General features: G+C 40.0%; 43 protein-coding genes, 1 long non-coding RNA gene, 1 pseudogene and 13 gene segments (V, D, J or C); 27 read left to right on the top strand and 31 right to left on the bottom strand.

The window, feature by feature from the left end:
* Window positions 1-8,126: 8,126 nt before the first annotated feature.
* Window positions 8,127-22,143, bottom strand: keap1a (kelch-like ECH-associated protein 1a). Its single transcript, XM_026317247.2, has 12 exons — window positions 21,844-22,143; window positions 16,087-16,976; window positions 15,709-15,908; window positions 15,324-15,480; window positions 14,721-14,813; window positions 14,343-14,489; window positions 14,090-14,196; window positions 13,250-13,379; window positions 12,748-12,944; window positions 10,662-10,867; window positions 9,911-10,087; window positions 8,127-8,827 (listed from the first exon to the last, which is right to left on the bottom strand). The coding sequence occupies exons 2-12, from the start codon at window positions 16,297-16,299 to the stop codon at window positions 8,649-8,651; spliced, it is 1,806 nt and encodes a 601-aa protein (XP_026173032.1). The 5' UTR covers window positions 16,300-16,976; window positions 21,844-22,143; the 3' UTR covers window positions 8,127-8,648.
* Window positions 9,974-47,199, top strand: crlf1a (cytokine receptor-like factor 1a). 2 transcript variants are annotated; one of them, XM_033325002.1, is made up of 10 exons: window positions 9,974-10,064; window positions 30,954-31,100; window positions 34,468-34,746; window positions 36,689-36,818; window positions 38,374-38,543; window positions 43,387-43,544; window positions 44,665-44,739; window positions 44,827-44,920; window positions 46,145-46,329; window positions 46,497-47,199. In XM_033325002.1, the coding sequence occupies exons 2-10, from the start codon at window positions 31,028-31,030 to the stop codon at window positions 46,518-46,520; spliced, it is 1,188 nt and encodes a 395-aa protein (XP_033180893.1). In that variant the 5' UTR covers window positions 9,974-10,064; window positions 30,954-31,027; the 3' UTR covers window positions 46,521-47,199. The 2 variants fall into 2 exon arrangements, with proteins under 2 accessions (XP_033180893.1, XP_033180894.1); XM_033325003.1 differs by having other exon boundaries at window positions 46,145-46,333.
* Window positions 47,200-50,140: 2,941 nt separating this feature from the next.
* Window positions 50,141-51,580, top strand: LOC113129450 (outer dense fiber protein 3-like protein 2). Its single transcript, XM_074933666.1, is given in 5 exon segments — window positions 50,141-50,247; window positions 50,249-50,361; window positions 50,521-50,643; window positions 50,842-50,983; window positions 51,235-51,580. Coding segments are annotated over 5 exon segments (831 nt in total).
* On the bottom strand, window positions 51,185-54,089 carry ebi3 (Epstein-Barr virus induced 3). Its single transcript, XM_026321148.2, has 6 exons — window positions 53,852-54,089; window positions 53,432-53,546; window positions 53,203-53,302; window positions 52,764-52,881; window positions 52,487-52,650; window positions 51,185-51,979 (listed from the first exon to the last, which is right to left on the bottom strand). Exons 1-6 carry the CDS (start codon window positions 53,943-53,945, stop codon window positions 51,824-51,826), a joined length of 747 nt encoding a protein of 248 aa, XP_026176933.1. The 5' UTR covers window positions 53,946-54,089; the 3' UTR covers window positions 51,185-51,823.
* Window positions 54,090-54,282: 193 nt separating this feature from the next.
* On the bottom strand, window positions 54,283-57,936 carry LOC113137801 (rab GTPase-activating protein 1-like). 2 transcript variants are annotated; one of them, XM_026319761.1, is made up of 9 exons: window positions 57,752-57,936; window positions 57,441-57,645; window positions 56,847-56,930; window positions 56,542-56,652; window positions 56,052-56,156; window positions 55,865-55,948; window positions 55,657-55,728; window positions 55,158-55,421; window positions 54,283-54,739 (listed from the first exon to the last, which is right to left on the bottom strand). In XM_026319761.1, the coding sequence occupies exons 2-9, from the start codon at window positions 57,549-57,551 to the stop codon at window positions 54,509-54,511; spliced, it is 1,062 nt and encodes a 353-aa protein (XP_026175546.1). In that variant the 5' UTR covers window positions 57,552-57,645; window positions 57,752-57,936; the 3' UTR covers window positions 54,283-54,508. The 2 variants fall into 2 exon arrangements, with proteins under 2 accessions (XP_026175546.1, XP_026175453.1); XM_026319668.1 differs by having other exon boundaries at window positions 57,441-57,936.
* Window positions 57,937-61,660: 3,724 nt separating this feature from the next.
* LOC113139717 (protein FAM163A-like) lies at window positions 61,661-62,335 on the bottom strand. Its single transcript, XM_026323193.1, has 2 exons — window positions 62,243-62,335; window positions 61,661-62,038 (listed from the first exon to the last, which is right to left on the bottom strand). The coding sequence occupies exons 1-2, from the start codon at window positions 62,333-62,335 to the stop codon at window positions 61,661-61,663; spliced, it is 471 nt and encodes a 156-aa protein (XP_026178978.1).
* Window positions 62,336-74,666: 12,331 nt separating this feature from the next.
* LOC113135723 (nardilysin) lies at window positions 74,667-94,536 on the bottom strand. 2 transcript variants are annotated; one of them, XM_026315991.1, is made up of 32 exons: window positions 94,483-94,536; window positions 93,700-93,937; window positions 92,928-93,174; window positions 92,517-92,598; window positions 91,334-91,487; window positions 90,148-90,221; window positions 89,868-89,963; window positions 89,531-89,653; window positions 88,255-88,312; window positions 87,557-87,630; window positions 87,069-87,138; window positions 86,712-86,789; window positions 85,369-85,489; window positions 83,509-83,567; window positions 83,255-83,309; window positions 83,052-83,156; window positions 82,524-82,647; window positions 82,071-82,157; window positions 80,325-80,444; window positions 80,164-80,215; window positions 79,657-79,807; window positions 78,967-79,094; window positions 78,630-78,792; window positions 78,401-78,432; window positions 78,009-78,147; window positions 77,817-77,864; window positions 77,660-77,712; window positions 76,796-76,879; window positions 76,454-76,544; window positions 76,117-76,233; window positions 75,855-75,944; window positions 74,667-75,524 (listed from the first exon to the last, which is right to left on the bottom strand). In XM_026315991.1, the coding sequence occupies exons 2-32, from the start codon at window positions 93,900-93,902 to the stop codon at window positions 75,297-75,299; spliced, it is 3,306 nt and encodes a 1,101-aa protein (XP_026171776.1). In that variant the 5' UTR covers window positions 93,903-93,937; window positions 94,483-94,536; the 3' UTR covers window positions 74,667-75,296. The 2 variants fall into 2 exon arrangements, with proteins under 2 accessions (XP_026171776.1, XP_026171862.1); XM_026316077.1 differs by lacking the exon at window positions 94,483-94,536 and having other exon boundaries at window positions 93,700-94,475.
* Window positions 94,537-103,805: 9,269 nt separating this feature from the next.
* LOC113135846 (SLIT and NTRK-like protein 3) lies at window positions 103,806-114,423 on the top strand. The gene is made up of 6 exons (XM_026316195.1): window positions 103,806-104,021; window positions 104,190-104,441; window positions 104,704-104,819; window positions 105,098-106,027; window positions 107,281-107,500; window positions 113,296-114,423. The coding sequence occupies exons 1-6, from the start codon at window positions 103,806-103,808 to the stop codon at window positions 114,421-114,423; spliced, it is 2,862 nt and encodes a 953-aa protein (XP_026171980.1).
* A 41,313-nt stretch (window positions 114,424-155,736) lies between these two features.
* On the bottom strand, window positions 155,737-163,162 carry LOC113138877 (programmed cell death protein 10). Of its 3 annotated transcripts, none has more exons than XM_026321744.1 (8): window positions 163,019-163,162; window positions 161,211-161,428; window positions 160,428-160,481; window positions 158,792-158,909; window positions 158,478-158,604; window positions 157,601-157,679; window positions 157,415-157,497; window positions 156,487-156,568 (listed from the first exon to the last, which is right to left on the bottom strand). In XM_026321744.1, the coding sequence occupies exons 2-8, from the start codon at window positions 161,298-161,300 to the stop codon at window positions 156,487-156,489; spliced, it is 633 nt and encodes a 210-aa protein (XP_026177529.1). In that variant the 5' UTR covers window positions 161,301-161,428; window positions 163,019-163,162. The 3 variants fall into 3 exon arrangements, with proteins under 3 accessions (XP_026177617.1, XP_026177529.1, XP_026177700.1); XM_026321915.1 differs by having other exon boundaries at window positions 163,031-163,151; XM_026321832.1 differs by lacking the exon at window positions 163,019-163,162 and having other exon boundaries at window positions 155,737-156,568; window positions 161,211-161,300.
* An 853-nt stretch (window positions 163,163-164,015) lies between these two features.
* Window positions 164,016-170,769, top strand: LOC113136545 (inositol-3-phosphate synthase 1-A). The gene is made up of 11 exons (XM_026317494.2): window positions 164,016-164,294; window positions 164,557-164,679; window positions 164,770-164,931; window positions 165,642-165,771; window positions 167,320-167,513; window positions 167,597-167,746; window positions 168,357-168,572; window positions 168,805-168,969; window positions 169,052-169,165; window positions 169,576-169,793; window positions 169,967-170,769. Exons 2-11 carry the CDS (start codon window positions 164,566-164,568, stop codon window positions 170,115-170,117), a joined length of 1,614 nt encoding a protein of 537 aa, XP_026173279.1. The 5' UTR covers window positions 164,016-164,294; window positions 164,557-164,565; the 3' UTR covers window positions 170,118-170,769.
* Window positions 170,770-171,187: 418 nt separating this feature from the next.
* Window positions 171,188-173,500, top strand: tpgs1 (tubulin polyglutamylase complex subunit 1). Its single transcript, XM_026320418.2, has 2 exons — window positions 171,188-171,718; window positions 172,037-173,500. The coding sequence occupies exons 1-2, from the start codon at window positions 171,384-171,386 to the stop codon at window positions 172,695-172,697; spliced, it is 996 nt and encodes a 331-aa protein (XP_026176203.1). The 5' UTR covers window positions 171,188-171,383; the 3' UTR covers window positions 172,698-173,500.
* Window positions 173,501-173,995: 495 nt separating this feature from the next.
* On the top strand, window positions 173,996-176,666 carry LOC113137052 (protein ALP1-like). The gene is made up of 4 exons (XM_026318419.1): window positions 173,996-174,286; window positions 174,765-175,313; window positions 175,405-175,565; window positions 176,206-176,666. Exons 1-4 carry the CDS (start codon window positions 174,122-174,124, stop codon window positions 176,633-176,635), a joined length of 1,305 nt encoding a protein of 434 aa, XP_026174204.1. The 5' UTR covers window positions 173,996-174,121; the 3' UTR covers window positions 176,636-176,666.
* Window positions 176,667-177,738: 1,072 nt separating this feature from the next.
* Window positions 177,739-200,517, top strand: gna11b (guanine nucleotide binding protein (G protein), alpha 11b (Gq class)). 2 transcript variants are annotated; one of them, XM_026319566.1, is made up of 8 exons: window positions 177,739-178,869; window positions 188,832-189,016; window positions 190,226-190,380; window positions 190,995-191,123; window positions 192,010-192,138; window positions 194,364-194,493; window positions 194,719-194,872; window positions 195,569-200,517. In XM_026319566.1, exons 1-8 carry the CDS (start codon window positions 178,734-178,736, stop codon window positions 195,757-195,759), a joined length of 1,209 nt encoding a protein of 402 aa, XP_026175351.1. In that variant the 5' UTR covers window positions 177,739-178,733; the 3' UTR covers window positions 195,760-200,517. The 2 variants fall into 2 exon arrangements, with proteins under 2 accessions (XP_026175351.1, XP_026175295.1); XM_026319510.1 differs by lacking the exon at window positions 190,995-191,123 and having other exon boundaries at window positions 178,734-178,869.
* A 647-nt stretch (window positions 200,518-201,164) lies between these two features.
* Window positions 201,165-209,161, top strand: LOC113139047 (TLE family member 5-like). 2 transcript variants are annotated; one of them, XR_003296523.2, is made up of 8 exons: window positions 201,165-201,558; window positions 204,537-204,634; window positions 204,997-205,060; window positions 205,243-205,287; window positions 205,397-205,459; window positions 205,607-205,681; window positions 205,829-206,119; window positions 207,103-209,161. XR_003296523.2 is itself a non-coding variant. In XM_026322034.2 (7 exons), the coding sequence occupies exons 1-7, from the start codon at window positions 201,532-201,534 to the stop codon at window positions 206,066-206,068; spliced, it is 612 nt and encodes a 203-aa protein (XP_026177819.1). In that variant the 5' UTR covers window positions 201,166-201,531; the 3' UTR covers window positions 206,069-207,067. The 2 variants fall into 2 exon arrangements, 1 of the variants encoding a protein (XP_026177819.1); XM_026322034.2 differs by lacking the exon at window positions 207,103-209,161 and having other exon boundaries at window positions 201,166-201,558; window positions 205,829-207,067.
* Window positions 209,162-210,473: 1,312 nt separating this feature from the next.
* Window positions 210,474-223,022, bottom strand: plpp2a (phospholipid phosphatase 2a). The gene is made up of 6 exons (XM_026320548.1): window positions 222,642-223,022; window positions 214,284-214,435; window positions 213,892-214,154; window positions 213,224-213,281; window positions 212,503-212,679; window positions 210,474-211,315 (listed from the first exon to the last, which is right to left on the bottom strand). The coding sequence occupies exons 1-6, from the start codon at window positions 222,700-222,702 to the stop codon at window positions 211,166-211,168; spliced, it is 861 nt and encodes a 286-aa protein (XP_026176333.1). The 5' UTR covers window positions 222,703-223,022; the 3' UTR covers window positions 210,474-211,165.
* Window positions 223,023-223,475: 453 nt separating this feature from the next.
* LOC113135989 (interleukin-31 receptor subunit alpha) lies at window positions 223,476-234,707 on the bottom strand. 2 transcript variants are annotated; one of them, XM_026316510.2, is made up of 15 exons: window positions 234,578-234,707; window positions 233,162-233,309; window positions 231,849-232,008; window positions 230,366-230,559; window positions 230,118-230,281; window positions 229,829-229,994; window positions 229,511-229,593; window positions 228,906-229,080; window positions 228,158-228,346; window positions 227,895-227,999; window positions 226,765-226,911; window positions 226,388-226,519; window positions 226,205-226,301; window positions 225,940-226,021; window positions 223,476-224,908 (listed from the first exon to the last, which is right to left on the bottom strand). In XM_026316510.2, exons 2-15 carry the CDS (start codon window positions 233,217-233,219, stop codon window positions 224,210-224,212), a joined length of 2,451 nt encoding a protein of 816 aa, XP_026172295.1. In that variant the 5' UTR covers window positions 233,220-233,309; window positions 234,578-234,707; the 3' UTR covers window positions 223,476-224,209. The 2 variants fall into 2 exon arrangements, with proteins under 2 accessions (XP_026172295.1, XP_033180892.1); XM_033325001.1 differs by having other exon boundaries at window positions 223,477-224,908; window positions 228,906-229,137.
* Window positions 234,708-235,994: 1,287 nt separating this feature from the next.
* On the bottom strand, window positions 235,995-239,636 carry spmap2 (sperm microtubule associated protein 2). 3 transcript variants are annotated; one of them, XM_026320951.1, is made up of 7 exons: window positions 238,837-239,636; window positions 237,887-237,983; window positions 237,742-237,803; window positions 237,583-237,640; window positions 236,862-236,988; window positions 236,543-236,690; window positions 235,995-236,258 (listed from the first exon to the last, which is right to left on the bottom strand). In XM_026320951.1, exons 2-7 carry the CDS (start codon window positions 237,946-237,948, stop codon window positions 236,017-236,019), a joined length of 699 nt encoding a protein of 232 aa, XP_026176736.1. In that variant the 5' UTR covers window positions 237,949-237,983; window positions 238,837-239,636; the 3' UTR covers window positions 235,995-236,016. The 3 variants fall into 3 exon arrangements, with proteins under 3 accessions (XP_026176736.1, XP_026176818.1, XP_026176651.1); XM_026321033.1 differs by having other exon boundaries at window positions 237,887-237,962; XM_026320866.1 differs by lacking the exon at window positions 238,837-239,636 and having other exon boundaries at window positions 237,887-238,457.
* A 124-nt stretch (window positions 239,637-239,760) lies between these two features.
* shda (Src homology 2 domain containing transforming protein D, a) lies at window positions 239,761-244,556 on the bottom strand. Its single transcript, XM_026318553.1, has 8 exons — window positions 244,389-244,556; window positions 243,443-243,692; window positions 243,141-243,242; window positions 242,841-243,003; window positions 242,287-242,538; window positions 242,023-242,197; window positions 241,759-241,878; window positions 239,761-240,998 (listed from the first exon to the last, which is right to left on the bottom strand). Exons 2-8 carry the CDS (start codon window positions 243,686-243,688, stop codon window positions 240,812-240,814), a joined length of 1,245 nt encoding a protein of 414 aa, XP_026174338.1. The 5' UTR covers window positions 243,689-243,692; window positions 244,389-244,556; the 3' UTR covers window positions 239,761-240,811.
* Window positions 244,557-245,000: 444 nt separating this feature from the next.
* Window positions 245,001-248,381, bottom strand: yju2 (YJU2 splicing factor homolog). The gene is made up of 8 exons (XM_026320284.1): window positions 248,221-248,381; window positions 247,869-247,969; window positions 247,542-247,686; window positions 247,240-247,374; window positions 246,972-247,153; window positions 246,643-246,790; window positions 245,846-246,014; window positions 245,001-245,577 (listed from the first exon to the last, which is right to left on the bottom strand). The coding sequence occupies exons 1-8, from the start codon at window positions 248,242-248,244 to the stop codon at window positions 245,456-245,458; spliced, it is 1,026 nt and encodes a 341-aa protein (XP_026176069.1). The 5' UTR covers window positions 248,245-248,381; the 3' UTR covers window positions 245,001-245,455.
* A 1,738-nt stretch (window positions 248,382-250,119) lies between these two features.
* LOC113140863 (cocaine- and amphetamine-regulated transcript protein-like) lies at window positions 250,120-251,028 on the top strand. Its single transcript, XM_026324978.1, has 3 exons — window positions 250,120-250,294; window positions 250,581-250,661; window positions 250,891-251,028. The coding sequence occupies exons 1-3, from the start codon at window positions 250,145-250,147 to the stop codon at window positions 250,996-250,998; spliced, it is 339 nt and encodes a 112-aa protein (XP_026180763.1). The 5' UTR covers window positions 250,120-250,144; the 3' UTR covers window positions 250,999-251,028.
* On the bottom strand, window positions 250,156-254,775 carry LOC117152623 (uncharacterized). Its single transcript, XR_004463020.1, has 3 exons — window positions 254,665-254,775; window positions 253,927-254,060; window positions 250,156-250,267 (listed from the first exon to the last, which is right to left on the bottom strand). It is a non-coding gene; the product is annotated as an uncharacterized LOC117152623 (long non-coding RNA).
* LOC113135640 (microtubule-associated protein 1S-like) lies at window positions 251,496-262,017 on the top strand. Of its 2 annotated transcripts, XM_026315874.1 has the most exons (10): window positions 251,496-251,756; window positions 252,684-252,779; window positions 253,534-253,616; window positions 253,935-254,072; window positions 254,432-254,930; window positions 255,044-255,130; window positions 255,589-258,062; window positions 258,684-258,825; window positions 258,954-259,171; window positions 259,632-262,017. In XM_026315874.1, exons 1-10 carry the CDS (start codon window positions 251,594-251,596, stop codon window positions 259,785-259,787), a joined length of 4,056 nt encoding a protein of 1,351 aa, XP_026171659.1. In that variant the 5' UTR covers window positions 251,496-251,593; the 3' UTR covers window positions 259,788-262,017. The 2 variants fall into 2 exon arrangements, with proteins under 2 accessions (XP_026171659.1, XP_033180891.1); XM_033325000.1 differs by lacking the exon at window positions 253,534-253,616 and having other exon boundaries at window positions 251,712-251,756; window positions 253,935-254,930.
* A 334-nt stretch (window positions 262,018-262,351) lies between these two features.
* Window positions 262,352-267,074, top strand: LOC113136936 (interferon-induced protein 44-like). Its single transcript, XM_026318154.1, has 8 exons — window positions 262,352-262,687; window positions 263,377-263,868; window positions 264,066-264,117; window positions 264,710-264,905; window positions 265,107-265,259; window positions 265,363-265,534; window positions 266,145-266,245; window positions 266,330-267,074. Exons 2-8 carry the CDS (start codon window positions 263,391-263,393, stop codon window positions 266,582-266,584), a joined length of 1,407 nt encoding a protein of 468 aa, XP_026173939.1. The 5' UTR covers window positions 262,352-262,687; window positions 263,377-263,390; the 3' UTR covers window positions 266,585-267,074.
* Window positions 267,075-267,169: 95 nt separating this feature from the next.
* On the top strand, window positions 267,170-269,726 carry LOC113139664 (growth arrest and DNA damage-inducible protein GADD45 beta-like). The gene is made up of 4 exons (XM_026323055.1): window positions 267,170-267,323; window positions 268,002-268,103; window positions 268,229-268,445; window positions 268,681-269,726. Exons 1-4 carry the CDS (start codon window positions 267,277-267,279, stop codon window positions 268,783-268,785), a joined length of 471 nt encoding a protein of 156 aa, XP_026178840.1. The 5' UTR covers window positions 267,170-267,276; the 3' UTR covers window positions 268,786-269,726.
* A 2,019-nt stretch (window positions 269,727-271,745) lies between these two features.
* Window positions 271,746-280,777, bottom strand: gng7 (guanine nucleotide binding protein (G protein), gamma 7). 5 transcript variants are annotated; one of them, XM_026324143.1, is made up of 4 exons: window positions 280,681-280,777; window positions 277,735-277,874; window positions 276,582-276,696; window positions 271,746-276,316 (listed from the first exon to the last, which is right to left on the bottom strand). In XM_026324143.1, the coding sequence occupies exons 3-4, from the start codon at window positions 276,660-276,662 to the stop codon at window positions 276,191-276,193; spliced, it is 207 nt and encodes a 68-aa protein (XP_026179928.1). In that variant the 5' UTR covers window positions 276,663-276,696; window positions 277,735-277,874; window positions 280,681-280,777; the 3' UTR covers window positions 271,746-276,190. The 5 variants fall into 5 exon arrangements, with proteins under 5 accessions (XP_026179928.1, XP_026180017.1, XP_026179936.1 ...); XM_026324232.1 differs by lacking the exon at window positions 280,681-280,777 and adding an exon at window positions 280,499-280,670; XM_026324151.1 differs by lacking the exon at window positions 280,681-280,777 and adding an exon at window positions 280,412-280,494.
* A 7,940-nt stretch (window positions 280,778-288,717) lies between these two features.
* Window positions 288,718-301,037, bottom strand: diras1b (DIRAS family, GTP-binding RAS-like 1b). 4 transcript variants are annotated; one of them, XM_026322197.1, is made up of 5 exons: window positions 300,127-301,037; window positions 299,943-300,009; window positions 299,127-299,182; window positions 289,301-289,640; window positions 288,718-289,013 (listed from the first exon to the last, which is right to left on the bottom strand). In XM_026322197.1, the coding sequence occupies exons 4-5, from the start codon at window positions 289,607-289,609 to the stop codon at window positions 288,726-288,728; spliced, it is 597 nt and encodes a 198-aa protein (XP_026177982.1). In that variant the 5' UTR covers window positions 289,610-289,640; window positions 299,127-299,182; window positions 299,943-300,009; window positions 300,127-301,037; the 3' UTR covers window positions 288,718-288,725. The 4 variants fall into 4 exon arrangements, with proteins under 4 accessions (XP_026177982.1, XP_026178065.1, XP_026178148.1 ...); XM_026322280.1 differs by having other exon boundaries at window positions 300,245-301,037; XM_026322363.1 differs by lacking the exon at window positions 299,943-300,009 and having other exon boundaries at window positions 300,245-301,037.
* An 83-nt stretch (window positions 301,038-301,120) lies between these two features.
* LOC113139371 (receptor expression-enhancing protein 5) lies at window positions 301,121-306,421 on the bottom strand. Of its 3 annotated transcripts, none has more exons than XM_026322661.1 (6): window positions 306,330-306,421; window positions 306,102-306,234; window positions 303,673-303,766; window positions 303,161-303,299; window positions 301,957-302,147; window positions 301,121-301,777 (listed from the first exon to the last, which is right to left on the bottom strand). In XM_026322661.1, the coding sequence occupies exons 2-6, from the start codon at window positions 306,214-306,216 to the stop codon at window positions 301,771-301,773; spliced, it is 546 nt and encodes a 181-aa protein (XP_026178446.1). In that variant the 5' UTR covers window positions 306,217-306,234; window positions 306,330-306,421; the 3' UTR covers window positions 301,121-301,770. The 3 variants fall into 3 exon arrangements, with proteins under 3 accessions (XP_026178446.1, XP_026178360.1, XP_026178537.1); XM_026322575.1 differs by having other exon boundaries at window positions 301,979-302,147; XM_026322752.1 differs by having other exon boundaries at window positions 301,979-302,051.
* A 620-nt stretch (window positions 306,422-307,041) lies between these two features.
* On the top strand, window positions 307,042-334,306 carry LOC113138805 (Ig kappa chain V region Mem5-like; annotated as a pseudogene).
* On the top strand, window positions 308,825-337,158 carry LOC113138703 (Ig kappa chain V-III region MOPC 63-like). The segment is given in 4 exon segments: window positions 308,825-309,112; window positions 309,205-309,517; window positions 335,638-335,675; window positions 336,579-337,158. Coding segments are annotated over 4 exon segments (723 nt in total).
* slc1a8b (solute carrier family 1 member 8b) lies at window positions 311,077-318,059 on the top strand. Its single transcript, XM_026324730.2, has 11 exons — window positions 311,077-311,246; window positions 312,144-312,223; window positions 312,436-312,651; window positions 313,904-313,946; window positions 314,053-314,266; window positions 315,142-315,241; window positions 316,172-316,405; window positions 316,490-316,684; window positions 316,758-316,892; window positions 316,995-317,145; window positions 317,255-318,059. Exons 1-11 carry the CDS (start codon window positions 311,082-311,084, stop codon window positions 317,399-317,401), a joined length of 1,680 nt encoding a protein of 559 aa, XP_026180515.1. The 5' UTR covers window positions 311,077-311,081; the 3' UTR covers window positions 317,402-318,059.
* On the bottom strand, window positions 319,337-326,809 carry elavl1a (ELAV like RNA binding protein 1a). 4 transcript variants are annotated; one of them, XM_026320163.2, is made up of 7 exons: window positions 326,328-326,809; window positions 325,106-325,165; window positions 322,995-323,175; window positions 322,351-322,454; window positions 321,587-321,740; window positions 321,200-321,425; window positions 319,337-320,871 (listed from the first exon to the last, which is right to left on the bottom strand). In XM_026320163.2, the coding sequence occupies exons 2-7, from the start codon at window positions 325,139-325,141 to the stop codon at window positions 320,547-320,549; spliced, it is 1,026 nt and encodes a 341-aa protein (XP_026175948.1). In that variant the 5' UTR covers window positions 325,142-325,165; window positions 326,328-326,809; the 3' UTR covers window positions 319,337-320,546. The 4 variants fall into 4 exon arrangements, with proteins under 4 accessions (XP_026175948.1, XP_026175769.1, XP_026175860.1 ...); XM_026319984.2 differs by having other exon boundaries at window positions 322,995-323,187; window positions 326,328-326,808; XM_026320075.2 differs by having other exon boundaries at window positions 321,578-321,740; window positions 326,328-326,806.
* tspan37 (tetraspanin 37) lies at window positions 326,839-331,257 on the bottom strand. The gene is made up of 8 exons (XM_026321274.2): window positions 331,082-331,257; window positions 330,714-330,876; window positions 328,681-328,872; window positions 328,523-328,597; window positions 328,329-328,427; window positions 327,742-327,894; window positions 327,547-327,630; window positions 326,839-327,254 (listed from the first exon to the last, which is right to left on the bottom strand). The coding sequence occupies exons 2-8, from the start codon at window positions 330,774-330,776 to the stop codon at window positions 327,177-327,179; spliced, it is 744 nt and encodes a 247-aa protein (XP_026177059.1). The 5' UTR covers window positions 330,777-330,876; window positions 331,082-331,257; the 3' UTR covers window positions 326,839-327,176.
* Window positions 331,400-332,466, bottom strand: LOC113140048 (immunoglobulin kappa variable 4-1-like). The segment is given in 2 exon segments: window positions 331,400-332,091; window positions 332,184-332,466. Coding segments are annotated over 2 exon segments (387 nt in total).
* On the bottom strand, window positions 337,156-338,154 carry LOC113140214 (immunoglobulin kappa variable 4-1-like). The segment is given in 2 exon segments: window positions 337,156-337,913; window positions 338,006-338,154. Coding segments are annotated over 2 exon segments (378 nt in total).
* Window positions 338,056-340,156, top strand: LOC113129421 (immunoglobulin lambda constant 1-like). The segment is given in 3 exon segments: window positions 338,056-338,061; window positions 338,138-338,279; window positions 339,608-340,156. Coding segments are annotated over 3 exon segments (471 nt in total).
* A 457-nt stretch (window positions 340,157-340,613) lies between these two features.
* LOC113139832 (Ig kappa chain V region 3547-like) lies at window positions 340,614-341,205 on the bottom strand. The segment is given in 2 exon segments: window positions 340,614-340,939; window positions 341,100-341,205. Coding segments are annotated over 2 exon segments (411 nt in total).
* Window positions 341,206-344,655: 3,450 nt separating this feature from the next.
* On the top strand, window positions 344,656-346,241 carry LOC113140662 (Ig lambda-2 chain C region-like; the record flags this gene model as incomplete). The annotated part of the segment is given in 2 exon segments: window positions 344,656-344,749; window positions 345,657-346,241. Coding segments are annotated over 2 exon segments (414 nt in total), but the record flags the coding sequence as incomplete, so codon positions are not given.
* Window positions 346,242-347,718: 1,477 nt separating this feature from the next.
* LOC117152622 (immunoglobulin lambda constant 1-like) lies at window positions 347,719-349,206 on the top strand (the record flags this gene model as incomplete). The annotated part of the segment is given in 2 exon segments: window positions 347,719-347,842; window positions 348,658-349,206. Coding segments are annotated over 2 exon segments (447 nt in total), but the record flags the coding sequence as incomplete, so codon positions are not given.
* Window positions 349,207-349,663: 457 nt separating this feature from the next.
* Window positions 349,664-350,284, bottom strand: LOC113139905 (Ig kappa chain V region 3381-like). The segment is given in 2 exon segments: window positions 349,664-349,989; window positions 350,150-350,284. Coding segments are annotated over 2 exon segments (411 nt in total).
* Window positions 350,285-350,571: 287 nt separating this feature from the next.
* LOC113129416 (probable non-functional immunoglobulin kappa variable 6D-41) lies at window positions 350,572-351,654 on the bottom strand. The segment is given in 2 exon segments: window positions 350,572-351,281; window positions 351,396-351,654. Coding segments are annotated over 2 exon segments (387 nt in total).
* Window positions 351,655-352,029: 375 nt separating this feature from the next.
* On the top strand, window positions 352,030-353,547 carry LOC113140574 (immunoglobulin lambda constant 1-like; the record flags this gene model as incomplete). The annotated part of the segment is given in 2 exon segments: window positions 352,030-352,153; window positions 352,999-353,547. Coding segments are annotated over 2 exon segments (447 nt in total), but the record flags the coding sequence as incomplete, so codon positions are not given.
* A 472-nt stretch (window positions 353,548-354,019) lies between these two features.
* Window positions 354,020-356,275, bottom strand: LOC113129410 (uncharacterized). Its single transcript, XM_026305386.2, has 4 exons — window positions 356,091-356,275; window positions 355,677-355,998; window positions 354,491-354,597; window positions 354,020-354,330 (listed from the first exon to the last, which is right to left on the bottom strand). The coding sequence occupies exons 1-4, from the start codon at window positions 356,140-356,142 to the stop codon at window positions 354,020-354,022; spliced, it is 792 nt and encodes a 263-aa protein (XP_026161171.1). The 5' UTR covers window positions 356,143-356,275.
* Window positions 356,276-356,302: 27 nt separating this feature from the next.
* On the top strand, window positions 356,303-358,344 carry LOC113139978 (Ig lambda-2 chain C region-like). The segment is given in 3 exon segments: window positions 356,303-356,431; window positions 356,774-356,852; window positions 357,760-358,344. Coding segments are annotated over 3 exon segments (402 nt in total).
* A 238-nt stretch (window positions 358,345-358,582) lies between these two features.
* On the bottom strand, window positions 358,583-359,329 carry LOC113140142 (immunoglobulin kappa variable 4-1-like). The segment is given in 2 exon segments: window positions 358,583-359,088; window positions 359,181-359,329. Coding segments are annotated over 2 exon segments (378 nt in total).
* Window positions 359,330-361,022: 1,693 nt separating this feature from the next.
* LOC113139770 (immunoglobulin kappa variable 1-6-like) lies at window positions 361,023-361,989 on the bottom strand. The segment is given in 2 exon segments: window positions 361,023-361,665; window positions 361,849-361,989. Coding segments are annotated over 2 exon segments (441 nt in total).
* A 1,897-nt stretch (window positions 361,990-363,886) lies between these two features.
* On the bottom strand, window positions 363,887-376,384 carry LOC113136692 (serine/threonine-protein kinase PAK 2-like). Of its 2 annotated transcripts, XM_026317817.2 has the most exons (16): window positions 376,088-376,384; window positions 372,378-372,597; window positions 370,559-370,752; window positions 370,345-370,451; window positions 370,114-370,261; window positions 370,001-370,017; window positions 369,787-369,897; window positions 369,481-369,604; window positions 369,311-369,374; window positions 369,070-369,118; window positions 368,373-368,485; window positions 368,147-368,264; window positions 367,784-367,883; window positions 367,408-367,604; window positions 366,948-367,085; window positions 363,887-366,776 (listed from the first exon to the last, which is right to left on the bottom strand). In XM_026317817.2, exons 3-16 carry the CDS (start codon window positions 370,734-370,736, stop codon window positions 366,690-366,692), a joined length of 1,551 nt encoding a protein of 516 aa, XP_026173602.1. In that variant the 5' UTR covers window positions 370,737-370,752; window positions 372,378-372,597; window positions 376,088-376,384; the 3' UTR covers window positions 363,887-366,689. The 2 variants fall into 2 exon arrangements, with proteins under 2 accessions (XP_026173602.1, XP_026173529.1); XM_026317744.2 differs by lacking the exon at window positions 372,378-372,597.
* A 629-nt stretch (window positions 376,385-377,013) lies between these two features.
* hltf (helicase-like transcription factor) lies at window positions 377,014-385,171 on the top strand. Of its 4 annotated transcripts, none has more exons than XM_026302279.2 (25): window positions 377,014-377,135; window positions 377,521-377,723; window positions 377,811-377,977; window positions 378,250-378,392; window positions 378,534-378,619; window positions 378,708-378,779; window positions 378,918-379,109; window positions 379,364-379,438; window positions 379,534-379,597; window positions 379,700-379,754; window positions 379,909-379,976; window positions 380,089-380,136; window positions 380,563-380,673; window positions 380,828-380,919; window positions 381,185-381,328; window positions 381,546-381,678; window positions 381,792-381,927; window positions 382,155-382,334; window positions 382,528-382,643; window positions 382,927-383,108; window positions 383,183-383,305; window positions 383,803-383,915; window positions 384,344-384,524; window positions 384,720-384,800; window positions 384,989-385,171. In XM_026302279.2, the coding sequence occupies exons 2-25, from the start codon at window positions 377,526-377,528 to the stop codon at window positions 385,130-385,132; spliced, it is 2,904 nt and encodes a 967-aa protein (XP_026158064.1). In that variant the 5' UTR covers window positions 377,014-377,135; window positions 377,521-377,525; the 3' UTR covers window positions 385,133-385,171. The 4 variants fall into 4 exon arrangements, with proteins under 4 accessions (XP_026158064.1, XP_026157815.1, XP_026157901.1 ...); XM_026302030.2 differs by having other exon boundaries at window positions 377,025-377,172; XM_026302116.2 differs by having other exon boundaries at window positions 377,055-377,210.
* A 676-nt stretch (window positions 385,172-385,847) lies between these two features.
* On the bottom strand, window positions 385,848-394,622 carry LOC113127726 (glycogenin-1-like). Of its 2 annotated transcripts, none has more exons than XM_026302497.1 (7): window positions 394,481-394,622; window positions 391,610-391,748; window positions 391,295-391,469; window positions 390,775-390,937; window positions 389,988-390,114; window positions 388,858-389,095; window positions 385,848-387,771 (listed from the first exon to the last, which is right to left on the bottom strand). In XM_026302497.1, exons 1-7 carry the CDS (start codon window positions 394,620-394,622, stop codon window positions 387,592-387,594), a joined length of 1,164 nt encoding a protein of 387 aa, XP_026158282.1. In that variant the 3' UTR covers window positions 385,848-387,591. The 2 variants fall into 2 exon arrangements, with proteins under 2 accessions (XP_026158282.1, XP_026158369.1); XM_026302584.1 differs by having other exon boundaries at window positions 391,610-391,745.
* A 2,556-nt stretch (window positions 394,623-397,178) lies between these two features.
* On the top strand, window positions 397,179-403,811 carry LOC113127657 (plastin-1-like). Its single transcript, XM_026302366.1, has 16 exons — window positions 397,179-397,319; window positions 397,581-397,687; window positions 398,279-398,439; window positions 398,524-398,653; window positions 399,013-399,145; window positions 399,570-399,651; window positions 400,241-400,406; window positions 400,852-400,994; window positions 401,073-401,168; window positions 401,345-401,546; window positions 401,816-401,894; window positions 402,130-402,244; window positions 402,349-402,482; window positions 402,602-402,725; window positions 402,817-402,950; window positions 403,046-403,811. The coding sequence occupies exons 2-16, from the start codon at window positions 397,588-397,590 to the stop codon at window positions 403,182-403,184; spliced, it is 1,938 nt and encodes a 645-aa protein (XP_026158151.1). The 5' UTR covers window positions 397,179-397,319; window positions 397,581-397,587; the 3' UTR covers window positions 403,185-403,811.
* Window positions 403,812-404,119: 308 nt separating this feature from the next.
* atr (ATR checkpoint kinase) lies at window positions 404,120-422,045 on the top strand. 2 transcript variants are annotated; one of them, XM_026302593.1, is made up of 48 exons: window positions 404,120-404,172; window positions 404,342-404,433; window positions 404,991-405,143; window positions 405,267-406,171; window positions 406,289-406,428; window positions 406,932-407,108; window positions 407,196-407,359; window positions 407,567-407,719; window positions 407,925-408,123; window positions 408,221-408,477; window positions 408,740-408,933; window positions 409,252-409,352; window positions 409,507-409,678; window positions 409,912-410,067; window positions 410,218-410,412; window positions 410,931-411,026; window positions 411,174-411,263; window positions 411,724-411,819; window positions 412,029-412,159; window positions 412,570-412,713; window positions 412,881-412,974; window positions 413,094-413,219; window positions 413,321-413,527; window positions 413,766-413,879; window positions 414,007-414,122; window positions 414,333-414,453; window positions 414,537-414,674; window positions 414,752-414,923; window positions 415,327-415,493; window positions 415,774-415,938; window positions 416,085-416,176; window positions 416,377-416,468; window positions 416,594-416,771; window positions 416,860-417,045; window positions 417,214-417,373; window positions 417,480-417,659; window positions 417,989-418,131; window positions 418,251-418,348; window positions 418,489-418,718; window positions 418,937-419,071; window positions 419,254-419,454; window positions 419,636-419,779; window positions 420,209-420,359; window positions 420,450-420,606; window positions 420,830-420,983; window positions 421,127-421,278; window positions 421,468-421,573; window positions 421,697-422,045. In XM_026302593.1, exons 1-48 carry the CDS (start codon window positions 404,120-404,122, stop codon window positions 421,868-421,870), a joined length of 7,821 nt encoding a protein of 2,606 aa, XP_026158378.1. In that variant the 3' UTR covers window positions 421,871-422,045. The 2 variants fall into 2 exon arrangements, with proteins under 2 accessions (XP_026158378.1, XP_026158386.1); XM_026302601.1 differs by lacking the exons at window positions 404,120-404,172; window positions 404,342-404,433; window positions 404,991-405,143; window positions 405,267-406,171 and having other exon boundaries at window positions 406,299-406,421.
* Window positions 422,046-422,840: 795 nt separating this feature from the next.
* On the top strand, window positions 422,841-429,015 carry LOC113121307 (endophilin-B1-like). The gene is made up of 10 exons (XM_026292058.1): window positions 422,841-423,275; window positions 423,376-423,517; window positions 424,190-424,318; window positions 424,550-424,683; window positions 424,866-424,958; window positions 425,121-425,204; window positions 425,312-425,335; window positions 425,465-425,554; window positions 425,906-426,006; window positions 426,362-429,015. Exons 1-10 carry the CDS (start codon window positions 423,219-423,221, stop codon window positions 427,062-427,064), a joined length of 1,557 nt encoding a protein of 518 aa, XP_026147843.1. The 5' UTR covers window positions 422,841-423,218; the 3' UTR covers window positions 427,065-429,015.
* A 1,706-nt stretch (window positions 429,016-430,721) lies between these two features.
* LOC113128828 (uncharacterized) lies at window positions 430,722-433,079 on the top strand. Its single transcript, XM_026304422.2, has 2 exons — window positions 430,722-430,957; window positions 431,439-433,079. The coding sequence occupies exons 1-2, from the start codon at window positions 430,822-430,824 to the stop codon at window positions 432,068-432,070; spliced, it is 768 nt and encodes a 255-aa protein (XP_026160207.1). The 5' UTR covers window positions 430,722-430,821; the 3' UTR covers window positions 432,071-433,079.
* A 1,150-nt stretch (window positions 433,080-434,229) lies between these two features.
* On the bottom strand, window positions 434,230-438,871 carry slc35g2a (solute carrier family 35 member G2a). 2 transcript variants are annotated; one of them, XM_026304916.1, is made up of 2 exons: window positions 438,549-438,871; window positions 434,230-435,677 (listed from the first exon to the last, which is right to left on the bottom strand). In XM_026304916.1, exon 2 carries the CDS (start codon window positions 435,649-435,651, stop codon window positions 434,290-434,292), a length of 1,362 nt encoding a protein of 453 aa, XP_026160701.1. In that variant the 5' UTR covers window positions 435,652-435,677; window positions 438,549-438,871; the 3' UTR covers window positions 434,230-434,289. The 2 variants fall into 2 exon arrangements, with proteins under 2 accessions (XP_026160701.1, XP_026160691.1); XM_026304906.1 differs by having other exon boundaries at window positions 438,564-438,871.
* A 6,880-nt stretch (window positions 438,872-445,751) lies between these two features.
* On the top strand, window positions 445,752-479,288 carry stag1a (STAG1 cohesin complex component a). Its single transcript, XM_026305590.1, has 32 exons — window positions 445,752-445,906; window positions 466,548-466,742; window positions 467,240-467,360; window positions 467,577-467,732; window positions 467,887-467,983; window positions 468,107-468,183; window positions 468,950-469,154; window positions 469,570-469,721; window positions 470,030-470,103; window positions 470,379-470,502; window positions 470,701-470,799; window positions 470,937-471,016; window positions 471,303-471,410; window positions 471,617-471,731; window positions 472,021-472,138; window positions 472,368-472,471; window positions 472,683-472,775; window positions 473,054-473,347; window positions 473,747-473,817; window positions 474,032-474,200; window positions 474,877-474,969; window positions 475,233-475,407; window positions 475,561-475,700; window positions 475,967-476,068; window positions 476,172-476,320; window positions 476,735-476,863; window positions 477,003-477,205; window positions 477,344-477,512; window positions 477,646-477,762; window positions 477,967-478,081; window positions 478,238-478,318; window positions 478,444-479,288. The coding sequence occupies exons 2-32, from the start codon at window positions 466,714-466,716 to the stop codon at window positions 478,465-478,467; spliced, it is 3,783 nt and encodes a 1,260-aa protein (XP_026161375.1). The 5' UTR covers window positions 445,752-445,906; window positions 466,548-466,713; the 3' UTR covers window positions 478,468-479,288.
* An 849-nt stretch (window positions 479,289-480,137) lies between these two features.
* Window positions 480,138-485,335, bottom strand: pccb (propionyl-CoA carboxylase subunit beta). Its single transcript, XM_026310224.2, has 15 exons — window positions 485,070-485,335; window positions 484,400-484,519; window positions 484,229-484,297; window positions 484,074-484,130; window positions 483,785-483,898; window positions 483,476-483,586; window positions 483,228-483,336; window positions 482,801-482,921; window positions 482,637-482,718; window positions 482,419-482,542; window positions 482,146-482,253; window positions 481,930-482,030; window positions 481,311-481,409; window positions 481,116-481,215; window positions 480,138-481,037 (listed from the first exon to the last, which is right to left on the bottom strand). Exons 1-15 carry the CDS (start codon window positions 485,313-485,315, stop codon window positions 480,916-480,918), a joined length of 1,683 nt encoding a protein of 560 aa, XP_026166009.1. The 5' UTR covers window positions 485,316-485,335; the 3' UTR covers window positions 480,138-480,915.
* An 867-nt stretch (window positions 485,336-486,202) lies between these two features.
* msl2a (MSL complex subunit 2a) lies at window positions 486,203-491,835 on the top strand. Its single transcript, XM_026307665.1, has 3 exons — window positions 486,203-487,220; window positions 488,164-489,569; window positions 489,891-491,835. Exons 1-3 carry the CDS (start codon window positions 487,079-487,081, stop codon window positions 490,191-490,193), a joined length of 1,851 nt encoding a protein of 616 aa, XP_026163450.1. The 5' UTR covers window positions 486,203-487,078; the 3' UTR covers window positions 490,194-491,835.
* Window positions 491,836-492,315: 480 nt separating this feature from the next.
* On the bottom strand, window positions 492,316-497,101 carry LOC113127609 (tumor necrosis factor ligand superfamily member 10-like). The gene is made up of 6 exons (XM_026302313.2): window positions 496,634-497,101; window positions 495,310-495,453; window positions 494,883-494,928; window positions 494,652-494,768; window positions 493,763-494,016; window positions 492,316-493,319 (listed from the first exon to the last, which is right to left on the bottom strand). The coding sequence occupies exons 1-6, from the start codon at window positions 496,745-496,747 to the stop codon at window positions 493,110-493,112; spliced, it is 885 nt and encodes a 294-aa protein (XP_026158098.1). The 5' UTR covers window positions 496,748-497,101; the 3' UTR covers window positions 492,316-493,109.
* A 132-nt stretch (window positions 497,102-497,233) lies between these two features.
* On the bottom strand, window positions 497,234-505,341 carry nceh1a (neutral cholesterol ester hydrolase 1a). The gene is made up of 5 exons (XM_026302304.1): window positions 505,076-505,341; window positions 501,942-502,197; window positions 501,563-501,632; window positions 501,091-501,262; window positions 497,234-500,988 (listed from the first exon to the last, which is right to left on the bottom strand). Exons 1-5 carry the CDS (start codon window positions 505,214-505,216, stop codon window positions 500,368-500,370), a joined length of 1,260 nt encoding a protein of 419 aa, XP_026158089.1. The 5' UTR covers window positions 505,217-505,341; the 3' UTR covers window positions 497,234-500,367.
* Window positions 505,342-515,160: the final 9,819 nt, after the last annotated feature.

The raw sequence follows: 515,160 nt of genomic DNA, 5'->3' as shown, positions 1-515,160 counted from the left end.
TTCTTGATTGGATATGTGACAATAGTGGAAGAGAAATGAAATGTGGTAAGGATCAGGGTCAGGTTTAGGGCCTGTCCAATCAGATTCTTCATGGGCATAACAAAGCAACAATTCTGCTGGGAAAACGATGTCCTTTCAGATTGCAAGTGGGAGAAAATGGCTGCAATGATTGTCGAAATTGTTCTGTAAATAGGCTAAATTGGGCAATGATTGTAGTTCTGTACTAATTCTATACTATCTCAATTTGTTTTACTTTATAAACATTTCACTTATCACAATTGATGTATTTGTACAGCATTGTAATCATATTATTTTCTAGTAACATAGCAATGTAATTCATTATTATTTACTTTGAAGTGATTACATTGCAGTATTGATTACAAGGAAAATGTCAACAAAATAATCCTACCACACAATTAAATTGGTGTCAGAGTGTCACACCCTCTCATTATTTTGAATCTATGTCATGTAAATGTAAAAACAGCAGTAATAAAATGTAAGTTGTATTTAGACCATAACTATCCACAGCAACAAATTCAACATGTTGGATCACCTTATCACATAAGGTACACATCCATAATAAACCAATGGAAAAATAAACTAAACGATGATGACAACACCTCAAGGTCTGCTAAGCTAACATCAGTTTCTTTTTCAATATACAGCAAGTAGCTTGTAATAGAGACTTTAAAAACTTGTAATAGAGACGCACTGCCCAAGTCAGTAGAATCACTTTTAATAATAGTCTCTTGTGCCATTCTGACCATGCACTTTGGTTATGCCTTGTTCAATGCCAACAATAACTTGCTTAGAACTTTCCTTATTGAGTAGAGTCATCTCATTATAATTTAAAATGATCCTCCTTAAGATTTTCATGAAACAAGACCCTACTTTTTTATACTGTAAATATAGACAGCATGTTTTCAACAACTTGGTGACCTGACCAGGGTGTACCCCTGCCTGGCACCCAAAGAGAGCTGGGATAGGCTCCAGCAGATCCCCCTGACCCTTAAATAGGAATAAGTGGAAATAGATAATGGATGATGGATGGATGGATGTTTTCAACAACTCAGTGCATTTATCCACAATGTATCTTATTATCTGTATAGTCAATTTGATTCCAAGTGGCGTAGTCTGTCATTATTGCATCAATTATTTTTTTCATACACACAAAGGATTCAAAATAAACATTTTAGAATAAACAATGTGAGTCTTACTGTTTACTATCCACTCTCCTAACTGGGCCTGTGTTAAGTTTCTGTAATGCAACTGACATTTCTAACTGAAGCCGCTTCACAATAAAAGTGTTCAACTGTCAAAACATTGAGAGCTTTTATTGTGAAGCATTAACAGGAGACACTGAATTTACCACTAATGTTTGTGCCGGCCATAAAAAGACACATTCACACATCCTCCTGTGTTGTATTTCTGACAAAGAAGCCACTAGCTGTAGCTGCAGTTTGAAACCAAGTGAAACTTGTTGTAACTCTCAGTGACCACTGGTGTCACCAAATCAACTCACACATATATATATATATATATATATATATATATATATATATATATATATATATATATATATATATATATATATATTTAATATATATATATATATTGACTGTAAGGAAAAAATTATAGATTAACATTAAATAAATAAATAAAATCACTTTTCTGCAGTATCTAATTACATATAACTTTGCTGATTCACAGGTAAGTGCTGCTATATATAGACTTTCCTGTTACATAACTGTCAACCCAATGGAACTATGGTCCAGTTTTTAAAATGGTTCCACTGGTTCTGGTCCAGCACTGGCACCACAGTCAGCTCCACGTAGGTGTTTTTCCTTGGAAAAACAATGATAAGCAATGACATATCCAAAAAAACAGACAGTTAGCTCGAAGTGGCAGCCAAGTGGCAGCTGGAAGTTTAAATCAAAGGCATAAATAACCATGCAAACTTGGATTTAGCTTACAATATTTCATATAGTTTATTCTGCAATATGCAGAACATTCAAATCCGATTCATATCTGCTGATAAAACTACAGAGTTGAAATTCTATCTTACATGTTACAGACATTGTTAAATAGATTCACTACTCAGAGCACAGCAGTGTGCAGATTTGGCCATTTTTAGGCTACAAAAAAAAGCAAACAAAAAAAAAACACACACGCACACACGCGCGCGCGCACACACACACACACACACACACACACACACACACACACACGCACAAACACACACACAAATGTATCAGTATCCAATTCTGTGGTAAAACCAAGCATACAGTCTTGGTAGTTAAGCAGAGCATATCCACCACTATATGCCAAAGACACTGTTACCCTGTTGACTTGGTGTGCTGCTGTTTGGCTGCCATTACTTCCTCTAACATTAATTTTATAGCATCTCTACATCACTGAGTTGTATACAATGAAGAGTAACAAACTGGTTAGGAGGGAGGGACAGAGACTGAGCAGCTAATTTGATTTTCTGAAAGTCAGATCCACACCCAAAGCATTAAGACTACCTAGTATGTGACTTCATTTACATATTGTTATTGTCATTACTTTTGAAAACCCAGTGATGCTCACTTTATAAAACTACAGCTATTCCTCTGCCCTGACATGTGTGGGAGTAAAAAAAACGGCTGGATCATTTAATTTGTTTCACTGGTTCCAAGCCTCATAAATCCTAAGAAGATTATAGAGGTTATAAAGATCATGTGGGGTCATAAAAAAGAAAACAACCACTGTATTCAGAACAATGCACTACTTAACATAAAAAATATAAAAATGTGTCACATAAACTGATATATGTAATGTATTTAAGGAACGTGGCACCTTGAATGAACTCCACCTACATATCTTTAGGCTTTAAATGAGACAAATGACTAGTGAGCCGAAATGTTTTCTCTGTAAAAGACATTGTGGTGGTTCTGGACTGAAGCACACTAGTTAATATGCAGTTGGCACCAAAATAATTTTGTAATATACAGCATCAAAATCAGTAGTGGAATCAGAATTAGAGTCGCAACAACTGGAGCACAGAAATATTGACCTGGTTAATTGTAGTGACACATTGCACAAAGTAGTGGAGTGAAACACTGGGTCTCAGGGAAGCCATAACAGGAGCTTACATATTATAGTGTAGAGAAGACAGGGTGCATGACAGCAGACTAAACATAAACACTGCAGCTATACATTCAGAGCTGAGGAATCTTTCCACTGCAGCAGAACGGCAAAGTTGGTAACAGCTAATGTTCAAAGTGGAGCTGGCCTTATTCTCAGCAAAAGATTCAACACAGATGGAAAAAATACAACCACGCCGCTTCTCAATAGCTAACACCTGCCTCACTGCTATGTACAGCGTACAGATTTTCATATACTGTGCAGTATTAACCATATACCATGAACACACAGACCACACAGACCAAAAACAAAGGCAGCATGAGAGATAATCAGTCTTAAGTCCTCATCTAAACTACACCCAGTCTGTCCAATGTCTGCTGGCTCTGGGGATTTTGCTGGAGTTTTAATCCACTTAAAAGCAGAAGACCTCTGCTGCTGTATCCAAGGGGCTTGACCTACGTTGCATGTGTACACACACACACACACACACACACACACACGCACACACTCACAAAAACAATCATCATGTATGCCGCACTAGGAGCAAATTCAGTCACAAACACACAAGCAATATTGGATGCATGTTTTACACACATGTATGCACAAATTTATAAACTGTTCAACAGTCTGAGATGCATTGATCAGGAATTTTTATAATACCCATGTTGAGAAGGTAAGTCTGGTCAGTCTGCTTTGTAACAGGCCCTGAGTGAAAAGTGTAATTTAAACCTATGTAGAAGGCTGATGGATCACCCAGGTACAACCTAACATTGACTGGATTCATTGAAGACGGGTCAACAGTCATTCCACCATTGTTCAACTTTACTTTCTACTGTAGGGCTGTAACTGTGTGTATGAGAGAAAGAAGTTCTCAACCTCTAATATCACAAGAATTTAAAAAGGAATTTGCTCTACTAGCTCATTACGCTGCACTAATTCAACCGCAAAATATAAACAACAACAGAAAAAAAAAACCATGGAATATTTATGTGTTGAAAATTAACTGTGGTAAAAAAAACGTATTTGTTTAGCAATAAAAATATTTTTTGTTCAAGTTTAAATGGTTCAGTTTGTGCAATGGACACATTGTCATACTTTTTCTCTTCTTGCACCAGCGTTTGTCGTTATCTAATTTGAAATGTACTAATTCCTTATTCTTGCGGAGGGAGGGTGAACCACTGACTTGAACAGCTGCTTCATGACCCAAAAAACTGTCAGTCTTTCCCTGGAATAAATTGTGGAATATACCATATTTGGGTACAGGGGGGAGTGGAAACGTGCATTTCCAGGGAAGAGGGTGAGACTAGAAAGGCTGCACATTTCAACGGCAACACAAACTGCATGAAGACTTTATACTCATGAATTTGTTGTAGGCGACTTATTTAAAATGCCACAAAGGCAACAAATTCGCAGTAGGTTGAAACTCACCTCCCCTGTGTTTCAGCGCCGTGTTTCTAGAGGACCCATAGTAGAATCAATTCAGCGAGAGGGGAGCTTGAAACCGTCCACTCATGCTTTCCTCCGAGTCTGAGAGAAACACAGTTGAAGTGAACACACAGACCAGTCGGCTGCACTACATGCTCACAACAGGCAGGCTCCCAGCACTAACGAAAAACAACAGCACTCTCTCTGCATGTAATTACAATAAAACTCTACAAAACACTATGCAAAGATCTATATGCCACTGCAGTCATGATGGAGAAATTTTATAGTGGTACTAGATAATCTGGAAGTATAAGGTCACTGTATGAACTCAGTATAGTGTGTCACATACACGCTGTAAAGCCAAAGAATATCAGTACTATCAAAATATAGTTTCAAATTTAGTTTACGTGTTTGTTCTGTCCATAAATATTCCCAAATATTATGTCACTGTGAAAAAATATGTATCAACTATAGATAGTTTCATTTTAGGGTTTGGTATTTGTGGACTCCAGATATTGTTTTACCTCTTGCAGTTCTTATGAATGCAGATACCACTTTAACCCTTTTAGGTAATGCAATTTCCTCAAAGCTATAAAGGTGTCATACTCAAATGACACATTAATACTTTGAATCCATCATATACACATGCAAAACAGACAAATACACTAAATAGCTCTAAATTAATTCAGAGGAAGATACACAGTCAGTGCCAGTCCAAGAACAGTTTGTCCTTTAGTCTTAAATAGTGTGTACAAGTGCTTATAAAACTTATGCAATGCTACAGTGGCTGAGCACATATGCACATATGCTCAGCTTCCCACTCATTTTGCTCACATTCATCAGCGTCACCAGGCTGTCTTCTGCCACTCTTCACTGAGAAGCTCCGCCGCGTTAGCTGGACTTGCTTTGATCGAAGGTATGGGCTGAAAAAGAAGAGTGCCAAGATACCCGCGCAAACAGCATAGCTCTGTTAAAGTTAAAGTATCTCTGCGATTGACGAAAAAACTCTTGAGCAAGGCATTTAACCCACCACTTCAACTGAACTGCTCTTGAACAAAGTGGTGTGTAGCCAGGTATCTGCCAAATATGAGTAGGCTACAACTACCGCATATGAATGAGAAAGTTGTTAAGTTCAACATTAAGTTTCATGTTTTGGCCGTAGAGCAGAAAATCTGCATTATTTGGGGTCAGATTAGAGAAAACAGTCTGACCTTTTAACCACAATCATGCTGCAACACCTGCTGCAGGCATCTGGGTGATCAGCTGATGTAAGCCAAGGGATATTACATCACGAGTTTCACATAGTTACAGTGGTTTAATCATGACATTGTGCATAAATCATGTTGACAATGACTCAAATTGGTAGTTTTTGCAAATATTTTCTGTACGCACACGCATCTGTGAGCATGTAATCCACATGTATTTGCGTGTACCTTGTTGAGAAGAGAGTGTTTCTCATACCACCAGCCCATTCACCAAAGTCACCTTCATGGGTGGCTCCATCATAGGAGCATCATTCTGAATGTAACAGATTAGCTTTGCAGGTAGGGATGTTGATGAGGTCATTACTTCCCAAGGTCACACCTACACACATCTAGCTACAGGCCTACTGGCATTAAAGCCCCCCACCTCTTCAGCTCCTATAGAGATTCAATTCAAACTCCTGCCTGCCTGAATAAGGCAGAATAAGCCATATCCAACAGATAAGCCTTATTGTAATATTCATTGATGGAACAGGCTGCTTCAACCCCTTTAGGCTTCCTTTACTCTGCGAACAGAGTTGAAAAAGGCTGGGTAGCTTCATGCGGCAACATTCTGGACATTACTTCTAGTATTTAGCTCTTATAGACTTTTTAATCCCTGCATACATATTTCAAAATCCTGCATAGTTGCAAGCTCTGTTATGCAATGATGATCCAATCAGCTTTCTCCATTTTCATACAAGAGTATGAAAACTTAAAAAAAAATATGCAAGCTGCCACAATGCTGTCATTTCTCAGGCCCCGTTTCTGCTATCTGTATTTGTGTTACACTATCCATCAATTACTTTATTTACATGATAAAGTCACTGTTTTCAATCTGTGATCCAACCAACAATTTAAGCAAAAATTATTGCTACAGTTGTTATAGGACGCAGCAGCCCTTCCCAGTCCCTGCATCTTATCTGCTCTCAAGGGAAGATCGTTGCCTCTAACACTTCCTCTAGGGCTGTGCAACTGTTCAGCATTAGTACAGCAAGCAAGCAAAAGATGGACTTGTACAACAGCTACATCTGTATCTGTATTAATTTACCTTCACTGATTCTCTACGGAAGGCAAACCTCCCTGTTGTACAGTGCTACATCTTTTTCTGTATTCCTCTCCCGTCATGAAACAATGAACACATTGAGGCAAATCTGTTTCCACAGCCTGTGAATAAGAGAGACAGCCAGCTTTGTTTTGCATGTGCACACACACATATTTGCATGTGTTTGTGTGTGACAGATAGAGAACAAATGTATTTGTGTATGGAAGCACACGTACTTGTGCATCCATGTGCAAATGTGTGTGAGGTGCCTGCGTCATACATTCGCCATGTGAGTCACTCACTCTTGTGTAGGGCTTTAAGTAGTGAGTAAGAGTCGTCTGCTCCCTCATCTGTCGTCGCTCTCGCTCTCTGGGGCCCGAACACACAACCAGAGCTCTGCTGCTTCCTCCTCTGCCTCTGCTCATTGCCCAACAGGTTGTTCTGTCAATAATGAATGCTCACAATGCACCATAATATCCACGAGTCTGAAATCTGAGATAGAGTCAAAGGGAGACAATCATGTGACCACAATCACCTGCCACTCTATTATACCAGAAAAGCAATAAAACAAATATGAACTTTTATTTTCTCCTTCATTGGTGGCTCTTCTCTGTCGGACACATAAACATGATGACAGTGAGGCGACTGAGGATGTATTTGAATAATACCTCTGTCCAGAACTGTCTTCTTTGGGGGCCTGCTGGGATAATTGCAGGTGAGCCATGGAGGAGATAGAGAACAGCAGTGCAGAGAGAGAGAGAGATAAGTAAACACATGAGCTGCATCTGCAGTTGATGACTAATGCTGTGGAGACTCCAGTACACTTTGTCTTTCTTTAAAGCTGCTGGAATAAAGGTTGCTGTAAGCTCTACTGGTTAGCTCTAATTACTGTCACCGAACCATAAAACATATTCTTTATTCAAGCAGGATCTCGCTTCTTATCATGTGCACAATCAATGTTTATTTTATTTTGGAAATGTGTCATCTGTTGTCAAGATGAGAACAAATCTATAGCTCCTTATTGTTTTGCTTTGTTATTTTTAAATGGGAGTTCTGTTACATGGTAAACTAACAACACATAAAACATTTTTGTTGCAGTGCCCAGCTGTTTTTGGACATATTCCACCATCTAGTGGTAGTGCATGTGCTGTTACATACTGGAATTACACACTTTGTGAACGTATCCGGATCACAAGAGGTCAGTAAAACACATTTGTCTTGATTAACATAAATGCATATAAGAAAAATGTTAATTAAAATGGTTAAACAAATGGCATGGAAATAAAATATTTACCATTTGACTATCTTTATTTTCGCAAAATAAAATATACCGAATGCACAAAAAGGAAATCAAAATTTAGAAATGGCAGTGAAACTATATTGGCATAATGAAGAAAACAAAAAGTGCTCATTTGGACAGAAATGGAGGTAGAGACGTATCACAGATAGTAATCAGAAATGAGGGTATTGAAAGTTCACTGTGAAATTTTAAAATGAAATTAAGGAGAGAGATAAAAACAGCAGAGGAATAACCACGCTTAATTAAATAGTACTGATAGTTAAGATTACATCTGTAGCACCTTGTTACTTCGAGGTCACTCTCAATGTTTTTCAGTTTTATTTGTTCCCCCAGCAGAAGTAGAGATATATTTTCCATTCAAATTCCAGGGTGCAATATAAATGAGATCCATAAGGGCAGAGATGTATCAGGAGTTTTTCGTATTGCAATGTTTTTTTAATGCACGTAACCCTCAGCAGCACAGCTTAGAACCTCATTCAGCACTTAGAACTTCAACACACTTTGTCCCATCCTATGTGGCTATGTCCTCGTCCTCCTCTGGTTCAGGCAGGCTGCCAGGACAGGGCTCCATGGTAACTGCGACACCCATGCCGCTGCGTCCAACAGGCATGTCAGTGACGTACGTCCATTCATTTCTTTCGGGACAGTAACATTCAATGCTGGCCAAGAAGCCGTGTTGGTTAAAACCTCCTGAACAGACACACAAGACAAGTTGAATGAAGCTGTTAATACACCGATTATGGAGTTGTTCAACAAATGTCAATGAATAATTAAATTAAATGAATCTGTCTTCAAGTAATTTATTTAATTTTCAGCTCATAAATGGATTATTAAAATGATTCTTTAAAAAGGCAAAATTTTTCTTTTATTTTCCATTGATTTAATCCAATGATTGTGGTTTCTTATTACTTCCAGATTTGACAACTAATTTGTCTCCTACATGTCTGTTTACTAATTAATATCCAATATCTGGATCATACTTCATTTAATGACAAAACACTTGGTCACCCAGCCACATTAGACTATAAACAGTGTGGCCTACATTATAGTAACAGTGGCTTTTAAAGCCAATCACCTGACCTTTTCTACTAAATCTGATTTCTTTACTTTCATTACTTCAAGATTATTATCCCTCTAAAAGCATAATTTCCCCCCCTCAAAGGACTATTTCTTTTTCAGCATCAGGAAAAGCACAAGTATAAGTCCTGTGCTTAGTGTTATTAACAGATCTTCTAATATAGACAGATTGAAACTACTCAAAAATAAAAGCGGTTTTTGTGGTTGTGATTGCACGTTCACCCTAAAATAACATTTTACATTTATATTTAACACTGATAAGAATATTGTGATTTACTTAGTGCGTCATCAGCCTGATGAAAAAGTACAATGGGCTTATTTATGGCACACAAAACAGGCTTGACCTCAGACAAGCAGCAGTAATTGATAAAAGCATCATAGAAAGATTTTCTACAAAAACAGAGAAAATGAGATAATAAAATAAAATTGAATAATAATAACTAAAAACATAGGAATAATAAATAAAAGCATCGCTAAATGTGTTGCGTTCATCAGTGTAAATAAATTCTTGATCATATCTTTTTATAGCGTGCATTTATTACCACAAACGTGTTTTTTTCCCCCCTGTGGTTTCATTTCCATCTTGCAGTTGTGAGCACTTCTTGCTCTGCAGTACATATTGTGTGCAAAGCTTCTTTTCAATGAACTCAAATTAAACTTTTAGTATCCTATCATTTGATTAGTGACGTAACTCACCAAGGACAAAGATGCGTCCCTGGTGGACAGTGACTCCGTGTGCACTGCGGCAATACTGCATAGACGCTCTGGGCTCCCAAATATTCCTGGCTATATTGTATCGCTCCACAGAGGCCAGCTGGCTTCTCCCATCATAGCCACCTACAGCATACAGGTAAGAGTTCACACACACCAACCCTGCAAAAACAGAGAGGGATGCAAAGGAATAGTTTGGTGTTTTCAACAGGCTTATTTGCTTTTAACTCAGAACTTAGATCTTGATGTCACACTCAAGTTTGTATATTACACATTATGATAAATATGTCACTGGAAACATTAGCCAGGTAGTTTATTCTGTACAATATCATAAGTGTAAACAGACAATTTCTTGGCTGGGCACAGTGAGCTTTGTTGAGCTTCAGAGGTGGAGGATTTAATTACCTTGGGACAGCTCAAGACCAGCTCTTTCCCCTCTTATCTAGACTTTAGAGTAAGCTAAGCCAACAAGCTCTTTACTGAATGTACAGATGTAAGAGAGGTACCAATCTTCTCATCAGAGCCAGGCAAAAATGGCAATTAGGATATTGTGTGCAATGTCAAATGGTTGCTTTAAAGACCAGAACACACACAAGATGTTAAGCAAGACTTCTGGCAAACACAAGCACATAAAAAAACAAAAAACAAAATGCATGTGACACAGCCACACCATGTAAAACAGTTTGTCTAAGTCTCAAACCGGCCCTCATAAAGACAGGAGTAAAGACAAACTCACCCAGTCCACTGCGGACAGAGCTCATGGGAGCCAGTTGGTACCAGGTGTTTGTGTCAGGCTGGTATTTTTCAGCAGTGCTCCAGCGGTTCTGTCCATCATATCCCCCCACCACATACAGAACCCCCCTGCACGCTGTCACTCCAGCCCCTAGACGAGCCACCGACATCGGGCAAACAAAGGACCAGCGATTAGACTCTGGATCCCACCTGCACAGTTGAGACACACAGTTGTACAGTGTTTGCAGCCTATGTTGGTAATCTGTTCACAATTCCTAATAACATTACATACTAGTCACTGAAAATATTTAATTAAAATGATCGTATCAGTGCTGCAAAACTTTAAATGATTCAGTGAAAAGGGAGCAGCTGTGTGTAGCAACCTTCTCAATCTACAAGAGCCAGTCAACTTTAAGTGGATTAGGTTAAGCTGGCAACCATGTTTGGCAACTATTGACAAGCTTGACTCGAAGCCAAAGAGGTTGTAGCCTTGCACAGCAGTCAGAGACAAGAAGGTCCATATAGTGTTGTAGTCCAACACAACATTTTTACCAAAATGTCTTTCGAAAAATGTGATTAAAAGTTTAACATTAATTCATCTTATCACACTGTAAGATACATGTTTATTTAACATATTTTTAAAAGGCTTTTCCAAATGAGTCTATTTGTTTTCTTGCTGACAGTTATGGGGGGAAATTCACTACTATAACAGCTACAGTTAGCTTAGCTTAGCATAAAGCCTGGAGGCAGAGTTAACAGAGGTGCCTGTGCAGCTCACTAATTAACCTGTTAGTGTAAAAAGGTGTGGTTTACCAGGCATTATGAGCCAGACTATTTCTTCGCCTGATGCAGCGGCATTGTTTACTTTTAGAAACAGCCAAGTATCAGCAATGCTAAATTAGCTATCTCTGGCTGTAGCAGACAGAGAGGACAGCAACACTGATCTCTGGGCAAGAAAGCAAATTAGCTTATTTCAAAAAATGGCCGTCTAATTGTTTAAAGTAAAAATGCCAAAAAAAAAAAAAAAAAAACACATTTAACAACAATAGCATAAACATGAATCATGATAAGGCTGAATGATTATTCAGTAAAAGCATTTTGGCTCAATCACTGACAGCTAATAAGAGGGTGTCTAATATTCTGTTACCTGCCATCAAATACTAGTGAAGTTCCCTTCAGTAAAACACTGAAGCCAAGTCCCTTGGCTCATCCTCCTGCCAATGACACTGTGAAATGCCTGAATCTAAAATGACTTCATATGCATCTGCAGCTAGGCAGGCAATGACAAATAATAAGACATCATCTATATTTAGCAGCAAGGAACAGTGTGACTCCCTGTTGAATCTCTTGCATGTTGCTTAGATTCATTTGGGAAGCATCCGCAAGAGCAGAGCCTTTCCTGCCAACTATTGTTACTATAAACGCTCTACTCGCCTTTGATGTGTTTCACATTGAATTTTCATTTCAATAGTTTTATCAGCTTTCATTCTACTTAGCAGCTTCCCACAAGAAGCCTTCCAAAGTGACGTCTGATGAGTTCTAATAATTCTCCTGTGACTAGCATCTTTTAGAAATCCACACCCCTCAATTAAAAAAGGTATAAAGGTTATATTTGAAGCACACTTCTTTAGTTATGGAGGAAAAGGCAGCAAAAATATAGCATCAAAAGAAACTGTCATTTTCTCAGACTCAAGGTTTTTTGTTAGTAATTGAACTGATGCAAACTGATTCATAAACTGAGCCAATTCATAACACTCCTCCCTGCTCAGCAGTGGTAGCAACAAGGTGTAAAGCATTCCTGAGGAGATTTACATTCCTGGGAAGTGTGTCTCAACTTGTTTTGAAAGAGCCTGTGTCTAATTAGGTTAAGAGGAATACCTGAGAACTTTGTGAATGCTCTTTAGGTTGAATGGCAGCTGTTCATTTAATCTCTCTCCTCCCATTATCCATGTTTAATCTGAGAACGTTATTACTCACTACGTTCATTCTAGCAAAGAGATAAATTACAAATCAAATGACTTCTTAAGGGCCTAGTTAAAAAAACAATAAATCTTTACATACACTGAGTGAATATGTCAGGAATGTCTCACCTCTCCACTGTGTTATGATGTGTTGAGCCCTGTGAACCACCAACAGCATAGATGCAGCCGTCCACCACACCCACCCCGACCCTGTTCCTGGGGATGTTGAGGGAGGCTCGCTGGCTCCACTGGTTGGTCATCGGATTGTAGCAGCACAGGGCGCTGGACTCTGTGTTGTTTTGAAGCGACAGGTTTCTGCCTCCGACCTGAAAAAAGGGATTCAAGATTAAACTGATCTCTCAAACATCTGAAACCAAATATTAATCCACTCAAGACTGACAAGTAGAAGTAGAAAAGAGAGAAAATGAATAAGACGTTTTAACCTATCAAATCCATACAGTATGTTAGCACAATGGCAAAGTGTGTTTCCAACTTTTGTATATTTGATATAATATATATAATTATGTTTAGTGTATTGCATTTTATCACATTTTCAAGTGCCATTGACAGTATAAAATCTCTGCAATATAATTTATTGCTGGCACGGCATAATGTAACTGATGCAACCTACAGTGTAAAACAGTCCAAACAGTGTACAGGCTCCCAGTCCACTGCATGGAGTGCCCATGTCAGTCAATTTTACCCAGACATTTTTCCTGGGATCATAAGCCTCCATGGAGGCCAGTGACTGGTGCTGGTATCTGGTAACAGAGAAAAACAAACAGTGAGTGGGTGTTTTTTTTTTTTTTTTTTTTTTTTTACTGGGAATATGTTCTATGATCTAGAACTTAAACAAGAAACTTGTCTCCTGATTTTAGATGCATTCTTTAAAAAAGTATTTTTTTTTGTGAGAGTGAGACAGTGCCAGTGATGTAATATGCTCATTAATGTAAGCCTGCATGGAGGAGCCTGAGACTTAGTGGCGCAAAATAATTCATGTGCAAATAAAAAAAATCTGTTATTATTTATTTATTCTCCCTGTTGTCAATCAGAAACATACTACATCTGCACCACTATAGAAGAATTATACCTACAATAACAAAACATTTTCTTTTCAGTGTAGAATTAAAGAAAATGCAGGAACAAAGTGACAGTGATGTGGGAATGTCCCTAAAAAAAAAAAAAAAACCAGGGCATCAGTGTTAACAAAAACATTGTATAACCCTCTAATAGCCACTAGGTGGCAGACTGAGACACTGTGTGGCTCTATGAAGTGTTTTGCGTCTAACATGATAAAAAAAAAAAAAAAAAAAGCAAGTGGCGAGCTGCTGTCAATTTTCCAAGTCACTTTGAGAAAAAAAAAAACAGACACACAGAAGTTGTGCATCTACTGGAGTTATAAATATCAGAATTTGGTCCCAGAATGTTTGTCATAGCATGAAAGAGGCAGGAAACAGAGTGAGATAAACACCCGCCGGCCACATAGATGAGTTGGGTTCCACGAATAGGTGCAGGAGACAGCTTCCTCAGTGTCATATCCTGGAAGATTTTAGAAAGAAAGTCCTTACAGGAATTGGCCTGAAAGAAAGGACACAAAATTATAAACTGACAAGAGTCATTATCTAATTGAATGTATATTAAAAAAAAAAATATATATATATATATATATATATATATATATATATATATATATATATATTTTACATGTTAAAAATAAGACTTACCTTACTGAGGATGGGGCAGGACAGGAGCTGGTTCTTTAGGAACTTAGGGGGCAGAGCATAGATATGAACCGCATTCAGGAGGGCATGAAGGTACTGGGCTCTACCCTCCATATCCCAGCCGACCCAGTCTGTACAGGCCTTATACACCTGCCATGGACGTATTACGACATATCACTATGTAGTCTGTTACTTGCAACTAGATACATATAAGATAATGATAGAAATGCAAACTTATATTAAAGACACACCACATTTCCAGTGGTAAAGTAAAATAGTTTGACTATCACACAGATATACACAACAGAATAATCATAATAAATAAAAAAATGACATTCTTGTTAGTCAATTTTCAATTAGTTATTTTAACGGCACACACACCTCGGACTCACAGAGCACCTTAAGACTGTCCTGACTGATGAGCTCCAGCAGTTGGCAGTGAGACAGACTGAAGAACTCATCTTCTTTGATCACCTAGGACAGAGGAACAAAACAGCATAGTCAGATAAATGGAGGCTTAAATGGGCTCAAAACATATGAAGTTACAAAAGAGTTGTCAAAATGGAAAAACGAAGAAAATCAGCCAATGAATTATTGACCATAGAGGTTACAATAGCCTTGAATTCAATCTTTCATTTTTCTTAAGGTTTCTCTATGACATGCAGGAGAGATTACTATAACATGATGATGATTGGCAGCAGACACAAAACTTCTTAACTATGCTGGAAATCAATGAGATGACCACAAGCATGTTTCTAATGACAGTCCTGGAGCTGTCTCAGGTTACTGTAGTGCACACATGTCTTCCCTCACGATAGAATCACTGATTTTGCTGAATATCACCCCAACATATTTAGGTTTCCATCTTTTTACCATGTGAGAATAATGAGTGTTTGAGAGGCTCTATCTAAGAACTAACAAAGAATTAAGAATTGCATTTGTACGCCGGCGAATACACTTGTACTCGGTGCCCTTGCATCTTACCTCTCTAAAGTGTGTATTGATATACTCTCGGCTCTGCTGGTGCAGCTCTGTGCAGCCGATCTCCTCAGCAAAGCGAGAAATGCCGATGACATTCGCTGGCTCCAGGTGCTTAATGAGGAAATCGCAGCATGCTTTAGCCACATCCTCCATCTGAAACCTTGCAGAACAGAAGAGAAAAATGAAAAGAAAAATGGAGGTGGAAACATTACTGCTTATATGTTTACCTAAAAGTATATACTGTCATTTAATATTTAACTTTTAAATGCTGAAAGATTAATGAAGTAAGGGTATAGATTTCAAGTCCGTGTGTATTCTGATTTCAGATCTTTTCAATTACTCAGGACTATCTTTCCAACACAAAGCGTTACTGTTTATGTGTGTTTACCTCATAGCACCCAAAAGAACATGCAGCACACACTTCTCTCCTACTGTGATGTGGGACGTGTATGCAAAGTCGATAAGCCTTCCCACCACTTGGGGGCAGACGTCGCGCAAGGTGACCTCTGAGGCACAACACTCTTTGAAGCTGCTGGTGAACATGGCCCTGAAGTACGGGCTACAGGAGGCCAGGACCAACCTGTGCACCTGAAAAATGTTATTATAAATGACACAGTTAACTGGGAATAAATCTGACTTCTCTGATTTATTACATTTTGTGAGGTCCAAAGCTCTGCACTCTGACAATATTTCAAAACCGTGAAACAAACCTTCCAAAAAATGGCATGAACACAGTTTTAATCATTTCATTTCAAGGATGTCTCACCTTAAAATCCACTGTTCTTTCCTTGTATGTGACATGTAGCACCAGGTCACACAACATCTCCTGATGTCTGAGCTCATCCATGGCTGCCAGGGACCTGGAAGCATGGGTCTCTACAGTGTAGTCAAGATACCCAGACCCGTGCATTGAAGGAACTACGATGGCTGAGAAATCAGAATCACGTGTGGGACGTTTCTTCCTCATAGGGCAATGCATAACGAGAAGGTGGATGCCAGATTTTTCTTTTGGAGTAATACGTTTTTCAGTCTTAAAGTCTAATATAGTTTAGCTTATTGTAGTTGTGAGTTCTTATCCTCTACTGAAGGTTAGTCCTTTGGTCTTCAAATCATGAGCATAAAGGCTCCGGTGAGCAGATGTCTTTAGTTCCCCCATTTTTCTGCAAATTTGAAAATCTGTTCAGCAACTGAGCATTTCCCACAAAACTCAGGATGTGAAGAGCTTAATGGGACTACCCATAGGTGATCCCAGCCACAATCTGCAGGCAATGTACGCAGTCCACATGAAGCACCAGCTGTGGCATAAAAAAGTATGTTTCTCTGCACAAATTTAAAGTCTTAACAAACTTGCAGAGTGATGGTGAACCACATAATACTCCGAAACTCAATGATCCAGATCCAGGCTCCAACATGACTGACATTAGTGTCAAGATCAGAGAGTTCCCAAAGCAGGAGTCAAAGCATGATCATTAAATTGCTGCTGCTGATTTTACAGGTCGTAAAGTTTTCAAATGAATCCATTCAGACATTTTAGAAAGTTGTCTGCAATTTAGGGATCCACAGCTGAAGGGGAAGTTATTGGCAACCGAATGTGACTGAACAATCAGATATATCCTGGCAGGGTTTTCTTTAACTTCATCTGCTGCAATGCTTATCCTGCAAAGAAGATAAGAAAAACAGCACATGTCATGAAAGATGAGTGAATTTTAGCCATTTGAAAAGAATTGAATGGAATCAAAATGCCATATGAATGTGATCTTTTCTCCTTTGTGTGTGTGTGTGTGTGTGTAGGAGTAAGTTATAAAGTTTCACTTCCTTGCAGCTGAAACAAAAAAACTGTTTCATGAAGTGTTTAAGCTTTCTCCTACGGAAATGGCCACAGGATTTTAAATTTGGTTCCTTCAGGGAAAATGAGTTTTTCTTCTTCAAAACCAAAGTAAAAGATTTTCAGTCTGTAAATTAATAATTGACAATAAAAGCTTTGCCATGTCTATATTATTTTTAATCATCTGCTTCAATTACTGAATTCATTTATTTTGGTCTGGAGTCTCAGTATGGAGACACGACAAGGCAGCGTTATTTGTGTAGCAGATTCAAACAGAGGTAATTTAAAATGCTTTACAGAAACAAAGAAACACAATAACAGGATTATAAAACAGAACGAAATGAATGAAGACAAAATAAAGAAAACGCGAAGCACAGCTATAACGTAGGTGTAAGTTATATGTTCCCCTGAACGCAACAGAGGAACCAAAATGCAGCAAAGAAACCACTCAGTCAAAGTCACAAGGTATCAGCAGAGTTTTCCGTTTAGATTTGAAAGTGATTAGAGCTGGGGCGCATTTAAGGCAGTCAGGAAGCTGGTTCCATCTGTGTGCAGCACCGTGTTTGATTCTGGCCTGTGGTTCCTCCATCTGACTACTTCCTAAAGATCTAAGAGCCTGCAGAGCTTCTAACCTCCACAGACATTAGAAATATATTTTAGCAAAATAATATTGATTGATTTATAAGCCAGCAATAGTGCTTAAAAATCTACTCTGTAGGCTACTGGTAGCCAAAGTAAAGGTGTAAAAACAGTAGTGTTTAGGTCTCCAGGTTCTTGTTGGCAGCAGTGTGCATGAGCTGAAGTTGTCCTTCTGTTACAATAATCCACCATGCTGGAGATGAATGAGTTTCTGTATCTGAGTCCTCAGTTATGCTATTTGTCTGAGATGAAAAAAATGCTGCTTTAGTTAATGTCTTGATGTGACTGCTGACGCTCTAATCTGATCCAATTATGACACAGGATTTCTAATTTGACCTCTGGAATAAAGTTGAACAATAACTTTTATTGTTCTTTTTGCAAAAAACAACAATTGTTGTTTCATCTTCTTTAACTGAAGGAGATTTGATTGCATCTAGCTATTTACTTGGCGCACTGACAGAATGAGTCTAATGAACCATAGTTGCGTGGTAAAACGGCAGAATCGTGACTCTAGTCTGGATAACTGTGATAAGCAGCACGATTTGACACAGAGAGGGTTTGCTTTTACATTACAGGCTGAATTCTGTCAATACACTAACCTCATACAACAATTTAAAACTTGAAAATTTTGTTTAAATGCATTCAGACATATTTTCCTGGTATATCTGTTTATCAGTGCAAAACCAACCTAAGCTCAAACATCCTGTTTTTTCTTTCATTTGTCCAGTGAAATCTTTAAAATGTTCAGACAGACTGTTAACAGTCACAGCATGTGAGTCACTGGAGTGACTGAGGTCGTGCAGACAGCTGATTAGCTTACCCAGAACACATCCTCACTATTTAAAGAAACAGAATTAATGAATTCCTACCAGCCACATAGATGCTGTCACTGTTTCTCTAAAGTCACTTCTTTGTTCGTTGCTACTTATTTTCCAAGTAAGTAGGAAAACCACTGCAGGTCGGTGTGATCCTAAAGCTCATCTCTTTAAGGACCGAAACATGTTTCATATTAGATCAATTAGATACATGTAGAGGGTATTTTCAAACACCCTATATCTTGACAGGTCTGATCCAGTAAAATCCCAAATGATATTTTTACACAGTCAGTAAAATCAAAAAATTTTGAAGTCTTCATCATTCCATGCAGGTAGCTGAGGCTGACATAAAGAAAGCACTGGGAGTATGTTTAACATAATTATGGGTTATGGGTTTAAATGGTGCACCTGTCTCTGAAAAAGCACTAATTAAGAGTCTCATCATGTTCTTTTTGATTAATAACCCCCCGTGGAACGCTCTCAGCAGTTGGCATTATGGAAAATGTCATGTAATACCTAGAGCCTGACTGATTCAGGATTTTTTTTAGGCTGGCGCTCATATGTCTGAGACAAAAGTTAGGTCTACATTAGCTTGATTTTTCTAAGGAATAGTTCGACACTGTAGGAAATCTGTTTATAGATGAGAAGACTGAAACAAGTTAGGTTAGCTTATAATCACTCCTCAGTTCACTTACATGCCCATACACCTAATTCTTATTTACATTTTCTAAGGCTTCTACATTGCTGTAATACGAGGCACAGGAATCCCACCACAGCTGCATATCCACTGATTATGAAATAGCTCCAGTCAACTGAGTGTGACTTGATTCTACAGCGTGAAGCAAACAACAAATCAGCTCTGGTGCTGGGGAACAAAAATGTCTGCAGTGCTGCCTGTTAGCTGCAGTGTATTGACCCCTTAAATGAACAGCAGCAGGTCCATTTTTAGCATGAACTGGACAAATACCTGGTGACCCAACTCCAGTGGATCTCAGAATCAAAGGGATGCACCAACAGTTTGGTGTCAATTATACAACTGACATTTTTTAGACCTCCTATTTTGATCTAAATGTCTTGTGAATTTTACTGAGCAAAGTACATAAATGCTATTGCTCAGCTTGCTCGGCTTTGCAGAGTTGCACAATCAAATCAGTTTAGCCTCCAGCTCCCTTACTTCTGACCCTACAATCAGCCAGCCTGTTTTCTGGTCATATGACCAAAAGTATGATACAGAAAGGGAGAGAGAGCAATCCAGAGAAAGAGGAATTTTAAGAGCAACATACAGTGAGCAAGAAAGAATAACAATGTGAGATGAGAGAGGTTGCAGGAGTAAAAGAACCCTGGATTTAACTGAGAGGTCAGATCAAGGAGTGAGTGTCATCAATGCAGAGAGTTACCTAGTTTTCCATAACAGGCAACTGTGTCAGCCTGTCCTATCATCCTGCTCAGGATTAAGAGAGCCAACAGTGAAGTACTGTGTAAACACAGTAGGAACAGCTTGCCTACTATAAATCAAGCATTGCTCAAACCTGCAGGAACAACGTGACACTAGTTTTGAGCAGTTAATTTCATCGAGTTTTGAAATGCCTGTTTGACCAGTAATGCCACAGGCAGTAGCACTGTTTAATCACATTTGCTTCTCAAATGCTTGTTACAAGTGAGACCAAGAGCATGCAGATGATTGGAGATTCAGTCTTTGATTCGGTTTTTTATTTCAAATTAGAGATCTGGTGTATTTATCTGAGGAAAATGAATCCCTCTAGGTTGCTGATTTTGGCACCAAGATATTGTTTTGTCATAAAACACAAGCATAGTTTAGTGCAACCGTTATAAGAAGAAACAAGAGAGACAGACAAGGAGGGTAAAACATTTACACACAGTTTCCTCTGGCACAGGGGTTGGCTGACTAACCTGTGCAGTCAGCTTTGACCTGCTGCGCTTCAGCATGTTTGATTCCTCTCACTTAGCTTTTGAAAATATATTGTCCAACACTGCTGAGCTGTAATGACCACACATGTTTTCAAATGTGTTGTAACAGCAGAGACAAATGCTCTTTTGTCATGTCATCATTAAGCTGCCCTGGCAGCTGAAGGCAGTTAGAGGTTGCTGATAAGAAGAACAGCAGAATGAAGGATCCCAACAGCTCACGACTAAACCTTAAGAGCCGAACTGAAGGATCCAGAGATTTTAAAACAGTGAATGATATTTTGGAAATGAAAGAGTTTAAAAGCCTCTTCTGGGCGTGTTTGCATCTGGTGCTCAGAAACTCCAGTCAAGTGCTGTACATTACTTAGCCTGACATAACGCACGTTAAAGAAGATACAACTGCCCAGTGATCACACACTAAACCATATCAGAAACACTAAATACAAAACATGCTGTTTCATCAGTAAACAAAGAAAATACTTCCTAGACTGCAGTAAAAAGATATGTGGATAACATCTGGGGACATAATGAAATGATCCATTTGATAAAAGAATATTCTTCCAGAGGTGTATTTATCGCAGGGCTGCAGCTAATGATTATTTTCACTATTGATAATCAATCACACTCACATAATCAATCAATCTTGGTATGTTAAAGACCAAACTACAGCTCTGACAGACAGTTGATTAATCAGTTAGTTGATTAACAGAATTAAACAATTAGAACAGAAACATTTTGATCACTGTGCGTTTTCTAAAGAAAACAAACTGCTTGTTGCAAGACCCCAGAGTGTGTGTTTCCGCACGCAAATCACAAAAACACGATATACAGTGAATGTTCACAGGCAGATTACATTAACAAGTCATCAGTCAATAGAGCTGCTGCAAATGAAATATCTGCGATTGACTAATCAGACACCTAAACGCCTCATCTCTGCGTACTGTTTATTGGGATTCTTTATGAGAGTGTTTACGACGCACAACAAACAACTGGAAACATCTCCCGAGTGCCAAGCAGGTCACATATCACAGACGCGCACCTCTGAGCAAATGAATGACACGGACTGTGAGCAAAAGTTTCAATTCCCGTTTCGGAGTCGGCGCAGTGATGAGGAAATGAACTGAATGGCCGACAACAATATTATAAACTAATGGATATATTCGAGTAGACACCGACTGTAAACAAACGCTGCCATTGTCGCTGCGCTGCTGTAAAATCACATAAACTCGACAACTGCGTTTGAATCCTGCAGTGATTTTACTAAAGGGCGCGTCCACTGAGTGAAACACTTTTACATCTTAACTACAGGTTTACTCACCTACTGTGAAGCCTCCACGGGAGCTGGTTAAACTCACGGCGCACAACAGTCGCACAACAGTCGCACAACTTTACGCAAGAGTTGTTGAACCACGGGAGGTCCCGGCAGGTCGCTGGGTCGAGCTGTGTGTCCAATCAGAAGAGCAGCAGATCTGTCAGGCTGCACTTTCCGGCGCTGCTGCTCTGCGTCGCCGCTGGCTGACGTCCAGAGACTGAGACTGAGACTGAGGTGGAGGTGGAGGGGAGGATTGTCTGCATCAACATGACTCTGCAACTCTCGGCTACAGCGCAAACACTGTGCGCGTAATACACATAGGCAGGGACAGCATTCCTCAAACTGAAAGTGCACCGAAGCCATGACCAGGACGGCGCAGACAATTATATAACACTGACAAAGCTGAAACATTAAGTTTTTAAGAAGAGACTGATAAGTCACGGGAAAAATAAAACAGGCTCCGCCTATTTCATTCTCTATTATGCTCTAACGAATTGTCTTTTGTTTTTCAGCTAAGACTAAAACACACAACATGTAGAGGCTTGTAGTTTGTTACTGATATTAGAGCTGCTAACACATTGGTGAACTGTTATCTGTTATAAGTCTAAATCGCTCCAAACGATCCTTAACTGTAAGTAAAGTTCATTCTTATTGCAGCTTCCACAGATAAAATCACAAAGTAAAATGCACATGTGTTTAAAAGAAACACACATGCAGATAAACACATAGAATCACATAAAACAGACAACCATAAAGCCCCTGGTCTAACTAGCCAGTTTATTTCACAATGTACACACAGAACTGCCTTATAATTACAGGAATTTAAAGAGTTTACTCAGACAACAAACCAAAACATACAAAGCTTAAGCACTTATTCCCATTGTGCCCCTGGGTAAGAGCCTTTTGCCCCTAAGGTACCTAAACCCATCTGCAATAAGGAACAGGTATCCTCCCCTTCACCTGGAACCTCCTTCCCAAAAGGGACCATGAGCTTAGACATGTTTGTGCTGAGCCAGCACAGCCAGACCTCAGATACACCCTCATGTCCTTTCCATGGATGTTTCAGGCAGCAGAGGTGACAGATCACACCATTGGCAGGTGACCACACTGAATATGCTGAACTTAAACTCTTAAGAAAATAAACACAAGCCACACTCACAGCTCCATTTTCCAGGATATTTCACAAAACAAATGTTCAGGAATGAATTGTAACTGTTATTTGCACTTCATACACTTCTAACCACAGGCACGTTAAGCCGGTTTGACAAGTTATGATAGTGAGGAGGTCTGGGTTCTGTTTCAGTTCATGCCAAATAGAAACTTCACTAAATGTGTTTCTGTGGAGCTGTGGATCCTGATCACCTAAGTTAATAACTTTGTGACATCTATATTTCACTTAATTAATGACAACTACTTTATTCTAGTGGGACTTCATTCAAATTCTCACCTGAACTTTCTAAAAGTCTACGTGTTCTTACAGTAACATTATTTTTCAGGCTTCTCACACTACACCCAGCAACATGAAAAACACGAAAGCAAAAATGATTTGCAGATCCGGTATGGGTTGTCTCATATTAAGATACAATCAGTCAGCTGCTTTGCAGGGATACTCTGTATGGTTTAATGGCTGCAGATTGCTGATGGTTCTCATTAAAGACACTAGAACAAATCCACAAATGATGGGAACGATTTTGGTGATCATGCTACAGAGTACATGCAATGTGGAATCATTGGATCAACTATTCAGGCTATATTTCATTTAGTATTTTCATAGTACTCTTTAGATTTGATTCCTTTTCATTTCAAGCTCAAATGACTGGAATATGTGTCTCCGATTTGTATTTCTACATTGTTTTTAAAGATGTTTTTTTAATGTAGGTTACAAGGAATTTCTTTTTTTTATCGTCTTGGAAAATACAATTCACAAAGCTAAATCTAAGCCCTTTCTCTACTTTCCTGGTGCATTAACGGTATAAATGACTCATCTCAAGTTACAGACAATAGACAACTTTCACAGTATTATGATTTAGTTGCTTTTATATACACACATGATTGATGATTGTTGATGATTCATTTTTCTGTGTAAGATACTGTAAGTGTAGGTGTGGTAAGGTGTGCCTATTAATGTTTTAGATATTTGATATAGAGTGGTGCATAAATAGAAAACAATACTGGAAATTCTGTGTGAAGTGTGAAGACAATAGAACCACAGCTGTTTGTTTTTGCATCTGACTTTGCTGACATTGGTGAAATCGTCAGACACTCAATATCAGTAACAATATCAGGGTGTATAATTCTACATTACAAGCACAATAAAAGTATGCAACTATTTTTCAAAGTATCAAAGTAAAAGCACTTAATTTAAAAAAGGTACATTTGAGTGTTATAGTATGATTTTCTTAAATTTTCTGTAGTTTCCTCACTGGTTTGAAGTGGACAGGGCTCAGATGGAACAATGTGGCATTAAGTGCTTCCATGCATCAATCAGGATTTATCAACATATGAATCAAATCATATGAGATTCGTTCTGCACGGTCACTATGAGACAGTAAACTGCATCAAAACATTTCCACTGAAGCAGATTAGCTGTTGTCTTAGAAATGGGTGTGTTTCTGCAAGGCACCGTATTTTCTTCAGTGTCAGCTAAGGTGTGAGGACGTCTGGGTGGTTTATAGTTAGATTATTATCCAGGCTTCTCACACCACACCCACTAACACCAAAAACAGCGAAACAAAAATGATTTGCATATATGGTGCCAGGACCGGTTGTATCGTATCATAACAGCCAGTCAGTTGATTTGAATATATGTTCCATAAAGTGCAATGGATAGATGATTGAATAATGTTAACTGGCCATTTGGGGCCTGTACTTGGGTTGATTTTTATTTTTAAAGCTGATATTAAATGGTGTTTGAAGATGAACACCCGTCTCTTCACATCAGGTCTATTTGTCAATCTAACTTTGTGGTTAACTCCATTTACTGCTATAAGGAAGCAATAAAACAAACTACAAAAGCACAATGACACAGCACAGCATGTGCCAAGTTCTGTTCTGTCAACGTGATCACTCCTGTTTCCCTTTTTTCCACCTTCCCTCAACTCATTCTCTGCTGAATCAAAACTCTCCTCCTTTTCTTTACGTCTTTACATATTTCTTATTCTCAGAATTTCACCCTTTTCCTTCTACTGAATACTAATGTGTGTAAACAATGGCTTATATTATTGTTGGCATCAGACTTTATGTCTCTGCATAAAACAACTTGTGTGTGTTTTACTCCAAAACAAACACCTTGCTTGTTTGTGAGCACACGTTTTGAATTTGGAGCCGATGTGAAAATGCTGCTGGACTCCTGTCAAGGCTGTTTGTGTTTGGTGGAGGAACCACAGAATTTTATTGACCTTTGAGTTAGTGTGAGGAGAGAGGGAACTTGACATCATGCACTGGGAGCAGGATGCCCTCTGCTGTTTGAACATAGAAACTCAAGCAAATGTGAGAGTATACATTTGCAGTTCCGTACTTAAAGGATCAATCTACCAATTTTACATAAGTAGTTTAGCTTTTTTTTTTTTTTTTTACAAAAAATACATTTTATCACCAGGCTTACAGAAGCTTTGTGACTGGGAGGGAAGATCTAATGAAAGCTGCTATTTGGCTGCATTATTGGTTATTTAAGACTGATCATGTTAGCTTAACACATATTAAGGAGTCAAATTTGGACATTGCATCCTCTGCCGAAACAACCAATATGAAATAATACAGAAATAATTATGCATTTTGATACAATGCATATGAGTCATGTTTGACTATGTTGACTACTTATGTACAGGTGAGGTAATGATACAAATGTATTTCGTGAAAAAGTAAAGGAACCAGTAAATATTTAGCAGAGGATATGAAAAACAAGACTTTTGAGAATATCAGAGAAAAACTATCCTAAAAAAAACAAACTCTCTGTATTAGATAGAATGATCATTCAAAATTAAATGTTTTATCAAATGCATCATTAATCACACTGTCAAATTAAAAAAACATAATTTCCTTTTAATAAAAGTTGAACTTCTTTTGACCTCAGTACATTTATACAGATATTCTCACTTACAGTTGGACACTGTAATTTATCCAGCAATTTCCACTGAGAATGACCAAATTTTCAATGAAAATCTGAATGCATGAAAATATGCAGTCAGGATACCAAAATGCAGAGAAACACTATGTATCAGAAGACAGTGAAAAACATCTGTAACTAAGCATCCATTAATCAAGCTGGTACACTTAATCAAGATTTTCCATGTGCATGATTAATTTTGCCGCTGCATGCTCGATCTTTTCTGTCAGCCTACACAATCTGCAGGGTGAGAAAAAGCAGAGTCGGTGCCCACATCATCGCCACGCCAGCTCTAATACACAGTCACTGCCCTTCCAGTTAGTATTCAACCAGTAAAACTAGAAGGCTCTGTAAACAAGCCCATAATCCTGTCTTTCTTAATTTTATAGCAGTATATGCCTTGATGCATGATGCCCATCACCAACAACACATTGGGTCCAGATGGGAGGAGGCAAAAAAGAATGAGAGAGAGAGAAAGAGAGAGAGAGCGATAGAGAAAATGGTTGATGTACATCTGTCATGCATTATTGCGGCGAATGCCAGCGCTGCTATCCTGGCTTTAGAAACTATGTGAGGAGGGGGTTGATGGGTCCTCCTTAAATCACAGTCTGAGTCCTCCTCCTCTCCGCTGCTCCTTTTCAACACACAAACACACACAGGCAATCACAAGTTCTCTCTTTAATACAGATTAAAATAACATCTCTCTTTCTCTAGCATGAGTGCTTTCTTTCTGTCTCCTCCAAACACGCACACTTACACACATGCACTTACACACCACACACTATCCCCTATGAATTCCTCAGGAAGGAGTCAGCCTTCTTCATTCCTCTGGACACAACTTTTCCTTAACAAGGTACTGATGGTCTTGACCTCTTCAAACAAACCCTTCCCTCCAATCAGCGAGGATTTCTGGAGCTCGGGCTCAGCCGAGGCCTGTGGGTATTACAGAGGAAACGTCCTGATTCTCCTTGATTACTCTCTCTCTCTCTCTCTCGTTCTGCGTCTGACTCGCTCTGCCTTTATTCCCCCTCTTTCTGCCCCCGCGCTTTCTCTCCAAATATCTTCGTCTCAGTGGCTGCTGGCTCTCCTGTTGTCGCTAACCTGATCTCGAACTTTGCTTTCCTGTCTTTATCTGTCTACATACTATATTTTCTTTCCCGTCTCATCGGCACTGATTTTCTGATTATTCCCTGGTTTGCTATCCAGAGTTTTTGTTCCTGTTTTCTAAGCAGAAATTCAACAAAATTGTTCAATTAAGAATTTAAAGACACTGACAGGACATACTGCTCATTTTTCACAGTTGTTCAGGGGCAGATGCACAAATACAATTTTTTATTGAAATAATTACACTGAAATTTAACTTAAGTTTCACAAAAGGTTGAAATTGAAAAATACTTTTTCTCTAATCTAATTTTTCGATTCTTTCTAATGAGGCCTTCTGTTTAAATTTGAATTACTCTACAGACGACATATGTGAAAACATGTATTATAAGGTACACATTCCTGTCTTAGTCGTAATACTGATAACATGATATCATTTCGAAAAACGGACTGCACAGAGAATTGCAGGCAAGCTGATCTTAACAACTAAAACTGTTCAAATTTTACCTCAGCAACCAATGATCTAATCAATATCGTTTATCCACATATAAAAATTCAGTAGCAAGAGAAAAGCTGCAGCTCATAGAAATTCTTACAGTTAACGCCACTGAACTGGTCTTTCTTTCCTATGGGATTTTCTAGATTTTCCTGTTGCTCCATTCTCAAAGACAATACCTGCTCTGAATCAAGTTTGTGAAAGAGGTCCCACAATATAGAAATACACAGTATAATTCAAACTCATAACAACAATATTGTTATTGTATGCCTTGTCGGAAGAGCAGAGACATACCTGTAGGCCATGAGTTTAAAACAAGCCACTGAAACAGATTTGTGCTTGTTTAATGTGGTATTTTCTTTCTTCTGAGAAACCAAACACAGCGAGTTCAGACCAATGCAGGCCGCAGTGCAAATCCATTTGCTGAACTAAGCATGGTGCACTGCAGAAAGTGTGTTTTAATTAAGGTGGAATTTTCAGTGTAATACAATAAAACTAAAAGTCAACAGCCATGCTAGTGGCTCCATGAGGCTGCACGGGAGTGACTGAACTAAGGGCTAATGCCATCATGCTCATATGCTCACTGTGACAATGCTAACAGGCTGTTGTTCATTATCTTAGCATGCTAACACTTGCTAATTAGCACCAAAATCACAGTACCTGATAAATGTACATTTTGACCTGATGATGGCGCTAGACTAAAAGTTAATGAACTTAATAGGAATATCAAAGTCTGTAACACATTTCAAATCAATCTGTGGAATACATGTTGAGATATGTTACTCAAAGCCAAAAGCCAAAATTTTGAGCCTTTTGATGGTACTACAAAAAATCCAGAGGATGACCAAAGTCATCAGAATCATCCTCTGGTGAGAATGAATGTCAGTACAAATATTCATGGTAGTCCATCCGATAGTTGTTGAGATATTTCAGTCTGGACCAAGGGGAGTGTGGATCAACTGATCAAAATGGAAAAACACCTTCCTGATATCTTAAAAAAAAAAAAAAAAAAAAAAAAAAAAAATTGCATTTGAGTTGGAGTCGCATCAGCTCTGCACAGAGAGCCAGCCTGTCGGACATGTGCTGTTAGTTTACACCAAGCCTGTGTTCTCATATTGTCAAAGAGATTTAAAGCCTATTGTCCTCACATGCCATTATCACAGAGCAGCCTCCTTCATCTAACTTCACTACTGCTTTAAATGCTCTCTTGATCTTTCTGTCTCTTACGGTATCACTCTTTGTCACCATCTTTACTGCATTTCACTGCCTCTCAACACTTTGTCCCCTGCTCTGTCTGTGGTGTTTTGGATTAAGGACTGTCTGGTTGGAAGATGTGGTATTTAAATGTCCCTGTGTGTGTATGTGTGTGTGTTTGTGATTGCATGGCATGCATGTGTCTGTGCAATTGTTAGTCTTTGTATTCACATGTGAGCAGGGTCGTTTTCTATTTCTGCAAAAAATCTTCGAGAGAAAAGACAGAGTATATGTACGGTAATGTGGGAGATTTATGTGGGTGCACATGAAATGGAAGACAATAGCAGCATAAAACACACAGGCTGAGACAGTGACACAACACTTTCGCTGCCAGGGTGAAGACGTTGACGGCAGCCCATCATAAATCAACTATTCTAACTGTGACACTGTGAATAGGTGTCAGAACAAAATGACCGGAAAGTGACACAACAACCACAACAGTGTCACGAAATTCTTTTCACATTTCCTGGACAGTAATTACGGGGCACGAGCGGGAACTGCTCCTCGAACAAGAGTCCCCTCTGACTGAGGAGAAAGGGGGACATTGTAGGCCGGGACCCAAAGGTCATCATGGCTGTTAGGCTCACAGTCTGCCTGGACTCCTGCTGACTCAATGCTGGTCCAACCACAGGAGGATGATCAGGACTAACTTGTGTATGCCTTGGACCACCATTAGTCAAACATTAGTCAGAGCGCCCATTTAGGTGATGAGCATGAACAGTGTTTCTGTTCTCCAGACACACTCTGGGGCCCAAATGTGGATTTCTCAATCCCACTGTGACCTGATGTGATTGCACTGCCAAACCCTGCTGTGCCTCCCTGCTCTCTGCTTGTCTCAAGTGCCTGTTAGAGCCACTGATGACAGATTTGGTAGATTCCTGCGTCAGAGGACTCCCACAGAGATCCAGACTGGTTTCCACTCACCCGATAAAACCATACCAGAGGGCAATTCTTCCTCTATGGAAAAAAAAAGCTGCTCTTCCTGCTTTCTTCTTCTGAAGAATTTAATCTTAAGCTTTATTGAATGTTCAGTACTGATTTATCTGACATTTCTGAGAAAAGGTGCACGTTTTATATGTAATTACTCCTCAAACAGGAAGTCTTGTCTGATTTCTGTTTTTGATCAGTCAAACAGGAAAAGGTAGTGTCAGTTTAAAAGGTGTATGTTTTTTACCCTAAACACGGTTTATTACATTTAGATAGCATTTTTTCTCATTGCTGTTTGGAGACCAGTGACTTAATTTGGGGACAGTTTGTCATATTTCAGCTTCAATTGGGTTTTAACTCTTTAAAATGTAAAAGTTCACAGAATATTGTTTTGATGAAAAAAAGCACATCATTATTATAATGATAAATATGGGTATTTCTGCCTTCATTTACCTTATGTGGTCTTATGTAAAGATGCATGAATTGTAAATCTTTGGGCAGAGATCAGTAAAGATATGACAAAGGATGTTTGTGAGTAGTTTTTCAATTATGGATCATTTAATTTGTTAAAAAAAAATGAAACTATATAATAAATATGTAATAGATGTGTGAGGAGAAAAGTGAAATCTGGGGTCAGCAGAGGCCCACTGGGTTCTTTGAGTTTTAACATACTAGTGTTGGATGTAAATAGATCTTATGGCTAATCGGATACTGGGGCAAATTCAAATAAAGACACTGGGATGTCTTTATTCTAAGTCAGTGACTCAACATCCTCCTATATTGGAAAAATTGTAAAGCAGACCTGAGGCATGGAAAGTCACAGAAACTGAGTGATTCAGTGAAAGTGAATGGTTCTGCCTCTCCTACCCATCACTGAAGGGGGAGAGGTTGAAAAAAAGGGAAAGGACTGAAAGAGGGGGAAATGACTGGCGACTGTGTGGGAAGAGAGAGAGAGAGGAGGGGCTTAAAAAGTATGAACTTGTGCATGATTTAGCTGCAGGAAGCATTAAGAAGGGAAAAGACTGCAAACAGGACGTGGTTTCCTCACTCTTTTAAGCTTTACTGGGGACCGAGTTGCCTTATGATTTCTCAGATGGTGACTTTTTCCACCGGGTCACACTTTTTCTAGTGCGCTCCTTCCCTCCCGAGACTTGTCTTCTTATCAAAATCCGGAGCATTCAGTTTGAACCCGTGCTGTTTTTCCTCTTCCCACTGTGCGTAATTTCTATCCAGGATCGAAAAAAGGCGACATCACAACAAGACGAGGAACGAGGGATCAAGGCAGATATAAAACGAAGTGGGTGAAAATGAGAGCCGTCTTGGGTTTCTGCTTGATTTTCCTCATGCTGCACACTCCCGGCGTACTGTCCTTGTCCACACGTAAGTTGCACACAGATGTCCATCGATGCTCAAAGTCATGGTCTTGCTGGTGGAGGGATCTGGTTTAAGTAGCTTTTCTCTTCCAGTGGGATCAGATGGATCCATGTGTCACCCAGAGATCTTGTGTAAACAGCTCTGTGTGACACTGTCTTGCTCTGGTATGCATGGCATTAAAGATGAAACTGGTGCAAGAGAGATTTTAAAAATAGTACAGTGCGTTTTGGAAGGTTATTAGTCAATGCAAAGAGCAAAGCAGAAAAACTACAAGCAATGATAAAATATTATAGGGTGAAAACACTTAAAGGCACTTTACTCCATCAAAAAGGATGATGAAAAAGCAAAAGGCTGTATAAACCTACATAAGACTGAGCTGCATTTAAAATATGCTTGCAATGCAGGATAACTTCACTGATTATTTCCTAGTTGGCTTACATAATAAGGGTTCACTTGCTGAGGACACATGGGACCCAGTCTGCATCATTTCTGGAAAGGACAATAAAAAAGGGCAAATGCCACTTTATCCACTTGACAGATCCTTTTATTAATGTGACCTGCTGAAGTATATTGGTTGTGTCCCTGAGAGAGAACTCATCTCCCAGGGGGCTGGATTTCAACAAGTGGGGCCGTAATTCGTTTAACACATGGAGAGCAAGGGGACTTTACAAACCGCAACAAAACAGTGACATCATTTGCTCAGGTTTTGGAGAATGTTAACCGGCAGCTTAATGCACAGTAACATAAATAAATCAAAGTTATGTTCGCTTTCCCCGTTAAGTGGCTGGATTAGTTTTTATGGTGAGCTCACTGGCAAAGAATAGCTCCTCAGAGAGGATCTCCTGTTATTCATCCAGTTTGAAAGGCGCTAATAAAAGAGAGTATAGTTGTAGAGGTTTAAAGGAGAGAATGGGCCTTGATCATAAGCCACACTGCTGTTTATTATAGAGCTTAATTGGTCATTAGTGTTTTATTCACTGTAATAATGGATGGTGCTTTCCCTTCACTCATTGTACTGTGGTTTTACAGATGCCACTGAAATGAAACAGTTTATCTGTGAACTTTCTTACAAACACATTACTTTTTAGTGCGGCTCACAATCCCATAAAGTTTTCATTCAAGTGTGTCCTGTTAGCATATAAAGAGGTACTTAAAGTAGTACATAATATTTAATACCACATACTTCCCTCCAAAATACATAGCCTGAAAAAAAGAAACAGCCTTTTAACCTGAAATTAACTTTTTATGTGCTACATTTCCCATTGCTATTGCCTGTACTTGCCCAAATTTGACTCGACATTAGACAAGATAATCTTTCCTCTCTTCAGATCATCAGTTAAATAAATAAAATGTGGATCTATTTAAAAAAAAAAAAACAAAAAAAAAAAAACATCCGCTGCTGTCTCCTCGATCTCTTTTCAGATGGCGTTGCACGGCTCATTGTCACTAAATGTTGCGTGACTTCTTCCACTTGGCTCGTCCACACTGGCCCCTCAAAATGTTCCACATGTACATCTATTGTACAGCAGACAGAGGAAAGTATTGGCTTTCTTTGAACTGTTGCATGGATGAGTGGAGAATAAATAGTTCTTTAGAAACAGGAGGGGATGTCATGTACCTTTTGAAAACTGACAGCATAAAGAAAAGTGTTTTCAGTTTGCGATAGGCTTAAAATCAGTCACTGGAGACCTCCTATTCTTGCTGAAACAAAAATTAACCTTTTTCTTGCTGTCAGTTCAACATGTTAAAAAACTCCGCTAGCGCAGGGTTGACCTCATCCTCTGCCCTGATCAGAGATGTGTTTCAAACAGCCTCAGCCTCTCCAAACAAATAATATTTTACGAGCCATTTCCTCCAGTGAGTGTTTCGAGTATAGACAATAAACAACAGTAATTATGTCTATCACTGTAAGGTTTAAGTTGTGAAGCAAGGGGTGTTAGAGGGATTCACACCCTGCTCTAGGGCAATGTCCCGTGCTCAGCGCCTGGAATACATAAACACTGCTTGTTATTCAGCTGGATCAGCATGTTATTGGCTAATCACAGCCCCTTTAGTTCACCGTATTCAATGACAAAGGCAACCAGCCTCCGTGCATGTGTTTGTTTGCGTTTGTGTGTGTGCATAAATGTGTCAAAGCTCAAGATGGGGTTATGATATTAATATCGGTGTGGTGTTGCAGTTGAATTAACGTCTTCAAAGGCGGTTCCTCCATAAAAGACTACACAATGTCTGTCAGCATAAGGTGGCTGGCAGCTGAACACATGTGGCCCCGGGCGCAGATTTGTAGTGGCCTGACAAAGTGTTGATGTTCTCACTCACGCAGCCATGTCTTCATAGAAATCATCTTACATACTTGTTTTGGTAGTCCCGTCTACTTTGGTGGGCAAATTTTTTTCTTTAAATCCTGAGATCTGAAGAAAATAAACTTGCCCCTTCATTCTTTGTCTTTCTGCAGCTTTGTTCTCTGCTATTCACTCATCAGTTTTGTTAAGATGCATTTATGCAAAAAGATTTCAATCAAGATGTGCTTTGCAGAAGTGAAACCAAATTACATAAAAAAACATCACAAGACAATTTAACCGCACACATAGTTATTAAAACAGATATCATTAAAATATCAGCAAGAAGTCCTTCATTGAAATGATGATCAGTTTGTTTTGAAATTTGCCACATGTGCGGCTGTTATTTAATACTCAATTTGATATTGTTGTAACTGTAACTGATATATAGTCACAGCATTTATCCATGTGGCAAATTTAATTTGGAGTTTACCAACTGTTTTATAGGATTAAAAACTGAAATCCAGAGAAAAATAAGCAAGCGGCTGTACATAATTACTGCAGGACGAGGAAAGACAAATTTAGACAAGATGTGATGAAAAACAAAGTGGAAAAATGAAAACGATCAACAAATAAAAAGTATAAAAATTAAATCTACAACAGCACATTTAACTGCAGTACAGCATGGAAATCAACCTGCACAAACCTGCTTGAGATGGGTAACCCATCATATTGAACATTTCATGGCCTGTCTGTTTTGAAACTCTTGTTGGTGTATTTAAAGTTGTCTATTGAGATTTCAGTTACCGTAATTTCAGAAATGAGTTGTCTTCACTTCTCCTAGTTTAGGTAAAGCCTACATTTCCCACAGTGCAATGTTTTTACAAGCCCTGTACCTGGTAAATAGTCTATCCAACTCCATTCCTCCAGTCTGTAAAGGCTTTCCAACATTTCTGTTCAAAACCACTCAAGCCTAACGCTAGATAACCCTGGTGACATCACTATGACATCATCTACTTTTCACCAGTCATCATGTGAAGATATTCACGTCACCATTTGTCCTCTTCTAATAGTATCTCTCTGCCTTTTTTCAGATGTAGCAGTAATCTACCCTCAGGACCCTGTCCTACGCATGGGGTCCAACCTGACTGCCAGCTGCTGGATCCACCCTGACCTCGGCATTCATGCCAGCTCTCTGTTCTGGACACTCAACGGTCAACAGCTGCCCAACTCCCTCTACAGAGTGCTCAGCCCGACCAACCTCAGTGTGACACTGGCAGGACTCAACGCCTCAAGGCAAACATCTGGAGACAACCTGGTCTGTCACAACCACAAGGGACATATTTTGGCTGGCTCCTGCCTCTACGTTGGGAGTAAGTTAAAGTTCGTCAGTAGTTGCAGTGCTAAGTATTTTATTTTGGTGTCCAAGATGCCTTTTAAGCAGATTTTTCTGGGGTTGAGGATGTGCAACACACTGCCTGTGTGCTTCACTGTGAGATGCTGAAGTAAAGGCTTCAGCAGAGAGCAGTGACAGGCCAGTGAGTGAAGAGGAAGGAAGAGGATCAGCGAGGAAATAGTGGGCAGATTTTTACACAGTTGTGGATGTATTTTATGTTTAGTGTTCCTGCCCTCAGGCCCAGTGAGGCCTCCAAGAGTGTGTGTCACTGTGTCACGCTTTGACCAGCTGTGCTGTCCATTATTCGCACTATCACTCACAGGGCACGGGTCTGACATTTTAGAATAACCTTATTTTCCCCAGGGGGAATCTTAACCTTCAAGAAATAGTTTAATATTTTGAGAAATATGCTTGCATGCTTTCCTGCTGAAAACTTGATGTGAAGTTTGATCCCACTTTCATGTCTGTACAGTAAATATGTAGCTTGAGTCAGCAGCAAGATAACTTAGCTTAGCATGAAAAATAGAAGACACCCACTTCCTGCAGCCTCCTCATGACTAACCAGTAGTAGGCGGGTACATAAGCCTTCTGTAAAACCACAACCTGTTACTGTCACACTGATTTTGGTTTAGTCTGGAATCTGGGAACCCAGGGACACAACCAAGTCTTAACAAGGAAAGATAGCGCAACGTCAGTTAATCATCCCAACCCATCCATCCATCTATTATCTACTGCTTATCCTTCAGGAAACAGGCTATTACAGCGCTGACAGACAAACATTCACACCTACAGGTAGTTTAGAATCATCAATTACCCTAACTCCTACCTGCACGTCTTTGGACTGTGGGAGGAAGCCAGGGAAACCTGAGAAATAGAGTCAGAGAAAGAGTCAGATCATCATGCAGGTTATAAAGCAGCCAGATTAAAACTTATGTAAACACACTGGAAATGTTGGTAACGCTGTCACATTGTACAGCAAATGCAGCAGGTCAAAGTTAAAGCCAACAGGCAGTTTGGGTAATATTAGTTTAGCTGTGTCTTGTTTTCTCATTTAACTAATGTGGGGCTTTGTTTAAAACATCTATGATTATCTTCTCATGTTTTTCGCTCAATCTTATTTTATTTTTAGCGATGTCAAGTACCCAAGTTGGAAAGAGCTGGTGTTATACTATAACCTTCAAACAGTCCTTTGAAAAAGCAAGAACCACCCAAAATGCCCTCACTTCTTAAAAATGTCCTCACTCTCAAGATCTAAAACTAACAAAGATGGAAGTACACGACCGCAGACAGAACACATACACACACTTTCTGCTGTCTTTGTTGTCCAGTGTCTTCTAGTTCCAGAAAAACACATGACATTTTCAAAGACTGTGCGAGGGGTTGAGATGAAAAATGACTTTTGAGGAGTCACATGAAAATTAACCATGAACTATGCTTGCATTTTCTCAGACACACACACACACACACACACACACACACACACACGGGGAGATGGGGCTCCTAATCCCTGTGTGACTCTGGTGTTGAGCACCCTGTGTTCTGAGAGATGAGGAATGTTGGCAGGGATCCTAAGTCTGACCGAGTCAGAAACACACACACATATACATGTGCACACAGACACACACAGACACAGACACACACACACACACACACACCAATTAAGAAAAAAAAAAACACACCTATTTCTGAGGAACATCACTAGTGTGTGAATTACACGCAGGAGGAAAGGGCTGAAGTAATGACTGGAGGTAACTTCCTACCTTGACTGATGCTTCATCTTTCCCACACCTTCGTTCCATCTGTACATCTTTCTCCACCTTGTCTCTGTCCTCCTCTCATCCCTCCTCACCTATTTCTCTCACCCTCTCATCTTTCCTCCTTTGCCCCTCTCTTTTCATCCCTCTGCTTTTCTGTCCCAGTGCCTCCAGCGAAGTCGGTCAATCTGACCTGCTGGTCCAGGAACACCAAAGACCTGACTTGCAGCTGGGCTCCAGGAGGAAAAGGAGAGACCAACATAAGCACACAGTACACGCTGAAGTACAAACTCCGGTATATACACACACACACACACACACACACACACTCACAGTACAGCAGAAAATCCACATTGGACAAAATCAGACAAAATTTCCTTTCTTTAGTTTTCCCACACAAATCAGAGCATTTTAAAATCAGTATCACCTGAAGCTCACTGCTGCTCCTTCTGGTTTCATTGCTTTCTCGCAAAAATTAAATCTAATCTAAATGTTTGTTGTGTGGTTGTACAAACACATTTTTGATAACCAGTTTTGATCAGCACTAACCTTTGTTTTCTGCGAGTGGTCACCAAATGTTCTGAGAATTGAATACTTTTAATATGAGGTAAGCAGGAAGAAAAGTTCAGTTTGCAATAGCAGTTGAATACAGCTCTGATTCAGTTGAAGGACTGTGAATAATGAATGTGTTAACAGTTATGTGGATATCAATCAGATGAAATTACAAACAGTAACACTGGATTACATGCTTTCATCGTTTCCAGTGTGAACATGTGGAGGTAGTGAACATGTGGAGGTAGCTGGTGACTAACAGTTTGTCAGCTGAAACGACGATTATTGCTGGCAGATTTTATCAGATGGAACCAGCTACCTAAGTAAGTTAAAGTTTGCTTCATGGCCGGTTTGAAAATGCTCAGTCTGTCTGACTTCACTGTTTTAGTCGAGCTAGTTTTATAAGAAGAGGGTCTCGATTAACTAGATCTGTAATATGAAACAAAAAGAGGAAAAAAGTAAATTTTGACAGTTGTCACCTGCTAATTTGACTCAGTATCATCATGTATTATTAGTACGTGGAGAAACCCAAAGGCTGACAAGTCCGACATGCCTGGTTTTGGTTGCTAAGCTATGATTGGATGATCAGAGTAAAAAGGGTTTATTGAATGGTTAATTGAAACATTTCCGAGTAGCCTAAGTTATTCTGAAAATTAAAACATGTAGAGACAAGCAGTGGCTATGTCATAAGCCTCTAAGTGAAGGGAGTGTAAAGAAAAATTACTCTGGTTTTCAGATGGGTTAAACTTTGAACTCGGTGAGCCCATGGCAAAAGTTTCCATTCAAATTCAACATAGTTTAGCAGATTGGCTCAAAAAATCCCCAGAAACAGGTTTTAGTGGAGCTGGAAACAAGACAAAATACCTAATCTGTTTGGCAGACTTTATTTTATGAAAATTTAACATCAGTGGTAGCCAGAGGGTGAAAGCCTTTCAACAGTAAAAAAGTCAAATTTCATGAGAATTAAGAAGACGGTTTTTCATCTGGGAATGATAGATTTTGTGAAAATTAGTTTCAGATGTGGTGTAAGCGCTATTCAGGTTTTTTTAAATTATTAAATCAGGAATTTAAAAACACGAAAGGGAAATTACTTGACATGTAGTGCCCATAGGCTTTCCAACTGCATGGAGATCAAATTCCAGCCAGATTTGTGTAAAAAAAGGGCTAAATAAAGCCACTACTGCCAGATAAACTGTTAACTGCTAACACATTATCACACAAATTCTATGCCACATAGATTATTCAAGGATATTGACTGCTGTCCAGAGTTATTTCAGTACTTTCTGTTTTCCTCCCAGGTGGTATGGTAAGGAGAAGGAATGTGAGGATTACACTCATACACAGCCTTACTCCTGCAGCATCACCAGGGACCTGCACCTTTTCACACCCTACGAGATCTGGGTGGAGGCCTCCAACCAGCTGGGTCAGGCTACCTCTGATGTCATCACCCTCGACATCCTAGACGTGGGTGAGTGTGAGAAGTAGTGAACTTTGACCTTCTTTCTTTAAATGCCATTGTAGATCTTAGATCTTGGTGTCAATGAGCCCACAGGCTGTAATCTAAAAGAGCAGGCACTAACCTTTAAGTCCAGCGAGCCTTAAAAATGAAGCAGTGTCAACCTGCAACCCCACATCAGTGAGATATTTTGCGATTCTACCCTCTCCGATTCTTCACTCAGATCCTCATTGGTGTCTTTAGCTGTGAAAACAATGAAATTTATACAGTAATTAAAATATATTTAAAAAAAGAAACACAAGAAAAGCTGCAATTAAAGATCACTTAAACAAATAAACCACATCTATATGAAAGTCATCATTTTTGTTTGAGTTACTCTCTAAAATCAAATAGTTGTTTCGAATTGGAAGAAGCTCTTTGCCCCAAAGATTCTAATTTTGCTGTTGAAGTTTATGTAATTCAGATGAACATGATGTTAACTGGCTAAAATGATCCATGTTGGGTCTCATCCCGCTAACGCTGCTCTCGGAACGCATCTGAAGGATTGAAGTGTTTATCTTAGTGGTAGATTATTTCAGGGAATAGTTGGAACATCTGGGAAATTAAATTCTTTGCTTTCTTGCCGAGACTTAGATGAGAAGATCTATACCATTTATGTCTCTGTGTTAACTTTGGAGCTAGGGCAGGAAGGCAAATAGCTTAGCGTAGCATTAAGTCTGTAAAAGCAGCGGCAGACAAAATGAGACAAGTGGCCCAGACAAAACATCAAAATGTCTTCCAGCAGCTCTACAGCTTTAAATTAATTAACACGTTGTATCTTGTTAGTTTAATCCGTACAAAATCCTCTGTAACATGAACAATTAGTGGTTGGATAGGTGGTTATGTGCCAGACTTTTTCTTGGCTGGAAGCAGCAACTTCAAGTTTGCACAGAGCCAGTTTCCATTGTTTTTGCTAAACAAAGCAATCTATCTTTGGTCCCCAGCTTCGTATTGAATCGACAGATTTGAGAGCGGCAAACGTTTTCTACCTTAGCTCTAACAATGGTTGAAGTTTTGGTTTCAGTGCATTAACGTAATGCAAACAACATTAATATCCATAGAGGTGGGCACGGTGACATTCTGAAATCACCAAAGGTTCACCAGGCCAACAGCAGAACAGTTAGAGCTGATAAAACTCAATAAATTAATTGAACTTACATCAAATCTAAGAGGACTCAGTGTTTTTTAAAATAATTTACACCTTGCAAATAACTGAACTTCACTAACAGTGGAGGCCCACCATTTCCTAAAACACCAAAAATGAGAAGTTCGGGGTAACGTGTATAAAATAATGCACCTGATGATGGGACCACATCTTATGAGACTTGGGTTTGACTATAACACAGATTGAATGAGAGCTGATACAGAATAGATATATGAGAGGAATGATTTATCAACCTTAAGCCACTAAAGTGGTTCATGTCTTTTTGATCATCTCAGATGAACCTTGTGATCCACAGCTTAGGAACGATGAATGACTTCAGCTTTAGCCTCAGATTGATGTTGAAGAGTATCACTTCACTTTACATCTTTCACTCTTTTATTCCCACTGACAGGACGTTGGCGTGAGTTCTGTGGGTTTGGCTTTTAGAGAAAGTTGTTCACAACTACTCATCCGGCTTCATGCTGATAGCAACTGAGCAGTGTTCCCTTATAAAGCTTTATTATGTGCTTCATCACTTAGCTTACTGTGGTTTAAGCAAACAGAGCATGCAACAAGACCAAATTCTTCTCTTCTCTCACTATGCACAAAATAAACCCACACTCACACACGTAGCCTACATGCGTGCACCTGGACAGGCATAGGTGCATGACGAATGGAAACGCCCTCTCTTTTGATGAGCTCATTTTCTCTTTAGTCATGCTCACTGGACACACACACACACACACACACACACACACACACACACACACACACACACACACACACACACACACACACACACACACACACACACACACACACACACACACACACACACACAGAAAACACTCGCTCACCCTCTTTTATGTAATGTTGGAATGTTCCACTCTGATCCTCGATCCTAATCCTGTCTCCGAGCTGGCTCCAGACCATGAGGGCCGAGGAGTTTGCGCTTTGAGGCTTTAGGATTTGGATTGAAATAATACAACCTGATTAGCTTGGAACTCTTTATTCGGTTCATGGCTAAAACGATGACAGAAAAGTGTACAGAGAGAGCACCATATAGGGTTTCAGAGGTGAACACGTCACAGACGAAGAAACAAACTTCCTTCCTTCAAACTGTAATCCCTTTCGTTCCCTAATGTATGCACGCATGCACACACCTGTTTACACACCCCAAGGGCAGGGCAAGGCCTGGTAACAGTATAGAAACAGAGGCAGTCACGGTGTAGGCGGTTTCTGGACTGTGCGTGTGTGTTTTGTTTCACTCAGGTTGCCTTTTTCAGTCAAGCAGTTTCCACAACAAGCAGCAGGTCATACAACACAGCAACCACACCTGCGCGCTCGAGCTGCTGTGAGTCACGCGTCTACGGTCATGTCCAAGCCATGTTATGAAGGCGAGGCGGAAACACCTACAATTTTCCCTTCATTCCTCAGTCACGGGGGAGCTCTCTAAACCAAGAGACTAGAGGCAACTTGCATTTTGTGTCTCGCGCCGGAGATTATGATATGTTGACGAATGACACAACATATGTTAACAATGATTCATCTGTAATTTGTCATGTCTCATTGACTTTTATTAGCAAGCGCATGTAAGTATAGGTAGAATGCATTTGCTCTTGTCGAAAGACAAATAACTTTATTTAAAGTACTAATTTAAACAAGTAAGGATCAGCTGCGGTTGCATTAAGTGCATCCATTAACTCTGAAGGTTAATTATCTAATTTTATTGTGGTTTTAAAGAAAAAAAACCAAGAATGATATTAAATATTTTGCTTTCTCCAAATAATGAAACTGAAACTATCTGAATGCTGTTTATACAGATGAAGCAGATAACGCATTTTTATGATAACTGGTATTGGGTATACCAAATAGTAGTCAAAAATTTAGAAATGCTAAGCATGATATGAGACCTTATGCTTTGGTATGTATGTGTGCAGTAGGCGATACACATATTTACTACAACCAGTGTCCTTTAGTGTCTTGGATGTAAACAAATAGAAATATTCAGTGATTTTAAATTAGATGTGTGTGAGATGTTCTTGAGTCCTGCTCTTAGGCTTTTGTAGCCTGGGAGACAAAACACTGGGCAAAGAAAGTCTATAAAACATTTATAAAGCTTAATTGCCCTGAGCACATAAATAACAGGAATAGAACTAGATCAGCATTTTTAATCAGCTCTGTCTGGATCAGCTGCACATTTGGTTTGTAAATCAAACTGGAACTAGAAATATATAGACAACTAAAACATCATTTTGAGTACATTGATTATTTAAATTAATCTTCAGTATCTTTAGTTTTTTCTAACTGCATATGTCCTAAACTTGGTCCATGGCATAAACACAATAGTGTAGCCATAGTACACTTTATACTAAAGTTTAAAACATTAATATTCTGAGTTGTTCTCTCCACTATCATGTTAAAAATAAGTACTGTTTTAAGAGGGATGACCGCCATGATTACGTTTATATTTATAGTCCCAAGTTCCAATAACAACAAGAAACAAACTAAAACTCTCGTGTCAACTCCTATTTTTTTCACTCCACTGAATCTTTCCCATCTTTGTCTTTCCCCTGGGTCATCTTGTTTGTTTACTGGTAGGGGATGACATTATGAAAAGGAACTGAAGTAGATATTGAAACGATCTCAAAAGCCTAAAACAAAATGTGAGGAAAGTTAAAATAATGGTCTGTCACCACATGTTTGTTTGTCGAAAGGAAAATCGTTGTCAGATGAAAAACCCTCCTCCAGTCTTCTGAAACCTGAAGCAACTCTGAGACTGCAAAGCTCCGCCAGCGCTGAACAATCCTCCACTGTGTTGTTGAACATAAAGACATCACTCCTAATAGATGAAATTTGAATTGAACTGACTTCTTGACCCTGTAAACATAACCTTAGAATGTAGAAAGAATCCCCTAAGCTACAAATTTTTGCAGCCATGGCTAGAAATGATAATCTGGGCCATCTGTCCACCAGAAGTTCATCATTAAGGTCTTAGGATAGAAGTAAACTTGTTAATGGATGTAATAAATTAAAAAATACCCCAGTTTGTGCCTCATGAAATCATCGTACATTTGAGTGTTTGCACCAACGATTGCATTACAATCCTTGATACAAGCAACTGTTTTTCTCATTCTTTTATGTTTTATTAATGATGGATCAAATAACGGTGTTAAATGTGAAACTGATTAGTTACAGGGACAAACCCACAGAGAATAATCAGCCGATTATACAGCTCGTCTCAGCTGTCTTCTGTCTTTGCATTTTAGCACCTTTTAGCTCATTGTTTTGTTTTGATTTTACAAATTTTCTGCTTTTGGTTTAATCTTACCTCTCTCACTATTTAACTTATACATTTAATATTTTCTGTTCTTCTTCTTAGTATTATTTTACATAACAAAGCAGTTCCATTTTCTTCCACTTTACAAGAGGCTTTTGATGTAGGCAGCAGCTTGCAGCCGTCAAATGCAATCAGTAAAAATAGTGTCAACACTAACATGGAAGGAGAACACAATCAGAACATAATTAATGCGAGTGAATGTTCAGCATTAGCACTGCAGATAATTATTATTTTCATCATCTAATAATTTCTCAGGTAATTGCTTAAGCATGTGTGCAGCTCTTGATCAGATCCTCCTACTTAATAACTGCCTCTGTCACCTCTTCCTGCAGTGACCACGGACCCTCCATCAGGTGTGACTGTGGGTCGCGTCGGGCAGTTGGAAGACCAGCTGAGTGTTCGCTGGGAAGCCCCGCCAGCTCTTAAAGACTTTCTGTTTCAGGCCAAATACCAGATCCGCTACAGACTGGAGGACAGCCAAGACTGGAAGGTAAAGGACAAGGACACACACTTGTAAGGACACACATTTGTTCTCTGTCTTTGTCTCTCACACTCAAACAAATATATGTATAACTTCAGTGCTTTCCCAGCTGTTTCCCATCCTATTACTGTAATCACCACTAATCTTGTTTGATTGAAGCCTCCACACCCAGATGAGTGAATAGCTGGGCCATACTAAAACTTTCATCAGTCTCAAGTCAGGTTTCGATCAGGATTAAAACACAGGCCAGAGCCACTGTGTATACCTCTCCTCAAGCTGTTAATGAATAAAAAATACAGTGTAAAACCTTCAGCCATGCACATGGTGCTTCCCTGAATTCACTTGACTCCTCTGGGAAAGAGTGAAGATTCCCCAGTAATTACATGGGAATTACATACATGTAATGTAAGCAAGTCTTTGCTCGCTAAGTGGAAAAAGAAAAGATGGGGAGTGGAGAGGCGGTGGACTCATGGATCCGTTTTGAAGGAGGACAGGGGAGACTTAAATCCAAGTGGCTTTAAGGGTTTGGTGGTGAAAACAAAAGGCTGTTTCCCTCTGAACCGGCCCTAATCATGAGGTCATGCTGAGGAATGGAGGGATACATCTCAGCTGTTAATGTCTTCAATATGGCTGTAAAAACGCTCAGCGGTAACGTCTGCTGATTTGGCCTCCCCACATCACATCATTAGACCTCTGATGCCTGTAATTTTCTGTTTTCTGTTGGATGTGCTCTTAACAAGTGTTTACAGACTGAATGCCAGAGAGAAAGTGGAGACTATTAGGCAAGATTGTGTGTTTCTTTGCCTATTTGCCATTTTTCTGCCGTCTGTATGTTTGTATGTGTACCTGTGCGCACTCATATGTGTCCCAGGATAGCCAGCACTGTAATAAGTAATAGAGAGCAGATTTTCCCCAGCAGGGACAATTACATTAAAATATTTTCATAAACATGCCGATCAGGAGCCGCCAAACAATGTGGTGTGCATGCATGTTGTGGTCTGCACATGGTTTACAGTTGTGTTTTCTTGATTCTGCCCTGTGTTTTAGTTTATGCCCATTGGTATTTAATACTGCGGTCAGACCTCCAGCGCTCAGCTCTTCTTTGTTTGTGTCTTTTTTCGTCGTGTAGGTGATGGATGATGTTGGGAACCAGACTTCTTGTAGATTGGCTGGACTTAGACCTGGAACTGTGTATTTTGTCCAGGTATGCATATACATGTGTCCCAGTGCATAATGATGTACTTCAGAGTTGGTCTGTGTTTCTGAGTTTACAATGTTGTATTTTCTTCAGGTCCGCTGCAATCCTGTGGGCATCTACGGTTCTCGCAAAGCTGGGATCTGGAGCGAATGGAGCCATCCCACTGCTGCATCCACACCCCACAGCGGTGAGCACACACTCATACACACACACTGCATGTACAAAAATCTTTTTGCTCTCTGTCTCATTTTTTTTACAGTCTTTTGGTCTGTTTTAAAAGCCAATTTGTACCACTAAAATTTGTTTCATATCATGGTGTACCACATATCCCGCAGTTCTCTTCCCCTGCTGGAAACTGGCAGCCTCATAGGAGAAGAAGATAGCGCTGGTTTACCTTTCTTGGTCAGTTAAGCAGCCTGTATTGTATTGGAGCAGACGCATTGCTTAAATCGAATCCAATCAAATTAAATCAAATGAAAAATAATTTACAAACCAAATCGAATTATTGTAAAACATTTCCAAATCAAACCAGTCTTTGATTATGGCATTATGTTGTACTAGGTAGTAATACACACACGAGGATTGAACTTACCAATAAAGGGGACTGTACAAAATTTGATTAATTAAAAACTTGTTTGTCTGAATGCTTCTGCTGCTTGTCCTACTGGATGGTGTAAAGCTGTGGCTGCCTGTGCTTGTTGTCTCATAAGTAAAACATTATTATAATGAGCATTATAAAACACATTTTGGAAAAAAAAGGATTTATTGCCTGAAGGTTTAACCAGATCTTTCCTGAATGAATTTTGGCAAACATTTTTAGACTGATCACAGTTGTAGTATTCTTTTTCCATTAATGTATCCAAAAGTGGCACACACATCCAGTACACTATATATCTTTCAATTTGTGTCTGCCTTTAAACCACTTGTCACATTTCAGATGTCTACAAGCTGTTAGCAGTGTCACCAAACTGAGATTTGCTGACAGATGGTTTCATTTATATAACTGAAGCACAAAGAGATAAAATTATCCAGTATTTTTTAACACTACTTTTTACAAATGAGTGTAGCACAACTTTGTTTTCTTTTTTCCTACTATATTAATTATCTTATAACACTTCACATTTATCTTGTGATCTGTGGAAGGAACCACTGGTCTAAACTACTTAACTGTTTATAAAGATGTTGAAAGCATCTCCACCAACTCCTTCATAACAGGCAAAAACAGTTAAATGCTACTTTCAGAACAGAGTCACTATCAGTCTAACAATGTAATAGATGTCTTACACATGGAGCATTTTTGTGCTAGACCAGTGCTTTTACTTTTGATATTTTAATTACATTTTGCTGAAGACTTAAAATTTTCTTACACATTCACTGCCTTTTCTTCTCTCCCTGTCTTTTGTTCCTGCAGAACGGTTGATGTCGGGCTCCTGTGACTCCAAGTCCAGCGGGGACTCTAACTCCACCCTGCGCAGGGAGCTGAAGCAGTTCTTTGGCTGGGTGCGGAAACACGCCTACGGCTGTAGCAGCATGTCCATGAAGATGTACGACCAGTGGAGAGTGCTGATGCAGAAATCCCACAAAGCTCGCAACCAGGTAGGTAAGCATCACTAAGTCAGGGATGAAACAAATGCAGACATACACATGCATTCAAACCTAAACACAGACACGCACGCAGACATGTGCTGCACACACCGATACACAAAGTAAAGCAGTGTGTTTTATAAAAGCTGGTTGTTAACAGATTTTGTCTTTTAATTTAGGTTCTCCAAGGGGATAAATCCTAGCGCACGCTGCATTTACAAGCAGAAAACAAGAAGAGAAGTGAGTTCGTGTGTTATGTGGTTTTGTCTTTGTGTATGAAAATCAGAATGAGAGATTGTATTCGTATATGGGAATTATAAAGCCAATTTGTTTTGGACATTTTGTGCGGATACCAGCAATGAGCGTGAGGGGACATCCAAAGGAAAACAGGGGGATTTTCTTCCTTTATACAACCTTTCCAGTCAACGGGAGCACGTTTTTTTCCCTGGGAAGGACTGAGAAGCTAAACTCATCACGGACATCTTGGTATCATGTGGACTACTCTGCTTTCACAAAGGACATTGTAGCATGAATAACTAGGACATCAGTTAAGGCATCTGAAGCGGTGTCTGCTATAAATGTGCACACATATGGTCAAAACACATTCAAACAAACCAGAAGTGTTGCTGAAGGCATCTCGAGGTATTCTGCCAGTATGGAGCCAAAGCACCATCTAGTGGCTGTTCGATGTGCATGGATACTCCATTCACTGTCAATGTGGTCCTGATGTAAAAAGAAAAAAAGTAACAATTATCTTACAGTATTTGTAATTCATGCTTCGTTATGTAAGTGGATAATGTGCCAAACTGGTTCACTCAGGACTCCTCTGTTTCTGAGTGACACTATGTGACTGATGATGGTGTTTGTGTATGGAGACATTTCACTGCCTTTATTTTTGTATTGAATTGTACCAGCATATTTAAAACTGTATAAAGTTATGTTTTATTTCTTAAGTTATGTTTAGTTAGTAAAGAATACCATTGACTGAAGTTTTTATCGATTTCTAATGTTGATCTATAAAAATGTTGTCAGAAACTGAGTTTGACAGAGTCCTTGTGTACCTTTTATAAAGCAGACAGGATCCTGATCAGATTGTCAGACCTGTAATAAGTGTGTATAGACAAATAGGATGCATGTGTTAATATTTAATATTTAACTTAATTCTGCCTCCATGTCACCCCCAAAGTAAGCTGCTTGTATAAGATCATCTGTGTGATCCCACAAACACTCTGAATCTCCTCAGAAATTAGCTGTGCTGAATAGTCTGTATTAGGTTTTCATTCAGTGTCACCCATCAGAACAAAGTTAGAGTTAAAGCCAAAGGTTTAAACCCTGAAGTGTCTAGAAACTAAACAACCAGTCTGGAGCCTGTAGACAAACATGGCTCACCCCAACAAGTGTTTTACCTTAACATGTCTTATTATATGGTTGGCTAAAGTTTTCAAGATATTTCATGATAAAGATTTATAATTATCTACACACAGGTGAGTATATTTTTCTACAAGGGACGGGGTGTCTGATGATCATGATGCCTTCACAAAGTACAGTGGAACAATGAAAATGGTACCACATGGAAGTTAAGGCTGGTCATTTTACATATTAACACAACACTGTCGTCACCAACAACCATACAGAAACTAAACGCAACAATGAACTGCTACTCACAGTAACCTGGAAGAGCTTTGTCTGTGCTCTAGATAGAACGTGAGACAAAGCCAAGACACCCCATTGCTGTTCATGGACGACACTGACACCGGGTGAGAGGAGGAGCGTAGGTCACCTGGACAGGTCACCAGCTAATCACATTGCTGACACACAGACTCAAAGTCACATCCACACCTACAGAAGTATGGCAATATATGAAAGATGGCACAAACCTACAATATTTTATCCAATATAATGAACAACCACAGAACAAATGAGCCATTTAAACAATGTTAAATTGTCCAAAATCTCGATGAGAGAAAACGTACAGTGTATATGGTCCATGTTGAACCTGGGAATCCCTCTGCTCCACAAAGGTCAAGGTACATGAGCAAAAACATAAATGGCAAGTGCTGCCCACGTGGTGGCACTATCTGCTTCATAAATCTAATTATAAAATAAATCATAAATCTAATCTTCCTTGTCTCACTTTCCATCTAAGAAGAGGATTAAATCTGTGAGCGAGCTGCTGACAGACAAAACATAGACAGTCAGGAAAGAAAAAAATGACATACTTTGTTGATGAATCTAGGCTGCATTTAAATATCAACAATTATATCAACAGGTTACATATCTAACGCTGTTTGCTGCATCAGGGAACCTTAAGAGACTGGCTGTGTTTCCTGTCAGTGCCCTGCTGTGCTGCAAGTTCACTCCAGAGTCTTGTTACTGACTCTGTGACCACTGAGTCACTGATATTTAATATTTAACCACTGTGGGTTTTTCTTGGACATGGCTCTGCTCTAAAGGCTTTAGTTACCTCTGAGTTGTGAGAGTGGGAATGCAAGAGGGCAACAACAATAATAATAATAGTAATTTGATTAATTTAACAGACACATAAATGAATTTTGTAGCAATGATGTGTTTTGCTGTAGTTGCTGGTTGGGGTACAGCTAATATTCACTTTACGAATGGGGTTCCCTTAGTTGGAGCTGGGGTCTTTCTAAAGATTCTTTTTTTGAGTATTTTTCACTCTAAGTTTTTTTTTTTTCTGAAATAATCAGTATATTAGGCGTATATTTGTGCTTTTTTGGGCATCAAACAAATTAAAATCTCACTTACCATTTAAATACAAGGTAGTATAACACACTATAAAAGAGAAATACTTAAGTACATGTAAAGTGTGTGCCTGAAAATTGGATTTAACAACGGTACTAACAGAATAAATGTAGCTACAACTGTTAATTTGCTCCACTGGGCTGGTGATGGTTAATACATATAAATTCATGGTTTTCTTTACAGCAAATTTCATCTTGTCACATGTCTCCCTGCAACAGAAGATTAGTTTAAGTCTATTCATTTTTAATAGCATGTCTACTGAGATGCTATTAGTTACAGCATGCATACTGTAGTTGAGAGGCTCACCTCATATACAGCAGCTCAGTAACCTAATGCCTTGTAATAAGATGCCAAATTAATTTCATTACATGTTCCTGACATGGTTAATGTTGCAGTGGTTTAATATCTTTTGAAAGTATATGTCCAGGATTAGTTACAGAACCAGCTTCAGTGATTTTGTTTTTTTATTCATGTCTAAAAAGCATATCTAACCTGTCTCATTCCTAAACAATCCCGGTGACTCTCCTCTTTTGAGTTGGATTTTTGGTCACAGTTATGAAAATCTGTTGTTCTGAGGGAACCCTGGAGAAAGGGAGGTGGAGAACAGGATGGAGGTGTACCCAGGGCCTTGGTCAAGATAGGGTTTCTTCACCTCATAGTCATGTATAATTCAGCTTGCATGGCCAGGACTCACCTGGAGAGAGGCACATAAGTAAAGGATGTGTCTGTGACAGAGGAACCAAAGAGGAAGAGAAAAGGTGAAAGAAGGTGGAAGAAAGAGGTTGGCAGAGTATGGAAGAGGTAGTGAAGAAACGGCCAATAATCTCAGCTAGAGAAAGAGGTCAGTAAAGAAATCTGTACGGCTGTGTGTGTGTGTGTGCACATCCACATGGATGATATTATAGCTGAAAGGGGTTTGCTATGAAACCTCTCACAGCATTATACAGTCACTGCTCCACACTTGTTTGAGATCTGGACTTTGTTTAGAATCCATTCCCAAACAAACAGAGGAAGGACATTAAAATGCATAACCATAAAAAAATAAGTCAAAGAGCTCCACATGGAAATCATCAGAGACAACACAGAGCAGTGGGTGTGCTATACCACTGCTTGGAGCTAAATCTGTTGCATCATTTTCATCACTGTCCTCCTCCTCTTTCTCACTGTCAGGCCCAGGCCCTGGACGCTACATCCTGCCCCCTACAGTTGGATACATCAATCATGACTTCACCAAGTCCAGCAGCCCGGCATACTCCTTCCACAGCCGCATGAGCAGCACCAGTGAGTATTTCAATGTTAATCTGTAAAACAGTTTTATCCGTCATCCTGGTGGGCAGTAGCCTAGTTTATGTTTCATGTGATTTTTTTTTTTATTGCTAAATATCTGGCAACATTTGCTTACTTGTCTTACTGATTGTTTGTGCATTGTGTTTTCTGTAGTGGTCTCTGTGGACTCCAGTCCAGGACCAAGGTACTACATTGATGCCAAGGTTACCAGATTTGGCCGGATGGAGACACCATCCTACTCTATTTTGGGAAGAGGAAGGCACACAGGGAATAAAGGTGATAAAAATGATAAGGTGATAAAAATAAGTCCTGCACACTGTCCAGAGAGACAGTTTGATTTTTTTTCATTGTTGCCCAAGTTGTTATTTTCTTGGCTACAGCCACTTTCACGCGTGCAGAGATTTTTAAAATTTAATAAAGAAACAACAACAAAAAAAAAAACCTTTGCGAGCCAACTTCTGCTTATGTTCATAGGTGAGTTATTTCAGACTCCAGGGCCCGGAGCCTACAGCCCAGAAAAGGCACCTCCTCTCAATGCTCACCGCAAACCCCCATCCTACACCATTGGTGCCCGCACCAGATACCGCTCTGTGGATGCTGTACCAGCACCCAACAGGTGAAGGCAGGAGGACAGATAGATTATATGATAAGGATGATAGAATTCTATACTTCTAAAAGCCCAAGAAAAGTCCAAAAGCTTCTTTGTCTTGCTGCAGAGCACATACTGTATATTTTTGAATGGTCCTAAAACTGTCCAGTGTCCAGGAATCAACAGTATTATTCTCTAATGTAGAGACAATGTTTCTGTGGATTCTGAAATGAGAACTCAAAAGCTTAACCTAAGTATGATTTCTGTCTTGCTATCAGCTACAGTCTTCCTAATCTCCTGGGCTGTCAGGTTCCCAACAAACTCTCCAGTGCCAGCTACAGCTTCTCAGGCCGAAGGAAGGTTGGTGCTCCCTCTGAAGATCTTTCCATGAGTCCAGGACCAGGAAAATACAACAGCACCAACCCAGACATTTACCACCTGCGTCAGCCGTCCTTCTCTATGCAGAGCCGGACTAAAAGGCCCAGTTTTTCAGCGGCTAGTCCCGGCCCAGCAACTTACAGCCCAGAGAAATTTCATGTGCATCTTCCCAAATCCCCATCTTTCTCTCTGGGTATCAGACACTCTGAGTTTGTCACTCCACTTGTGGTAGATGTAGTTGACTGACCTTTCTGTGAATTCATTTCAAATGCCTCATTTTTTATAAAAACTTTCACATAATGTTACTTTAATATCAGTGCAACAAACAGTACAGACTAAGAGTTTAAAATTTCCAATAGCCATCATTCTTTATAAATTAAAAAATAAATAGTAACGTAGTAGCAACAGCTCTTGCCTGCATCATGTGTGCAGTTAAAACAACGAATATGCAGCCTGTTCACACTCCTTCGGTTTGATAAATCACGGCGTCTATGAATTGGTCCGGGGTATGGTGATTTTTACAGGTGAACTCCAATTACTGGACTCGCCCAGACCCAGAAGCTCCTTAGCAGACACCTGGAACAGGTACTCCCTCCCAGGGGTCAGCCTCTTCAGTTCAACTTTAGTACTCTCGAGAGGACCCAACTGCATAATATAGTTTTTAAAAATCAACATCTTGTGTTTAAAAATCACAAACTAAAATCTGTATATGATGATTTAATACAAAATATATCAGACTCTCAAAGCAAAAGCTGCTCCTATTGGTCAGTTTTAACTACACATGGACCATTAATACTGTCATTAGGTATAAACTATGGCATAAAGGACTTTTTAAAAAGTGGTATAATAATTTAATTCTTCTAAATACTTTAATATTTGTTAAGGCCTATATTCATATTTAATAGCAAAGAGAAAATATGTTGACCCATAACTTTAAAAAAATATTAGATAGCTTCCATAAAACAGTAATAAATAAACAAATAAAGTTTACAAATGAAGGGATTTATTTTTGTACTTTCTGGAAACAACCTAGAAATCTTTAGGGTAAAAGATTTAGGTAATTTTGAACTTCCACATATATTAGTGCATGGGTCACATGTATAGTTTTGAAATCACGTTGCTCAAGTATGTTTTGGTAAAGATTATACTTACACTGACAGATTTTAGGGAACCTCTGTGTTCCCACTGGTACAGTATCTGGTATTTTAGGGGGAAAATCTTCAGGTCAGACCAAGAAGGAGGAGGAGACCACTCCACCAGCAGGTTTCTGGTATCATAAGGGGAAACCCTGATATCTACGGGAGGATCCGGTTTCACTAGAGAATGAAAGAGAAACCGAGAAAAGGAGATTAAAGGAAATTTTAGATCTGCTTTCAGCAACTCTTTCTCTATCATTTTAAACAGCATTTTGAATCATTTCAGTTCTTACCAATATCCTCTAACATAAAACTTGATAGATAGGAGCTGCTCCCACCAGAATAAACTGCAGTCACATTGATGACGTAGTCGGTAAGAAGCTTCAGATTGGGCAACTGACAGTGCCAGAGCTAAAACAGACACAGGATAATTTATGCATATCTCATGTAAAGTAAATGAAAATAATGGATACTCCTAGTTTATTTTTTATTTATGTGAAAAAATTCTAACATAAAAAAATATATCCAATAAAATATGATACATGCAGTGGGGGCTTAATCACAATATAAGGGGAATTCCCACTATAATCAGTAGACAAGCACAATGTTACTTGAAACTATTCCATTATCTATTACAACTTCATGTAGACAAAAGTCAAAATTCTATAAACCTCTTCTTCAGCTGGAGATGGTTTATGCAAATAGCAGCTGCAAAAGTAGATAAACTTATACCCGTTCAGAAGCAGGTGATAGTGATGACATCAGAGCGGAGGCTGAAGAGCGGGGTGGGATGAGCTGGCACTCCTTCATTATTGACTGTCTGTGTCTCTCACTGACAAACACACATTTTTGCACAAAACAAATGAGCTTCTTAATGGCATATGACAACTGGGGTCTGTTTTAATAAACAGAGTCCATGGTTCAGGTCAGCACACACAGGTGCGTTCACTGTCTGATGTACCTGTAGGTGACAACGTAGTGTGTTGGTGGGAAGTGGGAAGGCTCAGGCCAGGAGCAAAGCGTTATGTTCGGATAGCTTGCACACCAGCAATGCACTGTGGGAGTGGAGGGAGAAGCTGGTAGGGGGAAAACAAAAAAAAATGCATTTAGTTACAAAATGTGACACACGAGCAAATACACAAAATACTTTTCAAACAGAAAGATAAACAAAATGACAAGACACAAAGGGCTCTAAACAACAACATGATATAAATAAAACATATTAGAAAAAATTACTACAGAATAATACTCTGTTTTGACATTCAAGCTTAAAAGTCATGCATGTAGAAACACACACACACACACACATGCTCGCACACATACACACACACAACCTATACCACAAACAAGAAACTCAATTTTCGTTCAGATTGTTACTTACACCCTGAGGTTGCAGTTGTGCTCAGTGGGTCCAGTGCTTGGCTTCCAAGTACAAACATTAGGAGAGTCACACTAAAGCACACATGGCTAAACATTGCAGCTTCCAGTCGTTTAATTATTATAGTGCCTAAATGTAGATACACCTCGCTTCTGTTGCTTCTTTGTTCTTTGCGCTTCCCTGTGCCACAGATCTGAGAGTCAAAGTTCAGAGATAATAAACAGCCGACTCTTAACTCTTCTGGTTAAAATACCTGTGGTCACAATGAAAGAGGAACATATGATGTAAAAGCGGAAAGGTCCCTTAGAAAGAACCTACTTCTCTGCTGAGGCATCAAGTTTCAACACTTTTACTGCTGATTTAACACTGGTGTTTTTTTGAGTCATAAAACGTTGGTATCACACTGGCTTTAATATTATATTTAAATAGTTTACAATTAACACAATTTATAATTAAAAGAATTATAGACAAACCTCAACGGCACATGGAATAGGTTTGCATACAGTATATAGAATCAGCTTAATCAGCAAATGTAGCTAGTGAATGTAGCTGTTGAAATATAATAAATAAAGAGAGATCTCATCATTGTATCATATCCAGTTTTGTGTGTGTCCTTCCTGCAGTGACTACATAAGATCTGTACATTCACAGCTCCAGCTATCAGATGTTTTCTTGATTGTCTTTGTGAGGCCATGACAGCTTCATGGTGCTCCATCTAGAGAGGGGGCCACTGTGGAGCTTCCAGCCAACTGCAGGAGCTTCATCTCTGTTTACACTAATACTGTGAAGACCCCCACTGGAGGTTCTCAGGGAGGTGAAGGCCTTGTTAATCCAGCTGTTCTTTGCTTCATGAAGACTGTTGGCCAGAAGCCCCTTCTGGTGCTCCAGCTCCTGTAGGAGGATAATAGAGACATGTGAGAAATGTAGTGGAACATTTTACATTGAAACAGTCCAGAACTGTGCAGCCATACTTCTATTTTTTTTTTTTTTTTTGTATTCTTATTCTAGCAAGGACTTACCACAAAGCTCTTGCACACTGAAAATCCTGTTGACAGGTGTGTTATATCATAAACTCTATAGTCTAGCAAGGCTCCAAAAGTGAAGACATATTTCTAGTCATTGCCTTTGTTTATGGGACTGATTTAGGGTTACAGCTTAGATTTAAGGTTTGAATAAGATTGTAAATTATTCCAAATATTTTGCTCTGTAGATATGGGCAAATTATTAGCTGTTACCTGGATGCTGAATGCTCAGTGTATTTGTTGTCCTGTAGAGTAGTAAATTATAGTTGATAGTTTGTTTGTGTTACCTGGATTTTGCAGTTAGCTTCCACCATCTCAAGTTTAGTCTGGGCCAACTCCCGTTCCAGCTCCTTGATCTGAGCCCTGAGTGACTCCTCCGGGTCCTCGCTCCTCTGCTCATCCTGTCTGGCACCTTTATTTTCCTCGTGTTGGCCTTGTAGAGTCATCTCATGGCCTTCTGTCAGAGCTGCTTTTGGAGAGCTCTGACCTGCAGTTGATGGTTCATCTATTTCTACAGTGTGTCGACAGTGAGAGCAAGCCTTCACTGCGCCCTGCAAAAATGGAGAAGGGAAGTAACAGGCCACATATTAGCTACAATGGCTTTTCTGCCCTAAATATGACATCCAGCAGCTGAAAACCACAGATTCATGCTGTTATAAATGTTCGCTGGGAACTGTGGTGTTTGCAAATTTTTCAAAGGCTGAAAATGAACTTTTACTACAATGTGATGAGAGTATGAAAGCAAAGGATGACAGTGGAGCTCCACTGAATGAACTCTCCTCTTACCTTGAGTGAATTTAAGTCTTCTCTGTGGGCGGCCTGCTGCCTCTCCAGACGGTCTGTCAGCTGAGAGCAGATCTAAGAGAAAGAGCATCTGAATTTAATATTATTATGTAAAACATCACTGAATTCCTTAACAGATCTACCTACTAATTCCCAGCAGTCTGTTTTTCAATTTTCTGGTTCCAATTGCAAAGCCATTGATTTGCTGTACCTGTTTGTAATCTGCAATGATGCCTAATGACCTTTTGACTTCCTGCTCAGCTTTCTCCAGCTCTCTCCGAAGTACTTTCTTTAGCTATAAGAGGAAAAGAAATCCTTGACCCACCACATGCCCTCAATTTACACCTCAACAGATATGTCTGTAAATTCTCCAGACATGTGAAAATCTTTATTGTTACCATTGCAGTTTCCTCTTCCTTCTCTTTCATCTCCTCTTCTGTGGCCTCCAGTCGTTGTCTGGTCTGTAGAAGTTCTTTGGTGAGTTCGTCTACTCTGTCCTCTGCCTGTCAACAGAACACAAACAGCTCAATACATCCTTCTAGCCGGCTGAAATCAGAATATAAACAACTTTCATAATCCATCTTGCCTTCCTTTTCAGGGCAATGCTACCACATTATTAAATTTAAACACAACCAAAATTTATAATTTGTCATTTATAATTTTGTTTTTCTGATTGTTCAGTACTGCAGATCTTGCTTGAGCTTTTTTAATTCAAAAACTAAGTGATATTTTTTGCTCCAGTGCTGAAGTTTTACTGAGGTTACAGTCTTCCACAGTGACTCCTGTGGATCTGACAGTTTCTGAATAACAACCTGATTTTGCCTTTTAAAATTAAACTTTTTTTTTTTTTTTTTTACCCTTTTTGTGTAGGGCAGTAGGTAATCATACCTTGTCCAGAGCTTTCCTCAGGGCGACCTTGCTGGTGATGAGTCTGTGGGCTAAATTATCATTTTCCTGCTCCAGACGAAGGCTGGCCTCCTGAAGCTGATGGTTTTCCTTCTGCAAGACACATAAAAATCTATTGCAATATCAAACTCCAGCATCTACAAAGCTAGGACTAAAAATTTGGACATTGTGCAAAAAATAGTGTACTGAAATTGAAAAGAAATTAGTGTTATAGGTTTGAGATAGTGTTTGTTATCAGCAGAATTACTTCCTGCAGTTATTTCTGGAGAAATTTAAAGATTTCTGACCATGCATTTGTCCAGAGGGTCTTCTTCTTCATCATCCATTATTTGAAGCCGGCTTTCTCTCACTTTATCATTTTCCGTTGAAACCTGTGAAGAAAGAACAAAGGATAATTAAATACAAATACATGTAATATGGAAAAATGTCATATTTGACTCAGCTGAAGAAAGCTATCTCCTCCAAACAGGTCGAATGCTGGATCCAGGATGAGCATAACAAATAAAGAACAGGCCCATAGAAGAGATCCAGATAGGGATAATACTGAGATAAGATAGCACTGAACACATGGGGGAGATGATCATTTAGAATTCATGAAGGAATAGTAGTGGAGGGGAGGACTTTTTTTTTAAATGTATAAAATGACAATTATTATATATTTTAAAACCCAAAATGAGCCATTGGTCTGCTCATGCTTGTAGTTGCCAGTCACTGTGGAAAAGATTATACAAAGAAGCTTCTAAGTTTAATTTTGTTTCTGTCATTTAGATCTGTTTATGTAGGAAAACACTGCAAATTAGCTACTGCCTTTAGTTGTTGAGCATTAAAAACAAAATCTAATCTTGTATAATTGATGTAACTCATGCAACAGTGAGTCTTACTGTAAACGTAGGTTCTGTTTCAGCCACCAGACAAGCCAGGATCTCCTGCTCACTCATCTGTTCCATCATTTGGGAATCATACGCCATCATTGTGGACACCTCCTCCATCATACTGCCCAAACAGGCAGCCCCAGGAACTGCTCCCACTCACAAAGACACAAACACTCAGTCTGTGCAGGTGAAGCCTCCAATTTCGATCAGCAAACTGAAGAAATTCCACCAGGAGTATCAGACACGCCGTCAGGTAATGATAACTTAAAGTCAGTCAGTTGTAAAGTGTGTTCAGAAAGATAAAGTCATCTCGTTTTTACCTGCAGTAATGCAGGCGAGCAGTCAACAGGAAATCTCAGAAAGTCCAGGTCATCCAGACACAAGGAAACTCTGCTTATAGTCCAAAGGTGAAGAACAAAGAAAGATAGTCCAATTGCTAAAGTGTAGCTAAGCTTAAAAACACTACCCAACAAATAAGTAGTAGTCAGAGCTACTTATACACAGTGGCAGGTGAAGGAGTGCGTGTTATAGCTAAATAGTAAATAACAGGTTTAGCAGGGTTTATATTAGACTTGAGAATATGGGCATGAAAGAATGATAACCTTAGACACACCCACTGTCCTTACCTTTCTTATGTCACATGTTGTCTCTCTCATACACAAACACCTGTTTATGATCCCTAAGTGAAATGAATCAAGTGATAATGAGCTCCCATAATAAATGTTTTTGTCCTAAATTTTTTTTTCACATTTTCCTGTATATTTCATTCGTTCACACTCTTTCTAACTGACACAGATGTGTGAACCTGCCAGACTGCCAGCTTAACACTGCTGAGGAGTGAAAGACTAAATGATGTGTTGCTTGTGATATTTCACCCCAGGGTGTGGTAGTGTGACACAAGGCCGTCGCTCTAGTGTCATGGTCTGAGCAGCCTGATAGGACAGCAAACAGGTCGAGCAGGTAAAGTGACGAGAGCACAATAACAAAATAGCACCTCCACCTGTAAATGACACCCTCCACACATATTCTCATTTTCTGTTGCAGTTTCTCCTCATTTCTCCCCTTTTCATAAAAGCTCTTATTTTTTTATCTTGTACTTTTTGACATATTAGATTAGTTTTTTTTTTTTCTTTTTTAACCAAGTTTCACTTCTCTTTCTCTTAGGTACTACACTTCCCTTTTTTTTCACTTTTTTCATCAGCTTATGTTTCTACAGTCTGAGTCATTGTATGAGAAGACAAACAAACAAAAAAAAAAGTCCAGGCAGATATAAATATTTATTTCTCAAAAAAAAAAAAAAAAACTTTGTGAAATATGGTGAATTTTTCCCTTTTGTACACTGTATCAGGGTTTTCCAAAACTTATTCCAGTTTCATACAGTAAGAAAAAAAAATTTAAGATACCATTCCTAACAATCAGAACAAGAAACATAAATGTGAAAATGAAAAGGCCCAAGGCCAGTTCAGCTTTTTGTGGTACAATAAAGTGGTCAACACAGACCTAAACCTAAATCAACTCAAATCAAACCTCTTTCACCAAATCATATTTGTTGAAAGTGAGAGTATATTAGAAATGTCGCAGTGAACAGCAGTGCTTAGTGGACATCTAAATGAACGGAAGAAAAGCTGTTATATATATATATATATATATATATATACATGAATTATCACATACTTCTTGATAGCAAGGGGATGCGAGGTGAGGAAAGTTAAGAGATGTGATAATGAAGCTCACACAGTGGAAACAATGTGATGTGAGAATACACTGAATAAATATCTTTATATGTCTTAGTGATAATGGTTACCATTGCAGTTTTCTCTTCCTTCTCTCACTTGAATAAAGGTATTATTTAATAAATTAAATAATCTTTAAGATTATTTAAGATAATAGATTATTTCATATTTGATTCAGTTTAACAATGTTGAATAAAGTGAATTTCCATTTCCCAAAGGACCATTTCCATTCTCATCTTATTATATTATAAGCTGTTCTATTATAACAGAAACACACAGGAACACATAATAAATCAATATGGAAGAAAGATTGTGTGCAAAAAGTCCAAATTGGTACAAACTCACTAAAATACACCTAAACCCTGACGCTCTTCACAAAAACTACAATACTCCTTAAAAATATATAGATTCAGGCATATACTGTGGAATAACACTGCATTTGTTACTGTACTGTAAAGTAGATATCATGGCTTATAAATACAAAACTTATGCTTCAGGATCAACAAAATATGGTATGTGATCCTAATACATTATTTCTGCCTAAACCATGTCTAATGCTGTTTTTTCTTTTCATCCATCTCAGTCTGTATAAATATGAAAAAGTTAATTACATCAACTTACATGGAAGACACCGCAGAACTAACTTTTTAAACAGTCTAGTTTCATTACATGTGCCCAGAAGTTGAAATACAAGCAGAAAAAAATTCACACACTTCTGTAGCAGCCTTTTTTTTTTTCTAGACTGAAACTAGACTCCTTCAAATAACCGCAAGATGCACAAAAATGTTTAAGAAGTGGAAATATATCCTTCCTTTATCGAGTCTTTCCTCTTGGAAAAAACAATTATGCTATATTTCTATGGCAAACAACTACACCTAATAAAAAACTGTTAGCCCTCATGTACATTAGCTGAAGGGTGTGGGGTGGGAGGGGAGCGAGTATTTAAATGTTTCGTTAACACCAGCAACAACATTGGAGGACATAGGAGATAATAACCGAAACTACAAAGTGTTAATGGTCCAGGTTTTATACAAAGAGCGTGAAGACCAAGCTACGATGGCTCCTTGTGATCTGGTTTCATTGAACAGGTTCAGAAGGAGCTAAACGGAAAAAATACAGTTATGTTTACAGAGTGGAAAAAGAGGATTTTTGTGGCTTTTTAAAACCTCCTGTGTGTCTACAGACTTATATTCTTCTAATGTGCTATTATTCTATTGTAGTAGTTTCTAATAAACCCACACTAAACCCACTAATAATCTATCAATGCAGATAACTGTACTCGAGGCATTGTAGGCTTCATTCAGACAATGAGTGGAACTTAATTATAAAAATATTGCCTTAGCTTCAGAATTTTGTTGTGTCAGTTGTAGATAACAGCAAGTGGAGCAAGCGCAGCAAATTATTTACTTTATGAGTCTGTAATTTCCAACTAATTTCTGTTTCCACTTCCCCATTTGATGCTAATTACAGGAGAGATTACGCCACTAATTGATAGAGTGTTTTCAGTCAGCAAAGGCAAATAAGCTGAACATGCTAAAAAAAACAAAACAAAAAAGTGAACAGGGAAGCATATTGTACAATTCAATATGCTGGGTGACAAAGTTTAATAAAATAATAATCAGTAAATATTTACTTCAATTTGAGTTTTGTCATTCAAGGGATTTTTTTATGATTAGTACTACATAGAAAAATCTTAGCAGGAAATTATTCTGAAAACACAAACCAAAAGAGCAACTAAAGTGATTCCATTTTATTTTTACTTGATTAAAAAAAAATGTTGCTTTGTGTTTTTTTTTTTTTTTTTTAAAAGGTATATTTGTGCTGTGGTGCAAAAAGAGGACATCCACTGTTTAAAACTAATGTTCATGAGAAAAAATTGTTTCATGCGCTTTTCATGATTAACCTGCAATTAATCAATTGATATTTGCTTAAAACATGTATCCCTAGCACCTAAATAGGAAAACTGACTTGGCTCTCTTGTGTTCACACTATATATCACTTATCACCATGTGTTCCTGACCACCGTCATATGTGGCTTGAGTGACTGGATCAATTCACCTAAATTTAGATTGTATCACATCATGATACAATTACCAAAATGCATTTTTGTACCACATGTGATCTGGCCATGAGTAAAATAAACTGAGGCTTCACTGGAGTAATGTACTACATCCCTGCTAGTCTAATACTGTTTTTTTGCTGCTGCCTGAAGCTCCATAGAGGAGGCTCTGTGGACTTACCGCCCACACAGAGGCTCTGTGCATGGGCTCAGTTTACTGCTTACTCCCCTGGATGAATGAGTCTGGGTAATAATGTGACTAAAGTGGCCATTTGCAGTAATCTGGGCATGTGAGTGTAATTGTGCTGTAATCCATCACCTGAAATTAGTCCCAATGAAAAAGGCATGTGCTAGATGTTTGAAGGTCAGGTGTGTGTAAGTCTGTAAAGTGTAAGGTCTTCTGTATGTTTGTGTGTGTCCTCATGGTGCAGCAGAGGTCAGACCTGGGTGCTGTAGGGGCGTGGTGGGGGATGAAACATGTCCTTGGGACTGTAGTAACTCAAAGGGGAGGAGCCCTGCGGATTGGCAGACAGGGGAAGAGAGACAGATGGGTTCTCATAGTAGGTGTGGAAGCCCAGCCGCTCCCCTCCATTACGCATGTCGTCTGTGAGTCCAGAACGGCGGGGGTATGGTGAACAGGTGGGGCAGTGGTTGTGGTGAGAACCCGTGTCCAGCTGATCCAGAGAGACAGGAGTGATGGCTGCACCGTCCATGGCAAGGGCGTTGCAGGTATTGCAGGGAAAGTGAGAGAGGGGATCTGCTCCCACCCGAGAGCCAATGTCCACCTCAGAACCATTCTTCTTACAGCAGTAATACTGGAAAGAGTGGACAAGGAAGAGACAAGGAAGGACGGAGCTTGAGAAAAGGACTTAAGGGTTCAGTATATCAAAACAGACTATATTTCAATAGAACAGCGTATCCATTTGAGTTTACAGGTGTTTGCTAAATTTCAGTTTTGCTTAAAGTTTTGTTAAAATTTCCTGTCAAAAGGCCAAATTCATGCACAGCGACTCTAATACCTGGAGTCTACAGTAACAGAGCACTGCTACGATGCACAGCAGTATCACTGCGGCCAGAATTCCTCCGGTTATAACAATAGTTCCCGCTGACATTCGCCCAGCTCTCCATCAAACCCTTCAGGAGTGCGACACAGAGACAAAAGCAGAAGAGAGAAGATAAAGATTGACAGAGAAGTGAGAGGAAGAAAACAGAAGCTCTAATTGTGCCTATAAAACACCTGGATTTCAGAATGGACAGTATACTTATGTCCAACAAATGTTTCTATAATGCCTGCAATAATAACTGATGTATGCCTAATTAGTATATCCATCTACCACCATGATGTAACTGCAACTGATGAAATATATTGTAACTAGCTGGTTATCCTGCAGCTGTTGGGGTTATTTCAGGCGTCACAGATACAGATAAGAAAGACAAAACACAATCAGTTTGTGTCAGCAAGGTGCTGGGCCACTGTGAACTTACCTAATACCTTCAGTGGCTACACTTGTTTCTCCTCTTAATCACTTTCATTCTGAGTGAGATGAGACTGATACTAATTTGTCTTTGTGGTAATGCCGTGTTTACGTCATTTCAGACCGAGAACCAAAGTCAGAGATTTGGGGAATTTCTCTGGGAAATATCTCTGACTTGATTAAAGAACTACAGAAATGTTGGCAAATTTTCTGCAAAAGAAAGTTTTACAAACATTTTGGAAGTTTGGACAAAGCCAAATTAACCAGTCTCCATGTTAAACCAAGACCCCACACCACTTCAGCTTTGACACTCAAATATGGGAACAATATTATTCTTCACATTGAACTTAACAACAAATACCATTTCCAAGAATATTTAAGTTACTTTAATTTTTCAGCTTCTTGTATATCATTGTGGCTAAATTGCATGATGTTTTAAGAGGTCACAAGCTTCAAAGGAACCCTCCTATGATGGATCCTTACATTAGAAAACAGCAGGAGATGCAGAGATGGATGAGTGTGTGAAGGTAGGAAAACATGACAGGCCTGTGGAGTGTTTCTCTCAAATCCACCTCTTAATGGAACTCCTGTGGGAGATGAAATTGATATTTGTCAAAGAGGAAATGGTTAGCATAAAACAAATACAGGGCTGGATCAAATTAGTTTCATTAGTGACTGAACTATTTTACCAGGCCCTAGAGAACTTCAAAGTGCTTATTTAGTTTGATGAACAGTCATAAAATCCATAAGCATTCAATTTACAATGACATAAAACAGAGACAAGTAGCAAATCCTAACAATCAAGACAAATAGGAACCTGCTACACAATAATACTTTAAATTTATTAGCAAATATATTTTTAAATGAATTAAAGATTTCCTTTGTTGACCAGTTGTTTTAGCGCTATAGTAACATCACACTTTTCACAGCGTGATGTTACTATATCTCACAATAAAATCCATAAAGTGCACATTACAAGACATGCTACAGGGATTATAAAGCAACGGATGTCAGGTGTGACTGAATTTCCAAAAGATGGCTTCAAATGAGGAACAAGCAGTCAGGATGGTGCTGAATTAGCATGCTAAATTTAGCTCTATCTACTGTGCACACTAGCCATAAGGCTGCTATGTTATGGGCATATGTGGTGCAACAGTTTCTGCATACTAAATATGACCTGCACATTCAGCTTCCATCATTTAGATTCATTGTGACAGATTCATAACGCCATCTGAAAGCTGCACGGATAACTACTGCATCGTTATGTGATCTCCTGAATCTGCCGCATAATGAATTAATAAAGACGCATAAGTAAAGATGTAATTACTGCTCCATTCAAAAAAAAAAAAAAAATACAAGCAACTAAATGAATTTCTGAGAAACCCAGGTACCTGACAGGCATAGTTCAGCCAAGAAGGTGTGTATATATATGTATATATATATATATATATATATATATATATATATTCAAATATATATATATATATATATATATATATATATATATATATATATATTCACAAACGCTCACTGCCAAATAACAGTCAAGTTCTGTGATTTTGAAAAGCTTTTGCTCTGCATTGCAGATAAATAATCTTCAACAAATAACTCTGATTGGCAGTCACACAGTAGCAAAAAGGGTGTGAATGAAAAGAAATCAAGAAATCCACAAATAGAATTATCTTCCCTGCACACAGCAAATGCCCTGTCTGGCCTCAAACACAAACGTCTCAAACTGAGCTCTCTGACAGAAAGCCATGAATTAGCTGTGTGTAAGATGTGTGAGGATGCCTTGATTTCTTTTTCCTGGCAGTCACATCAACACAGCAAAACAACATGTAATCCAAATATTAACGCACTCAGCGAGAATGACCTTTGAAAGCAGCATATAAAACGTAGAACAATTCTGACATTAATTCAGACTAATTTACATGGTTGAGTTGAGGCAGAATTATTCATTTTAAGCACTGCTATTATAGTAATTACAACACCAGAGGACTTTGTTTATCTACTGTTCAAGTTGATTAACTAAATCATTCAGCTCTTTCTCAGTGGAAGAACAACATTTAATTATCCCAATTAAATTGTATTGAAAAAAAATTGAGTTTCTTTCTCATTACTGCCATATTAATGTAATTTTCTAAAAGCTGTGAGCATCCCAAGGCTGTAATCTGCTGTGAATTTTAGACTTATTGCCTAATAAAATGGTTTAAATGTTCTGGCACTTGTTGTGCTGTCATAACTGACTAATCTCAACCAGAAGGTTAAAACAAATGTGACTTTAGGCTTGGTTGGCTCGGTCTGCTGCCTGGTTGTAAGAGCCACATGTTCGCCATCTTCTCTACAACACAGCCAGATACAGAAAAATGTCATCTGTCACCTGTCATCTGTCTGAACTGTCTGGGTGTTTCTCCTGATCATCAGACAGGGATAAGATCAAAAGTCTTAACATTTAACACTAAATGCAACTGAATCTCAGGCTGTTTTAAATAGACACCAAAATCACAGGGAGAAATGTGGCTCTGTGACTGTGTGTGTTGAAATGAGCATATGAGCCTCTCTCCCAGACAGCTCACTCAGTGCAGTATCTTCCATTGCGTCATCATACTAAATTATATACACCATGGGCCATGATAATGTTGTTAAAAGCCATGTGAAGTCTCTCTTGCTCCACATTTCTCCATCTCTTCCCTCACTATCTTCCTTCTCTGTCATCTTTGTGCTTCTTGTCCCTTCTTTACAGTCTTTGTCTCGCATCCACTCTTGCAACATCATCCTCCTCTCTTACCACACTGTACATCAGTCCCGTCCTGGTCTATCAATTCAACTTAAGACTCGAGTTAGGTTGCTAAAGATACTGGTATATGCAGAAATTAAGGCCTTCTCTGATGTATATCAGCACAGACAAAGCAAAGGAATCTTTTTAGAGCCAAAAATAAGTTATTCTGACTAACATGCAACCAAATTATGCTAGAAAGGGAGCACTGAGGTAAAGCCTCAGATTAGAGTGTTTCCAACAGACTGGAGAGACAAAGACACCAAGTGACAGAGTATCTTAACCAATGCAGTTCATGTATGACTCTCAGTGAGTTCAGAGCCATCTAATTCGACCAGGAAATGCACACAAACACGAATCCCAGCAAGCACACGCACACAACAAGCCTTAGATTTAAGTGTGGTCTGAGAGGATCTGCTAGGAGTCAGTTCTTGACTTGGACAAGTGACAGGGATGAAGGAGGATGAGACAGTATCCCAGGAGCCAGCAAGTATCGGATTTCCACAACAAAAAAACTTAAGTCATTAGGTTTACGTGTCCCAGGCGACCAGCAGACCATGTCATGCTGCATGTATCTGTCAGATGGGCTTCAGTGACATTAAGTAAAGGGTTCACTTATTCGCTATACAAGAAAAGACCTGAAGAAAATATCTACCCCTGAGATCTGCAGGGATTTTCAAGGAAGCCAAGAGATGATGGAAACTGGCAACCTGGTTTGTTTGCGAGTGTGTAAGAAAGGGAAAGAATTTATTAACTTTGAATTGAATTTTATAATGATGGTTTGAGCATATTGTATTGTTCTGTTAGAAAAATCTGTTGTCTGAAATAATAAAATGGTCAAAGGCTCACACCATCTCTGTTTTTGTTTGGAGGGTGTGGGGAGATAGTACCTGGCTTATTTTTCATCCATCCATCATCTACTGCTTATCCTCAAACATCCAGGGTCACGGTGGGCTGGAGCCAATCCCAGCTGACACTGGGCAAGAGGCAGGGCAAACCTTGGACAGACCACCAGTCTATCACAGGGCTGACACAGAGACAAACACTCAACATTCAGGCAATTTAGAGTCACCAAGAGTCACTACACTTGCAATTTAGAGTCAGTGTGTTGCAGGAGACCAGAGCAAGTGAGAGGAGTTAGAGCATCTGCTAGAAAACCCACATTGGGAGAAGATGCAAACTCCACACAGGAAGACCACAGGGTTGAACAGGTTTCAAACCTAGAACCTTTTTATTATGAGGCGACAGTGCTCATCACACCACCATGGTTCATTCTCTTCAGTACAAAATAAAGGTCTCCTCTATAATCAGATATTTGGTACTGACTTCTGCACATGACAAAACTTAAAAATGACACAGAGCAAAAGCTAAAGAGTAAACATTGTTGAAACTGGAGTAAAAAAAATTCAGCAGACTGAATCAGTTCACTTTTGCATTCTGTGGTAATAGATGAAAAATTTGATGCTTTTGGAAAAAAAAAAGTAACTTCTTAAAACAATTAAGAGGCACATAAATCTACAGTAGTGACTTTTCCACTGCAGTGTTTCTATGTTGATGAACAATAAACAGTTTAGTTTAGCGTTGTTTTACATGTGAAACTGTGTTTGCTGGATTGGGTATTTGTCACGATCAGAACATATTCTTATTAATATCAGTTAGAATTGTTTTAAACCACATCCCCCCGTCACAGTCCACAGATTGATACATTTTTCTAGTCCTTCCTCTCATCTCTCTCTCATTCTTTCAACACACAAAACTGTCTTTTATTGGTGAGATGATAAAAGCTTTGTTCAAGCTACCACAGCATCATCTAATTTCAGCCTTCACAGAAATGTTGAAAGAGGTGAAGAGGTTTCACACTTCACTTACAGAACTATATTTAGTCATTTTGTCATCTCTTGACACAGTGAAAAGCAGGAGATGAGAGGCAGCTGAGTGAAGTGTCAAATTTTAATTTGTTTTCTCTGTGGGAAATGAAATGATCCTAAGAGTCGGCTAAATGCCAACGCGGAACTATCAGCTGCAGCTGGCTGAAACACACACATTCAGCACACACACATTTACCACCAAACATTTCTGTGATCGAAAACTGCAGAGGTAAAAACACCTCCTCCCTATGAGTGCTTCAAGTGGGAAGATGTGGTGATGATTTGTGTTTTGAAACCATGAGCATTTCATCCCATGTGATGCCTGACTGAACCACGAAAATTAGAGAAGCAATTGAAAGGAAAATTTAATTAGGAAACCCAACTCCTTATCTCCAAGTTCTAGGAATAGTTTTGGGAAATATTATTATTTCCTTTCTTGACAAGCGCTAGATGAGAAGCTATACTTTATCTCTCTGTTCAATATGAAGCTACAGCCACCAGGTAATTAGTTTAGAACTGCACAATGACTGGAAATAGAAGGGAACATCTAGCACAGCTCTGTGCAAGGGTAACAGAATCTGCCTGCCAGCACATCTAAAGCTCACTAATTAACATATTACATCTACAACCCCTGTAAAAACCATGTGCTGGACCAGCCACACACTTCCTGAAGTTATTTTCATTGCCATGAGGTTGTCTGGCAATCAGTGGAGACTACAGGACGTCTTTGAGCTGCCCAAGAAATAAACCTTAGATCTTCTCAGCTTTGGAGAGTAAAGACCAGCTGTTTTCTCTAGTTTACAGTCTTTAGACCAAACTGGCCAAGTCCAGGTTAAAAAAAAAAAAAACACTGAAAATATTCAAACAGGAAGTATGTGATCTGTAATTTCAAATTTTAGTGTTTTGAATGAATCCTTGACATACAATACGTAAAATAGAGCATGTGGACAAAAATATGGAGAGCTAGATGTGGAACAGAGACCAATGATAGTGGGTGAGGACGGGAGAAGGAGAGGGTGGCTGTACCTGAGTGGCTCTTTCAGATCTCCATTCTCAAATAATAATATGAATATTTTGTTGAGGTGTCCTCCAACATTGTGCAGGAAATCACAGCAAGTCTCTGCAATTTTAAAGCCCTGGGGTTTCAATTATTCAGGTATCATTCCTTTAACATTATTTTTCCATCATGGAGCAATTTAGCCAGGTAGTAAAATCGAGACTTTTTTGCCTCGTCCACCTCTGAAAGCACTCACCCCAGCGTGCGAGGAGAGGAACACATCCACATGTAGGACAGAGACTGCCAGAGCAGGAGGGAGCCAGATGAGGAGTGAAAAAAGGAGGAGAAAAAGTGGATTTCATGTTTCAAATAGTTTAAACGAGTCAGTCATCTGCTTTTTCCATATCAATAAGAATAAACTTACCCTGGTCTCTTTAATGTTTGCTGTTGTTGTCAGGAGTCACAGTTACCTCAGGGTTAATTACTTTGCATCTTTTACGGTGGCAAACGTACGTAAGAGCTGGACTGTTAAACTGAACAAGGGTTGAATTCTGTGCAGAAGCTAAAAATATGAAAACCACTGAAATCCAAATCCCAGTCGAAGATATAAGAACTGAAACACAGGTGAACTATGTTTGCTCAGAGCAGGAGCAGGAGCAGAGCAGAGATCAGAGACACCACACAAACAACCTTGTAGCAAAAGGTTTCTAGTTGGCTCCCTTCTGACCTGTAGAACACAGTGTGTGTGTGGCTAGGATAGACTGATAGTAAATGTACTTAAACACACACCTTACCTACAGAAGTCACCATTTGGGGAAGAGCATCTTGGACTGTGCTGCAAAGCCCCCTGGGAAACCAAAAAAAAAAAAACAAAAGTCATAACATTGGTAATAACAGTGATGTGAGGAGAAGCTTCAGGCCCCAGTGGTGATGTGGTCAGCACTACAGCTGCAGCAAAGGAACCTGTTTGTTTGCAGGAAGGGCAGAAAGTCAGTCGGATGTGTCTGCCTCATAAATCCATTCAATCATTACTCTCATGTCATTACTAGCTCCTGCATTATTCAGCCTCACTTTCACTCGGTGTTCACAGGTTAAATCACAAAAGATTTATGATGTTACATTAAATCTGTGTAAACGAGACAGAAATTTATAGTCATTTGTGCAAAGTCTGGAAATTACTTTTGCATATTAATTTGGATACTTTGTCCTCTGTTTCTCTTTTACTAAAAAGATTATTACAGGCAGGAGTATGGTGGAAAATAAACGCACCTTAAATCAATTCTATTCATCTCCATTATTATTATTAATTCAGGATACACATGATTGTAAGTAATGTCAAACTACAGCGGGCTAGACGAGCTTAGTGCGGGATAAAATCACAAATGAATACTTTTCTCTTACAAACAGCTAATGTTTCAACTGAATTGTTGGCTGGAGGTCAATTAACCATCTGTTACATCACTGATTAGCCTCATTTTTACTCAATTAAGCGGATAAAATGATGCGCAGCGCATTAAAGGGCGCACGGATGATTGTAAATCCATGATGTCTTACCTTTCAGACTGAGGGAAATCTCAGCAACCTGTTTGAGAGTCCTTTTCTTCTTTAAAAAGCTGGGTTCGGTCCAGTATCGTACGCGGCTCCACACAAAAAGTGCGGTGATCTCCTCCCCAGCTCCAGTCATTAAATGCGCCCGGAGCCCCCCTGTGCTCGCTCCACAACCGGAACCATCATGTCCTTATCCGCCGTCGTTTATCCTCCCTTCCCACCCGGTTCACTCGCAGCCAGGTGCCAGTGCGGGCCTGTGGGAAATCTCATGGCATCCTCCTCCTCCTCCTCCTCTGTGAAGCGCTACAGACGGATGAGACGAGGCGGCAGACAGGCTGATGAGTGTCATCGCTCGGCATGGCTGCGTCCACAGCGCGACTCCCGAGGGAGCGGGCGGGGGGGTTTGGCACCCTCTGCCGCCGGTCCCGGTGGGGTGGAGTGGGTAGAGAGATGGTGTCAGCTGTGCACAGTGTAATATCATTTTATCTGGATGCGGGGAGGACGCGTGGGTAGTGGGGGTACACTGGCTCTCACTTGTTACACCCTAATCTTCTGTTAGATGCCCTGCCCAGTGACCCCTAATGGCTCTAATGACTGAGGGAGAACTGCTGCTGGTTCATTTTCCACACCCCGATATAGCCTGTTGGTCTGGAGACTGAACCTGCATCTTTCTGATCCCTGACCCCCAAAGTTGGAGTCTGTGATGGACTTGTACTTTAGAGAAAAGTAAACATAATGTTGTTTAGCACAAACTACAGTAAACAGACTACACGAAATACCTGTAACCTGTGGTGAGTTTCTTCAATTGTAGAGGAAAAGTTCATGGAAATGTTAAAGTTGGAATGATATCAATAGTTTTTCCATCTTTAGGAAAGAAGTTCAAGCTCCTCTCCAGGAAACTGAAATCTCAGGGAAAAGAACTTGAGTGGAGAACACATGCAGGTCTGCCTTTTTTAAAATAGCTTAGGGATCACTGATTTCAGGGGAAAAAAAAAAAAAAAAAAAAAAAGGTATGTAGGAACTCAAGTCAGGGAAAATAAAGTGTCAAAGACTGTGTGAGTGCAAGCAGCTGTCCATAGTGCTGAAGTTCACTAACACAAGGGCAAAAACAATCATCTGTTTACCTCAGACACTTTCTGAAGGATTACTTCATAATCAGCTGGAAAAACAGCTGGAGCCAAACATCTCAAACTGTTTGTGCAAACAAGGTCCATCTTGACCATAATACCCATATAATGAGGAGATTTACCCTGACTACACTTGTTTAAGTATGATCTTGATCCAGAAAATGGCTCATCTCTTTAGGATTTCTCTGCATCTGTGTGTCTGAGGCTACATTAAGCTTTGTTGCAGGGGGCTGATGAAGGCGGGCCAGCAGGGAGTTCTAAGATTACGGTTCAAATCGAATAAAGAAGTCGACACATTACAGCAGCTTAGATGATACACCCCACTGCACTGATTAATTTAAAACCAGCACAATGTTACACACAGCACACAGAAAAAAAAAACAACACACACAAAGTACACAAACAAGTGTAAACCCAGCCAGTCATGCTCTTTAACAGTCTTATCCTCCATTTACCTCCCCTTTCTTTTCTCACATACACACACACACACCTCACTCAACATGGCCCCTGCCTCATGACTTGAGTTCATTATTGCCTTGGCAGGGTTTCTCAGATGAAATTATAATGACAACAGGAATGACACAGAGTGTAGCAGTGGAAAGTTTGCATAGAGAGAGAGAGAGAGATGGAGAGAAATTGTGTGTGTGTGTGTGTGTGTGCGCTGAGCAAATCTAATCTTCTCTGATTCATGGGTAAGCTTGTCTGCATGCATTTGTGATACACTTCCTCTTTGCGTATGTACTCAGTCTAAGAAATGGAGACAGAGAGCGAATGAGACAGAATGGCTTCTGACAGTAGAACACAGCATGAGTACAACTCTCTGGGACAAAGTCACAAAGCCTCTCTTAGCAGGTCCACCAGTTACTGTTGACAGCACAGGCTGAGTTCATTTACTGGCAATACTACTTGTGACACAGTTACATACCCCAAAGGCTGAATTATGATTCCCTGATCCAGAAAAGTGCTGCAGCACTGCTGCTCTCTGTTGCACAGGCGGATAACAGGCACAGGCAAATTCTTATTTTCCTCAAAAGCACAGAAAACAGGATGTATGAACTAGAGGCTTCATGTAATCTCTCTGAGTTGCACACTTGCTTTAAAATTTGTTAAAAGGTTCATCGTCTATGTAGCATTTGGAGATAAAGAGAGGTAACCAAGCTGAAGATATTAGACTGACTGCACCGTGTTTAAAAAAAAAAAAGCTCTAGCAGTCCCTGCTCTTCCAAAGGCTAAACAGTTGCTAAAAATGTTTTCACAGAAACCAAAATAAAGTCAAGTGTTTTCCATGGCCTCTGAGCTCAGCAGATTGAGACATCACTAAACCTTTATGTGAAATCCTGGAGCAGAGAGTGTGAAAACAGATTTTCAAGTTCTTGGACCTTAAAAGAACTGCAGGCTTTTCTTCTTTAAGGGTTGTTTTTAGCACACACAGTTCAGGAGGTTTATGGTAGTGTAGCAGTACAAGCAGCGTTCATGTTCACAGAATCACTTTTGTCCACCAAAGCTAAAGTACTTTTGGTTTGGTGTAACAGATGACAAGTAGCTTGTGCTTAATATCTTGTTCTCCCCACAGAACAGATTAAGGTCGCTGATCAACCAGGGAGCCACAGCTCAGATCACAATAAACTCTGAGTTAATTAGATCTGTTTGTCATCACCAAAATGCTCAGTGGGACTGTACAGCGCTGCATGTTGATACCATAAACCCAGAACTTGTCAAGTGAATTCCATTTTGCATTTTTAAAAAGAGTGCAACAGCATCATCTTTCCCTCAGGTACATTTTTATTTCTTTTGAGCCAGGCCTCCTTTTAATTTAATGCAGAAAAACACAGTATAAGTCCATTTCTTTTTCCTTAATTTTACTGTCCTCTGCTATACTTCCCTTAAGTACAACTCCACAGCATATCTCTCATCAAATGAAGGTGTGGTTAGGTGTCAGCACATACTTTTCTGTAGTTTTAAGTGTTTAGCTTCAATAGGCAAGACTCCTTACTTCAATAAAGAACTTGTTTGACAGGAAACAGTCTGACCCATGGTAAAAAAAAGCCTAACTAGAGCTGGCTAACAGAATGTAACTTTCAGAAATTAATTATTCTTGTACTTTATCTGTTATGTCAAAATGTCAACGTGTCATGAACAAGGTTTTTAAAAGAAGCCAAAATAAGTTGCTTGTAGTGCTGAAGCTATGGCCTAGAGAACGACCACCCGACTCTACGATTCCCCTCTGGAGCATTTAAGCGTCCTTTACCTCATGGTTTTCATTCACTTAAGACTAGAGCAAACACTTCCAGTCAAAGTCAAAGTCTGCTTTATTGTCAATTCTGCCACATGTACAACACATACAGAGAATCGAAATTGCGTTACTCTTAGACCCTCAGAGACAGGAAACAGACTTTGACATAACACAGGATTTAGCTCGCCACTGAAACATACTGAACCAAACCAATAAACTCCTAACCTACATATGTCCTAACTCGGCTGCTGAGAACAGCATAAAGCAGAAAAAGACTTCATAAATATAACCTGTGGCTTTGCCTTAACTGTTTCTTCACCAGGGTCATTCAAGTTTTCAAGAAAAGCTCTAAAAACCAAAACACACACCAACTACCCAGGACCAACAGTTAAACATTTAGCTAAATAAGCAGATAATCTCAGGACCTGAGACCAAAATCAAAGCTCAAAGAGCAGATATTGGTCAAAGTCAGGATTCCTATTTATTTTACAGCTTGTATCTTCTGAAATGCCCATGTACACATCAGGAGGTCCAGAAAAAAGTGAAGAAAGAACTTGATTCCCCTGAACCCAACATCTTACCTGCACCCCAGGCCTTATACGAACATCAGTGGCTCAGTGCAGTAATCCTCTTGTAGATGAATGGGATCTTCTACTGTGGAGTTCAAAATATGATAGAAAGCCTGAATCTAGAAGAGTGCCAGCTAGTTTATCAGCAAGAATTACAAAAAGTTCAACAATCACAGAGCATAGGGTGAAATGTTTGGTCACCACGTTCTTCTGGCCATACAGTGTAAACATGAAATAAACAAAGTTTGCCCTTTTTATACAGGCAACGTGTTTTTCCATCCACCTTACAGGTAACACAGTTAGCATAATATATTAGGCGTGTGCGGGAGAAGACTTTGCTACTGTATGAAACCTCCCTCTGGGCATATTAGTCAATTCTGTTAACACGCTCTGCTGTGCTGGGATCTGGATTAGTTTTTAATTACATTCAATCGTGCAATGTGTCACCAGCCACAAGCTCAACACAATATCGCCCACAACAACCTTTTCCTTGGGGAGAAGGTTCAGAGTCTGAGTAATGTAAAATTTACACATACATTAAAGATGTGTAAATTAAACATCTGACGCAATCCTGAGTCACCAACATGCAAACCCTCTTGACTTTAAAAGACCTTGCTGTTTGGCAGACAGTGAATTATAGCAACACTCGCTCCTCGGTGGTGTTTGTGTTGTTTAATGATATGTATGTCAAGAAAATTGCTAATAAATGTCAGAATAGCGTAAATGAAAATTCCACCTTTACCAAGAGCTGGTAAAGACAAGGCATCAAAAAAATCCAAATAAAATGAATTTCAAGTTCATTACGGTGCATTATTACTATGAAGATGACAATTGTTTTTTGTGATCAGTACATTACTTAATTCAATCACTTATTATTAATTCTTTGCAGACTTTCATACCACAGCACGATCTAGGTCAGCTAATAACAGTGGCACACAGCAGAGCTTAAAATTCAGCACACCCTCACAATACACAAATCTGGAGTTCAAAGGACTCAGCGTTTCTGCAGTTTTCACAGTAGATTTGTGTTTTTAAATTCAATAAATTCAGTCTGGGCATTAAAACACTGTATAAAAGACAGGGATTCAATGGTGTAACAGCAGCAGAGCTCAGAGAATGAAACAAATGAGAATTTGATTTAAAGGCTTTGAGTAAAGGTGAGAGAGATATAATGCTCCCACAGTCTCAGTGTCCCAGGATATAAAATAATTGAGAGTGAAAAAGCAGAATGGATTCTCACTTAGCTAAAAGAAATATATTGTCACTTCCAAGCTTTTTGCTTGTGCAAACAGTGTAAATAAAATCTACAGCTGGGCCACAGAGACTGAATCCAGGTCCAGAGAGGAGCTAAGGTTGTTTCAACCTTCCTTAACCTCCACATATTAAGTGCCTGTATCTCTAATGAGGCTGTATTCCCCATACGTGTCTCAGTAAGAGGCAAAGCTCAACCATCTGTCTGTCTCATAGTCTGAGCGCAAGTTTATTCGAGTATTTTGTGGTAGGGGAAGAGGGGCAGGCCTTCAGTGAAAGCAGGAATGTCCATGATGGCTATGGCGCCTGCCATCTTGGGTGAGGCAGGAAGGAAGGTTAGCTTAGACACTTCGCTGTACGTCGAGCCACTTAAATCCTCGTCTTTGCCCCCATCCCCGCCTCGTTTTTTACTACCACCATCCTCCTCATCATTCTCTTCAGCACCAAATCCCACCACCTTGAAGGGACAGGGATTCATTTAGTGTGTTTATCCATGTACAAGGGTATAGAAAAAGCAAAATAGTTTTTCTGACAATCATGCAATGAGGCGCACGCACGCACGCACGCACGCACGCACGCACGCACGCACGCACGCACGCACGCACGCACGCACACACACACACACACACACACACACACACACACACACACACACACACACACACACACACACACACACACACACACACACACACACACACACACACACACACACACACACACACACACACACACACACACACACACACACACACACACACACACACACACAAAAAGGTGTTCTTACATGCATGCTGAGTTTGCGGCTTTTCTGCCCTCTGTGTTCTTGAAACCAGGATATCAGCTCAGCCCTGGTCATCTGCTTCAGAGCTGCAATCTATACGCACATATACACAGATGGTAAGAACAACCCTTAACAAGGGTTCAGGTTGGAGAAACTGACTATAATATATATATACATATACACACAAGCATAAAAATGATGTATGCACTTGTTTTTCTATTTTATGAAGTTTCAAGTGTTACGTTTCTGTGTGTGTGGTCCTCACCTCTCTGTTGAGCCTGTCAAAGACATATTGCTGAGTAACCACCTCAGCCCAGTTCCTGTCCACCTCCTCCCCGAGGTGTGTGTCCTCACACTCCTTCAGCTTCACTAAAGCAGTCACCTGTACAAAACACACACAGAGCACAGGGTTTCACACTGTTCCTCTTCAGCTTCTGGGTCTTACATGGTTAAGAAATGAGAGATAAATGCATCAAAATAACTTCAGCGCAACTTTTGACATCTGACTGAAAGTAATGTAAATCACTTGCTGTGAATTTTCTGCTTTTCTATAACCGTATGAAACTCTCAAATACACAAAAAATACACACAAAAGCACAGACCTGAGTAGTAAAGGCATCTTCAGTCAGAGCATTGAGTTCTTTCTCGAATGAAACCAAGAACTCTTCAATCTTTAACTCCACCAGCTCGGTACTGAGAGAAAAAAAAAAAGTTCAGGAGAGGAAAGAGATATATTGTAAGCTATAGGGTGTATTTGATTCCTTTAGTCATTTATCAGCTCCACTCGCTTCTCTTTCCAGGGCCACATAGATAAATTGTAGCTTGGATTCAGGTGAACAGTAAGATAGATTATACCTTGGTTTTGCAAAGGCGGGTTGAGATAAATTGTACCTTGCTTTTGGGCAAAAAGCAAAGCAAAGGTTACAACTGTGTTGTAGACTCACTTGAACTTGGTGGCCTGTGTTTCCACAGTGACAGAGAAGCCCAGAACGCCTGAGGTGTTTCTGCAGGTTGGGTAAACGTGGTACCTGTAGAGGGAGACATGAAATTGGAAAAACTGCTAGGAAAACCAGATGGCGAGAAGCAGATAAACAGGGACAAAACCGAATAGGAGAGAACATATATTACATTTGCCGAAAGTTAATGTCCCACCTTTCCTGACTTTTATACTTTGCACTGTATAATAAAACTAGTCTGGAAAGCAGAGAATTAATCACAAAGGAAAAAGCAGAAGAGACAGTTTGAACTTTGGATAAATGTGAAAATCATTATTCATTAAAACTGCAGCAGTTATGTACAGGCTTACATTTCATGCCTTTCAGACATGCCCAACACAAATCTTACAGTGCCTGTAACAAAATCAGCACGGGCTTGTTCTTTTGAAAAATTCACAATAAAGACAGAGAAAGGTAGGCAGAGACAGAGAGAAAATGTATTTCTATTAATGTCTACAAATTGTGTGGAAAATAATTTCAGTATGAAAGGGCAAAAAATAGTTTTAAAAAAAGTTTTTAGTAGTATTAGTAGCAGCATACTGAAAAGCAACAATGAAATACCAGGATGTTTAGTGCATGGATGATTTAGTTATTTAACAGTACTAAAATGTAAAAAAAACAAAAGAAAACAGTACACTCCAAATGTGCTCATTTCACTCTGACAAAAATCTAAAACCATTTCTTAAATTTGTGTATATTGCTTATAAATACTAAAAACTGGTAATTGTTAGCCCTGAATAAAATTGTGTGTTTCCTGCATGTTGGAAACACTTCAAAGAACAATGAAGAAGAAAAATTACTGGAGAAACTCACCCCAGAGTCTCTTTGGTCCTGAGGAAATCAAAGCAGGGCTCTTCCATGTGCATCTGGAAAAAAAAAAACAAAAAAACAAGGTTTTACCAAATGGACAGACAAGATGAAAGAAGAAAATGGTGGAGAAAAGGAAGTAAAAAATCTAGATAGTACTCACCACTAACAGCTCCATCAGTGTGTGTTCTCTCAAGGTCTTGGGGCCAGACTAGATAAAAATAAAAGGAAAATAAAAATGGGAATTAAATATAGTACATAAAAATGAAATGGTGCTCCAGTGGTAGCTAAGGTTATAATGTGAAAGATAGAAAAGATCTGAAGTACTGCTGGTGTCTTTATCCGGTGTGTCTACCTGATAGTAAACAGTGACCTCAGAGTTGGCATCTCCCTTATTGAGTGATTTGACTTTACAGATGTGGTGATTCAGAGGAAGCTCCACCACCCTGAACATCACTGGCACCTCTGAGGGCAGCTTGGAGAATTGTAACTTACTGCCAGAGGAAGACAAATGAGGACAAAAAGGGAGGAAGGGGCAGAGAGGGGGATGGGACAGACAGAATAATATGGGTAAGGAGGAAAGGAGCAGAAGAAGAAATAAAGAAGGAGCAAAGTTTGAAATCAGGGAATAAAGTAAAGAACTGAAGCTAATGCTAATTACTGTGATACTGTGTTGGAAAACAAATCTATCTGATTTAAGTATTGTTCTGTCATTAGGGAGTATATTCAGTGTTGGAGCATACTTACTCTGTGACATACTGCAGGAACTGCATTGACTCCTGTAGAGAAAAGACAATGCAGCATAATGATCAGGTAGGGATAAGACAAGGAGCATGAGGAATCAGCAAAACGCAGGAACAATGTCAAGTACACTCAGAATCAATTGATGCAAGTGCAGACATAAACCTTAACTGAATCAGTAGCTGTGTGAATCAGTAGCTGTCTGTACACTGACAGCACTGTGACATCTACTCACAGTGCTGCTGAAGTTGCCCTGCACCAGTCCCTCAGCGAACAGCTCGGCCCTAAAGCTCCGGCTAAACTCCATCAGCTCAGTGCTGCTCAGACCCGCCATCAGAGCCTGATACTTCTCCACCATGGACCAGCGAGAATGCTCCAAGATCAGCAAACGAACATCCCTGAGAAAAAGGAGAGGAGGGCAGAGGTGGGACAGAGGTGAAAAGAAGACAAGAGGAGGCTTTTCTATTTAAGGCTTTCACCACTAGAAGGCATCATAGCCTAGATGATTACCTAGATGGTAAAATGGAAATGCCAGAAAAAAAACAACAAAAAAAACAAGATAAACAACTCACTTGCCCAGTTTCTCAGGTTTAATGAGGATGTTGAAGTAGGTTTTCTTGAGCTGCTCTGCAAACATGCTAAAGACATCAGGGGAGGCAGAGAAATCAGCCAGGTGGTCAATGATCAGGTGGAACAGCAACTACACAGAGAAGTGACAGAAAGACAGGCAGGTAGGCAAGATAAAGAATCATCATCTATGTATGTGGACAATTCAAACAGGTGTGTGTAGGTGTGTCAGAATAAATATGTCACTATGCACATATGACATTAGTGAGCTCAGCCATTGTTACAATTGATCACTGGTGTAAAAGGCATCAACAGTTCTATAGTTGAATTTTAGCTGAATTAGTTGGCACCAGTACAAAGATGGACATTTCTTCTAAGGAGCTTTATTAATACCAACAAAATCATCTCTTAAAGGAAACAGGTGACATTTTTCTGGAATTCAATTCACTGTCTGTACTTAAAGATTGATAATGCTAAATAAGAAACAACCAGGAGCTGGTTAGCTTAGTTTGCGTGTGTTTTAGTTTGGATTAAACAAATTTCAGTTTTTTGCTACATTTAGCTAACCATTCAGTAGCCGCAGCTCTATACATTATATAACAAAGGTTAAGGCTGTATCTTATTTACACATGTATGCCCTGCTATAAAATGCATATCTTTGTACATGAGTGCTTTCTCCTGATGCATCGACTCACAGGCAGTTTATGGTTAAATCCTTTGACCTTGATGATGAGGCCGTGTTCACCAGCAACCAGTTTATAATCCAGCTGGGCCACTTCAGCCTCATAGGCCGGCTCTGCCAGATAATGGCCCAGGATGTTGACTAGCAGGTCAAACAAGACCACGCTGGTGGGCAAGGATGGCAAGAACAAAAGGGTGAGGAAAGATGACAACAGGAAGGAGAAAAGTAACAAGGAAAAATAAAGTGAGAGAAAAGTGAAGAAGAGAGACGTAGAGGAACGGAGAGAAAGATGAGTGGGAGGGGAAAGGGAGATAAACAAAGCAGTAAAGACAAAGGAAGGAGAAGGCAACAAATAAGAGTAAGATTGGGGAGTAGGGATGAAAATGGTGATAATAAAAGAAAAAGGAAGTTAGAAAAGATTAAATGTGGAAAGGACCAAGAACAAATTTTAAAAATTAGACGTTGACTAGTGTTACAGTATCAAACACTGTTTTAACATTATATTTGAACCTGAACTTACTTCTTCGCTGACTGCTGGATTACTGGAGAGATTAGATGGAATCTGATGTAGGCTATAGCAGGAAAATAAACAAATTGTTCCTCAACACCTCCGAAATGATAAATGTCTTCACAGAAACATTTTGCATGCTAAATGATTCCTACAACACAAACACACTTCACCTTTTGGGATTTTGAATTTGTTGTCCTTCTTGTACCACAGGCAGCCCCTGTCGCTGTCGGCTATCCGAACAGGGAACTCAGTGTCTGGACAGTCAGAAGGCTTCAGGGTGAAGTCAGTTGCTGAGGCCATAAACAAATGATCATCATTATTCCACTTGGTACAATCTCATAAATAATGTGTGAGGTTTGACAATTCAGTACATCTACTTTGGGGATAAACATGCAGCAACTTGACAACACAGAGAAAGATGTCACCCCCGAATAAATCATTCAGGAACCCTTGGGCCCCTAAGTAAAGACACATAATCTTTCTGCATATTATCAGAATTGGCCATATAATGCTGGGGCTTCCAAACATTTCTAAACAGACAGCGTAGAGCAACTGCCTGCAAAGTTTGGTTAGAACTGAACTGGAGGTTCTGTGTTTACCCTGTTTGAACTAAACAATCTTAAAATGCTGTTAAAAATATTCCAATTAGCCCAATCAAAGAAACTGCATTTGTGTCACTGTTTGTGTTAGCCAGCTTGACGGTGAAATATTTACGGAAACTGTTAACCATAAACTCTTGTGCCCCCATTAGGCCAGAAAGAGATCAACTCAACAGTCTGTATGGCATTTTAGCTACTGGCATAATATAGTAGCCAGTACTGTGGTGGACAGTGATTTACAATACAACCTTGATCACCTCAAGGTTCATTAAGTGATAACACCTTTTGTGATTAAAGATGAGCTGCATAGTTGACTCACGTGAAGTCACTTGAGTCAAGGTTACAATTTAGGAAATAAAATAAATGAATGAATACCATATTTTCCGGACTGTAAGGCTCACTGGGAATATTAGTTGCTTTTAGCAAAAACAGCCTTGCTGAAATACATAAGTCACTTTGGTGGATAAGTTGTATTTCTAATTATAGTCTAAATTAGCCTATGAAGAATGTAGGCTAGGCATAACAACAAGCAGAAGTGCATTATGAAATTCATTCATCCAAGTACCGTTAAACAAAAACAAAAAAAATTGCAACTTATAGTCCAGAAAATATGGTAAATAAATGAATGAATAAACAAATAAATAAATCAGGGCATATCCCACAGCATAAGCTCCCAGAGCCTTGTTTTATATTTACTTTATCTCTTGCATGAAATGAATGCATTACCTTTAGGGTTAATAAAATTCTTTTCTACTCTCTCAGTTTTCACATGGTGTGCTGAGCTAATGAAACAGTTTAAAAAAAACAAAAAAACAAAATAACAAAAAAACTCCACAGACATCTATAAAATGCCAATTTCTCTTTTAAAATATAGGATAACCAGTCACTCTGTTAAAAAATAGAAAATGTTAGTGGCTGTAATTATGGCTGGGGGTGGAGGGGTGTTAAAATTACCAACAAAAAAAAAAAAAAAAAAAAAACATCCAATATTCTCTAGGGAAATAAATACTTATGCTTCATATATAGAGAATGGGCTTACAAATGTGAACTTCAATTATAACAACTCCAATAGATCAGTGAATAACAAGGGAGCACTTTAAATGAAGGAGTACATTGTCCTTAATGCACTGTTCCTCCAAGTTTGGTCAATATATCTGATTATTTGTTGGACGGATGAATGGAGAACTAAATTACAAACTGCTCCATTACATCGTGTTCATTATCTTCTTATTGGACACTTTTCAGATACTCGCAGCATATTTGGCAGAAGAAACACACTTTGTTGTTCTTAGAGCACAAAGAAGTTTATTCACCCACCGATGAACATGTTCTCAGCAGGAAGGTGAAGGTCACTGTTTAGCTCCAGGTTTCCTGTCCACCGCTCCATCCACTCTGGCTGAATATCTGTGTGAAAGGAAAACACCTATTAACATACAAGATATATTTGCAGTTTAGATTAATGTTTTGGAATTGAGTGACCTTAAGACTTTATCTCAGCAAAAGTGAAATATTGGTTTTGTACATTTTATTTAACAGTATTGTTTGCTGTGTAAAAGACAGAGATAAATGCTGGCATTTCTGCTACTGCCTCTCTGCATTATATCAGGCTGAATATCACCACACAAGGGGAAAAAGACAATGTATTCACTGAATGCCTACATAGTGAGAAGGACTTGTTACACTGACAGTAAACAAATATATATACACACACACACACACATATACACAAACACACACACACACACACACACAGAGAAGCACAAAACACACCCTCTATGCTGTATTGTGTGCCAAACCACTTCTCCCTTAGGGGACACTGGCCCTCATGTTCTGGTGACAGCAGCATCAGGTTAGCTTTCTCAGGGGTGAGGAGGGACAGAGCTGCATGAATCACCTACACGCACACAAGCAAAGTCAACTCTTTGGGAAAGAGATGGGCGCAAGACATTTTTTCTTTAACTGTTTCTAAATTGCTTGTTTATGTGAGAACAATTTCAGCTGTCAATCACAGCAAGAGGCAGAAAAAGTGAACAGACATCACTGTCATCACAGACAATTTGCAAAGCAACAATTAAGATTGTTCTGATGCAAAATGATATGCAACAATCAGAGATAGCACCAACTCTGGCAAATATGTTTCTGGCAGCTACAAAATCACTAGCATACACAGGAAAATGACTATATCTTTCTACTTTTGAGTGACCTGTTTCATTAACATCTTTACCTAAAAAAAGGGAATAAAGGATTTTAGAATAAAACACTGAACTGGTTCATTCCCCGAACTACTGAACTACTTACTTCTGGGTTGAACTCAAACATCAGCTGATCTCCTGTCAGGAAATCTTCTTTAGGAAACAGCTGCATGTTCTCACAAATGTCCTCGACATACTCTATAGGGTCAATCTGATAAAAAGGAAATCCGTCTCACTCGTCCCAATAAAATATTAAACTGTACAATTGAATAATGTAACACAGAACCATATGAGCGTTTGGTCTCTTACCTGCTCCTGATAGTGAAACTCATTTGCTTCAATCTTTTGAATCTCTTCATAAATTCTGAATGCATGAACACAAAGACAGGATAATTACCTTTACACAGCCCAGACAAAAGAAAATATATGAATAAAAACAGCCAACCAGACATTAATTTGTCAGAAGCCAGTGTTTAGAGTACTACCTCTTATCCTACAAATACATTCTTGCTGTTTCGTAAGACTATTTGTGTTTGTGCATGTGTATGTGTGCAAGACTGTACCTTTGCTGTGGTCCAAGCATCTGGAGCATCTTCAGGTACTGGAACACCAGCTGGGTCACCTGTAAATAAACCCAGGACAAAGAAATTACAGGTCAGAATTTTAAAGTACTTCAATAATAAACCATGTTCATTTTGTTGGTGAAATTACTGTCGAATCCCTCTTTGTTGCCATTAATGATGGGGTTTAACTGAATTGCACTGTTAATTTTGACTGCAACAATTGCACTGATATGAGAAAGAGACTGCCAATCATGTTGACTACAGTTATATGATTACAGTCATTAGAACAAGCTATGAGAATCATTTGACAAAGGTGACTTAATTTAAATACTAAACAGAAAGTAATGCTTGTATTTAGTCACCCCTTTAGAGATTCAAACATGTAAATGAAAATGCCAACTCCACAGTAAGAGTAATAATTATTAACTGAGAACAAAAGGATCATGAGTCCTGACCAATCTGGGGAATACAGGGGGAGATGTATGACTTTCATAATTGCTATGGTTTCAATGGGTGCATGTAACAGAATATGTAATTTTGCTTCAAATCTCAGCAATTAAAAGGAAGTACATTTTCTGAAACTATGCGACTTTTCAATGGTAATTCTTTGCTATTTGAAGTTACAGTTTGTCTTTAATGACGTTTTGCCATATTGTAAACCTACAGCACTGTAAAGGAATAGTTTAACATTTTGGAAATACATTTTCCTGGCTACAACCAGTTTCCAGGCAACTAGGAGAGACTCCAGAAAGGTAAGTGGTTTGGTCTTGTGCCTAAGTCTGTTCCCTCTGCAAATAGTGTCAGATCAACATATAGTCCAGCAGAGCTCCATTTTTGGGGTTTTTTTTTTTTTTTTTTTTTTTGCTTTCAGCTGCTTCATATTTTGGTGACTGCCCGTGTGCCTTGTGGGAGGAGAAGTACAGCAGGAAGCATGTCACCGATAATCAAGCAGCACACTGCAATTTTGGTGTCAAGATTCAGACAGTACTTTCCGCCCGCTGGTCCTCTAATTTCTTTAAAAAAGCACATTTCATCACGACAAATGCTTGATTCAGTTAATCATTACAGCACTGAGCTGTAGCTAATATAACTGTCCATTATTCCTAATTCCACTTTACTACCAAAGGAGCCTCCGGTGTGCCACATAACTCCAGCTAAGAACATACAAAAATTACACTTATTCAGCACACCTTACATGCCACACCTGACTGCATTCTGCCTATTGCGTTTTAATTTAAAAAAAACAAAACCAAAAAAAAAAAAAAAAAAAACAAGCAGCCTCTGATCCAAACAACTCCAGGTTTATCTTCTCTGAATGAAAAAGTGGAAGATAAAGTGCTCTTGATCACAGTAATTAACATCCTTAGGGCTGCTGCAGCATTTAAACTGCAGTTATCAATGCAAGTCTGTTGACTAAAACATTTTTCTATTAAGTGCTTAAGATTAGAATACACTGCTCCTCTTGAATGATCACTAAGCTGCCTCTCCATTTAACACAGTGGTTGTCATAGCAACTGATAACACATACTGCTGCCTTAATATTACCTGTTGCATTAACAAATACAATACAAATAGGCCAGTTACGTCCATGCGGGATACAGCTGACATACACTGCTACCAGTCTCTGGTTTACGTCTGTTGTGTATGTTATTAATTCTTGACAAGTAAATCAATATTTCAATGTCTGCACCATGTAGACAAAAGCAGAAGCACCAATTTCTCTGGGTTCTGCCAAATGATGTAGATGATAAACATCCGTACGTGACTTTGCCTGATTTCATCTAGTCAAACCTGTGTCTCTGTTTTTCACTGAATGCAGAATTAAAAAAAAAAGAAGAAAAATAACAGAATTTTCTTGACCTGGTAGAAGTTTTGGAAACCTTCATCTGTGAGCGTGATTGAGATGGAAAAGATGGAGTAGGTGGTGTTTTGGTCAAAGCCAGTTTCACTGTTTCCTCCAAACAAGGCCAAGGCCCAGCACCTACACACATACACAGAAATTAACGCAGATTTTATTCCAGGCACAATGGTAAATATTCACTCACAGCCATAAACCGGAGAGAGAACACACATTATGCTTTGAAAAACTTACAGGGCATTAAGCTGAAAATACGTCACTTCATATTTCTCGCTCACAGATGATTTAACAAAGATTTTGGTGGTCCCGCTGGGGCAGTGAATACAGTTGTAAAAATCCCTGAATGAGGAAATTCCATGTATCATTCTATTTCTCCTTCCTTGTGGACAGCTTTACATTCATTTGAAAATGAAAAACTATTTGCAGACACTAGAAACTTGCTTGAGTTGGACAGTCCTTCAAAGTGAACATAATGTCTGCTTTTATCTGTGTGAAGACATGTTCTAGTTGTGTGATGACACACTTGAAAGCAAAGGCTGGTTTGAAAATTCTGCACTTCATTACCGCACAAGTAAAAAAGATGTCCCTGTGATGAGTTACACCAAGCAAGTTTTAAATCTCTGAAGATTTCATACTGCATGGAAAAGAAGTAAAACTAATGATGGGGAAAACACATAAAACGTTTGTGTGCACATTTCTAAAATACCATGCTGTGATGTATACAGTTTCATTGATTTGTACATTAAATGCACTAAAACACTGGTGAGATCACTTTAATGAATCCTGAGCATCCCAAACACTGTGTGTGATGCACACACAGACAGAGCATTCCCCAGGTTCAAATTCGATGAACAACAGTGACCCTAAACGTGACGTTACAATTGTGTGAATGCAAAAAAAAAGCAACCAATCTACTCCCTGAACAGTTTGTTTGACTGAGAATTCAGACTGAGTGCACTCAAATTGCACTGTTGTCATTTATCAACAATTGAAAACAAGTAAATAGGAATATTCTATCCAATGCTCCAAGTGGTGCTGATGGTGAAGAAACTATTGGATGGGCTCTTGGTATTGTGGGACCACACAGAGTTTGGCGAATCACTTTGCCACTTAGCAACAAGAGGCTGAAATGCTCTTGTTCAACCACATCCAGGGATGAGAATGTATGAATCACATCATCAAGTGGGCTGGCAAAGTGTATAGTTTGAAGATTGGGCTCCAACACTCAGGGCTCACTCAGAGCCTGAAAAAGCTCATGTATACCCAGAAAACTGAAGACCTTTTAATTGGGTTCTGGAGTGCCCTCAAATCAGAAAAACAAACACACAGAGGCAATAATACTCACTTCTTCCTGAGTACTGAGAGGATGCTTCCTGTGCCTTCGTGGCCAATAAGCCAAGATATGTAGTGGAGAGGCTTCACTCTGAAAAGAAGGGGGAGAACATGAAAAGAAGAAACAAAAAACGTTGATGCAATCCCTCTACAATCAGGGCAAAGCATGGTATCTATTGGCTAGTCTAATTCTATGTTCATATGAAGAGGCACCACTCTGCAGTAAGGAGACAGGGACATAGAGGAAAAAAAAAACAAACACTTTTGATGCAATTTCGTCAACATCTGGGGAAGGCATAGTCTGTTATGGGTTATCTAATTCTGCATGTGCCCTTCACCATGCAATGTATATCTCCTGTACATGGCTGACCTGTAGTGTTTTTCCTGAGGAGGGAGAGCCCAGGTGATAGTCAAAGCATGAACTTTCCGAACAGGAACAACTGCAAGCACAGAAACACAGGAGACAATAAGATAACTCCTGCAGTTTATTTCTGCTGGACTGTATTTTCTCTACAGCTCTGATCCACATCCATTTGGACTTCTGAGCCATTATAACAAAGCTAATGTGACCTTGCAACATCTTATCAGTTGGAATATAATTTAACCAAAGACTATTTGCTTCTTTAGACTGTTTTATTGGAACACCTTTAGGCGTGATAAGGCAAAACCTTCCAGTAATGAATTTATAAAAAAAAAAAAAAAAAAAAAGATTAGAAGAAAGCCTGAAAAAATAAATCTCATTTCACTGTAACAGAAACATTTGTTCCCTGAGACTTGTTTAGATGAAGAGAACTACTGCTCCAACGAACCAGAGCACAGCAGATGTGTTCAGACATACTCAGTAAGATGGCTCAGTACCTCTATAAAGCTTGGTGAAGGCTGGTGTGTCAAATGGATCCAGCATATCAGAGAAATCTGGCTTGGGCAACCCACTATAGACACAAAAACAATCAGCAACAATGAGGAAACTGTACACTATTATTACACAGAATCTTTTTAACAAGAAATAAAGTTTCTATAAGAAGTTTGAAGATCACTGTTTAGAATTATGGTTACATGTCACAAAACAGCACCTTGTTTCTGTCGGGCCAAGCTTAAAATGTGAACATTTGTGTTTTTAGCTTTTAGTTCATCTAAATTAGGCTTGAGAACATTTATAATCTTATATATAAGAGAAACTGCAACACCCCATACAGGAACATGTAATTCTTTAATTGAAATATAAGCCTTAAAAGCTGTGGCTTTCACAAAACGGTGATATACATGGTGATTTTCTAAAAAAAACCTACTGCAGTGACTTATAAAGCAAACAGAAGTGAAGCCCTGTAAGCAAACACTACTTCAGCCTGACTTTACAGAGAAATTATTCCTTTCAGGTGAATGTTGTTGGAAAAAAAAAAAAAACACCTGAGATGAAGAGGTAAAAAGAGCAGAGAAAGAGATGGAGGAAGGCTTGACATTTACATTTCAGCAAAGTCTCAAAGGATATTCAGACTTAATCTATATCAAACCAGCACCTCATCACAGTGACTGAGAGCCTCTTCACCAACACTCACTTGTTAGGCACCTTGCTGAAGATCTCTTTCACCCACTCCTCCAGAGTGTCCAGCTTCTCTAAAGGACACACCAAGTGAAAGAAGATAAATTAGAGTGTGTCTCAATAATATGGGCAGAAAACTCATAATTCTGATTTCTGGGGAGAACTCAGTGCAATGCAAAATGCTTGCATCAAAGCAGATGTAGTGGTGACGGAAAATTTTGATAACATTTTTCCTTTAAAGGACTGATCTATAAAATATTTTCCCCTTAATGTTACAGCTGCGTTCACATATACTGCTATGATGTTGATGAAAACACACAAAGTATATATAAAAAAAAATAGTAATAAAAAATTATAACTATCTAAAAATCAACCAGTCAGTTTTTTTTCAGTCAGGATGGAAATACACAATCAAAGGAATCAACACCAATGATAATATTTTAAACACCAATGTTAAATGAGTGTGCTTAAGTTCGGCTATACTATCAATATATACAGTAGTTAGCAACAGTATCAGTCACTCACTCACTCACACACACACACACGCACACAGGATTGTCTCATGTTAGATTACATTTTAGACACAAACATTTTTGTTTGTGCATGCATTCTTTGCTTGCAGAAACCCAATTCTGACCTGTACACAGCATGAAATCAGATCATGACTGCTCACAGCATGATAAAAAAGCCAATTATTGTCTTTGTTTATTAAAACAACATAGCATGATTGATTCTGTCAGCTCTGTTTGTTTAGCTGTTTCAAAACCTTATCATTGTTTCATGGGAATGATAATCATGTACAATTTCTGTTGGTTGAAGGCATTTAGAAATAGGATCAGCGACGTACTTGCTCCACTTTACACTGGTTGTTGTGTGAGCTGAAGCCAGGTTTTAACACTAGTGGCTGCAACATGAAAAAAGCAGACTTAATCCAGAAGGCCAATAGTTCTGCTGTTCCAATAGGGTGCTTTTTGTCAGCACAAATGTCAACAGTAGTCATCATTTTACTTGCATGCAGTAGTTTATTAGCTGTGTGAAATTTTCTGTGAAACCATCCAAAAATGCATTTTGAGATATATAGGAATTTGAGTTGATTTGGGAATAATTATTTACAGTTGGATGAACTGGATTAAGTGGATCATTATTGGAGCTGTTTAAGTTTTGATTAATCTACAGATTTCTTTTTCACTTAATCAATTTATTTGATGTGTGAAATTATTGAAATCCATTCAATTCTGTCTGTCTACCAGCTCTTGGTGCACAGTATAATGAATGGGACAGACTTTCCTGACCTTTTGACTGCACAGCCAGAGTCATATAGTGGGCAGAGTAGTGTTTCTTCCAGAAGGCACGCAACCGCTTATAGACATTGATCTTCTTCTTCTTTGGCTCCTGCTTCAGAGTCTGGGCATTGCCTGATGTTGCCACAAGTGAACAGTAAATTCAGCAGAACTATAAAACACTGTAGAAGATGGTATACAAATCAAAATTACAATACAAAAATACAAATATTTCAGCAAGAAAGGAATTTTGGCATCTGTCTCAGTTCTCCTGTTTGTTATTGCTGAACATAGCCCAAAGAAGCCCTGCGTGTATGATGTGTCCCAGCGGTTGTGTTTACCAACTCACCCCAGCAGAACTTGCCCATAGGGTGTCCAGGTTTGGCCAGACTGCCAAACAGCATCTCCTTCCTGTGGGAGTCTGATGGCTTAGCCAGCTGGTACTCTGACAGACAAAGGGAGAGAGAAAAACTAAAGACAACAGAGAAGCATTGCAATTAATGGTGTGCAAAAGAGCTGCGTTAGCAGAACACAGCAACATGTCTGGTGAAAAGTTTAACTTCAAGCACAACAGCTGAAATTTAGCTTCTCTGCATGGAGGAGTGATGCACAGAGGCACCAAGACTCACCGCTGTCAACAGCCTCCACCTCCCTATCAATGGCATCTCTGATCATCAGGGGAGAGATGAAGAACTGAGCCCACCTAACAGAAGCACAACTATTAAAATTAAAACCCTATTGAAATACTAGGGGGTAACAGCTATCAAACTAAAACATGCAATTATGTGTGATAAAAAAATGGTCACAGAATGTGGCGAGTGACAGAACAGCAAAGAAACACAAAATACACCGGACTGAACCAGCAGTTTGTAAGTTCAAATGTGACTTAGTTAACTGCATTTTCATTAAATCTTAGCAGGTTGCACGACACAGCAGGCTTACACCGAAGTGTAAAAGCAGTGATATGCTGCTAATCAGGGTGACATACCTTAACGTCAGACAGGCTAAATGACAATCAAGTCAGATAATGCTAGATTAGCTTAATGAGATATTTCTCACTCATAAACTATGTAAGTAATAAATTATACAGTTCATTTCTTCACATTAACACACAAATATAAAAAGTCACACCAACATTTACAAAATAGTGCTTATATAACTTGCACCCACAAAACTGTAACTTAGACATTAGCCTGTGATGCCACAGTGACTTTGCGTCATGTTTTTACGTGGACCGGGCTACAGACTGTTTATCTAGCAACTGATTTACAAGGATTTCTTTGTAAACACCTTTCACACATTGCATCTGTAGCTCAGCTGCTATTCTCTAGATACAAGTCTCAAGGTTGCGTAAGTTTAGCATTTAGAAATCAAGGAAGTGCATCAACTGGCCTCTCTCTCTTTTTAATCTATAACTGTACTAAAATATATGCAAGCCTTTGAGATCATATGAAAAGAAACAAAAATAAATACAGCTTTGCTGACATTTTTGAGTTTTATTAGTGCAACATTTAAAGCAAAACCTAGTTAAAAAATTAGAAAGGATTTCACAGCCCAATTCTGACCTGACCAATCCTGACAATTTTACTTGTATTACTATGAGGATAGTGCGTTTTCTTTCTATGCACAAGCTCAAGGCAATAAGGCGCTGCAGGATGTCCAAATAGTGATCATCTTTCGCTTTTCCAAGTCTATTTGCCATTGCCTTATTCTATTGTTTTCTATTTATCAGCAAGCCATCTAATCGTGGAAGATCACTGCTTAAGACTGACTGCTCCAAAAACAAAAAAAAAAAAACTTCTGATGTTCTCTCACCTGTCAAGAGCCTCTTTGAAGCTTTTCCTCTGGATGTCAAACTGGAAGACAGTCCTCTCACAGTCAGTGGAGGCGTTGTCACTCCCTCCGTGCTTCTTAAGGAAAGCATCAAAGCCATTTTCTGAGGGGTACTTCTTGCTGCCCATGAAGACCACTAAGACACAATGGAAAAACAGTAGAGAAAAGAAAAATCCTCCATGGCTACTCAATGGTGTGACTTCCATGTGTATTTTTTTATTAACTGGAGCATAAACTTTTATTTCTAGCTGAGCCACATCATAGTTTGATAGATTTTTTTAGATATAGATGTAGAGAGAGTGCAGCTCTAAATATTGCTGTGAACCCTTAGTGACAAACTGTAAGAATGAACAAGGGCTTCACACCATTTAGGAACAATCTTCTACAATCACATTTGTAGAAGAGACAGACATAACAATTTCTCAGCTGACAGCAGCAGAATGCATTTCAGAAGATATATTACATTTTAAGGGATGTGGACAAGTCTTTTTTTTTTTTTTGAGTGGAAAATATCTTGCTGCCTTGAACACACTGAATGTAAAGTGGGCACATGCCCGACAGCCCGGACTTGCTAGGGGCCTTCAAGCAAGTCCTATATTATGATCTCACCCTCAGGCTCTGTCTTCTATATAGGGCTAAGGTCCAAATCTTGTATTAAGAAATTTAGGTGATGTTGTGCAGACATGGTGCATGGTCATAAAAAAAAAAGAAGTTTTGAAATGACCAACAATGACCTTATATACAACAAACTCTCTGCAGGTTGTGCTAGTTGTGCAGTCTGCAGTCAAACCAAATGGGCATTTGGAGGTGTTGGGTTTAATACACATTGCACGGAGAGCAGGAGTAAAAGTAGGTCAAATGAGCCCTTAGGGTCCTCATTTTTGCCTTATGGTGCCATAGTGGGTCAATCTGACCCTAGGAGAAGTATATTCTAGGAAATGTCTGACGCTATTAACTAAAGTAGAAATAGACAAAACAGGATAAGAGGGCACACTAAATACATTTAAATAATAAAGTCCACCTGGAACACATTCAAAATTCTCACTGGCAATAGGGTAGAAAGTAGGAATATATGAGGATGGATAAACAATATAATCACAAAAAAAGTTTAGAAATAGTTTTCGAAGATACAGCCATCATCTCTTAGGTTAATTACAGGACATACTATGTTCCAGAAAGTGGGCAAGGCCAGGGAGGTCACTGGGGTCACTGAAGCTGCCCACTCCAACACACAGTGCTGCTGCAGACTGAAACACACACAGCATAACAAATAATTTTTAAGTCTGGCAATGCACTCAAGAACAATAACTCTGGTGATAGTTGGTTTTCTTATTCTTTTACCTCTCTGTGCTATAAAACTCCATTGTTTCTCCAAAAATGTCATACTTAACCACACAATAAACAGTTGCCAGTTTGTGCTCAAACCTCTTTACCTGAATAAATGTCATGCTCTTACTTACTTTGGATCCGATTTCATCACAAATTGCTTTGGAGCCAAAATGACAAGATTTTTTTTTTCTTCCTATTTCATTAGAATATTCTGCTAAAACATACATGGATCCCTTTCAAGTTGTACCTGTTTCTCTGCATTTCCTTTTGTCTTTCTCCCCTCCTTTTCATCATCTTCATCATCATCGTCGTCGTCATCATCATCACCATCTTCTTCAGATTCATCTTCTGTTTCATCTCCAGATTCATCATCATCCTCCTCTTCTTCTTCTTCTTCTTCACCATCCTCTCTGCCTGAGTCATCATCTTCTGATGCTGGGCCACTGTAATCTGAGATGAGCAGAGCTCGCAGCCTGTTGTCCAACACAATGTACCTGAAGGGAGCAAAGTCAAACCTAAATCTAGTGTTGATGGTGTTGTACCATGTTTTACAGCTTTCATTGTTTGGTTACTTTGGAGAAGCTGTTAAATCAAATATCTCTTATACCTTTAGAGACTCTCTTGTTCTAGGCTTTTTCACAGCAACTTTTCTGTGCATGTTCCACAGAGGCCCAAGGCACTGGTGTGTGCTTATAGCATGAAATTGTATCATCAAGCTACAATAATACTGTACTGATCCAGCTGGAAAAGAGGCTCAATATCATTTTTGGATTTGGGTTAGTGGATCGGGGCCATTTTCTCAGCACTTTCAAGTTCACGAATAAAGTGGTTTCCTTTGATGTATGGCGTTGCACATGAAATCATATTAATAATTACTGAGAATAAACTAAACAGAGGAGATAAATCATGTAACAAGGCTGCAGTGCAGTTCATCAATTCAGGCAGAGGAATGGCAACATCTAGTGTGAAAGCTTGACTGTGGGTGTTAAATTGTGCAGTAACAGAGTCCTTTACGTTACCTGTACTGTTTGGGGTCACTGGGGGACTTGATGATCTCGCTATCTCCAACATTGTCCTGTCCATCTCCCCCTGCATCCCCCGCAGCCAGGTTCCCCTCCCGGGACACCGAGTCTGGATTGTCTGCTGTTGCTGCTGCTCCCGCTTGGACCGAGCATGACGTGTCAAACGCCGGGGTGTTTCTGGACTTGTTTGTCTGCGGCATCCTCGCCAGAGATGATGAGAGTGTGGCACTGCGGGCTGACAGCAAGTTGCGACCATAAACAACAGAACAGCTCGCTGTCCTCGGTAATTTACTTCTCAGCACGGCAGCGCAACGTGTCAGGCTGAACAGAGCTATGATGAAGACCCTCCGTGACAGACTTGTGTAACCCAATGAAAGCTCAAGAACCAATAGGTTCCAAAACAACACAGATTAACCAAGAGTCTATAGCAGAGGCCTACACGTTTGAACCCGAGCTGTCACACACACCAGCCCACAATAATAGCTATTCACACGGGCTGTCTGGTGATTTCGGCCTATTCAGCTGTATGTCAGCTAAAACGCGACACAGCCCAGCCAGACCCACAGCTAGGAAGAAGTGACCACACTACCCCTCACACACACATGAAACACATGAGCATAAATGAGAGCTGCAGGCTCCCACAATTGAATGTCAACAACCTACACAGAGTCAATACAATACACTTGAGCGGCTCAGTCGAGACACTATTAAAAAACAGACTTAATTAAACGAAACTTTTAGGAAGAGTTGGTGAAGCCTGTGTGATAACAATAGCCATACCTTCCTCCCTGCTGACTACACTGGGGCCTCAGCATATGTGAATGTGAGTGTCTCTGCAACAAGGAACGCTGTAATTCGCTGAGAAGAATCGGCGCTTCCTTATGACGATCTCTGATTGGCTCTACAGAAATAGAGGCGTGGTTTGTGCATTAACACGTGTGCGCCGAGCAGTCAGGAGTGGTTATTTTGTAATGAGCGGCAAGGACAGGACGGGCGAAGCCACAAGTAGGCACCTGGATATAAGCAGCAGATGTTCACCATCTGTTCGTCATTATGACTGCTAGATTGAGAATGTTCAACCGACCACTTGTCGTTTCTAATAAATATCATAACTGGTCGATTTTTTTCCCCCTATAGCCAAAACAACGGAGTCGGTGTTGACTTATCAGCTGCAGACACATGACAGCCACTGTGCTCCAAGGAAGTTTAACCCCTCACATCTTGTAATACACCTGTACAAGGTTCCCAATGGGGCTGATTGGTTTAGGGGCCGCTAGGTGGCAGGCATAGGCCACAAGGGATGTTGGGCAAATTTTACACCTCATTTTTGAGTATGGTACAAAATTTAGATGCTTCTTGGACTCATGTTTAAAAAGGACTAATCTTTGTTTTTTAAAAAAATACTTTTTAAGCATTTATAAATGCACTTAACATATTTAGAAGTAATTCAGAGCAAAAAGAGAAAGACAAATAAACAAGAGAAAATGGTAGTTTATTTTAAAACTAACAAGAAAATGAGTAGAACAAACACTGACTAACCTTCAAGTTATTAAAAGAAAAAAAAATAAGTTTGGACTTGCTGAATTAGACTTACCTAATCAATCATACTGTATACGCTGTCTTAAATCTCTAAAACCCAGTCGAATGGTTAAAAACAAAGATCTTATCATGAATAAGCTACGTTGACATTTATCCAATGCCCTTCCTCAGCCTCCCCTCTGCAGCGTGTTGGCATTTCACCCCCTCTGCTGTGCCAATATGTCCTCCCCCTCACTCACCAACTCTCTCTGTGTCTCTATGTCTGAAGCCAATCTGATTTGCCCCTGGGCTTCTGTCGGCAGAAAGAGGTGATAAACACCGCAACCATGACAACCGGCGAGCCAGACACATGCCTGAGTTCCTGTATCCTAATGGCTTTACTTGGCATCTTCCCCTTCTTTAATTCATCAAGCACCGTCTTCACCTGAGCTGATATAAGACACTCTGGACGGATGAAGGCAGTGTGACTCCACTACAGTTTGAGCTTTTTCATCTATGACTTTTAAGATAAGTACCTCTATCAGCATGAGATGAAACTGTATTAACACTAAAACCTCCACAGTGCTTAAAATAGAGTCACTGAAAATATTAGTCACTGAAAATATTTTCTTCATCTTATTAAAATGAACAGAAATGTTAAATGCATATTGCTTCATCTTCATCAGTGAAAGTGCTGAGCTGATTCACACAAACATATCCGGATCACTAATGGAGCCCTTGTGAAAATGCCATGAATGATCTTTCAGAGCAAAAGTTCTGGCACCAGGCATACTGTATCGAGGACAGAGCCACTGCTCATTCAAAATTGCTGGGCTGTGGTAATAGGGAGGATAAGCAGCCTATTAGAACTGTGTGAAAGTGCTTTTACGTGACTTGCCATGCAGAAACTTTCAGAGAAAATAGCAGGCTTGTGGTAGGGATCGATTGGCCAGGCATCTGCAAACCATGAACCTCCCCCTTAATGCCAACACATATGGTCTTTTATGGAAAGGTATATTGTATTAGCGTGGCTACAATGTGAGCTGTCGTAACGCATCATTTTTTCCACTTTTGTGCCCCTCTCTATGACTGAACCCAAATTGAAGTTCAGATCGGGCACCTCAGGCCTCCACAGAAAAATGTGTCTGTGTGAAAATGCAGCCAGCTGAATCATTGTAGGTATTATGAATTTGTCCCCTTCAGTCAGCTTCCTGTAGAATTATTGGAGGCAGCAGCAGCAACAAGAGTCTTTACCTTAAGATTCCAAGGGGGCAAGGTTCCCATAGCAACTGATCTGAGTCCTAATTAAAACAGGAGATTTGATTAATTAGCTCAACGATGTGTATGCGTGCATGAGTGTGTGTTGCATGGTTCTCTGTATGTGTGTGGGAGTCAGCATGTTCTCGTGAGTCACGGTGCAACTTGTGTATATTTTGCTAAGTGAGGAGGGGGTGTTACAGTATATAATGTGTTTATGTGTGTGCTCATGAGTCTGTGCGTAACTCTGTGAATCACCACTATGTTTTCAGCATGCATGCTTGTATGTGTGTGTGTGTGTTTCATGTCTCCTGGGAGGCTTGTCCTTGCCTGCAGTACTACTGTGTGAATCAGAGGTGAGTCCTCTGGAGTTGCCCCCTGCTTTAATGTTGAGCTAATGACAGAACCACCTGTCCTCCTAGCCATCCTCCCCCGTCTTCTTCCATCCTCTCTATCTGTTTTCCCCACTCTTTCTACTCATCTCCCTTTGCCATGCATGTCAGCCCGCCCTCACAAACCCCAAATTCCCTCTGCTCATTGTCTCTTTTTCACTCTCCTACAACACATCTGTTTTCTCCCTTTCTTCTTTCCTTCCCTCTTTTCCCATTTCTATCTACTCCTTTCCACAGTGTACAGGATGAATTTGCCTGCCTCTCTGATCCCACTGAGTAACTAGAGATGAGGGGAAGTGTGAACTCCAAAGAAACCAAAACATGTGCTAAGGGAGAGTGCAACAGTATGTGAAACAGCATGTAGCTTTAAGGAGATTTAGGACCTGTGGATTGGCAGGAGAGAGCAATAAACCACGTTCTTGCTCTCGTCAGTGTGTCTGCTTGTCCTCAAGTCTTGAGTGTGTGTTTATTCATGCATGCAAGGCAGTCCCAGTGGATATCTTGTAAACAAAAGCATAATTGGAGAGAGCTACAAAATGGGATGACCACTTCCTGCAATATTGCTACAGTGAGGGAGAGGAAAGACTGAGGAGGTAGAGAAAACAAAGGGAAAAACTCAAAGAAAGAATGGCATGTAAACCAGTCTGAACTGACAAGAGCCCACAGGAGAATCAAAGAAAATAAAGAAGGAAGAAAGGGAAAGAGAGAGAAGGCAAAGAGGGAAGAAAAGGGGATGATATAGAAAAAATCTAAGTATGATCTGACAGAAATAATTCAGATGGGAGAAGGGAAAAGGCTTTGGAGATGAAGAACGCGGAGGAGGAAGAAAGGAGAAGTGGCTGAAATGAAACAGCATGAATCCCCATCCATTTCAGCACTGGACAGCTCCACAGACAGCACTAGGCCAGTATAAATAGATCCCCTACTTTAGAAGCCCTTTCGACGCTCCAAAAAAGTGCTTTATGTGCTCTGAGCGGCTTCTGCCCCTTGAGAACAGACACACAGGTATCTGATGGTACCTGATAACCATCTTCCCTCAGTTCCTCTCCGTTTATTTTCTTAATTTAGGGAGCCTCCACGGTTCAATGACAACACTTCGGTGAGGAAAGCGGGTGTTTTTCTCCCACATTCTCCGTCATGGGCATTGTTACACTCTGAGGTAGATGATATAGCCTCAGGGCTAAGATCACAATACCTCTGCCACAGACCTGACATCACCAGTCACCAAAACTGCAAATAATATCTCTATGCCAAAAACCTTTGCATCATTTAAGATTATTTATACTCACGAGATGCAGCTCTGAAGGTCATAGGTGACTTAAATGTGTGCATATGTCTGTAAGCAATTTCTATAAATGCATGTGCTCATGTGGCTCTGCATACATGCCCGGCGTCTGCCAGCCTGTTTCCATTCCAAGTGAGCGTTAAGTAGCCTTGTGGGGAAGCTGTAATACAGCCTAATGCACCTGAGAGCCCTGAAATCTATAACCATCATCTACATCTTCCTGATATTACTGGAACCGTCTCTGTTACTGTTTCTGATAGGAATCTCCAGGGAGAGCTTCCCCCTCCAGTGCTGTAGGGAGAGGTATGGAGAGAGAGAAAGAGAGAGTAAAGAAAGAGTGTGTGTGAGGGAGAGATGCACCCCACCATTTCCTCAAGGTGATTCACCTTAATGCACGCTGAAATCAATGTGAAATTGAACTGAAAATTGAACTTTCAGGCCAGTAATGTGGAAGACATGTTGTTATTAAATCTTTTCCTATAGCCAAGAAACCGGTTGACGGATATTTGAACGCTTCTGAATGCTTGTTTTCAACACCGTGGCATAATGGTGTCCTTGATGGAGACCCTGCCATTGGTCCAGTGGGACCTGCCACTTAAAAGCATAATTCAAGTATCAGCAACCACCTTGCAGGCTGTGATTAGCCGGTGTTGGAAGCTAAATTCGGTGTTGGTGGGGGGGCTTCATTGTTCTCAATCACCGCGGCATCTGTTGCGTCCACTGCATCCATTTGGCAAGACAGGTGTTTTGATGGAGGCCGTGCAGACTTCCAGGCCTCCCTGTAATGTCCATGTTCCCCTCATAAAAGTCACCACAGTTTTCCCGACTGATCCTCTGTGCGTGCTCGGGCACGCGCGTGTGTATGTGCGCGGTGAAGCCAGCTGGCAAGAGTCGCCATGGTAACACACACCGGTTTCACGAAATCCGTCGGTGCTTAAGGGCAAGAGGAGAGATGAATAAACTAATGAGATTATAAATTATTGTCGGTATAACTGAACAGTCGGGGTATTTTTACCAGACTGCACACGCGGGCAACGTGAGGAGAAAGTTTATAGGGCCCATTGTCTGTGACTGTTGTGTCTCCTCTAATCTGTTTATGATGAAGACCTGAACTGGCTCCTGTGGCGAGGAGGAACCCACCCTGCGCGCTTTGTGCCTCATATACAAACTAGCAGTTGCGCGCCACCTTATTGCATGATTAATTCCGGCGCCTCCGTTCCCCCTTTTCTCCTCTATGAATTACCCAGTTGTGTTAGAGATGAAGAGAGGATTCTCCATCATTACGCAGACTACAACTTCGCGCACTGCACGCCTGTCCAGCGGTCCAGTGCCGCAGCTCCCACGGGCTGCACTGTGGAGAAGCGGACCTGCATCCTAAAGCCGATCATTTTTTTTCTCTTTCGCTCTCTCTCTCTCTCTCCCTCTCTCTCTCTCTCTCTCTCTCGGTTTTTATCCTCTACCTCATTGCAGTCTTATCACGTCCACCCCCCAGCTCTCCCCCCACTCCCCCTCTCCCCCCCTCCCCATCCGCCTCAGCCTCTACAGGAGAGAGAGAGAGAGAGAAGAGTGCGGCTGAATGTGAACGACATGTCGACAGTCAGCCTCTAAAGTGTTTTCTCGGTCGTTCCCTATTTCTTTGGCGGCGGACTGAGTGAGTATTACCCGCATCCCTGCTCTGCTAAGCGTCGCTGTGTGGATCAGAGAGGCTGGTGGGGAGAGACAGACAATGGGGAATGCAACTGGATTGCGTTACTCTGCCAAGGATTTTCATACATAGCCTGGTAAATGTCTTAATAGGTTCTGTTAATGACTAGACTGTTTAATTGGTCAAGCTTTAATCCTGCTAACTATTACAATTTGTGTGCTGTAATGTTAGGGGGTAATTGATTTTCTTGGAGGGCTGTGGGCTATCCAGGCTGATAGCCCCATACATTTGATCAGTGATGCTGCTGCTTGCCTGATAGTATGGGTCTGTACTGGGATCAGGGGCCCATGCATAAGGCAGTGTGAAGCTTGGTGAGGCTCTGTGCCTTCTGATGGACAGAGAGGACAGAGAGGGACAGGGAGGTAGACACTGGAATTATGTGACATGAATAATATGGTGAAGAATAAGCAGTGACCGTCATCTCTGGTTCGCTTGCGTCAGTGTGCAGGTCTAGAGGAGAGAGAAGGGGGGAAAAACTCAGAGTCAGAGACTCAATAAAGACAGGGAAGAAAGCCACACCTGTGTCAGGCCTGTTTCCAGATGGACATGAAGTCAGACAGACAGACGTACAGATAGATAGATAGATTCATAAATTGATAAACTGATAGACAGCTTTAAATTCTGCCGTGCTGTTGCCATTCACTACATAAGTCCTTTCCTTTCTTGTTACCATAATGATGCAGAGCTATGTCGACTGCTGACTAGTCCACTTGGCTGATTGGAGAAAGAGGAGTGTTGACTGTGTTTCTTCTTATTAAGGAGAGATGGCCATCCACAAAAGCAGAATCTAACAGGAGGGATCCCAGTGGTCTATCTGGACTCAGTATTGATCTCCTCCATACATAGGGTTTCAGGCCCAGTGAGATACAGTGCATTTCTTAGACGAGAATCACGACCTAATGGGTGTCTGAATGGGTTGTATTTTGTATTGTGATCCAATTTGCCCAACATGATTGAACATGTTGGCCTAGATTATCTTGTGTTTCTTGTGTGAAGGATACATGCTCCAAACACTTTGAAAACATGTATGAATTTTCCACAGTGAAAAATGTTATTCTGTTCATGCTTTTATAAATATTCTAGGACGGTCCAACAAGTATTGTAGTATTACAGGGGACTGTTATGAAATCACACACTCATCTACACGTGTCTAGATACCTGTTTCTGTACTTGGCAAGCTATAAAAGTGTACTTTTTGGATATGGTTTGACCTTTCTCACATTGTTTTCAACACACATGCATGTAACTTGGCTCCAGCTCTATTTCTCTCTGAGGCAGGCGTACACTTTGTGCAGGGCTAGAGGAGGAATTTGATGTAATCAATATCAGATTTCAGCTGTTTCACTGTGAGCTCTCATCCTGAGTGGCAGCCTTGACTGACTTCTTACTGCTTATGCAATCCCACTCTTCTCTCCCACCTCACCCTTTTCCTCATCCTTTGTACCTACTCTCTGCCCATTACTTTTCCTTTATCTATCTATCTATCTATCTATCTATCTATCTATCTATCTATCTATCTATCTATCTATCTATCTATCTATCTATCTATCTATCTATCTATCTATCTATCTATCTATCTATCTATCTATCTATGTTTTACGCCATTCCTTCCCCTTGTTCCCATTTTTCCTCTGCCTCTTCTCGTTTTCACCTCTCCCTTCATCTTTCCCCATCATAATCATCTCTGTGATTGCTCTTCCTCTCCCGGGCGGTGATGTTTTCACTGCTGCCTCCTTGTCTAACTCGCTGATGCTAGATTATTGCTGTATGATTACAGCTACCACACCATCATGATCATCACTGCATTTCACATGGCAGTGTTCAACACTGTATGAACAGATCGAGATGCTTTATCCAATTTAGATCTCATTAAGACTAGAGAGGAAATATCACCCATGCAAGACTCACAGCTCAGCTGTTTTTCTTTTTTGTTTTGTTTTGTTTTCAGGACTATGGCAACTTCGTTGACATAGTCTGCTGTTATTACAGTGCCATTCTGATCATGATCGTCATCATCAGCATCATCACCACAATCATCACTATCAGCATCATGTTCCTGCCTGTCACTACATTGTCTTCACATCATCCCTTTTGAAAAGTTTAAAGAGTTTTCATTCACGGAACTGCTTTCACTCTACTGCCATTATCACAATAGTAATTATGACAGGACTTGATGGCTGATAACCTCATAACGTATTCTGCTGATTGATAATATGGGGTGTTTTGCACCTCATCCTAGTGTTTTCTGATTGCCATTCATCTTATTAAATAGAGCAGTTCATTAGACAGAGGCATTATGAATCTGATTTGCATTTACCCATATTCATATTGCATACATTAAAACAACACATGCGTGACATTTCAGCTTCACTGGGTATTTGAGAATACAGATGAATATATTCATCACAAGCTTTTTCCCCTCACTTGTCCAAAAAGCCACTCTGAAAATGATAAAATGTGATTCACAGGTGAGCTAGCCCAAGTGTTTGCATTTTCAATGTCAGTATTTGAATTTTTAATTCAAAAGCAACATTGTTGCAGCTGAGATTGTTCAGCTTGTTGTTTTTAGATCAATATTTCCTGCTATTGTGAAGCCTGTAAATACAAGACCTTGTTTTCCTGTGTTAAATTTTTCTGCTACCACTTCAACTAAATTCATTTTCTACCACTTCACCAGCTATTTTTTTCTACCCTGTGACCCCTAGGGGGCTCCTTGTGAAGATGTTAGTCGATAGAGTTTGTCTGCATTCCAGTGAGGTTTCTTTTTCACATGCAAGTTCAGATAAGTGTCCATGTAATGCTGGGTATTGCAAGCCCGATTATATGATAGGTGTAAATATATTTACTGTCATAAGTGTTCTGCTATCACTCACGCATGTTTCCGTTTTTAAGTGAAAGGTTCAATGTGTAATATTTAGAGCAATCTATTAGCAGAAATTAAATATAATATTCATGAATATGTTGTGATTAGTTTGTAGTCACTGGAAAATACCCACCACTGCCTTTTAGAGCCTTTTAGATCCACATAGGGAGAGGGTCTCCTCTCATGAAGTCAGCCATGTTGCGCCGCCATGTTTCTACAGTAGCCCAGAATAGACAAAAAAAACAATGGCAGTAGACAGGGAATTACATTTCATTATAAATGTGACAATCAGCACATCCTCCCTCACACCTGGAAACAGTGGTGCAGGGACTGAGGGTTGCTAAGAAGGTTGCATTCTGCAGTTTTCTCAGTAGATACCACAGAATCTTTCATATTTCACATTTCACCTTTGAGAGCACTCTGAAATGCTCAGCAATGGTCTGTAAATGTGTGGTGATTGTTACCATATCACCCTAGTTACACTTACATGGCCCTTTTGGTGATGTGTTGCAGTGTTCAGTTCATGGTTGTCATCAAGCACTAAAAATGACAGTTCCTAGTAACTACATGTTAGAAACCACATCCACACCCCACACACATACTGAACAAATTTGGAAAAAAGGATTCGGCTTTACAGGGACTCTGGGGAGTTTGTGACCTGACCGACACCTTAACGTGGGATTTAATTGCCCAGAACCTAGTCTTATAATAGAAACCAATAACAATAAGCTCTTTATTTCACTTTTTACATATGTTTACCTTGGTTCATTTCATATCATTGCATACTCAGGCCTTCAGTTTGCCTATTCATCAGGATCCCAATGTAATGTAATTCTTGCGTAATGGCACTCCAGTTTGTGTGAACTTATTTTCTGACTGCTTTAGTATGCTTGTGATGTACCATCAATCTGATCCATCCTGAGCTGACTATTGTTGCTTCCTTGGCTGTTTCCTCTCTTTTAACCGTGTGTGTGTGTGTCTGTCTGAATATATGTATATGCTGTGCCTCGCCATGCAGTGTGGTGAAGGGCCGATGTCAGGCTGTAGCCCCAGGCTGCTGAGCTGAGAGGGAGAAGCAGGAGGATGCAGTGGGTCACTCTGGCAGTGGTCCTGGGGTGTGTGTGTCTGTCCCAGGCGTCACACACCCCCACCCCTACCCCCACCTCCACACACACCCCTCTGGTAGACAACTCCGAGGAGGAAGTGGATGAACCATGCTTTGAGCCATGCACGTGTGAGGTCAAAGAAGGCGTCCTGCACGTGCACTGCGATGGGCGGGGCTTCACTAATGTCAGCCAGGTATATTTATGTGAAACTGCTCTGCACTTTATTGCTCTCATTTACCTCATTAACACCCTGTATCTCTAAGTCTAATATCCTGTCTCTAATGTGGGTTATAGGTCTTTCTAACTGTTAAATTCATGTAATTAATGAGATAACTAATCAGACCTCTAATTAATCATTCAGGTGTCACAGTCATGGGTCCGCCCTTTCAAACTCAACCTCCAGAGGAACTCTCTGAGGCGTCTCTATAGCAACGGTTTTCTGCACCTTGGCAACGCAGTGTCGATAAACCTTGGCAACAATGCGCTTCAGGACATCCGAGTGGGAGCGTTCCATGGGCTGGCCAAACTGCGGCGCCTGTACCTCCATGAGAACAAGCTGGAGGTCTTCAGAAATGACACCTTTGCTGGCTTAGAGGCTCTGGAATACCTCCAGGTAGTGCTGAGAAGATAATTCATGTTGATTATCCTTGATTGACAGGATTATTGAAAAATTCTCTCTCTATTACAATAGATAGATGTGACAGATATAGTCACATAGTCATATAGATAATGGTTAGCTGTTGGCCTGGGTGAAAGGTTTTTCTCAAGGTCTCTGTGCATTTTTAAATCGACAGCACCTTAACTTTCCTGAACCACTGGTCTGTTTTTCAGTTGTAGTCATTGCATTCATTACATTTTGTCTTTTCTATCTGCAGGCTGATTATAATGTGATCAAGCGAATTGATAGCGGTGCTCTGAGGTTCCTCTACAAGCTCCGAGTTCTCATCCTCAATGACAACCTGATCCCTGTCTTGCCTGCTCATCTGTTCAGGTTAGATTCTTATTATTTCACTGCTAAGCTTTTGAATTATGCCCGGGCTGAGCTGTAGACTATCAGTGTCAGACACAATTAACCAGTCTGCACTATTGCTAAATTAATGTTTTTGTGGAATACAATTTTTTTGTATTACAAAAGATGGATTAATCATCAGATATAAAGGAGGTTTCTCAGCAATGGAATGTGTGAACCTTTATTTTCACTTACTATCACATTGTCCTCTTATCTAACCTAGCAAACTATTCGCCTCCTTCCCTCTCCTTCTGCACCAGATCTGTATCTCTGACTCATCTGGATCTGCGGGGAAACCGTCTGAAGAGCCTGGCATATGCTGGAACCCTGGAGTACGTTGGTCGATCCCTTATGGAGCTACAGTTAGAGGAGAATCCCTGGAACTGTGGCTGCGAGGCAGTGCAGCTACAGCAATGGCTGGGTCAAATCCCCTACACGGCTGTAGTCGGGGATGTTACCTGTGAATATCCCTTCCACCTTCATGGCAAGGACCTGAGGGAAATTCCCCGTAAGGAGCTCTGTGCTGACCTGCCAGATAAAGAGCTACAAGGAGAAGGGGGTGGTCCATCAACGGGATCACAACCTCAAAATTGGCCTCCTAACTCTAAACCCAACTCGCATCCTGGTCGCGTCAGGCCAACAAAACCCTCCTCCATGGTCCATGGCTCCCGCCAAAACACTCATACGTCCTCTACTTCATCATCCTCTTCCTCAGCAGAGCGTAAAGACAAGGAGAGGCACCCTAGGCCAACTAAAAGGCCTCGACCCTCCAGAACATCTCCCACACCTCGCAGTCTGATGCCCAACCAGAATCCCCCTGTGGCTGGCTACCAAACACGGCCCCCCATCCCTATCATCTGTCCTCTGGGCTGCACTTGCAATCTGCATATCACAGACCTGGGTCTGACCGTAAACTGCAAAGAGAATGGCTTCTTCAACGTGTCCCAGCTAACACCTCGGCCCCTCAATGGCCGCAAGCTCTACCTGAGTGGAAATTTAATTCAGCGGATCTATCGGACAGACTTCTGGAATTTCTCCAGTCTTGACCTGCTTCACCTGGGGAACAACCGCATCTCCTATCTCCAGGAGGGGGCCTTCTCCAGCCTGACAAGCCTGAGAAGCCTCTATCTCAATGGAAACAACCTGGAGAGACTCAGCCCCCATATGTTTCTGGGGTTGCAGAATTTAAGGTTGGATTTTTTTTTTTTTTAATTTACTTTGCAAAATTTGCATTCTAAACTGAAACTACATTTCTGGTTAAGTAGCTAAAAATATTTTTCTAAGTATGTGGAAATTCATTTCACTGACACTAGCATACCACAAAGCAGAACATTTTGATTACCATTATGAGTTTGACTGAAATGAAAGGTGCCCATTCTTTTCCTGGAGTGTCATTTGTTAGTCATGCTGCCTGATGGCATGCTTTAGTTGAGGTGTGAGCCTGGAATGAGTGACAACGTGAAAATGAATGTTTTTTTGTATTTGCATACAGAGGTGTTGATAAGGTGGTGCAATGTCTGCATGATGCCAGGAATTAGGTTTTTGGAAAAGGCTTACTATAAAAACAAGTTGTCAGAATCATTGTCAGTTAAGCATACAGAGATAATTCCTCTGTAAATAATCAATACAACAAAAATCTACAGTCAGTAATTGTGTTTATTAAGGGAATTAAACATTGAGATGTTTGATTAACAGCAACAAATCAACTTTAATGCTCTGCTATATGAGGTTTGTGTCCTAATACCTTCATATTCAGCCTTTAGTTTCCAGCTCCACGCTCTCTATACCTATTCAGAAAATCTACAGTTCTATTAATTGGACTACTAATCAATAATATAGATTTTGCCAAGACATAGCAAGTCTTCATCTTAACCTTGCGTTAGCCTTTGTTAGTGACTCTAGGGTGAATGACCGGTCTAAGTCATTTAAACCAGATCTATTACTTATTCTAGCAATGGAAATATATTAGATGACTAGCAATGCAATAAAAGTCTCAAGTTATACTTAACTGTATCTCAAGTTCACACTGATTTTTATTATTTAAAAAAACCTAAATAATTAAAGGTTTTTTAAATTTAACATGACGATCAGGCATGACAAGGCAAGGCAAGTAGTCATCAGTGTAAAATTACACAATATTGATCAGCTAATTGTCCATGAACAGGAAATGTGCACATAGAATCAAATTTCTGTTATGATGCCTTTGCATAAATATTCATTGATGTAATTATCATTCTGTTGTGCAGGAGCGGTGAATTACATAGACAATATTTCAAAATAAATCAGTTTAAAAAGATTCAGACTGTATGTTAATCAAGAAAAATGTTTTTATACCAAAGTACAGACAATTGACCGTATTTAGAGATTTAGTGGTAACATTTCCACAGTACATCCTCAATTTGTGCTTAATTGTAACACTGTTGTAACACTCACTCTGTTTTAGGTACCTTTACTTTGAATACAACGAGATCCATGAAGTTGATCCTGGAACATTTGACTCCATGCCGTCCCTCCAGCTGTTGTTCCTCAATGCCAACCTGCTGCGTAGCCTCCCTCTCGGTGTGTTTTCTGGAGTTAATCTGGCACGCCTCAACCTGAGAAACAACCATCTTCTGCTGCTTCCTATGGAGGGTGTGCTGGAGCACCTCACCGGACTGGTACAGGTTGGTTCAAGCCTGACACTGTATTTATTGAATGACTGAGGTGGTTTTGGTGCGGGTGGATGCTTGAAAAAATGACTCTGATCTGCTAAACCACGTGTGTGTAAATGAGTCAGATACCTGGCACGGGGCTTTTAACAAATTTAGGCCAAATAACATGCATTTTGTTGAGTGACACTGGCAGGGTGAAAAATGGAGATGATTGAATTGGAACACCCCTGGTGATTTGTTAAATCAAAATATGCATAATTATACAGAGCATATTTATTTCAAATGTCAGACGATGAGATTAAAAGAACTAATAAATTGCCAAGACACATTATATTATCACAGGTTCATGGAATAAACAAAACAAGCTGAAACTGTGGAGCATACTCATTTTTAAAACTTCTGGCAGCCCCTGATCTCCTGGCCTTTGGCACAGCTGCAGTTTTCTCTGTCATATGCATCGTCTGTTGTTATGAGAGCTCTGCTCTGGCATGTGGGACTATGGTTGCGCCTCAGGTATTCTAATTGAAAAATTGCAATTGACTCGATTTGCATAAATGGTCTTAATAAATCAGCAGCTAAACCGGAGAAAGCTGAACCCCTCAACTTTTTGAGCATGGTTGTAATTAACACGCCTTAGTAAATACACTGTATAAACTACTGTATGTGTTAAATTCATTGTTTGTGTTTGGCCTTACCTTGCACATTTAACTGGAGCATTATGTGACTGGTTGTTGTATACAATGCACCGATAAGGACTGAACCCAAGGTATTACGTTTTTTCATCCTCCCTCCTCTCACTTCAGCAAATTTAGTGTACTAAGCTTTTCTTAGACAGCCAGAGTAGAATGAGGTAAGGTGGGTGTGGATTAGCCTGAATGTCATTGTGAATTTCCGCTTTACTTTGCTCCATGAAAAATTCCTGATCCTGGGTAGTGTGGGTGAGGCTGTTTCTAAAATGTTTGCTCAGGGGAAGGACGACAGGGGTTTGTGAAGCTGAAGAAACCATGTAGAAGTGTATTATGTGTTTATGCTGTTATGTGCTTCTGATGTCCAAGAGCATTAAAGCATTCACCAAATGGAAGCACACTGTGGGCCGTATTCATAAAGCCCAGCGGCATCATCATTGTACTGCTCAAAATCTGTGGCACAGTAATTGAATTCATTCATTTACCAGGGTTGTTATTACTCTGACAAAGCCACATTAGCATTGCCCATGGACTGCACAAACTAATGTGACAATGATATCACCTGTTGACTTACTGCTGGCCTGTTTGAAGCTCAGGAAGTGGGATTTCTGGGCACTGGTCTGTGTTTTTGGAGCCAGACTTTGCACAGTAAAATCAAAGGGTAACACAGATGGAAGCAGGGTGAAGCTCACAGCTGCTGTAAAAAGCAGTCCATTTTGATAATCATAAAGCAGCATGTGTAGCTTAACGTCTTTGTCACCAGCAAGGACAGGATTATACAGTTACACCCACTTGCATGCAAAGATATTTTTGAAGAATACCTCCATAATGTCAGTGTTATTTAAAAATATAACTATTGGTAAAACATTAACGAGATAATTAAAATAGCTATGGTGTTTATTATTTCTTAACTAGAGAATTAATAGCTGCATAAGAGCAAATGAGCCTTAAACCAATGACAGAATATATATATACAAAATCCAGTTACGTGAATCAACATTTGAGTGGGTGCCAGGAATATGTATAGTTAAAGGATACGTACGTCGAGGTGTTGAACACACTAGCTGAGCACCACTCGCTCATAATTTTTAACAGCAGTGAAGTTGCAATTTTCACCTTGACTGATGTCAGAGAAAAAACAATGCGTACTCAGGAAAGATTGATGAGAACAACACATTATCCACCAGGGACATGTCTGACAGGAAACCAATATGTTTAATGTTCAACTAATATTCAACTGATCATCACTTTCACTTGATGTGTCAATACTTTATCAACAAACTATTCTTTTAAAGGAATCACTTGACACTTTGCTGAATATACTTATGTGCTTTGTTGCCAAGTTAGACGATACGAATTATATCACTGTCACAGGTGTCCTTTCAATATAAGGCTGCAGCCAGCTGGGTAGCATATTTACCATTAAAACTGGAAACTGGTTGTATGGTTAGCTTGGCTCTATTTATTGCCTCTAAAGCTCCCTAATTATCACTGTTTTGTTTGCACAAAAAAGGTGTTATGTGCTGATGGACTACTACTTAGCTGACTCTGAAAAGCTGCCAAATTTTCAAGCTAAAGCAATATAAGATGAATAAACTGACTGTCGTCACTGAGAAGTCATTAAAAGCTTACTGAATCATGATTCAATAACTCTCTTGTACACGAGTAGCTGCGAAATATTAACCTTGAAAACCTGTTTGAATAGGTCCAATATCACCCACTGACTGAACTTACTTTCAAGGGTGGTAAAAGTGCTCACTAGTGTAGTCACTGGTATTAATCTTTGATAAAAAAAACTGAGCAAAGACATTTGATTAGTTAAGTGATTTATTATTTCTATTTCTGATGCATTTATAAGACTAGTAGAAGAGTTTTTCCAACAGTATGTCTTACTTTTTGTTAATTTGGCAATTATTCAGTTACCTGGTTTCCATTCTGTGTAATTAGTCTTAACATAAAACTAACCAGTGGATGTATTTGTGCAGTGATAACCTGCAATATAAATCACAACCACTAAAGGTGGTTTTAACGTAAATGTAGTATCTCAGTAAAAGCCTCTGAAAATACTCCGCTTTTAGTTGTTGTGGAGCCTGACCAAGCCTCTGGAAAGCATACAAATGTATTTTCCATTTTAGGGGAGAAGATGGATTTGAGTTTCATTGACTGTCTCTCTCTCAGTAATTCCTATTTAAGATTAAATGTCAATAAAGACTGTTTAACTCCTGTCTGTAAGATAGTATACTCACTATGTCATGTCACATACTTCTGTATCAGTTTGCAGCACATTTCAAATGCAGAAAATCCATATATCAAGATATAGCAGCATTGAAAGTCACTGTTTGTTTCTCTCAGAATAAAAGATCAAGGGCTTCTATCTAGACTTACCATGTTTGCACTGATGTTCAGCAATCACACAGAGGCAGAGAAGCCAATTTCTTCACTGACATTAGCCTCAATGGAGCAGAAACTCTTGCTCTTTGCTATTACAACGGCTCTCTCTCTTCACCTACATGAAACGCAAACCACTGGATTGAACAAGTTCATGCCCCTTCTCAAGGGGTTGTTGAAGTCACTCTGGGAAATATGGGAAATCACTATCTGTGGTAGAAATTGACGAGTCAAGCAAAGGGAGCACAAGTACTCTATGAAAGTAAATTACAACACTTCAAAAATAAAAAAAATGGAAAGAAAAAACCTCCTGGAATGCACTCTACTTCACAGACTGATGAAATCTAACAGTGTAAAACTATCCATGAGTGAATTGCTTTGATGCGTTTCTCTGGTTTTGTATGTATAATATCTTACATATACTGCATTTCTTCAGAAAAACTATATTTTGCATATACTGCAAATTCTTCTACAAATGCACTCTTTTCATTTTTGCTCTGTGTATTATTCAGAAGACAATGAAACACATTCATCAGTATGGTGAAGCCTTGGCAAGCTAAGCTCAGGGGCGGGTTGTCACAAGAGACTACAGCAAAATCCCTGCACCAGAACTTCCAAAACCTGCATAAATTGACTATATTTCTGTGAGCTAACTGGAGCAATTCTAATGACTGACAGGATATTGCTGTTTAGGCAAAGCGATCAATTATAAGACACGGCTCAGTGAGAACATCCTGAATTTCTCCCTTGATGTGTTTTTTTATAGCTCCCAAGTAAATTTTGGACAATTATTGCTTGATCTTTGATCTATGTCATAATGATAAAATGCCACAAGAGAAAATTTACTCTTCTTCAGCTGAAGCATGGCAGTTTCCAATCAAAATTGATGGAATTATTTAAGGCTAAATATATTTTTTATGTTTTTCTTGCATTGTTTTGCTGAAGATGCCGCATCAAAACAGCAAATGTTTAACATTTAAATAAGACTCTGGAGGTTGGGTTTGCATGTCTTCATTATTAACATACCGTATGTCACTTTGACAGTAGACCGAGTTTACTAAAAACCACTATGTTCACAAAAATATCTATAATGGTTTCATGCACTCGTGTTTCTGTTGCAACTTGCACCTGCTGGGCTAACTGAGGGTCTATAATTTCCCTTCCCAACACAGCTTTGATTGACAAGACAGCAAATCACACACTAGGTGGCCAGGCGTATAAATTTAAATGGTATTGGACAGATGCTTGCAAAAGAGAAGGGGATAGAGCCCTTGAGATCTGTGTGAAAGAAAACAATACCTGGGAATAAAATGCTTCAAGAATTTCAACCAGAGCAAATGTAAGACTGTAGTTGTGAAAATTACGAAACTGCAAAAACAAGCTGACATTTTAGTCATAGCATTTTTATTTAAAATGTCACTTTGTTTTTTTAATGTTCATTCATGCTTCAGCACATTACAGCCCAGTTGTGTCACAGTTATGAAAAACCCTGCAAAGCTGCACTTTTCAGTGGACCACTTACGGTGGAAGTGTTTAAACTGAGTTAAAACTATGGCTGACTGTTGTTTCTACTTGTGCTCCGGGCAAAATTATGTCATTATCAAAGCCACACAAAAGCCCACAGTAGGTTAACTTCAATTAAGCTAAGGAGCATCCTGTTGTTCAGAGAGAGGCATAGGGAAGCACTTGTACCATGGCTCCCACAACAGCAATGCTGAATCATCTCGAAATGCATCCATCTATTTCTGCAAGCCAGGGAGATGGCCTAACCAAATTAGCATGACAACATTTGTGCAGGCTCCTTGGAAGTGTGACAGAGAGAATATCAGCTTTCATTGCCAATGTCATTGCTAAAGATATGGAACAGATCATTTCTGCAGACAATACGACGTGATGTAAGTGATTCCCTTTGTGCATAATCTGCTTTTGCCTTTTTAAAGTGTGGCAAAGTGAATATTTGATTTTGTCTTAGGACACAGTCAATAGCTGGCAATGAGAAAATAGATTTATACACATACCTATTGGATTATAGCACAAGGGGGAGTTGCATCACATCCTGTCTATTGTTAAAACAAAGTGCTATGATATGCTCATGTGGTTGTCACGCAAAGCCTGGCAGTGAGTTTAGTGTATAACCACTTATATAAACTCTGAGTGGTCTTTATTCTGAACTAAAATATTCCTATAACCTGCTGCAGTGTGTGTGTGAACAGGTTTTGAAGAGAGCACTTATGGGTGGGCGAAGTTGAATTGGTCACTGCTCAGCTTGTCTATTATTGAGAAGAATATATCCTGCCTCTGCACACCCATTCAGAAAATGCAAGCTCTTCAGTGTTTTGATGACCCTATAATGACATTATTTACATTAATCAGTGTTCTTTATCACCTGCATATTTTAAAAATATAATTTATGGAGACTGGAGTAAGAGGGGAACTGTATTCTATTATGCAAATGCTGAAAAGCTCATTTTCCATATATTCTTACTAGTGAAAAGCAAAGGTAGCAGAGAAAACATCATTTTTCTTGTCATATATTTCAACTGCCTGCAGGCTCATTCTCCATCACAAGTCATTTACTGAGTTTCTAATATATATCACAAGTATGTCAGCTAAATTATCTATTTTTCGTTTACATTCCTCAAAGTGATTCATGAATATGCATTTCATAGCAGGCCAGTAGTTAGTTTACTATTAAACAATGACAACAGACGGTGATGTTATGTATTTCTCTAGGTGGACCTGCAGCAGAACCCGTGGGAGTGCAACTGTGAAGCGGCTCCACTGAAGCGTTGGCTGGAGGGGCTCAGCGCAGTGGTGGTGGTGGGAGAAGTGGTCTGCCATTCTCCTGAAAAGACCAAAGGCGTAGACCTGCGCTCCCTCTCCATGGAGCTGCTCTGCCCTGAACTGGAGCCCCAGGAGGACCAGGAGCAGGTGGAGCACACAGCCACCTCCACAGCTGCAGACAGTGGTGTGTCGGTTGGCTACCCCGGCTCAGGGCTGGGCCCCCTGATCCCTCCAGGGAAGGATTCAATCCCTCTGTCGGTGTTAGTGCTCAGCCTGCTGGTGTTGTTTGTCTCGGCATTCTTCGCGGCAGCGGCACTAATCGCCTACGCCCTGAGGAGGAGGGACAAGCTGCCATTCCGTCGCCAGGGAGAGGTAGACTTGGCCGGTATCCAGATGGAGTGTGGAATCTTTACCGAGCAGACACACCACCATCACCACGGCCTCCCTGAGACACCACCTCTACCTCCACCTGAACACAACCATGTCTACGACACCATCTTGCCCCCAGAGGCTGCATCTAAAGGCCCTGACACTGCTGCAGCCTCACACATGTGTAGCAACTCCATCTACAAAGAGGAGCAGGATGCAGCAGTGAAACAGCGGCCTCAGCAGCAGCAAACGTTTGCAGCTTCCAAAGACAGTGAGGGAGGATACTGCTCCGCGGCAGACAAGGAGAGGGAGTGGACCCTGGAGGTGTCCTCATCACCCATCAACACCGTGACAGGAGCGATGGGACCTCTTGCCGGCCTTCATGGGAATGGCATCCTCTGCCCCACAGTGATTGATAGCCAGGGCCCCACCCCTAAAGTCGAGCTGGTGGACTGCCTCTTCAGACTCCCTGCCCCTGAGTTCAGAGACTTGCCAGACAGGTATGCGAGGCCTCCGCCCCGCTATCCCCACCCCCAAGACTCCAAACTGGATGCCAGACCCGATCAAACACTTGTGGTCACCACAGCCAGCTCCACAGTAGGAGGTTGCAACAACAGCCAGAGCGAGCAGGGATCAGGAGAGCAGAGAGCCAGACTGAGGACCACACCAGACTACATGGAGGTGCTGGATCGCTCCTACCAGTTTTAACACTCCTCCTTCTCCCCCTCCTCCTCTTTTCCCTCCTCCTCCTCATGCTACCCCTCTTCCCTTGTCTCCTCATCATCTCCCTCTCTGGTGATGAATCATCCAGTAACAATGACTCCTGTACAGAGGCTAGCATGGCTTTGAGAGGAGCCTGTGGGGGAGCAGGACTACACTACACACTATGTTTATTCCTGGAAAATGAGCTGAGGTCAGTTTTTTGTATTTTCCCTACTACTGGTGTATAGGTTGGTATTTGGCAAGGATTAACTGATCCCAGATCTCTGCCTGGAGGCAAAACTTCCATAACTCATCACAATCGTAAAATACTGAGGCTCCATTTTTCTACTCAGCACCACAATGAGCAGGAGACAGTGTGGTGGTGCTGGTGGGCGTTAAAGTTCATATTATCAATCTAAAAGGACTGGTGTGGAGGTGAAGCGCACCAACTCTTTGCAACATCAAACACAGAGTCATAAACTGTGATAGAGGGAAGGTGTGGAATGAGCATACATGTAATTTGGAGAAACGTCAGAGACAAAGTGAAAGGGAGAGAAATGACTGAAAACAGCCAAGTGCCTTAGCAATGAACAGCCAGCAGTGTGGTCAATGCTTATTTTTCTATGAATACAGATCTATTTATCTAAACAAAGAGGTTTGACTACCAACGGATGGGACTCTGATGGATGACTGAGACTATAACCAATCAAAGCGATGAATAATTGCATTCCCCGGATGAGCCAAAAATAATAATACACCCAGTTGATATTGAAGTTGTTTGTATGCAGTTCAGTTCATTTTCATCTCATCCAGTTAAGTTAATTTGCTTATCCAGTTGAATTTTTTTCAGGGCTAGGTGAGGGACTTGTAGTATCCACACATTCACTGTGTGAAATGATAAAAAATGGTTTGGGGTTTACAGAGGAAAGTATACAGATATTATTACTATTTTTTGAATGCAAGACAAAACAAAGAAAGGCTGACATACAGAAGGACATTGTGGCAATGGATGCATTTTGGATTTCTTAATCAGCCAGACTTAATGGGGCCATGAGGACCCCTGCTCCACATTTTCTTTCATCGGACAAAGGCACCGAGGTTATTATATTGTTTTTTAAGTATTCTCAGTGGAACGTTGAATGGCAAAAAACAATGGACAAAAATACCAGGACGTGAAGGCTTTTTTTTTTTTGGTCAAACAAAAAAGACAGACACTTCTATCAACTATCAATTATTATCTTTTACGGAGGTACCTTTTTATGCTTTCATCTCCTACCAATAGTAGAAGCAGTTGTGAATATATTTATTCTTAGTTTTTGCGTGTTGAAGCTCTCCTGTAAGGGATCATGTTATATTAATGTATAGGATGATTCTGCATCTGGTTCAGCCTTCTTACCGCCGACCCACGAAATACAATAAAGGGTGCTACGTAAAAACCTTGGGATGCAGCTGCTGTGTGACAAATTAACTCACACACACACACACACACACATGCCCTGACCACCATAAATGCACAGTCACTCTTTCAGTCTCTATTGCTTTAATGGTGCATGAAAGAAACAGCTCGAGGTATGCCAAGCCTGTAAGCTTGTCCACACAGTGTGATGAAAAGATCAGATGAGAGTTGAGCAAAGCTGAGAGCCTCCAGCGCTCTTCATACATTGAAGGGTGGAGGCAGAAGCTAATAGTGTGAAATCTATCACATTAATGGTTTAAAATCAATACAATCTATTTGTGAAATACGGACATGTAAGGGTGGTGGCCCCTGGGCCAAGATTGTGAATTGCTCCATCTCTTTCCAGCTCTGTTGCTTTCTTAATGATTCCTTCTCTCCTTTACTTTCATCTCTCTGCCTGATTTGCTCTCTCTTTACCTCTGCTCTTCTTTTCCTTTTTTCTCCTTCTCAAGTTTCTCTCTTGTTCTTTTTTCCCTCCTTTACTTCCTCGTCCCTCTCTTTCTGTGTCATTGCTCTGGCTGTCAGCTCAGCCTCACAGGATGGACACAGAGAGATGCTGCTCTATATGCTGCTCAACACACAGGTAGCTCACACTGATGTGTGTTTGTCTATATATATATGTGTGTGTGTGTTTGCGTCTTTCTGCTGTGCTCTTTCCATCCTTTGGTGATGAGTACAGTTCTTCAGACGCCTCCTCACTCTCAGTGTTCAGAACTCTGTTGCACAGATAATCCCCCTGTGGGTGCGTTTGTGTGTGTGCACACACGCGGGACTGTGTATGTGTGTGTATTCAGAGGGGTATGCCTTTGTTTGTAGGTGTGTGTGTGTTTAAGAAAGTGTGCGATGCTGGGTGTTTGTGTGTACATGACGAAGAGAGTGTGTGCAGTGCCAAAGCCTCAGTCCAGGCTTAATCCTCTAAGCTGTGTAGTTCACTCATGCCACATCAGCCCCATTGTGTCTACAGACAAAGAAGCCCAGTTAAAACTAAATGCCAGTTAAAGCAACAAACGACTAATTATAGCATCATTCTGCCCATTCTATTCTTCTTCTTTCTCACTTTTAACGCTCCTTTCTCAATCCCATGCTTATGAATCCAGACTTTTTGTGGCACGTTCGGCTCTGGTCTCATTCCAACTGTGTGTGTATATGTATGTGTGTGTGTGTGTGTGTGTGTTTATGTGTGTGTCTTGCACTGTGTTTCCTTCAATGCGTGCACATGCATTGGTGTATGTGTGTTTGACTATCTGACAGCTTTGCCATGGTTCATGTGTTTGGGTCCTGTCAGAGCTGTCCTGTCACTGTGTGAAAAAAAATCATTCATTTCCCAGAGTCGAGGATGAAAGAGTCTTTAGACTTCAAACGCCTTTGGGCCTCTGTGGCTTAGATTGCTTCTCGCTCTTCCTCCACCGCCGTGTCATTTATTCTTAAAAAAAAAGAAAAAAGAAACAGTGCGTCTGTGGCATTGGTTAAGTAGAGATGGCAGAGACATGGCGAGGAGCTGGACAATTAGCCTGATTAAAACACTGTCATTTTGCATAATAGATTTAGCCTGAGCTGCAATAGGCGGATCCTTTTCTGAGTGAGCTCATGCGTATGTTTGTGTGTTTGTGTGCGCGTGTGTGTGTGCGTGTGTGTGTGTACGTGCATGTGTGCCTGAGTGTGTGTGTGTGTGTGTGTGTCTGAAGGCATGAAACTATATTCTTCTCTGCATAAACATGCGAGGGTATTAAAAATGCACAGTTGGGCATGGTTTGATGTCAGTGAAAAGAGATCTATTTAAAAGTCATGGTGCATAGCTGCAGAAGCTTTGGTGTTTGGGCATGACAAATAGTTGTGGTTGAGCTGGTCATCAGTCACAAACACACACACAGACACACACACACACACATAAACATTTACATCATTGTATTAGTGCTGCAAATGTGTGCGCACTTCACAGCATACAAATACAAATGCACAGGTAAACAAAGTGGATTTAAATATGTACACAAACTGTAGATACACACGCACATACAAACACACGGTGTCTGCTGCAGCGCTGGGATCCTGTTTGGTTGCTCTGCATTGCAGTAATCGACTCCACTCTTCTCCTCTGCTCTCACCCACAGACAATCACTGGCTCTCAATGGACAACATCAGCAAGTGAAATACCAAAGAGAGATAGACAGAGAGTGAGAGAAAGGGAGACGGAGAGGGGAGGGTAAAGGGGATGCTGGAAGGAAGAGGATGATGAGAAGGTAGGGAGGGATGGGACTTAAGAGGACAGAGGGAGATTTGAGGGCGGATGGGAGGAGATGAAAAGAAGGGGAGAAAGATCAGCGAGCGGGTGTTTCCAGGCTTAAGGCTGCTGAAGGACTTGTTAATTTGAGTGCAAGTGGAGTTTTACAGCAGGCAGTGAGACGGAGAGAAGAAAAAACTTACTTGTACTTACAGTAGATGTGTGGAACAGATACTGTATTTGCCATTGCGAATCCACACATTTCTGGCCGCCGTAGCTTTATGTCTGCTCTCTGGCACGCAACGCCACCCACATGATCTCTGTAAAGACTTGGCGCTCAATTACTGAACATGTCTGCCATCAGAAGATGAAGATTTCCTTGCCTCCTAGTCGAACTTGACAATACTTATTTATGGTGCTGTGAAGCAAAATGGCAGATTATTCGGCACGTTTGCGAGACTATAGTAAGCTGATATGTGTCTCTTACTGTGTCGTTCTGCTGTTGCAGTAAGCTGGTGTGGAGACACTAAGATGGCAGGGACCGGGCCCAGTTGACGTTGAAAACATCACAAAAGCTTTACAGGCCTTGTGTTACAGTTTTCAAAGTGGTGTGAGTTTTTGTGCGTAAGATCTGAAACAGACGGAATCAGAAGAATATGGATTAGATAAAACAAACACTCTTTGAAAGAAGTAGATAACTTTGTCACAGATTTTCAAATGCATTTGAAATCCCCACACATCCAAAAGGTGTTTTCTGCTGCAGGAAGACATTGTACACCCCAGGGTTCCTGCAAACATTCAGAAAATGCCTCTGCTAATAGTTAGTGGGGAAATGGAAATGCCTAAGGTAATAAAAAAAACAATAAATACTAAAACAACACAAATTTTATTTTAGAAATAGTGTCTGGAAATATTGTTTTCACTCACATGTTAGTGTTATTGATTTTTCAAAATCCAATTTTCCACTGTTTTAACATTCACTATAGAAGTGATTATTTGTTGAATTGAGAGCTATAACAAAACTCCCAACGCCTCAGGATCAGTGTTTCTCTGAAACAACTATAAGGCAGTGTTGATCACTCCATAAATTCTGATTTGAGAATGTGCCTCCATGCTGTTTTGACTTTTTTCCTCCCCTGTCAGGGGGCGAGCCAGGAACAGAGGATTAGAGCACCTCAGCACTGGAATGCCTGGTGGCTGCTGTTGCACAGCTCCCAACACTTCCTAAACACCCCAGCTGGTGGTTTTAGTATTGAGAGGCAGCGGGCCACACAACTGTCGACTTTGCACTTCATTTATGATAAACTTAAGTCAGCCATAATCTCTGCCCGTCGCCGTGTGTTGAAGTAGTGTTTGGAGCAACATGTTTATCTGGAGGAGAAGGCGAGTGGAGTAGGAGCCAGGGGAAGGCACCCGTTCACAGAGATAACCCAGAATATCTTCTCTCCCTCCAAATGCTGCTGTGAAGCTGGGACTGTGATTGTGTTTATGTGTTTGGGTGCAGGGGTGTAACAGTGATTTATGGGTCCTGTGCACAGAAGGGAATTCTGGGACTTGTCTGTACTTTTTCATCAGCAGAGTTATTGCATCAGACATCTAAATTCAGCCAGCCATGATGCAAAGTTCACACATTTTGATTTTCTGATCAGTTACAGATTATTCTTCGGCGAATCAGTTCCCTGGTAAAAACACTACCATGCACGAGTACCTAAAAATAATAATAATATTAAAAAATATAAAATGTTAACATAGAAAATGTAAACGTTGGTTAAGCTTATTAAGGTAAGAGACAGATAAGGCAATTTATACCACTAAATCCCTTGAGTTACACTTTAAAATCATTAATAATTTAATAAATCCAAACTCTCCCATGAGTTAGTCTTGACATAATGAAAATAAGATGAGAAAATGCGAGATTACAGGCACCATCCAAGTCTTCATCAAGAAGAAGCATTCAGAAAGAACAGAACAAGTTCTCTCCTATTTTATTCCACATAGTTTGTGTGTGTGTGTGTGTGTGTGTGTGTGTGTGTGTGTGTATGTGTGTGTATGTGTGTGTGTACTTCTATTACATTAGGAACAAAACACAAATCTCCAATAAGACAAAACATTAAATTTAAAGTGAAGATTCGGTTTAAGGTTAGGGTTTAGGGTACAGTAAATCTCAAGGAAATGGATATAAGTCAAAGTAATGTCCTCTGAAGTGATGAAAACAACTGTGTGTTGAGATTAGAGGAACAAAGTCATCAGGATGCTTGTACACAATGTATCACCGCAGTTTGAATACAAGTCATAATTAAAGATATCATGCGGTTTAAATACATGTTATACCCTGTACACAGCCTGAATCTGCTGTATGCAGTTAATTCAGTTCTATGGTTTGTGATTATGTTGCACTGGGTAGAAACTGCACATGTGTTTATGTTACTCTGTGTCCAAATCTGCCTAAGGGAGACAATATGAAATCTTGTCTGACTTCCATTTTGTCTCACTTAACATGACGCGTGCTGCATCGTGCATCATCTGTGTTTCAAATTCAAGAGCTGTGTGAAATTGAAGTGTAAAATCTTCAAGAATGTACACTTCAGTATGACAAATGGTATTTAAGTTCAGACAGTTTAGGGGACATGGTTTGTCCTACAGAGCTGGTGGTTATATGGATGCAGGCAGAAGAAAAGCTGTGTCTTTACTGAATGAGAACCAACTGGTATATGTGCATGTGCCAGTTCTGCAGCTGTAGAATGAATCAGATCTGCTCTCCAGACTGTGTACCTCTCTCCAATGGGGGACTCATAAAAGAAAGCCCTACATGAAATCCATTATGCTTAATTCCCCAAATCCATAATACCCTCTGAGGTCTTAATCTCCATCCCATTCTTATATAAATTAGCTTCCTCCTCTCTGGCAGACAGAGCTTTCTGAGTCGGCACTAAACGGCCAGACCTCTCCACTCTGAGTTGGGTAGAATCACTGCGACTAAGAGAAACAGTCAGGATCGTTTCTTTGACCACTGCAATTTGAAGGAATAGTTAAACATTTTCCTTAAAGTTTAATCGCTTTCAGTTGTGGAGTTCAGTGGGAAGACTGCAACAACTCTTACTCTTCTATATTACTAGAAATTTAAAGCTACTGCCAGAGACTGGTTAGCTTACTTTAGTACAAAAACTTATATATTTATTTATTAAAACTTATATATATAATTTATACAAAAAAGAGAAGTTTGTAAAGATGACAGTTTACCTTTTTTATGGGTCATTACATTACACTGGCACATCTTTGCCTCATGTCTCTCCCTCTTCACTCTCGCTCTCCTGCTCTTCTACAGTTTGGAAACATCTGGATTAGACACATGGTTAAACAAACAAAGCATTAAGGGTTAAATTAGTGAGATGGTAGCTTAGTGTTTGTGCTAAGCTAAGCTAAATGACTGCTGGCTGTTGGCTGATATTTACCACAGAGACATTAATGCGATATGGATCTTTTCATCTGACCCTCGGCCAGAAGGCGAATACATGTCACTCTTCTGCAGCAGGGTGGTGACATCTCCAGTGGCGGCTCACACAGAACAGAATGAATTTGGTATTTTGAGGCCATGGGAGGGACAGCTTTTTGTAAGGCTCAGATAGTTTGATGTTTTTGTGGCTTCCAGTTTTTCTTTTTCTTTCTTTTTTTTTTTGGGGGGGGGGGGGGGGGGGGGGGGGGGGGTATCTGTCAGCGGCTGCTTTCTCGAAAGTTGTTCTGGGGATGAGGATGAGTGAAAAGCTCCATTGTGTGTGTGTGTGTGTGTGTGTGTGTGCTGCTGGATAACTGGGGGGGGGTGCTGCAGTTTGGAACCAGGAAATAAAAACAACATACCAAAGAGAATAATGCAGCAGGAGGAGGAACCTACTTCTACCCAAGGTCCCCTGGCATTGCTTGCTAGTTGGTGTCTGTTTGTGTGTCTGTGTGCTTCTACCAGCTTTCATGCATCTGTTTGTGTGCTGGTTATATACACATGCTTGTCCTCCAGCACTAGAATGAATCATACACACACACACACAGTCACATAATTAGTGCTGGGTCCCTACAGTGGCCTATTCCAAAGATTCTTTTCTACATTTCCAAAGAACACAAGGTTTTGCTTCTTTCTTGGGCGACATTAATCAAGGAAAAAGACTTTTAATGTTTTTCAGCACATTTTTACCCCTTTTCTCCCTCTTTACTTACTCTCACTGACTGTTACCCCTCCCTTTCCTCTTAATCGCTCCTACTTTCAAACACCTCCCTATCTAATTATTTCCTTCTCTCCCCCATCTCCCCCTCTTTTTTATTATTTCTGCCTCCCTCACCATCTTTCCCCTGTAGTTGCTTCTTATTTAATCAAACTACCATTTCTAATAGCCCCCCTCCTCACTCCATCCTTTCCTCTCTCTCTCTCTCTCTCCCCCCCCTGTCTCTCTCTGTTAAATGGGAGCAGTGACCCCATTATGGAGCGTTGGTGCTGCGGAGCGGAGGAGGAAGAGGAGGAGAGGGAAGGAGGAGCAGGAGGAGGAGAGGATGGGAGGATGGATTGCCTTCTATGTGATTCAATGGGATGATTAATGAGCGTCGCCTCCAGAGGGTGTTATCCCTGCTCCGGACCAGCAGGGACACCACTGGGTCACCTCTATTCACACACAAACACACACTCTCAATGCTCCACTGATACGCACAGACATTATGCGCACAAATGCTTGCATGCTGTGCAAACACACTCTGCAAAGCACACACACACCTCACATACCTGTTTCCACTGACATTATCATTAACAATGGTGGGACAATGGGATCGGGGGCCACAATAGCAAACACAACCCAGAGGCTGCGAGTGTTCACAGTTCATGAGCTGCTGCTGCTGCTGCTTGGGCAGATTTCCGCCCCAGGCTGCTAATTGTTTCCTGCAGATTCACTTCCAAATATGTGATTGATTTCATTTGATGACTTAACTAAATCCTGAAAATGAATCTAAAAACTGAATGTTAAATGTTGTCTTTGTCAGTTTACCAATGAACAGTACAAAGTACAAAGTACAAACAATTATTTTCAGTATGTTTGTCTTTGTTGGAAGCTGGAAGAATTTCAAGCTCAATCCACACTAATAATCTGAAATGAACCAATGGTTGATATCGAGGAAATTAATATCAAATTTAAAGTTATAATGTTTTGCTGTCAAAATGACACTTGAATACCAATTAATCTCTGAGGTGGAAGCACTGTTTCTTAATTTATCCCAGGTGAAACTGCTTCAGGCTATTCAGTTTTAGTTTGAGAACCAGTGGCTGAGGTTATGAAATGTCAGAAAACAGTGTCACGGTTTTCCAGAGCCCAAAACAATGTTTTCAAATTGCTTGTTTATACAATTTACAGTAGTACTGTAGGTTGCAAAGGCCTAAGGTGTGAAAATCAGAAAATACTTGCATTTAAGAAAGTGGGAGTAGCAATGGGTTTGTATTTGTTATCAAAATTCCAGCAAATAATGTGATTTTGATTGATTAATTAATTTATTGTGCAATTGTTTCAGCTCTACAGAGCACTTAAGGATGTGCCAGATTACTTAAGTCTTGATTGCAGTGTTGTTTTGATGAGAAAAGAGGAATTAGAGTGACGCCGTAGGTGTTTTTGGAAGGTGTAAAAGCTCTGCTTGAAAATAGTTTTTGGAGTCTGCTGTGTTTGCCCTCATTTTTATTTTCCCTTTTCATCCCGTCACGCCACAGGACATTCTTCATTCCTCTCCCCCGCTGTTTCTGCCTCTATAGAAGCAGCTCTCATACAGTATACTTCAGCCACATGTGGACAGTTGATGGCAAAATGAATTTCACTCATTCCCACAATGATGAGAGACGATGGGAGACCAGGGCACTGCTGATGTTGACTGCAGCAGAAGATGCTGCCATAAATCATTTCAAAATATATTATGCCACCCAAATGTTGCACTGGTCTTGATTCTGCTTTTTCCAAGCTGGACAAAAGTTTTTATGACAGTAGATTTGCAATTGTAAGTAAGATTACCCTGCGACTACGTGAGAGGTTAGAAGGCTGCAGAGACCCAATTGTTGAATCAAATAAATACGCAGCAAACTACCCAAAAACAGCACAGCTGAGCAAACTCAGCAGAGCAGAAAGTGCTGCTCTGTTCAGCTCATTCCAACCCAGAAGGGCTTTTTTAAATGTTGCAATGTAAATGCAGCATTACCACATCCACAGCTCTGCATGTCGAGCAAGTCCGTGCCTTCTGTTATTCAAATAATGGGCTGCTTATAAAACAACACACACACACACACACACACACACACACACACACACACACAACATCTAGATTAGCCAGTTGTCATGTGAAAGTTGGTCATTTCAGAAGCTTCTTTTGTTCTGCTTCCAATATCTCCCAGCTTTACCTTCTCAAAGTGTATTTCTCTCCACTCGATTATTGCTTTATTACACCTGAATGCCTCCAAGCTCTCTTTCTCCTCTCATTTCAGCCTCATAGAAACACTGAACCCTACACCCTGTCCTTCTCCCTTTTTCCATCTGCCTTACTCTGTTTACCTCATTCTCCTTTAAGGCACACATTTGAAGTCATTCTCTTACTCACTTTCACTCAAGATCAAACAATGTGAGAAAGAAAAGCTGAATTAGACACCGAACATCTGTTTACACCTAATCTTGAGGGTGAACCCATTTCAGTCGCACCGGACTGGACTTTCATTTTCTCTAAAAGACCATGATAATCCATTTAGTAACACAACTTAGTCCTTGGCTCAGTTTCCAGAAAACATTTTAGCATTTAATAATATAATATATTTAATAATCTCTCACCTCTCTGTTTGTTCACTTTCATGCCCAGAAATGATGCTCGTGCTGGTTTACCTTTTGCAAGCCCTTTATGAGGAGAAAAAATGATGTGACATTTAACTTTGAGCAACATTTTCATTTTATAGTGTCATTTGTTTTGGTAATAGTCTATAAATTGTTGACCTCTGACGTTCACTGTCGCTGCAATGTCTTTATGTCCTCACATGTGTTCTGTTTGTGTCCTGTTGCACAAACAGGTGCTGGCTCCTCCGAGGAATCTCAGTCAGCCTCAGCTCTACTTTGCAAACACACTAAACCAGGAGGGTGAACATCTATAAAGCATCAGTAAATTCTTTATTAGGCAGTTAACAATAAAGCCATTTGTTACTAATTGAAAAACTGTATAATTGGCACTCTCACATATGTGTGGTTCTGGGAAGGATGAGCAGCAGCTGTGTGCATTATTGTGCAGCGCCATATTAAACAACAATAAATCTGATTAGAAAAATGTCTATGATAAGACTTCAGAAGATCTCAGCAGACGACTAATATACACTCACTCAGCACAATGAGTAGCAGTAGCTGTTTCTTGGACGTCTTGCTAAGAGGATGTTTTTTAGGCATTCAGTTTTCCTTTCAATATACATATATACAGTAGTATTATTAAATTCATTCATTTAACTCATATTCAAATCCAATTGGGTTGTTTTTGTATTTTTTTTGGCTGCACCTTTCAATCAAATGATAATATTTGTGCATTATTTCCTATGCATTTTGCCAAATTGCAGTCTGACATGCAGTAGTTGATCTCCACCAATTTTCAAAATAAAATTCTGCAAAGGGTTTGGACAATGTTTGGCGGATTTATTACAATACAAAGTGTTCTTCTGTGCACAAGTGTAAACTTGGAGAAGCCAAAGACTAATGATGTGAACCTGTAACCCTCTGAGTCTTACTCCCAGGTCAGGAACAAGTTAATCACACCTTTGAGTTCAACGTCAGCTTTAGGACACATACAGAAGTTACGCTACACGCCCACACACTCACCCTTTTTGTGCTAGCAGGAAAACACCAGACTGAGACCAGCTTCAACACTGTGTGATGATGACCTCTAGTTTCAGGTTAATTTTCATTTATATAACTGTGATTACACAGAGAAAAATTCACAGTTAAAACTGTCAGACAACAAATCAAATCTATCAAAGGTACAACATTTGAACAATGTTAACAAGCAGCCAATATGTCTGAGAAAACAGGAGGAGCTGCAGTGGTAGTAACTCAAGCCTAAGCTGATTGTAGCTGCGGAAAGTACTGACTTTTTTTGAATGTTTTTTCAAAAGCCGTTTAAAGTTGAATATAATCTCAGTCTTTTTTTCTCCACATTCTGTCTGCATAACGTCAGTTCTTTGAAGTCCCTCAATGCAAAGGTTGGAACTTATACAAATCCAGTTGAAGTCGTTCTGAGACAGACACAGCTTGCTGGGTTTTGAGTCACATCACAGTGGGTTCATCTAAAATTATGAATCATTTGGAGACCTTTACTAAGTTGTTTAATGAATCATCTTTTTGTCGCTGTCGCCAAGAGTGCATTTCTTTAACAAACTATGAAAAGATTTTCAAAGCGTTTGAAGGACAGATAGACCTTGGGTAAAGAACAACTTAACTAACTCAAATGTAGGATTTTCACAATAAAATCATCTTTTTTAAAAGCCACAGGAGTTGGGACTAGAATACAAGGCCTAAAGTGCATTCATGATGGACAATGTCAATGAAAAGCTGAAGCAGGCTGATTGATGCTTTTGCTTATTAAAGTAAGATAATTTGTCATTGTTGATGGAGGTTTGTGTTCTACAAGTGTCAAAGTAGCTTTCAGTTTAAAGATGATTTGGTGTCCATATTTTTAGCAATGCTAGAAGTGAGGCTCAACAACATTTTTCATGATTCCCTGAGGGTAAAGCCAACTGACCTGATGAGACTGCAACCTAAAAGCAAATTATGTTCATAAATGCGTCTAATGAAAAGATCCATCTTATGCCAGACAACACTGAACTAAATGTGACTGCAAGCAGTGATGTAGTGTGCAAAAACAAGCCCAAAGGACAAAGGCTAAAAGCAGTAACTGTGAGATTAAGAGGTCACATGTCTAAAAATCTTTAAAATGTTACAGACTTATGTGATACTCTTGTTTCAGGCAGGAGATAAATATTGGAGTCTTTTTTCAGTTTCACTCCACAAACCCGCTGCTCTCTGACTGGTGTTGCAGAGGAAGCTTGAGCTATAGTTTGTGTTGAAATGGATGCAGCGGACGTGTGTGTGGGGGGGGGGGGGGGGGGGGGGGGGGGGAGTAGGAGCTATGGCTGGGAGGTGGAAAGAAACAAAGAGCGGCCCCTGAACCTCATTAACCCAGCGTTTTTTTTATATTCCTTTGGTCAAGGCCACAGCTACAGGAGTCTGGTAAGAGTAAATGCTTTGAGCTGTGGGAACAGCATCTACTGAAAAAAAGTGCCTGTTTATTTTACGGCCAAAGTGTCGGTTGGTATTATATCTTACAAGTCAACATGAATCTCAAACAGCCAAGAGAAGTCTGTACTCTGCATTGCTAAAGAGAACAAGCATCATTGTAATAACTGTAAATATCATATTGTCATACCTTTGAAAATACTATGAGTTCATGTTTTATTGAAGGCTTAAGTTGCTTGCAGCATCAAGGATGATGCTCATTCCGGTATGTAGTTAGAATTCCTAAATATGAATACTCAACAAAATAAATGAAATTCACAGATTATGTATTAACATAAGTTATTATAAAAGATTTTATGACAATGTGACTTCAATTCACATTATAAAAATTTATTTAAAAACACTGGTGTACATTCTGCTAAGAGGATTGTTTTTTAGCATTCAGTTTTCCCCTCTTGTTTGTCCTTATGCAGCAATAAGTTTGTTATTCAACAATTAGATTATTTAAGACAACAGTATCATATATATTAGGTTTCTGGCTGTTTTACCTCATAGTCAAATCCAAGAGTTTTTTGGGTTTTTTTTTTTTGTATTTTTTTTGGCTGCACCTTTCAATCAAATGATAATATTTGTGCATTATTTCCTATGCATTTTGCCAAATTGCAGTCTGACATGCAGTAGTTGATCTCCACCAATTTTCAAAATAAAATTCTGCAAAGGGTTTGGACAATGTTTGGCGGATTTATTACAATACAAAGTGTTCTTCTGTGCACAAGTGTAAACTTGGAGAAGCCAAAGACTAATGATGTGAACCTGTAACCCTCTGAGTCTTACTCCCAGGTCAGGAACAAGTTAATCACACCTTTGAGTTCAACGTCAGCTTCAGGACACATACAGAAGTTACGCTACACGCCCACACACTCACCCTTTTTGTGCTAGCAGGAAAACACCAGACTGAGACCAGTTTCAACACTGTGTGATGATGACCTCTAGTTTCAGGTTAATTTTCATTTATATAACTGTGATTACACAGAGAAACATTCATTGTTAGTGCTGTCAGGTAGGATAGTAGCTGGCCCCTTGGTATAATTGAATTAAATAAATAAATAAATTTAACAGTATCCCTATGCCTTTAGGCTTTTAAGTGATAAATAAATAAAAATTCTTGGTATTATTCCTATTGCAAAGTCACTTTAAGTGGGATAGTTGAGGAGGAGCTTGTCTATAACTTCACCATCTGACAGGAGTTCCCATTCTATCATTACCAGCTCGAATTTGATAGCAATAGGGCCTCCTCTATCCAGCTTCTCCATGAAATATTAGGTATTTTAATGATGGTCAGACAGATGAATGTACACACCCCAACAGTCACACACACAACCATATGGACACTTTTAATGACAGCCAACCAGTAGCATTCCTTTTAATATTCATGTATTTTACGTAACCTTTACATAACTATCGGACATGCACATTTTGTATGTGTGTGTATGTGCTTTATGCACGTGTGTGCATGCATCAGTGTATGTGCGTGTGTGTGTGTGTGTGCGTGTGTGTGCGTGTGTGCGTGTGTGCGTGTGTGTGTGTGTGTGTGTGTGTATAGTTTAGGTCTTTTCTCTCTAGTTTCCCTCATTATGAGAAAGCTCTTTAATGTTTGTCTCCCAGTGGAAAGGGAAAGGGAGTGTGAAACTGTTATTGCAGAGAGAGAGAGAGAGAGAAATCTAAGGGAGGGAGCCAGACAGACACTCCTGCTTATGCGGTATGATCTCTCGGATGATGACACCCATATTTGTCTCTGTGGGGGCACCTATGCTCATGCATGTGCTCACGAGGCTTCTCTGCCTGTGTGACCTCAGCATTATACTTGCTGATGACAGGGGAAGAATGATTGGGGTGTTTTACTTAAGATGATAATATGGATATGGGGGGGCATGGAGAGAGATAAGAGGTTCTGTGAGTAAAAGAGGCTGTGGGGAGATGATGGTAGGCACAGAAAAGGCAAAGTCTGCTCCCATCAGAGTCTGACTATACAGAACAGTGACTGGAGAGCCCTCAGGACTGTGTGTATGTGTGTGTATAGGGGGCTTGTATATGTGTGTGTCTGGGCATGCTCTGTTGGTCACTGATAACCCCACAGCAGAGCTGTCACAGTCACGCTTTCACTCAGAGTCACAGCAGTGTGGGCACAGTTTGTGCTTGTGTGTTTCATATACGTGAGGATCTGATTGTGTGTTTGTGTGTGTGCCCATCTGCTTCTCCCTGTCACTGTCTGCCTGCCTCAGTGTCAGTCTGTTACGATATTCCCTGATACCTCTCCAGTATCAGAGGCCATGATTTAAGACGGCTCAGTGGCCATGCGGGGAGTCCACAGATCAGGATGAAACTCAGAGTATATTGCGCAGTTAACAGGAGCCTTGTGGCCATTACTCCTGCACAAAAGCTGAGCAGCCAGCTGGAGTGCCAGGAGGTGTCTTGGTGGGCTGTCACTAGACCAAAACAGAAAACAGAAAAGACAAGATGGTAGTTGCTTTACTACTCACTCAGGGCTTCTCAAAGTGGGACCCAAATCGGGGCGGTGATTTCATCTGCTAAAAGATAACAGGGAATAGATTACAGAGACATCTCCACTTATGCTCTTTAAATATTTATATTTTTAGGCAGCATTCTCCTCTGTGTGTCCGATGAGTTGGATAACTCGAGGCAAAGGAAAACTATGTAAATGGCATCATTAAAAAAAAAAAAAAAAAAAAAACTACCAGCTGTCAGAGGTCCTCGTTAAAATCTGCTCTATGCCTGAGGGCAGATTTGCCACAATTTGCTATTTTATATTCACCAATATTAATAACAATAAATATTAACGGTTAGCTTTGACAGCTCTTCTGGTTTTTCATTTGTTATGAGCCATTTTGACTGATGTTTAATAATTATCATATCATTATATGGTATCATATTGTCATTAAAGAAATGAAGGAGTCTGAGGTGGCTATAATTAAAAATAAAATATGATGTGGTGATAAGGTTTTTCTTACTCTACATTTTGAGAGAGACTATTTAATACAGGTACATTCCTATTTCCATTGTAGTCTTTGACACAAGAAAAGACATTTGCTTTTAGCTTTTAGGTTATGTTGAGATTTGTAACAGACTATATTGCGAAATTTAATGGATATTTGAAAGATAGTTTCCTACTTAGGATCTGAAAAATAACTTCAACCATTTCAGTCTAACTTAATGGTGTTTAAAAGTGATTCTCTCTTTGTGCCTCCATGAGTTAGATTAATTACAGCACACAGAAAAGCATAGCTACTGACAATTCACTTGACAAACACTGGGATTTCATGTGGAGTGAACAAAATAAATGTTGCAAAACCTTCACAGTATCAGTCAGAGCTGAACAAACCAACTGTGTGACTTTCAGTAATTTCTGGATGTGTCAGCTTGCTATATCGATCCTCTTCATTTAGCCAACATATTGATTAACCACATTAGCTGCACTCATTTTTCATTTTGTATAACTGGTGTTACATGTATTGATGACGCTTTACACAATACGAACGTGTAGAGTAAAGTCTGCAGCCAGTCTAGCTCTGTGTCTCTAGGCAGTATCTGCCAGTCTGTCGGACTGAAATATCTCACCTCAGCTATAAATTCCTTTAAGCACTAATTATTAAATGTTTCCATGCTAACAAACTAAACTAAGGTTATTCAAATTGTAAGCACCGCTAAACATTGGCACATTAGTCAACCCTATAGAGCAGCTAGCTCTACATAGCCTGAGTTTTGTTTTGATCATGTGGTACATTGTAGAAAACAATGAATAAAGCCATGTATCATACTGCATTTTAGTCCAATGCTTTTTAGTATAATGTAGTGGCTTTGCCATTTGTCTGTGGCCCCATCAGGTTAAATTATTTCATGTTTTGCTTCCACTGCAGTAAAACAAATCTGTCCTCCAGTGTTTCTGTCTGTGTGTGTCTTTGGCTGTATAGTAGAGAAATGTCACGTCATGTCACTGGCTATAGAGCTGAAGATGCCTCATGAAGAGCCTGTTTAAAATTCATGGTTCTCTTTCAATCAGAAATAACACAGATATAATTAGAAATCAAATAGGCCTAATTTATCATCTAGTGGTTTAGCTTTCTCAGACAACAATTAATAAACACAAGCATCTAATGATGCTCGATCTAATGATGGAAATCACTTTAAATTTTGAGAGTAACAACATATGTGCTACAGGAGCCCATTTTAGTACAATAACAGGTTAGATTTCCTTTACTACCAGTCTGTAGTGATGCTGCAGTCTTAGGGAAATAAAATAAGGTTTTTATGACAAATACAGGCTTTATGTTTTCAGAGCTACCTATGAATGTCATCTGCAATACACATTTAAAATAGAAGCCTGGTAGAGACTGTGTCATTCAGCACCACAAAGTCAAGCTTTAGATACAGTGCTACAGAAGTAATTGTCTTTTTTGTAAATTTGTCTTTTCTTCCTTTTAAGTACTTACTCATCAACCAAATTTGTCAATATGAAGACAGAAAAAAAGAAGCATTTTGTCAGCTTGAGAATAACAAATTTTAATGTGCTGTCAGGTTTACAATAAAAATGTAATTACAGTTTTGACACACAAACAACAAAACAGATTGGAGCTGGAGAGTAAGACTGCGTAGTAAGACTTTGTTTTGATCCTCTTTTTGTTTTCTATTACCTTTCCCATTACTTAGTGATTAATTGTTTTTTTTTTACTATTGCATGTCTAAATTAATTTCAATGTGCTAAAGGAACTTTATGTGCTTTACAGTGTAGAACTCTAGGTACTTAGACTAGATTTAAGACATATTCATGAAAGCTACTTAATGTTCTAGTTTATTTTCCTTCAGATTAAGGACCTACGGTAAATATGAAACATGTAAGAGCTTACTATAAGTCTCTATTTTCAGGAGCTTTGATGAATCAGTGGTTTAGGGAAAAGCTTTGTGTGATATTCTTTGTCTTTTCAGTACTGATAGTATCTCATCTGTAGTTTTAGTGTTCTGCTCACAGTCCTCTCTGTGTTTCCTGCTCTGGTGGGATTAGTGACACCGCTTTTCACATGTATTATAAATCATCTTGATTTCCGGAGCTGCCGTTCCCTCCCATGTTCACAGGCTGGTTGACAAAGCATCCTAATGTTTGCAACAGTTCACTGATTACCAAACAGCCTGACAGCCCGATGGCGGCAGCACAGCCGGACAAGCCCATCATGCGGCTGTGTTTCTGGTCAGAGCTCTGCAGAGCTGATTGTCGGGGAACAGCGAGACATTTTTCAGCCTCAGTGGCTGCCAACTTATAAATAGCTCCCTAGAGTCCAAAACTGATGGAAGGTCAATTTGGCGGATCAAAAGGGCTCAACAGGAGCAGACCTTGGGCCCCTATAATTTTGTGGGTTTGAATCTGTTTTCTGACCTTTGCTGCAAGTTATCCTCATTCTGCTTCTACCTTAACTGCCTGTCCTCGCTCCTATACTGCTTTTGTCTGCTACACCATTTGTAGTGATGCAATAATATCATTAAATATTTTATTTATTTATTTACTTGTTTTTGTTTAAATCAAAACAGTTTGAATTAGAAATATACTGCAGATTAGCAATATACCAGACTCTTAGTTTCACCTACAGTAAAACATGTTGTAGCAAAGCTTTTTCTTTTTGGTTTCTACTATTGAGGTTTTTGCTGTGTGTGGCTCCAAAAATATACTTTTATCCATTTGTCAATTTTAAGTGATGTGATTGGAAGGAAGGTGTATTTTGGAGAGTGTAGGAAGCAGAGAGTCAGGAGTCAAAACTAACAGAGGGTGAAATGTTTTTAGAAGTCCCATTTTTATCTCAGTTGCACCGTTTGTAATTCTTCCTCTTAGCCTTCATTGCTTTATTTGAAAACAGGAAGATATTCTATCTTAATATTGTATTAGCAGGATGTGAGACATCATGTCTGATTTTGGATTTATGGCTACAGAATTGACGTAATATAAATCATGTCTTGTCTTGGCTTTAAGATTACGCTATATTCAAAATAGTTCGATGGCCTTATTGAACTGTTTTAGGTCAAGTTGCTTAGCAACTTACATATGACATTAGACTACATTTTTACCATGTAACCCACCGCTTGTTTAAATTTATTTTAGTACTTGGATGCCCCTGTTTATTAATGGGCTTATTCCTATTTCTACATGACAAAAAACCCACAAATATGTTCACAAAGTGAGGTCCATAACAAATGGGTTGCTGAATTTACTGTGGAAAATGTGGATTTGCTTACAGAGCTCTGACCTCAGCCCTATCCAACATCCTTGGGATAAATTGTAAGGCCAACTGTGAGCCAGGCCTGATCACCAAACATAACTTTTTCTTGCTAATGCTCTAAAGGTTCAGTGGCAGCAAGTCCCTACAGCCAAGCCACATATTATAGAACTGCTTTCCACAAGATAGGAAACTGTCACACCTTCATAATGTCCATTGCCTTGTAATCAACTGTTTACCAATACATTAAGGTGCAATGATCACATGCCCACAGATTATATTCTGAAGTCTTCATACTTTTGGCTTTGTAATGTATATGTGATGTAGCTTAAATCATGTCTTTCTCTTGTCTTAAAGGCTACTGTACAAATCAAGCTGGATTTATACTTGACACATGGGCGATAAAAGCAGCACTGATATTGACACGTATGCCATTACCTTTGATTTATAGCTCAACGAAAGATTTCACTCAATGATAGCATCAGAGAAACACTAGACAACACATATTTTTTTTATCTATTTATGGTCAGAGGGCAGTGCAAGTACTTACACTATAGTACTGGAGTTACATTCAGGTAACTTCTCTCTGTCTCATTACTGAAGATTATTTCCATGCAATCACCATGGTCACGTCCTTTCACTCACTGTGATCGCAGGGTGTACGAGGTTTGCAAGATTTGTGTTATTGACGAGGACAAGACTTCTTGTGAATTCCAAATGTTATGTCTCTATCTGGCCGAGCTGCTGGTTGAAGTTGCATGTTTGTGCTCTAGTAGTTTCAGAATGCTGCTTTAGTTTTTTGTTGTAGTCAACCAAAAAACCTCACATGCACAACAATGTACAAATTAAGTAACTATTTCTTTGGATTGTGAAAGAAAACTGAAGTACCTTGGAAAAAAAACCCACACAAGGTGAGAACATGCAAACTCCACATAAAAAGGCCCAGGTCAACCAGCGTTTGAACGCAGAACCATCTTTCTGTGAGGCAACAATGCCAACCACTGCACATTATGCTGCACACTTCTGTCAACATTATTTATTCATGTATTTGAATCAAGAACCTTTTTTGATTTAAGGTACATAAGAACCTATTCTGAAGATGTCAATTCTGGTAGTCTCTGGTTTTTAGAGGTCTGATCTGGAGTACGTTTTATTTTTCTGCTTTTTGTTTCAGTCTAATTTTAGTGCGCTCCCTACAGTGTGATACTCTTTCCTCTGTTTTAGATGTACTGCACAAACTGCTGCGTCTAAACAAAATGCACTGGAAAGTGCCAACGTGTCAAGCAGACTGCAAGGTGGTGTTTAGCTGGACAAGGATTTCCACCCACCTTATGTTATTTCCCTTTGACACAGTATTACTGCAGTGTCATGGCAGGTCAAGCCGATGATGTCCACTCCACAGGCTAACAACTGAACTGCCAGGCTCTGTGCCAGCAGATGAATGTCACCCAACATGCAAGGATAAGGATCTCGTCTCTCTAGGGTCACCTTTAGTGGTAAAATTCATATGTGAAGTCTGTCTTACCTCCAGCAGACGTGAGGAGGCAACAATACTGTTATCTGTGAGTACAGATTTAGCCTGAAGGGATGAGAGTCGACGCCTGGGATATTGTCTTCTCCTGTGGCTCAGCTCATGGTTTGTGTGTTTTACTTATCTGATGACACCTTATAATCCTTCACACAAGTATCCCTGTGATATCTTGTACAATGCTTAACTTGGAGGCCTTACAGTGGATTACACTAAGAAATAGGGTCAGTAACCTTTCTGCTCTTAATCTCTACAGTGCAGGCTTCAAAGGGCCATTTTTGCTGGGGGACGTGCTTTTCCTAAAATATTGCACATCCCTTAAAGATGGCTCTTTGTGTGAGCTGAAAATTACTAGTTAATAACTTCCAAACTTAGGCAATTCATTCTCTTAAACATTTATTATTTCTAAGGCAAAGTATTTAAGTGTGACTTTTAATTTTCATGATAATAAAATTTGCTCCCATGCCAGAAATTATTTTGTGTAGGTAGTTGCCAGTTGTTTGCACTTGCACATTTTAGCACGTACGTCTCTACAGGAAGTCATGAACGGCAAACTTGTAGTATTATTACCACTCAATTGCTTTTATTTTGAAGTCATATTTTTTTTATACCTCTAATATACAACAACATAGCTATTTAGACGCAGAAGATAACATTTAATTCTGCAGTCAAACAAAGAGTTATGGTCTCAGCTCTGTTTGTTGCATTATACCAAGAGAGGAGAAGAACAAGCCTGAATGCTGGTGGTTACAGCCAATTCCCAAGGCTGCCAGTGTTGTAGGTTGACTGCTCCTGAGTTCCTCTGGAGGTGTGTGTGTGTGTGTGTGTGTGTGTGTGTGTGTGTGTGTGTGTGTGTGTGTGTTTAAAGCAGCACAGAAAACATTCTGCAGCTGTGAAAAATCACTTCAAAGGGGCATTTCAGCAGTGTTGACTATGGTAAGATACGTCTTAAAGAAAACACTTTCTTTCTGTGATGGATCTTGGTAGAGGTGCATCCAAAGAAGACAGAAGAGGCAATATGTATGAAAATGAGCAAAGCAATGTTCCAAGGGCTTCAATACCAACAGAGAGAGGATGTTGTAAAATACTACCCCTTGAATATTATTGCTCTGGGATGCATCACTCGTCATGGCTCCCAGCAAGCGGAATTAAAGACTTGTCTCCCTGCAGCAGGAGAAACAACACACAGAGAGATACAGATGCAGATAGATACACACACAATACATATGGGCAGCAATGTACATGACAAAATACGCAGACACACACATTCAAACTCACCTACAACTGAATGTTTTAATTCACCTCAAACAGCGATTGTCCTATTGTAGCATAAACAATGCGTCACACACTCCAAAAGACTAGAGCAAAAATGAAAGAGATCAACTAAACAGCATGTTAATCTGCTCTAACACGTTACACCTACATGTCTGGCTAACTAGATTACTACCTACACTGGTAACCGACCATCCAAAAGCCTGGAGCATGTCATCAGCTAACAGACTTCTACATGGTTGGAGCCCACTTTAGGAAAATACCTGTTCAGAGCTGGAGGTTTCAGCCTGTGGGAGCTAAGATGCTAACATATCAGAGTGTAGGATAAAGTTTCCGCTGTCTTCTTTATTACAGCAGGCTTGGTGGAGATTTAAACTCCCGCACCACCAGCATTAAATTTGTCAGGCTCATTTATTATTCATCACCCTCAATATCCTTTTCTCTCTCTCTCTGTAAAAGTGAACCGTATATTGAAAATTGAAACATTATAGCACCATTCTAACCACTGTGCTGTTGCCCAAGTAGTGTTAAGTTTTCTATAGTAAAAAACCATTCAATCCGAAGGTATAAGTATGTTAGACAAATTAACAATTTAAGAACAATGTAATTTATTTCTAACACCCCAGTGCTAGCTAGCTCTACACTACAGCTCTCACCTGTCCCTTTCTGTCTGCTTTCCCTGAGCACTTCCCTCTGTCCCATTTCTCATCTCTGCCTCTCCCCATTTTCTGCCAACCAGGATGCTGACAATAGCTTCAATAAGGAAGAACTGAAATTGGCTGTGGCTGGATTCAGCTTCCCAAGACACACAATGGAGGGAGCTAGTGCTGTAATTATTACTCCTGATTCCAGCACACTGTTCAGCAAACTCATTTTCCTTGTGTTCCCTCAGTTCTTCCTATCTGCCATTTTCCACCTGAGTTCCTCTTCCTCTCAGGTTGATATTTCTGCCTGTCCCTCTCTTCTTCCTCCCCCGCCTCCTCATCAGTCCGTCTCAGCTTCTCTTTCAGTCCCTCCCTCTTTCTCTCTTTCGCTCTCTCCTTCTCACCCTGTTCAACTCAGTACAGTCCATTATTGTTGTTTGCTAAAGTAGAACTATAATTTCACAGCTGAGGAGCCAGATCAGGTTTGGAGTAGTGATTAATAATCTAACGGTGAATAATGATTTCATCCTGCATATTCAGCTGTAGGTAATTATTCGCTGTGTAATCGTGGAATAGATTTGCTCATGAAAAACAGACTTATTCAAATGCGAGATAGAAACTGGAGTGCCTTGGGTGTGTCGAGGCATCCGTGAAGCTAAATTTACATGGGTGGGTTCCAAATATAGGTCCAGGAATAAGATTAGAACATTAGCATGGGCGTCACTTCAAGCCTCTGTGGCCCAAGTCTTACCTGGTGTTGTTACAGCTGCTGAAGTGAGGCACATTGCCTGTCTCTCCTACTCATCACAACTCTGATGAATGTGTCAAAAGAAGCGGTGCGAGGAATTTCATTCTCTTTGTCCTTGTATATCTTCTTGTCTATAATGATAATAGATTGCATTTATTTTCTCATTGGAAGTCAGGGGATCAAGAGATGACGGGTGAAGTGACAAACAGTGAAGAGAAGGGCTGCATAAATGAGCCTGCATATTTTCTTGGTATTGATTTGTTTTTGTGTCTTTTAACCAATGACTCTAAAGCAAGGCAGCACTGTGGATTGTTGGTTAGCACTGTTGCCTCACAGCAAGAAGGTTTGAAACCCAGTGTTCTGTGTGGAGTTTGCATGTTCTTCCTATGCTTGCATGGGTTTTCTCCGGGTACTCTCATGGTTCTCTTCCCACAGTCCAAAAACATGTATGTCAGGTGGATTGGTGATTCAAAATTGCCCATAGGAGTGAGTGTGAGTGTGTGAGGTTGTTTGTCTCTATGTGGTCCTGTGATGGACTGGTGACCTGTCCAGGGTGTACCCCTGCCTTCCACCCAAAGAGAGCTGGGATAGGCTCCAGAAGATCCCCGTGACCCTAAATAGGAATAAGTGGGTATAGAAAATGGATGGATGGATGAATGAGTCTCAAGCAGCTAAACAGTGTGTAAGACACTGAAAACACTTAAGTGTTCAGTACTCTGGCTCTGAGAGTTCAACGCACTGCAACTTAGGAAAACACCTGCAAAAGAAGTGAATTAAGAAAACAACTTCAACAATTTGATAACAGGCACAGCATTTAGAAATAAAGGGAAAACACAAATACAAAAAGAATATTGTCAGACGCATGTTTTCTTAAGATACAGAGTGGTGGGCCATTGTAGTTCAGACATTCAAAAATGAAACACCTGCTTTGGTGCTTATAACAAAACACAATTCACATACTTAGCTGAGGTATCTTGATTTACATTTGAGTATATAGTGTGTCTTTGTATTTACACAGCTTTAGTTATTTTGGATCTTGTTGAGAATGCTAACATCCACATTATACAAGTGATCAAAACAAAGGTCACAATGCAGTTAATCCTAGCGTTGATAGCAGTGCTAAGTAGGTTTGCTTTGTACAGTGTGTGTGTGTGCGTGTGTTAATGTGGAGGTGGGTGTGTTTGCTCAGGTTTGGTTATTTTGGGTGTTGTCGAGAAATGATTTTACTGTAGGTACAAGTTTCTCTATGTGGTTGCCAGGCAACCAAAAGCCTTGAGTTAGTCCAGAAAAAGCATGTACATGCACGGACATCCAGACACACATACACACACACACACACACACACACACACAAGCAGTGGCACAGGCACACACACAAACATGCGTATAAACACACACACCTGAGTGTTACTGTGGTAAACATCCAGCTCTAGCAGCAGATAAATAAGAGCTATCACCCCCGTCACAGCGTCCACTCTGGGGTTTGTTCTCACAGATCACATGCCAGATCACAAACAGTGTGCGAGTGTGATAGAGTGTGTGTGTGTGTATCACCCGTGTGCATGTGCATCAGGGGGATTTTAAAGTGGCATTGTTTAGACTGTTTAGATAGTTGTGTTGCCAGGAAAATAACAATCCCCTTTTGTACACACACGTGGAAACACACCATTACAGAAACACATACATGCACGCTCCACGTGTACGCACTAAACATATGCATGCACATACACACCCATGCAAACACACATCAGAGACAGGAAGATGCTCATCCCCATTCAGGCATAGGAGATGGGCATCAGGTAGAGTTTTTTTCCTCCATGTTTTGTCATGATGACAGGTGGGGTAATGGGCCATTAGATTAACGCCAAACAGAGGAGGTGTTTTAGGATGTGATGTAATGCTTTGTTGATAGAAACCAGACACTGCTCTCCTCCTGACTTAGGCTGTTTTGCAGTATATGCCGCTACACGCTTTGCTCAAAATAAGGCCAATGATGATAGAATGAGGCAATCTGAGCTTTTTACGGTGTGTGTATGTGTGTGTCTCAGAAGAGAATGAAAGGCAACAATATGGAGAAAAGAATAGGAGACAGAGAGTATGAATGTATGCATGTGGGGGGGGGGGGGGGGGGGGGGTGTAAAAATGTGTGTGTGCTCATTAGAACAGAAAGAGAGGAAAAGAGAAAAAAAACTTTGGCGAGAGAATCCTCCATGCCCGTCAGCAAGGATTTACTGATGAGGATGTAAAAGGTCTCTCATCTTTCCTTAAGACGTTCCCCCCTCAGCCTGCTCCGCTTCCTTACTGCCTTTTGTTAATTGCCGTTGTTCGATACAGTAAATTCCCTTTGTCAGCACATACTCTGTGAAGATGGAGAGAATTAAAATTCTGACCGATTTCAAAGAGAAATTTTGTTCTGTGTTCCCAAATGTGAAAACTTGAGTGTCTTCAGCTGCAGTTCGTTTCACCGAAACAGATAGTTAAACTGTACGAGTACCCACTGCCTCTGCAACAGGTCAGTCAGAAAACTGCAGTACTAAGCTAAGTGATAATGACTTGTAACAGCATGGTGAAATAAGTGTAATTTTTTTTTTTTTTTTTAAAAAGCATTAAAGAATACTGCTGTCATGAAACAACAAAGAAGAATGGCAGGCTCCATTGACTTAAAAACATGCAAAAATAACATTTCAGAGGCAAAGTTCAATAATAAAATTCCCCTTCACTCAAAATGTCTTTTCCCATTGTTAGGCCATTGTTCTGCTTGATTGTCAAGTGTGTTATTCTAGTAGCAGCTAATGCAGCCATGAGCTGCTAGCTTAGCGGAGATGAACTGTGTGATACAGAGATCTGACAGATTCACATCTTTCTAAATCAACATCTCAAGACTCTTTTCATTATCAGACTTCTTTCTAGTCATGCAAACTTGCCACTTGACAACTTTTGCAGCAGCATTCCCGAGGACCTGTGAACAGACTTTTTTGTGCACATAAAACCTCCTTACTAAAAGTATAATTCTAAGCAAGAAAGCCCACCAACTGTGATGCGTATGACAATACAAAATAAAATAAATAATATGACATAAAAATAAAAAATATGACATTGAAATAAAAAGTTTCCCTGGGAAAATGCCATTGGAAAAGCAAATTTACAAGTTTCAGTTGAGTTTTAATCGTTATTTATTCATTTAACTTCAAAATCCGTTGGGACTCCCTATTTTTACAGACTGGATTCTCTACAAATGAGAGACATGTTGCCACTGTTACAGGCAGGACACAGCGCGAAACTGTGGGCCCTGTGACAACAACTCAACAGCAGCACTGACACAATATCTATAATCCTTGACATATTCTAGGGCCCCTGTCCAGCTCTGGGTGAAAACCCTTTATCTCCACAATGTCAACTTTTCACAGACCAAGAAAAACTACTTTACTTTTGGCTGGCTGACAATGCATTTTTGACATTATCCACTGCCTTTCTGAGAAGTATTCATGGGCCAAAGAGACAAGGAAAAAAATATATATATATATATATATATATATATATATATGTGTGTGTGTGTATATATATATATATATATATATATATATATATATATATATATATATATATATATACTTCAACGTCAGTTATCAAAATTGGCCATCAAGGAAATAAATGAACACATTCTCTGAATTGGACATTGAATAACATACCTCCAGTGACCTCAGTAATAGCTTGAAGGACAAACAATGAATGTTTGATGGAGAAATGGGTGCCGCCTGTTTGTGTTTGCAGCTTGGTGTCAGCAGCAGCTCAAGATGACTGAACGTAAGCAAGCTAGCCAAGGCCGAGCCAAAGAATCCATATCAGGAGAGAAGCAGGGTAGTGAAAGGCAGATCAATGTGCAAACAACCCAGCCTTGCAACAATGAAGAAAACACAACCATCTGCTCTGGATAGTGGACTCTTTTTTTTTTTATTCTGCACTCTTATCTTGCAGAGCTGAAAAATATGTCTTGCCTTTGTGAAATGTTCAGTTTGTGTAACTCTGAGCCTTTAGATGCTAAAGTGCTAATCTGTGAGTACCTTTGTTGTGTTATGTCTGTGTCTGTAGTAGCTCTGGTGGTTATGCACTTTATTCTATGGAGAGCACTCGTCCTTCAGACAAGGAGAAACGTCTTTCTGCTTGGATTTTTTGTTGCTAAAGTTTATGTTTCTTTGTTGTTTGCATGTTCAGCTATGGATTCTATTACTGCACATACAGTCAAACTGCTTTTGCTGCTGCTGCTGAGCCTGAATCACTATTGTGTTTTTTTAATTGCCAAAAGGAATATAACAACTGGCATTTATTTGCACTAAAAGGTTAAGGATTATCATTACTGGATTGATAGAAGGATGAGCATTATCGTTTTACTTAAATGTCTACGGAATAGGGCAGCCTCCTTTTTTAAATGGACCAAAGATCGACGTAAAAGCAACAAATCCCTCAGCAGTTGCACATTTTGACAAGCTGATGTAAATAAGGGGGAAGAAGATGCTAAATCCTGAAGAGAATTGGAAAGGGAGTGCAACTCAATATTTGTGAAATTACACCTTTGCTTTCGATTTTGCTTCTTTGTCTTCAGTTTTCATTTCTTTTGTCAGCCTCAGAAGCTATCCATCTCTCTCCTCTTGACCACAATAGAAAACGTGCTGTACAGCAGGCAGACAGACAGAAAGAGAGATACACAAGCAGATTGCCAGACAGCTAGATCAGGAGGTGGCTGAATTATCTATGCAGCAAATCACAGCAGTTACAACTTGTGATCACAGAAGGAACAGGAGGCACAGAGATAGAAAGAGAGTGACAGCACAGAGAGAGAGAGAGAGAAGCAAAAACAGGTGAGGAGCAGGGAGGAGGAGGTGCAGTTGAAAGTAAGAAGAGAATAGAGTAGCAGAGGGAATCGATGTTCCCCACGCGATCTATAGAACTCTCAATTATCGTACTGCAGCCTGTCGACGGTGGCTCTTGTGGAGATGAAGAGGGGGTGAGGAAGGGAGGAAGAGACGGTGAGGGGGGGGGGGGCAGTCAGGAAGGCGCCTCCTGTTTCAGTGGTATCTACCTGATGTAGAGAATGTGATGGTGAACATTGTGTTGCAATGCAAATTTACTGTCCTGTTTGTCTAGTGGCGCTGGCTGCAGAGGACGAAAACACAAGACAGAGGAGAGAAAGAGAGAGAATGGAAATGAGACACAGAAAGAAGAGATGAGAGAACAGAACAAAGGAAGGGAGGGAAGGGGATGAAGGGAAAGAGAGAGAGAGAGACAACAAAGACAACATGAAGGGGAAAGGATGCCTTGAATGAAAAAAAAAAGATAAAACAAAAAGAAAAAAATAACAAGCAGTGTGGAGAAAAAAAGACAAGAAATAAACCCAATAGAAATCTTCCACTTACAGCCACTGACTTCCTCTGAGAAAATCGAAGCAGACTGTAGCCAGTGTCCCCACAGGCCAAGGAAGAAAGATCCACTCTGCATGAGCATTTTCACACTTGTCACACATGATACATCTGTGAGGATGCTATATTGACTTACAGTTCATTTGCTGGAGGCTTACCCAACCCTTAAGCATAAATGCTTCATGTCTAACACCAACTTAAATTCAACGTTAAATCTGGTGTGAACGCTACAGCTGTGCCACATGGTGTGTAGCGTTTCATTTTACACTTGCTAAATACAATGTTTTTCTCTGACCTTCTATTCAGTCTTGCATGTTGATCGAAGGTCCGAACTCTTCACACTCACCACACCACCGGAGCAAGAAAGATACGTTAAGTGACCAGAAACACAATTAGTTCAAATGAGTGCTAATGGTTTTCTGTGTCTGGTGGATGTGTAAACATGTAGAAAATACATAAATAATATTAACTTCACAAAACCATAATATGCCAAATGTACAACTTTAAAGGAAGAGACTGACATTTTTTGAGGTTATTTTCTAAGTTTAGCATGAAGTCTGGATACAGAGGGAAACAAGTTAGTCTGACTCTTTCTCGTGTTTAAAAATATACCTACCAGTACCTCTAAGGCTCACTAATTAATAATATTTTGATTTCATATAGAGAAATGTCTTTGATGAAATGAGTTAAATTAGGTGCTGTAACAATGTTTCTGCTGGTTGCCTGCCAACCCCCCGATGACAAGAATAAAAAACAGAAACAGCAAAACTCTGATTAAAACCACAACTTGTCATTTCTATATTTATGTTTGGGCTTGGATTAAACAAAGGCGATAAAATGTGCTCACTGATGAGCTTTAGAAGGGTTGGTAGAGGATTGTTATGGAGCAAGCCAGGGTATCTAGTTTTACTCTGATTTAAGTCTTTGTGCTAAGCTCACAAACTCCTGGTTATTAGGACAGAGACATGAACGAGGTGTGTCTTCACATCTAAGCATGGGAAAGAACACAAATAAGAGCATTTCCCAAAATGTTAAAGTAATCCTAAAGTCTGTGTTTTTAAAACTGTTAGGACCCGCCAGCTTTTCAGTACTAGGTTGTTAAGTCTGCCCTCCTAAGTGCCGTTAAAACAGACACACGCACATACACAGAAACATACCACCCAATGAATCACTGCAGACTAAACACACACACACACACACACAATGCCAACATTGACACACAGCACAGAAAAATAAAGGTAATCTTAAGGTGCGTTGATGACTTGTTTTAATCAATAGGAGACAGTCTCACTGCTTCAATCTCTGGGGACAGCTGACTCTCCCAACTCAGTAGTGGGTCACTGGGAGAGATCCACCAGATCAATAGATCATTTACACCCACAGTGGGAAAAGAGAAGCAAATCCAACCCATGAGTCTGCTGAGTTATTTGTGTGAGAGAAAGATAAAGAGAAGAGATTACACAGAATACAGTATGTGAAGAGAAGACAACAGAGATTTGTGGCACTAAGAGCTCCTCTGCGTCCACATGGTTCTTGCTTCTTTAAAGAAACTTCATCATCCTCCCCTCTGCGAGTGTGTCTGAATGTGCATGAGTGTGCACTCTTACGGGATATGTGTGTGTTTATGTGTGATAATTGGGTGTAGTAAATAACAGAGAGACAGTAATTAGGGATATGCCATTTCCCTTCTTATCTCAGCTGTATTGTCTTTAAAGGTGCCTATGATTATGATTGACGTGTCTTTTATTTTGTGTTTGTGTGTGCATATATATGTGTGTGTGTACGAGAGATTGTGATAAAGGGTTTATTATATTCAGACTCGGGCTGTGCTGCATTGAAGGGGGGCTGTACTGAGTCATTATGGTCAGTAAGACATCCATTGATCAAACTGTCAAGTATCTATATTTGTGTGTATGTATGTGTGTGTCTGTCTGTGTGGATTTGAGTGTGTGTTCTTGCCTGATAAGCTAATTGCCCCTTGGCCAATGGCAAGGCACAGTCTAATGGCTCAGAAACATCAAGTCAATTAGCACGTATAACAACAGCCTGCGATATAGTTATTCACTTATACATCTCTCCTTATCAAACACGTTATTCAGCTCACTGTGTTTATTGTGTTGCTTTTTCTCCTCTTTTTTGTGCACTGCTGGTATGCACCTACCTCCAGACATGCAGGCATACACCCACTTACTGAATGCTGTCTCTTTACCTACATGTGAACATGTGAACTGTGTCTGCACACACACGCTGAAAATGAGGCTACACAGCATGGTAAGAGAGCTGAGAGGTTGTGATACCTTAGAGAGTTGATTTAGGGTGCAGGAGAGTGTTTCATGTTAACACACACACACGTACAAGACACGGATACATACAGACGCAGATCCTTGCCAACACAATAATTTATTCAGTCTAAAAAAGGAGCTAGCTTCTGAATCCCTCCATCAAAACAGCGCCTGTAAACCTTAACTTACAGACCCACACCACACAAACATCCGCATGTCCAAATGCACAAACACACACACACACACACACACACACACACATACACACACACACAGATCACTCAGATCACTCGGATCACACACACAGAGGTATCCGCAATAAAATGGGATTAGCTGTGGCTGCAGCTAATCCTGTTTGTTTGGTTGGGTGTTTTTTAAGTCTGATTTTTACTGCACCACATTCACAGCAAGCTTTGGAGTTGAAACCCAATTCTGTCATTTCCCCCTTTTTCAGGGAAAGTGGGCAACCATTTCATTGTGCCTCAAACATGAACATGTTTATACCCTAGAGGTGTATTGTATTGTTATGTTTTTATCTTATAGCCACATCTGTTGAAAATGAAACTGTGATCTTATGTAACTCAGCAGTTTTATATGTTGTAATGTTTCGCATTTTGTACAGTTCTTTCCAGGAAATTACCTTGGAAATAATTTGTAGGTTATCAGAATTACTGGACCAGCAGAATACCACATGCACTTACCTGTTAAATGCTCAACAACAATGGACTTTTTCAAAAATGAATATCTAGTTTCTCTCGATAAAACACATACCTTGCTATGAGATGTTTTTTAACCTGTGGAAAGGAACAAACCCTATGAAAATTGTTTGATATCATATTTGTCCCCTATTTTCTACTGTAATAGCTTGTGTAAGGTTTAATAAATAAATGAAACATCAGCACAGGCTCTAGAAACACATTGTCAACAAAGGTGATATAGCAGAAAGGACACAAGTGAAAAAAATAATAAAGTGTGTGACACAGCTGGTGAATCTTGATGATTTTGCTGCTGGTATTGTGTCTTCTGGGCACTACATGAAACCATGACATGTACTCACCCTGAATATTGAAATAAAGGTTAAAATTAACACATGAGCCCTTGATGGGACTTTTAATTCAGAATGAAAGATCCATTCTTCTAATCATCCTCATCGTGCCATTTCTTTTGAAAGGATGGATCTTTCATTTTGAATTGAAACTCTCCACAAATGCATCCAGCAGTTTCTGTCCCCTGTTCTGCTTGACCTGATTTATCAGTCTAACTTCTGGCTGGCTAAGCCTTGCAGCTTTTTTCTATGATCTTGTCTAAATTTACATCTCTCTACATGCCCTTCTAATCGTGGCTGTGCAGAAGTTCTCATCGCTACTGATGAAAGAGTAAGAGGTCGATGAAATGCAAAGCAGGCTTACTAAAGCATCAGTTGCATCGCTCTGTCTTTGTGGCATCCAGCTCAAAACACCACCAGGATGGACTGAAGATTTTGAGACAACAAGGTGGATGATTACTGTGAATGAGTGTTTGGGCTGGGCTGTAATAAAGATAGAGGGGGAAATTTGTGTATTTGTGTGTGTGCCTGAGACAAGATGATGTGGAGAAAAACAAATTCACTGGACGGTATCTGATGGACTAGAAAAACCAAAGAGACGTTTGTCCTCTGACGTCCCCGATACATTAAAGATGCGCTATAAAATATGCTTGTCAGCATAAGTCAACGTCAAGTTTGATGTACACAACGATACAATGCAAGCACAGCACAGTGAATGTCAACTGGTGAAAGAGATTATAGAGCAGCAGTCCCTATCAGATCCAACAGCACCAAGGCAACAAACCTACAAATTTCAATTACTTGGTAAGCACAAACTTTCAACAGGCTTTCAGGAAAACATGCCTCATGCCAGAGGTGGTATTCTTTTTATGCATTGGGTCATTTTTGTTATAGCAATAACCACAACATACGGTAATAACTTGCAGGAATTATGTAAAGTATATGAATTTTTAAAATTTCTTACACTTAGTGGACAAATATATGTATATTAAACCTTTTAATATCTTCAGCAACCTGGGGCCAAAAATGTAAATATCAGACCATGAGCACTGCAACATTATTCACCCCAAATACATGGTAACAATATTACTGACTTCTCTATTATATAAAGAGTGGCCTTAAAATAAAACATACTTAACAAAAGCCACCTCAGTAGGAATTTAATCTTTATAGTGTTTCAGTTCTGTTTTGTGGGTGTTCTGTCCTCCCTGGCCTCTTGTAGTGATGAAGATGCTGGAGACAGTAGTGACAAAGGCTGTGACAGTGGTGATGATGAAGCTCTGTTGAGCAGTGAAATGATGGTGGTGATGGTGATGATGAAGAGGGACACCTGAAGACAACGGGATGACGGCACCTCAAGCAGTGTGTTTCTAAGTGTACCTGGGTTAGACACTCTCTGCTCGGCTGCAGAAAAAGACTATATTAAAACCATTACATAACCTATAACATTAAAACAGGAACTATGACTTTCTTTAATGAGCTCTTAATGACCTTAATGGTTGGTTACTTTGTACAACATGCTACTATAGGGAGCTCTTGGACTGTGCTTGATTAATACTCTATAGCTTAATTTGCTATGGTGGGCTATTTGTGTAGCATTAATGAAGTTTGTTATGGGTGGGAGGAAGATAGCAGCAGTATTGCTGCATCCTGTTAATGGCTTTTAAAAACTTCAAAACCAAAATAAACCTACATCAAGAGAAGAATTCAAACTAAGCGTCAGCTTTATGCATTATGTGGAATATCACAGTACTTATGCAAATGCAAGAAGTTATACTAATAGATGTATAAGTTGAATAGGTCTATATTGCTAATTGTATTGTATTTTTATCCTGAAATGTTATGATATTGCCATAGTATTCTCCCAGTGCGTCTGTGATAGCATTATATTCAATAATGACGTTATTACTTTACTAAAATGTTGCAAGAATAATATAATTAAACCCTTCATCAGATAAGTTATGCACTATTACAAAGAACAACTTTGGTGGGTTGTGTCTCTGTGGTGGTTATCTTCTTTCACACTGTAATGTACTATTTGACCTCTTATCTCCTGAAAGAAAAGTCTCATGGACTGGTGCCAACTTTGTTAAACATTTGTTAAACTGCAAGCTCTAAGGCTTATTAGAAAGAATAAACCCCATGAACCTTTATTAATAGATAAAAAAAACATTTATAACTGCATGAAGTAAAATCCCCTTCAAAAGGGCCTTTTAACATTGCGCACCCTTTTGATTATTAATAGCTTAAAAAGTGGACTATGGCGCACTGATAAACTGTTAAATTTCACTGCTATCGTTGTAATCTCTTTTGTTTCACTCCTCCAGTATACACATCTACCACTAGTGTTTAGCCCCATGTCCAGCCTCTGGGGAAATCTCCCACTGGCTGCTATTTATAGGATGCTACCCCTGTAAATTGATATAACTGACATGTCTGTCCATTCATTTCCTACAGCTTGTTCCTGTAACTGACAAGTTCAACAGCACATTCTTTAATGTTGTGGTGCCATTTCCTCCTGATCTCTCTGGTGTACTGTACCTTAAAGGATTGTGACTGGGGTATTGTTTTGTTATGTCTAAAGGTCGAATGAATCTTTTTTAAGTCAGAAATGAAAATATTAACAGGGATGTACATATTGTCTTTGTTTTTTTGCTGTTGTTTTTTTTGTCAGGGTACATCTGACACCTATATACAGTATCTCACTCATTAAAAGGAAAAGCTCAATCTGCCACAATCTGGAAATTGTGGCAGGTAGTATAATATGTGGTTTCACAAATTTTCAGGTACTACAGCTGTTCTATTGTGCATCTGAACTTTCTTATCCAGATGGAGACTTTGTTCTTGTGCAGGACAAAGTGGTGTTCAGTTGCTACAGAGGTATAGAGGATGTGCTGCCCTTAAAGCTGTAGAAAGCTGCTGCTTTTCTAAAGCATTTCACTTTGAATGAACTGCGCTGACAGTGACTTTTGAATGACAGGTTTGTCCTCTGCCTCTTGCCCAATGTGTGCTGAGTTAGGCAATACCCAGGATAAAACAGGTATAGAAAATGGATGGATGGATAGTTTCCAGAAAATCAAAGAAATGCAACTGTCACCAAAGCCTGTGTAACTCAACAAAAGTGTTTCGGCTGGCAAGAGGTGTAACAAGTAAATGAGCTGGCACAATCGGAAGTATTTGTAAGTATGGATCTGGATGTCAAAATGTTCTTGATAGAGGGCATGGAGTGGGTTTGGATTTTTTAATAAAGGTCAAAGACAATCTCACTTTGATGCAGAAAGAAATCTAGAAACTCTGAGTGAAAAACTTGAACCTTTTGGCTCATACCGCTCGTGGTAAAGCTACACCTACAGGGACTCCACAGTTATTTCACCTGCTGCCAAGTGTTATCAACACACATAAAGCTCACAGACTATAAGTGTTAAATTTTGTCTAGTTCTCTTGTCAGCTATGCTCATACAGATCATGGCAAAAAAGAATAAAGTTCTAGGAGTTCAAGTGAAAAGTGAATATCTGAGACATGATTGTATAAAATGCAGCCTAAGATATGGAGCCAGGGCTGGAAAAGCTAAACGCCAAATACTGAACATGACAGAAAAATTACAGTTTGTCTTGGATAAACACTTCACTTTACATTAAATCAATCAACCACATTTTGTACCAGTTTAGTTCTGGATTAAGACCAAAATCCTTTTCATTGAAATATCAAAATGCACTTGAACCAGAAGCTCATATCATCCCCCCAGCCAAAAAATCAACACTTTCTGATTTACATATGTGGGTCAGGCACTTCCACAACTGGGAGGATGGGGGACTCTGGGGTCTCTGGAGGCTAGGCCACACTTTTGAAGATCTGCAGTATGAGCTTGGTCTGGTGGATGAGCCGGGGCATGTGGTACTGATCTATGTTTTTAAAACTGCTGAATCATTTAGAAGTTTTGATATGAGTGAAATCAGTCTACTCCTGAGATCTTCTCCTACAATGGAAATTCTAGGAATACCATCGAAGTCCCAAACTCCCCATTAGTTATTTGCTGTTGTTTATGTAAAATAAGTAATGTCAGCAAGTTCTGGTATTTTAAAAATGAAAATGAATTCAGAAAGCTGATGTTATTGTGTAAAGACTGAATTACCAATCAGCCAAAGACACTTAAGGGCCTGAAAAGTCACAGCATGTCTGTGTGTCAGATGTTTTTAGCCATGCAGGAGCAGGATGGGAATGTCTGTCAGTCAGTTAGCCCACTGCTTTGGGCCACACTGAAAAATCTAAACAGTCAATAGATTGCCAGAAATATGGTACACACATTCACTGGTCAGTGGTTTAATTCATGACAATATTCCTGCAAAATTATTACCATTCTTTCCTTGAACTAACATGGAAAAAACCTAGGGGAGGTAGTACTTCAGCACAGGAGTACTAGTTAGTTTATGGCTAAATAATACTTTTATTGTTTCCTGTGAGCCCTGTTTCTTCTTAAATAGGTTAATCCAGTCATGGGTTGTGTTTTTATAGAATTGTTAGAAAACTCTGTATGAAAATAATCAGTGATCTCAAAGCACCAAAGGAGAAGGTTCTTCTGACAATTTAGGATAAATACTGTATATATTTTACCATATATATATTTACAGTATACCGAATGTTCAGCCCATGGTATATATATATATATATTACATTCTGTTTGGCTTTTATGGGATGATATCTTTTTATCTCTCAAATCAAAGATGGCTGTTTGTAAATGCCATCTGTTGTGGTGAGAGCACAACAAACACACTGCAGTCAGAGCCAGACTGAGGCAGCAACAAGGAATCCTGCTGAATGTTTGCTCTTTGGTGACATCTACTGGTGGAAAACATTTCCTCACATTTGGACTCCTGCTGCTGGTGATCAGCCATAATCACTACGTTATTACTACTGCTATTAGCACAGCCATCAAAACTGATTATACCACACCACAGAGATCAACAGGATGAGGTGCAACATGCAGAGATTCAGACAACAAAGAAAAGGGACAACGGTTCAAATAACTATGCTGCTCTTATGGTATAGGCTACTCTATATAAGGAATACAGACTTCTATCTGAGTCCAGAAGTGATTAACTTTTACATGTTAACATTACATTATTTATTAATAATCAGTGGTGAAAAGTAACATTTTGAAAGTGCATTTACTAAAGTGCTGTATTTGTACAGTTTACTACTTTCTATTTTCTTCTATATTATACTCCTGGTCCAGAGTTGAGAGGGAAAACTACTGCACTACAGCTGAAACCACTAGTTACTCTGCACACAAAAATACATGTTAAGTTTATAAAACACAGCATATTATTAAAAATTTAACAAAAAAGTAGTGTTAGTGCCTCTCGGGTGTCTGAGACATAAGCTGCTCCACCAAAGAGACAATTGCCTTCTAAACGTTTGGTTGTTTCACTTAAAATAATGTTTGACTCTAAGAGACCAAATTATCCTGAAATATTTCATCCATTCTGCTGATAGAATTTCTGTACTTTGAAGATTTTGAATCTTGAATATTTACTCATAGATAGTGTAGTATTTTTATCTAGTACAGTTACTTACTTCCAGCACTAAAGCAAAATGAATCCCTCATGACGCCATCACCTGAAGCAGCATGCTTCACCAGGACATGGTAGCGATGCTTCACTCCAGTGGCATCTTCGCACACAGAAAATCAGTGGTTTTATTTCCTTCACTGTGAGTACAGTTTCTGTCTATGTGAAAATGTGTACTATTTCTGCAGGCACTTTTCAATAGGACAATCAGTCTTTCACAAATATCTATTACTTAATTAACAGAGCAGTTGTGTCTCTTTGTGGTCGTTTTGCATCTCTCTGTGGTCGTTTTGCATTTCTTTATGGTCCTATTGTGTGTCTTGTTGGTCGTTTTGCCTCTTTGCAGTCATTTTGTAGTCTTTTAACTGAGCTCTATGACTTTCAGACAAGAAATATTAACAGTCACTTCATACACAGACTCTGGCTCAGGCACAGATGGTAAATTCACACTGATATGCACATTTTTACATTAAACCTTAACAAACCTCCAGATCCTAATCTGGATCCTAATCTTATCACATAAAACAATGTGTCGCTCTGATCTACAGCAGATAAAATGTGAAATTATCTCAGGGTTCAGTTACCTGTTTTACATGATTAGCTATACAGTCAAACAGTATGCAAGCAATGGCCATAGTAACAACCATAATACCACCAATGACATGCTGCAAAATAGCTACAGATCTAAAGCTGTGTCTCATTGGCAGAATCAAAAGAGAAGGTAAAATATATTCAGGGAAATATGTATAGCCTAGAGCAGCACAGCAGCTTGGTGGTTAGCATTCTTGCCTCACAGCAGGCAGGGGGCTTTCTGTGTGGAGTTTGCATGTTCTCCCCGTGCTTAAGTTTGTTCTCTCTGGTTTCCTCCCACAGTCCAAAAACATGTATGTCAGGTTGATTGGTGACTCTAAATTGCCCATAGGAGTGAGTGTGAGTGTGTGAGGTTGTTTGTCTCTATGTGGCCCTGTGATGGACTGGTGATCTGCCCAGGGTGTACCCCTGCCTTTCACGCAAAGAGAGCTGGGATAGGCTCCAGCAGATCCCTGTGAACCTGGTTAAGCAATAAACGGGTATAGAAAATGGATGGATGGATGGATGGGTATGGATGATGACCTGATTCTCGCAACATGCTCACCATAAAATGACCGCCACATAACTGGAAACTAAAAGACCTGTTCTGAATCTGATGAAGTACTTGAAGTGCTGAAGTTGTTCAAGGTCCCAGTGGATGTCTTGGATGTCTGTTGGACCATTCACAGCCCAACCAGTTCACCAACATACAGGCTGCCGGAGCAGCTCCATGTGGACACCTGACTGTGGGGCCAAACTGTGCCAGACAAACTGTTACACAGTTTGAGCAAGGTGCTGAGGAGAGCAGAGCTGCTGAGTTCAGAGGGGTGGAGCTGATGCAGCTGACAGACACACTGGTATAACAAACTGAATGCATCAATGAGCATACACTCTCAGTGGCATGACATTAAAAAATTGTTTGGTCAATGTAGACATACAACAGTATGCACATGAAGTGAGAACTGAATTTACATCTGTAAGGTCAAACCTGACACCCCAGACCAACACCTGGACTCCTCTAAGCCCTGGAGGTTTAAGCCTCCCATCACGCAAGGTGACCCTGTGTTAGCTGTTCTTGATTAAGGCTCTTCCTGTTCTAGCTCCACAAGGAGACTCCTGCCTGTCGTTCTGCCACGTTAAAAAGACACCTCTTCATTCAGTCAGAAATAGGTTGAACCTAATAAAAAGGCCAAAATAATCCTCATTAGAGCTGCTGCTCATAGATCAGTTGCAAAACACATTTCAATAACTTAAAAATGGGACACAGATTGATCTCAAATTATACTTAAAGGCTTGTCAGGGCTATTTGATAACTTTTTAAATAGAAGTAGGTTTTATAAATACAAAGTTTGAGTTGTATAATTTTAACACACCAGAGAATATAGGTCATTGTAAGAGGCTGAAAACATCCTACAAAGGACCTGATCAAATTCAAAGTTAAAACAATTGTGGGAAGACCTTGACAATTAAAGTCTTAGATATGGATAACATCCAAAGTACTTATTGGAGTCTATTCAAATCATAAATTAAATTCTTTAAATTGGACATGACATTTTTAAAAATATAAAATGTCTGACTGAGAAGCAGAAGATTTAATGAAATGCCTTATTTTTCAGCAGACAGCTTAATGTTTTCAAGCTAATTTTAAGGCAGAAATAGCTAATTAACATTTTTGACCAGAGGTGTACTCAGTTTTGTTGTATGCTATATATAACTGTTACAATTATGACCACCTCAAAAACAATAAAATCCTACTTACACATGAATAAATCAGCATTAATGATATAACACCATAGCACAAGAGCATAAAAGTCAAACTGTTTTATACTTTTCATTGTTTACGAACAAGAATATTTTAATACTACTTAAACTTTAAGTAATGTAACATTTTACATACACTTGTAAAAGTTTATTTTTTTTATAGTGCCAAACAACCCCCAGACCCTTTACATTATAAAGTGAGTCCAAGCACCGAGCAGAAGGAAACGGGAATGAAGACCTCTCCTTCGACAGTATGATTTTGGAGCCGTTCAGTCCCTTGGCAATTTCATGGTTTGCTGCTTCGTTGTTTCCAGGCAACTCTGGAAATGTTATTGTCCTATTGCTCGTTGAACTAAACAGCAGCACTTCAGTTGACAAGAACTCCATCAAGGAAAACAGTTAGGAAGCTGCAGCAACCAAATATTATTTGCATTAAGAAAAATTTAAGAAAAAAGTACAGATTATTTTTTTTACCAGATCAGAATAAATAACACTATACAACAACTTTTTAGTGGCGGGTTCTGAAGGACAAGTTTTTTAAAATGTTTTTTTGCTAAATCAAAACAAACATTTACTGCTCTTCTAAAGTTCATTAAATTTCCATCTAGATAAAAATATGACATCTGTTGCACATACAAAAACATTTTGAGTCTTCGCTTGAGTTGTAATTCATTATACTCACCATTATATATACAGTATGTACTTGTTTTTATAAAACACCAGCAAAATATTATACATTATAGGAAAACATAAAATATTGTGACGTATAATCTTCATTCATGACGTTGGCATGTAAGTTCCATTTTAGCTCAGTGGTGGATAACTGTCCTGCTTGTTTTCCAATTATCGCTGCCATACATACTGCTGTTTACCTGCATCAGGTGGGCTCAGCCAGTCAGAAGCTGGAAGATACTAATTCACTTTGTCTGCCCCCACTAACCCCTTATGTGCCAGCCTCAGATTGAGTCATTTGACATGAACTTACATTGTTGGAGTATAATTGTTAATGCATTATTGTGTAGATGATTGATGTTGCAGCTGATAAAGGTGGAGCTTCTATTCAACTACTTGATATTCTGTTTTCATGATTAAATCTTTTGAATCATTATATTCAGCTTACATGGAAACAGGAGAAAAAAAAAATTAGCCAAATAAAGTAAACACACAAAGACATATTCCATTCCCTCATCAAAAGAAATTAATCACCCAATACATATTGGACTCAGACACATTAAAAAAAAAAAAAAAAAAAAAAAAAAAAAAATCAGCATCATTTGGAAACTATTTATTGAACATTTGCAACCAGGTATCAGTTAAATACAGAACTTTCATTTTGCTCTCTACGTCCCCCAGCAACAGGGACTAGCTCCACTTCATTACACTCTTAAATGAGGGAATGTTACAGGACTTGGTAAGGCGCACACTGTGCTGGAAGTCATTTGGCTTTCTGTCTTCTGATAATTAAAGAGAAATGAAATTTGAGTCTAGCATTTAAATGTCCAACACTGCTTCCTCTCCTCTCCTCTCCTCACAGTCAAACTCAGGTCAGGTGCATTTCTCAAAGGCCAAAAAGAGGCGAGGAGAGAAAACCAGTAAAGGTGGCTGAAAGATTCCCCTACCTTATGTTGTTTCATATGTGTAGCCATGATTGAAAAGCTAAAAGTAAAATGATCAACATGAATATATTAGAAAAATGGCAATTAGTCTTTAATACCTCGCTTCACCTACTCCCAACAAAGACCAGGGTTATAAATTAAAACTGTCCAAATAAAATCAATCAACCAAGACTCTGGGCCCATTCAGTTCCATTTCAAGACTGGAAAAATCCTCATTGAAAAAAACAAATGGCACTTTTCAGTCTCTTGAACTGGAATCTAGAATCTCGACTCCAATGGAATCGATCCCCCAACCCTAAAATCAACTCTTTCTAATTTACATAAATGGGTCAGGTGCTCTTCAAGCTTCCACCATTCGAGCAGTTGCTCCCCAGAGGACAGGGGGACTCTGTGGTCTCCGAGGGCTAGGCCACAGTTTTGAAGGTCTGCAGTATGAGGTTGGTTTGGTGGATGAGCCGGTTTGCACTGATGAAGACATTTATTGCCCTGGGAACAAAGAAAATTACAAAACTATTACTGAGAAAAGAGAATATACACAGAGCTGGGTCTGCAAAGGCTTCCAAAATCCAAAGGCCTGCAAACACTGATGTCTTTGTGTCTTTTCTTTAGAAACCTCCATAATTCCTGACCCAAAGGAACAGGATATAGTGTAGATATGCTTAAGGAGCTAAGTTGAAAAATCACAAAAGTCACATCAAAAGTCCCTTTTTTACCCACTTACCAGTGTAAGTGCCCAGTATGTTTACACAGTTACACAGCATTGTTATGCTAATTTAGGCCATTAAAAACAAGCTGAAAACAAACAATAATTTTATTTAATAGTTGAGTCATATTTAAGGCCAATAAATTTGACTAATTATCTGAACAGCTGGCAATTAAACCCAAAATTATACACAGCATAGAAAAGTAAGCATATCCTGGTATTTGATCATTCATGACCAGCAGCATGGTATTTTTACTTTCAGCAGTTTGGGAAATATACTTACTTGCTCTCCTGCTGTGAGCTAGGTGATAAGACTGATACAGATTGCTGTGTGTGCACTAAATATAAAAGTTAAAGCCAGCAGCTGGTTGGCTTAGCTTGGCACAAATACTGGAAACTGCTAACCTGGCTTTGTCCAAAGGCAGACCTATCTAACATACCAGAAATTTTAAAGCTCAGTAATGAAAATGTAAAAAACAGTGAAGTGGGGGACAACTTTTTGGGAGCAATTTCTTACCATCACCACGAAGCTGTCAGGGCCCTGCCTTGTAGTTTTTAAATCAATTATTGGTCTAGTCAGTAAAACAACTCACTAATCTTCAGTACAGCAGAGTTAGTTCAGTACTTACTTTCCATCTTTGAAGTATGTTTTGAGGGTGTCGCTGAAACTTTTGGAGTATTTCACAAACTCCTTTTTCTGGTGCTCCAGGGCCTTGATGAGCAGAAAAACACAGAAACATCATTGAGAAACAGCAAAAAGACATGAAACATATACATAATACACATATGTGTGTTTGTGACTGTTTCTTACTCACTCTGCGATTCTGGTACTGATATTTTTTAATAACATTGTTGACTGTATCCAGGAGCTCTTTTATAGCGCTGGCTATGTCTCTGTAGAAAATCAGAAGCAACACCAATGAAACCCACAGTTGTTAAATCCTGTGAGAACACAGGGCTCCAGATAAATGCAACCAAGAGCTAAAAGCAGTCAATATAGAAACATTTGCACAGCAACAATGAATTCATCATTGTAATAATATTATCCTCACCACTAATAGCTTTATATTAAATGCAAAATACCCCAGGCGTGTAGTGGTGTTATGCAATCTGCACATTTTTTATTTTATTTGTTCCTTTTCTAGTTTTGTCCTCTAATCCTAGTCACTACTGCCAAGTAGGGTTAACCCACATAAAAGGTCTCACTTCTTATTGGTTCACACATCCGACTTAACAAGTTATATCACCTTTGGCAGCCACATCCACCACAAATAACTGGATTAAATAGAAGATCTTTGGGCTGAAACAACAGAGGTCAACCTATGTAACGATGGAAGTTACAGGACAAAGCAACAGAATCCAAGCACTGTCTTGTTGTTGCAAAGATGACCAAGATCAATAAAACATGGTTTTCTTGTGCATGGGTGATACATCCTCATTGTTTTTCACTAATTCGGGCTTGTAGGTCATCTCTCTGTGCCAAAACCAAGTCTTGATCTCCAAATCAACTATCGATGGCTCGACAGAATTAATGGGAGCTCAGAAATAATGCACCTACGGTACAACAAGGTAAAGTTATCTAAGGTTTGACCACTGCACCCTATGGCACAGATCAACATATATGTAATAAATGTAAATTGCTACACTGATTTTTAATAAAGTGTACACAGCAGCGTATGTGGTCATACTCACTTGATAGTCTGTAGGAAGCGTACTCTGTCATTGATCTCATCAGGGATTTTGCTGAGGATGTGTTTCAGAGCTCTGGCCTTCTCATTTAGGTCCTGGAACTCCTGTTCAGGTCGGTCAATCATGAACTCTGCGGGAGAAGGGTGTGTAGAACATTCCCAGAGATTCATTTACATAATTGTTTAGACACACAAACAAGATGACTCAGTCAGAGCAGAACACAACGCTGATGATGTTCACTCAGCTGCATCATATGCAGAACTGGATCTCAGAGTCCCAACTCAATATCTCTGTACCTCTTTCTATCATATACTGACCTTCCACATCATCAGCTGCCATCCGCAGTAGAGATTCAGTAAAATTGATTTGGACATTCTTTTTCTCCAAGATCTTCATTATGATGTCCTGAGTCAGACCAGGGTTCTCTCTCTCCGCCTGCAAGAAGAGAGACAGAGTTAGGCAAGCAAGAAGTAATCATATATGAGAGGAAAATATGGTACAGCACAGATTGGTTTCTCCATCAAAAGAAAAGGGAGGCTTAGACCTGCAGAGAACAAAGCTAGGACTTCATTGAATGTCAGATGTTTGCTGTGAGCAGTTCAGATGAATGCACAAAAGCTCTTCGCCTGAATAATTCAACCCTGAATTACACCAGCCAAGAAGCAGCAGGGGCTGCAGAGAGACCAATCACCGAGACAAGTCGACAAAAGACCCACAAATGTCATAGTAAAACAGCTGTAAGGTGATCATATCTCCCTCATCTCTCTTCCCTCCCTGCTTCATTAATATTTCATCTGCTTGCATGATGAACACTACTGTTCATCAACAGCAGTACAGAGATAATTTATGACCACTGTGCTTTTATTGTTGCAGTGTAATCACAGCAGTGTATAGATTAAAAAAAGAGCATTGAGATATTAACAAGTTCTCACCTGAAGATTACAGTCGCTTTTAACATAACACCACCAGTCCGGATTAAGGTACCTTTGTTGCTATATCAATACCAGCAGAGTTAATTCACCTCAATATCAATCATGTAAATGGAGGTGCTCGAACATAATGAGCTCCATATAAACACAATCTAATAGTCTCTACAGGACTGATAATAAAGGTAAGATTGAAAAACTAATCAAAGCAATTCATGACTTCACATAATATTCATTTATAATGTCTCCATGTACAAGGATTGGCATGAAATACACATGGAAACAACAAGGAAAAACGGAATCTCCCTCGCATGAATCCATTTAACTCTTTAGAAAAGGGAAACTTTTTCGCATTTTTAATCCACTGTGCCTTTTATTGAAGCTTCACAGTTTTCTGATGATGAATGTGCCACACAGTCCAGTAAAATCACCTCAATTTCACTATTTTGTGCCATTTTAGACAAAACAATACATCAAAAGATAAAAAAAAAAATCTGCATATTAACCAATAAGGAACCAATAATTTCTCATTGCTGCCCTACCCGTTAAACTTTTTTCAAGATACCGCAGCATTCTAAAACCTCAGCGCTTACTTTCATGACAAAACAATGACCATGAACAAATAAAGCAATAAGCTTAGCTGTGAAGATGAATCACAAGCAGGAATAAATGTTTTTTTCTTAATTTCAGTGATGCAACCTCACTTCTGTTATTGTGTTTTGACACATGCACTTTCCAATGAAGTGAAATTCACAGCAGGCAACATGGAGTGACCTTATTATTATGTCATCCTGAAAATGGAAAATTACTGTCACCAACACGGACACAACTGTCTATATATGTCATGTCTATACATGTTGCCAGTCAAAATATCCTCAAGGAAGGAAATACAACTGTGGCAGATAATAAGTAAAAGCAGCATGTACATTACATGCAGTCGCTAGGTTTTAATTTCAGAATCAATGAGTTTTAGTATTTTATTTTAACTGTATGTTTCAGGTCTGTTTGTTGCCATTCATAGTCCTACCTTTATGAAGGCTGCTCTGAGCGTCTGGGCTGCAGACAGGTTGATCCTCTCCAGCTAAAGTAAAAAAAAAAAAAAAAAAAAGAAGAACAACACATGACATTATGGCCAAATATGGACACGCTGGGGAATCTGACTAGAAGTTACAGCTGACTCAAATGCAGCCCAGTGCTTAATTAGACTTCATTGCTCTGTCAGAATACACACTAGATTAGCTAAATCAGATATGGGCTTAGGCCAGGCCCAAGCAGCTATTCAAAAGAAAACAGCCCAAGAATTTTCAGTTCAGAAACCATTACACGATGATTATACAGTGGACTAGTTATCATTAGGCTAGTTGCACTTTGTTTGTCACAAATAAAGATTTTTAGCAGTCTAATGTCATTCCCACTGTAAATCCCACTGAAGAACATTTTGCTGCCACTATAATAACTTGGTCTCCTTACAGTGTACTGTGGTATCATCTAATATTTTAACTGCAATGGGAATTAATTGATCTTTGTTCCTTTTTCTCTGACCTGCATCAGGTGACTAACAATGCATGAGAATTATCTGCCTAAATTACAGACAAACTGGCCTCATTTTCTCCTAAATAGTGTATGAATTGATCTGTGATTGCTATAGACCTTTATTTTGCTACATTACACAACAGAACACAGTCATCTTCTGGTTATTAAAAGGTCAGACTAATCATGCATGAACAGGATTTAACACAGTACTGACAAACACTCACGAGCACCAAAACAATTCAGAAAAGGTGACTGCTGTCAGCTCTGGATGTTTTACCTCATTGAAAACTGGGTACATCACGGCGTACAGCGTCATGGATACCATGGAGTTTGTTTCTGCTTCATTCTTCATCTCCTCCATTGTCATCCTCCAGGGAGGAACAGGTCTTCTAAAAAGGTGAGGAGGAAACTGAAGCTCACACACACTCACACATACACTCACCCACTCACACGCGCACACACTAAAAACCACACAAGCTCCACAGTGACAAGAGCCTGGGGAAAATGCAAAGCATAATCAGGGATTTGATGAAAATAGATTAGGCTATATTCTTCATAGTTATCATTCTGTCAAGACATTGAACATCCAGGTAATATATTTATACAGTTTCTTCACCTGTGTTGTTATTACTAAGAGTGTTTCAGCTATCAGTCACATTCATTCAGTAACAGCCGCCTGCTAACTACAGACATCAATCACAGGCCTCATGTTACCCTACATAAAAATGATTCCAATTATTCTCTCACAGTGAGGTATAAACATTTTATATTTGGTAGCCCATTGGTAATTGGTATAAGCTGTTGAGTTCAGGCATTGGAAATGGTGCTGGGACAGAAGAAGTTAAACTTGTGAACATTATCTGATGGAAAAACTGTAATTTCTATGCTGCAATTTCTTGTTGGGTGGCAACAAATAATTATTACGTATTAATCTAGAATTATTAATAAATCAATTTGTCATGTTTATAAAATGAAAGTAAAGAATTAACAGTTATTTTCCAAAGACCAAAGTGAAATCTATAAATGTTTTGTCTGAACAACATTGTAAAATCCAAAGATAGCCTATTCGGTTTAACATCAAAGCAAATCATCAAATCCTATGATTTTGGAAGCTGAAAGCACCAGTGCTCGGCATTTTCGCTTAAAAAAAAAAAAGATTCATTTTGTCAGCTCTAATTTCTAGTCAGTTAATGTCAACACAGGTGATATTACAGATATATTAACAAATACTGCATCACTAAGCCATAGTGGTTAGCTTTCTGACCAGCAGGAAGAGATTGTTTTGTTTAATTTAGAGGATGGGAGTGGCACAGTGGAATGTTAGATGGCTCAGTGTGCCCAAACTGCAACTTAAATATATATAATCACTTCAAAATCACTATTTTGTTTTTTATTTCTCATTCTTTGCACCTTACTGTTGCCCTGTAACTGTGGTAACAATTGAATTTCCCCACTTTGGGATCAATAAAGAATTATCTTATCTTATCTTGTTACAATCAAAACCTTATTTCTTACTTGTCTTGATATATGGAGAGATGCTGAATTAAAAGGCAAAGAAGAAAAAATGTTTGGCAGTGTGGCTCAGTTCTTAGTTAACTACAAAATAATTTAAACAAGTCGTGTATATGTATGAGCAGTTTAAATATTCTCATGAGACACAGAGTACAGTAACACAGCAACACTGTTAGTCACTCACACTGATGCGATAGCTGGCTAACTAGCAGGCTAAATTCACTAGCAAACAGGCTCAGGTAACAGCTGAGTTATTCGCTAAGTTTCAACTAACAAAGCAGCTGTATTTTACCGCACTGTTTAAAGTAGTAGACTATCAATATCCAATGTCCTTACGATCAATAAGTGGGTGAAGTGGCAAACCAATCTCGATCTAGGCGTAAGGACACCGAGCTGAGGCCTATGGCCAAACATATCGATGGTAGCGAACTGCTAACAGCGTAGCTTACGTGCTAGCTACTGTATCGTTAAGTTTTAGGTTTGTAATTGCTGATGGGGTAAATAGGTAAACGCACAGTTCTAATACATACCTGTACATCGGTGTATGTGTGCTAAATGTGTACTGGTATCTACCTTTGGTCTAACCTCTTAAATGAGCCGGTTACGCCGTCGATTCCTTTGTAGCTCCTATGTTTTCTTTACAACTTAAGGCGGAAGTTTTTTAGGACTGGTCTGAGCGACATCTTCCGGACCGTTGCTGCGTAAACACACGCCGTCCAATCAGTGGGCGCCTCCAAATGTGGCGTAATCTAACATAGTTAGACATAGTTGAGTAGCCTTTTAAGTTATTCGACAAAAATGTTTGTGGAAATAAACAACCCACGGCACTGAACTTAATTTTCGATTTATAGGCTTTAGATTCATAGACAGTTAAAAGGAAACCTAAGTTACAACACTGAGCGATCGATTTTTAAGTTTTGCACCACTTGCTGTTAGGACGTACGTGGTAAATATTCGAGTCAAAGCTTTTCAAACCACTTTCAGATCTGTGAAAGCTTAGCTAATTTTTATATTATATTTACGAAAGCAAAAATGAAATTGCGATTCAGAAAACATCACTAGGCCGGGTTTATATTAAAATATTTAATCAAATAGAAAATAGAAATATTATAATTTCCATAATAATTGTGCCTAATGTGTTCATCACATATAATGTACTTCAGATGTCATCTGTTCCCATAAATGTTTTACTGTGAAAAATTTCAATTGGGTGCTATGGTAAAGCTGCAATTTTCCTTCGCTTCACTCTGCTGCTTGTGTTTACTATCCACAGTCCCAGGAACTCTAGGTTTTAGGTGGCCCACTGCTGCTCCAGATTGTCTGTTACGATCGGCTTTCCTCAGATTCATGCTGAATTACTTCAAGAACAATAAATACCCTGAACCAGATTTAAAAGCCTATCCATTCTTCAGCTGCCCGCAGAAACAGAAAGGCGTTGATGGCATCTTAGCCTTGAAAATTTTACAAACAGTCACGCCCTTCTGGTCCCAACAATAAACCTGGTTTCAAAAAGAACTTTCTAGAATGGATTTTTTTTTTTACCAGGTAGTCGATCCGCCCAGAAGAAACCCGGACCGGAATCAAACCAATCGCTGAGAATGATACATGTTTCTCAGGGCTCGCTACCATCACCGATTAAAAAGTGAGCAGTGTGATTGGCTTGTGGCGCCGAATCCACTCAGGGGGCGTTAATTTTGTACAGTACGACACGCGGGGAATAGACACAACCGGGCACTTTAAAGCCGAGCGAGTGGAAAATTCCAGTCATCCGAACGAAGAAGCTTCAGCACGACACATCGGGACCGTCTACTTTAACTTCAGATATTTTTACGCTTGAATTGAAAAAAAGGTGAGTGTGTTTCCCGGTTCAGTTTTGGTTACTGTGTATGAATCATGTGTTCGTTAACCCTTCCGTCTTTAATCGACGTAGAGTGCGACGCTGTCTGCAGAAGTAATGTCACGGCAGACACGACAGACTCGTGATAAATCCATTGTTTCTTTTTTCAACATAGCAGGTCGGAAGATTGACTTAGTTATCACTTATCAAGGAAATGCAACGTTGCTCATTTCCACGAGAGAAGAAATTCAGGTTGTTTCCTCTTTATTTGCAGACTGAAGCCATGTCTGTGAACATTCGTGTCAACAGCCCTAACGTGATGTACACAGATGCACACATTATGGCTCAGTATTCTTATCAGACCACATCTGTGCACAGAGAAGGGAACCAAGTCATAGTAAGTTGTTGTTTTCACCTTTGTGTGTGTGCACATGTGTATGTGCAGTCTGTACAGCCCCTCACCAACCCTGCTCTAAATGTGTTACAGGTGACCCCCTGCACCACAGAGATGACATTTCGCACTGAGAGGCGTGTGCCCCGGTTGGGTGTGATGCTGGTGGGCTGGGGAGGCAACAACGGGACCACTGTCACAGCAGCTGTGCTGGCCAACAAGCTGGGACTCAGCTGGAAGACCAAGACTGGAGAGAAGGTGGGTGGACATGCCTGTGCACATACAGGCAGTGAGTAATCTGCTGGGTTTGGTATGGTCACACAACATGCCTGCACTTGAAATGTGAAGGTCTTGAGAATTCAAATGCACATAAACGTCCAACTTAAAAAGAACTAAAAGTAGACATAATGTTTTCACCAGAAATAAGCTATGCCAAGCAAATTTCACCTTTCTCATTATCATAATTTATGGAAAGGGATTCAAAGCAAAGCAAAAACCTAATTATTTTCTTGGAAAGCAGCAACCACTTATGTGAAGTAGCTATTAAAACACACAAACACAATAATACTTCATGGAATGTCGTTGGCAAATAGCTGAATGGTGTATTCACATTTTATAACCAGAATATAACAGGACATGGGTGAGGCTACTAATAGAAAAGCTTTTCATTATATTATATAAATATAGCCTCGTATATCACTTTTAAGGGGTGGGGCCTCATTATAGACTGGTTTATGTTGACATGTTTGACAGAGTGTTACGAGCTTCAGTTATTCTGGTCTTTGGGATTTCCCCTTATATGGGAACACATTATTACCTCTGTTACCTAAATTAGTTGTGTCTCGTGATTTATATTTCGGCCATTTTTCTCGGGTTCATTCAGGATTTAAGGACACTTATAATAAGCCACATAAATGGTACTGTAGAGAATAAAATCGTAGTGTTTTCCTCTTTTTCTCTTTCTTTAGAAAGCGAACTACTTCGGCTCCTTCCTACAGTCGTCTACTGTTTGTCTAGGATCAGGGCTTGATGGAGAGTTCAACGTACCCTTCCGTGACGTTCTCCCCATGGTGCACCCTAATGACATTATCTTTGATGGTATGTACAGTTACAGATGTCCTGCTCAAGGTTTAACATCTGATGCCCCTTTTTAAGGGGCTAGTTTGGTTTTGATGTTAGAGCCAGTTCACAGATAGGTCAACTTGGGAACCTTCTAAGAACCGGTTTGTTTTTCCACAGGCTAGAAAGCCTCCACGGAGACACGTAATTATATCACTTCATATGTCACAGTCAAACAAGCTTCACGAGTCTTTGTCTTCTATGACTAAGCTAACTATGACTAAACGGTATTACACAGACTTGACCCAGCAGTGTGCACAGCATGTAGGTGAAGAAGCTAATATTAATGTTAGTAACTACACTACCACAGACAGTAGGTTAATCTCCTTCCCCTGGCCAAAAGAAACTGTGCTCACATGTTGCACGTCCAGCAGAAAAACAAAAGGCAAGTACATATTATAATAAACTACTCCAGCAAACATATTTGGATTCAGCACCTTGATAATGACATCCAAACATGGTCACACATGGTCTTGTTTGTCACAATAATCCTGCCCCCAGCTCTTTTATGCCCCCTTTCCATTACACAGTTTTAGCACTACTAGGCTCTATTCTACTCAACTCGACTCTGTAATTTTCCATTACAGTTGAGTACTAACTAAATGTGGGCGGGGCCTTCATAGCATTTGGCATGAAACTGTCATGACACCACCAAGCACAAGAACATCTGCACCTCCTTGTAGGACCGCTGTGTTGTTTTGGAGTAGCGTTAGCCATTTGTATTGGCTCAGCTTGCTTGGAACCTCAGCCAAGGAGATACTAAAAAAGTACCTGCTACTAGGTAGCTAATGGAAAACCAAAAGCTAGTGGAAAAGCCCCATTAGACTTCTATACCAGCAGAAAGTTGCCAAGCTTGATCCAGTTTACTGGACCAGAGCCATGTTATTTGGGTGTTGAAACACAAAGAACTAGTTTAAAATTGGACTGCGGCTTCGAAACCGCCCTAGAACTGGCTTGGTGCAAAAGGGGACATTAGACAGAAACTGATGTGTATTTGTGTGTGTCTGATAGGGGTCAAAGGAGGCAACATTAGGAAAAGTCTGACCCCAGATCAGCTCTAGAGGCCAAAGAGCCAGTTCATAAAGTGAAGATGGTCTTTTGGTGTCCTCTGCTGTGGCATGGTCTGCTGCCTACATGCTCAGTTGGCAATATATTACTGTACTGCATTAAACAGAAAGTTATTTTTAAGTACACTTTGTAGTACAATGCAGTACAGTTCAACACCAGCACAAACTTCAGCCTCAAATCATTGTACTGTTAGAATCAGCATGTCTCTGAAACTGTTTCACCTGAACTTAATCACTTTCCTGAAGTGAGAATTTATTGCTGGCCTGATATATTAGAATGCATTTGATTTAGTTTGGTGTACATAATAAAATGTCAACAGAGCTGTTAGTAAAGCTGCTATTTTGTATTATGACATGAAAGTAATGACTTGTATAGGTCACCTTCAGCCATTTTAGTTACCCGAGAGAACTATCTAAGCAATTAAGTACAAGTTTTCTTGAAGTGTGTTTTTGTTTTTAGGCTGGGATATCTCCTCAATGGATCTTGCCAGTGCAATGGAACGAGCTCAGGTGCTGGATTGGTCATTACAAGAGCAGCTTCGACCACACATGTGTGGCTTGACACCTCGACCGTCCATCTATATCCCAGAATTCATTGCTGCAAACCAAGAGAGCCGAGCTGAGAATGTCCTCATTGGGACCATCACAGAGCAGGTAATGCATAATCAGCTGACCAGCAGACTTACATCGTTCTTACCCATTTGTTACTTTGACTTAAAGAATAAATGGTCTTCCAGATGGAGCAGATCAGAGCAGACATAAGGGACTTCCGTAGGTCAAGTGGTGTGGACAAAGTGATTGTTTTGTGGACTGCCAACACTGAGCGTTTCTGCGATGTTGTACCGGGGGTTAATGACACTGCCAAGAACCTGCTAGCTGCAATCCAGGTGAGATCAGGAGCCACAAAGAGAGTTTGTTTCATGAATGTCTAGATTCATAAAACAAATTCTGAAGTAAAATATCTAAAGCTTGGATCCTTAAATTAGTTTCAAAAGAAATTTCCAGTATGAAAGGCCTCATCTGTCCTTAGAACCAACCTAAATTGTGTTTCTGACTGGTAGTTCTGACTCACCCATTCAATTTTAATTCCCTTCTAGTGCTGGCGACCTAACAGTAACCCTTTGTCACGTTTAGTGATTAATAAAGCTTAAAGAAAGAAAAGATTAGCTCTCCTAACAGTTCACTCTAGTTTCGTAAATAATGAGTCTGAAGCAGTCAGCTATTCCTTTTGTCAGACCAGGGGAGTAAAATTATGATTGGCCTCTCTTGGGTGAGCTTGTATTTTATCTCCTGTTCTCAGCATGCTTGTACTGCTGTCAGCAATGATAATAGTCTATTTCACAGACTTATGATCATGAGCAAATAGCTCAATTTTAGACAGCCATGAAGTCAACAGTAGTATAGTGCTACAGAGATGATATGAAGAAAGTCTTGGGGAAGGTGTAGCCTTGTGAGTCCAGCTTTCTTTCTGTGTTGTATTTATTTTCCACCCATCAGGCTGGAGCAGAGGTTTCTCCCTCCACTCTGTTTGCAGTGGCTAGTATACTGGAGGACTGCGCCTACATCAATGGCTCCCCACAGAACACCTTTGTCCCAGGGGCCATAGAGCTGGCTGTGCAGAGGGGTGTGTTCATTGGAGGAGATGACTTCAAGTCTGGTCAGACCAAGATCAAGTCTGTGCTCGTGGACTTCCTGGTCAGCGCAGGTATCAAGGTGAGAGAAAGGATGCTTACATGTCAGAAAGGAAGATAACTGAAATGATACGCTGATAATAACCAGACTGTCACTATTAACATGATGAAGTCACAGAAGTTTAAAGTTAGGGAACAAAAGGAACATACTTCAGGAAGAGCAGCAATGTAATAATCATATGAAATTATGTGAAAATAAGACCATGTCTTTTCTTACCAAAGAGATTTAAGTAAAGACCCTCTTTCCTCAACAGCCGACCTCCATTGTGAGCTACAATCACCTCGGAAACAATGATGGGAAGAACCTGTCGGCTCCACAGCAGTTCCGCTCTAAAGAGATCTCCAAAAGCAATGTGGTTGATGATATGGTCCAGTCAAACCCCATCCTGTACCAGCCTGGAGAAAAACCTGACCACTGTGTGAGTGGCTGAGACAAAGAATGAGCTCTGTATGGATATTTACTAAAAGCCCTGATCACTTTCTATCTCCATTTTATTTCAGGTGGTGATTAAGTATGTACCCTATGTGGGAGACAGCAAGCGTGCCATGGATGAATACATCTCTGAAATAATGATGGGAGGCATCAATACTATTGTACTGCACAACACCTGTGAGGTCAGAGTTCATTTAATCCGTCCATGTAAACACATAAATATGAAAAAGGCACAGCAAGCGTTTTGGAATAATGTACAAAGAGTCCCGACGGTTCCTCAGAAGGAAGAGGTTCACGAGAACCAGAGCAGAGTTAGTTGTTCTAATATAAACAGACATCTACACGATGTTTCATGTTTTGCAGTGGACTATTTCGATGATTGGTAAATTTATCCAATAACAATAAAATGTTTTAAACAATGTAAAGTTTGTGTAGCTGGCATTAAAGCCTGTGTGTAAAAAAAAAAAAAAATTATAACTTAATTATAACAAAACTTTGAAGACTCCTAGAGGTTGTAGTAAAAATTCACTGTTGAGGCTGTTTTTCTCCCTTTACAATACTAATATATCCAACTCATGTTTCTTTGTAACAGGACTCTCTGCTAGCCAGCCCTATCATCCTGGATTTGGTCATCCTGACAGAACTTTGTCAGCGTGTGACTGTCCGGCCTCAGGGGGAAGAGGACTTCCAGTCCTTCCACAGTGTCCTAGCACTATTGTCTTTCCTCTGCAAGGCCCCGCTGGTCCCATCAGGGACTCCGGTCATTAACGCCTTCTTCCGCCAAAGGGCTTGCATAGAAAACATCATGAGGTGTGGATCAGCTTTAGTGCAAGACTTTGGGTTCTTCACCGCAATTGCTTTCCTGCACAGAATATGTATTTTTACATTCAGTAGACGAAAGATGCTTATAAGGACCCAGTCTTATGTACATGTGTGAAATTCGTCTGGCTTAAATTAACAAGGTGCCTGCTTGTCTCTTTCAGAGCGTGTCTTGGTCTTCCTCCTCAGAACCACATGCTACTGGAACACAAGCTGCAGAGAGAGTTCCTGCCTCCACATACTACCTACATGAATGGCAACGTGGCTGCTCTGAAAAAAGTAGCCCTTCTCAGTGGGAACCATATTCCTCGATGAAATGGCATTTGTGCCCATGTCAATGATGGAGCATGTGCATTATGACTCTGAATACAATACTGCAGCCCAAAGCAGAACAGAAACTTAGGTTCCTGTTTGCAGTGTAGGTGTTAAATGCAATTGTACAGAAGCATTCCATGTGTTTTGCAATCAAATGTAATTTTACACCTAAAGCTGTGAAAATGGATCTTTGAACTGCTGAATTTGGTGTGTGAATTTACAGAATATTTGATGAATGAGGGTATCTTCATAACTTGATGTGTTGTTGTCTATCACTACCATTTTATAGCCATCCTTATGTTTTTTTTTTTGTGTTAAGCTAAATGACAACTGTCACAAACTGCTTGTACACAAACCATTTATTATGCATGTAGCAAAATGTATCTGTTGTTTGGTCAGATAGTTCTTGGTTTAAATTTTAATACTAGGTTTAGGTTGTATTTAGGCATAGGTGTTGAACAGACATTTGGGTCAAAGAACAAGCTTTTTCAAATTTCTCACCCTTAAAGTAAGATACAGGGGAAAAAATAGTTTTTAAATTATACTAAATTTCATGTAAGATACTGTGTTGGTGAGGCAATTCTGGATTGCCAAAGAGTGAAATATGAAAGAGGAAAGCGGGGGAAGGGTTAAACTTACCGTGTGATAAATGATTTGTCATGTTAAAAATTGTGTGAAAATAAACTACATATAGAGCACATCAAAGTTTGCTTATTCTCTATTCTTAGATTATTTTCTATAAAGAAATGTTTTTCATACATTTTTTGCATGTGAAAGTGTAGACATCTAAAGAAGTGCGGTTTTGCTGTTAAAATAAAGAATGTTCTAGAAAAATGAAGTGCTCATATGACAATGTTGAATTACAAAGTCAACATTTTGAGATAAATGTAATAGAAAAATTGGAGGAATGGTTCACGTTATAACTTTAATAACGTGACTTTTTATTTTATAATTTTGATTTGAGCATTTTTTTATTATCCGTACGTTTCAAAATAATCCCTCTGTACGCCAGTACAACGTGACAAATGACGCACACACGCCCTCAGACAGCGTCGTGGTTGCTATGCAACACTGGTGGCGCTAACGTTTTGTAAACAATTCTTTTAATTCAAACGTTTCAGTCTGTAAATTGCTGAGTGTTTTCACGTTGTTTCGTGTTCAGCTGGTAACATGTGGGTCACCAGTACAAACGGGTCCGTTTTCTGTTTCCCGAACAGCCTTTAAGCACTTCCGCTGTCGTTGCTGCGACACGGGACGTCAACAACAATGGCCGACAAGGAGAGCCGCCGGTCCGGGGCTACACCTCCGGGGATGCTCGAGAGCAAAGCCTCCAAATCGGACAGCGACAGGGAGTTTCTCTCTCAAGCGGGGGTGGGAGAGCTGCTCCGCGGAGGTATCCTGAAGATGGTTGAGGCAAGATCGGACGATCCCATAGGATTCCTGGCCGACCACTTCTGCAATCTGGCCTCTGTGACAGGGTCCGGCACAGCTGGATGCGGCGAAGGGCAGCGGTTAAACAACGACCCGCTGAGCGCAGGCGCACAGCAGCAGCTTCTCAACCGGGCGCTGTGGCACCTGCGGCTGGCGCACCACTCCCAGAGGTCGAAATTATAGCCTGCATTAGAAGACAGTTTTTAATGACATTCACATGACAGACGTAACCTGAACCAAATATGATATTAACGTTAGGCTGTTGTCTATTTTGTTAACCTTCCACAGCTATACGACTATTACTTACTAGTCATTTTTTAAATCAAAGGTATCACAATTACTCAGTATAATAAGCACTGATAGAAAAATCATATGTCATATCATTTTGTAACTGTTAATATTAAAAATGTAAAGTGGAATGTTTTTTTCATTCTAGCTGCTACATACTCATGTTCTTTTTTTATTCCAAATCCCAATTTTAAACGCAGATCTGCCTTCAGCAACAACATCCGTGTGGCCTATGACCTTCTGAACCTCATCAGCCCCCATAGTTGTCCAGGGGGGTTTCCTGAAGGCCCTGATGGCTCCTGCACTGACAGCCCCACAGATGAAGGACAAGGAGGAGGAGGAGTGAGAGGAAGCCTCTACACACAGACTCTGCAGTGTTTATGTAGTGAAGGTGGAGTCCCTGCCTCTACATCTTCTCCACTCCTCCAACGCCTCCATTGCCAAGATCATGAGGCAGTCCCTTATGATGTCTTCCGTTACGGTGTGCTCACATGTGCTGTTTTCTCAGACTACATCCGGCAGGCTCAGAGGCTCTATGCTGAGGTGTGCTGCCCAGATGAACGGCCTGCATCACGGCCACTGTGCATGGCTGTGCTGGGGACCCTAAAGGAAGCCCTGGAAACCTCCAAGGGCTCTGACATAAACTGCTGTGTTAATGCTAATTCAAAAACCAATGCCTTTCTGGAGGCTAATATGAAGGCTATCCGCTATCTGGAGGCCAGTGCCAAGATCTCGCCATACAAGTTAGGTCAGGCCATGTCTGGAGCACAGACACGGGGTCCAGGTGGGAACATGGATGCAAAGGAGTTTGAGAATGCAGCAGCAGAGCTTTTTATCACACGAGCCAAAGTTGTGTCCTAGGTTTCATCTTTGTTTGCTTCTAAGTGATGAATGTACAACAATTACAATGTACAACAGAGAATATAGTGCAAGTATTTTTTCCTTTGAGCACCTTATCTAAATGCAAACCTGCTACTGCCTGAATGGGAAATATCTTTTAAAAACCTAACTAAGAAATAAGTTCATAGTTTCCCCTCTCCACACTAAACCTAATACTTACAGCATTTTATTGGATAGCACTAACAACAAAACATAATGTTTGATGTCTGTTCTTGTCTTGTTTTTATTATTGTGATAAAGATGAGAAATCAGCATCTACTGTGACTGCTCAGAGATGTTCTTGAATAGACTAAAAGTATTCGTGTGTCAATCCTGACAGTTTCCATTGTTGTTCAGCCTTTGTCATGCAATGCTAAGATTAGTGAGTAGCACTGTACTGATCCACATCTAATGCATTTTAATATAAATCTTCACATTTTGTTGAGAATGTCAGAAGAATGTTGTCTGAGACATTTTTGTGATGCTATTAAATTTGATTGCATTGTATTTATGCATTTCTAACCTTTTACTGTCAGTGACCAGTTTCCCAGTTTGACAGGAGCCAATCACACAACAGACGTGTTCACTTGTTTTACTTATTTATCTGAACTTATTTTCCATTTGAACTCTTCTGTTTTTGAAATTTGCAATGAAAGAGGATCCAAAGCATTCACATTACACATTTGAAAACACTGATAAATTGGAGCAAAGAAAAACATTCAGAGTTGGAATTGATGCAAACAATACTACAAGCAATAAGAAAGAATAAAAGTGTTTCATCTCTTCTCCTTGCCCCCAGTCCAATGGTGCACAAAGGTTACTCGAAGAAGAAAACCCTATATGTGAGATATAAAAGTAATTATGCAAGATATACAATACAAAGTACAGGTTCACTCAGTAAACAACATGTTGTCATAACGTGACTTTTTCATATATTCATATTCAGAGAAAATATTTTTCTTATAGTTTTCTCACAGTGAGGTCAGTGATGTTGAAATAACTCTTACTGCTTTTACCACACCACATTTATTAGTAGTAATAATAATGTACAACAAATAAACCTGAGAGTAGTTTGTTCTTGACTTTTAATACTTGAAATATTTATTTACAGTGCTTGTTTTATTTGACTTTATATGACTTGGAATTCAGGACAGTTAAATCTAACTGAATATTTTTAACACTATGCAAATTTCTGGCTTCTTACACATGAAATATTCTCTCAACAACTATTTCACACTAGATGGCAGCACCTTTCTGGTGGCTAGCGACAACAAGAAGAAGAAAGCGGAAGTGTACAACGGTACAGTAGATTGGTGAAATGACAACACTTGAGCTGTTTCGTATATGTTACTGTTGTTACTACAACTTATTGTCTTGCGTGCCACGTCCCGCTTGACGTTGTGAAAATGGAAGGGGATGAGCAGCTGCGGTCTTTTATGTTCCTGACGACTTACATGCTGCTGAAGCGCAGGCGAGACATCAACAACGCAAACATCCAGAGGCGCAATGAGATCCAAAGACGCATCAGACACCGACAGTACTTTTTCCAGAGACAGAGGAGAATGCTTTTGGTCAGTTTCTCCCTCTCTGCTTCTATGTACTATCCCCACCCCAAAATGAAAATCATCTCTGATCACCTTCATACATAGGTGCATTGATATTGCTGTGCATTGGAATTAGGACAGCAGTTTTGCTTTAATGATAGATTAATCGTTTTGTCTATACAATGTTAGGAAGTAGTAAATGGTTTGCCCATAATTTTCCACATCCCAAGTTGATGCCTTTAAGTTGTCTTGTTTTGTTTGACCAATCCAAAAACTGAAGACATTCAGTTTAGTGGCCAGTCATTTTTTTGATGTTTTTGCTTAAAAAAGAAAGACTAAACTATGACATTTTTCTTGTGTTATTTGCATTCATGGTTATAACATTTGTCGAATCAGTCATTGCTTAAACAGTGCCCTTACAAAAACATATGCAGGCTAAACAGTTTTCATAAATTCTCAGATAGTAAGAACATTCAAATGTTTTATTTTAATGTTCCTCTTCTAGATGATGATAGCAGGGGGCATTCGCTCCAATGTCCGCATCCGCACCCGTCCCTGGACCACAACGCCACGCACTGATTGGTGGGAGCGAGTGGTGATGACAGAATTCCAGCCGTCTGATTGGCTAGATAAGTTCCGCATGAGCAAGGAGACATTCTTCTACCTCTGCGACAAGCTGCGGCCTCGTCTAGCTCGCCAAGACACCAGCTTCCGCCTGGCTCTGCCGGTGGAGAAACGTGTTGCTGTGGCTCTGTGGCGTCTAGCGTCAAACATTGAATACCGTACCATCAGCACCCTTTTTGGTGTGGGGAAATCCACTGTGTGCAGGTGCGTTAGAGACATGTGTCACGCCATAGTGGCGCTCCTCAGCTCAATCTACCTGAGGCCCCTCAGTGAGCAGGACATGGAGGATTCAGCTCAGCTCTTCTGTTCCCGCTGGGGCTTCCCTCACTGTGTAGCTGCCATAGCAACACTCCACACTGCTATAATCACTCCATCAAACAACGCGTCTGACTATGTGAATCCTGCCGGCTGGCTTTCAGTGCTGTCACAGGTAGAAGAGGCACCTACATATGCCAATACCACTATACTGTAGTACCTTAGATTTGAACTGCTTGCCTCTTTCTGTCTCTCTGCTGTGTCAGGTGGCTGTTAGTGGCCAGGGGCAGTTCTGGGATGTATGTGCCAGTTTCCCAGGTGGAACAGATCCTAGTGACATCTTACAGAACTCATCACTGTGGGCCACAGCTGCAGAGGGTGGACTGTCGCCTACCCCACCACCGATCTTCATGGGGAAACCACTTGGGTAAAGTTAACATCAAGACATTTAGCAACTATCGAAGAACATTTTTTTCAGGTATTGGATTATTATTGGTAAGGATACAGTATGCACATTTTCACCTTAAAGGGAGAAGGAGGTTTCTTCTCCTTGCTCATGCAGTATGTGAAGGTTCCAACCAACCTTTGTGCCACTCATCCATCTACCTTGAACAACACGTTACAGCACTTTTAATAATGCTGAAAAGCCATTTTATGATCGATATAGATAGGACTAAAATGATTATTTAAATAAAAAGTTTGCCCTAATAAATAATCAGCAATTTTTCCTTTTTAATGTGCTTTTTCTGTTTGCTGATTTCCTGTTTTTTTTAGTTTTAAGTTTAGCATCCTAGTGTATGTAACATCTTTGAGGAAGACATTTAAAAATCTCAATTTACTATTTTCTGACATTTTGTATATGATTAATCATAAAAACAATTAGCTGATTACTTGATAATGAACATAATCATTAGCTAGAGCCATAGACATGGAGGGATTTAGGTATGACCTGACAGGCAGACAAATACCACTCAATTACAATATGTCCATTTTGTTTGAGATTTTTATATGAAAAATATTGTGTAATGTTTTGTAAAAGGAGTCAAATAATGTTTTTTCTACTGTAGCTATGTGCTGCTGGGGGAGGCCTGCTACCCGCTGCAGAGCTGGCTGCTGAAGGCCTACCCTGAAGAAGGCAAGAGGGCAGGTCATGCAGCACTGACACAGCCACAACAGCTTTTTAATCAGCAACTCAAAAGGGCGCTGCGTGTACCTGAGGAGGCGCTACTGAGGCTGAGGGCTCGCTGGCAGTGCCTCAGCAAGAGGAATGACTGTGGGCTGGACGTGGTGCCCACCATGATCCTGGCTTGTTGCATTCTGCACAACATGTGTGAGTCCCATGGGGACGCTTTCAAAGCAGAGTGGCTGGTGGAGGTGGTTGAGGCAGAAAGCCCTCAGCCCATCCACAAGCAGCTCCTCCCAACCAGCATGGACCAAAGTCACGCTGAAGAGGTCCGAGGCCTTTTTTGTGACTATTTTGAACAAGAGAATAATTGATTAAAATTCTAATATTGAAAATCTTTGTAAACCTTTGCACTCATACTGTTGTATTTTTGTTACACCAGCAGCGTAGCTGTAGAGATGGCAGTGTCACTTTCACTTTTTCTCCTAATCCAGTCTTAACGTGTATCTTTATGTTAACTTTAAGCCATGGATATTGAAGCATGGCAATAACAACATATGTCTCAAACCACAGAAAAACTTAAATCACAATGTCAAGTTGGGGTCCACTAAACAAATGTATTTATGGGCAGCACGGTGTGTGATTTGTTAGCACCGTTGCCTCACAGCATGAAGGTTCCTGGTTTGAAACTCACTCTAAATTGCCCATAGGAGTGAGTGCGAGTGTGTGAGGTTGGTTGTCTCTATGTGGCCCTGTGATGGACTGGTGACCTGTCCAGGGTGTACCCCTGCCTTTCACCCAAAGAGAGCTGGGATAGGCTGCAGCAGATCCCTGTGAACCTAAATAGGAATAAGTGGGTATAGATGATGGATGAATGAAATTTATTTATTTATTTAAGATAGATAGATTGTAAGACAGAAGTGTAAGCAGGTGGGACAGTTTCAAGATCTTACTACCAAAAGGAATGTATACACATGAAAAATCAAACCGGCATGAGGCAGGGGAATTATGGAGATGCAGTTAATGGCAAGCGTCCTCATTTGCTCACATGCAACTGTTCTTTATGCCACCAGATGTCACTCCTACCACAGTACACGGTCGCACCAGTCCTTGCTAACAATCTGTCTTGTGTGGTGCATCTTGCATTATGCTGCAGGATCTTGACAGTGCGATGGGGCCGCTTATTGAAACGTCTTCTGTCGTGTGTTGATGACCAGCTACATGTTAAATGCTTTTTTCAGCAGTGTAAAATTATGCAGCACGCACACAGCAGGTGTTTAGTCTGACTGAGCAATGATCTCACATCTAATGCCTCGGATCTACAGTGTAAAGACTAATTCACACACACTGGCCTGTGCATCTCATCGACCTATCCTGAGTGTCAGATCCCACCCAGAGGACCCGCCTCGTTCATTCAATTGGTCTGTCACAAACCAGTTTCATACAATCCCCCGTCTGTCACTCAACACCACAGCATCTCCTCCTCCGCGCTCGGCAGCAGGCTGCTAGAGAGTGTGCGTGCCCACCTTGTTTCAGCGACGAGCTATTGGAAAGGCAGCTGTTTGCGGTGAAGACGTCTCTGGCAGAAGCCACCGGCCCGGCACGCATTGTACCCCGTCGTTCAGGCTGTGGCAGTAGCCTTGTAATTTACCGTCATAATGAGTCGGGATATGATGGGGGTGCTGCCTTGCTATCGTTAGCTAGGCGGATAAATTCCTTCAACCAGCTTGCTGCTTCAATCACTGCGGGTTGACACATTAGCTGAGGCGTTGTATTGTCAGCTAGCGGGCTAGCGGCGTAGCTTCGTAGCCGTTACGTCTGTTTTAGCCAGCGTTAGCTAATGTACTTAGAAAACGTACGCATCGCTGCGGCGTGAATAGTGCAATAACGATCATCACACTAATGCTACGTTACTAACGAGGACTACTACTTTTCTCTATCGCTACTAGCTCGCTAACGTTGGAGAGACGCACAGATATCAACTGTTACGGGTTTGGATGTCGCGACACTGCAGTTTTGAGTCACTTTTGGCGGATTGTGAAGACAGAATTGGACCGTAGTGACAGGCGAAAGGTAGAATTGGACCACAAAGTGGCTGAGAGGGTTAATGATATAAGCCAGGTATTAATCGACTAATCGGTGGCATTTGCAGTCATTTTGCCATTAGCTGTATTAAAGTAGAGCATCTCGGGGAGGCCCCAGCGACTCCTCACTCCCTCCCCTGTCCGAATCTCCCGTGATTTGCCGAGAATACACCGGTGAAGTCGCAGTTGTTCTCGGCTGGGGGGACGACTTGACAGCGAGGCCCCTAGCTAGTCTCCCCTCCCCCAGTCCTGTCCATCCACCCGTTCAGTCCGACAGACCACCTCCTCGCCTGAGATCCAAGCGAGGACCGGGGATTTGGGATACGCTGAAAACGTGGGCAAGTGTTTGTCGGGTCCCGTCTAAACCGGGCTGCCAAAACCAGAGGGGATGACTCTGGAGTCCATGATGGCTTGCTGCCTGAGCGAAGAGGCGAAGGAGTCGAAACGAATCAATGCAGAAATTGACAAACAACTCCGTCGAGACAAGCGAGACTCAAGGCGAGAGCTGAAATTACTTCTCCTCGGTATGTGACAAGCTATTTCTCAAATACACTTTTATTGTATTGTCTTAACTGTCTTGTGTCGCTATATGCAAAAACTAACCTCGGGCCTTCTTGGCAGTGCTAGCAAATATGCTGCTAGTTAGTTAAGATTGCTAGCTGGGAGCCTGGTTTCAGTTAAAGTAGCAGTAAGACATGATTCCTAGAAATGTGTTGTTGCATGTTGAGTTAAAATTTGTTGTGTGCATATGTACAAGGACCGGCTCGTCACTCCTACATGTACCGGAGGGTAACGTTATGCATTGGTGTGCAGACAACAGCTCATTTGGCATTGAAGTTACTAAGATGTCAGCGTTTGCAGGCTACCAGTCAGCTAGTCAGGGGAATAGTTAGGGATTATTACCTAGTCGTCAAGGCGATCAGTTGCCCGCCTACAAAACTGCCATTGTGGTTTGTTAGCTGGTGGTGGTTAAAAAGTGAGGTTGGTCACTTGATAATAGGAGCAACAGCTTCTTTCAGTTGCTTTACACTGTTGCTTTCACTAGGTTGCATAACATTTATAAAACTGGATGAGGTGCATTAGTCAGACCATGCTTGGTGTTCATTCATTCATTTATCTGGTTCTTATATTTATTAATGTGCACCAAGCGTCACAAATGTATCCTCCGGACTCCGATACTGAGGGATTTGCCCCCTCATCCTGGAGTCTAGCTAGGTTAGCTATTTTTATAGCTGGTGTGTGGGCAGGTGGGAGCTGCTGTTGAATAAGTTGCTCTGTACTGCATTGATTCATAGTTCTGTGGACACAAAGTGGAATAATAGGCTATGCTTTTTTTTTTTTTTTTCTCTAATATAATAGCATTATTTGAGCGTGTGCCTTCCAACAGGTCCAGCTTTTAACTGCATCTGTGCACAATGTGACCCCCTAGCCACTTTAAACAACAGATATTTGTGAAAGCAGAGAAAAAGCAGGTATCTGTTTTTAGGACAATTAAAATGATCTAGGTTGCATCCTTAGTTTCAAAACGTTTGCTCTCATTTCTTGCCAACTAAAAGCAGCCGTGGTTATTTGACATGTGTGTCTCCTTTCATTTCCCTGCTGAATACCTCAACTCTGAGAAATAGGCCACACTAGAGCCATACCATAGATGGGACATATCCTGTTCTGTGTCCTACCTTTTAATTGCTCTTGTACTCTATTCTACCTGGTGACCAAGATCAGCAGGTGAAAAGAAGTGTTTTATTGTGTGGCAGTTTTGAAATAGTTTGCTTGTGTGCTGCGATCAACTTTACATGTTTTTGACGACAAAAAAATACTCGGGGTCAGTGTGTAAAGCTGAGAGCAAGCAAAAACTACAGTCATGCATGCTGTAAGGGGCCATTCTGTCAATGGATGCCTGGATAAGGACGTGTAAGGCAGGATTAATCCAGGTCTTAATAGGCTTGGTTAAACACTTCCGCTGCTCAGTCTTTGAGATGTCACTGACTCTTATTATCCCCTGGCATTATCCTCAGGCCCACACCTCTAAGTGAGCTGCCTGCCTTTCCACACCCCACTGGAGGAAGAAGCCAGTCTCTGTTTCTCAGCATTTAACTACCATGTTCCATCAAGTGAATTTTACAGAAGAGGGAAAGTGATACTGGCATGTCTAATGAGTACTGGCCATTTAGCAGTCTCTCAGTAGAATATTGTGGGAGATATTCTGTCATTAGCTAACTGCACTTCAGCACATGTTCAGGAGATAGGCTGTACATTTAGGCTAGGCTTTCAGGAATGTACCCCGCAGTGTCTTCTGACAGTGTGTGCAACAGTATTAGTTGTACAGAATGCTTTACTGTAGACTGCTGTAGCTTCAGTACTGAAGTATTTAAGTGTGGAGATAATCACGCAATGTATTATATTCCACCTCACATCTGAAATTTTGTCTGGATCCATGAGTGGCGTAGACTTGAATCAATTAATGAAGTCAATTTAATAGAAGTAAAATTAATGCAGAATTCTGATACTCATTTATCAAGCAAAAACACCATTATCTTCTTTTTCCAAGTTATGCAGTGTGAGGATTGCAGCCATTCTTTTTTTATGTTATTTTATACAGAATATTTTTTGGTTTGTGATGAAAACAAAAGACAGATTCAAATTCAATCAATACAATTTTCCTCAAGAATGATGTGGCATAAAATAGCTGGTTTTGTCTTTACAAAAGTGCCAATATTTTGTTTTCAGTGATGTCAAAGAGAGACAAGCAGTAAATCCTTCCATTTGGGAAGGAGGAAACCAGATAATGTTTGGTATTTTTCCTTGAAAAATGAGTAGTAACATACTTTTTGGTTGACTATCTGATAAATCTACTAATCAATGCTTTACATATATAATTTCTGCTTGTTGTGTTTCTCTTACAATACAACAAAATCCAGCCTCCGTTTGAATCCCTCTCCCTTCAAAGAGTTTACCATATGGTCAGTGTGGTAGAAGCAGTTTTGAGGTTATGCCAGACTTGTGGTTTCCAGACTAAGAATGTGATGAAGGTAGATTTTGGGCTTTGTTTTGTAGCATAGCCACTTGGTTAGAAAATATCTGCGTTGCCAGGACTGCAGCAGTGCCCACAGTCTGGCTGCCTGTCACTGAGGGCCATATCAGGCCATACTGACAGCTTCCTGTTCCACAGACCAGTGGTTTGCCTCTACTTGGTCAAAACACAGGAGCCAGGAGCTGTGGCTTTTGCTGTATCGGGTAAATGAACTGCTGGAGCGAGCAAACGGTCAGTAAAGTGAGATGGAAGGGAAAACACTTTAGGGGTTCTGAAAGTGCTGACTGGGGTAAACTGGAAGCAGCCAGCAAAATTGTCAATTTACCAGTTGGCTTTAGTTTTCTTATGAAAATGTGGGTCTCACATCATAAACAAGACAGAATTTTGGGTGATCAGTGAAACATCCTCAAAATGACACAGTAATACAGCATTTTTGGTCCTCACAGAATTTGCTACGCGCAGTGTTTGAGAAAAGGGCCCAAGATGATGTGGACTGCTTGATGGCATGTCATCCCAGGCCTGGGTTGAATGAACATCCCTAATCCTCATTGATTGATTTATTCTTATTGATTTTCCCTATCTATGCAGAACATCTTATTAGCGGGTTAAGATATCCTTCAGAGGAACAGTTTGATTGAACCAGGAAGAGGATCAGGGGTTAGGCTCAGATGTTTATTGCTGACCTTCTTTCTCTTGCCAAGCAGTCTTATTTTGATCATATATGGCAATAGGGATCTTCTAGGTCTACTCCTCAGTGGTTGTGTGTGTTTCTGTGTGTGAGAGTACAGGACTTTTAATGCCAGTGTATGTAGAACTGGATGGACAGATACTGCAGAAATTCTCTTTATCACGGTTGGCTCTGATCCATTTAATATGGGAGTCATTATGAGATAGAGTGTAACATTTGAGTTGAGAAAAATGTGATAATGATATATTACCTGAAAATATGGTTATTGAGGAGTTGTGATGGTGGTTTGTAGTGGATGAGACATTTTTTCAGTTGAAAAATTAACTTATCTTTTGTGTATAAACTGTGTAATCAAGGTGTTTTTGTTTTTTTTTTTTTTTAATTGACCTCAAGCATATCTTTGGCATTTCCATTCTGCAGTTTCTTATTTACAAGCTGACATATACAGCAATGCTAATATATTTCTAATGAGCTAGTATTTGCCGATGTATTGGCCCAGTCTCTAATACACCTATCTGTCACTTATGATCAGTGTAGTTTTCATGAGAAATAGACCAGAATGCCTTCTAAAAACATCTGAAATGATAAGTCCTGCTGCCTTTATAGACACCTGTCAGAACAACCATACTGTAGCATTCTTAGCACACAAGGTTTAATTTTAAACCACCTTAGCCAACGCTTGCCCAGTTCTCTTGGAGCATCTTTAAGGTCAGGTATATTTACCTCTCGCAACAGTGTTTCTTTTAAAAAATGTGTGTTTCTGGGATCATAGCATTTGTTCATTAGGAAATTGACAACATAGAGACAAAACAAAAAATAAAGGTAAAGAAAAATGGGGAATGACCTGAAACAATGGTCCTTCAAACTGGGGACATTGTGGTTCATGGTCAAGGTTATAAACCCATAGGTGACTTTCAAGAAACTAAAAATCTTCTAATCTTGTGTTGTGCTTCAAAAGATAAATTATTTGAAAACACATTTGTGCAGATTGCATTTGATTTCATGATGTGCTTGATTGTGTCCATAAGTCTAAAATTACAAATGTCTTGATTTGCCTCCAAGTAACGTTAAGTCAAAGGATCATTGCTTACCTCATTGATCTTGAAGTCATTGTAAAGTAAGCACACACACAGTATGTTCTCTATTACAGAACATATTCAGTGTCGCCATCTGTACTCTCTACTGGTTTGCAATAAACACCCAGGCAGTCACTCCACCTCAGTCAGCTTTGCACACAATCTTTGTCTCTCTGTAACATGGTGTCTTTCACACAGTTGCTCATACTGCTCAGTTGTGCTCAGATGAACACACACGCGTTCTTAAATGGGGTCATTGTTGGTTCTCTCGAGATATGGAGGTGAATGAGGCTGGATGGTGACTGTCCCACATACTCTTGCTAGCCTGGTCCCCAGACAGGACGGGGACGTTCTGTTCACTGCCAGTTTCTTCAGCCTTCTCTGTGCTCACAGGGTGGCATACTGATTCCTGTCCTCTCCCACCAGCTGCTGTGAAGCCCACATCTCTCTCTGATCATACCGTTTCAATTTGTCACTTTTGGTTTCAGGTTGTTTGGAATGTTAGGCCTCTAGTGTGGTTTTAAATTCCTTGAAAGCCTAATGTGGGTAAATTTAAATCAGTCTAGCAGAGTTGCACAAATGTGTGTTTTCTGCCCATGTTTGAACACAGAGATATATTCCTTCATAAAATGTCCACAATGAGATTCCTAAAATATGTCCTATGTCTTCTGAAATATATACATTGCTGTCGTGTTCTTGTTTTCTAATTTACTTTAATTTAATTTTATCATACATTATGTATGCATTAGCTATGTATTACCCCTCTTCAATGTATATTTTAAGTTGTGCACCACATCACCTTAGCAAATTCCTGGTATATGGCAATAAACCTGTCTTTGATTGTGAAATTATGTTAACATCTTGGAGTTGTCTGGTTTTCTTTAGTAGCAGCCGAGTACAGTGTGTATTGCAGACTAAAATACTGATGCTCGCTAACTCAAAATCTTTTGTAAAGCCAGTATTTGTTTTTTTTTTTTTTTTTTTTTTATCGCTCACCCACACCCACTCAACCAAAACAGCACTCAGCACATACTTACTAGCGAACAGACAAAGCTGTCCTAAGTGTGTGTATCACGTACTAATCAATGCAATAGCATATATGTTCAGTATAGAGCTCTTACACCCACACATGTGGAGCTCTCACCAAATGCAGGGACATCGGCACACAGCAGCAGTGTTTTACCCAGATCCTGACAGCAGGCAACACATGTTGGAACGCTGCAATAAAAGAGAAATAGTCCTGTTTTTTTTTTTTTTTCTTTATGCTAGTGTGTTTGCTGGACTCCCTTGATGTCTGTATAAGCTTGGTCATTGCAGGAAGAGGGGAAGAATTGGGGACATCACGTTGGAGGTAACATCCATGCCTTGAGGTTGACCACAGGATCTCTGTGTGTCTGCAATTGGTTAGACAGCTGGTGTGTATGCTGTGTAGCTTCTGGCTACCTTGACTCAATCCATTTCCTTTGTATACTTGAAACATACCAGTTTCCAAGATGAAGCTATAGAGGGAGTGAGACCCACCACAGTACCTTTTGGTCAGCCTCATGATTGACTGATTTATGTAGTATTTTTCCAAAGCACTAATTAAAAACATGCAAACCTGTCTGAGGTTTTGCTGATCGTCCGTTGTCGATGCAAATTTTTCCTCTCTGCTGAGATTTGATGGTCATGTGCTTCCTGAATGGACAGTTCATAAACCCAGATAAGCAAACACTTTTCATACCAGTGGATCATTATATTTGCATGTATTTGCATGCAGGTTTACCCAGATGGTTTTATCCCTTCTGTTCATCGAAAGCTGTAACAGGCATTGCAGAGGGAATCCAGGTTTAGTTGAGGTGGCTGTGCTAGTGCATAAGGCTTAGAGTGGCCACTCATTCTTGCATGTAAAGCACAATGTAAGAATTATAGAATATAAGCAGGCAGTATAAACAAAAAGCCCACTGAACACACACATATCGATAACCAGGCAAACTACAACCTGGGCTCAACTAAAGCTGCTGCAGTGAGACAGCAGTGTGTCAAGTCCATCAGGTGTTGTGTCATGAGCTGACATCAGTCGCATTATGTAAAGGCTTATGAAATCTAGCCTGGCAACTGAGGATGCAGGTGAAGTATTTGTCTTTACATGATGGATAGCTGTTACTTGTTTACGTATTGTTTTCTTTCATAAGTTCCCCTTAATTGGGCTATTCAGAGCAAGTTTTAATTTTATACTCATCACGTTACCCTTGATTAAAATTTCTCTCTCTCTTCCAAGAAACACATAGGCTCCACAAAAGACCACTGTTGGTGTGTGGGCTGTGTAGTGTACCTTGCACTGTTGCATTGGGACATAATCTGAGCTCTCTCTCTCTCACACACACACACACACACACACACACACTTGTAGCTACCTCGAACAAAAAGCCTTATCAAATCCAAGTAGTGTGTAAGCTATTAAAAGGTGACCTTTTTTTTCTAGGTCATTACCAAAAAAGAATGGATAGATTCTAGTTATGAATATCCAAAATTCTTGACAGAGAGGGATGAGAATGGAGAGACATATTTCTAGCCTAAGGGAAGTTAGGAGGGGCTGTGGTGAAGGGGAAAGGGAAGAGTGTGTATTTGTGTGGAAGAGCTGGTGAGGGCATGGAAATGGTTGTGGCTGGCGCTGGTACAGTCAAGGGGAGGAAAAAGGGAAGACAGAGGCTCGTAGTGTGTTGTCTGATGGAGAAGGAACACCACACTTTAGAGAACACAGCAGAGAGAGATCTTGTGACGGGGTCACGAGAAATAAATCAGACATTAAGCTGCAGAGTGGTGCTCTTGCTCCTTTGCTGAAGCAGTCTGCAGTCACTACCAGGACAGATCCGCCGCAATACAAAGAATAGACCCTCTGTGCTTGATTCCTTTTGTTAGCTAGACAATCAGTTTTATTAGGATGGCTACCTTATCCACCAGTATGTATTCACAGCAATGCATTGCTTCATCCAGTCGAAATGAAGAATTTAAGGCTTTTTTACACAATCATAGTCTACCTAATAATTTTTCTCCAAAATTGGACATTTTGTTGGAAGAGAAGATGGAGGAGGGCCATTTCCCCATATGGACACAGTGTTGAAACCCAAATTTTGTATCTGGGATTATAGGTATTTCTTCCAGTATCAGCAGAGAATCAGCTATCTCTCCCAACTTTTTTTTTTCAGCCCTTGGTGTTAGGAACACACTGGTACTGACCTCAGACCAGCCCTTTTTTTCTAAAGTTTCAGGGGAGCTGAGGCCCTTCTTCTGTGGTACACCAAAAGATGAAGAGCGCAGAGCAGGCCTGAGGGGCTTGCAGTTATATTTACTGCTGCAAAAGAGAGGATAGAGAGAAGGGGTGGATCGGAGGGTTTTAAAAAAAGTGAAAAAACATAGGAATGAAAAAGAGAGGGAGACAGAGGAGTGGTTACCACGGCAACGGAAATATGGCTGCTCTTCAAAAACCTTGAATGTAGGTGGTTGTGAGATGAGTGTGTGTGTTTTTTCCCTCTCAGTTGTGCAGATATTATGGATGTACTGGATCCCTTTTGATTTCACTGAGGGTTTTTTTTTTTTTTTTTTTTTTTGGATGGCCTGCGGGTGGTTTTTCTGGGCATGATGTAGAACATAAGAGGGCTAGTGTGAAATGTGGGTTAGACCCAACAGACCCCCCCCAGCAAGAATAGGTTTATTTGCCAATCATTGTAGATCTTAAAAGGCTTGAAAAAACAGGTCTTTTACTGAAGCCATAGACTGTGCTTTTTACTCTGAAATCAAAGATATTTTAGCTTGAAACGAAGAGATAATAGTTGATAAATAATAATAAAAGTGTATGCCTGTAATCCAAAGGCTTTTCTTGGGCTCCTTTACCATATGTGTAAATCTGGAAACCTGCCACCCGTTTAAAAAATTGCAATGATCTTACATCCAGATATGGACTCAGGAGGGCAGAGGAGGATCACTGATGGAATGCAGCCTTTTGACGACGACCCCTGCTGTCACCTTTTGGCAGAGGCAGTTCACTGTTCCTGGTCCTGAGCATAGGACAAGATGTGTTAATCACCTTCATTAAATTATCTTGTATTTTCCCCCCACTCATCCCCTGTCCTTATCCTGGAAATACTTTTTGATTCATTAACTTTCCAAACTGTGCAATAACATCCCTTGACATATTAGTTGTAAGAAATTTAATTAATCAGCTTTGAGTAGAGACATTTTATAATGTGTAACCGGTTGTGCGGATTTATCTTTCATGGAGTATCTGCCTTTGGGGCACAGATTTGACCTGTAGTCATCATTTCACAAATGAGAAGCCTCATTTGATACAAGTCGTTCATAAATTGGATACTGTGTGGATTAGCACCTGATTGGACAGGGTAATATAAAGTTCTGTATTACAATATATGTCATTTTAAACCACAATATAGATATATGCTCAGATGCCATTTTTAGATACACCTAGGTAAAACTAATATAGTTAAATACATCACTCCTGAAATTAATGTTGTTGTGGTCTTAGGGTTGATTGTGCTTTACGGTCATTTTGCTGGATAAACACTAGTTTGTAGTGCTGTTGATTTGCACTGTGCTACACCTTCATCTCTGTTGTCCATGTTTTTTCTGTCACGGACAGACTACATGTTAGTGTGTACTGTGGTAAAATAAATTTAAAAAATCTTTATGGATGAATGTCATTTTGTCTATGTTGCCCAACCCTAGTTCATAGAGGTTTAATACAGAATGTTAGAATCATACTCCTTGTCCAACCATTTGTACAGTGTTTGTGCATATGTGTCAAACTGTTTCACTAACGACTTGTTCAAGGTACATGCAGAGTGCTGTTCAGCTGTCTTAAGCTGCTTCATCATGGTCTGAAGTTTTCCGAGCGTGAAGTTACTGGACAAGACACCCCAAATGAAGACAAAGAATATTTTCTGTGCATACTTTCATCTGTCTCAGATGTTCAGACAACAGAACTTGAAAAGTGATGCCAAGTCTACCATATTCTTAACATCTCATCATTTCAGGGCCTGATGTTAAGTTTAATCATTTTCAGTGGGATACTTGCTGCACTGATAAATGACTCAAATTGGAATTTTTTTTTGAGGGGCTCAGGACTTGATACTGTAGGAATGCTGTTATGAAATTTAATAAAGAGTGTTATATTCATCCATGCAGGTTTTTCCTAAACTCTTCTCTGATTCAGTGCGGCAGACTTTAACCCCAGCTGCACTCATTCTTTATTTCTTACCTTCTTTTTGTATTTTTGAGGATGGCAGAACAAAGTAGATATAGTATATGTAGACTGTATTAGACGAACATGCGGAATATATTAGGTACATAGGTTGACCCAAACTCTCTTGTATGAATATATGCAACTTTATATCTATTACTCTGTGTATATCTACTTACTCTCAAGCATCTTGGCCTTTTTGTGTGACACAGTTTGTGTTTTGGACTTTATAACAGACCAGACCATACATGGTTTTATAAAGAGGTTGAGTCATGGCAACTGGACTTTCAGACCTAAAAACTGAAAGTCCAGTTGCCATGACTCAACCTCTAGATAACGTCCCCTGGATGACTGAGAATCTTCACAGATGTGGCTTTATAAACCAGTTTTACTTTGCCCAAAGTGTAAGTTTGCTACTCTGTTTCTTATGCTCTCTGTTGTTTCTACTCGTTTAGGTACTGGAGAAAGTGGAAAGAGCACCTTCATCAAGCAGATGAGGATCATCCATGGAGCTGGATACTCAGATGAAGACAAGAGAGGCTTCATTCGGCTTGTTTATCAAAACATCTTCACCTCCATGCAGGCCATGATCCGTGCCACGGAGACTCTGAAGATCCCCTACAAATACGAACAGAATCGAGTAAGGACTGATCCACAGATTAAAAAGCTGTTGTGTGCTATAATAGTTCACCATTCCACTTTTTTTCCCAGTCTTTCTAGAAGCGTTGATTACTATTTAGTGTAATCAAGCTTTTATTTTTTTGTAATTCACAGATAACCATTCCTTAAATTAGCCATGTGTAAGTGAATGATTCCTCTATATGTGGTTGGTTTGTAATTGCATTGGATCATGATTTCTGTTTGGTAGAGCAAGTCATGCTTTGGTGAAATTCTAATTGTTTTAACTAAAATGTCCTCATCTTGGTGAAATTATTTGAAGTTGTTAGAAGAATTGAATTGAATTTAATATTCTGCGTGCATGTTGTTGTTTGTCCTGATAATTGACAGGTTTGATACCACATAGTAAAGCAGAGCCAGCATCTCATTATACCTAAAAATGTATTTGACAAACAAGTTGACACAAATTAAGTATGTATTTAATAGGGTAGCAGTGTAACTGGGGTTTGTGTAATTACGTTTTGTGTAAGTGACCCAAAATGTAGGCCCTTTTGATAACTTTGCCAGAAGAAGCACAGGCTGCAGGTTAATGACAGAAAAGCGAGAAAGCAGCCATTTTCTATGTTCACTTACACCAGACAAACTTTATCACAGTGGGCCCAAATAAGCATGTGGCATTTTAGGAACTGCTATAAAGATGATGGTATTTTTGAAGGTAGAGCACTGTAAAATATAAAGCATCTGTCCCATGTATGTTATCAAGTGTTACAAATAACTTTGACAGTGAGGAAGTGTGTATATCTGTCTAAAAATGTGTCAAGGTGACAAATCAGACATGTGCCTCACTGGAGGATTAAGGCACTGGGTAAATGGGCAGAAATTCTTCACAATATTTCTGACATTTTCATATTAAAATGTTGGTTTTGCTGCTTTGTTAAGCCCATGTGTCAATGTGAAACCTCATTATCTTCCGCATAAGAAAGATCTTCCAGTGCATGTTTGGTTTGTCCAACAGAAACATTATCTTTGGAATAAGTAAAGTAGGTGGGTGGTTAGGATCAGCCACTAGATCTAAAGTGAAGAAAAGGATCTACACATATCTAAAATAGCTTCAACTGGAGATCGTAGGTAGAAATTACTTGCTTTATGTTTTTCTGTTTTTGTTTGAGCAGTTGTTGTTCTTAATTCTCTCTCATATTCTGCCTCATTATACTTGCTTGTGTCTTTCCAGGCTAATGCCATGCTTGTGAAGGAAGTGGACATTGAGAAGATCGCTGGGTTTGACCAGCCCTACATTGCTGCTATCAAAACCCTGTGGGCTGACCCAGGAATCCAGGAGGCCTACGACCGCCGCAGAGAGTACCAGCTGTCTGACTCCACTAAATAGTATGTCTCTCCATCTCTGTTGAGGTGTCTCTCTGTGAAGACAATAGATGTTATGTCTGGCCAGGATTTAAGAATGAAGGTATTTTTGTTGGATGCTTTATTGTACATAATAGCTTTTGTAGTACTTGATAGCAGCCCAGTAAAATGCTGAAGCATTTAAATGTTTTATTGGGCTTTTTTTGTAAATGTAAAATGACAGGAATAAAATTGATGCCTAATGATGAGAACTATCTGTTCTTGAACCTGCGTCAAATAATCTTTGTGCAGTCAGGATAAAAAAATTAATGGATAGGTATATGCTAATTGTGTTTGCAAGCAAATGTCAGTTTCTTGTTCTGTGTGTTTGCCACAATACCATTGTAATAGTTTATGACCCCAGGCTAAGGCACTGGCGTCATTTTATAGTGCCCCCTGGTTGCGGACTTTCTGTACTACAGTTAAATGCAGCTTCAAATCTGCATGCATTTAAATGTGCCTGCTGTGTTGAGCACTATGATGATAGTAAATGTGTCATCTATGTATTTGTCCTGCATGTTTACGAATGAGTGAAAGATAAGAAAAACATGGAATGTGTCTTTCAGTCTTATCCACACACAGTTCATGTATATCTCCAGTTACCTTAGTGATATAGACCGTGTGACCGCAGAGGAATATGTTCCCACCCAGCAGGATGTGCTGAGGGTCCGTGTTCCCACCACGGGTATAATAGAGTACCCATTTGACCTGGAGAACGTCATCTTCAGGTACCCTCAAGGCCTCAGGACTGCAGCATCAAAACTGGTAGAGGCCAGAAACCACTGATGCAGGATAAAAATACATGCGTTCAAAGGGAGCATTTTCTTCTAAATTAATCAACTCAGTACTAATGGCCAAAAAATGTGAAAAATGTCCACATAATTTATAGCCTGTCAGCGCAAAATTGAAAATTACACGTTGTTTAGATAAAATGAGCCCGAGGACCAGCCTGATTGAGATATCAGTGGTTTGTGTTCAGAATTTTGCTGTGGTTCTGAGTCCAGGATGAAAACTAATGCTGCACTGTAGCGTGTGCCAAGCAGCCCCCAAAAACTAGATGAAGAAGGATAAGACTGTGATTCTCCAGGACTAAAATCAGTTAGGCAATCTGCACTTCCTGAAAAACTGAAACCTTACATGCTTTTTTAAAAAAGTAGGACATGTGTTTCCTGCTATTCTTGATATCACACTTGTCCAAACCTTCTTTATCTAATTCCAGTTGATGCTGTTTTGCTGCTGAAGTCACTGCTACTACTGTCCCTGATGTCACTTCACTGTCTGCAACATAATCCACAAACTACTTGACCTCTCTGCAAATTATTGTCAGTTAAAAAGAGTAAAGAAAACCTAAAACAACTGTTAAAAGTTAACAGCTAATCTCAGAAGGCTGTAGTTTGCTGGTTTATGGAAAGAGAGTGCTGGTGGAGCAGTGACACTAACACCATTTTGTTTTTGAGATGTGGTCTTTTCTGTAAAGCTCTCTCAACAGGACCGATCCACACTTCCTGGAATGGCAGGGGGAGGGTTGCAGTAATTCACTGTCACGCTTTATATAACTGTTTTCGTGTCTTTTTTTTCCTTTATCTCTCTTTCTCTCGACTGGCCTGCCTGTAGTTATCTTTCCGATCTGGATCGAATTGCAGATCCCAACTATCTTCCCACACAGCAGGATGTGCTCAGGGTGCGCATCCCCACTACAGGAATCATAGAGTACCCCTTCGACTTGCAAAGCATCATTTTCAGGTAGAAAGATGCCACTTTTGAATCCCGCCATGTAATATTGTGACATCATTAACTCATACTTCCTCTGGTGTGTTTTTGTCCAAAGCCCCATTTAAACCATGAACATAACTTGTAACCTGTGCCATTTGACCTTTTACTTTTGACTCCTTACTCTACTTAACACATTCCTCCAATCATAAAACCATACATAACAATTGTATAGTCTTCTCGTACGCTTTCTCTTACTGCCTGCCACAAACGACAATCATACCGCCCATAATACAACCCCCAAATGCACACAAAGTCCTACATTCTGGTGCCCGGTCTCTGTAAATGGGTCACCTCCTCTCTTTCTCCTTTTCTCTGGCTGGCAGAAGAAATGAGGTCGTCCTCGCCGCGGTGGAGGAATGTTATTTTGGGCAGCAGGTCCTGCAGGGCCTATATTGGCCCCGGGTCTCTGTGGACCACAGTGGACTGGGCCACCACGAGGGGGCGCCATTGCATTGTGAATTACTGGGGATTTAATTAGCTTTCATAGAGACCACTGACCTGGAAGCTTGCACCTGTGCATAAAGAGATGTAGCAAAATATGCAATATCAGGCAATAAATTGTACCGGTGCCATTTATATACTGGTTTTGACAGGAAAGGTTTCTTAGTGGGATAGATTTTACTGAAGCAATTGGCACAAATGAAGGCATAATGAAGCTGGGACCTAAACTCCCTGATGAGTGGAAGGTGACCTTTTCAAGGACAATTTCAGGAAAGCTAAAACCTTCTGAGGATTCACTCGTGTTATCAGTCAGTATTTGAACAAGGAATACTGAGGAATGCCATGAATGGCTTTAGCTAAAGGCAGCCTGCTGCCAGCAGACAATCAAACTTTTCATATCAGTTTTGGCTTAGTTATGAGTTTATCTCTCGTGAATTATATATAGCTACATACTTCTTGAGATTAAGTTTTCTCAGTTTGTAGCTTCTGATTAGGTGACGTAGGAGGCGTCCTTCTAGCATGAAAAGGATCTCAACATCAGAGGTGCCCCCCTGTATCGTTCATCATTTCAACTCTGCCTCCTGTCCTCTGTCTGTCCTCGATCCTTTGTTCTGCCCACCCCCTCCAGCTCTTCTTTTGTCCACTCTGCGCCCCGCCTGTTGCTTCATCTGACTTCAAGTGCATTTCAAACTGTACAATAGTTCTTGTGTGGTGCTATGTCACGACCACCAGCAAGAGCAGTCTAGTAGAGAAATGAATGCGTTATGACCCCCCACTTTCCCTGTATCACAAAAATAGAAGTACTTACAGATCTAGTATCAGATTCAATATAATGACTACACCCTGTATGACCAGATGAATGCCTCTCAATTTCAGAATTCCATTAAGATATTTTATTTGGTTTTGTTTGTATGCACCAGTTAACAGATAGACTGGAGAAGGGTGTGTAGTACAGCTGCATACAGTGAATTAAAACTTTTTGTTTGCATGCTGATTCTAGATCTGTTTTAAGTGGGAACCTTTCATCTTTGCAGTAACATGCATGATTCACTTATAGTACTCACAAGCTGTTTGTGTAGATTTTGTGCCAAATATAGAATACACAGTACACATTGCTCTGAGGAAGAAAAAAAAAGACTCCAAGAAGTTCTGAATTTGTTGAATCTTTCATTAATCCATCGTCTTTTTTTTTTTTTTTTTTTTCAAAAAAAAATTAAGTTAATAGGACTGCCGAATGGTCTGCCTTTTTTTTTTTTTTTTTTTTTTTTTTTTAAAACAAATCCTCAAGACCCAAAATAAATGACGGGCCTATTTTTGATGTCTCCTCACATGATAGTAAAAATATGCTTTCATGGGTCCCAGGATGAGAGACTATATTTTTTTTATTTGGGTCATGTGCTGAAAATGTTAAAGAAAGACCTACGTCAGAAAGTGTCTTCAGGACTGATCTACCTGAAACAAATCTGAACCAAAGATTGTTGCTGCTGCACAGTTTATCTGCAGCTAATGCATTTTGTTGTACAAAACATGGTTAAACCCAGTTTATTTTACAATTTGTTGTTATCAATAAACGTTTCTTGATGGATTCACAACCTCTGCAGCACAGAGTCACATTGAGTTTTTGTCCTGCAGAGCACTGGGCACTCACTGTGTTCTTTAATTCAGTCACTGAACCAGGATACCTGGAGTGATGTTCTTATATTTTTCCTCTTCTTGTTTCCTCACTTATCACATCTCTTCACCTTCACCATCAGGATGGTGGATGTAGGGGGACAGAGGTCAGAGAGGAGGAAGTGGATTCACTGCTTTGAGAATGTCACTTCCATCATGTTTCTTGTGGCACTGAGTGAGTACGACCAGGTCCTGGTGGAGTCAGACAATGAGGTAGGTGAACAGTTTGTTACACAGCGTCTTCAATGTCTTGACCATTGATTTATTAAAAAAAAAAAAAAAAACTTGTGAATGTTGCTTAAACCAATGCATTGTCCCACACATACAATAGACATACTACAGTTATGCTATTTTGCATAGAGAAATATATACATGAAGAACCAAATATGTCAAGAATTTTCTCACACCTTGCTTCTACTCCTTTACTCTCCACAACAGAACCGTATGGAGGAGAGTAAAGCTCTGTTCCGGACTATCATTACCTACCCCTGGTTTCAAAACTCCTCCGTCATCCTCTTCCTCAACAAGAAGGACTTGCTAGAGGAGAAGATTGCCTATTCACACTTGGTGGACTATTTCCCGGAGTTTGATGGTGAGATCATCTGTACATATGTGCTGAGTAATTTCTGTGTGGCTGGTTCTTTCTAGAAATGTAATGTTTGCAGTCATCGTTTTGACAGATTATGTAATTGGCTTTGCCGATAGTCTTTCAAGAAAAACAACATTGAAATCATAACTTTTGACTGACTCCACAGAATGTGTGTAAAAGCACTGTGTTATCTATCCTTATAATTTATTTGTTCCTCTAAAAATGGCTGTGTGACACTTTAAGGCTGCATTCACAACTGACCTCTGCACTTCAGACAAAATATACCCATTTGTTGCACACTGTTTGAAATTGGTGCAGATCGAACAAACAAACTGAAACAGCTTGAAAAGGTGGGTCTGGATCTATTTTCAAGTAAGATGGTAGATATTAGATTTTAGTATGAATTTTTCAGCTGTGCTCTTTTTGTACTAATTAACCCTTTCAGTCATATTTGAGGGGTATAAGGTTCAGTTGCAGTCTTGACAGTAATGCTCATAATCTGTTATTTAGGTCTTTGTGATACCAAAGAAGATGAACTAAAGTACTGTAGTATATTGATGTCACTACTGCAAATAGATTTTCCTCATAGGGTTCCAGTTGATGCTGATGATGTTATCATAATGATGCATTTTAAATGACTGTCCTTTAGGGGAGAAGTATCTATACATGTTTACATCTACTCGTATCTCTAAATTGAAGGTCCCCAGAGAGATGCACAGGCAGCACGGGAGTTCATCCTCAAGATGTTTGTGGACTTAAACCCAGACAGTGACAAGATCATCTACTCTCATTTCACGTGTGCTACGGACACTGAGAACATCCGCTTTGTGTTTGCAGCTGTCAAAGACACCATCCTACAGCTCAATCTCAAAGAGTACAACCTGGTGTGAGGACTCACGTGCTATGCACATCTCCTCCCCATTGCACAAATGCACACCTCTATGGGAGTGTGCGCTCAACTCCACATGCATTTCGCAGTACAGTGCCGGTTCACACACATAAATACATGAACAGAACTCTTCCTTTTATTTTATTTTATTTTATTTTTTTCTCCAGTACAGTGTATTCACAGATCCTCCCACCTGCAAATGCCACCCTTCCCTTTTCACCAAAGCTCGTCCTCTTCCTCCTTCACTCGGCAGCTTGTTGTCAGAGTCCTCGCTCTTCCCAAAGCTGCTCTGTGTGTCAGATCTGACCCCAGATGCTGGCTCTGGTACATTTCATCTGGCACACAAAGTTTCACACAACCTGTACAGTGACTGAAGGGGGACTTTGGTGTTGGAGTGTGTGTGTGTTTGTTTGGGGCAAGCTGTGTCTTGGTGAATAGCGGCATCAAAGACCTTTGGCACTCTGTTGTTGACCCTCAGTGGTGTGAAATCAGATCCTCCGTCGTCTCCTTTCTGACATCCTGCTGGTATATGAGGAAGTGAATACTGTACATCCTGAAACCACCCAAGGACCAGCAGCATGGTGCTGAAGAAGAGTGACCCGGACAGGATGTGAGGTGGCACACAGGGGAGTAGAGCTGAGGATTCTGTCTCCACCTCACATCTATGAATGTATTTACCAGTGAGCATCACAATCGCAAAGAAAGAAAAAAAAAAATTCTGTAATATGAAGTAAATGCATATATAAACACACTTAAGACAAAAAGCACGAGAGGGCAAGACATAGCTAATCAAAATCTGTTCATTGCTGAGATTTTTAAAATGTTTTTAATGATAGAAATTTGTTGCTACATCTACTTCTATTTAACAAATAATGGCTAAATGGAATGGTGATTTAAAAAATCATAAATCTTTAAAAAAAAAACAAACAAAAAAAAAAAAACTTTTAAACCCACACACAAAAAATGAAGCTCCAGAAATGTATTTGACATAAGTATCCTTTAAAAGATTTTTGTATTTTCATGTTTAAGTTAATTACATTGCTTCCCTCCCCAGATGTTTTCTGCATGGATTCACAGGGACAATCTTCCATGTGACGTTCACAGTATCTGGCTCCACCGATACACCGCTCACACCTCTGTATTCCAAAACAGTAGTAGTGGGTGAGGACAGATGTGGAGGGGGGTGTGATGTCATCAGTGTTTAGCCTACAGAGCACACCTGCAGCTAGGGCTGCAAGTAGCTTATTCAACCAAACAGAAGCTGTAAATTAAACATGCCCCTGCCCTGGGATGTGCATGTGGCATCCATGGGTCAACATCTTTGATGACATCACACTGTATCAATGAGCCGTCCAATCAGACACACTTCCTGACAGTGATGTAGTCATCCATTATATCAGGATGTGCTTCTGTTTACTTTTCTTTTTAACTGTATAGTCACTTTGTTTATAAAAGATTGCTTGCTGTTGAGTGGTGAGGGGGAAAACAGCACTCTAAAGTCTGCAAATGTTGTTCGTGTATATTTGTTTGTAAATACATATACACAAAACACTCCTGTACAAAAATGCTCTGTGGTACAGCATCTTTGGCAAAAAACAAAACAACAAAAAAAAAAAAAAACCTATCAACTTCTTTCGTTAGCATAAAGTTTTTTCCTATCGATTTATGGTAGTATTGATACTGTGATTATGGATTTTGTTCACTTGATTAATAGGACTACACAGAGCTGAGTGGTGTTGAGAAAATGATCGGAAAGGAGTGATAGTCAGAGAAAAGAGGTTCCTCCCAACCAGATTCACAACTCCACACTACTGTAACAGCTCTAAATCCAGAGTAATACTAACTAGGGCTGGTAAAATCTTCACAGTATGGTAACAAGATGATTTTAAGAGAAATTAAAGATTTTTGTATTTATCTAATTTATGGACCAGGTTTGAAGATGTTGATAATTTGACTGCTCTTGATTCTGTCATGTGGAATTGCTTCTTTTCTCATGGCGGAACCTACTTGAGTCTGAACTGCTGTAAAAACGAATGTCTGTCTGGTATAGTAAGGACTTTATCTCTGCTTTCTATTTCTTATTGAGACATTTCCAGTTGTACTTGTATTGCATCTCCATCCATGATAATACTGTTTGGTTCCTTTAAAAGCCCTCACATTTGTTTTCTTTTTTTAAAACAAGAAACTTGTATTTCCTCTTGGTTTATAGATGCAGCGCTGTATGCATACCTAGAACAGTACAGTATGAACATAGGTGGATTTTTTTTTTTTTTTCTTTAAATCCGTGACTGAAGACCTATGTGGTCCATGCTTGCTATTTGTAATTTAACAAAAGAAGTTGTCTGTTTTTTCATTGTTAATTTCCGATTTTTTGAGGCTTGCTCGATAGTGCCAGTGAAGTGCAGATATACTTTTTGGTCTTTGACCTTTTCTACAGGTGACTTATTGCTCATCCTCATTAAGGGCTATCACAGTGTATCAGGCATCAGACAGTGGGGAGTGGAGTGCAGGACCAGTGAACAAAGTCATCCACTATGAATTGTTTATTAATGGAGATCACTCTCAGTATGTGCTTTAAAAAGTAGAGGCAGGGTGTTAGTACAATATAAGGTGTGTGTAAAGAGTATACCAACACTAAGCGGTTTTCTTCATGTATTTCTTTTATCTGACCCTTTGGTGAATTAGATGAACCCAGTACCTGGCTTACCACTACTTGTTTATGATTGCATTGGTATCACAATGTTGCATGTGCTACCTTATGCAGTGCAGAAACACTTATTCCTAAAGACACTACTACCAGGACAAGTATTATGTTTCCCCAAGTATTTGAGGTATAGCTGATAGTCAAGAAATTTTAATAACAATACTCATGAATTTGCAGGGTTTTTTTTTTTCAGAAACTACTAATCCTATAGTGTATTGCTGTCCATTTTTCAGTTTAGAAATTGCTTTCCTGCCTTCTAGCAGCTTCTGGTTTAGTAATGTTAAGGTAACTTGCAGATTTTTGAAATGTGACATTCAGTCTCCTTTTTTTTCTCCTTCTCTCATATTTGCACTGTTGGCTGCTGTAAACACAATTTGTCATCAAATCTAAGAAGACAAACATGTAATGTGAAGGACCATGTGTATTTGTTCATTTCTTGCATAAAAATGTTGCTGTTTGGTAGCTGCCTTTTAAATCGGAAATCCTGACACAAGAACTTGAACACACCAACTAATGTTTCAAGTTGATTTTCTAAATGAAAGTTACTAAATGCTACCAAGTATATAAAGAATCAATGTAAAAAGATTCAGAAATGGTCAGCAGGGGCGTTAAAGATTAAACACAGTTAATGGGGCTGAAAAAAAAGCACCATGCTGGTATGGTCCCTAACTGCCATGTTGTCTGTTGAACTTGACACTAACCTCGTGCTGAGTAAGCAAACAGCTTGACACTAACCTCGTGCTGAGGAAGCAGACAGCCAGCCATTAGACTGCTGTCATAGAGGATCTGAGTGCCACTGTTCAAGTGGCACAATCTGCCAGTACAGATATTCAAGTATTTATCAGCACTTGTGTGAAGATGTACTGTGTGTTGAGTGCAGCTCACTTTAAAGGTGACAAACCAATGTTGTATTTTGAAACTTGACACTACAACTCTGGCACATGGTGAAGGGCTGACTGGCTGTTAGTCTGGGTTTGGTAATTTGTTAGCAGCCCAGTGCTGCACAGTGTGCGTGTGTGTGTGTGCAATTTTTTTTTTTTCTGACACATTTTATCTCAACATATATGAGCTGGAAAGAAAGAAGGAACTTTGTGTGAGGCTTCAATCTCCTTCTCATTCTTTCACTCTGGTCCGTTTGAGCATTAACCAGTAAAAAGACTGGATTTCTTTTTCAATGCAACACTTATTTATTGCCTTTCATTGCCTTGAATAATGAAAGATAGTGTTGATGGCCTGTGACCCCTTCCCGTGGGCTGCTTGTTAGAATAAATGGAAACTTATCTCTTGCACATCAGTATAGCGTTAGTGCATATTCAGAAACTTAAGCTTGTTCCCCTTTTTCTTTTCTTTTTTTTTTTTTGTTTGTTGTCTCTGTATGATAAGACGACATTACCAGAACACTATTATTTAGGACCACTTGATTCTTTTTTTTTTTTCCTCAGTCCAATGAAAAAAAAAAGTTGTCATTTGTGTAGTGGTGTATAAAATGCTTTTTCCTCTTTATTTTGTATGTAAACCAAGTGTAAATTATGTATTATACTGAGTGTGCCAACCCCACTTTCTCTAGAGCCAGGCTCTCTCTAAGTGCCAACTCTGCGGTCATCATCAAAAGGTCCACAACCTGAGATGGTCCCCCTTTTTAAATAAAACATACCACAGACTAAACAGACAGATGATTAGGTACACACAAAGACTTTATTCTGTATTTAAGACTAAAGAATTAAAAGATAATCTGCTGTTTCTTTCTTTCTTTTTTAAGAAACTGTAATTATAAACTGCATGTGCTGTTTATTTTGTGTTGGAAGTGAGGGCTTGGATGTTTTCACTGAAGCAGAGCCCTTAATGAAGGGGGCTCAGTTGGTTATCGATTATTGATTTACAAAACTCTTGCCATATTTTTTTTTTTTTTAATGTGTTTCATGTATTTGTTTCAACCACTGTTGCCTGATCCTCATTCAAACATGAACATGACTTATGATCATTACCGCCTTCTAAGAGAGAAACATAATGACAAGGTATCTGTTTTAAATTGAAATAAATTTGTTCCTATACTTGCTTATGGTGTTTGTGTGTGTGTCATTTTATGGTTTCCTGAAATTATAGAAGGATAAAGTCGCCTGATCTATGGCAATTAGATTTTTTGATGTCCAAGATGAACGCCTTAGGCAGCTTAAATTCACTTTTTCAGGAAGTATTTTAAATGTACATCTCTGACATGTTGGGGCCATATGAACCATGTTGGACTCAAACCATCAGGGACAGGCCTTCTGCTTGTCAGGATTAAAAAATAAACAGGGAGAAGCAGCGTTTCAGTTTTAAGCAGCTAAAATCTGGAATAGTCTTCCTGATGATGTTAGACAAGTCTCATATCTGACAATGTTTAAACCTTTTCTTTTTAGCTCTGCATATGACAGCTGAAAGTGTTTTATCTGCACACATTCTCTTCTAATTTAATTCCAAGTTAAGTTTATATTTTATTTAAAATCTATATTTTACTGTTTGTTTTTTTTTTAGTTTAATTCTTTCCTTTGTACTTTTAACTTGTCTTTTATTTCTGTAAAGCACTTTGAATTTCTCCAAATGGAGCACATTTGACCTTTATATTTAACCCGTTTCCGGGCCAGGTGGGCTCCGGTGTTCTGTCTCTCCGGGCGGGTCAGTTCATCTCTGTGGCGCACGGGGCGCCCGCGCGTCCGCTGCTCGGTTTGTTTTCCGGGTGATGCTGCTCTTCCCTTCAAAGCAGAGGAAAGTCGGGGGCTCATGTGTCAACATCCCATCCCCAGGGAGGCGTAACGTTATTCTTAAAAAACCGATGTCCCCTTCAAGACTGTTTTATTTGCATTAACCCGTCCACCGTCGGACGCAGCGGTGCTGGTGACCGCGGACATCAAGAGACGATCTTCGACTCCGGCGACGTTGACGTTAGCTAACGTTACTTTAAACGATGACACAGTACAAAGTGCAAATAGCGTCTCCAATCGTTTCATAATATCTGGGGACCTGTTAGCTTAGCCAGCTGGCCTGGTAACTCGATTAGAGCAAGGAAACACGGCGAAACACGCTGCTGACATGATGTTTCCTCAATCAAGGCACCCGGTAAGTGGACTGGTTGAACTTGCCCCAGGTGGAAACTAAGCAAAGCGAGCTGTGCTAACGCTAGCTAGCTGCTGCAGGTAGCCGACGATGCCAGACCTCTCTGCGGCTTCTCACCGCGTTTGCGTCGCTTTAATACAGGAATAGTGTCGGCTTAAAAGATTTGAAATACACCTAGTTAGCGTGTTTGTCGATAGCTTAGCTGTATTTGGCTGCACCAGCTGTCGTTAGCTAGCACTGCTCCAAACAGCTCATTTAACTCCACTGTTTCTGCTGTCAGACCAAACTAAAAACCAGTTTGGACAGCTGTTAAATAAATACTGCCGCTAGTATTGGTGACAGTTTTAGTTAACCAACACTTGTCAACGGCCCAGTAAACAAGTAATGTATGAAATTAACAGAAATAACACTTTAAAAGCTCAAATTAAGTCAATGTGCCATGGCCAACTAATGCCAAACTGTAATAAACAACCTGATTTAATAGGTTTAGCAACGTGACCTTTACAAACAAGATAAGGGGGAGAAAATGAAACACTGTTTATTGAGCTTTATTGAAGCAGCACGACAAACACATTATTTGCTCATCTTACAGCAGTTTGCATGCTCAGAAATATTTGGTAAAAATATATAGAGCTAAAACAAATCTGTGGCTAATCTTTATATTCTCATATTGAAAAAGCTGTGAGCATTTTTTCTTAATATTTTGGTACTTTGAGAAAAACTGAATGTCCTTAGGTTCTTGATTGTTGGGGTGGGAATCCCTGACAAGATGATTAATCTATAATAAAAATATAATCACTGGCTGCAGCCCTATCTTATTTTATTTTTAAGATAACAATAACATTATGAGTAGTATGGACTAACTAATGCCTCACAAGCTGCATTAAACCACCCCAGAGCAGAAAAATGACACTTGCAAACCACAGGTGAGGAAACGCACATACTGAAAATAACACAGACCATTAACCAAAGCACCACTACAAACATTTCCCATAGTGGTGCCTCATGGTTGCCATATAAAGCTGCATGTCACATATTTGTTAAAAACATACAGCCTGTATACACTGTATACATGGACTCAGGGCATTTGCTCTCTGGAGCAGGTTTTCTTCAAGGGCGTCTCTGTATTTGGTTGCATTTATTTTTTCCATCAGTTCTGTCCAGTCCTTCTGTCCCTGCTGATGAGACGCCCCCACGCCAGTCATAGCACGATGCTGCCACCACTGTGCTTCACTGTCAGATGGTATTCGCCAGAGTGTGGAGTTTAGCCTTAAGAGTAAAGTCTGTCTGTGAATTTGTGCTGCTTCTGCAAAGTGTCAGATTTCAGTTTTTGTTTTTTAATAATTTTACAAAAATGTCTGAAAACATACAACACAGTTAATTGAACAGCAAAGGGAGAGGATCTGCATAGTTTTCTGAGGCCACTGGATATTCTTTTTGGTTAGCGGCAACATGTGACTGTTGTTCCTCTTTCTGAGACTGGGTTGTATCAAAGACATTCTAAAGATGTGGTGACAGGCAAATGCATTTGGTTTCCAAATGGTGGTGGCTTTTAGTAAAAATTCTTGTAAAGATGAAGTGAAACAATTTTAATGCTTTATTACTATTTTTCCTTTGAGGCCCATTTAATAAAGTGCAGGTCCTTACACCCAGACTTCCTTATTTTCTCAGATCCATCAGACATTTTGTAAAAGGTTTGCTGTTTTCAGCCCCTCAAATAATGATTTTCTGCCTTTCTTTCTGTTTTGTATCACAGTAAACTGAATATTCTCAGATTTTAGATTGTTGGTTGAACAAAACAAGACGTTTGAAGCCTTAGGCTCACAGAAATTGTGTAGTATTTTGTGACATTTTAAAGACTGAAACAATCAATCAATTACAAAATTGTCAGGGTAACTGATAATGAAATTGTTAGTTAACACAAAACATTTGACATTTTGAGTAGATAAAAATAGTTTAAATTTAGTGTTTGAATGGTTTAAATGGTTACTAAATGTTTCCTGTTGGTCAAACCATTAAATTATGTATTTGTACCTCAATTGTTTTTTTTTTTTTTTTTTTTAACTGAATTGATTCTTTAATATCTACAAAAGTTAATGTTTCTAAATCAGGTTGTTTCACTGCAGATAAATGAAGCTTGCATTTGGATGCAGAGTTTCAGCCCCCGTGTAACCGGGTGACACTGTGTTCGCTCCCATAATCCTCTTGAACTTGACCTTGTGCCACTTATTTAGAGAGTAATGAGGTTTAGGGCTCTGGATAAACCCTGGATTAGAGCTCTAGACTCATGGTTTATGTGTAGTTTATACACAACCAGATTTCTAATGTAGCCTCCTAATACCTCTCACATATGGTCAGCATGGGCACACTTTAATCTCACCTTCTGTAAACACATTCCCTCAATCAGTGCACTCTGCTTTCCTGAAAGTGCCAGGCTTGTGTTTGTGTACAGGCAGATGTTTCATATCAGCTTGTCAAAAGCAGATGTGGAGCACTCTGTCGTTTGTTGAGCTCTGGGTGTAATACGTTAGTCAAAAGTTTTCTCTTTATCTCGTTTCATACTCTCGCACTCTGACTTGAAGCCCAATTTAGGCTAACTTTTTAAATAGTTCATCTCAGAGGTCAAACTGCTGTTTCTAAAAGCAAATGTTTATTAAAACACCTACACACTCACCATTAGATTCCTAAGCAGCAGAAAAAACATGCACCACTGCCCCATTTTCTGCAGAAAAATGTTTCTATTTTTCATTCTTGTTAGATAGGTTTGGGCTCAGTAAAGTAAAGCTTATGCATCTTAACTAAGACATCAGATCACTCATGCCAAATACAGTTCTGGTTGTCAGTCGTAATAAATTACCTGGTGCAGCCTATAGGTGGAGAAGTATTTTTTTGTTTGGATGCAGGGATCATTGCAAGTGTATTTTGGGTCATTGTGAGAGTTTGTGAAAAGTGACCCTTTTGTTGTTGTCATTGTTTACCAGGCATCTTCTCAGTCCAGTCAACCTCTCAAGTTCACCACTTCTGACTCATGTGACCGCATCAAGGATGAGTTCCAGTTCCTTCAAGCCCAGTACCACAGGTTTCACAGTTGCTCCCACACACACACACACACACACACACACACACACACACACACACACACACACAAATGTACATCATGCACCTTCATTATGGCACACTTTCAGAAGTTATGTATATGTCTGTAGTTCACTATTGGGGCAACTGAAGTTTAATTTGACGTAATGTCTCAGTCCAAGCTCTTGCATGTCTGTATTGATGAACATATGCAGAAAAACACTGGTTATACTGTAGGTTAATGGTGAAAAACATTTGTTCTTCCTTGGTTTTTATGCTTTTAAGAATGCAGGTAATACATTTCAGCAACCTGAATATCTGCACCCGAGCTATCCTCTAATGCTTTTGTATATTCTGTTTAAACAGTTTGAAGTTGGAGTGTGATAAACTGGCCTCTGAAAAGTCAGAGATGCAGCGTCACTATGTCATGGTAAGTCTGTTATCATGACTTGTCAGTGAATTGTGGATTTTCTTACTATTTGAGTCACATCATCAAAGCACTTTTATATCCAAATATCCAAGCATTATTGATGCGTATAGCACAACAGTTTGTTTGTGATGAAGAGGTACATGGTATATTTTATTGTTTCATCTCCCTTTTTGCATTTGTAGTACTATGAAATGTCCTATGGGCTGAACATTGAAATGCACAAACAGGTGAATACCCTTCCCCTATAATACTTTTTTTTTTTTTTTTTTTTTTTTTTTTTAATATCCCAGGTGTTGTGATAATCTGGTCTGATCGACATTCATTATTTGTTTGCAGGCTGAAATCGTGAAGAGATTGAATGGGATATGCGCTCAGGTGCTGCCTTATCTGTCTCAGGAGGTAATGACAAAGACATCTTCATGAATGTGTCTGACTCCCACCTGCAGCAGCTAAGATTCTGTATCCAACAGTCATGTCCAATTATTTATTCCTGTCCTCATGTAAATAACTCACTAGCTTTGTACAATCATGTTGTCTTTGTTCCAGCATCAGCAGCAGGTCATGGGTGCCATAGAAAGAGCCAAGCAGGTCACACCTCCTGAGATGAACTCCATCATACGGGTGAGCTTTGGCTTTAGTAATGTAGGGATTATAGCAGTACTGTACACTGAAAGTAACTGCATGGCTTTCCAGTTCCAGTTATTTGCTTTGGCTTTATGTACATACAGTGACATGTGTACGCTTTGTTTTTATCATGTGTGCTCCCAGCAACAGCTCCAGGTGCAACACCTGTCCCAGCTCCAAGGCCTGGCCTTGCCTGTGGCCCCGCTGCCCCTGGGCCTCACCCCTCCCACCCTGCCTGCTGTCTCCTCCAGCTCTGGCCTGCTCTCCCTCTCCTCCATTCTGGCCAACTACTCCCATGGCCAGGCCCAGGTGGTGAAGGAGGACAAGGCCCGGGACTCCGCAGAGAGAGCACCCAGGGGAGAGGATGGGGACAAGTCAGACTAGTGAGGATCTTTGGAGAGGGATGGTCTGGGGAGAAGTGTTGAGAATATCAAGGTAAAACTGTAACTGTAAATGGAGATTGGTTTGAGTCTGGCTTTCTGTTTGCTGAGTGTTGATGTAGAAAAGTAACTGCAGGGATGACGACAAGCAAAGAGGACAGAGTTGAAACTTTTGGATGTGCAGAGAATCAAACTGCTGATTAGCTGAGTTAAATGTTGTTAACATGTAGTCGTAATAGACTCAATTCAGACTTATAGACTTTAAATAGATGCTTTTTTTTAGTGTGAGCCACTGTTGTTCGGCTTATCCAAGATAAATGTTATCTCATTTGTTGTGAGAGAGGAGAATACAAGTTAACAGCAGACCCCTCTTATATGGCTCTGAGTCTCAGAGGTTTTTTTTTATCTCTTTGTTGCTATCAGATCTGTTTTTAAGTGTTTTTTTCACATCCTCTTTAGTCCTTTTAATTGTCTTTTACTGGCCTCAGTTTGAACAACACATCAGTTCCTTTGGTAATGTACAATAGCTCCATCACCTATTTTCCAAAATGAAAAGCAAAGGAGCTGTTTGGTTGTGTGTACTTGGAGCTGAATTATATTTTTGCCTGCTGTTAAATGGGTTTTTTTTTTTTTTTTTTTTTTAAAGGGATATTTTACTCATCAGGTGCATTCAAACTTAAACCGCTCATTTTAATATGACCAGCCACTGGATGCATTATCTTAGCTGTGTACCTCATTCATTAATAATTGGGATTTTTATTCCATTGACATAGTTTGTACAATGGCAGTAATATACCCAGCTTTTTGTTTTATATGCCTAGCTGCTGCTGCTACTGCTGCTCTGCATGCCATGCTATCATTTTTAAATGACAAGAATTTATGTTCTGGAAAAACAGTCTTTACTTTAGTATGTTTTCATGATGTTAAAAATTCTAATTAGTCCCTAATTGTTCGTGTGTTTGAATTGTCATTGGAAAAAAAAAAAAAAAAAAAACTTGTTTAATTTAACTTTTTTTTTTTTTTTTTTTTTTCTTAAAGCACCTTTGGCCCATTTTTCCAAATTTTTTTTCAACCTGAACAGGATCTAAATTTCAGAACCTTATGGGTGTAACACAAGTACTGCATTTCTGAACGTTAGAAGAGGACTTGAGTTTATGCTGAGACTGTATCAAGCACTTGTCTTTTACTGTGTTGTTAGACTGTAAGGCAGTTCATTGTTCCCTCTTTTTTACGTTTCCATTGGTTTGATGAGGAATTTGTCCTGTGCAAGTTGCTAAAGCTCTGTAACGGCCAGCAAGCTCTCCCTCAGAGAACAGCTGGTTTATCACAGCCAGTATTTGTGCTGGTGACCAAGTCTTTCGAGCCATCCTGCAAAAAACAAAGGTTTTAATAGTTAAAACATTTTAAAACAATAGTGGGTCCCAGGTGGATGTTACATACAAAAGTACTTCACTGTCTGCTTATTTCTAGTATAATCTTCTTGTCTTCTCTTCCAGTTCCCCCCCTGCATTGCATTGTGGGACAGTGGTGTCCAACAACACACATTCAATAAATTAACAGTCTGACATGACCATAGGACTAAGCACTAATTCACTGCTATAGCAAATTTCAGCAAAATTATAGTGGTTGGTCTTTGTTTGGTGCAGATGGGAAAGATTACTAGATTACTATTGTAGAAGGTTTTTTTTTTTTTTTTTTTTTTTTGTCCATTTTCAAATTTTTTTGTTTTTTTCCCCTACCATTTTACCAGTTTAAATCAGTGAAAAACTGCAAATCCAGGTAGTGATTTACAGCTCTGGAAGTTCTAGAAACAAATTTAAAAGTCACAAAATTAATTCTGTCTAAATTTTATTATAAAATTTAAGAGCGTGTGCTGTAGAAGGACACAACTCTCCCACTGTGGAATGCATGGAGGAAACAAAGGCTCTAATCACTGATTTAAATCAATTGTGGCTGGTGATGACACAGCCCCAGGAAGCTTGGAAGACAAACGGTAACTAGCTATTTTTGGAAACAGGTGTTGCCATGTCTTTAAGTTAAATTTGCAGTTTAACTGGTATCTGGTGGGTTTTAATGTGTTGCATAATTTCTTGTTAGTATAAAACAGTTTTCTTCTAAAACTAACTTCACATATGTAGTAAATAGTATGTGATATAAAATGGGGACATGGCTGAAAGGAACAGTTGAGAAATTCATATTTGAGGCAGCAGAGGGCAGCAGTGCTTTCTCACTGGTATAAAGTTAGACAGGACTGACATGTAAGCATCTGAAGTAGTCCAGGTCAGTCATTGGCATTCACGTTATTGTCATTACTGTTCTTTTCTTCATCTTTATTTTCTGACTGTGGGCCTAGTGGGATTTAACAGTTGTTCCCCCTGTAATGTGAGCTCTTTCCCGAGCTGTGGCAAATCACCTTAACTGTCTGAACATGTCTGAGATTAAAGCTTAAACCTTTCCTCTGAATTTTAGTTTGAAAAGCACTTAAGTCGTGGCCGTCTGGTCGTTTTCTATTTTTTTCTTCTGCTTGTGTTAGAGTTGGCGAGCTGAAGGAGATTTGACTGTGATAGATGGGGTGTGAGTACAGATCAGTTTGCACTCTTTACGCTGACGTCAGTCTCTGTAGAAAACCTCCTTTGGCAAAACTTAGACATATGAATGGTATGCGTGTTTTTGCTGTGAAGGGCCAATTTGTATACATATGAATATATCAATATACATATTTTTTAAAGCATTTTTGTATGTTTCAAAGCTGCTTTTTAATGTGTGTGTATCATGGAAGACTTAAATGTTGTATGTGTGCATTACAAGCCTACGTTAAGAGAGGCGCAATGTTGTTATACGGTGTTGTTGTTTTTCCGGTTTTTTCTCTTCCATTCTCTCAGTAGGCAGTAACACTTAACATTGTTTTCTAGGTTTGTAAATGTTTTAATCTTTTTTTCGTGCAGACAGTTTGTTTATGAACAGTCACATTTTAAAAATAACTGTGGCAAAAAACAAAGATGTAAACAAGTAACTGTGTACTCTGAGATGGAATCAACCTTTTAGCAGTAAGGGAGCTTCTCTGGTGCCTTACAAATAAAAGATGTGATTGAGATTGGTCATTTTGTCTTTGTGAAAAAAGACTGAATTAGTCTAATCAAACTGGATCGTTTGATGCTTGAACTCTTGAAATGTTGCATTTGGAGCCCAATAAAAATGTTCAGTGTGATAGCTGAGTCCTCTGCAGCTTCATGAAATGATTTGTGGTATAAGGTCCTGTGGAGTTGAATCAGATGGAGGTCCCCCAGTGCAGTGGAGGTGAACGGATGTTTTTGTTTCTCACAGCAGTGAAGCACTAAATTACCAAAACCTATCTTCTCTGTTCAGACTTTGTTACTCTGAATAATCCCCAGAACATGTTGTGTATTTGCATTTTTGTGCTGCAATATTTTGTTACCCAGTGGGTGACATAGTGTACACTGATAATGCAGTAAACTTGTATCAGCCTGGTTGATTTATAGGGCTTGTTGTGGCCAGTCTTGTAGATTATTCACCGTAACCAGATACTTTCTCTGGAAAAACAAGCATTTGTCATTGTTGTGAGAACTACAAATGAAATTCGAGTGACCTCGATTGTACTTGAGCGGTAGCTGAAATCTCCGTTGTGTATCTCAGATCAGGGGCAAATAAAATTATTTGCATAACTACATAGCACAAGAGGTGATGTGAGGATGTTTTTTATTGATTTGAATAACTCCTAAAAGTAGGTCTCGGTATGCTTGTGTAATAAAATATTCTGCCATTATTAGGATAATATCTTTTCCAGAATGAAAATACTCACAGCACTCTAATTGCTTGTGTGATATCTTCGAACAGCTTTTTGTAAACCACCTTTAGATGGCTGAACAGCCTCGTTCTTCTGGCACAGAAATCTCACAACTGTCAGTAGCATGTCCAGGCATGAACATAAACATAAAGCAGTGAATAGCTCAGTGAAAACAAAAGTATTCTGTCCCTGATGGTTGTACATAGATGATATACTGGATAATATTCATGGCAAAAACTACACAAAACAACTGACAGACTGAAGGAAAGAAATAATTTAAGTTAAACTGAAGTTATCTAGAGGTTGAGTCATGGCAACTGGACTTCTAGTGTTTAGGTCGAAACGTTTCACTACATCAGTCGATCTGATGAAGCTACTTGAATGAGTAGTGAAACTTCACCTGGACAACTGAGAATCTTCAGACTTAAACTGAAGTTAAATTGTGGTTCCATAAGCACTTTGGGCTCAAAAACACTGAAAAATTGTCTTCTCTGTTCTTTGCAAATGATTGAGGTGAAATCTGTCTGTACAAAAGAAGAATTATCTAAAACATTGGTGCCAGCTCAGAACGTTTCACTGGAACATCACAATAAAGTTGTGATAATACATTCGTAAAAGCTACAATTTATTAGATACAGTGGTTATAAACAAAATAAAATTGTTAGTGATATACATAATATATGTATATGATAATGTATATGTTAAAGCAGTCCATTAATTCACATGCAGAGGAAGAATAAGTGCCAGGGACAGGCAGATATAATCTAGCTCCAGTGTAGGTAAAATAAGTGTCTTGACTGCAACGAAGTAGAAAACATTCAATCCTCCAAAGTTTTGCCAAGGACACACAGAATTCTTTAGTTGGTGTTTTAAATTTTACAGATCCTGTTGCTGTTTTTTTTTTTTTTTTTTTTTTGCTCATTTTACTGTTTTTACACAGCATAAATTCTATCCCACAAATTAAACTATTCTCATCCTGACTTCTATAAAAACAATACAATAAAAATAGATAATCATTTCACACTGTCATACAAAAGACACACCTCACACATATTTTTGCAATACAAAAACCGTGACACTTCTGTTCCAACATGTTTTTGGAATCTGAGCTTTCGTAGCTGTAAAATTTTGGGATGTCATCACAAACTGGAGCTGGTCTAGTCTGGATTTCCAGCTAGCAGTTCCTGTTCTGTGTGTCTTTTCTTTACAAGTCACACATCCTTTGGTAAAGGAGCTGCAGTTAGACTGTGTAGGCCCAGGTTAGTAAGAGGTGCTGTGGTGGGTTCAGTGGTGTGCTCATACAGATCCAGAGTAGCTGTAGTGATTTCCGTGCTGTGAGTCAGGAGGCTGCGGACTCGGTTTACGTTCAAGGTGTTCACTCTCTGCTGTGTCCGGTCGTGTGCATGGAGGGGGTCGCTGTTTAAAGAAGTCTGACACATATCGGACCTGAAGAACAAATAGTGAGTGTTAAACAGAGCAGGTAGTGGGAAAAAGAATGAAGCGTTCAACATTTGCCAGTTAAGGACGAGAGCAGCACAACAGTGTAGTGGTTAGTGCTGTTGCCTTAAAACAAGAAGGTCCTGGGTTCAAGCCCCAGTCAGGGCAAGGCAGGGCAGCCCTCCCCTGCCACATAACAAGAAGGCCCTGGGTTCAAGCCCCAGACAGGGCAAGGCATGCTCTGTGAAGCATAAACCCAGGATGTGGACGGAGTGGAAAAGGGGATAATGACACAAAAATAAATCAGATAGATTGGTACTGTGAAACCTCGTTTATATGACAGATGAGTCAGACAGGATGACAAGGCAACTAACGAGAACCCACACAGGTCATAATTAGTCTGCTTTTCCACTCTTCTGTGTTTTATACCTGTTTTAATATCACCAGACAGCAATGAGTAATGAGCAGCTTTGCAAATTGCACTCTTGTGTTTGTGAACACTGCTCTACACTGTGTCCAGGGCTGCTAAACATCATCCTGTACAGCTATAAAATTGCAAATGTGCATCAGTTTACACCAGTGAACTTGGCAGAAATAGAAAATAAAGCAGTTCTCTTATTTATTACAGTATATTTCCCTTCCTTTACTGACACAAATGGGATACTGGAGAGGCATGAGTGCCCATTAATAATGTAGTTTTAAAGAAGGAAACACTATTTCCTCACATTTCACTGGCGTAAACACACTCACACTTTCAAGTGTACTCAGGCACATGGAACACCGAGTACTATGTGGCAATATTAAAACAGGTATAAAACACAGAACGGTGAGGAAAAGCAGAGTAATTGTGACCTATTGGACTTTCTATCAATGAAGCACAAACAAATATTTACTGACGTCTGATTTTTCATGACCTGCTGCATCTGTGGGATCACAAAAGCCATAACATGCTGTCCAATCCTCTCTTTCGAATTGTCATCTATCTTCATTTTTTACTTTTAGTCTTCGTCATGAAAAATTGGTCGTCAGCAAATATTTTTTTCATAGTTTTCACTGATAAAATACAATGTATCACATCATTAACTATTTATATTCACATAGCCTGACCTTATGTTGCCACATGTATTGTACATGTATGTAACTGCAAGTATTGAAAAGTCTCTTTCTATATACAAGTGACACAGTGTTAAACTCACAATGAGCACGGCGATGAGAGCCCCCTGCAGCAGTCCCACCAGTACATCACTCCAGTGGTGTTTGTAGTCAGATACACGCGTGTATCCCACATACAGAGCAAACGCCACCAGGAAGAACTGAATGGTTGGTCGAACCAATCGCGTCCACTTTCCCTGCATTCTGGCCTGGACATAGAGCTGTAAGAAAAGAAAAAAAAATAAGTAATCTGACCTTTACATCAACCAAAAATATTCACCCTTAAATAAAGCACAAAATAAGTTCTTGCTTAAACATTACACTGATAATACATAAAGCCAAGGTTAAGACCATGATTCTAATATTTTTTGATTTTTCCTCAACTCTTTCTCAGAATTTGACAGTTTGACTTTTTTTTTTTTGGTCTTGTTGACATATTCTTATCCCCATTCATTTTTGTGGGGAATTGTACATATTGTCATGAGAATAAACATTCTTATTTTAATGCAAACTGCTTTAGTGATTCCTGAAGCAGCTGTTAACGTCACAATTTAGCTCGAGCAGCCTTTCGGTATTTCCCTCCTTAACGCTCCAGCAGGGATTCAACTGTTGAAGCTTCCGGCTATTGTACAATGTGTCTCATTACAACAATAATATTATGAAACCTGAGTCATGTGTCTGTGTTCACCATCACTTTTTATCTCGGGTCAGTTGTGTGTGTGCGTTTTACAGCCACAGCAGGTCTCACGCAGCAGAATCACTCACCGACAGAAAGAGCATGCAGTACATCCCAAAGGACGAGTGGCCGGAGTAGAACGATAACCTGAGGAGCAAAACAGGAGAACACCAGTCATGTACAAAGCCTCAATGTTTTTCTACAATCTGATGCGTGTGTCACCTTTTCACTGACTTACATTGGTCTGAGAACATCAATACACCAATTGCTGATTGAGTCCAAGTTGAGTTATACTGACAGAACAACACCATGTTTTATACTGAACAATTAGTGATTTGATTATTTGGGTTAGTTTTGAAATGTGAAGATATCTGTGTTTTCTACGTCACATCACTGTAGACTGTTTTGTGGAATATAAAATAATCACAGAAACAACAGAAAATGGTTGGTTTTAGTATAATAGTCAACATTGGCTCTGGTCTTTTTCATTTTATCACCTTTATTTAGATTTTTTTTTAAAAATGGAAAGAACATGTTATCACCATTAAAGGTTTCTATCAGTGTTATGCAGTTTTTCCCTCAGGTCAAACTTAGCTCATGAAAAGAGTACATCTTAAATATTTTAAAAGGTCATCGGTTCAAATATGAGCTTTCATATAAAAAAGAATCCAACTTATATGATACATCTCTGTCAACTTCACTACACACTGTAATAATGACATATAAAGACAACAGGGGAAGTGTAGTGCTGGCCCACCTAGACTCAGTCACATTGCGGGGGTTGCCAGTACAGTTGATGTGCAGCATCACTCCATTACAGCTGACCGGGGCGCACACGGCTAAGAAGTTTGGACGGGGACGACCTATGGTGAACTTTGCCAGGTCCGTCAATGATTGGCTAACGGCTCCTCCAAACAGGAAGGTGCCCACCACTTTGTAGAGAGCTGACAGATAGTTGTTGAACTGGGAGTTGGAGTGGAGACGTTTGGTGTGCACCAGATAGGCCTCTCCTGTAGTGATCTGGGGAACAAGGGGTTTAAAAACAACAAAATATATTTTGTTAAGGTCTATAGAAGTATTTTTTGTCATATTTCTTTTACTACTATATAAGCTGGATTGTTTGTGGCTTGAGAAGATTTCGGGACGCACGATGACTATGGAGCAGGTGATGGTGACTGCAGCCATGGTTCCGTGGGAGATGGTGTCTCTCCTGTATGGGTAGCTGATGCTCTGGTCATCACAGTAGATTTCTCTCAGGTGAGGCCTGAACCTTAATGTCAGGATGGCAGACGGTAGAGCCGCTGAGGAGAGAAATATCACAAGAAAATAGCAAAGGGACTTAAAACATGCAAAGAAACTGGTGTAGTGGAAGTGTATTTCTTCAGCAATAACAAATAATAAAATTTAGAGAATTGTGAATGGAAATTGTATTACATGATAAATGTTGCAAGAAGTAGTTTTGTATTTAAAGTAGAAGAGTTTGGAGTTAATGTAACTGCTATAAGTCAGCTGAGGGACTACAAAGCTGTGGTCTCTGGGAGTCACAGCACTGCAAGAGTTTGGAGGTTCCTCTTGGGAGCAGCTAACACTTTCAGCTCTGCACTGAGTCTAACATGAAGCCAATGAGGTGCAGCTCAGGAAACAGCTAAGAACACACTGATGGACTAATCTCTCCACTTTGGACAGAAGGCCTGACTCTGCCAAGTAAATGTATTTGTCATCACTATGACTCAGTGGCAGCAGCTTCACCTCTGAGGCTGTAAGGAAGAACCACCTGACACCAACGGAAACATGTAAGATAGATAGCTATGACCTTTGACATCTGGGCAGTGTTTACACAGTGAAGGGCCTGGGAGCTGAGGATTGAACTAGGACACACACACATCAAGACATGCACCACTGCATGAAAATGTCCTCATACTGTCAACACACCACTGACAGAAAAAATGTGGACTACAAACTACTGCATGCATTTATAGATTATAAACTAGGTTGTACCTGTGCTTTATGAAGTACAGACAGAAAATGCCTGAAAGTGTCTATTAGTGCAAACAAAAGAGTTAAGACAGAGCAGCAGCACATAAACCTGTCTCTTAAATCTGAGCAGGACAGGTCTATGGGGCTGATGTCAGGAACTTTGCACGCTACGATCTTTAAACAGTTTTCCTGTTTCCGCTGAGTTTGTTTTCGTAAGCAGGAACTGTATATTAAGGGGGCGGTGCCATAAGCAGAGCTTTCCACTAACAGATTGCTTCCTTGCTCCAGTGCGTTATCGTCCCTCTGACAGGTGGGACTAAATGCAACCATATGAAAATGCAGAAACGCAGAGGAAAACGTGCCAAATGGGTCATTTTGACATGGTAATTCCAGCATGATGTCATGTGAACATATATGGATGTCTACAGGCCAAGAGGGTGAATTAAGTCTGAGGTCACATACACACAGTGTGTAAGTCAGCAAGATGTGAGTATTTATAGCCAGTGTTTCCTCTTTTCTTTTTCTAATATATTTAACAACTTTAGAAACTTTAGGATGCCTACAAAAATAAATAAAGTCCCATGGGTGTAAGCAATGACTTTATAGTATATGATTTAAATTATGTGCTGCAGGTTCAGCAGACTTAAAACAATAAGGCTGGTGACATCATAAGACCAAAACCAACAATGTGTTGGATCACCTCACAGTACTTTTTGACTGGCCCTTCCTGTGCTTGTCCATAAATCTCGCAAAGGCTTTGGACTAAAATACCATATAACCCCCTTGACCTTTCAACTCATCAAGTAAACTAAACATACAGAAGTAGCATTTATCTACTGAGAAATACAGCACTGGAACACACTTCCAGAGGATATCATACTTTGACCTTCTTATAATTAGCATTTTAATGTTTCAGTGTATTGTGTAAAGTACTTTAAATTGTCATGAGTCTTTAAAAACTAGCCACATATACTACACATCACTTTCACTCCATGACGTTTCAAAAACATCAAGGATTTGTAGTTGTAGCAAATTTTACTAAAAAAAACAAAAAAAAAAAACAAATAGGCACAGATGTGCTTATATTTACAGCAGCACAATGTATGTGGGATCAACCCAGATTAAACTACAGAAACATGGCACCCAGTGCAACAGTGCAGTTCACAGTGTGGTTTGAAAGGAAACAGCAATAAACCAGTAACTGAATACTCAGGCAATACTTAGAAAAATGATGAATTCATCGTTGATTTTGGTGAAATCTGAAAAATCCAGAATATCTCCACTTACTTTTAAATGTTTAGGTGCCTCTAAACAAGGAACAATCATTGGATAATTCATGAAAAAAAACAACCAACCAACTTAACTCACCCTGAGGCAGTGTCAGAGGGTCAGCTTATGTCACTATGAGATGCATTTGCCTTCTAGCGGTGCCAGGGGAAGGTCTACAAAGACTGTAACACCCAGTGTGTTATCTGTCACCATTTCTGAACAAGTGCCACTAATGAGCTCTGAGATCATGGACTTTCCTCATTAAAGAGAATTTATTTTCATTAGGAGACCCTCCCTTTACTCTTCACAATCTCAGAGTTCATTATTCCAGCACATCAAGCATGCTCTCAGCTCCCCTTTGAACGGACGCCCATCATTGTTTATTCTGCAGGGTTCCAGGATGATAGTTAGATAAGACATTTCTTGTTTGACAACTCTCTGGTGGCTGCACACTGCCAGGGTGGGGATTGAAGTCAACAGAATTAGGCAACAGCCTTCAAAACACTCACACACACACTGTAACCACAGCTTTGCTTATTTAACAACAGCATCAGTGAGGAAGTCAATCCCCCAAACACGCTCCAATAGTCTCTGGGAACAGAGCCCATAGAAAGTTCCTATTATCTGAGCAAGACTGGCTGCTTTTATCAGCTCTATTATTCCAGAAGGCCTGGTCTGTTTTTCCAGCCTGCTGCTGGTGGGGCAGCTGCCCCTAGCAGAGGCTGAGTCACACTGGGGGGAGAATGAGGTTCCTTCTCCAAATTTACTATTAAAAAAAAAAAAAAAAAAAAAAAAAAAAAAAAAAAAAAAAGACTCCTCTTTCCTTTACATCCTAGAAAAGAACTTATTCCATCACCTGATCAGACTGTTCAGGTGGCAGATTTGCAGCAAACTCTTCTTCACCATCAACACTTGTCATTTTTTCATTAGTACATTTTACCCCTAATACTTGTAGTACCAGGTAAAACTTTAAAGAAAAGTTAAGGTATTTTTATTCTGTGGTTTTGTTACTTTAACTACAAGAAAATGATTTTTGGTGGTGGTGGACAACGTGAAATGATCCTGCTCTGACTATAGCTACGTTTTACATTCTTCCATGAACTTTCACCACTGCAAGCAATGCAGAAACTCCAGTCTCTCTGAGGAGACACGCACACACAGAGTTTCTGCTGGGTTTGTGTCCACGGGAGAGATAAAAAAGGAAGAAGGGAAAGTATTGTGTTAAGCTTTCACAATCTCTTCTGGCAGGAGTGCAGCCTTAATTCCACTTAAAGAAAATAAACACCATGGAATCTCAAACAAGTGCAACTTCCCCTTGACCTCTGCCCCAGCAGGAAGTGGGAAGTGTTCCTGTTATTCAGCTGTGGAGATGAATGGTGGAGTCGACACTCATCTTGAGAGCTGAATAAATCAGAAACATTTGTTTGAGCTCCGTCTGCGTGTCAGATCTTAGCAGACGTCTGTGAGGTTCATGCGTCTGCTGGGCGCCCTCGCGGTTTGTTAGCTGACAGGGATTCGTGACATCACACTGAGGTGCTCAGAAAACCACTGTTCAACATCCTTATTTTCAAAACTTTTGTTTGGCGCTCAGTGCCAAAATCTGTAATATCTTTCATTGTTCAGCGGGTTTTCTAATAATTCCCAGTAAAACTGTTGGTGCAAAGAAAGTGCATCACTTCCTGTTAGGCCAGGCAGTTTTCCTGGGAAAGTCCTACAGGCCAATGGTTGACAAAAACTTTTTCTTGGTATGTCCGCTGCTTTATAGAAGCAGAACTTTTTTTTTTTTTTTTTTTGTATGAAATGGTTGAGCATCACTTTAAACAATAATACTATGTGCTCTGAAAGGCATTGTTTGGTGTTTATGCCAACAAAAGAGAGAGAAAGAAAAACTGTGTTTAAACAGGCTTTAAAAAACTGGGTGTGATCACAATGTTAAATGAATGTTTTCATACGTTCATGATATATTTTTATCAAATCTCTGCTAGTGCTCACTAAGTTGCCACTGACTAGGAGTCATTGCGTCTTTTTCATCCCTTTCATCCTCAGGTACTGTGACACACTTGTCAATGTTACAGTCAAGTCTCCAAGTCATTACATTTCTGAACAAACAGTCCTACAGGCCTCTACAGTTCACATCTTACTGAAACACACAACGTGACAGTGAAACTGACCTTTAATTAAAAGACACTGAAAACAGAAATAATTCTTCCGCTCTCTATAGACCTCCTGAAACCACTATTGTCTATACTGTAGAGTAAAATACTGCAGCGACTATATATATATGGTACACACCACACACATCAACATCCCTCTTCCATTTTCACACAGGAACGTCAGACTGCTGACACCTTCCACTCGACTTCGACATGTTTTTTGGCAGAAGCAGACACTGTGTGTTCGTGTGTGTCAACAAAAGAAATTTAAAAAAAAAAAAAAATTTGCATCACAAACGTATCAACGAAGGAAACGGCAGCTGGTATCAGTCACTGTCTGAACCCTCAGTGTTGCACAACGTCTCTGACATTTCTGAGACACTTTAGCTGTGATCATAAGCTTGTGACAACTTGTAAGACTGAAAGTGAATTAATACTATAGTCTTACACAAGCTGCACAGACTTTCACTTCCTAAATGCTATTTCTCACCTAAACAAAGCATGTCTAGCTGCAATTCCAGCCTCTCAAATGTAGAAAAAAAAAAGAGATTTCTAGTCTTATATGACAGTAAACTGATTTTTTTTTTTTTTTAGTTCTGGGCTTTTGTTCCCCTGCACTTGGTGAACTTGTGATAGGACTGAACAATGCAATGAAAGAAATAAAACATAATAGACTCATTGATGCAGCACTACATACTACACATCAATTTCAAAACACAGCCAACAACGTTTACTAAGGATGCATCAGTTTCCACTAAACAGCAGTTTTAAAAATCCACACTACTAAACTGCAGACACCTAAAATAAATGGTCCACATGCTACATTACAGATATTTTTACTGATTAAACACTGGTGTGATTGTGTAGTTGACCTGAACACACACAACAGGGAGTTGTCAAAGTCATAAAAAGTGATTAAACAGTGATGGTGAAACCAGTGACCTCAGTGTGGTGAAAAGTGGAGCAGCAGCTGGTCTCACTCGAAGCAACGAGCAGCCGGACGACTGAAGCTCTTCAATGTCCAAACAGCATTAAAACTAAAACAAACAGCATCAAAATGTTGACATGGCCCAATGCAACAAGTTCAGACAGTTTGCTCAGATTCATTTTTTCACTTTCTGACCTTAACAACTGGAAACAGACCAAGTAACAAAATAGTTTGACATTTTGGGAAATATGCTTCGTTCTCTTGCTGATACCACCGTCATGACTGTGAGATAAACATGAAGCTACAGTCTGGAGAACTTTGGCTTAGCTTAGTACAAAGACTGGAAACGGGGAGAAACAGCAGACACCTTGTATCTCCTTTGGGTGATCCAGACAAATACCAGAGCACAGCTTTCCGTTTCTTTCACACATATCACACATTTCAGTTACTGTTATCAGTTGTCATCTGTCTCATAATTATGGGGCCTTTTTGGAGGACTTTGGCCTTCTAACTCTGGCCAGATGGCACACACATCAATATATCAATACTTTTGTGTCTAAACTGTGTCATTGTAGCTATGATGTCGAAGGTCCTGCACATGATAACAACCCACTGAACTGATATGGAGATGAAGTCGGGCCCTACTAACCCACAACTATCCTCCCAATGACTCCTGATTGACTGACGCCCATTGGAAAGGATAAGATTTGAAATAGTTTCCAGTCTTCATGCTTCAGCTGTTATCTTTGAGCCAAAGTTACTGTTTGCTAACCGATTCCTATTGTAGCTTCATATTTACACACACAGACACAGTATCAAACTTCTCATCTTGGAAAAGTTAATGGTCTCATTTCCCAAAATGTTAAACTTTGCAAACAGACATGGAGATCAGGAATAAATGAAAGCGATCACCAATGCAGTCTGTTCATTAAAGGTCATTTTTACAGTCTGGATGAATTGACAGTAAAAAATACTTATGTATGTATGCTCCCAAGGTATGTTGTATCCACTGTGTGTGTGTGTGTGTGAGTGAGAGAGCAGTGGTAACAATGGCAGGAGAGATGTTTGACTGTAGAGGGAGAAATAAAATCCCCTGAAATCAGTTACAATCTGAACATTCAGCACATTCCTACGTCTCTGTCTCTCTCTCTCACTCGCTCACACACACACACACACATTTTGATAATTGTTTTACAGACTCATCAAACAAAGATCCCAATACTGTATGGCCATCACATCTAGATAAAGACATCTTATGTTTCCTCAAGCATAAATGATATTGGCGTTGGTTTTGGCATTGCTCATTTTCACATGAACTGTTTTTATTAAACACAAATGTACAGCTATTGTGAGAAAATGTTACTGTGTGATGTGACTTGACATTTATCAGGACAGCAGATTTTACCGTCAGCCTGAGCAACACTGACTCCAAGCACAGACATTAACTGAAGCATTTTGACTTTTTTAAAAACAAGTGTGACTAATTTTCACCTGACTAAAATCTCACAGATCACACTTTCACAGCCTCTTAAGTGAGATGAGAAAGCAATGAACTCCAGGGTTAGTCAGCTTAAGACTTTGTAAACTAAGAAACCTTTATTTGATGAGTCATTAGCCACCAGTAAAAAATTAATGCCACATCTCTGATTTCACAACAGCTGTGATAGTGAACGGTTTGACCTTTAAGAGATTTTTCTGTATGACTGGATTCATCCGGTGAAGAAAAGACAGGCCCTGGACTCTTTTACTCCAGGAAACAACTCAGTTTTTATTAAATTCCTGATCTCAATGGACGTCAAATCCCTCTGAGGTGTTGCCAAACAGAAATTTGTACAACTGTAAAACACCCAAAAAAAAAAAAAAAAGGAAAAGGACATACAGGGCATTGACACACAACATACATCACTTCTGATGTTCAAGGGGCTGAACATAATAATGGTCATTATCATTCCTCCCTGTCAGTAAGCAGATCCTGCACACAGACACAAGGCATACCAGGAATCACACTGCAGACATTACCAAACTACATTAAATTGTCCCAATTTTTCACTTCCAAGACATTTATGGAAAATAAACTGAAAATGAAAAACAACACTGCCATCAACTGTTTTTTTTTTTTTCACAGCCTCAGCTACAACCTCTGTCGGCTTCATGCTGTCGGAAATGTGAGCATATGTAGCAGCTGGAAGACGTCAGTGCTGTTAATGGCTTTGTGCTATATTCAGAGAGAGGAGCAAGTCACAACAAGACAAGCCACTTAGTTCCTTGTACAGTGCTCACACCTACACACCAAAAAGTCCATTTTCAACACACACACACACACACTCACACCTGGTTTAAAGTTTCTGAAACAGGACTTTAAGTGTCTCAGATATTCTTTGACAATGATCTTTGCTCTTCCCCTTAAGCTCAAGTTTTAAAAAAAGCACAGAAAGAAATGTACCTACACAACAAGTATGAGTGCATTCAGACATAAAAGTGACAGGGAAGAGATGCACCTATAGCCCACAGGCACTTTACAGCTATTTACACACACACACACACACACACACACACACACACACACACACACCACACACACACACACACACACACACACACACACACAAATGCAAACAAACCTAACCTATAGGCAGGCAAAAAAAAAAAAAAAAAAGATATGAAACTGGGAGTGCAGCATTACCAAATCAGCACTCTGAATGCCTAATGGTGAGATAAGATAGGATGTGACCTAGCTGCTTAACCCAAATGAATTATTGAAATACCTTTAGTGACACACACAGATCAACAAATGTCCCAACAACTTTTTCTACGTCCTGCTGACAAAGAGACTAGTTGTCCTGTTTGAACAAGGTAGAGACCAATAATGACTCATTGCCAATTAATGCGTCCACTATACTTTTCTTTGCTACAAAATAATGTGCAGGTCTCATTTTTCTGACATTACATCATTTTTTATTTTTTTTTTGTTACGCAGGAGTAACACGAGTCTTGCACAAAGATCCATGAAGCAACATGTGGATCATCTGTGCATGAGAATCTTTTTTTCTTATTCTGAGCCACTAAATTACAATTAAAACGCCAACGCAACGCAACACGAGATGAGCACTAGGGCCTGAAACCAAGCACATTTTTCAGCCATATTGTCAGGACGAGGGGAGAACAAGGGTAGTCACTCACCAACGAACACGCACAGAATATCCACCAAGATCAGGAGCAGCTTCTTTCCTTGCTCTGTCATGTTTCCTCTGCAGTCTCGTAAATAAATCACGCTTCAAACACTCATAGGGCAGCGTTGCCGAAATATCTGGAGTAATTATGTATAAAATACGATTAGGTCAAGAAGACCTCCTGGTTCTTCCGGCTCGCCACCTCTGTATACCTGTGTGCTTCAGGTGAGCAGCAGAGGACGCAAAGCTGCGTCTTGTGTGTCTTGCCTTTTTACGCAAAGGGGGTGGGCGTTTTCCTGCAAGAAGAGCGCATCGTCCACGGGCTGACAGGGGATGGCTTCCCGAAATCCCTCCTGTGAAGTGGAGGAAACCTCCCCTTAATCCCCTCTTTCCTCTCTGGGTTTGACTAAGCAAATCCGAGCAGTGAAATGAACATGTTTTCGCCAGTACCACGTGGTTAACTTTGTTGGTAAGGGCATGGCACACCCCATCCAACCTCACATACAACATAGGCTGATTGATAAGAGAAGAGATCTTAAAGTAGTAGCCTAAGGAAAATGCTAATGCCAGATTAAAGACTTTGATTACCATTTGAGACAAAAAGTAAAACCGTCAAACCGTCTTCTGAACCAAGAAAGATAAAACTACTACTTACTGTAAGTTAAAATACATTTTCTTAAAAAGTGACTCAATGTGGGAAATGACTCACATCTAATGATTCTTTCTGATTTAACACCTGTATTAGCAACAATAAAGATAAGTTGTCCCATCATTTTTTTTACACATACACTGAAGAACTGTCAGGTCTAGAGGAACATCAAACTAATCATGACTGAAGCTGCAAATCCAACCACCCAGGTGAAATATGAGCACATGTACTGATTTAATGGTGAAATAGTGGCTCATGCATTGGGGTGCACATTTTAATGCAAAAAGATCATGTAAACAGAAAACAGTCTTAACTCTGAAGCAATCACAGTTTAAAACATGCCACAAGTCAGGTTCCATTAGTTACATCAAAGATGTCATAACTTCTTTATGCTTCTACCTACTGAAAATTCATACACCCATTATCTCTCCTGGATGTGTCAGATGGGATTTGTCTGTTCCCCAGTGACCCTCTAAGGTTTAAGTGGTATAGTTTAGGGATTGATGTAGGTAATAACAGCACATTCATAAATACACATCAATATAAACTGTACACATAGCAGACAATGACAAGCATCATTTTGTGTTACTTATATTCCTCAGCATGCACATTATGGCTCAAATATGCAGCATGTATTCGTGGTGTATGGTAATACAATGTCAAAAATACAAAAATAGTGGCTCAAGCATGTACAAAATATAACACTTCAGTTGTAAATAATATAGTGACAATAAAAAGCACTTATCTTCAAATGTGTCCCTTTACTCTGTTTGGGCATCAAAAAATGTCAGAGAAAAAAAAAAAAAAAGTAAAGCAGATTGGTCTAGAATTTAGTTCTGATAAATAATCCACTGTGACTCCAAGCTGTGAAATATTGAAAAGATATGACACATGTTGTCAAAGACAAACCATATATCCCAGGCATGAAACTAAACATCAGGAGAGATGTAAGGATCACACGCCACAGGACAATAGGAGAAATCCACAAAGTCAGAGGCAAGAAAAGGTGAGAAGGATGCAGAAAAAAAGTCAGAATGAGGGAAGATGGGCTGGAGTGATGGGGCAGAGTTTAAGTTGCTTTGAGAAAAAGGTTGTTTGGGTAAACTGAGCTCACTTAGGCGAGAACGTAAGACAGTGGACTGAGAGACACTGCAGAAGTCAGAGAACAAATCAGGGCTTTGATGGTGATTCAGAAAAAAATGAAAGGTTTTTAACTCATTTGGTGGAGAAAGCTGTGATTCAGATTTTGTGGCCTTAATGTCAATAACACTTACAGTCCTGGATGGGCAAAAAGGAGATATGATGAGTGTAGGAGGAATTTTAGGCATCTGAGAAAAAAGGATGTTGGAATAGTTGGAGGAGCAGGTGGAGAGATTCACGTTGGAGGTTGCCTTGACTGTGTTTGGGTCAGTGATGAACTTCTCTGATATTCTGGTATTCTGAACTGTCTGAGACCCTAAAACTGAGAGTGGGCAGTACTGGTGAGGGGAATATGTCTGGAGATTACAGGTGCTGTGATAGCTGGTGTCCTGATCAGGGTTGCAGTTCTGCAGCTCACTTTCACCAAGCAAAATAACTTCAGAATATTTGATTTCAGGCTTCTCTGGTACCACAGTCATCTTCATATTCTGAATTGAAAAAAAGAAACAAAAGCCGAACCATTAAATTTAATGTTCAGATAGGTGTGGGACACAAAAACACCCCTAGCTACATTGATTGCTACATTGAGTACTTTTACACAAAAAACAGAATTTTGGTGCACTTGTGGACAAAAAAAAGTGGAGGAACCTGGAAATTTTGTAACTTAAAAAAGCACAGTTTGTTTTAATTCACATATATGTCCTCTGTGGATGCTTTGTGTTCAGTAATTTGTGCTTACAGGTATCTTCCTTAGTTGAATCTAGTATCCACGGTGTTACGTTGACAACAGAAGTTAAAAAGCATTAAATGGTGGTACTTAAAACAGTGGAAATGGGCTTAAAACTGCTGCTGCACACAAGTGGAAAAATGCTGCTTTTGCTGCCATCTAGTGGTTAAAATGATAATGTTGATCTGGATGTCTGAGATTGCTTGTTGTGTGTTTTGTGAGTTTAACCATTTTAAGAGCTAAAAATCATGCTTCATTCTAGATATATCCAGACACTGATTTGTAAAATTTCCTGTGAGAAATCAAACCTAAATTAATTTGGGTACATGTTCTTGAATTACTTGAGTAATCCATTCCCAGGACATTTTCATTATAGCTGACAAGAGAGTCATATTTTCATTGAAACGGCCTACTGACTCATTATAGTAGCTCTGACAAGTGTTACGTTAGTGTTATAGTTAATGACTATATTTTCTTATTATCAAAATTATAAACATTTTACAATAATTTCCTAAAACATTTGGGAACTGTATTTTGTTTAATCAAATGTTACTCAAACTGGAGTGTCAGTGTATTTGTTGGGGACTGTTTTGTTCCACAGAGCTCGTGAGTAGTTACAGCAGCAGGATGGGGATATAAACATATGTACAGCACAGAAGACTAGGCTGCGTTAGGTTTGGATACACAGACAATAGGATCATTTCATTGTGGGTTTTCTTGGTATTTGCTGATCATAAAAATGTTTCCTTAATTTATTAGACATTTGAGTTGTTGAGAAAGGACTCAGGTTACCTCCAAGATGGTTTTTGGGGTCCAGTGGGCCAAAGTGCTGTGGGATGGATTAGGGACGTTTTGACACAGCTTCTGTTTGACCCTACAAGGTGATTTGTTAGAATTAACATTACAAAATAAAAAAGTGTTTCATAAAATGATCGATTCATTCCAAATATAAATTTTCATCTATGCAATCTAGTTTGTAGGTAAAGGAGTAAAAGTGGTGACCTTTGACATCTGATGTTTAGTGAGGCGTGTCATAGGTGCAAGACTGAGCTCTTACATCTTATTCTGTGCCAGGCAGGCCATCAGCATCAGCGCCAGTGAAATCAGCAGGAGAGGAACGATGGCGTTCATCACTATTGAGAATTCCTCAGAGTCTTCACACACAAAGTTAAGTTAAAATCACAGCATTATATGGTTTTCGTTTTGAGAGTACAGGAACTCGCTGTGTGATTGTCTTTACCTATGTGCACATTAGCAATGGGCCCAGCTGCTCCAGCACCAGCATCAGTGTTGGCCTGTATGAAGATGTCATAATTACCAGGTGCCAGATTCTTCAGAGAGTATCGGTGAACATGACCAGGCACAAACACGCCTGAATCAACAAGAAAAATTATAAGATGGACAAAATGTGATAATGTAGGAAATCCATTAAAACATAAGAAAATATTTTTCATTTATGTGGTTGTTTTTGCTGACGTGTACTTTATTTATTTGCCATATAGCTATGTTTTTATCTTTTTATGTCTGAAGGATAGAAGCAAATTATTATCAGTGAAATCAAACATTATACTTATGGATCTTAAATGTCAGTTGGCCTCTTGTGTGTGTATCACTCACTCTTCACTGGTTGGTTTGCTTCAGCATAGTTGAGTGTGTAATTGCGGATGAAACCGTGAAGCAGCTCCACAGCTACAGGACTCCAGCTGAGCTCCACTGTGCTGCTGGAGATCTGCTGCACCTCCACTGTAGGACCAGCTGAGGGCGCTGCACAGCAGAGTTGGATAAGGGCATCAATGATAAGGATGAATGGCACCACATGTTATGAAAAAAGATGGACTAAAAACAACTGATTAGATTGTGTTTGCCTCTTCTCTTGTCTGGCAGAGACAATATTTTCTTGTGAGGTTATTTATCAAGGGGATTCCTTTTTTTTTTTTTTTTTTACAAATAAACATAATTAATATTGCTTTCTCACAAAAAATGGTTCTGGTATAAATCACTGTTATGATCAGCACAGTACCAGAGGGGTAAATTAACAAAATTACAGTGAAAATAAAAGCCAGAACTGATTTTTAACCATTTGTTGCTTGTCTTCTGTCAATCTATAACAGTCACATTTACACCTCCTGCCAGTGTTGAGCCTCAGCATGACTGAGACACCACCATCAGCTCAAACAAGACCAGATATTTGACACCTCATGATCACTCCATTAATGCACAAGGTACAACATGAAGTCTTCAGCTTTTACATTGGCCTAACAAACTTCAGTTCTATTTGACATCAATTTCCATTTATCAGCTATGTGCACTCAACACAAGCTAAGGGAGGACATACACCAAATATAGACATCAAATGTGGATTCACTTGCAGTTGAATAGCTCCCATCGAATGAACTATTTCTTTTTATTTGAGTGAAGTAAAAACTTTGAATGCCAGCTGTTTAAGGACCTTGCAGACATCTTTAAAACATGAATTTATATATATGTGGCCAGTGTTTTCTACATTTAAGCACCTTTTAGGAACAAATGGACTGTGGTTTAGGGCCATTGAAAGGATATACTGTAAACGGCAGAGAGTATTTAAATGTGGACAAGGTAACTGGTGAGTTTGTTCACAATATCAGATGGTGCCAACCTTATCACCTTAGTTAAAGAGGCACGGATGCTTCAAACATCAATTACATTCTCAGTTGGTCTGGAACAAACATTTAGCTATTCAAGCTGCTGAAACATCTAGATTGCTGTACCTCCTTGAAGTGTGTAAATATGGATTGTCCTGTCCATCCCTGCCCCTCGCTCACCATACAGTGCTTTGACAGAAACAGCATAACGCTCCATCGGCTTTATGCCTTCTAAGACAACACAAAGGCAAATGTATTCATCAGTGACTATCTGCATAAGTTGGTAACTGTACATAATAAATGAGTGACAAGTTGAATCCAAAGTGGATTCTCTGTTGCTCAGTAAGTGCCTCTTATGTTTTACACATTGAACTGTATTGCTGCATTACCTGCGATGACTAATGCTGTAGAAGAACGATTCAACCTTTCCCAGTACAGAATGCTGCTGTTTTTCTCTAGAACAGCAAACCACTCCACCACAAAGCCCGTCACTGATTGATCATCCAGAAGCATCCAACAAACATCTAAGCTACTGTTGTCCAGAGGACTTGCAGTGATTTGGTTCGGGGATGGTGGCTCTGAAGAGAAAACAGGGAGAAGATAAAGTAGAGAAAGGAGTATATTAGCACTGGTCAGATTCTGTAGTTAAACAAATTGATGCTCTTCACAGAATGGAACCTTCTTTATTTTTTAGTGTAAACTCCAGGGAACAATGTCTTTATGTCCCGAATATAAAAACAAAACAAGACTTGGTACAGCTACAGACCATTATAATCAAACCAGTATAAAACCTGAGTAAACCAGCAGAGAAACAGATGCTTTCATTTAGGGCACCAAAGGTCAGTGTAACAATGAGGATAAAAGCAATCTGAACCATTAAGGGGGCAGTATATTTGACACTGATTACTATGTACTTCACAAGTGTCATCAAACTGCATTATGTCTTTCTATACAGTTGATAAAACCTTTAAGAAACTAAGCAGATGTACCTAAAGCAGGCTGTGTGATATTTTCTTATTTGATGATGTCTCAGCTGTTATGAATTTTATGGATGGTTGTTTGCTTAACTATAACACATGGTTTGCCCTAGGTTAAGCTGAAAGCTGCCCTAGGTACTGCATGATAAGATTACACTACCTGTCTCAAAGGCTCTAAGGAGCCATATTCGGGCTTGTGGTGAGGTACCAGCAGAGTTGGAGGCCGTCAGAGCACAGGAGCAGCGACCAGCTGGCAGGAGCAGGGTACAGGAAGTACTTGCATGGTGCAAATCTCTGCAGCTTCCAGGGTCATTCAGGATTTGACCTCTTTCTGTCTGACAAGTCACATTGTAGTAGAGAACTCTGCCATTGGCCAGAAAGTGAGGCAATGGCTGAACAGTACAGTGTGAACACAGACGATGTGACAGAGAGACAAAAAAACAAAAAGTAAAAGTTGCTGCTGTGATGATGCAGGGTTTAATTAGCCTGCACTGTTCGAACTGTAGATCCTATTATCAGATTTTATTTTCTTCTTCTCCACTTGCACAATCTCAGTTTCACTCTCAACTTGAATCAGACTGCGTAATAAATTACACTGAAGTAATTTCTGGGAGACATAAACAAATTAGCAAATGCGCACATGGAGATGGTGATTAGAAAACTAATGAGATCCAAAGGTTATTAAAGTGGCAATTCAAAAGCAAAATCTCAGAGACTGTTCCCTGAACACTCATGACTCAGTTTCTCACACAATTCAACACACACCTTCCAGAGCAATGAGGTGAGTCTCCCCCCTTTCTTGTCTTGGTGTTTCACTTGCCTCCACAATACTGGTGCAGCAGATGGAGCTGGAAGATGGCAAAGAGGAAGACTCAATTTAAAGGACTTACAGAAAAACAGCCTTTTACAGCAGTGGTATTTACAATTAAAGTACAATGTGGAAATGTTTTATAGGTTTATATGCTGTCTGTGCTGATGAGTGACAACACCAGAAACACCACCCTGCCAAGAAATGTGGTTTATTTATGGTTGAAGATCTTCAACAAACTCAATCCCATATTTGTCAACTCTGTTTCCTCTCACCATCCTCCCGTGTCCTTCCCTGGCGTGCATTGCTCCACGGGCTCCAGGGGCTCTGTGGGCCCCGGTAACGGTGACGAAGCTTGATGGTGTATGAAGTGTCAGGTCTGAAGAGACAAACCCGGAAGCTGTAGCTGGTCACTGTCACATTTTTGACCTGAACTCTAAACTGGATTGGGAAGAGAAACAGGGAAAAGTAAAGTTTATGTATAATTCATTTAGGAATAGATGAATTCTTCGTGCAGGTGTACTATAGACAGTGCTGTGTTTGGCATATTTGGAAATGACACACCTGCCCCTGCGCTGCAAACTGAATTTGGGTATTCAGGTTTCCGGCTTCAATTTCAGAGGTAGACACAGGAAAGATAGACAGGGTACGACTCCAGATTACATTCAGACACTGAGGTGACCCATCAACTGGCTTTATGTTGTTCAACATCACTGGAGGCAACATCACTGAGGAAGACATGGAGAAAAGAGTGAGAAAAAAGTAAGAGACAAGCAACAAGAGTATGAGTAAGGAAAGCACAACAACCTCACCTTCAAGCCTGCCAGGCTGACACCGAGGCTCTGACGATATGTCCTGGCTACGAGTGTGCGCTATGACGATGATGCCAAAGGTAAATCTCACAGATGAACCATTCATTCCTGCTGTGCAGCTGGTGTCAGACGTTGTGCAGGTGAACATCTTTTGGGAGTGGTTTGTTGATAAGGACACAGCTCTACACAACATTCTAACATTGAAACACATAAACACACACAAACAATTTAAAAACAATGTTCATCTCCCTGTTTTGATGCCTCTGAGCACTGAGCACAGCAGTCAGTTGGTGGATATATATCAAAACAAACATCTCCAAAACCAGATGTTCATATACATGCTCTGTCATGCAAATGGCTATGAATGCCTGTTTCTGAAGTGTGCGCACATTTGCATGTACAGTCACACACGCAACAAGGGCCACACATACTGTGCAGAAATGTCTGTCATCTCATCTCCATCTCCATCTGAAACACCATGCTGCAATTAGCACTGGAACAGACAGCTGGAAGGTGGAAGGTGTTTGTTGAAAATATTATACAATAAAAACATAATGTGGCAGAAACAGTTTGGTTCTTACCATGACTGTGTATCAAACCTACCATCAAAGCCTTACACGCAAGTGAGATTCAAAGCTGATTACAGACCCGAGCATTTGCATACGGAATTACTGTCAGACAATAATAGTAGCACTAGCATGTTTCTATGTAAAAACACAACGGTTTGTTTCTGTTAAACTAGGATTATGCTAATACAATTTGACTGGACAATATTGTGTTTGTCATAAATACTAATATAAGTGGCATATTGCAAAACAGACGATGTTGTTATTGAGCAGCGCATTTGAATGAAAAGTTGCTAAGCAGTAGCAGAACCTTTCATACTAGATTTTGAAAGAAATTAAAGTAGGAAAGTATAAAGATTTAATGATACGGTTTAGCAATTCAATGCCTGACAGACATAAATGTGTAAAAAAGATTTTACTTTCAAACTGATCATACCACATCAGATATCAGTTACATCTATGATATCTGCATCCTGCTGAAAAGCCACTCAGTGGAAAATGCCTATTTCAGCTATAAAGAAAGTCTGTACTTTAGATAACGCAGATGGTTGATGCAAACTGCAGACAAGTAAAATTGACGCTGTTTTTCATGTTACTGTTTGTTACCATCATAAAATACTAAATTAAAACTGTTTGTCATCCTCTCTCAGCACACCATATCATTAAACAATGGTACAAGATCCCTCTGAATGGGTAATGAGTATGAAAACAGTTCTTCATGAACTCTAGTGGGTTGTTTATGGACTTGCACAGTGAACCTAGGATCAATCAGAGACCTGATGCCGGTTGTGTGATTAGAATCTAAAACATCTAAACTGGCTAAAACTTCTGCACAATAAATTGCTCCACAAAACCAGGATAAACTGAAAATTAAAGAAGCTGCTATTTATGTTCGAACATGATTTCTTTTGTCTTACCCAGTCATTCTCCAGACCTGCAGAGTGTAGTGTGTCGTTGGGGTGTCTGCGGCTTCCCAGTGGCAGGTGACATTCGCTCGATTTATGAACACACAGCCAGTTAGCCGTGGCGGTCCTGGGAAGGCCCTGGAGGTTGAAATCGACAAGTCGGGAAGCAGGACTAAAGAAAAAAACAAAAACAAAAAGGTGTTTTTGGATTAGATTCCAAAATACATTTTATTAAATGCACAAGCTGTGGTTTAAAAAAATCATTTTAATGCAACATAAAGTGTTAAGAGTCGGTTGTTGGGTCATCTTGTGCCACCACAGCAGCTTCAGATTAAACAAGTCTCTCCTCGTCTGGAGGGATGAACATTATTCTTACAAAACACACTCTTGTTTTGATGACAGAGTGATGGACAGTGATATCCAACATACCTCCTATGGACAGCCAAAGGCCATAGCTTATTACTCATAATTATCATACTCATCAAAATTATACAACTAAGTCAGTGTTACTACGTAAGACAAACATGATTAAGCATGTCAAACATTTATGGAACGATTTAACTGTTGCTTAGCCTGAGGCTTAAATGACGTTTATATAGAAGCTAAGACAAGTCTGTACAAGATGTTTGCTTTGCTCATTCTTTCAGGACTCATCTTACTGCCCTAACTTCTTGACAAGCTTTTTGAGATTTATCCACATGATCACACTTGATTCCTTTTGTCAGTTGACCTTTCGAGGAGTATTTTAAGTTTAACATTGCCTGTTTAGTGTATGTAACCATGCACAATACACATTGCTTGTAAGTAGGACGCATTCTTGGTCTTTTTATGGGATTTGATGTTAATAAGAAAGTTATTAAAAAATCACTGTCCACATGCTGTAATATAAAAATCTGATTTTTGTAAATTATGTCTAATCAACTTAAACTGTTAATGCTTTTCTGAATTCTGTCTGAATCGCTCAGAAACCAGGGAGGAAAACAAAGTTGTGGCATCACTGTAAGAGTTTGTGTTGGGAGGTCTGGCAGTGAGACTATTAATTAGGACTCACTATTTTTCGTCTTTCAGTTTTCAATTAAGTAGGACTTGATCTGTCAGAACCAGACAAACAGGCACATGACGTTTATCAGATCTACTTTTGTACCAGTTCAACCACACACAGCCTTTCTCTTTTGTCTAATTTAAATTAGTGGAATTATCATCCCACTAATGATTTGAATTCTCCATCCATGGGCAGCACTCACCCAAATGTCAACACATGCCACATTGGGTTCAACTTTCAGCCAGTTTGCTTTGGATTTAAAAGGAAGGACATTGAACTTTACCCAGGCCGAATCCTGTCACCAGCAGGCAGGTCCACACCATAGCTGGGCTCCACTCCATGAACAACTTCCAATCGCTCCTCGCACTGCAGCCCTGCTCACTCACTCTCTTCCTTAATCATTACCAGTGACTCAGCTCAAGATCTGTGCACTGAACAGTTAAACACAAACTGAGGACAGATTCAATTGGAAAAGCTTCCTATTTTCATTGCATTGACACTTATATGCAACATGGGAGTCGTTGCAACCGATAGGAAATGCAGCAGTTTGTCCAAGTACAATTTCACTTCCCAAATTGCGAGTGAAGTAGTTTGAGTTTGTAAATGTGTTAACTTTCAGTGGCTCTTCAAATAAATTGATAATGAAAAGAGTAAAGCCACAATTTCAAAATAAACACATGATTTGTTTCTCCATTTATCAGAGCATAAACTTCACACGGGTGTAGAAACCACAGACATTCCCTCAACTTTTAAAGCCACAGTGTGAAACATGGGGACAGATCCTTTAACAGCTTATAATGTTCAGACTGTGGGGGCCAAAAGTGAGAGATGTGGAGTCATCTCATCGTTGGAGCTGTGGATTTTGGTTGTAGCACTGAGTGCCTGATAACACTAACTCTCACTATTCCGCGTTTGAAAAGTATCTGAACATGTATTTAATGGTTTACACCACAGTTCCATAGAGCTGCAAACAGAGATAAGACTTTTTGAATATAGTGGGCACCTGTGCAGGCTGCTGTGGAAACATATGAACGACAACATGGTCAAACACAACTGTAATAAAATCAAAGGTGTATTCAGGTGAGGAGTTAACAATAAGCACCTAATTATATGTCATTGTATTGTCACACTTTCATACAGTGTGTTATAGTTTATTAAATGTTTATACAATGCTAATAAATGCTTAATAAAAGAAACGATCCTCCTATTAATTGACTTTTCTAATGTCACCCATATTTAAATGAATTCAAAGATAAAAGCATCAGCTAAAGTCCTACACTGATCTTTGCTCCGTTAAATTCGGTTCATTTTCACTATTGTAAACTTTTTTCCTACAAAAAAAATGCTAGAAGTGTTGGTGATGCTCGTTTATTAATTAGTTAGAAAACATGCACAGAAGGTGCAGTGTAAAATCAGTAAACACACAGACCAGTCACTGGAATAGACACACAGTCCATCAAATAAACATCGTTTTTGATTCATGGCTGAAGGATGAATTTTCATCTAAAGAGCAGCAGGACGATCAGCAGACAGCAGGCTTTTCTTAGGTCACATATTAATGCACATTTCTAAGTAGTAGAGTTTATCGCAGTTGACCCGTCTCAACAGTTGCGCAGGACTTTTCGTTTTGACTCTCGCGGTGTTTCAAAGAGACTAACCCTAAATCAAAGAAGACTGGAAGCTGCTGGAGTCTACTCACCGGTGCCAGCCTGGACAACATGTGCGTCTCGCTGAATCCAAGTGTAGCATTCACGCAAAGCAGCAGCCTCTTCGTTTCTAATAAACAATTCTGTTCCGCCCTGCTCTCTGTCAGTGCCCCGGTCAGTCCCAGGGGTGGTTCCAAACTGGGGTTCGCGCCCCAATGGAGCGTCCTGGAAAGGTTTCCACAGCAAAATCCTCTACATGAGGATTTGGTTTCAGGTTAATTTAGCATGCAAAGATTTAGCATTACACAATAAAAATTCTCCAAAAAATAAAGGAAGTAGGTTTCACTTTCTCCACCCTGACAATCTTCTGCAGACACTTCAGAGAGCCAAGCATTGAAATCTGGATTGAGAGATCACACCTTAAAGAACTTCTTTTTCTAATGGATCATTTCACCTCCTGAAAATGTTTTATTCCTATTTCCACATATCACTGCAGCGCTCAACTCACTGGCTCTTTGGCTCGTGTTAATAAGAAAACAATTAAGCAGTGAAAAATGTGCACTGCAAGACATCTGCTGCAGGATGTCTCAAAGCAATTTCAGATGGAAGGTAAGAATAGCTCTCTGCTGTTCATGTTATTATATGATCTATGACATTAGGCATGCTGCCTTGTTCATTATTACTAGTGGTACTCATGAGCACAATGGGAGCGATTAAAAATGCATTATAAACATACACAGGTGTGTGTAAGGCATTCATGAGGATAGTGCTAAACACAAAAACATGTTGGCATTTCACAGAACACAAACAAGAAATCGTGACAAGCGAAAACAAATTGACATAGTAGCTTACTGAAAAGTTAGGGACGACACTTTCACAGCTGGATGGATGTGCGTGGCCATGGATGTTGACGTATAAGGTATAAAAAGGTTAGAATACTACATACAGTACCTTGGGTTGCTAGTGACTCTAAAGACTTGTTAGAAGACTTGAAGAGGAGCCGCTGCTTCTCGTCAGGGCTGCTTCTTTGTCTTGTGTGAAACTTAAATTAAATGTTTTCTCTTTTATTTTTCTGTTTTGCAAATTTCATTGTGTATTGCACTTCAGGGCCACAGTTGAATCTTTACAGATTTCGATTAATTTCCTATAACCAACAAACTTTATACTTTAAACTTTGTCCTAAAAAAGTCAAACTGAAGGGCTTTTACTTTTTACTGCACTGGGGCAGAAGTTGACATTTTTGGGCTTCAGTGGGTCCTGTGAATCCATAGTAGCAAGTACATAAGTCCCCCTATGGGGATAAATGAAGTATTTATCTATCTATCTATCTATCTATCTTTATAGAGAGGAATGCTGCTGTACTGTTCTACATAGGTGACATTCATGTTACAGAACATACAACCTCTGTCATGACTTTATCAGTGTTACTCTTGGATGAGGAAAAAGTGAGCAATATATAATTCTCCAGGGATCAGAAATGGTGTCATCCTGTCTACTTTGAGCTACATTTGCGAGGCAGAGGCAGACAGAGCTCTTGTATCCGAGGCGAGGGCCTGGCAGACTGGGCAGCCCGACTAATGGTGTATGGGTTGTATCCTTCAAACAGAGCCTTTCTGGATTTAGGGCTGGAGAGCTCAAGAAGTCTTGGGCTGGCCACATAGTTTCTCGCTGCTTTAGAGACTGGCCAGCACACCGGGCGCTCCCCTTTGAACTTGGGATGGACATGCTTAGGGGCTGAAAAATAAAAGGAATTAAAACGAGGTCAAACATCAGATAAAATGATAGTGCCACCAGGACAAATTTGCAATTTTAAAATAATAGTTCAGGGAAACAACTTACCTTTTGGTTTTTTGTACAAATTAAGAAGTTCCTTCTGTTTCCGTGTTTTATGCTAAGCTAATCTAACAATGTCCTGGCTGTGGCTTCATATTTACGATACAGACTTGAGAGTGGTATTCAATTTTTCATTGAATCAACAAAATGATCACAAATACAGCATGATAAAAAGGCTAACTTACTGGCAAGGAGCTCTATGTGTGCTGATGCTCTGCAGGGCAAATGTGTGGCAGGTATCAGGGTCGATGTCTGGCTGGAATGTTTTTTCTTTGGTTCAGCAAGCTGGCAAACCCGTGAAGTGGCGACTGCCGTCTGCGTCGCTCTGTTCAACTACAATTACATTTTCGTTGATGAGCAATATGGAATTTAACACAAAAAGCATAATATCAGAGCTATTAGGAATCAATCAAACAAATGAAACTTGAATTTATACCACTAAGCCTTGACCCATAATGCACCTACCACATACACAGAAGTTGCTCAGGAAACAGCATTACTCACTGGGGCCAGCAGCGGGCGGTCTGGCTGCCAGCCAGCTGCAGGAATCCGATGTTGAGCCAGACGACAAAGTCGCTGGGACGCAACAGCCCTGAGAGCCCATTCACTCACCTCCCATACTGGGGAAAGCCTGGGGAAGTAAAGAGAGATGGGTAGAGTGGAAGGTCGGGGAAAAGAAAGAAAGAGGGGAAAGCTGACTACAATAAAAGATGAAGATAAAGAAAAGAGGAAGGAAAGAGGCCAGTAGATGGTAGATGGCAGATGAGAGCAAACGACTCGGGTTTGGAAAGATCTTAATGGTGCTCCCCGGAGTTTTCTGGTCAACAACGTTTCTGTTTGCATTCAGTGTTCCACACAAAAACACATCAAATATCTCTGAGCTCTTAACAAATAAAATGGGATCCTGTTTGCATATAGAAGTCAGTATTCAAATAATGGCTGGAGGTATGGTGTAGGGGTGGACCACATGACATGGACTGTTTCTGTACTGACTGAATTAGTGTTCTACAAATGGACAATAGATTGACTTTACCAACACAGGACGTAAACAGAAGATGAAGAGGAAAACTGAATCATGTGTATTAACATTACATTTTTTTGTTATAAACTTTACAAGGCAAAAATGCAATTTAGTCACCCAAAAAAGATACAGCACATACATTATTAGTATGGCCATTAGCAATATTCTACATTAGTGATAGGTGATAGTAAAACTTATATTTACGTGACTTGAGTGTAGCGCTTTTTACTTTTACATAGCTCTGACCAGCGAGGGGTTAACTCTGTGAAAAAGCATCACCAAAAAAAAAAAAATTATATATCTGTATATCAGTATTTCTATCAGAGTTGGTTTAGAAATAAAAGATAAATGTGAGAAATGCACCAATTTTTGTGCTGACTCCAGTCTTTTCTGGTGGTGGTTTATCCAGCCAGTAAACAGAACGCCTAAGAAACAGAAAAGACACCTCATCAGAGGAAGGAGGCCACAGAAAGACAGAGAGACAGTGCTGGGGGTCAGTCTGGCCTACCGGTCTGGATATCGGAGTTGGCTGGGTTTGGGTTGAGCAAGCTTCTGTGTCTGAGTTGCCATGGAAACAGTGAGAGCTGGTGTAGACAAATAGCACACTGCACCAGAAATTATCCCAGAATCTTTCATTTGTTACAGTATCAACAGCTTTCATAGATATGAGTGAAAAAAATGTTTTTCCACACAGTAAAAAATTGACACCAAGCTAGGTTACTTTAACATCTGAGACAATAAACTCAATAGTTATTTACATCATATACATTAAGGGTCGTAATCTAAAAAGAGAATATGCTAGACCTGAAACAAGCTATAGACCCCAATCAAGGTTCTCTGTGTCCACCTTTAATCCAAATTTAAACTATATTTAGTTTGGAAGCCAATTGTGATCCAGTATAAAAGATACATGGGAACTTTAAGCCTCAATTCCCACATACACTGAGAATGGAGATTTCAGTGAAGTAGGAGACCCCTTGTGTTCAGTAGTTGTAATATACAGTATATCTGCGTATTTATACACTGGGTGTTTTTTAGTGAGAATAAAGAAGCAAATCATTACCCGGTTATCTTTTTTAGCTAAGTCACTGCACTTCTTTTAGAACCACACACACAGACTATGCAAAGCAAAAAAATATCCAATGCTTTAAGTTGACTCATTGAGCAGAGAAACGTTTATGCTATCATAAACCCACATCAGTTACAATGTGTATTAATTAATAATATAGAAATTGGTTGCAGACCTGATTAATGTCCCACTGTTTCACACTCTACTGGTACGACAATACCTCAATACTTTAATCCCATTAAAAAACAACAATAAAAAAAAAAACACTTTGCTCTCTTACTGGTTTCTAGATACATTAACAATAGAAACAATTATTTAATCTCTTATTTACATTACCAATCTATACTCAGTAACCACAACCATTTTGGAATGACAAAATTAATATTTACCTGTCCTGTATCTGTAGTCACTTGCTCTCCTGTGGTTATAGGACACCTGCTGGTTTCTAAGGTATCAGGTGACTGTGTGGCTGAGCAGTATATCAAAGATCGTCTATGTTGAGGACGAGTCAAAACGGCCGACTCTGCTTTCTCACTGCCAGCAGTCAGATATTTACCAAATAATCATTAACAGTGGAAAGACATATCAGCTCTCAAGATTGTCAATATCCATTATGACAGGGGTTGTTTACCATTTTGTATTGTGGTCCTGGAATGTATACACACAGTGAACCCTCTCTCAGGTGACACTGTGCCCATACATATCTTTGGAGGATATCAGCTGAAATGTTAATTCATTTAACCTGTATTTATACAGTCGAGTCCAATACATGTATACGATAAACACAAAACAAAAAAAAGGAATTTAAAGAAGGTAAGAAGAGGACATTAAAACAGAAATAGATAAAAAGATCTATACTTCTACGTAACCACTGTTACAGTCAAGACATCCATCCCTTCCAGTCGCAGATCAGTCCATCCAATTCCGCTCTAAATAAAACATATTAATTGCTGAAATTACATAATTAAGTACAAGGTTTTAAAATTACAACAGGGAACACAACAACAGGCATTTACTCTGCAATGGACAATATTCCTCTGTAGCTGAGGTATATGCAGTGTTAAATTTAGAGCTATCATCTTGACCAGTTGTTAAAGTTGACTGTAACACAAGATGAGGCAAACCACAGTAAATGAATGTACACGAGCAGCCCATTTAACAGCAAGGAACATGATGCACTACAGATTTCTCTATATTGCCCCCAAGTTTAAACCTTATTATGCAACATTCCCTATAAACCCAAATGTTTGTAGTGAAAATTTTGTTTTAAAACCCACAAACTATACACATAATGAAAAATAAGCAATGGACAATTTAAAAACAGATAACAGCTTTATTTTCAACAGACATTTAAAATCTTATAAAACCACACAGTAAATTATCTACCAAAGCTTTATAGTTGTGATTCCAAAGCCACATGCTTTCAATATAATACTGTAATTATTATTCTCTAAAACAGTATTGCAGGATTCAGTTAATGTGTGACATTTACAAGTAAAGTCTGACATCATAATATAACTTTGAATTGTCAACACATTAACTTATGAACTGAGGCGAACATTGGCGAGCACGCAGCTACAGCATCATGTAACATTCACAGGTCTCTGAAACACAGAGAAACCCTAGAGCTAAAAACAACCAGGGTGAAATACCTAGTGTTTGCTTGGTATTGCAACTAACGTTTAAAGGATAATAACAGTGGTGCTTGCAGTAACAGCACATTTTTACTACGATTATTATTGTTTCTTTAGTTTCACTCTCTACATCCCAAAATCATTGTTCTGTTTGATTTTATGTCCCTTTGTAGACATAAATTACACAAAGAAACTGCTGCTTTGGCTGGAAGAAAGAATTCAACCCAGATTATTGGCACATGCTTAAACCATCAAAAAAAAAACAACCCACTATTATCCCTTCAATGGCCTGGCAGTACCGTCTCTGCACTACACTAATAGAGACACATCGCCATGTAAAACTTTTGAAATTCTATGGTCTTAAGATTCCTCAAGACAAGAGTGTCTATCTTTTACCTAACAGTACTCAGCTACCTTAATAGGTACCTTAATAGCAATAATGATGGATTTTTTTTGGAACCCACAGTAATAAAATACAGGGATTTCAGCTACAATTACTGTTCACAGATGTAAGCTCATGAGGCACTGAGCTCTCCTCTTAAGCTGCCAGTGTAGTTACTGGGAAAGGAAAAAATGGCATCTAACAGTTCAATCTCTTGTGAGCAGTGCAGGTAGAATGGCAGTGAATAAGCATGTAGGAAAGGGAGTAAGAGACAGATAATGTTGTAATAAATGTTGGGTATATATTGAATTCAGTAGCACCAGGGAAAAGAGTATGAGTATGTCAGTGTCAGAGTGTCTGCACTATGACAGGATACAGTAAAGACATGTGTTCAGCACCTCTGATAGGCAGCTTGTGTGTAGTGTAGTAGTGGATGACCTCAGGGATGGTGGAGAAAGGAGGGCTGTTCTCCCCAAGCACATAACGTCCATCTGCAGACTGGGTGAACTTCATGTGCATGAAGCCTTTGCAGCTCCTGACAGAGACAGAGTGAATCATTAGTCCGTTCAAACCTAAAATTCACAGCCGAACTGTATGCAAGTCCTATATTTAGATGTATCAGGCTAGAGTCTAAAAACTTTTACAGTTGCTAGTTATTCATAAAAACCTCGAGAGAAAACATTATTTATGACATTTGTTGACTTTTTCAACTGAATTTGTGTTGGCTACATGCGAGCGCTCTTAGTTAAAGAATTTAATTACAATACTCTAACACTTGCTGAGATTCCCAGCATGCAGATGATCTCTATCAACACAGCTGTTTTTCACAGGGATGAAAACACACTTGCAGAGTGAAAAATGTGGGGATGGGGTACGAAAAGAACACCACTGATACAACACCATTTAGTTGCAAGTGACTGGGGGAGAATAGAGAGAACAGAGAAATGGTGAACAATTAAAAGTTGCCTCAAGGCTCATATCTGAGATTGTCTCACTACCCACAAGGTCATAACAATTCCCTAATGAGGGGAAAACTGGAGCAGCTAATTTTGGAAACAGCATAGAACTCCCCTTTAAGAAAATGCAGTGATGTTACAAATTTATACAACAAGGACAGGAGCTTTTTTTAGACCCTGTACAGTTTATTGTTAAACAGAGATATACAGAGGCCTAAACAAGCGCTGAACAACTGGCAGAGTCGAAAGTTCATGTAGACTATTTGTGGACAAATGTGTGATATGAATGAATTTAATCTCTACTGCAGCTGCTGTATGAGTGTGCACAGATGTGTGTACCTGAGAGAGAGTGAGTAGTCGCTGCGGCAGGTCTGGCTGTTCCTCACCAGGTAGGAGCTCTCTTTGCACAGAGTCAGTAGAGTCTCTGCCTCCGAGCGGCTCAGGGCTCCATGGTACCATCTGAGATGACCAGGAGAAAATATGTTACCTCACGTCATGTTCACTGAAGGACTGTGTTTTGTTTGTCATCTGCGTCTTTAGTTGCTGTTCGGCAGACACTTGAAACATTGGCAATGTTTATTAACACTGCAGATATCTACTCACACTTGTCTCTCTAGTGGCAGAGATGGGTCCACTCTTTCTCCCAGGAGAGGAGGAGTGTCACTAACTAGATGCAGTGTAGATGAGTCTGCTGTGGTGGTTGTAGTGTTCGTCTTGGTGAGCCTGGTTTGTTCTGTCTGAGCTCGAGAGCGCTCCCTTTCTGCCCCTTCAAATTGAACTATGGCCAGGCAGTAAGGAAATATAGAATAGGTTACACAACAAGTCTGAGACATATTTGGTACAGTAAACACCAGAGCACCAATTTACCAGCTAAAGCTTTAGAGATGTTGTCTTTCTTCCACTCCCAGGGTTGGTCATATTCATCAGCTGGCCTCTCATCATCCTGAGGCAGCCTGCTGTCCCTGCTATCTGTCAGGCCACTCACAACCTTCTGAGTTTGCTGAAGTGCTAATGGAGCAGCTCGGTGGTGGTGACGAGTCCTCTCCTCATAGGGATTATCATACAGCTGGCTGCCATCTCCACTCCCAGACCTGTTAGTCATCATGCTGTGCTGCAGTTCTAACAAGAAAACATGCAGAGTAAATAGTTTTCTGCAAACATTTAATTGCAAGCTGGAAAACTATGTCTACTGTGATCAAAACCTCCCTAGAACTGAAAACATACAGCCAGAAAATCTAAATTTGAAGCACTATTAAATTTTTTTAATAATTTTTATATTTTCAAGTGTATGTTTATAATCTGTTGTTACAGCCAGTCAAATGCTATGCCAAATAATCTTGGGGAAACACTATCATTTATCAAATCATACATTTTAATAAGAACCCTACTGACTACTGTGAGATAAAGATGATATAATAAACCTGAGATGATCCGCTGGGCCTCAAATGGCTCCATGTAGCTGCAGCAGTCCGTTGGTGTAGATTTGGGCTCCCAATTTGCTGGTGCTCTTGGGTCTGGACGGGCATCAAATGGGTCAGAGTAGTCTGTGTCGGTATCTGATGCTACGGGGGCAGAGGGAACGACCTTACAAGGGAGAGAGAAACAAAAGTCATCCAACAAATTACATGGGACAATTCGATAGACATATTTATGAAAGAGCTGGAAATGAAAACTCAGAATGTGTCTATGTGAGAAAGTAAGTGAAACAAAGAGATGCTTACAGGTTCTTCCTGAATAGTCACAGGACTCAGGGGGATTTTACAGCGGCCAAACTCTTGAGAGTCCACTTTAATTAGTCTGTGTTTGGGAGACACCACTTTCACCTGTAAAATAACATATGTAAATTATGCACATTGAATAATGCTCTGATCTGAATGGTTATTTTCTGCAGCATGTGTGCAAAGGAAGGGCTTTATATTACCTCATTTTTTATTTTTATTTTTGCAAAGAACATTTATCTAGTGATGCCCAATATTCTGAAAACAACACAAGTCATGTGCACAAGTAGAAAAGCATGTCATACCTCCACACCATTAGGCATCACTGAACCAAAGGCAGGGAAAGAGGGAAGGCTCACTGTGGCACTACAGGAGCTGAAACTGCCATTCTGGTGCTCCTTATCAGAGTGTTGGTATGGGTCTTCAAAATCCAGCTCCTTCTGAGCTCTGTAGGCCCTCAAAATCTCACTCTCGCTGTAATCCGGCCTCGGGGGCTGTGGAGGGTCACGCCTGCTGCCGAAGTTTAGGTATTCTTTCAGCCACTTTGCCATGGATCTGGGCATGCAGAGTCAAACAGAAAGGATGGAATAATTTAGCATAACATGCTGTGCAAAGGGGAATTAACACAAAAAGTGTCCTTGATTCCACATGTTATTGATTCATTCACAATTCATTTAAACTAAAATATATATAGAACATATTTTATTATTTTCAGGAAAATACATGTAATGCAGTTGCTTGCCACGTTCAATGCTTTATATATTAAACTGACACATAAGAGGTTTGTTGGCAATTGAATCCATCACTGTTGCCTGTAATCAGTTTTTGCTTCTAGCTAACCAGCTACCTCAGGGGCCACATAAATCCCTGACCATAAAGTTAGTCCTATGGCTTAAACACTAGAGCCAAAGCTCTTATCCTCAGGTAGTTTTGTTTCACACACACTAGCCTAATGACAAAATAGCAGTTTGGTTTGCGTTAGCCCACATGAACTAGTCTGGCGTTGTTAAAGCCCCCTCCGCATCACAAACTCTGGCCTGACGGAGAAACACAATGAAAAATAGTTAACGGGTCCGATGAAAATATCCCCGTGTGGTTGACTGGCAGTTTTTAAGTCCAATACCTGACGGTGACCGCTGTGTAATTAAGCTAAAGCTAAGTTAGCCAGCTAACAGTTAGCCGGCTCAGCTAATGTAGCGCCGCAGCGTGTCAACTGTTACCTGCTAACTATCATTACTTCTTTTAACTCACCCTCTTTCGGCTCCTCGTCCCAGCTACGTCTTCGTGGTTACCATCCAGCGTTTCTTTTCAACGCTATCCTGCCTAAAAATAAACCATTGTCATCCGTGAAGTCCGTCCCGCTTGTGAGCCAAGCAGGTCAGTCCGCTAATGTTAGCCGGACCAGACACAACACGGACAGCTGCCTTAAAGGGGAGGAGCGAGATGTTTTTTTTTTGTCGGTCGACATAAAAATCAACAGACGCTTTTGTCTCGCTCGTGCTGCTCCAGTAATGTGGACAAGGTCACAGCTAAAACAGCATCAAAGACACATCTGCTGCTGCTGAATATTATCTTTAATCAAACATCACAGATCATCAAAATCAACATTTAGGATGTGAATATTGGTGCCCTCACCTGTATTTAGACAAACCAATACCCTCCCAGAAATCACGCGCACCCTTCATGCCCACTGCCATCTGGCTCTACCTGAACTTGGACTGGTGACCTGTCCAGGGTGTACCCCTGCCTTTCACCCAAAGAGAGCTGGGATAGGAATAAGTGAATCTTATCTTTGAATTTCTGTCACAGCGACTGTTTTGTCTTTTGAGTTTTTACTTTTCAATGAAAGTCTTTGACAAGTCCTTGTCCCCAAGTCTTAAGAAATTTAATGAACTCTCCAAGCCTTGATTCAAATTAACATTAAATGTTAAACACAGTAAAAAGGTCAAAACATGCCAGAGAAAAAGACTTTACTAAACACTAAAATATGCAGCAGATATTTTCACAGGGAAAATTTGTCTCACAAACTTTTAAACAATTTAAGTTTTAAACAAAGTTAAATTCAGAGTATAAACAATTGTTCAATGGATCTTATCAGGACGATTGTTTTTGTTCCTTAGATAAGGTTAGCGGACAATAAAATTCCTGCTAAAGAGTGTTCTCAAACACACTGACTTACAATAAGAAAGGGTTTAACAGGAGATAAACCTGCTTCGCAGAAGGTTCAGGTTTCTCACATTAGAAGATGGTCCTTATCAATATATTCCTTCCTGCATCAGTCATACAATTGTGTGTCAGTCACTCAAGTCATCTTCTTCTCATTCACTGTCATTGCTGTCACTGTCTGAATACACCCCCAGTAGGCTCAGAGATGACGACCCATTCTGTGTGGTAAAGGGCTTTGAAGCATTTGTAGAGTCAGCTGTCGACGTCTTTGGATCTGTAAGGAAAGACACAAAATGACTGTGCCTTTCAAATCATATGCAAACGTTTGACAAGAGATGTGAACAAGCAGCGAAACATAGCTGACTGTTCCAAAAACTAGAAATCCAAAACACACACAAAAAACCCCCCATATGTAGTACAATATGTGCTCAAGGAAACACAGAAGCTAACTGTTTGGTGAGGAAATAAAGCAAATGTCTAAGATTTCAAATCAGGTTAGTAATAATAGTCATGAAGTTTTGTGTGAGACTATGATGGGTTACCTGTTTGTGAAGTAGGAAGAGCTGCAGTCAATGGACTGGGTTTGGTGACTGCTGCTGTTTGTTTTTTTCGCACCACCAGGGACCCTAGTGACTTTCCACCACCCAGTGTCCCCACACTCCTCTCCCAGCTCTCTACCTTGGCCCTCTTCACTCCTCCAGCTGTGCCACACTGTAAAAACAGTATGAGGCAATCCATTATTTCCTGCTCACACAATTTCCTTTGTGTTATTCTGATTTGTTTTTTAATATTTGTCTCAAACGTCCCATTGTGCATATCTGGGAATTTAATTTTACTATTGCAATTTACTATTGCAATTAAATAAAAAGCAATCCATAAAAATCATAAACTAGCAGCAGTACTAATGACACTTCAATAGATCAAACCTATATGAGAAAAAGAAGTAATAGATTTTTGACAACACATTGCATATTACCACACAAATTTATTATGACATTGGGATTCAGTTGCTTTATCACAAATGCCAAACTTAGAACACTATTAGCATTTATTTGAGTCATATTTCTGGTCATCTGGTGAATGTAACTCTTGTTAGCTGCTAACTGTTCCACTAGCTTGGGTGCCAAGACATAAAGCAAAAACTGTGAGCTGAAATATGTTAACATGTATTTCAGAGCTGCAGACATGCAGAATTGGGTGAAGAGAGCAGCTTTCTCTACACTACACTTTGTTGGTCATTTGTTAATGTGATTAGCAATTAGTGCAACTCGAAACTTTTTTCAGCCTTTTTCTGAACAACTGTTCTATGAAGTAAATCAGACATTTAAGACAGTCATACCTGTGTCTCTGCGGGTTTGTCAGTGGTGAGGATATCTGTTGGTTTGTCTGTGTTGGGCGTCTGTGACTGTGAGCTGCTGCTGTCTTCTTCCTCAGAATCAGAGTCAGAGTCTCTGAGTCTTTTTACAAGAACACGGTCCAGCATCTCTCTGGGAAACAGTGGCGCATTCAGTTTTAACTGGTTGTTCAATGACTGTTGCTCAGAGTTTACACTGATTATTAGATGAATTTGAAGGAAGGGATTTTACTTTTTTTTTTAACTTATTGTGCAACACGTGTAATTTATATTTGCTTTACTGCTCAACGTCTACATGATCTTCCCTCACTCACCTTGTCTCTCTCTCATCCTCTTCTTTCTCCCTTTCCCTTTCTCTCTTCTCCAGCTCTCTGTATTGCTCAATCATTCCTTCAAAGTCCACCTGAGCCTGCCTCTGGTTCAACTCTTTCAGCTCCTGGAGGTTCTCCAAAACCTCCATCTCCATCTTAGAATCCTTTGTGCGGTTCTCCAACACCTTATAGAAGATGGGGAAAACATTTAAATGTCCGATGTTTGGATACTGCTTAGGAACATGGCGGAAGCTCACGTTTACAGACTGACCTTCATCGGGTTGTTCAGTTCCTCATCTTCTCTCTCCTGCTGGATTCTCTTCTCCTCCTCCTCGAGCAGTTTCTCTGCCTGGAAGTTTCGTGTTGCACCATGCTCCATTGCGTAGTCTGTGTTTTCTGGGTCAGTCTACACTCGCAACATGAAAGAGCAGGATGAGGAACTATTTCATGCACAATGGCCAAGAGGCTTCAAACACAAAACAGTACAGACACATTTCTATAGTAACCCTGAGGAGGACCTGTTTTGTCTCATTTCAATAAATATCATTGTGATAATGAAATCATTCATCTCACCTTAAACGTGATCTCTGCAAGACACCGAGTACATTTGATGTAGAAACGGAAGATGGGCAGTCCCATGTACAGCTCATTCTGAACAGTCTCTTTGCGCGCGTTGAATTTCTTCCCCTTGTAGATGTACTCGCCACATGTTTTACACCTGAAACAATCAGAGAGGCAATGCTGATGCCACCACAGCCACAGAAATCATTTCAGCACAATCTGACAAATATGCAGAAGACTAGATTTTACAAGTGATGTACTGGAAGCCCTTGTCTGTCTTCTCACACCCAGGTGTGTTTTGTTTGTGCTTCTATGTGAAACCAGCTCCTCTGGACATACCTCATGTTAAACGGAGCCATCAACCTCACCACGTACTGTCGATCTCTGGGCAGTTTGAGCTTTGGGATTTTGGACGGATCAAAATCCGGAGGGTAGTATTTCTGTGGACAGACATGAGTTAGAGAAAAGCCTGAACTATGTAACGAAAGCAGCAATAGTAGGAAGAACAGGTTTGATCTCGACATAAAGTAAAGCTATTTAAATAATAAGTCAATAAGCAATCATCGCAAACAAACCACTGGAGTTAGCTTCAAAGCTAACGGTTGCTTGATTCCTTACGAAGCTCATAAACTATTGCCAACTATTTTTAACTTTGCTAAAAGAAGGACAGTGTTGACAGACGGGTACTTACATTTAACACTTTTCTTTCAGACATTGCTGCTTTCGCTGGAAACCCAAAGAGGAGAAGAAAACACTGGAAGAAGTAGAGTGAAGAGTATTTCTACAAGCAAAGACAAAACTGTAAATTTCCGGTGGTTTCTTCTTTAGCTTCCTTCTTCTTTTCTTCTGTAGCTGCAAAATACTGCGAAATGTGCTGCTGCCCCCTGCGGGACAGGCGACAACAACAACAACAATGTTCATAACGAAGTTCTGCACACAGAAGGAAACATATATGACAGAGGAGAACAAACATGCATTGGTATCAATATATGCTTTTCTGTGTGAATCTGTGCTTCATTAGGTTTAATTTAATATACCTTGACCTTGTTGGCAGACACACATTATTGATTAGTTTATCTCAAAGCCTGTGTGTAAATTAACAGAATAATTAAAGAAAAAAAAAACAATTTGTCTTAAACAATTCATTTTTAAAAATCACATTGTTTAATGTCTATTCACATGAATTTAGCACCTCCCTGTCACTGAAAGATCAAGTGAGTGTTTGGTGCAATGATTTTCATCCATCCATCCATCCATTTTCTATACCTGCTTATTCCTATTTAGAGTCACAGGGATCTGCTGGAGTCTATCCCAGCTCTCTCTGGGTCAAAGGCAGGGGTACACCCTGGACAGGTCCCCAGTCCATCACAGGGCCACATAGAGACAAACAACCTCACACACTCACACTCACTCCTATGGACAATTTAGAGTCACCAATCAACCTGACATACATGTTTTTGGACTGTGGGAGCAAACTGGTGTACCTGGAGTAAACTCACACAAGCACAGGGAGAACATGGTGCAATGAGGTCCCAGTATATCTGTTATGGTGGTGTGATATAATATGCTGCACGTCTGACAAACACACGTTTTAGATCTTTTCATGTGTCCGTAAATATGAATATGATGAAATATGTGGTTCTTACACATATAGAAACATGTATAAAACACACCTTCAGATACATCATTGCATTGCATTTATTCAGCCTGACTGAGTCCTAGGCTTCATTGGCCCTTGCTCTCTGCTGTTATCTGTCATTTTCTGTCAGTGGGGGAGATCGTGGAGGAATTGCCCCTCAGGTGAAACACAAATTGTCAAAGACATTGGGTCTCTGAAGGGGTCGGTGTGTAAACACGAGCTTGTCAGCCATACTTTGCTTTAGGGCCTGGTTAAGGTTATTTCAACAAAAGGAAATTGGATCCTGATTACAGATTGGTGTCAATGTGGGTTAACCTGAGGTCTGATTTTCACTTTATTGAACTAAGGCAGCACAAACGGAGGAATAGATGGGTGGAACAGATTAGGAGCAACAAGTGGAAAATGTATATTTATAAAAGGTATTTTGATTTTAGATTTGAAGGTTTCAGATTCAGATTCACAGTTTTGTTCAGTGATGCCTTTATTCATCGTTTCTGACGAGTTCACAGACTGATCTGACACATCAAAATGAGTAATCCGTGAGTCAGATATACAGTAGATTTATCTGAAAGGGTTATTTTGAGCACAATGGGCCACCGGTTACTATAAAAAGCAGGCCAATTATGGTGCTCATCCACCTTTACAAACTCAATGGGATCTATGACACAACTTAAATCGGCTACAAGCTTGTGATAAAATGTCAGGGAAAGAAATTCAGGCTGTTGAAAGTCTACATCACTGTGTGAGATATATTGGATCAAATGTAAATCCATCTTTAACCATCTTTGATTTCAATAGGGCAGGTCTCCTTCTGCAAAGATACAAAGGTGCTGAGCAGTGCCACCTTTGTTAAGACTTTCCATGAATATTTCAGAGGCTGGCTGATGTCAATAGCAGCTATAAAGAGGGGGTTCTCTGTATTGGAAACCTCCAAAACCCTCCTCACGTCCACCCGCTGTAAGAGAAGGACTCCTGTATGCGTCGTGGCACCATGGTCAGCGCCCGGACTTTCCTTTTTGCGGTCACCTGCTCCTGCGCCTACCTGTGGCTCGCTCGTGCAGAGGACTCCTCACTGGAGACGCGCTCGTTGGACTTTCCCCTGAAAACCCAACAGGAGAAAGACCTGGTGAGAGAGTTTGCTCGGGATGTAAGTGGGAAACATGTCAGCTGGTTAATGAAGAATGTCGGAGTTTATAGAAGTAGGGAATTTAAATTATTATAAACATTTTAAAACCCTAACAATAACGATTTAAAAGACAAACGGTACACAGGCTGCTCAAAAGGTTGAGCTTTTAGCTTCAACAATAAAAACAAACAAACAAACCATAATGTTTTACCCAAATTGGGCACATTTTGTGAAATTATAGCCTTTTTCCATGTTAATGACATGTTTTTTTTCCCCCTATACGCAGATTGACGCGCTACAAGAGGTTCTGGAGAAGCTCCGGAGCAAAGAGATGCCCTTAGAGAAAAAGCTTGGCTGGTTGCCTTCAGTAAGTAGCCTGCACTAAAAAATAAAACAGTTTAAAAAGTTTTTAAAGTTACAGTTTTGCTGCATGGAATGGGTTACAGTATTTTTCCTCAATGTATTCCACGTAGAACTGACAACCAAGGTTATGCACGTTAGTGAAAATCTAATTCTTCGATTAAAGTTTGGTAAAAGAAATAAAAAATCTACAAATTATACCCTTTTTAGTGAATTTATGTTTTTATCTTTCCTAGTGTGACGCAGGGGAGTCATGTGCCGTGCGTAAAGGTGCGCGCATCGGCACGCTGTGCAGCTGTCCCCGGGGAACTTCGTGTAACTTTTATGTTCTCAAGTGTTTGTGAAAGAAAGAAAGAAAAAAGAACAGAAGGCTGGTGAAGAAATGACAGTTCAGGGTAAATAAATAAAAGATGTTTTTCTTTTATACGTTTTGAATGAACAGATTAGAACATGCGTTGAACAGGTTTCTTGTCCCTAAATAAAACTGTGATAAATTGTGTGTGATTGTAGCATCTTGTGATAAAATCTTTCAATGTAGTTTTTGTCAAACGTTGTTTTTTCATATCTTTGTTTCTGTTTCTGGAAGACAATGGGCCTAGTGTATCATATCTGAAAACATTTGTATGATGAGGTCAATAAATGAACTTTTGAATTCAGAGTGTGTCTGTGCATGATAAAGAGATTTTGTAAATGTGTAATAGGCCTACTATAAAACATAGCTCACGTTAGCTGCTGTTTTTTTTTTTTCATAAACATCACTTGGTTTGATTAAAAGAAGGACAACAATAAAAGAAAAATAGATCGAGTCTGTTTCTCAGCATCTTCCTACACATTCGCAAATGCACGGCTGCATTCCAGCACACCAGCTGTCATCTCCCTGCAATAAAAGGCGCTGTCAGCCTGTTTCAATGACATCACATCCAAGTGCAAGTTTCCAACATGGCGTCCAGCCGGGTGCTGGAGAGGGAGGTCCAGGAGGAGCCGAGGCGCGCTGCGACCGCAAACCCCGACTTCTGCCTCCACAAATATTCCCTGCTCATCATTATCGGACGGATCGCTCACCTCAAACAGACTGGACACATCAGCAGGGAGATCGAACGAGGTACGTTTATTTCAACCTGCCTCTAATAGCTATTGTATGCCATGATGCTTTTCCTTCTGTGCGAATCAAAATTAAGATTCACTGCAAGTTCTCGTCGCCTAATCACCAGCGAAGATGACATACTGATCCCATTGCAGTTTTTATGTAATTTTATCCACCCTACTGACCGAGGATGAGTCATCTGGCGATGCTCCATCAGCATCACCTCATCCCTCTGGACGCATTATAATTAAAAGCAGGCTGCAGCTGGTGGTTTGCCTTTTGCCTCAGTTTATTGTGTAAGGAGAAACATTAGGGCAAATGTTGCAGGGCAGATATTCAGTGAACGCAAAGCTTGTAAACGATGTGTCACTGACCTTTATATGCACATGTACAGCAGTAACTGTGTTTAGGTAGCAGTGCAATGCATGCTATGATAATACATTAGAGTCTGCGTTTTACTGTTTGGCTAGAGGTAAATAGAGGGGCATTTGGTGCATAAAGATAGATGAGGAAACAGACAGGGAAGGACAGACAGGGCTACAGAGAAACATATTTAGTATCATCACAGGCCCTGTGAAAAACATCTACCAGAAAAAAATGTCATCAACTTTTAATAAGCTAGAAAATCAGCCCTGTTTTCCCCTTTAAGATGTTTTTATACAGTTTGCCAGTAGGATTTTCAAAGGTTTATTTATGTAATGTCTATGACATATGTTCAGAATCCTTTATCTGAAATAAATCATAAATGTAAGAAGAAAACATTTTATATCCTCATAATGTGTAACCATTGCTAATAAGGTTATTAGCAGCAAAATAATGCCTCAAAGGAATATTTGTAGGTATTGTGACCTATATAAGAACAGCCATGATTGGGTCAATACAAAGGCCTATGATAGAGACAGTGAAGGAGAAAGAATTATGATCATATGCCTCTTTTAAATTCAGGTATTCAGTCATGGGATGTCGACCTGAAATCCTGTAACTTGAACCACTATCTCCAAGAATTCCTGTCCCATCACACGGCGTCGTTCAAGAGTGCAGGTAAATAAAAAAGCGTTACTCTGAGTGATCCTTCAAGCCCAGACTCTGACACCACAGAAAGACCCGTCTCTATGGTAACTCGCCAGCTTGGCGGGTCTGAGGTGAACTAGGAAAGAAGGAAGGAAGGAAGGAAGGAAAGTGGAGGGGCAGTTGGGTGATTGTTAAACATGGGTGGGCCCTTTGGACAGAAAACAATAGAGATCTGCAGTCAACATGTGCCACTTGCTCTCTCTTAAGTAAGAAAGTAATGTGATGAACACAGAGAAAAACACCAGTCATTCTAAATCACATGGATTTAATAAACAAGACCTAAAGTGTTTGTTAGTGAATGTGCTGGTGGGATTTTTTGTATCTGGACAGAGCTGGTAGAAAGTGTTTTTGCTTTGCTTATTTTGAAATAAAGAAACTTTTGTTCATATTTGGGTCATGATTTTTCCAGTTGGCTGTGTTTGCCTCTGTCCTCTGACATTTATCCAGTTCCCCTCAGAATGGATATTCACTGCAAATTGAATAAACTTGGCATCCTATTCCTCTGACTCAGCTGTTCCACTCTTCTTCCTTCCTCTTTCTTCATTCAGTCTCCCACCCTATTATCCCAGTTCACTCTCTTTGGCTTCTTTGAGCCGCCCCGTTTGGTTCTGGCCTCTCTCTTGCTGCCGTTTCCTCACTCCCTTAGCTGTGACTGCCTTGCTTGCTTCCCTGTGGCTGCCTGTCTGTGCTGCTCTATCTTTTGTTTTTCTCTCTGCCTCCTCAGGGCAGAAGTGTTTGCGTCACAGCACCAGAGTGTTGGACACTCAGGTGCTGATCAGTCCATCTCAGGAACAGGCTCATTCAGAGGTGAGGGGGGAAATCCTGGGTCCTTCAGAGAAGCACCAAGTTCTGGGAATATAGTTGACCAAGTTAATCGAACAATGATGCAGTTATTATTCTGGTTCTGACTAATCCATTGTCACATTTTAAATATAAATATTACACCTGAAACACATCAAGGACAGGTTTTTTTTGGACATTTTAAGTTATTTACTTACTTAATATCCCAAAGATATTCTATTCACAATGGTATAGAATAGAGAAAGAAAAAAATAGTCATATTTATGAAGCCAGCACTATTGAGATTAAAAACAAAAACCCATCATCAAACTCTCACCTGGTCAGGTGCTCGCTCTCCTGTTGAGGGAATCGGCTCATAAGCTGCTGATCTTGGCTGGCCAGAGCGTGGAGGAAAGTGGAGACCTCCTGTTTCACAGAGGACTGTTCTCACCTCATCATCTGAAGCAAATACTAATAGAGCAGGTAATAACAATCACTATCAATTCATGTGCCATTAAAAAAATAGAAAAAAATTACATTTCCCAGATTGTCTTTTGTCCACAGTCCCAAACTAAAGATGTTGGATTTTCAGTGATTTAAAAGAGAGGAAAAAAAACATTTCTTCAAAACCTTAAATGTGGCTGTTGAAGAATTATGACTAAGATACTGGATGTACTTAGTAACTTATTAAGCAATTCAAACATACAGTATCTTGTTCTTGGAATTTTTGTTCTAAAATGTATCTACTGATTTATTTGCTGGCTTCTATTCTCAAGTACTGTGAATGTATAGTACTGTAAAAAAAAAAAAAAAAAAACTGTTGTTGATGTTTCTGACTTCAGTTAATAGATCAAGACAGCTCTGCCTCCTCCCGACTCAGTCTGACCCTCAGCTGTCCCAACATCGGCCACTGGAGGAAGATTCTCTTGGGGAACCAGCCTCTTCAGGGTCCTTTCACACTCTACATTAATCCCCCAGAGGTGCTGCCTGCAATGGAGGCCCTGGGGGAATTCACCTCCCTCATCTCTGGTACCCTTTGCCCCACATCCCCCTTTGACCTCCTGCCTCCTCCTACCACCGTCGGTTTCCTCAAGCTGTCCCGTCCCTGCTGCTACGTGTTCCCTGCCGGCCGTGGTGACTGTGCCTTCTTTGCAGTTAATGGTTTCACAGTGCTGGTGGATGGTGGCTCTGAATCGCAGGCCTGTTTTTGGAAGCTGGTCCGCCACCTCGACCGTGTCGATGCAGTTTTGCTTACACACATTGGGACTGAGAACCTGCCAGGGGTCAACGCCTTCCTGGAGAGAAAAGTGGCAGAGCAGGAACTGAGCTCTGATGTTAAAGGTAAGAAACAAAGTTGGTATTACTGATGTTACTGAAGAGAAGATGATGTAATGAGCAAATGTTTGCATGTATTTTACAGTTTCTCATTGTGTATTTGGCTTTTATTTTAACAGATGACTTGTCTAAGAGGCTCATCTCCCCAGAGCTTGGAGTTGTGTTCTTTAACGCCCCCAGCAGGTTGCAGGTGGAACAACAGCTTTGTGAGTGACAAAAATCCAGAGTAATATGTGAATATTAGAGATAACTAACTCTTGTTACTCATATACATGTACAAAAAAAAACATTTATGGTGTTATTTTTAAATCAACTTACCACAGCCAGCTGCATCAATCTCTCCTGCTTTCATCACCATTTTAGCATTTTTGATTGCTCTTTTCCTGGATGTTTCTAAGTAGCTAAAAGGCTATGGAGGAAGATAACACTGATAACATTGACCCTCTGATCAAAACACTATAAAATATGGGCTGCTCGTGTGACTAAAAACTCCACAGGGTACCTTTAACCTATTAGTCCAAGGTCATGTGGCAGTGACCAACTAAAACTGCAAAACCAGAACCAAATGCAAAAAAACAAAAAAAACAAAAACAAAACAGGTAGTAAGTAACCAAAGGGGCTAATGGGCTAATATTTGATAACGCTGTCATTCCTCTCCTGTCAGGTGTAGACAATGTCCTGAAGAGTACGCACCAGGCGACTTTAACATTACAGTTATTAAAGAGGTTGGACATCAGACCACACCCAATGTTTCGACCTCAAGGAGTTCCCATTGAGCCTCTTACCCTGTTCCAAAAGATGGGAGTGGGGCAGCTGGATTTATACATCCTTAATCCAGGCAAAAACAGTCAGGAGTACCAGACACTCATGCAAAACTGGCCTGATGCAGTGTCATCAGCATCCAAATCCCAAACTGTGCCTCTCACTGCTCTGGCATCAGTATCTGCCCTGCTTGTGTGGCACCCAGCATGCCCCCAGGAGAAGGTTGTCAGGGTTCTATTCCCTGGTGCTACCCCACAGGCAAAGCTACTGCAGGGGCTAGAGAAGCTGAAGGGCATGGCTTTCCTCCAGAAACCAACAGTGACCACCGGGGACCTGGAGAGGCTGAGGGAAGAAGGAAAGACCAAGAGGACAGAGAGCCAAGAAAGTTGCAGGTCACAAGGGAAAGAAACAAAACCCAAACATGGGAAAGAAAGAGGTGTTAAAGAAGAGGGTAAGGATGTATCAATGAAGGAAAAGGGAAAGGTATTAAATGGAACTGGTGCACGAGACACTGATAAAACCAAAATCAAAGAGGTTGGTGTAAAGCAAAAGGCAGCGTCATCAGAGAAGAATACTTCAAAGAAAGGAGGGAAGAATGGAAAAAAACAGGAGAAAACTGGAAATAAAGAGGAGAATGATCAGATAAAAAAAGATGGGCTCCCTTATAAACCAAAGAATGAAAATAAAACTAAGTTCAAAAAGGAGGTTAAAAATGACTCTAAAACAGGTGCGAAGAAAACGAGAAAACCATCAGGAAAAGAGGTAAATGGTGACAAGAAGGCAAAGGTGAACACTGAAACACCAAATAACTCATCAAAACCTGATGCTGGGGCTGTGGTAGAGATCCCAGAGCCAGGACTGGAGAAACAGCCTAAGAAGAACCCATGTGACTCCAAAACATCGACCCCTGAGGACATGACAGCTGATTTTCTCAGGCTGCGAGAGGAAACTGAACAAGAAGAGGTGCAGGTGGAAACAGCTGATAAAGAAAAGCAGAAAAGCATTGAGTCAGGAAATGAAAAGAGCCTAGGAGGTTTGAGCAAAGAGACGAGCAACGGAGCTGCTGATAAATCAAAGGGAGAAGTAGCAGGTGGCACAGTGATAAAAGGAGGAGAGAGTGATTATAATGAAGTGCAAGATAAAGCTGGAACTGGAGAGAAAGCTGATGCAGATATAAAGAAGGGGTCTGTAAATGCTACCAAACCAGCAAGGGCTGTGGGTTTTCCCTGTCCACTGAACAAGGCACCAAAGAATGAGCGCACAGTCCAGCTAGACTTAACCCCGACTGAATACACTCTACTAGATGGGGCTTTGAAATACAGTCCGCCCTCGCGATCCTCTCCAGAGAACCAGGCCCCTGTCAGCCCCGATGAGGAGACCGTAGAGCCGGCCTCGCCTGACTCACGGCCCAACAGTGCAGGCCACACACCTTACTGTCTGTCCCCAGATGATGTGTGGTGCAACAGGGCCACTCTTAGCAGGTTACAGGCCCAAATGGGTAGCTTAGAGCCTACCGATGGCAACAAGTCAAATGAATCATCAAGGCAAAGTGAGGGGCAAGTATGCCAGTCCAAAAGCACTGCAGAGAGCCACACAAACCCCAGAGAGAAGCATCTGACTTTCCTTTCTCTGGGCACATTTAAAGATGGCTCTTCAGACCCCTCTCCCTCTTTGGCCACTACCACCACTACTCATTCGATGCCAGCAGAGGTGAGCTCGCCTCAGTCCACTGAAGTAGATGAATCACTGTCCATGTCCTTTGAGCAGGGACCAGCTATTGTGAGCCAGCGAGAGGGAGATGACAGTGTTCACCACACAACATCCAATGGAGGCCATTTTGTGGGGATGTCTTTATCAGTGAAGAAGCCTCCAAGATCTTTAGGTCAAGCGTCAGAGATGGGGCGACCTCCAGCTCCCAACGTGCTCCATTTTGAGGCATCACCTCATGAAGTGGACCTTTGTCTGGTTTCCCCTTGTGAGTTTAAGCATTTCAAACCGCCTGACTCCATCTCAGGCGCCAGTGAGCTCTGTAGAGGCACCTTCACTCCACATCATCATGGCAACAACAACAACAACCCCAAGGACACATCACCCAGTGAATCAAATGTCCCCTTCTGTACAGAGGACTGCCCTTCCACCACAGCAGATGGAGCCCTGGACTCTGATTCGGAGGAGTCATGTAGTGAGCCATCTAACTCCCCTCATGACCTCAACACCAGTCAGGCTTTGGCCCCAGACCCTCTCCCAGCCCCTCTCAGGGACAGTCCACCACTGCGTCCACATCCTGACACCTCCATGCCTGTTCCCCAGTCTGACTCTGATGCTCATGGGAAGAGAGCAAAAGCCAGCAGCATGCGAGGGAAAAAAACACCAGTGGTGAGTTTGCCTTATTAGTATAAAGGGAAAGATTGCCTGTGTTAATTCAGTGTATGAGCTCATGTATTCAGGCTAATTTTTGCTTTGATAAATGCTTGATCAAGGCTGTAATCAGAAGTTACTGGAGCATTCCTGGGCCAAATGTGGTGGTGAATCAGAGATTTGTTTTCCTCAAGTGTTGAGTCCTGGTCACATTTGAAAGGTTTAAAGATTGTTATCTGCCACTTCTCTTTTTAAATAATTAAACACATATCTATATCTGTAGTAATTTGTAGAACCAATCTTTGTGCAAGGATAAGCTCAATCACTGCTGGACTTGACTTCCTCTTGAACAAACAGATGGGAGAGTGACATTGATGTTCTTAATAATTCAGAGAGAAAGTAAAGTGTGTATTAGGCATACTGTGAGCTACTATAGTGATAATCACTGGAAGCATTTTAACACAGCACTTGATTTTTCCTTATATTGTTCAGTCACATAGGTGCTCAAGCTAGATTACTTTTATAGACTGCATACTTTAACGTGAACATTGTTTCACATATTTGCCAAGTTATTATGATTACAAGTATTGAATCTAAAAACCTGTAGCACGTACACTTCTGCTTATTTAATGCTTCCAGGTTACTGAGAGCTCCCAAAGATCAGGCTCAGGGAAAAGCAGGACTGGGAGCCAAAGTGGAATCACAAAAGGAAATGGCTCTTCTGCACGTACACCTTCATCCAACACCCACTCAGCACCAGCAAAATCCTCATCAGATGCAGGTCTAGTTGCTTCTTATCTTCCCTTTTGTTCTCAATAGTAACTTTGCAGGCTTGAGTGTGTCTACTGATTTGTTACTCTTATTGTCATCATGTTTATACAGTAGTTTCTCCTCTTCCTTCATTCACAGGCTCGAGGTCTACCTCTGTCGATGATGTCAGTGTGTATGTGGATCTGGCCTATATCCCCTCTGGAGCCTCCTCTCCAACAGTCAATGTGGACTTCTTCAAGCGTGTTCGCTCCTCCTGCTACATCATCAGTGGCGACGGTCCAGAGCGGGAGGAACTTATGAGACATACACTGGATGCACTGCTGGATGGAAAAATATCCTGGCCTGATACTATGCAGGTAGATACAGACAAACACACACACACAAAATAAAACATATATTACATGATGTTGGTGGGTATCTTATGTTGCAATGATCCCTTCTGAAGGAACAGCTGAATGATAAAATTAAACTCTGTGTTGTTTTTGCTTGAAAGTAATGGTTATGTATGTTGTCACCACTAAACTTCAGCTTTGAGCCTTCCATAGCATAGCATACATAGTGTCTAGCTGGGTAAAGGATAGATCCCATGGCTTGGGAGTAGGCATAGGCAACTGGTTGGTTTGGCTAAAGTTAGGATTAGGAATTTCTAATATATTTATCACAAATATCCTGGCCTTGTATTTACCTAATAAAGGTATATGACCAATACACTGCAAGATACATGATAACAACAACAGATGACAACAAATGTACAGTGTGAAGGGCTTAAAGGTTAAATATAAGCAACATTTTGCATTCTTTTCTCTGTATCTGCAGGTAACAGTAATTCCTACCTTTGAGTCAGTGTTGATGCAGGAGTGGTACCAGCACACCCTGGAGAGACAAAAGGATCTGGGTATCACTGTCCTGGGATCCAACAGCACTGTTGCCATGCAGGATGAGACCTTTCCTGCCTGCAAGATAGAGTTCTAAGGCATTCTGTGAGTTGCAGAGGTTAAGAGTGAAAATAAGCTAGAGAATGTCAATGTGTGTGTGAGAGAGAGAGAAAGGAAGACTCTGGACTGAATGAGTAACAGATGTAGACAGAAACAGAAAGTGTGGTAAAATAAAGGAAATATACAGCTCCCTTTCTGCTTGAAAATGCTGAATGGGCCATAATGGGATGGTCAGACCATCCCATCTTTGTAGGCTTCTTTTGCATCTAAAAGCCCTTTTTTTCTCTGACCCAATAAGGACACGCAACCCTGTGTGGAGTACTGCATGATTTTTGTAACCCAGGACCTAGTGCCAAACAGGATAGGAGATCACGCTGATTCCAAAAGAAGCATGCAGTGCTGCAAACATGTAGATCCACATGAAAGCTGATGTTCCAGATCGTCACCATAGTTAGTATATATGGAATTAAAGGCACATTGTGTAGGCTTGTTGTCTCAATACATTTATAACTGTGTGATACTAACCTGTGCTCTGTTTCTGGACCCATTTTACTGCAACATTTCCCAAGGATGGGAATTAAACGGTCATTCAACTAATTACACAATTTAAGATACTCCCAAACAGTAAGAGTGTGCAAACTTTCGCTTACTGAAATTCACAGTGTGTGGTTAGATGTTTGTTGTGAGCACTGTTAGCAGACATAAGGTGAGTTGTGCTGTGTGTTGTACCCGTTTTAAAAAGTACTGTGCCGCTGTGGCTTCGATGCTGAGCAACTAGACGCTACGTCTGCTGTCAGTGAGTGATAATCACCTGCTGAATCTGAGATTATTCAATCTGAGTGTGCAAAGACCAATCTGTCAACAGGGATTAGAGTACTAGATTAAATTTAATAGAATTATAGTAACCATCCTTTTGAGGAATGGTACTGTATGTAATGTAATCTATTACAATGACATATGGATAATAATGTGGCATATCTGGACAAATATTTTTTAGATGAAATTGTTTAGTCACGGTGAGTGGTAAGTTGCAGTCTGTAAATATGAATAAGTAGTCAGATTCTATTTATATTCAAGACAAGTAATCCTCTAAGTGAAACTGAATGCCAAATCAATAAATAAATAAATTACTGATAACTAAAGCTACTTCACAGTACTGAATTACATTTTACTTCAGTACATAATTTTCCTTTTTCCCCCCATATGTTAAACAATAAATGATTAAGAAATATTTACTTGAGTTGAGTTGCTCTTTCAAGGTATGCTGTATATAATATCTTACTCTCAAGAGTTTAAAACTTAACTTTTTCCTACATTTCCTGGGAAAATATTAGGACATTACAGACCTGTGAAGTGAAGCATTACCGGTATACCTTAAATTCAATTTTACATGTGACAGAATTACATTTGAACCTCTTAAGACCTGTCTATTCATTGTTTTCCTCATTTTTTTATCCCACTGAATGTTCAGGATTGAATATTTTATAGTGAGATGCATAAGAGCCTTGACCTTATCTCAGACTTTCTGTGTTGCTGTTGGGCCTTTAAAAGGATTAGTGCACACTAATGTGAATGTTACAGTTTCCTTTATACCAAAGCATGAAAAAAAGAAAAGAAAAAAAGAATAACACTGATATGTTCCTGTCTGAATGCTGTCTTCAAACACACTATTTTCATTCAATATATCTAAGTACTTGATATTTTGTAATTATTAAAACACACTGTTAAATTATGAACTTGTACTATCTTTAACAAAATGCTTTTTTTTTTTAAAATTTTGTCCAATCGATTTTGTTTTTTTAAATCAACTTCTCAAGTGGTGTGTAAATCCAAGTTTTCACATATGTTGTCCAAATTCATTACAACACTAACGACCACCTCTCTCCCATCCCTCTTCCCAAACGTTACACACTTCTGTGTCTTTTCTGCAAGTCTGACAGATCAAGTCATTTACTGGGGTTGGACATAAAATGACCTGAGCCAGCCAGGAGCATTGTAACTATGTGTCTGTGTCCTGCATGTGTCAAATATGTACTGTATGCCACTTCAGTCATGATAGTCATGAACCCAAAGAGCAAAGCATTGTGGGAGAGTGGAGAGAAAGTGGGGTGCTGGGAAGAACATGGGGAAGGTTTCACTTTGTAAATGTTAGTAAGTGCATACAATGTTGAAATGTGTGGCTTGTGGGGCCAGAAGTAATGAATGAATAAAGAATTTGCATCACCATCCAAAAATGTCTGTTGAGAGTCAGGAAAATGCTGCAGTTCTTCTGCAACAGGCTTCTAGATTTTGAATGACAAAGGATTGCATTTTCTTTCACTATTTGCTACTCAGGCCTTGTCATAGAAACAGAAGATATTTCCTTTTAATTTGCCAGAAGCAGAGAATGAAAAAGATCAGGTAGGTTTTCCGTTTATTTCTTATTTTCTTTCTCTTACAATATTGTAAAAGAGATGACGGACAAGTGTTTTTAAAAAGAAATAACCGGGAAACGTTCCTTTTTGTCTCCTCTTTAAAAGTTAACCAAACTTTGTTCACAGCATCCCTCAGTTCGGGGGCACCCTGGCGGCCTGGCGGCTTGGCGCACTTCCGTACCACGAATATGCAGCGTTTCTCACTTGCGTGTGTTTATGGTATTTACAGCGTTTCTGTATTTGCGACGTTTGGCTGTCGCGGCGCGTTTACCGCATTAAACATAACGTTACATTTAGCAGAATATTAATAGTGATCTCCAAAGGCCGAACTGTTTGGGTGGAGACTGAAAACACACCGGAAAATAAAACGAAGGCAAACAGTTAAAGGGGAAAACACAACTAGCTACGGAAATCCTGACCCTTATTGTCCTCGAGAAAAAGGGACTGCTCTGGAGTTTTAGTTTCACTTGTTGTTTTGAGCCTCTACCAGTGAACCGCGGGTGAAACACTTTTTCTACAGCTGGTGAGATAAAAAAAACTTTTAACTGCATCTGCTATATTCCTTTAAAATAAGCCTGTGTTGGGGCTCGGGCTTTTAAAATCCAGTTGTTGTGAGTTTTCTTTGCGGTGGTGATGATGCTTTCAGTGGTGGCATATATAGATACAAATTGCTAATTACCATTCTGCGTATCTGTTCTGTATTATAAAGTCATATTAAAACAACACTCATATATGACAGACATATCACAGAGCATCGTCATTCTGAATATGAACTAAACTGACTGTAGCATTTTTAGGTTAGAGCCCTCTGAGCACAGTGACAAGCTCTAAATAACTTATTGCTATTTATGCTGATTTTCCGTAGTTCTACAAAAGGTCTCAAGAAAAGACTATGAAGGGGGAGATCACATAATGTCAATAGTGTCATAGCATTTTTTTTCTGTTTTTAAAGCCTTTTGAACATGGTACAGTGACATAACATCAAGACAAATATAGTCATTTCTGCTCATTAGTCCTGGTTCAATCTGCTCAGTGTTCAAAGGTCCCAACAGAACAATATACATCACAGTGTCATGTGACCTATGCAGGTGTGATTTTCTGACCCCTCACATTAAATATATTTCACAGGTAATGTGGCACTGTGTGTGTCCTGTATGCCTTGTAATCTTGCTGTAATGTAGCATCTGATTGTTGCATGTTGTGTCTGGACAGAAAATCCATCCATCATGCCATTAATCACATCCAGCCTGACTAAAGATCAGCAGGAAAAGCTGTGCTCTCTCCTCGGTCATGTCAGACTCCACCTGCTCTACAAAGCCAGTGTCCATGGCTTCACTGCTGCTGATTTTCACAGCTACTGTGACAAACAAGGCCCCACTGTCATCGTCGCCTACAATGCTGGGTTTGTTTTTGGGGCTTACACCTCCAAGGACTACATCCAGTGTGGACAGGGCATCAATGATGAGAAGGCTTTCCTGTACAGCATTAGAGCAAGGGACGAGAAGCCGCTGAGGGTGGCAGGTATCCCCGGACAGTGCGCTTTTACAGATGGAGCCACCGGTCCAGATTATGGTGCTCTGGTGTTCCTGCATGATAACAAACCTGAAATCCAGTCCAACCCAGGGACAGGCTTCAACTTTGAGGCAGCACAGATGCATGGAGATAACTTGGCTCTGACTGAGTTAGAAGTGTATCGAGCTGAAGGTGTGTGAGGATATGACTCATGAATGTTGTGTATTGTACAACCTTTCACAAGCACAAACACAACATCACCGAAAACAGATTAATAATTTTGTTCTTAAGTAGGATGGACTGAATGTTGTTTGATGAATGTGTAGAAGAGGTACAGAGTGAGAGTGACAAAGAATGGTAACATGTTACAATAAATGTGTTTTCTACAGGTGTGGGAGATCTCCTGGATAAACCCTGGAGGAAGATCCAGTGGACTGCTGAGTATGTAGAAATCAGTTACAACTTACAACTTGCTTACTTGACACAAAGTGGAGTTTCTTTTATTAAAACATTTCTCTTGAAATAAAATGTTAAAAACTCCACCTGGTGCTTTAATTAACCAATTAATACAATGATTAATGATTGTCAACATATAAACAAACACTTATAAATATGTTGTCTGCGTAATCAACAGGTCTCCTTTCATGGAGGCAGCCATGTTTTGCTGCCATGTTTCTATAGTAGCCCAGAATGGACAAACCAAACACTGGCTCTAGACAGAAAACCACGTTTTGTCTTAAAAGCAACAGCCACCGTACCCTCCCTCATACCTGTAAACAGGTTGCATTCTGCCATCTCCCCACTAGATAACACTAAATCATTCACGTTACACATTGCCCCTTTAAGACAGTCACTTGTTTTAACCGAGTTTAAAAAGCAACTAAACATGTATTCCAAGTCACTGTGTGGCATCACTGTTGGGTGCGGCTTGAGACTTTCAGCTGATCTACATTAAACATGTCCATTAAACTAATCCTCTGCAGTTAATACACATCAGAATGGGTCTGCTATAAATCATTTCTGTTTCTTCTAGGAGAAGGCAACAGTTGGCTAAGGTTATCCAGAACTACAAGCCTGACATCAGAACAGTCCCTCATGCCCGGGTGCTGCTGGTGGGACCTGTCGGGGCTGGAAAATCCAGCTTCTTCAATTCTATCAACTCAGCATTTCGAGGCAACATAACGTCCCAAGCCATTGCAGGCACAGCAGGGAAGAGTGTGACCACTCAGGTACTGACGACAGTTTTTCTTCATTTTGTTTGTGTTTGAATCATGAAAGTTAAATTTCAGCAGCAACAACTAGGAGAAAAAAAACCAAAAAAAAAAACAGCTGTTGTAGGTCATAGGGCATAAGAGGTTTCATCTGCTTGATAAAACTGACTCCACATGCACATATGTCCCATCACATTAAAGTTCATGTCTCCTTTGTAGTTTCGCACTTACAGAGTCAAAGCAGGGAAAGGTGGTAATGCTCTTCCTCTGATCCTGTGCGACACAATGGGGCTGGAGGAAAACACTGATGCTGGTGTGGACATGGATGACTTGATCAACATCTGCAAAGGTCACATCAAGGACCGTTACCAGGTCTCATATATAACCATAGCCCTAGTCACTTTTAACCTTATTAAATTGGTTTAATGGGGAAAGTGAATGCTATTGAGTGATTATTAAATGTTTTATCTTTCAGTTTAGTCCCTCTGCACCTCTACTGGAAAATGGTCCTGGCTTTAACAAGGATGTGACAGTGAATGACAAGATTCACTGTGTGGTTTATGTGGTCGACACTGGCAAGGTCTCTCTTCTGACCCAAAAAATGCTGGACAAGTTCACTGCTATCCGGAAAAAAACCAACCAACTCGGTTAGTTGTAGAATAATGTTATTTTCAAAATAAGTCCACCCTTCCATATATCAATATTTTTTATATAGACTACTAGAGCCTGACTGATATATCGTTTTTCCAATTATATTGGCCGAAATGAGCCTATTGCAGATATATCTGTATCAGTGAATGTGCCGCAGATGTTACCATCTTTTAATGTGCATTTATATATGTCTATATTCTGTTTATGTATACTGTGTTCTATATACAGTACCAGTCAAAAGTTTGGACACACAAATTGAAATGCTATTGCCTGTGCAAGTGTATCCAAACTTTTGACTGGTACTGTACTATAATATACACATAAATAATATCGGCCGATATATTGATATCGGATTTGTTTTTACTTCATAATATTGGTATCTGCCCCAAAAAAACCCACGTCAGTCAGGCTCTATAGACTACTTAATATTCTAAACATTTTGTAATTGATGGCAGTAGCACACTTTAGTTTTCTTTGTGGATTTCAGTTCCTTTTGTCCTGTTCCTGCTGAAGCATAGACCTCGTGCTGCTGACTGTTTCATCTTAAGTGTCAGTAATTCTTTCCTCGTCTCTTTCAACATTTGATTTTGTTGTGATCCCATATAGGAATTCCCCAGATACTCCTGATGACCAAAGTAGATGAGGCCTGTCCTCTGGTGGCAAAAGACTTAAAGAATGTTTATCACAGTGTTTACATCCAACAGAAGGTAACATTTTTTTAACAGCCAAACCAAATTAGTTGGAAACCTGTTGTGGTGATAACTTAATCCTTTGGTCTGGACTTCTTCCAGGCACGGGAGTTAAGTGAGTCTCTGGGTATCCCCTTGTACTGTGTGCTGCCAGTGAAGAACTACAGCAATGAGCTGGACCTGGACCAGGACACTGACATACTGCTCTTCAGTGCTGTGGAGCAGATGCTGAACTATGCAGACAACTTTCTTGAGAACCAGGAGTTTGATGATGGAAGTTACAGATCACTTGAACCGCTTCGTCCCACCTTCCAAGAAGACACTAAAGTTAGTTCCCGAAACCTTAATTCAAACTAATAGTTTGAAAGGGGATTAAAGGAGGCTGTTTCTACATGTCACCACTGTTTTCATTTTGATTCATTTTGCTTTTCTGATGAGAATCTGTGCACTAATACTCTGAATCAGGCTCCATTCTCACTGTTGTGTTCTTGTTTCTGTTACAAGCTGAAAAAGAGATGTTGGATCTTTCTGCTTTAAATTACTACGAGAATGATTTCACTGCTGTGACTGTGTTAAACTGTAGGTTGTTTCTTTTTCCTCTGTCGGCCACTAGATGTCAGTCATAACTTCACAATCGCTCATGGGTAGTTATGTAAACTTGGGATGTTATGAAAGATCATGTTGCCCAAATAATCTGATCCAATAGACTCAAGAGGTTTACTTTTTAAAATCAGTTTTATATCGATGCGTTTCTTTGTAATAACATGTTTGTGCAGTGACAATGACAAAGCAACTGTTCTTTCATCTCTGTAACCAAACAAATAAAACCATGAGAGCGCATGACGGAGACGGACTCTGCGTTTCTTTTTCGCCAAATGCAAAACTCGCGTAGTTTCGGTGCCGCCCTCTCGTCAGCCCCGGTATAAAGTGTGTGTCGCAACGTTGCCAACAACAAACGCTGTGAGCACAGCCTTGCGCAGATTGGACACACGGGTGACATTGAAAGAGCTGGACTATTATCACGCGTTTTCTCACTGGGATTAATTTTGATGTGCGAAATGGCTCCAGGGAAAAGCTTTGGGTCCATCGAAAGCAGGTGAGATTTCTTGCATTTCCTGCAACCTCAGATTTAGTGAGTTTTATGGCTGTCTGAGCCCTGCGAGGGGAATCAGACCTTCATTGCCATTGAGACTTTTTCAGACTTTCATTCGCATTACCAGACCGGCTTAGGTTGCAAGGTGTGTTTGCACTATAGGGCTTGAGTTCAATACAATTTATCGGTCCCCATAAGAGCAATAGTATGAAGCCATGTAATCAGATACACACGCATTAAATAGGACTAAGACTTTAAATAAGACTTTATGACAAAGCTAAAAGCTAGAATCAGTTATTTCTGTCTTACTTCACACATCCAACTCCACAAAATTGTGGGAAGAGCACAGCCACGGTCTTGCTCCTGAAGGAGACAAAGTAATGCAGGATCACCTGTATATTTGATCTATGAGTCAGTTTCCCTCAACCTTTAGCTCCTGTACTCTGCATGTATGTTGCACATCATGCAGTCAGACCTGTGGACCACACACCATGTGCTAATGAGTGTTAAAATCTTGGTATGTCTTTATTTCATCAATCATTGTGCAACATACTAATGGCTGAAACATGTCATGCTTTAAGACTAAAATGAATGTAACTGTTATTGTGGGTCCAATAAAAACAAACTGCAGCATGTGGCTGATATGAGTGTGATACATATGGCTAATTGCTCTCCCCTCAGGATGCAGTCAGTGGGTCTGGCTCTGGAGGAGCTGCTGGTCACAGCTCAGAAACAAGACTGCCTAACCATTGGCATCTATGAATCTGCTAAGCTTCTTAATGTGTGAGTAGGAACTATTAACACATACAAGTATTTGTTTCTCTGTCATTTTGAAGAGTAACTTTGCCCAGTCCAAGACACCGCACACAAGACACGTGAGTGCTCATCATTTTACCTTTCTTCCTCAGAGATCCAGACAATGTGGTCCTGTGTGTCCTGGCAGCTGATGATGAAGAGGATGTGGCGCTGAAGATCCACTTCACCCTGCTGCAGTCGTTCTGCTGCGACAGCGACATAACCATCCTGCGAGTGTCAGGGGTTCAGAGACTCAAGCAGCTGCTGGTAGCAGTGGATGCCAACAGAAACCAGGAAGAGCACAGGGACCTGCACTGCATACTAGTTACGGTGTGTTGACATAGCACAGCAGTTGTCTCTTATTCACCTGTAAAGCAGAAATGGAAACGTAGCACTACAGATTATCTTAGCAATAACTAAAATGTTGCATCATGTTCTTTGCAGTATTTATTTATCTCTCACTTACTTGTACTTTAAGATTTATTTGACAAAAGCAAATGCTGTCTACAGACCACACTGCAATTGAAGGCTGAACATTAATGCAGCGTTTAATTTTCCTATGCAGAACCCTCAGGCTGACCATTGCAGGCTACAGGAGGTGGGCACATACTGCCAGGAAAGTCGACGCCTTGACCAGTGGGTACCTGAACTGGTCCTGCAGGAACGCTGAAGGGTCTGGTGCCCAGTTGCACCAACACAAACCGGAGCTGTCTGGGTTCAGATACTGAAACTGAAGGATCTGATGTAGCTCAAGCAGGGATGGCCTGGAGTGGATGAGACAGGCTGCCCTGACTGATGACAAGCAGGAACCAAGGACTCTAGTGAAATCAAAGCCATAGTGGAAGCCAGTTTCCATCTTTCTGGTGCAAAAGATCCTACAAGAACAGTAGATTCCCATCCAGGCTACATTGTTTTCACAGTATCAGAAACCCCAAATCTAAGCTTCTGTGGTGAATGTTTGTATGGCCACTCAAGATGTTGATGGGGTCTGATTAATTCATAAGAGGAATACTACCTATAAAACCAAAACTTCCATGTCCCTACTTGTACCTGGAAGATCTGCGTGTGTCTAAGGACATGACAGGAATGTATTAGTGGTGAAACAATGCACAGCATTCCTATGTACTCTGAAACTGGAGAGTAATTGGACAGAAGGTGTGTGAATGTGTGGTATGCATGGACAATACTTGTGTCTTTCTTTAGAAAAGACTGGGCGTTCAGCGTCTGCGTTCTTGAAATGACAAGGTGAACCTGTGGAGGAGGCATCACCATGGAAACAGAAATAGAAAGTCAAAGGACTTATTGCCATTGCAGGACTAAAGGGGGAAAAAAAAAAAAAAAAAAAAAAACTGCAAACAGGCTTCAGAACATCGTGTATTTTGGTCAGAGATACTATTCTGTCTGATCTGAGGAGCAACTTGGCTTTAAATTGTTACTTTACAGAAAAAGATACCAGTCATTGTGTTTGTGCCTTCAAGAGCACTGCCTTTTTTGATAAACTGCTGTTAAACTAAAGTGACTACACTGTTAATTTATTGTATAAATTGTTGAAATAGCTATTTATGATCTGATTTTGACCTGTTAAAGTAAATAAATTATGCTTATAAGTCACTGTGTGAGTGTTTTATAAGTTTTCTGCTCAAATTTCAAAACAAAAGCCAAATGTACGTCATGGAGCCAGCTGAGTCACGCGACAGTTTGCAGTCAGGTGGAAGTAATGGAAAAGAACATGCGCTTGCAAACATCTTTTTTTATATTGGCAAGGACATACAAAATGCCTCCCAGGCTTTTGAGTAAACATAAGACAATCAGGGAAATACTCAGGTAGAGACAGAAACTCATTGTTTTGAAACAAACCAGCAAAACAAGCTGATGCAGGGTAACTGTCCCTACCACCCAAGGAGCAGAGGGAAAAATCTGCAGTAAAGATGCAAGTTGCCTGACAAAACTTATTTTATTTCTTAGAGATTATTTGCACTGCTCTTTTGTCAGTGTGCATGGTTTGTAAGATGTGCAGTTAAACCTGCAGATGCATGTCCTAAAAGGCTGGCCAAAACAGGTGCAAATTAGTGTTGAAGTTACCCCACCCATGCATGGTATCTCCACATGATGTTCCTGCAACAAAGTACAAGTGGTTTATCCTCCCCCCCCTTGCCCTTTTTTCCTTCTCTTTCACTCTCCACCCTCTGCTCACATGTCCATTCACAGCTCTGGCTGCAGAACCGAGGCAACATTCAGGCAAGAGGGAACATTCAGGCACATGGACCTCACATTTGTTTACTATCAGATGGACAGGGAGTGACTGACTCCTGATTGGCTGTGGCTCATCTAACTTAAATCTGATTGGCTTTGACTTGTAAAGAGGCCTGGTATGGTTTGAAAGATGACTGAGACTCATGACTCTTGAAGTAAAACTTCAAAGGTCACAGAGCCAGCCTAAGACAGGGCTTGTAGCAATGACATTCCTGTGACGTGACCTAACTAGGAGGCTTCGCATAGTCATTGTTTACTGTGTGTGGTGCAGCAAGTTTTTATCTTTGCATTGCACGCCATGTACTCATTAAGCCAGCTAGCATGTGTGTGCATGTGCATTTTTATAAACAGACCCAGCGACATCCACCTACTCAAAAACGAAACAAATGTTTGCAATGTACAGCCATAAAATTAACAGATGCTAGCATGCTAACATTAGCACCAGTGAAATTGCAGCTGATGATGACAGGAATGTCAGTTTGGAAATTTTAAGAGGATGGGATTAAATTATAAAAAAATTATGTAGCTCTTTATTCTCTGCCATCTTAGAGGAGAGGGGACATAAATTTCAGGACAACCCACCCAATAATTGTTGACAGGTGACAAATAAAGAAAGGATAATCTGTGCTAAAACATTTCACAGGATAAACACAAACTCTGACCTGCTGGTTTTGCTAAAGGAAAAGTAAAATACACTGACATAAGGATTCAGACCCAGTACTTACTCTAACAGCATGATGCAGCCACCTCCAGGTTTCCCCTTTGGACTTTTATTAAGCAGGTGATGAGTAGTGCCCAATTTCCTCAAAACATGCTGCTTAAAGTAGAGGCCAAACATTTCAAATTTTTTTTTGGAAACTCCAAGCAAGCGTTCACATCCTTCACTGAGGTTAAGCTTCCACCTAGCCTCTGTGATATGCACTATTACCAGAGAAATCTCATAGGGACAGGTGTGTACCTTTCAAAATCTCCAAACAGTTGAATTCAACACAGGTGGACTGTAATCAAGGAGGTGAAACCATCTCAAAAACAATCAAATTAAATGCGAGCTCATTTCTAAGTGTCATAACAAAGGATGTGAGTTCTTCTGTCAATTCTTTTCTTTAATAAATTTGCATAAAAATTCTATTTTTACTTCGCCATTATGAGATGAGTCCAGACCGATTAGGGAAAAAAATCAATTCAAGCTATTTTAGCATAAGATTCCAACTTAAAATGTTAAAAAAGTGAAGGGGTCTAAATACTTTCTGAAGCAGTGTATGTGTTGAAATATTAAAGTCTGTCCCAAAATTATGGACAGAACAACTGACAGTGATATTAGCATCCATGGAGCTGTACTGGTAGTGAGGTTAAAAATTAAAATGACATGAAGACATGCATTATTATATCATCTTTTTATTAATGTTATCTACTTCTCAATATCATCTTTTTAACAGCAATATCCACAAAATATTAACAGTGTGCAAGAAAACATGAGTTATGGCACATCAGAGAACAGTTACAAAAAATATATATATTTTCTTCATAATCAATCAAGGCAAAAAGATACATATACTGTATGCATACACAGGAGATCAGAACACAAAAGATGCGTCTCAGAAAGGCCTCAGAGCCGATTCAGTGATGTTTGATATGAAAATCCACAAGTGATGAGTCTCAGCTCTCCCAACCTGACTAGACATGAATTTTACCAGACTCGCTTCGTGTCACTACACCAGTGGATTTCCAACTTGAGCCATGTGTTGTACTTAAAGACTTCATTCTGTTGATCTGATAACCCCAAGACCAGCATTAACACAATATATGCCACTATAAGGCAAACCAACAAACCAACCAATCAGAAAAATTGTCAGGCAAACCAGCAGTTTTGGCTGGTCATCTCTGATTGTAAGCCCAAAGTTATGGAATGACTGAAAAACGTTGATAAATAAAATAGCATCTGTCAGACATCATCAGGACAACTTTGGTGTGTGCATTTGTGTGCTGCTATGATATGCATGCTTGTTATATGTTGTGTGAGTCTTCTGCATTTTAAAATTAGTCGCACCTAATTTTACAAGGAACTGCATTTCCCTTTCCCAACTCTAACAGTCTTACAATAGTTCAGGTTCTGGGAAAAGTAAACCTGACCCAGGTCACTGTGGTGTGCACTCAGGTTTCTGTTTGTATAGTCATTGTACTTCTTCGGCTTTCTTCTCTAGAAATAAGATAAAGGGATGTATTTAATTCAAAGGAATAGTTTGACATTTTAGAAAGTACACTTATTTGCCTTCTTGCAAAGAGTTACATTAGAATATTGATTCCACTGCCAAATATTAAGCTAAATGTGTGTTGAAAATATAACATAATATAGTCCAGACAGGCACAGGCAGAGCTAAAAGAAAATTAAATCGTGTGAATTTGTCAGCTATGTAACTATTGCTGGGTTTATTATTAGTCACCACATCAAAAATAGCCTCCCAAACCTCAGCTGAACAATTTCAGTGTGTGGCAAGATCCTTTTTTTACTCTTCTCCAAAATGTGCACACTAGCATCTGGCTGATACAGTGGAGGCCATACATACTCTTCTGACTCACAGTCTCACATATCTGCTCCTCTGGTCAGAATCACCCTGACCTGGTACTGTAGAGCTGCAGGGCTGTAATATGTGACACCCTGCAGAGCACTGGAGGCACTGTGTGTTCTTGCACACCAAATCAACTACCAAATGCGCCGTTACACCCACACACATGCACACAAGCAAACATAGCCTCACTTCTCACTGTGACCTTTTTTCTGTTCTTTCTGTACTTTGGGAACGGCCTGCTCTCTCTGTTTGGAACAAAAGCAAATGAGAGATAAAGCAGGACTTTATATCAGGAGCCATCGCCGACAGCCAAAAACAAAACAGGGTTAAAAAGCAATTCAACACAATCAGTTGCATTTTTAAGGAAGCAGTTTGACATTGGGGGATATTGCTTACATGCCTTGAGTTAAATGAGATGATCGATACCACTCTCCGGTGTGTATCTGGTTAGCTTAGCTTAGCCTGTCTGTGTTTAAAGGTGAAGAAAAAGAAAAAAGTGAATGAGTGTATTTCCCAAAACGTCAAACTACCTTTAAACACAAGCTCACAAACCTGCCAAAGACTTATTCTCACACACACCACCAGATGAGCATGCACAAACTGCTCACCTCTCCCCACCTCCAAAGACCTTCCAAAACTCACTGTATTAGGTGGGTCATAGCCTATTTACCGAGGGACTGTAAAACAGGAGAGACTGGGATCAACCCGCCTGGGGGTTCATCAGCAGTCCAAGTGACCCCACCCTGTTCTGTCACTGTATGTTTCTGATAACTAAAGCTTCAGCTCAATGCTAAATTGTGAAGCGTCATAACACCCTCTTCTTTTGAAACCAGCTCCCAATACCAAGCCTTACAGCTCCTTTAATCTTTGACAGTTATGACTCAAACCTAAAAAAGCAACTGCACAGGACAGTGTAGGTGTGTGTTATATGTATGTGTGTTGTCCTTGTTGTCTGTCGCCCACCTAAACTAACACTTGAGAAAAACTTCAGATCTGTGGGCTGCTCTGGTGTTAAAGGATAGATTAGGAGGTTGGTTTTTGCCACGGGAATGAGGTCCGATGTTGATTCATCCTCTAACAAGATATAATCCTAAATCTAACAGGGCTTTTGTTTCTGTCTGATATTGTTTCATCCTCATCAGGTGTTTGCATCTGTGGTTAAAACCAGCCTCCGCTATTGCAAGCCTCTAAATCCTGAATGACAAAAATGAAAAGAATAAACAAAGACAGACATGATTGTGACTGACAGAACAGAATAAGTAGTACTAAAAAAATCCAACATCCACAGAGGGGGATTCTGTGTTTAGATTCTGTATCTTACAAACACTGTACAGGGTAATACTCAACTGACCAGGTTCCATGGACTCCATAGAAAGAAGAAAACGCCAAAATAAACCCAAAACAGCTACTCTTCAACTTATTACTTCTGCACGTCTGAAAGAAAGTTTATACACTTAGTTTTTTTCTCTTAGCTTCATTTTTCACTTCTTGAGTTTTTACAATCAAGTTTGGTTTTTCAGAGGGGAGGAACATTGTGGAGGAGAGGAAGAGGAAACTGAGAGGGGAGCCTGCCAGCTCTTACTGGTCCCATCCCTGACCAGTTTGAGCTCACTTTAAAACAAGCTGTTATGCTGGGGAGACTGGAAGCTTCGAAACTAGTAAAGCCAAGTAGTGCTCATTCTAACCTGATTTTAAGCCAGAATCATTTTGCACTAAAACAAGATGTATTTCCCTTCTTGACTGTAGAGGTAATCAAAGTAAACACATCAAAGTAAACACCTCTTTGCACTAGCTGGTGTGATCTCTCTCTTCTCTTCCTTCCCTTAAACTTGCGGAACTGCCAGTTAAAAAAATCCAATATATGTGGAGAAGGCAGGAAAGGGAAAGCTTCATATTTTCTTTTTAGGACAGCTTCACTTTCACGTTTAAAGTTTGGATTTTCTCTTCCAGCCCTGCCGTCTTTGCAGACTGATTTTTAGGTGTGGTCAGTCTTCAACCTCACCCTCTCTAAGGATAAAGCACAGGGAGGCTTGATGTACAGTAGAAACCTTTGTTTAAGATCCTAGAAGGTATCTGGTTAGGTATTACCCCTGATTTACAACCAGGTCTCCTGTTGTTTCATCAGTATTAACAAGAAAAGAATCCTGATCAACCAGGGGCAACACCAATGCAAAGCAAAACAATCAAAAAATGTACAGTAATATCTTATGTCTTAATTAATGCTTCAACAAAACATCAAAACATACACTGAGTTCACAAACAAGTATTTCTTAAGAAAAATGCAGTAAACTTCTGGGGTTAATAGCTTGAGTTCTGTGTAGAGCAGTTCACTGTGTTCCCCTTATAGGTGCAGATCTGAGGTCAGCTAATACATTGATTCCAAACAACAGTCATAATAAACTGCAGTGGGATCAGTGACAGCAGATCAGCATCTACCGATGATTTTCTTTACAGGTTGGCACAGCTGGAGGTTTGGCCAAAGGCTGCAGACAGCCATAGTGAGGCCACAGGCAGAGAAGGTCTTTTGATACAGGTTTGGGTGAAAACATGCTATAGCCCAATAAAGGCTAAGGCTTTAGCCACTTGCTCCAAAATGACCCGTCATGATTTAGCACAGGCTAACTCCAACAAAAAACAAAGCATTTATAGAGCTTTTAATGGAACACTAGGTCGTGTTTGGCACTGCTGACAGAAGCGCCTACTGCCCATTTCTGTTGCTCACATGCATCCTCCCACTCCCTGCCTATGGCACAGCTGTCCATCCTTTACCCAACTCCTCATTTCATGACAAAAGAAGGAAAAAAATCCTATTGATCATTAATGTCCAAATCCCTTTTCAAGTTAAGCTGACACTTGTTAATATACCAGCATATATGAATATTACCAAAGCACCTTGGCTCATACTCAGTGATATACTGATCTTGGCCACTGTGAACATGTGATACCTGCCCCCTAGCTGTGGCTCTGGGGTATGGCGCTTGCTTTTCCAAAGTGGCTATTTTGGTAGTGTGTGTGTGTGTGTGTGTGTGTGTGTGTGTGCGTGTGTGTGTGTATGTGTGTGTGTGTGTGCGTGGAGCCCTGTAAGACTGGACAGGGGTGTGTGAAATTGCGCATTTGCATGTGTGTGTGTCTGAGGAGATTTAGGGATTAATTTAGGGACAGAATGTATACATTTATATTTGAGTGTGTGTTTATGCATGTGAATGTGTGTTTATGTTTGTGTGTGTGTGTGAGGGCAGGAGGAATGGAGCACAGCTATAGGATGATGCAGGGTTTCTTGTCCTTGAAAGGGTTTTCGGAAGTGGGAACCCCAACCAGCAGAGGGTCGCTACGAGCGTGCTGCTCACAGTAACTCATCAGGTCTGCTGCTGCTTTAGACACCTGACAGGAGAGAGGGAGTGGAAGGAAAGCCAGAGTGGAAGAGGGAAGAAGGTCAGGGGGGAACACATGGAGAGAAATTGAAAGCAACAAGGGAGACGAGGATAAACAGAAGAAACAGGAGGACAAAACAGGAAGTGGAAAAAGAGAAAGAAAGGGGGGATGAAGGTAAAGAAAGCATGGTCAAATGTTAATGAATAGGTACACACACACACACACACACACACACACACACACAAAAACACATGGTACGAAACTATCAACCTACCTTAATACGTTCAATCCCTGCTTCAATCCTCAGCTGTTCCACCAGTTTCCTGGCCTGGGCAATATTATTAGTGGTAGACATACTGATCCATCAGAATACGTCAACACAGGAAAAACTGAATGAGAGAGAGACAGACGGACACAGAAATGTTTACTATGCAGACACTGATGGACAAGTTCATCAAACATGCTGGCACCCTTAGGTAGATGCACAGGGAGAGGAAGTGCTGAGCAGGAGACAGACTGACAGAGCGCACTCAGCCAACACTGAGCTTAGGAACACAGTCATTTCATATGTTGACACAGATATGCTGCTTTGCATAGTTTGAATTTAGTTTACTGTGTTCTTGTACAGCATGCTGAACAAGACTGTTCATCTTGTGAACATAACTCTAGGCTAATTTTCAGAGCTTTCAGCAGAGGTACAATAAGGGTTTTTCTTTCTTTCTTTTTTGCTCAGACCACTGTTTTCAAGGTCAGTATAAACTTTCTGTATAACAGTGAGCAGAGTAGCTTTTTTCAGTGCAGCTAAACAACAAATGAGATGAAGACTCCCAACAACCTTTGCTGGAATACACTAATGAACCCTCAGCTGATATTACTCTGATTTAATGGCACCAATTAAAAGTCATCAATAGTTTGGTTGAGGGGATCGTGTTTTGTAGAGTTATAGCACCCCTTTGAGGCGAATACACGGTGATGCAACAGAAAAACGGTTAAATTGATAAAAATACTTTTTTAGTGCAAAGTACAAGCAAGAATAAGTGATAATGTGTATAAACAGTTAAACATTATCAAATCCATGTTATCATACTGAATATTATGATATTATGGTTTTCATCATGTAGCATATATGTATGTAAATACAGGCAAACACACATGGGTGAATGAATAGTACAAAAGCCCTTTTGCTTTTAGAACTGGAGCATCAATTTGTTAATTGTCTGGGCTGAGAGGTAACTTTTGCATAAAAGCACCTGTCGTGATGTGGTGATGAAAGCCTGAAGATAAACCCTGGTTTAGTGATTCCTCTGACTCTGGGACTTGTGAGCACAGCATGTTATTTCAACACTGAATTTAATTCAGTGGGACATGAGTGAAAACTAAGATATTTTTCAGACTTTGTGGTCTAAGAACAAGCTCAGTACTGTTACCTGACTGAAGGTGTGCAGACAGCACTCTGTCTGAACACTGGAGGCAGAGGAAGAAGTGGGTGGTGCTGGGATGGCCTTAAAACAGCTGCCAAGTCAAAACAACAGAGCAGGATGATGACTGAGCTCACATTGGGTTGTCTCTGTGGAAAAGGACAACAGGTGAGATGCACAGTGAGTTGTCTGCTCGGTTACAAAGCTGGGCAATGAGTTTACTTTTAACATTTTATACATTTAAAAATAGTAATTTCCATATGCAGCTATAATGGCCAGGGTAATGAACTGTAGAGGCATATATTTTAAATAAACTCAAAGCATTTCTAGTTCTAGTCTAACTCTCCCCCTTTTGGAGGTGCTGGAATGACATTATCGAGGCCAGGGCTGAATGAAACTACTAACATTTTTTGACCATGGCAGGGGAATTTGCTTTAGCTCTAAACTGTCATCACGAGCCTTTATCATCCATATTATATCTGTCATCACAACTTCATTTTTCTTCACAAAGCACCAGTAATGTCATGAAACTGATCAGATCATTGAGCATTCCTGCACTGCATATCCAAAACAAAACCTCATTTTTTAAACTTTGGTGGCCAAATCTCAATCAACAGACCTGTAACCTCCACTAGCATTCTTTACACTTCTTTTAGAATGGAAGTTTCTCCGTCAGTGTATGTGATCAAAATGCACCTCACTCCTCACATACATCACTGAGTGTGTTACAACTGTCTCTCACTCTGTCTCTCTGTCTGTCGCCCTTTCTCCCGGGAGGAGACTCCTGCTTTAATTACTCCTACTTTGGAGTAGCTCAGAGATTCATGACTGTAATTAGGGCTTTCTGGGCGTGTGTGTGTGTGTGTGTGTGTGTGTGTGAGTGAGAGAGAGAGAGAGAGAGAATGAAATAAAGGAGGGAGTGGATGAACCTGAGGAAATGCTTTCTATGTCTGCACACATATCTGCAATATCATAGGTGGCATCTTAATCTTAACCCTCAGCCCAAATATTAATCCCATCTAGACCCTTAGTGGAAAAATGTCTCCAATTTGAATTCCTTCCCCCTTTGTGTCCTCTGTTCTCCTAAAGAGGACACAGTGACTTCCATTCATTTTTTAGATAATACTGCCAATACTTAATTCTTGTTTGTAGTAGCATCAGTGTAGTTGGTACATGATAAACAAACAAGCAAATAAAAATAGTGTCACATTAGATCCCATTCTGTGAGTATAACTGTTTCCCAATTAAGAGGCGATATTAAGAAAACACAACATTGTGAAAGGAAATATCTAATATTTTGAACATGACTCTCCCTGCATCTGTCACTTTTTAATAAAAAGCATATTGGTGTATTAGATTGGATTCAGTTTGGGCCTGACCTGAAGAATAACTTTAACAACAATGAAACAAACAAACTAAAACTTGCTGGCTTACATGTAGGGACAGGCCTTTTGTCTTTTAACAGGAGGTGACTCCCCATATTGTGACTACAGATTTATGCCCCTAAAATGTTTATTGCAAGCAAACACCTACATACATAGACCAACTTTCAATACACGTTATGCTTTTTATGTGTCAGGGTACTAGGAGTGTAAAATAAAACATCTCCCCACAAAATACAGCCTCTATAGTTAAAAGAGTTGAACCAACACCTGCCCGGACATAAATCAGACAGTGCAGGTTAGTGCATCACTGTTATTGATGCAAGATGCTGGAATATGCTCTTATTTATCTAGTTTAGCCTCTATAGAGCTTCTACTGATACTAAAACAAGATGAGGGCACTTCCCTTTTGTTTACAAGCTGTTGTAACTTTCCCCTTTTAGAAATAAAAGATCTAAATCACTTCCCTCCTACAGATTCGAGCTTTATGAGCTGTGATTTCTTCAGCCTGTTGATTTTTCAAACTTTCTGATCTGGCGTATTCCATGTTGAAACGGAAGCTGTGCCCTTAAAAACCAGCACAAACATGAATGTCAGCCCTTCTATAGTCGCATCTCTTACGCCCCCAAATTGAACATTTTCTTTAAAAACCCGATGCACAGAAGAAAAGCTTACACAAACACTGGACATTTGTCTTGTCCCGGATCAAAACCATAACCAGAGCTGATCAGGCCCCGGGCCAGCCAGTCAGGAAGCCAGCGAGCACACTGCCGCTTTCAAGACGCGCAAAAATGCATCAACCCTTATTGATCCTAGCAGATCCTGAGCGCTGATCGGGCCTACAGTACGAAGCCGTGTCCTCCGCTATAGGCCCTGTTTGCTGCTCCACCGTGTGAAAACACAATGCGGGCATTTGATGGATAGAACAGCATGTTCTATCTCTCCCATGGCTATCCACACCACACACACACGCACGCACGCACGCACGCACGCACACACACACACACACACACACACACACACACACACACACACACACACACACATGTATACGCACAAGCGCGCACTCACAGGCAGACCTTGTCCTCATATCAAAGCCAGAGATATTTTCCCAAGTGAAGACTAGACCGCTTCAGGTCTGTAAACAGGCCCTGACTGTTAGCCGTGGGAGCAGGGTGGTGACATGTTTTGAGGGAGGCTGGCTCCAGCAGCCAATATAAACCCATCCAGCGACAATGGGCACAAGAACGGAGCGCATGCCTTTATGTTCCGTTATTATGCTAATTGATCAGCGTACGGCCTACTTCAGCATCTAAGATCCAGAGGTTTTTGGATACAGTGGCTTGTGCGTCTTCAGAGACCAGCCGAGCTGTGCGAAATCTTCCACTGACCCTGTCCCCGGTCCTCCCCACCCTCTCTGCCGGCAAAGGGCTGGGGAAATCCGGATTCGTGACACTGATGAAGCCCCTTTTCGCTGCAGCCGCCGTCTGTGACGAGAAGCCGGGGTTGCAGAGGCGCACAGACGCGTTACAATTAGTATTATACACAGGGAGAAAAATATCTCCAAACTCACCTCCGAATGCGCTGTATTGGTGATTTAAAGGGCCAGATTCGCTGGTTTCTCACCCGCTCTGCTCGTTCACTCCCCGTCTTCACCGAGCCAAACGCCTCCCCCACCGTTGTCTGTCCACCCCTCCCTTCCTCTCTCTCTCCCTCCTCCATCCGATCCGGTGACAGAAGCTTTAACCCAGGGGCTCCCAAACCTTTCCAGACATCCACACAGAGCATCTTCCACACGTCCGTCCAAGAGAATTTCTGCAATGCATGAATGTTTGCATATACATAAACAATATTTATATTTTCATAAAGAAAGAAATATTGTCTAATGTAAACAATCTGTTTTGTTGCCTGGTCAGAACCAGGCTACAGATTATTATAGACCTATAGTACTAGTAGTACTGAATGTACAGTATATACTCTTTTGCACATCCGTATTAAAACTATAGTGTAATCTAATTGGAGTAGTCGATATGTTTTTATACAGTTTGAACTCTATGTAAATGATATATTTTATGTGGAAAAGACTATATTTCTATATTTCTTAATCAAAGTACTGTAAATCCACCAAAAGCATCTTTCTTAATGTTAAAGCTTAAAAATGTGTTTGTCTTTTGTTTGAGCAGGATTTACTGAGGCAAATCAAAAATGCATATAATAATACACATTCACAGCTTTGCATTATCAACCATGCCACATGTAAATATGCTTCTGTCATGCAGCCCTCGATCAGTGTATCACCCAGTGAAAATGACTCGAGGCCACTTCGCTTTTATGCCACACGATGGCGCCATTGACCCACCCGTGGCCCCCTCTTCTCCAGGGAGGTGTGGGCTGCTCTGCTATTCCTGGCAAGCCCAGCGCAAACACGCATCCTCCGTTTCGACAGAGCTGTTCAGTCCACTCCTCCACAGAGAGCTAAAAGTGATGTATCTGCTGCATGATCATTGGCTGAATGTGGACAAAGGTCTGATGTAGAGGAGCTGATTTTTCACAAAACTTTTGTTTGGGGCTCTAAAATCTGGTGATGCTGACAGAAATGGAGATGCAGGTACATGCAGACATGAAATAATGCTGCTTCAATACACACACACACACACACACACACACACACACACCTACAGCCACGTCTTCTTCCTGGCTGTAAGGAAACCTTTTCTGTCTTCTTATTATAACCACAGGAGTGCTATTTATAACTCACACAGGGTACCGCAGTGGCCTCATTTCCACTGATGTGTGAAATTGTGCTGATGCCTATACATTTCTCTTACATTTTCTCCCCTTTCAGCTATCACTTTCTCCTTCTCCATGCTGCTTTCCTCTCCCTCCTTCATCTGTCTCGCTTCAGTTCCCTTTCCCTCTCTCCGTCTTTTCCTCATTCCCCTGCACTGTGCTGAGGTAGCAGAGCTTTTCATTTTCTCAGAAATGAGTGGTGGAAGCCCATGAGTCACAACTCAAAGATGCTCACTGGATGACAAGGGTGGAACCCACACACACATTTATTTGGTATCAAGGCTGGATTACCAACCAGTCAAAGTATACAGTTGCCTAGGGGCCCAAAAAAGTCCAAGGCGTACTCTGCTCTATTTCTGTCTACATAATCTGATTAATCACAAATTTGTCTGAAGTACAATATCATCTAACGTGTTCTGATCTGGTCTCTAAGGGCAGTTTTGTTAAATTACTCTGACTATTGTTTCTGTCAAGCAAACCAAACAGGTTTTGGCTCCAGGTAATACCAGGAGGTTAATTCAGCCATGCCCCTGTTGTGACAGTGTTATCTTTGACCTCATACATAGACTTTCCCAAATGTCTGGAAGCAGATGTGTGTGTGTGTGTGAACAAGAGGGTTTTCTCATTAAGATCCAGCAGAGGGGTTGCCACGCTGGCCTGGGGGTTGTGAGTTTTTTTCTTTCAGCCTGGGAGACCTCTGTCTGTCGTAACACATCTCTGTCCCCACTAGGGTCAGACCACACTCTGATGCGTCTACCATCATCAACGTCACTCTATCTCCATAGCAACCGCACTGCACCACACAGCATCCCTAAGCAGATGTTATAGAATTAAAAATGAAGTGAGAGAGAAAGAAAGGAGTGAGAAACTGTGAAGACGTGAGTGTTTTCACAGTCATATTTTTATATTTGCAGTGTGAATTTGTCAAGAATATGCACTATCCAATAGCATATTACTTATCTGAGGCACACAAACACCTATTTTGGTGTTAGAGAAATATTTCATTAGGGTTTAATCCTATGCCAGCCATGAATGTTTCATATTTCTCAGCAATCCATCCAGTAATGCAGATATTTCCATTTGATTTAAAAATTTCAACCTTCAGTGGGTCTAAACAAAGTCTGGGGACCAATAAAGGTACTGGAATATCTGTACAGATTTGTATGATAATCTCTGATGATACTTCAGTCTGGACAAAAGTTGATCACACATGCCACCAACACAACCAGACCGCCAAGATTGCAAGTTGCAAGCAAGAGGTGACAGGAAAGTTTCAGTTCATATTTTTATTAGGAAAATCATTTTGCAGTTATTTTATATATATATATATATATATATATATATATATATATATATATATATATATATATATATATATATATATATGTTCTTTTCAGCTATTCAGAGGATGCATCAGCACAGTATATCTTAATAGGAAGACTATTGCTAGAATAAATATCTATACATCATAATCATTTAAATAAAAAATGTCCCAACAGAAAAAAAAAACAAATGAGAATAAATTACCAAAAACAAGAAGTGCTAAAAGAAAATAAACAATTTTTTAAAACCAAAGCTGTAAATGCTGCTGAGGAATTTATTTAAAAATACAAAGATGATTCACAGTTTGTGTCCTTGTTCTCATGCTGGCTGGAACACCAATAGGGACCATGCAGGAATTAAGAGCCAGAGCGACAGGATAGTACCAAACTATATTACCCACACATCTATATGCCCCATTTTATGCCTCCTCTATTCCACTTAAGAGAGAAGAAAGAGGGTCTGAGGCAATCCAACATGATGTAAAGGGGTGAAGCTGAAGAGGTTAGCGGGGCCATGTTTCCCATCCTGCTATGGAAGAACACGTGAACAAAGCTTCCTCTACTGTACGAGATGCTTCAGCAACATGACCTGTGAGTACCCTGTTACCTCCTCTCCAGTGACAAACAACTGAGGTAAACTTTGACTAATCCTTAACCAAATGCCAATGTCTTGTTTAAAAATGCCAAGTGGCGCTCTGTAAATTTCTATGGAAACCCAAAGTGTTCAATATTAACTAAAACATGACATTCTGCAGTAATCATATGAACTACTGTACGTTAAGAGAAAATATATAACATGTGAAAGACTGAATTATTTTTTTATTTGTGTAAAGTATTTGATGTAATTAAAATACTAAGGAATAACAACAATTTCGAACAATTCCAATAAATTAAAATGAGCTGCAATAAACCCTGATATTGTAAAAATGAGGATGGACATTCACAATGGTGAGATAAAGGTAAAATTATTTCTAAATTAAAATTCATTTTGTGTGTATTTAATCATATGGTAAATGTTTTTACAACACCTTATCCATTCATTAAATACTGAACACTTTGGATCTCCATACATTTCCTGTTTTGTGTCAATTTGTTTTTTGTTTTTTTTTTGCAAAGAAAATTACAACAAACAAAAAAAGTCCAAGGTTTTGATGACTTCATGGCATCCTGTGAAACTGACATAAAGTCATGAAGTAGCTCTCCTCTATAGTTAACTCTTTCCTTCACTACACAAAGGAAATGCAGGCACCTTCCCACTACAGCATTCTTTAATCTGCACACTCTCCTCTTTCATCTGTGAAATAGTAAGTCCTTTGAACACTATTTACAACTATCTACAATCAGATGTGAGACGTTTGGTCTGCTCAAGTGCAGCCAATACAGAAAGACAAAAACGTGGGGAGGGGATGAATGTGAAAGAGACTCAGAGTTTTGCTGGGGCAGACAGCTGATCTGTGGAGCAGCAGTGCTGACCGTGGTGCCTGTGCAACATCGCAGAGCAGAAAAACAGCCAGTGAGCAAATGAGGTTTCACTGATGAAGCCTATGTGAATGGACTATGTGTGTATATCTGAGGGTATATGGCCTATCTATTTTGCCTCCATGCCTGCTTTATAAGCTTTTGTGTCTTGAACACTAGTATTGAACAGTGCAGGATGACTCATGCAGAATGTGTAGGCATTCTTCACAGGAAAGCTTCAAATATCTGACAGACACTTCATATGCTGGTACAACAGCAGCACACAAACATGCACACACACGCACTCTTGCAGGCCAGAGTACAGAAATGCAAATAGGTGACTGATTGCGCACATACATGGATGCATTCACAGTCACACAGACACACACAGACAGTAGCAGTGAATATGCTTCATTGATGAATAAGATGAGACAACCCATGGGATGATGGGGTCAGAGGTGTCTGTCCCGATTCAAGCCAGCATTTAACTCACACACTCCAAAAACTCATCAGACGGTCACCCAATCCCCATGCACGTCATCTTCTCTCACAATCTTGCCACATGCAAGCACATTTGAGTCCTATACGCAACATAGCTACTTAAGCGCCATATTTTCACACTATTTCTATTAATATCACTGCTCTCTCCCTCGCTCCATCTTGTTGTCCATACTGCTCTCGCATTCTGCCTCATTGTTTTTCCTGCCTGCTGGATCATATTACACACAGGAACATGAACAATGACAGTCTCCTGTAGACGTCAGCAGAACAACAGATTGCACAAACACGCACTCGCAATCTGACATTTCCATGGAACAACCAGACATGTCAAGCTGATATTTATGCAGCAACACCCCTGCCGGTAGCTACACATCAGATCAGGCCAGAACTAGGTCTGATAGTCGTTACAGATAATGTCAAGCTTTTGCTTTTAGACTGTATTCTATCCATCTGGCATCCTAACAGGAAAAACTAACCAAGGCAAACTAAGACAAATACAATGTAACCCAGGTCTGTTTCATACATCTTGTTTTTCAAATATAAACTGATTAAAAAAAAATTTAAAGAGTACAAGTGAGCATCCCTGGTATCTAACAGGTAAAGGGTACGTTTACAATGCAAATTTTTGAGTTGAAGACCTCACATTAGTGCAATTTACAACACATTGATAACAATGGATCGATTCAGGTTGCAAAGTTAAAGTAACAGCCATGGAGACCAGTGGAACCTTTAGTTACATATTCACATTTCGCTAGTATATTCTGATTGATAGATCTGAAGAGTGGTTGTGTCAAATACAATATATCATGAGCATCATTATTAAGCTGTATATTACAGTACATAGCAATACAGAATCTCCTACTGTAACAACATTTCCTGGTTATAAAGGACTTTTTCCCAGAAAGACAGTGGATATAGTTTTTCTTTACATGGGTAACATCTTACTTGAAGTTATTATAGGCATCTCTTTAGAGTGCCATATTTTTATTTACAATAACTACACGATTTAAATAGTCTTATGTTGGGTGTGAAGTGTGAGTAATGCAGGGGAAACAGTTTACATGGTGCTTATAAATGAGGCATTGCTGATTAATTAGCAGGTCTTCAAGTAAAATGTCACCCTAAAGTGCCCAGTTGTTGATTCTGCCGCACACATAAAAACAGAGGAGACAGACGAAAACAGTTGGTGTGCTTTTTTTTCCTTTTTTCCAGAGAGATGGACAGACAGTTAAAAGGGGGCATCATCTGTGTCTTTGGGTTTAACAGTACAGGAGCAGATTATCCTCCACCCAAATTGTAGTTAAAACCGCCTGAGAAATGGAGAAAAGTATAATAATCTCACCGTCGTCAGCATCCTATGACATGAAATCCTGTGGAGGTTACATCAACTTTACGCGATTCATGACCACAGCTACCACAGATACCCTGCTGTTCAGCAGAACCACAACCTTGTTGTGCCATGTACTGGACAAATGAAACACTTTACATCTACATCGAGACTAAGAGCTACCTACGATCACAATGAGATTGTTCCTCCAAGTGCAGGACTAATGAATTAAAGATGGAGATTGGACAAAGAAGACATAAAGAAAAAATATAAAAAATAAGAAACAAAAAAATGTACAAATAGTTATGTTGGTAAAAAAGTATTGTGCTTTTGGCTGTCCTGTGTACGCTGTGTACAATATTCAGAGCTCCTGTGTGAAGTTGTATATATGCACTTTGGACATACAGGAGAGCAATGGCTCCAGGATATTCTGTGTTAAGCAGAGATCATTAATAGACAATGTAGGCAAAAACATGGCAAATTAAAGTTGTCTGTGTCTGTTTATGATATAAAGTGCAATGTGAGGGCATTTAGGCTGAGGAAGCCCTGTTTGTCTTCATGTAATCCATCAGCTATGTTACTGAGAATGATAACCACAACTATGTGTACTGTATGTGTGTGTGTGTGTGTCTCTCACTTTCATGAATGCCTTTGCGTGCATGCTATGTGTGCAAGACCCATTCTGTTTCCTGTTTTCAGATGCCTGGAAGAGTGTATGAGAGTATAACTAAACCAACTAAAGAGGAAACAGAATTACTGGTTCAGCTTGTACTGAATAATCTGCATGGAGAAATTTGACACCCGTCCCTTTTTATTATTTTTTTCCCCTCTGTGTGCTTTTTGTTTAAGGAGGGGTTTTTTGACTTTACATAGATTTAAAGAGCTCATTAAAGCAATAAAAGAAAAAAGGCAAAAAAAGAGAAGCCTTCACATGAAAAGTGCGAATGCAAACTGTCATTCTTGACCTAATAACCAAGTTTGCTTTCGTCTTACCAGCGTGGTAATGATTATCCAAGTTTATCGTCCTCGAGGCAGTCTTGCATTCTCTTTCATATTTTGACAAGAGTCCAGTTTTCTTTCATCCAGAGTTAGTCTACACTAGATGAGAGTTTTAAAAGGATTGTTGCGTTGTATCAGTAGCATGTGTGCATGGCCTCTGCCGGATGCTTCTCCACTTCAGATGAGGACATTTAGAAGGTTTGCACATGAGTTTTTGATATAATGGCAGCTTGATAAAGGTAAAGAAGTGTCTTTTTTTTTATCTTTCCTGAAGGAATAATTAGGATGAGAAGTTGGATAAATTCTTCCTCTTGCCAAATTTTTGAGTGTTTCAGATGTTTCCCAATTTCTGACTGACGCACAAGCTGGGCAGGGCATGTGTGGACTAGATGGAATTTATTTAAATATCCTGTGTTTATATACAGCAGAGTCCTCAGACGTGGTTCTGGGATGTAGCTGGGTCTTATGTTTTGCTGCTGTCATTCATGCCAGTGGTCTCAATCCTTTGAGTCCTGTGCTTGCTAGCATGACAAACACGTCAGTCTCTTAAAAGTGTTTTTACCAGATGAGTGAGCATCACTAACTTCATCAACTCTGTTACATATACATTACATTTTTCTATAGTTGTTATAATAGGGTGTATGCAAAGGATGAGGGTGCTGGCGTGCTAAGAGGGAATTAAGGTGTGAATTTAGCAAAGAGGGAGGGGCAGGTGTAAAAGAGAGAGGGCATTAACTGTTTTGAGTGGGACTGAAAGTTTCCTTCTTTTTAAACAAGTGCTGCAGTCTGTGTTTTTTTTTTTTTTCCCATGGATTGGATGAGCTCCTCAGCCAGAACTTGTGGCACGTAGATGATCCACACCCAAACTATTTTCAATTATGGCTGACATCCACAAGGTTTCATCTCTGACACACATTTCTTTGTTTTTAATTTGCCCCTCAATATTTTGCACCAGCCCTCCCCATCCCTCCTTTTAGCAGCGCACACACAGATGTATCCTGAATGTTTCCTGTCTTTGAGCTGTGTTTTTAAATGCACCAGTCAAATGCAGGTGGATATGGATGATCCATATGGATGATGCTGCCTTCCAGACATTCTGCTCTGAGTGATACATTTAGTAAGTCTCCCTTCTCTTCCTCCAGCCCCCCCCCCCCCCCCCCCCCCCCCCCCCCCCCCCACTTTCCCCCTCTCTCCCCCATCTCCACCTCCCCTCTCCTGGATTTACATCACACTGCATTTGCCCTTCAGTCTCTCAGCGCGGGACTGCTTCCCTGAGCGCTTGCCATCGATGTTGAGGCTCATGTTCCTCTTCTTGTCTAGGTTGAGGAGCTCCTGGAAGAGCTCAGTTACATTGTGGTTGGTCTTGGCTGACGTCTCCATGAAGGCGCACTTCCACTGGTTGGCCTGGGCCTCCCCATCCTTGGTTTCCACCTCCCGCTGGGTCTCATCGCTCTTGTTGCCCACTAGCATGATGGGGATAGCCTCAACATTGCCTTTTATGGCCAGGACCTGCAGTGGAGAAGGAAAAGAAGGAACACTGTTGTCACGCTGTTGCTGCAAAGTCAATAATTTATTATAACTGTGACCACAATGTAGAATTCAAAGGTAATCTTACTACTAAACTAATTACTGAGCTACAAAGTAGCAACAGTAACAAGTAACAAGTAACAACAGATGTATAGTCGGGTTCTGGGAAAACTGCAGTGATACAAACAGTATCACTATACTAGCCTATACAAGCCTATCATCAGTCTTTACATTACATTCACACTAACAAACACTGACACACTCCCCACCTGTTGGTAAATAGGTTTGAGCTCCTCCAGGGACTGTTTGCTTGTTATAGAGTAGACCAGGATGAATGCATGGCCTTTGGAAATGGACAGGCGCTGCATGGCTGGGAACTGGTGGCTCCCCGTGGTGTCAGTGATCTGGAGGGTGCACACGCTCTTATCGCAGCTGATCACCTGGCGATATGTGTCCTCCACTGTGGGGATGTAGGTGTCCCTGAAGGTGCCCTTCACAAAACGCAGGACCAAGGAGCTCTTCCCAACTCCCCCGGCCCCAAACACCACCACACGGTAGTCGTTGCTCTGCTCTGGCATTCTGCCCCCCTCAGGCTTAAGACTGTTAGACCTGTGATGTTGAGCATGGGGAAAAGCAGGAGAAGAGGATTATTTTAGCAAAGAGACAATACAAAAGCAGCAGAAATCATCACAGAAAGAGGAAGGGGCACTGACAGGACTCAACCTCAGGCCAGTGGGTGTGAAAGCATTCTGTCTGTATTTGTGCTCTGACTGTGAGCCAGAGTACAAATTAGAGAGGATGAGTTTGGTGAGGCTCCAAGTGTTTCACCTGACGCAGACATTTTCTTAATCAATACCGTTCGCAGAGTCAAAGTTTCTCAGTTTCAGCTTAAAAAACATTCCAGCATTTCCCCATTTATCAACTTAACTGCAGCAAACCCAGGATGAGACAGAGACAAAGAGTCCTTGCAGATCAGGAGAATAATCTCCAAGCTTACAAGGACTAGATACAATAACACGAACTCATGTATAATACAATGCAATACAATGCAAGAAAATTCAAAAAACAGCTTTAATAAGGATTGAATCAGTACATCTATAACACAGAACAATATTAGCTCCAAACAGTATTAAATATTGCAGGACTAGTCTATCAGATTGCATTAAGCTGCATGTGTGCGTATTGTCTACACATTATACGTATCGTGAATGAATTAAAGAGAAGACTGACTAAACATCAACTAAAACTGGTTCACTCACTGCCTCTCAGGTGTAAATCCCTGGTACTGACCAAATCACCAGCTGTAAGAAACCTATAATTGTCAATGGACACTTAAAAAACAAAGAAACTGAGCTAAAACAATAGTGAATATAGGAATTTAAGCATCCATTTGGTTAGAAACAAGACTCTAACTTTGCACTGTATTTTCTATATATAAAGAAGAGCATATGTCCGCATTATATTCACAGCTTGTTGCACTCCCCACAAGTGCCTAAAAATCACTTTCAGGATTACCTGCTGCAGCTCATACATATGCACCTTACACCTGATCTATAACTATCTTTGTAAGTGCTTGTGTGTCTGCTCAGCGCCTGTGCACGATTACAAATTGTATGTGTTGCATTATTTATCTGCATCCCTTCTAAACTTGCTTCAGGGTTCCATAATAAGATACTCCTTCAGTTGTGATCATGTGGTGCTTTCTAAGTTCCAGCTGTAATGAAACAATAAATTGGCATCAATACTAGATGGACTAAGTGGATTTCTGTCATGCTTGCACTGCTGGAACCCACTATTGATGGTCGGGCTCCTGTAATTGCATTGCCAGGTTCTAGATAGCATCAGTCAAGGTGTTCAAAACAAATGGGGTTTTGGGGAGTACCCCTTGAGGTTTATGCCCAATCTATAGCTGTAAGTAAAGTTGAACTATAAGAATGTTTTATATCTTTGCTTAACACTGATCAATTTGCAGATGAGCCTCTGCCTTCTGCTCATATACTTGCAGACTGTATATACTTGCAGACTGTTTTACTGTGGTCTACAAAAGCAGAAATCTATTGAATAGCTTTCTGGTGCATTAGGAGGTTGACACACACTGTATTTTTGAGGTAGTGAGGGATAATGTCAAAATAAAAATTAAACTCCCAGGGGATGAGATTTTCCAGAGATACACAATGAAGTTTCAGGTCTATCAGAGTATTTCACTGTGGAAATGAGAACCTATCCAGAATCCAGGTAGTTAAAGGTTATAATACACAGCATCACTATAAGGCTACAAAATGCTCATCTGTATTAACTCTTGGCTTTAATGCCTCCAGTACCTCTGAATAACTGGGTTCCGAGCTGCCAGCACTGCATACAGTGATTTCTGCTTAGGCTTGCTTTATGTCAGGCAGAAACACACGCACACAAATCTTGTCCGATGTTTTGTCTTAAAGCTGGTGGAATGAATATTTTATTTAGACAATGGATGAAATAAAGTGAATCTGTTATTTATAGCAATAATTCATAAGATAATTATCACCCAACTCTGCAGTCCACCTTAGCACTGCAGAACATTTTGGCATCTTTGTTTTGGCTTTGTGTCCTACTGGAGTTGGTAGGGACGTAACAGTGAATACTGTCCTAGTGTTCGTCACATGAACACAGGCCTCATGCCTGCAAATACATGAATTCAAATACATTGTTGTGATAACACTTGTTTGCCATATAAACTGTATATGTTGATAGCATGTCGGTCACATTATATTAAAACACGTTATTTGGCAGTCAAACCAAATGTTAGCACATTATAATTGTTTGTGGTAATCCCTGATTGTTTAGGCAGGTCAAAACGGAACCAGGAAGTTGGTTTGTAAACTGTGACGTCTAATTACAGTGGACAATAATTACCCAATTACAGCTTCTTTTTATTGTCTCTTACAAATACAACTGGCTCCACAGGACATTTTTTATCCTGTCCGATTATTTTTAGCAGCTGTGTTCCCAAATCTCAGCAACTTAGTGACTACAGTGCTATTATCAGAGTACCCACAGCCAACAATACAAAATAAAACCTGTTATCAAAAACTGAAATTATCTTTGAAAAAAGATCTGCAACAAGTGCCCTAAAATCTGCAACAAGCTCTGCAATAAAAGTATCCAGACTGGTACTGTTAAAATGTAAAGCTGTCTGTGCATCTGTGATGGAGCCACACATAATATTACCTTACTGGCAAATCATGTTTTTTCTTTACCCTCCTGTGTCTCTTACACTGTCTCTCTCTGAATTTATGCAGGCTGAAAATGTTTTCTTTGACCTGCTGAGCTTTCTCTTACAGCTTTTCCTTTGTCTTCTCCTCTCTCACTCCCCATGTGTCCAGGCTGTTTGATCAATAAACTAAGGCCGCTGTGGTTTTGATCGATGGGGCTCGTCTGTCTGGGCCCTGTCAGTCTGTCATCCTGCCTCATTTGGTGCCGGTTGGTTTTCTGGACGGGGATTTCAAACAGTGATCCTGTTCATCAAAACCTTCCTCTGCTCCATCCCTTCTTTCACCTGAGCTAAAATTAGCTGTCTCCCTCTCTCTGTCAGCAGCTATAAATGCACACACAGGTGCACAGTGGCGCACACACACATAAAAGCATACACACATATATGCATTGTACATCCGCTCCTTCACCATTTGTCCTTGACACCAGGCCTCTGAGATTAATGACACTTTTCCCAAATGCAAGCAGTCTTTCTTCCCTCCCTCCTCCTCTTCTCTTGTTTTATTTGAAATGAGAGGACTGCAGTTCCTCAATGAATTAATGTTATGCTATAAATGCATCTGTGGCAGTACAGCCAAACTCCATTAGCAGATAGCATTGGCACAGACCAAACAGGCCTCCTCTCCTCTCAAGTCAGAAAATAGATGCGACACAGCCTTCTCCACTTGTTTATTTCACAGAGTGAGCAGGGAAATGTCACCTTTAGTGAAAATATGCACATAATTTCCCTCAAGAGAGCCACTTACGCAGTGGCACAAAGGAAGCGCATTAACCAACATCAAACACAATGCCATTCAACAGATCAAGAGCGTGATTAAATAGACACCCACAAAGCGGTCCCATGGTATCTTGCAGAGAAAGGGTTTTAATCAAGCCTTGGATACTGGAATGCTCTGGATACATGGCTATTTGGCGATTTGTTTTTTAGGATCATTTGAGTTTTGGCTCAAGGTTTTTGCTGAAATATTCAGGCCTATTCTGTTTGTAGATGAGCACACAAACACACACACACACACACACACACACACACACACACACACACTCTTACATATCCACTTAGAACAATGTCTGAAACCTGCACAAGGTTTTTTTTTTCACCCACCACGCTGTCAGATGGTGTGTGAGCATGTGTGCGTGTGTGTGTGTGTGTGTTTGAGATGTGTGTTTGCATCTGTGCAGTCAAGCGCAAGATTCCCTGTTCTCTGTGCACATATCAGCTCAAGCTTTTCTAATGTGTGTGTGTTTTACCACAGGAATGAAACTGCATTTTTACCAAGGCAATTTTTAGGCCTGGGTGTTTTCATTAGGCTTTGAGCAGACTGTAGAGGATCAATTTATACATTTTGATTCAGTCGCACACATTTGGTCACGCAGTCGCTTCACTGCGCTCACACCTGCTAACAAACACTCATATAGAAGGCCCATAGAAAACAGCTTGCAGGTGCATTTTAAAATCTTTGACGTAAGTCCAAAGAGATCTCACTCAGTGTGTGTGTCTGTGTGTGTGATTGTGTGTTGGAGGGTGATGATGCAAAGGCATGAAATATTTTTTCATATGCGTCACAGCTAAATCGAAAGAAATATATCCTTCTCCACTAAATATGGAGCATATAGCAAGAAATTTAAGTAGTTCTCTCATAAAAAGACAAATTGTTGTCCCTACAGATAAGGGAGGTAGATTTGGTGTCCGAAAGCCAGAGGGGCTAGTTATGTCCCCCATGTTTACAGTCTTTGAGCAGAAAACAAGTAAAGAAAGATTTCTTTTAAAACATTTGTTCTTGTGTTTTGAATTATGTCGGCAGCCTAAATGATAGAAAATACTCCTACACACAGTAATGTCTCATCCAAAGATCCCTAAAAAAATGCAAAATATCAAAAATGGGAGTAAACCATTTGTAATGCATCTATACATACATATACATCTCTACAGAATAAATCATTCTTTGTAGAACAATCAACACAGAAACAAACATTTCCTCTGATTTTATTTAACTAAATATAACGACATTGCAAAATAATGTGAAGTGACGTGAATGATGTCAGCTTGAACCAAAGTTAAGCATGTGTTTGCTTATGCTTATGCATAGAGTAGAGTGTACAAGACCTGTTGCACCATTGTTTGGGCTTAGTGGCTAATCATTGAGCTTAACCTCCTCTGTGCTCCTGGTCTGCTCTACATTGACCCAATTCCTAGGACTTAAGTCACCAGTGGTCTTCCTGTAAGACTACATGGAGCTCCTGATGCACTCTGAAGCCCTCTGATACTTCATACATACATACCTTTGACTCCACTGACACTTATAAGCTTATCTTAGTTAAGATTGTTTGTTTTTGGAATATTTTATAAAGCCAAAGATAGTAACATGTCCTTACGCTAATGTGTTAATGACACTCAAGTCTTACAATACGAGAAACACTGTATCTAGTCTAAAATAATGATCCGGGACAAGCCTAAATGGTTCAATACTATGCTTGCAAAATTGCGCTACCGAGGGAAATGTGGTTATAGACATGAACTAATAAACTAAATTATTACCTTAAGAACACAATGAGTTGAAGTTAAGGTAAGTGAGGGTTGTGGGTTTAGAAATCTATAAATTTAAATATCTGTTGCAAAATTAACTTCCACCATTTGTATGTCTTCAACTGATGATCTTTTAAAAGCCAGGTGCAGACTAAAACATTAATTTGAAAACTTCTACTAGCAACTAATCCCCAATAATTCAAAACAAAAATAATAAATTTACTTTCAACATGAATTTAAGATGAAAACACATTCCCATACAGCAGACTGATCCTGAACTGGAATCAAATATTGTGACAATAAACATGCTGATGTTATGCAGCAATTTTACACATGGCTGGATGTAAGATGCCCATGCAATTTGGCTTTTTGAGTGTTTATTAGTACTGAGTATTAGCCTGGCCTGATGAACCCTGGGTTGCTCCGTCTGGCCTCTCCATAAGACCCCGCTAATGCCTCAGCCTGACAATCTGGAAAACACAGAGGTGCCTGGCTAATAACACTAAGATTACACTAGAGTACACAAACTGATAATATAATGATGATGTTAGTTTTTAAGTTGGGACAATGTATTCAAATTATTATTTTTTGGAAGCCTATTTTTAGAAGCTATGAAGGCCTCAACCTGACTGAAGCACTAATTACAGACTGATGGAGAGTGTTGCAGAAGCCTGCCTGCAGTGACAGATGGTGACAGGGCTGGTAGCTTTGGAATGACTCCATTGGTTTCTACAGGAAAGATCAACCAGGCACAGCTTTTTATAATACCACTTGATCCAGGGCCTGATAAAAATGCAGATGGTTAAAAGCAGAAACAACAAGGGAGTCCTACTCCAGACTGCTTTTGATGCTCCCATGATGTAACTGGGATTAAAAGAATTTTACATCTTTATTTCTAATCACAGAATACTTTCATTTTTCTCAGTTCTCATAATTTCTTAGAGATTTAAAGACGCATGGAATTTTACATGAAATGAAGGTTTGATATTTGAGCAAAGGCAGAAAGTTGCTCAGCAATGTAACTTTAATTTCCTTTATCAGCAAGAACCTTCACTTCTTGGCCGTGGATTTGCATTTTCTGGTCTGGTGATCTCTTACTGTAAACCAATATGTCCATTTGTATATATTTATACATAGATATTGATTTTTTCAAATCTTTATTCTCCATTTTGCTCTTGCTACTTGATTTAAATGGTTCACTTGATTGTTTTAAGTTGCTTTTTGTAAAACATTTAGTAAAAGCTGAGATTGATATGTACATTAAGATTTGCACTAAAGAAAAACTATTGCTTTTATACCTACGAAATAAGCCTGTTACATTTTATACACATGCATGGTGTTAATTAATTACTGTAGGTCCATAGAAATCAACAAATCAAGACTCATACTCATCTAAGAAACTGAACCAAACAATACCAATAATTATTTTTTTCATTCTCTAGAGTCCTAGTTCTGTTTGACCTGATCATAATCATTTCAGCATGCAGCTGGAGCTGTGAATCGCCAGCCAGTCTTCAGATATAAACAGGTAGACGTGACATCCCCAACAGAATTTATGTCTTTCTCAACATCTGGTAAGCCTGACCCCAGTTATCTACTGCAGCCTTGGGTAGTGTGCCTTAGATCAGTCTTAGTCATTAAAAATACCACAAAAACATTCATTATCAGTTATTTCCATCCATACTCATCTTTAACATCACCACAAGCATCACCATCATCATCTCCTCTTTGCGTCTTTCCTTGTTTCCTTGTATTGAGTCAGTTCTCTATCCTGCCTCAGCAGGCCTGAAGTATTATTATGCAACCACACTGTGACCATTCAAGACAGGCAAACAAACAGGCAGGACATCAACACGCCCCCACACTTCCACTTCTCCCCCATCCTGGACCAGCAGATGCACGCGTTGCTACATTCTGCATCTCTATGCTCCTCTCAACCACACTCTTTAAAGCTTATTCATAGGATTTAATGTCATATATCCCTCCTCTCTTCGCCTCTTCTCTCTCAAACCCTGCAGCCCACATTCGCACACAAACACACCCATGACTGGCAGTGTTCAATGCATACAGGAAGTTGAGTCACATACATATGCAAACACACACACATCCATAGAGGGGGCCTAGATGATTCACAACGCCTTTTGCCTCTGATGATAGCTCTCCTCTCCAGCCGTGAGCCCCACAACAAACAGCACATCAGTCACGGAGGAGGAGGCATGAAGAAGACACGCACATACAAAAGGATTGATCATGGCATTTTCAAGAGGAAACCAGGCGTTATGCGTCACGCTGGCGTCATTGGTAGTGTGTAGTCTAATGTTGACGTGCATCTCAGCCTCGGCTGTAGTTGGGAATGGATGGCAGGAGAGGGCTTGCCGGCGATCCGCAGATTGGTGCGCAACGCCATTACAGACCACCCTACTCTACTTGGTTCATTCATAAATACCAGAGGATCGCCATCTCGCAGCTATGCCATCGTTTTGCAGTCGCAATGACCACCCCCACCTACCCCCCACCCCCTCTTCCACCTCCCTTTATTCCTCAAAGCAACATGATAATCCCAACACCTTCACATCCCTGCCCTCTCTCTCCCGCTCCCGCTGGCTGCCAATATGGCTGTGCGGGTATAAGCTGCATACAATTCAGTCGACCGAGGTTATCAAAAGGAAATCTGAATCGTGATGATGTGGATGCGTTTTAAAGAACAGAATCGAGATGAATAACGAAAATGAGATTTGTTATCCGGCTCTATCCGCGCACAGCAGGAATCGTGTGCGGACAAGTCAGCCAGGCAGAAGGACCGCGGGTACGCCACTGAATACCAACATCTAACCTCCATCTAAGATGTGAGGGTGAGCAGCATCTCCATACCTGGTCAAGAAGTAAAGCTCCGCTTCAGAGTTGCCCTTGGTTTAGACGGATGAAAGACAAACGCCGAAAGCGTCTTAAAGCATTTTACGCGGTTCATGTAGAGCTCATGTCGTCCGATTTCCAACACCACCACAGCAGACTCTCTCTCTCTCTCTCACAGATAGGACGTGGGAGGTGCTATGCCCTCTCCCTTTTCTGTCCACACTTAAATTTCCTTCAGTTCATACACTTCCTAGTGGTTGGATGCCAGGAAAATAATCTATTAAAAGGAACTTCCTCTGAAAATGATCTTTAATGTCCAACAGTGGGAATTTGACCACCAGATAATAGCAAAAATAACCTTATAAACGATGGGCAGAAATGACAGTAACAACAAGAAACTGTACGACAAGTAGACGCATTCTAATATTAATGCAGAGCCACAATCTAATAATAAAGAATATCTAATATAAACATCTGGAGGAAAAATATTGACGATCCCTGAGCAACAAATCACATTAAACTGGCCAAAGTGATGAAATTAAATTCACACTCAAAAATGTAACCCAAGCAGAGGACCATTTCATTTCCAATGATTGTGTCGATGCTTCAGCCACAGTCAGGCTAAGTATACTGTAGCTTACAGATATCTCCAGGCCCAGGGGATATTTATGCCAGTTTCACAGTGGCCTATATGGCAGCAGCGAAAGGAAAACAAAAGAAGACTCAAACTGGTGAAATCTTAAGTGAAATTTCTTTTGAAAAAGGTCGTAACTGTTGTATTCATTCCACTAGGTTAGAGTTTATTCTTTTAGTATTCATCCTAAACGTGGAAAACACGGATATATGCACCTCAAGTACGTTTTCATACTTTTCAACATAGACAAGAGAGATATAAACGCACATTTCACATCAAACCGGACCTACAACTGCATCCATATGGCCTATCAGTGATATAATCAAGCAATATTATCTTTAAATAATGGAAATATCCTACAGGATAAATGAATTTGCTTTATTATTAAGGTTATATGTAACGTCAGCCTGGAGCGCTTTTATGAAAAGTCACGTCTTTAGGCTGATGTAGGATCAGCACCACGGACAGCGAAGTGCTGCGGTTTTCAGCACCATGGAGAGAGCCGGAAATCCATCAATGCGGTAGTGATTATAGATATTACTGTACACAGGCCTACACACAAAACAGAGCAGCAACATGTAATGAATGGAAACAAGAACAACTAGATCACAAAGGACCCGATAAACCAGGAAGTATACTAGCCCAGTATAAGGAAGCCCAGATAAATTCCCAGCCCACGTTTGCAGAAATGAAAATAAATAGATTAATTTCGGCTCATATGACTTATAAATGTGAAAAGGACATCTCTAGTGCTACTGAAGGTCTATGGCCGAGTCAGACCAGGCCTTATTTTGAGATGTTTGTCTGTACGTGACGGTCTCACTGTATGACTCACCAAGTCTCTATCCAAACAGCCTGGTGCTTGTCTCCCTCTGTCGACGAACCGGGGAACTGCAGGAAGAAACAAGGGCGGTCAGACAAGAAACAGGGTGGCACTTAGCACTCACCGGGGTGGGGGTGGATAATGAACTGAAGAGCAGTGAGGAGCAGGGTAATGCAGGGTTAGGCAGAAGAATCAATTATGTAAGAATATCTAGATGGAAAAATCGGTGTATCTTACAGCCATACAATCACTTCTTACTTTCCAAAACAGTTAGCGTTATTTATTTCCATAAGTATAAATGTCTTAACCAAATGGACGTTTCCTAAAATCATTCCATGTAAAAGAATGAGATTTAAAATTTTGACTTTTAAGATAACATGTGCGAAGTCCTACAATAGTTTGAAAAGTCTTAGCCTAAATACACTTATCTTAGTCTAACTTCATAGCCAGACTAGCAGCTCGATGCTAAACCATAGATTTGCATGTCAGCATGCAAACATTGGTTAAATAGCTGTTTCTGCCATGCTCAACAAATTAAAGACTTTTAAAATACTTTTCAAACAATTTAATTACTGGCAAACAATAAAAAGGATAAGGCTTGTAATTACTTAACTACCTGACACTTGGCTAGAGCATATTTTTTAAATTTAAGTACATAACAATCCTAGTCTTAGATTAAACAGATGAAAAATATAAGTGCTATCAAACTTTTGTCTGAAACTGAAATTCGCTAATTGGTCAGTGAACGTCCTAGACACTGTGACAAATAGTAGCTAAAAATACATATCACACAATACTACAAAAAACAAACAACCTCCTTGGCCTTACATAATCCAGTGCTGTGGATCAGTCTCAACTGCTACCACTTCAATTGCTGGCACATTGGATTCATCCTCTAGGGGACACAAATGTCATGTTTAGAGCTACACATCTATAATGTGACTAAAAAGGCAGTCTGCAGTACAATAAAACTGTGCCCATGCAAGACATGCTTTGAGACATTTACACCCACCCTTCTTTGTCCCTTCACTTCAGCTCTTCTACTTATCTGTGCCAGGCCTCACACTCTGTCAAACCACACAGAAACACACTGCAATACCTGGTTTCTATTCAATCAATAAGACACTAACCACCAGTGGCTATGAGGATACAAACACCCAGCAGACACATCTTCACAGCAGGCAATTCCAGATGGGCATCTACCACTCCCAGTGGTTGTGCATGGCCATCTCAGTGACTCCATCCACCATTTCCCATAGATTACATCCACTGCACAAACATAAAAGGCCTTGCATTTAGAGCCTCTCAAGCATGAATACAGAGGCAAATACAAAGTGTGGGTGGTTAGGTTATCTGAATACCAGTAAATGTACTTGAGGGCGAGTTCATAAGATTAAGTGTTGTACAGTAGGAGAGAAATTGTGCATAGTGTTAGTATTTTCACAGAAAAAACAAAATCACAAAATATTTCTGGCTATATCAAATTTTAAAATAAAGATTTGCCATATTTAGAGTTCCTTTTTAAAATGATCTACAAAACTATAAATGCAAAAGTGAAATCTTGAATTTACTACACTAATGCTCTCTCTTTGGGGTGGAATACTACACTAATGCCATGCTGAAAAACCTAAAAATACATTTCAAAAAGGTTTACTAAAAATATCCTGTATTGTTGTGTGTACCTGCTTCCCAAGACAAAGGAGAAGATGTTTGGGCACTGAAAATGAGCTTGATTAAAAAAAAAAAAAAAAAAAAAAAAATAGGTGCTACAAAATGATCTATAAGCAAACACAGATATGAAACCAAAAACACATTCTTCTACTTGTCACTGCTATAAACAAACAAAAACTATTACAGAAATCACTGGTGTGTGAACATTGTAAGTTGAGGCAAATAAAAATCATATTTCCCACTTTGTGAGGAATGACTCTGCTTGGACAGAGGGTCCCAAAAAAAAAAAGAAACTAATCTGACAATTTAAAGCTAAACACACACTTTTTTACCAGTTCACCAGGATTCCAGTTTTATTTTTTCATCATTAGGTGATACATTAAAACATCAGATAGCAAAAGACAGAATCGGGACCTTCCCGATAGCTCAAACAGACTTTAAATGCTGCTTGGCACATGTAAGAATACGTTTTGTATGAGCAATGCAGACATTAATGACAAAAAGTTCCAGGTTTTGATTAGAAATGTTAGAAAATGGTGTTTAAGGACACATTTTAAGGAAACATACTTCTGTAACTGTAGTGTTATCAGTGTCTTCTTTCCCAAAAGGCTCAATTAAAGGTGTAATATATATAAAGGTGACTTTAGAGGGAGTGATGCTGAAACCTGCAGGTAATCATATGTTTTGCCATCCATGTATTTCTTTAAACCAACCACCACTAAACAAAGAAAGTAAGATCTCATTAAAAGAACAGTTTCACAGATTACTTTAGCAGTACCGATGGCAGTAAACTGATGTGGATGCACAAATTAGATTTTATTTCATTTTTGAAGTGTGAAGCTTCAGTTCACAACATGAAATGGACAGGACAAACAAAAAGCAACCTAACATACACACACACACACACACGTCACATTTTCAACTGCTCAAACAAACACACAGATCTTCAGGTTCTCACTGGTTCTTCTCATGGCTGAGGGCCCGGTTAACAGCTGATGGAACAAACCCGAGAAAAAAGCAACACATTAGGCCAAATGGTTAAAAAAGATTCAAAGATGCAACAGATTATATATTTTAAATATACAGTGTCAATCTGTGAGATGACACACAAGTTTATCCACTGTGTTGTGTTGGTGCAGTACATGCAGTATATAATTGTGGTTGTACTTGCATGTATACTGTGAGTGTCTCACCCTCCTTTGTGACAGTCTCAGTTATGTTCTTAGCCTTGGCACTCAGATCGCTGACTACATTGTCCATAGTAGCCTGGTGTTTCAAGAAAAATGGCCGGATCACATGCTTGTACAAGATGTCAGAACCATTAAATTTTACCGGGGCCATACACCATATGAGGAACAAACACTGAGGAGAGAATACAGGGCACATTTTTAAAATTATAATGCTCAATGGAAGAAACAAGCAAGTTTACTAGGTTATCAAGAGACTTATCAAGGTTTACTTTTTTATTATTTTTAGAAAACACTTTGCTGATCAACTAATAAATCAATAATTTAAAAAAAGCTTAACCAATAAAGAAAATTTAAGTTAATAGTTTAATAGTTATTTAGTACAATGCAAAAAAGGGTTGTGCTTTCAACAGAAGAACATTCTGCTCAAATGTGTGCTGCCGTATTATTGTTACATAATAGGCCTATGCTAATTCATCATTACTGCAAGAATGAGCATTGTTAATCTTATTAAGGATTAAGTTTATTCATTGAAATCAAACCATTTTAATGCAAGCAGGCAATGAAGATCATGGCACTTACACTGAAATAATAGTTGGGATGCTTTGTGTCAAAAGACTCCAATGAATTTTTAACAAACTCCCAGGTCAAAAGGAAAATGAAATGGTGAGAAATACAGGTTGTTGTCAACAACCTTCACTAGATATTAAGTATGTAGAGTATGTACTAGTATATAATAATCATTATAGTTTACTTTCTTGAGATCACTGACAAACATTTGCGACACATTCTTGTGTTTTGCAGCTGTGAGAAGTGTCGCTCATTCCCTTGTAGAGAGCACTGTGGAACAACTCAAAAACCAAGGGTATTTCACTCTGCATACTGACTTTGTTAGCATACTTAATTTTGTGCAGCAGATTTATGAATATCTTCCTTAATCTGGCATTACACAAGCTGCCCACAAGCATGCACTGTTGGCAAACTACAGTGCAGAGAAACCCACAGACATCAACACTCATGATACAACCATGTGACTGTCTGTGGTTTCACAATGAAAGCAGACTTATATCAATTGTCAAATTCCTGTAGAGGTGCTATAGAGTGAAAATGAGAAGTATAAAAGTAGAAGCATGAAAAGTGACAATATCATCAAACAAAAACACCCTCTAAACCAAAAGGTCATCCTACCTTGCCAGCATAATAAAAGGGGAACCAGAAGAGGAAGATATCAGAAAAGGCCTCAACGATGCTGAAGAGTCCATAAACAACCCAATAGGTCAACCACTGTGTGTCATCCTCTTTGACAGTACTCTCGATGGCTTTAATACTGAACAGACAAGAGGACAGGATTTATTTAGAATTTTTAAAAAGTCATAACATCACAGTACATAAGTAAGTATGTATAAATGAAAAAGAGAGTAAATAACTGGACTGAGGGCTATATTTAGAGACATAAGGCAAAACTGTTGACAGCTAGCTTCACTTTATCACAGTTTTGGTGAAAAAGCTGTGTTTACATATAGCAAAGAGCATTCCATCCTCATCCGAAATCTTAAAAAAGGTATTTTTAATTAAGCAGAAAATGTATGTATGTGTACACAGAGATACTGGTCATTGTATGCAAGTAATAGAGGACAAAATCAACAATACAGTGATTCAACACACATTGTCATTTATTGAAGACTATATTTCATACATACGAGAAATATGCTGGATAGATGAAGCCAATCAGGTTGCACAGCAGAGAGGCTCCATATCCAAACAGAAGGTATAGTGCAACAAACCCCAGAGCACCTGCAAAGTGAGAAAAATAAGATGAAGAAGAAGCAGGAGGCGGGACATGAAGGTGTTGGTAAGACTATCCAGTTACTTAAGAACACATCAAATGTCAAGCAACATTAACTTGTTGTCAACAGTGTGCCTGATAGCAGGATATCATGACAGCACAGAACCAGGATTAGGAGGGGCACTAAACTCAAGTCAAACACATTCAAATAAAACAGTGGAAGAGGTGATTTTAAACAACTCACAGCTCATGTGAGTTTCAGCCTATATAACAGCTTTATGAGAGATTCCATAAATGCCACTTGTTTTAAATAACAGGACTGCACAAAACTTGTATTACAGCTACACTGTATGTGTAATGTATAAAACGTTCTGAAGAGATGTTCATATACAATATTTGTGAACAGCTTACGTGGACTAGAATAATGAATAATGACATCTCACAGTACATTCAAAGAGGGATTTCCTCAATTTTCTTTTCAGGTGCATGTGTACAACAGCTCTGCTATAACATCTATATTTACAAAGCCTACAATGTTCAGTTTTTGTTTACATTGCCACTAATGTGTGAATTCAGTTTAGCACTGAGGTCCTACTGAAAGGTGTTACAATATATACAGAAAACTACAACAAAGGTTATGCAAAACCAGCTGGGCCATAACACTGAGTGTAGACAGCAGTTGGGTGACCCATGTTCCCTGACGGTCACAGCCCTGCTTGTTTTCCAATGATCTTTATAGTAGTATCGATGTTATGGCTAGTGATGGTGCTATACTGAACTACATCAGTGTAAATTCAGAGACATTTCAAATATTTTGTTGCCCTCTTATACAGGACTACTTGAAAGCAAGAGTAGGAGTGACAAAACAAAAAACAATACATGTTCTACATGAGTTTCTTAGATTTTGAAAATGGATAATATCCAAAATGTATGCACTTTATTAATGTTGAACTTTATCACCTCCTTCCACCTTTACTTCCAAGCATCTTTTCCATAATTTGAATGCATGCAAAACTCAACTGATGACAAAGTCCAACTACCACAAATGTAATGAAACCCTGCAGTTATTCAAAACCATAAAAGGCCTTGATATTGTTCAAATAATAACCTACTGCCTGCTTTTTGCATCTCATTTGTTTGTCCCAGGCTCATACCCAATCTGCCAGACTCTCTATAATAATGGCAAAACTGGAAGAACTGGTTGAAATAGAGGACTGCAAAGACCTACTGAACATACAGTAGGCAGACACCAAAGATTTACATATGGAAATCCTAAACTGGTGTTTTTAATAAGTCAGCAAATAACAAAGGAGGATGGTTGTTTTTACTGCAACACAAATCTTAGTGTCTGCATGCCATTTTTTCTATTTGGTTCACAAAGTAGATTTTGCAGGCTGAAATGAAAACATGTCTTTCTTTTGTAAAATTAAAGTACAGAAACTATTGTTCTTCTTTCAAGTAGACTGATAATGGCCCTCTTTACAGGGCTAATGCTGGTTGAAGCCAGGCCAGTAAATTGGCCAAATCTCACATATTCTCACATCTCACATCTCAGATATTCACATATTTCCCTAACCTTCAAAATGGTTGTGTAAATGCATACCACTCAGTTGTGAACACACATCAGTTCTGAGCAAAGACATTGGGTTTGAATTTAGGTCACAGCACCTAACACATTTCCTGTAGCTGAGTGGCATCATTGAAAAAAAGTTGCCCACACAGCCTGCAGTGTCTGGCATTTATTGACGTCTACTGTGCAAAGTGACTAAGAGTATTGTCAATTTAACACAACTTCTACAAGCTATTTGGGAGAAGGGTCTGCAGCTAAATAACCAGTCATCCTAGTATCTCCTTCCACTTCTGCCAAGCAATGGATAACTTATTTAAGGATGCGTTAAAAATACTCCTGGGGCCAGCTGCTGCTGCTGCTGGGGATATTAGAGGCAGTTCATTCAACAGCAATATTTTGGAATAAGTGTGTGTAGGGCGGGTTATACACCAACTCTAATCTTGTAAAGTAGCACAAAGGTTTGAGCTGGATGAACTTTGGTATTAAAGCCTAAGAGGTGTAATAAATGAGTCGGATAAGGATATAAAAGCACACTGAAAAGCCAAGTACTCGTGCAACAATGTGACCACAACCCTCAGTCTGCCAGCTGCAGTCTGAGTGGCTACCAGCCAACGTTAGCTAGGTTAGGTGGGTAAACTAGCTAGCTAACGTTGGCTTGTTATGGAGGAGACCGTAAGCCCCGAACAAATTCATCCCCTCAGCGTTTTGAAGTACATTAAAACTTTTTAAAAGGTCTAGAGTTGTCTTTTCTTTTCACCCAGGTGCTGACATACCCGAAACCATATACTCTCTCTTCACTCCCGTTTTTTGCTCCAGCGTTGCCAACTGATCTGTCACAAAGTTCTTCTCATGGAGCAGAGTCACGAAGCGCTCCTTAAACTGACTCATTTTCGGGCTTTCCTGAGCCTGTGGCCGAAACAGACCGAAAAGAAAATAAAAGACACGTCACACGTTGCGATAGTTTAACTATTTACAATGAAGCAGCGGGTTATTTTACTAACCTTGGTGTTGACAAACTGCCCGAAAACTTGTCCCTAGGTGTCCGGTTGCTGACTCCGCCGAATCGCCGTGACAGAGGGGGCGGAGCTTGAAGGTCGCCCGCTGACCAATGACGGAGCTCCGCTGAGAAACGTTCACTGCAGCAGGTAATAGAAAAAAAAAAAAAAACAACGGTTTGTGCTGTGGCCTGAAGCACCTTTGGGTGCTGGAGCCATGTTTTACACTGGTAGAAGAATTGTTCTGGTCCTTAACTTTAAGCAGATGTAATAATACAACACTGGAAAAATACTACAGAGGAAGGCTGGAGTACAGAGAAGGGATATTGAAAATAAAAGCACTTATTTTGAAGTAAAATGTAAGGTGATCATGAGAGTCTGCACCTTAAGAAAGCACATGCAAGTGGACAAAACACAAGCAAATTAAGCAATCAGCTTCAACAATTTGTAGGCGCAGCATTAAAAAAAAAAAAAACACTACAAAAACAAACAACATAACAAATGTGTTGCAAAAATAGAAAACACAACTAGTGCTTTGCAAAAAGCAGGCAGACGCAATAACTGTCTGCAGTTTCCAGGGGGCGCTAAAAAGTGACGGACATGTAGATCTATAGATGAATATGTAGCTGCTCACGTCAGTATGAAAGCAGGATTTTCTCAACCTCATTTAAATCTCAGTATTTGTGCTAAAACGTTTTATACACACCTCTAACCTTTCACTCGCTCCAAAATGTGAGTAGTCTCTTCATAGTTCCTTTTTCTCTTTCATCTGGATTTTGTTTCTTGTTATTCTTGGGCCTCAAATTAATGAACAGTGCTTGTAAAGCCCTTACAGTATGAAAATTAGATGTTGAATTGTTTATTTGGTATTGGTGTTTGTTGTTTATTGTCAAAAAGCCTAATAATTACTGGTGATACTGATTAAAAATATGTTTTTGAGTGGTAACCTAGAAGAGTAAGAAGATTTCAGAAATAAAAGCCCTGAGAATACTGACATCAGGTTACATTCAGTTCTTCCGTTTCATCCAGTTTGCTTTCGTAATACCAGAATCCTCTTTGTTAACAGAATGACATACCTGTAAGTAATCACTAGTAAATATCTGAAAACAAAGTGATTCTCATACAAAGATAGCATTGTCCTGAACATTGATTACCAGCAGATGGCAGTCAATATCTATTTATGAGCACAGTGTGGTTTGGAGAGCTTTGCATGACAGACACAAAAAGATGAGGAAGTAAAAGTCTAACTTTGTGTGCCTAATCAGTTCTAAGGCCTGCTCTAAACTCCACCTTATCTCTTTTTCTCAGTTTCATAAACACAGGTGTGTTCAAATGTATTTTGCATAACTTTTATGCATCACTGCCCCTTAGAGTTTAAGTTCTTGTCACAGAGATGTTCAACGGCTTTCAAGCACTCACACTGAAAACTGCATCAAGATGATAACTCTTCTGGTCATGTTGGGTTTGCTGAGTCAGGGTGAGATGTTTTTTTAACATTGTTAAATTGCCAAATGCTCATTTTTAGTGTAACACACATACATTCCTTCTCTATTATCATCTAAACTGTGAGTTCTCAACATTTATTTTATTATTTATTTTCAGGATCTTCTGCCAACAATTTTCTGACTCAGGCTGATAAATCTAAGTCTGTCAGTCTTGGAGGGACTGTGACCATCAGCGCCACAGGGAGTTCAGATATTGGTGATGATCTCAGTTGGTACCTTCAGAAACCTGGACAGGCTCCCAAACTTCTTATATATAAAGCATCAACTCTTAACTCAGGAACTCCATCTAGATTCAGTGGCAGTAGCTCTGGTTCTGACTACACTCTAAAGATCAGTGGTTTTCAGGCTGAAGATGCTGGAGATTACTACTGTCTCGGCTATCATAGTGATGGTACATTCACACAACGATTTAGAGCCATACAAAAACCTTTAGAGCTGTAAAAAAAAAAAAAGTTTGATTGAAGGGAAAACAGCCTGCTGCAGGTACAGATGGTTGGTGAAGGAACAGTGATGATGACAACTGGTCCAGTGAACACAAGAGTCACCAAGCAGAACACTGAATTGAAATAAAAGTGAAACAAGTACTTTTTTATATACAATTTTAGGCATGTAACTGTATCTGTACCAATATTTGCTTAAAAGCTTAACAGTTTTAACAAAATGAAACACTTACTTCATTGTACCACATCATTTCTTATGTTCTGTTAGAGAAGTGATAAGGTGAAACAGGCCATGCATAGACCAAAATTAGAAGGCAAACACATAAAAAACACTGTGTAAAGAGTGAATATGCAGAAATATCTAAACAGAGGAGATCTGCAGCATCATCAAGATGTCTGTCAAAGCAGTAACATAATTTCCAGACCATTTCTCTTTCACTTCCTGCTCACTACATGGAAAATGAATGAACCATGAACACAAAGTTAAGCTGCATTTACTGATAAATTCATATAGAAATCAAGTTTTAGTTTGGTAATTTTGTACACTCTGGATTATAAATATTTCCTTCTGCTCCACTAAGATCACAGATGGTGTAAATCCAAGCAGAGTTTCTCCTGATGTTGTGTCCCACGTTGCCTTCAGTGTGTTGAGAGCAGAGAAATCATTTCCATAGAGAGGAGGCTTTGCATCATCAGCTGATCCTCCAGTGACCTGAGAAGGTTTATAGTCCTGTGAGTTCAACACTGCAGGACTCAGATCTGTCAGTGAACACAGCAGAAACCACAACCACCATGACTCTCATCACCATCCTCATCTGGACACTGGCCTGCTGCTGGTTTACAGGTTCACTCACTCAGCAACATTTCAAACATGATGTGCTGCCTTTTCTCTCATTTATTTCTGCTGATCAATGAATGATTTGTTTTTGTCTGCAGGATGCAGTGGTCAGGTGACTGTGACTCAGCCTCCAGTAGTGACATTTACTCCAGGATCCACTGTAACTCTGACCTGCAAAACCAGCCGAGCTGTTTACCGTTTTTCTGATGGTAATGAGGGTATGTTCTGGTACCAACAGAAATCTGGACAGGCTCCAAAGCTCCTGATCAGATATGTGAGCACACGTGAATCAGGAACACCAGATCGGTTTAGTGGCAGTGGAAGTGGATCTGACTTCACTTTGACGATCAGTAGAGTTCAGGCTGAAGATGCAGCAGTTTACTACTGTCAGAGTGCTCACAGTGGACCAGTGTTCACACAGTGATTTGTAGTGGTACAAAAACCTCCCTCAGTCAGTCTGCAGACACACTGAGCTGTTACAGCAGGAACCAACTGCAGCTGCTGAAGAGGAAGAGACTCTGACACGGACCACTGAACACAGAGCTGACAGTAACCTCACCAAGCACTAAATGCACATTCTCACTTACATATATCTTTCAGACCTATTTTGGTTGTGTGAGGTTAGTTCTCATAAGGAAAACTGTAGTGAATATTGCTGGGACTCTGTCTGGGGTACAACAGAAAAATCTGACATTTTCATGCTTAGAAGTTTAAATTTGATATGTCACTAAATTTCAGTAAATATTTTATAAATACACAAAGGCAGATGGTTCTAATTATGTGTCCCCTTTGTGCTATTTATTCATTTTGTTGGACGCATCATTTAAGATAAAGGTTAAGTGTCATCAGATTGGTTATGTAGGCAGATAATGTTGGACAGGACAGAGTCAAGTTTGGATCTGCTCCAAGGTCAGTACAGACACTGACATCAGTAGATAAGTTTTGGAAGTAACAAGGAATTTATAAGGCACTCTTTTTTCTGTGAATTCACCTTTTACAAATTTAGTTCTGCAGAACATAAAACATATATATGCATTATATATAACATGGAAGTGCAACAATGATTAACATCCATCACAGCTTGAAGGATTTAAGTTCAAGCACCTTGTAGGTAATTTCAGGCTGTTTTGCTGGGCCAGCAAGTTTTCTTAGGGTCTCTCAGTACAAGCCATAACCCCTAAACATCCTAAAGTCATAGTAAGATCAAGGAAGAACAAAGTGTCGGGGCATGATTTAAACATCAAGGATGAATGCTGGTGTCTTACATTTGACCTCTGTCCTCTTGGTAATTCTGCTGGTACAATTTATAATCCTCCCCTTGCACACAGCGAAATATACATCCAGTTATCACATCCCTAGAAAGCAACAGTACCATCACTGGTCAATTAAAACAATAACAGTCAACAGTCTGTCAATTAGTGCTTAGATCTGGTTTTAATTACTTTCAATAACTTGTCTTATGTCATCTGAGAAAGTGATGAACACAAAACATGACAGACTGTAGGCTGTACTTTGGGATTCTCATATCAAAAACATTGGTGTTCTTATGGTCCTGTCCACATTACAGCTACATGCACATCACAGGGGTCAATGTTCAAGCACCCATTTATGAATGTGACAACTTGGATACAGAAGGCAATAAATCATAATGGACTATGAATGGAGAAGCTGATTGGTGAAGTCTTGTCTTTAGGCTCTGTGACTGTGAAGGAGCCTCTATTTGGATGGGATAGGGATAATCCTTTTAAGCAGTGCTCTACCAGGAATCAGTTACTCAATACGTCCGCTCTCAGACTGGATGAGCTCCTCGGTATTAGACAGAAGCCACATTTGATCAGATTCACTGCTTTGTCCTCCTTGTTTCTCGTGAAATACTCACGTACCTACTGCACTTACCAGGAAATCCAGATATTTGTAGAAACTCTGGGGGAGGGGGGGAGGGGATACTGAGATACGGACCAAGCCTTGAAGCAGGATGGGGAGTTTGAAGAAGTCATTGAGCAATATGGTCTCGGTGAAAGTCAGGGAGTACGTGAAGGACTACTGCAAAAGGAATGGCCTGCTTACACTCTCTGTCTTTGCTGTGGTCACAGGCTGTGTGCTTGGATTTGTCCTCAGGTCACTCAACCTGTCCGCACAGGTATGGATGAATCAGCAAGAGGCAGTGTGATCAGCTTTGGCTCTTACTTATTTATTACACAAAGCTTGTAAAATATTCTAGAAAATATGTGAAGATTAGTTTTATAGCATATTTATTGCATCCTTTTCATAGTGTTGGTTTTAGAGCCCTTGGCCTAATTGCTTTGGTTCTCTCCCCACTGTTATAGTCTTGTTTTCTGCAACACATGCATCTATCTTCACCTAAAAAGCTCATTGTATGCTACCTGTTCAGCATCAGACTGCAGACAGACATAGTTAGCAACTTACTAGTAAACATAATGAAGCATTTAGCAGCTAAAGAGTGTGACATATTTTGTTGTCAATTCATGATCAGTGTTTCCCAACAAAATTTTTCTCCATTGACCTGCAGATGATTTATAAATGACATTGTACTAATGTGATGTAAGATGTTCCAAATGGACCAAGTGGCTTATATGTTTTTTTGACAGACTGAATCAGTGATTAGTACCCAGTGTGTGCTGTAATGTAACCTTGTGCATTGGCCACAGCCTGTAAAAAATGTAGCATTCGTATTGCACTCATAGCTGTTGTGATTTTTTTCAGTAGTTGTTTATAGGTAAGTATATATGTCTGTGCAAGATTTTTGAATGAAATGCAAGATGTGACTGACAAGCTTCAGCAAATCTAAGTAGGATTAATTCATTTACAGGTGAATAGTGCATTAAAAAGTGCAAAAATCATCACAGACAAGAAAACAAACCACAACAAACCAAAAATCTGATTTATTTAACTAACTGAACATTGCTACACTGGAGTGAAAGTGTCTGCGTGATTTTCATTTGAGGAGAAACTCAAATGATAAATGATAAATGATAAATGAAATAAGCTTTGCTTCAGGTGTTTCTACCTCTCACAGGCCAAGATCTACTTCTCCTTCCCTGGAGAGCTTCTGATGAGGATGTTAAAGATGTTAATTCTGCCACTTATCACCTCCAGGTAGGAAATGTACAGGACAGGGATGTATTAACAATATTTCACCTTTTAATAAGACACTTGTTCTTGGATAACGAATTAATACTTCTTAAAATTAAACAGATTTTTCTGAATACATGTTTGTAATTTATCTATAATCATTAAGAATTGAACATGTTGCAGTTCAAACAAGAGTTAATCAATACTGATCACACAACTCCTGCTCTCCCATTCAGCCTTATGTCTGGCCTGTCAGCCATGGACACTAAGGCTAGTGGTCGGCTCGGAGTCCTGACCATCACCTACTACCTGTGGACAACCTTCATCGCCGTTATCGTCGGCATTGTACTGGTGCTCATCATTCACCCGGGCACAGGCTCAGAGATAGATGGCCACCATGCAAGTTCAGGACCTGTTATGACCTCTGCTGATGCTCTGCTGGACCTCATCAGGTACATGTCATACACACATATACGTGATTACATTTATATTTGTATTTTCTTAAGCAACTACAACCATGAGAGACAACACAATAAATACACAAGCATTTAGAAACAGCAAGGCTAATATTTAGCATGTCATCATGGTAACATATGCAAATTGCATGAAAGAAAACTACACACAATACCAATGAGAATATTATGTATTTGACAAATGTATGTTTGCATGCTGAGGGGGACATGAATGTCCTCTTCTATTTTCCACCGATCTTATTAGTGTTGTTTTCCAGGATGAGGATTTGCTGTGTAACACCTCAGGAAAACCAGTAAAGACCAACTGAATCCAGTACTTCAGACCTTGCAAACTCGCAGTGCTTCATCAGGAAGCTCCCTAATGTCAAACTGTGGAAGTTCAGTCCTGTGAGCTGACATTTTCACAATAAAGCAGTAGAAATCTAGAAATAATGAAACCCTCAGTCAGTAAATCTTCCTGAATATGTGGCTACTTCTAACATGTTGTGAACTCCAGGGACCTCAAAGGTTTAATAAAACAAACATTGCAACATATTTCAATGAATTATAACATATTAAAGCAGAATCTGAATGTTCAGATTCTGATATTAAAGTCATTTAAAATCATTCATCATTGTGTTAAAAAGGTGCAAGAACAAAGACCAAGCATAGTTACAGTGTCTCACTTATGCAGAAGGTTGCCTAAGAATAGGGAGACACTTAATTGTGATCTGTTAAGCCTGCACTTTTCCCTGTTACAGTGTGGTGCTCTGAAAGCTTCGGACAGCAGTCAGGACTGTGTGTGTCCAGGCTTACTGCATTCATGTCAGAGATCCAGTAATACCTTCGTCTTAAACCTGTTTATTTTAGAGCGCTGTGGCGGTGTACGTTTCAGTCGTCTTACGTGTTTAACAAGCTTGCTGCCCTCGTTGAGCATCCATGACGTATACTGTATATAAATAAATACAGTCAGAGAACATTATGACGGCTGTGTCCTTTCACCTCCAACTTGTGTCTGTTGTAACACATAGTTTTATTGTTTAGTTTGTTGTGATTCTTTTGCTGCGTGTGCTGAATTACACCAACACTGGAAATAAAACTCAAGCCATTCCATATAACCAAAAATACTCACAAGACAATGTTTATTTTGAATATGTCAATTAAGTTAAAATATTCATCCATAGTCGCTGCTGGAGCTTTCAGTCACATCATGAATAGGCTGAATTGTTTCTTTCATTGCTGACTTTTATAGGAACATGATCCCATCAAATCTAATTGAAGCAACCTTCCAGCAGGTGAGTGGACAACAGGAGGAAACCTACAATTCTACAATATTGTTCATTTATTTAATATTCGCATACTAACTGATTTCTGTGGCTGTTCTCTTTCATCCCACTCCAGTACCGGACAGATTTGATACCCATAGTGCAGGCCGCAGATATAAAAGAGTCACAGGTCAACTATGTATATGTCATGCCTGACTACCACAACCCTCACCTGGGCCACCCAGTCTTCCTGGAGATCACCCCTGCTCCTGACATCAAGTACAAGGTCATCCCCAGTACGAGCAAGGGCATGAACGTATTAGGGATTGTTATCTTCTCAGCCACCATGGGTAGGACAGTCACACAGCTCATTATCACAGAAAACAACTAAAAACTCCAACATTCATATGTTAACTACACACTGTCAAATCCTTATAGTTATTCTAACAATTCACCATCTGTAAAGGACTCTTTCAATGGAGATTTTTGTATTTAATAAGTTTATTATTTTTGTTAGATATGTATTATATACAGGTAGTATAAAGTGTAAACAGTTCTCTTCAGAGAGCCACAGTAGAAATCTAAGGAGTAATCAGGGGACTATAACGACTTTCTGCAACATAGGTCATTATTACTTTTGATACATTTGTCAAAATTTTGTGACATTAGATGTTAGATGTTCAGAAGTTGTTATTGACAGTATTTATTCATATAGAGGATATAGTGGAACTGCTAACAAGCCATGCACATTTAAAATGTAACTAGAAGCCCCAACTAGACAAGCCAAAAACATTTGGCACCACTTCATCTTTAACAATGAATTCTGTTATTTTAAATTCTTGATATTAAAGAAAAATAGTGGGCACAGCTGTCAGATAAATATATTGAAATAAAAGGCACAGTGTTTCTTACAAAAAGGTGCTATAGAATAAAGTAAAATAGAATTACTCACATAAAGTACAACTATTTTACACTGAACTTCAGGATGTGTACCTCAGTTTGTCACTTTTATTTTCCAACACTGTTAATAACTTTTTTCCACTGTTATTGCAAAGTTATTGTATTGTTACAGTTGTTACATGATAATTCACTAAAGGAAGTGGAAAAAATTTCTATTGGCTATATTGGAACTATAAAACAATATCAAACATAAACATTATAAATATTCTGTGGGGGTAAGACGGTACCACGTGTATGAACGTGTGAACGTACTGTCTGTTCTCAGGTCTGCTGCTGGGGAAGATGGGAGAACGTGGAGCACCACTGGTCAACGTGTGTCAGTGCATCAACGAGTGCGTGATGAAGATCATTAACGCAGCTATGTGGTAAGGTTTCTCTCTTTCTCTCTCTCACACACGCAAACTTTTAAAAATACCATATTGTGTCACACACATACATCCAAAAAAAGACAGACTACGCACAGTTCACAGAGCAGAGCCAGATTATGTCTAAAAATAAATCTCACAGTGAGTGTTATTGAAGTGCCGTCACAGGGGCTGATGAGACTTACATTTCCATCACATTTGTGCAAATGGACGTGGATAGCGATGTGGACAAACGTATATAGACACCTAAGAAGTCATTGTAATCACTCAAGTGTTACGCAGTCATGGGCATTAAGCTACAGCCTCCACATTTCTGGAGTCTGGCTACAGGGATTTGCTCCCATTCAGCCACAGGAGCATTAGTGAGGATGGCTACAGATGAAGCCTGGCTCACACTCAGTGTCCCAATTAGTCTTAATGGTGTTTGGATGGGGTTAAGGTCAGTCCAGGCTGTCCTTAGAAAACATGATCATTTATGCACAAGAGCACAGATGAGAGAGTATCTCCCCCAAACATTCAAAATTCAGAAGTTGCATTTGTTACATCTTCATGCAATATAAGCATGTGTGCATGCTGTGCTGAAAAGATTAGTGTGCAATAAAGTATAATAATTAAAACTAAGTAAGGAAAAGAGAAATGAATGGACACTAATTCAAAAAATTCATATTTATATATAAATATAAAGAAATTGAAGATTTATTTGCTACATGAAACTTGCTACATATCCAGACAAAACTGCACAAATACTGCATATAGAGGGGTTGTTGTGGAGTCTAGATCCATGTTTTACCCTAAGGTCCCTCATTTCCTTCTTAGTTTAGTCTGTCTACTGCTTCACACTGATCAACAGTTACACAACAATGTGCCTGAGCAGAGTAAAAAAAATAAAGAATGTTACTCAGATTGTCTTCTCTCCTCTCATCTGTGCAGGTACTTCCCATTTGGTATTGTGTTCCTCGTGGCAGGGAAGATCCTTGATATGCACGACCCAGCCCACCTGGGGGAGAAGCTGGGCATGTACTTCATCACGGTCCTGTCTGGTCTTCTTGTGCACGGCCTCATCCTGTTGCCTCTCTTCTTCTTCTTCTTTACTCGCAAAAACCCCTTCCCTTATATCAGAGGACTGCTGCAGGCTCTTGTCATTGCATTGGCCACATCATCCAGGTAAGGGGAGGTCAGTACGAGTAGATGTTCCCCACTCCCTCCATTGAAACCTCCTTCCATGTCCTTTGTTCTTTCTCTTTGCAGTTCAGCCACGTTGCCAATCACCATGAAGTGTCTCCTGGAGAACTGTGGAGTGGACCGGCAGATCGCTCGCTTCGTGCTGCCAGTGGGTGCTACCATCAACATGGATGGGACAGCACTGTATGAGGCAGTGGCAGCCATCTTTATCGCTCAGGTCAATGACTATGACTTGGACTTTGGTCAGTTGGTCACTATTAGGTAAGAATAAACTCTTCCATGATATAATTGTTGTTTTGAAAAGATTGTAACATCTTGGCTCTTGTCTCATCAGTATAACAGCAACAGCAGCCAGCATCGGGGCAGCAGGGATACCTCAAGCTGGTCTGGTTACCATGGTGATTGTCCTAACATCTGTGGGGTTACCGCCTGCTGACATCTCACTGATTGTGGCCATCGATTGGGTTCTGTGAGTCCCAAAATAAAAATTATAGCATATAAACCATCACTTTTGAGTCTTTTAAGGGCTGCTGGTTCAATATTTACATTACTGTTTCCATCTCATTTTCAGTGATCGCTTTCGGACGATGATTAATGTACTTGGTGATGCCTTAGCCGCTGGGATTATGGCTCATATATGTAGGAAGGACTTTGAGAGAGCAGCTGCCGTTGCTGCAGCTGCTGCCACTGCTGCTACCAATAATGGAAGTGGCCCCCAACGAGTAAGTCCGACAGCGTCTGTTCAAAATGTTAATTTTCAAAAATACATCAAAGGAAAACAAGACTTTGAGTTTTTATTTAATTCTGTTGCTGTTGGCTTCTTACCTACAGAGAGATACAGTAATCTCCTTTGGTAATCAGAGTGTGGCGCTGTCTGATGCTCCTCTGATCCCGCACCGTTGTGATTATGTGTTCGAAGTGGATGGAGACAACGTGCTAGAGAGGCCTGTGGCCTGCTACAACCTCTGCCAAGTTTGAGATACTCTTACGCAGGGAACAGCAAGGGACACTGCCATGAACAGCACATAGATTCTCACAACCATCCTTTCAAGACCTAGAAATACAGTTTGGTTAAAATCCATTTAGGTTTCCATTCTGGATGAAATCAACAATTGAATATATTGTGGTGTCAGGGTTTAGGGGATTAAATGGGTATTGCCTGTGCCATGTCAAAACAGAAACCTTCATTACTTGATATATACTGCATGTTTCTATTCAGTTTTGATTGATGGATAGGATTTGTCTGGAAATACATTATGTTTCACAGGTAACCTAAATCATACACACATTACTGCCCGAATGCATCTACAAACATGTGTTGCAGTGATGCATGAGACAGACACTAGAGTTTATCAGTCAGTAGTAACAGTTTGACATTCACAGTACAGCGGTCATATTGAAGTTTAATTGTAGGTTTAGACTTCAGTGAAAGGTTTGATTTGCCTTAACATGATCTGTTTTGACAATAATGCTGAGAAGTTGCAAGACTTGAAAGTAAACTGGTAGTGATAGACAGGGGCAATTTCATTTGATCAAAGTGAACCTTTATCTGTTGGACAATTTCTGGAAAAATGATAAAGCAACATCTACATTATTCTAGTACAAGAACATTGCACTTTTATACATACGCTTTTAATTTTGTGTTCATGTTTTCTAATAAAAAAAAAAAATCTGCTACACTACAAAGAGTGATTTTATTTTGAAAACAATTCTGGTCTTAGAACTGTGCATCCTGGTATTTCTTTGATTTTATCAGGGGTGTGTGGGAATAAGAGGATGATATTCAGTACTTTCACAATAACATATAATGCAGGTAGCAAGCAACAAGAGTCCAAGTTGATGAATATAATAAATAGTTGGAAATGTTCAACTACTGCCACTCTTAAGTGATAGAAACAAAATATTAACACACAATTGACAAAACCTGCTAAAAAAAACTCACATTGTGCACTTTTTGACAATAAGTTAACATTAAATTCTTTTAATCTTGAAAAGCCACCATGTTTTTATTGAAATGATCCAATGTTAAAAGACATTTAATCGACTTCAACTTAGTGTTGTTCAAAAACAAGAAAACAAAACGCAATAATCCATTAAACACTAATAAGTAACAAAAATAATCACAAACATTGCCAAATAAATATTTATGCCTCCTCTCATGTAAAATACACCATTTCCACTAATAAATTAAGGCAGAATGCAGTTTATTATGACTGCAAGTAAAACATCCACTTGCTTCTTGCATGCAAATCCAACTAGACTGCTGAAAAAACTAAGCAGTAACGTAGTGCGTAGAAAAAGAATTATCAAAAAAAGAGTCCAAGACAAAAACCAAATTCTATCACCTGCTTTGACCAGTCATGAAATATTGCACAAAGTTAAGCTTGACACAAAAACATGAATATATACTAAATCCATTTTAAGACTAAAATCTAAAGATAGGGATGGTAATACTCCTTTAAGAGGAGGCACATAGATGAAATGAAGTGTTGGGTAAATTACTGCTAGAAAAAAAAAAAAAATCTTAAGAGTGAGCATGTACTGTTCCCAAGAATCATTTGCTAATTGTAGCTCTATCGCAAACCTTCTGTTCAACAGCCAGTCAATAAAACTCACCACTGCTGAAGACGCTGTCTTCGGTGTTTAAAACTCTTATCGCAAAAATGTTTCATGAAATGCACTTTCTTTAAAGCATCTATCTAAATTTAAATAGCCTCATCTCAAATTACATTGGTCCGTCTGCTGTTAACCTTTCAAAAATCTATGTCAATCTCTGACAAAAGACAAATAACTGCCTGCCTTTGCTCAACCAGGGATTTTTTGTCAGCACTGCAGATTTGCTTCTGTGAAAGCAATAGACCTAAACTACAAATCAAATCTTAAAAAGTCAAATAAAAACGAAACCAAACAAAATTTCAGCAAAACAAAACAAAATTTAATGGTTTATGTTCAAAGTTAAACAACCAAACAAAAAGGAAAGAAAAGAAAGAAAATCTAAACTGAAAGGCCAATAATTTCTCTCCAAGCTTGAGATAAGCATTTGCTAAAACAGGTTTGCAACTTACACTGTTAACAAATCTATGCCTTTAGAAAGAAAAAAAAAATGTTTCAAACAAAAAGAAAGCAAATTAACGCAAAATGAAAAAAAGAACAAAACAGAACAGCAAAATGAGGCTGAATGATGTTATTAGTAAGCATCAGGTATATCCTTAGTACCTCTTCAAAAATATATTCACAAACTGGTCAGAAAAACTCTTCTGGGGTTATAGAGTCAATTCTCTCTCCCTGCCTTTGGTCCATTCTTATTTCCTTACTCACTGAAGGGGGTTCTTTTTCAGCAGGACTCTTCTGAAATGCAACATATAATAAAAAGATTCTTCACGCAGGGCACAAGACAAAACATTCCCACCAGAGCTTGCCCTGTTTAAAACTGTTAACCTGGTCAGAGTGTGAGCAAAAGTAGATAACTTCAAAAAGACTGATATTTGTAGTAACCTAAAACATATTGTTTAAAAGTGCTTTTCTCTCAGATTCACTTGAGACAGTGAGTGGTACTGTAGCTCTGAGTGCCCACTGAATGATAATTTAAGGCATCTATTTCTACTCATGACAAGGTTCCAGGACACAGAACTGGTTTTCTGAGATGAAACAACCACTGGGTCCTGACAAAAATACTGTATTTAACTTTTCAGACTATAAATTATCCACTAAAATGTCAATACTTAGAGAACAATTTGCAAGACTTGTGCTGCATTCTCAGTGCACTGCTTGCCTGCAACCTTTAGCTAGTCCCAGTTACACATGCAACACATAAGACGGTATTTTAGCTTTTAGATCATTTTCCAAAGTTATCTTCGGGGCATCTGTCCCCTCCCTACAAATTAAAACTACTGAGTGTCATCAAGCCCCAAGCATGAGTACAAAGATGAAAAAACAATGTAGTCTAGACACCCTTTTAGACAAATACAAAGGTGCAGAAGATTGAATGTCTCATTTAGCTCTGAATACATTAAAACCCAAATTGATGTGCCAGACTTTGCGACCTCATACTTCTGCTCTCTGCAACAAAAGCCTGGTGCAGGTCACTTCCCCCTCTCCTCTACACCCGTTTGTCCAGATCTCTCTACTTGTGGCCTTTGTTGGTCTTAAAGGACACTTGCAGTATCTTGTCTCCAAGCCGGTAGCCATTCAGGCTGGCAATGGCCATGGCCGCCTCCTCGTAATTTGTCATGGTAACAAAGCCAAACCCCTTGCACTTGTTGGTGTTGAAGTCTCGGATCACTTTGACGTTGGTGACAGCTCCGAAGGGGCCAAACATCTGCCACAGGATGCTTTCGTCTGCATCCTGGCCCAGGTTGTAGATGAATATGCACCAGCCGGAGGTGGAGTTCCCAGGGACACCCGCACCTCCCATGCTGCCCATGTGATCAACACCCATGGGTGAGAACCTGAAAAGTTGACATTTTCAAATGTCTTGTTTTGTCAAACCAACAGTCCAAAACACAAAGATATTCAGTGTACTATCATAAAAGGCTAAGTAAACCAGCAAAAACTCACACTGGGAAGCTGACATTTTCTGTTGCTTAAAAAAGTAAATGATACTTAGATTAGCCGTTGCCTAATCAAATAAATCGTTTCAGATCCAGTTCATTTACTTCTGCAATAAGGATTAAAACTCCATCAGTAAAAACCAAGCAGTCGTGTTTCTCACTTAGCCAGAAACACGTTCCATACACGTTGTGTAGTTGCACATATTTAGAAAGTGGTTTCACACACCTAAACCGTTGTGCCTGATGATGTAAGGGCCCACCGAAGCGTCTGGACTGGTTGTGGTACAGCTGAGAGATGAGCTGTGCATTCTTTGCCTGGTTTGGATTTGCAGCAAATTTCACTGTGATTGGCTCAGATGCTCCAGGTGGCTTTTGGCCATTCAGGTTTTTGACAGCCTCCTCTGCCTCTGCCCTCTTGTCAAACCGAATAAAAGCCACTCCACGAGACACACCTATGTACAAAAGAGCAAGTGAGTATGCTGATGCAAGCAGTGTAACAACACATCAGAATAAATCCATCTGCTCTCTGGTGGCTGCTTTTGTCATTTTTACCAAACAAAAGTATTATTGGTGTGAATTTTTAAAAAGCAAGGAAGTCATTCACCTGTCGTACCTGTACCCTGATCAACAAGTACCCGGGAATTAATGATGTGACCATAACGTGAAAACATGTCCTCCACATCTTTCTGGGTCATGGACTTGGGCAGACCGCTGATATATAGGTTGGCATCCTTTATTGTATCAGAGCTGGGCCGTGCATATGAAACCTGCCAACAGGAAGCAACAATTTCTTGATTAAAACACCTCCACACACATAAAACAAAGCAACAAAAAAAACTAAAAATAAAATTTTAAAAAAATGAGGCGTACACTGAACATTTCAATCTATCGGACTGCTGAAATTTAACTATGCTCTGGATTTAGTTATTACTTCAGTTACTTACAAATTACAGACAACTCATCTGAATAATTGTATTGATTTATAAAAAAACTTTTGGACTCTGAAATAAGTTAACTGTCACCTATGTGGTTTTATGTATTATGCCTTCACTGAGCAGAAATGAGCGGAGTCAGAACAATATGGCAAAGAATCAAGCAATAAATAAATCAAACAAAAATAAATAAAATAAATGATAGAAAAAGTACTTTTAGGAATACATAAAATACACTGATCCTGTCAGAATGTGTCAAAACAAATAAATTAAAAGTCAAACTCTACAGACATGTCAGATAGAGCAGTTAAGTGAGCTGTAAAAGCAGTATCACTTCCTCGGGGCGACATGTACTAGCTAGTTAGCGAACAGCACAGGAGCCACAGGAGAGTTATGACATGACATCTTTGCTTTGAGAATTGTAGAACACCTTATTGCACGTTACCTTGATAGTTTTGGACTGTAGCCTTAGTCCATTCAGTGTACTGATAGCTCTGTCTGCATCACTAGGGTTAAGATAGTTAACAAATCCGTACCCTAAACTGTGGCCTAGAGAAAAAAAAAGGAAAACAATAAAATAAAACAAAAAAACGTTGTATAGTTCAAAAAAAGCTGCAAACAAATATTTAAAAACAAAAACAAATCTTAACATTGCATGCTAGTCTAAAACAAAGAAAATGTCTACAGTTAAACAGGGTTGGACTGGCTGGAATAAATAAAAACAAGTCTATGCTGGTGAAAAACTGAGCAAACTACTATCCAACTCAGGCAGGAAATAAATTTGGGATATCTTTCAAATGAAAATTATGTTGTTAAAAAAATAAAATCACTCAGGACAGAAATGCCAGAAAACAGGCCTTTAGTTGAATATCCTGCCAATAATGCCAAGGACGGCTGAAAATGAGTGACCGTCAAAGCTTTTCTCAAAACTCAAAGCTGAATCACCACTGATATATTCAGAGGTTGTTGCCACATCTTGCATTTCTTGCTAAATCTGAGACATGAGTCCGTTCCCATTTAAAACAAACTCTTGCGTTTAAGCGTTGATCTGGTGTGTCACAGGTCCGATTGCTTTAGAGCGTAGCATACCTGCAACTTTGTCTCGAATCAGCTTGGCAGACTCCACTTCTCCAATGCTGCTGAAGAGGCTCCGCAGCTCGTCCTGTGTCATGCTCTGAGGCAGGTAGTTGACTATCAGGTTAGTCTTCGAATCCTTCCCATCATCCCCTCCCATATGGTCTTCATAACCGTTCGACATGTCATATACCTCCTGCGGGTCAGTCAGGTGGGTCGAAAAACACAAAGCAAGGTAAGCACACAGGTACGGCTTATTGAAATGAAAAAGGAGCAGACCGTTTGAGTAGAATTTAATTATTCAGTAATAATTGCAGTCATTTTTCACACAAAAATACTAAACTTGCTTGCAACAGCCGATCAAATATGACTTACTGCTTTTTTATATCTTACTTAAAATATCTTTGGGTTTTGGCCTGTTAGCCTATAAATTACCACAAATAAAATAAAAAAATCAAGATGGGCATATTTTTTGACATTTATTAAGTAAAACTATTAATCTAAAATAGTTAGACTGCTCCAAATGTAAAAATTACAAAAAGGTCCAATTTATACTCACACAAACAAGAAGAAAAGGGTGCCTGCTTTAGGAAATCAATTCAAACTAATTACTCCCACATAAAACTGTTGCCAGGTTTCCAGCTGCCCACAAACATCCTGTAATTTACTTTTCATGCTTCACTGGTCTTACCTTGCTACCTCAAACAAACCCATTATATCACTGACAGAGGTTCAGCAACAGTGAAACTAAAGCATATACCGGGTACAACAGCACATCAGGAAGCACATCTGAACCTTGTAATATTTTATCAAATATTGATACAAAGATGAGTAGATATTTCTTGTTAATTAGCTTTAAAGTCAAAGCTTTGTTGTCTGCTTCTTGCCTCATTTTATAAAGTGACTAACCAAGTACAGTATGTGTTGGAGAGCATGCTGAAGACAGAAAAAGAGAGAAAGTGCTGCCATGTGAGAGCACATGAACGAGAAATTTCATATGCCAAGTGTCATACTGCTTTTTCTAAAGAGAATCAGCAGAACGTCTACTACGGCAGAGAAATGTGTTTTAAATTCCCTCTTCCATCTCTTTCATTATATCGAACTGGGTAATCCTGGTAAAAGCAAAAAGTTTGAACACTGCTTTACAGTAGTGCTGCAATTATCTTTTAAAATAGTCATCAGTTGTATTTTCCTAGTCTTCAGTTATTCAGAGGCTGTGAAACACAAGTGACAGTGTGCAAAAAGGACAGAGTTCAAAATTTAGCTTCTTCAGTTCGAACGCTTCTAGAACAGTTTGGTTGAAAGGGGCTATGCAGTGTCACAGTTCACAATGCAACAAAATACCAGCGGGTCAAGGTTACTTATTGCCAACTACCTAGAACGTGACTGGATTTAAGTTGCAAATGAGTCTCAACATAATGGCATACACAAAGTCAGTGTGATTTTCACCCACCAAATATTTGCATTTGTAAAGTAACTCTTTAAGGCTGTTTGCTTCAATCACATGTCAGACAGTAGTCTGGTCAGATAACCAATCTAAACAGTCCAAGATTAGTTTAGTTGGCAGTTTTGCAGCCTTACTTCAAAATACTTTTTTCAAAAGCTGTGTGACCCTATCTGGCATTTGCTCGTGGCTGAAATGGAATTAGGCCTGAAATGGGACCCAGTCCAGGGATCAACCTGACAGAGGTCCATTCATGCAAAAGAACAGTTGTGATTGTGTATTCTGGTGGGTGCCCATAAACTGACTGAAAGGATCAATGAGAGTCTTGTATTAAACCAGTAAAGATGGGCACAGCAGGTGGGAAATGACCTGCATGTGTTTGCAGTTCCCTAAGCCTTTATGCCATCTCACTTCAAAAGAATATTGAATATAGCAAAATAATAACAGATGTGATCTTTTACAAAGATTTAACAAGGCTCTGTTAAAGACTAGGTATGAAGCGAGTCTTTGCAATGATCCTGTACAATTTGCACAGCCAAATTTCCTAAATGCACAATTACGACTGCTACAATTGGACAGAAATTATATTCAGCCATCTCAGCATTAAAAATATTTCATCACATTGAGGTGATAAGGTCACAGACTGTACTGTATGAAATGGAAGTCAGGACCTCATACTCACTTTCAAATACTTAATGTGTCCTCGACGAACTGCCATGAAGACACCTCACTGCTCCTGAGGCTGGGTGAAGATGAGACCAAAAAAAAAAAATTTTTTTAAAGCACAACTTCGTCATTTTACCACCAAACAAATCTTTATTGATAGTCTTTTCTGGATAGTGGATTTAACCAGTAGAACTAAACAAGGCAGTCAATTATTATGATAATTACGATTAAACTGGATAAACCAGGACAAACACAAGAAGCGGCCAGGCATTTCCAGTGCCATCATGGTTATGGTAATCTCCCAGTGAAAGAAAACAGAAAAAAGGATGCTAGATCTGCATAAAAATACAGCTAACTTCTGGGTTCTTGCAGGAACCACGTTAAATGTGGCTGTGACTTTTAATAACATGCAGAAAACGTATTAATACCTAACAATTCCACTTGCCACCTATTTCCAATACTTCACAGTAGCATGTAACAATAATTCCCAGTGGAAGCAGGGTTAGATGTGAAGGACACAACGTACAGTATTTGAAAGCCTAGCTCCAAGTGGAAAACTCTCCAGATGAGCATCCTGAACTACAGCATTAAAATCAACTAGTAGTTCAGACTCAGAGCAGCTGAAACCCGCTTGTCTCCCCCATAACATTACTACACAATAGTCTCAGTGCGACAAACAGGCGACGCTGTCGCAGCTACGGTGGCTAGCATTAAAATTGTTACAGGAATACTTTGTCACCTTCCTTGCCACAAATTCAGTCTAAACTATGTGATTTATGTTTTTCTTAATCAACAGTACACGAGTTGGTGTTCAGTTCAAAGAAACGTGTACAGGCCTAATTAGCATTGTTAGCATTAGCATGCTAGCAGCTGAATGCTCCCTCTCCTCTCTGCTTGGTAACACGTCGAAAGCAAATACAGTGGCGTAATATTCACTTTTAAACCTTTAACCACGCGGAGAACCTTACAGGTTAATGCTGCGTAAAAACGAGAGACCACATGACGGTCTCTTCCCAACTAGCTAAGGTGAAGCACCGCAGTCCTATTTTGGAGAGCGACGGATCAACGCATTTCTGTCCCCGCGCCTAAACCCCAGCGGCCTGCTAACAGGCCCCGGAGCCTGACGTTAGCCACCACCTGCTAACCAGTGACTCCAAAGGCCTGAACCATGGCATCAAAATATGAAACTAAACAGCTGGGAGCCTCCAGGAAACACCTTTCGAAATTTCAAATCTTACCAGCGTGTTGAGTGTAACTGCTGATGCTGCCTTCTTCTCCTATTTCTTCTCTTAGCGACTTTCACTTCCCTCCGAGTCGGCCTAACGCAGCGAAGGAACCGAGGAAGGAATACGTGAGGAAACGCACCACGCCCACCTGCGTCCAGCCACGCCTCTGCAGAGGAGACAACGTGGTCAAGCACGCAATCCTAAAGCCAGGCACGTTGCTGGCTTTTAGTTTCATTATTAAAATTCCACAAATTTCAAAAGATGGTTACACAAAAACACTTATATCACAACACAAAGAGCTCTGTACACAATAGTGACATAGCCTACAAACAATCAAGAATCAGGAAAAACTAAAATGTAACAAACACCCAAACACAAACTACTATATCACAATTTATTTGTCTAACAGTGTTAGACAAATTAGGCATGTACATTCAATTAGGCATGTATTAGGCATGTGCATACAAAAAGACTTGTAATAAACTCATATTTAATAAATAGAAGATTTTAAAAGTGTCTGATAATTGTTGTTTAACCTTTTAGTGCCACTCAGAAGCAGAAGCGTGCAATAATATATTTAAGGCATTATACAATTTTCTTCAAACCATCCGCATCTTTTAGATATCAGACAGGCCAATAAAACAATACAAGTGCATTACACTAAATATCTAGTATGTTATATGTTTTTTAGTGTATATAGACCATATATGTTAAGTGAAAGGTCACAAGCGTCTCAGGAGATTTTATTCTAACAATTAGGATAATAACATGATGTCCATTTACAAAATGTAATGTGAGATACTATGTAGCACTAATATGTGTACTAATAAGTGCAATGCTGTCCCATTTGTCAAGGTGTTTTTAATTAATGTCCAGTATTTGATAGTCCATAACTGCATGATCTCTCATCAGCTGTGCCACCGTCACAAACAGAAAAACCTGCACGATAAGATAAAAGAAAGGAGAACACAATTCTGGTTGACTGGCAAATTAAACAATGCTCCTTTTTTCACTGGAATAATTAAACGTCATGTTACTGCAGCAGGACAATTATTCAAAGTGATTACACAATATTGCTTTGTGAAAGCACAGTGTAACGCAAAAGTTTACTTGGCAATGAAAAACATAGCAAATAGTTCCTATAAGTCTGTGTTTTAATTTTTCAGTTAGTGTTCATTTATCCAGTGTATGAAGAATAAATGGGCCCAAAATATTATACAGTCTTTCTTACCTCTACCAGAAAAATCAATGGGAAGCACCACATGATGAAACTCAGCACAAAATGTAAAGCCTTCTCCAACTCCAGCTGGCAGCCCTGAAAGAAAGACATGTGAAAACAAAGAGAAAGAGGGGGCCCAATGACATATTCATCCTGGACCATGTTTATATTTATCAGTGTAGAATTTATTGAGATGTTAATGTCAACCTGTGTGTAAAGCTGCTGTGGCTGGTCCACAGTCCCATTGCACATGGAGAAAGTGGAGTTGCAGCAGCTGTGAGGAACCCGGAGTCCTCCAGTATGATTAAACCAGGGGGTTTCCATCCAGTCTCTATAGTCATGGATACCACAACACTGCAACTAAGAGGATTCAAAACATAAAATATGCAATCACTATTAATAATATAGAAATTCTTGCAAATCTTGAATCCTGAAAGAAGATTTTCAGGCATCTGTAGGCAGGATTTAGGTTTTGATTTTTCCTACAGAAATTGTAATTCTTTGTGGTCCTTTGTGTTTTGTGGGGGTTTTGAGTCTCTTAATTGTGGTTTTGCATCTTTTTGACCCTGTCCCTTGTGCCTGATTTCTCAGTAATGCATCATGCTTTCACTCAACACTTCGCTACAGCTGTTGCTGCTTGTTTTCACATCCCTACTACCTGTGGTCTTTTATATGCAGCTGTTGTGGATAATTCTTGAAATGCTGTATTGTTTTCACACATTTTCCACAAACATGTTAGGGGTATGTGAATGCTTATATGAGTCAGTTCACACGGGGGACATCTGAACACGCACCTCTTCTTGTATAGCATCCACAGCTCGAGAGTTGGGGTCTTGGCTGCTTCCACTGTAATTGTGAAACACTCTACTGAGGTGAACGAGCTCAGAGTCCAGCTAGACAAAAAGGCAGAAGACACAAAATCATGTATTCTCTGCTACATAATCATCTAATTGTCTAGTACACAATAATTTGTGAGAAGTTTTCATACCTTCACAGAGCGGAAATAAGCCAAAGCTGAAGCTGTACTTTCCATGCAAAAAACTATAACTAGAAGATAAACAAACTGGAGAAGAAAACCATGTGTTCAGTCAAAACTCTGATTCATGATGAGATACCCACATTCATACACATGATTACAGAAGTTACCAATCCCTGCAGAAAGGTGGAGTCCTTGAAGCTTAGCCAGGTGCCAAGGAATCCACTGGCCACAAGAAATGCAGCAGTGGCAAGAGTGAGAATAGCTGGCAAGGTGATGTAGGCATGAGAAAAAAATAAGCTGCACTGTCGGTACTTCATCAGCAGGGACACTGCACCCAGGCACACCACTAACCCCATCACCTGTAAAAAAATATAGTGTGAGTATGTTGTTTATGTACTTTATGAGACCAGAAATCTCTTGAGGCAGGATATTGTTGTAAGACTTAAGATATCAACAACTTCTCAGTGACTATACACACTGGCCCTTTGCTAACATTATACCACCTAAGTAATAAAGGAACAGTTTCACATTTTGGGAAATATTTGTTGTCTTGCCAGGAGTTAGATCACAACATTTATACCACACCCTGTTGTTGCTGACTGTGTACTGAGGTTCAATACCAATATAAATCTAGATTTGATGGTAGCAAAATGTTGCCTAGAAACTTGTACTCATGCATTTGTCATGATCCGCACCATGCACTTCCTGTTTTGGTTTTATTTTGGAAGGATCATGACAGGAACCAGTGTTGTTGTTTTCTGTTCCCTTGATTTTTGACCCAGTTAGTTATTGATTTCACCTGTGTCTTGTTTATTCTCCACTTTAAATACCTTGGTTCAGTCTTTGTTTCCTTGCCAGGTTGTCTGTTGCCAAACCTATGCTCCATGCCTTGTTTGCCTGATTCTTTTTGCCACGTTTCTACTCTGCTGTTTGCTCATGGATGTCCCTTTGTTTCTCCAAGTTTAAGTTAAGTTTTTCTGGCTTTCCTTTTGTGTGTGTTCCTCACCATGTACTGCGTGTATGTCTAGTTCCTCTTGTGTCTTGGTTTTGTCTTGTTACCCTGTGCGTGTAAATTCCTTTGTTCATGCCTTGTCCTTCTTTTTCATGTCCATGTTTCCCCCTTGGTCTGTGAGTCCTCCTTGTGTGTGACCCAGACCCTCATGCCCTGTTTCCCTTAGTTTTCATGTTCCTGTCCCACGTTCCTGTTTTCCACTCATACCCGTGTGCCGTGTTTTCCTTTTGTTCCTGCCCATGTTTTACACCTATAAGTTTCCTAGCCTTGTTTTTGTTAAATAAAGACTCTTTTCCTCACTCCTGTGTTTGTGTGGGTGAAGTGTGCTCCTGACCACGCCCTAGTTCCTGACAGCATTAGTGTATGAGTCCAAGGGAAAAGAACAAGGGAAATAAGTGATGAGCTTTTTGAGTTAAGGTATTAGTGTCCTCATATAACCTTCAGCAGGAAGGGGAATGGATTTTCCAACATGTTGAATTAACCCTTTTGCAGCCTGCTCTCTCCAAACACATTTATATTGGGAAGCTGCCCAGGACAGCCACAGTCTGACCTGCTGAGCTGCTGCATGTTGTGGTTAAGACAGAAACTGAAGAGCACCTGCATGGTTACAGAGAGGGAGGAGCAAGTGCAACTTTTTCTGAAGGTCACTGCTACAATATTGGAGTTTTATTCAGTGTTGGCGCATAATTGGCTCATTAGTCTTCTCTCTCTTGAAATTAAATCTCCTCAGTTAACTTGAGTGATGATTTTCATTAAAATAGATTCTCTGGAACAGTCTTAAGCTTATTACAGCAGAGCTGAGTAATATGAGTGAGCTGAGAGTTAAATAATGGGTTATGCACATTATTAAAAGAAAAGAACATATAGGCCTATATGGCCCCATAGCTTATGAAAGAGCTGGGTCTATGTGTTTTGCTCTGGATCGAGTTCATGTTGCACTTCCTGAAGTTTCCCAGTCATATGACTTGTGAGACAGTTGTATTATTTATATTGAACTATGATCATACGCAGCAAATAGAGGCGATTTCATTTCTACATGTAGCTTGTTTTCATATTTCTTTAAACAGAAATACCCTAATCAATAATTTATAGTTACATAACAGATCATTATCACCGGTATTTAATCGGTGAGTACAAAAAGATTAGAAGAAGGTGAAAATACAGCAACACAAATAAAGTCTTGCCTACCCACAGAAGTTGACAGAGCAGCTGGAGCAAGGTTTTGCAAGCATTTCTTCTCCGATCACTCATTTTCAGCCTATTATCAGCAGAGAGGAACGAGAGCCCTTTGGTCGATGCGACCCGCTGATGCGTTAACGTGAAGACGCCTCAACCGTAACTCAGCATGAGCCTTTATGTAAAGAAAACACAGTGGGTTTGTTGAAGCGAGGCAGAGCTGGAGGCACGTGAGTTTTTATCACGAATAAACTAGTCAACTTTGCTCCCGCTGACGACAAACAAGTTTAACAAAGAATGCGGAAACATCTCAGCGGCTTGAAGTGACAATGCAACACTGAGAAAAATGTTATGTGTGACAACTGTGACTTTATGGTCACCTGAGTCTAATGAAGACGAATCCAGCAGAGTGATGGTAGACCTGCTTCCACTGCAACTAAACGGATCTGGTGTTCCCGATTGACGTGTGCTCACATTTGTTATCAGGAGTTTTGGAGCCTGTCCAGATTTCTGTTGGTACCAGAACATACACTCTTTGCCACTAACCCACCAACTGCTCAGCTGGTTTTACAGGTCAGAGTTGCAGTGGATCCTGGAGTTAAGGTCGCTGGAGGCTGAGTCGCAAAAAAAAAAAAAAAAAACATTGTCATTTGAAAACCCCCACTCACTGACTTCAGATGCTGACAGACAATGTCTGATGTACTTAGTAACATTCATCAGTGTTAATGGTTAAATGATGAGGAGACACATTATGAACATTATCATTTAGCTGTTAAAAACCATAACACTGTTCTTTGTATTGGGAGGTCATAGTGTGGATTTTAAATCCCAAAGATAATATCCATTATGATGTGTTTTAATGTCCACTAAGATGAATATGATTGTTGTTTGGAGTGTTAATGTGTTGTAGTTAGTGCTTGGTGAGGTTACTGTCAGCTCTGTGTTCAGTGGTCTGTGTCAGAGTCTCTTCCTCTTCAGCAGCTGCAGTTGGTTCCTGCTGTAACAGCTCAGTGTGTCTGCAGACTGACTGAGGGAGGTTTTTGTACCACTACAAATCACTGTGTGAACACCCAAGCACTGTTAATCTCGTGGAAACTCTGACAGTAGTAAACTGCTGCATCTTCAGCCTGAACTCTACTGATGGTCAAAGTGAAGTCAGATCCACTTCCACTGCCACTAAACCGATCTGGTGTTCCTGATTCACGTGTGCTGACAAATCTTATCAGGAGCTTTGGAGTCTGTCCAGATTTCTGTTGGTACCAGAACATACCCTCATTACCATCAGACCAACGGTAAACAGTTCGGCTGGTTTTACAGGTCAGAGTTGCAGTGGATCCTGGAGTCGATGTCACTACTGGAGGCTGAGTCACAGTCACCTGACCACTGCATCCTGCAGACAAAAACAAATCATTCATTGATCAGCAGAAATAAATGAGAGAAAAGGCAGCACATCATGTTTGAAATGTTGCTGAGTGAGTGAACCTGTAAACCAGCAGCAGGCCAGTGTCCAGATGAGGATGGTGATGAGAGTCATGGTGGTTGTGGTTTCTGCTGTGTTCACTGACAGATCTGAGTCCTGCAGTGTTGAACTCACAGGACTATAAACCTTCTCAGGTCACTGGAGGATCAGCTGATGATGCAAAGCCTCCTCTCTATGGAAATGATTTCTCTGCTCTCAACACACTGAAGGCAACGTGGGACACAACATCAGGAGAAACTCTGCTTGGATTTACACCATCTGTGATCTTAGTGGAGCAGAAGGAAATATTTAAATTAGAAATGTAGTTGAGGATACAACGATAAGTGACTGTTAACTATGGTTAGTATGTTATGTCTCTTTGTCTGACTTTGAGTTACTTAAGGATTTATAATAGATTAATGGTAAATTGTATTAATTGATGATGATTTTTAAATATTCCAGATTAAAAACATGATGTTCATTTAACCATGATTAAAAGTTTGTAAAAAAAGACTTTACTGAAGTAGATTTGTGATAATTTCTCCTTCAGGAACAGAAAAGTAAAGCAAAATGAAATAAATAACTTTCCTTTCACTCCATATGTTTAAGAAAAGCTTTGTAGAGTCAATCAAAGAAACACTGAGTTGTGTCATTTGAAAAAGCAGAGATTTGTCAGTGGACAGATGCTTGTTGACAGTGCAGGAGGTTTTTGTACGGCCACTTAATGACTTTGTATCACTGTGGCTCACTTTTGGTGGAGGAACCAAACTCGTCGTTGACTGTAAGTACCAGAGATTTTTGCTTTGAACAACATAGAACATTCATGACTTTATCAAATATTAAATCAGAAAGTGATCAAGTGCAGTGTAAATATGTATTTTTATGATCTAGATAGTTTTTGCTTTTGATCAAGCCCAGACTGAGCTCACAGTCTGACTGTAATCATTGCAGAGATCAATATGTATGCAATATTGTAGATCATTATGATCATTTTTAAATAATTTAATACGTTTTTTATTCTTTATAGTGTGTTTGAAGTATTTTCTACTCAAATATGTTCTGCAGTGAAATTATAAGTTTAAAATTTTATCTTCAAAAAAAGTAGTTTATTTTTTTCATTCATTTTGAAAGTATAAAAGGGATGAAACTAAAACTTGATTCCTCTGAAACACAAATATGAATTTATCAGTAAATCTTATCTTCATTTATTTTCCATGTAGTGAACAGGAAGTGAAAGAGACAGATGACAAATGTTTTAACTGTATTCACATGAGTGTTTCAGCTCTGTCAGTGTAAACAGAAGAAAATCATCACAGAGATCAGTTATTCACTCTCACACATTATCAAACATATGAAGATGCATCAATAATCATTATCACTGAACCTTTATAGTCTCATTAACATTCATGGTGCTGATGGTCTGATACTGAGTGATTGATGAGTTCATCAGTAGTTCAGGTTCTTCTTTTGTATTTGATAAAATACAACAAATGTCCAGTATGTCTCTTTATTTAAAACCAAACCTTCATTTTCATTCCTTTGTCTTTTCTCTCCCCTCTCCTCCCCTTCTATCTCCTCCCCCTCTCCCTCGTCCAGTGGGTGTAGTGCAGCCCGTCCTGAGCGTCCTCCCCCCCCTCCAGAGAGGAGCTGCAGCAGGGCAGTGCCACCCTGGTGTGTGTGGCCAGTGGGGGTTTCCCCTCAGCCTGGAGCCTGGGCTGGAAGGTGGGGGGCAGCAGCAGCTCCTCAGGGGTGTCAAGCAGCCCAGAGGTCCTGGGGATGGACGGCCGCTACAGCTGGAGCAGCACCCTGAGCCTCACTCCAGACCAGTGGAGGAAGGCGGGCTCAGTGGCCTGTGAGGCCAGTCTGAGTGGACAGAGCCCTGTCACTAAAACCCTGAACCCTGACAGCTGCTTAAATTAGAGCTTCAGCATCACTTTCTGTCTGGAAATGATGTTACTGCTTTGACTGAGATCGTGATGAGGCTGCAGATCTCCTCTGTTAGATATTTCTCTAAACTCTTGATTATGTTTTAATGTGAGGGAGTTTTCTGTAACTAATCTTACTCATACTCAGCTTCACAGCCGCTATTTCAAATCTGTAATTCAAAAGTATAATCTATAAAATAAAACTGCAGGTTTTATTAAAACAGTGTGTTTGTGTTTCTTTGGATTCTATTAACACATCATTCAAATGCAGAGTTCATCATCATTATGTAATTTTTTAACAGATGCTTCAACATGAGTCTAATTTGTTTTTCCTTGTATTTGTTAAAATATAGTGAAAGTTGAATATTTTCATCATGTTTTTCAAATGTAAGAGTGAAACGAGATTGATTTGTGCTTTTAAGTGTAAAACTGTTGAACATCTGTTTCCACATGTTGATATATTCTGACAACACTGTTCTTGAATAGATGAGACTTAATAATGTGAATCTAACTTGAAGCTGCATGTTAGAAACTGTCTGTGAGTTTGTGTCAGCTTTATTGTGGGTCTGCTTGGTGACTCTTGTGTTCACTGGACCAGTTGTCATCATCACAGTTCCTTCACCAACCATCTGCACCTGCAGCAGGCTGTTTTCCCCTCAGTCAGACTGAAGGAGGTTTTTGTACAGCTCTAAATCACTGTGTGAACACGCCACCACCATGATCACCAAAACAGAAGTAATCTCCAGCATCTTCAGCCTGAACACCACTGATCTTTAGAGTGTAGTCTGAACCAGATCTACTGCCACTGAATCTCGATGGAGTTCCTGAGTTAAGAGTTGATGCTTTATATATAAGAAGTTTGGGAGCCTGTCCAGGTTTCTGAAGGTACCAGCTGAGATCAGGACCAATATTTGAACTCCCTGTGGCGCTGATGGTCACAGTCCCTCCAAGACTGACAGACTTAGATTTATCAGCCTGAGTCAGAAAACTGTTGGCAGAAGATCCTGAAATGAAAAATAAAATATAGACTGTGAGAAGAAATGTGTAATAACCTGTGGTGCAGATTTTAAATTGTAAGAAGATGAAAACAGGCAACAAATTGAAGGCAAAAACATGAAGAGACAGAAACTGAGCCACATAGAAAATGCTGCTAAAATGTCTCACCCTGACTCAGCAAACCCAACATGACAATCAAAGTTATTGGCAACATCATCCTGATGCAGTTTGGACCGTGAGCACATGAACAGCTCAGACTCTGGGACATGAGAACTTAAACTCTGAGGAACAGTGATGCATCACATTCATGCAAATCCGTTAAAGAAGGCAAACACACACCTGTTGTAGTGAAACAGGAAAAGCAGAGGTGACGTGGAGCCAGAGCTCATCTGGTCCTGACTGTCAGTCATTAATCATCATTAACATTAACACATATATGGTGGCCCCCTGCTGGCAAACTGTATCACAACACTTATGATTTTGAAATGCTTGTTTAATGCTTGTTCAAAGTGCAGGAGGTTTTTGTACGGCCACTTAATGAGTTTGTATCACTGTGGTGGACTTTTGGTGGAGGAACCAAACTCATCATTCACTGTAAGTACCAAACATTTCTCAATTCTACCTCCTAAATAAATATATATTTAAATTTGTATCACAATGTAAAGAAACACAATATTATTTTTTATATTTTCTATGGTGTGAATATTGTTTCTATTTACTGAGCTCCAACTTGATATTGAAGATTGAGAAAATATTGTGCAGAAATTATTTATTATTTTTAAATATAATAAATTTGGGCCTTGAAACATATTTTTTCTTTTCAAAATCTAAATTTGTTCCACAAAAATTGGTTGTAAAATCTGAGGGCAAACATCCCTAACATTCAGAAAATTACATTTCATTTTGAATGTAATTTATAATGTTCAAACTGTCGCAAGATAAATTCAAAATCTAATTTTAATACCTACAAAACAAAATGGTTATTTTATATGTTAAAGCCAGTTCAGCCATGAATGTTCTTCACAGTTTGTTAGTTTGATGTGATAAAAAGGAAGTGAAACAGACAGATGTTAAAGTCTTTAACTGTATAAAGACATTTTGTACATGAGAAGATGATTTCAGGAATGGTTCTTACTGTCAAGTATTGTAAAACAAACATAACATTTAATTATTATTAATTAAATCATTTCTGTTACATGTACACAGAATTCATGTTGCATACATTTCTGTAATTCTGATTGGTTTAGAATTAGTGCCACACAATTTCTATTTTTAAATGGCAACAATACAACAAGCTGTAATATTTGAATTTATTTGCCAAGCCTTCTCTTCCTTTCATTCCTCACCTCCTCTCCTCTGTGTGATCACATTATTCTGCACACAGCTAATCCTCAGCAGTGTTAACCTCTGTCATGTGTCATGACTGTCTCATGTTCAGCTGTCTGTCCTACAGTGGAAGTTAATCTGCTCCTTGTATGTCTCTGCTCCCCCCTCCAGCCGGTCCCATGGTCAGGCCCTCAGTCTCTCTGCTCCCCCCCTCCTCTGAGCAGCTCTCTGGGGGCTCAGCCACTCTGGCCTGCCTGCTGACTGGCTACTCTCCTCAGGGAGCCGTGGTGAGCTGGGAGGTGGATGGTACAGAGGTGACAGAGGGGGTCCTGACCAGCTCAGAGGAGGAGAAGGGTGGAAAATACAGCAGCAGCAGCAGCCTGAGCCTGAGTCAGGAGCGCTGGATGCAAGGAGAGCAGTATTCCTGCAAGGTCCTCCATCATGACCACAGCCAGACCCAGTCCCTCCACAGGAGCCAGTGTAAGGTCTAGAGGGGCCAGCTGAGGCCCAGGACAGGGGCTCTGTGTGGGGGAACAGCAGGAACACACCTGCTGCTCTGACCAATAGGAGTGTGAATGTCTGTAGAGGAAACTAAAGCTTTGAGTGACAGAGAACAAAACTGCTGTAAAGTGTTGGACAGAAACACCTTAGAGAGTAATGTCTGAAGCTCAGCAGCTAAATGTGAGTGTGTTTAATGACTGTAGTGTTGATGACTGATGTTTTTGCCAATAAAGCTTGCACTCTTATATGACATTATCAAGTGTTGTTTTTTATTTTGTGAAGAGGAGTAAAAATGTTAATATAACATACCTCACTGTGGACTCTTATTATTTTAGAAATTAAATGATCATGTAAATATGATGTTCTGCTCTTTTTAAATTGGTGATTTAAGGGATAATAAACAGTAAAAAAACAGAAATTTTCTCATGACAAAATACTTAATAATTTGAATTGGTTGTTTTTTTTTTCATTTTGTCACATTGAATAAAAATGAGGTGTGTAACAAATAAAACAAGACAATACATTGATGTGCATTTAGTGCTTGGTGAGGTTACTGTCAGCTCTGTGTTCAGTGGTCTGTGTCAGAGTCTCTTCCTCTTCAGCAGCTGCAGTTGGTTCCTGCTGTAACAGCTCAGTGTGTCTGCAGACTGACTGAGGGAGGTTTTTGTACCACTACAAATCACTGTGTGAACACGCCACCACTGTGATAACTCTGACAGTAGTAAACTGCTGCATCTTCAGCCTGAACTCTACTGATGGTCAAAGTGAAGTCAGATCCACTTCCACTGCCACTAAACCGATCTGGTGTTCCTGATTCACGTTTGCTTGCATATCTGATCAGGAGCTTTGGAGTCTGTCCAGATTTATGTTGGTACCAGAACATACCCTCATTACCACTAGACCAACGGTGAACAGCCTGGCTGGTTTTACAGGTCAGAGTTGCAGTGGATCCTGGAGTCGATGTCACTACTGGAGGCTGAGTCACAGTCACCTGACCACTGCATCCTGCAGACAAAAACAAATCATTCATTGATCAGCAGAAATAAATGAGAGAAAAGGCAGCACATCATGTTTGAAATGTTGCCGAGTGAGTGAACCTGTAAACCAGCAGCAGGCCAGTGTCCAGATGAGGATGGTGATGAGAGTCATGGTGGTTGTGGTTTCTGCTGTGTTCACTGACAGATCTGAGTCCTGCAGTGTTGAACTCACAGGACTATAAACCTTCTCAGGTCACTGGAGGATCAGCTGATGATGCAAAGCCTCCTCTCTATGGAAATGATTTCTCTGTTCTCAACACACTGAAGGCAACGTGGGACACAACATCAGGAGAAACTCTGCTTGGATTTACACCATCTGTGATCTTAGTGGAATGTGAGAAAATGTATCTTTAAACTGAATTAAGGATTTTTATCATTTGAATTAAAATTGTGTCCCTATGGTTGGTATTATATATCTTTCTCTGTTCCTTCATTTAACTTAAGGTTATGGAAATATACATTAAAGCACTTTGTTAAAGTCCTTTAATTCAAGGTTTGAAACATCTTGTTTGTACAGATCTTTTAATAATGTAAAATGATGCTTAATATATAAATTAGTAACAGACATAGTTATGTTTGTGATTCTCAGTTGTAAAAAACTTCAATAAAAGGATTAAAATGACCTTAATTCAAGAAGCAATTTCAATTTACAAGACTTAAATTGTTTTGTACATTAAATTCTGTGTAAATGATCAAGGTTAATCTGAAAAAAGGAACATTTTTCATTGAATTAATGCTTGTTCAAAGTGCAGGAGGTTTTTGTACGGCCACTTAATGACTTTGTATCACTGTGGCTCACTTTTGGTGGAGGAACCAAACTCGTCGTTGACTGTAAGTTCCAGAGATTTTTGCTTTGAACAACATAGAACATTCATGACTTTATCAAATATTAAATCAGAAAGTGATCAAGTGCAGTGTAAATATGTATTTTTATGATCTAGATAGTTTTTGCTTTTGATCAAGTCCAGACTGAGCTCACAGTCTGACTGTAATCATTGCAGAGATCAATATGTATGCAATATTGTAGATAATTATGATCATTTTTTAAAACAAATGTTAATAATAATTTTTAAAAAATTTTTCTGTATTGTGTTTGAAGTATTTTCTACTCAAATATCTTCTGCAGTGAAATTATTTTAAGTTTAAAATTTTATCTTCAAAAAAAGTTGTTTAATTTTTTCATTCATTTTGAAAGTATAAAAAGGATGAAATTAAAACTTGATTCCTATGAAACACAAATATGAATTTATCAGTAAATGCAGCTTAACTTTGTGTTCATGGTTCATTTATTTTCCATGTAGTGAACAGGAAGTGAAAGAGACAGATGACAAATGTTTTAACTGTATTCACATGAGTGTTTCAGCTCTGTCAGTGTAAACAGAAGAAAATCATCACAGAGATCAGTTATTCACTCTCACACATTATCAAACATATGAAGATGCATCAATAATCATTATCACTGAACCTTTATAGTCTCATTAACATTCATGGTGCTGATGGTCTGATACTGAGTGATTGATGAGTTCATCAGTAGTTCAGGTTCTTCTTTTGTATTTGATAAAATACAACAAATGTCCAGTATGTCTCTTTATTTAAAACCAAAACTTCATTTTCATTCCTTTGTCTTTTCTCTCCCCTCTCCTCCCCCACTCCCTCGTCCAGTGGGTGTAGTGCAGCCCACCCTGACCGTCCTCCCCCCCTCCAGAGAGGAGCTGCAGCAGGGCAGTGCCACCCTGGTGTGTGTGGCCAGTGGGGGTTTCCCCTCAGCCTGGAGCCTGGGCTGGAAGGTGGGGGGCAGCAGCAGATCCTCAGGGGTGTCAAGCAGCCCAGAGGTCCTGGGGATGGACGGTCGCTACAGCTGGAGCAGCACCCTGAGCCTCACTCCAGACCAGTGGAGGAAGGCGGGCTCAGTGGCCTGTGAGGCCAGTCTGAGTGGACAGAGCCCTGTCACTAGAACCCTGAACCCTGACAGCTGCTTAAATTAGAGCTTCAGCATCACTTTCTGTCTGGAAATGATGTTACTGCTTTGACTGAGATCTTGATGAAGCTGCAGATCTCCTCTGTTAGATATTTCTCTAAACTCTTGATTATGTTTTAATGTGAGGGAGTTTTCTGTAACTAATCTTACTCATACTCAGCTTCACAGCCGCTATTTCAAATCTGTAATTCAAAAGTATAATCTATAAAATAAAACTGCAGGTTTTATTAAAACAGTGTGTTTGTGTTTCTTTGGATTCTATTAACACATCATTCAAATGCAGAGTTCATCATCATTATGTAATTTTTTAACAGATGCTTCAACATGAGTCTAATTTGTTTTTCCTTGTATTTGTTAAAATATAGTGAAAGTTGAATATTTTCATCATGTTTTTCAAATGTAAGAGTGAAACGAGATTGATTTGTGCTTTTAAGTGTAAAACTGTTGAACATCTGTTTCCACATGTTGATATATTCTGACAACACTGTTCTTGAATAGATGAGACTTAATAATGTGAATCTAACTTGAAGCTGCATGTTAGAAACTGTCTGTGAGTTTGTGTCAGCTTTATTGTGGGTCTGCTTGGTGACTCTTGTGTTCACTGGACCAGTTGTCATCATCACAGTTCCTTCACCAACCATCTGCACCTGCAGCAGGCTGTTTTCCCCTCAGTCAGACTGAAGGAGGTTTTTGTACAGCTCTAAATCACTGTGTGAACACTCCACTACCATGATAGCCGAGACAGTAGTAATCTCCAGCATCTTCAGCCTGAACACCACTGATCTTTAGAGTGTAGTCAGAACCAGAGTTACTGCCACTGAATCTAGATGGAGTTCCTGAGTTAAGAGTTGAGGCACTATATATAAGAAGTTTGGGAGCCTGTCCAGGTTTCTGAAGGTACCAACTGAGATCAGCACCAATATTTGAGCTCCCTGTGGCGCTGATGGTCACAGTCCCTCCAAGACTGACAGACTTAGATTTATCAGCCTGAGTCAGAAAATTGTTGGCAGAAGATCCTGAAATGAAAAATAAAATATAGACTGTGAGAAGAAATGTGTAATAACCTGTGGTGCAGATTTTAAAATGTAAGAAGATGAAAACAGGCAACAAACTGAAGGCAAAAACATGAAGAGACAGAAACTGAGCCACATAGAAAATGCTGCTAAAATGTCTCACCCTGACTCAGCAAACCCAACATGACAATCAAAGTTATTGGCAACATCATCCTGATGCAGTTTGGACCGTGAGCACATGAACAGCTCAGACTCTGGGACATCAGAACTTAAACTCTGAGGAACAGTGATGCATCACATTCATGCAAATCCATTAAAGAAGGCAAACACACACCTGTTGTAGTGAAACAGGAAAAGCAGAGGTGACGTGGAGCCAGAGTTGATTTGGTCCTGAATGTCAGTCATTAATCATCAACATTAACACATATATGGTGGCCCCCTGCTGGCAAACTGTATCACAACACTTAGTGATTTTGAAATCCCCAGTTCAAAATCATATAAACTGTGTGGAGCATGTGTCAAAACAAGAAAACCTTCTAGCCTGAGTGGACTTCAAATTAGGTTTTATGGTGAACATCCAATACAGACAATATGTGATGTACTTAGTAACATTCATCAGTGTTAATGGTTAAATGATGAGGAGACACATTATGAACATTATCATCATTTAGCTGTTAAAAAACATAACAGTTCTTTGTATTGGGAGGTCATAGTGTGGATTTTAAATCCCAAAGATAATATCCATTATGATGTGTTTTAATGTCCACTAAGATGAATATGATTGTTGTTTGGAGTGTTAATGTGTTGTAATAATAATAATAATACTTTTATTTATAAGGCGCTTTAAGAACAGCAAGCGCTGACACAAAGTGCCGTACACCAAAACAAAGAATTTACATATATATATATATATATATATATATATATATATATATACATACATATATACACACATACACACACATACATGAATAAGAATTTTAAGAGTAAGTTAAAAGTTTTTAAAAAAAATAAAAACAATATAAACAGTCCATGATCACTCCATCACACCGGTCCAAAGGCTTGAGTATACAAATAGGTTTTAAGTTGTACTTTGAACATAGCTAATGTAGGGGCTTGTCTTATGTTCAAAGGCAAATTGTTCCACAGCCTTGGGGCAGCAATAGAGAAAGCTCTATCTCCACGGAGCTTCCTCCTCGTTTTTGGTACCTCAAGAAGCTGGAGGTCGGCTGATCTGAGGGAGCGGCTAGGAGTATAAGGGTGAAGGAGTTCAGTAAGCTAAGGAGGGGCAAGACCATTTAAAAATTTAAAAACAAATATTAAAACCTTAAAATGAACCCTAAAAGACACTGGCAGCCAGTGGAGTGCAGCCAGAATTGGTGTGATGTGCTTGTATTTTCGCATTCCAGTTAAAAGACGAGCCGCCGCATTTTGGACCAGCTGGAGACGTAAAAAGGGATGCCTGACTAACCCCAAGATACAGAGCATTACAGTAATCAAGACGTGATATAACAAAGGCATGAATTACTAGCTCAAAGTGCTGCTTTGACACTAGAGGTCGTAGTTTTGCCAAACGCCTTAAGTGAAAAAAAACGGATTTTACCACTGCACCGATTTGCTTATCAAATTTAAGATCCCTATCCATTTTGAAACCTAAATTAGTGACCAGTGGTCTAAGATATGATGTCAAGGGACCTAGATTAACACCGGAAGATACACTAGAGGCACTAGAGCCAACCAACATTACTTCTGTCTTTGCCTCATTAAAATGAAGAAAATTTAACGCCATCCAGGCTTTAATGTCATCAAGACATGCGAGCAAACCTGCAATTGAGAAACCCTCCTTTTTCTTCAATGGAAAATAGACCTGGGTATCGTCTGCATAAAAATGGAATGATATGCCATGTTGTCTAAAGATGTGACCCAGAGGAAGCAAGTAGAGGGAAAAAAGTAAAGGACCCAAAACGGAACCCTGGGGAACCCCGGAGGACAGGGGAGCAGAGGAGGATTCAAAGCTGGGAAGACCCACAGAGAAAGTTCTAGCTACCAGATAAGATCTAAACCACTCCAATGCAAGACCACGGATTCCCACAACGTCATGCAGGCGGGAAATCAAAATGTTGTGGTTAACTGTGTCAAAGGCAGCAGATAAATCAAGAAGAATAAAAACCACGAAATCGCCAGTATCAGAACAAGTAAAAATATCATTAAAAACTTTAATTAAAGCTGACTCTGTGCTGTGGTGTGGTTTAAAACCAGACTGAAAGATCTCTAGAATCTCATGCTCATCCAAAAACGCTTTCAGTTGAGCATAAACAATTTTTTCTAAAACCTTTGAAAAAAACGGTAGTCTAGAAATAGGTCTATAGTTTGCCAACACAGATGGATCCAGACTAGGTTTCTTTATAAGCGGTTGCACTACCGCATGCTTAAAATTAGAAGGAACAACACCAAACGATAAACTAGTTAGTGCTTGGTGAGGTTACTGTCAGCTCTGTGTTCAGTGGTCTGTGTCAGAGTCTCTTCCTCTTCAGCAGCTGCAGTTGGTTCCTGCTGTAACAGCTCAGTGTGTCTGCAGTCTGACTGAGGGAGGTTTTTGTACCACTACAAATCACTGTGTGAACACCCAAGCACTGTTTATTTGATGAGCACTCTGACAGTAGTAAACTGCTGCATCTTCAGCCTGAACTCCAGTGATGGTCAAAGTGAAGTCAGCTCCCTGTCCCCTGCCACTAAACCGAACTGGTGTTCCTGAATGACGTGTGCTCACACATTTTAGCAGGAGTTTTGGAACCTGTCCAGATTTCTGTTGGTACCAGGACATACCCTCTCTGCCATTACACCACGTGTTAACTGGTCGGCTGGTTTTACAGGTCAGAGTTGCAGTGGATCCTGGAGTAAATGTCACTACTGGAGGCTGAGTCACAGTCACCTGGCCACTGCATCCTGCAGACAAAAACAAATCATTCATTGATCAGCAGAAATAAATGAGAGAAAAGGCAGCACATCATGTTTGAAATGTTGCTGAGTGAGTGAACCTGTAAACCAGCAGCAGGCCAGTGTCCAGATGAGGATGGTGATGAGAGTCATGGTGGTTGTGGTTTCTGCTGTGTTCACTGACAGATCTGAGTCCTGCAGTGTCGAACTCACAGGACTATAAACCTTCTCAGGTCACTGGAGGATCAGCTGATGATGCAAAGCCTCCTCTCTATGGAAATGATTTCTCTGCTCTCAACACACTGAAGGCAACGTGGGACACAACATCAGGAGAAACTCTGCTTGGATTTACACCATCTGTGATCTTAGTGGAATGTGAGAAAATGTATCTTTAAACTGAATTAAGGATTTTCATCATTTGAATTAAAATTGTGTCATTATGGTTGGTATTATATATCTTTCTCTGTTCCTTCATTTAACTTAAGGTTATGGAAATATACATTAAAGCACTTAGCTAAAGTCTTTTAATTCAAGAAGGTTTGAAACATCTTGTTTGTACAGATCTTTTAAAAATGTAAAATGATGCTTCATATATAAATTAGTAACAGACATAGTTATGTTTGTGCTTCTCAGTTGAAAAAAACTTCAATAAAATGATTAAAATGACCTTAATTCATGAAGCAATTTCAATTTACAGGAGTTAAATTGTTTTGTACATTAAATCTTGTGTAAATGATCTTCGTTAATCTGAAAAAAAGGAACATTTTTCATTGAATTAATGCTTGTTCAAAGTGCAGAAGGTTTTTGTACGGCCACTTAATGAATTTGTATCACTGTGGAGGACTTTTGGTGGAGGAACCAAACTCATCATTCACTGTAAGTACCAAACATTTCTCATTTCTACCTCCTAAATAAATATATATTTAAATTTGTATCAGAATGTAAAGAAACACAATATTATTTTTTATATTTTCTATGGTGTGAATATTGTTTCTATTTACTGAGCTCCAACTTGATATTGAAGATTGAGAAAATATTGTGCAGAAATTATTCATTTATTATTTTCAAATATAATAAATTTGGGCCTTGAAACATATTTTTTCTTTTCAAAATCTAAATTTGTTCCACAAAATTTGGTTGTAAAATCTGAGGGCAAACATCCCTAACATTCAGAAAATTACATTTCATTTTTAATGTAATTTATAATGTTCAAACTGTCGCAAGATAAAATCAAAATCTAATTTTAATGCCTACAAAACTAAATGGTTATTTTATATGTTAAAACCAGTTCAGCCATAAATGTTCTTCACAGTTTGTTAGTTTGATGTGATAAAAAGGAAGTGAAACAGACAGATGTTAAAGTCTTTAACTGTATAAAGACATTTTGTACATGAGAAGATGATTTCAGGAATGGTTCTTACTGTCAAGTATTGTAAAACAAAAATAACATTTAATTATTATTAATTAAATCATTTCTGTTACATGTACACAAAATTCATGTTGCATACATTTCTTTAATTCTGATTGGTTTAGAATTAGTGCCACACAATTTCTATTTTTAAATGGCAACAATACAACAAGCTGTAATATTTGAATTTATTTGCCAAGCCTTCTCTTCCTTTCATTCCTCACCTCCTCTCCTCTGTGTGATCACATTATTCTGCACACAGCTAATCCTCAGCAGTGTTAACCTCTGTCATGTGTCATAACTGTCTCATGTTCAGCTGTCTGTCCTACAGTGGAAGTTAATCTGCTCCTTGTGTGTCTCTGCTCCCCCCTCCAGCCGGTCCCATGGTCAGGCCCTCAGTCTCTCTGCTCCCCCCCTCCTCTGAGCAGCTCTCTGGGGGCTCAGCCACTCTGGCCTGCCTGCTGACTGGCTACTCTCCTCAGGGAGCCGTGGTGAGCTGGGAGGTGGATGGTACAGAGGTGACAGAGGGGGTCCTGACCAGCTCAGAGGAGGAGAAGGGTGGAAAATACAGCAGCAGCAGCAGCCTGAGCCTGAGTCAGGAGCGCTGGATGCAAGGAGAGCAGTATTCCTGCAAGGTCCTCCATCATGACCACAGCCAGACCCAGTCCCTCCACAGGAGCCAGTGTAAGGCCTAGAGGGGCCGGCTGAGGCCCAGGACAGGGGCTCTGTGTGGGGGAACAGCAGGAACACACCTGCTGCTCTGACCAATATGAGTGTGAATGTCTGTAGAGAAAACTAAAGCTTTGAGTGACAGAGAACAAAACAGCTGTGAAGTGTTGGACAGAAACACCTTAGAGAGTAATGTCTGAAGCTCAGCAGCTAAATGTGAGTGTGTTTAATGACTGTAGTGTTGATGACTGATGTTTTTGCCAATAAAGCTTGCACTCTTATATGACATTATCAAGTGTTGTTTTTTATTTTGTGAAGAGGAGTAAAATCGTTAATATAACATACCTCACTGTGGACTCTTATTATTTTAGAAATTAAATGATCATGTAAATATGATGTTCTGCTCTTTTTAAATTGGTGATTTAAGGGATAATAAACAGTATAAAAATAGAAATTTTCTCATGAGAAAATACTTAATAATTTGAATTGGTTGGTTTTTTTTTTCATTTTGTCACATTGAATAAAAATGAGGTGTGTAACAAATAAAACAAGACAATACATTGATGTGCATTTAGTGCTTGGTGAAGTTACTGTCAGCTCTGTGTTCAGTGGTCTGTGTCAGAGTCTCTTCCTCTTCAGCAGCTGCAGTTGGTTCCTGCTGTAACAGCTCAGTGTGTCTGCAGACTGACTGAGGGAGGTTTTTGTACCACTACAAATCACTGTGTGAACACATTACCAATGTGTAGACTCTGACAGTAGTAAACTGCTGCATCTTCAGCCTGAACTCCAGTGATGGTCAAAGTGAAGTCAGCTCCCTGTCCCCTGCCACTAAACCGATCTGGTGTTCCTGAATGACGTGTGCTCACTGATCTGATCAGGAGCTTTGGAGTCTGTCCAGATTTCTGTTGGTACCAGAACATACACTCTCTGCCACTACACCACCCATCAACTGGTCGGCTGGTTTTACAGGTCAGAGTTGCAGTGGATCCTGGAGTAAATGTCACTACTGGAGGCTGAGTCACAGTCACCTGACCACTGCATCCTGCAGACAAAAACAAATCATTCATTGATCAGCAGAAATAAATGAGAGAAAAGGCAGCACATCATGTTTGAAATGTTGCTGAGTGAGTGAACCTGTAAACCAGCAGCAGGCCAGTGTCCAGATGAGGATGGTGATGAGAGTCATGGTGGTTGTGGTTTCTGCTGTGTTCACTGACAGATCTGAGTCCTGCAGTGTTGAACTCACAGGACTATAAACCTTCTCAGGTCACTGGAGGATCAGCTGATGATGCAAAGCCTCCTCTCTATGGAAATGATTTCTCTGCTCTCAACACACTGAAGGCAACGTGGGACACAACATCAGGAGAAACTCTGCTTGGATTTACACCATCTGTGATCTTAGTGGAGCAGAAGGAAATATTTAAATTAGAAATGTAGTTGAGGATACAACGATAAGTGACTGTTAACTATGGTTAGTATGTTATGTCTCTTTGTCTGACTTTGAGTTACTTAAGGATTTATAATAGATTAATGGTAAATTGTATTAATTGATGATGATTTTTAAATATTCCAGATTAAAAACATGATGTTCATTTAACCATGATTAAAAGTTTGTAAAAAAAGACTTTACTGAAGTAGATTTGTGATAATTTCTCCTTCAGGAACAGAAAAGTAAAGCAAAATGAAATAAATAACTTTCCTTTCACTCCATATGTTTAAGAAAAGCTTTGTAGAGTCAATCAAAGAAACACTGAGTTGTGTCATTTGAAAAAGCAGAGATTTGTCAGTGGACAGATGCTTGTTGACAGTGCAGGAGGTTTTTGTACGGCCACTTAATGACTTTGTATCACTGTGGCTCACTTTTGGTGGAGGAACCAAACTCGTCGTTGACTGTAAGTACCAGAGATTTTTGCTTTGAACAACATAGAACATTCATGACTTTATCAAATATTAAATCAGAAAGTGATCAAGTGCAGTGTAAATATGTATTTTTATGATCTAGATAGTTTTTGCTTTTGATCAAGCCCAGACTGAGCTCACAGTCTGACTGTAATCATTGCAGAGATCAATATGTATGCAATATTGTAGATCATTATGATCATTTTTAAATAATTTAATAAGTTTTTTATTCTTTATAGTGTGTTTGAAGTATTTTCTACTCAAATATGTTCTGCAGTGAAATTATAAGTTTAAAATTTTATCTTCAAAAAAAGTAGTTTATTTTTTTCATTCATTTTGAAAGTATAAAAGGGATGAAACTAAAACTTGATTCCTCTGAAACACAAATATGAATTTATCAGTAAATCTTATCTTCATTTATTTTCCATGTAGTGAACAGGAAGTGAAAGAGACAGATGACAAATGTTTTAACTGTATTCACATGAGTGTTTCAGCTCTGTCAGTGTAAACAGAAGAAAATCATCACAGAGATCAGTTATTCACTCTCACACATTATCAAACATATGAAGATGCATCAATAATCATTATCACTGAACCTTTATAGTCTCATTAACATTCATGGTGCTGATGGTCTGATACTGAGTGATTGATGAGTTCATCAGTAGTTCAGGTTCTTCTTTTGTATTTGATAAAATACAACAAATGTCCAGTATGTCTCTTTATTTAAAACCAAACCTTCATTTTCATTCCTTTGTCTTTTCTCTCCCCTCTCCTCCCCTTCTATCTCCTCCCCCTCTCCCTCGTCCAGTGGGTGTAGTGCAGCCCGTCCTGAGCGTCCTCCCCCCCTCCAGAGAGGAGCTGCAGCAGGGCAGTGCCACCCTGGTGTGTGTGGCCAGTGGGGGTTTCCCCTCAGCCTGGAGCCTGGGCTGGAAGGTGGGGGGCAGCAGCAGATCCTCAGGGGTGTCAAGCAGCCCAGAGGTCCTGGGGATGGACGGCCGCTACAGCTGGAGCAGCACCCTGAGCCTCACTCCAGACCAGTGGCGGAAGGCGGGCTCAGTGGCCTGTGAGGCCAGTCTGAGTGGACAGAGCCCTGTCACTAAAACCCTGAACCCTGACAGCTGCTTAAATTAGAGCTTCAGCATCACTTTCTGTCTGGAAATGATGTTACTGCTTTGACTGAGATCGTGATGAGGCTGCAGATCTCCTCTGTTAGATATTTCTCTAAACTCTTGATTATGTTTTAATGTGAGGGAGTTTTCTGTAACTAATCTTACTCATACTCAGCTTCACAGCCGCTATTTCAAATCTGTAATTCAAAAGTATAATCTATAAAATAAAACTGCAGGTTTTATTAAAACAGTGTGTTTGTGTTTCTTTGGATTCTATTAACACATCATTCAAATGCAGAGTTCATCATCATTATGTAATTTTTTAACAGATGCTTCAACATGAGTCTAATTTGTTTTTCCTTGTATTTGTTAAAATATAGTGAAAGTTGAATATTTTCATCATGTTTTTCAAATGTAAGAGTGAAACGAGATTGATTTGTGCTTTTAAGTGTAAAACTGTTGAACATCTGTTTCCACATGTTGATATATTCTGACAACACTGTTCTTGAATAGATGAGACTTAATAATGTGAATCTAACTTGAAGCTGCATGTTAGAAACTGTCTGTGAGTTTGTGTCAGCTTTATTGTGGGTCTGCTTGGTGACTCTTGTGTTCACTGGACCAGTTGTCATCATCACAGTTCCTTCACCAACCATCTGCACCTGCAGCAGGCTGTTTTCCCCTCAGTCAGACTGAAGGAGGTTTTTGTACAGCTCTAAATCACTGTGTGAACACGCCACCACCATGATCACCAAAACAGAAGTAATCTCCAGCATCTTCAGCCTGAACACCACTGATCTTTAGAGTGTAGTCTGAACCAGATCTACTGCCACTGAATCTCGATGGAGTTCCTGAGTTAAGAGTTGATGCTTTATATATAAGAAGTTTGGGAGCCTGTCCAGGTTTCTGAAGGTACCAGCTGAGATCAGGACCAATATTTGAACTCCCTGTGGCGCTGATGGTCACAGTCCCTCCAAGACTGACAGACTTAGATTTATCAGCCTGAGTCAGAAAACTGTTGGCAGAAGATCCTGAAATGAAAAATAAAATATAGACTGTGAGAAGAAATGTGTAATAACCTGTGGTGCAGATTTTAAATTGTAAGAAGATGAAAACAGGCAACAAATTGAAGGCAAAAACATGAAGAGACAGAAACTGAGCCACATAGAAAATGCTGCTAAAATGTCTCACCCTGACTCAGCAAACCCAACATGACAATCAAAGTTATTGGCAACATCATCCTGATGCAGTTTGGACCGTGAGCACATGAACAGCTCAGACTCTGGGACATGAGAACTTAAACTCTGAGGAACAGTGATGCATCACATTCATGCAAATCCGTTAAAGAAGGCAAACACACACCTGTTGTAGTGAAACAGGAAAAGCAGAGGTGACGTGGAGCCAGAGCTCATCTGGTCCTGACTGTCAGTCATTAATCATCATTAACATTAACACATATATGGTGGCCCCCTGCTGGCAAACTGTATCACAACACTTAGTGATTTTGAAATCCCCAGTTCAAAATCATATAAACTGTGTGGAACATGTGTCAGAACAAGAAATCCTTCTAGCCTGAGTGGACTTCAAATTAGGTTTTATGGTGAACATCCAATACAGACAATATGTGATGTACTTAGTAACATTCATCAGTGTTAATGGTTAAATGATGAGGAGACACATTATGAACATTATTATCATTTAGCTGTAAAAAAACATAACACTGTTCTTTGTATTGGGAGGTCATAGTGTGGATTTTAAATCCCAAAGATAATATCCATTATGATGTGTTTTAATGTCCACTAAGATGAATATGATTGTTGTTTGGAGTGTTAATGTGTTGTAGTTAGTGCTTGGTGAGGTTACTGTCAGCTCTGTGTTCAGTGGTCTGTGTCAGAGTCTCTTCCTCTTCAGCAGCTGCAGTTGGTTCCTGCTGTAACAGCTCAGTGTGTCTGCAGTCTGACTGAGGGAGGTTTTTATACCACTACAAATCACTGTGTGAACACCCAGGCATTATTTATTTCATGAGCACTCTGACAGTAGTAAACTGCTGCATCTTCAGCCTGAACTCCTCTGATGGTCATTGCAGCGTTCACTCCGTCTCCTCTGCCAGAGAATCGTGAAGAAAACTCACTTGTAGGATTTTGACCCAGGTTGATGACCAACTTGGGAGCTTGCCCAGGTTTCTGTTGATACCAGTATACTCTACTATCTCCATCTGACCAGGTATCAACCTTTGGGTTGGTCGTACAGGTCAGAGTGACACTTGATCCTGGGGTAGATGTCATTACTGGAGGCTGGTTCACTGTCACTTGTCCACTAGATCCTGTAAAAGAGTCAAAACTGTATATTAACATGTAAACAGTGAGCATTTTCACTCTATTAATCTTAAGGCTTTTGGGGATATAAGCTCTGATTCTCTGTTCAAATTCATCCTGACCTTTAAACCAGCAGCAGGCCAGTGTCCAGATGAGGATGGTGATGAGAGTCATGGTGCTTGTGGTTTCTGCTGTGTTCACTGACAGATCTGAGTCCTGCAGTGTTGAACTCACAGGACTATAAACCTTCTCAGGTCACTGGAGGATCAGCTGATGATGCAAAGCCTCCTCTCTATGGAAATGATTTCTCTGCTCTCAACACACTGAAGGCAACGTGGGACACAACATCAGGAGAAACTCTGCTTGGATTTACACCATCTGTGATCTTAGCGGAGCAGAAGGAAATATTTAAATTAGAAATGTAGTTGAGGATACAACGATAAGTGACTGTTAACTATGGTTAGTATGTTATGTCTCTTTGTCTGACTTTGATTTACTTAAGGATTTATAATGGATTAATGGTAAATTGTATTAATTGATGATGATTTTTAAATATTCCAGATTAAAAACATGATGTTCATTTAACCATGATAAAAAAATTGGGAAAAAAGACTTTACTGAAGTAGATTTGTGATAATTTCTCCTTCAGGAATAGAAAAGTAAAGCAAAATGAAATAAATAACTTTCCTTTCACTCAATATGTTTAAGAAAAGCTTTGTAGAGTCAATCAAAGAAACACTGAGTTGTGTCATTTGAAAAAGCAGAGATTTGTCAGTGGACAGATGCTTGTTGACAGTGCAGGAGGTTTTTGTACGGCCACTTAATGACTTTGTATCACTGTGGCTCACTTTTGGTGGAGGAACCAAACTCGTCGTTGACTGTAAGTACCAGAGATTTTTGCTTTGAACAACATAGAACATTCATGACTTTATCAAATATTAAATCAGAAAGTGATCAAGTGCAGTGTAAATATGTATTTTTATGATCTAGATAGTTTTTGCTTTTTATAAAGCCCAGACTGAGCTCACAGTCTGACTGTAATCATTGCAGAGATCAATATGTATGCAATATTGTAGATCATTATGATCATTTTTTAAAACAAATATTAATAATATTTTTTTTTATTCTTTCTATAGTGTGTTTGAAGTATTTTCTACTCAGATATGTTCTGCAGTGAAATTCTGTTAAGTTTAAAATTTTATCTTCAAAAAAAGTAGTTTAATTTTTTCATTCATTTTGAAAGTATAAAAGGGATGAAACTAAAACTTGATTCCTCTGAAACACAAATATGAATTTATCAGTAAATGCAGCTTAACTTTGTGTTCATGGTTCATTTATTTTCCATGTAGTGAACAGGAAGTGAAAGAGACAGATGACAAATGTTTTAACTGTAGTCACATGAGTGTTTCAGCTCTGTCAGTGTAAACAGAAGAAAATCATCACAGAGATCAGTTATTCACTCTCACACATTAACAAACATATGAAGATGCATCAATAATCATTATCACTGAACCTTTATAGTCGCATTAACATTCATGGTGCTGATGGTCTGATACTGAGTGATTGATGAGTTCATCAGTAGTTCAGGTTCTTCTTTTGTATTTGATAAAATACAACAAATGTCCAGTATGTCTCTTTATTTAAAATCAAACCTTCATTTTCATTCCTTTGTCTTTTCTCTCCCCTGTCCTCCCCCTCTCTCTCCTCCCCCTCTCCCTCGTCCAGTGGGTGTAGTGCAGCCCGTCCTGAGCGTCCTCCCCCCCTCCAGAGAGGAGCTGCAGCAGGGCAGTGCCACCCTGGTGTGTGTGGCCAGTGGGGGTTTCCCCTCAGCCTGGAGCCTGGGCTGGAAGGTGGGGGGCAGCAGCAGCTCCTCAGGGGTGTCAAGCAGCCCAGAGGTCCTGGGGATGGACGGTCGCTACAGCTGGAGCAGCACCCTGAGCCTCACTCCAGACCAGTGGAGGAAGGCGGGCTCAGTGGCCTGTGAGGCCAGTCTGAGTGGACAGAGCCCTGTCACTAAAACCCTGAACCCTGACAGCTGCTTAAATTAGAGCTTCAGCATCACTGTCTGTCTGGAAATGATGTTACTGCTTTGACTGAGATCTTGATGAAGCTGCAGATCTCCTCTGTTAGATATTTCTCTAAACTCTTGATTATGTTTTAATGTGAGGGAGTTTTCTGTAACTAATCTTACTCATACTCAGATTCACAGCCACTATTTCAAATCTGTAATTCAAAAGTATAATCTATAAAATAAAACTGCAGGTTTTATTAAAACAGTGTGTTTGTGTTTCTTTGGATTCTATTAACACATCATTCAAATGCAGAGTTCATCATCATTATGTAATTTTTTAACAGATGCTTCAACATGAGTCTAATTTGTTTTTCCTTGTATTTGTTAAAATATAGTGAAAGTTGAATATTTTCATCATGTTTTTCAAATGTAAGAGTGAAACGAGATTGATTTGTGCTTTTAAGTGTAAAAGTGTTGAACATCTGTTTCCACAAGTTGATATATTCTGACAACACTGTTCTTGAATAGATGAGACTTAATAATGTGAATCTAACTTGAAGCTGCATGTTAGAAACTGTCTGTGAGTTTGTGTCAGCTTTATTGTGGGTCTGCTTGGTGACTCTTGTGTTCACTGGACCAGTTGTCATCATCACAGTTCCTTCACCAACCATCTGCACCTGCAGCAGGCTGTTTTCTCCTCAGTCAGACTGAAGGAGGTTTTTGTACAGCTCTAAATCACTGTGTGAACACGCCACCACCATGATTACCAAAACAGAAGTAATCTCCAGCATCTTCAGCCTGAACACCACTGATCTTTAGAGTGTAGTCAGAACCAGATCTACTGCCACTGAATCTAGATGGAGTTCCTGAGTTAAGAGTTGATGCTTTATATATAAGAAGTTTGGGAGCCTGTCCAGGTTTCTGAAGGTACCAACTGAGATCGCTACCAATATTTGAACTCCCTGTGGCGCTGATGGTCACAGTCCCTCCAAGACTGACAGACTTAGATTTATCAGCCTGAGTCAGAAAATTGTTGGCAGAAGATCCTGAAATGAATAATCAAATATAGACTGTGAGAAGAAATGTGTAATAACCTGTGGTGCAGATTTTAAATTGTAAGAAGATGAAAACAGGCAACAAACTGAAGGCAAAAACATGAAGAGACAGAAACTGAGCCACATAGAAAATGCTGCTAAAATGTCTCACCCTGACTCAGCAAACCCAACATGACAATCAAAGTTGTTGGCAACATCATCCTGATGCAGTTTGGACCGTGAGCACATGAACAGCTCAGACTCTGGGACATGAGAACTTAAACTCTGAGGAACAGTGATGCATCACATTCATGCAAATCCGTTAAAGAAGGCAAACACACACCTGTTGTAGTGAAACAGGAAAAGCAGAGGTGACGTGGAGCCAGAGTTGATTTGGTCCTGACTGTCAGTCATTAATCATCAACATTAACACATATATGGTGGCCCCCCCAGCATGGTGGCTGAGTGGTTAGCACTGTTGCCTCACAGCAAGAAGGTCGTGGGTTCGCATCCCGGCCTTTCTGTGTGGAGTTTGCATGTTCTCTCTGTGCTTGCGTGGGTTTACTCCGGGTACTCCGGTTTCCTCCCACAGTCCAAAAACATGCATGTCAGGTTGATTGGTGACTCTAAAAATTGCCCGTAGGACTGAGTGTGAGTGTGTGAGGTTGTCTGTCTTTGTGTGTCTATATGTGGCCCTGCGACAGACTGGTGACCTGTCCAGGGTGTACCCCTGCCTTCCACCCGAGAGAGAGCTGGGATAGGCTCCAGCGGATCCCCGTGACCCTGAACAGGAAAAGCGGGTATAGAAGATGGATGGATGGATGGATGGTGGCCCCCTGCTGGCAAACTGTATCACAACACTTAGTGATTTTGAAATCCCCAGTTCGAAATCATATAAACTGTGTGGAGCATGTGTCAAAACAAGAAATCCTTCTAGCCTGAGTGGACTTCAAATTAGGTTTTATGGTGAACATCCAATACAGACAATATGTGATGTACTTAGTAACATTCATCAGTGTTAATGGTTAAATGATGAGGAGACACATTATGAACATTATCATCATTTAGCTGTTAAAAAACATAACACTGTTCTTTGTATTGGGAGGTCATAGTGTGGATTTTAAATCCCAAAGATAATATCCATTATGATGTGTTTTAATGTCCACTAAGATGAATATGATTGTTGTTTGGAGTGTTAATGTGTTGTAGTTAGTGCTTGGTGAGGTTACTGTCAGCTCTGTGTTCAGTGGTCTGTGTCAGAGTCTCTTCCTCTTCAGCAGCTGCAGTTGGTTCCTGCTGTAACAGCTTAGTGTGTCTGCAGACTGACTGAGGGAGGTTTTTGTACCTCTACAAATCACTGTGTGAACACTGGTCCACTGTGTACACTCTGACAGTAATAAACTGCTGCATCTTCAGCCTGAACTCCAGTGATGGTCAGTCTGAAGTCAAAATTGTTTCCACCACCGCTAAACCGAGTTGGTGTTCCTGGATGGCGTCTGTCCAAGTATTTCATTAGGAGCTTTGGAGCCTGTCCAGATTTCTGTTGGTACCAGAATGTACATATGTTAACACTAGCACACATGTAAACAGGTTGGCTGCTTTTACAGGTCAAAGTGACAGTGGATCCTGGAGTCGATGTCACTACTGGAGGCTGAGTCACAGTCACCTGACCACTGCATCCTGCAGACAAAAACAAATCATTCATTGATCAGCAGAAATAAATGAGAGAAAAAGCAGCACATCATGTTTGAAATGTTGCTGAGTGAGTGAACCTGTAAACCAGCAGCAGGCCAGTGTCCAGATGAGGATGGTGATGAGAGTCATGGTGGTTGTGGTTTCTGCTGTGTTCACTGACAGATCTGAGTCCTGCAGTGTTGAACTCACAGGACTATAAACCTTCTCAGGTCACTGGAGGATCAGCTGATGATGCAAAGCCTCCTCTCTATGGAAATGATTTCTCTGCTCTCAACACACTGAAGGCCACGTGGGACACAACATCAGGAGAAACTCTGCTTGGATTTACACCATCTGTGATCTTAGTGGAATGTGAGAAAATGTATCTTTACACTGAATTAAGGATTTTCATCATTTGAATTAAAATTGTGTCACTATGGTTGGTATTATATATCTTTCTCTGTTCCTTCATTTAACTTAAGGTTATGGAAATATACATTAAAGAACTTTGTTAAAGTCTTTTAATTCAAGAAGGTTTGAAACATCTTGGTTGTACAGATCTTTTAATAATGTAAAATGATGCTTAATATATAAATTAGTAACAGACATAGTTATATTTGTGCTTCTCAGTTGTAAAAAAACTTCAATAAAATGATTAAAATGACCTTAATTCATGAAGCAATTTCAATTTACAGGAGTTAAATTGTTTTGTACATTAAATCCTGTGTAAATGATCAGCATTGAAAATGTTTCATTGAATTAATGCTTGTTCAAAGTGCAGGAGGTTTTTGTACGGCCACTTAATGAGTTTGTATCACTGTGGTGGACTTTTGGTGGAGGAACCAAACTCATCATTCACTGTAAGTACAAAACATTTCTCAATTCTACCTCCTAAATAAATATATATTTAAATTTGTATCACAATGTAAAGCAACACAATATTATTTTTTATATTTTCTATGGTGTGAATATTGTTTCTATTTACTGAGCTCCAACTTGATATTGAAGATTGAGAAAATATTGTGCAGAAATTATTTATTTATTATTTTTAAATATAATAAATTTGGGCCTTGAAACATGTTTTTTCTTTTCAAAATCTAAATTTGTTCCACAAAATTTGGTTGTAATATTTGAGGGCAAACATCCCTAACATTCAGAAAATTACATTTCATTTTTAATGTAATTTATAATGTTCAAACTGTCGCAAGACAAAATCAAAATCTAATTTTAATACCAACAAAACAAAATGGTTATTTTATATGTTAAAACCAGTTCAGCCATAAATGTTCTTCACAGTTTGTTAGTTTGATGTGATAAAAAGGAAGTGAAACAGACAGATGTTAAAGTCTTTAACTGTATAAAGACATTTTGTACATGAGAAGATGAGTTCAGGAATGGTTCTTACTGTCAAGTATTGTAAAACAAAAATAACATTTAATTATTATTAATCAAATCATTTCTGTTACATGTACACAAAATTCATGTTGCATACATTTCTTTAATTCTGATTGATTTAGAATTAGTGCCACACAATTTCTATTTTTAAATGGCAACAATACAACAAGCTGTAATATTTGAATTTATTTGCCAAGCCTTCTCTTCCTTTCATTCCTCACCTCCTCTCCTCTATGTGATCACATTATTCTGCTCACAGCTAATCCTCAGCAGTGTTAACCTCTGTCATGTGTCATAACTGTCTCATGTTCAGCTGTCTGTCCTACAGTGGAAGTTAATCTGCTCCTTGTGTGTCTCTGTTCCCCCCTCCAGCCGGTCCCATGGCCAGGCCCTCAGTCTCTCTGCTCCCCCCCTCCTCTGAGCAGCTCTCTGGGGGCTCAGCCACTCTGGCCTGCCTGTTGACTGGCTACTCTCCTCAGGGAGCCATGGTGAGCTGGGAGGTGGATGGTACAGAGGTGACAGAGGGGGTCCTGACCAGCTCAGAGGAGGAGAAGGGTGGAAAATACAGCAGCAGCAGCAGCCTGAGCCTGAGTCAGGAGCGCTGGATGCAAGGAGAGCAGTATTCCTGCAAGGTCCTCCATCATGACCACAGCCAGACCCAGTCCCTCCACAGGAGCCAGTGTAAGGCCTAGAGGGGCCGGCTGAGGCCCAGGACAGGGGCTCTGTGTGGGGGAACAGCAGGAACACACCTGCTGCTCTGACCAATATGAGTGTGAATGTCTGTAGAGGAAACTAAAGCTTTGAGTGACAGAGAACAAAACTGCTGTGAAGTGTTGGACAGAAACACCTTAGAGAGTAATGTCTGAAGCTCAGCAGCTAAATGTGAGTGTGTTTAATGACTGTAGTGTTGATGACTGATGTTTTTGCCAATAAAGCTTGCACTCTTATATGACATTATCAAGTGTTGTTTTTTATTTTGTGAAGAGGAGTAAAATCGTTAATATAACATACCTCACTGTGGACTCATGATTTTAGAAATTAAATGATCATGTAAATATGATGTTCTGCTCTTTTTAAATTGGTGATTTAAGGGATAAAAAACAGCATAAAAACAGATATTTTCTTATGAGAAAATACTTAATTTGAATTGGTTGTTTTTTTTTCGTTTTGTCACATTGAATAAAAATGAGGTGTGTAACAAATAAAACAAGACAATACATTGATGTGCATTTAGTGCTTGGTGAGGTTACTGTCAGCTCTGTGTTCAGTGGTCTGTGTCAGAGTCTCTTCCTCTTCAGCAGCTGCAGTTGGTTCCTGCTGTAACAGCTCAGTGTGTCTGCAGACTGACTGAGGGAGGTTTTTGTACCACTACAAATCACTGTGTGAACACATTACCACTGTGAGCACTGTGACAGTAGTAAACTGCTGCATCTTCAGCCTGAACTCTACTGATGGTCAAAGTGAAGTCAGATCCACTTCCACTGCCACTAAACCGATCTGGTGTTCCTGATTCACGTTTGCTTGCATACTTAATCAGGAGCTTTGGTGTCTGTCCAGATTTCTGTTGGTACCAGAACATACCCTCATCACCATCAGACCAACGGTAAACAGTTCGGCTGGTTTTACAGGTCAGAGTTGCAGTGGATCCTGGAGTCGATGTCACTACTGGAGGCTGAGTCACAGTCACCTGACCACTGCATCCTGCAGACAAAAACAAATCATTCATTGATCAGCAGAAATAAATGAGAGAAAAGGCAGCACATCATGTTTGAAATGTTGCTGAGTGAGTGAACCTGTAAACCAGCAGCAGGCCAGTGTCCAGATGAGGATGGTGATGAGAGTCATGGTGGTTGTGGTTTCTGCTGTGTTCACTGACAGATCTGAGTCCTGCAGTGTTGAACTCACAGGACTATAAACCTTCTCAGGTCACTGGAGGATCAGCTGATGATGCAAAGCCTCCTCTCTATGGAAATGATTTCTCTGCTCTCAACACACTGAAGGCAACGTGGGACACAACATCAGGAGAAACTCTGCTTGGATTTACACCATCTGTGTTCTTAATGGAGCAGAAGTAAATATTTCAATTAGAAATGTAGTTGAGGATACAACGATAAGTGACTGTTAACTATGGTTAGTATGTTATGTGTCTTTGTCTGACTTTGATTTACTTAAGGATTTATAATAGATTAATGGTAAATTGTATTAATTGATGATGATTTTTAAATATTCCAGATTAAAAACATGATGTTCATTTAACCATGATTAAAAATTTGGAAAAAAAGACTTTACTGAAGTAGATTTGTGATAATTTCTCCTTCAGGAATAGAAAAGTAAAGCAAAATGAAATAAATAACTTTCCTTTCACTAAATATGTTTACGAAAAGCTTTGTAGAGTCAATCAAAGAAACAGATCATTTTTACACATTATTGATTACTATATTTTGGTGACCAAAGTATTTTCACATTAAATATGTTTCACTTTGAAATTATGTTAAGTTAAAATTTCAATCATCACAAACTGATCAGTAGCTTAAGTTATATTTGAATTTAGTCATTTTGGAAGTATAAAATATTATCAAACTAAAACTTGATTCCTCTGAAACACAAATATGAATTTATCAGTAAATGCAGCTTAACTTTGTGTTCATGGTTCATTTATTTTCCATGTAGTGAACAGGAAGTGAAAGAGACAGATGACAAATGTTTTAACTGTATTCACATGAGTGTTTCAGCTCTGTCAGTGTAAACAGAAGAAAATCATCACAGAGATCAGTTATTCACTCTCACACATTATCAAACATATGAAGATGCATCAATAATCATTATCACTGAACCTTTATAGTCTCATTAACATTCATGGTGCTGATGGTCTGATACTGAGTGATTGATGAGTTCATCAGTAGTTCAGCAGCTCCTCAGGGGTGTCAAGCAGCCCAGAGGTCCTGGGGATGGACGGTCGCTACAGCTGGAGCAGCACCCTGAGCCTCACTCCAGACCAGTGGAGGAAGGCGGGCTCAGTGGCCTGTGAGGCCAGTCTGAGTGGACAGAGCCCTGTCACTCAAACCCTGAACCCTGACAGCTGCTCAGATTAGACAAAGATCACATAATCTATACTGAGACTAATTCTGCCTTTAGATACAACTGTAACACTCTCTACTGTCTTTTTAGTTTTCATGTGACCTATAATTTTCCATTTTATGTTTTGTCTTTTTTCAAACATTTAAACATTGTTCTAGTTGTATAACCTATGCTATCAAAGAAATAAATATTCCATTCATTTAATACAGATTTTTTTCTAATGATATTTTATTTTTCAGTTTTCAGTAATCTAAATCAACAATTCCATCTTATTTGGGAGGTCAAATTATCTCTAACTGATGGTGAAGTTAATGTAATTTGTGTCAGACATGAACATTATATTTTGTTTTGAGAGGGTCTGTAAACATTGTGGTGGGAACTATCTGGAAATGTATCATTCAGTTAAACTCACATTTTAATTCATGAAAATATAGAGCATTACTCCCAAAGACCCAAAACCTATAAAACCTATGACTGGTAATAGTGTCTCCTTTTTTATGACTGATGTCAGAATTAGGAAATTAATTGCATCACAAGATGGCCTCAAGAATAATCAATTATTGTGCAAAACCCCAAATCTGGCTTTATTTGTTCTTGAACAGTGGTAAATAGTAAATAGTCTAAATAGACTATTGCAGGGCTACGCTATTTATATAATTATATGTAAGTATAAATACTAATTTCAGGAAAGTCACTACTACAGCACCAATTCTTTTAAAATCAACCTAATAAACTAACAGCAGTGAAAATACTCTTGTTAGTTTCCACCTATGAAGCTACAGTGTGGTATTCACTGAACCAGTCATTCATATCAACATCTGATACAGAAACTCACAGCTGCGACACACAGTGTGTCAGCTGACTGAAGGAGGTTTTTGTACGACTCCATATCACTGTGTAACACCGGACCGCTATACACTCCCATACAGTAGTAATCTCCTGCATCTTGTTCCTTAACTCCTCTGATTGTCAGAGTGAATTCAGGCTCTGACCCACTGCTGCTAAAATGACTTGGAGTATCAGATTCACGTGTGCTTATTTTGTAAAACAGCAGTTTAGGAGGCTGTCCAGGTTTCTGCAGGTACCAGCTGAGATCATCATCAACACCTGTACTGGCTGTACAGCTCAGAGAGACCGTCTCCCCCAGTCTCACAGACTTGACTACAGGAGACTGTGTCACAGATGGACTGGCACCTGATCCTACAAATTAAAGGAAAAAAGAAAGCTAACATACATGATGAAAAAATGACCATTTGTACTGTACATATGTAGAACAACATACAAAGTCAAACTGTGAGAATTTTTTACTGTAAGTGAAGAAATAATTTTTGCACCTGCAATTTAACAGTGAACAGGCCCTAAAAGAAACGCACTACTTCTCACCTTGAAGGCCAAGCACCAGCATGGTCAGCAGTGGGGTCAGTAACATCATCATTGTGATGAATCACACTGTCACACAGACTGCACAGACTTGTCTCAGTGGTTCATCTTAAACTGGCGTAGGAGCAGCGATGCACAGCAGTTATTCAAAACACAACCTGCGTAGTCAAACAAAGACTGTGTGTGTGTGTGTGTGTGTGTGTGAGGGGAGGAATGTTTGTCACATTCAACTTACACAGTCAGCACCGTTACATGAGTGACTTCTCAAATCTGTTATCAGCACACAATCATAACAATATTTTCAGTTTTCTTTTTCCTGAAAGAACATCATTAATTACATGATCAAGCTCAGATAAAAGATTTGATGTGGACTTTTGGTTTATAATCATATTAAATGTAGCATGAAATTCAGCAGTCTCATAAATGAACAGCTTATGATTTAAATGATCATTTAAATACAAATATCTTTAAATTTAGTAAGTAAAAATATAAATTTGTCATGATAATGACTATAAGGATAAGTTAATATCCTTAATATAAGTTAATAAATTAATATAATATAATTTTATTAAGGCCACAAACAGATCACTGTGGAAATATACCTACCATACAATTTTCAGTTTCCTGATCACAACTTATTCAAAGCATCCTTTCTTCCTGAGTGATCTGCCCCTCCATGGGAAAGATTTTTGCATGACTAAGCATCTGGAGTTGCAAAAGGGAAACAAATCTTAATGTCAAATGCATGAAAATCTGACTTTCACTTCCCCTTTGACTAAAGAGAGACACCAGGAAGCTTCTTTAAGTTGTGGTTCTGCTTTTACTGGGTGTGCTATGCTCAGAGGAGCACTGGTGCACTTCTCCTGCAACAGCTCAAAGGTCCAACAGAGCTGTGTAGTCTGAGGGAGCTGTTGAAGCCTTGATGCAGGACACACACATGGATTGATTGCTTGTAAAAAAATAAATAAATAAATAAAACATTACTATTATTGTTTATGTTTCACTATACATTACATGAATCACTTACCATCCAAAGACTGGTCAATGCATTTGCCACACACTAAGAATCTAAGACCAACAGAATATTTAGTAACATTATGTTTATAGATGTGAAATTGTGTAAAAAAAAAAAAAACAAACAATAAAAGTAAGACGTGGTAGAACACTTGGTCTTAAAGGGATTAGCAGCAACAGGAAAGCACAACACATATACACTAATGTGGGTGAATACATTTGCAAATTTACTGTTTCAGCCAAATAAAGACAAATACTGCCCTCTTGTGTCCAAATAGGAGAATATTCTTCTCCTTTCGGCTGCTCCCTTCAGGGGTCGCCACAGCGAATCATCTGCCTCCATTTAACCCTATCCTCTGTATCCTCCTCACCCACACCAACTATCCTCATGTCCTCCTTCACTACATTCAAGAACCTCCTCTTTGGTTGGTTCCTCTAGGCCTCCTTCCTGGTAGCTCTAACCTCAGCATCCTTTTACCATCCTTTTATCACTGTTCCTCCTCTGAACATGTCCAAACCATCTCAATCTGGCTTCCCTGGCTTTTTCTCCAAAACATCTACCATGAGCTGTCCCTCTGATGTCCTCATTCCTGATCCTATCCATCCTCGTCACTCCCAGAGAGAACCTCAACATCTTCAGCTCTGCTACCTCCAGCTCTGCCTCCTGTCTTTTTCTCAGTGCCACTGTCTCTAAACCAGACAACATTGCTGGTCTCACCACTGTCTTGTCCACCTTTCCTTTGATTCTCGCTGACACTCTTTTGTCACACATCACACCTGACACTTTCCTCCACCCGTTCCAACCTGCTTGCACACGTCTCTTCACTTCTTTAAATAGGAGAATTTTAATTGTTAAAAATATTCACATCATGGATTTATTATGGCAAATTCACCCCTGGTCACAGACATGTACAAGGATCCACATTCTTCCTTTATAGGAGCAAGATCCTCAGACCCCATGGGTCTGTGTGGTGTGCTGCATTCCTGTACTTGTCTGATTGATATTCAGAAGACAGATGCTTTCTGCTCCTTTGGGCCCATGTGGCCTATGTTTTTTATTCAATGCCAAAAGTTGTTTGTTCCATAATGAACAATACATTCATTTGAAAACTCTTCAGTAATTCCTATTACATGTATAACTGTAATGTGTGCTGTGGTCAAAAGTGATATAATGGTGTCATCCAATCTGTTACTAGGTTATGCAAGTATCCAGTATTTGTTTCTTACAGAGTACCATATAAGCATGTTTTATTGCATCATACACCTAAAGGAGCATTTAATAAAATGTTTACTTACTTTCCAGTGATTGTCTCAACTTGCTCTAATGTGAGGTATGAATCAAACTCATTTGGTTTTCCAAGCAGATTAAAACAATAATTTTCAAATACTGGTTGACTCAGGTCTGTCTCAGGCTTGTCAATACATTTCATGGTTTGCAGTCAGAACAGTTCAGAGAAATGACTGGATTTATACACAGAACATGTTGGGAAAAAAAAAAAAAAAACTTATCTTCTGCTGTATTAGTAAAAAATATAAAGATATACATACTGCATATAAGAAGTTGAAAAATACAGAACATTACCATAATATACAATAAGTCTTCCTCCAGTTCAACACATTCGGACAGTTTCATATGGTATTTGTGTTGTACTTTCAAAACACACAAGAATAAGGCAACTATCACAAAAGACAAGACCAAGAGAACGTCTAGATAGAGCATGTGACTTTAGGTACAGTAAACCAAGGCATTCAAGGGATTTTAATGCAGTAAACATCAGACTGTTTAGATACATAGTTTGTATAAAAGGCGGCACAGAAAGTTTGAAGGTCAGAAATGAGTTGATGATAGAGTGTGCTGTGTTGTCTGGTAACATCCTAAACGGCCACAATAGGGTGAAACCATGATCACAGAAAATCTAAACATTTTCTTCCTACCGTTATAAAATAAAATAAAATTTCATGCACAAAAACAGATTGAAAAGAAAGAAAACTATAAAACCTGAATCCCACCCCTTTGCTGGAATGGTTAAATTTTCAGTGGGTCAAACAAGGACACTGGATTGGCTTTTCCACTGCACAAAGACTGCACTGTCCGAAGCCAGGCCACACGACAGCACAGGACACTGTAGTTTTCCATGCAACTTTCAAAAGTATTGAACTGCAGTAAATATACACATGTAACCAGTGCAACTGCAGCCACAGAAAGTACACACTAAGGTTCAAGTCAAAATTAGTCACTTTGTACATTGACACACTCTTTTAATGTTACGAGGTAAAAAGTCCAGTCTTATGTGGGGAGAAAACTGAAAGTCCTGGAGTGTCAGTCAAACAAAACCAGTAATCTGATAAGGGTCGGAAAAAAAAAAAGACTTTTTTCAGTTTCTAGTCCAAATCCTACTTTTTGGCCATGTTAGCGAGAGCTCCTAAATATATGAGCCTATCCAAATTTGAAGACCCTGAGTCTAAGAGTAATTCAGCTCTAATACTAAGTTTAAAGTCTGCGAGACGTTTGAGGCAACCCACAGGAGATTAAGTTACAATCTGCTGCAAGTAATGAAGCAAAAACTATGGTTAAAAACGTACTGTGATGGCTGTCAACTAATAAAAATCCATTCAGCTCAGCAACAAATCCAATCAACCCAGTGACAGTAACAGAAATGACAGATTTCCATCTCCACAACTGAAGCGCTGAAGAACTGAACAGAGCTTATTTGGTTCAACATTTAATTAAGTGTACATTAAATTAGCAGTAAGTAAACAAAGACACTCATAGCTGATACTATGGTGATATATGATTTCATTTGATTTGTTTCTCACGCTCCTGTATACTGACTATAAACTGTAGGGATTAAATTCATTCATGAAAGTTAAGCTGTGTCCCAATTCCATACTACACACTAATCCATACACTATATATTATATACTAATCTTTACAGCATACAGTTTTTGCAATTAATATACACAAAATCAACAGAATATTTTATAATAACAAGAAATATAGCAATATTTGCACCATCAGATACCAACTGAAGATGTCACCTCCAATTAAACTTCATAGAGAAAGGAAACCTGTAATAATGTTTCTGGAGTTGTGTCACCACAATCCACAATTAGGTTTGTTTTCCAGCTGTGAGCATGTCCTCCATTTCCTTTGTGCACTGCATTGTGGGAGAGTTGTGGTAATAAACAGCTCACTGAGAACTCAAGGGGTCATTCAGTCAACATAAATACTGTTTTCAGTAAAGTTTTTGTCACTTTTTCAGTATGAACACACAACATACTCACAACCTGCTTAGAGGTAGTGTGCAGTGTGGAACTGGGACACAGCTACAGTGTCACCCATAGTATCAGAGTCCCCTTAGCTCCTGTTCTTCCTCTAAGGGCTTCTTCATTTCCTCAGTAACAGCTGATCTCAGAATCTTAGCGAGCTGGTCTTAAAAGGAAACTCTCACTAGGAACTTTTAGTGCTTTAAAGAGGATTCCCAGTGCTAAGATAAGATCCTTTGTTAATTTGGCCTGTGTGTACAAAAATGATTCCTAATGTGTACTGTACTAACCATCAACATCAACAACACACATGTGCTATGGTCGCAACAAACAGAAAACACATTATGGCTGTATGTGGCTTTGGAACAAGGCACAAAGGTAAGATAAATATGGCTTCACTACAGAAACACTAGGAAAGGACACTAAGAGCAAAGATGCATTTAGTTACCTTTGGACAAAACATAAACACTAGCGGGTTATCATACTGGACATAGACCAGTAGAAGATGCTGGCTGCTTTGGCTGTCATTGGCGTTAACTCTTATCATCTTTAGAGACTAGGATTTAGTGGTTGCTCCTCATGGCCTCCTTGGCTGCCAGGATGAGTGGAGTGAGGCTGGACAGAGGTTTGGCCAGCTTCAGGAATGGATGCTGCAGACAGACAGACAGACGAAAGAGTTGATACATGAAATATCCTAAGTCAAGGAATAGACTCCATTTACATTATTAATTGCAATTAGTTGCATCCCTGTTGTAGAGTATGGATTTGAGGTGAGATGTATTGATATGTTGAAGTAGTATGAGCATGTAGGCTTGTTCTACCTGCAGCAGTTCTTTCCCTGATCCTCGTTTCTCCACATCCATCTCCAGACAGCGGGTCAGGAAGGATCTGAAGACAGGGGACAGCTTCTCTGGACTCTGCAGCTCGGGAGTCCCATTGGTGGCAATTAAGTACAACGCCTAGAACAGCACAAAGGTATTATAAAGGTATTAAAGGAGATGGTAAGAGTAAGAATTTTTCATAGCCCTAGTGCATGTAGTCATTAACAGATTTGCATTTGCACTAAACAGAAAGTATAGTTGTCATAAACCTTTTCATAAACATAGGTAAAATAAATTGAACGTTTAACCTGGCGATGGTGCTAGAAACAATAGTGCTGATCAGGAAACCAAGCAATCTGAAGGAGTCACCTTGGACTTTTAGAAATGATTCTCTTTTCCATGTTTTACAATTTGCTGACATTTTATCAATAATCCAGCAAAACAATCAACACACACTGACCCTGAGAGGGTTCTCATTGAGATATGGAGGCTCCCCCTCCACCATCTCTATGGCCATGATCCCCAGAGACCAAATGTCCACTTTGGGTCCATAGGCTTTCCTGGTCACCACTTCTGGAGCCATCCAGTATGGGGTCCCCACCATGGTGCTGCGTTTGCTCTGCTCAGGCGTTATCTGGGCACAGAAGCCGAAGTCAGCTGCAAAGAGCGAGAGAAAATGTTGACATCAATGTTTTTTGTTTGTTTGTTTTTTGCATTCCTCACCACACTGAAAATTAAAAGAACATATGCAAATTTATGGTAAGGTATTCAGACATATATGGATAATTCCCTCCTTGTCTGTGGATCTATGCATGTTTGTGTGGGCTCTCTCTCACTGAGCTTGACTGATCCATCCATCCCCAGTAAAACATTGTCACTCTTGATGTCTCTGTGGATGACCTGGTTGGCATGAAGAAACTCCAGAGCCTGAAGGACCTGACAAAGGAAAATAATTATTATAGATAAACATTTATAATAAAAACTGTAAAGCTCTTAATAATCAAAACATGATGCCAATATCATTTAAAAGCCTGAAAATACTGCAAATTGACATTGTGGACTGCTATTTACAAATTATGGTAATATCTGCTCATTCAATCTTGAATGGTCATTTAGGATTTTATTCAGAAGCTTATGCAAACATTTATCAGGCACCTCAGAATCAGCTAAGCTGACTTAGGAAATGCTAAAAATGCTACCTCTCTGCAGACAGCGGCAATCTGAGCCTCATCCATACACGTCTCTGTCACAACATCAGTTAGGGAGCCACCAGCCAGGTACTCCATGACCACGAAAAGCTCGTCACCTACAAGGAAACTATGAATGCACAAATACACAGCCAGATTTACAAAACAGTTGACTCACACTCACATGCATTGTCGATGTTCCATGTGTACTGTATGTTTGCCTGTTCAGAATGTGTACCTGTCTAAGAAATTGACAATGTTGGGGTTTTTCAGCTCCTTCATGACCAGGATCTCATTGATAATTAGTTCTTTCTTTGGTTGCTTCTGCAAGTTGATCTGTTTGATGGCCACCTGCAGAACACAAGATCCTTTAAACATGGTAACACAAATACACAAGCTCTCTGGGTTAATTACAACTAATTAAATTCATTAGATTAGATGTTTATTGAATTACATGATTAGATAATTAAACAGATAAATAGGGTGTTTAACATGTGTTTTGGACAAAGACTGTACTCCTGATTAGACTGGTGGGAATGAAGAGCTTAGTATTTCCCAGGAAATTTCACTACAATCTGCTTCTGTTTCCTGAGAAATAAAACTTCTGCTGGGATTTTTTTGCATGTGTGTGTGTCTGTGTTCAGAAAACTCTAGAGATTGGAAACTCCAATGGTGTAATTACAGCAATATAATTGGCTCTCGACCCACAGCAGTTCAGTCCAATTCTTCTGATGTAATGCAATTGATAATCCACAGAACTTTCTTTTAAAAGTATTTAATTATAATGAGCAATCTTGGAAATCCCAGCCATAGAGTAATAATTTCAAAATGACAGCAAGAGTTTTCTGAAAGGGCAGTCTAACGTCATCATCAAGTCGAGGTAAAGAAGACATCCTTTTTTCTGATGGCAGAAACACAAGATGAAGTAATCTTACCTCTTGTCCTGTGGCAACATCTATGGCTGTAAAAACAGTACCAGATGCCCTGAAAGTGAAAAACAATGAAAGGTACTGCAAAACACTTTTCCTTATTTTTTTCCTACTATTATAACAATCATAAATTATCCTTTCTACACAATACAGGGTTCATTAACCTTCCTCTTTGGGTCAGTTTGGACCACTAACTTACTACACACCCACTACCAAACTCCTGCCAATTTTCCACAGTTTGACTCACCCCTGGCCAATCTTCTCATAGCGAGTATATTTCTTCTTAGGATCCCCAACACTCACAATAGTTCCTATGAGTCATAAAAAATGTCCAGTCAGTTCCACCACAGTTGAAAATAGATCTGTAATGTGAATTATCAGAGTGTGTGTGTGTGTGTGTGTGTGTGTCTTATATACTTAGTTTTTCCATGATCTCTTCATCGGTCATCTTGCCTCCCTTTTTCTTCTGTTTGTCAGCTGCCTTACAGGAGGCATCTCCACCTGGAGCTGGAAGTGGCTCTATCACCGACCTTGTGTACATCTGATATAGAAAAATTGACCTGAGATGAATTTCCCCTTTTTTAAGTGGATTTTAAGTATAATTTCCTAAAATAAAGACTAAAAGCCACTCTGGGTAACAGTATTAAATAACTGTCTAATCATAGCTGCTTTCTTAAAATTTCACAAAGAAAAAAACATCACAATCTATTTATCACAACTGACTGATTTTGTGTGCTCGGGCCGTGGTGCCACAACCGGAGGAGGTGTATCATCATCCTCGTCATCACCATCCTTGCCACTTGATGGGGAGGTCACCACACCCTGTTTGCCTGGCTGCAACAACAAACGTGTAGATACATATGTAATACAGAATTACAGAAACTGGTTGTACATAAGGTTATGAATGAGAGTGGAAATAATGAATGAAACTACTTACTGACTGTGAGCCTTTATCTAAGAAAGAAAAAAATAACAAGAAAGTGTAAGGGCAAGAAGAGTGCAGTTACAAGATAGGACGTCTGATTATCTGTTGAGCAAAAGAAAACTGACCCGAGGCAGAAAAACTGAGGTATTTCTGTTTTCCACTGGTGGAGTCGTAGAATTTGAGAATGTCAAGGACAGCCTGAGGATTCTGTTTCTGTTCTGATTTACTGATGTTGGAAGTTTGAAGGAGACGTGCCCACTGCTCTGGCATGCCCTGAACAAACACACACATATTGACACTGAACCACATGTACAGAGATCTATTCACGTTTCACAGTGTTATGCTTAGATACTTACAGTGAACTCTCCAGTGACAGCATCAAAACCCACATGGATGGTGTGTTCAAAGTCAGATGGGGAGGAAATCTCAGGCCTGTCCTTATCACGGTCCTTCTTCTTGCCTCCTGCAGTTAGAGGTCAAGGGTCAATGTGTTGGTCATTGAATGCATGAACATGTTTTTTTTACTGTACTTGTATCCATGCATATATATGTATTCTCCAAATCTCTCACCTTTTTCATAGGCAAACATGGAGATGATCTTGTTTCTGGACTTCCTCTCCTCTGGTACAGACGGCAGTGGCCGAGAGCTGTGATTGGTTGACTGGGGGTCCTTGGGTCCTCCTCCTTGGCTGCTCATCCTGACAGGGGGGGCGGGGGGCTTGTCCTCACACACTCCGCTGTCACACATCTACACACACGTACACCTGCAGAATAGGGACAAGATGTACAAATTCAAATGCATACAAGAAATACAGTAAATCCCTTGTATGATCAATCATTGGTTCACCTCTTACTGTATTTCTCTAGTCAAAGCTTTTAATATTGGCCCAAAATGCTGCTGAAGGACACCCTGCAAATCAAGTGAAGCTGAGTCTGTTTCACACAGAGAAAGAAACAACTATGGGAGAAATTAAGAAAAACTCAATCAGCCATAAGTAATCTATCAATGACTAACTGCTGGAGTACAGGGAACAGTGAATATGACTAGGAAGCAACGCTGAATGGGCAAAGTGACGTGTTGAGTCTTGTTCACAGCTACAAATGAATGAGGAAGGAAAGGATGCAGCAAGACAGAGAGAGTACCCATGAGTGAGTGGGTGACTGAGAATGGTATGACAGCTGGAGTAAAAGGGAGAGGAGTGACATACGGCTCAGTAAGAAGAAAAGAACTGAGCTGGAAAGAAATATTCTACCTAAATCCAAAACAGAAATTATTCTGCTTGGGTTAGTAAATAAGTGATGTCACTTTATCCTTCTACTCCTCTACATTTCAGACGGAAATATCCAACTTTTTACTTCACTACATTAGTGAGAGCGATAGTTACTAGCTACTTTTCAAGTTATGACTTTACATTTCAAATATGATAAGCTTGCAAAATAAAGTGCATCTATATATATATATATATATATGTATATATATATTAGTTCCACCAAAGAGACCGTTACCTTCTAAACTTGTCACATAGTTGAAAATGGTAAAATTGTCCAAATAAACAGAAATGTGTGAAGCAAATCTGTAAGACTGAACTGTATTTTATGCTGTCATGGTATTTTTTTACTTATGTGAAAGCTCTAAGTTCGGAGATCAACTTACAGCCTGTAGACACTGTGTTTCATCCATTACCCTAATATGGTGAAAACAGATTGTAGACACACACGTACAGACACAGACACGTGTGCATATAACACCATCAACCACAAAAGCACCTTTTCCAGTCTTGCAGAGCATAAAGTTGATCAAATCTCCAGCTGCAATCTTTGTGACATCAGAGACGGGAAACAGGAAGCAAACAAAGGTTTCCTCACTTCCTGTGTCCGACCGCAAATGACACAGCACGGATTAAACATGAGTATCAAATGTGCGACTCAGGTATGTCTATGACCTCTTCTTCACACGTAAACCCTTCACCTGTGACAGCTCTGCTGCCCTGGACCACTGATACTGAACGCCACAAAAGAAATGAAGACAGAATCTACCTGGGAAAATGTCTTGATACAAAAAAAGCCTCGACACACAGTCCGTGTAATAACTGAGAGCTCAGGCCACAAGCTGAAGACATACAGTACAAATGTAAATCACGACTACATTATTCCCATCCATGCTGATGACTGGTACTGTGCAGTCACTGCAATTCACAGGATGTCTGTGTTCTACTTGTGGTGGCTTTTCACACTAAAAGGATCATAACTGTAAATTTTCCAAGACTCACATTATTATAAAAACACAAACCAGTGAGGTAGTTCACTTACAAGAAATATGTTTTTTTTTTTTTTTTTAACATTCATTTCAATAACATCTGCTCTTTCATCTAAGCTGCCATGTACTCACCTGTTTGTCGCCTCTTCTGCGTCTGACAGAAGACCAGGTAAACAATAAAAACTGTTGTATTCCCAGTCAGTGTGTGCACCTTCTTCTCTAGTGTTCATTTATCTACATAGCTCTCACTGCTTCCTTGCCGCTCTTTCTCTCTTTTCACCCGTCTCAGGGCAGGTCCTAGCTGGCTGCTTCATTCCTCAGTGATCTTCGATGGAACAAGTGTATTCTTGCCCTGACAGGATAAAATTAGCCCCAGTCAAGCCTTAATGTGCATTTTTAAAGTCCGTCCTTGTGTGTGTGGGCTAGTATTACTAATGTTATGGGGACATAAATCTGTTTACAAACACATATTATGGAGACTCAACATGCATTTGGGGACAAAAAGCAAGTCCTCAAAATATAAATCGTTACATTTTACAGTGGCAACTTGGTTTATTGTTAGAATACAGGTCAAGGCTTAAAAAGTAGTGCTTATGGTTAGGATTATGTCTTCAGCAAATGAATGTAAGTGAATGTAATGTCCCCACAAAAGTGTGTTTGCGTGTGTGCGTGTTGGACTGCATGTTGGGTGCTGGCTGGCCAAGTTGGGACAAGTTGTCGCTCAGTAGGAATTCCATAGCTGCAGGGCTGCAACAGGCGTGTTCTCCTGTTCATCCCACACACACACACACACACATACACAAGGCTCCTACTCATGCAGGCCCCATCTAACACACATGCATTCCCTGATCTAAAAACACACACTCCCCTTGCCAACAGGGTCTCCATTGTGAGCTCTTGAATGACTTTTATGTAGGGTCAGTCTAAGCATACAGAGCGCAACTGCAAAAACCTGGAGAGAAACAGACAGGTGCACACATCAGCACTGCAGGCTACATAGCCGTGTGTTTGTATAACTGTCCACACCCTAGTACTGCTGACATGACAAATGGAATAATTGCCTTGCCTCTCAACAGAGACATTTGATAACTGCTGAAATATATAAAGGAACAATTTGACATTTTGGGAAATTTACATTGCTCTCTAGATTAGCTGGATCATTATAAGGTATCTTTCTTTTGTGTATATGTAGCTATAGTCAGCAGCCAATTACCTTATTTTAACCCACAAACATAGCAAAATAGTGTTAAAAGGACAACTGCATTCTTATCTAAGCTAAGAAATAGTCCACCCACATAAAACACTAGTAGTATCACTCAGTCTTCATGCTAAGCTAAGCTAACTAGCTGCTGGGTGCAGTTGACCATGACATTGGTATCAATCTTCTCATCTTCTTTTGGAAATAAAGTCAATAAGCATACTTCCCAAAATGTTGAACTAGTCCTTTAAGCCATTTAAAAAGCAAAGTTTTGTATGGTACACCTTCAGAAATGTAAACCGTTTCTTGCTTATAGCCTTTTTATATCACTCTGCCATAACTAAACAAAACAAAGGATAGCAGTAGTTCCTGGGCTGGGACTCAGGGGCCACATGGTCACAAGATGATTAAGAAGATGCCAAACCATATTAATTAATGCATCTCAAAATTATGTTTATATAGTTTTCTAATTTCATTTTGTCTGTTCAACTTGGTCAAATACTTCTTTATTTATAGCTACCCTAACCCAAATGATTATAATAGTAGGCCTACAAGTTTTAAAATCATCAAAATCAACCATTGCAGTTTCCCAGAGCTCAAGATGACGTCTTCAAACATGCTGAACTGGCAGAAAAGACAGTAACACACAAAATTCTCAAATTTGAGAAGCTTGACACGTTTAGCATTTGTTGTTATTTTTCTGGCAGTCGACTAAGTGATTAATTGACTTGTTTTAGTTCCATTGATGTGGCCGTGTTTCCTTTGCAATTGGAAGCTATTCTTTTCCTTCACATTGCTGCCCGTCTGCATTCTTGGCTAACAGCTATGCTATTTTATATCCAGACCACCTCCAACAGCATCTCTCATCTGTTCTAAATTCTCAGAAACATCTCTGTTCATCATCACAGTGCCTCAGAGAGTTGAAGCCTTCTGCCCTTTATAATTTCTGTTCCTCATTCTCCACTCTCTCACTGAATCAGAGAACTTTCTATTTCCTGTGCTTGGCCAGCGTCAAGGGAAGCCCACTTCCTCATCCTGGAACTTCCTGAGCCCCAGAGGGCCATAGCACTACGCAAGCCAACCAGAGTGCCATAAACACCGCGACTAAGCTGTTTACAGGAAGTGGACAGCAAGTCTTTTGTATTCGGCTTCTATAAAAGGAAATTCTGCAGGGGACTTCCTGGAAGGAGTGATGAAGCTCATACACACACACACACACACACACACACACACACACACACACACACACACACACACACACACACACACACACGCACCTACCCACCTACATCCCCATTCATTCACTGACACAGAAACATAAAACCCACACAGTAAGACATTACAATACAATACATTACAATACAATGCATACATACATATGTATATAGGGATAAACATGTAAACACAGTGAATGAGACTGACACCTTCTACAGTCATCTCACTCACTGATTCTGTATCTGAAAGTGAAGTATAAACACACTGCTCCTGTTACACACCCACACCAAACACCTTATCCTGTTACTCAAACAGCTGCCTCACCCCTGTGTCAACATTATGACGGATAAAAAAAATTTTAAAAAAAAAAATCAACCAACCTGACTGAAGTTACTGTGAAACTGAAGTCCAGGTTTAAACACACTGAGGTCATGAGTCCAGATTCTCACAGTGAATCAAAAACTGTTCCAGTTGTCCAGAAGCGAAAGCAACTTATTCAAACCGCTCGTTTTGCCCGATCAATAGACCAGAATAAAAAAATATTTAGTGTAGCATCACAGAGGAGCAAAAGGAGCAAATCACTACATATGAAAAGCTAGAACCAGCAAATATTAGTTTTTTAACAATCTGTTAAGAAAATAGTTTCAGATCAGATTCTCTGTCAACTGACTGACTGACTGATTAATGGTCTTTTCAGATCTAAATGCTGTTTAAAGCTGCAGGATTGCAACTATGGCACTAAAAACCCTTTATTTTCTTTTATCTGTTGCCAGAAAACCCAAGATAAGCCATGTGTTACTATATGAGTCTTAAAGCCTTGTATCATTAGTGAGTAATTGTCCATCTAAATTCTAAAACCCAGGGCATAGCAGAGATATTAGCCCTTCAACTCAGGCAGTGATTGCAGGTATATCCCATTTATTAGGTAGCAGAGCAACTAATTACTTATTGCAGCCGACTGTATTTCTCTTATTCAACTAATACTATGAATAAAAAAATCTTTACAGTATGAAAAATAAACTTGAACAGATTAAGAATATAAACAAGTGTGTACATACATTACAGACTATTATATAAGTCATAGTGACTTCTGTTTGAGTTTAAAAACCAGTTTCTGGACATGAGGTCCATTTTAGTCAGATCCCAATAGTTGAAATGACATATGTTTTGTATAACGATCATATGTTATTACAATACTGCAGTGTGCCTGCACTGTCATTACTTTGGTTTAAATTAAAAAGAAAACAAGCCGCAGACCCCTCTGACACTGGGCTCTGGATCTTGTCTGCTGCTCTTTATTTTTATCTCGATCAGAGACAGGAAAGTGTCATTGGGTCTGAGTGTTTCCTGTGCCAAGTCACAAAATAAGCAGTTTGTGTGTGAGACAAGACTCGGACTGATTGTACTGAATGTGCAAATCAAAACTCACCGGTTGCTGTCAAATGCAAAAACTCAACCGCACTCCGGTCGAACTCCTGAAACTCCGCCCCGTCTCTGCTCACTTTTAGTCCGTTTCAAGTCCAGATGTGAAGCTGATATTTTGCAGATGTTTTTTGGACGTGTGAAAAGCTGTATCGTTTAAACAGACGGTGCTTCAGTCCCGTCTCTCTCCCCGAGGACTCAGCCTGGCCCTTCGCTTGGCCCGGGGAGGAACCTAGCGGAAAGGAAGAAGAACGTCGAAGAAACAAGCCTAGGAATTGGACCCTCACGGCTTCCGTAGCGCCCCTTGACAAGAAACGGTGGATTTAACAGTACAAAATCGGAAACAAAAGGATTTGGATTTTCAAAATACAACATATTCAATCTATAAGCAGCATTTTGATAACATTTTTAGTTAATAAGGCGGATGCAGTTTTATTAGTTTTGTTGGTTAATTAATAATTTATAAAGAGGTAAGCAGTTAGTCAAAAGTGAGTATCGTACTTTCCCAGAGCCTAAGGTGACATATTTAGATTGATTTGTTTTGTTCAATTTACTATCACAAACTACAACATATTCAATTTACAATGCAAAATTGAAAAAGGTACATTTGAAAACAAGACAAATTTTATCACGGTTGATTATGTACACCCAGCATACCAGGCAACATAGGAGTGACAGAATCACAGTCAATATCTATAGTCAATGTCTAAGCTTTGAAAACACAACATCATAGAACATTTCTGTTTTGATGTTATGCCTTTAGTTTGTATTGCGTTATCGAAAACACATTGTCTAATGTTTTGTATTATGTTTTTTTCGTTGTTTGTTCCTCGTTCTTGTGTTTTGCACCTCAGAGTAATAAACAACTTTAACAACTTAGTTTGCATCATTATAAAATATCACAGTATAAGAATTTATTTTGGAGGCTACTACCGGAAGTTCTGCACTAATGGTAACTGACTTGGCTCATAGAAGAAGAAGAAGAAGAAGAAGAAAAAGAAGAAGAATTAGAAGAAGAAGAGAAAACAATTGTCTTCTACTGAAACTGTAACTGTGTATGTGGACACACTGCTAGGACAAGCAAATACGCTAGTAAGGTTAACTCAAATAAGCTGTTATATATGAGGCAGGTAAATGAATATCACTGTTTGTGTTATCAGTTACTTTGGCGGTTTTGTGTTAGTAAAGCTAAATATATATCACGTTATATCACGGGTTGATCGGTTGACTAGCTGCTTTTACGATATATGAAGTTCAAGTGAAATAATACTTTTTTTTTAGGCTGCTTTTGTGTTTCTAATGTTTACTGTCCTGAAGCATGGTCACCTGCTGTGGGTGTTTATCTTGGCAGTTTCTCTCTGTTGCCTGTTTTATGGCAAAACTTATGTTCTTCTTTTTGTCTGGATGTGTGTCTGTGATTTCTCTCTACATGTGCCCCAGGCCTCATGTTTTCCCATAGGTGGAGGTTTAGTTGGGACAGGTACAGTGAGGTGGACCTCTTCACAGACCGCTATGAGGCCAGTGCAGAGACTCTCTCCCAGGCCATCAGAGCTGCAGCATCTGAGGAGCCGGACGCAGACGGCAGCGTGCTGTTTGGCCATCTGCAGGGCACAGTGGTCGGCCTCAGATATTACACAGGGGTGGTGAGGATCAGTCATCGAAACAAAACAGAACTGCCACATGATGCAGTTGTATGTTTAGAGGTCATTTTTGTTTTGCTCTCTGGACAGGTGAATCAAGGGGAAATGGTTGGTTTGGTGCGGCAACCCCAGAATCCATATGACCGCAACGCAGTGATGGTTGCCAACATTTATGGAAACCAGGTGGGACACATTAAGCGGGAGCTGGCGGCGGCTATGGCCTATATCATGGATAACAACTTGGCTAAAGTAGAGGGGTGAGTAAATTTTTATACTGTCAGTCATTGTATCAGAAAAGGATTTTTCACAGCCTAGAAATACACCCAACACCAGACTAACCATGAAAAGAAGCATAAACAACTGCTACTGACAGCTTCTCCCCTTAAATATCTGTATTTGACTAGATCTCTTAGCTAATTTCCAGATGATTTTCTGTCTTTTTCCTATTTCATGTGTTCATTGTTCAGTGGTGTTAGGAAGGTGTACAATGATTGCATTTACAATTGTAAATGTCCCATTGCCTTGTCAGAGTGGTGCACACAGGGACGAAAAACAAATTCACTATGCCAGTGATGCTTGCTTTCTGGGGAAAAGAAGAGAACAGAAATGTTGTGATTGAACACATGGCACGTCGTGGATATAAAGTCAACACAGGTGGAAGCACAACAGCAGGTAGACACACAACTCGGCTCTAATCAAATATGTTCCCCCAACATCAGTCTCACAGATATATTTAGATGTTGTTGCTTTAAAATAAGTAACTTCACTGTTTATTTTGTGTCTGTCTGCACACCTCCCTGTTTGCGTTTGCAGGTGCACATTATGCGTCATACAAGAGTCAGGGAGCTTGTGCATTGCCAACTAAAAAAGGTTCGACAGTCCCACTAACAGCAGAAGAGGTAATCCACTTAAATTGAGTTAATGTAATATGTAACATGGTAGCATGATGTTCATAGAACAGATAGTATGTACATTTTTTTCTTTTAGCTGAAGAATGCATTTGATAATCTTTTTGAAGACTTGATGGAGAGTAAAGATGGAGAGAAAGAAGCAGCCACGGTTTGTGTTTTATCCATCTGCATTTAATTATTTTTTACGCTCTGCAATTTGTCTTTTGCTTTTACTGTATCATTAGAGAATTTTGGGCTAGATTATTTGTTAGTTGTTAGTTGTAGTCACATGTCTCTTTTTCTGCAGTCTGTGGGTACTCCCCTCCTGCCTCACCAAAAGCAGGCACTGTCATGGATGTGTGCTCAAGAAAACAAATCTGCGTTGCCGCCCTTCTGGGAAAAAAGAGGTGAGCTGTACTACAACAGCCTCACATGTTTCTCTGCCAAAGAAGTACCAGACAGGGTTCGTGGGGGGATACTGGCAGATGACATGGGACTGGTGAGTGACGTGCACACATTTTACACATAAACATATGTATGTGTATATGATAATAATATAGAATATTAAAACTTGTGAAGACCAGTGTTTTAAGTATATGTATTAAAACCAAGGAGTAAATGCTAAACCAAAGTTTCTCATTCTCCAATGGATGAAGAAGGATGAGATACATAAGCCTTTGCTTTTCTTCCTCACTGCTTCACAATGTGACTATAGTAGACACAAATCAGCACTAAAACCCTGGTGTTTTACAGGGGAAAACTCTGACAACAATTGCGTTGATCCTCACCAATTTCCATAAAGGAAAGCCCCTGCCTGTGGAGAAATGTGTAAGTGTATTGTTGAATGTGTACTTTTCAATCACAGTCTGCACAGTCTTGAGTGACTTGTGTTCAACAATTGAAAGGTGTTTATTTATGAGCAGGAGGAGCAGTCGACATCTCTCAAAGCCAAAAGTAAATCACAGATGACTTTGACCAAACTCAAAGGTGCACTACTCTCAACTTTTAATAAAGGTTGCTGCTGAAGTTTTTTTTTCTCACTTCATTCTGTGACATGATATGACAGGAGATGTGACATCTTGGTTTTAGGAAGCAGCAGTGCAGGCCATGGAGCAGAAGGTGTAGCAGCTCCGTGCTCAGACCTGTAAGTGTATTATAACTGAATTTGACATACCTGAATTTGGTAAGGTCCATACCTTTGACATGATTGTTAAATTTGATTTTAACTGTTTAAAATCCTTCTCAGGTCCATTTAAAGCTTTGTCTTATATAACCTGACATGTCCCTGTGTTGGTCAGACCTCAGGTGGAGTTGATCTGTGCTGATTCTCCAGACATAATAGGGATAACGGACAAGTCAGAGAAAAGTAAGAGCTCACCATGAACGCCATACCATACCTTTTCAATTTGAAATGTTTGCTCACACTGTTTGTGTGTTTTTGTCCAACATATATTTTTACCTGACTTCTCCTTTTATAGGTACGAGCAAAGGAAAGATGAAAGCCGTCAAGCGAAAACCCAGTCAAAGTACGACACACTGACTCTGTTTCTGGAAAGTAGATGTTATTTTAATTTTGATTGGATGGCATAACTCAATATGTTGGTATTTGTCTTGTCTTCTTCTTCTTTTCCTTTGGGCTGCTCCCTTCAGGGGTCGCCACAGCGAATCATCTGCCTCCATTTAACCCTATCCTCTGTATCCTCCTCACCCACACCAACTATCCTCATGTCCTCCTTCACTACATCCAAGAACCTCCTCTTTGGTCTTCCTCTAGGCCTCCTTCCTGGTAGCTCTGACCTCAGCATCCTTTTACCAATGTATTCACTGTTCCTCCTCTGAACATGTCCAAACCATCTCAGTCTGGCTTCCCTGGCTTTTTCTCTTATATAACTTTAAAATCACTACTCTCTATAAGCAACAGTGGAACATTAATCTGTATGGTTTCTGTGCAGAGGGCCCAGTATTGCTGGAGGATCTGGACTTTGCTGCAGCGCTGGGTGGCTCAGCATCAGATACAGGCATCAAGAAGAAGAAAACTACCAAGACGACCTCTTCCACAATGAGTGAGCACTGATAGTATAGTTTTATGTGAATTTTTTTTTTTTTTTTTTTTTTTTTTTTTTTTTTTTTCCTTTTGGTGTTTGACATACTGCATTACTGTAATGAAAGAAATCTATGCAGTCATGCTGATGATTGTGCACTTTTTGATATGTGCAGGTGTGGACTCCTCCATCCCTGAAAGTGCAGACGACTTATCAGCCACAGCAACTCTCATCATCTCCCCACTGTCTGTGCTCAGCAACTGGCTGGTAGGAAAACTGCCTCACAGTGCAAAACACACACTAAAAGACTATTCTGTTACTGAACAAAATTTACATCACCGTACTAGTTCGCTTGGTGGCAGGTAGAGAAGGATAAAGGGAAAAGGCAGCTTTTGTGCACAGGGTGACAGCAGTCTAACTAGACATGAGCCATTCACTGTTTTTTCTTAAACTAAAAAAACTATATGTTGCCTTCCCACCCCTGAAGTCACCATTTCTGGTTCTTGTTCCTTGTGTGTCTGTGTGTGTGCAGGAGCAGTTTGAGCAGCATGTGCGAGCTGATGTGAAGCTAAAAGTGTACCTGTATTATGGCTCAGAGCGCAACAGGAGCAAAACATTTTTGTCCTCTCAGGATGTGGTGATCACCACCTACAACGTCCTGTCTGCTGACTCTGGGGTGAGTGAACACAGGCCACGTGTCTATCACTGGCTGTAAGGTGAACCGGATCATCACACAGAGATGGGAGACAAAAACAAAACAGCAGTGCAGGCTCCTAAAGCTGACGAATATGTTTCATTTCATGCCAATATTTAAATATGACACATGTAGCTCATATGCAGAGATAATTTTCTTTATCTTTATCACAAGTATAATACGTTCATTTCCCTTTCAGAATAAGAGTCCTCTCCATGGAATCAATTGGCTCAGGGTGGTGCTGGATGAAGGACACATCATTAGAAATCCAAACGCACAGATGAGTAAGGCTGTGCTTGACTTGAAAGCTCAGCGGCGCTGGATCCTTTCAGGTATACATACCTTTTAAACACACATACACATTCATGAATTTTTGTTCAACATCATGACACAATTGTGTTTGTGTGTGTGTGTGTGTGCGCGTGTGCATGTGTTCATTCTCCAGGTACTCCTATCCAGAACAGTGTGAAGGACCTGTGGATGCTGCTGGCCTTCCTGCGTCTGAAGCCCTTTGATGTGAGGGAGTGGTGGAACAGAGTAATCCAGAGACCTGTTACACAAAGAGACAGGGCTGGCCTGAAGTGAGTGCCTCATTGAAATACAGTAGTGCATTATTTCAAACTGCTGCAGTGTTATAATAATATCCCAGAGGGCAGCTTTGAGCAATTTTACATCAAGGCTTAGTGAAATTAATGCTCGCTCATCCCCTGTCTAGCATCCTGAGTAAGAGTAATGTACTTAAGCATTTGTTCTACTACTAATAATCAGACATCAGATATTAAATTCAAGCAATTGATACTGTGTGCAGGAACCTCCAGACTTTGGTCAAGTGCATCACCCTGCGGCGTACCAAGAGCAGTGAGGTGAATGGGCGGCCAGTGGTGTCTCTGCCAGAGAAGATGGTATGTGTGGAGCAGGTTGAACTGAGCCAGTCAGAGAGAGAGGAGTACGAGCTGGCACGTAATGAAGGAAGAAACACCATTGGCAGGTGTGTATCAGCGTCATATGTATATGTGCATGCATGTTTGTAAGCTCCCAGCTTGCAAAGAGCAACTAGACAGGAATATATGAGGGGACAAATGGCTGCTGATGGATTATTTGAATTGAATTATTTGAATTTGATATTATTTGAATGTTATATCAAATTAACAGTATTATATTTTTTGCCTGTACGTTTGTAGATACGTAGCTGAAGGGACAGTCTTGAGAAATTATGCTGACGTGTTGGCCATCCTGATGAGGCTCCGACAGCATTGCTGCCACCCTGACCTGCTGGCAAAGATATCCTCAGATTTAGGTAAAACTTACTTTTCATCGCATCTGAATTTGTTTGATTATTCTAACAAGAATATTATTTATATGCCTGATATGCCAAGTTATTTGGTAGACCCAGGTTCATTTCTGGCATTTTGCAAGTTACATTTCCCATACCTGGCCAAATCTACAGTTGTATGCAAAGGTTTAGTCAGCTGATGCATTCTCAGTGCTTAGTTTATTTTAATTCCCGTCTTTACATGGGTTTTGACAAGATTTCTTTTCTAACTTCATTTGCTGCTGTATTTCTTCTCCTCTGCATGTAGGTGCTGCAGCGACGCCTGCACAGCTCCGGGAGCATCTCATAGAGAAGCTGCGGTTGGTGTTGGCCAGCGGCTCAGATGAAGAGTGTTCTGTGTGTCTGGACTCCATCCATCTGCCAGTCATCACACATTGTGCCCATGTTTACTGCAGGCCCTGCATCGCCCAAGTCATTAGCACTGCACAGGTATATTTGCCACCTCAGGCTTGGTATCATAAGAGATTCATCTTTTATTGATCTGGTTGTGTGTCTGTGCACAGGAGACAGCACGCTGTCCCCTCTGTCGAAGTGAGATCAAGACCAATGAGCTGGTGGAGTTTCCACAAGAGGAAATGGAAAAAGAGAACCATACAAACTCTGAGAAGTGGAGAACAAGCTCAAAGGTAAAAAAAAAAAAAAGCAGGATACTGTTTATTTAAACCTTAAAAGGAAATATTCTTGACTCAGACTTTAGCCAGATGTCATGATGCAGGATCTTTCACCTCAATTTGCCTGCAATTAATGTACCTCTTCTGACATCTAAACTTGTAACATTATCATTATCAGGACAGCATATTATTTATTACATATATATGAAGTGTTAAATGTAATTAAAGCAGGAGATGTATTTTAGTGATTGGGTTTCTTAGTCTATATTGTTGCAGCCTTGAAAAAGATCATCAATAGGAATAAGAAAGGTTTCAAATTAAACTTAAAATCAGCTTAAATAATCAGTTGTACTCCACAGGGTTTTACTGTAAGAGGCATATTGAAATGACAGTAAGACAGTATCAAAGTACTACCTATTTTCAGTAGAAGCACTTCTGACCGTAGTGGTCTCGAGTATTTCTTTAGTAACAGTGTTCTACCACTCCTTTGAAGTTTGTTTTTGTCTCTGCAGGTGCAGGCGCTGATGGGAAACCTGCTCAGGCTGCGATGTGAAGACAGCAGCATCAAGTGTTTGGTCGTCTCTCAGTTTACACGTTTCCTCACCATACTGGAGACACCCCTCAGGTAATACGCACTCACACTGGAGGATTTTTAGAAGCCTGTTATCATTGTTGGCTTGTCTTTTACAAGCAGCTATCATCACTGTGTAGAGCTGTTAGTTCTTTAATTCAGCAACTGTGGTGAAACATTATTTTGTTCATTTATTACATTTCACAATCACATTATATAGAGTGGGATTTCTTCAGTTACTGCTGCATTTCTCTTTGTTCAGGCAAAGTGTGCAGTTTATGAAGAGAAGTGGTTATAGAGGAAACATGAGGGTCTTTGTCTTTGCTGAGTGCAGGGAGAATGTTGTAGTTAAAAGTAGCAAAAGAGAAAATGTTTTCTCACACTCCCCCACTGTAACGTCAGCATTGAAATTATGAGTAACATCCAGACATAGTGGACAGCAGCCATACATGACATTCATTATTGTCCTTCATCTTCTCCAGAGAGCATGGGTTCAGCTTTGTGCGTTTGGATGGCACCATGAGCCAAAAGAGAAGGACCCAGGTGATCCAGGAATTTCAGAGCTCTGCACCCAACAGTCCTGTCATCATGCTCCTGTCACTCAAAGCTGGAGGGGTTGGGCTTAACTTGACTGCCGCCTCTCATGTGTTCCTCATGGACCCAGTACGTACTGATTTTGGTCAAGTGTGTGTGCTGTTTTTGCATAAGCCCTTGGTGAAGTTGAGATAAATGGCCACAATTGCATTTCAGCTGCTGATAAACATGACTGGGAGCTATTTTCAAGAGAAAGATGCCGGACTCTCACAGCTGCAGTGATGCATTGTTCAGCTTGAAGTTATCTGTGCAATTGTGTTTTAGGCATGGAACCCAGCCACTGAGGAGCAATGTATTGACCGTTGCCACCGTCTGGGCCAGAAAAGAAAAGTATTCGTCACTAAGGTTAGAAAACCAGTACTCAGTATGCGTTTTTATTGCAATACGAGTCTGTAATCGAAGCTTAAAGCATTTATTGCTAATAAAGCATCACACCCTACATTGATGATTAAAAATCATTAAAAGAAGGTAGTTACATGTTACAGTATCTCCTGCAACCTTTCCCCTATATTTGTCTGTCTCTGTTGCTGCAGTTCATTGTGAAGGATTCAGTGGAGGAGAATATGGTGAAGATCCAGAAACAGAAACAGGACCTGTTGGAGAAGGCGTTCGGCTCCACAAACACAGACAGGAAAGCCTCTCGCATTGATGATATCAAAGCTCTGATGGAACTGTAAATGTCTGATTGGATGTATTAATACAAAAAAAAAAAAACACCAGCCAAGACTTGTATTTGAACTGTGGCAAGTTTGCCCTTTTTTTTTTTTTTTTTTTTGTTCAGGCTGTTTACACCCACAGGGTTGCCAGGAATGTTTGCATACATGGTCAGTGTTTTCTTCATATTTCAAGTCAAATATTTTACTGTAGTTGATCTTAGTGTCAAATTCTGTTTTATTTAATGATTAATATTTTGTTACTAGTTTACAATAAAATAGAATAGCTTGGGTTCCTTTCAATTTTGTTTGTGATTAAACCATAAAAATATCTAAATTGCATCAATGCACTGAAGTGTCTGATGGAGGATGAAAATAAACCCAACTTGAGTTGTCAGTCAACACAATTTAAAAGCTTTAAAGATTCTGTATGTTGGATGGAAGGATTTTCTTCCGCACAGTTCTGCTTTAAAAATCCAAAACTACCGATCTTGAAATTAGTGGAAAATGATGCCAGACATTTCCTAGTTCTAGTTATGCAAAGATGGGAATTATCCACTTATGTTTGTCATTGCAAAAATTAAATATCTTTTGAGTTTTAAGCCATTGTTTGTTCAAAACATTTAATATAGGGCTTTTTAATTTTTCACAATTTTGAGTGAGGATATAAAGAATAGAAAACTGAAATTAGTTGCTGCCCTATATTTGATCACCAGTGAAATAAAAGATGAAGATAAGATGGTTTTTAACCAGTTCTTTATTGGCGCTTTAACAGGGACTGACAGTTAACATCTGCGGAAAAAGACACATCTGCATTGAATGATGCCACTACATTATGTTCCACATTACTCTCAACTTTGACAGCTTCTTGCAGCAAAGTGTTCAGTGGAGAAAGGAGTGTCATTTATTGTTAGGAGCTGCAGCCTATAGTTAAAGAGCACATAGCTAGTGTGAGGGAGGGGCTCAAGAAAGTTAGATTTGTTGTTCTACTAGCAGCAGTTACAGTAAGTGAGGTTTTGTAAACGGTGAACAGCAATAAGGCAGCTGGTAACACTATAGACAGGAAGTGATGAAACCCAGGTCATGGCACAAAGACATTGATGTGGGTCTGACAGGGATAAAACATGCTGGGTATGCCTACAGATGTCTGGGGAGCGCACTAGTGTTAAATGCAGCATAACCACATACAAAATTCGCTGTAACTAAATGTCACATCAGGATGTGGGTGGACTTGATTACTAACCCACATTTTAACTCTGTGCCATGCAAATACAACACGACAGACTTAGCCCTAATACAACACCAGACATTACAAAGCTAAAGTCATAGGGAGCTGGTCAGAGGCAAAGACAGTGACATTTATCCAGATACTCTGGTGAGGGGTGCGCTGAGGTGAAAGCAATTCTCAGCTGGCTCAAACTGAGAGCAAGGACTGCAAGAAGGGAGTAAGTCATTTGCTGAATATTTACTTTAAAGTGGTTTAGGTAGAAAGGCTTATTGCAAGATAGTTTATGGTAAAATCCAGGAACAACTTTAAAACTTACTTCCCTTAAACCGTTAGTTTTCCCCGCCAACCTTTTCTTAGTTACTATTGCTGCTGAAGTTTTCCACAGGTTAGGAAGACTCAGGACTGTGAATGCATTTCCAACAGATGCACAAGAACGCTTACAAGAAATTGTTTTGACATTTTGGGAAGGAGCTACATTAGAGTTGGGTGAAAAGACCAGCTATCATTGCACAGATAAATGTAATTGGAAATTATTCTTTTATTTATCCACCTCAGCAGTGAATTGCATCTCCACAGGTATTTTTGACTGCACAAATGTTTACTGTCTGACTGGAATTATGAAATGTTTGCCTGAGCTGAAACCAGCTTTTAACACAGACTGTGCTCAGGTTCACTGAGGAGAAACCACATAGCTGAGCAGCACTGTCAGTGGAAATACTGGATGTAAACACTGGTTTTCCTTTGGGTACAACATTTTACTTTTCTAAACAAAAAATAAACATCTGTGGAAACACTAAAATATATGTGAAGATCTAATTTGCTGCTGGATAATGTTAGAAGAATAACTTGTTTTCCTCTGATTTTTTTTTAAACCTACTATGACCAAATCAGAGTAATATGCTAAGTGCTAAAGTTATAGATGGGGCTCACTGTCTTTCTGCTAAGCTAATTTAACCATAATCAACCTTCTTATCAACTCTCACCAAGGAAGTAAAATAGCACATTTCCCAAAACATCAAACTTTTCTTTTAAGAGAAAAGCATGAATGATAAGAGTGCATGGGCATTGTATGAAACATACTGTGTCATGTATGCAAAGTGACAGGCTGCAGAGTGAAGCTGAAAGTTGCATAGAGCTATGCATTCAGTCATCTTCTAGTCAAGCCCCTGTGATTGGCTGAGGGGTGGATACATCCCCACCCACACAGAGCTTCAACTGGTGCTCTTTCTGTCCATTGCACTCTCTCACCCGCCTGCTACTTTAGGAAGGAGTCAAGCTTTCGCTCGATGTTCGCAAAGGAGTCATCACCCATGTAGTCGATCTGGCCCGCTTCCCAGCGCTGTTTCCTCTCCTCTGATGAAACCTTCTGGGGAGGAGGAGGAGGAGCACAGAGTGGTGCTGGCTGCTCTCTTACGTCCACATGAAGTTCACCCTCCTGTTTGACAGACAAAGAATGAATGAATGACTGACCGAATGGGACTGGAGAAATACTTTATAAGGACTGCTTTCCCAAAGTTCAGCCATGCTCAGCTGGAATTTCCTCATAAGGGAATTCACCCTTTTCCTCCCAGAAGACAGTCAGTAGCTTATGTGTAGGCATTTCAACAGAAATGTAGAAGTGCAACAAGACATTTTGCAACACGCTTGCAGCAGATAAGTGAATGTGTTTCTCAGATGTTAAACTGTTTAGCGTAACACAATGAAGCAGAAAACCCTAATACAGTGGATGTCAAAGTCAAGTGATGAGAATTTTGAAAAAAAAAAAAAAAAAAAAAAAAGATAAATCATTGTACCACTATCCTTTAACAGTAGCTGATTGTTAGCAAACATGAGTGTCACCATTTTTAAAAAAACAAACATTGTAAAGTTTGCAATATAAAGATTGAAAAAAAAACAAAAAAAAAACACCAATACAAGAGAAAACATCCCCCACAAAGCCTGTGCCTGCCTGTATAAATATATTGGTATTGCAGAAAATGGCACTTCAGGTAATTGGCAACTCCAGGTTCTGACATCTATACTTTTCATTCTAACTCAACTGTTTAACTCTGGGGCTATTACAACAGACAGTCCTGGCAATTTCCTGCTACCCTGAAGTGCTGAAGAGTGTTTGGCAGCCTGGCAGCCTGTGTATTTGATTGAAGTCAGAGCTATTCATGAAATCAGTGCTAAGAGGACCAGCAATACCAACAGCAACCAGCTTTTGGCAACACATTGACGTTAAGGAATGTGGAACCAATGAACTTTTATTTGTTGATGTGAAAATCTAGTCTGTTTTTAAAGCTTCAACAATTTTCACGTTCACAGCTCAGTAAGTTCAAGAAATGATAGATTTACACACTTTAAATATGCAGTAGAGACATAGTTCAGCTTGCAATTTAAGATTTCTGCACAGTCAAAACAATTATGCAACAAGCCACAACACTCCAGCATGCACATTCAGAGCCATCACATGTACAACCACAACAGCCACACATACAACCGCACACTCATCTTTCACACACTATCACTGCTCACGTACATCCTTGCTTGCTTCTACAAAACCGCTCTTGAAGGGCGTGTCCCTATAGGTGTGCTGCAGTAAAGGCAGCACAGATTTAGTGTACAGCTGCCACCACATGAGCAGGTAGTCAGGGTGCATCTGGCTCGAGTCATGGGACAAGGAGTGACCTTTGACCTCGCCCTTCTGGGTGTCGTAGGAGTAGTTCCATGGCTTTACCTTGCCCAGGAAGTGCACCACTTTTGCATCATGCCCATACCTGTATAAAAAAAAAAAAAAAAAAAAAAAAAAAAAAACACAGGCAGTGAAAATGGAGAATGGCAAGAAAGAATGTGACAGAGGCTGAACAATGGAATGGAAATGAAAACTACCACTTCTGCCTTATATATGTTTACCTTGATTTGCATTATAATAAGATCGATAAGACCAAAGTACGTACTGAAAACCAGAGGCCCAATTCTGTGAAACTGATTTGCAACACGGGATGATGATTTCCTCTTATCCAATGGGGCAAGAAATGGGTGATAAAGTCGCACAGACTAAACCAGGTCAGTCCGAAAAGAAGCGAATCCAAATCCATCTGTAATAATCTCACAGAAGCATGATAAATTTTGGTAGAGAGGCAGCCTTGTCAGCTGCATCTGTTTGTCCCCCATCTGACTTCTTTTTAGTGACACGGCCATGTTTCCATATGTCAGCATGTCATTGTGAGTATATGGGTAGTATTTACAATAAGAAAGAAAAACAATCTGGACTTTTGTTTTAATATTTACTGACCTAAACCTTTCAACGAAGGACACATACAGTGCAGATTTAAAACAGGAAGCATGAAGGTGCAAGTACAGTAGCTCATCTATTTTGAGAAGAGCTGTGACAGAGCGTGTGTTGTACTGGCTCTAACTTTCAGCAGCTTCTTGTAATTCAACACCCACTAGCAGACTCACATACAAACTCTGAAGTGACCTCAGACTAGTGTTACGCCTCCCAGCACATAAAAAGCTACAACTTAAGGGTAATAAGTCAGCCAAACATGAACGTATGAAGATACTCTGAATGTAGTGTGTGCGCGTGTGCATGTGCTTTGAACACGGGATGAATTGAATTGCGTAGTGTATGAAAGGTGCTATACAAATAAATTTGCCTTTGCTTACTGTTTGAACGCTGGCAGGTAGGAGTAGATGGCAATACTGCTGAGATTATAGATGAAGGGAAGGTGTTTAGAGATATCTGCTGTCGCCCAGGTGTTAAAGAAACTGTTGAGGACCCCCTGATCTCCACCTGAACACAAAGACCCACAAACATGGTCATAAAAATTTTTCCAGATGTACTTTCTGGCAAAAACAGAGCAAAGTGATAGTCACATGCAGGACAGTAATGTGAGATGATTCTGGGTTTTCTTGCCATGAGCGAAGGGAATGTTCAAACAACCTAATGAGGCCTTTGTGTCAATTTAATATTAGGAGACTTTCTAAAACAACTGATCTTTAACATGGTACATTCCTACAGACCACGTCCTTTCTGATGTGTAAAAGGAGAAAATGAAAGGTGCTGCCAACACTGAGGGGATGCTGCTTACATACAGTCAGTACACACATGGAAAAACCATGCATTCAGTCATCCCCTCACACAAACTGGTGGTAGTGAGTAGGGGTGAGCTGGTCATGTTTGGACAAAGTTAGACTAAGTCAGGGTAAGATTAGTGGGTGGGGGGTTGTAGAATCCTCTAGAGACTAATTGCATTATTTAGCTACAAATAAAAACTCCCCACACTTGCAGCTTATTTCCTTTGGGCTGAGCCACAGTGGAAAAGATTATTGTTTTGTATGGCAGTTGTGGCTATGAGATACCAGCATGTCTCCTTATACGTAGAAAACCTATTAAACTCCTCATGAGTCTCTTAGGAGCAGAAAAAAAGCAGTTTAAACCCTTGGTAATCACCATCAAAGCTGCCGTGTTCACCACAGAACTTCAGCAGCTTGTCGTGCATCTCCTTGGATGGCCTGAAGACGAAAACCCCAGAATTGAAACAGTCTGGCCAACCAGGATCCGGCGCTGCAGACAGCTCCTCCCTCTCAAAAAGTTCATCTATATTTGATAGGACCTAAAAAAAAAAAAAATTAAATTAAATGTCATTAATTCCCTGATATACTGAGTTTTATATATTAATATTTCCAATATTGTAATATGCAAAAAATGACTTTTGTTCTGATGTAATCTGACTTTTTTTTTGGCCTTTAATTACAAAGGCAGGTTTTGTGAGTGTTCACCTTTTTTACTCCACCAGCAGAGCAATTTCTCCTCCGATTATTCACTCAAGTCAATAGGTCACGTTAATAGGACAGACTGTTTTAATCGTTTAAAGGGCTGCGAGAGCAAAAACAAAATCATCGCTCAACTACGAGGTGACATTTCATCGCCACTGCACATTGTTTTCTGTGTTGTCATGATTGTTTCTCACCAGTGTGTCTGCGTCCATGAACACACACTTGCTGTAGTGCGTGAGTGTCCAGCAGTGCAGTTTGGTGATTGTTACTCCCAAGTCAGGGCGCTTCATCAGGGCCAGATGAACCACATCGCCTGAGTCCATGACGTCCACCACAAGCACTTCATCGAAAATGGAGCAAAGTGCATCCCTACAACACACGCGAGACGCTATTTAGTATTATGCACAAGATAGATAAAGTGTGTTTCTTTGTGGTGGAAGAAAAAAAAATAAATAAATACAATACCACCTGAAGAGTGGACATATTTGCCTGTCAATGCTGTGTGTTACCTGCTCGGTTCTGCAACATGAGGTCCTACAAGTGCGACTAGTTTCCTGGTTGTGTTGTGGTTTCTTAAGGATTGGCCAAGAACCATTGCTCCCTTGGCATAGTTGTCATTTGTGGCCAGCGTCACAAAAGCTTGGTCTGCTTGGAGAAACACATCAGGTCACACAAATGCTATATTTGCATTTTCACGGCTGTTTAACATGAAGATTCAAATGCTGCTTTAATCAACATAAACTGCAATGAGGGGTTATGACCAAGAACAATAGCTCATTTTACCCTGATGGAGAGATTCATAGAGAGATGCACCAATTGGTCCATGTGCCTGAATCACTTAAAGGATTATGAAGGTTTAAGAAAACTATTTATAAGGACTCCTGGTGTTTCCTGCAACACCTCTACGGTTGCCAAGCTTACCATCTGTGCTATAATTTAAAGTAACAGATGACCCCTTATTCCTCCTGAAGGTAAGCAAATCAACACCATCCACAGATAAACAGTGAAAGAAGTTTAGATTGTTTTCCACCACAAAGCTGCCACCACTGGCCTCTAATGTGAAAATACATCAAAATCAATGCACAATTTTTCACTGTTTTCTCCCTAAACATGAATCAAACCCTCACATTCACTGTCCATGCTCATCTCTACTGTACAACCCACTGCACCCAGTGCCAATATGTCCAATTAGGCTGCAGGCCTAACAGCAGGGGGCACACTGTTTTTCTGCCTGAGTGAAAGAAGGCCTGCAGACTACTCACCAAGCTAAATGTGTGAGTTGACAGGGGGTTTCTGGGAAACCTGATCAGCAGTGTTGTACTGTTGCTAGGACCTAAATCAAGGAACTATAAACCGCCCGTCAGATGAGTGTAAGGCCTGTGTCGCCTGCAAGGCCGTACAGGAGGCATGTGTTGTGTTCTTACGAAGTTGCCTGTGGCTCTGGGAAGTCCTATCACTTAGACGTCTGAGTCCGACGTGTTATTGAGTGATATCAGGAGTGTATGTACTGGTTTTGAAACAAAACAGAACATTTATGGATAATCTATACAGAATCTGATTAGTATCATTGCAAATAAAACAACATATGTAAAGTGTCCTCTAAACTACAATAAACACGGCTCAGACTCACATTAACAGTAACATACTATATAAAAGGTTTGACACTATGAGCCTTTTATAGATTTAAAAAAAATAAAAAAAAATTCAAGGCCACACACTGTGGCGCACGTCCACACAGAGAGAAACTGCATCAACTTTATCAAAAAGCCCACATTAATGCAGGAAGTTAATGTCTCCTTTAAAAATAAAAGCATGCAACGGGAAAACATTTAAAGTAATGTTCAAAATGGTTAACATGATACGTTCAATATGCCGACTTGGAGCACATTCAAATTCTAACAAAAAGGCACACAAAACCACAACTGTGCACCAAACTACTCCATGAAAAAGAAAGTTTCATGACATGTGGGCAGGCAGGGCCAGTTTAACCCACTGAGGTCAAAACCAAGCAGTGTGCTACAGATGTCACCATTTCCTTGTTTGTGTATATTTGTACTACAGCTGTAAATAAATATTTTCATTATTGATTTATTTGCCTATCATAAAATGTCAGGTGTGAAAAACAACCATGTTTTCCCAAAGCCCACTGTGCCATCTTTGAACTACTCATTTCTCTCTGACCATCAGTGTGAAAGAACATTACTGCTTGTTTAAAATGTTTGCTTAAATAGTTAAACTATTATCAAAAGGGCAAACCAATTCACAGTGTTTCAGCTTAAATTTATATTGAAATAACACAGTTCATAAGACTACACTCTCATTTCAGGCCTCAACATTAAAGGTGCAAGTGTCACTTTCATTAAGGTGCCAGCTCAACATTTTGGGGGGAAAAAAAAAAAAAAAAAACACTTATTCAGTTCTTTAAAAAAAACAACTGGTTGCAATTTATATGATGAAATTATAAATGTTGGTGATGCAACAGTTTTTCCACTTAGTGACACCCAGATGTGCAGTGTTGCAATTTACACTTCTGCTCTTACTTTACTTTGGTTGTGTACACATTAATCAATATCAATAAATCACCCAGGCCCAAAATATCAGTCAATATTAGCTTAACGCAGACATGTCAGCCTCTATGTAAATACATGCTAGAAACTACAGCTGAGAAACCTCAAACTCACTGGTTTAGTTTGCACCTGTAAAGTGTCCCACATATATTGGTCACCATAGTCCAATAATTAAATCTGAATGACTTTATTAAGAGTTGACACTCCTGATTATAATTAGTTGATTGACAAGGAAATGAATCAGCTACTATTTTAACAATGGAGGAATAAGTTTAGGCCTGTTTAAGCACAAACGGCAAACATCACCTCAGGATTTGATCATTTGTGTCGTTTCTTGGTGAAACTTGGTTTAAAACAATTAGTAGAATAAAGTGAAAATCGAGGGCAACACGTGATGACAAACATCTAGTGGTTTAAGAAAAACAGCTGTATTTTTCCTTTAAATATTATACTGTCGTTTCGTTTCTTTAAACTGTTGCATTCAGTGGGTTGACTTTGAAAAGTGTGACCGGACGTGCAGCTTGACACAAGCACCAGCTTCACTCTGGTCCAAAACGCTGCTCCGGCTCATCAAATCCAACAAAACCCTCCCAACTACCACAACAACATCCGCACAAACGATAAAACCCGTCGCCTAAAATCAGCCCGTATCACAGCAGCAGTCAGCTTGGCGGCTGCTTTTTCCTGCGGCGTGAAATAAATTGGCGATATTTTGGACGATGAGGACCGTTCGCGCAGGTCTGGTCCGGTCCGGGGTGGCCATGTTCAGATGTCAGTATTTCATGGCGTCTGTGCGGCCCCGGTGTGTCTTACCCGACATGGCGTGGTGAGGAGAGTCCACCCGGGGGTTAAGGGTTGCGATGGGGCAGACGGAGGGTTTGCACTGCCAAGGGCAGAAGCGCAGCAGCTGAGAGCAGTCCAACACAGGAATTAAGCCCCACATTTTCCGGGTCATGTGACCAATGACAGCTGACACGCCCCCATCCCACCTCCCCCTCCCTCCAAGTTTAATTTTATTTTTCTGATTTATTTGGTTAAGATAAAAAAAAAAACTGGACAACACTGTGTCTGTATTATGTAGACATAACATCGATGTTCATTTTTACTTAATAATAAAAAATACTAGCAATAATTTTGCGTTATAATTATGTGAATTTGTGAAAAGATGTTTTCAGAAAGCTCAGCCCATGTTCCTCAGCAGCCACTGCCCTGCTTTTTTTTCCTACCATCCCTGCCAACCTACAGCTGATTACCAAGATCAGGTGTGTTCAATGTGTGTGTCAATCAGAAGCTGGAAGATAATCAGTTCACTTTGTCTTTCCCCCCACATCACCCTCACCTGAGATGGTATCTTCCAGCTTCTGATTGAATAAAAACACCTGATCAGCAGTGGGTAGAGCAAAGACACCAGTGGCCTTGATTGAAGTTCACCTGTGCAAAGGGAATTAATTGGATGTAACTGTGAAGGACACGTAACTTTGTATGTTAACTTCCACAATTCCCACAGTGTGTGGGGAGAAACTAGGTCATGGATCCAGGGAACTCTGCTAATACTGCAATGATAAAACTGTCAACAATGAGCCAAAGCATAACCAACACAATGTATGAGGTTTTTTTTTTTTTACACTGCTTGTTAAAATGTGGAATGACAAATGTATGAATACTATCTGGAATGTGTTTTAAAAAGGAAAAAATGTCTAATCTATAAAGAATGTGTTCTCTCTGTTACAGTTAAAACTGCAGCAGTTCAGCAGCATGACCTTCATCTTTATTACAGTGGTCTCATTTTTGTAACAAACACAAGATCCTTTGTTTTCCAGCAGTCCCTGACCAGTGTAAGCCAGCAGTGCCTCTGAGTGGTCATGTCTTCACATTACAGATGAATCTAAGAAAGGGTTTCCAACGTGGGCATACTCTACTCCTTAGTAAAATGAGCACTGGTGCATTTTATTGCTTATGCATTCAGCTTTTCATTAGGAGGGGAACAATGTGTCATTCTGATCTTACACCAGCGTCAGTCCAGAAGGAGATCTCTTTACAGATCTCTGACCAAGAGAAACAAACCCATTTATAGTTCTATTAATGCTGGTATCACATTTCATTTCAACATTTGACTATGCCAGTAGTGTTTTTACACTATAAACTCAAAAAGACAATGAATTTCTGAAATCAGTTAAACCCTAAGCTGCATCATAAAACTCTTGATATAAATTTAGAGTATTTGGGGTCTGTAATGGTCTACATATATGCATGTTTGCTTGTGTATGTGTGGATTTCACTCTATTAACCTTCTGGGCATGTGTTCTTAGGTGCCAGTGAATAATGCAGAAGGCTTATGAGAAAGTCTTTGGCCTGGCTTAGGGTCCTTAACCAAAATTGTGGCTCTTATGTACACAGCTGCAGGTGGAGACCCTGCCTGAGACCAGCAAATAGGAGGAGTGAGTAACCGGAGAGCACCTCAGAGTCACGGAGTGAAACCGAGCTGATCAGGTGTCTGAGGAAGAAAAAAGACCTGAAGGGCAGATAGGAAGATGGAGACCACTGGGTGTGTTAAGAGGAAAACTTTAGGTACTGCATGACTTTACAGTAAACAGTTATGAAAAATGTCTTTAGCGATATGGAGAAAAATGAACTGGAAAAAAGGAGGAAAACTAGTCAAAAGCAAGCTGATTTTCTACTTTGGACCTGCTCTGGACTCTAATCCCTTCACCCTGACTGGGACTGAATGTAAGCTCCTTAATTTGTTCTTTCCTTACATTAAAGATAGGCCATGCTATTGCTTTCATAACAACAATAACCTGGTATGGGAACAGAAAAAAGGTTTTCCTGGAGGTTTCCTGGCCTCTACAGGCAGGTCAAATGACAGTGATTTAGGATAAGCATCACTGACAATCTTCTAAAGATTTAAGAATAGAGGAAAACAACAGAAAGAGTACAGTCTGCTAATCATTTTTGTGTGTTGGAATAATGGGTGAGCCCCACAGTAAAATGCAGTGTTGTTGTGTAGTGGGGCAGTTTAATCTAAGTGATGCAGTTGGCTTCTTGCCTCAGGTTACAGGGCATTGTGTAGCAGTGAGGCAAGCTGTGCAATCAAACACAGGCCTCATGTTTTAAACATGTTTCAGGACTATGGTTCCCTAAAAAACAAGGAGGAACATGAGATGTATACCATACATATATCTGTCTGTTAAATATATTCTTTAATTTTCGTCTCTTGTGTTTTTCTTACCATTTGTCTGCATTGTATGTCTTGTATACCAACTTTAGTCATTTATTTTCCCGACTATAGGTGTGTTGTTGATTAGATATGTATCTTAAATGTAAATCAGTTGCCTGGAAGGGACAAACTGAACCTTTTTGTTTTGGATAATAACATGATGACGCAGCCAAGGTGTTAAATGTTAACTGTCTGACTGAGCCTGTCTCATGGTACAAGCAGACCAAAGGTCCACTTTGTGCTTCTCCCAAGGCTAGGCTCCTCCTAGGCTAGATATTAAGTGGTCCAGCCTCTCTGAGATCCAGCTTGCTGTCTGACCTGGTCTAAAGATTTGAAGAGCTCTAGAAGACTCTTGCAGCCAGGCCAGGGCGATCTGCACCAAGAAGCTTGTTTCTCAAGATAGGGATATAACCGGAAACACAGGATCTTATGAAGGTACTCATCTCTGTTTTAGTCTGACTCCATCTTTGTCTCCTCAAGCAAAGAACTAAAATGATATTTTATTGTCAAATCCTAAGATCTCAGAGATTTTATGTTGAACTTCTGAGGTGTGTTATCATTTACCTTGTCAAACTCGGTTAATTATCTGAAGCTGAATAATTTTAAGTCTCTAGATCTATAATAAGTAAGTACATTTGAGGTATTAAAAAAGTCTGCCATGTGTTCTTCTTCTTTTTGCCTGATATGATCCAAAAGTGTTTGCATGTTTCGGGTACACAAAGCAGAAGCTACTATGGAGAATCATGTCACACAGATTTCCCGAGAGGACCTGGAAGATCTCAGAGAGGCCTTTAATAAAATTGGTGAGTTTCACACCCATACTCAGATACCTAACCTACTATATTGACTGGCCAAACAGGAAGATTTTTATAGCTGACCATAAAGTATGACTCTTATGTAAGAGATTTTTATTGCCCAGGGCACTGAAAGTGTGTACCTTGTGTGTGAGGTATTTCCAGATGCAATAATGAGACATTGCCAGATTATATCAGTTAATCATTGTAAGGATATAATTACCAAACTGTGCTCATAGAAATAAGCAACATAAGAAAGGTGTATTACCTCCCAATTACTGGATGATATACAAATACAAGACATGAAAGATTAACAGGTAAAGGGGTCCCTCCCAGACCAATCTAAATTTGATTGGTCAGTGACCTTGTGAGGCTGCAATCTCAGGCCAACACCCTACTCTCTATTATCTGTACCAAATTAGATTTCTTTCCAGGAGACTATTAGGAAATTATTAGGAAATAGAGCTGTTAATAACACCTTTGTTTGTTCTTCCTTTTAGCATCTGCTTGCTTTGTTTAATAATAAACATTGGGCTTATAACTTTCAGTTTATTATTTGTGAAGCAAATTGACTTACTATATTTGTGTGTCTGTGTACAGATATTGATAACAGCGGCTATGTGAGTGACTTTGAGCTTCAGGAGCTGTTCAGAGAGGCAAGTTTCTCCCTGCCAGGGTACAAGGTGCGAGAGATCGTAGAGCTCTTCGTCGCTGGAGACACTAACAAAGACGAGAAGATCAGCTTTGAGGAATTTGTTTCTGTAAGTTCTGATGCAAAATGTGAGAAAATATATAAACTTATACTTGTAACCACATGCAGAATAACACAGCCCATCCATGTTCAGATCTATCAAGAGCTGAAAAGTAAGGAGGTCAGTGAGACATTTAGGAAAACCATTACGAGGAGAGATGGGATCCGATCTTTTGGAGGAACGTCGGGACTCTCCAGCGATGGAACGCAGCACTCTTACTCTGGTGCGAGAGAGAATGCCTTGTGTGTTCAGTGTTTAGTTTTGTAATTATATAATGTGTTACTGGCACACACATGTTCCAGAGTTTGTACATTTCATTTTTCATTATACTAAGTATCAAGTCACAGAACAAAACTTTTTGTTTCAAATATGAGAAAACCAGAAAAAAGATGCAGTTGTCCCAAAAGTATTTTCAACCTCACTCTTCTAACTATGAAATAATATTCTGTTGAACAGCAACACAGTACAAAGATTCATGCATCTTATTTTCTCAATGCAAGAAATAGAATTCGCTAAATTCTGTCATTCCAGCAAGCAACTAATCATTTCTCAGACCCATGCTAATACCTGGTGTGTATTTAGATGAAGAGAAAGTAGCTTTTGTCAACTGGATCAACAAAGCTTTGGGGAAAGATCCAGACTGTCAGCATCTGCTGCCAATGAACCCCAACGACGAAAGCCTCTTCACTTCTGTCCGCGATGGCATCCTGTTATGGTATCACACACACACACCAACACACACACGTATGAATATAACCAAGAAAAGGACCATGTGTGTTTATTTTCATGCATGCACAACAGCAACCATAACATCTATGTGACGTGTTGGATAAGCTTTGTAAGAGGTTTTATGGTCAGTGTGATTTCTGACAGCACAGGGTTAATAATATTTCCTCATATACAATCTCTATTCTCTGTTTATTTAATTCAAATAATGATTAATTGATTAGATGGATAAGTTGAAGGAACCTTTCATGTTGACTCTTATTAATATTTAATTATTGACATTTACTGATGTGCAGGTAGAATAACTGTTCTAGTCTGGCAACACAGGTTACAGCAGGATTATAAGGGCCAGCACTGACTCACTCTTGTTCACGCTTTGCAGTTTTTCACACTCATGTCTCCTCCTCGTTTAGTAAAATGATCAACCTGTCCCAGCCAGACACGATTGATGAAAGAGTCATCAACACAAAGAAACTCGCCACCTTCAAAATGACAGTGAGTTGCAGATTCTGCACAAAGTTCACAGTATCCATTAACTGCAAATTCTAAGGAAAAAAAAAAAAAAGTCATGAATTAGGACACTCACAGACATGCTCTCTATAATGCAAGAGAAGAATTGATAATAGTTATATTATCAAATCAACTAAAAGTCTCAAACTATTAATATGCATCAAGATAATCATGTTGTGTAAGTGAAATCTACAGAGTAACCAATAACTGCAGTAACTCCTGGGCAAAAAAGAAATTGTAAAATATGAACTTTTACAGAATTTATGTTTTCTTCGTGTCCTTTTTATTGGGGTTCTGTAATTGCCTCTTCTGTGAAAAAGTGAAATCTTCTATGTTTGGTCTTTTTTTGTTTTAATATTTCTTTTTCAGATGGGTACATCTTGTAAAATAAAGTAGTTCAGAGTCCTGGACTAATAAGGTTTCTAATAAGTTAGTTATTATTTGAAGGATTCAGGGCACATACTTGAATTTTGCTGAGCTGTTAACAGAAATTGCAGGACTGCTGTTGTTTGGCTGTAAATCTCTCTCTGCTTTAAAATGAATATGATAATATACAGTTTGTTTGCGTTCATAGGAGAATCTGGTCCTGGCTCTGAACTCAGCCTCAGCAATAGGCTGCACAGTGGTGAGCATGGATGCCCATGATTTGATGGCTGGGAAACCCCATCTGGTCCTGGGCCTGCTCTGGCAGATTATCAAGGTTGGCCTGTTTGCTGATATAGAAATCAGCAGGAATGAAGGTCAGTGAGTTCACACACATGGGCGCATGTGGGCACGGGCACACACACACACACACACACACACACACACACACACACACACACACACACACACACACACACACACACAGCTATCCAAAGTAAAGAGTGAACTGTACAACAGAACAGACATTAAATGGCATATTAATGTAGCTGTGTAAAACTGTGATTCAGTACTGTGAAATGTGTAAGTTCAGTTGCATGTGCAAACACTCCTGGGTTCAGAGGCGAAGTATTTTAAAACTAGCCCAGTTAGACAGGACCTAAAGGATTAAAAGGCTCAGATTAATCGAATGGCCCATGGTGTAACAGAGTGGATGCTTGAATTTATAATATATCAACAGTACCAATATATCTGCTGTTTATATCAGTTTCCCTCAAAACTGAGTTGACAGTGCTGCTTCTGAAAGTCTGTCTGTGTCTCCAGGTCTGATCAACCTTCTGGCAGAGGGAGAACAGCTGGACCACCTAATGTCTCTGTCCCCTGAGGAGCTGCTGCTCCGCTGGGTCAACCATCATCTACGCAACGCTGGAACACAGACAATCAGGAACTTCAGTGAAGACATCAAGGTGCTTTGCAAAAAAACATACACACATTACATAAAGACAGGAGTGTAACCCTCTCCACTGTGTATTGTGCCACTCTAGGACTCGCGGGCCTACTTCTACCTGCTGGACCAGATTGCTTCCCAAGAAGAGCATGAATACAAAATGAGCGTCAAAATCGACATGAGTGGCCTGAATGTGAGTCACCTTGTTTTTAAGTTTTCAAGTCACAGTGAGAAATTTCAAATTTGAAAGCAAAAATTGTGAATAACTTAAATCTAAACCTGGCAGGAAGAGTATTTCTTTTGAAATTGTTAATTTTGGTATAAGATGTAATGTGTGTGTTCATGTACATGTGTCTGTTTCATATGAAGGAGCGTGATTTGGACAGAAGGGCTGAGCTGATGCTGCAGCAGGCAGCCCGGCTGGACTGCAGGCAGTTTGTTTCTCCTCAAGATGTTACATCTGGAAATAGCAAACTCAATTTAGCCTTTGTGGCCAACTTGTTCAACATGCATCCTGCTCTGCAGAGAGCTCAGGTCAACGGCAACAGTGTAGAGACTGCGCACATAGAGGGTGAGATATGATGATATGGTCTTAACTGTTTCAGTGCTTTCTTATTACATCAAAATTAAAATCTCATGCTATCTAATCTAATGTTCACACACACACCCAGTATCATAGATGTATGTAATTGATGTAATAAAACTTCCAAGAAAACAAATGTTTCAGGGTGTGACAACTTACAGCAGAAATAAGTCTAGGTTTACTGTACGTAGAATTTAGGTGAATCTACAATATTCCACTTATGTGACAGTATCATTATCATCCACGTGTCATTCCAGGTGAATCCAGAGAAGAGAAAACTTTTCGTAACTGGATCAACTCTCTGGGTGTCTCTCCATATGTCAATCACCTGTACTGGTATGTTATCAGTTACACCTTATCATGAATAGGGATGGACATCACAAGTTATTAGAAATGTTAATGTTTTTAATTATTATGCACTTTATTTCCTTAATTCTATTGATCTTTCTGTATGAAACAAGAACCTAATTAATAGAGTGGTACACAGCTTCAAATCTCCTTAGAGATGAATGCAACTCAAATATGAATTTTTGTGCTGATTTTCCTCATTTTGTGTGTGTGTTTTTTGCAGTGATCTGTGTGATGGTTTGGTGATCCTACAGCTTTATGAAAAGGTTAATGTGCCTGTATATTGGAAGAAAGTCAACCACCCACCTTATCCTGTCCTGGGTGGCAATATGAAGAAGGTGCAACTACCTACAAACATACAAGAGTAACACAACACTAATGATTTTATACATTTTGTTTAGAAAGTAAAATAAATGTAACATTGTTTTTTCACATATCATAGCTGGAGAACTGTAACTATGCTGTGGAACTGGGCAGAGATGTAGCTCACTTCTCTCTGGTTGGTATTGGAGGAGAAAACCTGAATGAGGGGAGTCCAATGCACACTCTGGCACTGGTCTGGCAACTGATGAGAAGGTATATGCACCATTTTGGGCATAGGGACAAACCACTTGTAGTAAAATATTTGAGAAAGACAGGCTTTGTATGGGCTTTGATACAGTTTCAGTTACCTTTCCTTGGTTGTTATGCATCAGGTACACAGTGCTGGTTTTGTCAGATCTTGGTGATGGAGAGAAGGTTGGAGATCAGATCATCCTCAACTGGATCAACACCACCCTGAGCCAGAAACGCAAGGACACACAGATCAGTAGCTTCAAGGTGTGTGTGTGTGTGTGTGCTAGTGCCTGTTGTATTTGTGTAGATATAGAACTGCATATGCATTTAACTCCATGTCCCATGTTCTTTGTAGGACAAACTGATTAGCACCAGTCTACCTGTGATTGACCTGATTGATGCCATTGCTCCTGGTACCGTAAAGTGGGACATGGTGAAAAGAGGAGAGAAAGGAGTGGTGAAGGATGCTGATAAACTTAACAACGCCAGGTAAAACAGGAAAACATATTGTGTTTACCTTCATGTATTTTCGTATTTGCCTCTTGATCATCATCATCTTCTGACTCTCCCTGTTGCTCTCCCAGGTATGCCATCTCATTGGCTCGTAAGATCGGAGCTCGTGTCTATGCACTGCCTGACGATTTGGTGGATGTGAACCCCAAGATGGTGCTGACGGTGTTCGCCTGTCTCATGGGCCACGGTTTGAAAAAGGTCAACCGCTGAAAAAAACAGACACCTGGGAAACCGCCATCAATATACATCTTTTTATTTTTTTTTCCTTTTCTGATTATTGTAATTTGATAATTGCCCTTGTACATCAAAATCTACGTGAGTAAAAGTGAAAATTTTTAATTTAGTTTTTGTTGTGACAATAATGACATTTTAAACTCATTGAAACCTCACCTTTTTAAATAAAGAAAGAAAAAATACACCCATCTCAAGTGAAAACATACAGCTGCTTTTTAGAAAGGATCCATTGGGTGCAAAGGATTAAACATGTTATTTCCAATGGAAAAGTACCCAACCAAAGTAAAGCAGCTTTATATTGCAATATGTGTTTCAGACGCACACTACTTGAGCAAAGCACACTTAACAGCAATCACAGACCATATATCACAGCAGCTGAACTTCATTTGACTGTTAGTTTCCTACACCAAGACTGGGACCAAACCATTGACATGAAATTAATATTTACATGAATAAAACATTGCTTAGATGAAGCTAAATGTTTATTTTCACAAAAGGTCTTCTGGTTGTGTATATGTATAAGTTATATTGAGTAATGAATTTGAATACAGCTACTAGTGACATAGGCTACATAAAAAATGAATAAAATTATCTCTGCTTTTATTCTGTCAGTATATTTTTCTACTTGTTGCTGACTATAAACCATCCAGTTTACCATTTAAAAAAAAAATTTTATGCTAAATATTTTTAAATTTATAGAAAGTAATTAAAAGAAATTATCCAGGGGGTGCAATTTGGCGTTCGCGTTTTTAATGTAGCTGTATTGGCCCTCTGTGGCTACCGTATCAAAACATAAACGTCATTTCGGAGCGAAAGTTTTCGAAACGTCATGGACATGTTTTAGTGTCCTGGTCAAAATGACTTCTTGATATATTGTTTGTTCAAATAACAACACACCAGGTAGCTGCGCAATGGAAGGACTGGAGATGTCCGCGATGATACCGGCTCTTCAGGAGCTAGCTAAGTGAGTACCCGGCTAAAGTTGGCTAAACATTAAGCTGTTACTATGTGACACTGACAACGAGTTAGGCTTCATTCAGTCCTGTTTGAGGAATTGGCTAATTTGGTAAGTTAATGGAAACTTTGGCTGTGCCGTGTAGTTAAATAACATGACACCGTGTTGGTGTTTGCAGCGCCAACGCGGCTCAGTACGAACAGGCGGTACAGAAACCTCGACAGATCCTGTGTCAGTTCATCGACAGGATACTCACAGACGTGGATGCAGGTAAGTCAGAAATATCCGTGTAACAGGAACACCTGACAGGTAAACTCAGCATTAGGTTTATACTAAACCATGTTTGCAATTGTAACATTAGCATTTTGAATAGTTTACTGAAATATTTTTAGCAGTGGCTATTTTTTTAGCCATGTTTTTTTCTCCAAAGCAAACATGAATAATCTATCTATGGTTATGTAACTCTTCTTTCTCTCAGACCTACATTCGGGCTTAACAGTGACTTTCTGTTCACTGTGTAAGTGTTTCAGGTTTCACCTTTTGACAATAATTCATGGACCTGTCAAAGGCTCAGTATTATTTATTCTGTGCTTCTCTGTGGAACCCATCGTCCTAAGATGCATGTGTCTGCGACTTGTGAGAAGAGTAATTTTTGGACTCTTAGATCAATATGAGTAAAAGGTTTATGGTCATTAAAGTGGCGATGCCCTGTATTGCACAAAAATCAATGTTGAGTACCAGAAATATCTTTTTTTCTCCACTGTTCTCTCAATCAGCCGTTGGGGGGGTCACTAGGTTAATTTAATCTGCTGTCTGTGTTCTTCCAGTTGTTCTGGGTCTGAATAAGAAGTCTGGTTCAGAGCCAGCCTGTGTGATGCTGCTGGACTTTGTGCAGCATATAGTTAAATCCTCGTCTCTGATGTTCGCCAACCCTGCCTGCCAGCCTGCTGAGTACCCAGACACCACACAGAGCTGTACTGGTAGGACATGCTTCTGGCCATAGAATAAATATATGTTAAAAAAATCAGTTTCCCTCCTTATAATTATTTTGTTCTTTCTTGTCCCCCTTCTTGTCTGATATCCTCATCCCTCATTTCATTCAGACTTCAGTAGGTGGGTGACAGTACGTTTGCTTCGTGTCGCAGCAGCTCCAGACTGTGATGTCATCCACGGACGGGTCTCTTCTGTGTTGTGCTCTTTACTTCATGCAATGAGAGTCAGGGCACCGTTCATCTTCAGTGGCCTCACTCAGGAGCTCCTATATCTAGCCCAGGACCTCAGTAACATCCTGTATGCCCACATTGCAACATTGGCAGGGCAGGGACACACTTTGGACATTCACACGCAAAGCCGGTGGCCTGTAACACTTGAGTGCTTTGCCCTGTCTCCTGGCTGTGCCTCCTCATACCTCACCCCTTCTACTCTTGTTCTCCCCTCACCTGCTGCCTTGGAGTCACTGACTGTTGTGACGATTGGCCTCATAACTAACGTCCTGAGGGGAGTGGTCTCCCGTCATGACTTGAGTGTGGCCTGGGAGGTGGCTTGCTCCATCCTGACCAATGGCAACACCAGGCTAAGGAAGCTGTCCATGGTGATGCTGAGACACCTGGTAGAGCTGGGAGGGTTTCCTGAGATGCAAAGCCACAAATTCATTACAGCCTACCAACAACTGCTGGAATCCCACTCGTACACAAACACACACTTAGATGAGAAACGGACCTATGAAGGAGAGCTGCTACACCTGACTCGCTGTGTGTTTCAGTCATCCGCTGGCTCTCACAAACACTTTGAACCCATCTCTCTCTCTCAGATTTTTGAGTGTGTTTGTACTCTTGGAGGAGCAGGTGTCAAATTGGGGACAGAGGTTAGTGAATCACTCTGCTTGTTATTCAGGTTTTTACTATCTGTTGCCCCAGTTTATGAGAGTGCAGCATTGTTAAGGAGGCAACGAGTCACAGACGTCTGCAGGATACTGGCACGCACCATTGGAACAGAAAATCAGGCTGAGGTATGATTTTGTTCTTCTTTCTTTTTAAAATCCTGCCTTCTTACTGTTACAGTATTTGCCACATTATTTTTTTTCCAACCCATCATTACATAGTTTGTGGGGCTTTGTGTTTTACAGTGTGCAGAGGAGTTTCTTCAGGCTGCACTGCAGGCAGAGAGTGCTACGGTCATGCAGGAGTCGGAAGATGGAGAGACTGTGGCCAAGAAATCCTGTAAATCTGCAGTGGATTCAGTCGGCAAAACAACAAAACGTACATGGTATGGTATTGTGTAGTTAAATACAAAACAATGCATACAGTTGTTTGTTCAGATATTCTCTTCATTAAAACAGTAGTTGAACAATGCAGAGCTGGAGTTGCTCTGTATATCTCTACTGTTTTTGCCTTTTTTAACATACTGTACGTATACACTGCATTTTCATGCATGTTTGCCTTTATTTGGTGGTTATGAGATAATAGAAAATAATGGAAGAGAGTGGCAATTTAATTACCTGGCAAGAAGTTGTTGTACTTGCTGTAGGTAAAATGTATAGAAATGTCATACCACTGTAGCAAATGAATTGTCATTGAGGCTCTCTTTTTGAAATTTCTTATTTCTGTTGAGATAGAAATAGTTTTCTATAATATTTTCTTTATTATCTCCTGATTCATGTGAAGAAAACTGTTTATAGTTATATTCTTTTAGTTATTCTTAGCTGAATTAATATTGATATAGCAGATTTCCTTTCAAATCTTGCTATTTAAAGTATTATGTGTCCCAAGTGAATTGGACATGCGTGTTCAGAGTGAGGTTTGGGCTGTGGTGAATAGTCGGCTGGAGGAGCTCCTGACCTTTTTGAACTCAGATGCTGCTGAACCTGGAACGACACAGACTCTGTCTGCTCTTGAGGGTCTGGCCCTCATCCTCCACCTGGCAGCACTCTGCTCCTCTCCTACCAGGTAACACACAAACATACACACATATTGTCATTTTGTCTTGCTTTATCTTTTACTTTTCTGTATCTCTCTCATCTTCTTGGTTAACAGTCCATCTCCTGCAATCTGGGCACCTACTGAGACTCTGGGCAGGGCTCTGAAGAGCTGTCAGTCTGTGTTAGAAGGAAACTCTCGACCTGTCTCAAGCCAGAACTATTTTAAGTCTGCTATCCAGAGTGTTGTTGGGATTCTTGACTCTATCTTGTACTTGACAAGTAAGGATACAGATACATGCAGTACACACATTTAGTATGCATCTTAGGTGTCATATATGCCACAATAAGCATGTTGCCAGAAAATTTTACTATTATTTTCCCTTTTTTAAGTATATGGTAAAATCAAATCCATAGTATATTTGTTTGTAATACACTATACTGATGACAGTTCATCTTCCTCAACTCCTTGTGTATGTGTAAGTATAGTGAGCAGACAGAATGAGGATGGGCTCCAACGGCGTGTGTGTGCTCTGTTATCTCTTCCTTGGGTGTGTGAGAACAAGTCTGTCTCAGCCTATAGGAGCACAGGATTCCCCTCCTGGCTTTCTGCCTTGGCTCAGAGACTCAGCTTCTGTTACTGTGAGTATTATTGCCACATCACATCACAGTTAAATGAGATTAATTTGTTGTCCTGTGTAGCTACTGTCTGCAAATCAGAAAGCAAAATAAAATTTTGTCTGTACAGTGTTTAACAATTACTGCAGGAGTCTAAGCATTACAGGATTTCATCAGGCCATGATACTGCTGTGAAAACCTTATACTGATGTCAGGCTTATCTTTCCAGCACCTGAGGTCCAGGCGGACTGTGTGTCACTGCTGGCTCTCCTGCATCGTGGTGTATGTGAGATGTGGCGTGTGTGTGTGTTTTCCAAGGCTCTGCAGAGTACAGATGAGGTGGTGAGAGCAGCAGCTGTCAGGGCCTTCCCTCGTCTACTTCACCACCTGGGAAACACACACCACAGCCTCATTAGCACCACTCTGCTGTATGTAAACTCCAACACTCCCAAACATGAAAGTAGAATGTTTTTTCATTGTTCAGTTCATCTTTTACAGTTACTTTTCTAATTCTATAAATTACAGTTCCAGGCTGGAGGATAGTTCGGTGCAGGTGAAGAAGGAACTTGCCAGGATCATTGGTCAGTTAAGCTGTATCCAGTCAGAGCTTTCCCACCTCACTGTTAACTACACAGAGTCCATCAGTCCTCCCAAAATCCTCTGCCTCCACCTGGGCCTTGCAGCAGAGCATGCTGGGAACACTGCCCCATCTCTCAGGGCGTCTGTTGTTAAACCTTTTCTGCAGTTGCTCAGACAACAGGAACCAAGTATCATTAAACAAGGTATTTTTTTCACTTGATGTTTTTTTTTTTTTTTCTGTAATAAGCTTTTATTTAAAAAATGGCATTACATACACTAAGTACTGTACAATGCAGTGAAGTGATTGTCTTTGCATTACAGCGCTCTGGCTGTATTTAAAGACAAGGCTCTGTGTACTGAGCAAGAACAGTCAACTACTCTGACTTATTTCAGCTGCTGAGTATTTTATCCAACTTTGGTAAGAAAGAAATAAACATATTTGACTTATTTAAATCACTGTTCCAGCTTTTCTTGAAGCTCTTCCTCACCTCTGCCAGCATGTCAGTCTGGTGGGTGGAGACAGCGACTGTCAGGCAGTGCTCTGTGCTCTGATTGGTCTAATGGAAGATTCAGATCCAGTGGTCAGAATACATTTCAGCCAGTCAGTGCGTTTCCTGCTGATGACCACCAAAACCTTAGAGCAGAATCCTCTGAGTGAGGTAAGTTATTTCTGACATTTTCATCATTCATTTCCATTATAAATATATTTTAATGAGTACTTATGTGAGCACAAAATATTCAATAACATTTTTCTTTACATTACTGAACATGACACACATGCAGTCTGACCTAAAAATCGTGATACATGTATTTGTATGAAAAAGTCAGACAGAAAGATAAGAAATTAAAGTTTTGGAGGGTATTTATATATTGAGGTATTTTTGACATTTTTGGCCATTAGTACTGGGTTTGTTTTTTTTTGTTTTTTTTTTTTGTATGATGGTGGGATTGATTGTGTTTCTTCTTGCTGTTTCCAGCTCCTGGTTGCACGTCTTAAGGAGGCATTCAGCAACGCTAAACTGAAAAGTGATGACAGCCTGCGCAACACTCTCATCCTGACCACTGGAGAGATTGGCAGGTATAGATAATACATTTTTTAATTTATTCACTTATCATCTGGTTAAGTTTAAACACTGTTGTTCCCAAAGACTTAAGTATAACTTTTTTGAAATGGACTTGTGTTTGTAAAATTTTATTCATTTGTTGTTCATCCCTCTCTTCTCCTCTGTCAGAGCATCTCAGGGTAATATGGTGTCATTCGCTCTGCTGCGTCTACTCCATTGTCTACTGTCCAAGTCTTCGTCAGTATCTGTAAATGCCTACACTCAGATCAGAGCTCTGGCCACCGCCAAAGGCCTTAAACTGCAGACCCTCTTCAGCCAGTACAAGAATCCTATTTGCCAGGTATTAAATTCCGTTGATAAGTTGCAGTTGGAAAGATTTTAAGTGCTGTGGTCTATACTAGGGCAAATATTAATTATACATACTAACAATACTGCAGGAATTAATAAACAGTGCCATAGGGATGGTGTTAATGTTGATGGTATGCAAGATAACATTTGTAAATAAATATTTTTGAGTGTGTATGTTTGATTGGATCTGACAAAGATTTTCTCTTCCTGTTGCTCTGTATGCAGTTCCTGGTGGAGTCACTGCACTCACGTCATGCATCGGCCTTGCGGAGCGCAACAGATCAGGGCAGTGCATCAGCCAGTCAGAGAGAGTTGGCCCTGGACATACTGGCGCAGATTGCACATGCTTTTGACTTCCCAGACCTCCACCGCTTCCTCACTGTATGTAGTCAGGCATACAATTAATGCAACATTTTCTGTGTATAGAACAAACATGTACTATATGTACTATATATTGAGGTTGTGTTATGTATAGGTACATGTATGTGTATTTCTGAGCTTTTATGTTTTAATGCTCACTTTTAAATGTAGAGGACTCTTCAAGTGCTACTGCCTTACCTGGCAGCAAAGGCAAGCACTACAGGCTCCATCCTCATCCGTACACTGGCCAGTGAGCTGAAGGCAAACAGGAGAGAGATCCTCATCAGCAACTTCAAGTACATCTTCAGCCATCTGGTCTGTTCCTGCACCAAGGAGGAGCTGGAGAATGCCTTCCGCTACCTACAGGTATTCATAGTATTATCCTACATAGCTGTAATCTACACATTCAAGCTGCAGCAAAGACTTCAGAGGAATTAGTGTTAAGTTATAAACTGGTAGTACTGGTTAGTAATGCATTAGCAGAATCAATGCTGTGCTTCACCACAATAGAAAAGTTTGATTGTGATTTCCTGCCTTACATCTGTAGAATGACATTTCACTATGACCTTCCTGATTTTATTGGTTCAGCACGACTGAGTGACAGATGCATCATGCTCACTTCAAGTTGAGGTAGTTTGTGTTTTGGCAAGAAAGACAGATGCACAGAGCTACTCAGATTAGAGTTCATCATTTATATAGGTCATGGGCACACAAAGTAGGCTGAAGATGCAGTATGTTGTATAATTTAAAGCACCAGTGTCCTTTCATAGAGGAACCTTTAACAGGTACAGTACTTTGCCAAAAAGTCAGGAGTATTAACATGTTGGCAGTGTGAGTGCCAGTTGTTTGGATAGGCTGACATGTTCTCTGGCCTGTTCTTCCAGTCTGAGACAGAGATTGAATTGGGCTCTCTGCTAAGGCAAGACTTCCAGGGTCTTCACAATGAGCTGCTGCTGCGCCTGGGAGAGCATTACCAACAGGTTAATACACAAATATAGTGTAACACACTCCCTTAAAAGTCTTCTTCAGTGTGAATATTTTTGTTGCACAGAGTACTTCCACGTGAGTAATGAATTCACTTATGTGGTTTAAAACTAGTTATTGATTATTGGCATTTTTCTGTCTAGGTCTTTAATGGTCTTGCAATTTTGGCCTCATTTGCATCCAATGATGACCCGTACCAAGGCCCCCGAGACATCACCACCCCAGAGTGCATGGTATGTGCCAGAGGCAAAGTATTACAGCCTTATCTTGTGCTTTGGTTAATCAGTTATTTTTTTTATATGTTGTGTTCACCTGAGATGCTATAAAATTATACCTGTCTGTGTCAAATATAAGTCGATCCCAAATGGTTTTAAGTAAAACAAAACACATTTATAGTGCAACATACTGTAAACTCATGACCTATGAAACATAAAAGCAACATTTTTTTAAAAGAGCTCTGTGATCTGACCTGAACATGCCCACAAAGCATTTTATACACAAACAAAACCTCAGTAGATTAATCAGTATTGAAACCAGTTTTTAGTTGCATTGTTTTTGAAAAATTTGAGAACTTTTTCTTTTTTACACAAAATTATAATCATTGCACATTTAACTACCTCTAATTACCTCTTTTTTCAAACATATATCAATATTTTTTTTCTGACTTGTCTTTCTTTGGTCATTGTTTGATAGGCAGACTACCTTCAGCCAAAGCTGCTGGGAATTCTTGCCTTTTTCAACATGCAGCTGCTGAGCTCCAGTGCAGGAGAGAAGGACCGCAAGAAGTTGGTGAGTGTTTAATAATTTGGGAATGTATGGTTTCAGTAATGGCATTCACACAGTTATTGTTTGTGGTCATTCACAGTCAAAAAAAATATCCAGATGCTTTCAAATGATAGAATTTTTTTTAAATCTGAATATATAAATCGATAAGTTTCTCCCTTGCAATTCTGCTTTATTTGTGTAATATAAGAAGTGTCTGCTTGTATTCTGTGCAGGCGTTGACTAGCATGATGGCTCTAATGCGACTGATGGGCTCCAAACACATCAGCTCTGTCAGAGTAAAGATCATGACGACGCTCCGCACAGGCCTCCGATACCGAGAGGACTTTCCTCTGCTTTGCTGCCAGTCAGTACACACAGACTTACACTTTAAGGTCACAAAGAAACATATCAGTGGTATTTTTTTATATTAAAAGGAATGCATTGACTTCTATTGAGTTTATTTAAAATGTTCATTATAAATGTACATGCTAGGATCAGGTACAGAAAATGCTGGAAAAGATAGCTAAACTGTTAATTGGGAGCCAGATGTTCTCTGAATGCCAGCATTAGTTGCTAACTGTATTTACACCAACTTTTACCATAACAAACCCATATTGAAACTCAGTCATGATATTTAATTGGGACCATTTCTACATATAAATGCAGTCAGCCATCTGTATTACACCACAGACTGATTGAAAACAACAAATTCTAACAATTTGATTACATATTTGGTAAAAACTTAAACAAATCAGATATAATCTGTGTGGTCAGGACATGGGATTGTTTTGTGAGGAGCCTGGAGCCTGCACACCTGGGCCCTCTGCTGAGTCATGTGATTGTTGCCCTGCTCCCCCTGATCCCTCTGCAGCCCAAAGAAACTGCTGCTATTATCCACTTCCTGATACTGGACAACAGGTAACACATTCATATGTTCAATGTAAAACTTGTCAGGTGAAAGCTAAGCTGTATTTTCTAAAACATATGCACATCTGTAAACACATCTTTAATCTGTCTGACAGACTGTAGTTCATGCAAATGTCTTGTTTGCCCAGTGGTGTTCTAAAACTCTCGATCTTTTACAGGGAGGAAGTCAAAGACTACCTTCATGAGATCTACTTTCTACCAGATCACCCTGAACTAAAAGACATCCACACTGCTCTGCAGGACTACAAGAAGGTTAGTATGGACAAGTGGTTTATCATGAAGTAATGGAAGGTTGCAGATGGTGACAAGGTTTATTGTTAAATGCATTGTAAAATCACACAAATAGTAATATGCTATTTTTTTCCAACCAGCTGACAGTCAGCAGCAGTGACCTGGCTGCAGCACTGCAGCTCTCTATGAGAGCTGTTCAGCACGAGAACGTTGACGTTAGGATTCATGCACTGACCAGCCTCAGAGACATGATGCACAGCAACCAAGTGCGCGCACACACACACACACACACACACACACACTGACATACACTGTTAGATGATATAACAGTTTCCCGCACTTCTGTGCTTTATCATAAATGTTGCAGGAGTGGCTGCTGCAGCAGGTTTGTGCGAGTGAGTCGGTGGAGCCAGTTATCTCCAACCTGGTGTCAGTGCTGTTGAAGGGCTGCCAGGACTCCTCCCCAGAAGCCAGGCTCCTCTGTGGGGAGTGTCTGGGAGAGTTGGGGGCTGTGGATCCCGGACGTCTGGACCTGTCGCACACACACACCCATGGTGACCACAACACTTTTGTGGTAAGCAAGACTCAAAGAAAGATCTACAAATTCAAAGTTTCACGCCTTTCTTAGCATATTTTTGGACTCCTTACAAAGGCTGTCTGAGAGATATTTTTAAAAAAATTTATCCTGATTAAATGTTTTAGAAATGTTGTTTGGTCAACTTTATTTTATATCCATTGCAGTGGCAGAATTACAATAGTTTTTTTTTTTTTCCGTAAAAAGCCAGAATCAATGTTTGTTTTATGTGTGACAGAGTGGGGTTGATGATCCTAACTTTGCCTACGACCTACTGACTGAGCTGACCAGAACATTTCTGGCTTATGCTGATGATGTGAGAGCACAGGATTCAGCTGCTTATGCAATCCAGGTACACACATGACAAATGTGCAGCTGCCCACTTTGCAAATTTGACAACTTTAATTTACCCTGGAACCTGTTTTTGTTTTGTTTTTGTTTTTTTTGTTTTTTACCTGGATACTTCGTGTGCACTGTAGGAGCTGCTGTCCATCTTTGAGTGTCGTGAGGGTCGATCTGACTCACCAGGCCGCCGTCTGTGGAGAAGATTCCCAGAGCACATTCAAGAAATACTGGAACCACATCTCAGCAGCAGGTATTTAGGTTTATGCATGTATAGATATACATGATCATCAACATAGGTATTCTAGAGGCTGTAATAGTATCCCACATAGAAAATGATAAAGAAGATAAAAGTGAGAAAGTGAAAATCTCTTCATTTCTGTCCTACTTTATTTATAATTTACAATTCCATCTTCTGTTTCCTTTACTTGCCCCATCTTCCTGACCTTTCTTTCTCTCCTAGGTATAAGAGCAGTCAGAAGGAGGTGAACTGGTCTAAACTGAAAAAGCCGGTGTACCTAAGCAACAGAGGCAGCAAGTTCTCTGATTGGTCAGCCACCTGGGCCGGATACCTCATCAGCAAGGTTAGCTGGGCACTCTTTGAATTTAGCAAAGCCAAACAATTTCTCCTTCAAGCTGGTTGTTTTAGGAGCTTTGTGTGTTCCAGGTCAGACATGAGCTGGCCAGCAAGGTGTTCACATGCTGTAGCTTCATCATCAAACATGACTACAAGGTCACGATCTACCTGCTACCTCATATTCTTCTCTCCATGCTGCTGGGCTGCACACCGGAGGAGCAACAGGAGGTAAGAATACATCTGTATGCTAACGTGTGCACGAGAAGACGTCAAGAAGAAGAACACAATAACATGCCTTATTCCAGGTAACGGAGGAGATGGTGGCCGTGCTAACAGAAGGTGATGGACGAGGAGGAGGGCGTGTCCAAGAGACAGCCTCCAGCCTATCACAACTCAGCATTCAGACTGTGTTCAGCATGTTATCTCACCTCACACAGTGGAGCCGCCATGTTCTCTCGTCCAAACCAAGACACAGTGGTAAGAGACATGCACCCAACACTCGAAACTGTAGACCTTTAGCTTTCACTTAAATGTTCCCACATCACTGGTCCCAGGTAGTCAAAAATATTTTGTTATATTTGCAAAATCAGTGGCATTAAAATCTAACCTTTAACTGAGAATTCAAACAAAATCTTTTCTCTTCCTCTATCAAGGGTTCATTCATAGGATTGAGGCTTTCATAGAACAACCAGACAGTTGAGATCGGTCATTCATATGTAGAATCACTGCTGTGTTGGCATTATTGGGTGACAACACAATGGACAATTATTCACATCAAAATGGACTTTAGTTATAAAAATGTTATTTAACAATTTGTAATAATGCATAACATGCATGATTTAATAATGCTTAAATACAAAACTAAAATGTCTTATTCCAGAGAGTGGGGACTATCAGCGTGTGGTGGCCTTTCTAAAGGGTATTCCACAGAACGTTCTGGCCAAGGCTTCTCTACGATCCAAAGCGTACACGCGTGCCCTCATGCACTTTGAAGCTTACATCTTAGAAAACAAAGAGAACATCCAGGATTATCTTACCTTCTTGCAGGTCAATCAACAAATCTATTAATATATTAATAATGTACTTACTCAGAACATGTTTTATAAAAGTTATTTCTGCACCATAATGGACAGTGCTATTTCTAATACAATTGTTTAGTGTTATATAGAACTACTGTCACTTTTATAGTTCCTTCTGATGCACTTTAATGGTTAAGTAATTACATTAACATTTGAGATAGATGTTTAACTCATGCTGTAAAGTTTAAAGAATCGTGCTTAAATCAGAAGTCAATGCTGTGTGGGTTTGTAATAATCATCTGTTGCAGACACTGTACGCTGCGATGCATGAGCCTGATGGAGTGAGAGGGGTCAATGCCCTGAGAAGGGAGGAGCCGTCGCTACGGGAACAGATACTTGAGCATGAGAGCATCGGTCTGCTCCGAGACGCCACCGCCTGCTACGACCGAGCAATCCAGCTAGAGTCAGACCAGGTTAGAGCAATAGTGTATTGACAATTCTGTACACCTACATGAAATTTTCAGAGAAAGGTAACTGTGAGATGTCAGATGTTATTGGTTACACAGCTGCCTTGAATTATTTCCCTGTTTGATCATTCTCTTTGTCCCTCTGTCTATAGATTGGTCATTATCATGGGGTGATGACCTCTATGCTTGGCCTGGGACAACTGTCAACAGTCATCACCCAGGTCAATGGAGTACTGGCCAACAAGTGAGAGACACACGTATATAAATTATGGCCCAGATTCTTTCATAACAGTGCTGTTAAAAGGACACAAATTGTTTATGACATTCATGTTAATCTTATGCACACATATCACACATCTCTGCCCAGTAATTATGTTTACCCATTGAAATAATTGACATAACTAACTTAAGTGCAACTGGGCTGAGCTATGTTTACATATTTAGGCATCAGTGGAAGTCAGAGCTCAACACTTACAGAGTGGAGGCAGCCTGGAAGCTTGGACAGTGGGACCTGCTGGAAGACTATTTGAGTTCAGGTAAGCAAGAAGGCAATTTCAGCTCCTGTTGCATTTGATGGGCATTTGTCATTAATGTTATCATTTTGTACAAAAAAACTAGAAATTGTAGCAATAACCCTGTAATTGCATCATTGTGTCTCCAGACAGTCAGTCCAGTACCTGGGGTGTGCGGCTTGGCCAGTTGCTCCTGTCAGCTAAGAAGCAGGATGCTGAGACTTTCTATGAGAAGCTGAAGCTTGTGAGAAATGAACAGGTCGTCCCTCTGTCTGCAGCCAGTTATGAGTGTGGCACCTACCAGCGAGGATATGAGTATATTGTCAGGTCTGTGGATGTTTTTTGGCATCAGCAACATTTTTCTTTTGTGCTTAATTCGTGGTGAGCAGTACCAGTAACTTGTGACTCTGTTTAGGCTGCACATGCTCAGTGAGTTGGAGCACACTTTTAATGAGCTGCAGAAACACAAGGAAAGCTCCACTCCCAGTCTTAACCAGCTGCCTGCTCATTGGTCAGATCGACTGGAGATGACCCAAAAATCCTTTAGGGCTAAAGAGCCAATCTTGGCATTGCGTCGTGCACTGCTCAGCCTGGGATCACAGTAAGGATGAAGAAACACCAACAAGCACAGAAGCACACATAATCAAATGTCTTATGTGTATTAATACATTAATAACCATTATAAAGCATGTCTCTGCTCTCTCTGTACTATGATTAAGTTGTCCAAAAAGAAATGAGATGCTCACATGACTTCATGTGTGATTTCCAGGCCTGTGTGTCAGGAGCTGGTAGGAGAGTGCTGGCTGCAGAGTGCCCGGGTGGCCAGGAAGGCAGGACACCACCAGACTGCCTTCAATGCTCTTCTAAACACTGAGAACACACACTTGGCTGAGCTGGTCACAGAGAAGGCCAAGTGGCTTTGGTCCAAGGTATAATCAGCCTCTAAATTCATTTGGACTACAATGCATATTAGTGTGATGATGTTGGAGAAATTAGGCAACGAGTATAAAACTGTTTGTACTGGTCACTCATCAGGGCGATGTACATCAGGCACTGATCGTCCTGCAGAAGGGTGTAGCCCAGTGTTTTCCTGATGATCAGCCACTGATGAATTCTCGCAGCCTGCAGACTAAAGGCAAGGCCATGCTGCTGGTGGGACGCTTCATGGAGGAGACAGCTAACTTTGAGTCAAATGCCATCATGAAGGCATACAAGGTAACAGTCATTATATCTGTGGAAAGGATAACCAGTTGTGCAGCACATAAAAGGCTCCATGTTAATGTTTTCAGTGAGGTTGCAAATAAAATGAGATAATCATTCACTGAAAAAACTTCAACGAGCAAAGCAGTGATAATGAGAAGTCTTTAGCTGCAGCTACATGTCAGGGGTGCCCATAATTGATTTGTTACTGCCTTCAGAGGTGAAAAGATAAGTCAATTAATCAGTTAGTCAACTGACAGAAATCTGTTTGTCAAAATGTGATCAATTCACAAATTTAATTGATTAACCAAAATAATAATTGTGTAATTGTTGTGTTTTTTAAGGAAGTGACCAACCTTCTTCCTGAGTGGGAGGATGGAAACTTCTACCTGGCTAAATACTATGACAAAGTGATGCCAATGGTGACTGACAACAAGCTGGAGAAACAGGGGAACCTCATCCGATACATTGTTACATACTTTGGAAAGTAAGTTATTATTTAAGACTGTTAAGCAGCATTTCAGTTTCTTGTCAGGGTTGAGATAATGAAATAGATCCATTAGTTTCTTCATCAGCGATTTAATTTGGATTTTTTTTCCCTTGCAGAGCTTTGCAGTTTGGAAACCAGTACATCTACCAGGCCATGCCTCGCATGCTGTCTCTCTGGCTTGATTTTGGAGCCAAAGTGTGTGAATGTGAGAAAGGTAGGTGGCCACTATTTTCTATATAAGCATAAATGTTCACACAAGGTGTTTACATAGTTCAAGGGTTTGGCTAATTGAGCAGCAGCCCCATTACTTTTTGCTTATTTCCTTGCCTTATATATCCTAAACCTCCACTGCAGCGGGGCGAGCAGACAGACAGATGCGACAGGAGCTGGCCAAAATCAACACGGCTGTGAGTGAGCACTGTGCTAACTTGGCTCCGTACCAGTTTCTGACCGCCTTCTCCCAGCTCATATCCAGGGTGTGTCACTCCAGTGACGAGGTCTTCACAGTTCTCATGACCATTGTGGCTAAGGTTTTTCTGGCATACCCCCAGCAGGCTATGTGGCTAATGACTGCTGTTTCCAAGGTAGGGGTGTGTGCGCGTGTGTGTGTGTGTGTGTGTTGTATTTATTTATTTATTTATATTCCCCTTAAAAACAGTCAGGGTCATGTGTCCCTTTGAAGGTCCCTTGAAGTTTGATTTTTCAAGGCATGCGCAAGAAATCCTAAAGTTTGTCTGAATGCCTCAAGTTTTTCAGGGTTTGTTTTGATATTTATTTATTTATTTATTTATTTTTTTTCCAGTCTTCCTATCCAACGCGTATGAACCGCTGTAATCAGATACTTAAAAAAGCTATTAGTCTTAAACCGTCTCTGGAGAAATTCATCAGCGATGCCAACAGGCTGACTGACAAGCTGCTGGAGCTCTGCAACAAGCCGGTATATGCACACACTCACAATCATTTAATATATTACATTACATTTAAATAGAATTCACAAAATCAATTATCCAAACTGCAGCTTGTGTAAATATGGTGCATCACATTTTGTTGGTAGGCAAGATTAGATTAGAAATCATTTAAATTTAGCATCAAATGTATGTGTCTAAATGTGTTCTCCAGGTGGATGGCAACAGCAGCACCCTGAGTATGAACATTCACTTCAAGCAGTTGAAACGTCTGGTGGAGGAGCCAACTTTCAGCCAGATCCTGATCCCACTGCAGTCGGTGCTCATCCCTACGCTGCCATCAACAGGCGGGGCACACACTCAGCATGATGCATTCCCCGGACACTGGGCTTACCTGGATGGCTTTGAAGACACTGTAAGAGACACGCAATGAGGGAGTTGTCATAAATATTTTGGAAGAAGTGTACCCGATGATAAAAAGTGTTCCTTCAAAACTATTACAAACCCCGTTTTATAGGGAGAATAGTCATTTAGCAATAACTGATGATCCCACAGTCCCAGAAACCTTCCTTGTCCTGGACTGTGTGTGTGTGTAGGTGGAGATCTTGGCTTCCTTGCAGAAGCCTAAGAAGATAAGTCTGAAGGGTTCAGATGGGCGGAGCTACACAATGATGTGTAAACCTAAAGATGACCTGAGGAAGGACTGCAGACTCATGGAGTTCAACTGCCTCATCAATAAGGTGCGTCTGACAATTGATTAACTGTTTGATTAACCAAGTTTATGTGGCAAATATTTCCGGTTGTATTGGATTTCACTACGTATATAGACAAAAAACAATAATCTCTTTTATGTTTATGAATAGAGGTGGCCAAAGTTAACACTCCATTCTTAATTGAACTATGAAAAATTCAGTAAATGGATTTTATCCTGTGACTATTTAAACATGGGGTAAATCTGACATGTAGAGGTAAGATGTTTTTTTTTTTGTTTTTTTTTTTGCTTTGGAGAGTTAAATCAGCACTTCCATTGAGTGATATAAAAACTTCAATTCATTAAAAGGTGTTGGATGGCTTCCATTAGACTATACACATTTTTCTAATGTGGTGTTAAGGTGCAGAGGAAATAGTTTTGTTATATGTGTACATGCTTTCTTTTTGTGTTTGACTAGTGCCTGCGGAAAGATGCTGAGTCAAGGCGGAGGGAGCTTCATATCCGTACCTACGCTGTGATTCCCCTCAATGAGGAGTGTGGTATCATCGAATGGGTCAACAACACGGCTGGACTTCGACACATACTCACCAAGCTGTATAAGGAGAGAGGTATATCCACACATACACCCTATAAATAAACCAAATGTCAGATTAATAAACATTATAAGAGAATTAAATTTGGCCCTATATGGATTTCAGGTACCTACTTATCAGGTAAAGAGCTGAGGAAGTTAATTCTACCAAAGACAGCTCCCTTTGAGGAGAAGCTACGAATCCACAAAGAGGTGCTGTGTGCTCGACACCCCCCTGTCTTCCACGAGTGGTTCCTCCGGACATTTCCTGACCCTACGTTATGGTATGACCTGCTGTTCAACTCCTCACAATAGCATTTATAAGGGCCGCTGTTTCATAGTGTCAGTATTATAATTTTGTTGAGTGCGAACAGTTTGAGTTCTTTCTGCATTTAAAAAAACTAAAGTTTATGGATGTTATAAATTTATGTAGGTCCAGTTCAGGTTTAAAGTTCCATGTAGGAAATATTTTTCACAAGTAATACAACTCACTGTGTGCCTTTCCAGGTACAGCAGCCGCTCTGCATACTGTCGCTCCACTGCTGTGATGTCCATGGTGGGCTATGTCCTGGGTTTGGGAGATCGCCATGGAGAAAACATCCTCTTCGACTCTTTAACAGGGGAATGTGTCCATGTTGACTTCAACTGTCTCTTTAATAAGGTTTAAAATTGGGAGCACTTTTTGTGATACTCTTCACATAAATCATGAAAGAAGTTAATTATAATCTTTCAGTTTATTAATATTTCTGTTGTCTCCCTGTTCCCATACATTTTTCACATGCTGCTTCTTTCCTTCTGCACTAGGGGGAGACATTTGATGTGCCTGAGGTCGTTCCCTTCCGTCTGACCCAGAACATGGTCCATGCCATGGGACCCATGGGCACTGAAGGCCTCTTCAGACAGGCCTGTGAGGTCACCCTGAGGCTAATGAGAGACCAGCGAGAGCCACTGATGAGGTACACACACATGTACTGAGTATATATGGTATGATTATGAAATATTCCCATAAAACCTTGTTTTATATTCTGAGTGTAGAATTAAGACTAGATTGTTAATGCATGATTTTAAATGCAATGACCATTCTCACTGGTAACTTTAAGTTTTTTTTTTTAACTTAAAATTCCTGTTTTTAATATTCCTCTAAGTGTGCTTAAGACTTTCCTTCATGACCCACTGGTGGAGTGGAGCAAACAAGCCAAAGGACTTTCCAAAACTCAGGCCAATGAGACTGGAGAGATAGTTAATGAAAAGGTGTGTGAAATTCTTGGATTTTACTTGGAAATATGTTCACAAACACTTAGTTTGGTGTGTGGGTCTAGTATAATCTCTAAATGTTATCGGTTTCGCTGTGTTGTCCCCCTCCTTCTCTGCCAGGCTAAAACCCATGTGTGTGATATTGAGCAGCGTCTGCAGGGAGTGATAAAGAGCAGGAATAAAGTGCTGGGTCTGCCTCTGTCTATAGAAGGACACGTACACTACCTCATACAGGAAGCCACAGATGACAAATTGCTCTGTCAGATGTATCTCGGATGGGGGCCATACCTGTAAAGAACTCACCTACATTAAAATGAGAGGACAGCATTTTGCAAGCAGATAAGAAGAATTAAGGATGCTTCCCTGTGATTAAAAGGCCTACCCAAGTGCCAACCTTATTGTTCATGTACTGTATTAAAAATGCAAAGCCATATCTGCAGACATAGTTTAATAAAAATGCAAAAACATTCCCCATGTTAAAGGCCATTATTTGCCAGCCTTATTTAGAGTTTCCTGAATTCTGTAGAGAAAAGATATGTGACATTTCTGTATATTCTCTTGCAATGAATGTGCTGTGCTAATTTGTTTTTGTAGGAAATATGTGTTTAGACGTACAGTATGTGTGGCCTAATCTCTTAACCCTCCTTAGATTCTCTGTAGCACTAAGACTGTCAGCTTATTGCTGTAATCCCCTTTCTTTCTGTGTTTCTCCTCTTGTGCACAACCAATGGTCCAATCAGTTCACCTTTTGTATGTAAGTGTATGAGGATGAAGTGAGGAAACTGAGAATGTTTTCATTGATAAATCATGAGCTCAGAAACTCAAAACGTCGTAGTATTTTTGATTATAACATTTTTACTTTTTGTCAATGCTTGGATGCTGTTGCCATTTGTTTTTGGATAATTCTTTTTTTTTTTCAAATTGAGAAGATCCAAACACATCTGGATTCTTACATGCAGATTCCACGTGTTTCCTTATTTTTACATTGTTCAGCATAACAAGAGCGTTCACTACTGTACTGGAGCTTTTCTATAGGGAAGCAACGACGTACTGTTCAATGCTCTGTTTTACTATTTACTATTTACCCGGTTGAGTCTCTGCAAACGGCGCTTCAGTCAAACCATATTAGAGACGTTATAACCACATCACGTACTGAATGTTTTGTTGCATTGCACATGCCAGATTACTTTTACTTTTTCTTACGTTTTACTTGTAGAGAGCAGGGTATTATTTTGAAAAATCACAACCGGAAGTTTAAGACAAGCTTCTCTCAGTGAGATGTTTGTTATTTTTACACAGCTCAAGTTATTTCGCTATTAAACACAGGCTGTAGTTGTCTCGATCAGGTAAAAGCCATGTGAGTCACAGGTAGGACAACAGCTAGTTTGATATTAGCACGTTTTTAGTGCCCACCGAGACGGTAACGTTGTAAATAGCGGCAGCTTGACAGGAAGCAGCAGGAGGATAAACAACAACAAAGTCCGCGCACTTCGTCTGGATGCGGCTGTTGGGTGACAGCTGCGGGCAGAGACAGGCTGTTAGTGGCCTCATGGAGAGGTCGTTTTCTTAGCTCGGTCATGCTGGCCCCTTAACGCTGTGTTGGACGACACCGGGACCAGCCCGCGACCTTGGGGACGGTGTCATGGATTTGACACGGCTGGCTGTGGATGCTGGTCAGTTCATCAACCGGGCTGTTCAGGTAATTTAAGACCAGCAGAAAAAGAAACGAGTTTATTGGAGGGCAGAGCTTTTTAAGTAGTCAATAATGACATTCAGTATTTTCTGTCATTCCACCTCAGTACACAGGGGAGAGTCTTGGCCAGGCTGACAAGACAGAGTTGGACCCCGGTCTTGAGGAGGTTCTGGCCCGGGCAGACACCACCAAGACCGTGACAGACCAGATAATCTCCCAGACTGAGGTTTTACTGCAGCCAAACCCCAGTGAGTGTGAGACCACGTTGTTTATTTATTTCCAAACGTGAAAAGCATGTTAATGACCTCCTTTATAGATTTGACTTCAAGAGCTAATGGGTTTTAATTACTTGCAGTGTCATGATGGAGGAGGGGTTTTCACAACCTGGCAACCCAAAAGTCACTAACGATTTATAACCGATCTGTGAAGCATTAGTAGACGATTCAACCATTAATAAAACCGCTAATTATAGTTTATAAACCTTCTATAAATTCTGTCATATCAGACAGTGGTGTCTAGTTTTGTTTTTGTCTGTGATAAATTAAGTTAAAAACATTTTAGGTAAATGTTTATCCATCCATCCCACAGTTGAATCCAGTTACTGCTGCTAATGGAATTATAAGTACCTGACTGTAATCAATCAAAGAAAGAGGCCATTCAGCTGCCAGAATCAATAATCTATATATGCCAGTCATGTCTTGTTTATGGACCAGGGGCTTTTAGTCTCTACAGAATCACTTTTCTACCTTAGGTACCTATGCCTAATACATATTTAAGGTTATACTATGTTTTGACAAGTATGTCTTTGAGTGCCTATATCATCTCATTTCTATTAAACCAGTGCCAAATACTATGTAACACATTTTTCATGGGTTTTTAATGTACATAACACTTAGCCTGTATTGAACCATATTGAATAGGAGCACGGTTAGAGGACCGGCTATATGGGCATTTGGACTGGAGCATCCCTCCCCGGCCTCGTGCCCATGAGGTACTGGGAGATCAAATGACCCAGGCTGGGCTGGAGATTGGGTCCAACACACCCTATGGTGAGGTATTCTTTGTCTGAAAACATGAACAAGTTTTACAGTTATTTTTATAGTTTATATAGTTTATATACTATAAACTATAGTTTTATAGTTTTTACCCATATCCTTAAATATTTTATAGATGTTGGATTAAAAATATGTGCTTTAAGAAAAGAACCAAGATTTGATTAACTTAAATTTCTTTCATTTCCATGAACAAGTTGACATTTTGCACTATGTTTTGTCTTTTAGGAATGGCACTGCTACGGTGTGGGGAGGTTCAGAAGCAGCTTGGAAAAACAGAGGGAGAGTTTGTCCAAAGCACAAAAATCCATTTTCTTGCCCCTCTGAGGAGTTTCACTGAGGGTGAATATAGAGTCATACAGGTAAAACACTTGCATACACATCGGTCGTCTATAGGTCATGGCTCTGATGGTGTTTTTTGGATATCACATTTATTTTTGGATCTCTGTTCTTTTTCTCTATTATTTTTTTCCATTCATGCTCCATTTATTGTTTGTACCCTGAACGAATTTGTGTGTGTGTGTGTGTGTGTGTGTGTTCGTAGGATGAGCGCAGGATGTTGCTGAATAAGCGTTTGGATGTGGATATAGCTAAGACCAGACTGAGGAAAGCTCACGAGGCTGACCGAGAGGCTCGAGTAAGTTACAATGTTTGTACCCCAACCTTTACTAATTTTTTAGGAATACATGTACATTTATTATATCTGGGTCAGTCCGACCGCACTGCATTGAAATCATTTTTCTCTATTTTATGGTACATGCAGTATAATTATCTTCCCTTTCTACCTTCCTGCTCTTAGGACCTGAATGCAAACCCAATGGAAGATGACTACTTGTCTCAATTCTCCTACATGTTCAGCTTCCTGCGCGTCAAATGGCTAAAGGTCAGTGATGCTGAAGGGAGATAAACACTGCTACACATGATCTATGATCTTGTTGTTTGGTCACTGAATAAGTCATTTATCCACTGCTGTTTCTTTCCTCCAAACAGATTTGGGCTCAGGAAATCTCTCAGGTGGGCTAATGTTTATGTTTGTACTGTTGTTTTAGTTAATTAAACTGAAGGCCTAATAGGAAAACCTTAGGAACAAAGCTGATCATATATCCACATAAAAGAGGATTTTGTGTGCATGTCTGTATGTAGGCAGAGATGGAGCTGAGGATCTGTCAGAGTCTGTTTGATCGACAATCAGAAATTACAAGACAAGTTCTAGAAGGAATCAGCAGCACCCACGTATGCACATACACACAACACACACTGTGAAAGATATATACTGTATATAAGGTTGCATGAGAGTTTGTGTGTATATCATTGCATTGGTGGCTGTGTTGCAACTGTAAAACAAACACACATTGAAATACCTTATTCCCAGCAAAACACTATAGTATTTTATTTTTTGAAAAATACATATACAACAAACAATTTTATGTAGTTTCTTATTCAGTGTCTCTCAAACAGAGACTGTAATCTAGAAAAATCAACTCAAAAAATGTTCAGTATTACTTTAACAAAATACTTAACTAAATCAATATTATCAATAAAAAATAATTATTATTTGAAAATTAGACTTGTGTTTTTTGTCAGATCAACCACACGCGGAGCTTGATTGACTTTGTGGAGGCTCAGGCCTGTTATTTCGACCAGTGTAACCAACATGCACAGGAGCTTCATAAACAACTTGCCAGGTTTGTATGGAAACACTACCATGTTTTTCTTTCCATCTTAAATGATTGTGTCTGAATTGAAGAATTAATATTCTGATAGCTACAATTTGCAGCTGGGCAGTAATGTACCTCAAAATATTGTTATTTTGCTGAAGTTTTTATTGGGTTGAGAAAATACTCATTGAAAAAAAAAATGGTACCCAATCAGATATATAGATATATATTCATTTTATTTAAAGCTATAATTGGTGGCAGATTATTTCCAACTTTACCACAAAAACCAAGGACATCTCTTCATAATGAAACAGGATCTTTGAGAATATCAAATTCATTTTTTCAGAGAGCCACTTGGTCCTGATTTTGTTTGTCTTTACAGCATTCCAGCAGTCTTCTGCTCCAATAACTGGCAGTTAGCACTTAGTAATACAGTTAATCAGCCATCAACAACCAACCATGTAGCCAATGAGCCCAGTGGGTTAAATCGGGCCACTTCAGGTCCCATAGTCGTCCATCACCTTCAAGAGTTTGACCAAGATTCATGGACTGTAAATCCACTGGCTGGAACTGAAAAAACAACAACAGATTCCTCTGTAACCACACAGCTGCCTGATCGTATGAGCAACAACAACAACAACAACACCTTCTCAACTGTCAGCCAGACAGCCAGGTTTCATTTAGCCTGTGACAACCAGTCCTCTAACCAAACATATGATGAAGTCTGCATGTCAGATTCTAATCGGCACCCAGCAGATCAGCTCTTAGCACCCCACAGGGCAGTTAGCACGTGTGTGACAGCTAGCAGAACAGCTGCTGAGCCTCCAGCTTCAAGTCAGACACCGACAATTAGTAGAACAGCTGTAATAACCAATGGTACAGGTAGTGCAGTGACAGTCTCTTCACAACGTTTACAACTGAGTGGAAGTGTGAATGAGTCTCTGACACAAGTAGCTAGTGAGACTATAACAGGGAACATGTCTATTGAGCAACAGATGGCCAGTGAAACAGTGAACAGGCAACCCAACAGTAATGGAGAAGATGTACCAGAGTCATCAGCACTACATCAGGATGTAGTTCAGTAGAGAATAATATCTGGTGGGGGACGTAACACCTGTCCAGAGCCACGTCATCATCAATAGAAGAATACAGGCTGTATTAAAAAGGCGCAGACACGTTAATGATAGATAGAATCAGTACAGTGTGTTACTTTAATTAATCCAATAGGGAAGGATGTGAATTGGTTGTAAAAGTGTTTATTTTTCTAATTGTGATACAGTGCCACAATCATTTTAGCTTCTAGCTCTAGTCATATATTATTAATGTTGTATGAAAACAATGACTGTCAGGTTTCATTCCTCTTGTTGCAGTAGATATATGATGCTTCTTGCCCTCACACAGCAAGTTAAAGCCTAACTGCTAACATTTGCAATGTGTGACTCTGAAATGTTGATTTAATGTCTGTGGAACTAAGTCTTTATTTTCACATTTAGCTAAATAAGAGAACCTACCAAGCTTTGTGCCAAGTGTATTGGCATGAATACGTAAATTCACATCTGTGTTTTTGTCCATGTTTGTCAGTGACGCACGTGAGGTCTTGTGTTTACAACTCACCCAAATCTGTGACACCTTTAAAAAGAAGGGTATGTGCAGGCATGGGTTGAGATCATTTTCCATAGGAAACATGCTGTGTGTGTGTGTGTGTGTGTGTGTGTATGTATGTGTGTGTGTGGGGACCCTAGAGAGGTGACAAAACTCTAAGCTCAATGGGACCTTTATGTTGTAGGTCAGTCCAAAATATTCCTCCTCATAAACACACATTAGGTGTTTTCCCATACACACTCTCAAATCACATACTTTACCCCTTTACATCCTTATGTATGATGTGTAATGGGCACAAGTTTCCATGTCCAGATGATAATGTTTTTTGTTTTTTTGTTGTTGTTTTTTTGCCCTGCTGTACTGTGGCATGGGCCGAATCTGGGGACCCTAGATAGAAACACATAATGTAATGTAGCGCTGGTCCTGCTGAGCCAATGATTCACTAACTGTAGGCTCAATGCTTTTATACCAATACATAAAGATGTGTGTGGGTTTGGATAGCTGCAGTATTCACGTTCTAGATGCTGCCAGTTTTTAAACTGTGTTCTACATTGAGCTGATGTCAGTGTGACTTTTCACTTCATGAGTCATGTGGAAATAAATATGCAATCAGTGAAATGTAAACCCCAAATTAAGTGTAGGTTCTATCTCTGTTCTCAAATGAAGGTGTTTCTGGTGATTCCTTGCTAAAAACTGCTGCTTGCTCTGTTGTTTCCAGGTTGAGCTTTTATTCAGGCCAAGTCCAGTAATGCTTCACATCTCTCTAACTAAAAACATCCCGACACACTCTGAGGCTCGCGGTTTAGTTGGGCTTGCTTATTAGGTATATTAATCACAAAACGCACTGTATGACATTTACTGCAACCTCTCAACTCATGCATAAGCAATGATATCCAGCTGCAAAATCTCTGTTGAAAGTGTGTTTCTACTGTATTTTTCTCCACTTCTTCAGTTCTTTCCTGTCAGTAGCTATAAAAACTGATTAGGTTGAATAAGCACAGGCTGTGTTATTGAGCTGAGTGCAGCCTGAAGGCTTCTGGTTCAATAAGACCATAAACACCGGTATATCAGCGTTAAATTTTTAGAGGGGCCTCACAGGAGATGCAGTCAAAGACAGATTCATTAGCAACTTTTCGTCTGACTCAGCCAAACTAGAATAGATTTTCCTCAATCTGTCCCTAGTTCTTCCGCGACACTGGCACAGCCAGTAACTGTTAACATTTCCAATTTATTTTTATCATTTCCCTTATGCTCACTGTCCGTCAGCAATGACAGCAGCTCTCTGTGACGCTCACATGACCCTGTGTGATATCGGAAGGAAGGGGAAGCTGAAGCTGTGTTTTGCACGTCTGGTTGAGATGAGTGAGTTATGAAAGCAGATACGAGGAATTGTAATCTTTCTAATTATATTTGATGCCGTCATTATTTTCTACATTAGATGTACAGACATAATATTTTTGAGTCTATATCAAAGAGTCTATATATCTCAAGATCAAGAGTACTAGATCTTTTTTTAGCAAAGCAAAAGCTATAACTTCATAATCAATGAAGTCACTCCCTGTAATAATATTAAATTTTTTACATCTGCTATATTTGAACAGGGCTCGTCTTTTTGACGGTATAATGTATTTCAAGCATAGCTCCAGGATTTCCTCCCTTATACCGGGGACACAGGTCTCATAAAACTGGCCTGTGTTGGCTGAATTTGCTGTGTTCTTGTTAGTATGTGGTTTGTTCATAAGTGAAGTCTTGTTGCTGTTTTAAATCAGCTATATTTAACCAATATAAAATCTACTGACAACACCCATTGCCCCATTTTTGCTTGCAGTTCTGGTTTCATCACAACAAGCCAGATGACAGGATCTGTTCTTATCTAATTCTCTCCAATCTGAATAAAATTACTGCTAATACATGGGGAATATTTTCCTGATACCCTGTTTCCTTCATATTTTTTCTATTCCCATCTTCCTTGTTTTTGCCTTCCCTGCATCCCTCACATGTCCTCCCCCTCTCTGCCAGCTGGGAGTGTTTTGTGTGACAGCTAAGCTGTAGGCACAGTGAGCAGGTTGAGGTGGTAAACACTGTCTGGAGAGAGTCATATACTGAATGGAAAGAGAACATATAGAGAGAAAAAAAGAGCTTGAAATGCTGTGGCAGTGATGAGGCAAAGAAGAGAATGTGACCAGTTTTTGACATGCATCATCAAATCCTCACATATAAATGCAAAGCTTTGCTAAGATCCAATTCACATCTTATGAACTGCATGCCTCACAGTAAGAAAAGGAAAGTTTATACAAATTTTCCCTATCCTTCTGTACCTTTCCTCATCCACTATCCCTCTTTCTGTTTCCACCTCCCCCCTTTCTCGCTTTAACTCTTCCTCTGCAGGTGCTCACTTTTCCTGACATAAACCTGCCACCTCCCATCCCATTTAGTCCCTCTGCTACAATTACAGCCTGTCATACACAAAATCCGACGTAGTTAGTGGCAGACATGCTGACATCTGCAGGGGGAGCTCAGCCTGGAGGTCTGCAGAGACTAGAAAAGTCATGGGCTTTCCTCTGACCTTGACTTGTCCTAACCCCAACACCTGATGACCAGAACACTCTGCCTGTAAGAATGAGGTTATTTGTTTTTGCTAAGAGTCCAATAACTTCTACCCTCCCCACAGAACGTCTAATCACCAGTGTCACCAAGCAACAAAATACAATTATAGCCAGAAACTGAATTTCATAGAGTTGCTTGGCATCTGAATTTAATTTCAAGTAGATACATTTAAAATGTTTGTTTAAAATATAATTCATGCACTGCAGTGCTGCAACGTTTAAGATTTTAGACAGCGACTCTGACTGAAGGTCAACCACGTGTGAAGTGAAGCAATGTAGATATGGCTGGTAGAAATATTAAGGATTTCACTGAACATACAATGTCTCTGTAGATTTCCTTGGTGTAATAAAACTTACAGCGACATGGAAAATCTCCAGAAAATGGTGACTCTCTCTTTCCACACCTCAGTTTGACTTTTGACATGTTAAATCCATCTCAGCATTTCTCACCCAGCCTTCACGGCACCTCCACTTCTGCCCCACCCTCGCTAATGTCCTCCTCCTTCTCCCATGTTGCTCACTTTATAAGCCAGTAGCCAGAACAGTTGGTTCATTGTAAAGAATGCTACATATGGTGAAGGGGCTGAAGAACTGGGTTACAAACACACACTGATATTACCGGAAATTCTTCATCATGCATGTGTTCAGGATCTGGTGTGTGTTGTGTGTACTTGGCTTCATGACTAGATCCTTATGTCTGAATGATGTTCACTATGAAGGAGACTATGCATATGACTATGACAATGAGATCGCTCAGCACCAGCAGGAGGGTGAGTTTTGTTTATTTGTACTTTTGACTATCTTTTAAATTGAGTGTTTGTGAATTTCTGCATGTTTGTCTAGATTTTATGTTTAGTTGGTAGCGATAAAATTTACAGGTTAACTTTGTTTAATGGATTTGATACAAAATTCTTACCTGTTCCTTATGTTAAGCATATCTATCATATAAATCTGATCTAGTATATACTTTATAATGCTTGAATATCAGTGTTAAGACCATTTCACACCAGTTTCCCAATTTTGCACCCAAAATGACCAAAAATACCAAATTATTCCTTGATCTCCATATTCTTGTTTTATTCTATAAAAATAGTGACTGTTAAGTGTTTTATTAGCACCTGATTTATACCATTGAAATGATACTGTTTCCGATTCAAATAGATGTTTTGTATTTCTGTCAAATTTGATTTATGTAACTGTTTATAATCACTTGCCTGTGGCAATGTATAACTGTTGCCTCCCTGTCTACAGGGGAATCTCGAACTACACCATGCCAGACTGCAGATGTCTCCCGTTGGGAGAAACTTTTTATTGCTCTGGAGGACTCTCACATGAGGCAGAACATGCTGCTGGAGTCTCTGGAGCAGTGCTGTGGAGGAACAATCCCTCTCAGGACCCAGCTGGAGAAACTGGTCAGGGGCACATGCCAGCAGTGCATTTCCAGCATGGAGTCAGCATGCAGGGCACAAGCAGAGCAGGCAAGGCTCAGGCTGGAAAAGGGCTTGATCAAGCTCAGAGCAGAGGAAGCAGAGAGAGAGACAAGGTTAAATGCTACTTTACAGATGCTCCTGCGTAGTAACCATGAGGCAAATGCTTGTCTGAAGCAACTGGAGGAAAGTCAGATGGTGCCATCAGGAGCAGCAGATAGCAGAATGGCAAACCAGCCAACACCAAGACCTGGAGGTTCAGGAGCAGCATTTAACTTGGGCACGAAGTGGTTCCCATCTGGCCAAAAGGAGCAGGAAGTGACTTCACCTCTGGACATGGCCACAATAGAAAAGGCCATGGTTGCCATAGCAACAGAGCTGGAGCAGGTTCAGCTGCAGCTGAGCAGAGTGATAGAACAGGCAGGAACACTGACGAAGGACAGAGGAGACACATGATGTGACCATAGGGAAAGAATAATATAAATATTGAGTCAAAGCACTCTAATGATAATGATTTTGCAAATATTATTTTTTGATGTTGTAGTTAAAGGGCCTTTTATTATATGGATTGTTGTATATGGATCGCATGACTGTACTTTCATTTGTTTCACTCATCAGTTTTTTTTTAACCCTTCTTGCACATCCCACCACCACCTCGGTGTTTGTATGGTTGTGTTGAGGTCAGCAATTTCCCATAACTACAAGAAGGTGTGTCAGAGGTTTTGCATTGTGTTTAATTCTGGGCAAGTCTTTCCCTGTCATTAGCTCCTTTAATAGTTTGTGTGCTGAGAGGCCACAGCTTACGATGCTCTGGGCGTTTATGATTTATGGATCCCTGCCAGAGCTTTTACACTGCAGCCCAGCCCTCCTGCAGTCACACACACAAAGAAACATTCATTATTAGAAACCACAGAGTGTGGCTGGTGTTGCTGTTGATGTTGTGTTGTGTGTGTTACAGTTTCATAGCAATGCTCCTTGGTCCAAGATCACCACTTTATTCATTTTGAAAATATTTATACTTTTGTTTTGCGGAGTTTTGCTAGAGTCAGAGGGAATTTGGGCGAATGAGAATGCAGGACAGAGAAAGAAAGAAAGATAAGCAACCATCTAGAGTGACAGCAAGAAAAAAGGAAATAATCTGTGTTGAAAAACTATTCAATGATTTTTTTTTTCTTAGCTATGCATCACTATACCTCCATTACAAGCCTAATTTACCTAACATATCAGAAGTATCCAATAGAAATGCTGCTGTGATATACCTTTGTGTATTATTTGATGATTATTACGGATGCATCAACATGTAAACAGAATTAGAGTTTTGTAATCTAGTAATTTAGTGTGTGTGTAACTATATTTAATCTATAACTTCATACTTTATAGAATGAAGGTAGGTGTAGGTTTTGTCTGTAAAATATGAAGTGTAACTAGTAATGAAAACCATCAAATAAATGTGGGGTAAAATAGGGTTTTTACAGTTTCTGAGTACATTTTAGGATTGTAGTCCAGTAAACTACAATACCACAATCCACCACTGGGTAAAATACATCAACAGAAAACATGTGAACTATTTATGAGTTGAATTAGATCAGGGCATGAATATTGTCACTAATGAATGTATATTTGCATCCATACCTGTTTGTGTGCACGTGCTTGTGCCTTATAAATCTGCAGCTGGGTGGAAAACTGCAGGCAAGATGTGGAATTTTTTTTTTTTTTGGCCTTTTTTAATGTGCCAACTAAGAAGACTCAGAGGAGTGTTGAGACGGAGCAACAAGAAGAGTAGCTGTGTTTGACATGCAGGTTTCTCACTACACCTGTTTCATCATAGTATTCACACTGTTTCGCTCAATGCGGAGGCACTTGTAAGACTCCATCTGTGCAGTGTGTGTGGAGTTTTTATTCAATGGAAGCTTTGTTGTGTGTGGTACATTCATTTTTACTGGAGAAAAAGGGTGACGAAAAAGGGAAAATGGGAAGGGTAACAATCAGGAAAATAGAGGAGGAAGGAAGAAAAAAGAAGAGTGGTAGTATTGTGTTTGACAGGTAGTTATTAGGCTGTTCCCCACAGATAGAACAGTGTTTTTTATCACCCAGCTGTCCAGACAAAGCACCAGCCACCATCAGCCTCCATTTCTGCTCTGGCTTCCTTTCATCTCTATTTCGTCATCTTCCTACCCTGCTTCTTATCTGCATGCCAATCCTATCATCTTCTCTTTCACTACCCTCATTAATCTTCCTCTGATTGTGTACCTCACTCATCTCCCTTGCCTCCCATCCCCTGTTTTTTTTCTTTTTTCTTTTCGGTTTCTTGCCAGCAGCCAAATAGATGGCATCAATCCTGGACCAGCTCTCAGCTGGCCGGTAAAAGTGACTTACATTATGGTCTCGTGAAATGTACTGATGTACATACACATTCACGCACACGCTTAAAACAAATCTCGATAACAGTTGGCTTCAGGAATGCATTGTGTTCATCAGAGAATTTTTTAATGTCACATCACATAGTCACTGTAACAGACAACACATTATTGGCACTTTCCCGAAAGCAAAAAGGACAATACAAAATAGATACATTTCTAATAAACATCAAGAGTCTATTCAGTAGACTGGATCCAATCTCAAGTACATGGGAGTGAGAAGAAAATGAGGAGGTTTGATAAAGAGGGAAAAGTTGTCTATTTTATGGGGGAGTCCAGAATCTCCTCATACTCCTCCCTCTGGCGCCGCCCAGCTCCTCTAGAGGGGAGCAGCTTCATTGCCACCAGCCAACCGACGCTCAGTATAACCATCACGTTTCCGACGACTTCAGAGGCAGTGGGAGCCAACAACTGGATGGCCAAATGTAGCAGCATGGCAACAGGTACCTCCAGGCTCTGAGAGGCAGAGACTAGAGCTGGGTGGAGTCGTGTGAGAGCATGTGTCATACCCAGGAAGGCTGCTATTGAGCAGGCAACTAGGCCCAGTACTAGGCCCCAAGCTGGGCCACCCACAGGCCAGGACCAGCCCTCCTGTAGCAGGGCCAAGGAGGCTGGGGCGAGCAGGCAGCCCGTCCAGCTTACTGTAAACAAAGCTGTGCCAACTCCCACTTTCTCCTTCAGTGAACGATACCCAACCAGTGCCAGAGCCATCCACAGTCCTGCAAGTGCTGAAAGAGACCATCCAAATGCACCTCTCCAGAATGCAACTGGGTCAGTGGGTGAATCTGAATTGTTCTCATCTACTGTGGGAAGTAACACAAGCCCCAAACCACATAACCCTGCAGCTATGGTGATCCCATCAGCCAATCCCAACCTCTCCTCCAGGAGCAGGAAGGCCAGGGTCGCAGACAGCGCTGTGGTTGCCAGACGCCAGGTTGTCGTTGCGTTTGTAGGGGAGATGAAGGTTAAGGATGAGTAGGCGCAGCAGAGGGAAAGGGAGTAGGCGATGCCATAACAAAGTAGACGTAGGCGATAGCCCTCTGGTCCAAAAGGGTTCTCCCCCCTGTGCAGTGGTACAGCCACAGAGAGGAGCTGGATGATGGATCGAGCCAAGAGTAGAAACAGAGGGCCAAGACTGAACCGTTCAGACGCCAGGCGGGTCAGAACAATCAAACAGCCATGGGCCAGAGCTGCAGCAAGCAGCCCCAGCCAGGTGAGCCGAGACGCAGACACAGATGCTTCCCCGAAACTGGCCAGCTGTTCCCCTACCCCTCTCCCAGACCCTTTTGCTGCTTTGGCTCCCCCCTCGCTCCCATCTCCTCCCCCAGCAGCCTGGAGTTTGTTGCTTACGTCCTTGTCTTTGTCTCTGGAGCCAAACAGAGTCAGAGGCCACCTCCTGCTTTCTGTCAGCTGTTTCCTGTCTGACGTCTCCTCCAAGAAGGAGCCAAAGTCCTCAAAAGATGGTGCATCATCATAGCCGTCATCCCCGGGTTGGGGGAAGTGTGTGTGCACTCCAGGTTGAGGGGAATAGGGTGTTTGTGTTGCGTATTTGGCTGTGACAGTGTGAGGGTGGATCTTTACTCTCTTTTTAGAGCTGCCGAGGAGGTGGGTAGACTCCATTTTAAAATTTCAGAGGAGACTGACACCTGTGAGGAAAAAGAAAACGCACTTTTAGAGCATACACTTTTGCAATTCCACTCTTTTCTTTCTCCCTCATGCTGCCTCTCTCTATGATGCTTCTTGATATCTCATATATCTTTAATATCCGAGATAATAATAGCACTGACTCACATCTTCCCATGTGCCCTGCATGTTTGGCAGAAAATGTACATAAGTGCTTCCCATCTGAGCAATAACCAGTTTTACTGTTTTTTCCGTGTAATGAGAGTTCACATTAAATCTATATTAGCAGAACCGTAACAAAATGACAGATTAGAAATTGCTTGCAAAGACGTAACCAAGTGCTTCCTTCTTCATTTTACTTTTATCTTTCTCTGTCTCTTTCCCTGTCCATCCCTCACTCTGTATGTTCAAGCAGGGAAAATATGAAATACAAAGGTACTGGACACATAAGCTCTTAGTTTGTCAAAATATTGGACATGCACGCTTTTACACAACAAACTGCTGTCTGAATCCTGTGCGCATCACCAGTCTGTCAAAGTAATCTGTCTCCATCTCCCTCCCCTCCTCCTTTTCTTTCCCTGTCTCTTCAGAATTTCTCTCCCAGGTCCTGCTCCTTGGATGATTAACTTAGAAATGATGTAGTTACAAGTCTCCGCAGCAGAACAATACGATAGTGCAGGGGTTGTATGGCCCACTGCTGCCTTTTTAGATGTAAAACACAGTAGCTGACTGGTTAATGTGGGAGTGAGGGATACTTTCACATGACATAATGTTTATCCATGCAAAAACATATAGAGCATACTGCTCTGTCTATATAACTTTGCATTTTGTTTCCTTACTTTTCTTTGTACGTTCCGAACTTGCAAAAGACAATATTTGCATTTTTATAACTGTTGTGTTAAACGTGGATTAATGAATAATATGGCTTTTGATGAGATAGATTATGAATGAAGAATCTGCCAACTGTACGGCTTCCTGAGGTTCTTGACGTCATCATTTCATTCTTGCTTATAGCAAGACATAGTGAAAACACTATGCAAACTATGGTGGCTTCACGGTTGGATCGTGGGAAAATAGTTTTATGTTGCAATAGTGATATATTGATAATTTTTTGAAAAGCAGTTCATGGATCAAATAACAGAATGTTAATGTATGTTTTTGTCTATTCCAGCAAATTTAACACCAGGCAAATCAAGTTAATTCTGTAAATGCAAACATTATAAAAATCCAGTCTTGGCATAAAAAAGTCCTGCAAATTTATCACTTAAAATTACCCAAAAACAGTATTGGACCTTTGGCATATGCATGACAAATGTACTTCATATGAAGTTGTAAAAACACCATTCCAATTTTGTTTTGTTTTTCTAATAAAGGTCTGAAGGTCTGGATGAATGGTCTGACTGCAGTAGGCCTAGACAAATGCAGCTGTTTTGGCAACTAGCTGCTGTTTTTTTACAGCCTCTGTGGCACAGTCCTTTTGGGTTGGAAGGAGCAGAGGCAGGTTATGAATCTGAGCCCTAGTTGACCTGTTTCTTCCCATTGTAGGAGCCTGACTTTCCCTGCTATGAATTACAACAGCGATGAGGGTCATGGTGAGTGTTGTTTGCTGTGGCTTATCCCTGGTCACAAATCATTTAATGTAAAATAGGATGGATTTTTGTGAAAACTCAAAAAAAAAAAAAAACTTTATTATTTCACAACTTCTAACCTGGCTGAATAAAGTATAAAAAATAGACACATGCAGGAGTTTACGCTGATGACAATTGACGTCTACTATGACCAAAGGTTCAGTGAAACCTGATCTGCTGCTCTCTGACAACACAAAGAACAGAAAGAGATCAGGATGTTCCTGTCTGACTCTTCTTGTGTGTAAAATGTACCCGTCTGGGTGATGCAGCCTGCCTCTGCAATGCTGCTGCTGCTGCCACTGCTGCTGCTCTCAGAAGCTTGATTCACACCTTACACAACCCTAAAGTGGGTTGAGCCAACTCCAGACCTGCACAGTGTGACCACAGCAGCAGATACAGCTCAGACTCAGAGATGGTTTGTGTAAATGAAACCTGGCAGAAGAAAAAATACTTGCTGGCTGCCTTCCATGGTGTATATGCATCTTCTACTATTTTATTTGACTCTAGATCCTCTAAAGACCGATTTGACTTTAGAAGCCATAAATATCCTTATTATAGTATTAATAGGCCAATCACTTTATGAGCTGTCTACCTATGCTGTAAATAAGTGAACAGTTTGGAGACATTATCCAGCTACCACAGCTCATTTAAAACGAGGGGATTAGACTGCTGCATTATATATTATGCAGGAGAAAAAGTGTGTTTATTTTTATGGTCTGACATTATGTAAATGCATGTGCATGTGTGTTTAATTGAGTGGGTGTGTCTGTAAAGAAGATGTTATTCTCAAGGTTAACTAGGTTCCTCGGTGATGAGTCCCTGTGACGCCAGAGCGCGCCCGCGCATGCACACCCGCACACACACGCACACACTGAGCAGGGTTATGGTACTGTGCATGTCGCATTTACATTCAGTCAAACAACTGTTTTGCATCATGGAACATCTCGTCCCTTCAACACTGTTTACCATCTCCATGGGTGGAAGTTCGATTCCCGCCTCTGCCAGCCATAGAGGTTTTGATAACATCTATCAAATGTGTATTATGTAGCTTGCAATGACAGCTCGACCCGTGACCTACGATAGATTCTTGAATGGGGAGAAACGTCCACACGGCAGCTGAAGCGATGAACCCCTTCTGATTCCTCAGACGGTTTCCCAGTTGGTGACCAGTGATTTCGCGTTATTGCATAATATCAAATCATTGTCAAATCATTAAAACACCAGGTGGGTTATTTATAACGTACACTGCCATCAAAAAATCCTTACCCCGCGTCATCTCACCTGCTTTACCGCAAACCAGCGGATCCCACCGGGTTGAACTTCACGCTCAGTCAGCCTCAGTTATTTCCCGAGCATCTCCAGTGCTCCATCCCCTCCTCTTGGTTATTTGTTCTTCTTTTCTAACACCCTCTGCTCCTCTTTTTCCTGCGGCACTCTGGAACCTCCCTGAAGGGCGCCCTTGCGCGCCTCAGCCCGGCCAGACCACCACCTGATCACCTCACCTCAGTCTGTGGGAGGAGAATGTGTGTTATATAGCGACCTGCTGCTAACCCATCACCGTCTGAGCATTGATACAAATGCTCCTTCTGAGCCTTGCCAGAGAGAGAGAGAGAGTGAGCATAACCTCTGAGCATGCGTGACATCCACTGAACACCCGCACTGGTCACCGTATGTTACGTGCATGTGTGTGTGCGTGCGTGCGTGCGTGTGTTGTAGCAAGGCAGGGAAAAGTTGAAAGGTGCTTGTGCGTCATCCGGCAGGGGTCATACAGTTTACATGCTGCATGTACAGTGGTTTGACTGCGCAACATTCACACATTGTAGGGTTTGTGGTAAATTGATTTATTACAAATTAACTTTATTTATTACAGTATCAGGGCCTTTCAGCCAAGTTCCATGTTTTAGTTTTTAACACAGATGCACAGATGGTGCAGATGGTGCAGATGCTCAGACTATAAATGGATCAAGTATACCTGAACATGAGACGGGGAGATTGTGATGGTGGTGATTGATCAGTAGGAGACTTAAACCCACTTTTCTTCTCATTCACACTCACACATTGATGGCAACAAGCATTAATGTCAACACATGGACAGGATTGACTCACCAACCTCATGATTAATAGTCAACATGCTCTACTTCCAGAGCCCCATCAGCTCCATGATGTATCATGAGATGATGCATAGGTTAGTTTGTGTGTTTCATATTTGTGGCAACAGTTTAGAGAAGGTTCTATCCTATTTCAACAAGTCAGGTCCATGGTTCTTTATGGACAACATGATGTTGTCCATAAAGAACACAAAGACACTGCTTTCTACATTAGTTGTAAAAGAATTTCAGGGCTGAATCCAACAACTTTCAAATTACCTGCAAAAACTGGCAGGTGTTATCACCCAACATCACTGTGAAAGCTTACTTTTATTTTGTTTGGAGTTTGAGTTTGAGTTTGGAGCAACTCCATACAGTCCATCCATCATTATCTACCATTTATCCTGGCACCTCTATGGTCTCAGTGGGCAGGAGTCAATCCCAGCTGACACTGGGCAAGAGGCCGAGTACACCCTGGATAGGTTGCACGTCTATGGCAGCACTGACACATAGAAACAGACAGCCACTCACACTCACACCTACAGGCAATTTAGAGTCACTGATTAGCCTAACCCCATGTCTTTAAACTATGGGAGGAAACCTGAGTACCCAGAGAACAGATTTCAAACACAGAGTGTTCTTGCTGTGAGGGGACAGTGCTAACCACTGCACCGCAGTGCCCCTCCCTGTAGTTAGGTTGCACAATCCTGTAGAAATCCTTTACAGAAATTTGACACTGTTACAGCTGCATGATAATGTGCTTTGGACTGATACAGTCAACAGTTACATATGTTCAGGCGTCTGTGTACATTAGAATATGTAGTTTTACAACTAATGATTTTAGTGGTGAGAAGAGCCTTCTCTTTGCTCACCTCACACATTTTAATCTTTGTGCAACTTGACAGTAATCGCTTTGACATTTCATCTCCAGAACACTTGTGTGCACTGCACCATTCAATCTGTTTTAACCTTTGCAAAATGCAGCAGCATTCATTGTTTAATAAGAAACCTTGGGCTGCTGTTACATTGGCCTCAAGATCAAATACAGTCTGCAGAAATCGCCATGTGATGTAAAGAAAGTCTGCTGTAGACTATATGCTACTGAGCTTTTCACCAGCAATGTTGTGGGTTCTGACCATTCTCACTTGTTCCATACTCAGATATTGAAAATGCATCTAGAAGTTGATTTGGTCTTTATGACTGGGGACTGCACAGAACCCTTTAAAGCTCAGATTTTCTCTGCAAAAAACAAGGTTTATAAACTCAGTTAAAATCTGAGCTCAGTTTCAATCGGCTATCGGCCAATTTAGGCCACACATTCAAACACCCATTATGGGAGCACTGCTATGACATACAACAAGGCTCTCGACATACTAGCAGGGATTATGAATGTTCATTTTTAGACATTTTTAAGAAAGAGCCCAAAAGCTAGCCTCCTTCAGCTCATTTAAATGTCACTACTTCAGCCTACTCTTAGGAGCCCTGTTCCACCTAAAAGTCATGAACAGCATCTTTGAAATCAGGGATGTCAGATGCTAAAATATATTTACCACAATTGAAGTGATGTTTTTATATAATTGCTGTGGAAAAGCCACCCAAATTGGCTGTTAAGAACAAGTAGAACATGGACAAATAAAGCAATGATTGAAAAGCTCATTTCCCTGTGTACTGTTTTGTAATGGGGTTGTCCCTGGGGTTATTTTTATGGCAGCCATGTGCTTTGGAAGATATATGGTGGTCATTTTCTTTATTTTCTTTCTTTCTTTCTTTCCTTTCCTATCCTTTCCCTATCTCATCCATGCATTTATTTCAGAATATTTCTTGAAGGATGAGGAGGAATATTGAGTGTTTCCATGGTTACGGTGAATAAGAGTACATCGCACCAAGTGTTTTAGGACACTGTTTCAACCATGCTGCAACCAGGTTTTAGGATTATGCTCATCATTTCCACATTTGAAGGGGCTGCCTCCGGGGAGGAGCGGGTGACTTGCTGGGATAAGAATATGCTAAGCAAAGCAAAGCTGAGCTGACATCAGGGAGGAAGCTGTGGAAGAAGAGGAGCAGGAGGGGGAAACTGTAGTGGAGAGAAGGGGTGAGGGTGATGTAAGGAGCATGGAAGAGGCAGAGAGGTTTCTGATGAATTCAACTACATGTGAGAATGACTATGAAGAGGCTTTCTGACTTTTTTGCACCATCTCTGGTCAAGATGGAATGAATTATAGAGTATGGTGAGAGAGTGTTGACTTTGAGTGTGCTAAGTTTGGGTTTCTTCCCTTGTCGGCTGTGGTCTTGTCTGTGTTTTCCTGCTTTTCCTTCTCTCAAACACATATTCTCATTTTCTGTTTGTCACTTATATTCACACACACATAAACGCACAATGGCACACATATACTATGTACCAATTTCACACTTGTCTGGCACTGGAGGCATAATAAGTCACAGTCTGTCGCTCAGATATTACCATTCATTGACAGTTTAATTAAGTGTGTGCTGATTTTAAGAATAAATAAACATGTTTCTGTTCAGCATCATTCAGTACCTCCTGATCTCAGGGGATTGCATAGATTTGTTTTTGGGTGTTGGGTGTTTCTGAACTATAAACAGTATGTCATTATTCAAAGCTGGGGTCTTTGGATGTCTGAATGCTTGTTCTCATTTCAGCAGGAGCTGATGAGAGCAGAACAAGTGAACCGCAACTGCAGGCAGGACACATTCATCACATTCACCAGACCTCCACTGAGGAGAAGAGAACAAGGGAGTCAGAAAAACAAAAGTGCTGAGATTCAGATGCAGATAAGATGTTCTTCAAAGGAAATTGGGAGCCTGGGTTGTGTGATGGTGTATGAAAAAAAAAAACGTTTCCGCCATTGTCTGTGTGTGTTCCAGGTGAATGTGACGGACGATGTCTGCCTGGTTCATGAGTGAGATTCTGATAGAACATAATGCATTTTTCTTCCCAGCTAATATGGCACTCTATCTCTCATACATTTTCCATTGCCACAGTGGTGGAAAAGAGGAGGGAACAGTGGGATGTGGAGGATGAGAGCAGGAAGAGAAAAGGGTGGTGACAAGAGAGAGTCAGAAAAGGGGTGTTGGAAATGTAGTGTGTTATAAAAAGCCTCAGGAGTGAAAACACTGCAGGCAGGCATAACAGCCAAGTAAAGCCCCTCTGTTAGTCAACATTCCCAGAGCTAATACAGAGTATAGAAAAACAGGTCTTTATTTCATGACTCAATAAGTGTAATTCAGCCTTAATAAAGAGAGGATGTTTCAAAAGAGTTCTTGATGCCCTTCAGTCCACAGATAACCAGTGATTACCTTGACAGTGTTAAAGGGTTTGCTCTGCAAATGCCACACCAGACAACCTGTTTCCATGGTTACAGCCTCAGGAAAAGTTTTTTTTTTATCATAATGGTGCTATGATTGAGTGTGCAATGCGTTCAAGTTTGTGTGTATATGTTTCTCAAAACTTGTCTCACATCTCAAAATTGGGGCACTGAGAAATTATGAGGCAGACACTATGGACATCTACTGGTTATATAATACAACACTGCATCATGCATGTTAAAAAAAAGTAAAGTGTAGTCTCTTCATGAGCTTAAATACTGTATAGGTTAACCAGGCCAACTGTGTGCAAGAGACTGTTGCTGTTGAGGATTTGGTTTGAGAGGAAAGAAAAGCTGTAAAAAGTAGAGCAATGCTCTGCAACACACTGCAATGCTGCACACAGACAGGTGCCTTTTGTCTGAGTTTGTTTGAATGTGGATGAAAAGGAATGTGCAAGACAAGAGAATAACCAGACAGACATATTCTGAAACATGGTGTGTATAGTGTTTGTGCTGCATGTTTCAAAGCTTGACTGTGTAATATTGCAAATTTAAAAGAGAGAATGTGTGTAAGTGAGAGCAATGATAGCCATGAAATCTTAGTATATTTAGACTTGAACAAACAAGGTACGCAGCCAGAGGCTATGATTGATGTGCTTTTATTATTATTAGAGTTATATTTGTTTTTATACAATACAAACGGCAGAAATAGATGTGATTTGAACCAGGAGCAATAAATAGTTAAATGTGTGTACAAAAATTATGTAAAAGATAGCTGCAAAACACAGATAATTCCAAAACAATAACAGCATAATGAAAATCGTCTTTGTTGATCTCTGATATAATTTAGTTTATTTCTTTCTGGAGACAAAGACATTAGTTCTGCCCCTCCTGTGTGCATGTTACTGTTCTGACCCAGATCCTCCAGCTTTGACTGGCCTCAGTACCTATTGTGGATCGCAACAGAGCAGATTTGTAAGTGACAATTCACTTCCTATTCATGTATCATGCACACACTCATGATGTTTAAATATTATTTAATGCATCGTTATTGGAAATAATAAAAAATAAAATAATTAAATTTAAGAGGATTTTTTCGAATTCAGTTTGTCAAACCATGCACACACAATTCCTGGTTATAACGAAATAATGGAAAAGGAAGCTTAATTATTGTTTTCCCATGATATTTTTGATCCACATAGTGTCTGTGGAATCTCTTATTAAAGCAAACACTGGTGGATAGTGACATCTGAATATTTCTGTGTATATGTGTGTGTGTATCTGTATTTGTGTTTGTGTATTGTGTTTGCTACAGCTTTTTTGGACAAGTTGTGTTGTTGCTACGGCAAACAACAGTACATCTGTAGGATGAAACACCAGCCGGTATGTTTGTGTATGTGTGTGTACATTTTTCTATGTTTTTATGATTTGATAACGGTTATGAAGACATTTTGTACAGTCCTCAGAACTTCATAGGGCTGTTTGAAGATTAAGACTCAGTTTTAAAGTGGGAAGAATTGCCGTAGGTTTGGATTAGGATTAGGATAAGAGTTGGTGTTAGGCATTTGGCTGTGATGATTAACTTTAGGGTAAGGGGCTAGGAAATGCACTATGTTATTGAGTGTCCTCAAATCTAAGGTAAGTCCAACGTGTGTGTGCACGTCACTATCTATTACAAAGATGCAGAAAAGGTTCAAAATAATTTTATCTGCTTTTCTTTATGTTTTATGCATTCACTCACTCTGTCACTTACACACAAACATAATGCAGGTGCTTGATATCTTCTTAATGACACTCAAGTGGGGCTAATATAATTAACTAACACCATTGCTACCACTCTTTCTCTCTCTCCTGCTGGCATTATCAGACCATAGTGAGTAAGGGTGAGTAATGTGAGTACATCCAGGCTCTGTAATTGGGTTTTGTGCACATCCAATTCCATCCCAAGGACCTCATGGAGATGAATGGCACAGGAGTTTGGCCACGTGCTCACACTCAGTGTTTTCTTTCTTTCTTTCTTTCTCTGTATCTCAGAGTGCCAGGGATAAAAAAAAAGAGGGAAAGCGAAGCAGAGAAAGCATCAAACTCAACCCACAGTTCAAGGGTGACTGATGTGTACTTTGCAATTTTCTAACACACATGTCGTTTATGGTAAAATGTGCCACAAAGACTTTATTGCTGCCAGGATTGGTTAATTAAACTTGCAAGACAATCTGCAACTACTTCAATAATTCAGTTAATCATCTCAGTCATTATTATTATTAGAAATGCTAAACATTTACTGGTGTTGCTGTGACATTTCTGAGAGTTTTGGCCAGACTAAACAAGATATTTGAAAATGTCAATTGAGACATCACAAAAATGTCATATGCATTTTTTTCACAGACTAAATGATTAATAGAAAAGACAGTTGACAGATTATTTAGTGCTCAAATGTATTGTTAGTTGTAGCTGTAGCCTAGAGTTTATTAGGTTAGGCCTATTCAGAAAGATGTTTCTAATATTTTGTCCACCCCATATATGTCACTGAGGATAGGCTAAGTAACTGTACATTTCAGTACCACAAAATACATTCCCCAAAATAATAAGCTCAATTTCAACCAGAACTAAAGAGTATAACTGTTATCAAAGTAGATTTATTGCAGGACTGTTGTATTTAACTGTGTTAGGATTACATCTTTTAATAAAACTTGATTGTGAGCACATATAAGATATCTTTTCATCTTTTCATCAAGTATTATTTAAGTAATATTGTAATGTATGTAATTTATTCAGACGTGTGATCAGTATTTATTTACGTGCTGTTTTGATGTTTTAACATTAATTTGCACATTTTAACAAAGTGTGTGTCAAAACAGGAATTAAACAGAGGAGGGGGAGTCTGTCTGCTCATGTGCGCCTCCCCGTGAGTGTTGGGTTTGCGGGGTCTTGCGGTCCCTCCCTTCTCATGCTCGCCCCCCGAGGCGCGTGTCCGCCGTGACCCGGTGTGTCCGCCAGGGGGCAGCTGTGTCTCGGTCTGAGGCTGCGCCGCTCCCGCTGCATCACAGAGAGGAAAATACCACCAGATGGCGGTTTAGGATTGCTGCTCTTCTCTCAAGGCGCGGTTCCGCTCGCACGGCCAATTTTCAATATTAAAATACGCCCGATTTAAAAACGAAAATCGATTTATTGTTTCGGAAGGTGATAATCGATTCGGCGATGGTCGTTAAAGGTGAGTGTCTTGTGTTTTTGTCGTGTTTTGTGTGGTGTGGAGGGAGACGGAGCACAGATTAAAGATGGTGGACGCAGACGGGGAAGACTGGTCGGATGGGGGATGGGCGCTAGCGGCTAACGGAGCTGAATGTGCTTTCTCTCTCTTCCTCAGTTGCATTATAGCCTAGCTGAGCCATTAGCTTTGCCAGCTAGCCCCAAAATTTAGGCAAGACAACTTGCTAGAAGGGCGAGTGGTTGCCGCAGCGCAGGCCTGTTTGGCCACTAATTTCCACCCGGCGCTGGAGTTTGGCTTGTCAACAAATAAAGAGCCATGCGGTGTGACGTGTTTTCTTTCTCTGTGCACGGCAGATTCAGAGCATCACCTTCTCTCATTTGCACAGCCGTATTATGATTGTACAGTATTGCCCTCCTGCCGTGCGGGGCTTTCTTTGGTTGGGGTTTGTCATACGCTCAAATGCTTCTTGCCACGTTGTTACTGACTTTGTTGTAATGAACCCGTGGTACTTGTGCTCTTTGCATACTCGGAGATACACAATTTGAGTCATCAACGTGCTACTTTTCCCCGTGTCAACATCAGCATCCCACCTCCTTCTTCCCTTCAAGTTTTGAGAGTAGTGCTGACTTTTTACACGGCTAATAAACAGGTTGCTCTTTTAATGAATGACAACACGTGGATGCTCTGAAATGTAATATTTGCAGGCTGGGCTGGTGCATGGTCAACAACATATTTATGGCGCTTTTTCCCCTCCTTCCTGTGCGGGAAACAGGCAACACTGAGCGGGGAAACATGAGTCACATTAGGGGGATGGGCTCCAGGAACCAGCCCTACAGGTTTAAACAGGCTTTGCTTATGTCTCCCCTTCCACGTTGACCTATGCAGAGTTCACCCTGAGCAGTGTAGTCAGGGGGTAGTCGACACTGGGTCAAAGTGCCTCCTGGCAGTGTACTTGAATCTCAGATTGTTGCATAACTGCTTTGTTTACAGTGAGCCATGTGATTTCTTATCCAGCCTGGTCTTGGATTGTTATCTGCATGCAGCTTCGCCTGCCAATTTGTCTTGCATTATCACTCAGTGTTTCCACCTCACACTGCATAAATCACATTACATTTATCCTTCAAAACAAGTTTGACATTGTGAGAATTGCATTTGCATGTGTTGATGCAATGTATGTGTAGTTTTATTTTGGCTCTTCTGCTGACATATTTTAAGTATAACTAGTGCAATCTCTAGTGCAAATTGGTATATTTTACTGAATATTGACATATTTTAAAAAGAGTTGCTTAGCGGAGCTGCATAATACAATTAGTTTTCATATTTCACCCTGATGCTAAAACTAAATCAGAAATTTCAGTATTTATTGATTTGCTGCATGGATGACAGTAATCCAATACATTAAGAAATCTAAAAGGGGAAAAAAAGGTTTGTTGTATATTTTCTCTCATTGTAAATTGTCATATTTCCTACCACCATATATTGAGTTTAGTTTCCATGAAATGTCAGTTTTTGTTGTCTTATTCCAACACACTGTATTTGTTTGGGCACAGTTTAGTAAAAGCTAACAAGTTGGTCAACAACCTTTAGAAACTGGAAGTGAATGTGTTTACGTGGGGCTGTCAAAATAATGTGTTAATTTTGATGAATTAATCACAGAAACAATAACACATAAAAAAATGAACACAGATTAATTTTGTTCCGTGATGCCCTTTGATTCGGTGTGTCCAGCTACAGTGGTTTTGTAACATGATGAAGGCGGTTGAGAAAACGCGGCCTGTCCCCATTTACAAAAAAAATAAAAAATACCCAGAGGCAACTGTTGATAAGAGCATCATTCTTATATTCTTATAAGGAATTTTGATACCATCTGAGAATACACTGAAATACAAGCCAAAGGTCTGAGGTAGCACAGCCCCTGTTGCTACCAGCCAGCCCACAGTTGACCTGTTGTAAAGACGCCAAGTGACGAAATCACATGGACTGCAATGGACTGCAGGGAAGTTTCTGTGGTTTTGAATTTATTTCCTCAACATACTAGGTCATATTTTTCAGAGTTATTGCATATGGACAGTGAGACAAATGTTCAGATTCTGAAATAGAAGACAGTGAACTTTAAAAGTCATTGATTCACTCATCTGCCAAAATTCATTTGAATTGAACATTTTTTAAATACTCACAGCAAAATTGATGTATGTGATAAATATAAATTGAGCTTAAGGGGCATGTAATTAGATTTTTTTTTTTTCAGTCACTTGACAGCCATAGTTTTATATCCCTGTGATTTTACTATCTCTACAGTCAACTAAATGCAGCAGCACAACTACTACTGGGCATGATTATTACAACAGATGCTACTTCTTAAATTTGGTCTGTTGTACACTATTAACTGTAAAGGTGACTTCTGTATATACAATCTATTGTAGCAGCCTGTCCAAGTATATTAAGTATCAGTGAATATCTCAAGGTTATTTGTTTGGGGGATAATTGTTTCAGGCAGCTTTTGAAAAGGTATGTCCATATGTTGCAGAAGCAGATTTACTTTACAAATGGCTCTTAATGAAGGCAAGATACAGCATATCTGAGCTATTTACAAATATAGTTTAAGTTGGTGAATCAAATTGACAGTTACTAAGAGAGACTCTTGCTGCTGAACTGCAGTGTGCTTTTTGTTTGAGCCATATGCTTATAATGATACAGCTCAGGAGCTTATGTAATGGGTTTGACATTTGTCAGAGCCTATTACACAGTGACCCTGATTCAAGATGTTGGCTATAGAAGGAGCAATATTTCCTGCTCATATTGTTGTCCAGCCAGCTGTTTTCAGCACAGTCGAAAGAGTGGGAATAAAAAAAACAAAAAAATACTGATGTCTGCCTTCAATAGTCTGTTTAAATCTGTTGGTAATAGCACATCTTTAAAACGCTGAAACTCACTAAAGAGAAGCATTGTGACTAGATATAATTTCACCCTGTGCAAGAGCAATCCAAATGATCAAAAATAATCGAATAAGACAAATATGCACTGGTGCATTTGGTGTTCTCAATTCATTTGACTTAAGGAAAGCCCTGCAGGCTGCACGTGTCTGTATGTAAACAGATCTGCGTAATGCTTTCTAAATAGTTTTGCAACCCCTGGTTTCTGAAGGCTTTCATTGTGATGTGGTTTCCTGTTGTGTAATTAGCTGCACTTGTTGACTGGCACTTTTCTGGGCAGGTCATGTTGGGAGTGAGATAGCTGTAAATGCAAGTTGAATTTGCTGCTGAAGTAAAACATGAATCATTGGGCTCAGTGTAATATTTGTGGAGAAGCAGGCAAGTAGAGTAAACAGTATATTAGAAACATGTTATTTAACTGCTAGCAATTTATACTGTAAATGATAAATGGTAGTATTGTGGGCTCCCTGGAGGGTTATAAAAAGCAGCTTTTCTGTGTTACTGGTCTGCTTTCATATAGCACATATATTCTTTTGGCCATGCATACACATTATTTCATTATAGACAGTGATGCCAGCTATTGGTTCTGACCTCTTTAGAGCCATTACATTTACACAAAAACTGCAGTACTATTAAGTTAAGTATTGATTGGCTGCAAATGTCATGCTCAGTGATCATCCAAAATGAGATGCAAAGCTGCTGGCCACACAGGAAATTGTATAAGAGAAGTGAGATTGTGAGAAGGGAATATGATCTATAGCAGTGTCACTGTTTTAAGTACAAATATGTAATGCTAGTATGTGTAATGGGAAGTTTATAAGGAAGGATGTCTAGCTAAATCAGAGTGGGACATGCTGTGGCCATAGTTGTGGTCATTATTAATATGGGCAGGATTGAGCTTTAAATGTGTAATTAAAATGGCTCATGGTGTTTATAATGCACGATTTGATGAAGTTTAGCAAACTGGAAATCATCTTGGTGATTGTAAAGAAAATGTGTGACTTGTTAGACAACATATTTATGCAGTGCAAACATAGTTCAGATGATGACCAGTTCTGTTTTCAATGCCATAAACATGGCACAGTCTGTGTTCAGAAGGGATTTGATAAAGTAATGCTATTCAGCTGTAAGGGTGAGCAATAACAAGACTGGGTGCGTCGGGGTCACATGGCTGTGTGTATTTTGTAGGTGTGTGATCTCTTCCTCATATTTCTACATGGCTCAGTTGTTGCTAGGCTGAGAGCTGCTTTTACCTGCAGCTAATGCACAAGTCTGGGTTGGCTGTTTACAGCCAAGCTATTGACTGGCAGTGGCTATTATTAGTTTTATAAAGAGTCAAGAATGGGAAAACAGTACTGAGGCTTTACATAGAGGCTTTAAACCCATACATTTAACAATTACTTTGTCTCTTGCTGGATCTGGCAGGAACATACTTTAGTATTCATATCTTTGGTGCAATTATGAGTTTCAGCATCCTGAACTGGCTTTTTCTTCCTTGTGTAGCTTTGATAAACACATAATACTGCAAATTTGATATCAAGGCTGTTATTTTTGTATTGGGCTTTGTCTGAGTCCTCTGCTCTTGGAGGACTGTGATTTCTTAATGTTACGCTGATCTTGCTGAAGAGATGTGGAAAGAACAAAGCACCTCTACTCAGATAACTACATTTTTGATGCCCTGGCACTTGTATGAATATGTATGCTTTTATTTCATCACATTTCAAAGGGAAATACTGTAGTTGTGACTCAAATAAATAAACATCAGCTCATAAAGTACAAATGGCTTGTTAGACTGTAAAGTAGGGATATTTTTGCTGTTTGCACTATATATTTGGTGCCTATACTGTGTATTTTGTATCAGCTACATTTTGAACATGGTAATCTTACATTTAGTGTAATATTTTTGCATTCACCCATTATTACATCTACCTAAGTAAAGAATGTGAACATTTTTAATATCTCTGTAATATAAAAGTAGGCTCCAGTAGTGCCATGTAAATCCCTGGAAACACAAATCAAAAATAGCTGAGTAACCACCATCATTTTCACATAACCTGTGATAATATTCACCTTGTTCAAGCTGGCTGCAGTCACAGATTTCCCTCTTCTCTGTCAGCAGCATAATGGGTCGAAACATTTCTGTTATTTCTGTCACTTGAAATGCATCCAATTAAAATGCCAAAGCAGTGGTATTCTTCTGTCTGTGGTTCAGTTTCTGTTAAGGAATGAAATCATTCATTATTTGCCTTCTTGTATCCGAAATGTGATGTCATTTCTAGATGTGTTTTTTTTTAACATGAAAAGATGTATCATAGGTGTATTGATATTTGATGAAATGAAGTACAAGTCTTGTAAATGAGACAATTTGGCATCAGTTTAAAATGCCTCGTCTCCCACTTTATTACTCAGTATATTGCACAGTGTTTTGATAGATGATTTTATATGTCTCATCTGCTTTCTGCTGTTAGGGCAGTTATGAAATGATGCTACTGCCTGTGTTTGAACGGTCTCTTCTGTTGATACTGACAGCATCTCATTTTTACACCAGCATCATAATGCAGATCTTTGTAGACTGGAAACCTTATTAAAGTCTGAGCCTCAGACAGATGGCTCAAAGAAAAGATCGCCACAAGCACTAAGCTGGTATTGAATACAGGGGAGAGTTTAAGGTTTTTTAAGCAGTGAGCCTTTGTGTGAAGTAGCAGATGCAGGTCTCTATGCATTTACAGTTGTATAAAATAAATATGAAGCTGAGAACTGACATGAACTTTTCTAGTTCTATGTTTGTCTATTTAGGTATCTTAACCCTTGCCTATTTAGTATGTATGAGAGGGTTCTAAACATTTATGGTAAAAGATTGTTTATAACACAGTCTGATGTAGTTTTAAGTAGATGTAAGGACAGTGCAGTGGACAGGCATCCTAGTGGATACAGATTACTACTAGTGATTACTGAGAAGCTGGTAGTAAGACATTACACATGTAGAAGGTAAAACATGTTAATGCATATGTGAAATAGCAGTGGGAGAAAAAGGAATTAAAAAAATGTGAAAACAACTACTTTGAAAAGAAATAACTGGGTTTGATAAACAGCAGTAATGAATAAAATAGAGACTGAAATATAATAAGCCAGGATAAAGAGGTCACTTTAAATTTTTGTTTACATAGCGACACTTTCAGCTCATTTCAGATCCTCATGCAGGCTGCTCCTCCAGCTCTGAGAATAACAACTAAAAACTGTCTGACCAGGTCGTGTATGTTTGTCAATTTCTTAATTCCTGGGTGGGAAGAGTTTCTTTTGGAGTGTTGGCCATTATGGCAGTGCAGTGAAAGTCATGGATTTGTATGAACATTGATTGAAAGATGTGAATTTTATTTGTCTCCCTTCCAGGAGTGAGTCTATAGCTTAAAGAGGTTATGATACATTATTGATCTCCTTGTGGGGCATTAAAGTTTGCCTCCAGTTTCAACGGCAGAGATTGATATTCTGCTTACAGCCTCTAAGGGTCGATGGGGAATAAGTAAATTCTCGCCCTGGCTTAGGAGGGATTTGACTCGTTATTTGGATTTACACACATTCACAGCAGCTAGATCTAAATTTGGCACCAATGCAGACCTGCAAATCCTTTTGGTGTCATTTATACAGGGAAGGTTAACAGCCTGCTTCAAGCAACCGCATAGCACCTCCTCAGCATTGTAGTGGCACTGTGTATCTTAGTGACCAGACCTATTTGTACACACTAATTCTTAATATTGATTCATTGGCCTGTGCCAATCCAACTCTGTGTCCGTACACAGTGGAAATGAAGTGGTCACAAAAGGAGGGCGATTTCAATAAAGTGAGATTTTAGAAGAGGCTCCATCACTAATCTGGAAACTGTGCGGAGATGCGAGAGGCTAACTTTACTGATGACACATTTGTTTTGGTTTGTTCACTTCCCTGCACTGAGACATTGTTATTACTACTCCATTTGCTATTCCAGTGTATATGGGATTAAGGGGTTTCCCTGCCTGCACTAGCCAAGACTGACAGATAACCCTTTCCTTCTCTACATGTGGATAATGCTGCAAAGATTATATGCAGCCAGTAAACAGTCCAACACAGTATCAGCCAAACCCACTGCTTCCTAAAACTGTTACAGCCATGGTTAGAAACAGGTCTTTTTTTCTTTTTTTTTTTTTTTTTTGCTGTTTGACTGTGATGTATTAGATTGATATTGATCTGGTTTAAGAAAAAAGATGTATCCTCCATTCATCCATCCATCCAACCATTATCTGTACCGGCTTATTCCTTAACCAGGGTCACGGGGATCTTCTAGAGCCCATCCTCCAGTCATTTTTTAATCTCTTTTATGGAAGTCAGTATGGTCATTTTACATATAAAAGCAGTGTAGCCTGTTACAAAGCCAGAGGCTGTTTGTGCTTCACCACACACTGGTTTAATTCAGTTGCCTATGCTGTTATGTGAGACTGAAATCATTTGGAATGGAAAAGCGAATATATTAGGTAATAGTGGTAATGTAGCATCACCATTGCACCATTTTTTTGGCTCTGTGAAATTTCAAAGAAATAGGAAGAAAATGCTCATTTTAGTTCCTAGAACCCAAAGTTACACATTGAAATGCCTTTTTTTTTGTCCAACCAACTAAAAATAATGACATGAAGTAAGACAGAATCAGCTTTAATCCATTCAATGGATTTTAGTTTGATTAAACAACAATAATTATCAATGATCATTATAATCACTGCAGAATTCCTGTCCATGAACTGAACTATTAACCTGTAATTGTTTCAGCTCTATCACGGACAACATATGATGGTTTTACTAAAATGTTATGATAATACCCTATTGCAAAGCAGTTTTACAATGAAAAGTAATAATATCCCAACTCTCGAGTAGAGCTGAAACTAATGATTGTTTTCATCCCTCAGCAGGATAGTTTTATCTCATATCATTATTGAATGTACCACACACTATGAATCCTACGAGTTGCTGGTTTCTTTTTTAAATGTTCCTCCACTGTCTTGCCATTTGTGTCAGACACCTGGCTGAGATTAACATAGTCTGTCTTGTTTTAAAACAGCCATCTGCTTCAGTCAAAGCTCACTAGCCTCTTCCTCTGATTCCCTGACTCAGTCTGTATCTGGACAGTTATTATTGCTCTCAGCTACCAGTACGTCGGTGCTACAGCATTTTTCTGCTTTGACATATCTGAGATTAGCAGGCTTCCCCGGCTCTAGTGAAATCTTCAACGTGCCACTAGATCATTAGGAAGTAATAATGGGTGTGAGGACTAATGGCCTTCACAAAGGGTGTGTGAGTGTGTGTGTGTGTCCTCCCCTGTGCTCTTGCTTTTTCCCCTTCTATTTGAAGTCCGGGGCAGACTGAAAATCTGGTCCAAGGTGAGAGAAGGAGCCCAGACAGATGAGAGAAGAACAAATGAGTCTTTTTTCCCCTAAATGCCCTCCCTCTGCTGCTGCTCTCCCCCCTCTGTACTGCTGTCACACTTTCTCCCTCTCTTCCCCCTCCTCCCATTTGCCCCCTTACTTCTCTCTCTATCCCCCACCTCTTCTTTTCTCACCCTTGTGGCTCCATTTTGCATCAGCTGCAGCCAAGCAGGCAGCCATTGCACAGATGGAGAGAAACATTGCCTTCTTTTCTGTCTTATTCTTCTCTTAAAAGCCTTTCCACAGCCTTGCTCTTTTTTCTCATGATATGTTTATCCTTTATTCACAGAGGTGGTTCTCAGGAGATAGGGAAAATCTATTTTTCAGCAGAGATCTTATCAGTTTGCGCAGTTCACACAGCATCCTTCCCCTCCCCTACTCTTTGCTTAGATCAGACTTTGCGTGCTGCAGAGAACGAGTGTACAGTAGTTTATAACAATAACAGATGGCTGTGCATGTGTGTGTTTGTGAGTGTGTGCAGGAACATGACTATGTGTCAGACTCTGTGTCAGACAGATAATCTCCTGTGTGACATAGTCATAATCTGGTTAAACCAGCTCGCCTCAAGACTGTTCCATATTATAAGGCAAAACACTTTCTCTGTATGTATGGAAGCTGGATGCATGACCCATTGTAATTATTGTCTTGGTGATTCAGCTCCAAGCTTTGGTCCAGAGGGGCTGATTGTCATTCAAGTTCACAAGTTGGGCTGTTGTGGAATGACTTTAAAGGCTTGAGAGCTTAACTGTTTCTCTTTATTCCTTCTTTGTCAAAGTTTATAGATTGATGACGTTCCCACTGTTTGTTGTGACTTTTATTGAAGCTGAGAATTGAGTCATTGCACTTCTTGGAAGAAAAACAACTTAAATCAATTTAACTTGGAGCTCATTGGAGCGGCAATGATTATTTTATTCATTAGTTAATCTGCTGACTGCTTCCTCAGTTAATTGATTCAACTCTAGCTCCAAAGAAGGCAAGTTGTGCCAAAACAAAGCCTGTGGTGCATAACTGTCAAAGTGCTCCTGCTTCTTTGAAAATACTTCTTCTTGCATACTGTTTACAATTATAAAGATGTCTTTGCATGTCTGAGCATATGAGCCGTAGCCTATGTAATAAATTTCATTGTTTCATCTATAAAACAGTAAAAATAAATAAAAATAAATAATCACAGTATCCAAGAGTCCAAGCCAGCATATTTGAAGTGACTGTAATCAATATTTTTATAGTAGCTGATCAGAACTCTTCAAGTAATATAAAAGCAGCTGCTCGCAGTGATCATTAACCATCTCAGCATCTTTCATCTCAGTACTTTGGCTTTGCTGTTAACAGCTTAGTGCAGTTTTTACACTAAAGGTGTAACATGAGCAGCATGTTAGCAGAGCAGCAGCGTGTTCAACATTTCATGTGTGTCTACAGAGAAAGCAGTACTGTGTGTACATCTGTATCTTTAAAGTACTAAGAGTCCAATACATGCATGTGAATACACATGTAAAATAGTAATATAGACTAAAAGCATAATAATACACTTTTTTAATAATAAACTTATGTTTTCGGGTGGATTAGGTGAAATGTGAGCTGTTAAGCCACTTGTATAGACAGTTGGATTGATGAAAATAGACATGTATACACACTAACTCTTTCAGTTCATTCATGCATTCATTCATGACAATTTTGGCCTCAACAGGTAGCTGTTTTCAGTATAAAAGATCTGAAACCCACTGAACACTATCTGCCTAGTATCAAATGGACAACTAAGAACTAACTGATGAAAAATAATGTCTTTATCTTCTACTTCAGTGTTGGTTTTACAGTACGGTACTATTCAATTATAACAGAAAATCATACGTGTGCATTTTTCCCTCTTGCTAGTGCAGACACCTCAAGATCAGTAATGATATGTTCTCTGCTTGTGGATTTCCACATCTGGCCATAAATTAATTCAGTTTAACATGCTGTATTTGCCTAGGATAAGAGAGCTCAACGCACTTAGCATAGCAGGATAACTTCAGTAGTCATGAATACTGTCTTTAATATGGATCATCTCCAATCTACTGAGCTAGACACTGCTGTGATGTAGTTCCACTCAATGGGATCAGAAAGGTCCACACAATATAATTCAAAAGGACATGCTTTAAAATTACTTTTGCATTTTTCATCTTGTGTTGTAAAGGCCTTGACATCACTTTATTGCCAGTTGGAACTGGAGCTGGCTGCACATTAGAGCTTGACAAGAAAAATGTCACAAAACCACAAAGAAATACATTTAATGGTTTAGATTGAAAAGTGCATATGAATTAAAGACATTGCCAGTAAGTGAAGTATGTGTTTGGTCTGCTGAGTCACAATGATGCCCAAACTTCCTGTTTCTAGTCAGTTGTTGGTGCAGAACATACAGATCATGAAGATTACTACCTACTGTTGTCATCTTGTTTCTCTTTTTTCCACACACACAGATCATTTATGTCAGCTTTTCTGATGCATCTCTACCTGTTGTTTTCTTTGTCTCAAATGCTTTGCGCTCTCATTACCTTTCCCAAAGAAAACAAAGAATTTCTGTATGTCCTAGCTGTTTGCTATCAGGGAATTCTGTTAAGAAAGAGAAATGGAAAAGTGAGACAGAAGCCACACATGTTAGTGGTTGTGCAAGAAGTAAAAGCAGCAGAGAAGCATATTTGTTATGGATGGGACTTCATTATTTTGCACTTGTACAAACCAGCAGCTGACCTATTTTTTGCTAATGTCATGAAGGCCCCACCAAATGCATAATCTGGCTTTGACTTCAGCTAGTCTTAAACCTGACTTAAACCAGATCTGATTTAAGCAGATAATGTCAATAATACATTTCCTGAAAAACAACTTCAATTTCCAGACATTAACCCAATTAAACAATGTATGTTAAATTAAGTTGATTTATGTCCCATAAAGTCTTTCTTCAGTATTATGTTTATGTGCTTATTCACAGTAGCTGGGTGCATGTGAATGTACTGCCTGACATTTTGAATAACTATGTCAAAAGTAAACACTGACCTTTTCAATAAAAAGCAGTAAGTGAAAGTGTAGCCTACTACATTTGTCTGAGTAATTGTCTCACTCTGTGTGTCGCTAGTATTTCTCTGAGAGTGTTAGAGCCTCTAAAGCCACATCTGAAACATGTTCACACTTTTCCATTCCATATTTTGCAAATATTAGCTGTGAAACACACTGTTGCAATCAGATACCAGCATGTAGGAAAACACTACCCAGTTTGATGAAGTATGACTCCTGGTTGAAACATTTTCTGTAGAAACATAGCTTGTGCTCAGTATGAAAAGCAGGAATGTCTGGGAAGATTGAAATATTTAAAGTTGGCATGTTTTACTAATCACACTGTTGCTTGGACCTTGTTGGCCCTGCAGCCCCAGAATGTTAAAACTGAGCAGCTTATTCAGGATTGAGCTGTCGACTGGATGTTGGCCACCTGCCAGTGGTTTGTAAAACAGAAAAGTCCTCAGATTTACCAGTTTTCCTCCAGTGGGTTGTGATTACATGCACTGTACTATTATATTTAATTTCAGAAGTACATTACATGTCGGTTACAGCCACTGCCATTCACAGAGCTGCTAAGCAATTTCTTTGAGTGCTTCTCCCTTAATTATGTTTGTGCAAGTCTTACAGGGATAATAATCTTGGACAGTTTATTTAATGAAATTTATGATATATGTTGTGAGAATACCATAGGTGTCAGAAAAATGATTTTTTTGAGATTGACGGTTTTTGATCTTTTTCTTTTTGCTGATGAGACATCAGCTTTTTGTGTACAGGAACCTGACTGACATTCTTTCAGTGCCATAGATGCATCTTTTATTGCATTGGCTGATTGATATAATTAACTGTCACTGGCCAACGGGCTATTCCACTCGATCTTGCACAATTACTCGATCACCCGTGACTTTAAATGGGTCTTGAATATCAGAACACATTTATTGTGTTTGTAGTGCAAAGTATCAAGACTGTAATTTTATAAATGATATACATACAGTGAAAGGGGTGAAAGCACATTTCCTGAGTACATTCAGGACATTCTGTGAGTTTGACCTGCAGTCTGGAGGACTGACCCTCTCATTTTCAAGTCATAGGATGATCTGCCAGGCTAGCAGGGCCACTGAGATTCAAGTTAATTTAATCCATTCAGTCTACAGTAGTCTGCAATCCTCAAGTGCCCACTGACACTGCTGCAGTAATCTTCAGGGATAAACCACAGATGAGCGAAGAATCGAGAGACCTCTCTCTGCCTCTCCCTCCTAAACTATCATAAAGTGTGGTGGTAAAAATACACTGAAGAGACCGCAGTCTGCCAGGGAAGAGAGGAAATGCACAGCATGGTTTACAGTAACAGATTGGGTCAAATTCTCCACAAACCAAAAGCCTTAAGATAAATAATTTTTGAGAAAATAATGAAAGTGGTAAAAATGACTTCTAAGAGTATGGGGTATGTTGCTATGGAAACCGACTTTATAATGATGAGTGCTTTGCAGGGGTTAACATCCTTTTGTGCCGGCACAACAGTCAATCGTTTTTTAATAAATGAGACTTTACACAGACCACTTTTGAATGTAGCCACTCAGCAGCACAAAGAGGTGTGAAAGTTAATCCACTTCATCTTGTGCCTGATTTAACATCACCACAGTAAGTCAGTGGCTATAGGGCGTACTGAGATGGAGAAACAAAGTTAAGCTGCTATACCTTATACCGCTCATTTCCAGCTGTGTAGTGTGCTAAAAGTAATGACCCTATGGCAGTAATATCATGAGAGAAAACTACCTCTGCAGTTTCTTGAGCAGCCCCTTATTCTGATTATGGGCTTGTCATGTAACATCAAAAGATTCTTGCATCCCTTAAAGTCTCAGTGACAGGAGGATCAAAATACCTCCCGTCAGTGGATAGTTTTATTAAAGTGGCGTTTAATATTATTAGGGTTTACATATGTAGCTCATTATTGCCAGGTTATCCTTATTTTTGCCTGTGTGTTCAAGTAGCAGAGCTTAGGAAGCACACTCCCCTTGGCATACAGTGATGTTGTTTTCTGTCTGTGACTGCATTCTTTACTTAAAGAGGCTCTAAAGACTAAAATGAGTTTTCAGATATGTGGAACATTGGAGTTAATGATGCTTGGTATTGTTGTGGAATGCATAAATGGGAAATCCTTTACTAGCCATACAGAAATGTTCTGTTTTTAACATTTTCTGTCTACCTTTCCGTGTCTACTAAACTGCTAAGGATAGTCAGTACTTTTGTTGCTCTTTTATGGCAGCTTAGTTAATCAGGTTAAAACACTCTTGTCTTTTGCAGCCTGTCAGGTAGATGCCTGGTCTCTGATCCTGATTCCCCCAGCATCCATCCAAGACGGTTGTAGATGCTGCCAGGGAAATGCTCTTGGACTAAATTGTTCCTAAATTGTTTCTAAATGGGTCAAGCAAGAACCACACACCATCATTCTCTTGTAGTTATTAGCTCTCTTTGGGGTTCTTGATGCTCACAGTCTGTTCTTAGGGAAAATACTCTGCCTTTGTGTACTTTACAGATACTTTTTTCTGTATTTTATTTTATTTTGGGAAATTGCTTGTGGTTCATTCCAATGAAAACATATCGTAGCACTCTGAACAAGCAAAGTCAACATTAGTCCAGAGAGCACGTATATATATTATGAAGTAAAAAAAAAAAAAAAAAAATCCGATATTGATATATCAGCCGATATTATTTATGTGTATATTATAGTACAGTACCAGTCAAAAGTTTGTAGAATGCAGTGAACATAAACACATTTTGAATGAAAACAATACATTGGTCTGGCTCTGGTTGTTTGTAGTTCAAAGATTACAAGTCGTTCTCATGTTATTAGTAAAAAAAAAAAAAAAGTATCAACTGTAGAGACAGGAATTGCAAAACAGGTTTTAAATGGTCTTAGTAAAATTGCACAGGATGTACAGTATCAATGTAACCATCCTTTTTTTTTTTTAAATCCATTGCCTTTTCTCTCTTGATGTTGTTAGTGGTGAATACAGTCTTGTGTTTTTCTGTCTGAAATGTTCTAGCGTTGTGTCCCATAGTGATGGAAATAGTCTTACCACAGTCAAATCTCAGGAGATAATGGAAAATTATAGCAGATGCAGTACAGGTTACAGTTGTCAGAAGACTTGGCCAGCAGGGACCATGGCAGCAGGAAGGTAAATGTGTGCCTCTCTCTGAGTGTCTGTGGTAGCTGAGTTTTTAGAGACAATCTTTTATGTTTAAACTGTGCAGAATAGATGTGAAAACAATCACCAACCTGTTAAATCCCCTCTGTGGTACAGTTAAAGACTGTACAACAACAAACTACAACTCATGGTTAGAGTTTCAGGTATTGTTTGTTTCTCAGGGCTGTATATCCACCTTTATTTTTGACACAGTTTAGAACTATGGCACGTTATGTTTGAAACACTTCAGTGCTTCATATGATGGTGGTAAAAGTTTTGAGGCCATGTGACTCCAGGCACCCAGTTTATTGAAGTGTCAGCATGACAAGTGATACTGAATCTAAAGTGTGTGACTGACAGTGTCATCTGTAGAGGGAGGGTGAGCATCAGTGTTGTTGTCATCATGGTGTTGCTGTCCTTTATGCATTGAGCTGTTAAGATGTGTTTACTAGTTTTTTAATAGTTTTTGGTGCTAATGTTAGGGATGTTTTTGCTAGTTGGTATATTCCCTATGATGAAACCTGTTTTTTCTTGTGTTTATGTAGGGTGTGAAGAGACCATCAGAGGGATTAGCTTTGGTGACAGCCACTTTGTAAAACCAGATTAATGCTTTCTGTCAAGGTGTTTTCCCCCATCTTGCAGTAAAAGCCTCCGGCAATGGAAATGATTTATTACTTTGAATAGAATTTCACCCATTGATTGCTACAGCAGCACTGCATCAAAAACCCAGATGCACCATGTGTCATGCATTTGTTTTACCCAACATTTGTACAGCTACTCAGAAAGACTCTCTTGCCATGTAATTACACTATAGATGTAATCATCTAACGAGGCAAACATTTTCCCTGGAAGTGGCTTTGCATGAACCATATACATTTTTGTTTAGCATTACTGATATGAATATTACTGTTACAGCATTTGCAACTTGCTTACTGTTTCAGTATTAATAACCTGGTACGATGCCTTCATGATCAGTGAATTTGAGACAGACACTGAAACACTGCACAGTTCCAATAGTTTTTACTTTGCAGTGCTCATACATGCAAGAATCTCATCATGGACTGCTTTGTAATTTAAACAGTGCATTTTTGCTGTTTATGTCAAATTTATCATGATAAAAAATAAAAATTTTCCAGAGTCGTTAAATCCTGTCTGTGAGTATTACAAACCTCTGTGCATTGTTTGGCATCTAATAAACACATAAATCCACTGGCCCAATGGGACTTCCTTGATCATATTCCATTGTCTCTGTTGCAGGAAACAACACGCCCCCACCAACATGTTGTTTTAACACAGAGCAAATGTCTGAGTGAATAAAGTGAAGGTTGGGCTTCCAGTCTAATCAATGCTCTGACTTGAGCATTGGAGAGAGGCAGTGTTATTGTGCAGGCATTGGGCATGGCTTCATATATTTATGCCTTTATTTGACTTTTACCTGTGCATCCCCTTCATGGACTATGTAACTGTATCTTTTTGAGGGATAGGAATTGTAAAATGTTACCACTGTAAATGAGAATGAATGGGATTGATTTATGTCCACAAAGAAGACATCAAGGCCACGTTTAACTGCTTTTGTGAGGAACATCAAATATTTTGGCAAGAGAAAAACTAGTCTGAAAACAACTTTTACCAGCTCTGGAGGACTGTTGTTAGTCTGTAAGCCAGATTTTATGGAACCCTGATTGGATCTGTAACTGGTCCCGTTCTGTTTTTGCCCCCCCCTCCGTCCCTCCTGTCTCTACTCAGCCAATCAAATGTGCCGTCACCACCGGGCTTATGACCCACACCAGTTGCTATAGCAACGCCGGCCTGCCTCCCAGAGAACATGTCATGCATGTTAAGTGGTTCTCAGATGTTCGCTTGCTGTCTCTGTCTTTGACTCTCTTAAGCAGACACTCACAGGATGAAGTGACTCGACCGGCCACAGATAGTTAACACGCGGGTTTGTTTTAGTTCTTTGAAGCAGCACTCCTAACCGCAACCTAACCTCGGATGCGTCCAAATTGCTGCAGTTGGATAGTGAATATCCTACTGCTAAATTGATTTCTTACCACTTATAAAATCAAGCGCTAAATAAAGTTTTGGTGTCAGGAGTCAGGATTAACCTCTTGTCATCTGCATATACAGGATATGTTATTTTGTTTTATCCTGCAATGTTTGGGGTTTCGGATCACATTTCAGAGAAAATCCTCATGTGCCTAAACAAAGCAACCTGTAAACAGTGTTATTTGTTTAAAAAAAAGTTATATGTGGTGGATAGATGCTGTGGCCTTTCTATTTGAAGTGGCTGTGTGAATTTTTAATATTCTAACTGGGCTTTAATTCAGTTTAGTTTTTCAGGGACTATTGGGGTTGCCTAGTTGAACTTTCAAAACAATTATATTAATGAACAAGCTTGTTTGACACCCTCTGTGATTAAATGTGCACGCGCGCGCGCGCGCACACACACACACACACACACACACACACACACACACACCCAGTGGTTGTCACAACACCTGCAGTATCAGGGTGCATGTTTTGAAATGCTTGAGAACTTGCCCTCCAACCAGCCATACAATCGTCTGCAATCCTATTGCCGGAATTAAACTCCTGTACTGATAAGGTGTGTGTTTGGGTTTGTGACCATGTGAACAGCTGTTTAGGGAGAGCACTTTGTTCAGTACCAGGCAAGAGAGTTCTGTCATGAGCTGTTTAATGTAAATAATTAACTGCTCTTACATCTCTGCACTCTTTAAGGCTTTGTTTCAAGGCATTTGGGGAAACCATGCATTGAGTTCTGTGTAGAACCACAGTATCATGGGAGAAATCAGTAAGGCTCTCTCTTGCAGTAAGGCTGTAATGGAACACATTTGTGTAATTCAAAACACCAAAGGGCACTATAGTGAGTCCAGAGAGGGGATTTACATTTTAAGTAACTGTTCTGTTTGGCGATACTTTATTTTAAAATAGGGATTTCTTTAATGGGAGAGTTTGTTTTTATTCATGCTATAAACGGAGTTGAACTGAGAAAAAGTGCAAGAACCATTTGGCAGCTTTTGTCCTGTGTTCCAAAATTGATGAATAGTTCAGGAAACTCACTGCAAATTATTCATAGCCTCCTGTTGAAGCTGCTACAGTTCTGTGTTTGTGTGTGTGAGAGAGAGTGTGAGAAAACCAGCGACTGTGCCAGTATGTTGAGAAAATGAAGAGAGAGAGCCTAATGTACACTACAGATTATTTAGTTGTTGGTCGATAGTGGGTTAGGCAGGCTCCCAGCTTTTACACACACACGCACACACACACACACACACACACTGTTACTGTTACTTCCTCGGTAGCTCAGGAGTGACAAATAATGACAGGAGAATTAATTGAAATGTAGTTGGCTTGTGTCCCTTTGGAGAAAGATAATCTGATGATAAAAGGCAGAGAGATGGTATAAAAATCAGCTTAGTGTAACAGTGTGAAAATATGGAGGGATGGTAGTGGAGGGGAGAGCTAGCAGGTGTGCCAGTGGTGAAATGACACAAGAGGCTTTATCAAATTACTTTGCTGCTGTTTGTAATTGCTTATTCTTAACCAGTTAGCACTCTGATTGCCAATCTGAAGTGCATGTGACTAGTGGAACAAAATCCTTATAAAATCATTGTACATATGCTGACTTGTTGTTAATCATAATTACTGTCAATGTCAGCTGGCTCTCTGAATAATGTTTTAGTGCGATGAATGTGCAAATTAAAACCACTCTAAATGACTAGACAAGGACAAGACAGGATTCCTGATCAGACCTTCATTGTCTGTGCCCCTGAACTAGACTGTATACTGAAGAACAAATGAAGTTAATCTCTGCCTACATACTCTATATACTGTGGGGACCAGCAGGTCTTTAATTGTTGAAGCATTTTTAGTAGTGATGTCATTCGTGTGCTTTTGTGTTTGGTTGCGTGCTATTTAAAGAAATATTATAGACATAAAAATAACCTAAATTCTCTAGTTTGCGTCAGGTTTTTCAAGAGAAGAGGAATAAAATCAGTTGTAACATATAGTATTATATGCAAGGTTATTAAAATCTTAGATCTTGTTCTTCATTGTTACTATAAATAGTCATCAAACTGTTTTGTTCTTTGAAAAACTCTGTTTAAATCTCTGTGCTCCCAGTGCATGATGTCCCAGAATTCAAGAACTTCATATTTCTCTCATTTCTTGTTTCTGTTCCATAGTTTCCATAGTTTACTTTCCTCTGATCGTGAGTGAGTGTCCAAATCACATTTTGTATATTCAAAGTTAACATTACTTAAAACATCCCTGACTTGTAGCATAGTTTGGGATTTTATTTTCTTTTTTCTCTGGGTTTGTTTTCCAAGGTGTCAGGTTTTACATTCCCACTTTCATTTTATGCCAAATAGAACTTATGTTTTCAGAAAAGCCTGGTCACACAAGATAAAACTATTTTAAACAGCAAGTGAAATTGTCCTGTTTATTGTGTCAAGTTTTTTTTGTTTATTACTCCTATTGAAGGATTACTATTTTGTTTCCTCAACGTGTTTATGTGTAACCATGAGGGCTGAATCAGGCCCCATAATCATTTTGTGGCTTTTACATCTGTGCAGCTGGAACATCAAATACCACAATCAGAAGCTTATGTGCAAGCAGGTCAGATCCCAACCGTTAACCCTCCTTCGGCCAATGTGGGCTCCACTTTTTGACATATACCTAAACTCGGTGCTTGGGATGACTGGAATCCCATTTTCACTCTTTTTCAGTCTTGCCGTTTTTTACAGATGGCAAACGGACGACTGTGTGTGTGTGTGTGTGTGTGTGAGTGAGAGAGAGAGAGAGAGAGAATGTATGAATGTGTAGTTCAGTATGTTGAAACAGAGGGCTCCCCTGCCCATACTATATTTCAGTACAAACACTGTGTGGAAGACAGTATTTAAATACACACTCTCTTAGCCTGCCCCCTACTGTTGCCCAGACCTAATTTCAAACACACACATATACACTGACACACACACTGGGGATAATACACTTCTAAAACACTTTATAGGTGAACAGAACTGCACTGTTGCACAGCTGGGAGTTAAAAGAGTGTTTGGTGATTTTTCTGAGCCCACCTTTCCCAGTTCAAATCCATTTAAACAGTTTGGAGATGGACTTTGTGGAAGAGGACTTTGTGGATCATACTGCCTCTTGTGGTTAACTGGGGCATTGCTTCACTTCTGTTCTTTGATCTCCTAAACATATGAACAAGTCAGTAACTAATGTTACAATTACCATTGCTACCAGCCTTCTGAATAAAAATATACTTTGTCAGCTCTGGCTGCAAGGAATTTTGGGATTGTTTTATGGAGCTGCATCATTCATGACACCTGGGTTATTATTTACCACTTATACTAGGGCACATTTTTCTGAGAATATATTTATTTTGTCTAACAAAAAACCTGCTTTTTTAGTTTTTGACCAAGCACAACACTGTGACTAATCTTCTCCTTACAAAGCTTATAATAGTATGATGTAACACTTTAAAGTTTTGAGCTGACTTTATTCTTTATCTTCACCAAAGAAAGTTTACAAAATTGATAGACTGTGATAAAAGCCCCAGCACGGTGCAGACATTAATTGTCGACAACACTCCCATATGCAATTCTTTCCTTAATGCCCCATAATATTTTGCTGTTGTACTTCTCAAGGTGACCAGTTGGTGTCCTCCTCTCCCCATTTCCACCTCCGTAGGTTGATCCACCAGAGGAAAGATTGATCTGTTTCACTCTGTTTTCAGTGACATTTTGCAGTTGTGACACTTTGGACAGCAAGCCTTCAGATGTTATGTAAACTGTCAGCTGTGTATTATTGCTTAAACCATATGGATCACTCATTTGTCATGGTTGATTAACAAACCATGACTGATTTAAAATTGTCATTACTAACGGCTCATCAGCTATGTGCACACACATAACTGTAACTCCATCAGTCTTGTCTTTATTAATGCTATTTAGCATTTAAATTAAAATGTGTGTGTACATCACTGTTTTTTTTTTTTTTTCTTTGTCTTTTATTTCTTTTTTTCCAGGAGTGGAGGAGAGTTAAGTGCAAGCAAGCAGTCTGCAGTTTGCCTTAAAAACTATTCCCCCAGACGAGCTGCTGGCTTGTTTCTCCATCTTTGGACCTAAAACGCTCAGTCCTGAAGAAACATATAAACACCGTTACACATCTCTCCACTTCCCCGACCGACGAGGATGATCACTTCAGAGCTTCCTGTCCTTCAGTGAGTGAAACGCATTAGAAGCTCTCAGTGCTTATAAATTTTTTTTAACAAAAACTTACATAAATTAGAATTTTTCATTGGTTAATTAATCCATACATCCATTTTTCACATTTTAGGTTTTATTAATTAGTTGTATCATAAGGAGTCATTGTTATATGCTGCTTGTATAAGTATTGAATTGCAATGTTTATGGTTTTTAAATAGTCTCTAATTATGTGAAATGCTATTTAGTACAGTAGATATAAGATTAAGTAGTGGATGTTGCAAAACTGTTAACTCCCCAATAAAAACTTTTGTTACAGCTTTTTTTTTTGAAAGACACTAAGTCTTGTTGTATAGTTGAATCTTTTAAAACATACAGTTTGGCTTTCTTTCCATCTCTGTAATTTCACTTTCATGAAGAGCTTTATATGTCATTCTGGAATTGAGCCTATAGCCTATAGTTTGCTATGTGGATAAATAAAACCTTTAAATGTATCATATCTGTTCTGTTTCAGGGACTCATCAAATGAGTCTGGGGCAACAGACGCAGTGGGCTTAAGTATGAACATGAGTGAGATGGATGATCCAGAGGCGAAAGGCAAGAAGAAGAGAGGGAGGCCTGGAAAACAACCCCTGGTAAGAGCCTCAAAGGGAATTCATGAGAAAAAGCCAGTTACCAATTTGACTTTGTGTGTGTGTGTGTGTGTGTGTGTGTGTGTGTGTGTGTGTGTGTGTGTGTGTGTGTGTGTGTGTGTGTAAGCACATGTTAAAGGAACTAAGGAAGCTACGTCCTAAAACATGTCCCACATAGTAGTCTTTGACTTTTTGTTTGTGACATTTCTGGTCCCACAGACATCCAATAAGAAGCCTCGGAAGTCACCAACAGACAAGACTCTGAGTGTAGCCAGAGGGCGAGGGAAAGCCAACGGTGTGGCTCAGCATAATGGGGATGGTGGAGACCCCGTCACTCTGTTTGAAGTGGTCAAACTGGGAAAGAGTGCCATGCAGGTGGATACACATAACTTTATCATTATTAGAATTGTCCATAGTCCAAAATATAAATTTGTTAAACATATGCAGTAGTTGTTGTTTTTTTTTTTTTTTTTTTGCTACAATAGTGTTTTTAATCTGATCTTGTGTGTGTGTGTGTGTGTGTGTGTAGTCTGTGGTTGACGAGTGGATCGAATCGTACAAACAGGACAGAGACTTGGCTCTGCTGGATCTCATAAATTTTTTCATCCAGTGCTCAGGATGCAAAGGTATGACTGCATAAACTACTGAACCTGTAAACATAGTAGTCATTTTTCTGAAACCTGTTATTCTGTGCATATGTGTCAGCTGAACAGAATAATAATTTTAATGTCCTGTTGTTCTTTAACCAGGTACTGTGAGGATTGAAATGTTCAGGAACATGCAAAACGCTGAGATCATCCGTAAGATGACAGAGGAGTTTGATGAGGTAAATGCCTGCTTCTGTCAAAGAGAGTAAATAATATTCAAGTAAAAACAATATCATGGGCACATGAGGACAGGGTGGGAGTGGAGGTCTGATTGCTTCTGTGGACAGGCCAGGCACTACGATTACTGCCATAACGTGAGAACACAACAGGGACGGGACGCAGGACATTTTTTAAATTCTCTTGCACAGTGCAGCTTTAAGCATATTGCCTCTGTGGAGAAGCTGGTGCACAGTGTGTGCTCTTTGTTTCTGGTTATAGAAGGAATAATCCTCCACGGGATGAATAAATGTTTCAAAGTGGATGTAATTCTTTCACATACAGAGCATGGAAAATGGATATTTAGTAATGGGTGCAGTGTAATTGTTTTTTTAATCACAGTTTTTCACCACATGACACATTTTTGGCATTGCACAATTCAATAAGCAGAGCCGAGAATAACACAAAGCAGTGGTTGAACAGATTAAAAACGGAGCTCTAGACACATTCATTGGAAACAAATGTGTTTCTAAGTCCAACCAGAAAAATGCAACAAGCATATTTCTGCATTTTTCAAGCAAACAAGAATGAGCAACAATGGCTGTTTGCTAAAAACATGTCCCTGAGCATGCACACAGTTATGCCACTGCTAGAATATATCATTTTATGTTTTAGTAGCAGCAAATGATCCAGCTGTCTGTCACAATCTTTTGGACATTTAAAAAAAAGCTTCATGTTTTGTGCTCCATAATTTTGATGAGGATAATATCACACTATTGATGTCAATAGGACAGTGGAGATTATCCTCTCACTATGCCGGGGCCTATGTGGAAGAAGTTCCGCTACAACTTCTGCGAGTTTATCAGCGTTTTGATTCGCCAGTGTCAGTACAGCATCATCTATGATGAGTACATGATGGACACGGTGATCTCCCTCCTCACCGGGCTGTCTGACTCTCAAGTGCGAGCCTTCAGACACACCTCCACATTAGCAGGTAAACAACAGGTCATTTATTTGTAGAGCGTTAAACAGTAATTAATGTGTGGAACATTCACCTCCACACTGGCTGGCTGGCAATGACACCACCACCGTTCTTGTAGCGATAACACTACAGCTTATAAGCAAAATATAATGTCACTGAAGAAATTTGTTCAGCTAATAAGAAAACTACTAATTTAAACATTACTTACCTTTAAATGCCAGTTGACAACTGCTTTAACTTCACACCTTTATGCTTTTGATGTATCACAGGGAAGGGAAAAGAGGTGTTAATATTTTACAGTTTCATTTTGGTTGGCTTTTGTTTCTTTGTTATACTAGAAAAATAGAAAAATGTTTTTTCATAAAGGAAAGTGTGAAGTTGAGTTGGTATTTAATATTCATACATGTGTCTTTTTGCCTCTGCTTAGCAATGAAGCTGATGACTGCACTGGTGAATGTGGCACTGAACCTGAGCATTCACCAGGACAACACCCAGAGACAGTACGAGGCTGAGAGGAACAAGATCGCTGGCAAAAGAGCCAATGAGAAGCTGGAACTGCTGCTTCAAAAGAGGAAGGAGGTGGGGGGATGTTTGATGTGGCTTTTCAGATTTGATTTGTTAATGAGCCATTCACAAGTACAGTGCAGTTTTCAAGGAATAGATCACCACCAAAAATAAAGGCATATTTGAAAGTTATCATAATGTTTGTAAAAAGAAATGCCAAAACCCAACAAAAGGTTAGTTCTTTAAAATCTTCAATGCTAATATCCAGGAATAACCGTGATCAGTTTTATTTTAGCTTGAGAAATATAGCACTGTATTGCTCTAAATCAAAATGTCTGAAAATTTGTGGTCTTATATGTAACTTGTTGGTTTTCTCTTTACAGCTTCAAGAAAACCAAGATGAAATTGAAAATATGATGAACTCCATCTTCAAGGGAATCTTTGTGCATCGCTACAGGTATACTGTCTGACTGTTAATGTTTATCTGAATATTACTATTTTTCACAAATTTAGCAAATAATGTTACTTGAGTTATTTGTAATGACACATGATATTATTGTGCTTTTTAACCTGTTTAGCCTTTGCTGAATATGTTTTTCAGTGTTGTGGAGTGTGTAAAAGATTTGTTTGACCATTCAAATGAATAATGTTAGTAATCAATGAACCAACCCTTTTTTTTGTCTCAGTTTAAGAAATAATGACAGTGGCAGTGATTGTAATCTTATTTCCCAGGGATGCAATAGCAGAAATCAGAGCCATCTGTATTGAGGAGATTGGCGTGTGGATGAAGATGTACAGCGATGCCTTTCTTAATGATAGCTACCTGAAGTATGTTGGCTGGACGCTACACGATAGGGTGAGCACACAGTCAAGCAGCTAGGTGGTTGCTTTGTTGGAAGTTGAAGAGTTTTGCTTCATATTTCTTTAAAACCTGATTTATGTTTTGTTGATTTTTTTTTTTTTTTTTTTTTTTTTTTGGTGGGCCAGTGCTGAGTGGGATTGCAGGATTTGATGATGTTTACACAAACACAGAAATGGTCTCTCACTTTTTCAGCAAGGAGAAGTGCGTCTAAAGTGCCTGAAGGCTCTGCAGAATCTGTACACAAACCGAGAACTGTTTCCCAAGCTGGAGCTTTTCACCAACCGCTTCAAGGTAACACCCACAAGAATAAACTATTAGTCATGATGTTCTCAAGACACTGAATAGTAGGACTGAGTAATCCTTGAATTTTCAGATTCACCTTGTTTATTCTTTTTCTTCCTCTGTTTTACTGCGTCTGCGTCTGAAAGGACCGCATAGTGTCGATGACCCTGGATAAGGAGTATGATGTGGCTGTAGAGGCCATTCGACTGGTCACACTTATCCTGCAGTATGTAACTTGATATTTGGATACACATGAAACTTTACTGTATTACACCGTTTTCTTTCAGGTCCCCTGTGTATATCAGAGCTTATTCACAGAACTGATAAGTCATCAGAAGTACACGTTTCCAGTCAGTCATATAGCCCACATTCCCTCAGGTTTTCAGCTGAACTCACATCTAAATTTGGACTCACTAAAAAGCAACAATTTGGGTCATCATCTTTTTATAATTTTCCTCATTAATTTTTAATGTTGAGCTACTGTGGCTCAGTGTAACTTGATTATTTTACAGGGGCAGTGAAGATGCCTTGTCCAATGAGGACTGTGAGAATGTATACCACCTGGTCTATTCTGCCCACCGACCAGTGGCTGTTGCTGCTGGAGAATTTCTGCACAGGAAGTGAGTCCATCCCGAGGTCTTTCGTAATAAAATCCATCTATAGAAGTCAATTTGAAATAAGGTTGAGAATTACCTTAAGTTGCATCAGTTTTATATTGTCATTTATGATGATGTTAAATATATGGGTTTTCATGTTTTAGGTCTTCTGATAATATTTGCTGTTCAATTGTCCCTTTTCCATCTCTATCAACCTCTGCCTCTGTCAGATTGTTCAGTCGTCATGACCCACAGGCAGAAGAAGCTCTGGCTAAGCGCAGAGGGAGGAGCAGCCCCAATGGAAATCTCATCCGCATGCTGGTGCTCTTCTTTTTGGAGAGCGAGGTAACACTTATGGATTATGGTGTACTGTTGTTGCACATGGTGCAGACAAGCATATGTACATACTGTATATTACATGGTGCACATGACATGATAAATATATTGTTGATTGTCAGATGACATTTTAATTTGCTACCTACTACATAGCAGGGATGATGACATAAAGAAAATGCAAGATTCCGCACTGTGTTTGTTGTAGTTTGAGGGTGATGGTTTTCAGTCAGTGTGTCCAAAACTTACACATGTACTGTGCATGTGCACCTGTGCACGTGTGTGTGTCTTTGTGTGCTAGCTCCATGAGCATGCAGCCTACCTCGTGGACTCACTGTGGGAAAGCTCCCAGGAGCTGCTGAAAGACTGGGAGTGTATGACTGAACTTCTACTGGAGGAGCCTGTGCAGGGAGAGGAGGGTAAGACACGTACACGTACACACTGTTCTTGATGTCTGTTTAAGCCTGTGGTACATCACAGCCAAAAACTAGCTGCAAGAAATGATCCAGTTTAATCTTGCCCTTTTTGTTTTTTAACCTCTGTCTGTGACCTTAATGGAGTTTCTCTTTTCCCTCCATTTGTTTCTCTTTCTTCTGTCTCTTTCTTTCTCATCTTTACTTTGTCTCCTTCTGTTCTCTGTCCTTGCAGTGTTGTCAGACAGACAGGAGAGTGCATTGATCGAGCTGACAGTGTGTACCATCCGACAGGCAGCAGAGGCACACCCACCTGTCGGCAGAGGCACCGGCAAACGGGTGGGTCAAGTTTACATTCATAATACACTGTAACCACTCTTTCAGCATCCATTTTAGGTTGTGTGGTAAGTAGATGATGGTAGGGGACAGCAGAAGCAAAAACACATGGATAACCTTTTTTAATCATAAAGGAGAGGACAACACGACCTTTTCTTGTCTATTTTTACATCCCTACTACACCCAACCTTACGTTTTGTGTGTGTTTGTCCAGGTGCTGACGGCAAAGGAGAGGAAGACCCAGATAGACGATAAGAACAAGCTGACAGAGCACTTTATCATGGCTCTGCCCATGTTGTTGTCCAAGGTAAGACCTTCCCAGGATTCAGCCCGCAGCCTGCACACTACTAATGTAGTGATAAGATGAGTTATTGAATATACAGTATGCCACTCTGGACAAGTGTAGTCCCCAAAGACTTAAAATGTAATTGACCATTTTACTAACTGAGGAAACCAAGCATTAAATTGTGACTGATGGATCTTTCTTTCATTTTTCTTCCTTCATACGTCTATTTGTGACCTTCCCGTGTGTGCTATAAGTGTTTTTTCTTTATCTAATGTCTCTTTCTGTTTCTTTGCCCACAGTACCAGGCTGACTCAGAGAAGGTAGCCAACCTACTGCAGATTCCTCAGTACTTTGACCTGGATGTGTACAGTGCCGGGCGTATGGAGAAGCACCTGGATGCCTTGCTGAAGCAGATCCGTCTTGTGGTGGAGAAACACATCGAGACAGATGTGCTCGAAGCCTGCAGTAAGACCTACAGCATCCTCTGCTCTGAAGAGTACACCATCATGAACCGTGTGGACATCGCCCGCTCTCAGCTCATCGACGAGATGACCGATCGATTTGCACACTCAGTCGAGGAGTTGCTGCAGGAGGTATGATGGGAAGAGCTGTGAATATCCATGCCATACAGCCACATCTCTTTACCAATTTTGACCAAGATAGTTGCATATTTCCTGTTTCATGTTTCCTGTCTGCATCTCTTCTGTGTTTTTCTTATCCTTGTGGAGTCATACATTTGTTAAGATCAAAATCTAAATAAATTAAATAAGTTTTAATCACAGCCTGTGCATCAAAAGTTCACACAACTAACAATGTGAAAAATATGCCAGGCCAGAATAGAGCTATAACAGTGCAAAGGAGGATTCTTTATGGGTGTGGCAAATGTAAAGTGAGAGTGTGTCATTGGTTGGTGTCTATTTTGTGTATTTGGGTGATTAGCAAAAGAAAATGAGTTTAGTTTTTGCCTCCTATATGTATGTTTTATGTTACAGGCTGAGGAAGCTGATGATGATGATATCTACAATGTGTTGTCCACACTCAAAAGACTCACAGCCTTTCACAAGTAAGATTCTCTAGCGCTGTCTATGGATAAAACAAAACATTATTTTCATCACTAATTTTCTTCTGATCGTTGTCTTAATTAATTAATAAACATCAAATCCATACAAAAAACACAATTTCAAGATACTGGAAAAATGACTGGAACCACTAGATGAAAACTTCCACTAAATAAATTTGTGAAATCCAATGTGTTTTCCTCTTGTTTTCTGCCTCAGTGCCCATGATCTGACACGGTGGGATTTGTTTGGGAATTGTTATCGGTTGCTGAAGGCGGGCATCGAGCAGGGCTCCATGCCAGAGCAGATAGCCGTCCAGGCCCTACAGTGCTCCCACTACTCCATCCTATGGCAGCTTGTCAAGATCACAGAGGGGTCTCCGAGCAAGGTGCTGGACTCATCTCACTGACAGAGCAGATTTATATTTGGTCAGAGGCTCAGAGTTGAGGCTGCTGTCTCTGAGCATTAGTGTCCTGGAGGGACAGAAGCTTATCTGCTTTTCTGCAGAATTGGGCAGCTTAGGTATTAAAAGCCATCTTGCTATCGGACAGAAGGCTTACCCCAAGTCTTTCTCATTTAACACTTAAACTCTGTGCAGAGGCTCCACATCCTAAGGCTGTTGTTTTGTGATTGACTGATGCCCAACCAAGGCCATTTAACTGTTTTTTTTGCTGTTTCCTAGTCTAGTATTTTTCAAATTATCTTCTGCATTCTGACCTACAGTAGCTTCAAGATTCCTCTTGTGTACTTGTTATATGTCATGTATTCATTTTTAACTGGAACTGATATTAAAGATTATTTTCATTATTAATAACAATGATTACTTTTGCAAAACTATTAATCATTTATTAGAGGTCCTTTCAGCAAGACTTTTCAGTGGGTTAGATAAGCATACATAGAGTACATAGCAGCTGCAACATAAAGTGTATTCATTCTTAATTGACAGGAGTTTTAGCATGGTCAGTACTGTTGTTAAAAGTGTTAAAAGTTAAATTCCTGTTTAAATGCTCATTATTTGTTACACTTGGCTAATGATGTGTGGTGTGTGTGATGTGTTTTTGCAGGATGACCTTGTGGCTCTCAGGAGAGTGGTGAAGTCTTTCCTGGCTGTTTGCCAGCAGTGCCTATCCAACGTCAACACACCAGTGAAAGAACAGGTACAGTAACACAGGGCTGAGTAGACTAAATACCATTGTCTTCATCTGATGTCAGATATTTTGCCAGAAGGTTTTTTGGTAGTGGCTAACAGAAACTATGTTAAAAACTGGAAACAGTGTACACTCTTCCTTACAGATTTGAATTAGTAATTTCAAGTTTATTTCAGCATATTGGATATCACAGAAAATCCCTCTGCAGTTCTGTTACTGAATAGGCAACAATTTCTGTCCAACCATGTTATTTGTGCCTCTTTTTTGCCCAGTCATTCATGCTTCTCTGCGACCTGCTGATGATCTTCAGTCACCAGCTGATTTCAGGTGGCAGGGAGGGGCTCCAGCCACTGGTCTTTAACCCAGACAGCACCCTGCAGAACGAGCTGCTCAACTTCGTACTGGATCACGTCTTCATTGACCAGGATGATGAGAGCCAGAGTATGGGTGAGAGAGGCAAACTTAAACTTTTTTAGGATTACTAAATGGGTTACAGATTGAGATTTTTGTCAAATTAAGTTATAAATGAGATATTTTGAAAAAAATAACACATTTCTTTTTCATTGACATTTTTCTTCATTTCGTTCTTTGTGGCTGTAGAGGGAGATGAGGAGGATGAGGCCAACAAGATCGAGGCTCTCCACAAGAGGAGAAACCTGCTTGCAGCCTTTTGCAAACTCATAATTTACGACATCGTAGACATGCCCGCTGCTGCTGACATATTTAAACACTACATGAAGGTGTCTGTTCATCTGTATTCAATCTTAAACTTGACTTGATCAGAAACATAGATATTGAAAGAGAAATTAACTGATAAAGCTACAGTGATTAAATGCAATGATAACAAAACAGAAACGGAAGGAAAAGTCTGTGCAAGTGAAACGATGCCGCTAAATTCTAAAAAACAACAAAAAAAAAGTAACTGAATTCGGGATGTCAAATATATTCATATAAATTGTGGTTTTGATTGTAATTGCTTGTTTTTAACTGCTTATTTTTTCCACAGTATTATAATGATTATGGTGACATCATTAAGGAGACTCTCAGTAAAACCAGACAGACGGACAAGATTCTGTGTGCTAAGACACTCATTCTCAGCCTGCAGCAGGTTAGACGGTCATATACACTATGTACACGCTGCATACACAGCTATCAGGCTTGTAATGGTGCATGTTGAATTCATGAATTCCCACAAACACTCATGTTTGCAGCTGTTCAATGAGCTGCTGCAGGATCAGGGTCCCAACCTGGACCGAACATCGTCTCACGTAAGTGGCATCAAGGAACTGGCCCGCCGCTTCGCTCTCACCTTCGGCCTGGATCAGATCAAGACCAGAGAGGCTGTGGCTACGCTGCACAAGTAAGACTATGACTGCTGTGGTGTGGTATGTTAGTCTGTCAGCTGTAATCAGACAGGGAGCAGGTGAAAAGCCATAGCTGAGTTTTCAAAGCTGCATTTCAGGCCCAAAATGAGCAGAGAAAAGTTAAAACTTGATTAAATCTTAAATAGAAGTAAACATTTTACAATTTATTTTCTTTAAATTGTAGATTTCATTGATAGTGAACAAAGATGAACATCTGTCTAGAAATCTGCTTCGTATTACACCCTCTGTTGCATATACATTACAATATGGTGAAACACATTTCAATTCATCATCCAATAGATTGAAGCCAGAAAAGATCAAGAGTTAGTTTTTGTGTTATCCTGTTTTTTTCAAGCCTTCTTGTTTCTTCTTATTCAGTCTCTGTGGTGTTCTCTCTCTCTTGTGTTTAGAGATGGAATAGAGTTTGCATTTAAGTACCAGAATCCTCGAGGACCCGAGTTTCCTCCCATAAACCTTGCCTTCCTGGAGGTTTTGAGTGAATTCTCCTCCAAACTAATCCGCCAGGACAAAAAGACAGTGTAAATATTCCCTTTGTTTCTTTTTTTTTTTTATTTTTTACTAATGTAATGCAGAACTCAATTTCAGACTTATCTGCCAACTTTCATAATGTAATGTGAAAATACACGAATTGTGTTAAAATGCGATATGTGTCTTCAGCCATTCGTACCTGGAGAAGTTCATGTCCGAGTCGATGTCAGAGCGTCGGGAAGATGTGTGGCTGCCACTGATCTCCTACAGGAACAGCCTGTTGACAGGAGGAGACGAGGACCACATGTCCGTCACGTCGGGCTCCAGCAGCAAGACTGGCTCAGTCCGCAGCAAGAAGGGACGGCCGCCGCTACACAAGAAACGTATTGAAGGTGAGGAGACGGGCTCATAACCAGAGAATAACACTGATTGCTTGTTTATTTGTGTTGTCTGGTCTGCACTAGAACCATTACAGAAAAATATTAATGGTTATCTAACATTGTGCTTCTGAACTCTCTGTATGCTTTCAGAGGAGAGTAGTGTGGAGGGCTCGTGGATGATGCGTAATGACACCCTTCAGACACCGGGGCCACTGCAAACTCCTCAGCTTACCTCAACAGTCCTCAGAGAGAACAGACCAGCAGAGCATATGCCAGACCCGGACTCAGAACCGGGATCAGAGAACGACTATGTACACAAGTAAGTGCACACCTCTTCCATGAGTTTATGCATATATTGTGAGATGACTTGAATAAATCTACTGTAGAAAGTTAACATTATTGTAAGAGCAAGTACAGAAAATAGATAAAAAAGCAGCGTGTTTTGCTTTCAGTCCTCAGATGCAGATGTCGTGGCTCAGCCAACAGAAGATGGAGGAGGTGAGCAGGAAGGACCGAACGGGCATGAACTACATCAAGTCACGCAGCAGTCAGGGAGTCCGGCAGACTGTGTAAGTTTGTGTGTTCAGCTTTAAGGATTCATGTAAAAGTCGGTGATCCTGGTAATTCAGCACAGTTAGTAAATTATAACTAAACTACAATTACAGTTTTAATACGTGCAGGTTTAATAAGAAAACAGATCTTAAATGACATGTAGCCTATCCATTTGTCAAACTTTGTTTTTCCCTCACTCACTTTATGGCATTCCCCACCAGGCGTGGGTTGATGGAGGACGATGCAGAGCCCATCTTCGAAGATGTAATGATGTCATCACGGGGCCAGCTAGAGGACATGAACGAGGAGTTCGAAGACACCATGGTGATTGACCTGGTTAGTAACGTCCACAATTCCCATTCTTTTTGCTATACTTGAATTTCCACAGGAACATTAAAGACCCTGCTAATTTTACTATTTTATTTATTTATTTTTTGTTACACCTAGTATTTGTTGTTCAGTTTTTAACTTTTGGGCTTGTTTGCTTCTCAGCCACCATCAAGGAACAGACGTGAAAGAGCAGAATTAAGACCGGACTTCTTTGACTCTGCAGCTATGATTGAGGATGAGTCGGTAAGTAAAACAAATGAATTTTTAGTTTCAGCCCCACAGGTCAGTAACCTTTAAAACCATTATGTGTACAACTTGAACACTGGCAAACAAGATTTTCTGACTTAGACTCGTCTCCATTGTTCCAGGGATTCAGTATGCCCATGTTCTGATCTGGAAAAAGGTAAAGATCCTGAGATCAGGATCCAAATCAGTTAACAGAAGTGGGGGGGGGGGTTTAGGATATCTAACCCAGATCACCTGCCAATCAAATTCTTAAGAAGAAGAAGAAAAAAAATGTTGAAGTACTCTTGGATTCAGCATTGGTCGGATCTCACCTGGAAGCGTGAAGAAATGTCCCGCTCCGTTCTTTCAGACGAGCCAGAGAATCCAGAACCTAGTCCGGAATTATTTGAGAGCTTCATCCAGCTCCTGTTCTTCCTCTTGCTCTTCAGCCTGTTGGTTCAGCTGCAGTTTTTATGGTTCCCTGTTATACAGATGTACAGTTATTTGGTTCCGCTTACATTCAGCAGCACAGAGCAGGGTAACAGTCTGTACAGCCCCCCCCCCTTTCGGTGTCGCACTTCGATCCGTCTAGTTAAATCAAACATAGAGAGGATCTCAATACTAAATGTTCTATATCTTATCTCTTATTACCACCCACCGACCCCTCCCTTTTCTCTGTTCGCCCTTTGCGTCCTTGTATATGGTGATGCTGGTGTGTGATGTGTGTTTAAAGTGTCGGTGGTGATGATGGTTAAACAGTTGCACATGCACACAGAGGTCAACAGCTGTAGTGACCAGGAGGATGTAACACTTGTGTGATGTCGAAGCAAAGCAAAATTTGTTGTTTGACAGTGAAGCCGCACCTGTGACTGACCTCAGACTGAAGCCCCACCCTCCCAAAACGTTCTGTACACAAACACACCTGAATAACAGCTTTTTGAAATAAAAAAAAAAGTTTTAAAAAACACAATAAACATATTTTGAATTATGTAGCTTTAGTACTAAAGTTTTAAATCGAGTGTGTTTTTTTGTTTTTGTCCGATGTTTGTACAGCTTTTTCTTGAATATGTATCTTGTTCGTTGCCAAATTGTGGCCTACATACTTAACAGTATATTCCAGCCCTTCCCCCTAACCTGTAACTAATATCTAATGGCTACCAAGCTCAGATTGTTGCTGTGGGATACTAGCCTTTAAGCGCTGTATGGTCTGATTGTAGTAAATTCACCATTCAGTTTTACAGCAGATTATCTGTTTGGTTTATTCCTCTTACAGGTCAGATCAAGCTAAGTCAGTTTTTATTCCTGCAGTGTTCAGTAATCCATATCGAGATGTGTTGTTAACATTGTTCATATCCAGTGCAGTAATGGATCTTCATGTCTGACAGATTTGTTTGAATGTGTTTTGAATGTGTCCAGCCATATCTTTATTCGCCCTCAGTTGGTTAATCAATCATTTACAACTATTCCTCATTGGCTGGCTTGGCAGTGGTCCTGTAAATATCAGACAATTGGATCTTTTCTGCAGTGCAGTTGACATCAGTTGCCCTGAAATGCTCTTAAAGCCTGTTTTTTTTTTTCTGTGAACCTAAATTCTTTTTAATAAAATAAAATCTGTAATCAATTTATGGACTAATGTTGGCGCACACTTTTGTTGTATAACCTCAGCCCAGATGAAAACAGCTGTTTCTTCGCCTGATTTTGACTATAACCACTGCAATATGTCATTTTTACACCTTTTGTTGTGCAGGTCACAATCAAATGATGGTAGTAGCTAGTACATACTCTGCAGAAACTATATTATATTGATAGAAGTTAAAGAAACACATGCAGCACATTGTATTAATTCCATGATTTATTTCACAGATGGCAGATCTGAGCCTGCCAGAGAGAAAAGGCACAGTTCCAGGTTGTGAGAATGACTTTTTCTTGAACTTAGAGAACAAACGAGTGTGTCTGAAAGAGCAAACTACTGCACGTACCAATGTATATAACTTACTACAGTACATCAACAGGTTTTAAAACACTGTACATGACAATAGAATATAGCATGTTTTTATTCTCTTAAAACTAACACACGCTGGCTTGTGTTTTCAGATTATTGGTGTGTAATCTGCCCTTTCAGATACAACCCTCTTCTCAGAATATCAGATCATACCACCAGTGACCAATATGGCCACTACTGATATGGCGATTTTTTTTTTTTTAAAAAAAATGTGTGTGAGCACTGGATTATTCTATACAGTTACTGTGAAATGTATTATGGCACACACATACTTCGTCTACAGAGCCCTGATATTTGCCCCAAATCCTAAAACAAATTCCCACGGCTCAAAAGTGATGATATTACAGTTTACAGTTCAAAAAGTAAGCAGTGAGCTATGGAGAAAGTTCTGGGTACTCGTAACAAAATCAGGGAGTGTATGTGTGTGCTGCTTTTAGTGGAGTGGTACAGGACAGTTTTACAATTACAAATCATGTGATACTATAGGCTTTGCAAGCCAAAGTCATCATTGCTGGGTACCACTTCAGTTCACTTGAATGTAGGCTCAATACAAGGGAAGTCCCACAGCGAGTGCCTTTAGATAGTGTTAGTATGGGAACCGTTTGGGTGTGTTTCACAGAGGAATGTTGGCATGCTTCTTCCAGGGGTTGACCTGCTTCTTGCTGGCCAGCACTTCCAGATCTGTGCAGATTTTCTTGCGAGTTGCTGATGGCTCAATGATGTCATCCACAAAACCTAAAACAAAGATTTGGCCAGTCAGACAGAGAGAAGCGCAAATGTATTTGTTTTCTTAACAGAAGAAATGTGTTTTACCTCTAACAGCAGCTGGGAAAGGGTTGGCAAACTTTTCCACGTACTCTGCCTCTGCCTCTGCTTGGTTCTCTTTCCCTCTGAAAATAATCTGAACAGCACCCTGAGCAAAAACAGAAAACAGATCACACACTGTCAAATCCCTGAAAGAGGAGGAGAGAAAGAAATATAAACAGTAAGAATTAAGAGCGTTTATACCTTGGCACCCATGACAGCAACCTCAGCTGTTGGCCAGGCATAATTCACATCTCCTCTCAGGTGTTTAGAGCTCATCACATCATAGGCTCCTCCATAAGCCTGGGACACACACACACACACACAGTCTCAGATCTGTGTAAGTTATGTTTATTCTGGCTACTTCCTGATCTAAAACACTACACCCATTTATTTTTACACTTAGCTTTTTGTTCCCAAGCCCCAGGGATTTACTGAACATCTGCAGAACACCCAAATATTTTCAATTTGCCAAAGCCAAGGAGTAAAATAACCCTTACAACAAAACACTGCACTATTCATGCTGACTGCAGGCAGCATTTTTTTTTTTTTTTAGAAACTATGTCAAGCAGAAATTTAAGCATAAAGATATTACAATACTTCCTTTAAGGGCAAATTTAGCACTTCCTGCAGCTGCTTCATGGTAAAAGTATTGACTGAAGATACCTAAACGGCTTTGACTGTAGAGAATCTGTTCATTTATGGTTACTGAGATTGGCTTAGCTTCTAATGGCAAATTTCATTCAGTTGATCTCAATCTACATATAAAAAATTTTAATCACATTTTAATTGTTTGATTTATTTAACTGTAGTGTTCACACACCTTCCTTGTGATGATGGTTATTTTTGGGACGGTGGCCTCTGCAAAAGCAAACAGCAGTTTCGCTCCGTGTCTGATGATGCCTCCATACTCCTGAGTGGTACCTGTTAATTAGTAGTCCAGCATTTATGAAGGGTGAGAGTGTTGCTCAATCAGATGTGACAGCATGTGCATTTCAATAGCTGGATCTAAATGCCACTGTGAGATTTTGACAGATACCTGGCAGGAAGCCTGGCACATCCACAAAAGTGATGATGGGAATGTTAAAAGCGTCACAGAAACGTACGAAACGGGCTGCTTTCACTGAGGAGTTGATGTCCAAACAACCTGAAAAACAAAAATGAAGCAATATTTAAACACACCAGAGTTTATTATTAACCAGCTAACCATCAGCCTCTTCCCAACTTATTTTTAACAGCTCAGAGTCATTAATATAATTTATGACTTCTGTCTGGCCCTGTTTCTTTTGCACCTTCAGTTGTCTTTACTCACCAGAAGCGACTTTGGGCTGGTTGCCCACGATGCCCACGGTGCGTCCATTCATGCGGGCAAATCCCACCACAATGTTCTTGGCGTAGTTGGGCATGATCTCAAAGAAGTCCCTTTCATCCACTATCTGAACAGATGCAAGATGAAACAGACGAAAACATGAGATGTAGTTGCAGACAGACTATTAGAATGTGAAAGCATAGCTGTGTTTGTGCACATACTGCTTGAATGATGTCTAACATGTCATAGGCTTTGGTTGACTCAAATGGGACGATGGTGTCCAATGAAGGTACCAGACGATCGCTGGGAAAAAAGAACAAATAGTCAGACATGAAAAATTGGTGAGAGGTTGACCTGTAACATGGAGACATACGTGACCGGTTACCTGGGGTCATGGCACTCTCTGACTGGGGCGGGATCCTGATTGCTGAGCGGAAGGAAGTTGAAGAACTCCCGCAGGTTGAGGAGGGCCTCAATGTCATTCTCAAATGCATGGTGAGCGACACCTGAGGATAAAAATATGAGACAGTTTTAATACCCAGTGGAAAGTACTTTTTAATTTAAAAAAAAATTAGCTGTTGCAAGACTTGCATGTTGATATGACCAGGTATCCTGAAACAGCTTTCATAAAATCTAATATTTTAAGAACATGTCCACTTGGATGTAACTGAGAGCCAAAGGCAAGGTGCTCATTAAGAGAGACAGTGGTTTTGTGTTTACATAAGAGACTAAATTTGAATATGAGATGTTTCATGAAAACCAATAAAGAAACAAAAATCAGGAGAGATAAAAGCTGTTACATGCAAACTAACCTGATACACTAGTGTGTGTTTTGGCTCCACCAAGCTCCTCTTGAGTCACATCCTCGTTAGTAACAGACTTCACAACATCCGGTCCTGTGATGAACAGGTATGATGTGTCCTAAACACATGCACACACCAGATACTGGTTCATTTGAAATACATTTCAGTTGTCTTCTGAAATGAAATGTAATGTTCTTCATGAGATAAATAAGGCAGAACTGTTGGGGCATATCATCTGTATTTGTGTAGTTCCGTACCTTAACCATAAAGGTGAAATCGGTCAGGGCGGGGGAGTATACAGCTCCTCCTGCACAGGGACCCATGATGAGGGAGATCTGCGGGATGACTCCTGAAGCCATCACATTCCTCTGCAAAATAAAAATGTTTTTACTTTGTCATTGATTGCATAATAAAAACCAGAAGCTCCAACCATGTGCATTTCACAGTGTTAAAACTGGAGTAGGTTAAAGCCAACAAAAATCTGCAGTCTATATTTCCAACCATTAAATCACTATTCAACTCTGGAAGTGTGTTAAATATGAGTCTGACAAGCTAAGGCTTCACACCAGGAATATATCTGCATATCCAGCCAGAGACTCCACTCCTTCCTGGATTCGAGCGCCACCAGAGTCGTTCAGTCCGATGACCGGGGCTCCAACTGTCATTGCCTGGTCCATGATCTGAGCACAGAACATTTAGGGCTGATTGAAAAGTCTGAGATCAAAACCAAATGTTGCTGATCAAAATACAAATATGCATATATAGGCACAGGCATATGCATGCCCTCAGCAGTATCTAAGTAATGTTTAAAATGACAAGGTAGTGATAATGTGCATGGTGCGTTCACTAACCTACCTTACAGATCTTCTGTGCATGGGCTCCAGACAAACTGCCACCAAACACTGTGAAGTCCTGAGAGCAACACGGAGAAATATTTTACACATAAAATGTTGCTGTGCATTTTAAAAAGATACAGTACAGTGTAATTATGGAATATGCATGCGTTGTACCTGACTAAATACATAGACCAGTCGGCCATTGATTCTGCCTCTGCCTGTCACAACACTGTCACCTGGGAACTAAGCCAGAGAGAAAAGGGTATGTAGACCTTCAAACTTGGAACACCAGATGAAGAAACTACTCGTATTTTTAAGTGGACAAAATAAGACCTGTCTTCATACCTTGTTTTTGTCCTGCTCCATGCCGAAGTCCGAGCAGCGATGCTCCACAAACATGTCTGACTCCACAAAGCTCTCAGGGTCCAGCAGCAGCTCCACTCGCTCCCTGGCTGTCAGCTTACCCTGCAACATGACATCATACGGTATTACACCTTTAACAGATACAGATTTATCAATATCCCCTACTCCTTTACTACACCACCTTCACCCAGAAAGGTAACCTCTGATCATCCCTTAATATCACATTACCTTTAGCAAAGAAAGCAGCTCTTAGATTTCTCTATAGGATCTTGTAGATGTGAAAATTAACATGTCTAATTTATGTCCATCACCTTTTTCAATGTCAGTTTTATTTGGGTTCTAAGAGAACGTAGTTTGAATATAACAGAGGGTTAGTACATTGCTCAAGGGCACTGAGAGATGGAAGATGAAAAGCACCTCAGTGCCACTCCCAGCACTTTCAGAAAGCTGTACTAAGTTTTTGAAGGTCTCTTCAATGTGCTTAAGGACACATACACCATCAGGGATCACAGACTTAGAGCCTTTGAGCAAGGTATTCACCCCTAATCCAGCTGTCAGGTAATTAAAAAAACCGGACGCAAACACCACACATGTGCTGAAGTAAATACATGTTAACATAATAATAAACAAAGCCCATGTTTGTTGGCTTTACCCTCTTATGTTGTGCATCTATTCTGTGTTGACCTCCCCCGATTAGCGCCTCCTTCCGTTTCTTGTCAATCCTTTCCTTAACCGACAGGTGGCTGACCGAGTACCAGCGCCGGTCCCGTTGCAGGCTAGTCTGCGGTACCGTAGCAGCGACTGCGCCATGTTTCACTTGCGCCAAAGTCCTGAAAGAAATCCGCAAACCATTGACCAGCCCGCAGCTGCTACGGGCCACACTGAAGGCCGCCATCATTGCTGTGCGTGTTCCCGGATGACAACTGCCGGAAAAGAATGACAGAGATTTTGAACCAATAGTGAATAGGAAGGCGAGAAGTCGCAGCCAATCACAAAGAAGGAATTCGTAGTTACTGCTGATGGGCGGGACCTGGAGGAGAGCATGTTTTCTTCTATCTCACTGTGAAAATTAACATGGGCTTGACCCTGCTGGAACCCTGAACACTGGTCTACACAGAAATGTAGGATTTTTACTGAAGGAGCTTTTTATGTTAAGTCCCAAACATTGTATACTTATGTCAGGCTCTGAGTGTCAGAAACAACACGTCCTGTTTTGGTGTCCTGTGGAAAATAAGGCCAGACTAGTCAAACCATCTAATATCAGCCATTTTCCTGGGAATAATTACACTGCTTCATTTGAATGCTATTGAAATAAACACCTCGTATTGTTTATAAAGTGAATATGACCCATTTATAATATATAACAATAGGCCTGAATCACTGTGAAGAGAAGAAAACAGTTTAGTCCAAAGGAAGAATAGGTTTGATTCCTACAGTCACCCAGACGAGCCCAAAGTGCTAATTTTGATCAAACATCAACGTGATTACAATAATCCCAAAAAGAAGCAGCAAGTCCACAGCTATTACTCAAAACCAATATCAAAATATTAGATTTTTGACTAATCATTTCACTTTTACCTGTATATACTGGTCTGTAATTTAACACATTTAACATCATATTTTATAAGCTTATTCGTGGCGTTTATGTCAGTAAATCGATATCATATATCTACATATACATCAGTGCAAATAAATAAATTGAAGGCATCACAAGGAAACGCTGTGTACAGAATGTAACCAGGGTAACTACGGGAAGTCTCGCGTGATTATCGTGCTTGTTGAGAGAGCTTGATGCGAGGAAAAGTGCAAAATCGAATGATTGATGCATTTATAAAACGGCTAGTTAGCTATGTTTCGGTCGCCGCTCGCCACGTATTACAGTGAAACGCACCCAATTCGCAGGATTTCTATTCACATCTTGCATTTCGCTTCTACGCGCGCGGTCTAAAGCGGCCCTAGTGTTAGTGATACGCTTGGATTTGTGCTAGCTAATTTGGCTAGCCTAGCGATAGCTGGTTAGCTTTGTTTACATCGAGTGCGCGCCTGGGATCTGTCGGCTAATTGCTAACCAAACCAAACTGGGCTTAGCAGCAGCTAATCGATCGAACAGGCATCTACCAGAAGACGGTGTGAGCAGTAAATGGTATCCATGGCTAACATCGACCATCTCTCGTGTAACGTTTAGACGTTTAACTGGTGTCGTAACCTAACGCTAGCTGTATAATGCTAACCTTTTGATCATGGGTCGTGTGATCACTGGACTCCCGTCTAGCTGTTGAGTGGCGTTGGAGATGATGTGAATAATTATAGTATAAGGTCTGATTTATCAGAATTAGGCGAAACTTTAACTGTGATCTCAAAGATTTGGTTGGTGAATAATAACGACAACGAACCGGTGATGCTAACTTTAGCTAGCCACCTGCCAAGCTAACGTTATGCGCGCTTAGTGATAACCGCTTCACCATGTTCGTTGTCTCTTATTGTGTCTATTATTAATTCATATGTTTTCATCGATACACTGGAGCGACTGATTGTTGCTCCGCTGGGGCAGTTTGTATTTCCTCCATCCAACCCGAGGCTTGGCTATCTTAAGCTCCAGAGCAGTGAGTGCCTGTGCATTTTTCCGGGCCGTCTTTCCCTGAGGCTTCGGAGCACACCGCTATGAACCCCGTTAATGCAACCGCTCTGTACGTGTCCGCCAGCCGGGCCGTGCTGCAGTGTGACCCGCGGCAGCCTCACACCTTCACAGAGATGTACAACCTACTGCACTTCTTCCGCCAGTCTCTCGCATGCCATGTCTGCGGTAAGCATCCTGAGAACATTCATGTGTAGTAGCAAAGCGCAGCTCTCCCTGTTGTGTTTTGTGTCCAAACTACCATCGCTTTCGTACCACAATTTGAATGAATGTTTTATAACCTTACGATTCATATTGACTGAAGTGCCGGTGGGCGTGCGTGTGCTCGCAGCAGTTGACACGATTTGTCGTGCTCATCACCGTGGTCTCCTTAGCAACCGAGCCCGAGCCCCAGTCATCTGTGCTCTTGTCAAGACAGATGACTCCTCTGTTGTTGTGCCTGCTGCAGAGCCATGTGTATCCTATTCATGCTTTATTTACTCACTTGGGGTAGCTTTTGGGGTGTTAGCAATAGCACAGCTTGTATGTAGATGGGCAATATTGACATATGACAGTATCTCCGACCTGACCCATTATGTAATGGTCATTTTGCTGTAGTTATTTGTCTTCATGCAATTGTTAACCACAGCTACAGGACTGGTGATATAAGCAGAAAAATCAACAATGTTAACATGCTGGTTAGACTAGTTGGAACATACTGAGATTATTAATATAAGCAGCTAAATAGAAATTCAGAAATAAACATTTAATATATAAATATGTTCCAGTACGAGTCAGAGATCATCACCATTTATTAAAATAATTTGGCATTGATTTTGAAAATTGATTGCTGCCTTTTTCTGTTTTATGTAATTGTAAACATGTTGGATTTTTGAATTTTTGTTTGGGGAATAAATGCAACATTTGAAGACTGCAGAGCTTTTGTAGGCATATTTCATTGGTTTCAGATGCTTTATGCAGGAAATAATTGCTCTATTGAATATTAGTATCTCTTTCTCTAGAAGCACAATGGGGAAAGCAAAGCTTGTTTAACTGGCTGAATGTGCCATAGTTGTTGTAAGTGCAAAGTGGATACAGCACATTAAGTTTTCTGTTGTTTTTTTTCTCTCAGGTAACCTGCTCCAGGATCCCATTTCCCCAACACATTCAGAGTGTCAGCATTATGTCTGCTTAGGCTGTAAAGGCCAGAAGATGCAGATTAGGCCGTCGTGCAGTCGATGTAAGGATTATTCATGCTTCCAGGAGAACAAACAGCTCTCTCTGCTGGTTCAGTGTTACAGGAAGCTCTGTCTCTATGTAACTCATTCACCATTGCTGCAGTCAATCAGCAACCATGTAGGAGGGTCTCCAGAGGTTCTGGCATTGCTCGAGGAGGTCCTAATGTCACATAAAGATGAGATGGAGACTGAGGACCCAAGCCTGGCACAGGAAGATGTAAATCCCTCTGCCCCTGAGTCCCTGACCCCCACAGAGGCACCACCTGCTCCAGCAGAGCTCTCAGCTGTACCACAGAGCTCCTCCTCTGACCCTCCCTGTTCCAATGGACCACAGGAATGCAATGGAGAAGTTCTAGAAGACCTGGATCCTTCTTCTCCGGAGTTGGAAGTATGTGAGCTAGAAGAGGAGCAGCCACAGGCAGGCCTGTCTGTGTCCAGTACTGGTTGTGGTGGTCTGGAACTGAGCCTGACCACTGGTTCGTTAGCCCCAACTCCAGGCACTGTCTGCTCACTCAGGGATGGGGAGTCTAGCAGCAGACAGCTGGAGGAGGGGGAGGTGTTGCTCCTGAGTGTGGAGGAGGTGTTACAGACTTTGGACCCACTGCGGCCCGGTCGAGATTCTCCTCACACACAGCCAGACAGGACACACTCACACATAGGCACAGACAGAGCACATGCTCAAATGTACATACAGCTGGATGCAGCTCATAACTACACACAGATTCAAACAGACAGGACTAACACAGTGGCAAGCCACGGTTCTCACATGCACACACCCTCCTTCGACCCTCCTCCAACCTCCAAGACCCCACCAGTTCGCCTTAACCGCAAACGATCTCATTCAGAGAGTGACAGGGAAAAGGTGAAACCCCTCCCTATCGCTTCCATACTGCAGGGCTCACCTTCTCATTTACACACTCCAAACCCCTCTCATACACCGCACACACAACCCCCCACACCCTCCTTAACTGTACCAACACACGCATATTCATCCCTTCCCAATGGTGCACCTCCCAAGCCCAGCCGCCCCACACCTAACCACAATAAAAGTGCCAGGAAGCATGTTGATCCAGGCCCTAAGAAGCAGCATACCAAGGCCCGCAGTGGAGGAGGGTCCAAGACCAAGGACAGAGGCAAAGACCAGCGGTTAATGTCAGGCTGCCTGGTGCCTGCAGCACCTGTCAGGCCTCCATATAAAAAGCCAGTGGAGAAGAAGGGCTGTAAGTGTGGCAGGGCCACGCAGAATCCCTCTGTGCTTACCTGCAGGGGGCAACGCTGTCCTTGTTACTCAAACCGCAAGGTGAGACAGTAATCACTGAATTTTTGGTGTCAGTTTCTTTATTGATTTTACTCACTGCAGTTGTGGTTTATTAACCCAACACTTTATAAGCATAACGTTTTTATTGTAACAATTTATTGTAGTGTAACTTCTCTTAATGTAATACTATTTTTGAAAATATGGATGACAGAGTATTTCTTAAGAAGGCAATTCATGGATATTCAATGTCCTTCTGCCATATTTACAAATTCAGAAGCAGGTGATTTAAACTACATTGTTAAAAACAAGAACATATAGAACATGGAGTAAAATTTCCTACCTACTTTCTTTCATTTTTTGCAGGCCTGCCTGGATTGTATCTGTCGAGGTTGCCAGAACTCGTACATGGCCAATGGTGAGAAAAAGCTCGAAGCCTTTGCCGTGCCAGAGAAAGCCTTGGAGCAGACACGGCTCACACTCGGCATCAACCTCACCAGCATCACGGCCGCCGCAGCGCTCCGCAATCCGGCAACCACCAGCATCCGTGCTAACACTCTCCTCAATGTTGCCACAGCAACAGGGACCCCTGTACCCACAGCCTATCTGTCCCCCAGCCCCCCACAAGAGCCCAACTACGAGGACAGCCTTGAGCTACTGATTGGATGAGAGGCTGGGACTCCAAAAACAGACAGCTCGGTGCTGATTGAATGTGACAGCTGATCAATGTGTCTGTCAGACAACCTGTACCTCCTCCCTCCAGAGAGGAGGCGATCTACGGCAGCTATGGGTCTGTCATGTCCTGTAACCTGCTTGGAAAATGCTGAGTAGTAAGACTAGCATGGGTGTGCCAAAGCCTCCTGTATTGTGCCTGTGTGCCCGTGTGTATTGTTGCCTGTCTGTAGTTAAACACTTATACTCGGTTCCACAGCTGTTCTGTACTTCAGAGGTGCTTTTTGTTCATAGACCACAGACATACTGTATGAGGCAATAGGAACCCACACCAAGTTTTGTGTTTTGTTAGTGTGTGCACACAATTATAGATTTAAGTATATTTGTGTATGCGTGATTTTTTGGTGCATAATGACAACAAAAACTGCATCAGCATATTTAACTCATTGGTCACAGCATTTTTCATGTTTTAGTATTGCTCCTTGTATGTTTAAGAAAAGCATAATTGGTATCAGGACGGCCCTCACTAATCCTTAACTCTGTATGTGTTCACACCTTAATTGTGAATGACTCTTGTAACTAATCAATGGAGAACTTCTGTCTCACACAAGACTGTATGCCTTTTCTATGATTAACTCACTTCAACCCAAGTACTGTCACCTGTTAATGAATTTGTCTTAATGAACTTGACTGATGCAGGCATTGTATAGGCAGCGATATAATGTCAAAGCACTTGGCTGGCTCCACGGTTTTTCTGTATGTGTGTAAGAATGTGTGTGTGTCTGTGTGTGTGCCTACTGAGATTTATTGTAATGTCAGTAGGGAGGTGGATGATGGGTTGTAAGCACTTAGTCTGATTGGCCAAATTACAACTAAAACCATGTCTTGGTTTATCATAGCAATAGGAGAACCACCAGGAGCCCTCCAGTTCTCATGCGCACACGCAGTTGTTTACAGTATTGCCATTTATAAACTATAGCTGTCTTCTGTAACATTACACCCTTTCGTTTTGATTATGATGGGATTATACATTACCGTGTGTATGTTTAGATAAACTAAAGCCATAGGTCGTCATTAACAAGACAAAATACCCACTGCGTGTGCATTTTTTTCCCACAGTTGTAATGTCCTGACTGATTAGAGACCAACTCAGAGAATATTTTTGATACCAAGTGTTTGAGATTTGGTACCACTGTCTTTTTTTGTGTGTTTAGGTCAAAGCACCTTGAAGCCCTCCTATAACCTAGAGGCTGTGTATTGTCTGTGTCTGTGTTTACTGTCTCAGCTGTACCTACAACATGTTTGTCAGTCCAGTCATGGTGACCAAAAAGAGACTGAAAAGGAGAGAGGACTCAGGCAGACCAAACAAACACCTTGGTTGTCCACTCATAGACCAGGAAGTAGCAAACGGATTACAGAATGATCAGCAGTTACGGTCTATCTTCCTGCGTGTGTGCGTGTATGTTTCAAAATGTATTTCTTTTGGGCATTACTTGAACCCTGATTAGTTTTTGGTATTGTTTTTTTTAAATGTAAAAACTCTTGTTTGAGGAGTGACTCTTATTGCTGAAACATTCACTGCCATACTATGGAAACATGTAATACAACATGAATTAAATGATAGTTTTTTACTTTTTCAGTTTTGTGTCGTTTTGTGTAGAAGAAATATTGGACTCAAGTGTGCTTTAAAATTTGGGTTGCAGAGGGGTGTAGACAGCAGCTCAGCACGAGATCCTCTGTGTGAGAAGCTTGTGTGAGATTTGTGGTTAAGGAAGAATCTGGAAAATGATGTTTGTCAAGGAAATTGAGTTATTGTTTAACCTGATAAATGTCAGTGTTTTGTGTTGTAAATCCACTCGTTTCACATTAAATGAAGGGTAAAAGCAAGAAACATCTGAAAACGGTGGTCCAATGGATATTAGTCATTTTGCCTCACCTCCATTCCTATGATTGTACTGGGTTCTGGTCAGAATCTTCAAACTATCTGAAAAGATAAAGATTACAAAATAAAATCATTCCAGAAATGTTGGGTAGGATAAGGCTCAGGATTTACACCAAGGCAAGTCAAATAGTTGACATGTTACCATCTAACATGAACCAGTAACATCTTAAAAAGTTGTTCATTGTGTGGGATTGCTTTATTATGGAATTTTACATTTACTGTATTCTGTTCAGCAACCATTTGATACATTTATTCAGCACCAAAAAATCACTAGGATTGGTATCCATTGGATATAGAAGTATAAATATATCAAAAAACACTGTTAATACTCTTGTCTATTCATTCAAGATCAGTGCTTCTCTGATGCAGGACATTCTGATCAATGTCACAAAGAAGAAATTCAATCATAAGTACTGCAAACAAAAATAAGTTTCATTCATAATACTGAGGCGTTTATTTCTGATACTCATTTTCAAATGTCATGTGTCTAACACCACTGTCATTTCCTGAGGATGACAACTTGGCTCTTGACTGTTTGACCTGCAGGCAAAACAACTCACTCTGCTCTCAATAGAAGGCATTCATACATGAGAGAGCTATATTTAATCTGCATGAATTGTACTGCTCCAAATGCCATGTGTTCTGAATGCACCATAATCCCTGTTTTCACTGTCAATCAGTACATTCTGTTCACCCGCTTTAAAAACAGAATTCATATCCTGTGTCATGTTTAACTATGGTGTCTGCTGGAGTAAATACACACACAGCCCTGCTTCCTCCTTGCCACTCTGGCAGACTGTTTGGTCATATCGTTACAGCTCCATGGCCCTGCAGAAGTCCTTTGCACTCCTCCAATCCTGTGTCCTCAGACAGCTGCTCATATTTTCCAGCAAACCCCTCACATTTGGGTTAACTTCTGTCAATGTCTAAATCAAGTCATCCAGGTCATTTAATTCCATGGCGCTGTCTCTTTAGCCCACTAGGAAGGCCCCAAAGTAACTTGCCCTCCCATCCATCTCCATAGAGCTGGCATTGCTAACGGTGATGAAGAGGCGATCAGCAGGCTGTAGAAAGGCAGTACCGGCCTGGTGCAGGGAGAACAGACCAGGCTCCTGACCCTGAGGCCAGCAGACACTCCGGGATGATTTCATCAGCAGAATGGGCACCATGTAGGAATTCATCTGTGTGGCCACACCACAAATACACGATCACTTCTCACAAACAATGCGTTACATTATACAACATATTAAAAGCATTGATTTCTGAGAATTATATGTCCGCTAACATCTAAAATTTGTAGATTTCTTTTGGTGCGTTTAAGGGGACAATTGAATGGGTTTTACCTTGGCCAGTCTGACACTGTCTTCATATTTTCTGGTTTCTATTTGGGAGGGATAGTTTGTCTTGTGCTGCCTTAACCAATCAATGTTAACCAATGTTTTAATGTTTTCCACATCACTTCAATTGCCTTGCATCATTTCTGCTGTATGTTAATGGGAAGCAGTTGAATTGTTTTATATTCAGTGCAGACACAGTATATTATAAATATTCTATACAGGTCATAATGTAGATCTATCTCAAAAAGGTTCGGTGTAATTTTGTTTAAAAGGCTGGAAAAACTAACCTTCTTGTAGATATACTGGACAAGCTGTGCTCCTTCTTCCTCCTTTGTTTCCCCCATTTCTCCCTTTGCATCCCCTTCTGTCTCTCCTGCAGAGGGGAGTCTAAAGTATGTCTGGGCATAGATGTAGTAGAGACCCGCTCTGGGCACAAGGAGCTCTCCTCCTCTTAGCTCCATGTTCTGCAGGAAGGACAGACCTTTCTGGCCCTCCCATCCTCTGATTCTCTCCCCCAGGTACCCCCTGCTGCTCTGTGAGCCTGCACACGCAAACAAACACACACATATATACAGGGGTTATGGAACTTAACCAGGCTGCACAATCATTTAAAATTGCAGGGTGGAGTGTTATTCAGTTTAAACAGTCACTGCTATTCAAATAAAAATCAAATGTTTTTGTGAAAAATTCCTGCAGATGTGCCCAGAGACAGGCAGCTGATGATAATACTGAGCTCTGTGTGACAACAGCCACATTTTTAAAAGCACTAAAAGTCATTTTAGATTTATGGTATTAAATATACATTCTCTGTCTTTTTTTTTACCTTTGGTGCCCCTCAGTGGTAATGTGACTAAAGACACCGTGTCAGGCAACAATTTATCAGCTCTATGCATAACTGGCAAAATCAAAACAAAACTGCTTTGATTGTCTGGGAAACTTTTAAACTTTTAGTTTCAGAAAAAATACAGTATGAGCAAAACTAGAATGACTCAACATTGATTTTAGGTTATAAAATGATTCTACTTAACTAGAATTACTTGATAAAACAACAGTAGTTAAAAATGTAAAGGTCCTGGTAGACAGGTAGGAAGGAAGACAGAAAAGCCTTGAAGCACATTCTTCACTTCTGAAGTAATACAGGGCTTATTTCGCCTACACTATTTTAGTCATCCTCACCCTCTGCCGCTGGAGTCTCTGTAGACGAGACAATACCCGTCACATGGGCAGCAACTTTAGGAAGTGGGGCCCCTCGGAACCCGGGGTTCAGGTTAGGCAGCCCTCCGGTCAGCTTATCTGCGAAAACACAGGCAGATAAGAAAACTCACAATTGCACAACATTTTTGGTGGAAAAAGTCATAGTTCAGCCTATTAGTAGCAATTGACAGTGAGTGATGGCATTGTTCTTACTTCTCATAGTAGTGGATATCTCCTTCTGGAATCTGTCGGCCATCGTCTGTGAGAAAAACACCCAGAGAGACAGACAGAAAAAGAGACGAGTTCAAGTGTTTTATCCTACATAGTTATGACTTTCACATATGTTGAAATCTAAATTATCAACATGCATTAATTCACCAGGGACCTTCTCAACACATAAATCTTCCAGTCTTCACTCTGGGACAAAAAGTCTGTAGGTCTGTAATAGCAGAATTCCCCTTTGGCCGAGTCAGTGGGATTTAGAAGTGACCTGGAGTTGCCTAATTTTCCCATTTCCAATCAATGGTATAACAAATTTTGCAACACTGTGGACTGAACATGCAGTGTGTGGACAGCTCTGGGCGCTGGTGTCTTAGTATGATTTAATAAAAAAAAATTCAGAATAAAAATGAGACGAAACCTTCTCTATGTGGAAGTGGAGCTGTTGCGTGACTTGCCAGCAGGGGTCACTCTTTTTGTCTTCAGCTGCTGAATCTTCGAACTCTGAGCGCAGATTTGCATTTATCAGACAGGACACACTGCTCCTAGAGAAACTCTCCTGCATCTGTAGATAGTAAAAGTGTAAACAGTACTATGGCTGAAACAATTATTTACAATATTGACTGATCATTACATTATTTTCCCAACATTTGTTCTTTTAATAAACGAAAAATATTCTCTAATTTTGTGCTTTGTAGTGTGTTAGCTTCTTTTTGAATATAGGCCAATAGCAGAGGTGGATGAAAAGTAAGGCATTGATACCCAATTAACTCTGAAAGTGGTCACAGGTATGTTTGAGGTGAGGTGGGCGTTTCACCAGGACTCTTAGAGAGCCAATCAGAGCCCAGGACTAGATTGATGAAGCGGTTTTAGCAGCTGTCACTGCTTGAGGTCTGTCCTCTGTAGAGATCTGCAATATGTTACTTGAGGGTGTTACAACTGCTTAGCTCCAAATATTCTAATTTCCTCCCATTGTTGTGTGTTATCTACTCGGCCTACTTTCTCCTCGCTCATTGTCCACCCCTTGGAGAAGACATTCCAGCATGATTAGGTAGGACTTTTGCTTTTAATATATCAAAAATGTATCTGAATTTTATCCCTTTGACTAAGAAAATTCCTTCAAACAGGATACGTGAGTAAAGTTTTTTTTAAACCCGTTTTTGTTATTCCATTTTATCCAACTTTATACTTGACAACATTTGGGAGGCAAATGTAGGTTTCACACCACATTCATCAGAAAGTAGCTAAAGCTTTACCAGCAGCCACATCCAAGTGATGCTTGTACCTGGATGTGTTACAACCCCCAAAACAAAAAATATCCTCAAATGAGCTGTTCGACATAACGTGTACTTTGTATTTTATTGCTTAAAATACATTTTGATTCAAGTACTTCCATTACTTGCATGAAAGCATGACATTTAGTTTCAGTGGTACTGCTACTTTTAATACAAGGTCTGTTTACTTCTTTCCCCATTGTTCCTGCAGCACTTCAGAAAGTAGGTTTCAAGAGAAGATGTGGAAACTATTTGGAATATATATAATCTGACAGCCTGTGATGTTCTTCTTTTCTAATAGCTACATATTGTTTCTGGTACTAAACAGTAATTTCATGATATTTCTAATGACTTACTGTATAATATCCCTATAAAATGAATAGTAAATCAGTCTGACAATGCTGAAAGCTGCAGTCAGTTTGATGCGCTCGCTGCCTGCAGGATTCAGGAGAAGACAGGCGCATATCTTACCGTATACAAGACTTTGTTGAAGTACATAAAGCTGACAGCTACCGCAATGGTCTGCAGGAGGATCGCTGCGAGTATGATGAGCCCGAGACACTGGAGAGAAATAGAAATGGCCATAGCACAGCGTCAGAAAAGCTCCCGAGCCACGTCCTGAAGAGCGAGAAAACACTTCCAGCAGCCAGGACAAGTCGGATCAAGCTCTGCTGCATTTCTGCTGTGGAAGGAGCGAGGGAGGGAAGCGGGGCAGCAGTTTGTAGGTGGAGCACAGGGGAGGCATGGAGGAATACAGCAGACTCAAGATGTCACTGTTAAGAGATAGAAATGAGCACGGAGCTTTAATGCTGCACATGCAACTTCAGGACGCCTTCAAGTGCTGTCAGAAATCTGCAAACTTTGATGTGAGTTCCTGATTTACTACAGATGTGTAGCTTAAAATACTTTGTGTAAAATCACATGGTGGTCATGTGGAATAGATGCAATTGTCTTTCACTGTTTGAAACACTTGTATGTAGTTTTGGGCCACTGAAAACTCTTTACCAGTCAATAGTTTTTATGACTTCCACTGGTTGAATGAGCCATTTACCAAGAGCAAGGAGGCCTAAATGGTTGTAAATGGTTTATTGAATGTTTAGGGCAGATGAAAATCACACCAGTGTATGAAAGTTTGGATGTCAGTGCAGATAAGAGATGTCAGCATATGAACGTCAGATGGAAAAAGCCCTTTTTCTTCTCTTTCCTGCCTTTGTGAAGTGATTTGAGAGAATACTAGCTGATTAGCGCCAAATGACCTGACATTGTTATGGCTTTGGTGTAGCCCTAAGATTTGTCACCTGGGAGCCATTCAGTTTTCAGAACCTAACCTTGAGTGATTTCTGTTTGTTCCTGTGCTTTTATTCCTTCAACTTTAACCCCTGCTCCATTGTCAGCGTGAGGAAGCAAAGGAGTTTCTTGGATGTGGATGACCCTACCCAGCAATCAAAGCCTGTTACCAGCACATAATGTTCATAGTTATGCACATGCACCATACATTTCATAGCAGGTTGACGGCAGCAGATAAACTCTTAGTGAGAACCCTTTGGAGTCTTTAGCTGCTTTGGCCATTCTGAATACTTTATCTTTATATACCACATTACAAAATGTTTTCCGTGCAGCATTTTTTTTTCTCAGTCCATTGTCAATTTGACCTGATAATATTTTCATTTTAATAATGAACCAACATAATACACCCAAACACGTAAAATAATTTTTGAAATATATATATATATATATATATTTTTTTTACACCAACATGGTCATGAAAGTATTTTCCAGGAGGATATTTTAAACACAAGTAGCAAATGTGAAAATAAAATGCTAAAATGAAGCTATATACACAAAAAATTATTTTAGATCAAATTTAAAATATCATATCCCAGTTTTTGATCATATCCACATCAAAGAAAAATTAGCATAATATTTCAAGCCCACACTTTTAACATAAGTTGACAACAATGCTTATTTTGTAACATCTTAAACCCACCAAGTGATTTGATCTTGCTGGTGTGATGAGAGAATCCTAAGGTCCTATAGCCAATTCCCAGGCTTAGACTATCAGAAAGCAGGAGGGGGGAAGGTGAGAGTTATATCAGAAGATTGTTTGGCCTCAGGCAGGAAAGATGACACCCTGAGAGACATGTCTGTCTACAGTCATGACAAACACAATCATTTAAAATTACTATCAACCTCTTTTTGCTCAGGCTATTTCTTCTTAGGTAAAATATTAACAAGAAATAGAAACTCTTGATTACATGCATACAAATTTACCCCTCTGTGTGTGAAGGGGTAAATCTAGCTGACCATAATGTAGTCAAAAATAAATTCATAAATATTTTAAGGATTATAATTTAAAACCCTGAAATTAAACATAACTTCAGTTAACACCAAAATCATAAATTCTGAGGGCCATATAGTACGGTGATAGTGTCACACACAAACTCTTTTCACAACCTTAAATTAGTTTAAAAAAACAATTGGAAACAGGAAAGAGCAAGGAGAGCTGTTGCTTCTGTAGTAATGAAAGCAGCTTCCTGTTAAGCAAAGAGCCTGAATAACTCTCAGAAGACATAATGGATTTAAAGGACAGCTCATGCTGCTTTAACTCTCTTCTTCCCTTCTCTTTTCTCTCCCCTCAGGCTTCTTCTCCCGACGTTCCTCTCAGGAAAGTCATGGAATGTCCCTAAATTTCCATCACTGTCTCATTAGAAACAAAGGCCAGTGCTGAAAAATGCTAAAGCAGCACAATGTGCACACAGTCGCCGATGTCTAATCTGTCAAAGGGTATTTTCCTGAGGGGAAATGTGAATGTGGGACCATAGAAACAGAAGCAAGGCACGTAGGCTAATATTCACCTAACAATCTTTTGTCTTATCACTTTTACTGCGGTTTTAGGCAAGAAAACACACAAAAGAAATCTCGTTAGTACGCTTTGTAGTGAAATTATTAGGACACCTCAATGTGTAAACGGAATTTTATGTATTTTAACTACTTTTCTTCACTACCAAGTTATAATACAAACTGATCTGTTTTTTTAATGTAAAAACTGGTATTTATAGTTGTCATTTAAATCCAGTGCAGTAAGTAACCACTAGAGGGTGTTGTTGCATTGATTAATGGTGTTAACTTGAGTTGCATAATTTTGGTGCTGTTTTACTTCACCTGAAATTAACTTTCACACTCTGGTGAACTAGGTGAGAGGCAAACATGTCTCATGAAAATGGCTGTAATCTGATACATTCTCTTGTTTGTCTCAGTACTGTGCATATTTTATTAGTGGGTGCATGTTTACGTTTGACCTTTATCCAGCTTTTCTTATCTGGGTTAATTTCTAACTTATGAATATGTTTAGGATTAGTAGAAGACCAACTTTACGATTTTTCTTTATAATTGGAAAGCATGTGCACAATATTTTATCAATATATTTCATAATTTCCAGTTTTCAAATATGGAGCAGGTACTGTGAAAGTCTATGCTGAATGTACCATGCATTTAATGAACACAGAAATCATTGGAGCAATCAGTTTTAAATAAAAGCTGTCATTTTGTCTTTTGAGTATTTTAGCTATATCTTGGTATTTGCATTTTTGCAAAAGTAGTCCTCTTAGCTACTTTTTATATGCAACAAAGAGCTACAGTAAGTGCGATGTTCTTCACTAGCCTCTTGTAAATCACAATAATCAGAAGGAAGCAAGACACTGAGGGTAAAACTGTCTCACACGAAGTGTGTCTGACGGTAAAACATTGTGTTGCCCTTGAAAAGATTTAGGTCAAGCAGTTTTTGTACCAGGAGTCATGCATGCTGATTTTTAAATATTCCACCATTTCAGGAATTATTAAATACATATAGACTTTGAAAAATAATAAAGGCTCCTGTGAATGCTTCAGTGCCACGCTTAATACTTTTAGTTTTTATGCATCTATTAAGTTTTTATTTTCTGGATTCAAAATATCTTTAAAATATGCGGTAAACTACACAGTGTGGGTGTGTGCGCGCATGTGCCTGTGTTTCTGTGGGCGTGTGCATGTGCTCTGTATGCAGGTGCATTCAGGCCCTGAGCTTAGACCATATGTATATATAGCAGATGTATTTGCATTTTAGCATAGCTAAGATTCACAAAGTAAGGGCTAGTGCATTTGTATCTGTACAACCCACACACATATGCACGCACTGATCACTCACTTGCACACAGGCATACACACTCTTACAAGTTGTTCTGCAACCAGTTGAGGTACCCCCTGAGCGCTCTCTTCCCTACATCAAATTCCAAGGGCCAGGTTATTAAGCTGAAACATCCATGAAAGCCATCGTCATAGTGGTCGTTGGTAACTGTGACGCCTGCGTCCTGTAAGCGTTGTGCGTACATCAGCCCATCATCTCTCAACACATCATATTCACATGTTAGGATGTACGCCCGAGGGCATTTGCCTAACACCTCTGGTCCTGCCAGCAGTGGTGAAGCCCGCATATCCAGCAGCCCGGGCACCTCCTTCCCCAGCCCCTGCAAACCTTTTTCAACAACCAGAAGTTTGTAGTTCTTCTTGTATTTTTGGGGCAGCAAGACGGTCCAGTCCACTCGTGCCCTCAGCTCCGGAGTGATGGTTGTTTGGTGTAAAGAGCTGTGATTGTTTGCCAGGAACTGGGGTTGCAAGGAAAGGTCAACACCAAGGTACTGCAGCCAAAAACGAATCATCATGGGCCGGTAGAGGATGGGTATCTCTTTGTTCTGCAAGTAAGAGGGTGTGTTAAAGTCCAGAGCCTGCAGCACTGGGTAGACTAAAGCCTGGACACTGAACTTCACAGTCATTGTGTCATCTGTGGAAATCTGGGGAAAAATACAGACAAATGTGAGACCTTGTACCTTAATCCTCTGCAATGTATATAATGTGTTACACACATTCCCAGAAGAATTAGCTTTTGTATGTACTTCCTGTGTGACTGCAGCAGCCAGGTTTCCTCCAGCACTGTCTCCTGACACACCCACACGCTCTGGGTCGATCGCATACTTGGCCAGAACATCGTGTGATAAGAAGTATTTGGCAGCTGTGAGGCAATCTAAATATGGCACTGGAAAGTGCACCTCTGGATACAGACGATACCTAAACAGAAAATAAATAAATAAAATTGTTGCAAATGGTAATTTTACTAAAGCTTTAAAACGTCTGATTGTAAGGACTCTTTCTATAGTTAAAGGATCCCTATGGGTTTTACACATAATCAAGTTCCTTGGCAGGGGACGTTCTATTTAGCCTGTGAAAACATTTGTGTAATATCTTCAGGGGCTTTTTAAAGAGTAAAAATATTTTTTTAAAAGGTGTAGCTTTGTCTGTACAGTTGGTCTCTTTTTCTAATAAAGGGAAAATGTCAAAACAGCAGAACAGTGTTGAAGACAAACTTACTCAACAGAAACCACAACAGTGTTGAGCTCATCAGAAACTATGCGGCTGATGGTATCATATGACCCCATCTCTGAGAATGCGAGAGAAAGATGGAGGATCATGTAAAAGGTTTATGGAACAAAGTGATTCAGAAAATGGTGCAAATACCTAAACAAACAAATATTACTGAAATTGCTCCTGTTGGATTTGGACAAATTATTGCCTTTAATTGCAGTAATATAATGTGCATGCATATTGTATTACTGAACAAATCTCCACATGTGGTGCAAGAAAGTGGCAACTACGTGATTTAAAAAAAAAGGCTCATGTCAAATTTTATGATTATTCTGAGGAAACCTTCTGTATTCTTTTTCATGTCAGTAATTATATCTGCACTCACTGGCACTGCCAAGGGCCCAGCCTCCTCCATGGAAATACATCAACCCTCTCCTCAGATGACCCTCCCCTCCAGCTGGGGGCTCGTAAAGACGGACAGGGATGCCAGCAAAAGTGATGTCGCTGACTTTGACTCCTGGCATAACTCCTCCGCCAGACTCAGAACTGAGCAGCCCCTTCATCATGTCCTCAACGCCCTCTGTGGACTGTCTGAAAGATTTCATGTAGTGATTAAGCCCCAGCCAGTCCTTCAAAGATGCCTGAAGACAGAGGAGAAAGGGGACAATAAATCAGACTCGAACTATATCACTTTTTGGATTTCACAGTGGATCCAAGCCATGTATCCAGGAAGTGAAAATATTATGTAGGGGAAAGGCAAAATGATTTCATCTCTTGGCAAGGACTTGAGAAACCACTGCCTCACTCAGTCACTTTTGCTCTTCTGCACCATAGCTTACTGATGTGTCTGCCCTCTCCCCTGAAAACCTCTCACAATGTCGCAACAGTCGGGTTCAACTAAGGCCAGATAACACAGCTGCCTGGCACAGTGGGGTGGTGGGGTGCTCAGATCCAGTTGGTTACATTGAGACATATCAGTTTCATAAAGCTTTAAGATATGCGACTTCTGAATTATAGTCAGGGATGCACCAATCCAGCTTCCTCTTTCTTGATATCAATCATGGTTCACCTCCTACCTCTCTGACCGCACCCAGTCCGTCCATCTCCAGAACTTCCACTCTCAGCCCTCTACTGTCAGTTGTGGCGTGCCCCAGGGCTCTGTCCTGGGGCCCCTCCTCTTCATTATTTATCTCCTTCCTCTTGGACATATCTTTAGGCAACATAACATCAATTTCCACTGTTATGCAGACGACACCCAGCTCTACCTCTCTGCTGCTCCATCTTCTGCCCTCCCCCCTCCCTCCCTCCTTACCTGCTTACATAATATCAAATCCTGGTTCACCCATAACTTTTTGAAACTCAACCCCGATAAAACTGAAATTCTCCTCGTGGGCACCAAATCCACCCTTTCTAAAACCAGCACCTTCTCCATTCTAATTGACAACAATACTGTCTTCCCCTCCCCCCAAGTTAAAAGCCTGGGTGTCATCCTAGACAGTACTCTCTCCTTCACTCAGCATATCAATACCACTACCCGGTCGGCCTACTCCCATCTCCGTAACATAAACCGCATCCGTTCTTCACTCACCATCGATAGCACGGCCATACTCGTTAATGCCTTTGTCACCTCTCGTTTGGATTACTGTAACTCACTCCTCACTGGTCTACCTCTCAAATCACTTCATAAACTACAACTTGTCCAGAACTCTGCTGCCCGAATCATCACCAGAACTCCATTCTCACATCATATTACCCCTGTCCTTAAACAACTTCACTGGCTCCCTGTGTCCTTCCGTATAAACTATAAAATCCTCCTTCTCACCTACAAAGCCCTCCACTCTATTGCCCCACCATACATCACTGATCTACTTCATATCTATTCTCCGCCTCGTCCTCTCCGCTCCTCCAGTTCCACTCTCCTCTGCACCCCTACAGTGCGCCTGGCCACCATGGGCGCTAGATCCTTCAGCCACACTGCGCCCCGCCTTTGGAACATTCTCCCTCATCGCATCCGGTCGTCTTCGGACTTATCAACTTTTAAATCATCACTCAAAACGTATCTGTTCCGTATAGCGTTTTCCACCTAACTCTCTTAACTTCCCAAAGCAGCCCGTGATGTTCTACCACCCTCTGCCTATTTCATATTGTCTCATATTGTTTCATATTTGTTGTTCTGTGTTTGGGTTTTTGTGTTTCAATTTGCTTTTGCTGTACATCGCCCACTTCCTGGATGCTCTGCACTTTTGCCTTTACATTCTGGCCCTCTGTTTATGCATTGTTGTTATTGTTGTTTTAATGCACTCTATGTATTTCATGCTGTATGCTTCCTTTTTCTCTCTGTAAGGTGACCTTGAGAGTTTGAAAGGCGCCATGAAATAAAATTTATTATTATTATTATTATTAATTCAGATACAGTAGCTACACTTACACTGATACTGAATATAGTTCTGTTAAGATGGCTGAGGCTCAGGGGATGGAGCAGGTCTTCCACTAATTGATGGGTTGGTGGTTTGATCCCCAGTTCCTCTAGTCCACATGATCATGTGTCCTTGTGTGAGACCCTGAACTGGCGGCTGAACTCTTAGTGTGGAAAAGTGCTTTGTAAGCATAAGATCATTTACCATCTGGTCACTAAAAACTGCAGGAATGGAAAATGGATTTAAATTGCATGTACAACATTTAACTATCTTTCATTCTAAATGCAATCAGAGTTTTAACTGTATTGTCTGTGCTCTATTTTTAAAAGAACATGCAGAACATGTGCTGCAGAACAGAGATTTTTTCCAGTGCAGTCTGTAAATTCTTCTAAATATTATAAAAGATCACATTTAAGGCTAAATATTTGAATAAAAATGACAGCAATCCACTTAATTTATGAAAAGTCTTGAGTTTGGACTCCTGGCATTGTAATAAAGTTAAATTATTATGTCTCTCAGTCCTTTTTTGTGAAAAGGGTATGTTAAAATCCAGAATTATTGGAATTTCCACTATTTGCTTTGGAGTCAGCAAGCCTCTAAATAAACACAATCTGCAGCGTTTGACCGGCAGTGGGGCAACAAGTATCTAACAAGTGTCTCACTCACGCTCAGAGCATTCAAATGCAGAACAAAGGTAAGTGTGCAGGGACTTCCTGAAGATTAACAGCATGTCAGCAGTGTGAAAGTCTAGGAATCAAACTGTTGATGTTTTGAAACAAAGTTTGCACATTTCACTCTGCTGTTAGTGATGGCCCCTAAACTGAAACAAGCAGGAAAACACGCACTGTCATCTCACATGTTGAGGATCTTCAGATGTGTGATCACAGTACTCTTTGTGACATGCATGTAATCACCTCAGAAAATACCCGACTTCTAATAAATACACACCGATTATGCATCAACAAACACACTATTAGGGCATGTCAGAGTTCCCCTACATGCACCAGGATGGATTCTCAGTGAAAACATCAAATTTTTCATTTCTTTATGATGCGCTCCGCTTATTGTCTCATACCTTTCACCAAAACATCTTATTTCTCACCAGGTATAACGCTGCTCTGAATCCAGCATCGACCATCATCAACTTCCAAGGCTCCTGGATGGCATCTGGCAGCGGCACATAAAAATAATAAGCTACAGCCACCGACAGCACCACTGTAAGTACAACTGGCAACAGCCTCATCTTGCACCTTTTCTGTCTAAAGTGCGCTCTCACACACACACACACACACACACATACAGAGGAGACACACTGACTCTGCAGGCTGCTGCTTTCTGATTTGTCTCCGCTGGTCTCTGACCGGGTTCCACAGCTATAAAACGACTGACTGATAAGCATGGGAATAATGACTTCCGTTGGAAACGTCTAAAATAAAAGCTTTTGCCTTGATGGAAAACTGATTTAATAGATCAGTTAAGTGACCATTGGCTTCAAGCATATGACGATTCAGCATTGAAGCTTTTACAGAAAATGTATAGTATTAATGAGGCCATTGTTTATTTCTATAACATTACGGTCAACACATATAGTATAGTTTTGAAATAAGATTTTATTTTGGACAAAACACACGCTTTTATTTTGAAAGCTGAAAGGCAAGGAGAAATTAAGTCTGGGACATTGAGTTTTTTTTTGTGAGGTCGTCGGGGAGAACACACATGCATTACTTCAATGTGACCACTGAGAGGTGTGATAGAGCTGCAGACAAAACTCCACACATGAAATTCTGTTGTATCCATCAGTCAGTGTAAGGTGGAAACTGTCATTGGTAAAATATAAATAAATAAACATAAATACATAAAAATGTCACTTTTATCAAGCTTTTTTTCCCCATGAGAAACTCAACTGGAGTTAGTAAGTACACTTTTTTTAAATAATAGATGGTGCAGAATTAATATGTTCACACATTATGGCCTAATTTGGGTTAATTAAACCAATTAAACTAAGATTCCAGCTCTGTCTTAAAATAAACTGGTGCGCAGGCAAAAATAAAGCGATACCTCCTCTATGGGTTGTACTGTGGTACCATACATCTGGTAAAATCAAGTACCTTTCAATGACTATTGATGCCTTTTGATGTGAATGCATCAATACTCACCTGAGGTCTTCCTGGAAGACATTATTAAAAGTGCAGGTTTCTGGCAAGAGCTCAGACTGATCACCAGTCCTACTGATCCTTCTACAGTACTGAGGCGAAAAGTGTGCAGCAAAATCTATAAGCTGGGTGTTCTATATTTACACTGGGCCAGTGTTTTTCATTGTGACACCACTAAATCATTAAAGCCTGTGAATGTTGGAAAATGTGCTCTTTGTATGCTTTAGTATAGATTTCATTAAAATTCTTTTATGAATATTGTTGCTTGTATTTGATAAAATACAGATGAGAATCAGATAGGAAATGTGAGTTTGGAGAGAGAGGGAGAGAGTGAGAGAGAGAGTCATTTGAAAAAGGTCACCAACCAAATCTGAACCAAGGACACTATGGTTATATTGCATGTGCCTTAGGCCACAGTGATGCCACATGACTCATTGAAGAGTCAAGAGTGGTCTGAATCCAGGTCATATTCACAGAAAGCTAAAGTGCAGCACAGTCAAAAGTCTCTGAGTGATCAAAGCGTCCCTGTCAGTGTCTCTTCTCTGTACTGTTCATTCCCTGTTTCTTTTTACAGTAAGTTTTAAATGGCCACTGTCTGTCCCTGGTGGCCCTGTGTGAGTATGTAAACAAACATCAGCGCTGATGTGAATCTGACCCCTGCACTGAGCCAGTTTTCCAAAACACTGCAGCCAGACCACCAGATCATGTCAGATTAGTCTCTTGGAAAACCAGAGCAGTGCTCTCAGGTGCGGGCATGGTAAGGTTGTTGCAGAAGATCATATTGGTATCTTAAAGAGGTTAGTAAGACCTGATTTAAAACAAAAACTGTAATATGTTTATGTGTGTGTTAAAATATGCTTATTGACATTCTTACTGACTCACCTTTCTATTTATTTTCATGTATTTGTACATATTTTTATGTTATTATGTGTGTTGTTCATTGTTCTGTTTACTTTACAAGCTCTATTTTGCAATTTTTATTCTAATTTTCTTGCTTACTGCTATGACACCTGAACTTCACTCTCAAAGTGTCATCTAATCTAATCTAATCTAATCTAATCTAATCTAACATTCTACTTGTTTAATCTTCCTACAAACTGAAGTGTAAAATGTAGTGGTGTTATGGGCACCAAGTGCTGAAGTATTTTGGGGCTGGGAGTTGTTTTCTGACATAGTAACTTGGTGTCATTTTAACAAATGCAGTTCGGTTTGGCTGCAGCTATAGCTCATGACGCACAAAACTACAAAATTTTGCAGGCATCTTGAAATCCTACAGGGAGTCAGTGTTTCACATTCAAAGGATCACTTTACGTGAGACACAGATTCCATACTTGCTCCCTTCCCAAAAATCCCTCTGAATGAAAGTGTCAGCAGAAAGCTTAAATTCTAAACGTTAATGTGATATATGTGTTAGTGTGTGTGTGTGTGTGTGTGTGTGTGTGTGTGGTGTAAGGACTATGCATTAAAATTCTGTCTTCCTGCCCCCCCCCCGTGTGTTGGTCTGGCGTCTCCCTGCAGTCTGTGGTATGGAGGGCAGAGAGAGGGCCCCTCTTTCGTGTCGCCTACTGGAATTACACTTATGGTCATTTAACATGACTTAATGCATGTGGCAGAATTGGAGGCTTTCCATTTCTGGCAGTCTTCAGCCTCTTTGTTGACACCAACTTTACCTTTATATGTCCAAGGTTGACTTTTATGCTGCATGTTATTTTACCTACAAATAGTGCCTTGAACCAACTGCCTTGATATTCAAGTCCATGCAGGTAAATTTTAACAGGAATTAACAAGGACTTTGCTGAAAAGCTACCAAAAATGTTTTGCAACAACGTGCTATGTGCAGAAATTAGAAATGACACTGATGAACTGCGAATGTGCCAGCAATATTTTAATCTGTCACAAGCACTGTTAGGGCCATTAACTTGAACTGGATAGGTTTGTCTTCACTCCTTTAAATCTTTTAAATTTGGTCCAACAGACACTAAAACACTTCTACAATTTACATGATCTTGATGTGTCTAATGTGCATGTAAAATCAGGAATGTTCTCCCTGAATATGTGTGAGAGAGGAGAGACAGCTTCAACTGGGATACTGACAGAGGCCTGAATGCATGCCAGTGCGTATAATGGCCTAGGCTTATATGTGTATTTGAGTGCGTCACCTATGTCACACCTATGTCAAATAGAAACAGATGCAATTTCCTATTCTCTATTCTCTTAAAGCTGCACTGGTGAGAATTGCCAGCAAGACATCAGTCTGATAATTGAACTGAACTGACTGAAAATTCTTTTTTTTTCCTTTTTGAATTGCTGAATACATTAGAAATAAATGAATCAGAAGTGTAGAACTAGGCAGTTGATCTATAGAGTCATTTGTGACTATGTTTTCATAGTAACTAGAGAGGACCATAATTTGGGAGTAGCACTGCTGCTGCTGCCACCCCCAGATCAATAGTGGAAAGTGAATTTATTATTTATTATTCATTATTCACAGTCTATTCAAGTACAATTGTGAGGTACTGGTACTTCAGTAGTTTAGCAAGGGTCAGCCTTCTTGAATGAGCACACAGTTAAATGAATTTGCATTAGAAAGCCGGATTTCTACAACAATTATTTTTTAAAATTCCTTCATTTTGAAAATTTTGGATTATTGTACTGCAGCGCACATGGCATATGGAAATGTTCATGCTGTGTAGACACAATGCACACTCATGCTTGCAGTGACAGTAATGTATTGTAGTATTCACAAATGTCATGGACAGCAGGACAGTTGGTATGCTTTAGCTGCAATGCAGACTCTATTTCTGAATGACCAACAACAACCTGCTGTTTTCTGCCCTTTGCAAAGCAAAGTGTCACACCTTAAGGAATGGGAAACAGAAGCAGGCTCAGCTTTGTGTTGGATGGCATGGTGTTGCTTGTGCAAGGTGTACAGGTACACAAAGTTCTTAAGCGGTTCAAGGCTATTTGCTCTGCTGCTGCAGAAATAGTCTTTTACAGGATGGATTTGTTTCATTTTTAATTCTTCAACTTCATTGCATCATTTCTTTCTCAGCTCTTACCCAACACTCTATTGTCTGCATTATACAGTAATAACATTATAATGTAATAATGCTAATTTGTTTTTGTTTCAGAATGGCCCTGTGATCGCTTGTGAGGATTCCTCTGCTGTTTCTCACAGCTTAGCAGGTATGTGCATGTTTTGGTTGCATGCAATTTAAATGAAAACAGAGGGAGTTTGAACTTACTTGTTCTGTTACATGTGTATGCAATACAATTTAACAGTTGAACTGAAGTGGGGCCCCAAATTGTTGCAATAACGTTGTTCTTATAAGCAAGAAAGTCAGCATGCCAAACAGAACTGAAAATGATTAAATCAAACATCTGAAACTAAATTTGCACATTGTGTTCACTGTACTATTAACAAATGTGTAATGTGGTTTTCATTTCCTGCACTGAGACAGAAATAAAACCCTGTGAAAAGTGACAGTGAGAAAAATTGATTCAAAATAGAAACAGACTTACTGTTGCCACCTGCTTCTTGTACTACTTTTTAGTTCTGTTAGTAGCATTGGTTCTTGGGATGTCACTGTCTGTCTCATAGTCTGTTAGTCTGTCAGTCCACCACTTTGGCTGAGACGAAAATATCTCACCAACTATAGGATGGATTGCCATGTATGGAAATTCAGAGGTTCTAGTGGATGAATCCTACCGGCTGAAGTAGAACCTTATAGAGATAGTAGAAACTGATCTGGACTCCTTTTTAAAATTTTACTTCAGTTTTTGTTTCTGCCACATACTTTGCATTCAAATTTACTGAAAATAAATATTGTAACGAATTTATTTTAAGTCTCATAGTGCAGAGGACAGCTAACGGCAAGATGTCAGAGATTTTCCAAATTTCATTTACTCTATTAAAAGCAGCCTGAAGCAAAGGCAGCTTTTGACTAGCATCATCTTTAGGAATGAATTAAATTCTTTGTCTTACTGTCAAAATATGAAGGAGAACACAACCCAGTCCAATAGATTCCATCCAACATGGATCTGTTCTTTGCCAAACCATTAATGAACCAGGAAAGATGGGAAAAGGTGTTATGTGCTTCATCACCAGTGTTCCACTTTCTTCCCTCATTTCTCAAGAACTGCCCCCTGTTCATTTCCAACCAAATATTTCCAGTACCAACTCAGAGCAGCTTATTTCTAGTTACTGTCAGACTCAAGTTTTCCGTTGGTCTCTTGGGGATTTTGGAGGGATGGTATAGCCCTTTCACTGGAGTTAACAGCAGATAGCACATCAGTTTCCTCCGTCTCTGCAGCCCACAGTTCGAAAACAGCATCAGGCTGGCAGCTGGCAGATGGGCAGATAGGTCAGAGGTTGTGTCAGATAGGGACTTATGTGGACAGCTGCATGCCTCAGCCCTGACCTTTAACCAGGAGGTACAATAGGACAGTGCTGTACTGTTCTACTGATGACAGCCATTTCGCCCCAGCAAAACTTCAGCATGATTTTTTTGATAGAAACAGTGACAAACAACCAAATAAAAGAGAACACAGAAGAACATATACGGCAGCAAAGATTAAGATAGCAACTATGATTAAACATGTATTGAAAAACATACAGATGAACATCCACACACACACACACACACACACAACCTCGCACTTCCTCTCCCAGCATACTGAGCCAATGCCCCATCCCACTCCCATAACCCTCTCTCTGGTCTAAATGGGATCCTGATGTTTTGCTAACCAAACCCCCACAATCACCCCAGCACCATGCCCCTTTCAGTCAGAACTGAGGCTGTTAAACGTGGTTTCGCACTCCTCCCCTCTTATCCTCAGCTGCTGCAGAGCGACGTTGACAGGAGGCAGCTGTTGCGGCGGTGAGAGGGTGCGACTGATACAGTAGGCAGCAACCAGAAAAGATACAGAGATAAACAAGCAGATATTCAGACATATGGTGGGGGTCACCTCCAACATGCAAGCCCACATTATAAGTATGTGAACAACTGTAATTTTATCAGTACATTTATCTGTGGCTGTGGTTTGTGGGATTTATTTTAGCAAATTTGTAGTTTGACCGCTTGAAAGATGTAAGGATGACAACATCTGGACACAGAGGCAGCAGCAAAGGACCTTGAGATGTTGGGAAGCTGCAGTATATCTACACACAAACCAAAGAGCCTGGCTGGAAGACGGGAAGAGGATGTCTTGGTCTGGAGGACGAAGCCTGCTTAGACAGCTGGTATCACGTAACACTAATAAAACTCTTCCCCTTTTTCTAACAATTCCCTGTGGAGGCAAAACCCAAACTCACAAAAATGCAGAATTCGACAAGTCTGCTGACTGTGAGAGCACACACACACACGTATGCAGGGAAAATGACTCACCTTATAAAAACTCAGGTGTAGTCGAGGGTTTTATTAACTCAGGTTTATTAATACAGTCACCTCTGTCTCCCAGATTTAGGCCTGAGGTATGTGTGCATGTGTGAACTCATGGTCTTTGGCTGTATGCGTGATGTGTCAGATCCAGGATCTTTGTCCTTAGGACAAGCTCTCATGTACAGCACGTATGTATGTGCATGTAATGCATGAGGTGCTGAGTGACGCTCCCTGTTTCATTTTGTCAGGATGTGTCAGCACCCTCATTGCTCTCTTTTTTAATCCCTCCAGCCCTCCCTGAATTTAGGGGTTTTTTCTGTGGTGGAAGCTGCTGTTTTGCTCTTTAGGGTACTTATGTTTTATCAAAACTACTTGCACTCATTATGACACAGTGGCAGCCTCCAGGTGCTTATTTCGTTTACTTCAATTAGTAATACTTAAATTGGCAATTAATTTTTATTCAAAATGACAAACTTAAAGTTACATTTTCTCTCTTATTGTTAAAAGTATTGAACAGTTGGTTCACCCAACTTATATCTGTTTTCCAGGTGGATATGATTTTGTGGCATAACTGGCATGTATGTTCGATAAAAACTATTTTTTACGTTCAGTTTCAGGTAGACCAAGCTCAAAGTTAGCAAATTTGCTAATTTCCCAGCTATTGAGCCTGTCGCACATTTAACTTTAATCAGAATACCTGTGAATAACAATATTTTCTTTTAGTAGCAGTAAACCTGATTTCCCCCCCTTTTTGCTATTGCAGAAATATTAAAGACCAGATCTTTTTCCTTAACTAAACACCATCATATGAAATATGTATCTTTGGTACTTTGGGTGAAATTAAGCTTTAAAATTTCTCTTTCTTCACTGGTGTAATATGTGGTAATGTATCTGGGCAGTATTCCCAGGCAAGACAAACCAAATTAGCTGCAGGGTAAAATCGTATTCTCCTCTGATGCCATCAGAGACTTGTTATGTAAGTGATCTGAACTGTTCAGGCGACTTCTTCTTGTCCCTCTAGCTGGTCTTCTTCCTGTAACACTGGACTGGCTCTTCTTCTAATTGAGTGTTGGTGTTTATTTTTAACCTGTGGGTATGACAAGGTACAGTTCACTATGGGCGCACGCACACACACACACACACACACGCACACACTCAAAAATATACAGACACGCAAACAGGCCACTCTTGTCATGTGCTGTAGGCCTTATGAGTGTTGATGTTATGAGAAACACATTCCAGCAGGATTCGTGGGGAGATTTTATTTGTGTGTGTGTGTGTGTGTGTGTGTGCAAAAAGCTGGGGTGCTTTAATCAAACCTGCTGCACATCGTCTATAGCAGCTCTAACACAAACTTGTTGGCATAGTATCTACACACCATCGACGATACAACCACAGTGCATAACCCATTCTAGCAGTCTTTTTACCCCCCAGGGTCGTCTGATAAAACCACAGTTTTCAGGTCTCATATTATTGATAGAAATCCCATCAGTCTGTTTGAGCGTGTGGAACTAGTACAGGTCATGCAAAGCAGATTTCCATCACTTCGATTTATTCGATTTACACCACACGTAGAAGAGCAGCAAGCAGCAGAGCTTTGGGAAGCATTTTGCACCTGCAGTCATTGTGTGGGCATTACTGTCTGCCACCTGTCTAACTAATTTATAAACTCAAACTGTATCACGATCTGCAGTCCATGCTGTAATTGACTACCTGGTCTCCATAGAAACACAGATTTCAAGAGTCTTGAATTCACTACGTTAGTTGTGAAGTTACAGCTACACCTTGCTGCCTGATCTGGACACTGTGTCATGTATAATTCAGAGATTACTGAAAGAAACCCAGAGCACAAATCTCACATACTGTACTCTGTAGTTGATCATCATAAAGGTGAAGACTACTCCTACTCTAGGCTCTTGGTGGTTTCCCTAAATGATTTATATCATGGATCCCTAAAAGCTATTGTGCACATCAGAGCTCAGGTTCCAAAATGATAAAGTGTTTTGTTTGTGATTAAAAGACTCTGAGGTGCCCCCTGAACATCCAGTCACCCCCACTATAGAAACCAGGTGTTTGTCCTTTGTATCTTATCATATTGAAATACTGCACAGTTCAAAGCTACATGAGTTATGATGATATATTTGGACTAACAAACAACACTGTACAGTAACTGCTTCATATGACTTCACATAATTAAAGACATTTTCCCATTACACCAAAACGACCCAGTATAAAATGTGTGAAATTGTTTCTTTTAGATAGTTTGTATTAACATATGGTGAAAGATGTTTTTGAATTAAATTAGCAGTGTGGATTAATAAAAATATCTAAATAGTAACAAACCTTTGATTGGTGATGATAAACAATTAGTGGTGTTCATTACTTTCTAAGGTTCTCTTGAGTAAAGCTGGTTATTGAAAAAGTATTATATCAGAATCAGTTTTATTGCCAGGTACAGCAAAGAACACTTTACAGTACTAGGAATTTGTCTTGGTGTATGGAGCAAGTATATATACAGGAGTATTGGTACTATGGTACTATGTATATACAGAAAAGTGAAGAGTGCGTGAAGTGTAGTGCACTTTAAGAGTCTTAAAGTGAAAACTGACTGTAGTTTGGGGGGTAGGTCACGTAGGGGTAACTGGGGTACTGTTCATCAGGGTGATGTGGTGGAAGAGTGGGGGAAGAAACTGTTCTTGTGGCGTGAGGTCCTGGTCCTGATGGACCAGAGTCTCTTGCCAGAGGGGAGGGACTGGAAGAGTTCTTGTCCGGGTCCAGCTGCGTGTCTCCAGGCCCTGGATATGTACAGCTCCGGGAGAGATGGGAGACTGCAGCCGATCACCTTCTTGGCAACGTGGATGACACGCTGCACCTTGGCCTTGTCTTTGGCTGCAGATCGTGATGGAGATGGAGAACTGAATGAAATGTGTGATTTGTCATTTTTATATTTGTCAGCTTGACCAATCAATCAGACACAATTTCATTAAAATAACAGATTGAATTTAGCAGTTTTAGCTGGTTTCAGCATCTCAAATGTGAATACATGCTGGTTTCCTGATTTTTATTACAGTAAATTACATATTTTAGGTTTTGGATAGTTCATAATTCAATAATTCAACCAATCAATAATTCATTATGACAGGTATTTTATTTTATTTTATATTTTAAAAATCAATATCATCAGTCTATTAAAATAAAAAATGACCAGATTGATCAACAATAAAAATAATCATGAGTTACAATCATGATGAGACAATGGGCATTTGGGCAGTGACATGTAAAAGGTCCCCACCTCCTCTAAAATAGTGCCAGAGCTGCAGACTGAAAAAGAACTAAAATTACTACAAACAAAACTGCAGTGGCTTTTTCTTTCTTTATTTCTAGTCATTTTGTGTCTTTTCGTAGCCATCTTGCATGTCTTTGTAGTATTTTTGTGTCTGTGGCTGTTTTGAGTCTTGCATCTCTTTTTGGTGTGCGACTTTTTGTAGTTGTTTGGTGTGTCTGCAGTATTTTTGTGAATCTGTGTGGTTGTCGTGTGTCTCTTTGTGGTCACTGGGCTTTTATTTATAGTAATTTTGTGTCTTTTGTGGTTGTTTTCCCTCTTTTTCAAGCGATCGTACTGACTTTCCAACAAGACATATTAACTTCAAGCA

The sequence above is a fragment of the Mastacembelus armatus genome, chromosome 22, assembly GCF_900324485.2.
Source record: "Mastacembelus armatus chromosome 22, fMasArm1.2, whole genome shotgun sequence".
NCBI lineage: Eukaryota > Metazoa > Chordata > Actinopteri > Synbranchiformes > Mastacembelidae > Mastacembelus > Mastacembelus armatus.
Note: the sequence above shows the minus strand (reverse complement) of the source record. Positions and strands in the feature narration are given on the sequence as shown.

Bases quoted from the DNA above. Each gene is read 5' to 3' on its own strand.
- stag1a (XM_026305590.1), top strand. From the start codon at position 466,714: ATGATCACTTCAGAGCTTCCTGTCCTTCA. The intron at 470,503-470,700 runs GTGAGCACACAG...TCACTTTTTCAG, and splicing joins GCTGGACGCTACACGATAGG to CAAGGAGAAGTGCGTCTAAA. The intron at 475,408-475,560 runs GTGAGAGAGGCA...TTGTGGCTGTAG, and splicing joins TGATGAGAGCCAGAGTATGG to AGGGAGATGAGGAGGATGAG.
- yju2 (XM_026320284.1), bottom strand. From the start codon at position 248,244: ATGTCTGAAAGAAAAGTGTTAAAT. The intron at 247,687-247,868 runs GTATGTCCAGAG...TGATTGTTTCAG, and splicing joins ATGGCTCCGTTTAACATGAG to GTGTAAAACATGTGGCGAGT. The intron at 245,578-245,845 runs GTAACCCATCAT...CTTTCCTTACAG, and splicing joins TCTTCCTACTTCACAAACAG to ATCCAAAGACGTCGACAGCT.
- LOC113135846 (XM_026316195.1), top strand. From the start codon at position 103,806: ATGCAGTGGGTCACTCTGGCAGTGGTCCTGGGGTGTGTGTGTCTGTCC. The intron at 104,022-104,189 runs GTATATTTATGT...TTAATCATTCAG, and splicing joins GCTTCACTAATGTCAGCCAG to GTGTCACAGTCATGGGTCCG. The intron at 106,028-107,280 runs GTTGGATTTTTT...ACTCTGTTTTAG, and splicing joins CTGGGGTTGCAGAATTTAAG to GTACCTTTACTTTGAATACA.
- tspan37 (XM_026321274.2), bottom strand. From the start codon at position 330,776: ATGAGTGATCGGAGAAGAAATGCTTGCAAAACCTTGCTCCAGCTGCTC. The intron at 328,428-328,522 runs GTATGAAAACTT...CTTTTTGTCTAG, and splicing joins CTTATTTCCGCTCTGTGAAG to CTGGACTCTGAGCTCGTTCA. The intron at 327,255-327,546 runs GTAAGAAAGACT...CTTATCGTGCAG, and splicing joins CATTGATTTTTCTGGTAGAG to GTTTTTCTGTTTGTGACGGT.
- LOC113127726 (XM_026302497.1), bottom strand. From the start codon at position 394,622: ATGACCCGGAAAATGTGGGGCTTAATTCCTGTGTTGGACTGCTCTCAG. The intron at 391,749-394,480 runs GTAAGACACACC...TGTTTCTCCAAG, and splicing joins TCCTCACCACGCCATGTCGG to CAGACCAAGCTTTTGTGACG. The intron at 389,096-389,987 runs GTAAGCAAAGGC...TTTTTTATACAG, and splicing joins TACCTGCCAGCGTTCAAACA to GTATGGGCATGATGCAAAAG.
- LOC113136545 (XM_026317494.2), top strand. From the start codon at position 164,566: ATGTCTGTGAACATTCGTGTCAACAGCCCTAACGTGATGTACACAGAT. The intron at 167,747-168,356 runs GTGAGATCAGGA...TCCACCCATCAG, and splicing joins ACCTGCTAGCTGCAATCCAG to GCTGGAGCAGAGGTTTCTCC. The intron at 168,970-169,051 runs GTGAGTGGCTGA...ATTTTATTTCAG, and splicing joins GAGAAAAACCTGACCACTGT to GTGGTGATTAAGTATGTACC.
- atr (XM_026302593.1), top strand. From the start codon at position 404,120: ATGGAAGGACTGGAGATGTCCGCGATGATACCGGCTCTTCAGGAGCTA. The intron at 415,494-415,773 runs GTCAATCAACAA...CATCTGTTGCAG, and splicing joins ATTATCTTACCTTCTTGCAG to ACACTGTACGCTGCGATGCA. The intron at 417,660-417,988 runs GTAACAGTCATT...GTGTTTTTTAAG, and splicing joins CCATCATGAAGGCATACAAG to GAAGTGACCAACCTTCTTCC.
- LOC113140863 (XM_026324978.1), top strand. From the start codon at position 250,145: ATGCGTCGTGGCACCATGGTCAGCGCCCGGACTTTCCTTTTTGCGGTC. The intron at 250,295-250,580 runs GTGAGAGAGTTT...CCCTATACGCAG, and splicing joins CCCAACAGGAGAAAGACCTG to ATTGACGCGCTACAAGAGGT. The intron at 250,662-250,890 runs GTAAGTAGCCTG...TATCTTTCCTAG, and splicing joins AGCTTGGCTGGTTGCCTTCA to TGTGACGCAGGGGAGTCATG.
- slc1a8b (XM_026324730.2), top strand. From the start codon at position 311,082: ATGGGGAGTTTGAAGAAGTCATTGAGCAATATGGTCTCGGTGAAAGTC. The intron at 311,247-312,143 runs GTATGGATGAAT...TACCTCTCACAG, and splicing joins CACTCAACCTGTCCGCACAG to GCCAAGATCTACTTCTCCTT. The intron at 312,224-312,435 runs GTAGGAAATGTA...TCTCCCATTCAG, and splicing joins CTGCCACTTATCACCTCCAG to CCTTATGTCTGGCCTGTCAG.
- LOC113137801 (XM_026319668.1), bottom strand. From the start codon at position 57,551: ATGATGGAGGAGGTGTCCACAATGATGGCGTATGATTCCCAAATGATG. The intron at 56,653-56,846 runs GTCAGAAATCTT...TGTGTCTTGCAG, and splicing joins ACCCTCTGGACAAATGCATG to AAGGAAAACCATCAGCTTCA. The intron at 55,949-56,051 runs GTAACAATAAAG...TTCCTCTTATAG, and splicing joins AGGAAGAGGAAACTGCAATG to CTAAAGAAAGTACTTCGGAG.
- LOC113137052 (XM_026318419.1), top strand. From the start codon at position 174,122: ATGGAAGGGGATGAGCAGCTGCGGTCTTTTATGTTCCTGACGACTTAC. The intron at 175,314-175,404 runs GTAGAAGAGGCA...CTGCTGTGTCAG, and splicing joins GGCTTTCAGTGCTGTCACAG to GTGGCTGTTAGTGGCCAGGG. The intron at 175,566-176,205 runs GTAAAGTTAACA...TTTCTACTGTAG, and splicing joins TTCATGGGGAAACCACTTGG to CTATGTGCTGCTGGGGGAGG.
- gna11b (XM_026319566.1), top strand. From the start codon at position 178,734: ATGACTCTGGAGTCCATGATGGCTTGCTGCCTGAGCGAAGAGGCGAAG. The intron at 189,017-190,225 runs GTAAGGACTGAT...GTGTCTTTCCAG, and splicing joins ACAAATACGAACAGAATCGA to GCTAATGCCATGCTTGTGAA. The intron at 192,139-194,363 runs GTAGAAAGATGC...CTTCACCATCAG, and splicing joins TTGCAAAGCATCATTTTCAG to GATGGTGGATGTAGGGGGAC.
- tpgs1 (XM_026320418.2), top strand. From the start codon at position 171,384: ATGGCCGACAAGGAGAGCCGCCGGTCCGGGGCTACACCTCCGGGGATG. The intron at 171,719-172,036 runs GTCGAAATTATA...TTTTAAACGCAG, and splicing joins CTGGCGCACCACTCCCAGAG to ATCTGCCTTCAGCAACAACA.
- crlf1a (XM_033325002.1), top strand. From the start codon at position 31,028: ATGAGAGCCGTCTTGGGTTTCTGCTTGATTTTCCTCATGCTGCACACT. The intron at 38,544-43,386 runs GTGAGTGTGAGA...CTCTTCCTGCAG, and splicing joins CCTCGACATCCTAGACGTGG to TGACCACGGACCCTCCATCA. The intron at 44,921-46,144 runs GTGAGCACACAC...TTGTTCCTGCAG, and splicing joins TGCATCCACACCCCACAGCG to AACGGTTGATGTCGGGCTCC.
- slc35g2a (XM_026304916.1), bottom strand. From the start codon at position 435,651: ATGGAGTCTACCCACCTCCTCGGCAGCTCTAAAAAGAGAGTAAAGATC.
- LOC113127609 (XM_026302313.2), bottom strand. From the start codon at position 496,747: ATGGCCATTTCTATTTCTCTCCAGTGTCTCGGGCTCATCATACTCGCA. The intron at 494,769-494,882 runs GTAAGAACAATG...GTGTTTTCGCAG, and splicing joins GATATCCACTACTATGAGAA to ATAAGCTGACCGGAGGGCTG. The intron at 493,320-493,762 runs GTTAGTTTTTCC...GTGGCCACACAG, and splicing joins TCCAGTATATCTACAAGAAG to ATGAATTCCTACATGGTGCC.
- elavl1a (XM_026319896.1), bottom strand. From the start codon at position 325,141: ATGGCAGTTCGTCGAGGACACATTAAGTATTTGAAA. The intron at 322,455-322,994 runs GTATGCTACGCT...TTTTTTCTCTAG, and splicing joins GATTCGAGACAAAGTTGCAG to GCCACAGTTTAGGGTACGGA. The intron at 320,872-321,199 runs GTGTGTGAAACC...TCAACTTTTCAG, and splicing joins CATCAGGCACAACGGTTTAG to GTTCTCACCCATGGGTGTTG.
- LOC113129410 (XM_026305386.2), bottom strand. From the start codon at position 356,142: ATGACTCTCATCACCATCCTCATCTGGACACTGGCCTGCTGCTGGTTT. The intron at 355,999-356,090 runs GTTCACTCACTC...TTTTGTCTGCAG, and splicing joins GGCCTGCTGCTGGTTTACAG to GATGCAGTGGTCAGGTGACT. The intron at 354,331-354,490 runs GTGAGACATTTT...TATTCATTTCAG, and splicing joins GTTGGGTTTGCTGAGTCAGG to GATCTTCTGCCAACAATTTT.
- LOC113139371 (XM_026322575.1), bottom strand. From the start codon at position 306,216: ATGAGTCAGTTTAAGGAGCGCTTCGTGACTCTGCTCCATGAGAAGAAC. The intron at 303,767-306,101 runs GTATGTCAGCAC...CTCACTTTGCAG, and splicing joins GAGAGAGTATATGGTTTCGG to GTGCTCTGGGGTTTGTTGCA. The intron at 301,778-301,978 runs GTGAGACACTCA...TTGTTCCATCAG, and splicing joins TGAGACTGTCACAAAGGAGG to CTGTTAACCGGGCCCTCAGC.
- LOC113128828 (XM_026304422.2), top strand. From the start codon at position 430,822: ATGCATGTGTTCAGGATCTGGTGTGTGTTGTGTGTACTTGGCTTCATG. The intron at 430,958-431,438 runs GTGAGTTTTGTT...CCCTGTCTACAG, and splicing joins CGCTCAGCACCAGCAGGAGG to GGGAATCTCGAACTACACCA.
- pccb (XM_026310224.2), bottom strand. From the start codon at position 485,315: ATGATGGCGGCCTTCAGTGTGGCCCGTAGCAGCTGCGGGCTGGTCAAT. The intron at 483,337-483,475 runs GTACGGAACTAC...GCATGTGTTTAG, and splicing joins ATTTCACCTTTATGGTTAAG to GACACATCATACCTGTTCAT. The intron at 481,216-481,310 runs GTATAAACGCTC...GTTTTTGCTCAG, and splicing joins TTGCTGTCATGGGTGCCAAG to GGTGCTGTTCAGATTATTTT.
- LOC113136692 (XM_026317817.2), bottom strand. From the start codon at position 370,736: ATGTGTGACAGCGGAGTGTGTGAGGACAAGCCCCCCGCCCCCCCTGTC. The intron at 368,265-368,372 runs GTACACATTCTG...GTGCATTCATAG, and splicing joins ATTGTCAATTTCTTAGACAG to TTTCCTTGTAGGTGACGAGC. The intron at 366,777-366,947 runs GTAGAACAAGCC...GTCTGTCTGCAG, and splicing joins CAGGGAAAGAACTGCTGCAG to CATCCATTCCTGAAGCTGGC.
- nceh1a (XM_026302304.1), bottom strand. From the start codon at position 505,216: ATGAGGCTGTTGCCAGTTGTACTTACAGTGGTGCTGTCGGTGGCTGTA. The intron at 502,198-505,075 runs GTGAGAAATAAG...CTCTGTCTTCAG, and splicing joins TCAGAGCAGCGTTATACCTG to GCATCTTTGAAGGACTGGCT. The intron at 500,989-501,090 runs GTACATACAAAA...ATTTTTCCCCAG, and splicing joins CTGCTGCAGTCACACAGGAA to ATTTCCACAGATGACACAAT.
- LOC113135640 (XM_026315874.1), top strand. From the start codon at position 251,594: ATGGCGTCCAGCCGGGTGCTGGAGAGGGAGGTCCAGGAGGAGCCGAGG. The intron at 251,757-252,683 runs GTACGTTTATTT...TTTTAAATTCAG, and splicing joins CAGCAGGGAGATCGAACGAG to GTATTCAGTCATGGGATGTC. The intron at 258,063-258,683 runs GTGAGTTTGCCT...TAATGCTTCCAG, and splicing joins GAGGGAAAAAAACACCAGTG to GTTACTGAGAGCTCCCAAAG.
- LOC113136936 (XM_026318154.1), top strand. From the start codon at position 263,391: ATGCCATTAATCACATCCAGCCTGACTAAAGATCAGCAGGAAAAGCTG. The intron at 265,535-266,144 runs GTTAGTTGTAGA...GATCCCATATAG, and splicing joins GAAAAAAACCAACCAACTCG to GAATTCCCCAGATACTCCTG. The intron at 266,246-266,329 runs GTAACATTTTTT...GACTTCTTCCAG, and splicing joins GTGTTTACATCCAACAGAAG to GCACGGGAGTTAAGTGAGTC.
- msl2a (XM_026307665.1), top strand. From the start codon at position 487,079: ATGAACCCCGTTAATGCAACCGCTCTGTACGTGTCCGCCAGCCGGGCC. The intron at 487,221-488,163 runs GTAAGCATCCTG...TTTTTCTCTCAG, and splicing joins TCTCGCATGCCATGTCTGCG to GTAACCTGCTCCAGGATCCC. The intron at 489,570-489,890 runs GTGAGACAGTAA...CATTTTTTGCAG, and splicing joins CTTGTTACTCAAACCGCAAG to GCCTGCCTGGATTGTATCTG.
- ebi3 (XM_026321148.2), bottom strand. From the start codon at position 53,945: ATGTTTAGCCATGTGTGCTTTAGTGTGACTCTCCTAATGTTTGTACTT. The intron at 52,882-53,202 runs GTATAAGTTTAT...TGTCTGTTTTAG, and splicing joins TATCACCTGCTTCTGAACGG to CTCTGGCACTGTCAGTTGCC. The intron at 52,651-52,763 runs GTAAGAACTGAA...TTCATTCTCTAG, and splicing joins TTTTATGTTAGAGGATATTG to TGAAACCGGATCCTCCCGTA.
- spmap2 (XM_026320866.1), bottom strand. From the start codon at position 238,014: ATGAAAGATTCTGGGATAATTTCTGGTGCAGTGTGCTATTTGTCTACA. The intron at 237,804-237,886 runs GTAGGCCAGACT...TCTGTTTCTTAG, and splicing joins CAACTCCGATATCCAGACCG to GCGTTCTGTTTACTGGCTGG. The intron at 236,989-237,582 runs GTAAATATAAGT...TTACTTCCCCAG, and splicing joins AAGCGCTACACTCAAGTCAC to GCTTTCCCCAGTATGGGAGG.
- LOC113139664 (XM_026323055.1), top strand. From the start codon at position 267,277: ATGTGCGAAATGGCTCCAGGGAAAAGCTTTGGGTCCATCGAAAGCAG. The intron at 268,104-268,228 runs GTGAGTAGGAAC...TTTCTTCCTCAG, and splicing joins TCTGCTAAGCTTCTTAATGT to AGATCCAGACAATGTGGTCC. The intron at 268,446-268,680 runs GTGTGTTGACAT...TTTCCTATGCAG, and splicing joins TGCACTGCATACTAGTTACG to AACCCTCAGGCTGACCATTG.
- diras1b (XM_026322197.1), bottom strand. From the start codon at position 289,609: ATGCCAGAGCAGAGCAACGACTACCGTGTGGTGGTGTTTGGGGCCGGG. The intron at 289,014-289,300 runs GTGGGGAGTGTG...TCTCCACTGCAG, and splicing joins TCAAACCTATTTACCAACAG to GTCCTGGCCATAAAAGGCAA.
- plpp2a (XM_026320548.1), bottom strand. From the start codon at position 222,702: ATGACAGAGCAAGGAAAGAAGCTGCTCCTGATCTTGGTGGATATTCTG. The intron at 213,282-213,891 runs GTGGGCCAGCAC...TTTGCTCCTCAG, and splicing joins CGCAATGTGACTGAGTCTAG to GTTATCGTTCTACTCCGGCC. The intron at 212,680-213,223 runs GTGAGTGATTCT...CTTTTCTTACAG, and splicing joins ACTGCATGCTCTTTCTGTCG to CTCTATGTCCAGGCCAGAAT.
- gng7 (XM_026324143.1), bottom strand. From the start codon at position 276,662: ATGTCTACCACTAATAATATTGCCCAGGCCAGGAAACTGGTGGAACAG. The intron at 276,317-276,581 runs GTAGGTTGATAG...CTCTCCTGTCAG, and splicing joins CAGGGATTGAACGTATTAAG to GTGTCTAAAGCAGCAGCAGA.
- LOC113121307 (XM_026292058.1), top strand. From the start codon at position 423,219: ATGGATTTGACACGGCTGGCTGTGGATGCTGGTCAGTTCATCAACCGG. The intron at 424,319-424,549 runs GTGAGGTATTCT...TTTGTCTTTTAG, and splicing joins TGGGTCCAACACACCCTATG to GAATGGCACTGCTACGGTGT. The intron at 424,684-424,865 runs GTAAAACACTTG...GTGTGTTCGTAG, and splicing joins GTGAATATAGAGTCATACAG to GATGAGCGCAGGATGTTGCT.
- LOC113135723 (XM_026315991.1), bottom strand. From the start codon at position 93,902: ATGCCGCAGACAAACAAGTCCAGAAACACCCCGGCGTTTGACACGTCA. The intron at 90,222-91,333 runs GTGAGAGAACAT...TGCTTCTGTTAG, and splicing joins TTCAAAGAGGCTCTTGACAG to GTGGGCTCAGTTCTTCATCT. The intron at 75,945-76,116 runs GTGAGGACCACA...ATGTGCGTATAG, and splicing joins TTGACAGGCTCAACAGAGAG to ATTGCAGCTCTGAAGCAGAT.
- LOC113127657 (XM_026302366.1), top strand. From the start codon at position 397,588: ATGTTTCGGGTACACAAAGCAGAAGCTACTATGGAGAATCATGTCACA. The intron at 399,652-400,240 runs GTGAGTTGCAGA...TTGCGTTCATAG, and splicing joins TCGCCACCTTCAAAATGACA to GAGAATCTGGTCCTGGCTCT. The intron at 402,951-403,045 runs GTAAAACAGGAA...TTGCTCTCCCAG, and splicing joins GATAAACTTAACAACGCCAG to GTATGCCATCTCATTGGCTC.
- shda (XM_026318553.1), bottom strand. From the start codon at position 243,688: ATGGCAAAGTGGCTGAAAGAATACCTAAACTTCGGCAGCAGGCGTGAC. The intron at 243,004-243,140 runs GTAAGCATCTCT...CTCCCTTGTAAG, and splicing joins TGACTATTCAGGAAGAACCT to GTCGTTCCCTCTGCCCCCGT. The intron at 240,999-241,758 runs GTACACACATCT...TGTCTCTGTCAG, and splicing joins GACTACTCACTCTCTCTCAG to GAGCTGCAAAGGCTTCATGC.
- keap1a (XM_026317247.2), bottom strand. From the start codon at position 16,299: ATGCATTGCCCTATGAGGAAGAAACGTCCCACACGTGATTCTGATTTC. The intron at 14,490-14,720 runs GTGTGTGTGCCG...CGTCCATGGCAG, and splicing joins AGGTGCTCTGTGAGTCCGAG to GTGTATAAGGCCTGTACAGA. The intron at 10,088-10,661 runs GTGAGTTTGTCT...CTGTTTTTGCAG, and splicing joins CTCTGTCCGCAGTGGACTGG to GGTTGGTGTGTGTGAACTCT.
- LOC113139717 (XM_026323193.1), bottom strand. From the start codon at position 62,335: ATGTCAGCGGGAACTATTGTTATAACCGGAGGAATTCTGGCCGCAGTG. The intron at 62,039-62,242 runs GTATTAGAGTCG...CACTCTTTCCAG, and splicing joins TCTGTTACTGTAGACTCCAG to TATTACTGCTGTAAGAAGAA.
- LOC113138877 (XM_026321744.1), bottom strand. From the start codon at position 161,300: ATGACAATGGAGGAGATGAAGAATGAAGCAGAAACAAACTCCATGGTA. The intron at 157,680-158,477 runs GTGAGTATGACC...GATTTTCTACAG, and splicing joins CGCTTCCTACAGACTATCAA to AGACATAGCCAGCGCTATAA. The intron at 157,498-157,600 runs GTGAGTAAGAAA...CTGCTCATCAAG, and splicing joins ATCAGTACCAGAATCGCAGA to GCCCTGGAGCACCAGAAAAA.
- hltf (XM_026302279.2), top strand. From the start codon at position 377,526: ATGTTTTCCCATAGGTGGAGGTTTAGTTGGGACAGGTACAGTGAGGTG. The intron at 378,393-378,533 runs GTAGACACACAA...TTGCGTTTGCAG, and splicing joins AGGTGGAAGCACAACAGCAG to GTGCACATTATGCGTCATAC. The intron at 379,977-380,088 runs GTAAGAGCTCAC...CTCCTTTTATAG, and splicing joins AACGGACAAGTCAGAGAAAA to GTACGAGCAAAGGAAAGATG.
- LOC113135989 (XM_033325001.1), bottom strand. From the start codon at position 233,219: ATGGAGTGGAGCCCAGCTATGGTGTGGACCTGCCTGCTGGTGACAGGA. The intron at 230,560-231,848 runs GTAAGACAAAAG...TTTCAATGTTAG, and splicing joins CAGGTCTGGAGAATGACTGG to AATGTTGTGTAGAGCTGTGT. The intron at 226,022-226,204 runs GTAAGAGCTCAG...ATCACCTTGTAG, and splicing joins TGCCTGGCACAGAATAAGAT to GGTCAAACAGAAGCTGTGTC.
- LOC113139047 (XM_026322034.2), top strand. From the start codon at position 201,532: ATGATGTTTCCTCAATCAAGGCACCCG. The intron at 204,635-204,996 runs GTTTCACAGTTG...CTGTTTAAACAG, and splicing joins CTTCAAGCCCAGTACCACAG to TTTGAAGTTGGAGTGTGATA. The intron at 205,682-205,828 runs GTGAGCTTTGGC...GTGTGCTCCCAG, and splicing joins AGATGAACTCCATCATACGG to CAACAGCTCCAGGTGCAACA.